The sequence below is a fragment of the Musca domestica genome, unplaced genomic scaffold, assembly GCF_030504385.1.
Source record: "Musca domestica strain aabys unplaced genomic scaffold, Musca_domestica.polishedcontigs.V.1.1 1, whole genome shotgun sequence".
Classification (NCBI taxonomy): domain Eukaryota; kingdom Metazoa; phylum Arthropoda; class Insecta; order Diptera; family Muscidae; genus Musca; species Musca domestica.
In genome coordinates this window covers 10,059,387-10,636,102 of record NW_026712114.1, presented here as the reverse complement: position 1 = coordinate 10,636,102, position 576,716 = coordinate 10,059,387, and the positions used below count along the sequence as shown (strand labels likewise).

The 576,716-nt window shown below is 35.0% G+C and overlaps 10 protein-coding genes, 1 long non-coding RNA gene and 1 other non-coding gene across 24 annotated transcripts in view; 6 read left to right on the top strand and 6 right to left on the bottom strand.

Moving 5' to 3' along the window:
• LOC131800892 (aminopeptidase N-like) overlaps window positions 1-130,162 on the bottom strand; it is a 280,466-nt gene extending 150,304 nt beyond the window's left edge. The window contains exons 1-3 of one of the 3 annotated variants that reach the window (XM_059118760.1): window positions 129,846-130,158; window positions 27,264-27,502; window positions 19,213-19,248 (exon numbers count right to left, since the gene is read on the bottom strand). In XM_059118760.1, coding sequence (XP_058974743.1) covers window positions 19,213-19,248; window positions 27,264-27,288 — 61 coding nt within the window. In that variant the 5' untranslated portion in view covers window positions 27,289-27,502; window positions 129,846-130,158. Of the gene's footprint in view, window positions 1-19,212; window positions 19,249-27,263; window positions 27,503-129,845 lie in introns of all 3 variants that reach the window. The other 2 variants (XM_059118752.1, XM_059118764.1) reach the window with 2 other exon arrangements.
• LOC131800932 (uncharacterized) lies at window positions 47,215-48,126 on the top strand. Its single transcript, XM_059118803.1, has 3 exons — window positions 47,215-47,475; window positions 47,517-47,678; window positions 47,742-48,126. The coding sequence occupies exons 1-3, from the start codon at window positions 47,404-47,406 to the stop codon at window positions 48,072-48,074; spliced, it is 567 nt and encodes a 188-aa protein (XP_058974786.1). The 5' UTR covers window positions 47,215-47,403; the 3' UTR covers window positions 48,075-48,126.
• LOC101897439 (uncharacterized) lies at window positions 51,946-52,702 on the bottom strand. Its single transcript, XM_011297912.2, has 3 exons — window positions 52,641-52,702; window positions 52,415-52,576; window positions 51,946-52,280 (listed from the first exon to the last, which is right to left on the bottom strand). The coding sequence occupies exons 2-3, from the start codon at window positions 52,511-52,513 to the stop codon at window positions 51,948-51,950; spliced, it is 432 nt and encodes a 143-aa protein (XP_011296214.2). The 5' UTR covers window positions 52,514-52,576; window positions 52,641-52,702; the 3' UTR covers window positions 51,946-51,947.
• LOC131800909 (E3 SUMO-protein ligase ZBED1-like) lies at window positions 55,647-57,060 on the top strand. Its single transcript, XM_059118777.1, has 2 exons — window positions 55,647-56,639; window positions 56,702-57,060. Exons 1-2 carry the CDS (start codon window positions 55,674-55,676, stop codon window positions 56,897-56,899), a joined length of 1,164 nt encoding a protein of 387 aa, XP_058974760.1. The 5' UTR covers window positions 55,647-55,673; the 3' UTR covers window positions 56,900-57,060.
• A 26,961-nt stretch (window positions 130,163-157,123) lies between the features above and the next one.
• On the top strand, window positions 157,124-158,736 carry LOC131800886 (uncharacterized). The gene is made up of 2 exons (XM_059118744.1): window positions 157,124-157,572; window positions 157,642-158,736. Coding segments are annotated over exons 1-2 (1,062 nt in total). The 5' UTR covers window positions 157,124-157,570; the 3' UTR covers window positions 158,702-158,736.
• Window positions 158,737-161,586: 2,850 nt separating this feature from the next.
• LOC101895940 (DNA-binding protein Ets97D) lies at window positions 161,587-166,645 on the top strand. Of its 2 annotated transcripts, none has more exons than XM_005176611.4 (7): window positions 161,587-161,728; window positions 161,844-161,979; window positions 162,038-162,107; window positions 162,822-162,954; window positions 163,016-163,320; window positions 165,358-165,637; window positions 165,704-166,645. In XM_005176611.4, the coding sequence occupies exons 1-7, from the start codon at window positions 161,659-161,661 to the stop codon at window positions 166,162-166,164; spliced, it is 1,455 nt and encodes a 484-aa protein (XP_005176668.1). In that variant the 5' UTR covers window positions 161,587-161,658; the 3' UTR covers window positions 166,165-166,645. The 2 variants fall into 2 exon arrangements, with proteins under 2 accessions (XP_005176668.1, XP_005176667.1); XM_005176610.4 differs by having other exon boundaries at window positions 161,588-161,728; window positions 165,701-166,645.
• A 4,566-nt stretch (window positions 166,646-171,211) lies between these two features.
• On the bottom strand, window positions 171,212-402,987 carry LOC105261998 (uncharacterized). The gene is made up of 3 exons (XM_059118726.1): window positions 402,393-402,987; window positions 386,328-387,649; window positions 171,212-172,561 (listed from the first exon to the last, which is right to left on the bottom strand). The coding sequence occupies exons 2-3, from the start codon at window positions 386,833-386,835 to the stop codon at window positions 171,591-171,593; spliced, it is 1,479 nt and encodes a 492-aa protein (XP_058974709.1). The 5' UTR covers window positions 386,836-387,649; window positions 402,393-402,987; the 3' UTR covers window positions 171,212-171,590.
• A 3,466-nt stretch (window positions 402,988-406,453) lies between these two features.
• On the bottom strand, window positions 406,454-410,281 carry LOC101895492 (CDP-diacylglycerol--glycerol-3-phosphate 3-phosphatidyltransferase, mitochondrial). The gene is made up of 2 exons (XM_005186096.4): window positions 408,727-410,281; window positions 406,454-407,464 (listed from the first exon to the last, which is right to left on the bottom strand). Exons 1-2 carry the CDS (start codon window positions 409,801-409,803, stop codon window positions 407,045-407,047), a joined length of 1,497 nt encoding a protein of 498 aa, XP_005186153.1. The 5' UTR covers window positions 409,804-410,281; the 3' UTR covers window positions 406,454-407,044.
• A 1,561-nt stretch (window positions 410,282-411,842) lies between these two features.
• LOC101895672 (uncharacterized protein DDB_G0287625) lies at window positions 411,843-415,803 on the top strand. The gene is made up of 3 exons (XM_005186097.4): window positions 411,843-412,059; window positions 412,119-413,425; window positions 413,481-415,803. The coding sequence occupies exons 1-3, from the start codon at window positions 411,961-411,963 to the stop codon at window positions 415,702-415,704; spliced, it is 3,630 nt and encodes a 1,209-aa protein (XP_005186154.2). The 5' UTR covers window positions 411,843-411,960; the 3' UTR covers window positions 415,705-415,803.
• A 4,441-nt stretch (window positions 415,804-420,244) lies between these two features.
• LOC101894339 (filamin-A) lies at window positions 420,245-572,477 on the bottom strand. 10 transcript variants are annotated; one of them, XM_059118696.1, is made up of 20 exons: window positions 572,333-572,477; window positions 524,150-524,462; window positions 484,725-484,869; window positions 482,208-482,543; window positions 481,511-481,525; window positions 474,249-474,340; window positions 472,887-474,179; window positions 472,441-472,827; window positions 471,674-472,240; window positions 469,953-470,757; window positions 466,655-467,107; window positions 466,328-466,463; window positions 451,826-451,900; window positions 448,863-448,892; window positions 448,595-448,697; window positions 425,905-426,045; window positions 424,130-424,299; window positions 421,413-423,237; window positions 421,145-421,351; window positions 420,245-421,079 (listed from the first exon to the last, which is right to left on the bottom strand). In XM_059118696.1, the coding sequence occupies exons 1-20, from the start codon at window positions 572,345-572,347 to the stop codon at window positions 420,895-420,897; spliced, it is 7,293 nt and encodes a 2,430-aa protein (XP_058974679.1). In that variant the 5' UTR covers window positions 572,348-572,477; the 3' UTR covers window positions 420,245-420,894. The 10 variants fall into 10 exon arrangements, with proteins under 10 accessions (XP_058974679.1, XP_058974657.1, XP_058974664.1 ...); XM_059118674.1 differs by lacking the exon at window positions 572,333-572,477 and adding an exon at window positions 538,786-539,468; XM_059118681.1 differs by lacking the exons at window positions 448,863-448,892; window positions 572,333-572,477 and adding an exon at window positions 538,786-539,467.
• On the top strand, window positions 470,654-471,922 carry LOC131800876 (uncharacterized). The gene is made up of 3 exons (XR_009341617.1): window positions 470,654-470,781; window positions 471,579-471,739; window positions 471,791-471,922. It is a non-coding gene; the product is annotated as an uncharacterized LOC131800876 (long non-coding RNA).
• Window positions 475,032-475,104, bottom strand: TRNAK-CUU (transfer RNA lysine (anticodon CUU)). The gene has a single exon. It is a non-coding gene; the product is annotated as a tRNA-Lys (tRNA).
• Window positions 572,478-576,716: the final 4,239 nt, after the last annotated feature.

Here is a 576,716-nt window from a genome sequence, read left to right as displayed (position 1 = left end):
CAAACAAAATGATCGTGTTTTCTTGCCAAAAAAGGTCAGCTGAAAATGTGCACCTTCGGTTGGCCACCAGAACTCAAGCGCCGGCCATGGTGATGGTGTGGGCCGCCATGACAACCGATGGTCGCTCTCCACTAGTATAAATTGACCGTGGCATCAGAATAAATGCCGAATATTATTGCGAAAATATTCTGGAGGGTGTATTAAAGCCTTGGGCCCGCAAACATTTTGACCACAGACCTTAAACATTCCAACAGGGCACTCAACACGTGCGACCCAAGAATGGTTACAAAATGAGGTTCCTCGCTTTATTTCCAGGGCACAATGGCCACGAAAATCTCCGGATATCAATCCGTTGGACTTTTGTGTCTGGAGTATTTTGGAAAACAAGGTTGGCCCTAAAAATACCAAAGTGTCGATCACCTCAAGCAAGCGCTACGCCGGAAAATACCACAGTGCAACATCCGGGCGGTTTGAAGGCCGTAATTCGTAGCAAAGGTAACCAATTCGAACAAATCTAGACTCATTCTAAAATTTGATGCTATTTCCGACATTTTTTGCTTTCATTCAATAAAATTTAAAAAAAATGTAAAAATTATGGCGTTTGATTTTGTTGCAGTTTTTTTATCTCACCCTGTATATTTAGTTATATTTCAATAATCTACTGAGGTTTCCCCGTAAGTTTCAAAGTTCTGTTCTGTTTCAATGTTCTGTGGCATAGAGTAGAATTTTCTAACAAATGATGTTGAAGAATATTTTGATCGTTTAAAGGAATTTTTAAAGAATTTGGAAAGAGGTACTCAGGATACCACTTTGGAGACTCGCATGTGATCTTGAACGTTCATCGAACATAACCCTCGTATTGTTATCAGCAATATTGCTGAATACCATATTGAAAATTTCAAAAAGTGTGGAAAAGGATAGAACTTGTCCCCTCTATGTGGGTTTTTTACGATGATTACTTTCAAAACGCCAACACATATGTCTCCTGTGTTTAGTTTTTTTTTTTTTTTTGTCTTTCGAACCCCCAACTCTTTTGAACTTCACTGTATTCACTCAAATGCCTTTCGCCTTACATGGAACGTTTCATCGCTAATAAAGCTTCTCATTTTTATTTCGCGCCATTTATAATTTGATTCCCACCTAAGAAACACATTCGCATTTTCTATAATTGCTGTTGAGATGAAGAATAGCATCTGGTTTGCAGATGTCATCCAAGTGGTGTCGCTGCGAATAATATTTCTTAATTTAAATTTGTTTCTGGCATTCCTTCGATGTCGTAAATCAATGTTCCTCTTTCCATTCGAACAGACAATTATTTTTATTTATGAAGCCAGTATATTTTTGTTTTCCTGCAAATCTGCAAATCATTATAGATTTATGTTTCCTTCAATAGGAATGGCATTCATTAAGCCAGCCGCGTTACACCAAGAAGCTGTGGCCTCTTTCTGTTGCAGCTACTTAAAGTTATCTTCCAAACACACACACACACACACACTATGAAGTAGAAGCAGTAGAAACCCGTCATAAATATTTATCTTACTCTCCGTTTCACTTGAATGCCATGAAGAAAAAGTAAAAAAAAAAAAAAAAACATTTCTAGGGTGTTGATCACTAATGGTTTACCTGATTCAGTGTGACATCTTTGGATAATAGCCAGCAGAGAGAATCGTAACTTACCAGCCAAACATGCCACAGAAATTATCAGTAGAAATTAACAAAAAAAAAAAAAGTAAAAAGCTGTCAAAGCGGCCAGGCCGAATTTTGAATACCCTCCACCATTTGGAACGAATTTCGCAATTTTCAAAAAAAAAAAAAAAAATCCGTTAGAAATTCTGTTAAAATCTTGAAAATACCGAATGTAACCGTTATATTAGCGTCTATACGACGTCGTGGACCTGCATAGGCAACTTTTGTCATAACCCATTACAATAGTCAAATGCGAAACTTAAAAAACAATCGGTGAATAATGTAGCTTAAATCATAAAAACCCCGAGTATACAGAGGTACTATTATATGAGGAATATACCAAAACGAGGACCTGCACAGACAATTTTCAGTCATAGGCTGCAGTATCCATTATGAACTTCAAATACCAAAATTTGAAAACTTTTCGGTGAATAATGTCGCTTAAGTCACCGAAACTAGGGAGATACCATTATTTTGGGGATAGAGGAAGACGTGACCTGCACTGACAAATTTCTGCTTAGGCTGTGGTATCCATTACGAACTTTAAATACCAAATTTAAAAAAAATTCCGGTGAATAATGTCATTTAAATTCTGACTATCGGAAGGTAACGTTATATGGGGACCATACGAAAACGTGGACCTGCAGAGACAATTGTCTGTCATAGCCTGTAATATCCATTGCGAACTTCAAATACGAAATTTGAAACAATTCCAATGAATAATGTCACTAAAATCATCAAAATACGGAATATCGGGAGGTGCCGTTATATGCCTTCGAGTAGCAGGCGTGAACCTGAGCACACAATTTTCTGTCATAGGCTGTAGTATCCATTACGAACTTCAAATACCAAATTTGAAACAATTCCGGTAAATAACCTCGCTAAAATCATCAAAATACCGAATATCGGGAGAACCGTTATATGGGGGTTATACGAAGACGTGGAGCTGCACAGACAATTTTTGTCATAAGCTGTAGTATCCAAATTCGACTATCAAATTTGAAACAATTCCGGTGAATAATGTCGCTAAAATAATCAAAATACCGAATATCGGGAGGTACCGTTATATGGGGGCTGTACGAAGACGTGGACCTGCACATACAATTTTCTGTCTAAGAATGTAGTATCCATTACGAACTTCAAATCTGAAACAATTCCGGTGAATGGTGTAGCTAAAATCATCAAAATACCGAATATCAGGGGGTACCGTTATATGGAGGCTATACGAAAACGTGGATCTGCACAGACAGTCTTCTGTCACAGACTGTAGTATCAATTACGAACTTCAAATGCCAAATTTGAAACAATTCCGGTGAATAATGTAGCTAAAATCATCAAAATACCAAATATCGGGGGGAAGCGTTATATGAGGGCTATACGAAGACGTATTATCTATTGCGAACTTCAAATACCAAATTTGATACAATTCCGGTGAATAATGCCACTAAAATCATCAAAATACGGAATATCGGGAGGTGCCGTTATATGGGACCTATACGAAGACGTGAACCTCCAAAGACAATTTTCTGTCTTAGGCTGTAGTACGCATTACGAACTTCAAATACCAAATTTGAGACAATTCCGGTGAATAATGTCGATAAAATCATCAAAATACGGAATATCGGGAGGTGCCGTTATATGGGGGCTATATCAAAACGTGGACCTACATCGCCTATTTTCAATACCAAAAGTCCTGCAGACATAACATACATTTGAGTAAAATTCTATCAACCTACTTCATTTTGTTCGGAAGCTAGAGTGATTTCCACAGACGGACGGACATCGCTAAGTCGACATAGAATTTTATGCTGATCAACGATATATTTCGAGGTGTTACAAACGGAATGACATACATAATATACCTCTATACTATGGTGGAGGGTATAAAAAAAAAACAATTTCGAATCGAAACATTCTTCGACCATTTCACATTGGAAATCAATGACAAACCATTTTACCTGCGTCTTCCAACCTTCCAGTGCCTCCAAGAACTTTAAGTATGTTTGTGGTACAATTGTGAATTTGGATGACGTATGTGTTCGATGTGTCGTTGCCATGTTTAAATGCCTCAAGTTAAACTTGAGCCATTCAGACAACGCTCTCTCGGAACATGGACGTGATTGGCGCCAAGGCGCTTAGTTCGCAAACAACCAACCTCCACATTGGCAAGGTATGTTATGAGCAGTTTTTTTTTATTTGAAGGGAACCTAAGGTATGCTCCAATGTTCCACATCAGCAGCAGCAGCAGCACAACCACCACAAACTATTGACACTTCAACATGCTACAAATGTCAATATCATGTGTCAATGTGACACTTAAGTAGTTGTGGCTCATAAACGCAACAACGAGTCCGGCTGACATTTGACTTAATTTTTGTTTTCAGTAATTTAAATTCAAATGAGGTTTCTTGCCTACTTCAAACACGCTTGGCTGTGTTACAATTTCCATGATCGCCAATGTGACTGGTTGGCTGACTGGCAGGCTGGCAGGCAGGTTGGTTGGTTACTTGTCGACAATTAAGAGGTGATTGTTGTGAAAATTAAACTGACTCATTTATTGAGATATTTGCATTTTTAACCAAGTATTTTCAGGCAGGCCACCGTTGGTCTGTCAAACCATTTGGATGTTGCAATCAAGTTGTACCACACCATTCCGAATATCAGGCGCAATTTGTAATTTGTACTGCGACAAATTGGAATATATTTGGGTATACATGAAAATAATTAGATTTTATTGATTTCGAATATACAGTTACAGGACCTGTGTTGTAATCTTCGAGAAAATGTAAACCTTTGTAAGGGAAGAGATTTTTAAAAGATTTTCTGTAAGTAAAAAATGCACAAAGTACAGGGTGAAATGCAAAAACTGCAACCAACTTCAGACTACTGTCATTTCTAAGCCACTCATCCGACAGCTGTTAAAATTATTCCACTGATAGCTCATTATATTGTTTACATGCGTACAAAATCATTTTGGTGAGAATTTTCCAGAAAAAAAGTTATTCGTGATGAAATTCAGACGTGGCAGGGTGATTTCTTTATGTTTGGCTTGAAAACCACAAGTGGCTACCGTTAGAGCACTCCAGCATTTAAATGTGAATAAATCTTTTGTGTCTCGTACTATCATTCGTTGCCGTGATACTGGTAGCGTAGCCGTAGACGTGGGTCAAGGAAGTGAACGGAAGAAAACAGCAACGTCAGCAGAAATGGTTCGAAAAGTAAAGGAGCGACTTGATCGAAACCCGCGTCGCAGTGACCGAAAAATGGCTCGTGAGTTGAACATACGCAATATTCCATTCGGCAAATATTGAAAAATGAGCTTGGGGTAAAGCCATTGAAATTCCAAAAAGTGCAAGAACTTACACCGCAACAGAAAGAAAATAAACTCAAAGCAGCTAAAGAGTTGCTTCGCTTGGCCGAAAGTGGTGAACTACCGAATTTGGTTTTTTCAGATGAGAAAATATTCGTTCTCCAGCAGTTTGTAAACAAACAAAATGATCGTGTTTATTTGCTAAAGAGGTCAGCGGAAAATGTGCACCTTCGGGTGGCCACCAGAACTCAAGCGCCGGCCATGGTGATGGTGTGGGCCGCCATAACAACCGATGGTCGCTTTTCGCTCGTATTAATCGGCATCAGAATAAATGCCGAATATTATCACGAAAATATTCTGGAGGATGTATTGAAGCTTTGGCCACGCAATCATTTTGGCAGCAGACTTTGGACATTCGCCATCGCGCACGCGCCACCCAAGAATGGTAACAAACATTTCCAGTGCACAATGGTCACCAAAATCTCCGGATACCAATCCGTTGGACTATTGTGTCTGGAGCATTTTAGAAAGCAAGGTTGGCACTAAAAAATACTAAAGTGTCGATCACCTCAAGCAAACACTTCGCCAGGAATGGAGCAACATTTGATGCTATTTCCGAATTTTTTTCCTTTTTTCAATGAAATTAAAAAAATGTAAAAATTATTGTTTTTGACTTTGTTGCAGTTTTTTTTATCTACCCTGTAGCCCCCACATATAAAGGTACCTTCGGTATTTTGATGATTTTAGCGACATTATTCATCGGAATTGTTTCAAAATTGGTATTTGAAGTTCGTAATGGATACTACAGTCTATGACAGAAAATTGTCTGTGCAGGTCTACGCCTTTGTTTAGCCCCCCATATAGGTACCTTCCGATTTCCCGCATTTTGTTGATTTTAGCGACATTACTCACCGGAATTTTTTCATATACTGTATTTGAAGTTCGTAATGGATACTACATCCTAAGACCGAAAATTGTCTCTGCAGGTCTATGCCTTCGAATAGCCCCCATATAACGGTCCCTCCCGATATTCGGCATTATAATGATTTTTGCGACATTATTTACCGAAATTGTTTCAAATTTGGTATTTGAAGTTCGTATTGGAGACAACAGCCTATGACAGAAAATTGTCTGTGCAGGTCCACGCCTTCTTATAGCCCTCATATAACGGTACCTCCCTACCCTATATTTGGTATTTTGATGATTTTAGCGACATTATTCATCGGAATTGTTTTAAATTTGGTATTTGAAGTTCAAAATGGATTCTGCAGCCTTAGGCAGAAAATTACCTGTCCAGGTCCATGTTTTAGTATAGTCCCCATATAAAAGTACCTCCCGATATGCGGTATTTTGTTGGTTTTAGCGAAATTATTCACCGGAATTGTTTCAACTTTCGTAATGGATACTTCAGCCTAAGGCATAAAATTGTCTATGAAAATTGCCAAATTTCCAAAATATTTAGAATATAGTTTTGAAATTTGGCAGGGATCTATGAATAACATCCATTTGGAAAGCACCTCCATCTAAATATCAAATTTCAGAATTGTATTCTCATCTCTCACCCAACACCAAATATAGTACCCATGAACGACAACCCAAATATCAAAATGTAGTTTTCAAGCACTATCTTTTCACTCAATACAAAATCCATATTGTACCAAATTTAGTACAATTATGTATTACAACCTTTTGTACATCTATCGTGCACTTTATCACAGACCCTCATGCTAAATTTCAGAATCCAAGTGCCATTCCGAATTCTAGTAACCTCTGATGTTACGAAGTGAATGAGAATTATATGTTGTGTGGTTAGCGTTAATAGTGTTTGGAACGTGTGCACAATTGCACAAAAAATGCATTGCCGTTTTGGTTCATAAGAGGGCCGTAGCTATCGGGCAGGGATGCAATTGGTGTTTTTATATGTACGTGACATTTACCATGACCAAAGGCCACGAGGAATCCAAATTCGTTTAGAAAATGAAAACTGATGCATTCTCTTTATTTGTGGGTCATTTGACATCATTTTTCTAAGAAATAAATTTTTTGAAACTCAAGGAATGGCACACTTTATGATCCGCCAATTGTTATTTTCATATGGCAGAATTCTTGGAAATTTTCAAAAAGAAAAAAGAAATTATTGCAATGATCTCAGTTTCTTTGAAAAAAATATCATTTAAATATTTTCCATTGCATATTTTTTTTTTCTAAATTAAAAAAAAACTATAAATTTCCATCAGTTCAAGGCAGTTATTGTTTTAAGTTTGTTGTTCTTTTTTTTTTTGCAATTATTTCTCATGCATCCATATGTGGGATTTATATTCATCGGTGTAGTATAATAACTTTCATCAAGCTGTCAAAAATAATCAATAATTCAAAATCCGTTCAACAACATATGATTGCAGTTGGCATGTCGATGATGATGACGATGAATAATGCATGGAATAGCCCACATTAAAAATTTTGCCCAAACACTCCCATATTCGGTGAGTAATGAAAGGCAAAAAAAGGCCTTGCAGATAATATTAGAATTCATGTGGATCATTAGTGACAATAAATCATAACAATATCAGCAGCGGTTACTGTTTTAACTAGCTTCGGTGGGGATGTATTTTAGACGATAGCTACCTGAAAACAAAAATTACAAATTTACGTATTGACAGCTTACGTTTTGTTTTCCGATTGATATGCAATTAGCGAATGAGATTTGGAGAGAGGTAAAATATTTAAATTTTTGAAAATGGTCCCCAAAACGAAATATGCAATACATTAGTAAAACCACATAGTTCAGGGAGGTCTAAATAGTATTTCAAATGAATGGAGAATTTAACATGATGGGATTTTTGCATTTTAAGAACTCAATTCATAATACCTAAAACCCCAGTTCATAAGCGAAAGAGAGGGAGAGAGAGGGAGAACTGAAATAACCTGAAGAGCTCGATTACACTGTGCAATGCAAACAAAATAAGTACAGGAGTTTTTGAATTTCGGAACTCAGTTCAGAAAGTACGAAAAGTACGAAAAGGTATTAAATTTCGTATTTGAAAACGGATAAAGGTAAAACCTTGAAATTTGTGATGAGAATTAAGTTCAGGAAGAAGAGTCTAAGAACTGTACTAATTGGTACTTAATTTGGTACAATTTGATTTCCAATGAACGGATAGAGCCGATCGTTTGGCCACCAGATACAGCAAAGTGTAAATAATCGCTGACTTGTTTCGCAAGTTATAACAGATAAAATTATTGAAAATTGTAACCTCTTTGTGGGTGAGATATCAGAAGGGGTTCGCAGATATATACATATCATCTTAATAACAGATCTCGTGTTAGCAAAAATATTTGTATGTGTGGAATATGAAGGGAGTTGGATGCTTATTTCGCTTTCGTTTTTTCAAAATTTTAAACCTCATGTGGGGCAGGTTTCAGAAGAAATGATCCGATCTCTACCATTCTTATAACAGATCTTGTGTTGATGGAAATACTGAGATGTGCCAAGTCCAAATTGAATCGGAATCGCGTTTCATGAGCTTCATGGATATTCAAAATGTTGACCCTTTGTGGGGAAGGTACGAGGAGGAGTGGACCGATATATGCAGATGTTGTGTTAGTGGAAAAAAATGGAATGAGTGAAAAATGAAAAGAAGCGGATAATATTGAGATGTGCCAAGTCGAAAAGAATCGGATGTTAATTTTGCTTTTTATGAGCTTCATGGACATTGAAAATTTTGACCCCTTGTGGGGAAGGTACCAGAAGTAGTAGACCGAAAATATTGTGATCATAGTTTAAAAGAGTTATAATTATTCAAAATGTTGACCGTTTGTAGGGGAGGTACACCCCCTGACCTAGCACTGCCGCAAACATTAGGAATTGAAAAGTTGGAGCAAAATCGGAATAACTTTTCTCCATCTGTGCAGTTATTTTTGGTCGTTTTGGCCGCATCAATACCCTCTCCCTATCATACCTTCTCTACTTATACATGAGATGAAAAAACTGTAAACGACTTTAGACTGCTGTCATTTCTCAGCCACTCGTCCGACAGCGGTTCAAATTATTCCAGTGACAGCTCATTATATTGTTTACAAGCGTACAAAAGCATTTTGGTGAGAATTTTCCAGAAAAAAGTTATTCGTAATGGAACTCAAGCGTGATATTGGGATTTCATTATATTTGGCTGGAAAACCACAAGTGGTTATGGCTAGAGCACTCCAGCATTTAAATGTGAATAAATCTTATGTGTCTCCTTCCATCGCTCTTTACCGTGATACTGGTAGTGTAGCCCGACGCCAAGGAAGTGGACGGAAGAAAACAGCAACATCAACAGAAATGGTTCGAAATATAAAGAAGCGACTTGATCGAAACCCGCGTCGCAGTGGCCGAAAATGGCTCGTGAGGTGAAAATACCGCAATATTCCATTCCGCAAATATTGAAAAATGAGCTCGGGGTAAAGCCATTGAAATTCCAAAAAGTGCAAGAACTTACACCGCAACAGAAAGAAAATAGACTCAAAAGAGCTAAAGAGTTGCTTCGCTTGGCCGAAAGTGATGAACTGCCGAATTTGGTTTTCTCCGATGAGAAAATATTCGTTGTCCAGCAGTTTGTAAACAAACAAAATGATAGTGTGATCGGCGCTTGTCAAAGAGGTCAGCTGAAAATGTGCACCTTCAGTTGGCCACCAAAAATCAAGCGCCTGCCATGGTGATGGTGTGGGCCGCCATAACAGCCGATGGTCGCTCTCCGCTCGACCGCGGCATCAGAATAAATGCCAAATATTATCGCGAACATATTCTGAAGGGTGTATTAAAGCCTTGGGCACGCAAACATTTTGGCCGCAGATCTTGGACATTCCAACAGGACTCAGCACCATCGGACTCAGCACGCGCCACCAAAGAATGGTTACAAAATGAGGTTCCTCGCTTCATTTCCAGCGCACAATGGTCACCAAAATCTCCGGATACTAATCCGTTGGACTATTGTGTCTAGCATATTTTGGAAAGCAAGGTTGACACTAAAAAATACCAAAGTGTCGATCACCTGAAGCAAGCGCTTCGCCGGGAATGGGCCAAAATACCGCAGAGCAACATTCGGGCAGCGTGTGACGGTTTCATTGGCAGTTTGAAGGCCATAATTCGTGTCAAAGATGACCAATTCGAACAAATCTAAAATTATTCTAAAATTTGATGCTATTTTCTAAATTTTTTGCTTTGCTTTTCGGTTGGGGGTATTAGCAATGAAGCAAATATTAGAATTTTTAAAGTTGGAGCAAAATCGGCTTATCCTTTCTCTTTCTGTGCAGAAAAATATTCTTTAGTGTGGTAGGTACCAGAAGGATTGGACCGATATTGCCCATCTCCGAACTCGATTTAAGTTTAGTAATTATATTACGATGCACCAAGTTTGGACCACAGCGGGTACTCCCTTCGAGAGTTATCGTGCGCACCAGCCAGAAGACTGATAGATGGACAGACATCGACTCCAAATATCCTGAAACGGATTTTGTCCAAAGATACGTAGGGTCTAAAAAAAGTTATTTCGATGAAGACCGTTTTGGCCGTATCAAAAGACAAACACCCTCTCTACTTATAGGACTAAGGCTGTAAAAAATGTGTTATAAGTGTCAATTTTTCTGGGGTATGGTTGCAATATGAATGTGGCTTTTGAAGTATGTACCAAAAAGTACGATAAGTGCCAATTTATATTTAATTTGGTATTTGGGGAATAGACCTAAAATTCTGAAATTTGGAATGAAACTCATTGATGTTGTGTAGAATAGATGGACCAAATTTACTAACAATACGTATACTTAAATGCGCAAAATTTCGTACCATTTGAAAAAAACAAAACGTCAAATCTAACACTTTTTGTAGATTACATTTTGTTTTATATTCCCCGTACTAAAATTAAATGTTTCATCCACCAAAAAAGCGCTTAATTATAGACAACATTAGAGAAGTTAAACAGCTATTATATTCACTATTTTATGACAAACCATTAATTAACCAATTAAAGAAATGCCATAAAAAAGAGCTGCTGGCGTCTGCCACACCAAAAATAAATAAAAAATAAAAAACGAAAATTGTTTTAAAATACACGATCACTATCTGGGTTTACACCCAAACACAAAATGTAATCCAAAACGATCACGTGTTGAAAGGCCATATTAAATTTGAGAAACTACAACGACGACAACAATGAAATTGACACTGCAACAACAACAGCGACACCGACAATGGAGTGTCATTTTTTGAGCAACAATAAATGTCTTTAATGTTGTCAAGCGGCGATGTTCCATTAAGAAAAGTTGTCAAATTTTTATGTCTTTTCAATAGCCGCATTTTGGGTGATGTGCGTGAAGAAGAGATCACCGCTGCGGTCAATTTTTATTACAGCCAATAAAATCGAGGTAAATGATGATGGCTTTTTCGAAATAAGTTTTGCTGGAAAGCAAGAGAAGAGGTCTAAGGTGAGACTGAGTACACAAACTGTTGCTGCCTCAAAGGCTTCAGAATGAAAGCAAGTGAGAGAATGGAAAACTGTTATTATTTCTAAGGAATTGTTGGAAAAGTTGAGAAAATGGATAAACTCTCTCACATTGGTTTTGTCTAATTTTTCTTTCGACTTAATTTAGTCCTGCGCCAAAAGAGATAATGATTTCCAAAAAAAAAAAAGATTTACACCCCACGTTGGGTGCCAAATCTAAATATTTTTTGTTATTCAAAGATTCGTTGCCAATCGCTTGTAATAATATTTTAAACATTTTTATAAATGCTCATTTCTTTATGAAAACCATTTCCAGCTGTAATTTAATCGTGCCACACGTTGGGCGCCAAAAATGAATATTTTGTATATTATACCTATAATTTTGAATTTTTTGAGTGAGACTCAATCTTGGGCGGGACAAGCCTGGTTTTTCTTTTCGAAATACGTCCCATACGGGTACGAAAAGTACTAAAAGGTACTAATTATTGTACCGATCCTATTGAACAATTGCGACATACTAGAGCTCTGATATTTTGTAAATAGATTTGTCAAATTAGTAGTATAGTCATATAAAACGCCAAATCCAAATGATTTTATAATTTAATGATTTGTTGCCAATCGCCCGTAATAATATTTGGAACATCTTTACAGAAACTCATTTCTTTATGATAACGATTTCCATCACTAATTTTTTATACCAGACGTTGGGCGCTAAAAATGAATATTTTGTATAATATAGCTAGAATCCTAAAATTTATACTAAGACTCAATCCTGGGGCGTAAGTTCGAGATAAGGGTGAGTTTTTTTTTCGAAATAATTCCTATAAGGATTGAAAAATGCTAGAGCTCAGATATGTTGTAGATAGGTTTATCAAATTCGTAATATATTCATATACAACCTTTGCACCGTTTCATTTACATCCCATTTTCGCCAAACGCCAAATTTGTTAAAAATTTGTTGCCAATCGCCCCTAATAATTTTTTAAACATCTTTATAGATACTCATTTCTTTATGCTAATCATTTTCAGCAGTAATTTTATTTATGCCACACGTTGGGCGCCAAAAATTAATTCAAGGGAATTTAAGGGTGAGATGAAAAAACTGCAACCAATTTCAAACTGGTGTCATTACTAAGCCACTCGTCCGACAGCTGTTCAAATTATTCAACTGACAGCTCATTATATTCTTTACAAGCGTATTTTGGCGCATTTTCGTGAGAATTTTCCAGAAAAAAAGTTATTCGTGATGGAATTCAAGTGTGATAGTGTGATTTCTTTATATTTGGCGGGAAAACGACAAGTTGCTATCGTTAGAACACTCCAGCATTTAAATGTGAATAAATCTTATCATCGTTCGTTACCGTGATACTGGTAGCGTAGCCCGACGTCAAGGAAGTGGACGGAAGAAAACAACAACATCAGCAGAAATGGTTCGAAAAGTAAAGAAGCGACTTGATCGAAACTAGCATCGCAGTAGCCGAAAAATGGCTCGTGAGCTGAACATATCCCAATATTCCATTCGGCAAATATTGAAAAATGAGCTCAGGGTAAAGCTATTGAAATTCCAAAAAGCGCAAGAACTTACACTGAAACAAAAAGAAAGTAGACTCTAAGGAGCTAAAGAGTTGCTTCGCTTGGCTGAAAGTGGTGAACTGCTGAATTTGGTTTTCTCCGATGAGAAAACATTCGTTGTCCAGCAGTTTGTAAACGAACAAAATGATGGTGTTCACTTGCCAAAAAGGTGCACCTTCGTTCGCGCTCCGCTCGTATTTATCGACCGTGGCATCAGAATAAATGACGAATATTATCGCTAAAATATTCTGGAGGGTGTATTAAAGCCTTGGGCACGCAAACATTTTGGCCGCAGAACTTGGACATTCCAACAGGACTCAGCACCATTGCTGAGTGCGCGCCTCTCAAGAGTGTTTAAAAAATGAGGTTTCAGCGCACAATGGCCACCAAAATCTCCGGATACCAATCCGTTGAACTATTGTATCTGGAATATTTTGGAAAGCAAGGTTGGCACTGAAAAATACGAAAGTGTCGATCACCTCAAGCAAGCGCTTCGCCGGGAAAGGGCCAAAATACCGCAGAGCAACATTTCGGCAGCGTGTGACGGTTTCATTGGCCGTTTGAAGGCCATAATTCGTACCAAAGGTGACAATTTCGAACAAATCTAAACTTATTCTAAAATTTGATGCTATTTCCGACATTTTTTGCTTTCATTCAATAAAATTTGAAAAAAAAAATGTAAAAATTATGACGCTTGACTTTGTTGCAGATTTTTTATCTGACCCTGTATAAGTGAAAATTAATTCTAGGTTTCAACAAAATTCTCCCAGAAAACATCAAAAAATATATATTTTTTCTTGTTTTTTTTTTCATGAACTTTACCTTGTCTTTTTTCGAATTGAGGCAGGAAAGTAACATAAAATTACAATTAAGAAAGAAAGTGTCAGAAGAAGAAATGTTCTATACAATATTTCACTATTAATCTTGAAATAAACCATATACCTAGGTTTAATAGTTTTTAAGAAAATTGCATTCGAAATTTAAAAAAATATAATTGAAAACAAAGAAAAGCCTATTTCCATTTGATATCATAAAAATATTTGCAAAAAAAGCAGACATCGTTCCTTTTTCCATTTGAGGCATGAAAGTAACACAAAATTACAATTTAGGCAGAAAGTGTCAAGGGAAGATATATTCTATTTAAGATTTCACTATTAATCGCAGAATAAATCATATATCTAAGTGGAATAGTTTTTAAGAATATTGCATTCGAAATTTACAAATAGTAAGAGATAATTATACGCTTACTTTTTTTTCCTGCTAATTTTAGACATTTCGAACCTAAGTCAAAATCTCCCTAATTCTTCATTTCTTGGGGAGAGTGTCAAATGAAGAAATATTCTAGATCCAATTTCATTGTGAGTCTCTGAACAGAAGAAATTCGTATTTAAAATGTAACACGAAAAAAACATCATAAATTTCACCAAAACCTTAAACCCTACACTTAATATTATTTTACGCGCATACGGGCTTTCAGGAATACATTAATAACCATTAGGAAGTCATTTAGGTTTCTGAAGGCTTCCATTAAAAGTAAAAAAAAATCGGTTTTTTATTTATTTCCAATACAAATGTGTGCGGTCTACCTAAATCTCACCCAAAAAATATTCCAATAAAAATCGAAAATCATCCATACCAAATGTACCTAAAAATGTTTGTATGTTTTATTAGCTTTTTTTCGGTTTGTTTATTTTGGTTTTTCTTCTCTATAAAGCTAAACATGTCTACCCGTTCCCTAAAAAATTGAAAAAAAAAATTAATATGGCGACCTCTAAACACCGTTTATTTATTGACATCGAAACATATTTGTTTATTTTTCATTTCTCCCTTTTCATTTTCATGCAGCTGACGATGGCTCAGTATTTCTTAGAAATTTCGATTTTTTCATAACCAAACCGCGCACATCCACGATGGTAGGTCCTTCAAAAGCAAAAAATGCCATTAATTTGTTTGTGAAGTTATTTATTGGGATTTTTTGTAGGTTTGCTTTTTGCTGCAACTTCAAGGTTAAACGCAAACTTTTAACTGAAAACGAAATGATATCATCATCATCGAGCAGTGCATGGCGGAAAAGGCGGTTTTATTTTTGAAGAAGAAGAAAATTTGTTAAGGCATACATATGTATATGTATATGCACATGACAATATGTATGTCTGTACGTTATCTGGCGGTATATTTTATGCACATGCCAATTCTTTGTATCAACAAACCCAATATACGGTGGTAAGTGCAAACATTTGTTGTATAAATAAATGGAATATATATCACACGTGATAGCACTGAGCTGCAAAAATGGAGTGTTGACATATGAATGTTTTTTAGTTCCTCGAATTTGTTTAACAGATTTTTAATTTAATTCTCAGATATATTGTGATTTCAGAAGACAGCAGCTGCAGAAAATCAGTCACGAAATTCAGTTTGTTTGAGGTAGATTTTTTTCTTTGAGTTTTTTATTTTAATAGGCAGAGTATACTATAAAATTGATATGTTAAGAATATTTTGGGTCGTTTTTTGTTGCATCCCACGTTGGGCGCCGACATTGAAAACTTTTATAAAATGTCAGAGAATTGTGCACAACTTCAGATATATATTATTTAAGACATCTATCTGGATAATTATGCCCATCCACAACCATTTCCCACTGATATTTTATATGCATGCCACATTGGGCGCCATATTTAAACCGTTTATTAATCAAATGTTTTTTTCGATTATTTGAAAAAAATACGTAATTTGCTAATACAAATTCCTCTTGAGTCACATCTACCGTCTCCTATTTCTAACTACAATGTGAAATGTTGCCCCCATATTGGGCGCCAATCTTCAAACCTCAAGTTTTGGTCATTATACTGTTGTTTGCGCACCTAAACAAGTATGTTTCAGAAAATTTACAAATATAAAAATGTCATACCCTTTTCGAGCAACTCCCCACTTAAGGCGCCACGCCTGAGTCTTTTATGATTAGTTTAAACAAAAATTAAAAGCTGTATAAGCCGAATAAGGCATTAAAAGGTAATGTAAACACTCTACGAACTGTATTATTAGTAGGTGGAAAAAAGTGGGATTTTCTTAAAAAATAAAAAAAAAGAAACTGACTTACTTTTCTCATTACCAAATAATGAGTAACTGATATTAATTATTTACTTGATTTTTTTTTTTCAAAAAAAAAAAATCCTCAAACGAAAATGGTGGTTTTTAATTATGATTAACGTGGACTTTTTAATTATATTTCTTCAAAGGACTATCTGGAACCTTTTCAAAGGACATTCATGAACTTTAATATTTCTTAAAGGAATGGTTCTTCGACTTTTCCAAAGACAGTTTTTGAAAGGAAAATCGAGATTTTTTAAATGATAATTTTTCGAAGGACTAACGCGGATTATTTAAACATATTAAAAAAACAAGTAAAAAAGCTGTAAGTTCGGCCCGGCCGAACTTTGAATACCCTCCACCATTTGCAACGAATTTGGCAAGGGTCAATACGACGAAGTGGACCTGCATAGCCAACTTTTGTCATAAGCCATTACAATATTCAAATGCGAAACATGAAAAAACCCTTTATATGGAGACTATACCAAAACGTGGAACTGCATACAGGGCTATACGAAGACGTGGACCTGAACAGACATTTTTCTGCCTTAGGCTGTAGTATCGATTATGAACTTCAAATGCCAAATTTGAAACAATTCCGAAGAATAATGTCCTTAAAATCATCAAAATACCGAATATCGGGAGGAACCGTTATATGGGGGCCATATGAAGACGTGGAGCTACACGTAAAATTTTCTGCCATAGGCTGTAGTATCCATCACGAACTTCAAATGCCAAATTTGAAACAATTAATCATCAAAGTACCGAATATCGGGAGGTACCATTATATGGGGCTAAACCAAAACGTGGACCTACATGGCCCATTTTCAATACCAAAAGTCCTGCAGACATAATATACATTTGAGTAAAATTTTATCAATCTACTTCATTTTGTTCGGAAGGTAGAGTGATTTCAGTCGTATAGAATAGCATTCTGCTATTCTATACGAATAGCATATTCTGCTATTCTATACGAATAGCATATTCTGCTATTCTATACGAATAGCATATTCTGCTATTCTATACGAATAGCATATTTTGCTATTCTCTACGAATAGCATGTTATTCTGCTATTCTATACGAATAGCATGCTATTCTGCTATTCTATACGAATAGCATGCTATTCTGCTATTCTATACGAATAGCATGCTATTCTGCTATTCTATACGGATAGCATATTCTGCTATTCTATACGGATAGCATATTCTGCTATTCTATACGAATAGCATATTCTGCTATTCTACACGAATAGCATATTCTGCTATTCTATACGAATAGCATATTCTGCTATTTTATACGAATAGCATATTCTGCTATTCTATACGAATAGCATGCTATTCTGCTATTCTATACGAATAGCATATTCTGCTATTCTATACGAATAGCATATTCTGCTATTCTATACGAATAGCATATTCTGCTATTCTATACGAATAGCATATTCTGCTATTCTATACGATTAACATATTCTGCTATTCTATACGAATAGCATATTCTGCTATTCTATACGAGAATAGCATATTCTGCTATTCTATACGAATAGCATATTCTGCTATTCTATACGAGAATAGCATATTCTGCTATTCTATACGAGAATAGCATATTCTGCTATTCTATACGAGAATAGCATATTCTGCTATTCTATACGAATAGCATATTCTGCTATTCTATACGAATAGCATGCTTTTCTGCTATTCTATACGAATAGCATATTCTGCTATTCTATACGAATAGCATATTCTGCTGCTATTATATACGAATAGCATATTCTGCTGCTATTCTATACGAATAGCATATTCTGCTGCTATTCTATACGAATAGCATATTCTGCTGCTATTCTATACGAATAGCATATTCTGCTGCTATTCTATACGAATAGCATATTCTGCTATTCTATACGAATAGCATATTCTGCTATTCTACAAGAATGGCATACTGCTATGGTATGAGAATAGGATTCAGCTAATTTAGGAGAATAGGGTTTTGCTATTCCATGAGAATAACATTCGTCCCTCACATGCGTAATATGCACTCCCCAACAACGATATTTGATAAAGGGCATCAGATAATGCTCAAAAATACCTCTGCCAAATTTTATTGAGATCGGATCAAATTTTTATATAGCTTCAATATTCATCTTCATCCGATTTCGCTGTTATCGTTTACCATTTATGTAGTATAGCCCAAATTGAATAGATTTGGTACTAGAGTTACAAAAGCCTCCTTCAAATTTTTTAAAAATCGATTCAGAGTTGGATATATGTAGTTTCCAATTTGTGACTACTCTGAAGCCATGATACGCATTCAAATAATGTTCATAGTTGGTATGATCTACAGGGTTGCCCATATTCGACGGACCCATCTGGCAACGCCATAACTATTGACAGAGATGTCACATCGCTTAATGACATACCGCGTTTGAAGCGTCAGTTCAAGCAGATTTTTACCATGAACCAATACACGCCACGCGAGCGCTCTGAAATATTTGAAATTTACAAGAAGTCAACTGTGAAAACTCAATGTGCTTTTAAAAGATTAAAAAATGTGAGAAGTGCGCCTTCTAAGAACACCATTAAGCGTTTATACGAAACATTTTCGACCGGTAAGGCTCATTCTAATCCGAAGAGGCCATATAAAAGTCGACCAAGGCGATCGGCAGAGAATATCGCTGCCGTACGAGCCAGTGTTGAGAGGTCCCCAAGAACATCCCAACAACGCCGTTCTCAGCAGTTGGGCATGGCTCGGTCCACTTTACAACGGATTATTCGCATTGATTTGCATTTGTTCCCGTACAAAATTCAATTGACGCAAAGAATGTTGCCTGCGTACAAGCCTCGTCGATTGGAATGGGACAAAAGGGCCCAAAGGTCCGTCGAATATGGGGAACCCTGTACCTCACATAAATTCCCAATATAAACGTTTTTGTAACGGGAGCTCTACTAAACACACATAGTGGTGTAGGGTATCATATGGTAAGCCCCGTCCGACTTTTGACCATTCCTTAATGGTTAAGAATATTTTTATAATTTTATAATTATGTGATATAATAACACAAAAGTGAATAGTTGCATTAATTACCTGGACTTTCCACACCTATAATGGCATCCGAATCCTCTATAAAATTGCAGCAATTTGAAGGGAATATTAAAAAACATTTAAATTCTTTTATTAATATTTCAAATAAAAGGCATTGCATTTACAAAAAAAATGTGCCAAGTGAAAATGTTACCCAAAAGAAATGTAAAACAAAAAAAATATTGAAAACAGCAAAGAATTTGTAATTGAAAGCAGAGAAAACAACTCATTTTCAAGTGTGACTAACTAATAACGAATGGCTGTCTGTCCGACTGACTAATCAAGAAATACTAATTTGTCTATGACAAATTAAAAAAACAAAGAGAAAAAAATGAAAATTAACGATGTATAGCAGCAATTGTTATTAATATTTATTACGAAATTCACTATTTATATCATTGAACTAATGTAATAAATGACTGACTAAATGAATGAGCGAATAGGTGGATGTACGGCACGGTTAAAAAGATAGACGTTTGGACGTTTCTGAGTATCTGTGTTTTGAGAAAATGAAAAAAAAAAAACTATTCAAATATTTCAAGTAAAATCAAAAGTGTGTTGTTTTGCTTTGTTTTTTTTTTTTTTTTTTCAAAATATGCACAAATTGCATTTCTGTTTCTTATGTCAGTGGAATAAGAACACATTTTTGAATATCAAAAAAATATTTCAAAAATTCTTTGAAAATCTACACAGCGCCGCCAAATTTCAAAGTCAATGTATTTTTGGGGCAAGAAACAGTTGTGGTGGAGTAATGTAGCAGATAAATGTTATAAACGAAATAGTTTTCGTGCGGAAGACAAGAAGGTCTTCTTATTACAGACCAAATAATCTGAGAAGATCAGAAAGTTTCTTTTTCATTGAAGATGAGATCCTTTAATAGATGAGTGGGAGGGGTTCTCATGGAATCCTAGAAGGTCTTCCCTTAGTAGAGAGGAAAGTCTTCTAATAAAAAAACAAAGAGTATTTTCTTTGAAGTTCAGAGTATCATGAAAACCATGATGACTTTTCTTTAGAAAGAAAGAAAGTCTTCCCTTAGAATACCAAAAGGCCTAGCCTTTAAATACCAACATGTTCTCTTTTTCAACATTTTTAATTCGTCCTAGAAATGTCTTCTCCCACAATAATTTTTATACCTTCAACCAAATGGCTATGGAGGGTATATATCATTTGATAGGCCCAAAACGAGTCTCATCGAAAGAACGGTTACAGGCCTTAGGTCTCTTTGAACCAAATCCGTTTGGAGTCGATTTGGCCCAAAATTGGTACATCGTAATATTATTATCAAACTTAGATCGTGTTTGGAGATGGGAAAAACCGATCCACTCCTTCTTGTACCTCCCACAAATAAGGTCGAAATTTTCAAAAAAAAAAAAATACTGCACAGTCTTTGGTGCAGTCCATCATGTACCTCCCCCATAAAGGGTAATAATAATTACAGCTCTTATTAAATGTGAAATAAAAAATAAAAACAAGTAAAAAACAGCTAAGTTCGGCCGGGCCGAAATTTTAATACCCACCACCATTCGAAAGGAACTTGAAAAATTCAAAAAAAAAAAAAAAAAAATAATAATAATAATTCCGATAAATAAAGTGGCTAAAATCAAGAAAATACCGAATATCGGGAGATTCCGTTGTTTGGGGGCTATACGACGACCTGGATCTGCACATGAACTTTTTTGCCATAGGTTGTAGCACCTATTAAGATTTTCCAATACGACATTTGAAACGATTCTGGTCAATAATGTTGCCGAAATCCTCAAAATACCTAATATCAGGCTATATGAATACGATGACCTGCATACAAAAAAGTTTGTCATAGACTGTAGTACCCATTACGAACTTCAAATGCGAAATTTGGAATAGTTCCGATAAATAATGTCGCTAAAATCATAAATGTAACGAATAACGGGAGGTACGTTGCAGGGAAGCTATACGAAGACCTGGACTTGCATACGAATTTTTTTGCCTTAGGTTGTAGCACCTATTAAGATTTTCCAATCCTCAAAATACCAAAATACCTAATATCCTCAAAATACCTAATATCAGGAGGTACCGTTATATAGGGACTTCACGAAGACGTGGACCTGCTTACGAAATTGTTTTGTCATAGGCTGTAGTACCCTTTACGAACTTCAAATGCTAAATTTTAAATAGTTCCGATAAATAATTTCGCTAAAATCATCAAAATACAGAATATCGGGAGGTACCGTTATATGGGGGCTAAACGAAGACCTGAACCTGCACACGAAATTTTTTTCCATAGGTTGTAGGACTTATTAAGGTCTTCTAATACGGCATTTGACACGATTCTGGTAAATAATGTTGCTGAAATCATCAAAATACCGACTATCGGGAGGTACCATTATACGGGGGCTTCACGAAGACGTGCACCGGTTTACGACATTTTTTGTCATAGGCTTTAGTACCCATTAAGAGCTTCAAATACGAAATTTGAAATAGTTCCGATAAATAATGTCGCTAAAATCATAAATGTAACGAATAATGGGAGGTACGTTATAGGGAAGCTATACGAAGACCTGGACCTGCACACGAAATTTTTTGCCCTAGGTTGTAGCACCTATTAAGATCTTCCAATATGGCATTTGACACGATTCTGGTAAATAATGTTGCTAAAATCATAAAAGTAACGAATATCGGGAGGTACCATTATACGGAGGCTTCACGAAGACGTGGACCTGAAATTTTTTGTCATAGGCTGTAGTACCCATTACGAACTTTAAATACGAAATTTGAAATAATTTCGATAAATAAAGACGCTAAAATCATGAAAATACCGAATATCGGGAGATACCGTTGTTTGGGGGGCTATACGAAGACCTGGACATGCACACAAAATTTTTTGCTATAGGTTGTAGCACCTATTAATATCTTCCAATACGAAATTTGAAACGATTCTGGTGAATAATGATGCAGAATTCAAATGCAAATCAATGCGAATAATTCGTTGTAAAGTGGATCGAGCCATGCCCAACTACTGAGAACGGCGTTTTTGGGATGTTCTTAGGGACCTCTCAACGCTGGCTCGTACGGCAGCGATATTCTCGGCCGATCGCCTTGGTCGACTTTTATATGGCCTCTTCGGATTAGAAAGAACCTTACCAGTCGAAAATTTTTCGTATAAACGCTTAATGGTGTTCTTAGAAGGTGCACTTCTCACATTTTTTTTTTTTTTCACAATTGACTTCTTCTGTTAAATGTAAATTTCAACTATTTCAGAGCGCTCGCGTGGCGTGTATTGGTTCATGGTAAAAATCTGCTTGGACTGACGCTTCAAACGCGGTATGTCATTAAGCGATGTGACATCTCTGTTAAAAGTTATGGCATTGCCAGATGGGTCCGTCGAATATGAGCAACCCTGTATATATACTTTGTAGAGTCTATTATGAATATTTCGTATCACCATATTCTGATTAACCCACAGTCTGGTGTGAAGATGAAATATATATATGTCCACTCCTTCTGTTATCTCCCCCACAAAGGGTCACAATTTTGAATATTCATGAAGCTCATAAAACGCAAAATTAACACCCGATTCCATTCAGACTTGACACATCTCAATATTTCTATCAAAACAATATCTCTTACAAAGGTTGTAGAGTTAGGACCATTTCTTCCGGTACCTCTCCCACATAGGGTTCAAGATTTTGAAAAATAAAACGATCAAAGAAATAAACATCCAAATCTAAAATTTTAAACACACAACAATTTTTGCTAACACAAGATCGGTTGAGAAGATAATATCTATCTGCGAACCTCTTCCGATACCTCACCCACAAAAGCAGACAATTTTCAAAACTTTGATCTGTCATAACTTGCCAAACAAGTCAGCTATTATTTACAACTTGCTATATCCTGGGATGAATACAAAATTTATGACTGCGCATAAAATTGGATACAAATGTTCGATTTTCTTGTAAATTTGCCCATAACAATAGTTTTATCTGTATTAGATAGAGTATGAAAATGGACTACTTCGGTCGACTATATCTGGAACCTCACGCACATTTTAACATTTACCAGAAATTATCACATATTTCATATGAAGTGAAGGAAGTAGTCGATATACTCCAAACCTGGCACGTCGCCATATTTATTTCATATTTATTTAGGTCCAATACGAAATGGACAATATTGACCCATTCCTTCGGAACCTACTCCATAGAGGGTCAACAGTTTGAATAATCATAACAGAAGTCAAATATATATTTAAGTAATCGAACATTGGCTGAGGGTACACATCTGTCGCCAAACCGACTGATAATTTTTTAAACTGGTTTAGAACACAAGGAAGTCTTTCCTTAGGATACCAATATGTCTAGCCTTAGTAGACCAACATTTTATCTTTCCACCCTTCCTAATGACACCAAGAAATGTATTCTCGAAGAATCTTGTTTCATTCTCCTAAAATCATTTTAAATATGTTCCCCTGATGAAATTCGCTGCATTGCTCCAACCCAGATGCATATTTGTTTTCGCTGCCACTGCATTACATTCTTGTGTCTCATTCACTTTTCGAAAAAAAAGTGGGTGGGTGTTTCGGAGCAGGTTCATTTGATTTCAAAATATGTGTGTAGTTGTTTTTTCTATTTTTTTTTTTATTTTTCATGAAAACAATTTTTGGTGTCTGGTTTGTTTAACATTTGCTCTGATGGCAAATGACGTTGAATAGCATTCAAAGAAGAAAAAACAACAAACTACAATAAAGAAAAATAGTGCAACACATTTTGACTTTGAAATAATTTTCAAATACATTTCCCTCCCCCCTTTCCCTGTTTGCCACCTATTCGAAAAATTAGGCCGAATTGTGGAAAGATGAATGGATAATCTTTGAAATAAGCCTATTTGAATTGGCCGATGAGATTGACATCTGTTTTATATGATGGGTGGGTGGGCAATGACGTAGAAAAGCTGCATTCCCAAATGATAACAACAACAATAATGAAAAATTCAAAAAATATAAAAAAGAATATTATTTGGTATGAAAAGAAGTGAAGAAATTTGAAATAAAGCTGCAATGAATGCAATTCGAAGCAAACATGTTTGGAAGGCGGCAAAACAAAATAATGGAATATTGGCCCAGGCAGGAAGGTGGCAGCCAACCGCAGCAGTGGTGGCGGTGTTGGTGTCAGGGTATTTTTTTATTTTTTTTTTTTTTGTTTATTGGCTGCCACCTCAATGGCCGGAAAAATGTGGGCAGGTAAGACACACAATGTGCGCACATTTATTAAAATTTTTATGCGTTTGTTTTTTTTTAATTTTAGGTGCAACTAAAACATTTCGTAAAAAAACAATTGTTCGTTGCTTGAAAAAAAAATAATTAAAGAAAATATTCATCAACAAACCCCCAGACCACTTTGAGAACAAAATTTGTTTATTTTTTTAAGCAAATATTTTCTAAATAATTTCTCGTAAATTTTCCATAGGTAAAAAAATTGACCGCTACTACACATTTAATTCGAATTAATATTCGATACTTTTAAATTAAAATACCACAATTCCATATGTATTTCGAGGAGTATATATGTAATTCATAACATTTCAATTGTGCCATTTTATATGTATTGTGCATCAAATGCGTAATATCTGTCCAAATCAGATAAATTTTAGCACACACAACCAACTTTAGTCCAGAAGTATACCAAGTTCAGTCCAGGAGTATATCTGGCAATTTTACTGAATATTGGTTCAGATTTAGATATAGTTTCCAAATATGGGTTTATGCATTAAATGCTTAATATCAATCCGAATCGGATGGAATACAGGACCATGCTAAGCTGAAACATGTGTGCCAATTGTGGTGAATATCGGTTAATAAATATAGCTCCAATACATATCTTTATCTAACGTCAACTTTATTTTGCACCAAATACGAAAATACAAGCCCAAATTGAATGGATTTTGACACATACGACTGAATTCAGCCTAGAAAAATATGGGGTAAAATTTAATGAAAATCGGTTCAGCTATATACATATTTCACTCAATTTTGGATTTAAGTCCCTCACATCCGTAAAGAACTATATTTGATGTCGGCATTCAGATACAGCATAGAAATACCTCTGCTAAATTCTATAGGGATCGATTCAGATTTGGATATAGCTTCCATAAATATGTGCATCCGATTTAATATGATGGATTTTGGTGAAAATTGGTTCAGATGCAAATGCTATTTATGCTAAATATTTATATTAACAATTTTGAGGGGTACCAGAAGGTGGGAGAAAGATGTTTGTCATTTCCACACCTGATGTTGTGTTGGAAGATACGTTGCAATATGTATAATTTACAGGGAATCGGATACTTACTTCGAATTAAATGAGCGCTTCGTTATTTGAAAGGAACCAGATGCTTTTTTATACCCTCCACAATAGTAGGAAGGGTCTGTGCATCTGTGGAAATCACTCCGAACGGGACGAAGTAGATTGATAAAATTTTACTCAAATGAATACTATGTCTGTAGGTCTATTGTTATTGAAAATGGGCCATGTAGGTCCACGTTTTGGTACCTCCTCCCCCATATAATGGCACCTCCTTATTTTTGGTTATTTAAGCGGCATTATTCGCCGGAAATGTTTAAAATTTGGTATTTCAAATTCAAAATGGATGCTACAGTCTATGACGGAAAATTGTCCGTGCAGGTCCACGCCTTCGTATAGCCTCCATCTTATGGCAACTCCCCATTTTCGGTATTTCGGTGATTTAAGCGGCATTATTCACAGGAAATGTTTCAAATTTAATATTTGAAGTTCCTACTGGGTACTACAGCCTATGGCAGAAAATTGTCTGTGCAGGTCCACGTCTTCGTATAGCCCCCATATAATGGTACCTGGCATTTTCATTATTTTAGCGACATTATTCATCGGAATTATTTCAAATTTGGTATTTGAAGTTCGTAATAGATAACACAGCCTAAGACAGAAAATTGTCTGTGCAGGTCCACGTCTTCGTATAGCCCCCACTAACGGAAATATTATGATTAGCAATGTTTGATGATCCTTTCGTCTTTTATACGGTAAATTATTTTTCTCAGAAAAGGTACAAGAACAAGTAGACCTATATAGCAAACCTCAGAACTCGATCTAAGTTTGATAATAAAATTATATTTTACCAAGTTTGAACCAAATAGGACACTCGCTTCGAGAGTTGTAGTGCTCAGTGGCCAGGGAGGTAGACAACCCTACGTCCTAAAACGAATTTGGTCCAAAGAGTTCTAGGGTCTAAACCGTTATTTTAATGAGACACGCAACATAGCTGAAGGCGTAATAATTTTTAGAGACACAAACTAGAGAATATCGGTCGGTTTTGTCGACAGAAATAAATTTTGACTTGCGTTATGATTATTTAAATGATCAACGGAAGGTGCCGAAGGCATAGGTCAATATTTGACTATACGACTCTTCCTTCAGTCTATATGAGATAAGTGATATTTTTTGGAAAATGTTAAAATGTGTGTGAAATTCCAGATATTGTGGACCGATGTCTTCCACTATACGAATAAAAATAATTTCAATTTTATGCGAATAGGTGCTAATCAAAATTTTAACCTGTTATGAATAAGGAACCAGAAGGAGTTAACATCAGATCTCTGGTTGAGATAAATATTTTTATTTCTGAAAATTGTGACCCTTTGTGGGGAGGCACCAGAATGAGTGGACCACACCAGACCTTGGTTTAATAAAAATATAATGATGTTTGTAACTTGAAGACAATCGGATTCTTACATCACATTTTATAAGATTCCACATTTTGACCCTTTGCGTGGGAGGTACTTCATGGAGTGGACCGATGTTATCCATTCCCGCCCGACATAGCACTGATGCAATTATTAGGATTTTGGTGCAAAATTTCTGTGCAGTAGCATATTTGTTTGTAAATTTCGACCTTTTGTGGGGGAGGTACCAGAAGGAGTGGTTTGTTAATAATGTCATTTATTTTAAATTGTCCTAAAACTTCCCAAAAGTGGTCTAGAGTATTAAAAAAATTAAAAATTTTAAAAATTATAAAAATTGTAAATATTTTGATTGAAATCTTACCTTCATTCACATAACCTCCCTCCATGGTGCCAAACGTGTACAACTTGCTGCTTTTAGTATTTAACTCGAGCGAAGAACCGACGAATTTCCTTTGGTGAAATTCGGAAAATTTCTAATTTCTTTGTATGATTTTTTTTGATTGCTTTTTTACCAATTTATAATACTTTTTTTAAATATTGACAAAAAATAGATATTGATTTTAAATTCACTTTAAAATTTACATTTGTCTTCTAAGCACTCTGTAAAATAGGAAAATAACACCATTGAAAATAAAATTAAAAGAACAAAATATAAAAACAAATAATTAACAATAAATTGCACTATATTTTTAAAATATAACACTTGAAACTGGGCTCTCTTATTTTTGCTTTCAAAATTATAGCAACTTTAAGATTTCCCAATACGATTTTTTTTTAACGTTACTCCATATGGGCACAAACACACACGATTTCGAGCACTTCAAATTGAAATATATTCTGGGATTTAATTTCTCTCTTTGTTTTCAATCCTTAAACGATTCAACTTCGACAGATTTATATTTTCACTTGTATTTTATGTGTTGAAATTGCATAGTTTTGATATTTTTTTTTCTAGAGATTAAATTGGATTTCATTGGCGGATATTCAATGAAAGAAAAATCTTTGCCTTGTTGGGTTCAATTTGATTATATTTTTATGAGCCGTTATTGCCGTCATTTGCACTATTCTATACTTGCGGACAATTTCACAAAGTCAATATCATCCATTTTAATTCTCAAGGAGCTTTTCCTGTTCTCGTTTGGGTTTTTGTTTTTTTTTTTTTTTTTATTTAATTTGAAGTTATGAACCGTCGATTAAATTCTCAGCATTTATACCATTTACACTGTGGGCGCGAGAACTAATGGAGAAATCTGCAATGAGTCAAAAGAAAAGAAAATATATTTAGATAATATTCTTAAATTTTCTATAAAAAATAAAAAAGTAGAAAATAATTAATGTAAAAATATGTCTGTTAATACTGAATTTCCAGTATTCGGGGGCTAATTCTGTCATTAAGACCATATGGCTAAAATCGTCAAAATACCGAATCTGTTGAGGTACAATTATATGGGGGCTATACAAAAACGATGACCGATATAGTTCATCTTCAAATTTGTCCTGCCTGCAGACAAAAGACAACTTTGTGCCTCTTGCGTGAATACAACAGATGAATGGGTAACTCGACTTAGCATTTTTCGCTGATCACGAATATATAAACTTCGAGGGATCTAAAATTTCGATGAGTTACAAACGGAATCACAAACTTAATATGCTACAGGGTTGCCCATATTCGACGGACCTTTGGGCCCTTTGGGCCCATTCCAATCGACGAGGCTTGTCCGCAGGCAACATTCAAATGCAAATCAATGCGAATAATCCGTTGTAAAGTGGACCGAGCCAGTGGACATCTCTGTCAAAAGTTATGGCGTTGCCAGATGGCTCCGTCGAATATGGGCAACTCCGTATTACTATGTATGTTGGAGGGTGTAAAAAGGTTGAAAGTACCAGTGAGTTTGCCGATTATTTGCAAAGAAATTCTTGAAGAAGAATAAATAAAAAAATCTCTATTTCTCACCAAGAAATTTAATCAATGACATCATTTTTCTTCAGAAATCTCTTACAATATTCAGCAAGTGCTTGAAATATACTTTAAGAAATCGAAGATTGTCAAAATATAAGATTTTCGAATGAAAGGCAACACCAAGATCCTCAAACAAAAAGAAAAGTTAACAAGTAAAAGTCGGTTTGGCGATGTGCCAGGTTTGGATTATATTCGTAACTTCCTTCACTTTCACTTGGCATATATGATAATTTTTAGAAAATGCTAACATGTGCGTTAAGTACCAGATATAGTGGACCGAAGTTTTCCAATTTTATACTTCATCTAATACAGATAAAAATATTGGTATGGCCAAAATTGCAAGAAAATCGAACAGTTATATCCAATTTTATGCGAAATCATGAATTCCGAAAAATGCCATTTTAATCTACGATTTCTAGTTGAGAGAAATATTTAAATACAGCAATTTATAAAGAATCATTTGGCAAGTCATGACAGATTAAGCTATTGAAGATTGTGATCCTTTGTGGGTGAAGTACCAGAAGGGGCTAAAAATATATATCAACTTCACAACAGATCTTGAGTTAGCCCAAAAATTTATGTGTGTGAAATTTGAAGAGAGTTGGATGCTTATTTTGATTTTTTTGAGCGAAATCGGGAGCCCTATATGGTGGAGGTACCAAAAGAAATAGTCCGATCTCAACCATCTTCATATCTTGTGTTTACGAAAATATTGAAATGTGCCAAGTCTGAATGGAATCGGATGTTAATTTCACATTTTATGAGCTTCATGAACATTCAAAATTATTACCCTTTGTGAGAGCGGTACCATAAGGAGTATACCGATATGTCCCAGCTTCACAGCAGATCTTTTGTAGGTAAAAATAATGTGATGTGTGAAATATGAAGAGAACCGGATGCTTATTTCCGATTTTATGATCGTTTCGGTTATTTGAAATTTTGACCCAAAAGGAATATTTCGATCTCCACCATCTATACATCAGATCTTGTGTTGATTGAAATATTGAGATGTACCAAGTCTGAATGGAATCGGATGTTAATTTCGCGTTTTACGAACTTCATGGATATTAAAAATTTTGACCCTTTGTGGTGGAGGATGCAGATGGAGTGGACCGATATATTCCATCTTCAGGGGAGATCTTGTACTAGTAGAAATAATAGGTTGTGTGAAATATGAATAGAACCGGACGCTTATTTCGGATTTTATAATAGTTTTGGTTTTTCAAAACGTTGGCCTCTTATGGGGGAGGTAACATAAGAAATGGTCCGAGCTCTACCATCTTCATAACATATCTTGTGTTTATGGAAATATCGAAATATGCCAAGTCTGAATGTAAGCGGATGTTAATTCCGTGTTTTATGAGCTTCATGGATATTCAAAATTTTGACCCTTTGTGGGGGAGGTACCAGAAGGAATTGACCCATGTAGGGAAGATCTTTTTTTTAATTAAAAAAATGGGATGTGTGAAATATGAATAGAACCGGACGCTTATTTCGGATTTTATAATCGTTTTGGTTTTTCAAAACTTTGACCTTTTATGGGGGAGGTATCAGATGAAATGGACCGATCTCTACTATCTTTATAACAGATCTTGTGTTTATGGTAGTATTGAAATGTTCTAAGTCTGAATGGAACCGAATGTTAATTTCGCGTGTTATGAGCTTCATGAAAATTCAAAATTTCGACTTTTTGTGCCGGAGGTACTTGATGAAGTGGGCCGATATATTCCATCTTCACATCTGAGCTTGGGCTAATAAATATACTGTGATATGTGTAATATTAAGACAATCGGACTCTTACATCGCAATTTATAATAGTTATAATTATTAAAATTTTTGACCCTTTGTGGGGGAGGTAACAGAAGGAGTGGAGCGATATTATCCATTTTCGCCCCTATTATTACTGATGCGAATATAAAGATTTGCAAATTTGTAGCAAAATCACAATATCGTTTCTCTTTCTGTGCAGTAAAATATTTTCTTAAAAAATTTCGACCTTTTTTGGAGGATGTACCAGAAGGAGTGGACCGATATTGCCCATCTCCGAACTTTGATAATAATATTACGATGTACCAAGTTTGGATCAAATCGAATACTCACTTCGAGAGTAATCGTGCGCACCAGCCACACAGATAGACAGACGGAGGGACGGACATCGCTAGATCTACTCCAAAGTCCTGAAACGGATTTGATTCAAAGAGACCGAGGGTCTAAACCCGTTATTCCGATTAGGCACGTTTTATATATACCCTCTCTAGCCATATGGCTGAGGTTGCTGTAAGATTTCGACATTTGGGGACTTCTGGAAACTATATTAGAATTTAATGACAAATAAATTTGTGAGATATTTTGACTTTATCCGATCCCGTTTAAAGGAACTTTTTGATCATTCTATGAAAGAAACAAAAAAAACCCCTTTGATGACCCCAAAATTATTGAGGTCCTTGTATATCTAAAATTAAAGGATTCCAAGACATCTTAATCCGAAAATAAAAATGATGAAGAGATAGGAAAAAATCCTCGGTTACTTTGCCGAAAATGCCGATACTCGTGTCTTCTCGTATTAGCTTAGCATAACATACTGTCGTTTTCATTTTATTATGAAAAAATTTAATTTTGTCTTACATTTTATTATGCATTTCCAGATCCTAGTTTTTATTCATCCCTTGATATCGACATAACATAGTTTTTAAGTTGCATCACCTAATACCAAAAATTCCAATGGAAGTCCATGGAAATTACCAATGATACAATATTCAATTCTCATTTAAAACTGAGTGTGGTTTGTGTCATTACTACCACTTCCTACCAGTTCCTCATCTTGAACACATCTACATAGGAAATAAAAATTTCCATTCTAATACCTTCTGAATATACCTACTGATATTTTTTATAATTATTAATAAAGATATGCCTACATTTAAAAGAGATTACAATTTAACACCTAACTTTGTCGAGTACCACAGGCTGGAAAACATCCAACACGCATTGCTCACACACACACATACATACAAACCAACAATTTTGCGTAAATATTTAACTTTTAATTACCAAGAATTTACGTGTCGTCTAAACAAATGCGAATACTTAACGTTCACGTAGCTAAAAAAAAAACAAACTCAGGTCTATTTACCGAAAAGTGACTCAAAACAAGATAATTATGGGCCAGAGTTATGCGTGGAGCGGAACTGCTGCTGCTGACTATTTGTTAGTGTGTGCGTGTTAAACAGTTACACGGTAGGTATGTGACATTGCATAATAAATTTGCCATATTTGTCTTGGCAATTTCCGCGAAGAAGAATGGAAAGTACCCGGAGGCAACAATAATAAGTACATCTGCCTAGATGACACACATTGGGGAGATAATTGTGAGTCAGCATTGCGGTAAAATATGGGATTACAATTGTTTTTTATCAAATGTTGTGTTACGCTTTTTAGAAAATTGTTCTGAACAACAAAAGGAGTTTTGTTCTTTTCTCCACTATACATTCTATTTAAGATGGGTTTACAGATTTACTTATAGAAGACCTATGGATCTTGGTAAAGGAGATATGTAGATCTTCCCATATAGGGCCTGCAGATCTTCTCATAGAAGATCTGTAGATCTTTTCATCGAAGATCTGTAGACCTTTTCATCGAAGATCTGCAGATCTTCTCAAAGAAGATCAGTAGATCTTCTCATAGAAGATCTAATTATCCTCTTATAGAAGATAAGTTGATCTCCTTATAGAAGATCTGCATATCTGTAGATCTTCTCATTGAAGATCTGCAGATCTTCTCACAGAAGAACTGTAGATCTTCTCATAGAAGATCTGTCGATCTTCTCATAGAAGATCTGTAGATCTTCTCACAGAAGATCTGTAGATCTTCTCATAGAAGATCTGTAGATCTTCTCATAGAAGATCAGTAGATCTTCTCATAGAAGATCTGATTATCCTCTTATAGAAGATAAGTTGATCTCCTTATAGAAGATCTGCATATCTGTAGATCTTCTCATTGAAGATCTGCAGATCTTCTCACAGAAGAACTGTAGATCTTCTCATAGAAGATCTGTCGATCTTCTCATAGAAGATCTTCTCACAGAAGATCTGTAGATCTTCTCATAGAAGATCTGTAGGTCTTCTTATAGAAGATCTGTAGATCTTCTCATAGAAGATCTGTAGATCTTCGGATAGAAGACATGTAGATTTTCCCATGGAAGATCTGTAGATCTTCTCTTTGAAGATCTGAAGATCTTCTCAAAGAAGAACTGTAGATCTTCTCATAGAAGATCTGTAGATCTTCTCATAGAGGATCTGTAGATCTTCTCATAGAAGATCTGTAGATCTCATAGAAGATCTGTAGATCTTCTCATAGAAGATCTTCTCACAGAAGATCTGTAGATCTTCTCATAGAAGATCTGTAGATCTTTTCATAGAAGATCTGTAGATCTTCTCATAGAAGATCTGTAGATCTTCTCATAGAAGATCTGTAGATCTTCTCATAGGAGATCTGTAGATCTTCTCATAGAAGATCTGTAGATCTCCTCATAGAAGATCTGTAGATCTTCTCATAAAAGATCTATAGACCTTCTCATAGAAGATCTGTAGATCTTCTCATAGAGGATCTGTAGATCTTCTCATAGAAGATCTGTAGATCTTCTCATAGAAAATCTGTAGATCTTCTCATAGAAGATCTGTAGATCTTCTCATAGAAGATCTGTAGATCTTCTCATAGAGGATCTGTAGATCTTCTCATAGAAGATCTGTAGATCTTCTCATAGAAGATCTGTAGATCTTCTCATAGAAGATCTGTAGATCTTCTCATAGAAGATCTGTAGATCTTCTCATAGAAGATCTGTAGATCTTCTCATAGGAGATCTGTAGATCTTCTCATAGGAGATTTGTAGATCTTCTCATAGAAGATCTGTAGATTTTCGCATAGAAGACATGTAGATTTTCCCATGGAAGATCTGTAGATCTTCTCATAGGAGATCTGTAGATCTTCTCATAGAAGATCTGCAGATATTCTCATAGAAGATCTATAGAACTTCTCATAGAAGATCTATAGAACTTCTCATACAAGGTCTTCTAATAGAAGATCTGTAGATATTCTCATAGAAGATCTGTTGATTGTCCATTTCGTATCGGAAATAAATGAAGAATAAATGGACCGATCTCTAATATCTTTATAAAAGATCTTGTATTGATGAATATAGAGATGTACCAAATCTGAATGGAATCGGATGTTAATTTCGCGTCTTATGAGCTTCATGGATTATCAAAATTTTGACCCTTTGTGGGGGAGGTACCAGAAGGAGTGGACCATTATATCCCATCTTCACAGCAGATCTTGTGTTAATAGAAGTAATGGGATATGTGAAAGGACAACCGAATACTTATTTCGGATTTTATATTCGTTTTGGTTATTCAAAACTTTGACCGTTTGTAGGGGAGGTACCAGAAGGACTGAACAGATATATTCCATCTTCGCACCAGACCTTGGGTTAATAAAAATATGGTGATGTGTGTAACTTGAAAGCAATCAGACACTTACATCCCATTTTGTAAAAGTTATAATTGTACAAAAGGTTGACCCCTTGTTGCGGAGATACTTGATGGAGTGGACCGATATTGTCCTTTTTCGCAGATGACCTAGCAAATGTTCATTTTTTAATACATACCGAACTTTAATTCAAAATTTAGAATTTTCAAAAAAAAAATCTTTAGTTTTTTTTACAATTTTTATATTTTGGCACATTTAGATGATTCGATATGCAGATATGGAAATTTATTTCACATTTATTTTCATTAAGAATTATTTTCACAATATCACCATTTGGCTAAAAAAGAAACACATAAAACATATCTATTATTTAGATATTATTTACGAGCTTTTAATTTGTTGCTAAAGATCTGCCAGATATGAGCACAGATCAACACCCTGCGTCACTATCACAATTTTGAAAACATAAATTTTATTTATTTTTTTATTTCATTTATTTTTTTTTTTTTGGATCCCATTTTTTGGAAACAAACGAAGGACACCACAAAAAAAAAAAAACATTTTTTATTTCAATGTTAAAAAATAGGAAAACAGATTTAAATATCATAAACAAATCTCAGAATAAACAACAAAGAAAAAGTTTATTACCCCACAATCAAAAAAAATTATCCACACGAATAGAACTGCCCTTATTTACGCCTTCACCACGACAGCATGGTGTGAAACAAACGAAGCGCAACGAACGAGCAAACGATCAGAACAACAACTGGAACACCGTTACAAACCGAACCGTACCCGTCGCTATCTAATGCCCGATTAAAATGTTGCTACGGAATTTTGTGCCGGCTTTGTTGGCTGTCGGCCACCATGAGCAGAGCGATGAACAGCAACGCAGAAGAAGCTCTTCCGCATCTGTCAACCCTTTTTTCTTGGTTCTAGTCCAAGCGGAGAATTTGGCTGGTCTCATCACTCACTCTCGCTGGCATTAATTGCCGCTAATGTGAGCACTCTCACTCGTGACATATGCTAACAGTTTGTTCCGTTCATACTTCGTGTGTTCGTTTGTTCTTTCGTTCGCATGGATTCGGCAGTGTAATTAAATGTAAAAAGACAAAAAGTAATTGAAAACCTGTGGTGGGTTACAATGGCAAATAAAAATACGCTGCTCCAGCTGGGGATCCCAATCAGAAGCACTCGACTCTCCCAGCAGTGTGAATTTTAATGATCATTAAAGGGAGAATGAATCAATGAAAAAATAACCCAGCAAACAAAAAAGGAAGTAGTTAGGGGAACAATCAGAAGGGAAGAAGTCGGATAACTATCGGGATTTGTATCGAGAAATACATGAAATTATAGCTACCTGTGTTCCTTGTTCGATCATCTGATGCTACAACAGATATTTCGTATTGATTTCTGATGGAAACTTAATCCAACTGAAAGGAGTTCCGATACAGAATATCGGTGTATTGAAAGAGGGCGGGCAAGTTCGGCCCATTCCATTTAAAGTTCAAAGGACTAAATATGCCGAAGCATTTGTATCGGACTAATATTGCCCATTTGGTGCACAATTAATTTGAAATCGGATAAAGATATATATAGGAGCTTTATCCAAATCTGAAACGAGCTCGATAAAATTTGGCAAAGATATTTCTGAGCTGTATTTGATATATTTTCCTGAATATAGTTGTTACGGAGTGCATATTACGGTTGTGGGTAACAAATATAAAAAATCGGATGAACAATATATATGGGAGCTATAGCTATATCTGATCCGATCTTCACCAAATTTGACATACTAGCTTCTAGACTCAATTCGGTCGTAAGTGCCAAATTCCATCCCATTTGGACAAATATTAGACGTTTGGTGCACAATTAAAAGTAAATCGGACGAAGTTATATATGGGAGCTATATCCAAATCTGAACCGATCTCGATAAAATTTAGCAAATGTGTTTCTTAGCTATATTTGATATATTTCCCCAAATATTGTTGTTACAGAGTACATATTACGGCTGCGGAGGACAAAAATAACAAATCGGATGAACAATATATATGGGAGCTATAGCTATATCTGAACCGATTTGGCGTACTTATTTTCGGGTCCAATCTGATCGTACGTGCAAAATTCCATACTATTCGGACCAAGATTACACGTTTGGTGCACAATAAAAGGCAAATCGGACGAAGATATATACGGGAACTATATCTAAATTTTTACCGATTATCTCCAATTTCAATAGGGTTCGTCCTTGGGCCAAACAAATGATTTGTACAAAATTTCATCTGAATAGGAAAGACGGACGGACGGACATGCATAAATCGACTCAGAATGTGATTCTATGCAGATCATCAAAAGGAACTATGGGTCTATCTCGTTTGCTTTTGCCTGTTACAAACAAATTTCTATCAACAGGAGATCTCTTATGAAGATGGTAGAGATTGGTCTATTCATTCTGGTACCTCACCCACAAAGGGTTAAAGTTTAACCAAACCAATTATAAAATCCGAAATAAACATCCGCTTCTCGTCATATAGCACACATTTCATTATGTTCACCTGCTGTAAAGATGGGATATATCGATCCACTCCTTCTGGTACCTCCCCCTCAAAGGGTAAAAATGTTGAATATCCATGGGGCTCATAAAACACGAAATTAACATCCGATTCCATTCAGACTTGGTACATCACATTATTTTAACCAACACAACATCTGTTACAAATATAGCAGAGATCGGCCATTTCTTTTGATACCTCTCCCTCAAAAGCTTCAAGATTTTGAAAAACAAAACGCCCAAGGAAAGCGAAATATGCAGCCAACTCTCTTCACATTTCTCACATACAAACATTTTTATTAATACAAGATCTGTTGTGAAGATGATATCTATCTGAGAACCCCTTGTGGTACCTCACCCACAAAGGGTCACAATATTCAATACTTTTATCTGTCATAACTTGCGAAACAAGTCGGCGAAGCCTTACAACTTGCTATATCTAAATATTTCTCTCAACCAGAAACCTGGTATAAATATGGAATTTCTAATTTCGCATAAAATTGGATAAAAATGTTCGATGTTCTTGTAATTTTGCCCATACCAATACTTTTATCTGTATTAGATGAAGTATGAAAATGGACTACTTCAGTCGACTATATCTGGTACATCAGGAATATTTTATAATTTTCTAAAATTATCACATTGCTCATATAAAGTGAAGGAAGTTACCAATGTAGTACAAACCTGACACATAGCAATATTTAAATCATATTTATTTAGATCCGATACTAAAAGGAAAATATTGGCCCATTCCTTCAGAGCCTACTCCACAGAGGGTCAACAATTTGAATAATCATAACAGAAGTCAAAATATTTTTAAATAGTCGAACATTGGCTGAGGGTATATATCTATCGGCTAAGCCGAATGATACTTCTTAACTTGTTTTTAAATCAGTCAAGACATTTAAAGTATCAAACTTTCTTTCCGCCCATTTTTAAATTTTTATTAAAATTCAAGCTAAGATTACTTCGATTTCATACATTTTAGGAATATAATGTCTTCAGCAATGTTACTGCCAAAGGTCCTGTGAATATTTTTTGTTATAAATCAAAAGGGGATTTTGGGTCCGTTTCAAATCGTTCAAAAACTCCATTAAGATATGATGGTATCCGATCAAAATATTCCACAAAATTATTCGTCATAAAATTTTACTACAGTTTCCCGAATATGCCAAAACTCCAAAAATCGAAATAGTGTTACAAAATATCATTTTAGGGGGATGATGCAAAGACAAAAAATCGAAAAAAGACGATAAAAAATTATCCTGCAATTATTAATTATTTTCGCATTGTATTAGCCATATAGTTTCAAATATTTTCTCGATATATACAGAGAAAAGAGATTTCTTTTCTTTGGTGACTTATAATGAAATTTGATGCTAAATATTTTTGTATTCATCATCATCCTTCTAAAATGATGTTTTGTAGGAAAATTTTACATAAAATCACATAATATGTGGACTTGAAAAAAATGTTTTCTTTATATTTACGAATTTTTGGCGACTTCGACTTTCGACTGGGACAAATAATTTTTTAGAATATTATGACCTGCTATGATCCCATTTAAAGGGCGTTTTAATTATATTTTGAAAAAGAGACAAAAAGGCCCATCCAAAATCCATCGTTTTTATGATAGCAGAAAAATTGACAAACCAAAAAGTTGACATTTTGTTGAAGGCAAACATTTAGCCACCCGTCCTTTGCTTTCGACTACATTTCCCTACACCAGTGAAGTTACAAAAATTCCACACAATGTTTGTTGGGTAACATACACCCAAACATATGTGTACGTTTCGCCAAAGGAAGTGGGTGATTGCTAGCGAATGACAATTGTTTGTTTGTCTAAATTGATTCCGACATCGAAATTCATCAATGAATGAATGAATTTATTCTTGAATTGCCATTAATGTTACCCGCTAAAGCAGAAGTGTGCGACAATTTTCAAATCGATGGTAAATTTATTTTGGCTCTATGTATAAGAGAGGCTCTATAAGAGGGAGGGTAAGAACGGGTGTGTGTGTTTGCGGATGTTTGAGACAAAGTCATAAATAAAATCGGCAAATTTGAAATACAGAAAGCCCTTCCAAATATGGAATTAGAGTCGCTAGACTTTGAACTCTTTGGAAATTAAAAATTATTATTATTATTATTTTTTTTTTTTTTTGGAATAATGTGCCTTAGTCATATCCTTTGTTATGATGGAAATCAGCTCAGTTCCGATTAAGGCACTTATAAAATATAAATATCTATAAGTGCCATTAATTGTAAATATCCTACATAAATATCCAATAAAAAAATAATCCGATATAAATATAAAAAACAAGTTGAAAAGAATCAGTCGCTTTTGCCGACAGATGTATACCATCAGCCAATGTTAGATTATTTAAATATATTTTGACTTCTATTATGATAATTCAAATTTCTGATCCTCGAAGGAATGGGCCAATATTGTCCATTTTGTATAGGACTTAAATAAAAATGACAAAAATATTGCGATGTGCCAGGTTTGGACTATATCGACTATACCTTATATGAGATATATGATAATTTTTAGAAAATATTAAAATGTGCGTGACGTGTGGAACGAAGTATTTCATATTCATACTTCATCTAACACAGATAAAAATATTGGTATTGGCAAATTAACAGGAAAATCGAACACTTTTATCCAATTTTATGCGAAATAATATTTCCGATAAAATTCCTTATTCATTTCAGGTTTCCCGTTGAGAGAAACATTTAGTCGATAGATATTGTCCATCTCCGAACTCGATCTAAGTTTGATAATAATATTACGATACACCAAGTTTGGACCAAAGTCTCCCTCTGAGAGTTATCGTGCACACCTGCCAGACAGACGGACGGACGGACATAGCTAGATCGCCTCCAAATGTCCTGAAACGGATTTGGTCCAAAGAGTCCTATGGTGTAAAGCCGTTATTTCTATGAGGCACGTTTTGGCCGTATCAAATTAGATATGCCCTCTCTAGCCGTATAAAAAAATAACCCAAATAACGAAACTTCAAAACGCCGAAAATCGGGAGAACCCGCTATATGGGGTCTATATCAACTAGTTGACATGTAGCTAACCTACCGAGAATTCCAATTTTCAAGTTTTATCTAATTTGCTTAGAAATTGTTGCAGAAACCTTCAAAGGAGGTACCGTCATATGGGGGGCTATACCTAAACGTGGCCCAATATATAGACAATTTTCAATAGCAATCAGCCTGCATATAATATTGGCCTTACTGCCAAATTTCAAAGCTCTAAATTAAATAATATGAACTCTCGTAATTTCAACAGACAGAAGGACAAGACTAAATCGACTTAAAATTTTACGCCGATCAGGAATATGTCCGTCCGATTTCCGTCCGTCTGTGGAAATCACTCTAGCTTCCATGTTTAGGTGTAGCTTCCATATAACTGTACCTCCCAATTTTTTTTTTTTTTTTTTGATGATTTCAGCGACGTTATTCACCAAAATTGTTTCAAATTTCGTTTCGTAAGTTCGTAATGAATACTACAGCATGTGACAGAAAATTGGCTATACATGTCCACGTCCTCGTATAGTCCCTATGAAACCGTATCTCCCGATATTTGGTATTTTGATGATTTTAGCTACATTATTCGCCGGAATTGTTAAAATTTAGTATTTACTCTTCTAATAATGACTACTACAGCATGTGACAGAAAATAGCAGCGAAATTATTCTCCGGAATTGTTTCAAATTTCGTATTTGCAGTTCGTAATGGGCTATGACGGAAAATTGTATATACAGGTCCAGGCCTTGGTATAGCCCCAATATAACGGTAGCACCCAATATTCGGTATTTTTGTGATTTTAACAAAAATTTTAAGGGACTTTTTTTCTTGAAAATTTCCAAATTTGTCCCAAAATTCGGCCCGACCGAATTTATAGCCTTTATCCTTTTTCACATCTTAACATGATTTTCTAACATTGACCAAGCGGTTAGGTTCGATGATAGCCCATACGAAGAGAGAAGAGAGAGAGCCCATTTTAAGGGGAGAGAAAGAGAGTTCGGAGAGGGGAGGGAGAGAGAGTTTTGAGGAAAGAAGTAAGTGATTTCTCTGCAAGAGATATCTAGCTTCGATTGAGTTTAACCTAACGATTAATTTCCTCTCCTTTACATGCTGTATGACCACGGCCATGACTTGGGAGTTTTTATCATACTTCTTTGCTTCTTCATCATAAAGGCAATAGGTCAATGGGTCATTCGATTAAGTCGAAATAGAATTTCAAAATTATACTTCGCAATTTTTATGACAAAATTTCAAAACATTTAATTTTTCTTTTCAAAAAAAAGTGACAATAATTGATGTCCCAACTCTGACAATTTGACTGACTGATCGACTTCCACACAGCAAATGAAACGGAGGCAGACAGCGGAACTAATATTAATTGAAATAACAAATGATTGCAATGACAAAAACATATAAAGCTGTCTGGATTTGATCATCAATTTTGATGAGAACAACAATAATGATGATGATGATCATCATCACCGTCATTGGCATCGACATCATCATGATCATGATCATCACAGCCATCATTCGGAAGAATATTGCTCTTAGGTACACATATATCCAAAATGGTGTTGAAAGATGTCCCCATGAGTTTGTTTTTTGGTGGGTTCATAGAATCATGGCTAATGTTGAAGAGAGGAGGGGAGGGAGGGGAAAGAGGTCTGTCTACAATTGTTCTAAATTCGGCAATAAAAATAAATAATAGAGTAATTAAAAGAGTTGGGGACCAGTGGTAGCCGAAACATAGAGGGAGGTGGAAGGGGTAAATGCAAACAAATTCAATACGTCCATCCATCAATGTTCTTGTGAAAGAGTGTTCTATTGATTTGGCTTTGAACTTTTTTCTGTTGTTGGTGGACTCTACCCCCTCCTCTCCTGCTGAGCAGTGGTGAATGCATTTATTTCACAAAGAAAGGGAGGAAGGGTAATTTGTGATCACCCGTAATAAAGAAAGTGCGCGTGTGTGTGTCTGGGTGTTTATCAATAACCTTGGAAATTTATTAGGGGAAATTGTCTCTCCCTCTACAAACACTGCTGTGAACCGGGGTGGGGGGAGATGTTACAAGAAGTGAATCAAAGTAAATAAAAGGGTTCATTGTCATTCCCATTCAAAGGTCACAGCCGAAATAATGACAACGATGGAGGCAACTCCAATGATGATGATGATGGTAGTGATTATTCTGATCAAAAATAAAATCTGTTTTGTTCAGACCTTGAAATCAGTTTGCTACGATTTCGTATAGCTAAATAAAATTATTACCATTTCAATGCAATCAAATAACCATCATTATCAATTATTTAATAGTTATTTCAAATGAAAACAACAATTATATTCCAAGGGCCGACCATTGTTATGTAATTTATTATTTTTTATATTTTTTTCTTTCGCTGTTGTTGGTTAATATTTTGGGTAATAAAATATAACTAATTGTAAATTTTCATGTACTTTGATATCAAACCACAATACAATTGTGTTTTAATGGGAAATGTGATCTTCAATTGGACCACGCCATCACCGCCAACCACCATCATCATTGGCGTCCTCATCAATCATGGGATGGTTAATATTTGATGTAAAAGGCATGGGGGCTGTAGCATTGTTCTCAAACACCATCAAAAAATACTTTCCCTTTTTTCATATTTTATTATTATTATTTTTATTTCATAACTTGATCATATGATAAAGAAAAATGGATAATATTTATAGGGAGAAAAAAAATCTCAATTTTTTGGGTCAAAATAATGTCAGTTTTAATGGTTGTTCGATAATGGCTGGCGGCATGTGATGTCTTATTTGAAGCCACATGAAATTAATAACAAGCAACAAAGAACGATGCAATGGAAGGATATAAGGGAAACGTATTTGAGCAATTTTTTCTGAAACTTGGAAACTACCGATATTAATAACAACGTGCGGCACCGTTCAATTTTTATACCCTACAACACATAGGGGTAAGGATAATATGTCTTTATTTTGTAACACGGAGAAGGAAGCGAGATATATCCACTTTCTGAGTCGATTTATGCATGTCAACAAAATGCATATTGAGATAAAAATAGCCAAACAATACTTGTTTGGCCCAAGGAAGAACCCTATTGAAATTGGTGAGAATCGGTTCAAATTCAGATATAGCTCCCATTTAGTATATCTTCAAACGATTTCGGGTTATTTGTGCACCAAATTGCCAATATCAGTCCAAATGATCTGAATTTCGGCACATCCGACCGAATTCAGTCTAGAAACAAGTAAAAAATCTGTAAGTTCGGCCGGATCGAACTTTTAATACCCTCCACCATTTGGTACAAATTAGGCAATTTTCAAAAAAAAAAAATAAATAAATAAAATCCGTTTAAAATTCTGTTAAAATCTTACAAATACCGAATGCCTATACGACGACGTAGACCTGCATAGGCAACTCTTGTCATAAGTTATTACAGTATTTAAATGCGAATCTTGAAGAAAAATCTGTTTATAATGCAGCTAAAATCATCAAAATACCGTATATAGGGGGTACCGTTATATGGGGGCTATACGAAGGCGTGGACCTGCACAGACAATTTTCTGGCATGGGCTCAGGTATCCATTACGAACTTCACATGCGAAATTTGAAACAATCCCGGTAAATAATGTCGCCAAAATCATCAAAATACGGAATATCGGGGGGCACGGTATATGGGGGCCATACGAAGACGTGGACCTACATGGCCCATTTTCTGCTTTTTGCTGTAGTATCTATTACGAACTTCAAATACCAAATTTGAAACGATTCATGCAAATAATGTCGTTAAAATCATCAAAATACCGAATATCGGGGTGTACCGTTATATGGGGGCTATACGAAGACGTGGACCTGTACAGATAATTTTCTGTCTTAGGTTGTAGTATCCATTACGAACTTCAAATGCCAAATTGGAAACAATTCCGGTGAATTATGTCGCTATAATCATCAAAATACCGAATATCGGGAGGTACCGTTATGTGGGGGCTATATGACAACTTGGACCTACATGACCCATTTACGAACTTAACCTGCATACTGGCAAAATATACATGCGTGCAAAATTTTAGCCTTCTATCTCAATTTGTTCGAAAGATAGCGTGATTACAACAGACAGACAGATATGGCTTAATCGTCTTAGAATTTTATGCTGATCAAGAATATATATACTTTGTGGGGTCTTAAATGTGTATTTCGAGGAGTTACAAACGGAATGACAAACTTAATATACCCTCCATACTATGGTGGAGGATATAAAAAGGAAAGGAGTATCGACAGATTTATACCCTTAGCCTATGTTTAATTATAAGACTGATATATCGACGTGCCAGATTTGGACTACATAGACTACATGATATATGTGATAATTTTAGGAAAACAGTTGAAATCCGCGTAAGGTACCTGTATATGGCAGACCGAAGTAGTCCACTTCATCTAAAACTGATAAAAATATTGGGTTGGGCAAAATTGAAAGAGAATCTAACATGTATTTCCAATTTTACGGTTGATTACAATTTTAACTTTTTGTGGGGGAGATACAATAACAAGCTCACCGATATATTCCAGATCTTCGGATGAGAGAAATACTTAGATATATCAAGATTGAAAAGAATTACTGACTTCTTACGCCAGTTATGAGGGATATAATTTTTGAAAATTTTGCTCCGTTGTGGGGTAGGTGCCAGAAGCAGTGGTCTTATATATCCCTTATTTATACCAGATCTTGTGTTAATAAAAATATTGGGAATTATGAAATTTTAAGAGAATCAGTTGCTTTTTCCGCTTTTTATGAGATATATAATTAAAAAATTTTGAAAGGTACCAGAGGGAGTGGGCTGATATATCCCATCTACACACCAGATCTTGTGTTCATAGAAATAATTGGATGTGCCTAGTTTGAAAACAGTCAGATGCTCAGTTCGAATTTAATGATCGTAATGGGTTTTCAACATTTTGAACCTTTGTTGAGTAGGCATCAGGAGGCGTGGCCAATTCTATTCAATCTTCATACCAAATTTAGAGTTGGCAGAAATAATGGGCTATGCTAAATTTGAAGACAATGGGACTCTTATTTAACATTTCATAAGAGTTATTATTATTCCAAATTCCGACCCTTCCTAGCACTCATACATTTTTTGGGAAAGAGACCTGAAAAATTGGACTGATTTTGCCCATCTCCGACTTCGATCTAATTTTGGCAATAATATTTGAACCAAATCGAACACTCCATTCGAGAGTTATGGCGCGCACCAACCCGCCAAATAGACAGACGGAAATTGGAAATTTGGTCCAAAAAGGACCTATGGTCTAAATCCGCTATACAGGATGACATGAAAAAAACTGCAACCAACTTCAGACTCCTGTCATTTCTAAGCCACTCGTCCAATAGCTGTAGATATTATTTCAGTGACAGCTCATTATATTGTTGACAAGTGTACAAAAGCATTTTGATGAGAATTATTCGTGATGGAATTCAAGCGTGATAGTGTGATTTCTTTATATTTGGCTGAAAAACGACAAGTCGCTATCGTTAGAGCACCCCGGCATTTAAATGTGAATAAATCCTTTATGTCTCGTACCATCGCTCGTTACCGTGATTCTGATAGCGTAGCCCGACGTCAAGGAAGTGGACGAAAGAAAACAGCAATATCAGCAGATATGCTTCGAAAAGTAAAGAAGCGACTTGATCGAAATCCGCGTCGCAGTGGCCGAAAAATGGCTGAAATGGGCTGAACATATCGCAATACTCCATTCGGCATATATTGAAAAATGAGTTCAGGGTAAAGCCATTGAAATTCAAAAAAGAGCAAGAACTTACACCGCAACACAAAGAAAGTAGACTCAAAAGAGCTAAAGAGTTGGTTCGCTTGGCCGAATGTGGTGAACTGACGAATTTGGTCCTCTCCAATGAGAAAACATTCGTTGTCCAGCAGCTTGTAAACAAACTTGCCAAAGAGGTCAGCTGAAAATGTGCACCTTCGGTTAGCCACTAAAGCTCAATTTACTATTACTATTCGATGCAAACTTTCAAAGTGCCGATACATGTGTCATCTTTTTTTATACCCTCCACCATTCTATGGACCGTATATTAACTTTGTCATTCCGTTTGTAACACCTCGAAATATACATTATAGACCCCACAAAGTATATATATTCTGGATCAGCGTAAAATTCTAAGACGATCTAGCGATTTCCCTCTGTCTGTCTATCTGTGGAAATCACTCGAGCTTCCGAACGAAATGAAGTAGGTTGATAAAATTTAACTCAAATGTATATTATGTCTGCAGGACTTTTGGTATTGAAAATGGGTGATGTAGGTCCACGTATTGGTATAGCCCCCATATAATGGTACCGCCCTTTTTCGGCATTTTGGTGATTTAAGCGACATTATTCACCGGAAATTTTTGAAATTTGGTATTTAAAGTTCGTAGTAAATACTACAGCCGAAGACAGAAAATAGGCCATGTAAGCCCACATCTCCGTATAGACACCATATAACGGTACCTCCATATTTTCGGTATTTGGATGATTTTAGTGACATTATTTACCGGAATTTTTCTAATTTTGGTATTTGAAGTCCTTAACGGATGCTACAGCCAGCCAGATAGAAAATTGTCTGTGCAGGTCCACGTCTTCGTATAGCCCCCGTATAATGGTACCTCCCGATATTCGGTACTTTGATGATTTTAGCGACATTATTCACCGGAATTGTTTTAAATTTGGTATTTAAAATTCGTAAGGGATGCTAGAGCCTATGACAGAAAATTGTCTGTGCAAGTCCACGACTTCATATAGCCCCTATATATTGGTACCGCCCTATTTTCGGTATTTTGGTGATTTATGCGAAATTATTCACCAGAAATGTTTCAAGTTTGGTATTTAAAGTTCGTTCTAGATATTTCAGCCTTTGGCAGAAAATTGTTTGTGCAGGTCCACGTCTTCGTATAGCCCCCATATACCTCCAATATTCGGTATTTTAATGATTATAGCAACATTATTCATCGATTTTTTTAAGTTTCGCATTTGAATTTTCAACGGATTTTATTTTTTTGAAAAGTGAAAAATTCTGTCCAAATGGTAGAGGGTATTAAAAGTTCGACCCGGTCGAACTTACAACTTTTTTACTTGGTATCTCTACCTTCATAATCTGCTGGATTTTCCCCATAATTATTAAAAAATTGAATTTTGTTGCACAGTGTTATTATTAAGGTCATAGCTATTTTTTTTATGATCGAGAGAAATAGAATTTATATAATTCCAAATTAAACCTCAATAGTTGTGACATTCCAAAAAATAATCTTGTTCATCAAAACATTTGCCATATAAATATTTAATTATTTGATTGACTCGAATCATGCCATGCTAATTAGAAGAAATAATTTATAAATATTATGGATGCTTGTTAACGAGACATTAAACGTAATTGGATAATAAAACAAACTACAACAATAGCGGGGAAAATATGAGAATAATTAATATTCCGATTTTATTTATACTCTATGCCATAGGCCATGGCGAGGCTTTCAGTAATCAGGTAAACATTTTTGAAAATTTCCTGTTAAATTATCCTTCCAGAAAACCTGGTCCATTGAAATGAAATCGGTGGAGGTAACAACTTCCAATCCGGATCTAATGGATTTCAACGGTTTCAAAGTGAGTCGGGTGTCGCGTGGCCTCTATGCCCTGTCAGGAAACATTGTTTTGAATTTTGAAATCATTGAAGGAGATGCCAATGAGGTGGGGTTGTCTCTCGATTTATTTTTTTTTTTTTTTTAATAATTTCAATTTTGTATTTTTCAGATGGAAATAAACATGTATTACAGTTCCACTGGCAAGAACGACTATCGTGCTCTACCCTTTCGCATATATCGCCAACATGTCATTGATATTTTGAATTCGGTCTACAAAGAGGGTGCCATGGAGAATTTCGCCTCCTGTTCAAATCTACCACAATTCGAGGATAAATTTGAACCACCCCTCGTAAAGGATACCTATTACATGGACAAGTGTCAATTTGATGAATCCGGCTTTCCAAATCATGCCCAGGAGGGTTTCTATAAAATTGAGGTAATCGGTTATGGGGAAGTTGATTGGACAATGATACTGGTCTTTAAATTGGACGCTGATGTGTGAAATTGTGAAAAAAAGTAATACAATATATGAGAAATAATATCGAATATATATGTAAGGGTTTGAAAATCACCATATAAAGGATTTTTTGGCCCCGAACCCATTAGAAAGAATTATTTTTTAGCTGGGTCCAACATAACTGTTTACCGGATATGATTTTAGAATTTGTCATAAACTGTTTTTTTTTTTTTTTTTTTTTGGAGAATCAAAAGCCTTTGCCGGAATCCATGACCATTTTTTTCTGTTTTAAGAAATTTTATAAAGGTTTCCCTACTTGGTACTAATATTTTGGTTATAGGACATGCAAAGATGCCAAAAGTATTGGCTACATACTTGGTTGCCCCAAAACTGTTCGCTGGGTAGCTAAAGGTCTCAACATGTCTTACAATGTAATAACCACCCTTGATTCTCCTACTCCATTTGTAAGCTGCAAATGTTGATGTCACCACACAAAAAATTCGTCATAGGTCAGGTCGTCATTAGTAAACCTCATAAATTTTATGGCACCCTACATATTGTATATGCGATTGTGTGTGTAGGTATGTGTGTGTCATAGAAACATAAACTGAACTTGCTTTTTTTATCTGCACTTTGCAATCACCAACTTTTAACTGACCTGACCTTAAACTTTAATGCGATTGAACTTTGACATGCAGAGCACATAAAAAACGCAAACACACATTCATACAAAGAGAAATTTCTAGCTAATGGAGAATTTGTAAACTTACAAGCCAGTCATTGTTGTAAGCTCATTTGAGGTGGAGAAATTTTTACAAAACAAGTAAAAAAGCTGTAAGTTCGGCCGGATCGATCTTTGAATACCCTCCACCATTTGAAACGATTTTGGCAACTTCAAAAAAATAAAATCCGTTAAAATTCTGTTCAAATCTTATGAATACCGAATTTAGACGTTGTATTAGGGTCTATACGACGAACAGCCGATGGTCGCTCTCTGCTCGTATTAATCGACCGTTTGTTTGAAGGCCATAATTCGTGCTAAAGGTGACCAATTCGGACAAATCTAAAAATTTGATGCTATTTCCAAAATTTTCATTCAATAAAATTTAAAAAAAAAAAATAGAAATTATGACGATGGATTTTGTTACAGTTTTTTTATATATGATGTTTAGATGGCGCAACTGTCCAACTTTTGATATATGGTTTATTTGGAGATTTATAGTGAAAATTTTTGTAGAATAATTCTTCTTTTGACACATTCTGTCTAAAATGAATTTTTTTGTTATGTTTATGTTGTTCGACTCGAAAAGGGAGAAGCAAAAATTTATCAAAAAAAAAAAAAAAATGGAATTATTTTTTAGTTCGAAACGTTTTTGCGAAAGGAGGAAGTTAGGAATATATCTGGGAATAACTTCAAATATGACAGAGATTTGTAGACCTCAAAAATGGGTCTCTATGTGAAAGAAGCTGAAAAGTTTTCAAGACGAGAGGGGTGATTTTATTTTAACATTTAATAAACTGCGAAGTTTCTTCTTGGAAATTAAGGTATTTGAAATTTTTAATTAAAAGTTTAATATCTTCCAGAATTATATTTTGCTTGCATGAATTTTGCGTAACTGAAATAATTGCCCGCCATCTATATGTTAGTACAACATAATTTTAATGCCATCTAGATATTATATTTGTTCTGAATATTTAAGAAGATAAATGTATGGATAACATGTTAAAAAAATAATGTTATTCTTAATATATCAACTTAATGTGAGATTTGAGAATACATTGTATTATTTGATGTGTAGATGGCGTCAGATTAAGACTTTTTTCCAGAGATAAGAGAGGGTATGGGTATGATAAAATGCGTAAGTTGATTAAATCCGCCCACATATATTTTCAAGTATTCAAAAAGTTGAAAATTCCCACTTAATGAGAAACATAAGAATAAATTGAAATATGTGACGTATAGATGGCGTAACATATCGACAGTGTCCCAATAGTGTATAAACAGTGTACCTAGTAAATATCAGAGAACTTTTTACAATAAAATCGAATAATGTTAGATAGGAATTTATTTAATAGTAAACTTCAATCGTTAAATTTATGGACAGAATTGTAGACCAAAATAACGGATATTATATGAAACATATTGAAATTGAGCGATACAAGATATATTTTGAAGACCTCTCTAGTTGTTTTTTTTGAAATTCTGCTTGGGAAATTAGACGAGAGAGAAGTCTTTTCAGTCTGGCCACCAATAAGTTGCGATGATTTTCTTCTAAAAAAATTACGGTATTTTAAGGAAATCTTTCAAAACTTGTAGGCCCTGCCATCTACATATTACTATAACATAATTGTTAATACTATATTATGAAAATACATGGTTATAAATGACATATAGATGGCGCAACATTGAAAACATGTCCCAGTTTTTTTTTTAATTATATAACTAATAAATACTATAATAACGTTACTATAACATATATATTTATGTTATCCACGGGAACGATAAAACGTGTAATAAGATTTAATCCGCTTGCATTGTGTTTATGAAAACTAAAACTCTATTCAAAATATCGACTTACTGAGAAATATGAGAATACATTGTTATGTGTAGCGTGTAGATGGTGCTTTGTCATATTCCGAGCCCTTCAAACAATACGATTTAATCCAAGATGTTGCATTTTATTAACATCGTGTTCATATACCATCGTGTTGTATATAATTAAAAAAATCAAAAACTCAGAGTTTCTTTTGAGACAATTCTCAGATCACCAATATCGGACAAATTATTAAAAAGTGACTTTTAGATGGCGCATTAAACAGCGAGATTTTTAACTTTTTACTGTGCGTCTAAGTGTCATTCGTCTGCTTATTTTCTGTAATAAATTATGCCAACTAAGCTAATTGTTTTTCTGGATGTAAATTGAAGCATAAATCCACCTTGTTCCATTTACAATTTTAAAACATAGATTGCGTTCTTTGCTTTTCGGAAAAAATACAAGTTAGGGTAATAAGCTCCCATGTTCAACTTGCAATTTAAAAACAGAAGTATAGATGACATTTATAGTCCTGTAAGGAAGAGTTCCTTCCGGTCGCGCGGGATTAAGTTTGTCGAAGAACATTCATACTGAAGTGGCTAAGAGTGAAACAATTTTTTTACTCTTTCGTTAATTCCACCGAGTACAAATTAAAGTACTATACTTATATGAATTGCGACTGTAGCCGGGTACGACTTGATGCTCCGGTGGCTTACCGCTTGACTAATGGGTTTTGTCGTACGCGGTGTGATGGATGAGCTCGTTCGGAGAAATATTTCGATGGTACCTTGGTAAGGAAGAGTGTAAACCATCTTAAGGCCCAAAACGTATCTTAAATTCGTATGGTTTCTACGGTATAAATTTAAGATCCTTGAAGCCCCACGAAGGATTATCAAGCAAGTCGTAGAATTGCGTTCAATCACTCTTTCTATAAAAGACCCACGACGTCACTTTCGCTATTGAGATCACATTTTGGTTTGGCTTGAATTACAATAGTCTTTTTGCTGTTAATATCGAAGGCCCACAAAGGCACTTTGATTCGCTTTGAATCCAAAAACTTTTAAACTTTCAATATCAAAGGCACACAGTAAAAAGTTCAGCCACCTTCAATTTATATTTTTCTTTTCTTATGCTTACTAAAGCTTTGTTTGAAGAGGTATACAACGAGCTATACACTGGATTCCATGGCACCTAACAAGTCTAACTAACAAGCTGTCACTGATTTTGTCCTAATTTAACTCCTTTAGAGGATAAAAATACCTGTTTCAACCTGGAAATATAGACACATTTTTTATAACAAACCTAGTTTAAAAATAACCTCCAGGGACATTCTTTTCATAAATTTCATCGTTATTATCCAAAGAGGTATCAACTAACAATTTATTTAAAAAATCGTTTCTATTTGACTAATCAACACCATTGTCCATTCGGCTGGACCATAGCCACGCACCATAACTTTATAGAATCCCTCGACGACATAATTCGGAAATCCCGACTCATCAAACAGACATCTGTCCATGTAATAGGTATCCGATTTCAGTGGTGGTTCAAAGAACTTTTTGAATTGTGGAAGATTTGAACAATTTTTGAAATTTGCCATTGCAGCATCCTTGTAGAAGGTATTCAATATATTGAACAAATGGGTACGATAAATTTTCAATGGCAGAATTCGAAAATCGTTCATATTCTTGGCACTTCGGAAAAGTTGAACCTCGAGCTGGAGATGTGAAAAGAAGATTTCAAAAAGAAAGTAAATGAAGAAAAAATTATGAAAAATTAAACAAAATAAAGAAATCTTCTCTAAAGGGTCTTAATTTTAATTTTTTGGGCTTCTGCTGCCATAAACCATACCTCATTCGAATCGCCTTCGTTGATGTCGAAATTTAAAACAATTTTCCCAGACAAGGCATGCAGACCACGGCCCACACGTTCCGCCTTAAAGTCCATCATGTTCAATAACTCCGGATGCGAAGAATTCACCTCGACCTTTTTCAATTCAAAGGTCCAGTTTTTCTAAAGAATGTATAGGAATTGTGTTTTTAACTATAGGATTTCTGCAATTTTAAGTTGATTTTACCTCAAATATAGCTAATGCCGTTATCCCCACTAAGAAGGGCGAAAAATGCAATAATATTCTTGTAAATGCTATGAACTTCATTTTGAATAGTTGAAGGTTTCAATATTCATTCTCCACGAGTCGGTCATATTTATATTCTGTTAACTTGTGTTTTGCTATGACATGATGTAGTTTAACTAAACTATTTGAACAAATATTTTTTAATTGGTGGGGGATTTTAAATAATTATCCGATAATGTGACAACCCGACGATTTCAATTAAGATTGATATGAAAACATGCGAATTTGAGTTACATATATTACTACCTCTCATGAAATGCTTTCTACTAAAGCTAGTGGAAAGCAAAGTTCTCACTAATTAGGAAACACGTTTTCCTTATACAAGATTTATGATTGATTACAAATCTTGGGCCTCTGTGGAAGAAGAGTATATATAGGGTGAGTTGAAAAACTGCAACGAACTTCAGACTGCTGTCATTTCTAAGCCACTCGTCCGACAGCTGTTAAATTTATCCCAGTGATAGCTTATTATATTGTTTACAAGCGTACAAAAGCATTTTGGTGAGAATTTTCCTGAAAAAAGGCTATTCGTGATGGAATTCAAGCGTGATACTGTGATTTCTTTATATTTGTTTGAAAACCACAAGTGGCTATCGTTAGAACACTCCAGCATTTAAATGTGAATAAAACTTTTGTGTCTCGCACCATCGCTCGTTACCTTAACATCAGCAGAAATGGTTCGAAAAGTAAAGAAGCGACTTGATAGAAACTCAGCTTGTGAGCTGAACATATCGTAATATTCCATTCGGCAAATATTGAAACATGAGCTCGGTGTAAAGACATTGAAGTTCCAAAAAGTGCATGAACTTACACCGCAACAGAAAGAAAATAGACTCAAAAGAGCAGAATCGTTGCTTTGCTTGGCCGAAAGTGATGAACTACCGAATTTGGTTTTCTCCGATGAGAAAATATTCGTTGTCCAGCAGTTTGTAAACAGGCAAAATAATCCTGTTTACTTGCCAAAGAGGTCAGTCGAAAATGTGCACCTTCGGTTGGCCACCAGAACTCAAGCGCCGATCATGATGATGGTGTGGGCCGCCATAACAGCCGATGGTCGCTCTCCGCTCGTATAAATCGATCGTGGCATTAGAATAAATGCCAAATATTCTCGCGAAAATATTCTGGAGGGTGTACTAAATCCTTGGGCACGCAAACATTTGGCCGCAGACCTTAAACATTCCAACAGGACTCAACACCATCGCACTCAGCACGCTCCACCCAAGAATTATTACAAAATGAGGTTCCTCGTTTCATTTCCAGCGCAAAATGGCCATTAAAATCTCCGGATGCCAATCCGTTGGACTATTGTGTCTGGAGTATTTTGGAAAGCAGGGTTGGCCCTAAAAAAATACCAAAGTGTCGATTACCTCAAGCAAGCGCTTCGCCGGGAATATGCCAAAATACCGCAGAACAATATTCGGGCAGCGTGTGACGGTTTCATTGGTCGTTTGAAGGCCATAATTCGTGTCAAAGGTGAACGATTCGAACAAATCTAAATCTATTCCATTTGATGCTATTTCCGGCATTTGTTGTATATGGCGTTTGACTTTGTTGCAGTTTTTTCATCTTACCCTGTATGTTTCTGGTCAGCGTAAAATTCTAAGTCGATGTAGCAATGTCGAAAAAATTGAGATAGAAGGCTACAATTTTGCACACATGTGTATTTTGTCAGTAGGCTGGTTAAGGTCGAAAATGGGTCATGTCTGTCCACGTTTTAGTATAGCCCCCATATAATGGTATTTTTATAAACCAGAATTTTTTCAAATTTCGTATTTGAAGATGTTAATGGGGTACTAAAAGGTCCACATCTCGAATAGCCCCTATTAACGGTACCACCCAATATGTGGTATTTTTATGGCATTATAGATCGGAATTGTTTCAAGCTTTGTAATGTGCAGTACAACCAATGACAAAAATTTGCGTATGCAGGTCCATGCCTTCGTATAACCATATACCGATACTAGAGGTGGCAAACTATCGATAGTAATATCGATAGTATCGATGGTTTGGTTTTCACTAGACTATCGATGGTTTGTTTTCGATAGCGATACTATCGTTGAAAAAACGGATTCCGGCATTTATTCAGTTAGAGGCGCAACTTTGTTAATTAAACGACTTAGATATCTTCTATATAAACGGCGTTGTTAATTTATCAACTTTGATTTGTCATAAATATATGTAAAAAACAGAACACTGTTTAAAATTAACAGATATTTGAAAAGACCAAACGGTAAGTAAAATGTGTTTATTTATATTTTGTTCAATTGTTGATTAAAAATGTTTACAGATATTTCTACCTCCATTTCCATAGAAGAAACTGGTAATGAAAATGAAGAAGAACGCGAAAATAGCACGATTGGTGGGGAAACTAATAAGTCAAAAAGAGCACGCCACGGTTTCTCAGAAGTATGGAACTATTTTCAAAAAACAACAGATAAAAGAAATGCTAAGTGTCAGCTGTGTGGGAAAATATACAAAACTAGCGGTAACACGTCAAATCTGTTGGATCATTTAAATCCTTCTTATAATCAGCTTCCGAAACCAACGAAAACAATTGATAATTTTTTCAACAATTCAGTCACCTACAATACTGAATCGGCACGTAAAAAGAACTTGATAAGGCTTTAATGAGTTTGATCGCCACTGATGTACAGCCATTCAGTGTAGTAGAGGATACAGGATTCCGTGATTTTGTCCGATGCTTAGATCCGCGCTACGTTTTGCCTTCAAGAAACACCCTAAAAAACGTTCTGATGGTAAATATGTACAACGAAACAAAGAGTAAGTTGCAAACTATTCTTAAAGGGTTACAACACTGCGCTATTACAACAGACCTATGGACATCGCGCGCAAATGAGAGCTACCTCACCGTAACGTGCCACTTTGTTACAAAAGATTTTGTTCTCCGTACAGCTGTTTTGTCTACAAAAAAAACTGTTATGTTCCACTAATCACAACGCAGAAAATATATCAATGTCTATGCGCGCCGTGTTAGAAGAGTGGAGTCTAATGGAGAAAGTGGTGGCAGTTGTCAGCGATAATGCTAGCAGTATGTTGAAAGCGTGCGAATTGCTTCAAAAACGAAATCTGCCATGCTTTGCACACACTATTAACTTTGTGGTGCAAGATTGTTTAGCGCAAGATTATGTTAAAACTACTTTAGGGAAATGTAAGAAAATTGTGAGCTATTTTAAGAGCAGCACAATTTCCTACGAAAAGTTTAAAGCGGACCAAGGAAGAGATATGCCCCACAGCCTAAAACAGGAGGTACCGACCCGCTGGAACAGTGCTCTCAGAATGGTGGAGAGCATTCTCTTAACAAATAATTCTATTTCAAATGTACTGCTAATGACACCAAAGGCACCGCTACCTTTAACGGCAGACGATATAGAATTTTTGCAGGACCTTAAACAATTGCTTATACCATTTGATGCCGCTACAGTCCAAACATCGTCAAGTGCAGCTGTTACTATTTCCCTAGTAGTTCCTCTAACATGTGGTCTTTTTAAATCTCTTGATGAGTTAAAAAGTACTATGAAGACTTCAGAAGGCCATCAAGCTTGTATATTTCTGCTTGAAAGAATAAAGAAAAGACTATTTCCTTACGAGGAGCGTACAGTTACAAGACTCGGAACATTATTAGACCCTCGGTTCAAGAAGGAAGGTTTTCTTTTCCCAAGCAATGCAGATGGAGGAACACAATTTTTACAAAACGAGTTGAGTGGTATGAACAAAAACAACACCATGGAACAAGATAATTTAGAACCATCATGTTCTAAAAATATTCATCAAAGTTCGCAGCCACCGCTTTTAAAATTCGTAGGAAATAAAATTGCCTCTAAAGTAAGATCACATCAAGTAAACGCCATCATTTCTCTTAGGCAATATTTTGAAAATGAAAATGCAGCATTAGAAATAGATCCATTACAATACTGGAAGGTAAATAATATAATACAAAACTATTTATTAACAAATTTACGTAGTGTTATGTTTATTTTCAGAATTGTTCTGGCCAAATGTCACTCACAAAGTCATGTGCCTTACGCTATTTATGCGTACCAGCAACTTCGACAGAGGCTGAGCGAATGTTTAGCAAAACCGGAGCCATAATTTCGGAAAGAAGATCGAGCTTAAAGCCAAAAAATGTTGATATGCTGCTCTTTGTTAACAAAAATTGTTGGGTCAGTAAAGAATTATAAGAAGTAAGGTTTTTAAACAAATAATACCTTTTTCAAGGTAATTTTCATAATAATTTTAAATTTAAATTAATTTGATTAAATATTTTTATAAAATAAGATCTGAATGTATCTGTAATAATGAATTTCAAATATTTTTTGTTTTTATGTTTAGTTGTTTTATTGAAGCGTTATTATGTGTTTTTTTTTTTAATTTTTAATATAAATGTAATTTTTAATTAATTTTTACTACATGCAAATACATTTTTTTGTAAAAGTTGATCTCAAAGTGCCTTATAAAAATGAATTCCAAATATTTTTGTTTTTATGTTGTTGTTTTGTTTAAGCGTTATTGTCTGCTATTTTTTACTATAAATATAGTTTATAATTAATATTTACTTTATGTACATATTTTAATAAAATATAATAACTGTAATAATGAATTCCAAATATTTTTTGTTTTTATGTCAATTTGTTTTGTTCAAGCGTTTCTTAATAAAAAAATATTAATCATTAGATCATTTAATATAATTGAGTCCGTTATTAAAAATACATGTAAGTACATATCGGTGTTGTTTATTGATATTGACTTGAATGGTTATTACATTTGTGATGAGTTTTGTTAGTAGTTATTTTTATTTTTGATAAAAATCGCAAAAGTTTAACAAAAACCATAATACAAAAATAATTATAACACACAAATTAATAACATAGAACAATGAAAAAAAGTTGCGCGCATTGTTGAAAAATTAATATTGGCATTCCCACATTATTTGATACTATCGATAGTTTTCCAACAAACTATCGAAAATATCGAATGGTGCGACTATCGATAGTTTGCCAGCTCTAACCGATACATGCCAATATTCGGCATTTTTATGATTTTAGAGACATTATTCACCGGAATTGTTTCCAATTTGGTATTTGAAGTTCTTAATGGATACTATAACATATGACAAAAAATTGTCTAATGCAGCCCCATGACTTCGTATACCACACATATAACGGTACCTCCATTTTATACCCTCCACCAAAGTATGAAGGTTAGTTGTGGATTTTTGTAGTTATGGAGGTTTATCATTCCGTTTATAACACCTCGAAATATACATTTTAGACCCCACAAGGTATATATATATTCTGAATCAGGATAAAATTCTATGTCGATTTAGCGAACGAAATAACGTAGGTTGATAAAATTTGACTCAAATGGATATTATGTCTGCAGAACTTTCGATATTGAAAATGGGCCATGTAGGTCCCCGTTTTCGTATAGCCCCCATAAAACGGTACCTCCCAATTTTTGGTATTTTGATGATATTAGCGACATTATTTACCGTAATTGTTTCAAATTTGGTATTTAAAGTTCGTAATTGATGATACAGCCTGTGACAGAAAATTGTCTGTGCAGGTCCACGTCTTCGTATAGGCCCCATATAACGGTACCTCCCGATATTCAGTATTTTGAAGATTTTAGCGACATTATTCACCGGAGTTGTTTTAAATTTGGTATTTGAAGTTCGTAATGGATTCTACAGTCTATGACAGAATATTGTCTGTGCAGATTCACGTCTTCATATAGCCCCCATATAATGGTAGCCTCCGATATTCTGTATTTTCATGATTTTAGCGACATTATTTACAGGAGTTGTTGTAGATTTGGTATTTGAAGTTCGTAATGGATGCTACAGCCTATGACAGAATATTGTCTGTGCAGGTCCTCCCTATATTCGGTATTTTGATGATTTTAGCTACATTATTTACGGGTTTTTTTTAAAAATTTCGCATTTAGATATTGTAATGGCTTATGATAAAAATTGCCTATGCAGGTCCTAGTCGTCGTATAGACCCTAATATAACGACTACATTCGGTATTTTTAAGATTTTAGCAGAAGTTTTAAGGATTTTATTTTTTTGAAAATTGGCAAAATTCGTTGCAAATAGTGGAGGGTATTCAAAATTCGGCCGACCGAACTTACAGCTTTTTATACCCTACACCAGAAAGTGGTCAGGGTATTATGTCTTTGTACATTTGTTTATAACAGACAAAAGGAAACGAGATAGACCCATAGTTGCTTTTGATGATCTGCATAGAATCACATTCTGAGTCGATTTATGCATGTCCGTCCGTCCGTTTGTCCATGTATTTTTGTAAACAAAGTACAGTTCGCATTTATTGCCCTATCCAGTTGATGATGATGATTGAGTCTAGAAGCTAGTATGTCAAATTTGGTGAATATCGGTTCAGATATAGCTATAGCTCTCATATATTCTGTTCATCCGATTTGTTATATTTGTTACCCACAGCCGTAATATGCATACAGCTCTGAAATATCTTTGCCAAATTTTATCCAGATTGGTTCCGATTTGGGTATAGCTCCCATATATATCTTTATCCGATTTCAAATTAATTGTGTACCAAATGGGCAATACAAGTCCGAATTTAAAAGAACTTTGAACTTTAAATTATAATTATAATCATAGCGTGATTTCAAAAATGCAACCGTTGTAAAATACCATAACTGTATTGGTGTAGGTTACACATCCTAGACAAGCCCTTTATGACCTGTTTGCGTGCTTAGGATTCGAAAATATTTTCTGTTTTCTAGACAACTATTTGTTCTAATAAACAAATACATAACAAAGACGAGACAGATAATTGCTGCGAATTATGTTGCAATATATCAATAATTTGATTGTTAATCTCAATCAGACATACATGTCATAATTACCTTTTTGAAAAAGTGTTAAGTATTTACAACCAGTGAAGTGGCATGCAAAATTGTTCGTCCCAACTTAGTGTAAGGAAATCTGAAATATATGTAAATAATTAGAAAAATTAGAATATAGGTTTTTTTAATATATACATGAAGATAATTCGAAAAATATTACAATTATTTACTGGGGGAATAAAAAACAACACGGATATAAAATGAAAAAAAATATCATTATATGAAGTTATTGACGTACGTCTGAACGTATTTTCCATCCCCATATATGTCAACATATTTCATTAATTCAATTAAATTGTTTAACGACTTCTGGCAAAAATTAAAAATTCCATGATATCACCTCAAATTCGAGCATTACCTTAATCCCAACAATACAATTTCTCCCATTTCTTTCTTTGTTACAATTGAAAATTGACACAAATTTAATGACAGCGCGATAACAGTATGTCGCCGACCACTCACACACACACACACACCAGCACAAAAATTGGGAATTTAGGTCAAAAAATTGTAATACAGCAATGAAATTAATCAGCACTGGCTAGGTAGGTAGGTGTCAATGAAATCATAAAAAACAAGACGAAAATAACAAAATGAAAACAACAGTAGCAGAAACAAATAATTGGGGAATAATTGATGTTAAGTAAAAAAATAACAAAAAAAGCATTGTTCTCCAACACCATCAGGAATATTTAATTTTTATTGGGGCGATAAAAAAAAATACAAGGGAAGAATTATTAAATAAGGTGGCCTAGATGTGTTCCACAGCTGTATTTTAAAGTGGAAAAGAAGGAGAGTTGAAAGTACTCCCCAGCTCAAGTTTGGTAACCACATGTGTCACTTTTAGCTCTACTGGTAAGGACAATTATATAAATTTTAAGTTTTGTTAGGTTATGTGGCGAAAAATCGCCACATATCTGGTTGACATAGGCTTAGACCAGTATAGGTCTGTTGTGAGCTCTAGATAAAAGTTACTGAATGAAGACGGCTTGTTTGCAGTTTATTATATCAGGAATTCAGTTGCCTTAACAAAATTCCTTTATTTCATTTTCCATAATCTGATTAAGGTCTGCTAGGGAGTCGTTCCCTCTGAAAAAGGTTACGGTATAAAGTTCTGCAACAAAAAATCCAGTCCCACGCCTACAATACAAAAAAGGGAATTGGGATACAAATTTGGAAAAATTATAAATAGACCATGAACAACTGAAAATTGAATTTATAAAAAATTTCGTTGAAAAGGTGACAAGGCAAGAACTGGTAGAATAAGCATTCCAATGCTTTTGTAATGTTTAGGAGAGTTCTTAATTATTGTCTTTATACCCTACACCACAAGGTTTTCAGGGTATTATGTATTTGTGCATTTGTTTGTAACAGGCAAAAGGAAACGAGATAGACCCAAAGTTCCTTTTGATGATCTGCATAGAATCACATTCTGAGTCGATTTATGCATGTCCGTCCGTCCGTCTGTCCATGTATTTTTTTTTAAAGTACAGTTCGCATTTATTGCCCTATCCAGTAAGTATGCCAACTTTCATCGAAATCGGTTCAGATATAGCTATAGCTCCCATATATATTGTTCATCCAATTTGTTATTTTTGTCCTCCGCAGCCGTAATATGCATTCTGTAACAACAATATTTGGGGAAATATATCAAATACAGCCCAGAAACATATTTGCTAAATTTTATCGAGATCGGTTCAGATTTGGATATAGCTCCCATATATAAGTTCGTCCGATATACCTTTGATTGTGCACCAAACGTCTAATATTTGCCCAAATTGGATGAAATTAGGAATTTACGACCGAATTTAGTCTAAAAGCTAGTATGTCAAATTTGGTGAAGATCGGTTAAGGTATAGATATACCTCCCATATACACTGTTCATCCGATTTGTTATATTTGTTACCTACAGCCGTAATATGCACTCCGTAACAACGATATTTAGGGAAATACATCAAATACAGCTCAGAAATATCTTTGCCAAATTTTATCGAGATCGGCTCAGATTTGATCATAGCTCCCATATACACAGGGTGAGATAAAAAACTGAAACAAATTCAAACGCCGTCATTTTTAAATTTTATAGAATAAAAGCAAAAAATCGCGGAAAAAGCATCACATTTTATAATAAGTTTAGATTTGTTCAAATTGGTCACCTTTGGCACGAATTATGGCCTTCAAACAGTCAATGAAACCGTCACAAGCTGCTCGAATTTTGCTCTGCCGTATTTAGGCCCATTCCCGGCGAAGCGCTTGCTTGAGGGGATCAACACTTTGGTATTTTTTAGTGCCAACCTTGCTTTCCAAAATACTCCAGACGCAATAGTCCCATGGATTGGTATCCGGAGATTTTTGTGGCCATTGTGCGCTGGAAATGAAGCGAGGAATCTCATTTTTTAACTTGGATGCCGCGTGGTGAGTGCGATGATGCTGCCTCTTTGGCAAGCGCCGATCACACGATCATTTGGTTTGTTTACAAACTGTTGGACAACGAATGTTTGCTCATCGGAAAAACAAAATTCGGCAGTTCACCACTTTCGGCCAAGCGAAGCAACTCTTTAGCTCTTTTGAGTCTAATTTCTTGCTGTTGCGGTGTAAGTTCTTGCACTTTTTGGTACCTTGCGATATTCGTTATTATTTTAAATTTCGTATTTAAAGCATGAAGTCCATAATGAGTACTACACCCTTGACGAAAAATTGCCTATGCAGGACCACGTCTTCGTATAGCCCACATATGACGGTACTTTTTATACCCTACACCACATGGTGGTCAGGGTATTATGTCTTTGTGCATTTGTTTGTAACAGGCAAAAGGAAACGAGATACACCCATTGTTCCTTTTGATGATCTGCATAGAATCACATTCTGAGTCGATTTATGCATGTCCGTCCGTCCGTCCGTCTGTCCATGTTTTTTTGTAAACAAAGTACAGTTCGCATTTATTGTCCTATCCAGATAAAATTTTGCACAAATCATTTGTTTGACCCAAGGACGAACCCAATTGAAATTGGAGATAATCGGTCAAAATTTAGATATAGCTCCCATATATATCTTCGTCCGATTTGCCTTTTCTTGTGCACCAAACGTCTAATATCAGGCGGAATATTATGGAATTTCGCACATACAATCAAATTAGTATGCCAAATTTGATCGAAATCGGTTCAGATATAGCTATAGCTCCCATATATATTGTTCATCCGATTTGTTATTTTTATCCTCCGCAGTCTGTAACAACAATATTTGGGGAAATATATCGAATGCAGCTCAGAAATACCTTTGCTAAATTTTATCGAGATCGGTTCAGATTTGGATATAGCTCCCATATATAACTTCGTCCGATTTAAATTTTATTGTGCCCAAATGTCTAATATTTGCCCAAATGGAGTAGAATTTGGCTCATACGACCGAATTGAGACTAGAAGGTAGTATGCAAAATTTGGTGAAGATCGGTTCAGATATAGCTATAGCTCCAATATATATTGTTCATCCGATTTGTTGTATTTGTTACCCACAGCCGTAATATGCACTCCGTAACAACGATATTCAGGGAAATATATCAAATACAGCTCAGAAAAACCTTTGCTAAATTTTATAGAGATCGTTTCAGATTTGGATATACCTCTCATAAATATCTTTATCTGATTTCAAATTAATTTTGCACCAAATGGGCAATACAAGTCCGAATTCAAAAGATACAAATGCTTCGGCATATTTAGTCCTTTGAATTTTAAATTATAATTATAATCATAGGGTGTATGATTGAATTCTCCCATAAAATCTTTTAATTGTTATGTGGAGCTCAACTAAATTAGCAAAGTGGTGTAGGGTATCATAAAATCGGCCCCGCCCGACTTTAGGCCTTTCTTTACTGTTCTTTTTTTTTTTGAAAATTTTCAAGATCAGTCAAATAAGTGGATGTTCATCCCGGCCGAACTTAGCTTTTTTACTTGTTTATTATTTGGTCCTGTGGAAAGTCTTCCATGAATAGAAAATGAGTGGAGAATTTTCTATACCGTAATCATTAAAAAAACTTCGACGGATAGAAGACCTGATTTCGATGTTCTACCAATAGAAGAGTACTATATATCTATGAAAGACCTAAGAAAGGTCTTCATTATAAATTTAAATCATGAACATGTAGCACTTGCGGCGACTTTTAGTTGCCCTCCCAGCCATAAAAGACCACACTTCATATTTAATTACATAATACCAAAAACAGAAAACTTGTTGCCTGATTTTTTCTCTTCTTCTTTTTTACAAAGAACCCACAAAATTACACATTTACATTTGTACTAAAACACACCTTGCAAATTAACCACATACACTTTTGATTGTCATTTCTTTTTGTTGAGGAAAAAAATCTCTGCTTTTTTCCCTCACCTTCCCCTTTAGAAAGAAAAGAAGGAGAAGACGAGAACGCAAATTCTGGTCACGTTCGTTTAATGTGTTTTGTTTCTCTAGTTATGGGCGAGTTGAGTCCCAAAGTCGTTGCTGACAGTTTGGCTGAAATGACTAACTGACTTGGCTGACTGTTGTTCGACATCAAGCATAAGACCAAAAAACGCAAGTTATCTTCATTGTCATCACAGTTGTCGCCGGCTTGTTGTTCTGTTCCCTGTTTGGGTGCATAGGCAAATCTATTTTGGGCTTTGGTTTTATTTCAAACTTGAAATGTGGGTACGTGCCTATTTGCCCCGCTTGCCATATTTGTTTGGTGAATTAGAATGCGAATAGTGGAACTCCCTCTTTCTTTTTTGCTCCCTGCCTTGGCTTTATAATTGTTCGTCCCCCCAGGGAAGACATTATTTTGTGACAGGGAGACAGTGATGAATGTTTTTCATCAACAAAAACCATAATTTGACTTTGATTTTCCTCAAGAAAAGTGTTCTTGGAAGAAAATATAAAATCTGATTAAAATGGAGGAAATGTTATTATTTAATACCTAAATGTACAAAAGGTACCAAAATATACGAAAAATTCTACCACTTGAATTTAGTGATCCGATGGGGCTCCAGTGATTTTGTATTTAAAATCGCTGGGGATTTTTAAGCTAAATATTACGAGAAATTCAAAAAAGTATTGAATGAATCAACGCCTGGACGAAACGGAGCTAGAATCTTGAAAATTTGCACAAGGGTCAGTCTTGATCAGCCTCTTTGTACTTGGGTCAGTTTGAAGCTAGAATCATGTGATAAGGCTGGGCTTTTGGCATTCCGTACTAAAAGTGTACGAAAATTACTAAAATGTACTAAAAATTTATTACTTTGCATATTACAAACGGAATGAACTAAAACTTTGAAATTTTAAATGACAGTCCTGATGGAGGGCAGAATGGCTGTACCAAACGGTATTTGGAAATTCGAACTTTGAGGTTACGAAAAGTTCTGAAATGGTACTAAACTTCTAATATGGCGCCATTTGGTATTATGTGAACGGATAGAGCTTTAAACTTAACAAGTTAAAAAGCAGCAAGTTCGGCCTGGCCGAACTTTGAATACCCTCCACCATTTGGAACGAATTTGGAAATTATCAAAAAATAAAATTCGTTAAAAATTCTGTCAAAAGCTTAAAAATTCACAACATAGCCGTTATATAGGTGTCTGTACGACGTGGCCCTACATAAGCATTGTTTGTTATAAGCCACTACCATATTATAAACGGGTATAATGTAGCATTATCAAAATACCGTATATAGGGAGGTACCGTCATATCGGAGTTATACGAAGTTCTGGAGCTGCATAGACAATTTTCAATTTTCACAGGCTGTAGCATCCATTACGAACTTCAAATACGACATCTCAAACAATTTCGGTGAGTATTCCACCCAAAATCATGAAAATACCGAATATAGAGAGGTACTGATATATGAGGCCTATACGAAGACCTGGACGTGCATAAAAAATTTTGTGTCACAGACTGTAGTTCCCATTGCGAACTCTAAATACGTACTTTTAAAATAATCCGGTGAATAATGACGCTAAAATTATCAAAATACCGAATATTGGGAGGTACCGTTATATGGGGGCTATAAGAAGACGTGTACGTACACAGATAACTTTCTGTCCCAGGCTGTAGTATCCATAACGAACTTCAAATACCAAATTTTAAACAATTCCAGTGAATAATGACGCTAAAATCATCAAAATACCGAATATTGGGAGGTACCGCCATAGGGGGGCTATGCGAAGACGTGGACCTACACAGACAATTTTCTGTCCTAGGCTGTAGTATCCATTTCGAACTTAAAATATTAAATCTGAAACAATTCCGGTGAATAATGTCGCTAAAACCATCAAAATACCGAATATCGGTAGGTACCGTTATATGGGGGCTATATGAAAAAGTAGACCTACATGACCCATTTAAGAACTTAACCTGCCTACTGGCAAAATAAACATGTGTGCAAAATTTTAGCCTACTATCTCAATTCGTTTGAAAGATAGCGTGATTACAACAGACAGACGGATAGACCGACAGACGGACATCACTAAATCGACTTAGAATTTTACGCTGATCAAAAATATATATACTTTGTTGGGTCTAACATGAGTATTTCGAGGAGTTACAAACGAAATGACAAAGTTAATATACCCTCCATAGAATAGTGGAGGGTATAAAAATTGGTATGGGATTCATGGTTTCAAAGTAAATGGTACTTAATTGGGAACAGTTTGGTTTTGGGTGAACGGATAAAGATCGAATTTTGAAAATTTGTAATGGACTTTTTGTTGGTGGTAGGATTGTGATAAAGAAGAGGTGTTGGAAATGTGTTCTAACTTTGAGTACTGTACTAAATGGTATTAAATTTGGAACAATTTGATTATGGGTGAAAGAATGAAGCAGAAAATGTTTTGGGTCCATGTTGGTGGTATGATTGTGATAGGAGGTGGTTTTCAAAATGCAAACTACAAGTGCACAAAAAGTACCAAAAATAGTTATAATTGTACAAAAAGTACGAAACTATAATAAATTTGGTATTGGGTGAAGGAATAAGGTTAGAATCCTCAAACTTTATGTTGATATTTATGTTGGTATCTGGAATTGAGCTACGTAGGTGGTTTTGGAAATATTTACTATAATTGTACGAAAAGTACTAAATAGTACTATATTTGGTACAAATTGGTATTAGGTGACCGGATAGTGCTTGAAGTTTCAAATTTGGTATTAGGATGGCTGATAATATGGAGGTGGATTGTAGACTGGACATATGGAGGTTTTTTTTCGGAAATACGTACTACAATTGCACGAAAAATACTGAAGGGGACTATTTTTGGAATTATGTACTACAAAAGTCCGAAAAGTACTCAATGGTACTATTTGGTATTGGGTGAAGGGATAGAGCCAAAATCCTCAAATTTGAAATTTAGATTGATCTTGACATCTGAGTTTGAGATTTGGCGGTGTTTAGGTAATGAGTCCTATTTTCTACAAAAAAAAAATACTAAATGGTACTAAATTTGGTATTGGATAAGGGATATTCCTGAAACCCTAAAATTTGATATAGATATCACAGTTGGTGCTTGTTGTTGAGAAAAGGAGATGGTTTTGGATATGCCCTCTGTAATTGTACTAAATGGTACTAAATTTGGTAATGGGGAAGAGCAGAGCGGAAATCCTCAAATTTTATATTGAGATGACTGTTGGTATCTGAGGTTGAGATATGAAGGTAGTTTTGAAAATGCCAACATTAACTGTACGAAAAGAACTAAATGTTACTAAATTTGGTATTGGGTGTAGGGATATGGTTAGAATCCTCTAACTTGATATTAAGATATTTTTTGGTATCTGGAATTGGGATACGTAGATGGTTTTGAGAAATATGTGATATAATTGTACGAAAATTACGAAATAGTACAATATTTGGTACAATTTGGTAATGGCTAGTGCTTGAAATCTGAAATTTGGTAAATTTGACAGTTCATGTGTAGCCTGGACACATGAAGGTGGTTTCGGAAATGTGTACAATAATTGTTCGAAAAGTACTATCTTGTACTTAATGAAGGGATATAGCTAAAGTCCTAAAATTTGAAGTTTAGATTACTCTTGACATCTGTGTTTGAGATTTGGCGGTGGTTGGTAATGCGTCCTATATTTGAACGAAAAAGTACAAAATGTACACTGTTGGTTTCTGCTGTTAAGATCTGGGGGTGGTTTTGGAAATATGTACTATAATTATACGAGAAGTACTAAATAGTACAATATTTGGTACAATTTGATAATGGGTGAATCACTTGAAATCTGAAATTTGGCATTTGAGTCGCTGTTCATGTGTAGCCTAGACATATGGAGGTGGTTTCGAAAATGTGTACTATAATTGTTCGAAAAGTACTGAATGGTACTATATTTGGTATTGGGTAAAGGTATAGCGCTAAAATCCTGAAATATGATTTAGATTACTGTTGACATTTGTGTTTGAGATTTGGCGGTTGTTTTCGAAATGCGTCCCATATTTGCACGAAAAATACTAAATGGTACTTAATTTGGTATTGGGTGAAGGGATAAGGCTAGAATCCTCAATTAGATATAAATGTCAATGTTGGTCTCTCCGATTAAAATCTGGAGGTGCTTTTAGAAATGTGAAATATAATTGTACGAAAAGTACTAAAGGGTACTATATTTAATATTAAGTGAAGGGATAGAGATAAAATTCTGAAATTCGATATTTAGATTACTGGGGGTATCTATGTTGGAGATTTGGCGGTAATTTGGTTCTTTTGAAATAAAATGTTGACGAACTGAAAAATCGTACATTGTGGCCATAAGGCCTAACATAGACTGTTGGAACAAATCGACCCATATTCGACGGACCCATCTGGCAACGCCATAACTTTTGACAGAGATGTCACATCGCTTAATGACAAACCACGCCACGCGAGCGCTCTGAAATAGTTGAAATTTACAAGAAGTCAATTGTGAAAACTCAACGTGTTTTTAAAACATTAAAAAATGTGAGAAGTGCGCCTTCTAAGAACACCATTAAGCGTTTATACGAAAAATTTTCGACTGGTAAGGCTCTTTCTAATCCGACGAGGCCATATAAAAGTCGACCAAGGCGATCGGCCGAGAATATTGCTGCCGTACGAGCCAGTGTTGAGAGGTCCCAAGAACATCCCAAAAGCGCCGTTCGCAGCAGTTGGGCATGGCTCGGTCCACTTTACAACGGATTATTCGCATTGATTTGCATTTGTTCCCGTACAAAATTCAATAGACGCAAAGAATGTTGCCTGCGGACAAGCCTCGTTGATTGGAATAGGCCCAAAGGTCCGTCGAATATGGGCAACCCTGTAGATATTTGATATAGAGGTAGCTAATGAGGCAGAACATGTATATATACTGGTAGGTGTTTGGAGTATCGAACTAAAATTGAATGAAAAGTACCAGAATGTACTACATATTGTACCACTGGCAGTGGGTTAGTTTTGCATCAACTCAATTGGAAAGTATGGCAAAACCTCTCGCAATAGTTAAAGGGTAATTTTTTTAAGAGTTATTGAAAGTTTTCCGACAAATTCAGAAAAATTCATAAAATCTTTATTTGAATTGACGGTCCTTACAATATCGGTGCGGCCGAACTTTGCTGTTTCTATTACTTGTTTATATTTATTAATTCCCAACGTTCAGGTAAGATTTAGAGTCTTAGAGTACTCTAGGATCTATGATAGAAAAGTATAGTATTGTAGAATATTTCGACATTCTACCACTGATTTAAAGGGAGTTTTTAAGAATATTTTGAAAACAGGACCAAAAATGCCCCTTTGGTGACTCAATTGAGAATTGGTTTGTTTTACAAAAATATTCACCAGAATTTTTCAGTAATAGCTATATACTTAAAAAGCACGACTTCCAAATAATCTTAACTGAAGTATATTGAAAATTGTGAAAAATTAACCGACCTTCACCGCCCATATTGGCGATTTAACTTTCAAAAAACCGATACACATGTTCCATTCTCGATATCGACAGTTATTTGTCTCTTTTCGTATATTAAGTCGTCTTTTCACTTTTCCCTTAGTTTAGATTTGTTTTGCTGCAATTATAATTGTCAGCTATGGCCATTGATTAATTGGCGCTAATAAGAGACGCAATAGCAAAATTTTGCATCTGCAGATGTTTGGTTTCAATTTGTTCAATTCTTTGTGGTTCTTCAATTACTGCCCTAGTTGCAATGTGTCATGTCTTTGGTGTTTGCAGATATTTTGAATGACAGTTTTAGATTGTAGATTGCAAATCATAGATGAGTACAGTTCAAGTGAATATGGCATGTGGTACTTCTTTATCAAAAAGTACGAGAAGTACTGAAATGTACTGAATGTTGTACTGTAGAACGGGTTTAGCTAGAATTCTGGAATTTATATCAAGGTCGGTGTACAGGGTGAGATGAAAAAACTGCAACCAACATCAGACTTCTGTCATTTCTAAGCCACTCGTCCGACAGCTGTTAAATTTATCCCAGTGACAGCTCATTATATTTTTTACAAGCGTACAAAAGCATTTTGGTGAGAATTTTCCAGAAAAAAAGTAATTCTTGAGGGAATTCAAGCGTGATAGTACGATTTCTTTATATTTGGCTGGAAATCCACAAGTGCCTATCGTTAGATCACTCCAGCATTTAAATGTGAATAAATCTTTTGTGTATCGTACTATCGCTCGTTACCGTGATACTGGTAGCGTAGCCCGACGTCAAGGAATTGAGCGAAAGAAATCAGCAACATCAGGAGAAATGGTTCGAAAAGTAAAGAAGCGACTTGATCGAAATCCGCGTCGCAGTGGCCGAAAAATGGCTCGTGAGCTGAACATATCCCAATATTCCATTCGGCAAATATTGAAAAATGAGCTCGCGGTAAAGCAATTGAAATTCCAAAAAGTGCAAGAACTTACACAGCAACAGAAAGAAAATAGACTCAAACGAGCTAAAGAGTTGCTTCGCTTGGCCGGAAGTGGTGAACTGCCGAATTTGAAAGAAATCAGCAACATCAGGAGAAATGGTTCGAAAAGTAAAGAAGCGACTTGATCGAAATCCGCGTCGCAGTGGCCGAAAAATGGCTCGTGAGCTGAACATATCCCAATATTCCATTCGGCAAATATTGAAAAATGAGCTCGCGGTAAAGCAATTGAAATTCCAAAAAGTGCAAGAACTTACACAGCAACAGAAAGAAAATAGACTCAAACGAGCTAAAGAGTTGCTTCGCTTGGCCGGAAGTGGTGAACTGCCGAATTTGGTTTTCTACGATGAGAAAATATTCGTTGTCTAGCAGTTTGTAAACAAACAAAATGATCGTGCTACTTGCTAAAGTGGTCAGCTGAAAATGTGCACCTTCGGTTAGTCACCAGGACTCAAGCGCCAGCCATGGTGATGGTGTGGGCCGACATAATAGCCGATGGTCGCTCTCCGCTCGTATTATTGCCGAATATTATTGCGAAAATATTCTGGAGGGTATATTAAAGCCTTGGGCACGCAAACATTTTGGCCGCAGACCTTGGACATTCCAACAGGACTCAGCACCATCGCACTCATCACGGGCCACCCAAGCAAGGTTGCCACTAAAAATACCAAAGTGTCAACCACCTCAAGCAAGCGCTTCGCCGGGAATGGGCCAAAATACCGCAGAGCAAAATTCGGGCAGCATGTGACGGTTTCATTGGCCGTTTGAAGGCCATAATTCGTGTCAAAGTTGACCGATTCGAACAAATCTAAACTTAGTCTAAAATTTGATGCTATTTCTGACATTTTTTGTTTGCATACAATAAAATAAAACAAGTAAAAAAAACATTAAGTTCGGCCGGGCCAAACTTTAATACCCTCCACCTTAGGGTAAAGGAAACATTAGAAGAAATGTGGTAAAAACCATAAAAATACCGAATATCGGGAGGTGCCGTTTTATGGGGGCTATACCAAAACGTGGACCTATAAATACAATGATTCGCCACACGAACTGGGACCCATTATGGTCTACAATTACCAATTTTCAGAGTAATTCTTGAAAAAATGTGTCAAAAATCAACAAAATACCGAATATTCGGAGGTACCGTTATATGGGGACTATATCAAAACGTGAACCTATACATACAATGTTCCGCCACACGAACTAGAGCCCATTATGACCCACAAATACCAATTTTTAGACAAATCCGTGAAAAATGTGGCAAAAAAATAAAATACCGAATATAGGGAGGTACCTTTATATGGGGCTATACCAAAACGTGGACCCAGATATGCGACGGACAGACAGACAGACGGACATCGTTAAATCGACTTAGAATTTTATGCTGGTTATGAATATATATACTTTATGGGGTCTACAAATAATATTTAAGCATGTTACAAACGGAAGTACAAAGTTAATATACCCTCCTTTCCAAGGTGGAGGGTATAAAAAAAAATTAAAAATCATGGCGTTTGGTTTTGTTGCAGTTTTTTTAACTCACCCTGTATTCTTGATCAGCATAAAATTCTATGTCGATTTAGCGATGTTCGTCTGTCTATACGTCTGTGGAAATCACTATAGCTTCCGAATAAAATGAAGTAGGTTGATAAAATTTTACTCAAATGTATATTATGTCTGCAGGACTTCTGGTATTGAAAATGGTACATGGCTACATGGTAGGTCCATGTTATGGTGTAGCCCCCATACAATGGTACCTCCCTATTTTCGAATTTGTTTTAAATTTGGTATTTGAAGTTCGTAATGGATACTGCAGCTTAAGGCAAAAAATTTCGTATGCAGGTCCACGTCTTCGTATATCCCCCATATAACGGTACCTCCAAATATTCGGTATTTTCATGATTTTTGCGACAATATTCACCGAAATTGTTACAAGTTACATGTTTAAAGGTCGTAACGGGTACTACAGCCTATGACAAAAAATTTCTTATGCAGGTCTACGTTTTGGTATATCCTCCATATAATGGTTCCTCCCTATATTCGGTATTTTTATGATTTTAGCTACAATATTCACCGATTTTTTTCAAGTTTGGCATTCGAATATTATAATGGCTTATAACTAAAGTTGCCTATGCAGGACCACGTCGTCGTATAGGCCCTAATATAACGACTAATTTCGGTACTTTTAAGATTTTAACAGAATTTTATCTTTTTGAAAATTGCGAAATTCGTTCCAAATGGTGAAGGGAATACAAAGTTCGGCCCGCCCGAACTTAAAGCTTTTATATACCCTCCACCATACTATGAAAGGTATTTTAATTTTGTCATTCCGTTTGTAACTCCTCGAAATACTCATGTCAGACCCAACAAAGTATATATATTCTTGATCAGCGTAAAATTCTAAGACGATTTAGCTATGTCCGTCTGTCTGTTGTAATCACGCTATCTTTCGAACAAATTGAGATAGAAGGCTAAGATTTTGCACACATGTATATTTTGCCAGTATGCAGGTTAAGTTAATGGGCCATGTAGGTCCAAGTTATCATATAGGCCCCATATAACGATACCTCCCGATATTCGGTATTTTGATGATTTTAGCGACATTATTTGAAGTTCGTAATAGATACTGCAGCAGCATTTAAATATTGTAATAACTTATCACAAAAGTTGCCTATGCATTTCGGTATTTTTAAGATTTTAACAGAATTTTTAACGGATTTTATTATTTTTTTTTTGAAATTGCAAAATTTGTACCAAATGGTGGAGAGTATTCAAAGTTCGGCCCAGCCCAGAACTTACAGCTTTTTTACTTGTTATCTCTACTTTTATAATCTACTGGTTATTTTTCTGTAATTATTAAAACTATCGTAAGACCCCAAATCAATAATTCTTGATCCAGGGTTTCTGAATTGATTTTGTAGCATCTACAGCTTTTTACACCGTGTTTACTACTGCATTGAGCGAAATCAATATTTTAAACTTGAACTTATTCCAATAATCAATCAATAATGCCATATCAATGTACTTCATTTTTAATGTATTAGTGCCGTGATTTATTTATTTATTACTCTTTGGAATCTCTGTAAATACTTCTATCTATTTATTTTCGCACTTCTCAAGTTAAGCGTAAGCGTTATATGCAAATGACTGTTTACATGCGAAACCAGAAAAAAAAATAGAAAAAACAAATCGAAAGTTGTTAACCGCCACTGTCATTCACTATTTGTTTCGTTTGCTTCTTGAAAAAAAAATAAAAAAAATACTATATTCTAGTATTTGTAATTAATTAATGTCATATACGTGTGTGTGTACATGTGTAGTCACTGGATAGTTTTTTTTTTAGTATTTTGTTGCCATTATTGCTGCGGTTGTTGTTGTTTTTGTTATTTTTTCTTCTGTCTTTTGTCGTCTTCGATTCGTTTGAGTCCGATTTGCTTTTTATTGTGCACCAAACGTGTAATATCAGCCCGAATAGTATGGAATTTTGCATATACAACCAAATTAGGCCTGAAAATAAGTATGCCAAATTTGATCGAAATCGGTTCAGGCATAGCTATAGCTCCCATATATATTGTTCATCCGATTTGTTATTTTTGTCCTCCGCAGCCGTAATATGCACTCTGTAACAACATTATTTGGGGGAATTTATCGAATACAACTCGGAAATACATTTGCTAAATTTTATCGAGATCGGTTCAGATTTGGATATAGCTCCCATATATAAGTTCGTCCGATTTACCTTTCATTGTGCACCAAACGTCAAATATTTGTCCAAATTGGATGGAATTTGGCACTTTCTACCGAATTGGGTCTAGAAGCTAGTATGTCAAATTTGGTGAAGATCGGTTCAGATATAGCTATAGCTCCCATATATATTGTTCATCCGATTTGTTATATTTGTTACCCACAGCCGTAATATGCACTCCGTAACAATGATATTCAGGGAAATAAGCCAAATACAGCTCAGAAATATATTTGCCAAATTTTATCGAGATCGGTTCCGATTTGGATAAAGCTCCTATATATATCTTTATCCGATTTCAAATTAATTGTGCACCAAATGGGCAATATTAGTCCGATACAAATGCTTCGGCGTATTTAGTCCTTTGAACTTTAAATTATAATCATAGGGGGCATAATAGAATTCTCCCATAAAAATGTTTACTTTTTAAGCGGAGCTCTACTAAATTAGCAAAGTGGTGTAGGGTATCATAAAGTCGGACCGCCCGACTTTAAGACTTTCTTTACTGGTTTAAAATAAAGAAATTTTCAATAGTTCTTAGACTACATTTTCACTTAGATTTGTAAAATACTAAATTATTAAAATTCAGATTAAAAAAAATACTCCCATAAAATTTTCCGATGATTTATGGCATTTGAAGAGTATTTATGGTGTCATCAGATAATATCTTATTACAAAAATAATAAATAACAAGCAACACCATTAAATATCATCTCCACAACTACTGTATTCCTTTGGTAACTCATACATCTGTCGGCTTGAAGCCAACTGACCCGCTGACTGAGCAAAAGTAGAGAATAAAAATTTTGTTTTTTTGCCATTTAATTGGTGCCGGCACATTTAACGTTTCTAATTAAAAAGTCAATACAGACCAAACCGAGTGCATGTTGCAATTAAAAGGCGCTTAGAATGTGTTAAAAATAAAATGCTGTCGATAGAACGGTTATTCGCGCTTTACGGATGAATTTAAATTAATTGACACCCGTTTATACATGCTCAATTTTTTATGAAGTAATTTTTGCAATCAATTTATGATATGCAGCGGAACATGGATAAAAAACACATATCGGTAGTAAGAAATTGGTTAGATTAAAGGTGACTTTCTAGCTACTATACTTTTAGCAACACGGCAGGTTTTGTGCTTTGTTTCACTGTAAATGTTGTCAGTTTGGTCTATAACTAAGCCACGAAGCGTCTTAGCATCTTACAAACGAATAACGTTCATTTTTGACTCGATGGGTGCGTAGTAAACCAGAGAAAAATAAAAGATTGTGCGATAATTTTTCAGAAAATTTAAAAACATCCTATATCTAACATCTTTTTGCCTATAAGGTCTATATATTCGGAAACTATCCCTCGAGACCTTTCATTTGGTCCAAGCCTTAACACCTTTTCATTTTTAAATCTTTTAATTTTTCTCTGGTTTGCTACCTCGCTCTTTCTCTTTTCTCTCCCTCTCTGTATTAACCCTTTCTGAACCGGGAAAAAATCGCTTCGTTTGCGTCTTGGCTAATCAAATTCAAACTTTAACTTAACCTCTACGCACAAAATTGTTTTGCCCAAAATGCAAGAGCTTGACGTCCATGACATGCCTTTCCAGCAAGACGATACCACATAAGAGATTAGATAAAATTATACACTTTTGTAAAAAAAAAAAAAAAAACAAGAAAAATAATATCAGTCGGTTTAGCCGAGAGATGTATACCCTCAGCCTTGAGTCATGATAATTCAAAGTGTTAACCCTTTTTGGGGGAGGTTCCGAAGCAGTTGGCCAGTATTGACAAATTAGTATCTGACCTTAGACTGATATAAATATTTCCTCGTGCCAGATTTGGACTATATCCACTACTTCCTATAATTTATATGAGATATGTGCAAATTTTTGAAAAATGTGGGAAAATGCTTGGGGTAACAGATATAGCGGATCGAAGTGTTCTATTCCCCTTTTTCTTCTAGTACAGATAAAAATATTGGTATGAATAAAATTTCAAAGAAAGAAACAATTTTATGCGGAATCATAAATTTGGATAAATTCCACATTCCTATCAGATTTCTGGTTAGGAGAAATATTTAGGTATAGCAAGTCGTAAAGAATCGCTGACTTGTGTAACAAGTTATGACAGTTATTAGCATTGGAAATTGCGATCCTTTATAGGTGAGGTGCCAGTAGGGGTTGGCAGATATATATCATCCTCACAACAGATCTTGCGTTAACTAAAATATAAAAAAATGAAAGAAAGTTTGAGCGTTTTGTTTTTCAAAATCTTGAACCATATGTGGGGGAAGTACCAAAAGAAATGGTGTGATCTGTACCATCTTTATAACAGATCTTACGTTGATTGAAATATTGAGATGTACAAATTCTGTACGAAATGTTACTTTCGCGTTTTATGAGCTTTATGGATGTTCAAAATGTTGACCCTTTGTGGGGAAGGTACCCGAAGGAGGGGACCGATACATCTCTTTTTCACGACAGACCTTGGGTTAATAAAAATATTGTGATGTCTGTAATTTGAAAAGAACCGGATGCTTATTTCGGATTTTATGTTATTCAAAACTTTGACCATTTGTGGGGAAGGTACCAGAAGATCTGGACCTCTACCATCTTTATAACAGATCTTATGTTTATGGAAATATTGATATTGGTCTGAACGGAACCGGATGTTGATTTTGCGTTTTATGAGCTTCATGGATATTCAAAATTTTGACCCTTTGTGGGGGAGTTACCAGAAGGAATGGACCGATATATTCCATCTTAACACCAGACATTGGGTTGATAAAAATATTGTGATGTGCGAAATTTCCCGACAATCGGACTATTACACATTTTATAACAGTTGTAATTATTCAAAGTTTTGAAACTTTGGGGGGAGGTACTTCATGGAGTGGACCGACATTGTCCATTTTAGAAACCTGACATAGCACTGATGAAAACATTAGGATTTGCAAAGTTGGAGCAAAATCGGATTATTTTTTGTCTTTCTGTATAGAAAATATATTTTTTAAAATTTCGACATCTTGTGTGGGAGGTACCAGAGGGAGTGAACCGATAAATTTTATTTTCACACCAGACCTTGTGTTAATAAATTGATTGAGATTTTCGCACCTGACGTAGCACTGACGAAAATATTAGGATTCGCAAAGTTGGAGCAAAATCGGATTATCCTTTCTCTTTCTGTGCAATACATTATTTTCTTTGAAAATTTTGACATTTTATGTGGGAGGTACCAGAAGGAGTGGACCGATATTGTCCATCTCCGAACTCGATCTAAGATTGACAATAATATTACGATGTACTACCTTTGGATCAAATCGGATACTCCCTTCAAGAGTTATCGTGCGCACCAGCCAGACAGACGGACGGACGGACATCGCTAGATCGACTCCAAATGTCCTGAAACGGATTTGGTCCAACGAGGGTCTATAACCGTTATTTCGATGAGGCACGTTTTGGCCTTATCAAATGATATATACCCTCTGTAGCCATGTGGATGAGGGTATAAAAAGACACGTGTCTATTGTTTTGAAAGTTGCAGGACAAAATAATCGGTTAGCCCTGTTTCAATAACTTACTTCTATGTGCAACATATGCAATTGTGTATTTAAAAATATTACCTGAAAATAGAAAGAAGACATACATAGTCAAATTAGTATTTGAAGTAAATTGAAGCTCTTTTTTTATATAAACCGAATTTTTTTAAAGAAATCTTTAAAATTATCATAAGGGGTATTTTCAAGGAATCTTCGTATATAATCTAATTTTAATCAATAAGTTTTAATTTTATATATTGTGATATTTTTTCATGGGACACGAATATCCCATGTAAAGTCCCCACGCATGCCACACCGCTGTTGGTTGTTGGGTGGGGGATTCCCCCCCCCCCCCCCCCCTCCTCATTAACAAAATAGTCCAAGCAAAACAGAAAAACAAATCCCACGTTCTTTTACACAATTCTCTGTCAGCAATGACAATCAAGGTGAAAAATGTTAAAAACAACAACTAAACTACATGTGTTTTCCCATTATGTTGTTGTTGGCAAAGAAGAAAAACTAACAGTGAAATAGATTTTTTCTGTTTGTTGTTGGATTTTTACGAAATGCAAATAAACAACATTAAGAACAACAAAAAAAAACCGACCGACCGCTTATTATAAAAAGAAACATTTTTGGGGGTATCACACGGCTTCTAGCCAACACCTCTGTCCGCCCGTTTCTCGGACTATTAATAAATGTGATGTGATGATGATGATGATAAGAAGATGATGATTCGTTCCAATGGTAAGGTGCTACTGCAGAATATTTCATCCTCTTTCAATTTTTTTGTTTTCTTAAAGAGACAATGAAATATTGAAACGTTTTTCCAACAAAATTTATGGTTATCATTATCATTTCATCGAAGCCAAAGAAAACAAAACTTTTCACAGATTTTTCCTTATGGAAGCATTTATATGCCGAACAGAGGGTGGGAGGGGTTTACGAATTGGTTATTTCATTTTGTCTATATATATTTGCCTGATATCTCCGAATAAATCCACACATTTATATATTTGTTTTAAATTTTTTGACAATTTACGCTGCTCCTGAGTATTGTGTTTTTTTTTTTTAATTTTGCTTTTGTCTTTTTGTGATTATCTCTTGTGATTTGTGAAGTGGCCATCACGGCGTGTGTGTGTGTTTATTAAGTTTTACACCACATCTAATGTCTTATTTCGTGCCTCCGTGAGTGACTCATATAACTAAGAGACTAAGAGTGACGTACGTCATCCGAAAAAAACAACAACAAAACCCATTTAATTCAGTTTCTTATCATTTCAAGGTGAATTTCTTTAGCGTGTATACAGAGCTTTGAGAGAAAACAAAAAGTCTTCTCGCTAATCTCTGGGAGCCCACATTACATATGTACATAGCCACATCTGTATATACCTAAAAAGTATATATGTATATAGCCCACACATGCCATGCGTGCATTAACAACATTTCTATACAACAACGAAACAAGTTCAGGCGAACTTAGAACAAATTAAAATGGGTTAATGTCATAGTTGAAGCAGGCAAGGACTCTATTGAAGCCAGAGGCGTTTTCTTAAGGATATTTTTTTTCAACAACAATGAAATGGAAATTTCTTAGAGATATTTATTCATAGGCCACAAATGTGGATTTTACCCGGAACTTTTTATCAAATACCCCAAAATCGGGGATTTAAAGACGCAAATAATCCTGAATATTTCAAAGAAGATTTTGTTAGACTATTTTTATACCGTATACCACATAGTGGAAAGGGTATTATGTCTTTCTACATTTGTTTGTAACATGGAGAAGGAAGCGAGATAGACCGATAGTTACTTTTTAGGATTAGGATATAGAATCACTTTATGAGTCCATTTATGCATGTCAGTCCACCCGCTTGTCCTTGTATTTTTGTGAAAAACTGCAGGTCACATTAATTATCCAATTGAGATAAAATTTTTCAAACAATATTTGATTGGTCCAATAGGGTTGGTCCTATTGAAATTGGTGAGAATCGGTTCAGATTAAGATATAGCTCCTATGTATATTTTCACCGATTTCGGGTTAATTGTGCACAAAATGGCTAATATCATTCCAAATTACCTGAATTTTGGCACATCCGACCGAATTCAGTCTAGATGCAAGTACATCGAATTTGGTGAAAATCGATTCAAATAGCTTCCACACGTATGTTTCATATGATTTGGGGTTTTAGGTCCCTCACATGCGTAATATGCTCGATACAGCTCAAAAATACCTCTGCCAAAATTAACAAGTTAAAAAGCAGTAAGTTCGGCCGGGCCGAACTTTGAATACCCTCCACCATTTGGAACGAATTTGGAAATTTTCAAAAAATAAAATTCTTAAAAAATTCTTTTAAAATTTTAAAAATACCAAAATGTGTGTCATAAGCCTTTACAATATTCAAATTCGAAACTTGAAATAAACTGTGAATAATGTAGCTAAAATCGTCAAAATATCGTATATAGGGAGGTACCGTTATATCGGAGCTGTGCGAAGACCTGCACCTTCATAGACAATTATCTGTCACAGGCTGTAGCATCCATTACGAACTTCAAATACCACATCTCAAACAATTTCGATTGGTATTATACCTAAAATCGTCAAAATACCGAATATAGGGAGGTACTGATATATGGGGCCTAAACGAAGACCTGGACCTGCATAGACAATTTTCTGTCACAGATTGTAGTTCTCATAACGAACTCCAAATACGTAATTTGAAACAACTCTAGTGAATAATGTCGCTAAAATCATAAAAATACCGAATATAGGGAGGTACCGTTATATGGGGGCTATACGAAGACGTGGACCAGCACAGATAATTTTCTGTCTTAGGCTGTAGTATCCATTACGAACTTTAAATACCAAATTTGAAATAATTCCGGTGAATAATGTCGCTAAAATCATCAAAATACGGAATATCGGGAGGTACCGTTATATGGGGGCTTGGACCTACATGGTCCATTTACGAACTTAACCTGCCTACAGGCAAAATATACACGTCTTTAAAAATTTAGCCTTCTATCTCAATTTGTTCGAAAGATAGCGTGATTACAACAGACAGACAGACAGACAGACAGGCGGCAGACAGACGGACATGGCTAAATCGTCTTAGAATTTTACGCTGATCAAGAATATATATACTTTGTTGGGTCTGACATGAGTATTTCGAGGAGTTACAAACGGAATGACAAAATTAATATACCCTCCATAGTATGGTGGAGGTATAAAAATAATTGTAACAAGTAAAAAAGCAGCTTAGTTCGGCCGGGCCGAATTTTTAATAACCTCCACCATTTTCAAAAAAAAAAAAAAATCCGAAAACTACCACTAATTGAAAACCGTTATATGGGGACTATAAGAAGACGTGGACCTGCTTACGAAATTGTTTTTCAAATGCTGTAGTACCCATTACGAACTTTAAATACGAAATTTGTTACAATTCCGGTAATTAATGTCGCGAAAATCATGAAAATACGGAGTATCCGGAGGTACCGTCATATGGGGGGACCTGCATACGAAAATTTTTGCCATAGGTTGTAGTACCCATTAGGATCTTTCAATACGAAATTTGTTACAATTCCGGTGAATAATATCTCTAAAATCATCAGAATACCGAATATCGTGAGGTACCGTTATAAGGGGGCTATACGAAGAAGTGGACCTGCCTTTGTCTACTTTGTCATAGTCTGTAGTTCCCATTTCGAACTTCAAATACGAAATTTTAAACGATTCCGGTGAATAATGTCGCCAAAATCATGAAAATACCGAATATCAGGAGGTACCGTTATATGGGGGACTATACGAAAACGTGGACCGACATAGCCCATTTACGAACTTAAACTGCCTACTGGTAATCTAAGCATGTATGCAAAATGTTAGCCTTCTATCTCAATTCGTTCGAAAGATAGCGAGATTACAACAGACAGACGGACAGACATCGCTAGATCGTCTTCAGAATTTTACGCCCATAAAAAATATATATACTTTGTAGGGGCTATTATGTATATTTCGAGGAGTTACAAATGGAATGAAAAATCTAATATACCCTCCATAGAATGGTGGATGGTATAAAATAGGGGCCCCTTTTTATACCCTCAGCTACATGGCTAGAGAGGGTATATATTATTTGACACGGCTAAAATGTGCCTCATCGACATAACGGTTTCAGACCCTTGGTCTCTTTGGGACAAATCCGTTTCAGGACTGTTTATCTGGCTGGTGCGCACGGTAATTCTCGAACGTAATATCCGATTTGGTCCAAACTTGGTACATTGTAATATTATCAAACATAGATCGAGTTCAGAGATGGGCAATATCGATCCACTTCTTCTGGAACCTCCACCACAAAAGTTCAAAGTTTTCAAAAAAATATATTACTGTACAAAATGAGAAAGGATGATCAGATTTTGTTCCAACTTTGCAAATCCTAATATTTACATCAGTGCTAGGTCAGATGTGAAAATGGGTCCACTCCATCAACTACCTCCCACACAAAGGGTGAACATTTTGAATAATTATAACTCTTATAAAATGTGATGTAAAAGTCCGATTGTCTTCAAATGTTACACATCACAGTAATTTTATTAAGCCAAGGTGTGGTGTTAAGAGGAAATATATCGGACAACTCCTTCTGGTACCTACCCCACAAAAGATCGAAATTTTCAAATATATATATTTTCTGCCCAGAAAGAGAAACGATAATCCGATTCTGCTCCAACTTTGAAAATCCAAATATTTGTGTCAGTGCTAGGTCAGATGCTGAAATGGACAATATCAGCCCACTCTAGCAAGTACCTACCTCACAAACGGTAAAAATTTTAAATAATTATAACTCTTATAAAATGTGATGAAAAAGTCCGATTGTCTTCAAATTTCACACATCGCAATATTTTTATTAACCCAAGGTCTGGGGTTAAGATGGGATATATCGGCCTACTCCTTTTTGGTACCTCCCCCACAAAAAGTCAAAATTTTGAATATGTGAATATATTCACATCTAGACACATCTCAATATTTCTATCAACACAAGACCTGTTATAAAGATGGTAGAGATCGGACCATTTCTTCAGGTACACTTTCCACAAAGTGTCAAAGTTTTGAATAACCAAAACGTTTATAAAATCTGAAATAAGCATGAGGATCTCTTTATATTTCACACATCCCATTATTTCCACTAACAAAAGGTATGTTATGAAGATGGGATATAGCGGTTCAATCCTTCTGGTACCTCCCCAACAAAGAGTGAAAATTTTTAATACCCATGAAGCTCATAAAACTCGTAATTAACCCGATTCCATTCTGACTTTGTACATATCAAGGTTTCCACCGTAATAATCCTTCTGGTACCTCCTCACAAAGGCTCAAAATTATCCATGAAGCTCATAAAACACGAAATTAATATGCGATTCCATTCAGACTTGGTGCATCTCAATATTTCCATCAAAACATAATCCGGCCTACTGATGGAATATATCTGACCGCTCCTTTCCTCAACTTTCCCCACAACCCGTCAGTTTGAATAAAACAACTCATATCTTGTTACACAAGATCAGGTGTAAAGACAGGATAAATAGGACCACTACTTCTAGTACCTCCACATCAAAGGGTCATACTTTTCAATACATACACAGGGTGAGATAAAAAAAACTGCAACAAAGTCAAACGCCATAACTTTTACATTTCTTTAAAATTTTATTGAGTGAAAGCAAAAAAATTTCGGAAATAGCATAGATTTCCTCGAATTGGTCACCTTTGGCATGAATTATGGCCTTCAAACGGCCAATGAAACCGTCATACGCTGCCCGAATGTTGCTCTGCGGTATTTTAGTCCATTCCCGGCGAAGCGCTTCCTTGAGGTGATCTAAACTTTGATATTTTTTAGTGCCAACCTTGCTTTCCAAAATACTCCAGGCACAATAGTCCAACGGACTGGTATCCGGAGATTTTGGTGGCCATTGTGCGCTGGGAATGAAGCGAGGAACCTCATTTTATAACCATTCTTGGGTGTGCTGAGTGCAATGGTACTGAGTCCTGTTGAAATATCCAAGGCCTGCGGCCAAAATGTTTGCGTCCCCAAGGCTTTAACACACCCTCGAGAATATTTTCGCGATAATATCTGACATTTATTCTGATGCCACGGTCGACTAATACAAGCGGAGAGCGACTATCGCCTGTTATGGCGGAACACACCATCACCAAGGCCGCCACTTGAGTTCTGGTGGCTAAGCGAAGTTCCACATTTTCAGCTGACCTCTTTGGAAAGTAAACACGATAATTTTGTTTATTTAGAAACTGCTGGACAACGAATGTTTTCTCATCGGAGAAAAGCAAATTCGGCAGTTCACCACGTTCGGCCAAGCGAAGCAAATCTTTAGAGTCTATTTTTCAATATTTGCCAAATGGAATATTGCGATATGTTCGGCTCACGACCCATTTTCTTAAACCAAGTTGATTTTTATACCCTACACCATAAGGTGGTCAGGGTATTATGTCTTTGTGCATTTGTTTGTCACAGGCAAAAGGAAACGAGATAGACCCATAATTCCTTTCGATGATCTGCATGGAATCACATTCTGAGTCGATTTATGGATGTCCGTCCGTCTGTCCATGTATTTTTGTAAACAAAGTACAGTTCGCATTTATTGCCCTATCCAGATGAACTCTTGCACAAATCATTTGTTTGGCCAAAGGACGAACCCTATTGAAATTGGAGATAATCGGTCAAAATTTGGATATAGCTCCCATATATATCTTCGTCCGATTTGCCTTTTATTGCACACCAAACGTGTAATATCAGTCCGAATAGTATGGAATTTTACACGTACGATCAGATTGAACCTGAAAATAAGTATGCCAAATTTGATCGAAATCGGTTCAGATATAGCTTTAGCTCCCATATATATTGTTCATCCGATTTGTTAGTTTTGTCCTCCGCAGCCGTAATATGCACTCTGTAACAACGATATTCGGGGAAATATATCAAATACAACTCAGAAATTCATTTCCCAAATTTTATCGATATCGGTTCATATTTGGATATAGCTCCATATATATTTTTATCCGATTTAAAATTAATTGTGCACCAAATGGGCAATACTAGTCCGAATTTAAAAGATACAAATGCTTCGGCATATTTAGTCCTTTCAACTTTAAATTATAATTATAATCATAGCGTGATGATTGAATTCTCCCATAAAAACTTTTAATTGTTATGCGGAGCTCTACTAAATTAGCAAAGTGGTGTAGGGTATCATAAAGTCGGCCCCGCCCGACTTTAAGACTTTCTTTACTGGTTTTATTGTGTGTTATTTCCCAACCCATAGTGCAACCTTATCTAAAGGTTTCAAACCAAAGAGGTGGAGCCCGACACTTCTTTCTCCCCTGTCAATTAATAGTTCAGTTACATGCCAGTATCTATAAATCTATCTTCGTTACAACTCCCCAAAAATTATGATTTATTTGTTGAAAACAGTTGTACGATAGTTTTCCGATAATTTACACTCATACTAGACCATAACGACGGGTCTCTATGGAAAATTATAGTGATTTTCATTGTGGGTTCAAAAAATAAATAAAATTAGAACAACCAACAACAAAAAGAAATAACAAAAGAACAGACTGGCGGACTGACGGGCTGACTGACAAATAATAATTGACCCACATTTGGTGTAATGGTCATGTTCCCTATCCGAACGCAATGAATTTGATATAGACCGCAATGGCATTGGTGGCATTTTTCAACAATGTCGCGTGTTTAATCTCCCCACTCCTTCTCCTCTTCCACGGCTGTGGGAAGAAAAGAACTCGAATAAAAATAATTCCCATTATTCCCTGAAATAAATGTCAAACATTTTTACACTGAGGCGTCAACAAAAATTATGGCAAGTGTTGGGCTTCGGTAGCCGGGGGCACGGCACGCAGCGACACATCTGCTGATGTGAAGGGTATGACAGTCTGACTGCACCCCTCCAATTTGAATAACATCACAACATTATACATAATTATTATTATGTATGAGCTTCTGTCTGTCTGTCTGCCTGTCTCTCTTTTTGTCCATGGTATGTCTGTCAGTCAGTCAAAAAAAAACAACAACTTTTATTATGACATTGTTTCTAGGGGGGGAATAGACCTGTTTCTCTGACATAGCCTGGCAAATGACCTAGAGCGTTTATTGTATGAATATGTAAACGCATTTGTAAAACTATCCTCATCCAAACGGAACTCTCCCTTTTTTCCATTCATGGTGAGTAAATGACAATTTCAACTGTCACTTTTGTGACAGTTTGTCAAACGAACATAACTTGACGCATGCGTGTCGTATGCTACTGTGAGAGCAATTAAAATTAAATTATTTAAAATATACTAATTGTTATCCTTTGTTCGAACTATGTATCGAATTAAAACATAATTATAATTACCTTCAAGAAGGATCTTTAAAATTAATATTGATAACACTGTGCAACACAAAAAATATGTACAGAGGAAATCCAGCACATTATGAATGTAGAGCTAAAAATAGAAGATACGTGTATCGGCATTTTGAAAGTTTACGTGACAAAGTGGCCTAAGTGTAGGGGCAAGTTCCACCCACCCACTAAATTTGTTGAAATTTTCGGGGTAAGATTTCTTGAAGTCCGTTTATTTAGGGTATATGGTGTTCTGGGCAACATTGCATGCGGGTGAGATAAAAAAAACTGCATCAAACGCCATAATTATACCCTCACCCATATGGCTACAGGATATATATATCATTTGATACGGTCAAAACGTGCCTAGTCGAAATAACGGTTTTAGACCCTAGGTCTCTTTGGACCAAATCCGTTTCGGAACATTTGTAGTCAATCTAGCGATGTCCATCCGTCCGTCTGTCTGTCTGTCTGGCTGGCTGGTGGGCACGATAACTCTCTCTATACTCTATCAGATTTGGTCCAAACTTGGTACATCGTAATATTTTTGTCAAACTTAGATCGAGTTGGAGATGAGCAATATCGGTCCACTCCTTCTGGTACCTCACCCACAAAAGAGGGACTCAGAAAGAGAAACGAAAATCCGATTTTGCACCAACTTTGCAAATCCTAATAGTTGCGTCAGTGCTAGGTCAGGTGTGAAAATAGACAATATCGGTCCACTCCATCAAGTACCTCCCCTACAAATGGTCAAATTTTTGAATAATTACTACTCTCATAAAATGTGATATAAGAGTCCGATTGTCTTCAAATTTCACACATCCCAATATTTATGTTATTAAATCAAGGTCTGGTGTTAAGATCGAATATATCGGTCCACTTCTTCTGGTACTTCCCCCACAAATGGTCGAAATTTTCCAAAACAAAAAAAATCTGCACAGAAAGATAATCGATAATCCGATTTTGTTCTAACTTTGCAAATCCTAATATTTACATCAGTTCTAGGTCAGGTGCAAAAATGGATAATATCGGTCCACTCCATCAATTACCTCCCCCACAAAAGCTCGAAGTTTTGAATATCCATTAAGCTCTAATAAAATTAACATCCGATTCCATTCAGACTTGGCATATCAATATTTTTATAAGCACAAGATCTTTTATAAAGAAAGAGTAGAGGTCGGACCATTCGTTCTAGTACCTCCTGGTCTAACTTTGGAATAACCAAAACCAGCAAAGAATACGAAATAAACATTGGTTCTCTTCATATTACACACGTCCCATTATTTCTACTAACTCAAAATCAGGTGAGAAGATGAATATATCGGTGCACTCCTTCTGGTACCTCTCCCACAAAGTGTCAAAATTCTGAATATCCATGAAGCCCATAAACGCGAAATTAACATCCGACTCCGTTCATGCTTGGCACTTCTCAATACTTCTATCAACACCAGATCTGTTATAAAGATGGTAGAGATCGGACCATTTCTTCCGGTACCTCCCCACATAGGGTTCAGGATTTAAAAAAAAAAAACAAAACGCTCAAGGAATTCGCAAGAAGAATCCCAATGCATCCATCCATATCCTCAAATTTTCCACATACAAACATTATTGCTAACGCATGATCAGTTGTGAAGATGATGTACATCAGCCAACCCCTTCTGGTACCTCACCCACAAAGGGGCACAATTTCCAATACTTATATCTGTATACAACTTGCTATATCTAAATTTTTCTCTTAACCAGTATTCTGATATGAATAAGTCATTTGTCGAAATTTATGATTTCGCATAAAATTGGATACGAATGTTCGATTTTCTTCAAATTTGGGCATACCAATATCTTTTATCTGTATTAGATGAAGTATGAAAATACCTGAGGCATATTTCTATTTTCCGAAAATTTGCACATATCTCATATATAGTACAAGAAGTAGTCGATATAGTTCAAATCTGTGCCGTTAATAACTCAAGGCTGGGGTATACATCTGTCGGCAAAACCGACTGATACTATTTTACTTCTTTTTACATTTTTTTTTAAATCTTATTGAATGAAAGCAAAAAAATATCGGAAATAGCATCAAATTTTAGAATTCCTCGAATTGGTCACCTTTGGCACAAATTATGGCCTTCTAACGGCCAATGAAACCGTCACACGCTGCCCAAATGTTGTTCTGCGGTATTTTGGCCCATTCCCGGCGAAGCGCTTGGTAGAGGGTATCGACACTTTGGTATTTTCTAGTGCCAACCTTGCTTTCCAAAATACTCCAGACACAATAGTCCAACGGATTGGTATCCGGAGGTTTTTGTGGCCATTGTGCGCTGGAAATGAAGCGAGGGACCTCATTTTGTAACCATTCTTTGGTGACGCGTGCTGAGTGCGATGCTGCTGAGTCCTGTTGGAATGTCTAAGGTCTGCGGCCAAAATGTTTGCGTGCCCAAGGCTTAAATACACCCTCCAGAATATTTTCGCGATAATATTCGGCATTTATTCTGATGCCACGGACGATTATTACGAGAGTTACCATCGGCTGTTATGACGGCCCACACAATCACCTTGTCCGGCGCTTGAGTTCTGGTGGCTAACCGAAGGTGCACATTTTCAGTTGACCTCTTTGGCAAGTAAACACGATCATTTTCTTTGTTTACAAACTGCTGGACAATGAATGTCTTCTCATCGGAGAATACCAAAACCAAATTCGGCAGTTCACCACTTTCGGCCAGGCGAAGCAACTCCTTAGCTCTTTTGAGTCTATTTTCTTTCTGTTGCGGTGTAAGTTCTTGCACTTTTTGGAATTTCAATGGCTTTACCCCGATCTCATTTTTCAATATTTGCCGAATGGAATATTGCGATATGTTCAGCTCACGAGCCATTTTTCGGCCACTGCGACGCGGGTTTCGATCAAGTCGCTTTTTTTTTTTTTGAACCATTATGGCTGATGTTGCTGTTTTCTTCCGTCCACTTCCTTGACGAGCGATGATATTTGATTTATTCACATTTGAGCGCTGGACTGCTCTAACGATAGCCACTTGTGGTTTTCCAGCCAAATATAAAGAAATAACACTATCACGCTTGAATTCCATCACGAATAACTTTTTTGTGGAAAATTCTCATCAAAATGCTTTTGTACGCTTGTAAACAATATAATGAGCTGTCACTGGAATAATTTTAACAGCTGTCGGACTAGTGGCTTAGAAATGACAGCAGTCTGAAGTTGGTTGCAGTTTTTTTCATTTCACCCTATATATCGTTTTTATTTAGGTCCAATATTAGCTGAGGGTATAGATCTGTCGTTAAAATCGACTGATTCTTTTTAACTTATTTTTTTCGATCTTGTGTGGGGGAGATACCAGAAGCAGTGGACGATATTGCCCATCTCCGAAGACGATTTAAATTAAACAATAATATCATGAAGCACCAAGTCGAGAGTTTTCTGCGCACCAGCCAACTGACGGACGGAAATCGCTAGATCGACTGCAAATGTCCTAAAATGGATTTGCTCCAAAGAAAACTAGGGTCTAAGACCATTATTTAGATGAGGCACATATGGCTTAGGGTATAATAAACGATGAGTAAAGATGTTAAAGAGTTACAGACTAGAGCTCCTCAATCTGATAGGGTAAAACGAAAAATCTGCTTTGTGGAAAAAAACCTCTAAAGTCGACTCTTCTTTCAAATCTAATAGCTCAAAGCCCTTTTTTATGAAAACACCCATGCAAATTATTTCATCGTTCTGTTCATTGCTTTTTTAATCATTTCACTTGAATGCCGAATGCAGAAGACTAGAGGTCATTTGGGAAAGAAATTCATCATTCCGCCGTGACCACCGCCACCAATAAATTGCATAACTTGATCACTGACAACAAAACACATAGAGAAACAAGCCTTACAATGTTTTCTACTATGTAAATGACAGGCTATATTAATTATAGAAAACATTTCTTTCCGTATTCCCATTTCAAAGTTTTGAAAAATCATCATCCACATCTACAAGATAAGAGATACAAGATACAAACAAACCAACAAAACATCGTGGCTGGCGCATTGTAATCAGCCATGTACGCAGACTATGGACATTTATGACAAATGATATGCAATGGCTACGAGGTACCCGCTCCTGAAGTGAGGGGAGGGAGAGATGAAGGAGTGATACTAAATTTGCAATTCTCACAGTGTTCGGCGTTGTTGCCTCTGCCTCTGTCAATGATACCCACTGTGAAAATTGAGACGACTATGGCAATGATAATGGCTGGCGTTGGTGTGCCAACTAAAGACGCAAACCAATTTAAAATATGACAAATGATCTTTGCCACAATTGTAGTAAGGTTGGAGGAAAGGAAGGAGGAAGGGAGCGGGTAGCAGACACTACCGTATATGGCCTGTCTACAGCTGAGCCCGTTTCAAAAAGATCTTCATTCAATCCCTAACTTATTCTGTCACTCATGATCTCCATTCATCAGTTATTTTTTTTTTTTTTTCTTCACATAATTTATGATGAAGTGTTTCTGTCCGTCTGGCATTGTTGAGTCTGAAGAATGAGTTGTATTCCCAATGTGGGTTTATTAGCAACTGTCAGGGCCATCAAGTGTGGGTTCTTCTTTTTGTTTGACATGTCGGGGTACGTTTTGCAGTTGATATGTAAGACAATGTTTTTTTGACAGTTTCAATGGGTTTCTTTAACAATTCGGAAATTATGTCAAGTTGGCAACTTTGTTATAACTCAATTGATTATTAGGGTAAATTAATATGGGGAGATGGAATGTCAAGACACTAATAATTGATAATTTGTAGAATAGCATTTGTGTTCCCAAACGAAAAACCTTGTCAAACTCTTTTAAATGTTTTTTAGTTTAGGTGTCCTGCCTTTTAATAATGCTGAAAAACGATATTCCTCGCATACTTATGCTTTATAAAATCATAAATAGATACCGAATTTAATTAATTGGAAAATATCAGGGGGTATTTATAAACAGGGTCTGTACCAAAACGTGGACCAAATTGATAATTTTTAGCTAGTAGCATTCCGAACTAACAATCCCAGAAACCAAATTTTGGGTAAATAAAATGGAGAATAAGACTAAAAACTAGTTTTTTGAAGAAAATAGGAAAGTAAAAGAAAAAAATATGCATACATTACTAAATAAAACCATCAAAATACTGAATACTATGGTGGCTATACGAAGGCGTGGACCCGCACAGAGAGAATTTTCTGTCATAGGCTGTAAGTATCCATTGCTTACTTCAAATACCAAATTTGAAACATTTCCGTTAAATAATGTCGCTTAAATCACTAAATTACCAAGAATAGTGAGGTAGCGTTATATGGGGCTATACCAAGACGTGGATCTACATGGCCCATTTTCAATACCAAAAGTCCTGCAGATATAATATTTGAGTAAAATGTTATCAACCTACTTCATTTTATTCGGAAGCTAGAGTGATTTCCACAGACGGACGGACATCGCTAACTCGACATAGAATTTTACGCTGATCAAGAATAAATACAGGGTGAGGTAAAAAAATAATAAAACGCTATAATTTCTACATTTCTTTTTTTAATTTTATTGAATGAAAGCAAAAAATTTTCGGAAATAGCATCAAATTTTAGAATAACTTTAGATTTGTTCGAATTGGTCACCTTTGGCACGAATTATGGCCTTCAAACGGCCAATGAAACCGTCACACGCTGCCCGAATGTTGCTCTATGGTATTTTGGCCCATTCCGGGCGAAGCGCTTGCTTGAGGTGATCAACACTTTGGTATTTTTTAGTGCCAATCTTGCTTTCCAAAATACTCCAGACACAAATATCCAACGGATTGGTATCTGGCGTATTTGTTGGCCATTGTGCGCTGGAAATGAAGCGAGACACCTCATTTTGCAACTATTCTTGGGTGGCGCGTGCTGAGTGCGATGGTGCTGAGTCCTGTTGGAATGTCTAAGGTATGCAGCCAAAATGTTTGCGTGCCCAAGGCTTTAATAAATCCTCCAGAATATTTTCGCGATAATATTTGGTTTTTATTCTGATGCCACGGTCAATTAATACAAGCGGAGAGCGACCATCGGCTGTTATGGAAGCCCACACCATCACCATGCACTTGAGTTTTTGTGGCCAACTTGAGTTCTTGTGGCCAACCGAAGGTGCACATTTCCATCTGACCTCTTTGGCAAACGCCTATCACACGATCACTTTGATTGTTTATAAACTGCTGGACAACGAAGGTTTTCTTATCGGAAATAATCAAATTCGTTCAGTTCACCACTTTCGGCCAAGCGAAGCAACTGTTTAGCTCTTTTGAGTCTATTTTCTTTCTGCTGCGGTGTAAGTTCTTCAGTTTTTTGGAATTTCAATGGCTTTAAGCCGAGCTCATATTTCAATATTTGCCGAATGGAGTATTTTGCGATATGTTCAGCCCACGAGCCGTTTTTCGGCCACTGCGACGCGGGTTTTGATGAAGTCGCTTCTTTACTTTTTGAACCATGTCTGCTGATGTCGATGTTTTCTTCTACCGCTACCAGTTGAGATAAAAGGCTAAAATTTTGCACACATGCATATTTTGCCAGTAGGCAGGTTAAGTTCGTTAATGGGCCATGTAGGTCCACGTTATCATATAGCCTCCATATAAAGGTACCTCCCGATATTCGGTATTTTGCTGATTTTAGCGACATTATTCACCGGGATTGTTTTAAATTTGGTATTTGAAGTTCGTAATGGATACTACATCCTAAGTACATCCTAAAATGAGCCATGTAGGGTCACGTCTTCATATAGCGCCTATATATGATTGTAGCGACATTATTTAACGGAATCGTTTCAAATTTGGTATTTAAAGTTCCTAATAGATACTGCACCATAAAACAGATAATGGGCCATGTAGGTCCTCGTCTTCGTATAGCCCCCATATACCGTACCCCCCGATATTCGGTATTTTGATGATTTTAGCGACATTATTTACCAGAATTGTTGCAAATTTCACACGTGAAGTTCTTAATGGATACTTCAGCCCATGCCAGAAAATTGTCTGTGCAGGTCCACGTCTTCGTAAGGCCCCCATATAACGGTACCCCCTATATTCGTTATTTTGATGATTTTAGCTACATTATAAACAGATTTTTCTTCAAGTTTCGCGTTTAAATATTGTAATAACTTATGGCAAAAATTTGCTTATACAGGTCCACGTCGTCGTATAGGCATTTATTTTATTTTTTTGAAAATTGCCAAATTTGTACCAAATGGTGGAGGGCATTAAAAATTCGGCCCGACCGAACTTACAGCTTTTTTAAATGTTTTTTTTTTTTCTTGGTTTAAATAAATTTCCAGTTACAAGCTCATCAATTGCCCCAGACAATGGGGATTTGTTTATCTCTCTCCCATTCGTCTATGAAAAATTGCATTGGCTTCTGGTCATAAATTAAAAAAAAAACACAGGGTGAAAAGTCAAAACAAATGTGTAAAATATGATATGCCAACAACATTGTTTAACACATCCTTTTCTACAAAAAGAAAACAAATTATAAATTTTAATTTTGTGGCCACTGACAAATCTACAAAAAAAAGGAAACCACAAAAATTCACCGGCAATGTTTTGTGGCATTTTGTAATTTACAAAACCACCAACCTTTAAGGGTTAGTTATTGGTATTTCTGTTCCAGCTTTCTTTGTCTAATAAATACCTTACAAGTAAGTATTATATTTCTCCATACCACGGGTCAAAATGAATGAATGGGCAGTGGCGCCCAACCAACCCTACCCTACCATACCCCCATCTACGGCCATTAGTATTGACAATTTGTCAACAGAGAAAAACAACACATACAACAAATAAATTAAATGCATTGTTGTTGCTATGGCCATTATGACCACTGTCAGTCTGTCTGTCCCACGTGTAATTTGTTAAAGGTGCGTTTAGTCCTTTGTCGAGGCATAAACGCTAAAAATAACAGAACTGCGTTGTGGGTGGTAAATGAAGGGACGTTAACTTTTTTTCATTATTTGTTTTAAGGGTTGCTTATAATTGATAGAAATCGATATGAATAAAATAGTTCTGTTGCCGCTGTTGTTGTAATTTATTGTGAACACAAAAGCAATAAAAACAGACAACATACCTAGGATTCCTTGATGTCAGGGTAGAATAATGGAAAATATCTATTTGAAAGTAGGGGTTATGGAGCGCTTGACCTAAGGAAATTAAGAAAAATGATATCATCGTGAAATTGAAATACTAAAATAAAAGAAGATTTTGTACGGAATCTTTTTTCAAGGAACAAAATTAATACAGAGCCACACAAAAAATAATTACGGGTAAAATCCAGCAGCGAGTCAAAAAAAATGTTCTTAAAAATTATAATGCAAATGTATCTGGATTCAAATATGTTCCACTTTAAACTACAAACTCCAGTAAGATCGGAAAGAGAATGATTGGACCCGTTGTATGGGGCCATACTAAAACGGAAGCCTATGTAGACAACGATTCTAATCTATTGCGAGTCTTAATTACCAAATTTTTCACAACCAATATGAACAATGTTTTGACGCCGGTTATAGAACCCATTATGAAGTACCATTAACAAATTTCATACGAATATATTAGAAAATTTAGCATAAATCGAAGAAAAATGTGGATAAAATCATAAAAATACCGAATACCGAGAGGTACCGTTATACGGGGGCTATACGAAAATGTGCCCCTGTATGTCAAAATGTTATTCCATCGGAGCTACAACCCATTACGAACTACAAATACCTTTTTTTGACAATCCCTTGAAAAATGTGGCAAAAGTCATAAAAAATACCGAATATCGGGAGGTACCCTTACATGGGGGCTATACAAAAATGTTGACCTATACAGGGTTGCCCATATTCGACGGACCCATCTGGCAACGCCATAACTTTTGACAGAGATGTCACATCGCTTAATGACATACCGCGTTTGAAGCGCAGGTCCAAACAGATTTTTACCATGAACCAATACACGCCACGCGAGCGCTCTGAAATAGTTGAAATTTACATTCAACAGAAGAAGTCAATTGTGAAAACTCAACGTGCTTTTAAAACATTAAAAAATGTGAGAAGTGCCCCTTCTAAGAACACCATTTTCGACTGGTAAGGCTCTTTCTAATCCGAAGAGGCCACATAAAAGTCGACCAAGGCGATCGGCCGAGAATATCGCTGCCGTACGAGCCAGTGTTGAGAGGTCCCCAATAACATCCCAAAAACGCCGTTCTCAGCAGTTGGGCATGGCTCGGTCCACTTTACAACGGATTATTCGCATTGATTTGCATTTGTTCCCGTACAAAATTCATTTGACGCAAAGAATGTTGCCTGCGGACAAGCCTCGTCGATTGGAATGGGCCAAAGAGTCATCGAAATGACCGAAGATGACGAGCAATTTTGGAACAAAATTATCATATCCGGTGAAGCCCATTTCACATTGAATGGGACCGTAAATAAGCAAAATTTCCGTTTTTACGTCACTGAAAATCCTCAGGAGATTCAAGAAGTGCCTCTTCATGACGAAAAAGTCACAGTTTGGTGCGGCGTTAGTACGAAAACGGTCATTGGGCCGTTTTTCTTCCAAAATGAAAATGGCCATGCTTTTACCATCAATCAGGAGCGTTATCGCGACATGATGACCAATTTTGTGATGCCAATTATTCGTCGAAAGCGTATGAGGCAGTTCTGGTTTCAACAAGACGGCGCTCCACCGCACACAAGTCGCATAACAATTGATTTTCTGGAGAATTTGTTTCCGGGCCGTTTGATGTCGAAAAGTGGTGATTTGGACTGGCCAACGCGTTCGCCCGATTTGACGCCGCCTGACTTCTTCTTGTGGGGATATTCGAAGTCAAAGGTTTACGTTAACAAGCCAAGGACCGTAGAAGAGCTCAAGGACAACATTCGTGAAGAAATAGCCGCTATTCCGGCCGAAATGTTGGCAAAAACGATGGAAAATGCAGCAAAAAGGGCACAATATGTCATCAACGCCAGAGGGGGCCATTTGAGAGATATCATATTCAAAAATTGATGTAAACAAATCTACTTGGAACAAATTAAATGATTAACATTGCCAACCGCCAAATTTTTATTTTTTTCTTCGATTTAAAAAAAAACATGGTCCGTCGAATATGGGCAACCCTTCCCCGACCGGAGCTAGAACATACAAATACTATTTTTTAGACAAAACCGTGGAAAAATATGGCAAAATCATCAAAATACCAAATATCAGGAGGTACCGTCATACGGGGACTATACGGAAACCTGGACCTATATGTACAGTGTTCCGCCATATAATGTACAATGTGAATCAGGATTGAAAAGTAAGTTTTATATATGAAGGTGTTTTTGGAAATGTGCACTAAGTGTGCGAACTGTATTAAATGGTACTAAATTTTAAACAGTTTGGATTAGAGTAAACGGATGAAGCTGGAATTGAAATAAAATGTTGTATTGGGATCCCTGTGAGTGGTAGCTTTGTGATAAAGATATGTTCTTGGATATGTGCATTAGGCTCGCTGTTCATGTGCACCCTGGACATATGAAGGTGGTTTGAGAAATGTGTACGATAGTTGTACGAAAAGTACTAAATAGTATTTGATAATGGAGGAATGGGGCTGGAATCCCGAAATTTGATATTGAGGTCTCAGTTGAAGCTGTAATTGAGATATGGAGGTAGTTTTGGAAATGTGTACTGTAATTTTACGAAGAGTACTAAATAGTACTTAATTTGGTATTTGGTGAAGGAATAGAGCTGGAATCCCGAAATTTGATATTGAGGTTTCTGTTGGTATCTGGATTTGAGAATTGGCAGACGGTACTCAATTTGTTATAAAGTGAAGAATTAGGGCTGGAGTCCCCAAATGTTTTACTGAGGTCCCTGTTGATATTTGGAATTAAGGTAAGGAGTTGGTTTTGGAAATGTGTACAAAATTGTACGAAAAGTACTAAAAAGTTCTATATTTGGTATTGAGTGAAGGGATAGGGCTATTGCTAATAATGAGATCTCTGTTGGTGTCTAGAATTTAGAAATGGAGGTGGTCTTGCAAACGTGTACTATAATTGTTTTAAAAGTACCAAGTGGTACTAAATTTAGTATTGAGGAAGGAAATACAGCTGGAATCCCGAAACTTGATATAGATATCACTGTTGGTATCTGGAATTGAGATATGGAGGTAGTTTTGGAAATATGTACTATAATTGTTTCGAAAGTGCTAAGTGGAACTAAATTTGGTATTGACTGAAGAAATGGAGCTGGAATCCTGTAATTTGATAGCGAAGTCCCTGTTAATATAGGTGATTGAAATATGGAGGATGTTTTGAAAATGTGTGCTATAAATATTCGAAAAGCACTAAATCGTAGTAAATTTGGTATTGGATGAAGGAATAGAGCTGAGATCAGAAAAAAACTATACTAAGATCTGCATTGGCATCTGGAATTGATAAACGGATGTTGTTTTGAAAATGTGTACTATTATTGTGGGAAAATAACGAAATGGTACTAAATTTGGTATTGGGTGAAGGAATGGGGCTGCAATCCTCAAATGTTATATCAAGATCTCTCTTTGTATCTGAAATCGAGTTATGAAGGTGGTCTTGGAAATATGTACTATAATTGCTTGAAAAGTAGTAAATGGTACTAAATTTGGTATTGGGTGAAGGAATAGGGGTAGGATTCAGAAATTTTATATTGAGCTATCTGTTAGTATCTGAGATTCTCAACTATAGTTGTTCTAAATTCGGTATTGGGTGAAGGAATAGATCTGAAACCGAGAAATTTTACATTTTAAATGGTTTTGCAAAATCGTACTAAAATTATACGAAAATACCAAATGTTACTAAATTTGGTATTGCATGAAGGGATAGAGATAACATTCTCAAAATTTGATATTTGAGGTCATTGTCGGTTTCTAGGCTTTACATATCGAGATGTTGACATAGTTTTGGCCAGAAAAAATGAATATTGGTCCATTGTACAATGATTTTACTAATATCCTGCTTGGTAGACTTCAAAATTAAAGATCTGGAAGTCCTTTTATGCAAAAAAATCAAAAGCCATAATTTTTATATATTTTTTTAAAATTTTGTTGAATGAAAGCAAAAAATGTCGGTAATAGCATAAAATTTTAAAATAAGTTTAGATTTGTGCGAATTGGTCACCTTTGGCACGAATTATGGCCTTCAAACGGCCAATGAAACCGTCACACGCTGCCCGAATGTTGCTCTGCGGTATTTGGCCCATTCCCTGCGAAGTACTTGCTTGAGGTGGCAGACACTTTGGTATTTTTTAGTGCCAACCTTGCTTTCCAAAATACTCCAGACACAATAGTCCAACGGATTGGTATCCGGATATTTTGGTGACCATTGAAATGAAGCGAGAAACTTTATTTTGTAACCATTCTTGTGTGGCGCGTGCTGAGTGCGTTGGTGCTGAGTCCTGTTGGAATGTCCAAGGTCTGGGGCCAAAATGTTTGCGTGCTTTAATACACCCTCCAGAATATTTTCGCGATAATATTCGGCATTTATTCTAATGCCACGGTCGATTAATACGAGCGGAGAGCGACAATCCGCTGTTATGGTGGCCCACACCATCACCATGGCCGGCGCTTGAGTTCTGGTGGCCAACCGAATGTGCACATTTTCAGCTGACACGATAATTTTGTTTGTTTACAAACTGCTGGACAACGAATGTTTTCTCATCGGAGAAATCCAAATTCGGCAATTCACAACTTTCAGCCAATCAAAACAACTCTTTAGCTCTTTTGAGTCTATTTTCTTTCTGTTGCGGTGTAGGTTCTTCCACTTTTTGGAATTTCAATGGCTTTACCCCGAACTATTTGCCGAATGGAATATTGCGATATGTTCAGCTCATGAGCCATTTTTCGGCCACCGCGACGCGGGTTTCGGTCAAGTCGCTTCTTCACTTTTTGAACCATTTATGCTGATGTTGCTGTTTCTTTCCGTCCACTTCTTTGACGTCGGGCTACGCTACCAGAATCACGGTGACGAGTGATGGTATGGGACACAAAAGATTTATTCACATTTAAATGCTGGATTGCTCTAACCATAGCCACTTGTGGTTTTCCAGCCAAATATAAAGAAATCACACTATCACGCTTGAGTTCCATCACGAATAACTTTTTCTCTGGAAAATTCTCACCAAAATGCTTTTGTACGCTTGTAAACAATATAATGAGCTTTCACTGGAATAATTTTAAAAGCTGTCGGACGAGTGGCTTAGAAATGACAGCAGTCTGAAGTTGGTTGCAGTTTTTTCATCCCACCCTGTATTTTCCTATTATCTTTTTCCAAAAAAGGAAAAATTTTAATAATATTTAAAACCTTGAAAGTCTGTAAATTTCGTACCTTGTATGGAGTTTTGATTGAAAATTTGTTTAAAAAATGTGTACTAATAAGTCCGGGCACTTGCTTTGTATATTTGTATTTTTATATTTTTCCAAAAACGGTAGATTATTTAACATTATTTTGTGACGACTAGAACAATAGTCGGATTCTTTTAAGGAATATTTTTTCCCTGTTATTCTTTACCAGCTTTCCTATTCCATTTCCCCTACAGGCTCTATATTTAGATTTTATCTTGGTCTGGAAACTATGGAAAAATAAACTAGGTTCTGTTATTTATTATTAAATGTTTGTTTTTGGCATTATCACAATGTGCGGAAGGGGGAGTAAGGAAGTAGGGTGAGTTGTTAGTTTATTAGTTGCCTTATCGTTGTAATTTTATCTAAATGCTGGAAAAGCTTATTTTTGCAAAAATGGGTGAGAGATAAAATCAGAAAAACAAAAAACAAATATGAATGAACAGCACAATAACGCATCTCAGGAAAAAATACGGGGCAAAATCATTAGAGTGTTAAATTAACTGGTTCGCAATTTGGTGGATTGAATGTAGGAAAGTTCAAAATGAATTTTAATTTTGTGAAATGTGATGGGAAGGGAAGGGGAAAGGGTTTGGTCGATTATGCAACTATTTTTGGAGAGTCATATTAAATTTCTTTGATTGGAAAAAGGAGGTGTAAGTGACAAGGGTAAGGTTAGATTGCTGAGTGGGTGTCTAGGTACCAAGTTTTGCCCACAGAAACCATATGTTTTTCCTCCAAAAATTTACATAAATGCGAAAACCTCAAGACAACAACTACAGCTATTAAAATATAAAGGCACTATTACGTATGACACACACAACATGTCTTCACAACAAAGGTTCAATAACCGATCGATCATTGTTCAAGTTGGAGTCTCTGTTGGGCATAAACTATGACGATGGAGGTGGGTACCTGGTTTATCAGTTCTCAACGGTAATCTAACCCAGCAGTCCATCAGCTATGTAGGTTGGCTATCGGCACACATCATATTTTGTGACGTATTTTACAATAAGTTAGATACAGATGGTGGTTCTCTCCACCAAACACAAAATAGGTGACAAAAATTACCCTCAACGAATTTTCGATTAATTTCTTCGGCAATTTTATTTGTCTAATAAACCATTAAATTGTGGTTGCGATCATCAAAGAGACAATAATTCGTAATTCTAATTGAAGACAAAAAAAAATCTGTTCGACACGTGTTGTGAATATTTGAAAATTTATTTTAAAATGGGAATCCCTAACATAGAAATCGCCACCGTCCCATGCTCTTTGAGGGGACGGACAATAAAATCCATAAAACAACAATTTTACGAATTTAAAGCCATTAAATTGACAAAATTAAAAACCACTTTTATTGGTGAAAATCTGCGGGTGGTTGTTTGCCGCCGATTCGAAAATTAAACGGTCCATTTAGCCATGTGTAAATTGTGTTTGTTAACTTTTAAAAACTACCGCCATTAGGAGGGGTAAAACCATCCCCAGCCCAGACAGCAACCTTCCAACATTCCCACAACTTATGGCCAGACCTATGAAAATAGAAAGACGGTAGGTAGACGCCAGGGGATCTATGAACATAGAAAGGTTGTCGACCGACGCCAGAGGAAGTGTGTGTTGCCTTGATTAAATAGTGGAGAACGGAGAGGGGTGTAACTCCAATAATACTCTCTCCCTCTGCTTTTTTCCCTGTTTAAATAACAGCTGAAATCCTTGCAAATCCATTAAAAGGATAAATAGATTTAAGTCAACGAATGTTAAGCATCGTTTGCGGAGTGTGTGGTAGTATGTGTGTGTATGTGAGGTTTCATTGTTCATTATCCGGATATCCTGTTAAACGCCAAATATTAGCGGTGTTTTGTTTCAAATATTTTGGATATCACTATTTGAATAAACAAACAGCAACATCCTAGAACAAGAGAAATAGATTATTGACATGAAAAATGGGTTTTTGGGAATTTTTCCCCTGAAATCGAGAATTTGTGGGCAAATACCGAATTAAAATGTGAAAACGTCTCTTATGGCATTCTCTTATAAACTACCTACCGATAAATAGGAATCGTAGAGGTGTTTGTTTGGGAACGCCATAATATTTACTTTTTTTTATTTTATTAAATGAAAGCAAAAAATTTCGTAAATTGCACTAAATTTTCGATTAAGTTGAGATTTGTCCGAATTGGCACGAATTATGGCCTTCAAACGACCAATGAAACTGTCACACGTAGCCCGAATGTTACTCTGCGGTATTTTGGCCCATTCCCGGCGAAGCGCTTGCTTGAGGTGATCGACACTTTGGTATTTTTAGTGCCAACCTTGATTTTGCAAATACTCCAACGGATTGGTATCGGGAGATTTTGGTGGCCATTGTGCGCTGGGAATTAAGCAAGGAACCTCATTTTGTAACCATTCTTGGGTGACGGGTGCTGAGTGCGATAGTGCTGTTTGTTTGTCATTCCGTTTGTAACACCTCGAAAATTGTTTCAAATTTGGTATTTGAAGTTCGTAATGGATCTACAACCTACGACAGAAAATTCTCTGTGCAGTTCCATGTTTTGGTATAGCCCCCCATATAACGGTACCTCCCGATATTCGGTATTTTGATGATTTTAGCGACATTATTCACCGGAATTGTTTCAAATTTTATATATGAAGTTGGTAATGGATACTACAGCCTATGACAGAAAAGTGTATGTGCAGGTCCACATCTTTGTATAGCCCCCATATAACGGTATTTTAACAATTTTAGCTACATTATGCACCGAATTTTTTTTTCAGATTTCGCATTTGAATATTGTAATGGCTTATGATAAAAGTAGCCTATGCAGGTTCACGTCGTCATTTAGACCCTAATATAACGGCTACATTCGGTATTTTTAAGATCTTAACAAAATTTTCAACGGATTTTTTTTTTTTGTGAAAATTGCCAAATTCGTTTCAAATTATGAGGGGTATTCAAAGCTCGGGCCTTATTTTATTTATTTATTTATTTATTTATTTTTTTTTTTTTTTTGGAAAATATGACAATTTTGTTAGGCTCATGTCTCGTATACTATCTGAAACTTTGATTCATGGTCTTGGTCAAAACGTCAAAAATATAGAAAATGAAAATTTCAATTATTTCAATATTTATCCCTCAGCCATATGGCTATAGAGGGGATATATGTAATTTATACGGCCAAAAAATGACTCATCGAAATAACGGTTTTACATCCTACATCTCTTTGGACCAAATCCCTTTCAGAACATTTGAAGTCAACAACACGAAGTCCGTTCTCTGTCTGCTGTCTGGTACGCAAGATAAGTCTCGAAGGGAATATCAGATCTGGTCCAAACATCGTAATATAATTATTAAACTAGAATCGAACTAGGAGATGGGCAATATCGGTCCACTCCTTCTGGTAACACACCCACAAAAGATCGAAATTTTCAAAAAAATATATATTATACTGCACAGGAAGAGAAAGGATAATCCAATTGTGCTCCAACTTTGCAAATCCTAATATTTGAATCAGTGCTAAGTCGGGTACGAAAATGGACAATATCGGTCCAATCCATCAAGTACCTCCCCCACAAAGGGTCAAAATTTTGATTACTTATAACTCTTATAAAATGTAATGTCCGATTGTCCTCAAATTACAGAAATCACAATATTTTTTAAACCCAAGGTCTGGTGTGAAGATAGAATATTTCGGCCAACTCCTTTTGGTACCCTCACAAAGGTTCAAAATTTTGAATATCTATGGAGCTCATAAAACCCGAAATTAACATCCATAAACAGAAGATCTGTCATAAAGGTGGTAGAGATTGGACCATTTCTTCTGGTAGCTCCTCCACATAGGGTTCGAGATGTTGAAAAACAAAACTCTCAAATATACGCTCACACATACAAACATTTTTGCACACACAAGATCTGTTGTGATGATAATATAGATCTGCGAACACCTTCTGGTACCTAACCCACAAAGGGTCACAATTATCAATAATTTCATATGTCATAACTTACGAAACAAGTCAGCGGTTCTTTACAACTTGCTGTATCTAAAAATTTCTCTCAACCAGAAGCCTGAAATGAATATAGGATTCATGATTTTCTCCTATTAAAAATCAAATTAATTCTCAATCAAATTTCAATTTTTGCCAAAAATACCAGAAATTATTTCCTATTTATACCCCACACCACAAGGTGGTCAGGGTATTATGTCTTTGTGCATTTGTTTGTAACAGGCAAAAGGAAACGAGATAGACCCATAGTTCCTTTTGTTGATCTGCATAGAATCATATTCTGAGTCGATTTATGCATGTCCGTCCGTCTGTCCATGTATTTTTGTAAACAAAGTACAGTTCGCATTTATTGCCCTATTCAGATGAAATTTTGCACAAATCATTAGTTTGGCCCAAGGACAAACCCTATTGAAATTAGAGATAATCGGTCAAAATTTAGATATAGCTCCCATATATATCTTCGTCCGATTTGCCTTTTACTGTGCACCAAACGTCTAATATCAGTCCGCATAGTATGGAATTTTGCACGTACGATCAGATTGGACCTGAAAATAAGTATGCCAAATTTGATCGAAATCGGTTCAGATATACCAATAGCTCCCATATATATTGTTCATCCGATTTATTATTTTTGTCCTCCACAGCCGTAATATGCACTCTGTAACAACAATATTTGGGGAAATATATCAAATGCAGCTCAGAAATTCATTTGCTAAATTTTATCGAGATCGGTTCAGATTTGGATATAGCTCACATATATAACTTCGTCCGATTTACCTTTTATTGTGCACCAAACATCTAATATTTGCCCAAATGAGATGGAATTTGGCACTTAGGACCGAATTTAGTCTAGAAGGTAGTATGCCAAATTTTATCGAAATCGGTTCGGATTTGGATATAGCTCCCACATATATTTTTATCCGATATCAAATTAATTGTGCACCAAATGAGTAATACAAGTCCGAATTTAAAAATACAAATGCTTCGGCATATTTAGTCCTTTGAAATTTAAATTATAATTATATTCATAGGGTGTATGATTGAATTCTCCCATAAAAAACTTTTAATTGTTGTGTGGAGCTCAACTAAATTAGCAAAGTGGTGTAGGGTATCATAAAATCGGCCCCGCCCGACTTTAGGACTTTCTTTACTGATTTTTTAGATACATTTTTCCTATTTTCGAGTCGATGCATGAAAGAAAAATAAAGCTTCATTTTAGCCAAAAATTGCCAAAAGAGGAAATATTCTACACCAAATTTCAGTATAAGTCTCTGAATGAATCATATATCAAGGTATTGTAAGGTTTGTAATAAAATTACATTCGAATTTATATATTATATTTATTATTTATATATTATATGTTTAAATTTTATAACTCTTAATTTAATATATTTCAGTTGCCACCTGACACTTTTTAATACCCAACTGAGATCTTCTAAGCTCTGATTTTATTAACCTCAATACTATGTCAATAAAACACAACCAATGTTTCAGAGTTCACTTCATTTCGAATTTAATGCTGTACAACATAACCAGGACACACAATTCCAGACAAATGTTTTGTGGTGGAGTTTGCAAAGAGCAAACAGCCAACCAACAGAAAAATCGACCGACGAACTAACCGACCGACCCACCAACCGACCGACAAAGTTGAAATGTTTATTGATTTACGAATACAATTGAAGCCATTGTGGAGCCATGAAAATGATGCCAGTCGAGATCAAGCTACCGTAACGTTTTTTTCAAATGCAGTGGAGTGGATTAAGAGAGAGAGAGGGAATTTCCCCTCTCTCGAATACGAAACATTGTAAACAATGTTTTGTAATTGAATATTAAATTTTTTTTTGGAATATTTAAATTAAATCCCATTTTGGTGCGCCTCTGAAAGTTCACTGTAAAGCAGGTCGTCCAACTCTCAGGACACTCGCGTTGCACAGAGCAGACTTTTAGGCACTGAAGCGTGCCAGAATTTCGCTCAGTTCTTTATTTTTATAGCCACTTGGGAACATTTGTAACTGTATGGAGAAAAAAAATGATGTGTTTTTTTTATGGGATTTCCTCCTGTCATGTTTGAATATTTCTGGGGTGGTGGTGTAATGATTGTTGCTCTGATGTTGCAGAATGTGTTTTTTTTTTTTGTTTTTCTTCTTTTTTTGGCAAATTGAAAGTTCGTTGCATTACCTTGACTTGACTGCAGCAGAGAATGAATGCATTGACTTTAGTTTTTTTGTTTGTTTTTCCTCTTTGTCATTTCCTTTTTTATGAGAACTAATAAAAGTTTAAGGGTCTCTTAGCTTTTTTGTGATTGAAAAAAAAAAAAAACAAAACATAACAACGGAAGTGAAATTGAGTGATGGGGGATGGGGTCTATTTTTGCAAAAAATAGAATTTTCAACTAAAAGTTGAAAATTAAAAAATTAAAGAAAATAAAGTTCGTTACCATTAGCGGCATATATTAGTTAGATCCATACCTGTAAATGAAAACAGAAAGATATATTAAAAAAATTTTTATTTAAATATAAATTGATACAAAAATTAAAAAAAAAACTTAGAACAAAAAAACTACGTAAATTTTTTTAATAAAATTTTATACCCTACACCACATAGTGGTAAGGATATTATGTCTTTGTGCATCGAGAAGGAAGCGGGATAGACCCATAGCTACTTTTGGGGATCTTCATAGAATCACTTTCCGAGTTGATTTATGCATGTCAACTCGTCTGTCCGTCTGTCCATGTATTTTTGTGAACAAAATGCAGGTCGCATTTATTATCCGATTGAAATGAAATTTTCTAAACAGTATTTGGACAAACCCTAATGTAATTGGTGAGAATCGGTTCAAATTTAAATAGAGCCGCCAACCGATTTCGGCTTAATTGTGCACCAAATGGCCAATATCAGTCCAAATGACCTGAATTTTGGCACATCCGACCGAATTCAGCCTAAAAGCAATACATCAAATTTGGTGAAAATCAGGTCAAATATAGCAATAACTCCCATATATATGTTTTATCCGATTTGGGATTTTAATACACTCACATGCGTAATATGCACTCCACAACAATGACCATTGGTACCAGATATAAGATACAGCTCAGAAATATGTGCCTAAAATTTTGTCACGATCGCTTCGAATTTGGATATAGCTCCCATATATATCATTATTCGATTTGAGGTTTTTTGTGCACCAAATGACTAATATCAACTCGAATAAACTGAAATTTAGCAATTCCGACAGAATTCGTCTTAGAAACAAAATTTTTGAAAATCGGTTCAGATATAGCTCCCATATATATTGTGCATTGTGCACCAAATGGCTAATATCAGTACTGAATTTTGGCACCTCCGACTGAATTCAGCACAGAAGCAGGTACTTCATTTTTGTTGAAAAACGGTTTAGATATAGCTATAGCTTCCATATACAGGGTGAGATAAAAAAACTGCAAAAAAGTCAAACGCCATAATTTTTACATTTCTTTTATTTATTTATTTTATTTTATTTTTATTTTATTTTTTTTTTTTTTGAATGGAAGCAAAAAAAATGTCGGAAATAGCATTAAATTTTATAATAATTTTAGATTTGTTCGAATTGGTCACCTTTGGCACGAATTATGGCCTTTAAACGACCAATGAAAATGTCACACGCTGCCCGAATGTTGCTCAGCACTATTTTGGCCCCTTCCCGGCGAAGCGCTTACTTGAGGTGATCAACACTTTGGTATTTTTTAATGCCAACCTTGCTTTCCAAACTACTCCAAACACAATAGTCCAACAGAATGGTATCCGGAGATTTTGGTGGTCATTGTGCGCTGGAAATGAAGCGAGGAACTACATTTTGTAACCATTCTTGGGCGTGCTGAGTCCTGTTGGAATGTCCAAGGTCTGCGACCAAAATGTTTGCATGTGCAAGGCTTTAATCCAACCTCCAGAATAGTTTCGCGATAATATTGAGCATTTATTCTGATGCCACGGTCGATTAATACGAGCGGAGAGCAACCATCGGCTGTTATGGCGACAGACACCATCACCATGGCCGGCGCTTGAGTTGTGGTGGCCAGCCGTGACCTCTTTGGCAAGTAAACACGATCACTTTGTTTGTTTATAAACTGCTGGACAACGAATATCTTCTCATCGGAGACGGAGAAAACCAAATTCGGCAGTTCACCACTTTCGGCCAGGCGAGCCAACTCTTTACCTCTTTTGAGTCAATTTTCTCTCTCTTGCTGTGTAAGTTCTTGCACTTTTTGGAATTTCAATGGCTTTACCCCGAGCTCATTTTTCAATATTTCCGGAATGGGATATTGCGATATGTTCAGCTCACGAGCCATTTTTCGGCAATGGGACGCGGGTTTGGATTAAGTTGCTTCTTTACTATCGAATCATTTCTGCTGATGTTGCTGTTTTCTCCCATCCACTTCCTTGACGTCGGGCTAAGCTACTAGTATATCGAGCGATGGTACAGGACACAAAGGATTTATTCACATTTAAAAGCTGGAGTGCTCAAACGACAGCCACTTGTGGTTTGCCCAGCCAAATATAAAGAAATCACACTATCACGCTTGAATTCCATCACGAATAACTTTTTTCTGGAAAATTCTCACCAAAATGCTTTTGGACGGTTGTAAACAGTATAATGAGCTGTCACTGGAATAATTTTAATAGCTGTCGGACGAGTGGCTTCGAAATGACAGCAGTCACCCCGTATTTTTAAAAATTTAGATTTTAGATTTACTTTCAAAGTTCTTTCTAAGCACTTTACCCCCTGGAATACAACCACGATATCGCATAGCCCCCACATAACGACACCCCCCCCCCAATATTCGGTATGTTAATGCTTCTAGGGAACTTATTCACCGGAATTGTTTCAAATGTCTTATTTAAAGTTCGTAATGGGAACTACAGTCTATGACAGAAATTTATCTGTTCAGGTCCAGGTCTTGGTATAGGTCCCATATATCGATACCTCCCTAAATTCGGTATTATGAAGAATTTAGGTTAAATCTTCACCGAAATTGTTTGAAATTTCGTATTTGAAGTTCCTAATAGGTACTAGAGCCTATAAAAGAAAATTGTCTATGCAGGTCCAGGTCTTCGAATAGGTCCCATATATCGGTACCTCCCTCTATTTGATATTCTGTTAATTTTAGCGACATTATTCACCGAAATAGTTTCATATTTCGTATTTGAAGTTCCTAATGTGTACTACAGCCTGTAACAGAAAATAGTCAATGTAGGTTAGGGTCTTCGTATATCGGTACCTCACTATATTCGGCATTTTGATGATTATAGCTACATTATTTACCGGGTTTTTTTTTCAAGTTTCGTATTAGAATATTGTTATGGCCTATGGAAAAAATTTGGCTATGCAGGTCCACGTATAGAAAAAATTAGTCGGTGATTTTGTAAAATTCTGAAATTAAAAGAAATAAAATGTGAGAATGGAATAGGCTGAGATTCTACACAGCTGTCGGCAAACCCAATTAATACTATCTAACCTACATATTTTTTTTTTAATTTCCTATAAAAGATAAAATCGAAACAGTAAGTACTTCCGTATTTTTATTTCCATTGCACTTTGAAAAATCAATTGGCTGGGTACTTGAACTTATGGCGTCACTGATAACAGGATACTTGGTTTTATGTACACACTTGCATTATAAAAATAACATAGAATGAAGTGTCTAAAAGATAATATTGCCATCGGCAAGAAAGTAACTAAGAAAATACACATTTATAGAGACTAAAATCCATTAACATTTATTTTCATTTCAAAACAAAATCTTAACTCAATTTTCCTTTTTTGGCAAATTATTGGTCTACAAGTGTTTTTGTGGTTCAGATACTCACTTATTTTAATCTAAACAACAGCTGGAGTAGCAGAATTCAAGAGAAAGAGAGAGTGAAAACTACACCAGAAATGAAAATCATTTGGAAAACCCGGCAGCCAGTCAGCCAGCCAACCATTCGACCAGCCATAATGTCTAGAAATTTAGGTTAAACAATAAATTAAGAAGTTATCAGCTCGTTGGTGTGTTCGTTCAGCAGTTGTACTACTGGCACTCATTGGATTATTTATTACAAATTAGCCCCGAAATAAATGCAAATACAAATTCCGCTACGACTCATCCTCAAAACACTAGCATGCTAAAGAAAAAAAAAACTATAAAAACACCAAAAACTAAAAAAACGCTCCTTCCTGAGGCGTTAGACAACAATGTTCGTTCGATGTACTGCTCTTGGAATGCATTTTTAGAAATGAAAACAAACAAATAAACTGCAACAACAACTACCTATCGCAATGACTTAGTCACTCTCACAGCTCACAGGGTTCATTGTAAATGTAACACTTAAGTGGCCAATAACAAGTGCTACACAAAATGCCATCAGGCGGAGGGTGGGGAGGGGAGGAGGGATGAAGGAAATGTGGAGAATAGTTTGGGTGCTGCTCATTTTTGGTATTCACCTGAGTATTTTACACTCTCGACAACGAACGACCGGTAAAATATGCAACCAACACTTGAATGGATACAACTGACACTTCCAAAGTGCCCGAGGCAATGTTCGATACACAGCTTTGTAGGCAAAACAGCAGGAGTTCAGTACTGAACTGAATATCAGGCATAGATGAATGTTTTCGAATGTTTACAGTTTTACTTGAGTGTGTGTGTTTTTTAATGTTAATGTTTTTAATGAATTTTTGGAAAAGATTTATAATTTACAAAAAAATCAGAAAAATATATTTTTTTATAGTAAAATAATGACACTTTGAGACAAAATTAAATTTTTGCAATAATTACGGGGAAAATGCAGAAGATTATTAAAGTAGAGCTTACAGGTAATAAAGCTGTAAGTTCGGCCGGCCCGAACGTTGTATACCCTCCACCATTTGGTACAAATTTGGAAATTTTCAAAAAAATAAAATCCGTTAAAAATCCTGTTAATATCTTAAAAATACCGAATGTAGCCGTATATTAGAGTCTATACGACGACGTGGACCTGTATAGGCAACTTTTGTCATAAGCTATTACAATATTCAAATGAAAAACTTGAAAAAAAAAAATTTTGTTTATAATGTACCTAAAATCAACGAAATACCGAATATAGGGAGGTACCATGGGGGTTATAAAACGTGGACCTGCACAGATATTTTTGTGGCATAGGTAGTAGTATCCATTACGAACTTCAAATACAACATTTGAAATAATTCCGTAGTATTCATTACGAACTTCAAGTACGAAATTTGAAATAGTTCCGGTAAATAATGTCGCTAACATAAAATACCGAAAATCGGGGGTACCGTTATATAGGGTCTATAGGAAGACGTGGCCCTACGTAGCCCATTTTCAATACCAAAAGTCCTGCAGACATAATACACATTTGAGCAAATTTTTATCATTTTACTTCATTTCGTTCGGAAGCTAGAGTGATTTCCACAGACAGATAGACGGACTATCATTGCTAAATCGACATCGAATTTTATGCTGGTCAAGAATATATATACTTTGTGGGGTCTAAAATGTATATTTCGAGGTGTTACAAACGGAATGACAAACTTAATATACCCTCCATACTATGGTGGAGGGTATAATAAAAGACTCGTATGTTTTGCAAGTTTACTTTGATAAGTAACCAAATTAGAGTAGGGAACTCCCCCACCCCAACCCCTCTTCAACACTTTTGGAAATTTTCGGATTAACATTCCTCGTGTCAAAGTAAGAACAGACATTTGAGTACTTACTTAGGGACCTTAAAAAAATCGAATGAATTTATAAACAATTTAGCATTGAAATTCCAAAAAGTGCAAGAACTTACACCGCAGCAGAAAGAAAATAGTCTCATAAGAGCTAAAGAGTTGCTTCGCTTGGCCGAATTTGTTTTTTCCGTTCTCCGATGAGAAAACTTTCTTTATCCAGCAGTTTGTAAACAAACAAAATGATCGTGTTTAATTGCCAAAGAGGTCAGCTGAAAATGTGCACCTTCGGTTGGCCACCAGAACTCTAGTGCCGGCCATGGTGATGGTGTGGGCCGCCATAACAGCCGATGGTAGCTCTCCGCTCGTATTTATCGACCGTGGCATCAGAATAAATTCCAAATATTATCGCGAAAATATTCTGGAGGGTGTATTAAAGCCTTGGGAACGCAAACATTTTGGCCGCAGTCTTTGAACATTCCAACATGAGGTTTCTCGCTTCATTTCCAGCGCACAATGGCCACCAAAATCTCCGGATACCAATCCACTCAAAATTGTGTCGGGAGTATTTTGGAAAACAAGGTTGGCACTAAAAAATACCAGAGTTTCGATCACCTCAAGCAAGCGCTTCATCGACATTCGGGCAGCGTGTTACAGTTTTACTGGCCGTTTGAAGGCCATAATTCGTGCCAAAAGTGACCAATTCGAAGAAAACTAAACTTATTCTAAAATATGATGCAATTTCCGACAATTTTTGTTTTCATTCTAAATAATTTAAAAAAAAAAGTTTAAAAAGTATGGCGTTTGACTTTGTTGCAGTTTTTTATCTCACCATGTATATCGGTAAACACCTTCTGGTATCTCCCCCACAAAGGGTCAACATTTTGAATACCCATGAAGCTCATAAAACGCGAAATTAAAATTTGATTCCATTCAGATTTGGTACATCTCAATATTTCCATAAACACTAGATCTGTTATAAATATGGCAGAGATCGGACCATTTCTTCTGGAACTTCCCCAACATTGGTTTCAAGATTTTGAAAAACAAAACGCTCAAAGAAAGCGAAATAAGCACCCAACTCTCTTCAAATTTCACGCACTCACAAACATTTTTCCTAACACAAGATCTGCTGTGAAGATGATATATATGTTCGAACCCCTTCTGCTACCTCATCCACAAAGGGTCTCAATTTTCAATATTTTTATTTGTCATAACGTGCGAAAAATGTCAGCAATTTCTTACAACTTGCTATATCTGAATATTTCTCTCAACCAGAAACCTGAAATTAATATTGAATTTACCATTTTACATTAAATTGAGTTTCGATTCGTAATTCTTGTAATTTTGCCAATACCAATATTTTTATCTGTATTGGATGAAGTATGAACATTGAACACTTCGGTCGACTATACCTGTACGGACATTTTCACATTTTCTAAAAATTATCACCTATCTCATATCAAGTGAAGGAAGTAACCAATATAGTCCAAATCTGGTACGATTCGAAATGGACAATATTGGGTTATTCCTTCGGAACCTACTCACTAGAGGGTGAACATTTTGAATAATTATAACAAAAGTCAAAATATATTTAAAAAATCGATCTGATCTGTTGGCAAAATCGACTGATACTTTTTAACTTGTTAAGAACCCTCTTAATAATCTCAATAACCTCTAGAAAGTCTCTCTACAAATTGCGCTAATAGATCATCTGTCTTCTCCTCAAAAAAAAAAAAAACGCCCTTCTGAAATAACCTTCTTTATGTGTTCTCAAAATTTTGGCAATTATTATTTATGCACAGCACTGTGCCCAAAATTATTTTTGCTATTATTGTTGTGGCTTTGGCCTTTGTATTTTATTCATTTGCTGATAATATTTATTCGGAACCACATAATAATAGCAAGCAACAGCGGAGGAGAAACAACAACAGCAGATTCCCCCAAATGAATGGTTTACGCATTGCGGCAGTTGTCGAACCAAATGCAATTGGTTGCAGTTGGTAGAAGGGCAGGGCAAACAAGTTGCATGGCCTGCGAAGTGAACAGCGAACATGTTGGTGCATCAAATATTGAAAATGAAAATTTAATACCGGCAGCCAACATGTTGGATGCAGCCAAGTTGGGTATGATATAATATACCGGTTTATAGCAATAAATTGGAATACCAATTGGAATGAGGGGTATGGGTGTGATGGCATATGGTGTAGCACACACACACAACTAACATCACATCGTCCGTCATCCTTGCAATCATCTGTTTTTCGTCGTCCTTTGTCCTTGTAAATTGTTTGTGTTCTATGCACTTGTTTGCTTGTCTCTTGGCTGTGCATGTCCTTTAGAGCAGAGATTGCATTCTTGTTGCTGCTACAGCTGCAACTGTAACTCTGTTTTTTGGGGTGTTGGTTTAACATCATACCCCCGTACTAGAAGAATGGATGAATGGGCTCAAAGCAAAGGATGGCTGGCTGGCTGCTTGGTTACTACCATGGATTAGTGTATGAAAAAAAAAACGACAAACAGAAAAGCAACCAGCTGACTCTTTGAAGGCCATTCGGGGGCATACCTTACTCTAACGAAAATCAATAGTTGCTTGAGTTTTGTTGTACTTGAGCTTTATTATTTTAAAGATAGAGGAGCAGCAGTAGTTTTGGTTTAATAAAAATTTAAATTGAAATGTAGCAACATCATCAATGAAACCAATATTGCGGAATTGTTATTGTTCAATTACCATCAGTTTGTAATGAATGGGACAAGGTAACCTAAAATTGCCGAGTGCTCTTAATTTGGTTGTTACGTTGACAATATGCAACAGAGCGCCCGAGGAAAGTTGAAGGACACTTGAATCGTCAATAGGATAATCCAGCTGGGGAACAACAAATGGTGTCGAGGTCAATTTATATTATGAGGAACATGTAGGAACTTTCATTATCTGAGTAAGGAAATAAATGCTATGGGTAGGGTCTTTAAATATTTGGCGAAAATATTTAGAAATGAGTTTGTGTTTAAAGATCGAATAAAAAAAAAACATACAAACATACCGGGAAATTATCACCGGGTATTTCAAGGCACAACATTTTGATTAAATTATCGGGAAGAGCTAGATCTTAAAAAGAAATAATCAAGGACTTTTGGAATTTTGTTCGTTGATAGTATTAAAAGTACTATAAACACTACAACAATATTATTATTCGACTGGAAACGGAATATTTTAAATGAAAGTATGCGCCTGGATCACTCTCCTAAAATAAGGCGGCATTTTTGGACATTCGTAGTAGAAAAAGTACTGAAATATACAAAATGGTACTACATTGTTAACAACAAACTTTTGGGCTATCTGTACGGCACATTACAGTTTTAATATCTTGAAATAAGGCGAAATTTTTGGACATTCGCAAAAGTACTAAAAAGTACGAAATGACACAAAATTGATATTGAGCTATAATCGAGATCGAGAACAATTTAAATTTTAAATTCGGATCACTTTTGTTGCGAAATACGTGTTTGAAACGCTTTGGACATTCGTACTTTGGCATAAAAAACTAAGTACTAAGAGATACAAAATGGTACTAAATTGTTGTTGGACTATAATCGAGGAAAATTTCGCAATTGGGTCTAGGAATTTTCGCAATTGGGTCTCCATTAATGCAAGAATATGAAAGAAAAATTGGTGCATTGGGGAAAGAAACCCCGAACGCATTCATTTCATAGCCGATGCAACCAAAACGAGTGACTATTTGATGAGAGTTTCAGTCCAAAGGCAGCCCAAATGAAGTGGCCGTTCCATCAAGTCTTTACTTTTCGAACCATTTCTGCTGATGTTGCTGTTTTCTTCCGCCCAGTTCCTTGACGTCGGGCTACGCTACTAGTATCACGGCAAAAAGAGCGATGCTACGAGACACAAAAGATTTATTCACATTTAAATGCTGGAGTGCTCTAGCCAAATATTTGTGGTTTTCCAGCCAAATATAAAGAAATCACACTATCACGCTTGAATTCCATCACGAATAACTTTTTTTCTGGAAAATTCTCACCAAAATGCTTTTGTACGCTTGTAAACAATATAATGAGCTGTCACTAGAATAATTTTAACAGCGGTCGGATGAGTGGCTTAGAAATGACAGCAGTTTTTTCACCTCACCCTGTATACACTCCACAACAATGATCTTTGGTATCAGATATCAGATACTGCTCAGAAATATTGGGGCCACTATGGATATTTTTCGGACCCATTATATCTGAATACTGCACACATTTATACACACATACATGTAAAACAAATCCATTCAATACTTTCCCCTCCCCAGTCCCCATGAGAATGCATAATTTCATTTCCCACTTCACAATGCCTAAATTTAGATTTGCACTTGTACAATATTTTCATTTTGATGCTTTGCTTTTTTTTCTGAAACATTCTTTAGAGGAATTTCCTAATCATCATTCTTCGTCTTCAAACACACATTCATCCGGAAGAATAGGAAAAAACACCAGACATGCTAAAGCAGACAGCTAGCAAGCTATAGTACACGCACATTTGTTTCTAAACGTTTTGGGGTTTGTCATGCGGAAATTCATGTTGTTCTTGTTGTTGTTGTATTTTTGGTGTATTATCTTGTAGATGACGGAATGGATGGCTGACTGACTGACTGACGGACTACTGCCTCACTGCCAATGGTTTCAAATGTCGACATTCGAGTGAGTTTGTCTATTCCGCATACAGCAGCAAAAAAAGATGCCAAGTTTAAAATTTCATTGTCAGTTAAAGACAGAATAGGAACATTTCACAATTATGTCAAACAGATATCACATTGTCGTCGGCAGGGGGGGGGGGGCAGGGCTAATATGGTTTGGGGTGGGTAATCTCTATGGAAATTGAGAGAATTAAAGTTAAAAAATATACTAAAATACTATACTTTTTGTTATGTAGGTCATTTACTGAGGATTTATTGTCGAATTGAAAAAAATGCAAAAATTTTCATAATTTTCAAATATCAATGCAAGTTGATGTCTTTATATTTTCAGAAATAAACATAAATCGTTAATCGCTCTATTAGCTCCAACCTGTTTTGCTATCTATGCCAAATCTGAAATTGTTGTGAAATTTAATATTATAATATATGAATTCTATAAAATTTGCACAAAAAGCGGGTTATGCTAACATTAGGGTGGGACAAAATAATAAAAAAAAAGCTAAGCAAATAAAATGTTTTAAAGCAGTTATCAAGTAATAGTCGGTTTTGCCTACAGATGTATACCTCCAGAAAATGTCCGTTTATCATCTATATATACAGGGTGAGATGAAAAAACTGCAACCAACTTCAGACGGCCTCTCGTCCGAAAGCTGTTAAAATTATTCCAGTGACAGCTCATTATAATATTAACAAGCGTTCAAAAGCATTTTGGTGAGAGTTTTCCAGAAAAATGTTATTCAAATGTGATATTGTGATTTATTTATTTTTGGCTGGAAAACCAAAAGTGGCTATCGTGAGAGCACTCCAGCATTTAAATGTGAATAAATCTTTTGCGTCTCGTACCATCGCTCGTTACCGTGATACTGGTAGCGTAGCCCGAAGTCAGGAAAGTGGACGGTAGAAAACAGCAACATAACCAGAAATGGTTCGAAAAGTAGAGAAGCGACTTGGTCGAAACCCGCGTCGCAATGGCCGAAAAATGGCTCGTGAGCGGAACATATCGCAATATTCCATTCGGCAAATATTGAAAAATGAGCTCGGGGTAAAGCATTGAAATTTCAAAAAGTGCTAGAACTTACACCGCAATAGAAAGAAAATAGACTCAAAAGAGGTAAAGAGTTGCTTCGCTTGGCCGAAAGTGGTGAACTGCCGAATTTGGTTTTCTCCGATGGGAAAACATTTTTTGTTCAGCAGTTTATCTTTACTTGCCAAATATGTCAGATGAAAATGTGCACCTTCGGTTGACCACCAGAACTCAAGCGCTGGCCATGGTGATTGTGTGGCCCGCCATAACAGACGATGGTCGCTCTCCACTCATATTAATCGACCGTGGCATCAGAATAAATGTCGAATACTATCGTGAAAATATTCTGGAGGGTGTATTAAAGCCTTGGGCACGCAAATATTTTGGCCGCAGACCTTGGACATTCCAACAGGACTTAGTACCATCGCACTCAGCGCCACCCAAGAATGGTTACAAAATGAGGTTCCTCGCTTCATTTCTAGCGCACAATGGCCACCAAAATCTTCGGAACCAATCCCGTGGATTATTGTGTCTGGAGTATTTTGGAATGTAATGTTGGCACTAAAAAGTAATAAAGTGTCGATCACCTCAAGCAAGCGATTCGCCGGGAATGGGCCAAAATACCGCATAGCAACATTCGGGCAGCGTGCGACGGTTTTATTGGCCGTTTGAAGGCCATAATTCGTGCCAAAGGTGACCAATTAGAGCATATCTAAATTATTCTAAAATTTGATGCTATTTCCGAAATTTTTTACTTTGTTTGTGACTTTGTTGCAGTTGTTTATCTCACCCTGTATATAAGAGTAGCGTGACACGAGTAAACGACTGACCTAGAATCAACGCCGAGACGAAACAGCAAAAGCTAGACTGTTGGATCTTGTGTAGGCGTTTGATAAGGCTGGGTGTTTGGAAATTCGTTCTAAAAGGGTACGAGAAGTACTAAAATGTACTAATAATTGAATACTTTGTATTGGAAAAACGCAATGAGCTAGAATCCGAAATGAGAGAATCTGATGGGGTGCAGAAAATTTGTACTAAAGGCTTTTCAAAAATTCGAAGTTTTAGGTTGCAAAAAGTTCTGAAATGGTACTTCTAAAGCGGTAACATTTCCTATTATGTAGGATAGAGCTAAAAACATTAAGTTTGGTTCGAGAATCAAGATTGAAAAGTGAGTTTGATATATGAAGGTGTTTTGGTATTGAGGTCTCTGTTGGTATTTGATATTGAGATATGGAGGTGGTTTAGGAAATGTGTACAATGATTGTACAAAAAATATCAAAAAGTACTAAAGTTGGTATTGGGGGAAGGGATAGAAGTAGAATCCCGAAATACTCTCATTGCTATCTGAAATTTAAATATGTACATGGTTTTGGAACGAAAAATACTGAATGGTACTACATTTGATATTGGATGTCACTGTTGGTGTCTGTGGTTAAGACAATGAGCTGGTTTTGCATATGCGTACAATAATTGTTCTAAATGGTGCTTAAGTTGGTAATGGGGGGAATTACAGGGCTAGAATCCTCAAATTTAATATTAAGGACTATTTGTTTCTAAGGCTGATTTATGGATATGGTTTCGGAAATGTGTACTATAATGTACGAAAAGTATTAAATAGTACAATATTTGGTATTGCTTAAAGGTATAGAGATAAAATTCTGAAATTTTATATTGATGTAACTGTTGGTGTCTGTGGTTGAGAGAAGGAGCTGGTTTTGGATATGCGTGCTATTATTGTACTAAGTGGTACTGAAGTTGGCATTCGGCTGAAATCCTGAAATTTAAATGTATGTTACTTTTATTGTCTGTGGTTAAGATATGGGGGTGGTTTTGGAAATGTGTACTATAATTGTTAAAAAAGTACTAAATTGGGTATAGGGTGAAGGGATGTTGCTGGAATCCCGAAACTTTTGGTGTTTTGGTGTATGTGAACTATATTTGTACTAAAGTAGATAAAGGGGAAAATTACAAGGCTGAAATCCTGAAATTTGGTACTCAAGTCACTGTTAGCGTATGTGGTTTAGATAATTAGATGGTTTTGGAATTGCGTCCTACATTTGTACCAAAAGTACTAAGTGGTATCGAATTGGGTATAGGGTGAAGGGATAGCTCTGTAATCCCGAAATTTGGTATTAAGGTTGAGGTTTGGAAATGTATTTTACATTTGTACGAATAGTACTAAATTTGTTATTGGCTGAAGCGATAGAGCCGGAATCCTTAAATTTGATATTAAGGTCTCTGTTGGTGCCTGAGATTGAGATTTGGCGGATATTAAAGATTTTGAAGTCTTTTTGGTGTAAAAGGTTCTATTATTATTTCCGAAAAAAAAAACAACTTGAATAAAATAAAAACCTTAAAAGTCTGAAAATCTGGTACGATGTATGAAGTTTTGATTAAAAATTTTTGTCAAACTATACAAATTGTGCACTTTGAGTTCCAAGAAGGCCTAACACAAACTATTGGAACAAATCTAAAATTATAATTTGGACATTTCGCTGACGACGTAGCAGCACTTACTAGTTCAAATATATTTTATTTTTAAACTGTTGACCCACTATAGGAGACTCCGAAGAAGTGGGCCAATATTGTCCATTTGGCATCTGACCTAGGCTTAATTTAAAGAAAAAAAAATATTGTGATGTGCAAATTTTGAACAAAATCGAACGTTTATTTCCAATTTTATGCAAATGTTAACCTTTTGTGGGGAATGTACCAGAAGGGGTACACTAATATTTCCCATCTCCGAGCTCGATATAAGTTTAACAATAGTATAACGGTGTACCAAGTTTGGATCAAATCAAATACTCGCTTCGAGAGTTATTGTCCGCAAGACCCAGCCAGACAGAAAGACGGACGGACAAACCTAGATCGACTCCAAACGTCCTGAAACGTATTTGGCCCAAAGAGGCCTAGGATCTAAAACCGTAATTTCGATGAGGTACGTATTGGCCTTATGAAATTATAAAAGCATCAAATCAAATGGCTGAGGGCATAAAAATAGTACAAAATTCACATCTGTTATTTTTGTAAAAAGATATCAGACAATAAGGTATCGTACATAAAAAGTAATCCTTAAGGAAATTTAACATTTTATGGGGGAAACATACTTTTTCCTTGAGACTGATATAGAATTTCACAAAAAAAATTAAATTGCCAAAAAAGATAACTCGTCTATAGAAGATTCGTTCCCCATACCTTCTATAGCCATAAGGCTAAGGGTATCAAAATCACCGAAACGCTAAAAATGCAAATTGGTTAAAGTTCAAGTTTTTTTTATCAATATTCCGATAAAAAAGAACTTTATTGATAAACCAAAAAAAAAAACATTCCAACATTGGAGTCCAATTGTCTAAAGCGTTTTTCCCCTCATGCAAATTAGCTGGTGGTTTGGTAAATGAGTCAGCAAAGCGTTTAGCTAATCCGAAGTATTTTGCCAAATTTATGCACATAACAATAGACAGTCATAAAAATACGTATACACAAACATATATGTGTGTATATAAACATGTATGTTTCTAAAAATATATATTTTTTGTTGCTCCCAAGAATAACAACAAACCGCAACGAAGACAAGTTTCAAACAATTTTTGTTTTATCAATTTGTAAATTTTTATTGCCACTCGAATCGTTTTCATTGATAACTTTAACTAGCAGCATTTCTGGGTCAAATATTAAAATAACAAAAACAACAAGAAAACAAAATCAATACGAAAATGGGCAGAAAAAACACAACAAACAAATGAATATACATACATATATAAACAAATAAAGAAAACAACTTCATTGATGATTGAAAAATGAATAAAAAAGGGGTGGATATTTTTTTAATCTTCTTGAAAAAAATACGGGGTTCCACAATGAATATTTTCAAATTGCAAACCGATTTATTTTTATAACACTGATAAAAAGGCTAAAATTGTGATTTTTTTATAAAAAAAATTTTAAAAAATCGTGTCCAAGTTTTGATAAATTTTAAATTTTTTAATGGACATTCTTAAAAATAATTTGTCAACGACTTCCAGCTATACGTCGTAGATACTTCTTGCATTTTTTTTTTTTAATTTTATTTCAAAGGATTCTCATTTTGACAAATATTTTCAAAAAAAAAAACATACATAATCGTAGACTTGTGGAAACTCAAAAATTATTTTCATGCCCTTAGTCATATGGCTACAGAGGCCGAACCGTGCTCAGGACGTTTGGAGCCGATCTAGCGATGTCCGCCAGTTTCTCTGGCTGGTGCGCACGATAACCCTCGAAGGAAGTATCCGATTTGGTCCAAACTTGGTACATCGTAATATTATTATGAAACTTAGATCGAGTTCGGAGATGGGCAATATCGGTCCACTCCTTCTGGTACCTCCCACACAAAAAGACGAATAACAACATATAAAAATAAATATTTTACTGCACACAATGAAAAAGGATAATCCGATTTTGCTCCAACTTTGTTAATCCTAATATTTTCATCAGCGCTAGGTCAAGGGGAGTACCCCTCCCACAAAGGGTCAAAATTTTGAATAATTATAACTCTTATAAAATGTGATGTAAGAGTCCGATTGTCTTCAAATTACACACATCCCAATATTTTTATAAGCTCAAGATCTGGTGTTATAATCGGTCCACTAATTGTGGTCTGCAAAGGGTCAAAATTTTGAATATCCATAAAGCTCATAAAAGCGAGAAATTAACGTCCGACTCCATTCAGACTTGGCACATCTAAATATTTCTATCAATACAAGATCTGTTATAAAGATGGTAGAGATCGGACCATTCCTTCTGGTACCAATTCCACAAAGGGTCAAAGCTTTAAATAACCAAAACGATTAAAATATCCGAAATAAGAATCCGGTTCTCTTTATATTTCACACATCCGCTTATTTCTACATAAACACGATCTTCTGTTAATATGGGATATATCTGTTTATTGCTTCTGGTACCTGCCCCACAAAGGGTCAAAATTTTCATAAAAAATTAACATCCGATTCCATTCATACTTGGTACATTTAAATATTTCTATCAACACAAGATCTGTTATAAAGATGGTAGAGATCGGACCATTTTTTCTGGTACTTGTACAGCAAGTAAAAAAGCTGTAAGTTCGGCCGGGCCGAACTTTGAATACCCTCCACCATCTGGAACGAAAAAACTAAAAACCGTTAAAAATTCTGTTCAAATCTAAAAAATACCGAATGTAGCCGTTATATTAGGGTCTATACGACAACGTGGACCTGCATAAGCATATTTTGCCATAAGCCATTACAATATTCAAATGCGAAACTTAAAAAAGGTAAATAATGTAGCTAAAATCATCAAAATACGGAATATAGGTAGGTACCAATATATGGGGGCTATACCAAAACGTGGACCTGCACAGACAATTTTCTGTCATAGGCTGTAGTATCCATTACGAACTTCAAATTCCAAAGTTGAGACAATTCCGGCGAATAATGTCGGTAAGATCATCAAAATACGGGAGGTGCCGTAATATGGGGGCTATACGAAGGCGTGGACTTACACAGACAATTTTCTGTCAAAGGCTGTAGTTTCCATTACGAACTTCAAATACCAAATTTGGAACATTTCCGGTTAATAATGTCGCTTAAATCATGAAAATACAGAAAATAGGGAGGGACGTTCTTGTAAAAATTAATGGGATTTTATTATTATTATTATTATTAATATTATTATTATTATTATATTATTATTATTATTATTATTATTATTATTATTATTAGTATTATTATTATTATTATTATTATTATTATTATTATTATTATTATTATTATTATTATTATTATTATTATTATTATTATTATTATTATTATTATTATTATTATTATTATTATTATTATTATTATTATTATATTATTATTATTATTATTAATATTATTATTATTATTATTATTATTATTATTATTATTATTATTAATATTATTATTATTATTATTATTATATTATTATTAATATTATTATTATTATTATTATTATTATTATTATTATTATTATTATTATTATTATTATTATTATTATTATATTATTATTATTATTATTATTATTATTATTATTATTATTATTATTATTATTATTATTATTATTATTATTATATTATTATTATTATTATTATTATTATTATTATTATTATTATTATTATTATTATTATTATTATTATTATTATTATATTATTATTATTATTATTATATTATTATATTATTATTATTAGTTATTATTATTATTATTATTATTATTATTATTATTATATTATTATTATTATTATTATTATTATTATATTATATTATTATTATTATTATTATATATTATTATTATTAATATTATTATTATTATTATTATTATTATTATTAGTATTTATTATTATTATTATTATATACTTATATTATTATTATTATTATTATTATTAAATATATTATTAATATTATATATTATTATTATTATATTATTATTATTATTATTATTATTATTATTATTATATTGTTATTATTATTATTATTATTATTATTATTATTATATTATTATTATTATTATTATTATTATTATTATTATATTATTATTATTATTATATTATTATTAATATTATTATTATTATTATATATTATTATTATTATTATATTATTATTATTATTATTATTATTATTATTATTATATATTATATTATTATTATTATTATTATTATTATTATTATTATTATTATTATTATTATTATTATTATTATTATTATTATTATTATTATTATTATTATTATTATTATTATTATTATTATTATTATTATTATTATTATTATTATTATTTTTTTTTTTTTTTCAAGAAATTTCTGTCAAAATACATACATTTCTCAAAATTATTTCCGCACTGAAAAAAAATTGTTTTTCGGTAAAATCAATGTTTTTAGGAATATGCACTGAGATATTCCCTATAAATCGTTGTAAGTTACGAGAATAAATGTTCCTACGAACCGAATTATGGAACAAATCAATTTTCTAATACGGCATTTTTTATATTTTTGTGTATTATTTTTTTTTTTTTTTTGTATTTGTATTATCTATTAGGATTATTATTCAAAATTCTAGCATATTTCTTTGACACTTTACCCTATTCAAAATTAAATCTAACGAATTCTCCCTAGTGTCCAATGTAATCATTTTCTTTATGGAGTGTCCCATACACTCAAATTTGCTTTCAAAATTTCTAAAGGTTTTATCTCAAATTAACAAACCCGAAAAAAAATGGTCATAACAAAAAACAAAAATTGGTTAAACTCGAGATCTTTATTAACGTCATATCGCATGCTAGTGTGAGTGGGTCTATCTCAGCTCTCTCTACTCTCAGCTACAATGTAATCACCTCTTTTTTTTCATTATTTGGTACAAGTACACAAAATGAAGTACCAACCGAGCCGGTGAGAGTGAGTAAGAGTGCGTATGTCAAGCTTTTACCTCCCTAAATGCCAGCTTATCTATGCTAATGTATTGGCTCATGAGAAGAAACCAAAAAAAAAACCAAAACAAAAACAAATACCCACTGGCAACCTGATTATCTGATATGGAGGGCAGACAGGTGGCAGCGGTAATTGGGGGGAATTATGACAACTATTACACACTGGAGACAACAAAAATCAAACCCATGAGAGTATATTTGGGAACAACAGCAACAACAGCAATCATAATAACATTTTCATGTTGTCAACTTACCTTTTGATGTAAATTTGATTTGTTTGCTTGTTCGTTCGTTGTTGCTTTTGTTAGAGCCCCACCTCCCCATCTATGAGCACCAGATGAATGTTCAAAGGGCCAAATGTTGTATTTCTGGACACTTAACGAGTTTTTCTAGCAAAGATTTTTCAAATGGCATGCAGAGATTTTTTGTTTTTTCGGGCGTTTTGTATTCCCTGTTAACAACCGGTAAATTAACGCAAATGTTTGTCGAAAAGCCAATGAGAGTAGCTGATATTGAGGCAGAGTGGTTTATCTCACACAAAACCACATTTAATGTGCCTTTTATTTCTTTTATTTGTTTATTTATGTTAATTAATGACAACATATTTTTTGTTCGACTGATTTATTTTTTTTAATAAATACCGCATACAAAAATATTCAAAAACTGAATACTCCAAGGTAACTTAGTTTGAAAAAAAAAAAATAATTTGAAAAGAAAAGCTCTTCAAATTAATTCAAAAAAGGTGACTAATTAAGATATTTAGTGTCCATATCGAGCATCTCCAAATATGTATGTCTGCATAAAAGAGTTGGGTGACCAATTTTTGACTGATCATCAACGCTGATATGAAGTGGCTTGACATTTTACTAAAGGAAGAATATTATTTGTCCTTAAATAGCTACACAAAAATCTTAGAAAATAATGCTTATCCAGAATAACTAATCATAAACCTAAGGTGAAATTAAAGCGATGATCTTCAAATTATCGAGCGCCATCTTCATACTATCTTTTAGCGATAATTTTACACTATATGGGGTGATAATAAGGGTCGTTTCAAAAATTAAAAGTCGGAATGAAATTGGATGGTAATTTCGCGTTTTATGAGCTTCATGCATATTGAAAATGTTGACCCTTTTGCGGTGGAGGTGCCAGAAAGACTGGACACATATATCCCATCTTCACACCAGATCTTGTATTGGTAAAAATATTGAGATGCGAGGAACTCGAAGACAATTGAATCGTTATTTCACATTTAATAATTATATAAAATTTTGACCCTTTGTGGGGGAGGTATTTGATTGAGTTTGTAGATATGGTCCATTTTCGCACCTGACCTAGCACAGATAACAATATAAAGATTTGCAAAAATTTAACAAAATCGGATCATCCTTTCTCTTTCGATGAAGTTAAATGTTTTCTTAGAAAATATTGTCCTTTTGTATGGGAAGTGCCAGAAGAGATGGAGCGAAACTATCAATTTCCAACCTCAATCTAAGTTTGACAATAATATTGCGTTTGATAATAATAATAAGTTTGATAAAAAATATTATCAAACCCGGATACTACCGTCGAGAGTTATCGTGTCCACCAGCCAGACAGGCGGACGAACATCTCTAGATCGACTCCAAATGTTCTGAAACGGATTTGTGTCTAAAACTGATATTTCGTCCACTTTATGTATAGCCGCATATAATGTTACCGAACCGAGAGAAATTTAGAACTTAATGTCGATTGTTTTAAATTTTTTAAATCTTTTTGTCCGTCTGTGAAACTCACTATAGCTTTCAAACGGAATAGGCAAGTGGAAATAATTTTACTTAAATGTATTTTGGTCCATCGATCCAGGTCTACGTTTTCATGTAACCCCTTAGAACAGAACATCTGGAAACTCAATATTTTGACCATTTTAGCCACATTTTCGAAATGTCTGAAGTGTGGTGTTTGAAGTTCGTAGGAAGCATGGAAGTTCGAAGATTCGTACAAACTTATCGATATTGGCACGATTTCTACATAATCCTCATGTGATGGTACATGTCGATATTTGATATTTTAATGATTTTAAACACAAGTTCCATATAACAGTGATAACATACACCGCTCAAATAATAGGCTCCGGCACTCTTTGATATATTTAACCAGTAAGGAATGATCAAATCTCGGGCGGGCCGACTATACAAATATAGTAGAGCTCCCAAAAAATTCGGTTGAATATGAAAAATCTATCCAATTTGGGCTGGTATTACATATCTGGTGGACAATAACCTAAAATCGGATGATAATGTTTATCGAAGATATATAAAAATATAAACCGATCCCGATAAAATTTGGCAGAGGCATTTTCGAACTGTATATGATGCCCGATATCAAATATCACTGTTGTGGAGTGCATATTACACATGTAAGGGACTTTAATACCAAATCGGATGAAACATATATATGGGAGCTATACATATATCTACACCGATTTTCACCAGATTTTAAGTACTTGTTTCTAGAATGAATTCAGTCGGAAGTTCCAAATTTAGTTCATTTGGAGTACAATAAATCTGATTTCGGATAAAGATATATATGGGAGCTATATCCAAATCTGAACCGATCTCGATAAAATTTGACAGAGGTATTTCTGGGCTATATTTGGCATCTGCTACCATGTATCATTCTTGTGGAGTGCATATTACGACTGCGAGGTACTTAAAACCCCAAATCAGATGAAACATATACATATATGGGAGCTATAGCTATATCTGAACCGATTTTCACCAAATTTGATGTACTTGCTGAATTCGGTCGGATATGCCAAAATGTAGGCTATTTGGACTGATATTGGCCATTTGGTGCACAATTAACCCTAACTCGGTTGAAGAGCTATAAGGGAGCTGTACCTAAATTTCAACCGATTCCCACCAATTCCAATAGGGTTCGTCCTTGTTTGGAAAATGTCATCTCAATCGAAAAATAAATACGACCTACATTTTGTACACAAAAATACTTGGAGAGATGGACTGGCGGATGAACTGACATGCATAAATCGACTCAGAAAGTGATTCTATGAAGACTCTCAAAAGTGACTATGGGTCTATATCACGTTCTTCTCCAAGTTACAAACAAATACACAAAGACATAAAGTAAAACCAGTAAAGAAAGTCTAAATGTCGGGCGGGCCAACTTTATGACACCCTATACCCCTTTCAAATTTAGTAGAGCTGCATATAACAAATAAAAATATAACAAATCGAATAAATTATATATGGGAGCTATAGCTATATCTGAACCAATTTTCACCAAATTTGGTCCTTAGTGCCGAATTCCAAATCCAATATTGCACGTTTGGTGCATAATAAAAAGCAAATCGAACGAAGATAACAGGGTGAAACAAAAAAAACCGCAACCAACTTCAGACAGCTGTCATTTCTAAGCCACTCGTCCGACAGCTGTTAAAATTATTACAGTGACAGCTCATTATATTTTTTCAAAGCGTAAAAAATCATTTTGGTTAGAATTTTCCAGAAAAAAAGTTATTCGTGATGGAGTTCAAGCGTGATTTCTATATATTTGGCTGGAAAATCACAAGTGGCTCTAAAGATAGCCACTTGTGATTTTCCAGCACTCCAGCATCTAAATGTGAATAAATCTTCTGTGTCTCGTATCATCGCTCGCTACCGTGATACTGGTAGCGTAGCCCGACATCAAGGAAGTGGACGGAAGAAAACAGCAACATCCGCAAAAATGGTTCGAAAAGTAAAGAAGCGACTTGATCGAAACCCGCGTCGCAATGGCCGAAAAATGGCTTGTGAGCTGAACATATCGCAATTTTCCATTCAGCAAATATCGGTGTAAAGTCATTAAAATCCCAAAAAGTGGAAGAACTTACACTGCAACAGAAAGAAATCAGACTCAAAAGAGCTGAAGAGTTGCTTCGCTTGGCCGAAAGTGGTGAACTGCCGAAAATTATCGTGTTTACTTGCCAAAGAGGTCAGCTGAAAATGTACACCTTCGGTTGGCCACCAGAACTCAAGCGGCGGTCATGGTAATGGTGTGGGCCGGCATAACAGCCGATGGTCGCTCTCCGCTTGTATTAATCGACCGTGGCATCAAAATAAATGTTGCAGTTTTTTTTCTCTCTCTAACCCTGTACAGGGTTGCCCATATTCGACGGACCCATCTGGCAACGCCATAACTTTTGACAGAGATGTCACATCGCTTAATGACATACCGCGTTTGAAGCGTCAGTCCAAGCAGATTTTTACCATGAACCAATACACGCCACGCGAGCCTTCTGAATTAGTTGAAATTTACATTCAACAGAAGAAGTCAATTGTGAAAACTCAACGTGCTTTTAAAACATTAAAAAATGTGAGAATTGCGCCTTCTAAGAACACCATTAAGCGTTTATACGAAAAATTTTCGACTGGTAAGGCTCTTTCTAATCCGAAGAGGCCATATAAAAGTCGACCAAGGCGATCGGCCGAGAATATCGCTGCCGTACGAGCCAGTGTTGAGAGGTCCCCAAGAACATCCCAAAAACGCCGTTCTCAGCAGTTGGGCATGGCTCGGTCCACTTTACAACGGATTATTCGCATTGATTTGCATTTGTTCCCGTACAAAATTCAATTGACGCAAATAATGTTGCTGCGGACAAGCCTCGTCGACTGGAATGGGCCCAAAGGTCCGTCGAATATGGGCAACCCTGTATCTAGCAATTAGCAAAAACCCTAATTTTTAGGAATTTTGAAGACAAAAGCATTAACTCCAATTTAGATTTTCGTTTTGCAAAATTATAAAACTATCAAATTCCTGCATTTCTTGGAGCAGAACATGTGTCCTTTTATTTTGTTAATTTATTTTTAATTTTTCAAAAATTCTCTACTTCACAAAAAAATTCGTAGCGTTATTTGTTCTATATTTTTGAGCCAATCGATAAGCCTTTAACGTCACTAATTCAACTTTTTTCCGTTTTGCTCACTACTAACAGCTTTTTGTTATTGTTATTTAATTAAACAAAACAAACACAGTGACAACAACAATGAAATACTACAAAAAGTAAAAAAATAATTTAACCAAATACACGTTCGACACACTACACAACGCACACTTTTGTTTACTATCTGCATTTTTTATGTTTATGTTATTTGTTGTTGTTGCTTTAGACGCTTTTTTTTTGTTTTTGCCCTACTCACGTTTGTTACGAATTTCAATTTCATTACCTTACGTGGTGAGTCGCCCACACTGCTATTTGACGACAAAATATAGACGGCAAATATAAATTACAAAAACAGCAAAAAAAATATTTAGTATCCCATAGATACTTTAGTTGTTCTATTTCACCAAAATGAAAAAAGAATTACTCTCCAACACAATGCACTCAACAGCAATAACAATAAATAACAAATTTTTTTGGTCACATAAATGAGAATTTTTTTTCTAGAATTTTTAACAAATTATATATACCTTTATATGTATTTTTTTATTTGTAAAATATATTTTAGATTTTTTAATTTTTGGTTTTGTATATTTATTTTTTTTATATGATATAGATATTCACATGTATGTAGTATTAATTTCGGCCGAAGAATATTTGCATAATTCCATTTAAAATTCGTTTAGTATGGCATTTTATTTTTTTTATAGCAAATCGCACGCAGTATATTTTTGTTTCTTTTTTGGTTAGCAGACGCGTTACCGTACCAACGAATTCATCAAACCGTCGCCGTAACGATAAATTTGCAGACTGAAGGAAAATATGGCCAAGCACACAGCAGCAGCAAACGAGCTAACAGCCAACCGTCAAGCCATGGGGTTGGAAGCAAACAAAATAATAATTAGGTTTGAGTTGGCAGTTGGCTCGACATGCAACATACAGGAAAAACAGCTGATCAAAAACAAAACAATAAGAAACACACGCACGCACACATACGGTTAGCATTCCCCAAATAGCAATGCAGCAATAACAGTAAATATTACTCTACTAACATAGCATTAACAGAATATTGCTTACAGAGAGAAATACAATCGTATGCTATGTTTACATTACATTTCGTTATTAACATAAACAAATGTAAATTAACATTACCTCAACATGGCCATAACATTCAACATATCCACTTCCCTTTTGTTTTACATTCGCGACACAGTTCTTTTGAAAATCCCCAAAATGTTAAAACAATTCGAAAATGAAAAACTACTGTTAACAGCATTTTAATGACATCATCTCAGCCCATAGTGGCATTACGTCAAATCTTGTATGCAAATCCATTTGGAATAACACAACAACAAAATAAGAACAAATTTGAATTTGCTGGCATGTTGGGTCAAACATTGTAGCCAGTTTCGGTGTTTTATTTTTCTGTTCGGATATACATTATTTTTGTACATGTCAAATATTTACATTTATTTATGGTGCAAAAACGTATTTAGTAAAGTAATGCTAATTTATTATACGTAAATTGCATATGCAAAATGTATTGGGGTGGGTCGCAGCGGAATCATGAAATTAGATATGTATATTATTATATATATTATTATTATATTATTTATGTGGCACATAGGTTCTGGTTCTCGAACCTTTACACTAAAAGGTATTAAATATTGAAAATACAAAATCTAAAAATATTCTAAAAACAGTAAAAATAGTCTTAAAGTCGGCGGGCCGACTTTATGATACCCTACACCACTTTGCATATTTAGTAGAGCTTCACATAACCAAAACGATTGTAAAATCCGAAAAAAAACATCATACATCCCATTATTTCTACAAACACAAGCTCTGCTGCGAAGATGGTATATGTCGGTCCACTTCTTCTGGTACCTCCCTCACAAAGGGTTAAAATTTTGAGCATCCATGAAGCTCCTAAAACGTGAAATTAACATTCGATGCAATTCAGACTTGGTACAACTAATTATTTTCGCCAAAACAAGATTTCTAATAACCAAAACAACTATAAAGTCCGAAATAAGCATCCCGTTACTTTCAAAATTCACATATCCTATTACATCTACAAGACGCAAGAACATCTGTGAAGATGGGATATATCGGCGCACTTCTTCTGATGGCTCCCAACAAAGAGTTCAAAATTAAAAAACAAGTATAACAAGTAAGCAAAGGTTATAGTCGTGCGGGGCCCACCATGTGATACCCTACAACACTACAATATGTTAGAAGCCCCCTTATATTCACATCGATTTTGGAAGATTTCTCTTTTGAAATTATGTCACGGAGCACTGACTTGACCAGGGACATTTGCCCAATATTTAAGCACTCCATCATGCTGTTAGTTGTTGTGGCCCATTTTCCATCAAAAACGCTCGAACCCTTCCCTGTCCTTAACTCTCTTCTCAGGCGTGTCGATTGGCTTCAATTGTGTGGTCAGGAACTTTTTTTTCTGTTTTTGGTTCATTTGAACCCCTAAATATTTTGCGATCATCTCCAAAAGCAAGAGGCCCCTCTGTATTTCCAAATTTAGTTTCATCTATATAATTTGCTTGCCTAAAATATTTGAATATATTCGTCAACGAAATCAGCAAAAAAAAAACAGAAGTTCGCCTTTTGTGTATTTCGGATATCGCCTGTAAGTAATGTTGGTAACTTTCCACACAAAAGTAGTGGTCCATTCTACTCGCTGTCCTATTCTCGAACCTCATGGTAGATGTCGTGTCTTTTGGTTTCTATTTGTGACCTTTATAACGGCTGCAAATCAGGAACATTTTTAGTTGTTGGTCCATTTCAACCCCCAAATATATTGCGGACATCTTTAAAACCAATAGGCCTAGCCCTTCTGACCCTAACCCTACCCTTATGAAAATTTTCGTGAGGATCGGACGATAATTGCAATCTGTATATAATAGCCCCAACCTGTGTTGTAAGGTGAAAAAAATATTACAAAATATACACTTCAATATTATAAGTCAAATTGAAAAAATCGCATGCGATAAAATATATGAAAATATAAAAAAATGTCACAAAATACTACAAAATCTAAATTAACATCATTATTGGCATATTTTTCTCTATTTTTTTTTTTTAGATTTTATACTTTTATGTCAAGAGGGCATTCTGTATTGACAAAATTTGTCAAAATCGGTTCAGCCATTCTTCAGATATAAGCATTCTAGCTAACATCCCCTTCCTTGGTCATATTTCGCTATATATCCGATATATTTACTATCGGCATCTACGTAACGGTCAGAATTGACCTGTTCGTCTATTTGTGATTTCGCCGGGATTAAAAATATTCGCGGTTTAATGGAAAGTTTGACTTTTATTTAACACAAATGTTGTGGTCTATTTCACCCACTAAATATTACCCGATGACCACAAAATTGGAAGACTTCTGCCCAGCCCTAAGCTCTAGCCCCATGCTAACTTCCGCGTCGATTGGTCAATAATTGCGACCTGTAGAGCAACTGCAAAATCCGAATTTTTTTCAGTATTTGGTCCATTTCAACCCCTAAATATAATGCGATCATCTCCAAAAGAAATAGAGTTCTATTCTGACCTTAACCCCACCTCCATTTTCAATTTCGTGAGGATCGGGCCATAATTGCGACTTGTAGCGTGATTACAAATTAACATGGAGAGACGGACAGACGAACAGACGGACGGATGGACATACATAGCTAGATCGACTCAGCTCGGCGAGCTAGGAAGATCCATATATACTTTCCTATATGGGAAACCAATATTTCGAGGTGTTACATAAATTCTGGCCCAATCAAACTTATAATACCCCCAACACATAGTGTTGTAGGGTATAACTGGCCCAATCAAACTTATAATACCCCCAACACATAGTGTTGTAGGGTATAAACATATGTACACAAATACTCCAAAGAAAAATAATAACCAACAATGTATTCATGACCGATCCATTCATTGCATAAATTCGACATTGTTCCGAATAATAATAATACCATGGACCCTTTAAATCTATTCACAGGAACAACACTCATTACAACAACGAAGAAACTATAAAAAATAACAACAACGATAACAAAAACACAATGAATGACGATGCCTAACTGGAAGAGTGGCTCCATGACATGTATCCCAAAAAATAAACCCAAAAACAAGGAAAAAAGCAACGTCTACAAAAATCCCCAAAATAGGAAGACATTCTGCTCCTTGGAAAATAAACCAATGACACGAGGTGTGTGTGTGTGTGTGTCCGTGTCTATCGTTCTGTCTGCCCGTGTGCTTGCTGTCATCGACGACAAAGACAAACAAATATTTGAGCTGACACAAAAAGGAGAAAATAAGTATTTACGTGCGTTTGTTATGTAAAGTCGTGTTGGCGCCAAATGCTAACATACTCCATAGCCCAGTGCTCCTTTATACACACGTACAGTGCTACTTATGTACATATGCATAAAGAAGTGCTCTCAGACAAAGTACTTAAGTTAAGCCGTTCTCTCTTTATTGCTCTACAGTTTGTCAAGAGTGGGACAATGTTAAGAAGGATATTTATTGTATCAATGATGGAACATGTTGTGGGAATATAGCTGTCTCAACGCAGTAATCGCGATTGGCGAAATTCCTTCTTGGATAGGGAGAAGGGCTATCCTACATGTGTTTCACAGAGAGACTTACAAGTGGCCACAACTACCTTTGGGTTCCTAACCCCTCTATCTTTATGACATATAGGATGTCAGCATGCCGAATTTCGATAAATCAAGAGCTGATTAATGTGCCGCGATTACCGTGTTTTTATACACTCCACCTTGGAAAGGAGAATATATTAACTTTGTCATTCCGTAAATATTCGTCGTAGACCCCATAAAGTATATATGTATATTCATAATCAGCATAAAATTCTAAGTCGATTTAACGATGTCCGTTTGTCTGTCTGTATTGACGTAGAGCGCCAAAATTTAGCAGAGCAATTTGTATTGTGTCTAGGATGGTTGGTATTGAAAATGAGATATATCGGGCCACGTTCTGGTATAGTCCCTATATAATGGTACCTCCCGATATTCGGTATTTTGATTATTTTTGCCACATTTTTTCACTGATTTGTCTAAAATTCGGTATTTGTTGGTCATAATGGGTTCCAGCTCCGGTAGCGAAACATTGCATGTATGGGTCCACGATTTGGTATAGCCCCCATATAACGGTACCTTCCGATATTCGGTATTTTGTGGTTTTTGCCACATTCTTTCACTGATTTGTCTAAAAATTTGTATTTGTGGGTCATAATGGGTCCTAGTTCAAGTGGCGAAACATTGTATGTATAGGTCCACGTTTTGGTATAGTCCCCATATTCGGAATTGTCATGATTTTTGGCACATTTTTTCATGAATTTCTCTGAAAATTGGTAGTTGTAGATAATAATGGGTCTCAGTTCGTGTGGCGAGCCATTGTAATTATAGGTCCACGATTTGGTATAGCCCCCATATAACGATACCTCCCGATATTCGGCATTTTAATGGTTTTTGCCACGTTTCTTCTAATGTTTCCTTTACCCTAAGGTGGAGGGTATTAAAAGTTTGGCCCGGCCGAACTTAATGTTTTTTTTTTTTTTACTTGTTAGTATTCATGTTTATTCCTTTAATCTTGTCATCGATTGGCGAAACTCCAAAATCGAAAAGCGGTTTTTGACTGAGTGACAAAACCGGATTACGTAAACTTAGATCTTAATTTAAAATTTATTAAACTTGAAAGTAAAGTCTTAAAAATTCTATACATGCCAACTATTTCAGCTACGATCTCCAAACACAACCAACAATAATTGTTATTTCTGATTCTCACGAAATGGGTGAAGAAAGCGAGATAGACCCATAGTTACTTTTAAGGATCATCATGGAATCACTTCCTGAGTCGATTTATGCATGTCAGTCCGTCAGTATTTTTGTGAACAAAATGTAGGTCGCATTTATTATCCGTTTGCAAAGAAATTTTCAAAACAATTTTTTTTTTTTGGCCCAAGGACGAAACCTATTAAAATTGTTGAAAATCGGTTTAAATTTATATATAGCTCTCACATATCTCTTCAACCGATTTCGGCCAATATCAGTTTAAATGACCTGAATTTGAAAATCGGTTAAGATATAGCTATAGCTCACATATACAAGGTGAAATGAAAAAAACTGCATCCAACTTCAGACTGCTGTCATTTCTAAGCCACTCGCCCTACAGCTGTTAAAATTATTCCAGTGACATTTTGGTGAGAATTTTCCAGCAAAATAGTTATTCGTGATGGAATTCAGGCGTGATAGTGTGATTTCTTTATATTTGGCTGGAAAATCACAAGTGGCTATGGTTTGTGTCTTGTACCATCGCTCGTTACGGTGATGACCCTTTGGACATTCTGCGTTCTAAGGCGTATAAGGAATGTGGGAGAGATAGCCTATGCAAGTGACTATATTTCACCACGATTAAGCTTCTACCCACCTGACACACACATACCTGACAGAGACGCCTGGGCCCATAACAACCCACCTTTCCGCGGCATAGCTGTTTATACCGACGGTTCAAAGATGGAGTGTGGTACGGGAGCTGGTGTCTTCTGTGATACCCTTAATGTTCGTGAATCATACAAGCTGTGAAACAACTGTAGCGTATTTCAGGCGGAAATCTTTGCGGTCAAAAAGGCCACAGACCTGCTGGTCATGAGGAGCACTGAGGTCAGCGGTCCGGTGACTATATATGTCGATAGTCAAGCGGCACTGAAGGCCTTAACTTCCTTTACTATCAAGTCTAGGGCTGTTTTGAACTACAGGGAAGCCTTGAAAAACACTGGGTTGTCCAACAAGCTCTGTTGGGTTCCTGGCCATAACAACATCCCAGGTAACGTGACTGTAGAAGAATTGGTCAGGCTACAATCCAATTGAAGTAGACAACTCGGTTAAACCACCACTGTGCCATTTCCTACAGGGCATTCACAGACATTACTCTGAGAGAATCCAACTAAAATAGCTGGACGAAATGGGATGCACCATCTCCAAAAGAATCTAGCCCACACTCTCCGAGAAGAGAAAAAGGTCGCTGATGTCATTGTCAAAACCTGATTAAAAACTTGTGGTGGGTATCATCACAGGTCATAGTAAGGTGAGGGCTATGACCTCGAAATGGGACAGCGACGACATTGACTACTGTAGGATCTGTCAAGATGAAGAAAAAATCGAGACAGTCGAACACTTGCTCTGTCACTGCCCAGCACTCATTAATGTGAGACATAGGCTTTTTCTTTTTCTAACACTGACCCTATAGTAACCCTTCAATTAGCCAGAAGATTCAAGTGGCTAAAGACGACACGGCAAACTCCTTAGCCGTAGATCACACTCTACAACTCTATCTCTTATCTTCACCTCTTCTACCAACCACTTGGTCCTCTTTTCATAACATTCTTCTAGGATGAACACAATGGACCTATAGGTCTCCGAGTGGAGCGGTTGCCATATGGTAACCGCGCGTCCTTTAACCTAACCTAACCTACGGTGATACTGGTAGCGGTGCCCGACGTCAAGGATGAGGCCGGAAGAAAACAGCAACATCGGCAGAAATCGTTCGAAAAGTTAAGAAGCGACTTGATCGAAACTGGCCGAAAAATGGCTCGTGAGCTGAACATATCGCAATATTCCATTCGGCGTATATTGAAAAATGAGCTCGGGGTAACGCCATTGAAATTCCAAAAAGTGCAAGAACTTACACCGCAACAGAAAGAAAATAGATTCAAAAGAGCTAAAGAGTTCATTCGCTTGGCTGAAAGTGGTGAACTGCCGAATTTGGTTTTCTCCGATGAGAAAACATTCGTTGTCCAGCAGTTTGTGAACAAACAAAATTATCGTGCTTACTTGCCAAAGTGGTCAGCTGAAAATGTGCACCTTCGGTTGGTCATTAGAACTCAAGCGCCAGCCATGGTGATGGTGTGGGCTGCCATAACCGCCGATGGTCGCTCTCCGCTCGTATTATTGCCGAATATTATTGCGAAAATATTCTGGAGGGTGTATTAAAGCCTTGGGCACCCACGTTTTTAAGTCCCTCACATGCGTAATATGCACTCCACAACAAGGATATTTTATACCGGACATCAGATACAACTCGAAAACACCTCTGCTAAATTTTATCGAGATCGGATCAGACTTTTATTTACCTTCGAAAAAGATGTATTCATCCGATTTTACGGTTATTTTCCACCATATATGTAATATCAGCCCAAATCGGATAGATTTTTTTAATATTCAACCGAATTTTCCATTTTCTATTGCTACAACAAATATTTTTTATACCCTCCACCAAACATACTATGGAGGGTATATTAAGTTCGCCAATCCGTTTGTAACTCATCGAAATTATAAATTTAGACGTAAACAAGTATATGTATAAAAAATTCTGAGACGATTTAGCCCTGTCTGTCTGTCGTAATCAAGCTAGAATTAAAACGAAAAAAGATAGGGAGCTAAAATTTTACACAGATCCGTATTTTGTCTGCAGGCAGGTCAAGTATAGCCCCCATATAACGGTACCCCTGATATTCGGTATTTTGATGAATGTAGCCAAATTTTTCAATAAGATAGTCTGAAAATGCACAAAAGGAGTTCCTTCTGAGTATTTTTCCCACTGAAGAGTATAGGTCCACCGGAGTTGTTTCAATTTTCGCATTTAGAATTCGTAATTCAAAAAAAAAAAAAAAAATTATGTATGCAGGTCGACATCTTCGTATAGCCTCCACATAACAGTGCCTCCCAATATTCGGTGTTTTGATGATTTTAGGTATAGTATTCACTGAAATTGTTCCAAATTTCGCATTTGAAGTTCCTAATCGGTACTACAGCCTGCGACAGAAGATTGTCTATGCAGGTCCAGGTCTTCGTATAACGGTACCTCCCTATATTCGATTTTTTGATGATTTTAGCTACATCACCGGATTCCTTTTTCAAGTTTCGTTTCCAGGTCCATAAATTCCCAATAGAAGTTTTTTCTAACGGGCGCTCTACTAAATACGCAGAGTGGTGTAGAGTATCATATATTCGGCTCGGCCCGACTTTTGACCTTTCTTTACTGGTTTAAAGTTTTCTTTACCTCATGGTGGCTGGTATTGAATGGTCGGTCCGGCCGAACTTTAAACCTTTGTACTTGTTTAACTTATTGGTAGCCCAGAGAGGATGTAAGGGTAGTAATGCTGAAAGTGGCACGACTGCCTATCAGGACCTACTGCTTGTAACGTCTTTCTGTATGTAATCAACACGTCTCTCTTTTATTGACCCCTTTGGTCAATAGATTTTCGATGTGGTACTTTTCTTGAAATTTTTGTCCCATCCCTGTCACAAATGTTAATAGACAACATAAAATAAATATTGAGAACCCAAAGAGCTTCGACAAACTCAAAATTCAAACGAAAATCGTCTCATGTTAAATTTGTAAGGATTATGATATACGTGCCACCCCTACCCAATCTACCCACTCGCCGCCTATTTTAAATATATAAACAGAAGTATGTAACAATGTTATAATGGATTGTATATATTTTTTTCTGTCTGGATGACAAATGTTTAGTTATGCTGGTCTATGTAGAAAATAACCAAAAAAAAAAACAACAATTCTCTATGCTGCTCTTCGTTGTAGCGGGTGCAGACACAAATCCATTTATAATATTCTTTTCGAGAATTTCATTTTTTTTTTTTTTTGTCCTACAACAAAGTAAAAAGAACTAGGACAGGATAACAGTTATTACGTCATTGCCAAATAAACAGTGAGTGGGTGGAAATACTCCGGCTAAAGTATTTGTGTGTGCGTGGTTTTACGTGTGTGTGTGGTTGTAGCAGAACGTAATGGAATCCTTGTGCATAGAAATGGAATGTTAAGGAACTTTCACTTTTATTTATGCAAGAGATATTTCAATTTTATGCAGTAATGAAAGTAAATGAATAAAATGATGACGAAAGATGACTGCTTGATTTTGAAAAAATAAGGAAACGATAAAAATAGTCTGATCAATTTACATTTTTCATAGGAAAACTGATAGGGAGTTTCATAGGAAATCTTTTATTCAAGGGTATTCTAAATAGCATTTTATATAGCAAAACTTCTATTAAGGGGTTTCCATAAATAAGGATTAAGAATTGTAGTCCGATTAAAACGTGAGTATGTCATTGGTCGATAAAAAAAACTTTTCTTTGTTTCTCCTACCTCCATATTAAATTTATTTTTTCACATTGAACAACTTATTCGCCGAAAAATATATCACCAGTTGTTGCCCTTGTTCTTGAACTTTGAAATGAAATGTTAATTAAAATTTCTATGAATAAATTAAAAATTGTCAGATGACGAGACTGCTACATGAAGTTCGTCACCAATTTGTTGATGGAAAATAAACAAAACAATTCGTTAAGAAAAAAATGACGTTAGGAAATTGTCATGTCTTTGCTCATCTGTCTATGACAATTGTGGTAACCAATTCCGGGAACAATAAATATGAAACTCGAAATCTTCATTATTAATTGAAATCCCCAAAATATTCAAATGATATCCCATTCCGCAGCCATTGTTAATCTATAAATCATTTAAAGAAAATAGTTTAATTCAACCACACGTAGCAAGTAGCAGAACTGGGAAGCGCAATAAATGATGTCAACCCGCTGTGAGTGAGCGATTTATGAAGTCAAGCCAATATTTGCCAATTGAGTCATCAGAATTCGTCACAGTGGCAAAATGGATGACAGGGGTCGTCATAGTGTTACTAATTCATGTAGTACGATTAACACTTAGTACCCCCGACCTATGTAAACAATGAGGTAATTTCTTAAAAGAGAGAAAAACAAACAGCTCGAAGGAGGCAAGTGAAATGTCTTTACAAGTTGGTAGATGGTGTCATCATAAATGCTAAATGTGGTTTACAGATGACGCAGAAAGGGGATGTAACAATTGAGGGGAATGAACCTCAAATAAGGAGAGAATCAATTGGAATATTGTCAACAAGTTCAAGTGGAATTGTTTTCAGAAAAAGAAACAACAAAACTAATAAATAAATAATATAGTGCATGGATTGAAACAGTGTTTTTGGCTGTTTTTACAAGTCTTACATAATAATGCATATTAATAATCAAAGTCCCCGAAAAAATTTATATATTTCTTAAATAAAGAAATCCTAATCCTAAAAAATCTTAAAAACATCAAAATTTTCTGCCTGGAGGTCCTTGATTTTTTTTTTTTTTTGTTTTTTTAAGTCCACGTTTTTTGGCAGTCTATAATAATATTTTCTTAAAAAGTAACGATTTTTGATGAGAAGGCCTTGAAATGTTTTTCATTAAGAAATACAGGATTTTCGTACTGGATGAGGCTGTACAAAATATTACCGAATTCCACGACTAAGTAAGGAAGGAAAACCATTAAAAATTTTTTGAAAATCCACTACTAAAAATGCAATAATCTTTCCAAAGAATTTCTTGAAATATCCATGATTTTTTTCAGGAAGTCAGATAGCTCAAATTATTATTGGACAAACTGATATATATTAGTCAGTTCGCTGACGGATCATACGTGACAAAAAAATATTATTTTTACTTTTTTACAAAATACATTAAATCTTCTTGAAAATACACATGTTTGCAGGAAATCCTTCGAAAAATCAAATATAAAGCTCATTTTTTGTCAAATCCACGCAATTTTCTTGAATAATAAACGATTTTTGAAAATAAATCCTTAACAAATATTTAACAAAAAACCATACCTGGAAGAAAACCTAATTCAATCAAAAATATACAAAAGAAGAATCCTTGAATCTCAAAAATAATTTTTTTTTTTGGTCATAAAAAATTTTTAGAAATACACGATTTTAATTAAAGAAGCGATTTTCAAGCAGGATTTCCTCGGAAATATATATTACAATATTGATTACTTTTTTGTTCTTACAAGGTCTACGACTTTCGGGTCGAAAATATCTTTAAAAAATCAACGAGTAGTAAATCTTTGATTTTTATAAGTCCATGATAATTGGGGATAAAATCCAGGAAGCTGTTGAGAATATTGCAAATGACGGCAAATTTGTTCCTAAAAAGTTTCCGAATTCTCAGTCAAAAGGTCCTTGAAAAGTTCTCCTTAAAAAAATCACAATTTTTGGGCAGAAATCCTTAAAAAATCCCCTTAACAAGTCCATGATTTCTATACAGAAGATAGGTCCTTGAAAACATTAAAAAATCTAAGGAATCTCTGAAAGACTTTTTCTGTAAAAATCCTTGAAACAATTAAAAAATCGAGATTTCTGGACAGGGTCATACTTTAATCTACGATTTATGGTTCCTCGAAAGGTCTTTCAAAAGGTTTTGGGAAAAATAACGCGATTTTCGTCTTTGAGAATGTTTTTCTAAAAAATCTACAATTTTCGATTAGGTAATCATTTAAAAAATTTGGTTAAAAACTACGACTTTCGGAAAGTCATTATAGATTTGTCTAAAATATCCACGATTTTAGGAAAAGATGTTCTTAAAAAGCTTTCCTTAAAAAATAGCTATTTTCGACGAAAAAGGTCATGAAAAAAATTGTTTAAACAATCCGAGATTTTTGTAAGACAATATTTTTAAGAAAATTCTCAAAATATCCTGGACAGAAAGTTCTTGGAAATATTTTTTAAAAAAACATGATTTTCGGTATGTCCTCGAAAAATAACCACGAATTCCTTTTCATACATTTTCAGTCAGAGGGTCTTTGTTACCGATTCTCAATAAATCAAAAATTTTGATAAGTCCTTAAAAATGTACTTTTTTTTCTGGTAGACATTGTTAAAAATTCACTATCCTCGGTCAGAAGGTCCTTAAAAAGGTGTTTTAAAATATAAAAGTGCGGGAACGATTTTGTTAAAAAACAGCAATTAGAATTTTTTTTTTTAAAAAATTACAGAATATCCGTAATATTTTTCCCTACAAATACAAGATTCTCAAAAAAGCCATGTTTTTCCAGAGACATTAAAATATTTTTTTACGAATAAAAAGATTTTTGTTATGAAGTCCTTGAACAAATTCACGTTTTTCAGTTAGAGGTCATTGAAAAACTTTTTTCACAAATTTCGGTCAGCCCTTGGGAAAGTTTTCGGCAGGAAGTCTTTGAAAATATTCTTAAGAAAATTCTAAAAATATTCTTAAGAAAATTCTAAAAATATTCTGGACAGAAAGTCCTTAAAAATTTTCAGCGGGAAGTCTTTGAAAATATTCTTAATAAAATTTTGAAAAAATATATTTTTTTTTTAATTCAGGATTTTTGGGCAGTAAGTCCTTCAATAAAAGTTTTTAAAATAATCACGAATTTTTTTTCTTAAAAAATTCACGATTTTCGGTCAGAGGGTCCTTGTAACCGATTTTTAAAAATTGAAGACTTTTTACAGGAAGTCCTTAAAAAACATTTAAAATACCACGATTTTTTTGTCTGGTTGTCCTTGTTAAAATGAAGGTCCTTAAAAATATAATAATAATAAAATAAAAGCACGAGAAAGATTTTCTTGAAAACAAAGTCCTTAGAAAATTTTTCATTAAAAAAAAATTCTTGGCAGGATGTGTGTAATATTTTTCCTACAAATATACGATACTCAAAAAAGCCTTGTTTTTGATGATGTTGTTTCGATTGATGATGTTTCGGTCAAGAGGATTTTGAAAAAATGTCTTATAAAGTTTTAAGATTTTGCTGCCAAAACTATAATTTCTTAGGAATGAAAATTGTCGGTCAACAGATTCTTAAAAAAAACTGAAAGTTCTTGAATATTTTATTTTAAATGTACGCTTCTTAGCCATTTGCGTTCAAAACGACCTTTAAATAATCCTTAAAATCCAAATACCAATTTCAGGCAGTCTTTGTGTTTATGAATTTTATACTTCAATCAGGAGGCCTCAAAAGATTTTTAAACAAAAAATACGATTTTTTTCAATAACAAACTACGTAAAAACACGACAACAACAACAAAAAAAATCTTAAAATTTGTTCTAAAAAACAAATCTTTGATGATGGAGAATGTACGAAAAGAAGTGTCCATTTTTCACCTGGCTTAGGTCTGATAAAATATTAAAATTTTCCTATTTTTGACTGCATCGATTGCACCCTCACATTCTATATTATAACTTTCAACTACTGCATGTTTCTATATGCACCGATATTTCAATGAGACACTTTAATGCTGGGGGTATGACAAAATTAATTAAATAAAATTTCCTTGTTCGCATAGTTTTATTTGTTTGACTCTCAACGAAAAAATTTAATTGATTTTTGTTTATATGCTTCTACTATAGGGTTCTTCAAAAAATAACAACAACAAAAGCAGTAGTTTTTTATGATCTCATTTTGCCCTGAATCTTGTCTCTGATGTTTTATAATGACCAGGAAGGAGAGTCATCTTTAAAAAAAAACAACAGCAACAACATTGTCTTTTGAAGAGGGTGCTCAATATTTATTAATGACTGTTTACACCACACACACAAAACTGACAGACAAACAAACATGCATGAATGAAAGAATGCATGCGTGTGTGCTAACTGGTGGCAACATTCGAGTGCATGTCAGTAAGTGTGAGTACATGTCAAGTGCATCCATTCATCTAACCAACCGATATTATTCCCATCGAACACCAACCATGCATCAGTCCATTCATTTCGTCCGGACATCCATCAACAAGAAAAGATACTTTCTTTTAAAGAAAGATGGCACAGTGGGAGATTTACTAAAATTACTAGTAGATCATGGAATATTATGCACTCTCTATAGCTGATCTGAATGAGGTAATATTTTTGATGGGCTATTTATTAAGTAAAAATATATTGAACTTGCAAATTTAATATGCAATACTTCATATTCAAATGCAATTATTTTGCACATGCTAATTTCCTGATTTTATTATATCGAATTACTACGGCGATTTTTTTCACCCTACATTATCAGGAATATTTTTATACCCTCAGACATATAGCTAAATAGGGTATATATCATTTGCTACGGCCAAAAGGTGCCTTATCGAAATAACGGTTTTAGACCCTAGGTCTCTTTGGACCAAATCCGTTTCAGGACATTTGGAGTCTAGCTATGTCCGTCCGCCCGTCTGTAAGTCTGGCTGGTGCGCACGATAACTCTCAACGGGAGGAATCCGATTTGGTTCAAAATTGGTACATCAGAATATTATTATCAAACTTAGATCGAGTTCGGATATGAGTATTATAGTTCCACTCCTTCCTCCCACAAAAGGTAGAAATTTTCAAAAAAAAATATTTTATTGCATGCATGCAAAGATGGAGAAAGGATTTTCCGATTTTGCTACAACTTTGCAATTCTTTACATTTGCATCAGTACTAGGTCAAGTGTGAATATGGACCATTCGGTACACTCCATCAAGTACCTCCCCCACAAAGTGTAAAAATTTTGAACAATTACAATTCTTATAAAATACGAAATAAGAATCCGATTCATACACATCGCTATGTTTTTTTTCAAGCACAAGATCTGCTGTGAAGATGGGATATATCGATCCACTTCTACTGGTACCTTTCCCACAAAGGGTCAACATTGTGAATATCCCTGAAACTCATTAAATGCGAAATGAAAATCCGATTCCATCCAGACTTGGTACATAGCAATATTTTCATCAACACAAGTTCTGTTATAAAGATGGTAGAGATCGGACCATTCTTTTTGGTACCTCCCCCACAAAGGATCAAAGTTTTTAATAACAAAAAAAAAAAAAAAAAAACAATTTAAATCCGGTTCTCTTCATAGGTACACGACCCATTATTTCTATTAACACAAGACCTGAAGATGGAATATATCGGTCCACTTCTTCTTCTGGTACTGGTCAAAATTTTGAATATCAATGAATAAATTAACATCCGATTCATTACGACTTAATACATCTCAATATTTCCATCAACACAAGATCTGATATAAAGACGATAGAGATAGGATAATTTCTTCTGGTACCTCCCCCACAAAGAGTCATAGTTTGAATAACCAAAACGATCATAAAATCCGAAATAAGCATCCGTTTCTCTCCAAATTTCACACATCGCATTCTTTCTACTAACACAAGATCTGATGGAATGTATCGGCCCACTCCTTCTGGTACGTACCCCAAAAAAGGTAAACATTTTGAATATCAACGAATCTCATAAAATCCGATTCCATTCAGACTTGATACATCTCAATATTTCCATAAAAACAAAATCTGTTATAAAGATGGTAGAGATCGGACAATTTCTTCTGGTACCTCCCCCACATAGGGTTCACGATTTTGAAAAACAAAATGCTTAAAGAGAGCGATAAAAAGCATCCAACTATCTTAAAATTTCACACATAACAATATTTTGGCTAACACAAGATCTGTTGTAAAGATGATCTGGTACCTTACCCACAAAGGGTCAAAGTTTTGAATAACCAAAACAATTTAAAATCCGAAACAAGCATCCGGTTCTTTTCAAACATGTCATTATTTTTACTAACACAAGATCTTCTGTAAAAATGAGATATATCGGCGCACTCCTTCTGGTACTTCCCCCACAAAGGGTTCAACATTTTGAACTCTCTTCGAATTTCACACATCCAAACATTTTTGCTAACGCAAAATATGTTTTGAAGATGATACATGTATATCTGCCAAGGGATTGGCACCCACAAAGGGCCATAATTTCCAATACTTATACCTGTCATAACTTGCGAAACAAGTCGGCGGTTCTATACAACTTTCTATACCTAAATATTTCCCTTAACCAGAAATCTGATATAAATATGAAATTTATCAGAATTAATGATGTCGTCAAAAATTGAATATAAATGTTCGATTTCCTACAAGTATTGCACCTACCAACAAAGAATGACTCGATCCGCTATATCTTGTACCTCAGGCATATTTCCACATTTGCCAAAAATTTGCGCATATCTCATATAAAGTATAGGAAGTAGACTATACAGTCCAAATATTGCTCGCTGTAATATTTTATCAGACTTAGGACAGATATGAATTGGAGAATATTGCCCAAATGCTTTAGAACCACTCTCATAGAGGGTCAACAGTTAGAATAGTCATAACTCAAGGCTGGGGTATACATCTGTCGACAAAGCCGACTGATACTATTCAACTTATTTAAATATTAATTGAGGCTGAGTACATATTTAGGGCCAATCGGACAATCTTTTTTATTCAAATACCCCTTTTAATTATTTTCTGGCCCCGTTCACAAAATGTAAATAGTTTTCCCTTAATTCATCATAAATGTCAAAATCTTTCATTGTCGTTCATTATTATTACACATTATGATGGTTCAAAATAACTTTTTTTTGAGAAAATCAACCGTTGAAAGCATTTCTTCTTCGCTGGTATGAACGAACGTCAAACAATGAGACCAACAAGGAATCATCATTAACACTGCTGACATACTGACGAGCACACACATCCATATTTGTGTGTTGGGAGTTATAGTTGTTGTGTAGCCATTGTTCCCCCACATTAAGCGAGTGGAAGGGTCACACATCAAACGTATTGGTGACAAGGGAACACCACAGTTTACGATGATAACCAACTGATCATCTGATTAATGCTGTCTTCGTGAGAGTTTAAAAGAAAGAAAGAGTGATGGAGTGGTGTTTTTGTCGTTGTACTTGAAAAAAAATTGTGCGGGACAATATGTGTTTGTTGTTGTTCTTCGATTTTGGGAGGGTCAACTACTTGTGTTGGAGATGGGAAAAATATTTAATTATAAATTTTAATACGGTCGTTTTTAATTCGATTGAATCTAATTAAACATTAAAAATTTTTGAAAAAAGACATTTAATATACACATGTATGAATTTAGAGGACTTTTTGGAAGTTCAATTAACCCGAGAACTTAAGCGAAGTCAAGTAAAACTAAGTTAAGAAGGACTTAGCCGAACTTTTCATTCACTCCACTTGAACACTGGCCAAATCGGCTTTCATCTAAATCCCCAAATATTTAGAAGTTCCCTTATTAATTTACACACAAAGGACCCGAAATATCAAATTACAACAGATTTGGTTGAAAGTTGGGGCGGAAAACTTCAAAGTTCCAAAAATCAGCAGATACCACTACAGGGTGAGATAAAAGACTAAAACAAAGACAAACGTCACAAGTTGTAATTTTTATACCCTACACCACAAGGTGGTCAGGGTATTATGTCTTTGTGCTCTTGTTTGTAACAGGTAAAAGGAAACGAGATAGACCCATAGTTTCTTTTTATGATCTGGATAGGATCAGATTCTGAGTCGATTTATGTATGTCCGTCCGTCTGTCCATGTATTTCTGTAAACAAAGTACAGTTCACATTTATTGCCCTATCCAGATGAAATTTTGCACAAATCATTTGTTTGGCCCAAGGACGAACCCTATTGAAATTGGCGATAGTCGGTAAAAAATGAGATATAGCTCCCATATATATCTTCGTCCGATTTGCCTTTTATTGTGCACCAAACGTCTAATATCAGCCCGAATTGTTTAGAATTTTGCAAATACAACCAAATTAGGCCTGAAAATAAGTATGCCATACTTGATCGAAATCGGTTCAGAATAGCTATAGCACCCATATATATTGTTCATCTGATTTGTTATTTCTGTCCTCCGCAGCCGTAATATGCACGCTGTAACAACAATATTTGGGGAAATATATCAAATACAGCTCAGAAATACATTTACTAAATTTTATCGAGATCGGTTCAGATTTGGATATAGCTCCCATATATAACTTTGTCCGATTTACCTTTTTTGTGCACCAAACGTCTTATATTTGTCCAAATTGGATGGAATTTGGCACTTACGACGGAATTGAGTCTAGAAGCTAGTATGTCAAATTTGGTGAAGATCGGTTCAGATATAGCTATAGCCTCCATATATATTGTTCATCCGGTTTGTTATATTTGTTACCCACAACCGTAATATGCACTCCGTAACAACGATATTCAGGGAAATATATCAAATACAGCTCAGAAATATCTTTGCCAATTTTTATCGAGATCGGTTCCGATTTGGATATAGCTCCCATATATATTTTTATCCGATTTTAAATTATTTGTGCACCAAATGGGCAACACAAGTCCGAATTTAAAAGATACAAATTCTTCGGCATATTTAGACTTTTGAACTTTAAATTAAAATTATAATCATAGCTTGTATGATTGAATTCTCCCATAAGAACTTTTAATTGTTATGTGGAGCTCTACTAAATTAGCAAAGTGGTGTAGTGTATCATAAAGTCGGCCCCGCCCTACTTTAACTTTCTTTACTGGTTTTTTTAAATTTTATTGACTAACAGCAAAAAATGTCGTAATTAGCATCAACTTTTAGAATAAGTTTAGATTTAGAATTAATGTTGCTCAGCGGAATTTTGGCCCATTCTCGGCGAAGCCCTTGTTTGAGGGTATCGACACTTTGGCATTTTTTTAGTGCCAACCTTGCTTTCCAAAATACTCCAGACACAATAGTCCAACGGATTGGTATCCTGAGATTTTGGTGGCCATTGTGCGCTGTGAATGAAGCGAGGAACCTCATTTTGTAACCTTCGTGAGGAGTATCTTGTTTTTTGTTACGATTTTGTCTCTAATTGTGAAGGAAATGGCCATGAATTTGGTCCCAAGTCACCCGTGGGGGAGACTGAGTCGTTGTCTGTTTGTCCCCTGTTGATGTACGTTGTTGATACATTGCTTATTGTGATGGCGTTGGTCACCAGTCCAGGACTGTTTGGAGTCCAACTGGTAGTAACTTCGGTTACGGCAGTTGGTGTTGGCCCCCTAGTGGGAGCATCGCGGTGTCTGTGGTTTAAACCCAAATCGCGGGGAGAGTGTGTTGCTCGAATGTGGAGTTGCATTATCAACCGGGAGCCTGACCCATAGAAAGGCAGGAGTTTAGATAGGCTCCGTTCTTAACCAAGGGTGTGACCGCGTCCAAATACGTGGAAGCGAATTGGTACTCACTTTTGTAGGGCTTTGGTAGACGCATTGTATTCACCCGGTGTTTGGAGCACCGTGGCGTTAACACATAGCGCCAAGTACCCACGTACTCAAAAACACGAAACTCTCCAGAATATTTTCGCGATAACATTCGGCATTTATTCTGATGTCACGGTCGATTAATACAAGCGGAGAGCGACCATCGGCTGTTAAGGCGGCCCGAACCATCACCATGGTCGCTTATGGCGCTTGAGTTCTGGTGGCCAACCGAAGGTGCACATTTTCAGCTGAGCTCTTTGGCAAGTAAACACGATCATTTTCTTTGTTTGTAAACTGCTGGACAACGAATGTTTTCTCATCGGAGAAAACCAAGTTCGGCAGTTCGCCGCTCTCGGCCAAGCGAATCCACTCTTTACCTCTTTTGAGTCTATTTTAGGCAAACGATTTCACATTAATTAAAGATTTTACATGGTAGACTAGGTTTGGCCGTACTTAATGTCGTGTTCGCATTTGTCTTTTCAGTTGAGTACAACTCAATATTTCGTTCTTTGCACTTGTTTCATTTTTCTGAAAAAAAGTAATAAATGGAATCTCTTACCAAAGATAATTGAATCTTTTTTTTATTATCAAAATTTCGGTTATTAAATTAAAGTGTATCATATCTTCACTAAACTGCTACAATATATTTTTAGCACTTAAAAAATATTTTTTGAACTAAACTACTACATTTTCATAATTCCCATAATTCCCACCAATAACAAAAAATTACTAATTTTATTACAAAAATTTCACTTTCATTTCCTTAACCCACCATACACAGCTTTGCGGTAATTTGGCCAAATGTATTTCTGCTCATCGCCCTCTAGACGCCACGCTAAGCCACAATTGAATTACTCCACAACAGGCAACAGGATAATTGTTTGAGGGTGGGCAGTTTCTTTTAAGAAGTTTCGCAAACAAGGCAACCAAACCATAATAGCCACATGACGACAAGTGTCATAAAAGAGGCCAATAATTCCCAGTGAAGTAGGTCACCGACCGAAATAGTTTTAGTTTAATTTCCTAAAGTGTGAAAAAAGCGGAGTGTATAACTTCAATTCATTTTCCAAAGAACTCCACCAAAATGTGGAATTCTATTTGGTTTTGGGTGCGGGTGGCGTGTAACCTACATAAATGGAATGAAATATTGCGGTGCGGTGGCTATGTTGAAGGATATATGTTTGAATTTGCGGAGTTGGCTTTCATTAAATGAGAAATATTGACTTCCTACTTTTTTTGGGGTGGTGGGCTTTAGACATAATTTGTGCTAATTAGATGGGATTTTGTATATTAATTAAATAATATCTTTAAGTGGTATTGAATTTTGGAGAAGGGTAGCAATAATTTGAAATAATTTGTTTGGCAAAAGAAGCATATTAAGTGCATTAAAGTAAGCCAAATATGACATAAAGGCACAACTACTATTTCTATCCATTATAAATATAATTGTATTATTAATATTAAATAATAGTAATAATTATCAGAAAATTATTTTATTATTATTAAAATGATAACAATTATAAATATATAAATAGTTAAAATTATTATTGTAATAGAAATAGTATTTTTTGCGGTTAGGGATGGGAACATGCTTTACGCATCTGACAATGTCGTCACATTCGTCGTATGCCGGGCTCGGGTCTATACCGGCTAAAAACCCATCTCCTTTCGCCCCGGAGGTTATGCCCCACCTCGGAACTACTTTCGTATTACTTCGAGGTGGACCCCCATTGTGGTGTGTTTGACCAATTTCTCTATTTTTTAACCTGCTTCCACGCACCGCTCCGGGCTCGGGTCTATACCGGCTAAAAACCCACCTCCCTTTACCCTGGAGGCTATGTCCCACCTCGGAACTACTTTCACATTACTTCGAGGTGGACCCCCATTGTGGTGTGTTTGACCAATGTCTCTATTTTTGAGCCTGCATCCAGGCACTGCTTGTTATAAATTTCATTTTTAGGGGAAAGTATGTAGGTCTGCCTTCTTCTTACGGAGAAGGCGTTCCACGAACTTTGCTGTTGCATCCCAAGCTCTTTCAATTTGCAGCGTTTTTCTTCTTATGTTTCTCATTGAATCCTGGCCTATCTCCGATTCAAGGCTGTTACGTAATTCCGACCAGCGGTTAAACTCATTTGCTTGCAGACTGAATGAGATATACTGATGATCGCTGCCAGTGAAAGTTTCCATAACTTTCCAATCTTCTATTTTGTTGAGTAGCCCCTCAGAGAAAAGTCACATCTAGGATCCGCTTTCCTCTAGGATTTGTTGTTTGCATCCCCCATTCTACCGCCTGGGAGTTGAAGCCCCCTGCGATGATGATGATGTCCCCATCTACATACCTTGCGAAGTCTTCAATATCGTCTAATTTTTGTTAATAGGAATCTATATGATCACTAGGGGTAAGATAGCAGCTGACGATAGTCAGATTATCAAGTGCTATCCATGAAAACCCATTTCCGTATCCGCTCTGGTTAATGCCTTGTTTACTGCTCGGAAGCCATATAAATGCCGTATAGGTATAATAATAGTAACAGTAATAATAATAGTAATGGTAATAGTGATAGTAATAGTCCCTCACCTGCGTAATGTGCACTCCACACCAATGATGTTAAATACAACTCAGAAATAAGTGCCTAAAATTTTGTCGAGGTCGGTTAAGATTTGGATATAGCGCACATATATATCTTTATCAGAGTTCAAGTTTATTAAATTAGGGGTCCCTCACACGCGAAGCGTGCTCTCCACAAGAATAATATTTGGTATCAGATACATTCCAACAATAAATCTGTTAAATTTTATCGAAATCGGAACAGATTTGCATATAGCTCCCACATATATCTTCAACCGATTTCGGGTTCATTGTGCACCAAATAGGTAATATCAGCCCAAGTGGACTGAAAATTGCCACTTCCGGCGAAATTTATCCCAGAAGGAAAAACAAATATTGGTGAAAATGGGTTCGGATATAGCTATAGCTCCCATATATGTATTCATCTTCATTCTATTTTAAGGTTATTGTCCACCATATAAGTAATATCGGCCACAATTGGATAGATTTTTTCATATTCAACCAAATTTTTCCATTTGGTGAAACTCGGACCGGTATGTCTATTGTTCCAATAAAATTTTTTTAAAAGAATTCTTATCGAAGTCATATCATGCACTATACAACAATGTCATGTAGTACTAGAGGTACAAAAACCTCGGTCAAATTTGTTGTAATTCCTAAATTGTGACTACCCTAAAGTCAAGATACACATTCAAATAAGGTTCATAGTTAGTATGATCTACTGCAAATAAATTCCCAATATAAAAGTTTTTTTTTTTTTTTTTTTAACTGCTACATACGCATAATGGTATAGTCATAGTCGGCTCCGCCCCACTTTTGACATTTCCTCTCCGGTTATCAATGGCAAATTTCCAACAGTTCTTCCAATGGGACCAATTTTCATTTACAATCTTTACCATTGATTCAATTTCAATATCTCAATTTCATTTCTAATAAATTTTATTACTTTGTTTATTAATAAAACCAAAAGAAATCATTTAATTTCAAATTTCACCAGAATAACGCCCCACAATGAATCATTTTTAAGGGGAACTAACCAAATTTCTAACAATTGTTGCGCTCTGTCATCAACACTTGGCTGCCAGTGATGTCATGAATTAATGATAAAAATTTCTGCAAGCTGTGAATACAAATCAAGAGAACGGAGATTTAAAAATAATTTTGTGAAATTTATGAATGAATTAAAAATGAATAGCTGTGCGTCTGACAAGCTTACCAAATTTGGATGTGTCGGCCAACAATGTAGACATCTGTTTGCTGGCTCCTTAATATGCATCTATTTATGGCTATACAAATGCCAAATTATTGCAACGGGAAGTTGATTAAATTTATTTCAATATTTTATTCTTAAATGGAATTTATGTTTATAGAATAACACTTGAATTTATGGCAAATGCATATATGCCCCCTTGTACGATAGTCTAGGGATACAAGTCAATACATAACTAGACAAAGGCAATTCTTCATGTCTAAGTTTCGAAAATTCGCTATAGAATTTATATGAAGTTTAAAATGTATTAAAAACATATACTGTCCATAAATCTTTTACAGAAAAAGTTTAAAAAATCCCTCTACTGATCAAAACTTTATAAAAAAGAAAAGGTCTCCGACACTATGTTTACCAATGAAAAAATGAAAAGACTACAACATATTAACTTAGAATATCAATTCGTTTTAATTAAAATAAAAAAATATCCCAAATAGCGAAACTCATATTTTTTCTAATATGGTTGGAAATTTTGGCAGAACATTCAAAATATCGAAAATTGTGAAGTACTGTTACATGGGAGCTATATCAATTAGTGAATCTTATTTGAAATTTTTTCGCAAGGAGAGAACAGTACTACCGAGAACCCTAATTGTCAATGTTTAGCTAATTTGGTTGAAACCGTGGAAAAAACTTCAAAATACCCAAAATCAAGAGGTACCTTTATATGGGGGCTATAGCAATTAGTAGTCCTGAATCGATTTTTTATTTCAAAGAGAGAACGGAACGAGAACCCTAATTGTGAAGTTTCAGCTAACTTGGTTGGAAATTGTGGCAGAAACTTTTAAATACAGAAAATCGGGAGGTACCGTTACATAAGGGACCAATATAAGTGGGTCAATATAACCCAATTCCTACACCAATTAGCCTGAATTTAACACTAACCTTTGTGCCAAGTTTCAAAGCTCTAGATTAATAGTATGGACTCTATCGTCATTTCAACAGAAAGAAAGGATGATGAGGGATACACACTTGGACAAATTTTTCGGCATTGTATGGCGAAGAAGTTTTTCAGTGAAATAGCAGAAAAAATGGTAATAAATTTTTCAAAATTTTAACCGTTTATGAAATATGAACTGGATGGAGATATCCCTCATTATCAAGCTTCATCTAGTAGAAATATATTTTAAATTGGAGAAAATCCCTGGATTTTGTGGGGATCAATAAGGACTGATAATATATTACTACGTGCAAAGTGGGAACTAGGTCGTGGGCTTCGTAGTTTAAAGCATATCCGGATCTATGTTCATATTTTATGGGATTAATTATTATTCAAAATTGCTCAAAAAATTACTCTGTCCAAAGATTAATTTTGAAGTGGTCTACGTAGAGTATACTTTCAGTGTTCTACTCTTACCATTTTATAACAACGCCACCTGGTAACGACTAGTTGTACAGTTATCTAAGTATTCGATTTCCTCACACTCTCTAGAAACTGATAACCAATGCCAAAGCTCAATGCTGTGAATTTATATTTACGAAAAGAATATTTTTATATCCTCCACCATAGTATGGAGGTTATATTATTTCGTTTGAAACACCTCAAAATATACATTTTAGACTCCACAAAGTATATATATTCTTGATCAGCATTAAGTTCTATGTCGATTTAGCGATGTCCGTCCGTCTGTGAAAATCACTCTAGCTTCCGAACGAAATGAAGTAGATTAATAAAATTTTACAGAAATGCAATTATGTCTGCAGGACTTTTGGTATTAAAATTTGTTTGTGCAGTTCCACGTCTTCGTATAGCCACCACCATATAACGGTACCTCCCGATAGTCGCAATTTTTGTGATTACAGCAACATTATTCACCGGAATCGTTTCAAATTTCGTATTGGATGAACTTAAAGGGTTCTTCAACCTGTGACAAAAATATCGTATGCAGGTCAACGTCTTCGTGTAGCCCCCATCTGACGGTACCTCCCGATATTCGATATTTTAATAATTTTAGCGACATTATTCGACAATTTTCGTATCTAAAGTTCGTAATGGATCAGTCGGTTGTGCCTACAGATGTATACTATCAGCCAATGTTCGATTATTTAAGTATATTTTGACTTCTGTTATGATTATTCAAATATTTGACCCTCTATGGAGTATGTTCCGAAGGAATGGGCCAATATTGTCCATTTCGTATTGGACCTAGATAGATATGATATAAATACTGCAAATACTGGTTTGGACTGTATTGGTTAGTTCCTTGACTTTATTTAAGAGACATGTGCTAATTTTTAGAAAATATTAAAATGCGCGTGAAGTACCAGACATAGTCGACCGAAGTATCGAATTTTCATACTCCTATTAATACAGATAAACATATTTGTATGTATAAGAAAAACGAACATTTATATCCAATTTTATGCGAAATCACAAATTCCATATTCATTTAAGGTTTCAGGTTGAATGAAATATTTAGATGTAAAGAATCACTAACTTGTTTCAGAAGTTATGACTAATAAAAGTATTGAAAATTGTGATCCTGCCTGGATATTTTTGTCAGATATTTTCCATCTTCACAGCAGATCGTGTGTTATGAAAAATGTTTCTGTGTGTGAAATTTGAAGAGAAGAGGCTTGGTACATCTCAACATTTGAAGAGACTTGGCGCATCTCAATATTTCCATCAACACAGGATCTGTTATAACGATTGTAGAAATCGGACTTTTTCTTCCACATAGGGTTCAAGGTTTTGAAAAACAAAACGCTCAAGAAAGCGAAATAAGCATCCAACTCTCTTAAAATTTCACACACACACACACACAAATGTTTTTGCTAACATAAGATCAGTTGTGAAGATGATATATATCTGCGATGTCTTTCTGGTACATCATCCACAAAGTGCCACAATTTTCAATACATTCATCTGTCCTAACTATAGGGTATACATTGGTCTTTGGCTGAGGGTAGCCAACAGTCGGCAATACCGACTTATACCTTTTAACTTGTTTAAAAGTGTGTTTGGCAGGAAGCGGACATAGTCATAGTGGTTTTACGGTGGTACCTACTAATTTTGATCGGTTAAAAAAGTGACATTTGTATTGTTATTGGGATATAATGTTAAGGATGGTTTCTTTTTTTAAGAACCATTCCTAGAAAGATCAAATATTACAGAGAGTTCTTTAATGAGCATATGTATATCTGAATGAATTGAACATGTTCAATAGTTTCACATCTATAGATCATACCCCGAGAAATATCGAGTACTCCAATCGCTCTGTATAAAATTTGCATTTTTCGCAAAATTTTGATTTTTATTTTTTTTTTTTTTTCGACATATAAAACTATATATATCCTCTCAGTAATTTGTCTAAAGATATGAAGCTATTTCCTCATGCCTTAATCAATTTGTGTTTTTGAAGCACTCCAAAATGAAACACTTCAGTCAAAAATATGTCCCCAATTATCTTCTTGCAGAGTGTAGTTAAACATCTAAATCGGTTTCAAAGCTGAATGCAATATTTAATAATAATAAACCTTACCCTGTTCCATTATGCAAAAATAGCGTAGAAATTTTGTTATACATTTTTATAAAGGCATCTTAACATTATATAAACACGCACACTTTCACAACATCGACTTTTTACAAAAGAACCGGACACGAAAGATTTGTGGTATCAACGAAAAAGCTTTTAAAAAATACAATACAAAAGCTATTCAATGGAAGCGGATATTAATATTTTCTTCATTTTTGTAGCAAGCTCTTTTATACTTTTCACAAACACATTTGTTGATTTTAACATGATTGCAACCGAACGCGACCGCACACCGAAAACAAAACGAACACACATACACGAAAGCACAGGCATTGCCATTTTAGATTGCGCCTTTTTTCTTAGAGAGCTTGCAAAACCACTAAACGGACACACTTGATTTGCTATGAGCACACACACACACACATCTCTACAAGAGCACGCTTCATTTTAGAAACGTTGATAATTCGTTGCAATTTCAACTATTTTCCGAACAAATTATATGAAATTAACTAAAATATGTACAGGCATGTCACAGAATGTAAAATCGTTCAAGAGTGAAAACGAAAACGGTTTTAGCTTCTCTAAAAAACGGAAAACGCAAAAATTTTGCGTTTTGATATCACTTTCAAAAAGCAGGGTGAAATTGAAATGTTTAGTGATTTTAACGTAAAAAATAAACAGAAGACACATACATTTAACAGAAAATATTGTATTAACCAAATTCTCTTAGAATGAACATGTTTTTGGAATTTATTTTACAAAAAATCTATTATTTTTCTAATCCATGATGAAAACGCAAAAAAATATGCAGAAATGAACGGCAGACTTGTATTGTTGAATTATTGCCATATGTGTTGAAGAAGAAGGTGTAGAAATGTACAACTGACAGACCAAAAAGCAAGAAAGGGGAAAAACAAAAAAACAATTAATTGTTTGGTTTGAGACAGAGCGCTTCAGTCAATCGGGCAAAAATGTAAGTATTTACATACATATTTCTAAATTTTCGTCAAAAACTGTTTATTTAATTTATTTTATACTTTAGGGGCAAACACCGAAACGTTAAACAGGACAAAATTTTTATCAATTTTATGGATAAACATCACGATATTGCCAGGGGCTATGTAAAAGGTGATAAGGTTGTTGTTGATTCCCTATGGACAGAATTGACAGCTTTGCTGAATAGTTCAGGTCCACCAAGTAAAACCTGTAAAGAATGGAAGAAAGTTTGGTCAGATTGGAAAGGAAATGTTAAGGCGAAGATGTGCCATAATAAAAAGGACTTGCGAGGAACTGGTGGTGGTGATATCAATCAATATGTTTTCAATGAACACGAGAACAGTTTAATCAGAATTTGCGGATTGTATAAAAGTGTCGATGGAGTTGGTGGTGCAGTAAGCTTTGCGGATTTTGTAAGTGAATTAGACCTCAGTTGTTCTGAAAAAGAAAACTTTGATTCGTCATCATCTACACATATTCCAAGAACTCGAAAATCAAGTCAATTAGTTTTAAGTGAATCTGAAAACGAAGAGCTTAATTTTTCACCCTCAACTTCAAAACAGACCACTTCGATTTTAAATAAAAAAGATAGACCAAGATCATGCATTCCAGCTGCTTTTAAAAATGTTTCTACATTGGCAATTGATCCAAGAACACCAACATTGGAAGAAAACCGTTCGCGAACACCTATTCAAAAACGACTTAGAAATAAAAGCTTATCGTGTTCTCCGCCATCTACACCAATAAGACAAGTGTCGGGCAGCCTAACAAAAGCAAAACCCACGCCTGCAGTAAAAAGACCCCGGGCAAGAACTCCCTCAAAGCAAGATCTAAATGCGCTTTTAGTTGAGGAAAATTCTCATTTACAAAACTTGGAAAAAATTTGTAAAATTCTAGAAGATAACAGTAAGGAAATGAAAAAACAAACTGAAAAGTTGGACAGACTTTGTAACATCCTGGAAAAAAAGTATGTGGAAGAGCAGTTACATAATATTGAAATGCAAAAGAGAATGCGTGAACGGAACGAAATGAAACTCAAAATAGTTGAACTTGAAACTCTTAAATATGCTATAGAACAGGAAAAAGCAAATACGACTCGTTCTTAACTTTACATTATTTTACACAATGGACTAAAAACAATCTGTTTTTTGTTTTATAAAATGTTTTTTTTTATTATTTAAATGAATTGAAATAAAAAATGCAATAGTTCATTTGACTAGCAATATTATTTCTAATACGTTTGGCTACGTTGTACATATTTATTTCAGGGTAGATGTCCACAATATTTTGGTCGTTTTCAGAATTTTCCTCATTTGTAACAGGTATCTCGTCTTCTCGCAAGCATTGAAGCCCCTGGCATTTTTACTTTTGGTGTTTATATTATAAAAAAACAATTTAAACTCCTTTTTTAATTGTCAATAATTTGTTTACGACTTTTTTTTTCATGGAGTTACCATATTTTTATTTCAAAAATGTGAAATGATTTTTTTTCCGGATTAGTCAAATCGTACGAGTGCTGAAGAAGCAAAAGCAAATCGTAACGATTTGGAAAAGGTGAAATAAATCGATTTCGTAAAACTTCTGTGACATGCCTGGTAATATTATTTAACATTTTAACACTTTTCCGAATATTTTCTATGTTTTTCTTCGTTTTATTTGCGAATTTTGTGGAGCGCACCACACAACACGGCCGAAATGATTGAACTCAACGAGAGAACTAAACGGAGTGACGCAAATTTTCTGAGCCATTGACAGTGGGGAGTGATCGAGAGAAGAGTTGTTATTTTTGACTTTAACATTGACATTGAGTATTTGCAGGTGTATTGTTTGTTTTAAAGGATGCTAAAGTGAATGAAAGGTAAAAAAGGTAAACATCAGTTTAAAGGGAGAATATTTAGTTAGAAATGTAATATTGGGGAAATAAATTATGGATATGAAATTAAAAAAGTTAAAAATCTTCTAGGAAGATTTTTATCTTTGCAATTTCAAATAAAGTCGTTATATTCTAAATAAATTTTATTTTTTAGTTTTGAGTTGAAATGGTTTTCATGTATTAATTGAAATACATTGATACTTCGATGATAGTATAAGAAAGATGTCATCATGTAAAATATCAGGATTGAATAACTGTTTTTTAAGTTACCTGCAAAAATCGGTAAAATTATAATGCTTATAATTTCAGTAATTAACGATTTTTTCCGGCGAGTTAAGGTTCTGTTAGACGAAATACACTACACAGTGGTAGTATGTCTTTGTGCATTTGTTTGTAACATGGAAAAGGAAGCGAGATAGACCCATAGTTACTTTTGAGGATCTTCAAAGAATAACAAACAGTTCGTCTGTCCATCTATTTTTGTGGACGAAATGCAGGGCACATTTGTAATCCGATTGAGATTAAGTTTTCCAAACAATATTTGTTTGGCCCAAGGACGAACCATATTGAAATTGGTGAGAATCGGTTTAAATTTAGATATAGTTCCCTTAACCAGTTTCATGTTAATGCGCACCAAATGGCTAGTATAAGTCCAATTTAGTCTAGAAGCAATTGCATACAATTTTGATAAAATCGGTACAGGTATAGCTATAACTACTATACATACGTTTCATTCGATTTTGTGTTTGAATTCCCTCACATGTGTAATATGCACTCCACAACAATAATCTTTGGTACCACATATCATATAAAGCTTAATAATAAGTGTTTAAAATATTGTCAAGGTCGGTTCAGATTTGGATAGAGCTCCCATATATATTTTTATACGATTTCATGATTTTTGTGCACCAAAATTTTTGGCACTTCCGACCGAATTCAACCTAATAGCAAGTACATCAAATTTATATAGTTATAGCTCCCATATATAACTTTCATCCGATTTTATAGCTCCGATAGTTATAGCTCCCATGTATAAGTTTTATCCGATTCGAATTCAACCTAATAGCAAGTACATCAAATTTATATAGTTATAGCTCCCATATATAACTTTCATCCGATTTTATAGCTCCGATAGTTATAGCTCCCATGTATAAGTTTCATCCGATTTGATATTAAAGTCCCTTTCATTCGCAATATGCACACCACAACAATGATATTTGGTACCAGATATCAGAAGGAATGGCTATTACCATGGTAAAAGAATACAGTAGTCACATCGACACAAATGCTGGGGCAATGAACTGTCAAACCAATTTTGGAATTGAAATTTTTGAATGAAAAATTATTCAAATTTGTAAAAATTTTTAAAAATGCATATCATAACAACCTCCGATTGGCATCGTATAAGAAAACATATACAAATCTACTTATTTTGAAAGAAACATTAATATCTTTTTGACATATCAATGCTTCTAAGCTTTGAACAATTGAGATGCCACATTGGCATTCATGTTGAATGGCGTATGTGCATTCAAACTAAGGTAAATTTTGCTTCTTCTCTCATCCGAGGTACCCTTTTTGTCCACGAGTTGGAATTTCGACAGAAAACTGGCAAGAAAAAAGGCAATATTTTCAAAAATTTTGTATCGATTTTTTTTTTTTTGACAAGTGACTCTCCGACCGTTTTCAAAAACATAAAAATTATGAAAAATGTCAACATTTATACAAAAAGTTTAAAACATGAATGACCTAAAAGCCCAATAAGACAAAGTCTTAAATCGTTCATGAATAAAAATTGTTAAATGAAAAATAAAATAAGTCTTTAAAGAAAAAAAAATAATAATTTCTCCTATTATTATTAATGCTAATTTCATGTACTTTTTTACAAATTCCTATAAAATTCAACAAACCAAAAAATTCATAAAAGGAATTATGATGTTGCTATGAATTACGAATTGTGCCGTATGAACGGGCACTGAGAACATAGCATAAGTTGAACAATCGACTATGAATTGTCGGGTACTCGGTTTTCACCCAAGTCCATAGTCAAGTTTCAGCACTTTGAGTACTCAAAGTCGATTAATCGGAAGTCGACCTACATATCCCTATCATATTCGAGGAAACAAAACATTTTTAATAAATAATATAATATTATTGTTTTAATAAACAATTATCAGTACAAAACCGAAAATGGAAACAAACGATTTATCACAACTCTCAGAGGAATTAATACAGCGATTGGGAAGTGGTGGTGATTTAGGTGGGTATTCTTGTCAGATCTTGTGGCGGATATGCCATGATCGTCAATCAAATTTGGTGGAAATCTAAACAGGAAGTGTATTTCTAAATTTAAATATATGAATTTTCTTTTCCAGAGGGGATGATGGCCAATGAGCTGTTTCAGCAAAGCGATTTGTATATGTCCCATCAGGATGATAGCAATTCCAATGCGGGTTCAGACAATGAGATTATCATGCATATGGATATCAGGGAGCCACTGAGAACGCTACAGTAAGTGGAAGTGTAAAGGAATTTACTTTTTTATTTAATGATTTTTGTTTCCTTTCAGAAAACTGCTGGAAAAGAAAGTTGGCCTTAGCCTGCAAGGCTATGAATTTTGGCTACAAGATGCCCAAGAGGTAAGGGAATTTAATGACGTTCATATCAAAGAAGCACTTTTCGTCCATGGTGCAGATTTCTTAAAAGAGCATAGACTGTGGGCCACCTATTGATTAACTAGCATTTAACCATAGGCAGTTCATGTTATGGCGATAACAATTATGCTTTACTTGCAATATACATACATTTGTAAAGGTGACATTGAGAGCATTCCAATTAAAGGAGTCCATAAAAGAATGTTTCAACAAATAAACCAGATTATTTCAAAATATCAAGAAAAGGAAAATTTGTTTCCCGGAACACCTGTGATTGTGATCAGCATAACAAGGACTATCTATGGTTTTGCGTTTGGATCCTAGAGATGCCACTGGAAAAAAACTAACCTCTTGAGTTACATTGAAGACTCTTAGTATAGGCGGAAAGTACATATTAAAAATATTTTAATTTACAGTAGAAATTTACGTATATTCTAATTTACCTTAGAGATGTATAAATTAGTTTGAGTAAGGCCCTTAAAGTTTTCCAATAAGATTAAATACCAACATGTTAAAGGTCTTAAGGCGGAGACATTTTATTGTAATTGATTGACCTTAAAATGTACAAGGCTGCTCTTAAATCCTTTACATAACACGTTTAGAACTTGGAGCCTTTCCCTGCTCAATATCTCCTCTTTTAGTACTTCTTTAATGACAAACAACTTTTGTTCATATTCCTAATAACTGTTTTCTTTCCAGTTGGAACCCCACAAAAACCTTGTCGATCAATGTGTCAAAGGAGAAGGTTTGGTACAGATTAATGTTGAAATCAAATACATTGTTAAACGCATCAACATATTGGATGTTTTAAAACCCACCGAGGATGCATTAGGTATGTAATACTGAATATTATTTTACATTTAAAAATTCTAAAGAAAATATTTTCCCCTCAGCTGCCCTTGCCGCTGAGGAAGCATTTAAAAGTGACGTCTCCACCGATGATGAAGCACCCTTGCGCACCAGTGAATCCCATGACGACACTGAGGAGGAAACAAAGCCGAAGAAAATTAAACGTGAACTTACAGAGCTAAATGAGTCGGCAGTATCGAAATTGAAGGATAAACCGTGTCTTAACTGGGTGTTAGATAGCAAATTTCGCCGTGAACAGACGCGACTTAAAATACCAGATGATCCGAATGAATGGACAGTGCCTCAAGTGAAATACTGGTTCCAATGGGCAATGCGAGAATTTCAATTGGTGAGTAACATACTGGCCTTCTGGGAAGAACAATCTTCCACAAATGTTTCGCGAATGGTAGATTTTGAACAAGCCTAGAACCTCTACAGATAGGACATCTATTGCGGTTCTAGTGTATAGTACAACCCAATTATGATATTTATAGATGGATAGAATATCCAAATGTTACAGACGTCGTTCTGGTCGAAATTATTGTGTAGATATTTTTTGATTCAGATTTTATGTATCAGAAATACCTTTTACATGTTCTCCTCAGACATAAGGCCATCTACATGTATTTTATAAATAGAAGACATTTAACTGGTAACATACGTAAATGGAAAAAAGAAAAAGACATTTGTATAAAGACATATATAAAAGAAAAAGACATTTTGTAATGTAACAAAGAAAATGTTCTAACGACGTTCTATTAATAATTCTGTATTTAATAATTTATACAATCAGAAGATATTGTGGAGTGCTTCCTTAGACTGTAGACCTTTAGTAAGATGGTCTTTTTCCTAAATTATAAATACTTTTCAAGTTTTTGCTAAATACACGACAATTGAGAGATTCTTTTTTACCTCTTTTGAAGCCTTTTTAAGGTGAAGAGGATTCTGAAGGTGTCCAATTGCTAAAAGACCTTTTACAGGTCCTCTACACAAACAATCGAATTATGTATCCTTCGTTAAAAATGAGATAAATTATTCTTATATCCAAAGATGACCCTATACTTTGAGATGGCAGGAGATCGCTATAATAAAATCGTTATCAGCCCCCAAAGGTTTATAGGGTGAGATAAAAGAAACTGCAACAAAGTCAATCGCCATAATTTTTACATTTTTTAAAATTTTATTGAATGAAATCAAAAAAATTAGGAAATAGTATCAAAATTTAGAATAAGTTTAGATTTGTTTGAATTGGTCAACTTTGGCACGAATTATGGCCTTCAAACGGCCAATGAAACCGTCACACACTGTCCGATTATTGGTCTGCGGTATTTTGGCCCATTCCCGGGAAGCGCTTGCTTGAGGTGATCGACACTTTGGTATTTTTTAGTGCCAACCAGGCTTTCCAAAATACTCCATACAGGATTGGTATCCGCACATTTTGATGGCCATTGTTCGCTGGAAATAAAGCGAGGAACCTCATTTTGTAACCATTCTTGGGTGGCGCGTGCTGAGTGCGATGGTGCACCTTCAGAATATTTTCGCGGTAATATTCGGAGAGCGACCATCGGCTGTTATGGCGGCCCACACCATCAGCGCTTGAGTTCTGGTGGCCAACCGAAAGTGCACATTTTCAGCTGACCTCTTTGGCAAGTAAACACGATAAATTTGTTTGTTTACAAACTGCTGGACAACGAATGTTTTCTCATCGGAGAAAACCAAATTTGGCAGTTCACCACTTTCGGCCAAGCGAAGCAACTCTTTAACTCAATTGAGTCTATTTTCTATCTGTTGCGGTGTAAGTTCTTGCACTTTTTGGAATTTCAATGGCTTTACCTAATGGAATATTGCACTATGTTCAGCTCACTAGCCATTTTTCGGCCACTGCGACACGGGTCTCGATCAAGTCGCTTCTTTACTTTTCGAAACATTTCTATTGATGTTGCTGTTTTCTTCCGTCCTCTTCCTTGATGTCGGGCTACGCTGCCAGTATCACGGTAACGAGCGTTGGTACGAGACATAAAAGATTTATTCACATTTAAATGCTGGAGTAGCTTGTAAACAATGTTATGACCTGCCAATGGAATAAATTTAACAGCTGGCTTAGAAACGACAACAGTCTGAAGTTGGATGCAGTTTTTTCATATCTAGTATTGGACGAGTTTATGTATGAAGTTCAAACTAATAGCTTACATCTCAAACACCTGAGTTGTGTAGTTTTTTTATGCATCCGACTTAGTCTCTTTGTCATATTTTCCTTGATGGTTTCTTAGTCTATCTTATTAAAAGCCATTTGGCATAATTTTTTATACATTACCAAATTAGCTACTAAAATCCCTATGAGTCTCAATTATTACTTCATATTTCCTTTTTTCCTTACATATTTCAGGCCGATGCCCATATCAGCGATTGGTCAATTTCTGGTCGACAATTGTGTTCACTGTCACATGAAGAATTTCGCAAGAAGATACCCACAGATCCGGGCAATGTCTTTTGGACACATATACAATTGCTCAAGGAATGTAAATTTGTATCCGTGGTACATAAGGCAGCTGAGACAGCACTGGCTGCACCTGAACCCCGGCAGTCCAACAGTGCCGTCTTGCCAACAACACTAACCAGGGAGCCGAAAATTATGCGCAAAACATTCCATACTTTGAAAAAGGAAAGTAAGTATTGATCCCTACTCTTTCGTCTGAATATAATTAATGGGTTTTATTCTGATTCCCCAGCAGCTGCTTTGAGCGAACTAAATATTGCCCCCAATAGTCTGGTAGCTACTGGCCTCGTTCACACTTCATATGGCGTAGGAACGGGCAATAATGGCCAAGTACAATTATGGCAGTTCCTTTTAGAAATACTAACCGATCGTGAACATGTCGATATCATTCAATGGGTTGGCAATGATGGTGAATTTAAACTAACCGATCCCGAAAAAGTTGCCCGTCTGTGGGGCGAAAAGAAAAACAAACCAGCAATGAATTATGAAAAACTGTCACGAGCCTTACGTTATTACTATGATGGAGATATGATATCCAAGGTGTCGGGTAAACGTTTTGCCTATAAATTCGACTGTGACCTGAAGCTACTTATTGGCTATTCAGCGGCAGAGTTATCGGCATTGGTCAATGAAAAGTCGTTTGTGGATGAATCTGTTTATCTGGAGAAAATGGACACAAAAACCGACGAAGAATGACCATGGGTCAAGGTGAAAGAAGAACCATTGTTCACGCTGCTGGAGGAGCACATTATTGAGGATTGTCCGGATATACAATCCGATTAACATTTATTTTTCTTTTGTCTACATTAATTCTAATTGTGTTTAATTAAAAAAATAATCATTGAGTATATATTTTTATTTCATTTTGTCATTTTGAAACATTTTGTTAATTACTTACACCACATACTATTGTTTAACTCTTTATTTTTTCTTAAGTTTAGTTTTAAGTTCTTTTTTCATTATTAATTCATTGAAATTGTGCAACCATTTTGTTATATCGCTTTTAGTTTCACATACAAACAAACTATGTGTATACAAACAAATTGAAGGAAACAAAAAAAAAAGAAAGCTAACTAATATTGTTAAGAATTGAATATTGTTGTAACAACAAATGCGATTTGTTATTAAATCGAAAGGTTTTTTAAGGAATAAATATTTTTCTATATAAAAAAGTAAATGTTGAATGGAAACCTAAGCGATGCCGTATTTAAAATCGGCCCTTTGGGTAGTACAGGAATGTATGTAAATATAAAAGAAAACAAAACCTAATAATTAATACTTCATAAAATACTCAATATTCAAGTGAAATGCTTCAAACTCAATGGTATTTAAATTTTAACTATTTTCTTTAAATACTACATTTGGAATCGATTTGATTTTCATCACAATACTGTGTATTTTTTTTTTTGAACTTAAATCATTCGTTTATATTTGTTCGTAAAATAGTGTAAAGAATTTAAATGTAAATCAGCAAAAAGTAAAGCATATTTCCAGGCGACTGTGCAACGACATGTGCAAAAGAGCTTCGTTTTACAACACTGGCTAAACATTGATTATAGAGCCATCTATTGTCGCACATGATTCGTGGGGGCCAATATTTTTTATTATGTTCATTTTTTAGGGTTTTTTCGACAGGCCTTTTGAAATAATTCTGATTTCATATAAAATATGCAATATTTTTGCCTATAAATTCTAATAATTAGAATAGAAACGTTCTAAATTAACAGTAAAAACAACTAAACACCATTTGTTTTACTGGAAATGCATAAATTATATTATTTTCTTAAAAGCCATTGTGCCTGGATATAGGGTTTATTCTGAAATTGTTTGTGAAATTTTGTGCAGAATAAATCGTCTTCTGACAGTTTCAGCCTAAATCGAAATTTCATGTTATTTCCATGCATAAATTAGAAAAAACGAACGAGGCAAAAATTAATCAAAAATTAAGAAAAATTTTCGCGTTTTTTTTGCCAAAATTGATGAAGATATTTTTTGATATATAATGAAAAACAGAGGTCTGTTTTCTTTGGTGACTTATAGCGAATTTTATAAATAATATTTCTGTCTTTAACGTCATCCCCCTTAAAAACGATACCTTGTTGGAGCATTTTACAAAATCTCAAATAAAGTACGACTCTAACCCCAAAAAGGTGTTTTCTGGGTTTAAGGCAAAATTTAGAATTTTTGCGTCTTCTTGAAACTACTGTGGAATTTTATGACAAATAAATTTTGTAGAATATATTTACCTGCTACGACGCCATTTAAAGGCGGTTTTTAAACATATAGGGTAGGATGAAAAAACTGGAATCAAATTCAGACTGCAGTCATTTCTAGCCACTCGTCCGAAAGTTTTTAAAATCTTTCCACTGACAGCTCACTATATTGTTTACAAAAGTACAAAAGCATTTTGGTGAGAATGTTCCAGAAAAAAAGTTATTCGTGATGGAATTCAAGCGTGATAGTGTGATTTCTTTATATTTGGCAGGAAAACCACAAGTGGCTATCGTTAGAGCACTCCCGCATTTAAATGTGAATAAATCGTTTGTGTCTCGTGCCATCGCTCGTGATACTGGTAGCGTAGCTCGACGTCAAGGAAATGGACGGAAGAAAACAGCAACATCAGCAGAAATATTTTGTCTGGAGTATTTTGGAAAGCAAAGCTGGTGTCGATCACCTCAATCAAGTGCTTCGCCGGGAATGCGTCCAATACCGCAGAGCAACATTCGGACAGCATGTGAAGGTTTCATGGGCCGTTTAAAGGCCATAATTCGTGCCAAATGTGACCAATTCGAACAAATCTAAAATTATTTTAAAATTTGATGCTATTTCAGACATTTTTTGCTTTCATTCGATAAAATTAAAAAAAAATAAAAATTATGGCGTTTGACTTTGTTGCAGTTTTTTTTTATCTCATCCTGTCTTTTGAAAAAAAACAACCCTTTGGAGACTCAATTGCGGAGACGCTATATCCCTAAAATGGAATTACTACAAGGAATCTTAATCCGAAAATTTCAAAAGAAAAGGTGGAACTTGCCGACTACGATTTGGGTTATATGGACCATATCATCAGATCAAATAACGATGTTAATTTTCCTATATAAAATATTTAAATTTCCTTGGTATTCAAAAATTCCACTGATTTGGCCTCAGGAAAAAAGCAAAATGCTAGGGTGTGAAAAAATATTTGCTCAAAATGAATCATGTGTGTCAAGAGATGGCGCTGAAATGATACCACTACCAGTGTTGTAAATTGGTGTCATTTAACACATTTCTATGTGGTGCCTGAAAGTATGCTTTGGATTTTGTATGGCAAAAAGATGATTACCTCCTAATGGAGAGACAAGGTAATACATGGTTTTTGAGCTGTTGGAATTAGAAAAATATTTTAGAACCCTATGATTATAACTCTGCAGGTCATTGGAAAAAATTTCTTTTCTAAGGAATCGAAAATTGTAGGCATAATGTGTTTGAAAAATACAAAGAAAAGCGATTTTAGTTCCACCAAAATATCTTTATCCCCCAACACTTAAAATCGTGCTTGCAGCTTTTGAAAAGAACATTCTTCAAAATAAAGTAATCATAGACTATCCAAGAAGATAGATCTGATGCAGCTTGACCCCAAAATTCCACAATTATTAAACTGTAATTTCCTTTAAACACATTCTTAAAATATATCCTCCCAATACTTACCCTTAACATCCTTGAAAAATAAAAACAAAAAATAAAGGTGTACATTTTTCGGATTTTTAATTTAATTTTATTTAAATTTTATTTGTTGTTGTTTTATTATATACTATATTGCTAAACTAAATATCGACAAAATCGCACTTATTTTTCTATAAGTTTAAAAAATATACAAGAGGAGAAGATATACAGAAATGTATGATTTTTTCTTCAATAATTCTATACACAAAATATATATGGGTATTTAACTTAAAATTGTAATTTTGATTATTTTTTGCAACGCGTTTTTGTGTTTGTGTTCAATATTCTTTGTGACTAGTTTAACAAAATTAAAAAACAAAAAATTAACGAAAGACAGAAAAAGACGCTTTAACAATATATATTCGAAATGGAAACATAAACACAGTTTTTTTTAATCCAAATGGAATGTTTTTTTTGTTAAAAATTAAAAATCAAAGGGGTGGAAGACAATAACTTAAATAAATATATGCTTTAGTGTTTTCAGGAAGACCTTAAAGAAAAAACTCAAGATTGGGAAGGGTACATTTAACTGAAAATAATACGCATGATTTCCATGGCGTAGTGGAGATTAACACTTTTTTGTTTTGAGAAAATACGGCGTCATAGGTTAGGTTGTAGGTGTGGAAGGCACTTTATTTACTGGACATTGCATGGAGTTAAACATTCATATAAAGAGAATGGTAAATAGTGGTTATAGATTTTTATATTACAAAGTAGTTTTCGTTTTTGCTTAGAGAAGAATTATGAAATAAAAATACGCATTTTTGGCTAAAAACACTTTTTTCCAATAAAAAAAAAAACATAGAAAAAACTCAACCCAGAAGCTGAGGAGAATTTTTCCTCATTTTTTCCTTTTTTCTATAGAAAAAAATATCCTCATTTACTGCGGATAATTTTTTATACTGAGGTAATTTTTTTTCTATAGAAAAAAATTACCTCAGTAGAAAAAAATTAATCTCAGAAGCTGAGGGGAAGTTTTTTTATAGAAAAAATTCACCTTAGTAGTTGGGGAAGTTTTTCTATAAAAAAAACTCGCCTCAGTAGCTGTGGGGAAGTTTTTTATAGAAAAAAAAACTCACCTCAGTAGCTGAGGGGAAGTTTTTCTAGCGGAAGGATTTTTTTCTATACTGAGGTGAATTTTTTTCTTTTGAAAAACTTCTCCTCACCTTCTGAGGATGGGTTTTTTTCTATAGAAAAAATTCTCCTCGGATGCTGAGGATGGTTTTTTCTATAGAAAAAATTCTCCTCAGATGCCGAGGATGGTTTTTTTCTATAGAAAAAATTCTCCTCAGATGCCGAGGATGGTTTTTTTCTATAGAAAAAATTCTCCTCAACCACTGAGGATGGGTTTTTTCTATAGAAAAAATTCTCCTCAGCCACTGAGGATGGGTTTTTTCTATAGAAAAAATTCTGCTCAGCTACTGAGGATGGGTTTTTTCTATAGAAAAAATTCTCCTCAGCTACTGAGGATGGGTTTTTTCTATAGAAAAAATTCTCCTCAGCTACTGAGGATGGGATTTTTCTATAAAAAAAATTCTCCGCAGCCACTGAGGATGGGATTTTTCTATAAAAAAAATTCTCCGCAGCCACTGAGAATGGATTTTTGAGGTTGGGCTACTGAGGTTGGGTTTTTTCTATAGAAAAAATTCTCCTCAGCTACTGAGGTTGGGTTTTTTCTATAGAAAAAATTCTCCTCATCCACTGAGAATGGGTTTTTTTCTATGGAAAAAATTATGCTCATCCACTAAGGATGGGTTTTTTCTGTAGAAAAAAAGAGGATGTGTTTTTGCTATAGAAAAAATTCTCCTCAGCTACTGAGGATGGGTTTTTCTGAGCTGAGGTGAATTTTTTTCTATTATCTTCAGCAACTGAGGAGAGTTTTTTCCACAGAAAAACTTCTCTTCAGCTACTGAGGATAAATTTAATCTATTGACAAAAAAATGTTGGGAGATTTATTTTTTTTTGGAGAAAATGTTTTTTTTCAGAACTCTCCAATTTTAATTCATTATTTAGTTGCTTAAAAAATAATTAAACATAATTTCTTGTTTTATTTACATTTTTATTCGTTTTGTTTTCTTGTTCTTTGTTTTATTCATTTGAGCACTTTTTTGTTTGTGTGTGTGTATTCATTTTGAGTTTGGACATTATTTTGGACCGACTTGATTAACAATAATACTTCCAGATTTACATATAAATTAAGATCAAATACAAGTACAAAAAAATGTAATAATAATAATAATTAAACTAAAAAACATATTCACAGTTTACAACGAAAACTTATTTTTTTTTTAAAAAAGAGAAAAATAAAGTTTTGAATTTTATTTTTGATTTAACAAAAAAAAAAAAAAAATGATAACAAAAAATACACTTTAAAAATACCTTCGCAAAGATGCTGGTGCTAATGAGTTGCTGCTACTCTAAAGTTCAGTCGTTATTTCATCTTGCGGTCGAAAGCCTAATTTATAGAACTCATCCTCCAGCCACAATGAACTAGCATTGAGATCGGATATGAGATTACCACTTTTGAGGGTATTAAAGCTACTGCCAAAGGGATCGGAGGGGCGGGGCTCCTCAAACTCGTGCAGGCTAATGAGGGAGCCGAATAAATGCATTTTTTGCGTTTTGCTGCCATTTCCTCCCCCCTTGCCGGCTGTTAAATTTGACGAAGATTGCAGGGTGGCACTTTGTTTATAGAACCCTCCACCACCCACTTTTTGCCTATACACCGAGGTGGCATCAAACTCATCCACATCCACGCCATTCGAATTTTGAAAGAAATCAATCAACTGTCCTACCTGAGGCCTATACCGCTCGAGCACCTGCTCAGACCATGTATACAAACGATTCCAGTCATGCGGCGCAGCTGGTATCAATTCTATTGGTCGATTAAGTAAAATCAAAATTCGAGCCAAATCTCGCACAATCGGTCTGTACGAATTGGCTGCCGCCACATCTCCCGCCAAATAGAGCTTACGTATCTGACGCCTTGTATCATTCAACATGGCCAAGAAATACTCGGCATTGGGGCGCATATCATTCAATTGACGCAAAAAATCCGAACGATCCATGGTATTTTCATTTATCAATTTCTGTTTGATGGCCTTGCGGCGACGACGACGTTTCACCAGCATCACAGCCACAGCGAGGATGGAGAGACAGACTAGGAAACCGCCAAACATACCGGCCAATGCAGCCATCAGTGCACCGGAATAGCCAATGGGTACACACACCCGACCCATGAACTCTGTGTGCGCCGACCATTGATCAACATAGCCAGATGGACAACGCTCCACACATTGGCGCGTATCGGTGACCAGGTAAAAGGTGCACTTGATGCAACCCTCGCGATTGCATTTCAAGCAGTGTGAACTTGTCGTGAGTGGACAACCTGGAAAGAAAATGGGAAAACATGGTAAAGGAGGAATTAGTTTCACGAAATGTTGGCAGAAAAATGAAAATAAAAGAATTAAAAAGGAAAAGATATTTTAGAGACAAGTTTTTTTTAATACAACAGTATAGAGTCATGGGAATATCTATAGGGATGATTTCGAAACATTTTTTTTAAATATATTTCAGAATAAAATTACTAATTCATATTTTTTGTTAAAAAAACATACATATAACGCAGTAAAAAGACTGATTTACAAATTATCTCCTAAAACTTCTGTGATATCTTTAAAAAAATTTAAAAAAATATATATAATAATTTTTTGGAAAATTTCTTTATTTTTATAAAAATTGTTTAATTGGTGCAACTCTAGTTTAGTAAAAACTCTCATTTTTTTAGAATAAAAATAAAATTTTTTCCAGCGTTAGATATTTGCACCCTCATTCCGGGATAGTATTTTTTCTTGGAGGACGGACAAGTGTACCCGGATATTTGATCCGAAAGTCCGGTTAAAAGCCCGGGTTAGATCTGAATCTACAAAACCGATGTGGATTTTGAATTGAAGGCTAATGAAAATATCTATCCAACAAGAGGTCACATGATTGTATTTAGATAAATCTTGGTTCGATGTACCTCTGTACCTAGGAGAGGTAATAACACATATTGTAGCATTTTGGAAAGATAATAGTATTAACTAAAAGTTGTCTTATATTTCGTGAAAATATGGTGACTCTTCCGACTTTTGATCCGGGTCCAAAAAATCTTTATTTTTCATATATCTCCCGTACCGTTTCAAATAACACCATCATATGCCCACTTGTTGGATAGGTATTTTCATAAGTTTTGATAAATATACAGGGTGAGATGAAAAAACTGCAACCAACTTCAGACTGCTGCCATTTCTAAGCCACTCGTCCGACAGCTGTTAAAATTTTTTCAGTGGCATAATATTGTTCATTAACGTACAAAAGCATCTTGGTGAGAATTTTCCAGAAAAAAAGTTATTCGTGATGAAATTCAAGCGTGATAGTGATTTCTTTATATTTGGCTGGAAAACCACAAGTGGCTATCGTTAGAGCACTCCAGCATTTAAATGTGAATAAATTTTTAGCGTAGCCCGACGTCAAGGAAGTGGACGGAAAGAAAACAGCAACATCAGCAAAAATGGTTCGAAAAGTAAAGAAGCAACTTGATCGAAACCCGCGACGCAGTTGTCGAAAAATGGCTCATGAGCTGAACATATCGCAATATCCCATTCGGCAAATAAAATGAGCTCGGGGTAAAGCCATTGAAATTCAAAAAGTGCAAGAATTTACACCGCAACAGAAAGAAAATAGACTCAAAAGAGCTAAAGAGTTGCTTAGCTTGGCCGAAAGTGGTGGAACTGCCTAATTTGGTTTTCTCCGATGAGAAAACATTCGTTGACCAGCAATTTGTAAACAGACAAAGTAATCGTGTTTACTTGCCAAAGAAAATATTCTGGAGGGTGTATTAAAGCCTTGGGCACGCAAATATTTTGGCTGCAGACCTTGGACATTCCAACAGGACTCAGCACCATCGCACTCAGCACGCGCCAGACAAGAATGGTTACAAAATGAGGTTCCTCGCATCATTTCCAGCGCACAATGGCCACTAAAATCCCGGATACCAATCCGTGTGATTATTGTGTCTAGAGTATTTTGGAAACCAAGGTTGGCAGTAAAAAATACCAAAGCAAGCGGTTATAAAAATCACTATAAACAATTCCCAAAAATTCTAAAATACAAGTGTTTAATATACCACCAGAAAAAAAAAAACAATAAAATCTTTAAATATCCAGGATAAAATATTCCCAAAAAAATCTTTTATAAAAGTGAACTATGAAAATTAGCCAACATGCTTAAAAATATATAAGTTCGCAATAAATTTATTTCCAACATTATTTAAAAATATAAAAAAAATCTCCGATCCTTGTCAATATATTTTTATTAAATTCCTCATAATAAATTCCTAAAAATACTTTGTTTATAAATCCGAAAAATGATTCCAAAAAACTAAAATAAAATGTTCAAAAATTCTTTAAAAAATAAAAATGCAAATAATTTTTTAAAATTAAAAAAAAAATGTTGCAATAAAACTATAAAAATATGTATTACAAAGTTAACGTTAAAAATCTAGCGAACATTTTTAAAAAATATTTCTAAAAGGTCCACGATAAAAAAAATTCACGATCATAGTTTTGAGAGTTATTGAAAAGTATTTTTTAAAATATTACCATAATAAATTCAAAAAAATAGGTGATTATAACTTTTTGAGGTTCTTAAAAATTATTAAAAGAAATTATTAGAACAGTGTTGGCTTGTTTGTTCGGGATACCGTAGTATTTTGTTGTTGCAAAAATGGTCAGGCTTTATCCCCTTTTTTTGTCGTTTTTATAAAAACAACGTTTGTTTATTAGTGGAGAACGATGGTAATGTTTACCAGGGGGTAAACCTAGGTTTCGGAAAGAGCCACCAATCCTCATCAGTTCCCTCGTTTTTTGTGTGGGATATTCTCCCCAGAAGTTATTTTAAAAATAACTTCTATGACAAAAAACATTTTTCACCCAATTGACGAGGTCGTAAGCTAAATAGAAGAGGAACCAAAGAATTAAATAAAACTAAAATTCTTTTAGAAAGTCTTCTAAATCTTACAACCGCACTTATAAACATTTACATCTTTCTCCACTTGAAAACTCCAAAAAATTATTTAAAAAAAAAAAATAAAGATTGCTTTTTTGAGAGTCTACAATTATAGCTACTAAAATATTTAAAAGATTACCTAAAAGATATTTTGAAAACAAGTAAAAACCATGGTAGGTTAGCCCGGACTAAACTTTTAACACCCTCACCATGTGCAAACTTGACTTAGGGCCAGACCACCGAAAATCTTCTTAAATTTGTACAAGGAGTGAAAGTCACTCAAATTCGAGTAGGAGCGCTCCTGGAAGCAGACTAATAATCGAGCAAACTAAATTTTTCGGTGTCGCTCGAATGGGATTGAGCCTATTTCTCTCATTTTTGAGTGGGAGCAAAGTTCTATTCTTGCCGAGTACCCTTTTAGTTTTTGTCACACCGTCATTGTATTTCAATGTATGTGTATTTTTTTCTCTAGGCGATCACACCATCTTCTTTCGAACTAAAATCAAGAGGTACCATTATACGGAGGCTATCATTATATGGAGGCTAAAGTGAACCTACATTGAATATTTTTTGCGAGTAAAAAATCAAGCCAAAAAGAATCCAAAATGTTGGAAATTGATAAAAAAAACTACATCATACCGAAAGCTGGATGTTGCCGTTACATGGGAAAGGTCATGTCCAAATTGTATAGAATTTTAACTGGTCACGAATGTATATTTTTAAGTCTCAAATGACATTATACACTTAATTTTTGGTGGATGTTATAAAAATCCGCTAAGATAACTAACATATTTAAAACGTTAAAATTGCCACAATTATTGATCTGAATTTCTGTAAAAAATATGTTTGAAAATCATGATTATTTTTAGTTGTTTTTTTTTCTTAATTCTTAAACATCAACGATTATTCTTTTGATAACCTTTCAAAATGTTGTTGCAATGATTTTGTATGGGTTGTACTTACACATATTTCTTTCAGTCATATTTTCATAAAATTTTAACCCCTCATATCTCCATTAAAATTGTGGGTTTTTGGTGTATTTCAACTATCTCACACAGCAAAAGTAAATAAACCCAAACATAGTTGACATGTAACGATAATTGGTTCAAGATATCAGCTGGCCCAGGCAATAAACCAAACACTCCAACGGCGTTGACGTTGCCACAATGTAAACTGTTTACACAAATCTCCTAATGTACATTTGATGTTTTCCTTCCAAAGTAACTAAAGTAAACTCTTTTTGATGTGAGTTTTGAACAATTGTCGTTATGGTTATAATTGGCTTAAATGCAAATGATCTGCCTGCCAACTTCTCTTGGATGTGTATGACTTCATTTAAGGAATACTCTACAGGGAGGTTAGGCATTTAACAGGGTCCCGAGAATTCCAGGAAAATTTATCAGAACAGTGTTACTTCTACATTTTTTCTGGAATAAATTAAATTGAAATATGAGTACAGCTCAATTTTAAGTTCTAATTTCCGATTCGATGTCAGAAGTATTGGATTTGTTTACCATTTGATTAAGTTGTCCATTCGGAAGTCATTGAAAATTTAATTTATTCAGAATCATGTTTTGAAAATTATACCCATTTAAAAATTACACGGAGTAGAACTTCCTAATTGAAATTTGAATGATAACGGACGTCTAATAGATTTGTTGTGGGAAATAACATAATTTTCGAGAACTATAGGAGAATATTTATTCATGTCTTAATTATGGAAATTTTAAGAATAATTGTCAAGTTGTAAGCGGGGTTTTAAAGAATATTTTTCAGGCTTTAGTTGTGGATTTTTAGCAATATCATCTCAAGCTGTAATCGATCAGCATTTTTTCAAGCCTTAATTTAAGCGGTTTTTTTATAATATCTTTTAGGCTTTATTTGTGAACTATTAGGAATATTATGTGAAGCTATAATCGATCAGCCATGCAATAGTCGTGGAATTTCTTTAAGAGCCACCTAAGCTCAAATCCATGACTTTTAAAGAATATACAGGGTGAGATGAGAAAACTGCAACCAACTTCAGACTGCTGTAATTTCTAAGCCACTCGTCCGACAGCTGTTAAAATCATTCCAGTGACAGCTCATTATATTGTTTACAAGCGTACAAAAGCATTTTGGTGAGAATTTTCCAGAAACAAAGTTATATGTGATGGAATTCAAGCGTGATAGTGTGATTTCGTTATATTTGGCTGCAAAACCACAAGTGGCTATCCTTAGAGCACGCCGGCATTTAAATGTAAATAATTCTTTTGTGTCTCGTACCATCGCTCGTTACCGTGATATTGGTAGCGTAGCCCGACGTCAAGGAAGAGGACGAAAGAAAACAGCAACATCAACAGAAATGGTTCGAAAAGTAAAGAAGCGACTTGATCGAAATCCGCATCGCAGTGGCCGAAAAATGGCTTGTAAACTGAACATATCGCAATATTCCATTCGGCAAATATTGAAAAATGTGCTCGGGGTAAAGCCATTGAAATTCCAAAAAGTGCAAGAATTTACACCGCAACAGAAAGAAAATAGACTCAAAAGAGCTAAAGAGTAGCTTGGCCGAATGTGGCGAACTGTCGTATTTGGTTTTCTCCGATGAGAAAACATTCGTTGTTCAGCAGTTTGTAAACAAACAAATTGATAGTGTGATCGGCGCTTGCCAAAGAGGTAAGCTGAACATGTCACATTCGGTTGGCCACCAGAGCTCAAGCGCCGGCCATGATGATGGTGTGGGCCGCCATAAAAGCCGATGGTCTCCTCTACGCTCGTATTAATCGACCGTGGCATCAGAATAAATGCCGAATATTATAGAGAAAATATTCTGGAGCCTGTATTAAAGCCTTGAGCACGCAAACATTTTGGCCGCAAGACCTTGGATATTCCAAGAGGACTCAGCATCGACCGTGGCATCAGAATAAATGCCGAATATTATAGAGAAAATATTCTGGAGCCTGTATTAAAGCCTTGAGCACGCAAACATTTTGGCCGCAGACCTTGGACATTCCAACAGGACTCAGCACCATCGCACTCAGCATGCGCCACCCAAAAATGGTTACAAAATGATGTACTCGCTTCATTTCCTGCGCACAATGGCCACAAAAATCTCCGGATACCAATCCGTTTGACTATTGGTCTGGAGAATTTTGGGAAGTAAGGTTGGCACTAAAAAATACCAAAGTGTCGATCACCTCAAGCATGCGCTTCGCCGGGAATGGGCCAAAATACCGCAGAGCAACATTCGGGCAGCGTGTGAAGGTTTTACTGGCCGTTTGAAGGTCATAATTCGTGCCAAAGGTGACTAATTCGAACAAATCTAAACTTATTCTAAAATTTGATGATATTTCCGACATTTTCTGCTTTCAAAACTTCATTGCTTCGGAACCTACTCCATAGAGTGTCAACAATTTTGAATAATCGTAACAGAAGTCAAAATATATTTTTAACTCGTCCATATAAAATTTTTAATTTAATATTACCTATTTTATTTTTACATCTTAGCCTCACTTCAGCTAACCCTCCTTAACTCTAAATATGACTCGATCTTCTCTACGATACATAAAAAATGTTCCATTTAAATGTTTTTCTCTCAAAAGGTCTATACGACTCTACTTGGCTTTATGTAGCGCAAAGTTGGTAGTTAACCTCCCCATTTTTTCCATTGGTGCTAGACGTCGATTTGAAAAAGTGTTGTAAAAAAAAATAAAAAATAAAATTCCAACACGTCTCATTGTGGTACGTTTGTATGACGACTTGTTGTTGTCATAGTTGTTGTTTTTTGGAAGATTTGTCTGCAGTCATTTAAGCGTGTAGCCCGTCGTCTACTGCTGCCATTTGGAGCCACACTTAGTTGAGAGAAAAAAACAATCCAATTCATTCCATGGATAAGATAGACCAAGCAGACAATTGCTACATCGTCTTCGTCTTAAATCAGGCAAAAGATTTGGTTTTTTTTGTTTTACTTCAGCATTTAATATCTCAGCAGAGTCTACCTGTTATCTCTCCCCGTCTAGTGGAGATTCTTCTTCAGTTTCTTGGTAATTTGTTGCGTCTGTCCCAAGGCGGTAAAGAAGAAGCTCTTAAAAGGGATTTATTTGCTAGTTAATCATTAACCATCCATTATTAACTTGTTTATTTGTTAATAAGCCGCAAAATTACATCCTTGCAGCAAAATAGCCATGGTGTGCACGCATACTCTTTGGTCTTGGAAAGGAGAAGACTCCCAGTGTCTGCAACGATATTGATATTACCAATATCTCACTCATGTGTAACCATTCATCCACACTAGAGACTCTAGCCGGCTAGCCGGTGTTATTTGTCTGTCTGGTGTTGGCAAATAATCCCAATAACATCCAATACCATTTATGTTCAGCCGGCTAGTGTGTGTCCACAAGTATTGGCCCCTTTGGGCAAAAATTGCGCATAAAACGTTGCAGAAAGAAACAAAAAATAATCCGTAAAAGTCTTTGGTCTTCACAACAAAATGCAAAATCTGTTGGCTAAATGGTCAGAAATCCCATAGAACTAACTGGATGTAAATGATAGTCATAGCTGGTGGTGGGTATTGCTAGGCGGTTCGTAAGTTAGAATGGACTAAATGTAAAAAATAATTTTTTTTTAAATAACTAGAAATAACTTTTGTCTTAATATTTGAATTGTAATGGACGCCACCTATATTTAAGTTTTATAGTAGCACGATAAGACGTCATTTTTGGAACTAAAGCATTGCCAAACTTTAAATATAGATGGCGTCCGTTACAAAATTAAAAATTTGTACATGTTAAATTCGTTCAACAGAAAAGTGAGTTGTTGTGAGAGATGGTCGAAGGAAAAGTAAAATTTACTTCATTCAACACCTTCCTTTCCCATAAAATTCACATTTCTTTTTCCTTAAACTTTCCCGATCTGTTTACGCACCATGTTCTATGCAAAGTAGTAGAATGAAGAATTTAATTTCAAATACAGTTTTCAAATATCATTTTATCCAAAGCGTTACTAAATTTATAAAAGTTAGAAAAGATTATTTTTTTTAATTTTCAATCTTTTTGGCATTTTCGGAACTAAAATAATATTAGCATTTAAATATAGATGGCGTATGTACACATAATCACTAGTTTGTCGGAAACATAACTGTGCTGGGATATATTTATTTTGAATATCGTTGGTAGTTCGTTCACCCAAAAAGTATTTTCCGAATCCCAATTCACACGCGTAAAGTTTGCTCAAAGAAAAAGTCCGTTTTTAGGAGAGAAAGAAAGAATGCCAGTCAAAACGTGAAATTTACGTCATTTAACACTCTACTTTCTCATAAAGCTTTCTTTCGATCCATAAACGTTTCCCTTCTGTCTTCGAACTAAGTTTGATGGTCTTCTTGGGATGTCTCAATATTTGAATTACCGTCTTTTTGTCATTTTCTTAAATAAAGCGATATTAAAATTGAAATATAGATGGCGTCCTTTACACATAATCAAGACGGTAGTTCACTCATAGAGTATCAGTTAGTTCCCAATTGACATGTGTCAAGTTTGCCCAGAAGAAAATGAATTCTTGGGATGTCTGTCATATTTTCCTTTCGGGATTAAATCAATACTAAAGTTGAAATAAAGGTGGCGTACGTTACACTGTTAGTTTGTAGGAAGAAGGGATATTGCGCCACCTAAGTGTGAAAGATTTTGAATTTAATTTGAAATACGGGTGCATTTTTGGTACCAACATTAATCATTTCGAGCTTCATTTTAAAATATCAAAAGTTGGAGGATAAATAAAAATCTTTCCATAAGATATTTATTTCTAATATTGTTGGTATTTAAGTCGAATTCACAGTTAAAATATTACAACCTATGTCTGAATTATTTGAAATACAGGTGAATTATAGCGAATAAATATATTTTGATAAGATTCTGGCATATACTATATAGGCAAGGGAAAGTAATCTTTTTATGATTCCTGCAGATGTCTTCAAACAAGATTTGGCTAATTTGATTTTTAGAATGACAGCGTTTTATTCAAATAGTTAAATTTTGTCCCAAGACGCTTTCAAACAACAATATTCACGTTGAAATATAGGTGTCGCTCGTAGTAATAAATGCAGCGGATTCGACTTAGCTATCATAAAATGATTTGAATACCTTATTTAATGTTAAATATTGTCTTATAAAAGAAAATAATCCAAATCAATGCAACGTTATTTATGTAACAAGTAAAAAAGTAGATAAGTTCGGGCGTCACGTACTTTTAATACCCTCCACCATTTTGAAGAAATTTGAAAAATGTAAAAAAATCAGTTGAAAAATTACGCTTAAAAGGAAACCGTTATATTGGGACTATACAAAGACGTGGTCCCATTACCCATTACGAACTTTAAATACGAAATTTCAAACAATTCCGGTAAAAAATGTCTAAAATATCATCAAACTGAAAACAATTCCGCTGATTAATGCCGCTAATATAATCAAAATACCAAATAAAGGGAGGTGCCGCTAGATGAAGAAGTGGTCCTACATAGACAATTTTCCGTCGACAACTTCCCTTACGAGCTTCAAATATGAAATTTGAAACAATTCCGGTAGAAGTGTCGCTAAAATTATCAAAATAGCGAATATCGGAGGGTACGGTTATATGGGGGCTATTCGATATTATGGACCTATATAGACAATTCTCTTCCAGGAGATAAAGTACTGCGAAGGAAATCCTTGTGTATAATTTCAAACACTTTCATTGAAAAATTTAGCTAAAATCGTCAAAATACCAAATATCGGGATGTATCGTTATATGGGGGCTATACGAAGACGTGAACCTGCATACACAATTATTTGTCAGGCTGTACTACCCACTACGAACTTTAAATACGAAATTGAAAACAATTCCAGTAAAAAGATGGCTACAATCATCAAAATACAGTACCGTTATAAGGGGGATATACGACATCGTGGACCTATATAGACAATTCTCTTCCAAGGGTAAAGTATTAAGAAGGAGGATTTTGAGACAATTTAATTGAAAATTTTGGCCACAATCATAAAAATATCGAATATCGGAAGGTACCGTTATATGGGGGATATACGATATTGTGAACATATATAGAAATTCTCAAGGGGTGAAGATGCTTACAAAGAACTCCTTGTTTAGAATTTCAGACAATTCCATTGAAAAATATTGTTAAAATCATCAAAATACCGATAATCGGAAGGTAGCGTTATATGGGGGATATACGACATTGTGGTCTTATATAGAAATTCTCAGGGGTTAAAAGGCACACAAAGAACTCCTTGTTTAGGATTTCAGACAATTCCATTTAAAAATATTGCTAAAATCATCAAAATACCGAAAATCGGAGGGTACCGTTATATGGGGGCTATAGAATATCGAGTACCGATATAGCCCATCTTTGAACTTGACCTGCCTGCCTGCAACTTGATAAAAAGACTGGTCTGTGCAAAATTGTAGTTTCCTATCTTAATTTGATTTGACTCCAGCGTGATTACAACAGCCGGACAAATGGACGGAAGGACATACTTAAAGGGTCTTAAAATTTTACGCTGATCAAGAATATACTTTGTTAGGTCTAAAATCATTATTTCGATGAGTTACAAACGGAATGACGAACTTAATATACCCTCCATACTATGTATAGTGGAGGATATAAAAAAGCGGCTTGCAGTAAATGCAAATAAGCACATAAGGTACAAATTACAGAAATATAAAACTTGCGGGACAATTGAAATGTAGATGTCTCTGTACAAAAATAAAATAAATTTGTTGGCGATATGAAGATCATTTTTTGCGATCCGCAACATTTTAGCTTCACCGGTTTCAACAAGATTTTGAATATAAATCTGTCGCTCATAATCGTTATGTTTTAATAATTTTCGGTTTATCTGCATTAGGTAAAGGTGCATATACCTTTTATTTAATAAATGGTATTTTAGGACAAATTAATTTAGAATTTGAGAACCAATTTTTTAGGTTTGTTTTTTTTTTTATTTTGTGTGTTTTTTAGTTTTGTGGCAGATAGGTGAACGGTATTTTGTTATGATTTTAACAAAATTATTGAGATGAAGTGCAATTTATGGCTTCTTCTTTTTCTTCTGTTCGTTATTCTATAACAAAAGTATCGCCTAAACATTAAAATAGATTTAATCACTTTTACCCCCACTAACGGCTAGGTGTTGAATGAAGTCCAATACGCACCAAACCACACTACACACACACACACACGATACAATACGACGTTAAGCCTCTGGAGCAGGGATTATTGTAATTGAAAACTTGTTGTAAAGACACAAGTATAGCTTGTAATTACTGACATTACAAGGTGGGACGTGCGTTGTGTAAATAATAATTGAATTACTAAGCAATACAACAACACGTGTGCAACATTACACATTGTTGTAGGTAGATGAGAAGAGCCATTGACTCATACTCTGGGTGCTTAAAACAAATATGCAATTGGGAAGGCTTTCAAATGCAGACAAACAGGCGGAGTATTTAGTATCGAAGCAATTGGGGTGGAAATTGAGTTATTGAATGGGTCTCAAGAAAGAATTAAAAAACAATGTATTCTAATATTGGACAATTTTCTTCGTTTTATTGTAAAAATCTGTCATAATGCAAGTAGGCCCCCTATAGAGGTTGAGATGAAAAAACTGCAACCAATTTCAGACTGCTATCATTTCTAAGCCACTCGTCCGACAGCTGTTAAAATTATTCCAGTGTCAGCTCATTATATTGTTTATAAGCGTACAAAAGCATTTTGATGAGAACTTTCCAGAAAAATCGTTATTCAAGCGAAATCGGAAGTCAAGCGTGATAGTGTGATTTCTTTATATTTGGCTGGAAAACCACAAGTGGCTATCGTTAGAGATCTCCAGCATTTAAATGTGAATAAATCTTTTGTGTCTCGTACCATCGCTTGTTACCGTGATACTGGTAGCGTAGTCCAACGTCAAAGAAGTGAACGGAAGAAAACAGCAACATCAGCGGATATGATTCGAAAAGTAAAAAAGCGACTTGATCGAAACCCGCGTTCCAATGGCCGAAAATGGCTCGTGAGCTGAATATATATCGCAATATTCCATTCGGCAAATATTGAAAAATAAGCTCGGGTAAAGCCTTTGAAATTGCAAAAAGTGCAAGAAATTACACCGTAACGGAAAGAAAATGGACTCAAAAGAGCTAAAGAGTTGCTTCGCTTGGCCGAAAGTGGTAAACTGCCGAATTTGGTTTTCTCCGATGAGAAAGCATTCGTTGTCCAACAGTTTGTAAACAAACAAAATGAACGTGTGATCGGCGCTTGCCAAAGAAGTCAGTTGAAAACGTGCACCTTCGGTTGGCCACCAGAACTCAAGCGCCGGCCATGGTGATGGTGTGGGCCGCCATGACAGGCGATGGTCGCTCTCCGCTTGTATTAATCGACCGTGGCATCAGAATAAATGCCGAATATTATCGCGAAAATATTCTGAAGGGTGTATCAAATCCTAGGGCACGCAAACATTTTGGCCGCAGACCTTGGACATTCCAACAGGACTCAGCACCATCGCACTCAGCATGCGCAACCCAATAATGGTTACAAAATGAGGTTCTTCGCTTCATTTTTAGCGCACAATGGCCACCAAAATCTCCAGATGCCAATCCGTTGGACTATTGTGTCTGGAGTATTTTGGGAAGCATGGTTGGCACTAAAAAATACCAAAGTGTCGATCACCTCAAGCATGCCCTTCGCCGGGAATGGGCCAAAATACCACAGAGCAACATTCGGGCAGCGTGTGAAGGTTTTACTGGCCGTTTGAAGGTCATAATTGGTGCCAAAGGTGACTAATTCGAACAAATCTAAACTTATTCTAAAATTTGATGCTATTTCCGACATTTTCTGCTTTCATTCAATAAAATTAAAAAAAAAATTTAAAAATTATGTCATTTGACTTTGCTGCAGTTTTTTTATATCATCCTGTACAGGGTGGCCCATATTCGACGAACCTTTGGGCCCATTCCAATCGACGAGGCATGTCCGCAGGCAACATTCTTTGCGTCAATTGAATTTTGTACAGGAACAAATGCAAATCAATGCGAATAATCCGTTGTAAAGTGGACCGAGTCATGTCCAACTGCTGAGAACGGCGTTTTTGGGATGTTCTTGGGGACCTCTCAACACTGACTCGTACGGCAGTGATATTCTCGGCCAATCGCCTTGGTCGACTTTTATATGGCCTCTTCGGATTAGAAAGAGCCTTACCAGTCGAACATTTTTCGTAAAAACGCTTAATGGTGTTCTTAAAAGGCGTACTTCTCACATTTTTTGTTGTTTTAAAAGCAAGTTGAGTTTTCACAATTGACTTCTTCTGTTGAATGTAAATTTCAACTATTTCAGTGCGCTCGCGTGGCGTGTATTGGTTCATGGTAAAAATCTGCTTGGACTGATGCTTCAAACGCGGTATGTCATTAAGCGATATGACATCTCTGTCAAAAGTTATGGCGTTGCCAGATGGGTCCGTCGAATATGGGCAACCCTGTATATATAAATAAATGACAAAGCTAATATACCCTCTATAGAATGGTGGAGGGTATAAAAACGATTTTTATAAAAAATGTATGTATTTGTAGTATCATCATTATGCTAACCTTTTTGCTAAGGTTAATAAAATACTAACATGTCCTAAGAGTACCATTACTAAAATAGCAATAGTGGACCCCCCTATACTTGTGGTATGACATTTGTAGGGCATTAGAATGAGTGGAATGATATATTTCCTCTTTGAATTTCTTACAAATTTTCGAGTTTAATGGAAAAAGAACCCAGAGGTATACAAGGACCTTCCTTTTTTAATATGAAATGTATATTTTTGTTTTTTTCAAATTTTGTGAAAAATTGTCCTCTACATTTTTTGTTAGACATTTGTTTGTGAGATCAAAACGAAGAAACCCACAATTCCCAAATGGAAACCACCTAATTGACATTTATGCAGCACATTATATAACGATTAGTTTATGATTTATGATGATAAAATCTAAAAAAAATTAATCAAAAATATGGAAACCCAAAAAAAAAAGATCAAAGAGAAAAAATTAAAAAATGAAAGATTGGAAAAAAAAAACAATAAATCTCTTCAAAATTGTGTGTCAATGATCTTTAATGAAATGTTTTGAATGGCATATTGGCAGCAAGCCCTTCCAATATGCCAACAACGAAATGAATGGAAACTCTAAGGGAACTATCAAAGAAAAACGAGTGAACGAACGAAAACTAAACATCCGCTTTAGTTTATGATAAAAAGTCACGACAGCACGCCGGCTGCCAGTTGACTATAGCCCAGAGATGCAGTTTTTCTTAATAATTTGTTTTTAATAGTAACTGTTGTAAAACAAAAAGACACCGCCGCCGTTGTTGTTTCTTCATTTGCCCTTGAATTTACAGTTAATGTATCTAGTTACTCAATGAGTTACAAATTACAAAGAAATTTATTGTTTAGTAACCTCACTTAGAGTTGGGCTAACTTACAATGTTAATTGGCCAACAAATAGTTTCGGCGAACTGCAAAGTTAGCCACACAAAATAAACACTTTAAGGGCATACATAAGAAACTAGTAAAATAGTTGGTTTTACTCGCAGATACATGTCATCTACCTACAAAAATTAGTGTTAAAAATTATCTGTTTTGGTAAAATTTGCGCTTTTATAAGGAGATTCCTCTCTATGGGGGCTATATAAAATTAATGGTTTATATCCTTATATATATAATCATAACCTACAACAACTACTTTCATTGAAAAACGATTTTTAAAAATGTAAAAATTTTCAAAATGTTTTAAATTCGTGTATTGAACTTTTTGGATATCAAAAGATTTTTTATACTCAGAATGCTTCATTTTGCATTACAGCTCCTAGGGTTGGAACCTTAGGCTGAAACATAGGCTGTTGATTTTCAGACATATACCGAATACCGAATAATGGGATTTGCCTTTATATGCGGGCTATAAGACATAAGCCTGCATGAGCAATTTTCAGTCGTAGAAGGTAGTACCTATTAGGAACTTCATATACGAAATTTGAAACAATTCCTATTAAAAATGTCGCTAATATCATCAAATTGCCGAAAATCGGGTGGGATTGTTATTGCATAGACAATTTTCTGTCATAGGATAAAGTATCCATTGCAAATTTCAAATAATAAATTTGAAGTGAATACTCCGGTGAATGCTGTCGCTAAACCGTTGTATGGGGTATGCGATATCGTGGACCTATGAACTGAAAAAACTGCAACCAACTTCAGACTGCTGTCATTTCTAATAAGCCACTTGTCCGACAGCTGTTAAAATTATTCCACTGACAGCTCATTATATTGTTTACAAGCGTACAAAGACATCTTGGTGAGAATTTTGGCAAAAAAAAAAATATTCGTGATGGAATTCAATCGTGATAGTGTGATTTCTTTATATTTGACTGGAAAACCACAAGTGGCTATCATTAGACCACCCCAGTATTTAAATGTGAATAAATCTTTTGTGTCTCGTACCATCGCTCGTTACCGTGATACTGGTAGCGTAGCCCGACGTTAAAGAAGTGGACGGAAGAAAACAGCAACATCGGCAGAAATGGTTCGAAAAGAAAAGATACGACTTGATCGCAACCCGCCTCCCAATAGCCGAAAAATGGCTCGTGAGGTGAACATATCACAATATTCCATTCGGTAAAGATTGAAAAATGAGCTCGAGGTAAATTCCAATAAGTGAAAGAACTTACACCTCAACAGAAAGAAAATAGACTCAAAAGAACTAAAGAGTAGCTTTGCTTGGACGAAAGTGTTGAATTGCGGAATTTGGTTTTCTCCGATGAGAAAACATTCGTTGTTCAGCAGTTTGCAAACGAACAAAATGATCGTGTTTACTGCCAAAGAGGTCAGCTGAAAATGTGCACCTTCTGTTGGCCACCAGAACTCAAGCGCCGGCCATGATGATGGTTTGGGCCGCTCTCCGCTCGTATTAATCAATCGTGGCATCAGAATAAATGCCAAATATTATCGCGAAAAAAATCTGGAGGGTGTATTAAAGCCTTGAGACCTTGGACATTCCAACAGGACTCAGCACCATCGCTCTCAGCACGCGCCACCCAAGAATGGGCGAGGTTCCTCGTGGATGAGGTTCCTCGCTTCATTTCCAGCGCACAATTGCCACCAAATCTCCGGATACCAACGGATTAGAAAACTGTGTCTGGAGTATTTTGGAAAAAAAGTGTCAATTATAATTATTCAAAATGTTGACCCTTTTTGGGGGAGGTACTTGATAGAGTGTACAGATATTGTCCATCCATTTTCGCACATGATCTAGCACGGATACAAATATTTGGATTTGCAAAGCTGGGACAAAATTAAATGATCCTTTCTCTTTTTGTGCATTCAAATATTTTTTTTTTTTTTTGAAAATTTCGACCTTTGTCGGTTGATATCCCATCTCCGAACTCGATGTAAGTTTGTTAATAATATTACGATGTACCAAGTTTGGACTAAATCGGATACTCCCTTCGAGTACGAAGTTTGAAACTATTCGGTTGAATTATGTCGCTAAAACCATCAAAATACCGAATATCAGAAGTTATCGTTATATGAGGGCTATACGAAAATATGGACTGACATGGCCCATATACGAACTTAAGCCGCCTAATGGCAAAATGCACATGTGTGCAAGATTTTAGCCTTCTATCTCAAATCGTTGAAAGATAGAGCGATTACCAAATACAGACGGACATCGTTAAATTGTCTTAGAATTTTAAGCTGATCCAGAGTTTAAAACGGAATGACAAAGCTAATGTAACCGCCATAGAATGCTGAAGGGTATTAAAATCACTAATTTAGGCAAAAAAGTGAGATTTTTATAAAAAATATTTATATATGCATTTGTAGTCTCAAAATTATGTTAACATGAAGCCAGATTAAATACTAACATGTCCTAAGAGTACCATTACTAAAATAGTAATGATTTTATTAATAATTAAAAAAGTCAATTAAAAAATAATTGCTTTAATAAAAAATTGATTTTATTCATATTTTAAAAGTATTTTTTTTCCTTTAAAATATTTTTTAACGAAAAGGTATCATTTTTATTAAAATTTATTTTCACTCCCAAAAGTTGACTTGACTTGTTGACTTTTTATTTATGTCAGATTAAATCCCAAAAATTCCCTAAACTCCCCAATTTCCTAATCACTCCATTAGCTCAACGAATTACTAAAAATCAAACCTTTTTTTGTGATTCCTATCATTATTTTTTTTTGTCCATCAGAGTTCAATTTCATATCATTTATCACATTTATTTCATAATTTTTCATTTAAACCTTAACTGACATTTTGACAGAATTTCGTTAGCAAAAGGAATTACAATAAAAAAAAATTGTGCAAAGAAGAAAAATAGAAACTAATTTTTCCTGTTTTGTGATTTACCGGCTGATTCGACTAGGCTGCTGCATCGTTAGCTGGATATTGATCAAATATTTGAACAATCATCAGATCACACAAAAACATGAAAAATGCATTTCAAATTGACTTTTGTGCAACCGCGCAATGTGCCTCTCCTGCTTTTTCATTAGCTGGCTGGGAAAGAGTGAATGTGGGGAAAAAGTTAGTTAAACCAACTTGGGAGATATATGGGATAATCCCGGTACGTATATATCGAAGTTATGATTTTATCAACATCGGTAGCTTTAAGAAGTATAAAGGGGTAATAGGCTTTTTAAATATTTTGCCAGCGATTTTAAATTCATAATATTTACAAATTTGTAAATAACTTTTTTTACAAGACATGATCTCAATCTTAGATCTGTGAAAAATTTATATAATATAAAAAAAAAAATAAAGGATAAAAGTCGAAGAAAAGATATAAGGAAAATATTTCTAAAAGATATAATGAAATGTTTATAGAACAGGAATTCACGCCTGTGATTGTATATTTAAAAATAAAGAACGTAATTTTTTGACGAAAACTTCGCACCTTCCTTGAATGCCTCATACACAAATTTCCATTACAAGAAAAAAACTAGTAGCATGTGTTTACCTACATTTCCACTTCTAACAGCCGCATGTAAATATGTAATTTATTAAATCTTTCTTCAATAAATTACCAATGCAATTTGTTAGCACACGATTTTGGGCATGATTTTGAGTGTGGAAATGTGAAAATATCCAATGGTTGTATGGATGTGTTTACAAATCGTTAGTGATTTCTAGGTAGGCATATGTGATTATTTAAAAGATCATTTGATTCGGTTGTGCCAAAGGGGCGGGGGGATTTTCTATTCATTGAATTGGAAAGGAAATGTGGTTGAGATTGGATTTAAAAAAATAAGTGAATAGCGAAATTTGGGGCAAGATAGTAATTTGTAGTTTAGTGAGTCTGGAAATGTTTTGAGTGCATATGGCGATAGTATTGATTGGCTCTGAGGTTAAAGGTAGAGGTTAGAGGTCATCTACTGTAGATGAGCTCTGAGTTCATCTACTGTAGAGTAGATGAGCTCGGAGGTGATCTACTGTAGAATAGATGAGCTCAGAGGCCATCTATTCTAGAGTAGATGAGCTCAGAGGTCATCTACTGTAGAGTAGATGAGCTCAGAGGCCATCTACTGTAGAGTAGATGAGCTCAGAGGCCATCTACTGTAGAGTAGATGAGCTCAGAGGCCATCTACTGTAGAGTAGATGAGCTCAGATGCCATCTACTGTAGAGTAGATGAGCTCAGAGGCCATATATCGTAGAGTAGATGAGCTCAGAGGCCATCTACTGTAGAGTAGATGAGCTCAGAGGCCATCTATCGTAGAGTAGATGAGCTCAGAGGCCATCTATCGTACAGTAGATGAGCTCAGAGGCCATCTATCGTAGAGTAGATGAGCTCAGAGGCCCTCTACTGTAGAGTAGATGAGCTCAGAGGTTATCTAATATAGTTTAGATGAGCTGAGAGATCATTTGCTGAGTGCGATGGTGCTGAGTCCTGTTGGAATCCAAGGTTTGCGGCCAAAATGTTTGTGTGCCCAAGGCTTTAATACACCCTCCAGAATATTTTCGCGATAATATTCGGCATTTGTCGATTAATACGAGCGGAGAACGAACAACGGCTGTTATGGCGGCCCACACCATCACCATGGCCGACGCTTGAGTTCTGGTGGCCAACCGAAGGTGCACATTTCCAGCTGAACTCTTTGGCAAGTAAATACGATCATATTGTTTGTTTTCAAACTACTGGACTGCTCGGAAGTTCACCACTTTCGGCCAAGCGAAGCAACTCTTTATCTCTTTTAAGTCTATTTTCTTTCTGTTGCCCTGTAAGTTCATGCACTTTTTGGAATTTCAATAGCTTTACACCGAACTAATTTCTCAATATTTGCCGAATGGAATCTTGCCATATGTTCAGCTCACGAGCCATTTTTCGGCCACTGCGACGCGGGTTTTGATCAAATCGCTTTTCGAACCATTTCTGCTGAAGTTGCTGTTTGCTTCCGTCCACTTCCTTAACGTCGGGCTACGCTACCAGTATCACGGTAACGAGCGACGGTACGAGACACAAAAGATTTATTCACATTTAAATGCTGGAGTGCTCTAACGATGGCCATTTGTGGTTTTCCAGCCAAATATAAAGAGATCACATTATCACGCTAGAATTCCATCACGAATAACTTTTTTTCCGTAAAATTCTTATCAAAACGCTTTTGTACGCTTGTAAACAATATAATGAGCTGTCACAGGAATAATTTTTAAAGCTGTCGGACGAGTGGCTTAGAAATGACAGCAGCCTGAAGTTGGTTGCAGTTTTTTCATCACACCCTTCATAAGCTATAATAGAGTATTTTTAGGAATATTCTTAAACTAACTATCAGAACTGATATCGCTGATTACAAAAAGTTCTTAAAAATACACAAAAAATGGATTTCGATAATTATCCGACCAAAAAAAATTGAAATTTCATAAATTCAACTGTTGATTTTTTTTAATATTTTAGCTCTGCTGTTGCTCCAAAATTTTTTCAAATAAATTTTTTATATTTCTCACGTCTCAATATAATTCATATCTGGTATCTAATTTCCCAATAAAATATCTGATAAATTTAATATTTTTATTGCTTCCGATCAAATGTCGTTATAGCTACATTTATTGCAAAAATGCGTGCGTGGTCTTCCACTAACAATACCGACAAAAAATCCCATAGTAGAAAATTGTGTAACCCGGAATCGCTAAGTAATCATAACACAAATTTATTAACATCTGTTAAATATAGTAAAAAAGCAAGCAATTATCATCGACAATGTAATAAATCCAGTTGAAGCAGCAGCAAAAAAAACTCAATTCAACCATTCGCCAATTCAATGGAATAATAGCTGAGCGAGCGTTCATATATCTTCTATCTGGGTGATAGGCACGCATATTGCATTTGTGTCTGTCCGACGTGCCGGATTGTCCATCCATTTACAGTTGCTTGCCGGTACTGCCTATTTTGCACACACATACATATGAACAAAAAAAAAACTGCTAAATTCATTCATTCATCAAAACCACTTTTTTGCCTGGTTGTTGTACGACGAGTACGTATGTTTGGGGCATTGTAGTTTTTCTTTCATTCATTAATAATCCGATAAATGTGGCTTTTATGCGAACAAAACACGCGGCCGCCTTAAATGCCACCAATAACAACAACGGCACACGCAAAAACACACACACAGACGCCTTTTCATAAAATGTGCACAGATTGCACTAAACGTGCCGTGTATGTTTGTTTGTAAGTAGTTGTTATTCGGTGGTTGGTTGTCAGTTGGCCTGCAAATGGGACATTTACAAAATATGGTCCAAAAATTCATCTGGCGCACAACTTATGTCTGCTGAGCCCACAAATATTCCCATTAGGAATTGCGTTGACAAAATTCCGTTCGTTAATTTAAATGTGCAATTAGTTTTAGTCACGAATTTGCTATAAATTGACATTAAACTGTCCATTTAGATAGAATATTCGGTATTTTGATGAATTCCTCAAAACTTTCATCTTAACTGTTTCAGGTTTGGTACATGATGGGTGTTCCTTTCTATGACAAAGAATTGCCTATACAGGCCTACGTCTTCATATAGCCCATGGTTCTCATTGTCTCATTGTCAAAATGTATATTTTAAAATCCATTGTGTATACACAATTCAGAGATGGAAACCTTTTTTATTCAGTAAAATTTGACAAGGTAAATTACAGAAAATTGAGAGATGGAAATGAATTTACCTTCTTAATTTTGCCATGGTATAGCCATATAACTGTACCTCCCGATATTCGTTATATTCACGAATTCACATTTTTTCCGGAATTATTTAAAATTCAGAATTTGAGGTACGCAATATGACAGAATAGCCTCGATATAATTGTACCTTCTTATAGGATGAGATGAAGAAACTGCAACCAACTGCAGACGGCTGTTATTTCTAAGCCACTCGTCCGACAGCTGTTAAAATTATACCAGTGACAGCTCATTATATAGTTTACAAGTTTACAAAAGCATTTTGGTGAGAATTTTCCAGAAAAAAAGTTTTTCGTAATGGAATTCTAGCGTGATAGTGTGGTTTCTTTATATTTGGCTGGAAGACCACAAGTGACCATCGTTAGAGCAATCCAGAGTTTAAATGTGAAAAAAAGCCCGACTTCAAGGAAGTGGAGGGAAGAATACAGCAACATCAGGAGAAATGGTTCGAAAAGTAAGCTGAACATATCGCAATATTCCATTCGGAAAATATTGAAAAATGAGCTCGGGGTAAAGCCATTGAAATTCCAAAAAGTGCAAGAACTTACACCGCAACAAAAAAGGAAATAGACTCAAAAGAGCTAAGGAGTTGCTTCGTTTGGACGAAAGTGGTGAACTGCCAAATTTGGTTTTCTCCGATGAGAAAACATTCGTTGTCCAGCAGTTTGTAAACGAAAAAAAAAAATTGTGTTTACTTCCCAAAAAGGTTAGCTGAAAGTGTACACCTTCGGTTGGCCACCAGAACTCAAGCGCCGGCTATTGTGATGGTGTGAACCGCCATAACAGCCGATGGACATTCCAACAGGACTCAGCACCATCGCACTTAGCAGGCGCCACCCAAGAATGGTTATAAAACGAGGTTCCTCGCCTCATTTCCAGCGCACAATGGAAACCAAAATCTCAGGATACCAATCCGTTGGACAATTGTGTCTGGAGTATTTTGGAAAGGAAGGTTGGCTCTAAAAAATACCAAAGTGTCTATAAATTCAGGCAAGTGCTTCGCCGGGAATGGGCCAAAATACCGCAGAGCAACATTCGAGCAGCGTTTTTAAATTATTCTCTTGAGGATGATCGAGGATATAATCGTACATTTTATAAAAGTACTTTCTGAAGGGTGGCCGAGGATATAAATCTCATGTGTTTTAAATATTTTTAATTTTTTAGCAAGATGAACAAGGATATAATCTTGGAGTTTTTTTTTAATATTTTAGGCAGGTTCATCGAGGATATAATCGTTATTTTTTATTATTTCTTTATTATTTCTTTCTTTTTAAATGTCACCGAGGATATAATCTCAATTTTTTTTGAATATCACCGAGGATATTTTTTTTAAATATCACCGAGGATATAATCTCAATTTGTTTTAAATATCACCGAGGGTATAATCTTGGATTTTTTTAATATCATAGTTAATAATTTTGGTTTATTTTTTATATTTTGTGACGAGGTATATAAACTATAATCCCGAATCTTCAAAATTGAAATTAGGGAGTTTTTTAACATTTATATATTTCAACTTTGTAAATATTTTTTAACCTTTTATAATTGGAGAAGTTTTAGGATTTTTTTCTAAAGGACGTTCAAACTTGTAATGGTAGATTTTAAATCGATTTATTTAAAACTAGTATTTAATCAGAGCATTTAACATTAAAAAATCAGCAAAACATCTAATTCTCAAAATAAAATCAATAGCAAACCTGTATCTTATGAACGTTGACGTATTTTTAAGATTATTTTCTGAAGAGTTATCGAATCCATAATTGTGGAAATTGTTTTAATAATTTTATTCACAAAGACCTTGGAAATGATGGTTGTGAATATTTTGTAATGTTTGCTTTTTAAAAACTTAATGAGATATATTAATAATTTTGGGGAATTCCTCAACGTTTCTTAACGTTTTTATAATTAACAATTTTGAAGTATTCGTGGACTTTAAAGCTTACTTTTTAGGGACTAAAAGTGCTGTAATACTGGATTTCGTGGTAATATATTGTCAACGTTGACCTGATTTTTAATAACATTTCCTGAGATCCCTAAAGCCTTAATTATGGATTTTTACGGAATCATTACAGGACCTTATGACATATAATTAAATTCATCAAAAATTTGCGTTATGTTTAAGAGTATTTAATCATGGATATTTTTCCCGGACCTGATGAGCTATTAAGATACATTTTCTAAGAATATTTTTTATCATATTGGTTTTAAAGAATATTTTTATGTAGAAACATCGGAGCCCTCCTCGTAATTTTTTGCAAATAATTTTTTGGATCCTTGGATCTATCAATGTGGATTTTTAAGAATATTGTTTCTACGATCCTCAGAGCATTCCACGCTGAGTTTTTCAGTTCATGGGGAGTTTTGAACATGGATTTTGAAAAATATTTTATGAGAATTTTCGGAGCTATTATCGTGGATTTTTGAGGAAAATTCGACGTAATGAGAAATAAAATTCAAGCCCAGTATGGTATCCTTTTGTGAGAATATTCATTCAAGTTTCGAGAGAGTTAAAATCGCGACTTTTTTAAGAATATTTTCTGAGGATCACCAATAAAGCTTAAAAAGTATTATTTTTTTTTAAATATTTATGTCGATTTTTTAAGGATATTTTTCAGGCAACCTCTCGACTGCATTTTTGGATTTTAAAGAATTTTCCTTTAGAGACCAAATAGTAAATTAAATAAATATTTACGATTTTTTCCAATATTTTCGGACTTGCCCCTCAATTCAATTGAATTTTCCAAAACAAACAAAAAAAAAAAAAATGTCAAACAAAACTAATTGCATAAATATCTCACAAATTATCACAAAATGATTGACATATATGTTTGGCTCTGGCACAAATTACACATTTCATTCAAACCCATGCAGTTTTCGCAATATCTTTGTTAACCTTGATTTCTTGCATCGCACACTATGCCTATTGCACACGGCACATGTGGCTGGCTGCATGCATTCAAGGTCTTTCGTCTTGACGACAAGTATCAAGTCCGTTGTTTGATCAAACAACTTCAAATGGCAAGCCAGAACAAATGTAAAAAGAAATATAATTTTAATAATTATAATGATTTTTTCATTGCTAATGAAAGACTGATTCGAATAATGGATAGTTTCATGGATGGATAGGCTGTTCTGTCCTCTATGGACTAACGGACTTTGTGGGCTAACAACTCACGCCATCCACACAGCCAGTCGTCATCAGCTGTTCTACGTGTACATGCGAACGGACGGACGGGCAGCATGGCGAGGCAAATTCATATTCATAATTTTCCATGTAATAATCAGTAGCCAGGCTGTTAGTCTGTTATACATGCTGCTGAGAGGCGGCTGGCTAGTTCTGAATGGTGATTTGAATGAAAACTCAATTAGAATAACCACCACACAGAATACAGAGTAGTGTAGCGGTGCATGTAGTGTAGTCGTCGTCTATTAGATTAGAATAAAAAATAGAAAAACACTCAAATTTAAATTTGAATTGCTGAAAAATGCAATTGAATTAAGAGGAGAATAAATTTATGTAAATTTAATAAAAATTATTGTAAATAAGATGGAATTTTATCAGTAGGGGAGAATTAATTGTTATTTCAGCGTAGTAGGTGGTAATTACATGAAAATTGTGAAGAAAGTAATAATTTATTTAATAATACAGAAAGTAGAAATGTTGGACATAAACAAATTATTCTGCTAAATTTTGACGCTCTACGTCAAATAATGTGGTCTGTATCGTGATTTCAATAGACAGACAGACGGACATCGTTAAATCGACTTAGAATTTTGTGCTGATTATGAATTTATATACATTATGGGGTCTACGACAGATATTTTTAAGGATGTTACAAACGGAATGACAAAGTTAATATACCCGCCTTTCCAAGGTATAAGGTATACAATTCTTCTTGTGTCACTTTAGTTATAATCTTGAAAGAAATAAATCTTCAAAGGTCTGCCAGAGCTTTTCTAAGAAGATTTTTCAAGGAGGATTTCTATATATACTTCTTCTATAACCAGATCACCATATGCTATAAAATATTGGAATATTTTATGAAAAACTACAAGGATCACCTAAGCTATAATCATGAATTTTTATACCCTCAGCCATATGGCTAGAGAGGGTATATATCCTTTGATGCGGTCAAAACGTGCATAGTCGAAATAACGGTTTTAGACCCTAGGTCACTTTGGACCAAATCCGTTTCAGGACATTTGGAATCGATCTAGCGATGTCCGTCCGTCCCTCTGTGTGGCTGACTGGTGCGCACGATAACTCTCGAAGGTAGTATCCGATTTGGTTCGAATTTGCGAATTTGCTATAAATTGACATTAAACTGTCCATTTAGATAGAATATTCGGTATTTTGATGAATTCCTCAAAACTTTCATCTTAACTGTTTCAGGTTTGGTACATGATGGGTGTTCCTTTCTATGACAAAGAATTGCCTATACAGGCCTACGTCTTCATATAGCCCATGGTTCTCATTGTCTCATTGTCAAAATGTATATTTTAAAATCCATTGTGTATACACAATTCAGAGATGGAAACCTTTTTTATTCAGTAAAATTTGACAAGGTAAATTACAGAAAATTGAGAGATGGAAATGAATTTACCTTCTTAATTTTGCCATGGTATAGCCATATAACTGTACCTCCCGATATTCGTTATATTCACGAATTCACATTTTTTCCGGAATTATTTAAAATTCAGAATTTGAGGTACGCAATATGACAGAATAGCCTCGATATAATTGTACCTTCTTATAGGATGAGATGAAGAAACTGCAACCAACTGCAGACGGCTGTTATTTCTAAGCCACTCGTCCGACAGCTGTTAAAATTATACCAGTGACAGCTCATTATATAGTTTACAAGTTTACAAAAGCATTTTGGTGAGAATTTTCCAGAAAAAAAGTTTTTCGTAATGGAATTCTAGCGTGATAGTGTGGTTTCTTTATATTTGGCTGGAAGACCACAAGTGACCATCGTTAGAGCAATCCAGAGTTTAAATGTGAAAAAAAGCCCGACTTCAAGGAAGTGGAGGGAAGAATACAGCAACATCAGGAGAAATGGTTCGAAAAGTAAGCTGAACATATCGCAATATTCCATTCGGAAAATATTGAAAAATGAGCTCGGGGTAAAGCCATTGAAATTCCAAAAAGTGCAAGAACTTACACCGCAACAAAAAAGGAAATAGACTCAAAAGAGCTAAGGAGTTGCTTCGTTTGGACGAAAGTGGTGAACTGCCAAATTTGGTTTTCTCCGATGAGAAAACATTCGTTGTCCAGCAGTTTGTAAACGAAAAAAAAAAATTGTGTTTACTTCCCAAAAAGGTTAGCTGAAAGTGTACACCTTCGGTTGGCCACCAGAACTCAAGCGCCGGCTATTGTGATGGTGTGAACCGCCATAACAGCCGATGGACATTCCAACAGGACTCAGCACCATCGCACTTAGCAGGCGCCACCCAAGAATGGTTATAAAACGAGGTTCCTCGCCTCATTTCCAGCGCACAATGGAAACCAAAATCTCAGGATACCAATCCGTTGGACAATTGTGTCTGGAGTATTTTGGAAAGGAAGGTTGGCTCTAAAAAATACCAAAGTGTCTATAAATTCAGGCAAGTGCTTCGCCGGGAATGGGCCAAAATACCGCAGAGCAACATTCGAGCAGCGTTTTTAAATTATTCTCTTGAGGATGATCGAGGATATAATCGTACATTTTATAAAAGTACTTTCTGAAGGGTGGCCGAGGATATAAATCTCATGTGTTTTAAATATTTTTAATTTTTTAGCAAGATGAACAAGGATATAATCTTGGAGTTTTTTTTTAATATTTTAGGCAGGTTCATCGAGGATATAATCGTTATTTTTTATTATTTCTTTATTATTTCTTTCTTTTTAAATGTCACCGAGGATATAATCTCAATTTTTTTTGAATATCACCGAGGATATTTTTTTTAAATATCACCGAGGATATAATCTCAATTTGTTTTAAATATCACCGAGGGTATAATCTTGGATTTTTTTAATATCATAGTTAATAATTTTGGTTTATTTTTTATATTTTGTGACGAGGTATATAAACTATAATCCCGAATCTTCAAAATTGAAATTAGGGAGTTTTTTAACATTTATATATTTCAACTTTGTAAATATTTTTTAACCTTTTATAATTGGAGAAGTTTTAGGATTTTTTTCTAAAGGACGTTCAAACTTGTAATGGTAGATTTTAAATCGATTTATTTAAAACTAGTATTTAATCAGAGCATTTAACATTAAAAAATCAGCAAAACATCTAATTCTCAAAATAAAATCAATAGCAAACCTGTATCTTATGAACGTTGACGTATTTTTAAGATTATTTTCTGAAGAGTTATCGAATCCATAATTGTGGAAATTGTTTTAATAATTTTATTCACAAAGACCTTGGAAATGATGGTTGTGAATATTTTGTAATGTTTGCTTTTTAAAAACTTAATGAGATATATTAATAATTTTGGGGAATTCCTCAACGTTTCTTAACGTTTTTATAATTAACAATTTTGAAGTATTCGTGGACTTTAAAGCTTACTTTTTAGGGACTAAAAGTGCTGTAATACTGGATTTCGTGGTAATATATTGTCAACGTTGACCTGATTTTTAATAACATTTCCTGAGATCCCTAAAGCCTTAATTATGGATTTTTACGGAATCATTACAGGACCTTATGACATATAATTAAATTCATCAAAAATTTGCGTTATGTTTAAGAGTATTTAATCATGGATATTTTTCCCGGACCTGATGAGCTATTAAGATACATTTTCTAAGAATATTTTTTATCATATTGGTTTTAAAGAATATTTTTATGTAGAAACATCGGAGCCCTCCTCGTAATTTTTTGCAAATAATTTTTTGGATCCTTGGATCTATCAATGTGGATTTTTAAGAATATTGTTTCTACGATCCTCAGAGCATTCCACGCTGAGTTTTTCAGTTCATGGGGAGTTTTGAACATGGATTTTGAAAAATATTTTATGAGAATTTTCGGAGCTATTATCGTGGATTTTTGAGGAAAATTCGACGTAATGAGAAATAAAATTCAAGCCCAGTATGGTATCCTTTTGTGAGAATATTCATTCAAGTTTCGAGAGAGTTAAAATCGCGACTTTTTTAAGAATATTTTCTGAGGATCACCAATAAAGCTTAAAAAGTATTATTTTTTTTTAAATATTTATGTCGATTTTTTAAGGATATTTTTCAGGCAACCTCTCGACTGCATTTTTGGATTTTAAAGAATTTTCCTTTAGAGACCAAATAGTAAATTAAATAAATATTTACGATTTTTTCCAATATTTTCGGACTTGCCCCTCAATTCAATTGAATTTTCCAAAACAAACAAAAAAAAAAAAAATGTCAAACAAAACTAATTGCATAAATATCTCACAAATTATCACAAAATGATTGACATATATGTTTGGCTCTGGCACAAATTACACATTTCATTCAAACCCATGCAGTTTTCGCAATATCTTTGTTAACCTTGATTTCTTGCATCGCACACTATGCCTATTGCACACGGCACATGTGGCTGGCTGCATGCATTCAAGGTCTTTCGTCTTGACGACAAGTATCAAGTCCGTTGTTTGATCAAACAACTTCAAATGGCAAGCCAGAACAAATGTAAAAAGAAATATAATTTTAATAATTATAATGATTTTTTCATTGCTAATGAAAGACTGATTCGAATAATGGATAGTTTCATGGATGGATAGGCTGTTCTGTCCTCTATGGACTAACGGACTTTGTGGGCTAACAACTCACGCCATCCACACAGCCAGTCGTCATCAGCTGTTCTACGTGTACATGCGAACGGACGGACGGGCAGCATGGCGAGGCAAATTCATATTCATAATTTTCCATGTAATAATCAGTAGCCAGGCTGTTAGTCTGTTATACATGCTGCTGAGAGGCGGCTGGCTAGTTCTGAATGGTGATTTGAATGAAAACTCAATTAGAATAACCACCACACAGAATACAGAGTAGTGTAGCGGTGCATGTAGTGTAGTCGTCGTCTATTAGATTAGAATAAAAAATAGAAAAACACTCAAATTTAAATTTGAATTGCTGAAAAATGCAATTGAATTAAGAGGAGAATAAATTTATGTAAATTTAATAAAAATTATTGTAAATAAGATGGAATTTTATCAGTAGGGGAGAATTAATTGTTATTTCAGCGTAGTAGGTGGTAATTACATGAAAATTGTGAAGAAAGTAATAATTTATTTAATAATACAGAAAGTAGAAATGTTGGACATAAACAAATTATTCTGCTAAATTTTGACGCTCTACGTCAAATAATGTGGTCTGTATCGTGATTTCAATAGACAGACAGACGGACATCGTTAAATCGACTTAGAATTTTGTGCTGATTATGAATTTATATACATTATGGGGTCTACGACAGATATTTTTAAGGATGTTACAAACGGAATGACAAAGTTAATATACCCGCCTTTCCAAGGTATAAGGTATACAATTCTTCTTGTGTCACTTTAGTTATAATCTTGAAAGAAATAAATCTTCAAAGGTCTGCCAGAGCTTTTCTAAGAAGATTTTTCAAGGAGGATTTCTATATATACTTCTTCTATAACCAGATCACCATATGCTATAAAATATTGGAATATTTTATGAAAAACTACAAGGATCACCTAAGCTATAATCATGAATTTTTATACCCTCAGCCATATGGCTAGAGAGGGTATATATCCTTTGATGCGGTCAAAACGTGCATAGTCGAAATAACGGTTTTAGACCCTAGGTCACTTTGGACCAAATCCGTTTCAGGACATTTGGAATCGATCTAGCGATGTCCGTCCGTCCCTCTGTGTGGCTGACTGGTGCGCACGATAACTCTCGAAGGTAGTATCCGATTTGGTTCAAACTTGGTACATTGGTATATTTTTGTTAAACTTAGATCGAGTTCGGAGATGGGCAATATCGGTCCACTACTTCTGGTACCTCCCCCACAAAATGTTGAAATGATCAAAAAATATATTTTCTATACAGAAAGAGAGAAGATAATCCGATTTTTCTACAACTTTGCAAATATAAATATATGCTTTAGTGCTAGGTCAGGTGCGAAAATGGACAATATCGTTCCACTCCCCCACAAATGTACAAAATTTTAAATAATTACAACTCTTATAGAATGTGGTGTAAGAGTCCGATTGTCTTCAAATTTCACACATACCAATAATTTTAATAATATCCATTAAGCTCATAAAACGCTAAATATACATCCGATTCCATTTAGATTTGGCATATCTGAATATTTCTATCAACATAGTATCTGTTATAAATGCGGAAGAGATCGGACCATTCCTTCTGGTACCTCTCCCACAAAGGATTAAAGTTTTGTATAACCAAAATGTTTTTAAAATCCGAATAATCATAACAGAAGTCAAAAAATATTTAAATAACCGACTGATACTTTTTAATTTGTTAAAGACTATTTCCTGAGGTACCACCTAGGTTATAGTAATGGATTTTTAAGAATATTTTTCAGGAACCAGCATCAATTTAATCAAGGATATTTTTAGAATATTATTTAAAAGGTCACTTAATAATAATAATTGTGGATGTTTGAAGAAAATTGTCTGAAGAACTACCAAAACTATAATCCTATCTTTTTATTTGCCTTAAAAGCTAAATCGCCATTTTCTTTTACAAATATTTTCTGAACGACCTTCAAATCTAACCTAACATATACAAATATTTTTTTCACAATTTTGTCTAAAGAACCACCTTCTGGGCTATAATCGATGGGTGTTCAAGAATATTTTCAGAAGGACCAACTGTGCCATTGCCATAGATCTTAAAAGAATATTCTCTTATAAACCATCAGAGATCTAATCTTACTTTTGAGTATATTTTTTCAAGCATCTATAAATGTATAATTATGGCATTTTTTAGGCTATATTTTCAAAAACTTCCTTGTCTATAATGGTGTTTTAGTTTTTTTCTAAAGGACTACTGGACTATAACAGCGATTTTTTGTATTGGCTTTCCTAAGTTCTGCAGAGCCATCAATATGAATTTAAAAGGTTTTTTTTTTCAAAAACAAAATCATCAACTTGAATTTATAGCTTTTAGTTTATATTATCTAGGTCCTTAGAATCCATTAAGTTGACTTTTTAAGAATATTATTTCAAAAAGCTATATTTCAGAGAATTAAAATTTAATAATTTTAAACAAATATTTTTGGAACGTTCGGAGCTTTCAACGTAGATTTTTTAAGAATATTTTTTGTGGATCTATGGAACCATCAATGCAATTTTTTTAATATTTTTTTTCTGGGACTTGCAAAGCATGGCTACAAATAGTTGATTTTTGCCAAAGATCAACTCAGTTACAATTACGGATTTTTTGAGAAGACTTCTTCAAGAATCTCCTAGGCAAAATCGTGAATTTCTATCTATAATAGTGATTGTTTTGGAGTATCATTATGGTACGATATAAGCTTTATTTTAGGACTTTTAGACGAATCAACGCGGATGTATAAAGATATTTTTGGGACCTAAGGGTCACCATATTCAATTTTTGTAAGAAAATATATTCTAGGTACTAATGGTCCATCATGTTGAGTTTTTAATAATATTTTAAAGGATCTTTAGAGATATAAAAATAGTATTCCACAAGGAGTTTATGGAATATTTAGGATCTTTAAACGTGATTTTTTAAGATTATTATTCAGGATCTTTGGATCCACCTGTTGGATTTTTTATAATTTCTTTCTGAGATCTCCGAGCATTCAAGTTCATTTTGAATATTGATTGATTTCAGTATATTTTTTTGCTTTAAGAGCATTGTGAATCATTTCAAATATTTTTGAGCTACTTTCGGAGTGGCCTTTTAATTTTTTTTATTTTTTAATTTTCCTAAGGATTATTTAAATTTCCTAAGGATTATCAATTTTTTTAGAATCACCAAATCTACGAACATGGTTGGAATCTAAAATTATTCTAAAATTTGATGCTATTTCCGACATTTTTTATCTTTCCTTCAATAAAATAAAAAAAAGTAAAACAGCTGTAATTTCGGCCGGTTCGAACTTTGAATACCCTCTACCATTTGTAACGAACTTGGCAATTTTCAAAAAAAAAAAAAAAATAAATAAATAAATAAATAAAATTTGTTAAAAATTCTGTAAAAATCTAACAAATACCGTCACATACATAGGCAATTACGTAACCTATTACAATACTGAAAAGCGAAACTTGAAAAAAATCGGCGAAAAATGTAACTCAAATCATCAAAATACTGAATATAGGGAGGTACCATATTATGGGGCATAAACCAAAACGTGGACCTGCGCAGACAATTTTCTGTCATAGGCTTTAGTATCCATTACGAACTTCAAATAACAAATTTGAAACAATTCCGGTGAATAATGCCGTGAATATCGGTAGGTACCGTTATATGGGGGCTATACGAAGACGTGGACCTGCACAGACAATTTTCTGTCATAGGCTGTAGTATCCATTACCAACATCAAATAACAAATTTGAAACAATTCCAGTGAATAATGTTGCTTTAATCACCAGAATACCGAAAGTAGGGAGGTACCATATATGGGACCTACACCAAAACGTGGACTTACATGATCCATTTTAATACCAAAAGTCCTGCAGACATAATATACATTTAAGTAAAATTTTATCAACCTACTTCTTTTCGTTCGGAAGCTAAAGTGATTTATACAGACAGACGGATAGACGTACAGACGGACGGGTATCTCTTAATCGACATACAATTTTATGCTGATCAAGAATATATACATTTTGTGGGGTCTAAAATGTATATTTCGATGTGTTAGAGGATAAACTTAATATGCCTTCCATAGTATGGTGGAGGTTATAAAAAATACGCCATTTTCGACTCGCTGTAGGGGTAAGATTCATGATGTTCGTATTGTAATCAGTAATATTGTCGAAGATATCATATATCTCAAATTAATGGATTTCAAGGAATCTTTATCCGAACATTTCCAAAAGTGTGGAAGAGAGGGGAACTTGCTACCTCTATTTAGGTTACTTTGCATTGTAAACTTTCAAAACACATTTCACGTGTCTTCTATTTTTCACTCTACTTTCATAATCTGCCAGATTTTCTTTGTAATTATTGAAAAAATGGATTTTGTCGCACAGTGTTACTTGAGTTCGAAAATAAGAAAGTTCTCACACACATCATACAAAAAAGTCGAACATTTTTCTTAAATGGACAAATATGGGGAAATTGAGTATATTAAATTATTTCCAGCTGCTTCGATACTATTTTTTTTTCTAATTGCCTAATTCATTGCCTAAGATAGACTCATTCGTATTTATGCAGTCAGAAACCTGTCATTATTTACTCACTTGCATTTCAACTCACAAATTTTCTCGAGTGTACACTCGTCATTTGCCATTGTTTAAATGTAAAATTGTATAATGTAATTATGAATTTCCATATAAACGTACAGAGATAAATAATCTAATTTGCATACATTAAAATGACATTCAAGTTGGCATAAGAGAAAAAAAATTAGTAACTGTAAATACAAAAAAATCAACAACAACACTACAATGACATGTGTTCATTAAATGAAAGTAGGCAGACATGAATTAAAATTACTGTGAGAACATGATTTCAAAAAATCATCCAAATCATAAACATCATTTTTAAATGCGAATCATCAAAACAGTTCCAACTAAGCATCCACACTTTAACTTCCTGATGCAGTTTCGACCTCTCTTGTTTTGGTCAAAATAATAAAAAAAAATGAACCGTTGTATCTCAAACTCGCTTATAACATATAATTTCGTTGATAGCTGTCAGAGAGAGAGAGAGAAGGTTTGAAATTCAACGATCAAATGATATGTTAATGTTATGCATCAACTTTGTGTCGGCTAAACGAATATCAACACCATTTTCGGTTGATGCAATATCGAAATTGCAACAGCATTTGGGGGTATAAACTGAAGTTTTTGTTGTTTTGATTTTCTTGTAAGGTCACTTCCCTGTTTTCCAAATGAAAAGAAAACAACAAAAAAATATAATATTAACATAATTTTCAAATTATGCCAAAAATCTTCCCAAAAAAAAAAAAAAACCGAAAACAAAACAAATCGTGTTTACCTTACGGCCTAACTAATGATCAGTTGTTAACTGTGTTTGATGTCTACAAAAGCAACAACACCAACACCAACTTTGGGATATTTTCCCCCAGTTATGTTTCAGTTTTGTGGTATGTTGTCAGGGCAACACCTCTTTTAACACAGAATATTTTGTATGAACAAATTTGTAATGTTGCCAAACACAAATATATTTGGAGGCCAATAAATAGGAGGATTTTTAAGAATAACGGATTTTTAAGAAAAAATTGAGAATCATTTGATCTTTAATAGTGGACAGTTAAAAAAATATTTCCCAAGCATCATCCGAGTTTTTATCGTGGATTTTTAAGACATTTTTTCAGCTCAAATAGCGAATTTAAAGTACCCTCTGAATATTCGAGACAGGACCATGTACCATTAGAGCGGATTTTCTAAGGGAATATTTTTCAAGGATCATATTAGCTTTAATTTTTGAGATAATATTTTTCAATGACCAAAGAAACCCTTTCAACCTTTTTTACCTTTTGTGAGGGAGGTACGAGAAGTAGTGAGACAATATACCAAGTTTGAAAATAGCCGCCGACTTGTTTCGCAACTTGAGATGAGAGATATAAGCGTGGGACATTCTGAACCTTTGTGGGAGAGGTACCAGAAGGGTAGACCAATATTTATAATTCTCACACCGGAACTTGCGCTGGAAAGAATTTTGAGTTATGTAACATTTAAAGAGAATCCGATGCTCATTTCCGATTCTAAGAGATATATAATTATCCAGACATTTGACTCGTTGTGGGGTAGGTACCAGAGGTGTGGTCCCACACATTCTATCTTCATACAAGGCTTTGTGTTGATATAAATATTGAAATGTGCCGATTTTAAAAGGAATCGGACGCTTATTTCGCATTTTATGATCTTCATGGTCATTCGAAATGTTGGCCTGTTATGGGGGATGTACCAGAAGGGATGGCCCAAGATATTATATCTTCACACCAGATCTTGTGATAGTAAAAATATTATTAAATTCGAAGAGAATCGGATGTTTACTTCGCACTTTATGAAAAATACAGGGTAAGATAAAAAAACAAAAAAGTAAAACGCCATAATTTTTAATTTTTCTTTTAATTTTTTTGAATGAAAGCAAAAAATTTCGGAAATAGCGTCGAATTTTGGAATAAGTTTAAATTTGTTCGAATTGGTCCCCTTTGGCACGAATTATGGCCTTCAAACGGCCAATGAAACCGTAACACGCTGCCCGAATGTTGCTCTGCGATATTTTGGTCCATTCCCGGCGAAGCGCTTGCTTGAGGTAATCGACACTTTGGTATTAAGTGCCAACCTTGCTTTCTAAAATACTCCAGACACAATAGTCCAACGGATTGGTATTCAGAGATTTTGGTGGCCATTGTGCTCTGAAAATGAAGCGAGGAAACTCATTTTGTAACCAGTTCTGAAAAAAAATGTAAAAATTATGGCGTTTGACTTTGTTGCATTTTTTTTGTCTCACCCTGTACTAGGTTTGATCGATTTGATATTAGATACTCCCTGCGAAAGTTATTGGGGGCGCATCAACTAGATCGACACGAATATATACCTCTGTAGCCATATGGCTATGGGTATAAAAAAATTGTCAGCCAGCAACATTTTTTACAAATTCCAGTTTATGGCTCTGAATGTCCAATGGAAAATATTAAAAAAACACGTCTACGATTTCGATATTTCTATGAAAAATATTTATTAAAAATCTTGGAAAAAGTATTAGTTATAAATCTGAAAGCACTGTGAAAATATGAAATCCAGTCCTGTGGAAATAATTTTGAAATACTGTGAAAATATTTATTTTAAATACTCCGTAGGCCTGGGATAATAATAATAAATAAAATTTTTATAAATCCTGTAAAAAATATTTCTTTAATTATTTATTAAAAATCCACGTTGATGGCTCTGATAGTTAAATCGCATTTAATTCTCTGGCAATCCGATGGGAAATATTTTTAACAAATCCTTAACAACTTTTTTTTTTAATTCTTATTTATCATTTTCTGTTGAAAAATTAAAAAAATATCCTGTGAAGAATAATTTTAAAAAATACATGTAAAAATACTTGATTTGAAAATACTATGAAAAATATTTTTAAAAAATATGTGAACATTTTTTGTAAGATCCGTGTTTATTACTCTAATAGTCCTGAGGAAAATAATGAATAATTCCGCATAACATTTTTGAAAAATATGATTGTTCTGTGGGAAATATTTGTTAAAAAATCTGGTAAAACTATTCCTAAAAATCTTTGTTTTTGGCCATAACAGTCCTGTGGAAAATAAAAAAACTCCAGAGAAAAATTTTTTAAACTACGTCTACGGCTCTAAAAGTCCTGTAGAAATAAGTCTTAAAATCTCGTAATATTTTTCTTTAATTACCCATGTATGACTCTTAGTTTCTTGAGAAAAAATATCTTCGGTATTCAAAAATTGGCTTTGATGATTTTGAAAGTCTTTAGAAAAGAATTGTTAATGATAACTCCATTATCTTTAATTCTAAAAAATCAACTTCAAATGGATGGCTTCGATATTCCTGAAGTATTGATTTCTATTACATCTACCAAATTAATTTTTTGACCAACCCTCCTCATTTTTATGACTAAATTATAGACCATTCGCAGCTATTGTTTTGGCTGTTTAAAATAATAAGGAAAAGAATTAATCGCTTAAAAGCTACACAATCGGCCATTTCAGTTAGAGCAGAGCATGTCCGGGGAAAATGTGGAATAGAAATCGGTGTTCATGTTGTTGCATTTTCCCTATTATCATAACGGTTGTGGTGTTTTAGCAATTCCAAACGATTCATGTTAAAAGACTAACGTGTCTTTTTGATGTTCATGGACGACGTCGGAGCCTACGGCAATCAGCAACATTTTATACGTTTGAGACTCCTTCAAGCACAAGTTTCGTTAGAAGGCATTAAATGAACGAATCAACGTTTTTTTTTTAGATTTAAAATGAAGTTTACATTTCAAAATAGCATTTGGGGTCCAGCTCTGAAAACGTTTTGGGTGTAACAACAATATCACTCCATTTCATTTGCCAGGTTGGTGATAGCCAATTGAGGCAGATAAAAAAATACAGTTTTGTTTCGCTTGAGTTTCAACAGCTTTTGAGTTGTTTGATCTTTAAATGGTTCACCAATGGTTTTTGCATTGCAATTTGTCTTTTTTTCTTTCTTCCCTCCCCCTGTTATTTTGCCAATCATTAAAATGAACACATTATAATTTCAATTGCAATTGCTGCCGCCAACGCTGCTGCTGCCATGGCTTGTATTTCAACTGGCCACTTGGCAGCACAGCGCAGCAAGCCAAAACCCCATAAAGTGAAATAAAAAAACGTAATTTTTCCATAAAATTTGTAATTTTATGTTTGATTTTGGTTTGCTGCTGGACTTCTCTGGCATAAAATGCCTTTATTTGCATATAAATTTGTTTAAATATTGTAATTTATTTGATTGCATTTAATTGGAATAAAATATATAAAGACAGTGAGGAGAGATTTGTTAGGTGGTGCTTGTAGTTGATTGGCTGGTCACAATCAGTCTGTAAAAAACTAAATGTCTATATTTGCAAGGAAAATGCTATTGTACAATGAAAAAAAAATTATATTTTACAGGAAACTCAAGATTATGGTTCTATGGGGGATTGTAAAATACTCAGAAAAATGTTTTTAACAATTATACGGCCATAGCTCTACTCAACTAAATTTAACCTTTAATAAATATCAAAAAATCGACGGTAATATATAGGATAAGTCTTCAAATTAATTCTTACGAATTCCAAGATTATACAGGGTGAGCTAAAAAACTGTAGCAAAGTCAAACTCCAAACTATTTAATTTTATTAATTTTATTGAATGATACCAAAAAAATGTCGGAAATAGCATCAAATTTTAGAATAAGTTTAAATTTGTTCGAATTGTCACCTTTGGCACGAATTATGGCCTTCAAACGGCCAATGAAACCGTCACACGTTGTCCGAATGTTGCTCTGCGGCTGAGTCCTGTTGAAATGTCCAAATGTCTGCGGCCAATCATTTTGGCCGTGCCCAAGGCTTTTTTCGCGATAATATTCGGCATTTATTCTGATGCCACGGTCGACCATCTGCCGTTATGGCGGCCCACACCATCATCATGGCCGGCGCTTGAGTTCTGGTGGCCAACCGAAGGTGCACATTTTCAGCTGACCTCTTTGGCTAGTAAATACGATCATTTTGTTTGTTTACAAACTGCTGGACAATGAATGTTTTCTCATCGGAGAATGAATATATCCACAATTATAGCTCAACTCACGTGCGTGGGTTACTTTGTTAGTCCTTGAAACAATATTTCTAAAAACTCTTTCAAAAGTCGTGCAAAGAACATTCTTCAAAACTCCATGCTATGTAGGTCTTTGACAATATTTCTCAATGAACAGCCAAGGTTGTGTCCAACAAAATGTTCTAAAAAATTCACGATTTTAGTCCTGGAAGAATATGAAAAAATATTCTAAACAGAAATCACGATTAAAGCCATTCTGTCTCTGTTTGGTCCTTCAAAAAATTAAAAAAGAACCCTGTTCACTTAGATGTTTCTTGAAAAAAAGTACTGCTTTAAAAGAATTCTTAAAAATCCAAATTAAAAACTGTTGGTCCTGGAAAATATTTTTTTAAAAAGTCCACGCGGATAACTCTGTTGATTCTTGAAAAAAAATGTCATCAAAAATAAAAATTAAAACCAGTTTCTTCCAGAAGAATGTCTTTTTAAAAAGTCCTTGTTGACAGGACTTCTCAAAAAATTTAAGTTTATAGTTTCTCTGGTCCTTTAAATAGTATTCTTGGAAATCCACACCAATAGCTCTGTTGCAAACTATTTTCTAAAAAGTCCTCGTTGATAGCACTGTAGGCCCTTAACAAATATTTGTAAAAAAAAGATTTCGACGGTTTTGTGGGGCCTTGAAGAATATTTCAATGAATCCACAAATGAAGACGTGTTGATCCATGAAAAAACTTCCAAAAGCATTTAAAAAAACTGTTAGCATTTAAAAAAAATCTTAAGATGTCAAATTAAAAATTTTGATTGTCCTGGAGAGAATATTTAAAAAATTTAAAGTTGGCTGCTCCTTTGGTTTCCGAAAATATATTCTCACAAAAATAATTTGGACAGCTCTGGGGCCCCTTGAACAATACTCTTAAAAACGTGGCAACTTCGGTGTTCTTTAAAAAAATATTCCTAAAACATAAGTTGAAACCCCTTTATGGTCCTTTAAAAATATTCTCTGAAACCAAAATTAAAAGTTCCAGAAAATTTTTTTTTAAAAAGTCCTCCGTGATAGATCTCTGAATCCTTGAAAAAAAAAAAACATTTCTAAAAAGCTCATTACGGGCCCTTAAAGAATCTTCCCAAAACCAACAGTGTAGCTTTGTTGGCAATCGAAAAAATATCCTTGAAAACTTGTTTGAAATTTTTACTGGTCCTTAAAAAATATTTCTTAGAAATCTGGATTAAAAGCATTGTAGGTTCTGGAAACTACTTTCTTAAAAAAACCTTTTTTTATAGCTCCGGGCTTAACAAAAAAATATGTCCTCAAAAATGTATTCTTAAAAAAAGCCATTTCGTCAACATCCTTGAAGAATGTTTCTAAAAATGTTAGTAGTCCTTTAAAAAATATTCCAGAAAACTAAAGTTGATAGCTCTTTTGGTCCTTTGGGAAATTCCAAAAAATCAAAATTAAAGGCTTTGTTAGTTCTGGAAAATATATTCTTAAAAATTCCTAGGTGACTGCTCTGTGGTTTCTTTAAAAATATTTCCACAAAATCGGAGTAGAATGAACATTCCTAAAAGTTATTTTATTATAATTTTTAAAATCCAAATAAACAGCGCAGTGGGTTCGGGAAAATTTTTCAAAAGAGTCTCTAAGGTCGTCTTTAGAACTTAAAAAAACAAATCCTATAAATCATTTTGGGCTTTGAATCGATCGCTTTCATTTCAGTTGGTCCTTTATTTTTTTTCTGTTTGTATTTAAAAAAAAGTATTGTTGAACACCAAGATAAGAGGCCATATTCAAATTCCACTGAATATTAATGTGGGCCCGGAAAAAAATCCCTGTCGTAGGTCTTGGCAAAATGTTCGTTATTCTTAAAAATGTCCTAAGAATTCGCCTTCAAATCTGATAGGTCTTGAAAAATATCCTTTTTTAAATATTAGTTAACATATCTGAAATTATGTTCTGAAAAAATAAAAGTAGTTAGCTTCATAAAAAATGTCCTTAAAAAATCATGCTGATATCTCTGTTGTGCCATAAATGCAAATTCTTTAAAGTCCACATTCATAGCTTTGTTGGTCTAGGCAAAAATTTCTTTTAAAGCTACTGTTATAGCTGTCCCGCTGTGCTTTAAAAAAATCAAAAAGGAATTTGTTCTCACCCTCCAACAACGCACAGCTCCCAATAAACGTCAGAATTTCCTTCAGAAGAGATCTATCTGAGTTCTCTGTCAGTCACAATTCTTTCAGCCACTTTGACACTTTGTGTCGCAACTAATCAAAACTAATGCAAAGAGCATTTGCAAGACACCACCATCCAGTCAGCTAGCCCGGCCGACAGCCATCCTGCCAACACATCGGACCATAAAATCTAAAAACAAACTATTACGCGCAGCTATTCTATGCGGCTATGAGCATGGACAAGCTGGAAATGTGGCTTCGTTGTCGCTTAGCAATAAATATCATGTCTTTAGCCCACACACAATGTGCGATTAATGCAATAAAACGTCAACAACTGTATTGAGAATGGTTTGAAATCCCAAAAGACATTTGGAAAAAAGAACTCACATCATGGTTGTACGACTTTTTTGACATAAGAGCTCCCCTTCGCTCAACAGATAGATACAACCAATAAAAAAGCAATTTCTATAACACATTTTTGCTTTAAAAAATAAATAAATAAAAAAATTTCAAAAAATTGTTCAGCTGATATGTAAATTAAATTTACATACTCGTCGTCGTATCTTAAAAACTAACAAAATGATCGTTGTTGTTGTAGTTGCTATTTTTATTATTGTTATTGCTGTTATTTATAAGATGTGGAAATATGAATTGTGATTGTCTTAAATGGCAGAGTTTAGACAAGGCGGCTTTTGTACTTAGCCTGGTCGGTGATAGGATTTAAATGTTGTGGTTGTTTGTGTTGTTGTTGCGAAATGCTAATCCTCTCATTGTGCCACCTGGTGAGCCATGTCTTGCCGGTTTTTGGGAGATTTTGAAACAGTAGCGTGTGAATATGTTTTTTGGGTGACTGTGGCAAGATTGTGTGGAAAAGAAGTAAAGTTGTTTGCGATTATCAATATTGTTGAAAAAAATTGAAAACAATCACAAATAGTAAAGTATTTAAATTTTATTTGTACATTCTATAACGATTTCTTGAGAATAAATGGTGGACCTTACAAGGAAAAAATTAAAGAGCTATTAAAGAATATCTTTATATATATATTTCAAGAATATTTGTCCATGCAATATCAGAATCTCACACATGGACTTTAAATGTTTCTTTTGAAGGACATACTGCCAGATTTGTAGAGATTTTTAGTGATTTTTTTCATGGGACATCAACACGGATGCTTGAAGAATATTTTCCAACGCATTGCTGGCCCCATGCGATTCTTTAAAGAAAATGTCTCAAGGTTTATTCAATTTAATTTTTAAGCACTTTTTCCATGACCACCACCATGCTGAATTTAAAAAATCATGTATTGAGAGAGGTTTTAATGTGGAATTTTTCAAAATATTTTTCAAAGCCCAACAGGGCTATCAATATGGACTTATTAAGAATAGTTTTCAGGGACCCACAGAATTTGCCGTTTATTTTTAAGAATAGTTTCTAAATGCCAAAATTTTTATTAACGTAAGTTCCTAAAAAAAATATTTTCAATAACAAACAGGACTATTAACATGATTTTTATACCCTCAGCCATATGGCGAGAGAGTATATATATCATTTGATACGACCAAAACGTGTCTCATCGAAAAAATGGTTTTAGACCACTTGTTTCAGGACATTTGGAGTCGATCAAGCGATGTCCATCCGTCTGTCTGACTGGTGCGCACGATAATTTCCGAAGGGAGTATGCGATTTGGTCCAAACTTGGTACATCGTAATATTATTATGAAACTTAAAGTCCGGAGAACGGCAATAATGGTGCACTCCTGGTACCTCCGACACAAAATGTCGAAATTAAAATAAAAATTACTGCACAGGAAGAGAAAGGATAATCTGATTTTACTCCAACTTTGCGAATCAAAATATTTTCATCAGTGCTACGTCAGGTGCGAAAATGGACAATATCGGTCCAATCTATCAAGGACTTCCCCCAAAAGGGGTCAAAATTGTGAAAAATTACAACTTTTATAAAATGTGATGTAAGAGTCCGATTGTCTTCACATTGCACACATCTCAATAATTTTACTAGTCCAAGCTCTCGCGTTAAGATGTAGTACATAGGTCCAAACCTACTGACAACTCCCCCCAAAAAGGCAAACATTTTCAAAAAAAAAAAATCTGCACAGAAGGGGAAGCAATAATCTAATTTTGTTCTAACTGTGCAAATCCTAATATTTGCGTCAGTTCTAGGTCAGGTTAAAAAATGGATAATATCGGTCCACTCAATCAAGTACCTCCCCTACAAAGGGTCGACATTTTGAATAATTACAACTCTTATAAAATATTATGTAAGTATCCGATTGTCTTCAAATTTCGCACATCCCAATAATTTTATTAACACAAGGTCTGGTTTTAAGATGGGCAATATCGATCCGCTTCTTCTGGTACCTCACCCACAAAAGGTCGAAAATTTGAATATTGTTAAAACGAGAAATAAACATCCGATTCCATTTAGACCTTTCACATCTGTATTTTTCTATCAACACAGGATCTGTTATAAAAGCGGTAGAGATCGGACCATTCCTTCTGGTACCTCCCACAAAGGGCCAAAGTTATGAATAACCAAAACGTTTATAAAATTCGAAATAAGCATCAGGTTCTCTTTATATTTCACACAATCCATTATTTCTACTAACACAAAATCTGGTGTGATCCGGTACCTCCCCCAAAAAGGGTCAACTTTTTGAATATCCATTAAGCTCATAAAACGCAAAATTAACATCCGATTCCATTCAGACTTGGCACATCTCTATATTTCCATTAATACCAGCTCAGTGATAAAAATGTAAGAGATCGGACCATTCCTTGCGGAAACTATCATAAGATCCGAAATAAGCATGCGGTTCTCTTCATACTTCACACATTCCATTATTCCTACTAAAACCAGATCTGCTGTGAAGATGGAATATATCGGTCCACTCCTTCTGGTATCTCCCCCACAAAAGGTCAACATTTTGAATATAGTATTTTGAATTAACATTCCTTCAGACATGGTACATCTCAATACTTCAATAAACAAAAAGATGTTGTGATGATGGTAGAGACCGGACCCCCACATAGGGTTAAACATTTTTAAAAAGCAAAACGCTCATAGAAAGCGAAATTTCACAAACACAAACATATTTGCTAACACAAGATCTGTTGTGAAGATGATATATATCTGCGAACGCCTTCCATTGCCTCATCCATACAGGGCCATAATTTTTTAAACTCTTATCTGTCATAACTTGCGAATCTCGTCAGCGATTCTTTACAACTTGCATTATCCAAATATTTCTCTCAACCAGAAACCTGAGATGAATATGGAATTTATGATTTGGATAAAAATGTTTGATTTTCTTAAAATTCTTCCCATGCCAACATTTTAATCTGTATGAGATGAAGTATGAAAATGGAAGACTTCGGTCCACTAGATCTAGTATCTGATGCATTATTCCACGTTTTCAAAAAAATTGCACATATCTCATATAAAGTATAGGAGGTAGTCGATATAGTCCAAATTTGGCACGCTGTAATATTTATATCAGACTTAGGTCACAAACGAAATATTGGAACTTTCGGAACTTCCCCATAAAAGGTTAAAAAATTTATTAACCATAACCCAAGTCAATATATAGATAAACATACAGACATTGGCTGAGGGTATACATCTGCTTTTTAATATTTTGAAGATCATAGATTTATTTCTAATAATTTTTCGAGAGTTGTTTGTGAATATTTTAAGTATTGAAGCTTATTTGAAGGTCTTGAAATTATTTCACAATTTTCCGGAGAACTGTGAACTGTTTTGAGATTCGAGGATTTTTTATGAATATTTAGGGGATATTTGGTTGTCATTGAAAATATTTTTGAAGAATCAAAAGTGCCATGGAAGGGTCTTCTTTTGAATGCTGTTTCAATACCAAAATCGTAGATATCTGCGAATGAATGCTTTAGAAAGTCTTCAAGATGAGATTATAAAGATATATAGAAGACTTTCAAAAGTTTTTTTTATATATAGAATACTACCAAAATATCTCTCAACCATAATATACCTCCGAATACTTATTTTTTTGGAAGTCTTCTAAAAGTTTTTCATCGAATAGAAAACGTTACAATTTTCACCTCTTTAAAGAAGAATGAGTAGAAGGGTATACTGTAAATAGCTGGGTTTCAGAAGGTTTTCTGTCTGTAGAAGTCCTTCAAAGGTCATCTGTCGATGAAAGACATTTTAAGATTGTTTTATCTATGTATGACCTTCAATAGAAATTGGAAGACTTTTTGAACGCTCTGTTTAGAAGACATTTGTAAACAGTTGTATCAAAGGAGGACTTTTAAGTAGTATTCAATATGTAGAAAGTCTTCAAAAAATTCGACTATTCATAATTGGGTTTTTGCCCATAGAACCACATCAAAAAGTTGTTTACCTAAAGACCCTTCAAAATATATGTGGTCGTAAAATACATTTAAAATATCCTTTTTCAAAAATTGTTGGTCTTTAAGAGCTATTGAAAAAAGTTTCTACCCGTATAAGATAGAATCCCTATAGAAATTGTCTTCCTATTTGGCATTTGAAATGCTAAGCGCACTCAATTACGGATTAACATATCGAAAGTAAGTCACAAAATAGCATACGAATACTGATTCAAAATGGCCAATCTATGCGTGTATGTCATAATAATTTTTAAATAAAAATTCACATTGTCGCAGAAAGCAAACGGTATTTCACTGACAACAAAAAATTAGTAACTAGACATAGAACAGCCAACTGATTCCAGCTAGAGACCCAACCATCATCGGAGTGGGCCAGACCATGCCAGACCTACTGACTAACTTTCGAGCACAAGCCATCGATCAAAACCCAACTACTCAGCCAGCCAACCAACCAACCAACCAATCAGCCAAAATATTTATGCGATGTTTGTTGTTGTTGGAGTAAGAGACACACTCCTCAATGTTTTTGTTGTTGGACCATGTTTGCAACGTGCCAAGCTTGCGCAATGTCCTCGCGCATTGAATGGATGAATGAATGTACTGTGAATGCGTTATTGGAATTGGGGATTGATACTAATGATGATGGCAATGATGACGACGATGGCGAGTGACTACATATGACAACATTTTGCGAATGGTTATGATGACTTCTCTTTTCAAAAAAAAAAAAAAATGAAAAGAGGAATAAAAACGCCACAACAGCAGCATGCAACACAATTTACGAACGCTTCAAAACTGCACAATTACTTTGTGCCGAACAACAATGAACTGCCTTCTTTCCGATCATCATCATTATGCAGCACATGTTGCATGTGTTGCGTGTATTGGTATGAGTTGCGTTTTGAGATTTCAGATTCATTTTTTTTCTCGTTTTTTTTTTTCATCATTCGTCGTCACATTTTGTTGAGCCAAAGATACGAATGATTGTTATAGAAAATGTTGTTGTACAACATTTTTATTACTTTTAACTGGATGGATATGCAATTGAGAGCTACTTACATCAAACGCAAAAAGATTATGCACGTGACAATGTTTGGATGTATGTGTCCGTGTGTAATAATTTTGTATGGGAATCGTTTGCAACAATACAGGTGAGAGGAAAATTATATATATATATATATATATATATATATATATATATATATATATATATATATATTTTTTTTTTTTTTTTTTTTTTTTTTCATAAATTATTGTACGTATTCAACAATAATTATACTTCCCCACTGTCCTTCTTGAACCTGATCCAATTTTTAACTGACCTGTAAGAAGAAAGGAAAAACATTTGATTAGAATCTAAAGAAAAAATAATAAAAATATATATTAAAAAAGTAAAATATAAAATTATTCCCAAAAGGACAAGCTGAATATTTTATTTTATTTAGCCGAAAGTTCGCTTTTTTTAATTTTTACTACTTTTTCTTAAATATATATTTTTAAAAAGTTCTTAAAAAATCCATTTTTTTATTTTGTATTATATTTGTTGAAACACTAGCAGATGTCGTGGATTTTTAAATATATTCCTGAAAAATTACTACACATCGTATCTTCATAAAAAAAATATTTTTTAAGTTATCCTGGATTTAAGCATTTTTTATGTGACATTATAGATTTTGAAAATATTTTCCGCGGAATTTTCAGATATGGTGGATTTGTAGACATATTTTTGAAGCACTATCGGACGTTGTGAATTTTCGGAAATAGTACATAATATTTTGCTTTTTACAAGATTTTTTCTGAATAAATAAATAACAGATATTGTGGATTCAAAGTAAGCGAAAATTATCGCCTGATATTATGTATTTTTTTTAAATACTCTTAGGAAAGGCTATCAGAGATCCTAGAGTTTTAAAACATCTCCCATATTTGGTATTAATAATTAAAAATTTAATATTTTCAAAAGAGCTCTCAGTTATGGCGGAAATATATTTCTAGTAGGACTACAAGACATTTTATATTTTTGAAAGACTATTATAGTTTTTAAGATATTTTTAAGAGTCCAGTTAATATTCTTGAAAATATTTTTGAGGACCCATTTCTCAGATATATTTGACTTGATTTTTAAGAAAATTTTGAATTTATATTTTTAGAAAACAATTTTGAAGAAACAGTAAAAAAATTACATAAAATTTTATTCCTAAAAAAGGACTATTCCTAAAAAAAGGACTATTGAGGAGTTTGTAAATTTTTAAATAAATTTTTGGAAGAGGAATTACAAAAAAATGTACACATTTTTTATAGATTGTAATTGCTTTTATATTTCTTGAAAAAATAATTGTATAAAACTCTGAGAGTCCTTCCAAAATATTAAAAAAAAAAAATCATTTGGTTTTTATCTTGGATTTTTAGAAATAATTTTCCAGGACCTAGAAAAATATTCTTAAAAATCTACAATTAATGTCATGATATTCCATAAAAGTCATACAAAAATATTTTTTAAAAATCCACTTTTGTAGCAAATGCACGGTAAAAACTTGTTTATAAAAAATGCCGATATTTCATAAAAAAATTACGATAAATTGCCTTAATTGTTTTTGAAACGTTGATAGCTTATGTCCTTGCAATGATTTCTCTTTTAAATTCATGTAAAAAAAAAAATAAAATAAAAAAAAAACAGGCAGAAAACATTGAGAGTCCTTGAATAAATGTTTTTCAAATATGCCGGAGTCTTTGAAAAAAATCTTGTTAGAAGCTCAAGATTTTCTAAAAAAATCCAAGCTAACTAAACTCGGCGAACCTTTGCAATAAATATACTTAATAGTCCTTTTTGATGACTCAGCTTGTCCTTCAAACAAAGTAATAAAGTCCCACAAAATTATCTTAAAACTTCAAGTCATTCAATCTAAAAATAAACTCTTAGATATTTTACGATATTGATTAAAATCCAAGACGAAATTGTCCTTGAAACAAAATTACGTTAATAGCTAAGTTAATCCTTGCAATGAAATTTTATAGGGTGATATAAAAAAATGCAACAAAGTCAAATGCCATAATTTTTACATTTTTCTTAAATTTCACTGAATTAGCAAAAAATGTTGGAAACAGCATCAAATTTTAGAATAAGTTTAGATTTGTTCGAATTGGTCACCTTTGGCACGAATTATGGCCTTCAAACGGCCAATAAAATCGTCACATGCTATCCGAATGTTGCTCTGCGGTATTTTGGTCTATTTCCGACGAAGCGCTTGCTTGAGGTGATCGACACTTTGGAATTTTAGTGCAAAATGCTCCAGACACAATAGTCCAACGGATTGGTATCCGGAGATTTTGGTGGCCATTGTGTGCTGGAAATGAAGCGAGCAACCTCATTTTGTAATCACTCTTGTGTGGGGCGTGCTGAGAACGATGGTGCTGAGTCCTGATGGAATGTTCAAGGTCTGCGGCCAAAATGTTTGCGTGCCCAAGACTTTAATACACCCTCGAGAATATTTTCGCAATAATATTCGGCATTTATTCTGTTGCCACCACGGTCGATTAATACGAGCGACCATCGGCTGTCATGGCGGCCCACACCATCACTATGGCCGGCGCGTGATTTTTGGTCACCCACCGAAGGTGAACATTTTGTGTTTTCTCATCGGAGAAAACCAAATTCGGCAGTTTACCACTTTCGGTCAAGCGAAGCAACTCTTTAGCTCTTTTAGGTCTATTTTCTTTCTGTTGCGATGTAATACTTGCACTTTTTGGAATGTCAATGGCTTTACCCCGAGCTCATTTTTAAATATTTGTCGAATGAGATATTGCGACATGTTCAGCTCACGAGCCATTTTTCGGCCACTGCGACCAAGACGCTTTTTACTTTTCAAGCCATTTCTGCTGATGTTGCTGTTTTCTTCCGTCCACTTCCTTGACGTCGGGCTACGCTACCAGTATCACGGTAATGAGCGATGGTACGAGACACAAAATATTTATTTACATTTTATTGCCGGAGTGCTCTAACGATAGCCACTTGTGATTCTCTATCCAAATATAAAGAAATCACACTATCACGCTTGAATTCCATGACGAATAACTTTTTTTCTGGAAAATTCTCATCAAAATTCTTTTGTACGCTTCTCAACAATATAATGAGCTGTCACTGGAATAATTTTAATAGCTGTTGGGCGAGTGGCTTAGAAATGACAACAGTCTGAAGTTGGTTGCTGTTTCTTCATCTCAACCTGTATTTTAAAATTTTATGTAAAATAGCTCTAAAAAATCCTGACAGATAACCTTGAGAGTCCTTGAAAAAAATATTCATAAAAAATGCCGATAATTCTGTTTCCTTAAAAAAAAAAAATTCCGGTGCTGGTTGGTGACTTTAGTTGTCCCTCAAAAAATATTAATAAAATTCCCTCAAAAATGATCTTAAAAATTAACGATAATAATTTTATCAATTCTTGGAAAAAATTTCGGTTTCGGAAAGAGCAACCTATCCTCATCAGATCCCTTGTTTTTTTGTCTGAGGTATTCTGCCCAGAAGTTATTTTTAAAATAACTTCTATGACAGAAAACATTTCTATCCAAGCGACAAGATCGCTCAATAGAAGAGGAACCACAGAATTAAATAAAACTAAAATTCTTTTGGAAAATACTCTAAATCTTACAACCACACTAATAAACATTTACATCTTTCTCCACTTGTTATGCTTTCGGTCTACCTGAACGAAGTAGCATAACCATGTAAGTTGGTTTTGTCTGTTACAACAAAAATCCCTTCGTCGACCTGCCTTGTCTTATTTTTAAAAATCCACGTTCTAATTCAGTTGATCCAAAAGAAAATATTCTTTAAAAAATTGACGTTGGTAGCTCTTAAGCTCCTTGAAAAATATTATAAAAAATTGCACTTTGACAACACAGCTATTTATAAAAAAAATATTCTTAAAATCTATTTTGTTATCTCAGTTCGTTTTTGGAAATTCCTAATTTAAAAATGTGCATTGGTCCTTAAAAAATTATTTTTTAAAAATACACATTGATAGCGAAGTTATCCCCTGAAATATTCTGAAAAAGGTTAGTTTGATAATTCAGTTCGTCAGTAGAAAAAAAAAATAAATAATTAAAATAAGTCTATTGCTTTCTTGATCTTAAAAAATTTGCAATGGTCTTCGAAAAATATTCCAAATAAATCTATGTTTGTCCTGAAAAAAGTTCGGGCCCTCGAGTGTCCACTAATATCCTTTGTTGATCCTTCAAAATAACTTTTCTAAATAATCAAGGAAAAATATCCCGCTAATCGATCTGATAGCCAGAAGGTATACTTTCTAGGTGTGCTATATTTTTAATCATGAGTGTGTGACCACCACACAAATAAGGACCTGGTTTACCTATTGTATGACTGCGAATTGTATTGAAAGTTGTTGTTACTGTTGTTGTTGCTCTTGTTGTTGCAATAGTTGTTAGTAAACAAATAGTTGGCACAAACATTTTGTTCGTAGAGAGCATGGAGGTATGTATGTTGGCTGCAGTTTGACCAATCTTTTTTACAAGAAAAGAAAAACGTCCAAACCAAACGAATCTGGTTCGTAATGAATTACTAACGAACAAACGAATCGGCGAGTGGCTGTTAACTTCTTCTCAGGCTTCAGCATCCATAAATTGGTGTTGATAATTTCTTTGCAAGATTTTATTACGTTAAGGCATTCGACTTTGCTTTGGTTTTTATTTTTTTCGCTCTACGCAAAAAATGGAGGCCTTTTTGAAGTTTGGCGGAATTGTTGACTGTTTGTCGGTTGTTATCAATTAATTTGAATTTATTTTATAGTCACAGCTGCTGAATTAACCACGCACAGAGATGGAGTGGAGCGGAGCGACAGACGGATGGACGGACAAACCGATAAAAGGAGGAAAGACAACCAAGCAGAGGAAGGCAGACAGTTTTCTGTAGTTGTTTTTTGTTTTTGGATTGGTTTGCCTACAAGCCGCCAACCAGATAAAGGCAATTTGAAAAATTTGCCGATGTTTTGTTTTGTGGATAATTTATTTAATTTTGTTGCACTCGGTGACCGACTAACTCAGTGACTGAATAACTGACTGACTGGCTGGCAAAGTGAACGACTGTGATCATGTTGTGTGTTTTCATTTAGAAATTAAATTTAATGATCTAACGCTACTATAAATTATAGGAAATTTTAACATAATTGCCATTAGATCAATCCGGCCAGGTTGGGTCGCCCAGAGGCCCCACCAGGTAGCCAGAAAGACATGTTGCCAATACAAAATCGAAAATAATAATGTTTACATTAGTTACGCTTTTGCTTTTTTTTGGTGGCGATTACAGGCCGATCGATAAGTTGGATGTCTGAAACCATCGAGTGATCGACTGGCTGCTGCTGTTGGTTGGTTGGTTGGCCGAGTATCTGTTAATGATCGATCGTTTAGACAGTTTTAAAGTGTTTTAGTAGTAGTTTTGGAATTTCTTATTTTTTTTTTTTTTTTTGAATTTTTTTTCAATTTGTTCATTAATTTTTGTTTTTGGAAAACCAAAAACCCAATACATGGATTAAAACTCAATATTGCTTGGGTTTTTGGTTAGTTGCTTGGCCGTGTTTATCTGGACTTATCTGACAAATTAGTGTTAATAGCTTATCACAGAAAGAGTTGATTTGTAAATGTCTCTCAGCAGTGTTGGTTTGGGTTTTTGAAACTTAAACTTGTTTTGGCATTTTTTGTTTTATTTAAAGACAAAAAACATGTTTTAATTAAACCAAAATTTTTGACAACAAAAACAAAAATCTTGTTTTTTTTTCTGTGCTCAAATCATTAAGCCTTTATGTTTCGTTGTGTAAAATGCCAAAAACCAGCGAAACTCCAACTACGATTTTTTCCAGTAGTTATCGTTTTATAGCTGCTTATGGTCACACCCCCTTTTAATTTGAAAATTTACCAAAAGAAGTAAATGCCAACACATTGATTAAGATTTGAAAATTAAGATTAAAACAATGCCGCCACCGCCAGCCAGCCAGCCATCCATCCGCAACAGGTTCTCATGTCTTGATGACAATATAACAGGTTTAATTAGGTTTTCATATGGGTTGTTGTGGGTTATTTAGTAGTCGAAGTAAGTAATTTGGTTTAAAATAAAATTTTAAAATATTTCCAAAAAAGCTGTGAAATTCAAAGATAAGTGACGTTTAACATTGGGCAAGGCAAAAGGGGAGATACGATATTCCAGGTCATATCAAAGGTTTTAAATGGTTGGTGAAAACTCCCAGGACTTCTATAAAGATAAATAGATTCCAAAAAGAAAAACTACGGATTTTAAACTAAAATAAAAAATATTTAAATAAGTTCTATAAAAATGTCATTGATAACAATTGATAAAATTGAAAATAAAAAAAATTGGAAAATATTGCCAAAAAAAGATCCTTACAGTAAAAGTTTGCGACAAAATTAAATTTATTGAATAATTACGGGAATACTTAAACAGATTATGAAAGTAACCTAAGCAGGCAACCAAAGGGGCTTTTGGTGCGTTCCTAGCAAGGATCGTAGCAAGTCAAAATATACTACAAAATTATATTTGTCATAAAATTGTATTATAGGTCCTACAAGTCGTCAAGAGCCTAAATATTACAAAACGCCAGGAACATATAAATATTTAAAACACCTCTTAGGGTTAAAGCCATACTTTATGTGAGTTTGGAATCTCTAATAAAGCATAATTTTAGAAGAATGATGTGAAATACTATAAGACACCACAGAACACAAATTTATATTCTCTATCAAAAAAATATTTCCATCAATGCTCCAAAAAAAAAAAAAAAGTATTCTCTAATTATAACCTCATCCATATGGCTAGAGAGGGAATACAGGGTGAGATAAAAAAACTGCAACAAAGTCAAACGAGACAATTTTTAATTTTTTTTTTAAATTTTATCGAATGAAAGCAAAAAATGTCGGAAATAGCATCAAATATTAGTATAAGTTAAGATTTGTTCGAATTAGTCACCTTTGGCACGACGGTCAATGAAACCGTCACACGTTGCCCGAATATTGCTCAGCGATATTTTGGCCTATTCCCGTCGGGAGGTGAGCGATACTTTGATATTTTTTAGTGCCAACCTCGCTTTCCAAAATATTCCAGACACAATAGTCCATCGGATTGGTATCCGGAGATTTTGATGGCCATTGTGCGCTGGAAATAAGGCGAGGAACCTCATTTTGTAACCATTCTGGGGTGGCGCGTGCTGAGTGCGATGGTGCTGAGTCCTGTTGGAATGTCCAAGGTCTGCGCCAATAATTAATAATTAATTAAATTAATTAATACACCCTCCAGAATATTTTCGCGATAATATTCGCCATTTGTTCTGATGCCACGATCGATTAATACGAGCGGAGAGCGGCCATCGGCTGTTATGGCGGCCCACACCATTACCATGGCCGGCGCTTGAGTTCTGGTGGCCAACCGAAGCTGCACATTTTCAGCTGACCTCTTTGGCAAGTAAAAACTATCATTTTGTTTGTTTACAAACTGCTAGACAAACTGCTGTTGCTGTTTTCTCATCGGAGAAAACCAAATTCGGCAGTACACCACTTTCGACCAAGCGAAGCAACTCTTTAGCTCTTTTGAGTCTTTTTTCTTTCAGTTACACTGTAAGTTCTTGCACGTTTTGGAATTTCAATGGCGTTACCCCAAGCTCATTTTTCAATATTTGCCGAATGGAATATTGCGATATGTTCAGCTCACGAGCCATTTCTCCGACACTGCGACTCGGGTTTCGATCAAGTCGCTTCTTTTCTTTTCGAACCATTTCTGCTGATGTTGCTGTTTTCTTCCGTCCACTTTATTGACGACTGGGCTACGTTACCAGTATCACGGTAACGATCGATGGTACGAGACACAAAAGACTTATTCACATTTAAATGCTGGAGTGCTCTAACGATAGCCACTTGTGGTTTTCCAGCCAAATATAAAGAAATCACACTATTACGCTTGAATTCCATCACGAATAACTTTTTTCTGGAAAATTCTCACCAAAATGCTTCTGTACGCTTATAAACAACATAGTGAGCTGTCACTGGAATAATTTTACCAGATGTTGGACGAGTGGCTTAGAAATGACAGCAGTCTGAAGTAGGTTGCAGTTTTTTATCTCACCCTGTATTTAAGTCTTATACTCCAAAATGATATAATTTACTACTAGTAATCAAGTATTCCTTCAAATAGGATGTTTTTTCACATTTTATTTTTTTCAAAGGAATTTTATACTAAACACCATTTTTTTTAAATTGTAAATGTTGGATAAAGGATTTCCTTTTTTGAAAAAGCTTACCTTTTATAAAAGGCTTTTTTTTGGAAATTGGCACATCCGAAACGAAAAATTTGGTCATAATTTAATGTTTTTTTTTTTTGTATCCTGAATTTACATTTACGCGAAACGTTTTGTGGGATATTCTGGGAGTTAATTCCATAGAATACTTTTTTGACATCTCCTCTCCAAAAATAAGATGGATCACTGCATTACAATTTCTGGCCTATTGTTGACAACACACAAAGGTCCATATCTGTTATTGTTGTGACTATCTGTTTACATCTTCATGACATATCTCCCAAAAAATACTGTTGGCTGAACAACAAATGTCACTATCGTTTACATCTTCAAAACTCTTTTTCTTTGTTGCATTCTTTTCAAGACTTCATTACAATTTTTCTGAATATGAACGATCGTTGATGATCCATTGGTGACGATGACAATACCTGTTTGCATTTAACAAAAAACCCAAGAAAATACCCAAAATGATTGACATTTACGGAAGCCTATTTAAAAATATTCACATTTTTCTTTCAAGCGAATATCTTTTGTTATTATTATTACATTTTTTTGTTTTGAAAAAATATACAGGTTTTTTATTTTAAATCGAAAACATAGACAGAAGAAACATTAAATATGTTAGCCGTATGAATATATATTGGAGTTTTTCGAAATCATTTAAATTTTCTAGTAATTAATTTAATTGCCTTCCAATTAGTAATACAATATTAAGAACCGTTTAGTTATCATTGTAATCCGAACAAAATTGTGTTATGGCCCGGCTTATCTGACCAGTTTAATCCATATTAGCTTACTTCGATATAATCCACAGAAACTACACACTTTTTCGTTTATTCATTTGTATTTGAATGTGATCGGCCACACCTAAACTTTTTGGAAAACACTTGAAATGTTTGACTCACACTTTTCACAATGAAAATGGAAATTCAATATTTTTCGTTTATTCGTTTTGAAAAGCTTTATCATTTGTACCATCTAAATTACCTGTTTTCTCCCCTTTTTGAGTTAGTAATTGAGATTATTATCTGAAAACTAGAAAATCTCTGAAAACTGAAAGTAAAATTTAATTGCTTAGCAATGTTCTATTCAAAGTTTCACTTTTTATTTTCTTTAACCGGTTTTGAAAAATAGTTTTAAAACACTTTTTATTTAACATTACAGTGTTAAACGAAGTTTTCCTCTTTTACAGCTACAAAAAGTTGGGAGACATAAGCGTTAATTTTTGTAATTTTTTTGAAGTATAATTTCAAGATTTTTTAAGGACTAATTTTTTTTTTGAAGTATAATTTCAAGATTTTTTAACGACTATTAGAGCCATAAAATTGGATTTTTTAAGTATTTTTTACTAGGACATTGGTTGGGATTTTTAAACGATATATTTTTCTAATACAGTTTGTTATTATTATTATTTTTTTATATTTTTTCTACGACCCACAGGGTTATAATATTGGGAGACATTCGGGGCCATCAACGTGAGTTATTAAAAATATTTTTAGATATCTTCATGAAGTACTTTTTATTAGATCACATAGTATTTTTAAAATATAATTTCCAAGGCTCAACAGTGGATTTTTTAAAGAATAATTTTCCAAGGACTTATGAATCAACGTTTACTTCGCAATTTTTTAATGACCAACAGAAACAGATTTCGATTATTAAAAAAATATATACTCTACTACTTCGCCAGTAACGTGGAATTTTTAAAAATATTTTTTTTCAAGGATCAACAAAAGTATCAATATAATTTTTTTACCAAATTCTTCAAAAATGTCTACAATGTATTTTATCAGGTGTTACAAACGGATTAAAAATCTTTATATACCCTATAGTGGTATAAAAATATTTCCAAGGACTATCAGACCATCATAGATTTTTTTAATAATATTTCTTAACGTGGATTTTTGAAAATTTTCTTCAAATGGGATCAACATGGATTTTTTAAATATTTTTCCCAAATACAGACCAATAAGGATTTCTTTAAATATATTTTTCAGGGACCATAAGAGCCTCAAGAATTTTAAAGTGCATTATTTTTAGAACTATTAACGAGGACACATATATTCCGAAGACCTTTAATGTCATCAATTTTTTAAACTTCTTAGTATCAGTCGGTTTTGCCAACAGATGTATATACAGGGTGAAATAAAAACTGCAACCTATTTCAGACTGCTGTCATTTCTAAGCCACTCTTTCGACAGCTGTTAAAGTTATTCCAGTGACAACTAATTATATTGTTTACAAGCGTACAAAAGCATTTTGGTGAGAATTTTCCAGAAAAAAAAGTTATTCGTGAAGGAATTAAAGCGTGATAGTGTAATTTCTTTATATTTGGCTGGAAAAAGCACAAGTGGCTATCGTTAGAGCACTCCAGCATTTAAATAAGAATAAATCTTTTGTGTCTCGTACCATCGCTCGTTACCATGATACTGGTAGCGTACCCCAACGTCAAGGAAGTGGACGGAAGAAAACAGCAAAATCAGCAGAAAAGGTTCGAAAAGTAAAGAAGCGAATTGATCGAAACCCGCGTCGCAGTAGCCGAAAAATGGATCGTGAGTTGAAGATATCGCAACATTCCATTCGCAAATATTGAAAAATGAGCTCAAGATAAGGCCATTTAAATTCCAAAAAGCGCAAAAACTTACACCACAACAGAAAGAAAATAGACTCAAAAGAGCTAAGGAGTTGCTTCGCTTGGCCGAAAGTGGTGAACTTCTGAATTTGGTTTTCTCCGATGGGAAAACATTCGTTGCCCAGCAGTTTGTAAACAAACAAAATGATCGTGTTTACTTGTCAAAGAGGTCAGCTGAAAATGTGCACCTTCGGGTGGCCACCAGAACTCGAGCGCCGGCCATGGTGATGGAGTGGGCCGCCATAACAGCCGATGGTCGCTCTCCGCTCGTATTAATCGACCGTGGTGGCATCAGAATAATTGCCGAATATTATCGCGAAAATATTCTGGAGTGTTTTTAAAGCCTTGGGCACGCAAACACTTTGGCCGCAGACCTTGGACATTCCACTCAGCACCATCGCCACCCAAGAACGGTTACAATATGAGGTTCCTCGCTTCATTTTCAGAACACAATGGCCACCAAAATCTCCGGATACCAATCCGTTGGACTATTGTGTCTGGAGTATTTTGGAAAGCAAGGTTGGCACTAAAAAATACCAAAGTGTCGATCACCTCAAGCAAGCGCTTCGCCGGGGATGGGCCAAAATACCGCAGAACAACATTCGGGCATCGAGTGATGGTTTCATTGGCCGTTTGAAGCCCATAATTCGTGCCAAAGGTGACCAATTAGAGTAAATCTAAACTTATTTTAAAATTTGATGCTGTTTCCGACATTTTTAGCTTTCATTCAATAAAATTAAAAAAAAGAATGTAAAAATTATGGCGTTTCACTTTGTTGCAGTTTTTTCTCTTACCCTGTATGCTTAATGTAACAGATATAGCGGACTGAAACATTCCATTTTCATACTTCATCTAATACAGGTAAAAATATTTGTATGGGAAAAAAAGGCAATCAAACATTTACATCCAATTTTATGCGAAATTATAAATTAGATATTCATATCAGATTTCTGATTAAGAAAAATATTTAGATATATCAAGTTGTAAAGAATCGCCGACTTGTTTCGCAAGTTATGACAGATAAAAATATTGAAAATTGTGACTCTTTATTGGTTAGGTACCAGAAGAGGTTCCCAGATACATATCATGTGTAGGAAAAATGTTGTGCGTTCTTTGAGCGTTTTGTTTTTCAAAATCTTGAACCCTATATGGGGGAGGTACCAGAAGAAATGGTCCAATATGTCACATCTTTATAACAGATCTTGTGTTGATAAAAATATTGAGATGTGCCTAGTCTGAATGGAATCGGATGTTAATTTTAGTTAGTTTTATGAGCTTCATGGATATGCAAAATTTTGACTCTTTGTGGGTAGGTACCAGAAGGAGTGGGCCGATACATTCCATCTTCACACAAGACATTGGGTTAGTAAAAATATTGTGATGTGTGTAATTTGAAGAGATTTTATGATCGTTTTTGTTATTCAAAATGTTGACCCTTTGTGGGGGAGGTACCAGAATGAATGGTTCGATCTATACCATCTTTATAACAGACATTGTATTGGTAGAAATATTGAGATGTGGGAAGATTGAATGGAATCGGATGTTAATTTCACGTTATATAAGCTTCGTGAATATTAAACATTTCGGACTCTTGTGAGAGATATACCACAAGGAGTGGGCCGATATATTCCATCTTCACAGAAGATCTTATGTTAGTTGAAATAATGGGATGTGTGAAACATGAAGAGAATTGGATGCTTATTTCGGATTTTATAATCGATTTGGCTATTCAAAACTTTGACCATTAGTGGGGGAGGTACCAGAAGCAGTGGACCGATATAATCCATCTTAACCAGACCTTGGCTTAATGAAAACATTGTGAGGTGTGTAATTAGAAGATAATTGTACTCTTACATCACATTTTTGACCCTTTGTAGGGTAGGTACTTAATAGTGGACCAATACTGTCCAATTCCACACCTAACCTAGAACTGATGCAAATATTAGGAAAATTTGAAACAGAATCGGATTACGACGTACCAAGTTTGGACCAAATCGGATACTCCATTCGAGAGTTGTCGTGCTTACTAGCCAGACAGAAAGACGGATGGACGGACATCGCTATATCGACTCCAAATATCCTGAAACGGATTTTGTCCAAAAGAGACCTAGGATCTAAAATCGTTATTTCGATGGGGCACGTTTTGACCGATCATATGATATATCCCCTCTGCAGCCTGTAGGGCTGAGGGTATAAAAATTCACATTAAATGTATCTCAAAATTCATTCAATATCGATTCCAGTGAAAAACTCTATATAACCCAATTATCCATCAAATTGGTATCCATAAACGACTTGCAATCCAATCAAAATATTGATAGTACCTCGAGAAGTTGGAACACACATACACGTTTCAATATGAATATATGATCTCATGTTGTCGTTTGCTATTGTTGTTTTAATAGCAAACAACAACAACAATACTACAGAAGTGACAAAACTAGTGAAAAAGTCAAAACTTTCATTAGTTGTCAAACAAAATGCAAGACAAAAGTCATTGTATTTTTCGGGATGATTGTCTAGCTGTCTGACTTTCTGTCCGTCCGTCCGTCCGCATGGAACTGTTGTCTGTCTACTTGTCAATGCGTTGAGTGATCATCAAAATAGTTATTCCCAAAAGACGGCAGACAAGGAAAGGCAAAAGTCAAAGCATGACTTTTGAAAACAGACTACAACAAAAGAAGGTTGGAAAACAAAAGAAAAACACAACATTTTGACAATCTTCGCCAGTCTCAAGTTAGTAGCAATCTTTTGAGAGAAGAGATTTCAAAGAAAATCTTTAGTAAAAATAATTAATTTCCCATTTTCAGCCGATAGGTGAAAATTTGAAAAGTGAAATTTTAAGTTTGATGTAACTAGCCATTGAGGAAAAAAAAATCAAAATTCGAAAATAATTCATTAATTATTAAATACTTGTTAAATGATTGATTATTTAGAGATGTGAAAAAATAAAATGACAAAACTACACCATTGAAATAAGTAATAGAATATTGAAAATAAATAGAAAGTTACAACATAGCTGATGTTTTGATACTTTCGTTTTTTGCGCTTTATTGGCTGAATTTCAATTCAAAATGGACAGCCATTCAAAGAAATACCAAAATATGTTTTTCTCTTAACAATTGTATAACATTTGCAAATGTCCAACTGCCAGTTAGGCCATTTGAAAACGGTATTGAAAAGCAATACCTTTGAAATTCATTATGAAAATATTTTATCTAAAAATTCCGTAAGAAAGCAAAAAACCTGTTGAGAATTAATGATGTTTGCCCACAAAAAAAGGTAAACGGAATCAATGGTGACAGGCGGGTTGCCAGCCAGGCAAATAACAAAGAGCAATTGCCACCAACACCACCTACCAACCAATCCACAACAAGGCATGTAAAAGGGGGACAATACATAAGGGGCCTTTCGGTAAATACAACAGATTAAAGACAGGGTTTTTGGAATGAATCAAAAATCCCACCGTATGACCCACTAAAATGTCGACATATGCCCGGTCTTAAATTAATTGATCTAAAATATTTGAAGGCCCCTTTAAATCCCTTCTACCAAATCCCAATCGCACTCCGCATAACTTCTTAACACCAACACAGCATAACGAGCTGTAATTCCATTAATACTGATCTCCCGCCAACCAGTTGACTAGTCGGCTGGCAGCTTTTTTTTTCTTGGTTTATGCACTTTTGACAGCTATGACAAAGTGTCAATATTAGCCATGGTGACAGCCATCATATGTTATATTGGCCAGAAAAAGAAGTCATAAACAAACAAACCTAAATCAACAAGACTTTGGGGTTTCGTTTTTGTTTTGTGGGTTTCTTAAATCAACCGCAAAATTGTACAACGGTAAATGCCGGGAAAAATGCCAGCAAGTACTTGACCGAATTCTTAAAAAAAAAAATCAAAATAAAATGATATGTATTTGGGTTGTATGTTTTGGGTTAAGATTTCAATTCATTAACAGCCCATATATATTTAAAAGCAAATAAATATGGTTTATGACCAGCAGAATGATAAAAATCAAAAAATGAAAAAGAAGGGAACACAAGGATGATGGGAAGGAGATGGAATTGGTAATTTAAAATTGGTTTTATAAACCGTAACACATTTACAGCTTTAACGCAGTGGTCCAAATTTTTTTATTGGCAATAAATTTTGATATTCTGTCAAAATTTCGGTCAAAATATTTAAATCAAAATCTCAGAATGTAGTTAAAAACCATATCAGTAGTACGTCGCCATCTTTCGAAGGCCGGAAACATCTTATTCACCTTTGTTGTGGTAAGGATATTTGTTAAATAGAAGTTGACCAATAGATGTCGTGATTTTCACATTTATCCGTTTTGGATACGTAAATCGAATTTTTATTTACCAACCATTATTGGTTAAAGATATTTAAAACTAAATCTACTTTTGCTTGTGGTTTTGTAATCCTTTTCAATGTTTAATGGTATCTAGCACTAGGGCGCCATCTCCCAGCGAAGTGTTTAGAATACTTGCTGAATAAACGTTGGACAGTAGATGGTGATTGAGTTTCAGGACCTGCAATATGATACTATTGTTATTTAAAAATTTGTAACTTGAATACCGAAAAACTATAAAAAGGAAAAATGGAGTTTTCTGTTGCCAGTTTTTGGTGTCATAAAGGATGAAGGTGTCATAAACCCTTATACATATACTGCCATAATGCAGTGGGTCAAAAAAGGTCCAAGTTTATTTTATTGCCAAAAAAGTAGATATTTTTTGAAATGATGGTAAACATATTCAAATAAAATCACTTTATTTATTTAAAAATCATAATAGTAGGCCATCTACCTGCAGCTTTCTATGTGATGTGATGTGGTTAGGATCTAAGCATGTGATGTGGTTAGGATCTTTGCTGCATAAGAGTTGATCAGAGATGGCGCATAGCACCATACATTTTGTAATTCAATGACTTGCCATCTTTATCCGCAAACTGATTTTTCATTATGCATTTTCTTTACGTTTTTATGTCTTTAGATACCTCTCTGATAAGGATACCTAGATTGACTAAAAATCAAAGTTGACTTTTGCTTGTGGCAGTATGTGAAAAATGATCCAAAAATACCATTTTTTCGGTGTCAATTAATTGTTTGCATTATATTAAAAAATTTTTCAAAATATTTAAGTCAAATTCCTATAACATTATTAAGAATTATCTTAGATAGTTGGGTGCCATCTAACAACGGACGGAACTATCTCATGCATGTTTGCTGTGGCTAGAATATTTTCTAAGTATGAGTTGTAGATGGCGTTTTGTTTTTGATATTTCATTTATATGGATAAAGAAATCAGCTTAAAAAATAAATCGACTATTTGTTGGAAAAACCTAAGTATCAAAGTCAACTTTTGTTCAGGGTTTTGCTAACGATTTTTAATATTTGTTCGTCTTTAGAATATTGTCCAAAACAATAGGGGGCCATCTTCCGGCGAGTGGGAAAATGCGGGCTGAAACCCCTAATTTTGTTTGCTTTGGCTTGAATCTATGCTAAATAGGCGTTGCACAGTAAATGGCAGTTGTCCTCCAGAACCTCTCCAGAACACCGTTTTCTAAAAATAAATATTACGAATCTTCTTAAAACTCAAAATGTAGGACTCTTAACTCAGTTGCCGAATAAAAATTAGGATTGTGCCTAATTTAAATAGCAAACACGATACAGATAACTATCGTTTTTTCGATAACTATATCTCATGATATACAGCGCCATCTAGATGTTACAAAAAAATGATGTTTTTCAACGCTAAAAGCTTTTGTTTTAAATTTCGTATTCCAATGCTATGTGGTATTTATGAATAAAACATAGAATTGTGCACAATAGGATTGATAAAAAGGACTCACATTTTTGAGTGGTTAAAACATGTGGTACAGCACCATCTAGGTTTCAAATAACTACATATTCCTATGTTTTGTGATATTTGTATTACCTCTGAATAAAACATAGAATTGTGCATCAATATTATGATAAAACGATACACCTTTTTTTGATGTTATCGCACGGGGTTCTATCACATAAAGTTCCACATAGATGTCATGTAATGTAGAGAGAAGAAAAAGACCGCTTTGGGCGCTAAGAATTTTGCTTTCAAATACTCGTTTTAATGTTCTAAAGTTTGGTACTTCCATTGAAAAAATAGTAAGAATGTGCCTGTTTCGAGGGGGAAAACAATTGATATTCTACAGAGGTCATCATGTTATGAACAATGACATACAGGGCCATCTAGATTTCATATAATATTAAGACGACTAGATCTCGTAAACACGCATATTTTTAAGTAAACAAAAACCATGAAGGGGATGACAGCAAGCATAAGCACCAAACTCCGATATAATTTGTTGAAAAAGATTGGCGGCAATGTTCTTCGATATTTTTGCTTTTGTTTCGTTTTCAGCTGTGAATTGATAAGATACCAATACTCGGAGATAAAAACCGAGAATGGTAAAAACTAAAATAGTACCTTGCAAGAGTAGAATCTGCTCAATTTCGAACGTATTTTACTCGAACTAGAAAATGAGCCCCTATTCGAGTGGCATAAAGAAATGAAGTACATTCTACTCGCAGGAGTACTCATGTGAGTTTTCGAGAAAATTTCACTCTCTTCTCGAATTTTAGTGAACTTTTCAGGGCCATTAACACAGGATATAACTTATCATGTAACACCGCTTGACATTCCATGAGCAGTCGAATTAAGCGATATTACATTGCATGTCTTCAAACCAAATGTTCGATGCCTTGCCTTCTTGTTTCGACTCAAAAACAAATGCAGATAAGTGATATAGAATGATCAATCATTCTTGCCTTTTATGAGAACAGTATGCAAATGTTTGATGAAGTGTTCGAGCAAGTGACATGACATACTCTTGATAAAAAAGTTATGTCAAAAAGTTGGCGACGATGTCATGCCAATCAGCTGCCGAAAATTACATGACTGTAAATCGTTGAAATATTAAAATGATAAGGTTGATCCTTTGCGTTGTACTACTATTAAAATGATCAACGGTCGTCGGATATAATTATCTCACTACAAAACTCTCAGAGATCGATGGAATATGTTTAATTGAATTTTTTTAACCATCAAATTCTGTTCCTTGTAAAATTCCCCATTCCTCTTAAATCTCTGACAAGTTCAGTACCCTCTTTATTGCCACAAATATCCAATACTTTTTTATAGAAGTTTTCTTTTTAAAACCACAAAAGGTAAGTCTTTAAATACCGTTATATTATCCTTGGGGTCATTATACCTCACCTAGCCTTAATGGGTTTCCATGATCATTCCATGATGATGATGATCATCACCAGTGTTGATGTGGCTCTGTTTGTTCGTAGAACCAGGAAATGTTTCCTTGGCATGGCAAAGCAATAACCAGAAAGACAACAAACTCTAGAATTGGTAATGTTATAAATATTACCACTTCGTCTTCAGCTGTTGCTGATGCTGTGGCTTGGAAGAGCTAAAAAAGTAAGGATTTCCTTATTAGCCAAGGTAAGCTGCAACAAAAGTAATAGACAATTGCCTCTTTTTAAAGAACAACAAATTTTTTGTGTTTCGTTTTCCAGGGAAAAGAAGAAAACATTGCCATTTAAAGTCATAAAAGCTTACACATTTCTAGCAGCTGCTGCGGCTTAATCTGAGAGGAAGGTGAGGAGAGAAATGAAAAAGGAAGGTGAAGGAAAAAAAAAACAAACAAACAAATGTGTTATAGCCAATTTTGGTTTTAGCCAAGTTGCTGAAAAAGAAACAAGAATCTGGGGAAAAGGCTAGCTCAAGGAAAAGTAAGTAAGTATATGCATTTGTTTTTTAAAGATTTTAGATACCCTATACGGATATAGAAAGGTACTGTATCAAAATAGGTAGAAAACATGTTAAAAAGTATCAGTCGGTTTAGCAGACCCTCAGAAAATTATTGATTTTTTAAATATATTTTGACTTCTGTTACGATTTTTCAAAATTTTGACCCTCTTTGAAGTAAGTTTCAAAGGAATGGGCCAATATTGCGACGTGCCAGATTTGGACTATACAAGGTGAGATAAAAAAACTGCAACAAAGTCAAACTCCATAACTTTTACATTTTTTTAAATTTATTGAATCGAAGCAAAAATGTCGGAAATAGCATTAAATTTTTAAATAATTTCAGATTTGTTTGTTATTATGGCCTCAAAACGGTCAATGAAACAATTTTGCTTTGCAATATTTTGGCCCATTCCCGGCGAAGCGCTTGCTTGAGGTGATCGACACTTTGGTATTTTTTAGTGCCATCCTTGCTTTCCAAAATACTCCAGACACAATAGTCCAACGGATTGGTATCCGAAGATTTTGGTGGTCATTGTGCGCTGGAAATGAAGCGAGGAACCTAATTTTGTAACCATTCGTGGGTGGCGCGTGCTGAGTGCCATGGTGCTGAGTCCTGTTCGAGTGTCAAAGGTCTGCGGCCAAAATGTTTGCATGCCCAAGGCTTTAATACACCCTCCAGAATATTTTCGCAATTATATATGGCATTTATTCCGATGCCACGGTCGATTAATACGAGCGGAGAGCGACCATCGGCTGTTATGGCGGCCCACACCATCACCATGGCCGGCGCTTGAGTTCTGGTGACCAACAGAAGGTGCACATTTTCAGCTGATCTCTTTGGCAAGTAAACACGATCGATTTGTTTGTTTACAAACCGCTGGACAACGAATTTTTTCTCATCGGAGAAAACCAAATTCGGCAGTTCACCACTTTTGGCCAAGCGAAGCAACTCTTTAGCTCTTTTGAGTCTATTTTCTATCTGTTGCGGTGTAAGTTCTTGCAGTTTTTGGAATTTTAATGGCTTCATCCCGAGCTCATTTTTCAATATTTGCCGAATGGAATATTGCGATATGTTCAGCTCACGATCGATTTTTCGGCCACTTCGACGCGGGTTTCGATCAAGTAGCTTCTTTACATTTCAAACCATTTCTGCTGATGTTGCTGTTTTCTTCCGTCCACTTCCTTGACGTTGGGGTACGCTACCAGTATCACGGTAACGAGCGATGGTACGAGACACAAAAGATTTATTCACATTTAAATGCTGGAGTGCTCTAACGATTGCCACTTGCGGTTTTCCAGCCAAATATAAAGAAATCACACGCTTGAATTTCATCACGAATAACTTATGTTCTGGAAAATTCTCACCAAAATACTGTTGTACGCTGGTAAACAATATAATGAGCTGTCACTGGAATAATTTTAACAGCTGTCGGACGAGGGGCTTAGAAATGACAGCAGTCTAAAGTTGGTTGAAGTTTTTTCATCTCACCCTGTATATACGTGCATAAATGGACTAAGATTGAGGGTATGTATCTGTCGTCAAATAGACGGCCGATTACTTTCTTTCCTTCTTCCTTTGGTTCACCCTCCATTGATTTTATTTTCAATTAATTGCAAAAAAATACACCCTAAGACACGTTGACTTGCCATGATTTAGGGAGTACCTATTTGCTGTCTTGCATCTTTTGTTTTCATTCTTTTCATAGCGTTCAGCAATAAAAAATCGTGCCTGCCACTCCAGTTTTACATGGAATAAATTTCACAATAGAAGTTGTTTGAGTAGAAGAAAAATAAAACCCAAAGCATTTCAAACCATAAACGTTTTGACTTCCTTGAAATGGGCTAATAGAAATAGAAATTAATTCAATTTCAGGCCGTTTAAATGACAATCGGGTATTAGAAAGCAAGTCAACCAACTGGCAGGCTGGCATGACAATCGCTCTATTTATAGCAAAAATAGTTGCAATTTTTAATCGAAGACAATTTTCTAATTGTTAGACAAATGAACGGCTGGTTTTCCCGAGAAACACGACATTATGGTGTTGTTGCTGTCATTGATCTGTGTGTTGAAGTGAACGTGAGCATTTAAATAGATTTTTCTCACCTCATTATGCCGGACCAGTATTGCCAATATTTGTTGGAATCACACAGTCAAACATCGATACATAGAACTAGGTTTTGTTTTTTATATCGACAAGGGTTTTTGAAAATACCTCAAAAAATTAGTTTTTTTTTACCCTCCAATATGAAGTGGAGGGCATATAAAGAAATTAACTCTAAGATCTTACTTTTTACGTAATATAAAATTTTAATTGTCCTATATCACCATAAATAGAATACGAAAATAATAAAATTTGTTCTTATTTGGCGTGTAGATCACGGATAAATTCTAGACCCTAAAACCAGTTGAGCGCACAAAGAGTAGTAGCTTTACACGAATTTTACTTTTCATGTTTTTGTTTTGTAGGAGTGCTGGCGAGTTACTCCTGATTGAAGAAATTATAGTTAAGAGGGCCTGTGATTTGTATACCTTCCACCTTGAAAAGGAAGGTATATTAATTTCGTTATTCCGTTTGTAACATCCCTAACTATTTGTCCTAATTCGATCTAGTGACGTCCGTCTGTCAGTCCATATGTCTGTCTGTATTCATTTTTTCAATGATTTCTCTAAAAATTGGTGTTTGTAGGTCATAATGGGTTTTAGCTTCGGTGGCGAAACATTGTATGTATAGGTCCATATAACGGATCCTCCCGATATTCGGTTTTTTGATGATTTTCGACACATTTTTTACAGATTTTTCTTAAAATTTATATATTTACGTCATAATGGGTCCTGGCTCCGGTGGCGGAATACTGAACATTAAGGACCAGGTTTTCCTATAGGGCACTTATAACACCTCTCGAAATTCGGCACTTTCACTTTTTTAACTTTTACGATTTTAACCACATTTTTAACAGAATTATCTCAAAATTGGTATTTGGAGTTCGCCTTCTATCGCTAGATATGATAATTGGCCTACACACAACGGTTTATATGGCGTCCACACAACAGTATTCGGTATTTTGAAGAATTATTTCAAATTCGGAATTTGGAGTTCGCGATGGGTACTACTTCTTATAACGGACATTTCCCATACAGATCAACCACTTCGTATAGCCCCCACATAATGATAACTCCGAATACTCGTTATTTCATTGATAAATATACCTAAATATTTTCAACAGAATTATTTCAAACTTCTGTGTTTGGAGTTCGTAGGCCCTACATGACGGAAACACCTGGTATTCGGAATTTTTAAAATTATAGAGGCAATATTCAAAGGAATTTATTTACACTTTGCAAGTTCCTTCTAAATGATGAATGATATTAATAGTTCGTCCCGACTGAAGTAAGCTCCTTTTTAATTTTTTTCTTAAATATCAATGATTTTGGGAGGTCCTTGAATTTTATTTTTTTAATTTTTTGTAAAAAAAATGATTTTGATTTTGGGTCAGGAATACCAGACTAAATACTTAAAAATAAATACTATTAAATAAAATATCCCGATTTATTTTCTTGAACATATTCAACTTTTGGATGGAGGTCCTTCCAAATAATATTTTTGAAGAATTTTATTTTTTCAAAAAATTATGATTTTTGATCAGAAATACCTTGAAAAAAAACTTTTGGCTAGAAGGTCCTTTAGGAGTTTTTCTTGGAAATATCCAAAATTTTTGGGCAGGAAGACATTGTAGAACATTTTTTATTTTGCCCAGGAATTTCGGTCAGTAAATATTGACATTTTTATAGTCTAGAAGTCTTTGATTTTTTTCGAAATCCTTGTATATTTTTGATATATATTTTAGCAACAAATTGGCCAGAAAAATCTCAAAAGAATAATCAAAATCGTGGTTCTTGTCACAAAATATATTTTAAAATATGTTTTTTTAGTTGCAGAAGATATCTTGAAATATATATTTGAAAATCCACTTTTTAGTGGAGGGAAGGCCTTAAAAAATATATTTTAAAAATCCCATCATGACAACGGGTCACACATGAAAAAAAATTGTAGAAACATGTATTATTGTCAGTCATTGGAATTCAAGCGTGATAGTGTGATTTCTTTATATTTGGCTGGAAAACCACAAGTGGCTATCGTTAGAGCACTCGTCAAGGAAGTGGACGGAAGAAAACGGTAACATTAGCAGAAATGGTTCGAAGAATAAAGAAGCGACTTGATCGAAACCCGCGTTGCAGTGGCCGAAAAATGGCTCGTGAGCTGAACATATCGCAATATTCCATTCGGCAAATATTGAAAAATGAGATCGGCGTAAAGCCATTGAAATTCCAAAAAGTGCAAGAACTTGCAACGCAACAGAAAGAAAATAGACTCAAAAGAGCTAATGAGTTGCTTCGCTTGGTCGATAGTGGTGAACTGCCGAATTTGGTTTTTTCCGATGACAAAACATTCCTTGTCCTGCAGTTTGTAAACAAACAAAATGATTGTGCTTACTCCCCAGGAGGTCAGCTGAATATGTGCACCTTCGGTTGCCCACCAGAACTCAAGCGCCGGCCATGGTGATGGTGTGGGTCGCTCTCCGCTAGTATTTGTCGACCGTGGTATCAGAATAAATGCCGAATATAATTGCGAAAATATTCTGGAGGGTGTATTAAAGCCTTGGTCGCAGACCTTGGACATTCCAACAGGACTCAGCACGTGTCACTCAAAATAGTTGCAAAATGATGTTCCTCACTTCATTTCCAGCGCACAATGACCACCAATCCGTTGAACTAGTGTGCCTGGAGTATGTTGGAAAGCAAGGTTGTATCGGAGCTATATGAAGACCTGGACCTGCATAGACAATTTTCTGCCACAGGCTGTAGCATCCATTACGAACTTTAAATACGACATCTCGAACAATTTCGGTGAGTATTGTACCTTAAATCGTCAAAATACCGAATATAGGGAGGTACTGATATATGGGGCCTATACGAAGACCTTGACCGGCGTAGAGTATTTCAAGGAATTACAAACGGAATGATAAATTTAATATATCCTCCACAGTATGGTGAAGGGTATAAAAATGTAAAAATTATGGCGTTTAACTTTGTTGCAGTTTTTTTTATCTCACCCTGTATATTGGGTGTAAATGACACAAAACATGGTTCAACTAAATGAAAGGAATCTACCAATAACATTACCCAAGAACTTCCGGTATAAAGGAGGTGGTTTAGACACCTACCTAATTAAAAGGAAATTTTCTTCTTATTCAAAGAAAATCCTAATCCCTGCTAATTAACATTGCAAATTTTGGTTAAGACGAAAAACAGATATTTCCGATCTATCCCAACCAGGGTTCATTGTGCGATCCCATTTTCTATCTTTTTTCTCCCATTTGTTTTGACATCGGAACCATTGCAAACCTTTTTATATGTCCTCATCTAATTTTCAAATACAACAATGGAAAAACGTGATTTTAAGAAAAAAAATCGCAACGTCCTTTGTCTCCCTTTTTCCAATGGCTGCTCTGCTCTGCCGTTTGTTTCCTTTTTTCCTGTGCCATTATAAATGACGACAGTTTGTGGCTTCTAAACACATTTAATCTGTTGTGGTATCTATGTGGCAACTTGGCTGTGAGTCGGATGATGATATTTATCAATATAATCCGGGTTAACGAATAAAGCCAAAACAGAAAGACAAGAAACAACAACAGAAAACCGGCAGGCACAAGGCAAGCCAAATAGCCAGTCTGTCTTGCAATTTTGTTCGGAAAGGAATAGAATAAACGGACAGACGAGCAAGGAAACACATATGGCTGGATGTGCAGACAGCCAAGAAACACCTATGGAGACGGAGAAGACAATATGTGCCATACATAGGAATACAAGACTTTTGAGATGCATCCACCGGGCTATTTCATGCAGATACTGATCTTAGCTAGACGGCAAAGCAGCAGCCAGGCACACAAAGCCACATGAAATAATAAGCATTGAAATCATGCCAACACCATGGCCTCATATAATAACTCGCCATATGATGGATGAATGGATGGATGGTGTAACCCAACCATCCACAACAGAAAATCATAGATTTATTAATAATGAGGTATGATGGAAGTAGAAGAATTACTGTTGTTGTTTTTGTGTTGAGTTGCTTAATAATTTGCCATAACATTATTTGACAAATTTTTTTTCTTGAGTTGGAAGGAAACTGAAATTAGGCAATTGCTTAGTGGCGCCACAAAGCCAAAGTGTAATGGTACCTATTTAATGGATGATGTTTAGAGTCTTTGGGAAAGGTTTTGAGTGCCCTGATTTTGTTTGTAATTCGTTGAAATTTGTTGCTTAAAAAAGTTTTGCTAAGTTTTGAAACCTTTTTTGAGTGGGATTTAAAATTTAGCAATAAATGGAACGCTTGAACCACTTGTATCCTCAAGATGTCTCACCTTGAAATTATATCTCATGTATTTGTTTACCAACGAAGAGAGTGTGTGCGTGTGTAAGTTACGAGGTTGGTGGGTACATGCTTGGCACAAGGATTGATTTTTCAGAAAGTATATCGACAACATAATCCAATATTCAATCAAGAACGTTTGGGTTCGAACTTGTGCTCTTCTCTCACAAAGACAAGATATCAATCGGTTTTGCCGAGAGATCTATACCCTCAGCCAATGAAAATATAGCTTGGCTTCTGTTATGATTATTCAAATTGTTGACCCCCTATTGAGTATGTTCCGCAGGAATGGGCCAATATTGTCCTTTTCGTATCGGACCTAACTCCTTCACTTTATATGAGATATGTGATCTTTTTTTGAAAATGTTAAATTCGTAATTCAAGAGAAATACAGGGTGAGATGAAAAACCTGCAACCAACTTCAGACTGCTGTCATTTCTAAGCCACTCGTCCGACAGTTGTTAAAATTATTTCAGTGACAGCTCATTATATTGTTTACAAGCGTACAAAAGAACTTTGCTCAGAATTTTCCAGAAAAAAAGTTATTCGTAATGGAATTCAAGCGTGATAGTGTGATTTCTTTACAATTGGCTGGAAAACCACAAGTGGCTATCGTTAGAGCACCCCAGCATTTAATGTGAATAAATCTGTTTTGTGTCTCGTACCATCGCTCGTTACCGTGATACTGGTAGCGTAGCCCGACGTCAAGGAAGTGGACGGAAGAAAACAGCAACATTAGCAGAAATGGTTCGAAAAGTAAAGAAGCGACTTGATCAAGGCCCGCATTGCAGTGGCCGAAAAATGGCTCGTGCGCTGAACATATCGCAATATTCCATTTGGCAAATATTGAAAAATGAGCTCGGGGTAAAGCCTTTGAAATTCCAAAAAGTGCAAGAACTTATACAGCCGATTGTCGCACGCCGCTCGTATAAATCAACCGTGGCATCAGAATAAATGCCGAATAGTATCGCGAAAATATTCTGGAGGGTGTATTAAAGTCTTGGGTACGCAAACATTTTGGCCGCAGACCTAGGACATTCAAACAGGACTCAGCACCATCGCATTCAGCACGCGCCATCCAAGAATGGTTACAAAATGACCACCAAAATCTCCGGATACCAATCCGTTGGACTATTGTCTCTGAAGTATTTTGGAAAGCAAGTTTGGCACTAAAAAATACCAAAGTGTCGATAACATCAAGCAAGCACTTTGCTGGGAATGGGCCAAAATACCGCAGAGTAACATTCGGGCAGCGTGTGACGGTTTCATTCGCCGATTGAAGGCAAAATTCGTGCCAAAGGTGACCAATTCGAACAAATCTAAACTTATTCTAAAATTTGATGCTCTTTCCCACATTTTTTGCTTTTATTCAATAAAATTTAAGTTTTTTTTTATCTTACCCTGTACAAACTACCGGCCCCTTACTTCTACTGTTTTTCTCTTCCTTGATTTGGTACAGGATTATCACCCTCGTACAATTCATAGAAACATCAATGCCGCTATACACAAAACTACACACAAATCCACGCGATTTCACTCTTTGAGAAAAATATGACACTCTTTTGAGGGATTCGGCTTCCATACTACTCTTTGAAACAGGACTCGGGGGCTCTGCCACGCAAAACAAAAAAGTTAAGAGCTAACTCCATATAAAACTCCCACTCTTCAAGAATCCCACTCGCGAGCAAGTTTGACTCCCGAGTGAACGAGTAAAACTATCCTCTGATTTATACATAACAAGTAAGAAAGCTGTAAGCTCGGCCGGGACGAACATGTAATACCCTTCACCATTTGAAACGAATTTGGCACATTTTCAAAAAAATAAAATCCGTTAAAAAATTTTGCTGAAATCTTAAAAATACCGAATGTGTCCAATTTATTGGGAACCATATGACGACGTGAACCTGCATAGGCAACTTTTGTCATAAGCCATTACAATATTCAAATGCAAAACTTGAAGCAAATCGGTGAATAATGTAGCTAAAATCATCAGATTTTTAACGGATATGGGGGCTACACCAAAACGTGGACCTGCACAGACAATTTTCTGTCATAGGCTGAAGTATCCATTTCGAACTTCAAATGCCATATTTGAAACAATTCCGGTAAATAATGTCGCCGAAATCATCAAAATACCGAATATCAGGAGGTACCGTTATATGGGGGCTATACGAAGACGTGGACCTGCACAGACTGTTTTCTGTCTTAGGCTGAAGTATCCATTACGAACTTCAAATACCAAATTTGAAACAATTCCGGTGAATAATGTCGCTAAAATCATAATAATATCGAATATCGGGAGTCACCGTTATATGAGGGCTATACGGAGACGTGGACCAGCTCAGACAATTTTCTGTCATAGACTGTAGCATCCTTTACGAACTTCAAATGCCAAATTTGAAACATTTTCGGTGAATAATATACCGAAAATAGGGAGGTACTATTATATGGCGGCTGTACCGAAACGTGGACCTACATGGCCCAATTTCAATACCAAGAGTCTTGCAGCCATAATGTACATATACTTCAAATTCTCAAAAACCTAGACTTATTTCCCCTTGTAGTAACTTTGAATGTAATTTCCCTTAATTATAATACCACTCCACTTATTGCTTACTTCGTAACTTCTTCTGAAAAAAAGCCCTTTAATGTGTAGGGCACACAAAATTAAGCATCATTGACGTTTATGGATCACGGTGGCCCTCCAACAGATCACTTAAAAAAAAGAAAACACATCATTTTTGGAAAAAAAAGCCCCCCACCCGAAGAAAAGAAAACGACAGCGACAACAACAAAATAGTGAAACATCTGCTGCTCTTGAAAATGAGGTCTACCACGAAATTCATCAGTGTTTTTTTTCTGCTGTAATTACAACGAATATTTGTAACTTACACTTGGAACTGAAAATGAACAGTTAAGACAAAAAAAAATGATGATACAAAACCCAAAAAGAAAAAAGCCCATTAAACCCCATGCGAACCATCATGCATGTATGAAGGTATAAGACAACCATGTAATTGTTGTTTATGGCTTAAATAAAATATTAAACTTCTTTAAGCGAAGTGAAAAAAAAAAAAACAGTTTCTAAAGGTGTAGCGAGCGTAGAAACAAAACCTGCTGAAAAAATTATGTGTAACAACTCACAATGGCCGGCAGACAACTTTCACTTGTTGTTTTTTTTATAGCTCAGAATTTAGATGCAAGTAAAAGTAAGAAATGAAAAAAGTACACAATTATGAAACCAAAACGGGAGTAGTTTATAAAGCATTTAATACGATTTATAACACCTCACATTTTTTTTGTATTTTAGAATTTTGATAGGAAATTCTTATCTTCACCCTTTCTTTTTCTCTTTTTATGATCCCCCCAGAAAAAAACTGACCCAATTCTGTGACACTAAGCCGTAAATATCAATTCAGTGATCTGATTTTTTTTTTTGGTATTTTTTCTTTCATGAAACTGCAAAATATTGTTATGGTTTGAATTCCAATCCAATGTTCTTTTGGATACGATCAATGTTTGCTATCAATGCGTTAAGAATTCTATCACAAATTTTATTTCCCATTACTTTCTTTTGGAGACGTGACTGTCATGCTAATGATAAAATATGGTTTTTGGTGTATCAAATCGTCGATGATGATGGTGATATCAGAATCTTTATAAATGATTCTGATGTTGGCGGATGAAATTCTGTCACCCTAATTGAAATCAGGTCAAAATGTGGCAAGCAAAAATTGGAATTGGCATTAATTGAATTTTAAATAAAAAATTAAAAAATAAAACCAGTAAAGAAAGTCTTAAACTCGGGCGGGGTCGACTTTATGATACCCTATACCACTCTGCTAATTTAGTAGAGCTCCACATAACAATTAAAGGTTTTTGTGGGAGAATTCAATCATGCACGCTATGATTATAATTATAATTTAAAGTTCAAAGGACTAAATATGCCGAAGCATTTGTATCTTTTATATTCTGAATTGTATTGCCCATTTGGAGCACAATTCATTTGAAATCGGATAAAGATATATATATGGGAGCTATATCCAAATCTGAACCGATCTCGATAAAATTTGGCAAAGATATTTCTGAGCTGTATTTGATATATTTCCTTGAATATTACCCACAGCCCTAATGAGTAACAAATATAACAAATCGGATGAATAATATATATGGAAGATATTGCTATATCTGATCCGATCTTCACCAAATTTAACATACTAGCTTCTAGACTCAATTCGGGCGTATGTGCCAAATTCCATCCCATTTGGACAAATATTAGACGTTTGGTACACAATAAAAGGCAAATCGGACTAAGTTATATATGGGAGCTATATCCAAATCTGAACCGATGTCGATAAAATTTAGCAAATGTATTTCTGAGCTGTATTTAATATATTTCCCCAAATATTGTTGTTACAGAGTGCATATTACGGCTGCGGAGGACAAAAACAACAAATCGGATGAACAATATATATGGGAGCTATAGCTATATCTGAACCGATTTCGATCAAATTTGGCATACATATTTTCAGGCCTAATTTGGGTGTATATGCAAAATTCCATAAAATTCGGGCTAATATTACACGTTTGGTGCACAATAAAAGGCAAATCGGACGAAGATATATATGGGAGCTATATCTAAATTTTGACCGATTATCTCCAATTTCAATAGGGTTCGTCCTTGAGCCAAACTAATGATCTGTGCAAAATTTCATCTGGATCGGGCAATAAATGCGACCTGTACTTTGTTTACAAAAATACATGGACAGACGGACGGACGGACATGCATAAATAGGGTATAAAAACGTCCAACTCAATCACAAGGAAATATTGAAAATTTCCAAACATTATAAATGTTATACAAGGTAAAAATACAATTTTCATCTATTTTCAGCTACTCGAATTACAAATATATCCAACCAAAGCTTGGAGGCATGCGTGAGTCACAAAGCATTTTCTGCATAACCAGCAGGTTACTAGTAATGGATAACTTACTTTTATAATTACCTAGTAATAATTAACGCCGGTACAGAGAATGCTCGTCCCATTACAAAACCGAAAGTTGTGAGTTCGGGACTTGACGTCGGCAAACGTAGAAAACCCAAATAAACTATGATGACTTATTAATGTAGAGGTAAGGACAGTGGGGCAATGTGTAGTATATTTAACTCCATATAGGAATATTGCGAGTTCAATACTAGCAGAGCACAAAATAAAAAAGAGGATTGTGGAGAATGGAAGATAGGGGTTATTCCAGAAATAAAAAAATGGTGCGACTTTCAAAAGAATAACCACTTATTTAAATCAAAAAAAAAAAAAAAAAAAAATGTGGCATTGTGTTAGTAATTGATGTTCTCTGGAATGCGTCATCAGATTTCTTTTTGCAAACTTCATATAAAAGGTTAAAGGTCAATAGGAAGGTTTTTACATATAAACGGTCTTTGTATCTGTATTGGTTTATGAGTTACAGCTATTTTAGTGAACACTGCATTCATTTCGAAACATGTACCAAATATGGAGATGGATTTTGAAATACATACTAAAAAATTACGAAAATCAATTTATGGTAATTACTCGATTATTTAGGTAAAGGATAATGCTAAAATTTGGAATAAGGATCGCTGATGGGGTGTAGGATAGATGTACAGAAACTCGAACTATAAATGTACCAAAAACACTACTTTTAGTAACATTTGTTATTACTTCAAGGCTTTAGCTCTTGATATTTGTTATAAGGATTCATTTTGGGAAATAGGGTTGTTATAAGGAGGTGATTTCGGAAATATACACCAGGTATAAGAACTGCACTAAATGGTACTAAATCTGGTACAATTTGGTTTTGATTTGATATTTAGTGAAGGGATAGTGCTGAAAATCTGAAATTTTGAATTAGGGTCAGTGTTAGTATGAGTTATGGAGCTGCCTTTAGATATACGAACTAAAAAAGTACGTAGACTACTAAGTGATACAAAATTTGGTATTTGGGGAAGGATTATAGCTTGAATTCAGATTTTTTTGTGAATACTAAACCACGAAAAGTAATAAATCGTATCAATATTAATGTGTTGGGGGCATGCATTTGATATCGTACTGAAAATCTAAAAGCCTATCCAGCCGTGTCCGTCCGTCTGTCTCCCCCACAAAAGGTCGACATTTTCAAAGAAAATATTTTACTGCACAGAAAGAGAAAGGATCGTCTTGTTTTGCTCCAACTTTGCAAATCTCAATATTTGTAGTAAGGCTAGGTAATATGAGAAAATGGATAATATCGGTTCACTCCATCAAGAATCTCTCCCACAAAGGGTCAAATATTAAATTATTACAACTCTTATAAAATGTGATTTAGGAGCCTGATTATCTTCAAATTGCACACATCACAATATTTTATTAATCCAAGGTATAGTGTGAAGATGGAATATATTAACCCACTCCTTTTGTTAAAGGGTCAAAATTGTGAATATCCATGAAACTCATAAAAAGCCAAATTAGTATCTGATTTCATTCAGACTTGGCACATCTCAATATTTCTATGAACACAATATCGTTCATAAAGATGGTAGAGATCGAAACATTCCTTCTGGTCCTCCCCCACAAATGGTCAAAGTTTTGATTAATCAAATCGATTTTAAAATCCGAAAAAGCATCCGGATTTCTTCATGTTTCACACATCCCATTATTTTTACTAACACAAGATCTGCTGTGAAGATGGAATATATCGGTCCACTCCTTTTGGAACCTCCCCCACAAAGTTTCAATATTTTGAATATTCATAAAGCTCATACAATGAGAAATTAACATCCGATTCCACTCAGACTTGGTACATCTCAAAATTTGTGTCAACATAAGATCTGTTATAAATATGGTAGAGATCGGACCTTTTCTTCTGGTAATTCCCCCACATAGAGTTTAAGATATGAAAAACAAAACGCTCAAAGAAAGCGAAATAAGCATCCAACTCTCTTCAAATTTCACACATTCAAACATTTGTAAAGACGATATATATCTGCGAACCACTTCTGCTACCTAACCCACAAAGGGTTACAATTTTTTATTCATTTATCTGTCATAACTTTCCAAAAACAAGTCAGCGATTTTTTTACAACTTGCTATATCGAAATATTTCTCTCAACCAGAAACCTGGGATGAATATGGAATTTATGGTTTCGCATAAAGTTGAATATAAATGTTTAATTTTCTTGTAATTTTGTCCATACCAATATTTTTTACCTGTATTAGATGAAGTACTAAAATGGAATACTTCAGTCGACTTCATGTGGTACCTCACACAAATTTCAAAATTTTTCTAAAAATTATCACATATTTCACATACAGTTAAGGAAGAAGTCGATATAGTCCAAACCTGGCAAGTCGTGGTATTCATATCATATTTAGTTATGTCCCATACCAAATGTTAAATATTGGTCCATTCCTTCGGAACATACACCATAAAAGGTCAACAATTTGAATAATCATAACAGAAGTCAAAATATATTTTAATCATAGAACATTGGCATCTGTCGAAAAAAACCGACTGATACTTTTTAACTGTGATTTTGATTCTGTGATTTTACAAAAGTCGAGCAATAAATTTCGCGAAAATTTGAAAAAAAAAAACAATGTTAAACTTTGACTATTTAATAAAAAGAGCGAATGAGAGAAAGAGAGAGAGAGAGTAAGTGGGAGGAAAATTTAACACAAAATTAAAGCTTAAAGTTAAGCATATTTTTCTGAGAGGAATTTTCAGCAATTAACATTTCAGAATGCTTCCATAGTTCAAAATGCTATTCTACTGATACTTTCGAACTTATCCGTTACCAAATTCAACCGAGTTTTTAAAAAACGATATGTCAATACTGTGAAAACTCAGTTGTTTAACTGATGTTGTCTCTAACTTTCATCTTAGCCTTTGTCTTAGTTATAATCGACAATCTTCAAAATTAACAATTTCCATATCTTAGCTCAATTTGTCAATCATAATTTGAAGCGACGTCGAGAGAGAACCGCTCCCTCGCTAATAATTCTTCCAAATTTAACGGATTGTGTAATTTACGCTGTCAAAACATAAATTAAGAATATTATTGTGATGGCATTTTCCCCACCTTCCTCTCATATGCAACAAAAACATATGACAATAAATTACAGAAAAAAAAGAAGAAAAAAAAAAACAACAACAACAACTAGAAAATTATTTTAGAGAAGTGTGTCCGAACATTAATGTCAAATTTAGACTCAAACACGAATATGAAATGTTAACACCGTTGTAGTTGTCACTCGGGCAAGATAGACGCACTGATGGATGGATGAACACACGGCCAGATAGACAGACAGTCAGTCCACATAGTTGTTGTTGGATGGGCACAGGAAATACGTTATGCACATTAAATGACAACATTGTTGACACTACATAAAAATGTAGATTTTATGGTTGGCTGGTGTCGTCTCTTCACTTTTTTCGCTTTGTTTCAAAGAATAACAAAATTAGAAACTTTTTTCGGGGGATGGGGATTTTTATTACCTTCCGTTTATTGATAAAAAAAAACAAAGCTATCATATTTACTAAATAATCATTGCATTTTGATTTTAAATGTGTCGTTTTTTTATATAAATGGGGAACATTTTGAAATAATTAAACATAATTTAATTACAAATTACTTTATGGCCGATTGCTAAATAGTTTTTGTTGTGTGTAAACAAAAGGGCACAATTTATTAATAATTATTCAGTATTTAAAATCACAAATGACGTTAATGGCCGTCATTTCAAGTAAGAAGGGCTTTAAGTTCCGAGTTGAAATTTTTATTCCCTCTACCACTATGTTTATCAAAGTAAACTGAAATAATGAAGAGAGTAGAATGTGTTTACTTAGAATATCAATTGGTTTAATTAAAATAAGAAATAACCCAAATAGCGAAACCCATATTTTATTTATTGTGGCAGAAACCTCAAAAAATACCGAAAATTGGAGGATACCGCCGTTTTATGGGTGCTATATCAATTAGTGGACCTTTATCGAACAAGGAGAGAAGAGATGTACCGAAACTCCCAATTTTCAAGTTCTATCTAATTTGGCAAATACCTTCAAAATGCTGAAAATCGGGAGGTTCCGTTATATGGGCGCTATACCAATTAGGGATGGATGGAACGGACTAACCAAGAACGCCAAATGTCAAGTGTCAGCTGATAAGGTTAGACATTATGGCAAAAACCTTCAAAATATCGAAAATCGGTACCATTATATGGGGGATATACAATAAGTGGATCTGAATCGAACATTTCTCACAGGAAAAGAACAGACCTACCAATAACCCCAATTGTCAAGTTTCATCTAATTTGGTCATCCGACGCTCTTAAAATTATTCCAGTGACAGCTTCTTATATTGCTTAGAAGCATACAAAAGCATTTTGGTGAGAATTTTCCAGAAAAAAAAGTTATTCGTGATGGAATTCAAGCGTGTTAGTGTGATTTCTTTACATTTGGCTGGAAAACCAAAAGTGGCTATCGTTAGAGCACTCCAGCATTTAAATGAGAATAAATGTTTTGTGTCTCGTTCCATCGCTCGTTAGCGTGATACTGGTAGAGTAGCCCGACGTCAAGGGAGTGGACGGAAGAAAACAGCAACATCAGCAGAAATGGTTCGAAAAGTAAAGAAGCGACTTGATCGAAACCCGCGTCGCAGTGGCCGAAAAATGGACCGTGAGCTGAACATATCGCAATATACCATTCGGCAAATATTGAAAAATGAGCTCGGGGTACAGCCATTGAAACTCCAAAAAGTGTAAGAACTTACACCACAATAGAAAGAAAATAGACTCAAAAGAGCTAGAGTTGTTTTGCTTAGCCGTAAGTGGTAAACTGCCGAATTTGGTTTTCTCCGATGAAAAAATATTCTTTGTCCAGCAGTTTGTAAACAAACAAAATGATTGTGTTTACGTGCGAAAGAGGTCAGCTGAAAATGTGCACCTTCGGTTGGGCACCAGAACTCAAGCGCCGACAATGGTGATGGTGTGAGCCGCCATAACAGCCGCTAGTCGCTCTCCGCTCTTATTAATCGACCGTGGCATCAGAATAAATGCGGAATATTATTGCGAAAATATTCTGAAGGGTGCATCAAAGCCTTGGACACGCAAACATTTTGGCCGCAGACCTTGGACATTCCAATAGGGCTAGGCACCATCGCCCTCGCACGCGCTACCCAAGAATGGTTACAAAATGAGGTTCTTCGCTTCATTTCCAGCGCACAATGGCCACCAAAATTTGGCCAACTGCAACTTTGTTGCAGTTTTTTTATCTCGCCCTGTAGAGTTATTCAAAATTTGGATTCTTTGTGGGGGAGATATTTGATGAAATGGGTTGTCATATCCCATCTTCATACCAGATCTCAGGATGATAGAAATATTGGTATATACGTAATTTGAAGAAAATCGGACTCATATGTCTCATTTTATTAGAGTTATAATTATTCAAAATTTTAGTCTTTTGTGGGGGAGGTACTAGATCGAGTGGAACGATTGTCCATTTTCGCACCTGACCTAGCATTGATACAAATATTAGGATTTGCAAAGTGGGAGCAAAATTGGATGATCCTTCCTCGTTATGTGCAGTCAAATATTTTCTTTGAATATTTGGAACTTTTGTGAGGGGGTACCAGAAGGAGTGGACCGACATTGCTCATCTGCGAACTCGATCTAAGTTTGACAATAACATTACGATGTACCAAGTTTGGATCGGATACCCCCTTCGGAAGTTAACGTGCGCACCAGCCAGACAGACGGACGGAGGGACATCGCGAGATCCACTCCAAATGTCCTGAAAGGGATTTGGTCCAAAGAGACCTAAGGTCAAAAACCGTTATTTCGATATGGCACGTTTTGGCTGCATCAAATGATATATATCCTCTGTAGCCATACGACTGAGGATATAAAACACAATTTTGTATTAATTTGCCGAAGGTCCTTCTACCGAAACATGGATGGTTTCGAGGAAAATCCATTGGTGATTCATTAGAAGATCGACTATGTAGATGTTAAAGAGCGGAAAATCTCTTTACCAAATTATGGGTTTATTACGTATATTTTAGCAACAGTAACTACTTTCCAAACAGCTTACTAAGTCTTATTGCACCCTCCGTCATATGGCTACAGAGGGTATATATCATTTGATGCGTCCAAAACATGCCTCGTCGAAATAATGGTTCAGACCCTAGGTCGCTTTTGACCAAATTCGTTTCAGGATATTTGGATTTGATCTAGGGGTGTTCGTCCGTCCGCCTATCTGGCTGACTGGTACGCACTACAGGGTTGCCCATATTCGACGGACCCATCTGGCAACGCCATAACTTTTGACAGAGATGTCTCATCGCTTAATGACATACCGTGTTTGAAGCGTTAGTCCAAGCAGATTTTTACCATGAACCAATACACGCCACGCGAGCGCTCTGAAATAGTTGAAATTTACATTCAACAGAAGAAGTCAATTGTGAAAACTCAACTCAAATTAAAAAATGTGAGAAGTGCGCCTTCTAAGAACACCATTAAGCGTTTATACAAAAAAATTTCGACTGGTAAGGCTCTTTCTAATCCGAAGAGGCCATATAAAAGTCGACCAAGGCGATCGGCCGAGAATATCGCTGCCGTACGAGCCAGTGTTGATAGGTCCCCAAGAACATCTCAAAAACGCCGTTCTCAGCAGTTGGGCTTGGCTCGGTCCACTTTACAACGGATTTTTCGCATTGATTTGCATTTGTTCCTGTACAAAATTCAATTGACGCAATAGTCATCGAAATGTCCCATGAAGCCCATTTCACATTGAATGGGACCGTAAATAAGCAAAATGGCCATTTTTACGCCACTGAAAATCCTCAGGAGATTCAAGAAATGCCTCTTCATGACGAAAAAGTCACAGTTTGGTGCGGCGTTAGTGCGAAAACGGTCATTGGGCCGTTTTTCTTCCAAAATGAAAATGGCCACGCTGTTACCATCAATCAGGAGCGTTATCGCGACATGATGACCAATTTTGTGATGCCAATTATTCGTCGAAAGCGATTTTCTGAAGAATTTGTTTCCGGGCCGTTTGATGTCAAAAAGTGGTGATTTGGACTGGCCATCGCGTTCGCCCGATTTGACGCCGCCTGACTTCTTCTTGTGGGGATATTTGAAGTCAAAGGTTTACGTTAACAAGCCAAGGACCGTAGAACAGCTCAAGGACAACATTCGTAAAGAAATAGCCGCTATTCCGGCCGAAATGTTGGCAAAAACGATGGAAAATGCAGCAAAAAGGGCACAATACGTCATCAACGCCTGAGGCGGCCATTTAAGAGATATCATATTCAAAAATTGATGTAAACAAATCTACTTGGAACAAATTAAATGATTAACATTGCCAACCGCCAAATTTTTTGATTTTTTTTTTTTAAAACATGGGTCCGTCGAATGTGGGCAACCCTGTATAACTCTTGAAGCATCTGGCTTGGTCCAAACTTGGTTTATCGTAAGATTATTATCAAACTTAGATCGAGTTCGGAGATGGTCCATATTGGTCCACTGCTTCTGGTACATCCCCCACCAAAGGTTAACATTTGACCCATAGAACAAGAAAGGATTATCCACCTTATCCATGTTGAACCTTTTTAAATGCTAATAATTGTACTCGTGCTAGGACAGGTGTGAAAATGGACAATATTGGCACATTCCATCAAGTACCTCCTTTTTTAATAGAAAGAGGTCGTTTGATTTTTTGCAAACACCTGGACTACCTGGCTGACTTTCTCTTGGAAATTGGGCGGATATCCTTTGAGATTCATTTTTTTTGTACAAGAGAAAGACTGCTACTCTATTAAAATATTGCTGATTTTTTGGGGTTTAAAATCTCGTAATCTTGAACAGCGTCAAATTTTCCTCCAAATTTATGTCTTAAAATTTCAAACTTCAAAATATTTTGAACATTACTAATACTCCATTTCCAATCCCCAAAGTTCCTGTCCCTCCATACCTTTCCACAAAGGTTTGACCCTACATCCACCACTTGTCCCGACCATAAGGCCACAACAAATGAACAGAAAAGCCACTTCAGCTGACGTTATATAATAAAGAAAAACAAAATCGATGTTGTTTTTGCTGCTGCTGTTTTTTTTTTTTTTTTTTGCTTTTGGTTGGCGTTAAGACAATAAACCAAACTGAATGATTTAAATGGGTTAAATTACACACCCATTATTTGTGGTTACTGCTGTCATTTTTGTTTTTAAATGACACTTCATACGCCGACTGGCTGGCTGCCCCAAGAAGAAAACTGGGGGAAATAAAACAACAACATCGACAACAATCAAATTGATTATTTGTCCGAACAAGCTGAAATTTGAGCAAAACATGAAACAGTTGCTCCATTTTGTTTCCTTCATAAATTGTTAAAGTTTCAATTAAAAGCAAAACAAACAACAACAAGCTAGGCTCCAATGTTGCTGTTGTTGTTGTGAAAAAAAAAAAAAAAAACAACAAAATAAAGGTGTTTAAACTTTAACAACTTACTGCCGGGTGGTGGAGCCTGGCGATCATCGTCGTCATTATCGTGTGGAGCATTGAAATCGTAGTGGTGGAGCTATGCCAAAGCTCCCCCCTCAACTTTGCAACGAGAAGTTGTTTGTTGTAGCAATTGTGTCATGTCACAAATCACACACATGTTGAACATGCTGCAGCCAGCACCAAAAAACATGCCAGCCAGTCAAACAGTCATTCATTCACTCACTCGTTCCCAGTGAACTAGTCGATGAAATCTCATTGAAGCCAACACCTACGCTTTGAGGAAAAATAAATATTGAATATTTTCAGTTTTTGCTTTAGGAACGTTTTTTTTTTAACGAATAACAACAAAACCAAGGTATGCCGTTACAATTTTTTGGAAGGGGAAACAAAAATTCGAACAATCCGTTAAACAACAATCGAAAAAAATTTAACCTAGGGTACTTGAATCTCAGAATGTTGGCCCGGATCACAAAAAGTGAATGGCAGTGCCAAGTCAAATCACTTGAGAGGAGGGCTAACAGTTGTGAGGAAGTAAATAGCAATTTCATCACATTTCTATGAGAAGATCACCTGGATCTTCTACGAGAAGATCTCCTCATCTTCGATGTGAAGATTACCTGATCGTTTATGAGAAAATCACTTGGATCTTCTATGAAAAGATTTCCTGATCTTCTATGAGAAGATCTCCTGATCTTCTTTGAGAAGATCTCCTGATCTTTTTTGAGAAGATCACCTAGACCTTCTTTGAGAAGATCACCTAGATCTTCTTTGAGAAGATCACCTAGACCTTCTATGAGAAGATCACCTGGATCTTCTATGAGAAGATCACCTGGATCTTCTATGAGAAGATCACCTGGATCTTCTATGAGAAGATCACCTGGATCTTCTATGAGAAGATCAACTGGATCTCCTACGAGAAGATCACCTGGATCTTCTATGAGAAGATCACCTGGATCTTCTATGAGAAGATCACCTGATATTCTATGACAAGATCACCTGCTCTTCTATGAGAAGATCACCTGGATCTTCTATGAGAAGATCACCTGGATCTTCTATGAGAAGAACACCTGGATCTTCTATGAGAAGAACACCTGGATCTTCTATGAGAAGAACACCTGGATCTTCTATGAGAAGATCACCTGCTCTTCTATGAAAAGATCACCTGGATCATCTATTAGAAGATCACCTGGATCTTATATTAGAAGATCACCTGCACTTCTATGAGAGGATCACCTGGATCTTCTATGATAAAATCACCTGGATCTTCTATGAGAGGATCACCTAGACCTTCTATGAAAATATGACCTGGATCTTCTATGAGAAGATCACCTGATCTTCTATGAGAAGATCACCTGATCTTCTATGAGAAGATCACCTGATCTTCTATGAGAAGATCACCTGATCTTCTATGAGAAGATCACCGGCTCTTCTATGAGAAGATCACCTGCTCTTCTATGAGAATATCACCTGGATCTTCTATGACAAGATCACCTGGATCTGCAATGAGAAGTCCACCTGGATCTTCTATGAAAAGATCACCTGGATTTTCTATGAGAGGATCACCTGGATCTTCTATGAGAAGATCACCTGGATCTTCTATGAGAGGATCACCTAGACCTTCTATGAAAAGATGACCTGGAACTTCTATGAGAAGATTACCTGATCTTCTATAAGAAGACCACCTGATCTTCTATGAGAGGACCACCTGATCTTCTATGAAAAGACCACCTGATCTTCTATGAGATCACCTGATCTTCTATGAGAAGATCACCAGATCTTCTATGAGAAGATCACCTTATCTTCTTTGCGAAGATCACTTGATCGTCAGTGAAAAAATCACCTGATCTTCGACGAGAAGATCACTTGATCTTCAGTTAAAAAATCACCTGATCTTCGACGAGAAGACCACCTGATCTTCAATGAGAAGACCACCTGATCTTCAATGAGAAGACCACCTGATCTTCTATGAGAAGATCACCTGGATCTTCTATGAGAAGATCAACTGATCTTCTGTGAGAAGATCAACTTATCTTCTGTAAGAAGATCAACTGATCTTCTATGGGAAGATCACCTGATCTTCTATGAGAAGATCACCTGATCTTCTATGAGAAGATTACTTGTTCTTCCATGAGGAGATCACCTAATCTTCTATGAGAAGGTCACCTGATCTTCTTACTAGAAGGTTAGATGATCTTCTCATAGAAGAGCAGGTGATCTTCACATATTCTTCTCATCACCCGATATTCTAGTAGAATATCACTTGGTCTTTTAATAGGAAGATCAACTGCTCTTTCAGTAGAAATCTACTTATATTCTGATTGAAGATTATCTCATATTAAGGAGTTATCAAGTTAATATAAGCTCAACTTCGAAAATCTATTTCCTTCATGTATTTTTTTTCTAAAAAAATGATGCTATTCCTTCGTGCACAACTGTTACATTGCACCCAACAAAAAACCCCCAAATGCACTTAATTTAAACCTCCATCCATTATTAAATCAATGTTACGACCCAACAAACGTCAGTAGGCAAATCAAGTCGACAAAACGGAAATTGCTACCAGAATGCCGAGACGCTTGCAACGGGAATTGACATTTTACAAATGATTTCGAATTCGATTGTAATCGCGATGGAAAAGATCTAAAACCCTAAATAAATTACCATTAGATTTGAGATTTAAAATCCTCCTCAGCCAGAAAAAAGTGGGTTAACAAACTGTCATATTAACCCACATTTTCCCAGCCGCTGCGATTACAAAATTTGAATATGAGATCACGCAGACAATATAAATTCCAACAACAAAAAGAAAACTAGACACTTTTCCACAGAAATCGAAAAAAACTCAAGAGGAAGGATTTAATTTCATTTATCATAACTCCCCGAAGGCAAATGCAGACGTAATCTAAGTCAGATTTAAGCCAGAGCCAAAGTGGTGGAAAGAAATAAAATGCGTTGGCAGCAATTGACATTCAAGCCTCTGAGCGAGGCGAGGAGGGGAAGCTCTGAGAGGCTGCCGTAAGAAAAATTTGTTGGTAATGTGACACTTGTCTGTAAAGTTGTTCGAGCAGTAGTTGCAAAGAATATTTGTTAACAGCGATAAAGTATTTTTTGTTCGTCCGTCCAATGTTGTTGGCAACTTGGCAACAACATGTATGCATCGCGTTGTTGTTGTTGTGGTATTACATTCATGCAATAATAACAGCAACAACAACAATAATAGTAATCATTGTCCCCGTAAAATAACAACAACGACAACATTGTTGGACGTTGATGGACATAGAGAGTGTTGTTGCAGCAGCAGCAGCGACAGCACCCAACCAAAATACATGCCGCAATGCACGGTTTGGCGTTCGAATAGTTGTTTGGTGCCAACTTGCCTGCATTGCATTCGAATGACATTTCAATTATTGTTGCTGCTGTTGTTTTTTTCTTCATAAAATTCACTCTCTGCTCACACTTCATTTTTCAGATTCAGTTTCATTGTTAGTACGGGGGTGATCAGTGCCAGCATTCCAATAATCTGTCTGTCCGTTTGTCCGTCAAATGACCAACTGGCCTGTTGACAAACTAACTGACTTATTTTGTGGCATGACTGCAATATTAAGATGACGTAATGAACAGTGGGAGGGAGGAAGGTGTGCCGATCTTCCAAAGAAACAAATGCAATATTATGAGCGATTTATTGGCATTCTAAAGCAAGGTAATGCAGATCCATTGGTTTTTTCCTACGAAAATTTACAGACCTTTCCTAGAAAGATCTTCTATTCCATGAAAAGCTTCTATGAGTAGATCACCTGATCTTCTACGAAAAAAATCCCTGATCTTCTACGAAAAGATTCCTGATCTTCTACGAGAAGATCTCCTCATCTACGAGAAGATCATCAGACTTTCTATGAGAAGATCACCTGGATCTTCTATTAGAAGATCACATGTATCTTCTATGAGAAGATCACCTGTATTTTCTATGAGAGATCACCTTGATCTTCCATGAGAAGATCACCTGGATCTTTTGTGAAAAAATCGCCCGATCTTCTCTGAAAAGATTAGCTGATCTTCTGTGAAAATATCACCTGATCTTCTGTGAAAATATCACCTGATCTTCTATGAGATCACCTGGATCTTCTATAAGAAAATCACTTAATCTTCAATGCGATCTTCCATGAGTCGATCATTTGATCTTAATTTTATAATCTTATCTTAATTTTATATGAAAAGATTACCAGATCTTCTACGAGAAGATCGCCTTATCCTTCTATTAGAAGATCACCTGATCTTCTATGAGAAGACCACATGATCTTCTATGAGAAAATCAATCAATTTTCTATGGGAAGATCATCCGATCTTCTATGAGAATATCACCTGATCTTCTGTGAGAAGATCACCTAATCTTCTATGAGAATATCACCTGGATCTTCTATGAGAAGATCACTCGATATTCTTTGAGAAAATCACTCGATCTTCTATGAGAGGATCACTCGATCTTCTATGAGAGGATTACTCGATCTTCTATGAAAAGATCACGTGGATCTTCTATGAGAAGATCACCTGATCTTCTATGAGCAGATAACCTGATTTTCTATGAGAAGATCACCTCCTTTAGGATATCACCTGGTTCTCCTTTAGGAGATCAGGTGATCTTCTATGAGAAGATTACATGATCTTCTTTTTAAAGATCATCTGACTTCAACGAGAAGATCACCTGATTTTCTATGAGAAGCTGATATATTCTCCTCTCTCTCTCTCTTTCACTCTCTCTCTCACTCGAGACCAATTTCTCTCTCACATTCTTTCGAGATGGATTTCTTTAAAATTCAATGCCACATATTTTTTTTTTTCGCTCATCCATATTAGCTTTAACCATAATTGATCTTCTGACCACCTGGTCAGGGATTGACCACTGTGCATCTGCAATTTGCAACAACTGCGATGATTGAGCATTATTAGCTATGCTTGTCAATTTTTCTTCAAATTTTTTTTTTTTTTTTTTTTTTTGTTATGTTATTAGATCCACATTTTTGTTTTTATTTTTTTACGATTACCTTGTCTCTATTTGGCGCATTTGATTTTTTGTTGGCCCGCTCGCATAGCACAACCATCAAGCGGCGATGAACATCACGTCTAGCCGCAACAAACTGAGGAGGATTAGCACAAGCAGCAACAAACGCTACTAATAGGTGTGGTAATACCAACAGTTTAGTGAACGTCATGCATTTTTGTGGTGGTTAGTTCCATGGCATACCGACGCTAACTAATATCGAATAACATATTTTAATTGTTTTTGTTGTTGCTGCCGTTGGGTGTTATGTTAGATGGTAATTCCAAAACAAAGTAGTAACAAAAAATATTAAATAATTATATATTGCGAAGAGTTATGGATAAGGAATAATTAAAACATTTTTGTTGGGGATTAACAACGTGTAATTTTTGAGTTTAAAGACTTGAGTTTACAACAGTTTAAGTGATGGGAATGTTTATGTTTAAATGTTTATTGGTAATATGGAATTTGTTATAAAATTGCAGTTTTCTTTTGAAAATCGCGATTTTTGATGAGTATAACAGTTTTTAAAAGTGTTATACTAAGGGATTTTGTGCCGAAATTTGATTCACATTAATTGGGGAACCATTTTGATTAAAATGAGTGGGAGTATAACAGCTTTATAACTGTTATACAACTGTTATATTCAGGAAAAGTTATGAAAATAAAAAATGATTGATTAAAACATGACCAGAAAATAATCTTTTTTTTAACAAATATTAAAAAACCTTTTTTGATATAAAAAGTGTTATTTTTTGTATAATGTGTGAGATTATAACAGTTTCGAAACTGTTATAAAACTGTTATACTTCAGAAAATTGAAAAAATGAGTAAATGTATAGCAAAAAATATGTAATCAAGCAATTGTTTCCACAATAATCATTTTTCGGAATATAATTTGTCAGTTTCATAGCTACAACAATTATTTGCAAATGCTTGCTTGTATAACAGTATTTAAAGTAGAATATTTAAAGTGATTTGAACTAAAATTAAATCTACATCGATAAGATGACTATTTTTGGTAAATTCTCCGGGAGTATAACAGCTTCGAAACTGTTATAAAACTGTTATAATACAGAAAATTTATAAAAAGGTTACATTTATAAAATAACATAACAAATAAATTATGTTTTCGAACAATTGTTCCCACAATGATCATTTTTGAAGCTACAAATGATCATTTTTGAGGCTAAAAATGAACATTTCCATAGCAGGAATACAAAGAAGCATAAATTGCGAATGAATGGTTATATAACAGTTCTTAAAACTTTATATGATATATATTTTCACCGAAATAAGAACTACTCTAAGTAGAAAACATTTTTAGTGAAATGTTTAAGAGTATAACAGTTTCAAAACTGTTATAAAACCGTTATACTCAAGAAAATTTATAAAAAGAGTAACTCTGTAAAATAACTTAACAAAAAAATATGTTTCCAAACAAATTTTCCAACAATAATCATTTTTGGGCTAAAAATGATCATTTCCATAGCTGGAACACAAAGCAACCATAAATTTCGAATGATTGTTTGTATAACAGCATTAAAGGCGTTATATTAACATAATTTTTGCACAAAAATAAAATTAAACTAATTAGAAAATATTTTTAGTGAAATATTTGAGAGTATAACAGTTTCGAAACTATTATAAAACTGTTATACTCAAGAAAATTTATAGAAATTAGTAAATTTACTAATAAACATAACCAACAATATATGTTTTCAAAAATATTCCCACAATAATCACATTTTTCGCAATTAAAATGGTCGTTTACAAAGCTGGAATTCAAAGCCACCATGATGTTTGTATAACATTATTTAAAGTGTCATACCAAAATGATTTTTCACCGAAATTACATCTACACAAATTAGAGTATAGTATAAATTAGAGTATAATAGAATTTTTGAGAGTATAACAGTTCTGTAACTGTTATAAAACTGTTATACTCAAGAAAATTTATAAAAATTGTAAAATTTATCAATTAAGCCAACAAACAAAATACGTTTTCAAACAAATATTCCCACAATAATCACTTTTTTCGCAATAAACATAGTCATTTCCATAGCTGTAATAAAAAGAAAACCTGATGTTTGTATAACACCTTTTAAAGTGTCATACTAAAATGATTTTTCACGGAAATTATATGTATACTAATTAGAAAATAGTTGTTTTTAAAATTTTGTGAGAGTATAACAGTTTTGTAACTGTTATACTCAAGAAAATTTATAAAAATTGGTAAATTTAACAAAATATGTTTTCAAACAAATATTCCCACAAAAATCAGTTTTTTTCTTCATAAAAATGGTCATTTCCATAGCTGGAATACAAAGCAACCATAAATTACTCACATTCTTGAATAATAACAAATAAAAAAAATAATCACCATAAAAATTTTAATTAAACAAAACAAAAAAATACAATACAATAAGTACCTGATACAGCGCAAAATAAACAGTAATCTTGCAAAAATACAAACAATACCCAGATGATTCACAGCACTTTTGTTTCGTTTCATCTCTCTTGTAATACTGACCTGGAAAGAAATGAAAATAACAATTAAGTTTTTTTTCTCGCTAAATTAAATATACAAATCAGCACAATACACGTACATATCTACAAAAAAAAACTGTGTCCAGAAAAGGTTCTTGTCACACTGGCCACTGGGAACAAAAACAGCAACGAAAAAAGTGATGTAATCAAAACATAATGACTTAATAATTGAAAACAAAGTTTAACAACAAAAAACACTGGAGTTGGAAGATAATACAACCATAAGTTCGAAACAAGTCTGACAAACATAACATCATTAAACATTTGTTTTAAGTATTGTTGCTGTTGTTGTCATTGTTGCTGGCGCTTGTGAAACCGAAAGTTAAAGAGCTCCATTCAACTTAATCAACAACTCTGTGCTATTTCTCGTTTTTCGTCGCTTAGGTTGTGTACATTTTGTCTGCCAAATACGGAAATACGCATGTCGTGACATATGCGGACATTAACAAAAACAAAATAAATACAAATGGACGACAAGCGACTGACAGCAGCTAGGCAATGAATGACTCAAAACTGAATGCTCAACATTCAGGCTGGAGAAGACGCACGACCACAGCAATAACTCAGATGCCATAGCTGGCCAGGTCTGTCAAAAGTTACAAACAATGTAACAGCTGATGACATGGTCATGATAAAAGAGTCGCCGATCATTTGTAATGGCGATGATGATGATGGCAAAGATTTTTTGACTACATTATTATTTAAGTGTAAATACTTCAAAATATTGCAAAATATTAACAATAGAAAATTACAAAGAGTTTTACAAAATATTTTTAGACAAAGATGTTAGCTTAATTTGAGATTTCTTAGGGAAAAAATAATTTTTAAATAACTTTAAGCGAGTATAACAATCTCAAAACTTCAAAATATTAACAATAGAAAATACAAAGGGGTTTCCAAAAGATGCTTAAACATAAATGTTAGGTCCATTTGGATTTTTATAATGAAAAAGTGATTTTCTAAATTATTGTAAGCCAGTATAACAGTTTGAAAACTGGTATACTGCACAAATAATCCATTGATATAGGCTTAGATTGCGAAAATGCCTAGATATTTTTAGTATTATACGATTTTTGTTATCAGTATAACAGTTTCTAAATTCATAAAAATCTATTATATAAATGTTAGGTCCATTTCGATTTTTTATAATGAAAAAAGTTTTTAAATAAAAAATTTTTTTTTTTTTAAATAATTGTGAGCCGGTATAACAGTCTGAAAACTGGTATACTGCACAAATAACCCATTGATATAGATTTAGACTGCGAAAATGCCTAGGTTTTTGTTAGTATAATACGATTTTTGTTATCAGTATAACAGTTTCTAAATTAATTAAAATCTATTATACCATACAAAAACTTAATTAATTTTTCTTCCCTGGGTGTCAAACCAGGTGAACTACTTAAAATTGCCAAATACAAAAAAGTTTACAAAAGATTTGTAGGCAAAGTTTTTAAGACCAGTAGTGTTGTTATAAAAATTACTTTTAATTGCCATAAACAATAAATTTATTTTAGTATGACAGTTTTTTATTTTTTTGTTGTTTTTTTTTTCTGTTATATGGTAGGATAAAGCCCATTTATTAAACACAGAATATAAAAACGCTCGTTTTTAGCGATTTATAACTGTTTTGTAACTGTTATATAACTGTTATATAACTGTTATACTGAAGACAAATTATCGAAACGTATCTTCATAATGGTAATACATTTTAGTACACATATACAGAACGTAAATTACCGCAAATTCTACAGTGTATAACAGTTTTTATAACTAGTGTAATCCAAAAAAAAGGAGTTTCAAGCTATTGAAAGCTTAAGAAGTTCTTTAAAACATAACGAAGCTTACGTAGACTTTGTAGCTTTTAGGAGATAAAGGAGGAAGCTATAGTAGATCTTTAGAAGGTCTAATAGCTATAGAAGAGCCTTAAAAGGTATATTAGATATGGAAAAGCTTCATAACACCCTCACGACATAGGAAAGCTTAATAAGGTCTTAGATCTATTAGAAAAGTCTTGAGGATTCTAGCATTACAAGTGCTTCATAAAGAAGAAGCATTAAAAGCCTTACAAGATATGGAGGAGCTTTAGAAGCTCCGCCAGATATAGAAAAGATTTTGAAGGTCTTCATGCAATGGAAACATTAGAAGGCCTCCTTTGGTACGAATTATGGCCTTCAAACGGCCAATGGAACCGTAACACGCTGACCCAATGTTGCTCTGTGGTATTTTGGTCCATTCCTGGCGAAGCGCTTGCTTGAAGTGATCGAGCCTTTGGTATTTTTTAGTGCCAACCTTACCTTCCAAATTACTCGAGACACAATAGTCCAACGGATTGGCATCCGGAGATTTTGGTGGCCATTGTGCACTGAAAATGAAGCGAAGAAACTCATTTTGTAACCATTATTGGGTGGCGCGAGTGCGATGGTGCTGAGTCCTCTTGGAATGTCCAAGGTCTGCGGCCAAAATGTTTGCTTGCCCAAGGCTTTAGTACACCCTCCAGAATATTTTCGCGATAATATTCGGCATTAATTCTGATGCCACGGTCGATTAATATGAGCGGAGAGCGACCATTGGCTGTTATGACGGCCCACACCATCACCATGGCCGGCGCTTGAGTTCTGGTGGCCAATCGAAGGTGCACATTTTCAGCTGACGTGTTTGGCAAGTAAACACGATCGTTTGTTTGATTACAAACTGCTGGACAACGAAGGTTTTCTCACCGGAGAAATCAAATTCGGCAGTTCACCACTTTCGGCCAAGCGAAGCAACTCTTTAGCTCTTTTGAGTCTATTTTCTTTCTGTTGCGGTGTAAGTTCTTGCACTTTTTGGAATTTCAATGGTTTTACCTCGAGCTCATTTTTCAATATTTTCCGAATGGAATATTGCGATATGTTCAGCTTACGAGCCAATTTTCGGCCACTGCGACGGGGGTTTTGATCAAGTCGCTTCTTTACTTTTCGAACCATTTCTGCTGATGTTGATGTTTTCCGTCCACTTCCTTGAATTCGGGCTATGTTACCAGTATCACGGAAACGAGCGATGGTACGAAACACAAAAGATTTATTCACATTTTATTGCTGGAGTGCTCTAACGATAGCCATTTGTCGTTCTCCAGCCGAATATAAAGAAATCACGCTATCATGCTTGAATTCCATCACTAATAACTTTTTTTCTGGAAAATTTTCCGCAAAATGCTTTTGTACGCTTGGTAACAATATCATGAGCTGTCACTGGAATAATTTTAACAGCTGTCGAACGAGTGGCTTAGCAATGACAGCAGTCTGAAGTTGGTTGCAGTTTTTTCATCTCATCCTGTATTTTTAGCACGGTTTATTTAAAATTCAATGCATTTACAAATATTGCTTAAAAATGGAAATCATATCATAATTTCAATATATCTATTTAAAATTAATTTACAAGATTATAACAGTTTTGAAAGTGTTATAAAGCTGTTATACTTCTGAAGAATTAAAAAAAAATCTTTTATAATGATATTCTTTAGGGGCCAACAAAAATAAACCCCGCCCTTTACACGATTGCAACACACCGAGCAAATTTTATTAAACCCTTTAGCTGTTGATTGTCTTGAATTTATTGATATTTAATTTTCACTTTGAAATTAATTAATTTTATTTGTAACACCAACAAGTTGCGTTTCTTTTGAGGGCTTTCAAATGAATACTACCAACCAGGCATTTTATTTCGTTCATTTCAATTAAGGTAATTACCACTTCATTTCAAATGGATTGCGTTGAAAGACCTTGGGCCTGTGCCACACTCAAACAAAAAGAACCCAAAAAAATTTAAAAAATACTTCACAGTTTACAATTTTCAACTTGCTGCTGTTACAATAAATTCTATGCGAACAATGTCTGCCACATACTAACAAACGTATGTATATTTGCCAGTATTTGTTGGCCATGCAGTTACTCTTGCATTGCCGGGTGTTACACTTATGAAATTAATTGAATTCAGCTGGCGATTGAAGCGTTAACAGAGAAAAATACATCGAAATGGTTATTAAATTACTTGCCTGCCTCACACTTCCTTCCCTTCCCTTTGTGATTCGTCAGTGGGTTTTTTTTTGATTTTTTCTGTTTTGATTGCAAATCAATAATTAGATATTGAAATTTGAAAACAAATTAACCCAAATTTTGCATTGGATTGGGAGGGGGGGTGGTGATAAAGAAATTAACACCACAATTGTAGCACCCTGTGCATCTCTGTGCTTTTGCGGTATCGATTACGAAACAATGATTTAATATCTTGTGAATTAAGCAAAATAATTATTTTTGTATCCGCCAGACTGTTCCAGCTCAGGTGTAGACAATGAATGTGTTTAGTTGCTAATTTGTAATTAAATGTTTTCGCTTAAGAGATTTTAGTGAATTTTGATGTCGCCCTGTTCATGAAAACAAAAGAATTTTTAATTGACACCTTTGGTAGAACATTTTATGGAAGCTGGATAATAATAAATAATTATTCCATATAAATAAATTCGGGCCAAACCAATTGAAATGGTTTTCCATACATAGAACTAGACTATTGAAGTGTCATCTGGCTACAAAAAAGTTGCACTCGATAAAGAGAAATTCTAGATACAGAAAAGGTTCCGACTGCAGAGGAGCTTTGAAAAGTGGTCGTTGAAAAGCTTAAGGGCTTCCATCCACGGAGAAGCTATAGAAATCCTCCTAGCTGCAAAAGACTCTTAGAACATCTTCTAATTATAGAAGAGTTTCAGAATATCTCCTAGCTATGGAAGAGCTTCAGAAGGTCTTCTAGCTATGGAAGAGCTTCAGAAGGTCTTCTAGCTATGGAAGAGCTTCAGAAGGTCTTCTAGCTACGGAAAGCCTTAGAAGGTCTTCTAGCTATAGTAGAGTTTCAGAAGGTCTTCTAGCTATGAAAGGGCTTCAGAAGGTCTTCTAGCCATAGAAGAGCTCCAGAAGGTCTTCTAGCTATAGCAGAAGGTCTTCCAACCTTCAGAAGGTCTTCTAGCTTTGGAAGAGCTCTAGAAGGTCTTCTATGCATAAAAGAGCTGCGGAGGGTCTTCTAAACATAGAAAAGCTGCAAAGGGTCTTCTATACATGGAAGAGCTTTAGAAGGCCTTCTATCTTCTAAACATAGAAAACCTGCAGAAAGTCTTCTATACATGGAAGAGCTTTAGAAGGTCTCTATCCATAAAAGAGCTTCAGAAGGCCTTATATCCATAGAAGAGCTTGCGAAGGTCTTCTATCTATAGAAGAGTTTCCGAAGGTCTTCTATCTATAGAAGAGTTTCCGAAGGTCTTCTATCTATAGAAGAGCTTCCCAAGCTCTTCTATCTATAGAAAAGCTTCCGAAGGTCTTCTATCTATAGAAAAGCTTCCGAAGGTATTCTATCTTTCAAAGAGCTTCCGAAGGTCTTCTATCTATAGAAGAGCTTCCGAGCTTCAACATATAGGAGAGCTTCAGAGCTTCAGCATATAGGAGAGCTTCACAGGGTCTTTTAGATATAGAAGACCTTCAGAAGGTCTTCTAGCTTTGGAAGATCTATAGAAGGTCTTCTAGCTTTGAAAGAGCTGTAGAAGGTCTTCTATCCATAGCAGAGCTGCAAAAGGTCTTCTAAACATAGAAAACCTGCAGAAGGTCTTCTATACATGAAATAGCTTTAGAAGGGCTTCTATCCATAGAAGAGCTTCAGAAGGCCTTCTATCTATAGAAAAGCTTCCGAAGGTCTTCTATCTATAGAAAAGCTTCCGAAGGTCTTCTATCTATAGAAAAGCTTCCGAAGGTCTTCTATCCATAGAAGAGCTTCCGAAAGTCTTCTATCTATAGAAGAGCTTGCGAAGGTCTTCTATCTATAGAAGAGCTTGCGAAGGTCTTCTATCTATAGAAGAGCTTCCGAAGGTCTTCTAGCTATAAAAATTTTCAGAAGGTCTTCCAGCTATAGAATAGCATGAAAGCAAGCAACAGAATGTATCCTTGCAACTGAAGAGCTTTAAGCGGTATTCTAGCTAGAGAAGTGGTTCATAGATTTTTAAAAGCTCTAATTCTTCCCATAGAAAATATTTTGAATTTCAGTAGCCCTTTGGAATCCTCTCTATATCTAAAACACCTGTAGCAGATATTCTTTTTTAGATACATCTAAAAAAGATATATTAGTCTGTCTTTATAAAAAATTCTCTTCTATTTTTAATAGGTCTCCAGATTCTGTAGAAGCTTTCCTATTAATAGAGGAGCTCTAGAAATCATTTCATTTAAAAAAATATGCCGGAAAGTGTTCTTTCCGATACAGACCTTTTAAAGGTATTCTATTCATAAAATACCTCCAAAACTCTGTCGTTTATGGAAAAATTGATCCTCTGTATTTTGAAGCCTCTGGAAGATATTCTATAGTCAACAGAATATCTTCAACGTCTTCCATGAACGGAAGACTTTCAAGAAGTCTTTATACATATAGAAATCAGAAATTATATCTAAAATATTTTCCACCTGTAAAAGTCATCTAGAAAATCTCCTGTCTATTGAAGAAAATAAAATTCCTTCTTTTTAAATGAAAAATGTTGTCACATATTTCCCCCTTTGAATTTCACAAAAGAGCACACATGCATTGAATCGCATCCAACTATTTCTAATCCCCCATTCGAAATGATCTTTGACCAATGTTCCACTTTAATTGCCAGACGTTTACATTAGTTTATGTTACATTTACAACATATTTATGTCAGTTCTATTTAGAAACTCATCGTTCTTATCGCTCTTTTGGGGTTTTCAATGCCAAACACGCAGAGGGTGAAACGAAAAATTTCATCATTTGTATTTTCTACTTCTTTGTTCTCCTCTGTTTTACTTTTGTATATTTACAACAAGTCATATATATATTTCCATCACCTTCATGTCTAATAATTTGACCAATAACCCCTCCGAGTGAAATCATTTAAAAGTGAGCACACATCATCGCAGCGCCACGCCACGCCAGTCATCAATGAATTTTTGTGGTCATCTTCGAGGAGAGAAACTTAAATGAATTTTACAATTATTTCAGTTCAATAAAACAACAATAAAATAGCCACCCACTCAATCCGTATGACAGGCGGACAGCTGGCCAATATAACTTGATAGTCTTGGTATGTCCGTAACTTTTTAAGGTGGCATTTCAGTTCATATAATGTGCAATGCTTCGCTCATCATCATCTCAGTGTGTTGTTTTGTCATTGCTGTTGTTTTTTGTTTTTAATTAATTGAGTTCAACAAGTTCAAAATATTATTAAATTAAAAATCAATTCGAGGTTTAGGTCATCGTTTCAATTTACGGAACACCTTTGAAAAAAAAATGGGAAAATAATTTCACAACAAGAAGACATCTAAATTGAATACAAGATCTATTATTCCAAAGGTAATGAATAGAAAAAAATTTTTGCGCAATCAAACGTCTAATTATTACCGATTTGATTGATAAGTGACACTAAACCCCTCAAAAACTCAAATCTGGGAGTGCTCATCTAAAAAAAATGAATATTAAGGGGGATATTTTTATAAAAACAGACCTCTTTGTATGATAGGTTTTTTTATGAAATCGTTGATATCGATTAATGCGAACTGTGTCTTCGATTTGGTCCAATTATTGCACAAACTGAAAGCAGGTTTTTTTAAGATTTTTTTAAAAAGTTTCTGACCAAAATTAGTGGCTTCAGTAGAATTTACGTAAGTGTTTAAAATTTACGTAAATGTTGAAAAGTGATTTTTTATTTCATTAAAAATATGTTGTAAGAACCTCCGGCCTTATTAAGATTTTGTAAAGAATATTCTGATTAATATTCGTGGTTTACTGATAATATTTTGAAGGACTTTCTGACAAAGTATAGTGGTTTTATTAAAAATGAGTGAGATGAAACTGCATTTTTAAGCCACTCGTCCGACAGCTGCTAAAATTATTCCAGTGACAGCTCATAGTATTGTTTACAAGCGTACAAAAGCATTTAGGTGAGAATTTTCCATAACAAAAGTTATTCGTGATGGAATTCAAGCGTGATTTCTTTATATTTGGCTGGAAAACCACAAGTAACTATCGTTAGAGCACTCCAGCATTTAAATGTGAATAAATCTTTTGTGACTCGGACCATCGCTCGTTACCGTGATATCCCGACATAGATAGGTAGCGAAGCGCGACGTCAAGGAAGTGGACGGAAGAAAACATCAACATCAGCAGAAATGGTTTGAAAAGTAAAGAAGCGACACGATCGAAACCCGCGTGGCAGTGGCCGAAAAAATGGCTCGTGAGCTGAACATATTGCAATATTCCATTCGGCAAATATTGAAAAATGATCTCGGGGTAAAGCCATTGAAATCCCAAAAAGTGCAGGAAGTTACACCGCAACAGAAAGAAAATAGACTCAAAAGAGCTAAAGAGTTGCTTCGCTTGGCCGAAAGTGGTGAACTGCCGAATTTGGTTTTCTCCGATGAGAAAACATTCGTTGTTCAGCGGTTTGTAAACAAACAAAATGATCGTGTTTACTTGCCAAAGAGGTCAGCTGAAATTGTTCACCTTTGCTTGGCCACCAGAGCTCAAGCGCCGGCAATGGTGATGGTGTGGGCCGCCATAACAGCCGATGGTCGCTCTCCGTTCGTATTAATCGACCGTGTTAATGGATCAGAATAAATGCCGAATATTATCGCGAAAATATTCTGGAGGGTGTATTAAAGCCTTGGGCACGCAAACATTTTGGCCACAGACCTTGGACATTCCAACAGGGCTCAGCACCATCGCACTGGTTATAAAATGAGCTTCCTCGCTTCATTTTCAGCGCAAAATGACCACCAAAATATCGGGATACCAATCCGTTGGTCTATTGTGTCTGGACTACTTTTGAAAGCAAGGTTGGCACTAAAAAATACCAAAGTGTCGATAAACTCAAGCAAGCACTTCGCCGGGAATGGGCCAAAATACCGCAGAGCAACATTCGGGCAACGTGTGACGATTTCATTGGCCGTAATGCGTGTCAAAGGTGGCCAATTCGAACAAATTTAAACTTATTCTAAAAATTGATGCTATTTCAGACACCTTTTGCTTTTATTCAATAAAATTAAAAAAAATGTAAAAATTTTGGCATATAATCATGGTTTAAAAATATGTTTTCAAATATTTTGCAGATGGTCGCCTTTGTCAAAAATCGAAATCTAATTTCTAGAATTTTTTAAAGCGCCTCTGATTACAAATCTAGTTTTTTTGAAGAAAAGTCTGAAATTGTGTTTTCAAAGAGGTTATTATGACCAAAACTAGTGGATGATTTAAAGGACATAGTGGCCGAAAATCCGGCCGGATGTGTTTCAAGGATTTCAAGAAGGACCAAAGTCAGAAATTTTTTTCAAAAGTTCTTTCTGACCAAAAATCTTCAGACTTTTTAAAGAAAAATTTTAACAACAATTTGTTGGACCTGCGAACCGAAAATCGTAAAACTTTGAAACCTTCTGACGAAAATTCCTGGATTTTTTTCGAAGCTTTTAAGGAACTTCTTACCAAAAATCTTGATAATTCCAAAGACAATTTTTGAAGGACTGACGGACAAAAAATCTTATTTCCATGGAGATTTTTAGAAGCTTTTAGACGAAAATCTTAATTTTAGACGAAAATCTTAATTTTTTAAAGCACCGCCGGACCAAAAATGTATTAGAAAATTTACCAATGATCGGGAAGAATTTCCTGGTGGGGCATCCTAGCTAAAAATCCTGGATATTTCAAAGTAAAAACTTATAGATATTTTATAATAATTTGAAGGATATCCTGACAAATCTAGAATTTTTAAAGTTAAATCCTGAAATAATCGAGATTTTTTAAGGACCTCCCTACATAAGGTCGTTGATTTGTTTTAAATACTTCGTTTTCCTAGGGGTTTAGGACATTCGGACTTAATAATGCATTTTTTTGATATTTGGCATGTGATAGATCACAAATCGTTATTTAGTTTGAAACGCTTCGGAATGAAATCCTAAGAACACTGAAAAATATTTTTTCTGATTTTTTCAAAATTTTCTAACATAACTTGATGGCAAAAATCATTGATTGTAGATTTTTCTAAATTTTGAAAAAATCTAAAAATTATGAAAGTTTCGAGAAAAAAATTTTGATGACCTCCAGACCTAAAATATTGCATTTCTTGAGAAACCTTGACCGAAAGGAACTCCTGAATAAAGAGCATCGTTTTTTTCCATGCTTCCTGCTAAAAATTATAGATTTAAAGAAGAAATTTAAAGTACATCCTAAATAAAATCGAAGATTGTTTTAAGATAGCAATTTGGTGAAATATTATGATTTTTTTTAACATGATTTAATGTTTTAAGATTTAAAGGATCTTTTGATTAAACATTCTTTCAGAGCTCTTCCGTGTGAAAAGCTATGGATCTTTTCCAAAGAATTTAAGGCAATAGTGGATTTTTCATAATTTTGTCCAATGTCTTCATGGCTAAAATAAGGGATTTTGTAAAAAAATACTTTGGACTTCCTCTCCAGAGAATATCAAATTTGGTGTTATTTAAGAACTATGAGATTTTTTTAAAAACGTTAAGGAAATTCCTTAGAGAGAATTTATCTTTTGGCCAAACGACGTAGCAATTGGTGTAACGGTACCCTCCGATATTCGGTATTTTCGACTAAAACCAAATTTCCTATTGAAATTAATTAAAATTTGGTACTATGTTTTTCTATGACCCCTATGAAATGGCGTTTGGCGATTCTAACAAAATTTTTCAACGAAATTGTTTGAAATTCGGTATTAGAAACTAGGTCCAGCTAAAAATCTCATTACCAAATAGAGGGATTATTAAGTGCATTTTGAAACCAGTAACTACTTACAGAACAGCATAGGAGGTAAGTACTTACCATACTGCCACCAAGAGTTAAGAAAAATAAGTATGCAAAAGTAGTCGTTCTATTTTTGAAATTCCTGAGTTCAATTTCACCACGTCATTGTTTATTTTATCATATTCTTTTCCCGGTGGAGGGGTAGAATTGCTAATCTGGTTGGTAGACGGACACACCATGGTATTTTAAAGATTTTAAATTTATTCTCCGACAGATTTCCTTGTAGAGTAAAAACGAAATCGTTCGAATGTTGAATCCCAAAATCCTATTTAAAAGCTGTCTTCAACTCATGTTGAAGGGTATAAAAATTTTGCCCTGCCGAACCAAACGCTTTAAATAAATTATTATTATTTTTTTCTCTTTTTTGGTTGGGCAATAAACATATGTTACCAACATTGTTGTAAATTACTCGTGTAAAATTACAAAATTTCAAAAAAAAACCTAACAAATAAATTTCCGCCTATGAGCACCACAACAAGAATTTCCAATGTCATTTTGGGTGGGGACAAGACAAGAATTTGTCAAAAAATAAGCTGTTGTTTTTTTGGTCACAGCAGCAACAACAACAACACCAAAATCAATCAAAATGGAATTGGTGCGTATGTCAAATTAACCATCGTTCAAGTGTAAAGAATGGCATGAAATTGTTTGACATTAAAGAGTATTGACAAACAAAAAGACAACGAAAAAAACAAATGTTGGTCTAAGGTGGGGTTTTCAAAAACCTGGCACTCGAAGCTTCACATGGTTACGCACCCAGATTGGTGAGTGAGTTTTATTTTGGCGATTGATTTTTTGTGTTGTTTTTGTAGCAATTTTTTATATTTATTGTTATTGTTTATATTGAATTTGATATTTAAATTTTTTTCTGCTCAGTTCAAGTTCAATTACACACACTTGTGCATAAATTTATGGATTTTTTTGTTTTCTTTTTATTTTTTATTTGTTCTTCATTTTTTATTTGTTCTTCATATCTTTACAATCATTGAAATAATAAACTGTAGATTGATTCATTATCTTGCCTTTGTGATTCTTTCTTTCACTCCTCGCCCTCCCCCTCCATCTCTCTGGGGGTATTTATTTAATAATTTCAAATGCAATAGGCGTTGAGAATCAAACATTTTGAATTCTAATTGATTAAGTTTTGTAAATCTATTCCACTACTGGGTGTGAATGCTGATGGCGGCATTGTTTTGAGAGGAATTTTTTTTTTCTCTCATAAAAATTCCTGGTATTTTGAAGTGCTTATGTGTGATTTCAAAAATCTTAATTCATTTCAATTGTGTTGTTGTCGAGAAGGTGGGAGATTTAAAGAAATAGAAAAATATTTCCATTTTAATTGCTTCATAAATAAATTCTAATAAATTAATTGCTTTAATGTGTTTTAAATCAGTTTTGTCACGCTTTAGCTTTGATCACAACGACGAGATATGAACGTGTGGCAGTGAGAACGAGCACAGACGTTGAAATACAAATTTGAAATATGAGAAACAGAACAAAGCAAGCGAGAACGGTGTTAATTATATTTGGCCGAGCCAAGCCTTAATTTCCTTCGATGATTTGCAATTAACATTCATGCAAGGTAGTAGGGTAAGGGGGGCAGCAATATTAGAATGGTACTGGAGATTAGACTTAAAACTTCATGTAAGAAAAAGTCGTATCCTCTTAGAGCCTAAAACGTTAAAAATTACATATATAGGAAGATTAGTTCGGTCGTGGTGAACTTTTTTGTTTTCCAACAAGTGGTAAATTAAATAATGGCCAAATAGGCTCTTCTCCAAATTCCCAAAATTTGGATATTTTATACTTTTGCCACATATTTTTTTACGAATCTAATATCCTTAATTGTAAATCTAATATACATATTCGATTGCCATCCGAAATACATTCATATATAAGAGCTATATCAAATCATGAATCAATTTTTGGCAGAAATCGAATCAATATATCCTGAAAACCCAAAATATCAATTTACAGCTTATTCGGTTGGAAATTATGGATAAAGCATTCAAAATAACGAAAAGATTGCCAATTATTGCCAATTGGCAATAAAACAGACATATATACATACAAACATCCGAACACAGCTTAATTGACTTATAGTTTTATTATGATAAAGAATATTTATTTTATGAGGTCTCAGACATGTATTATGATGTGTTATTTTTCTCATTATATCCTCAGCCTTATAGCTGTAGCTTGATCTGACAAAAATATGCCTCATTGAAATTATGGTTTCAAACCCTAGAATTTTTCGATCGAGGATTTCCTGACCAAAATCGTGATTTGGTCATAATCTTCAAGAATTTCGACTAATCCAATAATGCTGGTTTTATGAAAAATATTTTTAAGGACTTCCAGGCCTAGAATCCTGGACTTTCTTGAGTTTATTTTTGAAGGACTATGCGTCGGAAAATCGTGGTAGTTTTAAGCATATATTTCAAGTAACTATAAACAATTTTTCAATGACTTCCGATTCTAAAATCATGGATTTAAAATATATTTTCAATGGCCAGGTGGTGAATTTTTAATAAACATATTTATTGACGATTTCCCAGCTACATGTGGATTTCATTACAAGTCCTTCCTGAAACAAATTTACTTTTGTGTGGATATTTCGTCCAGTGTCTCCTTTGACAATTTTTTTAACGTCCTTTATAAATTTTGAATACTTTAAATACCTTTTTTATGAAAAAAAAATAATTTTGATGATTTGAAGGACATACTAACTGAAAAACTTCATCACTAGTACAGATTGTGATATTTTTACGATAATTTTTATGTACAATTTCCTGGACAACATCATAGAATTTTCCAAGGCCTCCTGGTGAAAGTTATCGATTAAAAAAATGAAGAAGGACTTACTGACCGGTTACTTACATGTGTTTCAACGACTGTCTAGTGAAAAGTTTCGGATTTTTGGGGACAACCAAAATCTTTGCTAACAAAAATTTTGAGTTTTTTAAGAACAAATTTTGAAGAACTGTCCCAAAACTATTTTTTCTTAGGAAAATTTTTTGAAAATAGTGGAATTTTTACAAGCCTCCAAAAATGTTTTTTTTTTTTTTGATTTATTATAAAATGTTCAAAAATTTTAAATTTGCTTCGAGGACATCTAGCGAAAATTTATGGGTTTTTTTAATGTTTTTCAAAAACTTCCCAGCACAAAATCGTTCTTTTTTTAAGATTTTGAACAATAATTTAATGACACAAATCTCGGATATCTATCGGCTACTTCCTTTACTTTTTTTGAGATATGTGATAATTTTTGGAAAATGTTGAAATGTGCGTCTGATACAGATAATAATATTGGGATGTGAAGAATTTAAAGAAAATTGAACGTTAAAGCAAAAATTTAACCTTTTGTGGAGGAGATTCGAAAAAGAATGGATCGACGAATTCCATATTCAGATCAGATCTCTGGTTGAAAGAAATTTTTAAATATACCCATTTTGAAAATGATGGTTATTCAAAAATTTGGCCCATTGTGAGGGAAGAACCAGAAGGAGTGGACCGATATATCCCATCTAGATCTTGTGTTATGAAAAATATTAGGATGTGTGAAATTGGAAGATAATCTATATTATCCTTTTCGAATCCGACATTGGATAAATCTTTCTATAACGCCAAATATTTTTTTTTGGCAACTTTGTACTTTTGTGGGGTAGCTATCAGAAGGAGTGGACCGATATTACCCATCTCCGAACACTGTTTAAATTTGATAATAATATTACGTTGTATAAAGTTTGGTTCAAATCGGATACTCCCTTCAAGAGTTATCGTGCATATGAGCAAGACAGACAGGCGGACGGACGGAGGGACATTGCTACACCGCCTCCAAATGTCCTGAAACGGATTTTGTCCAAAGGGACAAAAATTCGAGACCTAAAATTTTGATTACGCACTTTTGGGCCGTATCAAATGATAAATGCCCTAGACTTCATATTACCGTACCACCTGATATCCGGTATTTTCAAGATTTCAGAAAAAAAATTCAAAATAAATCGATCGTAATTTGTCATTTCGGGTTCTCAATGAATATAAACTCTCCGTATACAAGTATATCTATTCCGAAAATTCTCAACTGAATTGACTGTAATTTGGCATTTTTACTTCCCAGATGATGGCATTTTTCTCTACCTAAAATATTAGATGTAGGTCAAGTGTTTAACATAAGCCCTGAACAGTTGTACTGGTCGAAAACCCTGTAACTGAAATTTTCGCTCTGAATATTTTGTAATTCACATGGCATGACGAATACAAACCTATCCGAACGTACCGACGGATTTAGGATATTTTGGAACCTTTGCCAAAATTGTATGTCAGTTTGCCTACAATGTAAGTTTCCCTATTTCCCAGCCAAACTGGCTGCAATTTGATTTTTTGCGCGCATTTCCCTAAGAAATGTTCAATAGAGCTTCAAGTTTTACAATAGGTTCCATATAATGACAGTTTTTTAGTATTGGCATTTTGAAAACTCTAGTCCTAGGGATTAAGTTTGGTAGTGTGGGTCCGTAACGTTTGTGTAGCGGCAACCCTGAAATTGTAGTAATTAATGGTTTCAAAATTACCACAATTTACGGGTTGCCGCTACACAAACGTTATAGACTGACACAACTAAATTGAATCTCCAAGATTGAAACTTCAAAAACTGGGCCATAAATTAAGTTACCCGCTCGGTCAATTTGTCTAAAATGTAATATTTCTTTTTTTCCAGCGGAACTGGTTGTAATTAAATTTTTGAAACACATTTTCGCAACAAATATTCAAAACAGTTCCAAATTTTACAATACCCCCAAATAATGACAGTTTTTTGTATTATTGGAATTTTCTGGTACTAGGGATTCAATTTGGTAGTGTGAATCGGTAGTGTGTCATATGGTAGTAAAATTGTGGCGATTTTGATACCAGCCAACGCGACTATTATTTATGTTACCCGATTGGTGAAGACCACATAAAACGCCGTGCATTTTTCTATTGAAATTTTGTTCTCCATTCAACATTTGCACCATACATTGTTGCACTGTTATTGTTCCACAAGAAAATTCCAAAAAATACAAATTAAAAAAAATATTCGAATTGGTAGCCAGGGCCAGGTTTACACAATGCAAATAGAAAAAAAACTAAGAAAACAAAACTATGCAATTAGCACAGATTTCATATGAAATCACATAGAAATTACACATCAATTTGAGGCTAATAATTGTGGTCTAGTAGTGGTGGTGCACTGCTGCTGTTGGTGGTGGTGCTGGTGGCGGCGCTGGTGTTTTCATGGCCTAACCCATGTTCTTTTTTTTCTTTCCTTAGGAGTTTGACTACATTTTGTTTGCCCCGTTTGGAATTGGCTGTTTGTTTAGCTTTATGGCGTTTTTTTCTCGACTTAAATAAACATTCATAGAACACAATTGTTGAAATTATCTATGAATATGCAGTAGTGCAAGGTGTAAATTAAAACAAAAAACTAGTTTGGTTTGTATTTTTTTCTGAATTTACTTGGCACACAAATCAAAACAAATTCATTCCGATATTGGAAAAAAGAAAAAACATTGCCAAGGTGGGGAGAAAAAATGATACAATTTTACAAATTGAAAATTCATTATTGACTACTATTTGCTTTGTTTCCGAACCTGTAAAAATCTGCTAGTTTTGTAGTTTTAACAATTTTTTGCTTTATAAATTTGAAAAGTTTTGAAATTGTTTTCGAACGGGAACACATACAGGGTGAGATGAAAAAAACTGCAACAAACTTCAGACTGCTGTCATTTCTAAGCCACTCGTCCGATAGCTGTTAAAATTATTCCAGTGACAGCTCATTATAATATTTACAAGCATACAAAAGCATTTTGGTGAGAATTTTCCAGAAAAAAAGTTATTCGTGATGGAATTCAAGCGTGATAGTGTGATTTCTTTATATTTGGCAGGAAAACCACAAGTGGCTATCGTTAAAGCACTCCAGCGTTTAAATGTGAATAAATCTTTTGTGTCTCGTACCATCGCTCCTTACCGTGATACTGATAGCATAGCCCGACATTAAGGAAGTGGACGGAAGAAAACATCAACATCAGCAGAAATGGTTCGAAAAGTAAAGAAGCGACTTGATCGAAACTCGCGTTGCAGTGGCGGAAAAATGACTCGTGAGCTGAACATATCGCAATATTCCATTCGGCAAATATTAAAAAATTAGCTCGGGGTAAAGCCATTGAAATTACAAAAAGTGCAAGAACTTACACCGCAACAGAAAGAAAATAGACTCAAAAGAGCTAAAGAGTTCCTTCGCTCGGCCGAATCTGGTGAACTGCCGAATTTGGTTTTCTCCGATGACAAAACATTCGTTGTTCAGCGGTTTGTAAACACGCAGAATGATCGTGGCAAGTAAACCAAAGAGGTCAGTTGAAAATGTGCACCTTCGGTTGGCCACCAGAACTCAAGCGCCAGCCATGGTGATGGTGTGGGCCGCCATAACAGCCGATGGTCGCTCTCCGCTCGTATTAATCGCACGTGGCATCAGAATAAATGCTGAATATTATCTCGAAATTATTCTGGGGGTGTATTAAAGCCTTGGGCACGCAAACATTTTGGCCGCAGACCTTGGACGTTCCAACAGTACTCAGCACCATCACATTCAGCGCGCCACCCAAGAATGCTTACAAAATGAGGTTCCTCGTTTCATTTCGAGCGCACAACGTCCACCAAAATCTCCGGATACCAATCCGTTGGACTATTGTGTCTGGAGTATTTTGGAAAGCAAGGTTGGCACTTAAAAATACCTAAGTGTCGATCACTTCAAGCAAGCGCTTCGCCGAAAATGGGCCAAAATACCGCAGAGCAACATTCGGGCAGCGTGTGACGGTTTCATTGGCCGTTTGAAGGCCATAATTCATGACAAAGGTGACCAATATGAACAAATCTAAACTTATTCTAAAATGTTATGCTATTTCCGACATTTTTTGCTTTCATTTAATGGAAATTAAAAAAAAATGTACAAATTATGGTTTTGTCCTCCACCTTGGAAAGGAGGTTATATTAACTTTGTCATTCCGTTTGTAACATCCTTAAATATTCGTCGTAGACCCCATAAAGTATATATATTCATAATCAGCATACAATTCTATGTCAATTTAACGATGTCCGTCTGTCTGTCTGTTGAAATCACGATACAGCCCACATTATTTGACGTAGAGCTCCAAAATTTAGCAGAGCAATTTGTATTGTGTCTAGGATGGTTGGTATTGAAAATGAGATATATCGGTCCACGTTCTGGTATAGTCTCCATATAACGGTACTTCCCTATATTCGGTAATTTGATGATTTTTGCCACATTTTTTCACGGATTTGTCTGAAAATTGGTATTTGTAGGTCATAACGGGGCCCTGTACGTGTGGCAAAACATGTCATGTATAGGTCCACGTTTTGGTATAGCCTCCATATAATTTGATGATTTTTGCCACATTTTTTCACGGATTTGTCTAAAAATTGGTATTTGTTGGTCATAATGGGTTCCAGCTCCGGTGGCGAAACATTGCATGTATGGGTCCACGATTTGGTATAGCCCCCATATAATCATACCTCCCGATATTCGGTAATTTGATGATTTTTGCCACATTTTTTTCACGGATTTGTCTGAAAATTGGTATTTTTAGATCATAATGGGTTTTAGCTCCTTCGGCGAAACATTGCATGTGTAGGTCCACGATTTGGTATAGCCCCTATATAACGGCACCTCCCGATATTCGGCATTTTAATGGTTTTTGCCACATTTCTTCTAATGTTTCCTTTACCCTAAGGTGGAGGGTATTAAAAGTTTGGTCCGACCGAACTTAATGTTTTTTTACTTGTTTTTGTGTATGAAGTACAGTTTCAAATTTCATTCAATTTTTTCATTGTTTGCGATTTTTTATTTTATTTATTTTTATATTTATTTAATGGTTCAATATTCCACATTTTTTTTTAATTTCCATTACAGTTACATTATTTTCTTTCAAAACAAAATACCCTGCTCTAAATACCTCAGCATATATTGGTTTCTGTTGCATGCAAAAGAGTCTCGCTAAACCCTTTCTTGAAAACAAAGCAAAAAACTCAAAAACAGAACTTGATTTATTATTGGCCAACATGAACACTTTACCTAGATTTTATCTTGGTGGCATTGACCACCACCACCACCACCAAGACCAAGACTCCAACGCTCCATTCTTAAAAACGCAATGCAACGCCAAACTGAAGCAAAGAACGAAAAACAAAGATAATGAAATGAATTGTTGTTGCTGTTTTTGCTGTTCTTGGCCGCTGTTCAATAAATTCAGTTCGAAATGTAACAAATTTCAAAAAGTACGAAACATAAATTCTGTTGCGGGGCTTTTTAATTAGTTAAGTGTAAATGACGTTGAATTGCTTTATTCAAGACTCGTTGCTTGGCTCGCTCTGATTCTTGTAGAGAATTTCAATGTAGTTTTCAAGTGATACAATATTTTTGAAAGCAATTTTGCAATAGCTGCACGATTTCATAATGGAATTTGGATTGGATTTGAAGCGTTAAAATGTTCTAAGTTTTAGAACCAACCGAAATCTCAAAACGTTAAAACGCAGCTAAGTTTGACCAGGCCGAACTTTTTATACCCTCCACCATTTTGAAGGAAATTTAAGAAATTCAAAAAAAAGTCCCTAGAAAAATACATGCCCGTGAAGATAAATTTTAAAATATAAATGCAAAGACACAAGTCACTTGTATTTTGTGTTGGTGCGCAAGGAGTTAATTGACAAATGTTTTTTTTAATATTAATGATTTTTACCATTTTTTTTGGATAAATCAACGTATTTTTAAAAAGTATTAAGATAATAACAATTCTTCTAAATTAATTTAACAGGAAAATGACACAATTTCCCGACAAGGACGAATAACCAGAGTGGTGTTGGCGGTAGGGAAACTGCCTTATGCTTTATATTCCCAACTGATTTCAGATAATCGAATTTTTCCGATTTTCTAACCAAATAATACCCATTTCATGGAAGCTATATAAAGTCATATAAAGCCATTACGAGCTTCCAATACGAATTTTGAGACAATATAATATAATAATGAATAATGTACCTAAAATCAGCAAAATACTGAATATAGGAGATATCGTTATATGGAAGACGAGGACCTGCATACGCGATTTTTGTTATAGGTTAGAGTAGCCCTTTACGAACATTAAATACGAAATTTTGAACATATTGCTAAAATCATCAAAATACCGAATGTTAATAATGTTGCGTGGACCTGCAAACGCGATTTTTTTTATAGGTTGTAGTACCCATTACGAACATAATATACAAAATTTAGAACAATCCCGGTAAAAACTTCCCGGCGACAAATTTTTAGTTTTTCAAGAACTTGTGGATCAAAAAAAACTTTCACTTCAATAAAAACCTTTTGAAGGACCTCTTATTTTCTGGAAATTAAAAGACACTTTTTTTGGGCCTTCCTGGAGCAAAATCGTGGGTTGTTTAAGAATATTTTTATGACTTCCTAGACATAAAATCTTTTTAAGGTTCTCTTAAACGGAAATCTTTTTTCTTTGAAGTTTTCTAGAACAAAATCTAGAAATTAAAAAAAAATATTTTTACGGGCCAAAATCGTGGGTTGCTTAAAAACGTTTTTTATGACTTCCTAAACCTAAAATCCTGGTCTTTATGAAAAAAAAAAAAAAACTTGTGGCCCTTAAAATGGTTCATTTTTTAAGCATTTTTTTTATTTAATTCCTGAAAAAAGAAAATTTTAGGGCCTCATTGGCCAAAATCGTGTATTGTGAAAGCAAAATTTTTCATGACCTCTTGAATAAAAAAAAAAAATCAATAACAAAAGCAAAAAAAAAATAAATAAAACTGAAAAATAAAAAAAAAAAAACTTCTAATAACTTCAAGGACCTCATTGATAAATATTTTCAAACATTTCCTGGTGGTAAATTTAGGTTTTTAGGAACTGAAAATAGATTCTAAAGATGAAATAGATTCTAGATTCTAAAATAATTATTTTCAAGGACTACCGAAAATCTTAAAATTTTAAGAAAGGATATATTTTCTAGGTCCTCATGAACCAAAAATAATTATTTTATTTATTCATTTTTTTTTTTAATTTTGTAAATTGTGTTGCCAGGTGCTAAGATGCTAAGATATAAAAAAATGAAAGAAATTCCTGCTAAAAAATTAAATTTCTGTTTTAAGGCTGTTTTCTTTAAGAGATTCCTAGCCAAGATTCCTTTATATATTTTTGAGCAATTAACATGCACTATATACGTTTTTTATTTTCAGAATTTTTGGGTCAAGTATCATCTAGATCTTCTGATCGTGGTTTAATTTCAGGGAACTGTATTTTCTTAGGACATCTTTGCAGAACTTCTGAATTCAGACTTTTTCAAAGGTCCACATCCTGAAACAAAAAATTCTATATTTAAAAAACAAAACTTAAAGGCCCATCCTGGACTAAAATAGGGGAATGTAAAATAAAATTTTTCCAGAAATCTTAGATCTTTTAAAAAGGACCTCATAAAGCGAAAATCTTAGTTATTTAAGTTTTATTTGCAGGACCTCTTTAATAAAACTTTGCGCGTTTTAATATTTTTTATATGTTAAACTTAAACCAGGTTCAAACCAAAACTCGTGGATTGGTCTTCGGAAAAAATTTTTCAAAAACCTCCTCAAACCAAAATCGTGGGTTTTTAGGATTTTTCAAGAACCTACCGAACCGAACATTTATGGATTTTTATGAACATTTTACCGTTCTCCTGAACTGAAAATCCATATATTTAAGAAAAAAAATGTAAAGACTTCCTTAAAAAAATTAAAGAAAAAACCAAATCAATTTAATTTTTCAAGACAGTTTTTTTTCCCGGAAAATGGTGTTTTTGCCAAAAATTTGAATCTCTCTGAATCAAGAATTGATTAAAACAATAATTTTCAATCTGAAAATCGATTGTTTAAGATTTTCTGTTCATGGATAGAGTTTTCTTTTATAAATAATGGGCTCCTGGCAAAAAATGTGAACTTTTTCAAGAACTTTGTGACGAGGAATCAAGGATTTTTGAAGACTTTTTTCTAGGACTTCATTTTTTAAGATTATTTTTCAAGAAAATTTATTTTTCAGGAAAAGGTTTTCAAGGACTTCAAGCCAATATATAGTAACAGCGAATTTTTTAAAAATATTTTGTAAAGTCTCTTTGGAAAGTAATCGTGTTGTTTTAATAATTCTTTCCAGGACTTCATACCTAGAAATCGTTGATTTTCAAGGGCTTCATGGCGAAAAATCGTGTAGTTTTAAGAATTTCTCAAGTTTTTGTTCAAGACGTCTTGCCATTTTCATTTTTTTAATATCTTCATTTTTTAGAAAAATCTTGTGGATTCTTTAAGAATATTGGTTGCCAATAGAAAAACTGAAAATATTTTATTCAACAAAAAATTTTAGAGGATTTTCTCTTTATAGAAAACCATTGTTGGAATAAAAGATCACATTTTTAAAGCCTTCATAATCCCGTTAGCATATGTTACCCATATATCCTACATTACCTTATGGAACATAAACCTCAAAAACCAACTAAAATCATCATCCTAACGGTCAAGTTCATTTACCTCTAAGAAAAAATCCATTCGAACAACATTTCTCCTCTCGTTTCCTTCACCAAAAATTTACGTTTCCAAGGAAAATTTCCATTCATCTATCCAACAACACCACCGTCATCTCCACCACAACGCCTGCCAACCTCAAACACATGTTGTCAACATAAATTCATTTTTCCATTTATATTTCAATGGACTTTTGCGTTTTTATCAATTTGTTACCATCTTTAAACACCATTTCCAAAGTTTTCCTTCACCTCTTGCTTTTCCTTTCCCCAAAACCAAAGTTGTTACCTCTCTAACGAGAGAATGGCTTTTGCCATGGTTCAGTGTTTGCATTAGACCAAAAAAAAGAAAAACCTCTAACATGATCTGGAAGAAAAGCCAAACTAATGATCTTTCAGAAAAGAAAGAAAACAAAACTTCAAAGCAAAAGGAAAAAACATGCAAACAACAACAGACTACGAAAACTAGAAGCATAACAAACATTTCAAATGAAATGGTAAATGTTTTTCCACCGCTGTGGGAAGAGTACAAAAAAATGAGGGAGAAAAAGGTAGACCGCTAAAAGTCAGACTGCGTAAAGTTAAGTACAAACATGGATTGCTTGTTTTTGTTTGAAGCACAGACTCCTCTAGCCAGTTGGTTAATAGCCTTTTTGTTTGGGCTATGTTAAGTGAATAGTAAAAGGCAATGAAAACCCTATATTAAGTCTGTTATAGATATAGAAAGCCTTCAGTTATTAAAAAGATCTTCTATCCTTACACCATCTCCACGGCCAAAAGAACTCTAAAAGAAGAAGGAAGAGATCTTCTACGAGAAAATCAGTTGATCGCCCGGGAGCATATCAAGTGATCTTCCGGGAGAAAATTAGTTGAGCTTCTGAGAGGATCAGTTGATTTCCTGGGAGAAGATCAGTTGGTCTTCTGTGAGAATATCAGTTGATCTTCCGAGAGAAGAGTAATTGATTTTCCGGGAGAAGCTTAGTTGGTCTCCTGAGATAATATCAGTTGAGCTTCTGGGAGAAAATAATTTGATTTCCTGGTAGAAGATCATTTGATCTTCAAGGAGATCAGTTCATCTTCTAGGAGAAGCTATGTTGATATTCAAGGAGAAAATCTGTTGAAGACCTTTTGGGAGAAGATCAGTTGATCTTCTAGAAATATATATGTTGATCCTCTGGGTGAAGATCTGATCTTCTGGCTAAAGATCTTCTAGGGAAAAATCTGTTTTCTGGGAGAAGTTCAGTTGATCTTCTGGGAGGAGATAGATTGATCTTCCGGCTTAGCTCCTGGCAGATGATCAGTTGAGCTTCTGAGAGAATATCAGATGAGCTTCTGAGAGTATTTCAGATGATTTTCTAGAAGATCTTCTGGGTGAAGATTTCTTCTGGGAGGAGATGCGTTGATCTTCTAGAAGAATATATGAGTGAAGATCAGTTGATCTTTTGGGAGAAGATCGATTGATCTTTCGGGACAAGCTTAGCTCCTGGCAGACGATCAGTTGAGCTTCTGAGAGAATATTAGATGAGATTCTGAGAGTAGATCAGTTGATCTTCTGTTAGAAGATCAGTTGATCAGTTCTTTCTGTCTAGGAGAAGTTCAACTGATCTTCTGGGAGAAGAAAAGTTGATTTTCTGGGAGAAGATCGAATGATCTTTCGAGATAAGCTTAGTTGGTCTCCTGGCAGACGATCAGTTGAGCTTCTAAGAGTAGATAAGTTAATCTTCTGTGAGAAGAAAAAAATTTGGTTTGATCTTCTGTGGATCTTGGGTAGAAAATCAGTCCACATTGTCTATAAGAAATAGGTTTAACTGCGGGTGGTCTTGCAGTATCCAGCTTATCCAGAATATAATAAAACCCATCTTCTTTCTACAAATGAAATTAAATATAGCAAGTATGACATTTCCAAAAAAAAATCAAAAACATTTCATTCAGATGAATCACAAAGTAATTTGCCTCTAAAATACCCTAAATCACGCTCCAACCTACATTTTATGACACCTTTTCCCAAAGATGACCATTACCCGCCAACAGAAAGAACACTAACTTCGTTTACTTCTTGGAAATCACTGCGACGACAAAGTGTTAGATATGAATTCCTATGAATTTTTACAAGATTGAGTTTTTTGTGGCAACCACAACAACAACATTGTCACTCTATGTTGCATATACTTCCTTTCGAGAATTAAGCAAGACAAAAAAAAACAATTTCAACATAAAATCTCAAAACCACACAAAAAAAACGATGCCCCAACTGTGGCTGGCTGTGGAAATTTTCAAAGAACCGTGGCCAGAGTGTTAAGACCAGATTATCGCAACATTAGACGTTGTATTCATATTGCAGCTGAAACCTGAGGATAAGTTAAAGCTTTGGACAACTTAAAGCGCGGCAAATGTGCAACATAAAGTCAAATATTGTTAGAGAAGCCATCTTGAAGTGGAAGAGATGGTGACCAGACGCCAATGCTGAAGCTGAGAACATAATGGACAGCATGTAACATAAACAAAATTTAAGAAAGAGGAGAAGGAAGGAGAGCGGGGAGATCTTAGAAAAGCCGCAACAAGTCCATTATAAAGAAGTTGATTTTTAAAAGAAATGTGACTGTAAGAAATTGCTAAGATGGCTTTTGAGAAAATCTCCAGCTCATGGATAATGCCGGTAAGGCAATAAAGAAAAAATGGCCATTGAGAATCGTGCGGCAATACTGAAGGTAAAGATCTCTGCGTTCAAAAGTAAATATCTGTTGATGGCCAAACAGACAAAGTCCCAAGACAAACAGACAAATATTAAATGGATATTGTGAATGGATAAATACACATTTTGTGTAATGCAATTACAGAGATCACTTTAGGGGGAGAAAATGTCAAAGAAAGAAGTTCTGGGTTAACCAAAGAAGAAGAGAAGGGTATCAAGAACCGTGATTCACAAAAACTGACTTAAATGGCACTTCGGTTCTTTGACAAATTTTTTTTAATATAGTATTTCGGTTTTTTCATTTTTGGTCCTTAAAGTTTTTTGTTTTGGGGTGCATATTAAACATTAAAAAAAGTCTTGTATTGTTGTTAGTAAAAGTTAAACTTAACTTTTACCAGCATTTTTTGTTTGCTACCACACCAACGACAAAAAACTAGAAGAGAGTGGAGAATGCATTTTAAGCCTTTAAGTTAAAGTCATTGATCTTTGCACGGCGGCATAAATATGTTAAGAGATCCTAAAAAGAATGAAACACAACATTTCAGTGGGATTGCACAGTGGTCCAAAAGATATGTTCGATAATTGACGAGATTGATGATAAAGAGGAAAGGAAACCCCACTGAAGAAACCGACCCATATTTTTTATAAAAAAATATAAAGTTTTTGAATTTTATAGACAGTAACTTGAATATAGCTGCCACTCGTTTAAGGGCAAATTTAGTATTATTTTTTCCGATTTTTCAGAAAAATTACTTGAACGGCAACGGTGGTACAGAACAAAAAAATAAAAAAAAAAAAACTGTAAAGTAATTTGGAATGAATAAGTAATACAACATTAAATTCGGTCGGACCCAACTCTTAATACCCAACTTTTAATTGGGTAAGGAAAACATATTTATATAAAAGTATCTGAATTGAAACGTGGTCCACTTATACAAGACCGTTTGGATAATGCTGTTAAACTTTTCGAAAAATACCGAATATGAGTGGGTATCGTTATGTGCACGCTATAAGAAAACGTGGACCTAAATATTCAAAGTTCTGACGCAGGAGCTACAACCCATTATGAACTAAAAATAAGAATTTTAGACAAATCCCTGGGAAAATATCCAGCGGTACTATTATATGGGGGCTATACAAAATCGTGGACCTATATATACTGTGTTCGGCCACGGAAGATAGAACCCATTATGACCTACAAATGCCAACATTTAGATAAATCCGTGATAAAATATGTGGCCAAATTCATCATAATAGCGAATATCGGGAGGTAATTTTATATGGGGGCTACAAAAATCGAATACCTATCCATACAATGTTTCGCCACCGGTTCTAAAACCCATTACGAACTACAGATACAGATTTTTAGACAAATCCGTGAAACAATGTGGTGAAAATCATCAAAATACCAAATATCGGGACGTACCTTTATAGGGGGCTATAAAAAGTCGAGGACCTATTCATACAATATTTTGCCAATGGAGCTAGAACCTATTATTAGCAACAAATTCCAATTTTTAGACAAATCCGTGAAAAAAAATATTTGGCGAAAATCATCAAAATACCGAATATCAGGAGGTGGCGTTATATGGCGGCTATACCATAACATGGACCAATATATCTCATTTTCGATACCAATCATCGATACCAATCACCCTAGGACCAATATATCTCATTTTCGATACCAATCATCCTAGGCACAATACAAATTGTTCTGTTAGATTTTGAAGCTCTACGTCAAATATTGTGGGTTGTATCTTGAATTCAAAAGACAGATATAGGTTAACCGACGTAGAATTTTATACTGATCACGAATATACAGGGTGAGATGAAAAAACTTAAACCAACTTTAGATTGCTGTCATTTCCAAGACACTCGTTCGACAGCTGTTAATATTATTCCAGCGACATTGTTTACAAGCGTACAAAAGCATTTTGGTGAGAATTTTCCAGAAAAGTAGTTATTCGTGATGGAATTCAAGCGTGATAGTGTGATTTCTTTATATTTGGCTGGAAAACCACAAGTGGCTATCGTTAGAGCACTCCAGCATTTAAATGTGAATAAATCTTTTATGTTCCATCGCTCGTTACCGTGATTCTGGTAGCGTAGCCCGACGGCAAGGAAGTGGACGGAAGAAAACAGCAACATCAGCAGAAATGGATCGAAAAGTAAACAAGCGTCTTGATCGAAACTAGCGTCGCACTGGAAGAAAAATGGCTCAACATAGCTGAACATATCGCAATATTCCCTTCGGAAAATATTGAAAAATGAGCTCGGGGTAAAGCCATTGCAATTCCAAAAAGTGCAAGAACTCACACCGCAACAGAAATAAAATAGAATCAAAAGAGCTAAAGAGTTGCTTGTCTTGGTCAAAAGTGGTGAACTGCAGAATTTAGTTTTCTCCGATGAGAAAACATTCGTTGTCCAGAAGTTTTCAAACAAACAAAATGACCTCTTTGGCAAGTAAACACGATCACCTTCGGTTGGCCAACAGAACTCAAGGGCCGCCATGGCCGGTGGTCGCTCTCCTTTCGTATTAATCGACCGTGGCATTAGAATAAATGCCGAATATCATCGCGAAAATATTCTGGATGATGTATTAAAGCCTTTGGCACGCAAACATTTTGGTCGCAGACCTTGTACATTCCAACAGGACTCAGCACGCGCTACCCAAGAATGGTTACAATATGAGGTTCCTCGCTTCATTTCCAGCGCACAATCTCCGGATACCAATCCGTTGGACTATTGTGTCTGGAGTATTTTGGAAAGCAAGGTTGGCACCAAAAATACCAAAGTATCGATCAGCTCAAGCAAGAGCTCCGCCGGGAATGGACCAAAATACTGCTGAGCAACATTCGGGCAGTGTGTGACGGTTTCATTGGCCGTTTGAGGACCACAATTCGACCCAAAGGTGACCAATTCGAACAAATCGAAACTTATTCTAAAATTTGATGCTATTTCCGAAATTTTTTGCTTTAATTCAATAAAATTTAAGGAAAAAATTTTAAAAATTATGGCGTTTGACTTTGTTGCAGGTTTTTATCTCACCCTGTAGTGATCTTTCACAAATTTGCTACTTCCCACAGACCCTCCGTGATTAGTAGAATTTTTAGCTTTCTAAGACCTCTTTTTAAAGAGAAGATTTAAAAGCAAAGATATTAAAAAAGTTTTCTCAACAGGGAAATCAATTAAAAGAATTTTAATTACAAGTTAAGAATCTGTCATATGGCTACAGAGGATATCATTTGGAACGAACAAAAGTGTTTCATCGAAATAACGATTTTAGACCCCAGGTCCCTTTGGACGAAATCCAGAGAAAATAGCTTAAATTGTGATTTGTAGGGATTTTCCCTCTTTTCACAGAACACCTACTATAGATATTGGAAGGTCCTTAAATTGTAGGAGGACTCGTATTCCAGAGATCTCCTATCGAGAAAGGAACTTTAGAAGGTCTCAGTATGACTAATATCGATACGTAGGGTCTTCAAATTTTATTAGAGCACCACGTGGTTTAAAGCCTCATAGAAGAGCTTCAGAAGGTATTCTAGACATAGAAGAACTTCAGAAGGTCTTCTAGCCAAAAAAGAACTTCAGAAGGTGGTTTAAAGCCTCATAGAAGAGCTTCAGAAGGTCTTCTAGCCAAAAAGAACTTCAGAAGGTCTTCTAGCCATAGAAGAACTTCAGACGGTCTTCTAGCCATAGAAGAATCTCGTGTTCCTGAGATCTCCTATCGAAAAAGGAGCTTCAGAAGGTCTCTGAATGACTAATATCGATACGTAGGGTCTTTAAATTATATCAAAGCACCAGCGGGTTTAAACCCTTGGAGGCGAAGACAGACGGTCTACTATACAATACCTTCAGATAGAACTTTCATGAAAAGGCCTCTGTATACGGGGTGTATGGACGATTTATAATAGAGTCATTGTATAGAATAACTTTTATAGGTCTCTATTGGACATATGCATATTTTACATACAGCCGACATTTAAAAGGTCCTTGAACAATTCTGAAAGTCCCTTAGAATAAGTTTAATCATCATATTCAAGGGGTATTTTTAAATCTGGGATTTGAAAAATCTTTTGGAAAGTTCATGAACCAATGTAGTCCCATTGTGGACCTTCCAAATCACTGTCCTTTGTGGGTTTCCTCCAACTCTTTCTTTTTCTCCTTCTCTTTTTTTTTGGTTTTTGTTGTGCTTTCTTAAAACATTTAAAGATACCACAACAACATTACTGCAGCATTCTGCAGTGAATGTTGAAATTGTGGTTGTTGTCGTTGGTTTTTTATTTTTTTTTTTTTTTTTGGTTGGTTGGTTGTTGTACGTCCACCGAAAGATGCTTGTTTGTGGTATCTTTGGTTGGCAATCATCATCAACAACAAAACAAATGCAACATGGAACCAACTAAGCGACCAGCAGTCAGCAGCCCAGCAATCGCCAACACCAGCCACCATCACCACCACAATAACATCAACAACAACGACCACAATAAACAAAAGATCCGACCAGGCCAGGCCAGAAGACCATAACCTTTGAAGAAAAGGCCAAGAGAGCAAAAAATATAAAAAATAAAGTAACAACAACTCCAACAAAATGGAGAAAAGAAAATGGGTTTCATTTGATTAAAGAAAAGACAAAAGCAGCTGCTTTTTGCTTCGTCTCTTTTTCTGCAAGTCTTTGGCTGCTGATGTTCTGGAGGTTTTTGTGGTATAGATTAGTGGCATGGATTTGTGTTTGGCTGAAAAGGTACAGCAGTGCAGCAAATACAACATTTGAAACTGATTTTATTTCAAAAACTCAACTTTTTAAAGTCATTCACAACAAAACATAAAAACCCTATACTTTTTGAAACTTTTAGCAGAACCATAAATTTTGTCATTGATCAATTCCTTATTCTCTCTTTTTTCCGTATTTTATTCTTTTATGTGGGCAGCCGGAACTTGTCAATAAAAATCGAAAAACTGCCAGATTTAAATCATATGATCCCCCAACCGCCAAACTGAGCACACAAGTTTTGTATTCAAACTTCCTCAAAACGCCATGAACTTGCAACTTATAATGCCACCTACTCACAAATTGTTTGTATTGTTGTTGTTGCTATACAAAACTGCCAACAACAATAATAATAATAAAAACAACAACAACAGGCAAACGTTTATACAAAACTACCATTTCCCACAAACAAAAAACAACAACAACAACTGAGCAGCATTCTTAATTAAATAGAAGATCTTATCAACGCCAAGATCACCCAAAGAGATGTGGCTTTGTTTGTCAGGCATTCATGCATGCATGATGCACATACATTTGAGGCAGTACCAGGGATGGGAAAATGAAATTTAATCAAACAAAAAGTTTCCAAGATGGTATTTTCGGTCTTCTATCATAGAAGAGCTTCAGAAAGTCTTCTATCCATAGAAGAGCTTCAGAAGGTCTTCTATCCATAGAAAAGCATCAGAACGTCTTCTATCCATAGAAGAACTTCGGAAGGTCTTCTTGCTATAGAAGAGTTTCAGAACGTCTTCTATCCATAGAAGAACTTCGGAAGGTCTTCTTGCTATAGAAGAGCTTCAAAAGGTCTTCTATCCATAGAAGAGCTTCAGAAGTTCTTTTATCCATAGAAGAGCTTCAGAAGATCTTCTAGTCATAGAAGAGCTTCAGAAGGTCTTCTAGGTATAGGAGAGCTTCAGAAGGTCTTCTAGGTATAGGAGAGCTCAGAAGGTCTTCTATCCATAGAAGTGCTTCAGAAGGTGTTCTATCCATAGAAGAGCTTCAGAAGGTGTTCTATCCATAGAAGAGCTTCAGAAGGTCTTCTAGCTATAGAAGAGCTTCAGAAGGTCTTCTTGCCATAGAAGAGCTTCAGGAGGTCTTCTGGTCATAGAAGAGCTTCAGAAGGTCTTCTGGTCATAGAAGAGCTTCAGAAGGTCTTCTATCTATAGAAGAGCTTCAGAAGGTCTTCTAGGTATAGAAGAGCTTCAGAAGGTCTTCTAGGTATAGAAGAGCTTAAGAAGGTATATTGCCTATAGAAGAGCTTAAGAAGGTCTTTTGGCTATAGAAGAGCTTTAGAAGGTCTTCTGGTCATAGAAGAGCTTCAGAAGATCTTCTGGTCATAGAAGAGCTTCAGAAGGTCTTCTGGTCATAGAAGAGCTTCAGAAGATCTTCTGGTTATAGAAAAGCTTCAGAAGGTCTTCTGGTCATAGAAGAGCTTCAGGTCTTCTGGTCATAGAAGAGCTTCAGGTCTTCTGGTCATAGAAGAGCTTCAGAAGGTCTTCTAGCCATAGAAGAACTTCAGAAGGTCTTCTAGCCATAGAAGAACTTCAGAAGGTCTTCTAGCCATAGAAGAGCTCCAGAAGGTCTTCTATCCATAGAAGAGCTTCAGAAGGTCTTATATCCATAGAAGAGCTTCAGAAGGTCTTCTTTACCTAGAAGAGCTTTAGAAGGTCTTCTATTCATAGAAGAGCTTCAGAAGTTCTTCTATCTATAGAAGAGCTTCAGAAGTTCTTCTATCTATAGAAGAGCTTCGGAAGAGCTTCAAAAGGTCTTTTGGCTATAGAAGAGCTTCAGAAGGTCTTCTGGCTATAGAAGAACTTCAGTAGGTCTTTTGGCCATAGAAAGGCTTCAGTAGGTCTTTTGGCCACAGAAGGGCTTCAGAAGGTCTTCTGGCTATAGAAGAGCTTCAGAAGGTCTTCTGGCTATAGAAGAGCTTCAGAAGGTCTTCTGGCTATAGAAGAGCTTCAGAAGGTCTTCTGGCTATAGAAGAGCTTCAGAAGGTCTTCTGGCTATAGAAGAGCTTCAGAAGGTCTTCTGGCTATAGAAGAGCTTCAGAAGGTCTTCTGGCTATAGAAGAGCTTCAGTAGGTCTTTTGGCTATAGAAGAGCTTCAGTAGGTCTTTTTGCTATAGAAGGGCTTCTGAAGGTCTTCTGGCTATGGAAGAGCTTCTGAAGGTCTTCTAGCAATAGAAGAGATTTAGAAGGTCTTCTGGCCATAGAAGGGTTTCAGAAGGTCTTCTGGCCACAGAAGAGCTTCAGAGGGTCTTCTGGCCACAGAAGAACTTCAGAGGGTCTTCTGGCCACAGAAGAACTTCAGAAGGACTTCTTTCCATAGAACATCGGAAGGTCTTCCTGCCATAGAAGAGCTGCAGAAGGTCTTCTCGCCATAGGTGAGCTACAGAAGGTTTTGTGACCATAGAATAACTTCAGAAGGTCTTCTGGCCATTTAATAACTTCAGAAGGTCTTCCGGCAATAGTAGGCCTTCAGAAGGTCTTTTAGCCATAGAAAAGCTTCTGAAGGGTTTTGAAAGTCTTCTGATGATAGGAAAGGATTCAGTATCTAAAAGAGAGCTTTAAATGGTAATTTATCTATGGGAAAGCTTTAAAGAATGCACGACCTAAAGAATATCCTTGTTACATTTCGAGTTTATAGGGATTTCCACATGGGACTTTCCTATAAAAAAAAGTTCTTCAAAATGTACTTTAGTACTGCTTTTTCCCATCACTGATACTACACATATGTGGTTGTATTTGTATCTTTGAAGAAGTGCATCTCAAAACATTTGCCGTTATGAATAAAACATATTTATCAAAAAAAAGTCAAACGTCCCTTCGCCTTCCCAACCCTCTCTTTCACCCACCGAGAAAATTACATTGAAGCCCACTATTAAAATGAGAATGCTGATGATGCTGTATTTGTTGGCCGTACTGATCTTCATCAAATTCAAATAAAATGCCGCCCTCCCCAACAAACAACAAAATGAGAAAACATGCAATTTTTGATCTTTACGATCCGATCCATTGCTGTTTTTGGGGGCATCACAACACTCGATGTTGTTGTTGCTGTTGTTCAACTTGACATTTGACTTGAATGCCGGCAAAATGTGACTGTGTACCGAGGGGGGATGGATATCCACACTGGCGAGGCAATGTTTTTTAGTTACAGTTGATGAAAACTCTGCTACGCCATGGTGAATGACAACAATACACATGTATTGTAATTGCAACAAAACGTTGCAACTGCACACACACACGCTCGCGCAGGAGGAAATCGTGCAGCAAAATGCTAAAATATTTTCAGGCATTGAAAAAAGAAAAAATCAAAACGAGCATTTGCAAAAGCGTGGAGAATAGGAGTTGTTTGAGTGTGTGAGTGCAGAGGAAATTAATTTGTTTGCACTTGAAGAAGTTGGCTGATAACCCCGCAAAGGCATTGACGAGAAGAGAGATAGAGGTGTGTTCAATCAAAATAAACTGAGTGATAAAATGAGCAGGGGATGGTCATCTTGATTTTATAGGCGAATCCTAAAAATTTGTTACTGTATTTTGGAACTAGCGGTACAAACGCAAGGTTTCCATAAGAGGGAATTAGAAAACCTCTTTTGATTAGGAGGAGGAAATATATTACTCACTAGGAATGTAAAAGCCAAGCTAGTTTCGAGAATTTGGAAAAGATAAGCCTCAGCTAGCAAGCCCTTCCCTTGACTTTCTATTTTGAACTTAATTTAAATCTATTCTAAACATTAAATTTCCAAAAAAAATCGGAATTCCATTTCAACACGTGCCCATTTGGGCTTGCAAGCTGGGAAAGGAAAAAAACCTGTCCTGCACAAAGCCCTACAATAATTCCCCTTTTATTAAGCGTTAAATTGAAATCACCAGCCTCTATCGAATCGAATCGAACCAACCAACCACCAATCACGAGCTTATTGTAATTTGCAGGTGTTGTAAGCAAATTACAGTCCCGACACCTATTCAACAAATGGCCCGCACAGATGAAGCCATAATTCTATCTAAAACGCTCTGTAATTAAGAAATAAGAAATGGTGCTGAGTCACTTTTCGACGTTAATCTCCGCTAAAGCTGGATTCAAAACAAGAAAAGGCGTTTAATTAAACCGTTGGAGATTAAACCGGAGCGGGTAATGAATTACTGACAGACTAGCAAATGCTAAACGACTAGTCGCAGACTTAGGTATGTGTGATGATATGGGAAGAGTTCCAACCTCACAGAGGTGTTGGTAAATAGTGGCCATGGCAAAAATATGAGTAGTTCGACTTTAACTTGGCTATTTATTATGGCTTAGATGTAAATTTACAACAAAGTAAGGAAGCGCACAGTGTTTAAAAATGAGAAAACTTTTTGCAAGTATTTTAAGTAAATTAAAAAAATACCTGTGGAGGATCCTATATTTGAAGAAGACAAAATACTCTTCCTTGTATTCCTGTATTCAGAAGAAGACCTAAAGGAGGTCTTGCATACAATTTATCTGTAGGAGGCCTGCGGATGGTATTTTAAAACCCGACAACTTTTCGATTGTCTTCTATGTACAATATACCTTCTAAGGTATTTCTATCCATATAATTACTTTAGGAGGTTTTTTATAATCAGTTCTTTGGATCTATAAGGTCTTCATGAGCTCTTCTGAAAAGAAAATACATATAGATGACTTTTACCCATAAGAGACTTTCAGTAAGTCTTCCTTACCTAAATTTCTACCTGACTTTCTACAGGCTGATATACATGAAGGCTATTAAGAGACTGTTTTTGATTTAGAGGACTTTTAAGAAGCCATTTTTCATAGAAAATTTTTGGGAGGTTTTTAGGAGGTCTTCTTGTCGTGGAATTTTTTTAAGAGGCAGTAAATTTATTAAATGCCTTCTCTTCACAGGTGATCTGTAAGATGTATTTTTCCTATAAGAGGTTTTCTGGAAAGTTTTTTATTATAGAGAATATTCCAAAGTCTCTCTAACTACAAAAGGGCATCCTAAGATCTTAAATGAATAACAGAACTATAAAAGGCCTTACCTCCATGGAAAAGCTTAAGAATTACTTCAATCCATAAAAAAATATGGTGAGGCCCTCTATTCATTTTCGAAGGCATTAATATAGAAGCTTTCGAAGATCTTATATCTATAAAAGAACTTTAGGATGTTCCTAAAAGTAATCTGTCCATAGAAATGCTTCAAGAGTTCTTATCTCCATAGAATTGCCTCAAAAATCCTTCTATCTGTAGAAGAGCTTTCAAAGGCCTTCTATGAGTACTGAAAGGAATTGATTTTATTAATAACAAACAAGGTTCCTTTTTCTCTGAATGAGCTTTCAAATATCTATTGATAAAAGAGGTTTAGAAGGTCTTCATTGGAGGGCTTCAGAAGGTCTTATAGAACAGTTTCGATGGGTTTGCTAGTTATAATAAAGCTACAAATTGTAACCTATACATAGGAGCCCTCTATATACAGACGGGCTTGGAAAGGCTCCTTCATCCGTATGATGGTTTCTCTATCCTAAAAGAGCTTCAGTAGGTCTCTATTCATAGAAAAATGTCAGGAGTTCTCCTATCCACAGAAGAGCTTCAATAGGTTTTACATCCAGTTTTGGGGTTCAGATGGCCTCCTATCCACAGAAGAGCTTCGAGAAGTTTTCAGAAGTACTTATCTCCATAGAAACGCTTCCGAATGTACTCTGTCTGTCTGGAAAAGGCTTTCTATCCTTATAAGACCTTTTATCCATAAAAGATCCTTAGAAGATCGAATTTTCACGATGGTTCGTTTTTCAATAAAAGAACTTCAGAATATCTTTTACGGTGACTTATCTCCATAGAAACGCTTCCGAATGTACTCTGTCTGTCTGGAAAAGGCTTTCTATCCTTATAAGACCTTTTATCCATAAAAGATCCTTAGAAGATCGAATTTTCACGATGGTTCGTTTTTCAATAAAAGAACTTCAGAATATCTTTTACGGTGACTTTCGAACTTCTTCGATACATATAACATCTTGGAAATATCTATATTTTATGGAGACCTTCGAACTTCTTCGATACATCCGAACTTTCTATTAGGTATTGTAGACCTTGAAAACAATAGATTTAGCTAAAGATCCTTCTAAAGCTCTTCCATAGTAAGAGGACTTTCCGATGATAGTCTAAAACTAGAAGAACTTTTAGATTCCTCCTGAGAAATTTCTTCTTCTTTAAAACCCACAAAAGTCCTTTCATAAATTTGAAATCTCTACTCTAGGTATAAGACCTTGTTAACTTATCTATAGAAAAATTTTCAAATGCACTTCGGAAAAAGGAAGACTCCGTAAAAAGGAAACTTTCGAACCTCTTGAATTCGGAAACTATTCTACAGCATGAGAAACGTCGGACGCCCTTCTCAACATGGAAAACTTTTCGATTCTTTTCCATAGATAAAAGCAGCACTAGAGCCTTTTTCGTTGGAAAACCTTCGAAATTTTGGAAAAGTTTAGTTTTTGTCAAAAATATGCCGGTAAATCTTCCGAATATAACAGACGTAATGAAGCTATAAATCCAAATAAGTAGAAGACCTTCGTAAACTCAATATATAGAAGACCCTGCAGGTATGAGAACCATAAAAGTTTTAATATATCCAGACTTCCTTCTGAGTATTCGTATGCATGAGAAGGCTCATTAAGCTTATCTAAGCCTAAAAGAGGTTTAGAAGTTCCTATGGTTGAAAAAATCTCTTCAACTTCTCGATTACTTTCGGAAGCTCTTTTATAGATTTAAGATATTTTAAATGTCTTTTTTAGCTAGGTAGACTAACTAGAAGACCGTCTGCAACTTTTCTTCAGCAAGAGATATTTCTGAAGTTCTTTTTTGCCTAGGAGACATATTGAAGTTTTTTTTTTAAATAAAATACCTTGATATTTGTATATATAGAAGAAATTCTGAAGCTCTTTAATACGTATGAACGCTAGTGAGGCTTTTTTATGGAATCTTTTCATGGTTGACAGATTTCTAAAACTTTTCTATAGGTATTCTTTTCTGTAGGAGAAGAAGCTTTAGGAAGCTTTTTTATATTATAAAGTTATTGTATATGTATGAGTCATATTAAGCTTTTCGTTGGTATCCTTTCTTGGTTGACAACCTTCTGAAGCTTTTCTATAGCTATGAAGCCTTCTTCTATAAGACCTATTGCATAAAAGACCATCAGAAGCTTTTTCCATATAGAAGAAATTGGGAAGCTCTTTGTTCTCTTCTTTAGACATTATCTCTATTTAAAAGACCACGAAAGATCTCCTCTACAACTAGAAGATAATTTAAAACTTTTTATAGACAATAGAGCTTTTGAAGACCTTCTATAGCTGGGAGACTTTCTAAAGTTCTTCAACGTTTTCTTGGGATGCCAAAGTTGCTGAAACAGTAGAACAATTGAAGATTTTCTATCCTTACCTGACCACAGTGCTTCTCTTTAAATTCGGATGTAAAAGGTGATATATATTATCAAAAAGATTACAAACAAAAAACATTCTGTATTTCTCTTTCTGTTGTTGCGTTTGAGGCCTAAGGTTGTCTGGCAAATGCAAAATACCCTCTGTGTCGAAAAGAAAGGTGATGGATGGATGGATGGATGAACTGCCGCGATATCTAGAGAGTGTGTGGTGGCTGCGATGCTAATGATGATTATTATCATTTGAATAATAACAGTAATGATAGAACATTTAATCATGTTCACGGCACAGCATCCCGCCAGGCAGGGCCAACCTGTGGTGGTAGGCCGGTGGTTGAAGCCATAGTTCATGGCAAAAACAAAAAAGAAAAGACAAACAAGATGATAATGTTGCTGGTGATGTTGGAGCCTGCTGGAAGCAACCGGCCAAAGATAAAAGGTGCTAAATGAGAGTTTATTATTAACTCCTCGCTTGGCAGCGGGATGACTGCTGAATGTGGCTGCCTGGTCTATGTGCATACTTCGGCTGTGGTTGATTAACCACCACTCCAATGTTCAGATCAATAACTTTTCTAGTTTTTTTTTTTTTCCTGTATTTGTATTTACTCCTGGTTCTATTGACTTAGACACGACACTGATCTGAAGCTGTGGCGTGATCTTTCTGCACCGCATCATCATTATTTTAAGGCAAACATTGTTGGCCGACCCACCATCATCATCAACCTGGGTGTAGACGACAGTAGTTGGATTTCCATTATTCTAGCCACACTTGGCTGGCTGACTATTTTTTTGTTGTAGTTGTTTGTTTGTTTATTTATTTTTGTAATCATGACTTTGTAGAAAGAATCCCATCAGGGAGACAACAGACTAACAGAAGTAAATGTCTTCTCGTGTAATGGCATTGACCTTTACTTTATGTGACACTGTAATGGATTATGGATTTTTTTTACACGAGCAGCACAAAAGAGCATTACAGGGGGAGAGTAGTTGAAAATGCTAGGGAGAGGAGGAAAAATTACAATTGGAGAGGAGGAAAAATACACAATGATATGTTCTAATTTCGAGCCTGTAAGCCAACTTTCAAAAGGGTTACTGAAGACCATTCGATATAGGAGAGGATTCCAAAATAAACATTCGAGCTTGATTTAATCGAAAATTTTGTTAAAAACGACTAAATATCGAACGTTTAATAAATCTCTAGTAGTTACACAAAAATTAATTTCGATCCAAATTTGTTCAATATCAAATGGGAGAATTTAGCCCCAGGTCTTCCATAGTCAGAGGGTCTGGCAAAGGATCCTTTAGGCAGACAACCTGATACAAGATTTTTCCAGATAGAAGACTTTCTTTTGAACTTCGATAAATAGAAGATCTCTAACATATGAGTAGAATTGAAAACACTTTTAAAGGGGTCTTATTAAGACCTGCCAGACAATGCAGACCCTTCACATTTTTTTTATACCCGTAGCCGTATGGCTAGGAGGGTATAAAACGTACCTCATCAAAACAACGGTTTTAGACCCCAGGTCTCTTTTGACCAAATCCATTTCAGGACATTTGGAATCGATCTTTCGATGTCCGTCCAGCCGTCTGTTTGTCTGGCTGGCTGGTGCGCACAATAACTCTCGAAGGGAGTATCCAATTTTGTCCAAACTTGGTACATCGTAATATTTTTGTCACACTTAGATCGAATTCGGAGATGGGCAATATCAGTCAACTCTGGTACCTTCCCACAAAAGATGGAAATTATCAAAAAATAATTTACCGCACAGAAAGAAAAAAGATAATCCAGTATTGCTATCGATCCACTCCATCAAGTACCTGCCCCACAAATGGTAAAAATTTTGAATAATTATAACTCTTATAAAATGTGATGTAAGAGTCCGATTGTCTTCAAATTACACCAAGGTCTGGTGTGAAGATACAAAGGGTCAACATTTTGAATACCTATGAAGTTTATAAAGAACATTTCCGTCAACATATGATGTGCTATAAAGTGGTAGAGATCGGACAATTTCTTCTGGTACCTTAGAGGAACAAAACGCTCAAAGAAAGCGAAATAAGCACACAACTCTCTTCAAATTTCACACATACAAACACAAGATCTATTGTGACGATTATACAGGGTGAGATGATAAACTGCAATCAATTTCAGACTCCTGTCATTTCTAAGCCACTCGTCCGACAGCTATTAAAATTATTCCAGTGACAGGTTATTATATTGTTTACAACCGTACAAAATCATTTTGGTGAAAATTTTCCAGAAAAAAAGTTATTCGTGATGGAATTCAAGCGTGATAGTATGATTTCTTTATATTTGGCTGGAAAATCACAAGTGGCTATCGTTAGAGCACTCCGGCATTTAAATGTGAATAAATCTTTTGTTACCTTGTTACCGTGATACTTCAAGCGTAGCCCAACGTCAAGGAAGTGGACGGAAGAAAACAGTAACATCAGCAGAAATGGTTCGAAAAGTAAAGAAGCGACTTGATCGAAACCCGCGTCGCAGTGGCCGAAAAATGGCTCGTGAGCTAAACATATCGCAATATTCCATTCGGCAAATATTGAAAAATGAGCTCGAGGTAAAGCCATTGAAATTCCAAAAAGTGCAAGAACTTACACCGCAACAGAAAGAAAATAAACTCAAAAGAGCTAAAGAGTCGCTTCGCTTGGCCGAAAGTGGTGAGCTGCCGAATTTGGTTTTCTCCGATGAGAAAACATTTGTTGTCCAGCAGTTTGCAAACAAACAAAATGATCGTGATTACTTGCCAAAGAGGTCAGCTGCATGTGTGCACCTTCGGTTGGCCATCAGAACTCAAGCGTCGGCCATGGTGATGGTGTGGGCCGCCATAACAGCTGATGGTCGCTCTCCGCTCGTAATAATAAAAATAAATGCCGAATATTATAACGAAAATATTCTGGAGGGTGTATTAAAGCCTTGGGCACGTAAACATTTTGGCCACAGACCTTGGACATTCCAACAGGACTCCGCACAATCGCACTCAGCACGCGTCACCCAAGAATGGTTACAAAATGAGGTTCCTCGCTTTATTTCCAGCGCTCAATGGTCACCAAAATCTCCGGATACAAATCCGTTGGACTATTGTGTCTGGAGTATTATGGAAAACAAGGTTGGCACTAAGAAATACCAAAGTGTCGTTTGAAGGCCATAATTCGTGCCAAAGGTGAACAATTCGAACAAATCTAAACAGATTCTAAAATTTGATGCTATTTCAGATATTTTTTGCTTCCGTTTAATAAAATGTAAAAAAATTAAAAATAATGGCGTTTGACTTCGTTGCAGTTTATCTCACCCTGTTTTATTGTTAAACTTAAATCGAGTTCGGAAAAGGACAATATCTGGCTACTCCTTCTAGTGCAACCTTCAGAAAAGGTCGAAGGTTTCAAAAAAAAAAAAAATATTTCCCTGTACAGAAAGAGAAAGGATAATCCGATTTTTCTCCAACTTTGCAAATCCGAATATTTCCATTAGTGCTACGTAACCTGCGAATATGGACAATATCGGTCTACTCCATCAAATACCTCCCACACGAAGGGTCTAAAATTTTGAATAATTATATAACTCTTACAAAATTTGATGTAAGAATACAATTGCCTGCAAATTACACACATAACAATGTTTTTATTAACCCAAGGTCTGGTGTGAAGATGGAATATATCGGTGCATTCCTTCTGGTATCTCGCTCACAAAGGGTCGAAATTTTAAATATCCGTGAAACTCATAAAGCGCGAGATTAATATCCGATTCAATTCAGACTTGGTACATCCCAATATTTCCATCAACAAGAGATCTGTTGTAAAGATGATAATGATTGGATCATTTTTGCTAACACTAGATCTGTTGTGAAGATGATATGTATCCTCGAACCCCTTCTGGTACCTCACCCACAAAGGGTCACAATTTTCACAACCAACCTTCAATCTAGAAGATGGAAGTATGGATGAAGTATGGAAAAATTATCACATATATCATTTAAAGTGAAGGAAGTAACCGGTATGGTCCAATCCTGGCACGCCGCAATATTTATATAACATTTATTTAGGTCCGATACGAAATGGACAATATTGGCTCATTCCTTCGGAACCTACTCCATAGAGGGTCAACAATTTGAATAATTATAACAGAAGTCAAAATATATTTAGATAATCGAACATTGGCTTAGCGCATACATCTCTCGGCAAAACCGACTGATACTTTTCAACTTGTTTTTTATGAAGAAAAGACATTCTACAGTTTTCGTACGAGTACCAAAAATATGCTAACTACCTTTTACTCAGAATGGGTTTCATAAGCTCCCCTTTTTACGCCCTTCCCCACAGCACAGTGTGTCTCGTTGTGCCATAAAAAATAATCCAAAAAACACCAACAATGACAAACTGGTATTAGGATAAACCTTAACCAAAGTGTGACTTCCCAAAAAAAAATGATGTGATAAACGTTGATAGAGGCCAATTAAAGGGAAGAGAAAACACACAATAAGCCATAAAAATATTTCTATGGCTACTGGTTTTTTTTTCCTCGATCGCCTTCAATCTCAACCCAGCAAGAATTCGAAAGATACAATCTCTTCTGTCCTCTTAGTTTTTTTTTGGTTTGTTTGTATGTGACACAGCACGAAAATAATTAAGGGGATTCAAATGCAACATGTTTCTTAAGAAGCCAAAGCCTTGGCGCATTAGTCTGGTTATCTTGGCGTTGAATCTCAGGCGACAATTTTGGAATGATAAATTCAGAGAATTTGCCTTTTTCTGGTCTTTTGGTTTAATTTTTTTTTTTTTTTTTTTTTGGTTTAATCTTTGAATGATATTTCAATTAAGGTTTCTAAATTGTTTTTAAAAATGTATTTTTACTTTATATTAATTTTACTCACGTTGCTTCGGCGAATGTTTTGATACATGTAATAAAAAATGTTTTGTAGTTTACCTGGAAATAGAAAAATTAAAAAATTATATAATAAATTGTAAAGATAAAGTAAGGGGCGATAATTACATAATTAGAGGGACCTAATGAACATAAGTTTACAATGAAAATAACTCATTACAAAATGCGAGGTGAACTGTTTGCAGTAGTTTTAACTTACAAATCGAACCCCGCAAACATTTCGAATTTGGTATTTTTTAGTGCCAACCTTACGTTCCAAAGTACTCCAGACCAAATAGACCAACGGATTGGTATCTGGAGATTTTGGTGGCCATTGTGCGCTGGAAATGAAGCGAGGAACCTCATTTTGTAACCATTATTGGGCGCGTGCTGAGTGCGATGGTACCAAGTCCTGTTGGAATGTCCAAGGTCTGCGGCCAAAATGTTTGCGTGTCCAAGGCTTTAATACACTCTCCAGAATATTTTCGCGATAATATTCGGCAATTATTCTGATGCCACGGTGAGCGGAGAGCGACCATCGGCTGTTATGGCGGCCACTCCACCCCATGGCCGGCGCTTGAGTCCTGGTGACCAACCGAAGGTGCACATTTCCAGCTGACCGATGAGAAAACCAAATTTGGTAGTTCACCACTTTCGGCCAAGCGAAGCAACTCTTTAGCTCTTTCGAGTCTATTTTATTTCAGTTACGGTGTAAGTTCTTGCACTTTTTGGAATTTCAATGGCTTTACCCCGAGCTCCTTTTTTAATATTTGCCGAATTTTCGATATTTGATATGCTCAGCTCACGAGCCATTTTTCGGTTACTGCGACGCCGGTTTTGATCAAGTCGCTTCTTTACTTTTCGAACCATTTCTGCTGATGTTGGTTCTTTCCACTTTCTTGACGTCGGAATACGCTACCAGTTTCAAGGTAAATTCTGGCATACTCTTTCCATAACTTCGGTGCTTTCCAATGCGGGCCCGTCTGTATAGTCATGAGATTTAGCATAGCCCCACAAAAAAGTCTAAATACGTTAAATAGCATGAGTTAGACGATCAATTCCGAACGTGAAATAAAATGACCAACAAACTCGCCCATTGCTCAAACAAGTCCATTGGATGTTGAAACCACATGTCATGCATTTGATATCATCTCACTGCAGCGCTCAACATTCAAAGTTACGTTACGATTTGCAGCATCATTAGAAAAAGTACAGTCCAGTGATGCAACCAGCCCATAAACTAGCAAGTGCAAGTTTTTTCTAAATGAATTGATGGCTGTTTGCAATTCTTTTGGCTGATCTTCAATCCAAATATCGAAAACTCTGCTTATGTAGGTACCTATTTAGCCAAAAATGAGCTTCGTCGTTGAAAACAATTTTTGATAAAAACGATTAAAAAGCGGCTAAGCGGTCCGAACTTTTAATACCCTTCTCAATTTGGAAAGAACTTGAACATTTTCAAAAAATTCCGAAAAATCCCTTTTAAGTGATGACCTTTATATGGAGACTACACGAAGAGGTGGACCTGCATAAGTAATTTTTATTTGTAGAATAATGTGGGAGAATAATGTCGCTAAAATCATCAAAATATAAATATCCGGAGGTACCGTTATATGGGGCTATACGTAAACGTTGACCGACATGACCCATTTGCGAACATAACCTGCCTAAATGTAAAATTTTAGCCTAGCAGACAGACATCGTTAAATTGTCATAGAATTTTACGCTGATCCATAATATATATACTTTGAATATTTCGAGGAGTTACAAACGAAATGATAAAGCTAATATACCCTCCACAGAATGATGGAGGGTATAAAAATAAGAAAAGTGGATCTTCGGCCGACTTTCCAAGAGCACATTCAACAAAAATTCTGCGCTGCGATAGGTCGATTAGCTTCATTTCTTGCACCAGATATATTTTGAAAAGTTTTACACCTAAATCGTTCTCAGAATTTTCTACGTTGTTGAGTAACAGAGGTTCAATTGCTGTGAACGGCCATAAATCGGTAATTGATGGTCATCATTAACACTGTTCTTTAGTTCGCGCTCTATGTAAGCGTGTTGGTAGTTTTGTGTACAACAATGTAAATTCGATGCGAAATTTTGCACAATAGCCCATAGATGGAGTAAACTGACCATAAAATGAAAGAAGCGCGTGACGATCGTTCGTAACATTTTAATTATAAAAATGCATTTTTATAATAAAAATTCAATGATCTGCAAGCGTTCTTAGTTTGTTAGGAGATTAATGGTTATATTATAGACCGAACTGGAGATTTTTGACTGTTGGTTTATTATTATGGTAAACTGAATTGTAATGAAGTTCTCGCTGGGAAGTAATGACAACAATATATTTTCTACATTACCGAGAAGATAAGAGATAATGCCACAAAAATTGTTTTGCATCACCAGAATGCCAAAAAATATGACTTATACCCACTAAGCTTACATTGCAAACCAATTTTTCTTTCATCATCAAACTGTATGTTTTGAATCCAAAATCTCATTACCAAATAACTGGTTCACAGAGTACATCTTGCCAACAGTCACTACTTACAAAACTGCATAGTAATTTCAATGAAGTAAGTACTCTCTATACTGCCACCCTGAATTAATAAGTAAAGGTGGGAATACATAAAGCGCTTTTTGGGCTGGCTTTAGTAATCGGCTGGCTTCTTCGGAAATGAACAAAGAAACCTAGAGCTAAATTGAACTAAGTCAACCTAAAACTCCTTTCTTCCTCTACCAAGAAGCAAGCCAAATAAGCGCTTTATGTATTCCCACCTTAAGTTCGAAAAATATTAATTCCAATCCAATTCATTCATAACAAATTTTTTCGACAATCGTAACTACTTGCAACTCAACCCATTATTTGTACGAGGACTGTATGACCTGAAATTATTAGTTATCAATTGGCCAATACAAGTCAACAAATAAGAAGAAAGGAAGCATTTTATCACAAGACTAGTTTTTTTACTCCACTTTTTGATGGAGTATTGGATTATACAGCTTGATTCCCAGTCAAAATGTGCATTACAAATCGGGTTACGATCCTCTTCCTTTTACAAGGACATGCCGTACGAAATATGTAGTTTTTTATACCTTCCACCATACTATGGAGGGTATATTAACTTTGTCATTCCCTTTATAACTCCTCGAAATACTCGTGTCAGACCCTACAAAGTATATATATTCTTGATCAGCGTAAAATTCTAAGTCGATTTAGGGATGTCCGTCTGTCCGTCTTTCAGTCTCTCTGTTGTAATCTTTCGAACGAATTAAGAATAAACACATGCTTATTTTGCCAGTAGGCAGGTTGAGTTCGTAAATGGGCCATGTAGGTGCACGTTTTCATATAGTATTTTGATGTTTTTAGCGACATTATTCGCCGGAATCGTTTTAAATTTGGTATTTGAAGTTTGAGATGAATACTACAGCCTAAGACAAAAAACTGTCTGAGCAGCTCTACGTCTTCGTATAGCCACCATATAACGGTAACTCCCTATATTCGGTATTTCGATGATTTTGGCGACAGTATTCACCCGAGAATTTTCAAAATACGTATTTAGAGTTCGTAATGGGAACTACAGTATATGACAGAAATTTGTCTATGCAGGTACAGGTCTTCTTATAGGCCCCATATTCAGTACCTCCCCATATTCTGAATTTTGATGATTTTAGGTACAATACTCATCGAAATTGTTTGAGATGTCGTATTTGAAGTTGGATGGATGTTACAGCCTGTGACAGAGAATAGTCTATGCAGGTAAAATTCTTCGTATAGCTCCGATATAACAGTACCTCCCTATATGCGGTATTTTGATGTTTTTAGCTACATTATTCACAATTTATTTCACGTTTCGAATTTGAATATGGTAATGGCTTATGACAATCAATGCATATGTAGGTCCACGTCTTCTTATAGACTCCAATATAACGGCTTTATTCGGTATTTTTAAGATTTTAACAGAATTTTTAACGATTTTTATTTTTTGAAAATTTCCAAATTCGATCCAAATGGTGGAGGGTATTCAAAGTTCGGCCCGGCCGAACTTACTGCTTTTTAACTTGTTTGCTCTGTAAAAGTCAATTAAATGAGTGGTAATTATTTATCGAATCTAAGTTATTACAATCAAGAGCCGATTTGCAATAGGATTTTTTGCTGAATTCTAGTTGTACTAAATTTTTGAAGGGCTGTGCCCCGATTACTGTTTAGGATAACCTATTATTTTTTTTTTTTTAAATACTGGAAAAAATTTTAAAATTCATTCACCTTTAATCATTGATTTCACACTTACGAATAATGTTCGAATATGGGTCATTAACGTTCCCATCATTATTGAATGGAGTAAATTAATTGATTTCTTACAGAGACACACAGGTTCCAGATGAAGATTTTTCGACATACTGACACAACGTAACACCAACATCATAATTTCCAAATTAAAAACCTTTTTAAGACATAAGGGAGTCGAAGAAGTAGAAAAAAAGACCAAAACAAAGAATCATTGAAGATGAATTAATGAATTCTTAATGATCTCCTGGGAAGTGGGCAGGAGAGCAAGAGGGCATATGACGACATTAAAAAATGGGGAAAATACTTTATTAAAAAATAAAAAAAATAACATTGTGTTACATAACAATGTGTAACTGTCAAAAGCACTTCAGGCAGGTCAAAGAGTTACAAGAAATTATTATTCATTAGTGTAATTCACAACCAAAGGCAAGGGGGAGGGGATATGTTTTTGTTAAACAACAATTTCATATTTCTTCCGATATTTAGGGTAAGAGATGAATTTCTTTCATTCGTAAGTTCAAAAGCCTTTTGCCAAGATGTGAACCTGTATTTTTAAACTATATTTAATAGATACCCTTGAGCTTTAGCAAAAATTTATTTTTTTAAACAAAATCTCTTAATTAATGGTTTGCCAAAAAATGTATTAATTTTTAAATACGAGACGCTGGAATAACTGTTAAAGTTCATGCTAATTATAGTTAAAATCTTGAGTGTTTTAAGGCTGAACCATCTTCCAATGATTTGAAAACACGTAAAAAACATTAAGTTAGGCCGGGCCGAACTTTTTTAAGGCTGAACCATCTTCCAATGATTTGAAAACACGTAAAAAACATTAAGTTAGGCCGGGCCGAACTTTTAATACCCTCCACCTTAGGGTAATGGAAACTTTAGAACCAATTCTGACCCACTAATACCAAATTTTAGACATATTCGTGGGGAAATGTGGCAAACATCATCAAAATACCGAATATCGGGAGGTACCGGTATATAGGGCTATACAAAAACGAGGACCTATACATACAATGTTTTGCCACCGGCGCTAGAACCTATTATGACCAACAAATACCAATTTTTAAACAAATCCATGAAAATATGTTGCAAAAATCATCAAAATACCGAATATCGGGAGGTACCGTTATATGGGGGCTATACCAAAGCGTGGACCTATACATACTATGTTTCGTCACACGAACTAGGACCCATTATGACCTACAAATACCAATTTTCAGACAAATCCGTGATAAAATGTGTCAAAAATCATCAAAATACCAAAAATTGGGAGCTACCGTTATATGGGGATTATACCAAAACGTGGACCGATATATCTCATTTTCAATACCAACCGTCCTAGACACAATACAAATTATTCTGCTAAATTTTGAAGCTCTACATCAAATAATGTGGCTTGTATCGTGATTTCAACAGACAGACAGACGGACATCGTTAAATCGACTTGGAATTTTATGCGGATTATGAATATATATACATTAAGGGGATGTTACAAATGGAATGACAAAGTTAATATACCCTCCTTTCCAAGGTGGAGGGTATAAAAATGAAACATAAATATATTAGAATATATGCCTATTTTCATATCCTCAGCTATAACGGACTTAGACTATATGTCTGCGTGCATGTCGGCTGCACGATGTCGATAACTCTCGAAGGGTGTAAACTTCGTACATTTTAATATTCCTATATATAGCACAAATTCGATCGTTTTAACTCGGGAGAGAAATTGTTTTGCAAACAGTAGCGCTCGGAATCTGGAAGTTTTACATGAAGTTTACTGAATATTCTTTTGTTTTATTGGTAAACTCTCGTGAGTTACTCCTATGTGAAAGATAAGACCCAGCGGATTATTTTGCACATACATCTTCCAACTGAGACCACTGACAATGTAGGTGCGACTCATCCAAAGCCTGTATACAATTTCTACTTACATTTACACAGCGATGGCCTAGGCCATCAGTAGAGTCCGAAATCTACCGACAATGTAAGCGAATGTTGGATGGGTCCGAAATCTATCGACAGTGGATGGGGGTCGAAATGATAGAAATAGAGTAAAAGTCTAACCGCCAGAGTAAAATCGAGTGCGTTTTTTTTTTTCTTTGATTCGTGTGCTTTTTAGCGTGTTTAGTAGCAATCTGGTTTTAACGTTGCTGAGGGCTGGGGGATGGAGTACAAAATTTAAGCAGAGAGACAGATGAAGCACGGACTAGTGAATTTTGCCCACAAAAACAATAAAATCATTGGCAACGAATCTCTTATGTGTTCAGTTTTCTTTGTATGGCTTGCACCATACCATATTTTGCAATTTCATTGAATGAAAGCAAAAAAATGTCGGAAATAGACTCAAATTTTAGAATATGTTTAGATTTCTTCGAACTGGCACGAATTATGGTCTTTAAACGGCCAATTAAACCGTCACACGCTGCCCAAATGTTGCTCTATCTGTGATCGATACTTTGGTATTTTTTTAGTGCCAACCTTGCTCCAGACACAATAGTCCAGACACAATACTCCAACGGATTGATATCCGGAGATTTTGGTGGCCCTTGTGTGGTGGAAATGAAGCGAGGAAACTCATTTTGTAACCATTCTTGGGTGGCGCATGCTGAGTGCGATGGTGCTGAGTCCTGTTGGAATGTCCAAGGTCTGCGGCCCAAAATTTTTGCGTGCCCAGGGCTTTAATACCCTCTCCGGAATATTTTCGCGATAATATTCGGCAGTGATTCTGATGTCACGGACGATTAATACGAACGGAGAGCGACCATCGGCTGTTATGGCGGCCCACACCATCACCATGGTCGGCGCTTGAGTTCTGGTGGCCAACCAAAGATGCACATTTTCAGCTGACCTCTTTGGCAAGCGCCGTTCACACGATCATTTTGTTTGTTGACAAACTGCTGGACAACGAATGTTTACTCATCGGAGAAAACCAAATTCGGCAGTGCACCACTTTCGGCCAAGCGAAGCAACTTTTTAGCTCTTTTGAGTCTATTTTCTTCCTGTTGCGGTGTAAGTTCTTGCACTTTTTGGAATTTCAATGGCTTTACCCCGAACTAATTTTTTCAGTATTTACCGAATGGAATATTGCGATATGTTCAGCTGACGAGCCATTTTTCGGCCACTGCGACGTGGGTTTCGATCAAGTCGCTTCTTTACTTTTCGAACCATTTTTGCTGATGTTGATGTTCACTCCATTCGTCCACTTTCTTGACGTCGGGCTACGCTACCAGTATCACGGTAACGATCGATGGTACGAGACACAAAGGATTTATTCACTTTTAAATGCTGGAGTGCTCTAACGATAACCACTCTTGGATTTCCAGCAAAATATAAAGAAATCACACTATCACGCTTGAATTCCATCACGAATAACATTTTTTTTCTGGAAAATTCTAAACAAAATGCTTTTGTACGCTGGTAAACAATATAATAAGCTGTCACTGGAATAATTTTAACAACTGTCGGACGAGTGGCTTAGAAATGTCAGCAATGTGAAGTTGGTTGCAGCCTTTTCATTTCACCCTGTATTTTTAAAATATTAAATGTAAACAATTAAAAAAGCTGTAAGTTCAGCCGGACCGAACTTTAAATACCCTCCACCATTTAGAACGAATTTGGCAATTCTCAAAAACAATAAAATCCGTTAAAATCTTAGAAATACCGAATGTAGCCGTTATATTAGAGTCGATACGACGACATGGACCTGCATAGGTAATTGTTGTCATAAGCCATTACAATATTCATGCGAATGTGAAACTTAGAAAAAATCGGTGAATAATGTAGCTACAGTCATCAAAAAAACCGATTATCGGAGGTGCCGTTGTATGGGGGCTATACGAAGACGTGGACCTGCACAGACAATTTTCTGTCTTAGGCTGTAGTATCCGTTTTGAACTTCAAATGCCAAATTTTAAACAATTCCGGTGAATAATGTCCCTAAAATCATCAAAATACCGAATATCGGGAGGTACCGTTATATCGGAGCTACACGAAGACCTGGACCTGCATAGACAATTTTCTGTCACAGGTTGTAGCATCGATTGCGAACTTCAAATACGACTTCTCAAATAATGTCGGTGGGTATTGTACCTAAAATCATCAAAACACCGAATATCGGGAGGTAATGATATATGAGGCCTATACGAAGACTTGGATACGAAGGCATACACAATTTTCTGTCACAGACTGTAGTTTCCATTACGAATTCTAAATACGTAATTTGAAACAATTCCGGTGAATAATGACGCTAAAATCCTCAAAATACCGAATATTGAGGGGTACCGTTATATGGGGGCTATATGAAGACGTGGACCTACATGGCTCATTTTTTGACTTATTATGTAGTATCCATTACGAACTTCAAATAGCAAATTCGAAACAATTCCGGTGCATAATGTCGCTAAAATCATTAAAATACCGAATTTTGGGAGGTACCGTTATATGGGGGCTATATGATAATGTGGACCTACATGGCCCATTTAGGAACTTAACCTGCCTACTGGCAAAATTTTAGCCTTCTATCTTAATTCGTTCGAAAGATAGCGTGATTACAACAGACAGACAGACGGACAGACACACAGACGGATATGGCTAAATCGTCTTAGAATTTTACGCTGATCAAGAATATATATACTTTGTAGGGTCTGACATGAGTATTTCGAGGAGTTACAAACGGAATGACAAAATTAATAAACCCTCCATAGTATGGTGGAGGGTATAAAAAAATGTATTTTGCCGTTTCCAGTACACCTAAGATAATGAAAATTCTCTTTATTTTCCTTACTGGGAATAGTGTGAAAATAGTAATTTTCAAATGCATTTTACGATCCGCATTTGCATAAAAAACCAAATTTGTTTTGGTTTTAGTTTTTCCCCCGTTTTAAAGAGGTCATCTACACCTGAGGCAACGAGCCGCATACATTACACGAAGTCAAAAAACACCTCTATTTTCTATTTAAATTTTCCCCCTTTTGGTTTTTCTTTAACCGCAAAAAAGTCATAAAACTTTTACAACCAAGAAAAAAACATGGTGATGGAAAAAATGACATTTCAAATCGTAACCAAAACAAAAAAACAACCTGGAAAAATGGTGTCTAGGAAAAGTCATAAAACCAATGAACTAAAGAAGAGAGAACAGTAAAGGGAAAGGGGGGCAAATACATCACCCCAATGTAATTGCAGGGAGTTGCAGCAGCATAAAACACCATCCATCAGCTAGCTAAGGTCTGATAGGTGAGCGTTTCCACACAACATCACTCTGGCGGTGTGATGCGTTCGTTCTTTTTCACACAAAACTATGACAATTCATGGCCTTAACATTAAAATCTAATTGAGTCATTGTATGTGAGGTTCCCCCTCCTTTGTTTCTCCCCCTCCTCCCTCTCTCTCGTTTCCCTTTTCCCAGTTAAATACTCAAAGTTCAACTACCCCGATATTACAACACACGCATCTAATGGCTTCAATGTTGTTGTGTTTTCAATTCTAACTCGTCTAACATAAAATGTAATTACAATGTTGTCGTTGTTGTTGTCCTTTCATAGACCAGCAGCAGCAACAACAACAACAGTAACACCAATCTAATGTAAACAGAAACGCTCATAAAAATCACAATTTGAAATTCATGTTTCATTACCGCCAAAATTGACAGTCATTAAATCGAGTACCTTTAGTGTGTGAGAGGAAGTGTAGCAGAGAAGAGGTAGGTTCTGAGACGGGGACATTGGTGGGGGTCCCACGCGAACACACACGATGAACCACCTGTGGCACTGCGTGAGAATGTCGTTACAATTACAATTTTATTGCTATCGGCAATTGTGCGTGTAGTTAATTTCAGGTGAGGGGGTTGTAAGCAACCAAAATCCCATCGTTTTACTGAGTTATACTCGCGGAGCCTAGAATCTGCCACGGAAATTTATAAAGTGACCGAGAGAGTAAAAAACCCAAGTCTTTTGTCGATTTTAAGCAAATAATTGTAGTTTACTTTTATAACCTACACCATACTATGGAGGGATGGATGCCATTCCGTTTGTAACTCCTCGAAATACTCATGTCAGACCTAAGAAAGTATATATAATCTTGATCAGCATAAAATTAGAGGTCGATTTATAAATTATTAGAAGTCGATTTATAAATATAAGTCGATTTTAGCGATGTCCGTCTGTGTGTCTGTCTGTCCCTCTGTCTGTTGTAATCACGCTATACAGGGTTGTCCATATTCGACGGACCCATCTGGCAACGCCATAACTTTTGACAGAGAAGTCACATCGCTTAATGACAAACCGCGTTTGAAGCGTCAGTCCAAGCAGATTTTTACCATGAACCAATACACGCCGCGCGAGCGCTCTGAAATAGTTGAAATTTACATTCAACAGAAGAAGTCAATTGTGAAAACTCAACGTGGTTTTAAAACATTAACAAATGTGAGAAGTGCGCCTTCTAAGAACACCATTAAGCGTTTATACGAAAAATTGTCGACTGGTAAGGCTCTTTCTAATCCGAAGAGGCCATATAATATCGCTGCCGTACGAGCCAGTGTTGAGAGGTCCCCAAGAACATCCCAAAAATGCCGTTCACAGCAGTTGGGCATGGCCCGGTCCTTTACAACGGATTATTCGCATTGATTTGTATTTGTTCCTGTACAAAATTCAATTGACGCAAAGAATGTTGCCTGCGGACAAGCCTCGTCGATTGGAATGGGCCCAAAGAGTCATGGGTCCGTCGAATATGGGCAACCCTGTATTTCGAACGAAATGAGATAGCGTCATTATTCACCGGAATAGTTTCAAATTTCGTATTTGAAGTTCGTAATGGATACTACAGTCTGTGACAGAAAATTGTCTATGCAGGTCCAGGTCTTCGTATGGGCCCCATATATCAGTACATCCCTATATTCGGTATTTTGACGATTTTAGGTACAATACTCACCGAAATGTCGTATTTAGAGTTCGTAATGGATGCTGCAGCCTGTGACAGGTCTTCGTATAGCTCCGATATAACGGTACCTCCGAATATACGGTATTTTGATAATTTTAGCTACATTATGCATCGTTTATTTCAAGTTTCGAATTTGAATATAGGAATGGCTTATGACAAACAATGCCTATGTAGATCCACGTCGTATATATAACGGCTATATTCGGTATTTTTATAATTTTATAAGAATTTTGCAACGGATTTTATTTTTTGAAAATTTCCAAATTCGTTCCAAATGGTGGAGGGTATTCAAAGTTCGACTCGACCAAATTTACTGCTTTTTAACTTGTTTTTTATTGATTGTTGTTGCCTTAGATGAGTATTTTGTGAATAGGTATATTGTGAAGTTCCTCTATTTCAATGGTGACACCGGACGTCCTTGGTCTTCTAGAATTTTAGTTAGTTTTTCATACGGAAGGATTAGTGCTCATGACAGACCAAGGGAAGTCAGAGGGCTTGATCAATTCAATGGGTTAAATTCCGAAAATTCCAAGGGCTTTAAACACCTCAAGGGGTTGAATAAGCGAGTACCCAGCGCTTATAAACCTCAAGGGGTAATTACGAAGAACCCAAGGGCTTAACAACTTAAGGATATAATAGCAGGGAAAACAAGAGCATAGACACCTCAAAGGGTTAATAACGGTATTTTTACCCCAAAAACAGAATTAAGTTGAAGTGATTCTTTGTGAAGTAATGACTTCACTGGCTCTTTGCTTGTGTTTAAACGAAGTAATGAGAGATTCGATATATCTCTGAGCTTCTTACATGCCAAAGTCCTCTAAGGAGTGTACACTCAATAGGTCTTCCATGGAAGTGAACTTCAAAAGCTATGCCTCGTAAAGTTCTTCAAAAGGTCGTCCTTGAATAAGGCCTTTTAAAAAACCTTCCATGGAGAAAACTTTTCAAACGGACTACCATATAGATGACCTTGGAAAGGTTATTAGCGGATAAGAATTTTTCCATTAGTATTCCCAAAGGATAACTTTGTGTAGATTAAAGACTGTAAGCATTCTGTAGAAGAAGACTCCAGAGAGATTTATATATTTTTGTTATATGTTTAAATATTGTTCCTGATCATGTTTTCCGTCGGAGGACGAAATATCGAAAATAATAAATAAATATTAAAAAAAAAAAAAAAAAAAAAAAAAAAAAAAAAAAAAACAAAGACCTTGAGCTTAGTTTTAGTAAACTTACAGTTGAAATAATTTAAAATAAAGTTCGAAAAAATAATTAAATATCAAAAAAAAAAAGACTAAAAAATTAATTTCCTTCAAGAGGCCTACTGAGGGGAGAACCCTACAAAATATCTTGTTAAAAGGTCTTTTATGAAGAGAAGATCCCACAAGGTTTCCTTTAAAATGCTTTGCCCGGAAATGACCTTCAAAACGGTGTTTCATGGAGACAGCCTTTAAAAAATATACCATGGAAAAACCTCTGAAAAAACATCCAAGAGAAGACCTATCAAAATACAAAAATCACTTCTATGGATAGAAGTCTAGAAAACGGAAGGCTTCTACAGCCTTCCGGAGGCTTCTACAAATCGAATATCCGATAATACGCTTGTATGGAGAAGAGGTTCTCTATGGAGGAGACAAACACAAAACCCCTTCTTTGTCGGAACTTTTTTCCGACGCTAAGAATCGAACTCAAAACCCCTTGCCTGGATATGTACACTCTGTGCTACGGTTAGGCATTGCTTAGTATTGAGGAAAGTAAAAGAGTTTGATGTGATTCTATAATGGTGCTTTTTCTTGCGTTCGGTTGATATCAAACTTCATTGGCCTGGTATCAAACTACATAGGCTTGGTATTGAACCTCTTTTCAAAGTATCAAAAGACATTATTTTCATATCAAACAACTTTGGTTTGGTTTGGTATCAAACCACTTTATTTTGGGATCAAACCATTATCTTTTGGTATCAAACCATTATCTTTTCGCATCAAACCAACTTTGTTTGGTATCAATCTACTATGGTTTGGCATTAACCCGTTTCTATTGCTATCAAACCATCTTGTTTTGATATCAAACCACTTTGGTCTGATATCAAACTACATTAGATCGATATCAAACTGCTTCATTTGGCTATTAACCAAATTCTTGGATTTTATTAAATTACAATGTGCCATATTATTATTATCATTAACTCAAAAGATAGTGACTTCAAACCAGCAGAGTTTGGGGAAACTTAAACTCAGTGTAAAAAAGCTGCAAAGGTTGATTGCCTCATCTTGAAGCCGAACCAAATGGAAGCCAATTGACCTATTATTTAACGAATCTGAAAACTAAAACAGATTTTACTCTTTCTAAAATGTCTTCAAGTACAAAGGCTTTATAGAATTATGTCATTCTTTTTCATTCGCAGAAATGTGAATATCTGGTAAATTCAACTCTCCAAGTTTACATATATATGACTAATAATTATTAATAATCAACTGCAAAAAATATGTATAAAAATTGTTTCTTCGAAATTTTTCGTTTGGCGTCATGAATTTACATACTCCACAATTAAATAAAAATTGCATATTTCGTTGTAAATTAATGTAATAATAATGAAACAAATTAGCAATGGATAGAAGTTAAATTACATGTCGGTACATACGTTTTGGATCCCACACACATACACACACACACCCACAACTGAGATACAAGGCATATGTGAATAAAACTGTTGCATTTTGTAATGCTTAAGTAAAGTTTAATGTTGTCGGTTGTTAAATGCTTTTTGGTATTAAGGCGACTGGAGTCTGGTGCTACAGACCCGGGGGTACATGTAAACAGCAACTGCAGCGACTGGATAATTAAATAAAAAATGTCAGTCAGTTCGCAACGTAAAACACACAGACAGACAGACAGGCTCGAAATGACAGATGTAGGAATTAACTAGGCAAGTGTTTATTAACTGGAATATTAAGTGTTTCTTTTTGTAAGAAAGCTTTATAATGTCGAATCATTGTTCGGAGGTAGGTTAGGTAGGTAGTAAAGCATTCGTTTGTATTTTATGCATATGCAAATAATTTCGTTTGTAATTGTGTACACACATTTTCAACAGACATGTAATCTGAATAAACAAAATCTACATTGTTTATTTTAAAGTTGTCGCTGAGAAGAAAAAAAAAACTAATGATACGAAGTGAGGGAAGTTGAAAGCAAAAAAAAAATCTCTGAAAGGGATTTGCCGCTTGCAAGTAGATAGTTTTTTTGCACTGTAGATAGTTGTAGCAATATTGATAAATGGCATGATGTATGAGCGGGACATGTGTTGACTACAGTGGTCAGATAAAGAATAAATGTAAAATTATATAAAATGAGCTTTAATATTTTATATTAAAGCACTTATTGTATTGGTGAACTTGGTTGCATTGGCATAGAATTGCAATAGATAGACGAGGTTGATATCAAACTACTTTGGTTTGACATCAGACCGCATTAGTTTGATGTCAAACTACTTTGGCTAGGTACCCAACTCATTATATTGATATCGAACTACGTGGGTGTAATCAGACTGCATAAGTTCGGTATCAAACTACTTTGATTTGACTTCAAACTGGGTTAATTTGATATCAGGCTACTTTGTTGTGAACTCAGAGTGTATCACTTTGACATCAAACACATAAGTTTGATGTCAAGTTGCTTTGATTTGGTATGAAACCGCATTAGTGTTACATCCAACTACTTTGGCTAGGTCAGATAAAGAATAAATGAAAAATTATATTAAATGAGCTTCAACATGTTACATTGAAGCACTTGATGTATTGTTGGACTTGGTTGTATTGGCAAAGAATTGCAATAGATAGATGAGGTTGACATCAAGCTACTTTGGCTAGGTACCAAACTCCTTATATTGATATCTAACTACGTGGGTGTGATATCAGACTACATCAGTTCGGTCAGTTTGATTTGACTTCAAACCAGGTTAGTTTGATATCAGGCTACTTTGTTGTGAACTCAGAGTTCATCACTTTGGCATGAAACACATTAATTTGATGTCAAGCTGCATTGATTTGGCATGACACCTACTTCAGTTTGGTATCAAATTGCTTTAGATTGATTGGTTTGGTAGCAGACTGCTTTGACTTGACATCATACCGTAATTTTTTTAATGTCAAACTACTTTGCTTTGGTATCAAACTACTTCAGTTCGGTATCAAACCTCACAAGTTTGATATGAAACTACTTTAACTTGGTAGCAGACTGCTTTGATTTGACATCATACCGCATTATTTTGATGTCAAACTATTTTGATTTGGTATTAGACCGCCGAAGTTTGGTGTCAAACTACTTCAGTTTGGCATCAAACTGCATTAGATTGATATCAAAGTACTTTGATTTGATAGCAGACTGCTTTGATTTGACATCATACCGCATTATTTTGATATCAAACAATTTTGCTTTTGTATCAAACCGCACAAGTTTGACTTCAAACTACTTCAGTTTGGTATCAAACTGCTTTAGATTGGTATCAAACTACTTTGGCTTGGTAGCAAACTGCTTTGATTTGACATCGCACCGCATTATTTTGATGTCACTTTGATTTTTTATCAAACCGCCCAAGTTTGATATCAAACTACTTCAGTTTGGTATCAAACTGCATTAGATTGATATCAGTCTGCATTAGTTTGAAAGCATACTGCATCAGTTTGGTATCACACAATTTTGGTGTGATATCGAACCGCACTAGTTTGAGGTCAAACTCATTTGGTGTGCTGTTACAACAGTTTGGTATCAAACCAGATTAACTTCTTTAATTTCGTATAAAATTGAATAGGTATGACATCAAACTGCAATGGTAGGATATCAAACTGAAATGGTAGGATAACAAACTCCACTAGTTGGATATCAAACTGCAAGAATATTGCATCAAACTTTTTAAGTTAGCAAAGTTAATTAAGAAAACAACTTGAATTAAAAAAAAAAAAAACAGAACTGAATTGGTTTGACAGCAATGGCATGCCATCAGACTGAACTAGTATTTCAGTGAAATACACCGCAACCACACAAATTGTATCGGTGCGACATTAAACTGATTTGGTAAGCCATTAAACAGCAATGGTATGGCAAAAAAACTGCACTGGTATTGTATCAAATTGAATTAGTATGACATAAAACTGCAGCGGTAGGATCCACAATAATATTGCATTAAACGATAATGGCAAGACAGTTGATGTTTCAAATTGAGTTAAGGTAGCAACCTGAGGTTTCAAACTGAAATGTTTAGGTGTCAAACTGACTTAGTATGACACTGAACAGAAATTGTATGATATCAAACTAAATTAATATGACACTAGATAGCATTGGATAGCAACAAACTGAATTGGTATGCCATCATACTTCAACTACAAAAGTATTGCGTCAAACTACAAAGTCAACACTGCTGAGGTAGCAACATGAGTTTAGATACCAATCTGAGGTATAAAACCGAAATTCTTAGGTTTCAAACCGTCTTAGTACGCAATGGACAGCAAGGGAATGACATCAAACTGAATTAGTATGACACTAAAGAGCAGAAGTTAGAGTCAAACTGCACCGGAATGGTATCAAACTGAATTGATAAGACATCAAACTGAATTGGTATGACATCATACTTCAGTGATAGGATATCAAACTACAAAAGTATTGCGTCAAACTACAATGTCAACACTGCTGAGGTAGCAAAATGAGTCTAGGTAACAATCTGAGGTATAAAACTGAAATTCTTTGGTTTCAAACCGACTTAGTATAACATTGAACAGCAATAGTATGACGTCAAACTGCACCGGAATGGTATCAAACTGAATTGGTATGAGATCAAACTCTATTAGTAGGCTATCAAACTACAAAATTATTATGTCAAACTACAATGTCAACACTGTTGAGGTACCAAAATGAGTTGGGTAGCAACCTGAGGTATAAAACTGACATTTTTAGGTATCAAACAGACAGCAATGGTATGACATCAAACTGAATTAATATGACAGTAAACAGCAATGGTTAGTATCAAACTACAACGGAGAAAAATTCTTATAAATAAATTTACAATCTATTACTTCATCCATTTAATCGCAACAATGGTTATTCTCTACTAATCATAAAGATATTGGTACTTTATATTTTATCTTCGGAGCATGATCTGGTATAGTAGGAACATGATTAAGAATTTTGATTCAGTATCAAACCGAATAGGTATGACATCAAACTCCAGTGGAAGGATATCAAACTACAATTTTAAAACTCCTGAGGTAGGAAAATGGGCAATCGGAGGTGTAAAACTAACATTTTTAGATATCAAACCGACTTAGTTTAGCATTGAACAGCAATGGTATGACATCAAACTGCATTAATATGACAGTAAACAGCAATGGTTAGCATCAAACTAGAACGGAAATGTATCAAACAGAATTGGTATTAATATATCAAACTTCAAGAGTATTGAACAAAACCACATGACTAGACGTTTGAGATAGCAATCTGAATTTAAATTTCAAAATGAAATGTCAGGTCATCAGACCGGATTGGTATGACATTAACCTGCAATGGTATGACATCAAAATACCCAGACATGGCAACAGCTTGAATCGGTGTGACAATTAATAGCCACGACATGGCAGTGGTGTTGATCTGAATTGGTTTGACATCCAACGTCATGGTATGATGTCACACTAATTTAAGAACTTTCAAACATATTCTCATAGACAGGTTTTTTAACGTTTACACAGTCATAAGGGACCTCTATACTTAATGTCTATTCTTTCACTTTTTTCTCCAACTCTCGAAAAGTTTTCGATCCGGAATATTACCAACACATAGTGATTTTTTGAAACTTTAAATTGATTGCATTTTAATTTTGCTTTTGTATAAATTATAAAATCTTTCTCCAAAACCACTGTACTTCATTAGAAGCAGCAAGTGATTGTGGGTGTTCCATAATTACTGGTTTAGTTATCATACTGACTGGATGGCTGGTTGGCTCGATGGCTTATTTGCTGTGGCTGTGATGTGTCTGGATGCCAGTTACTTCATTCAGGTTTATGGGTTTAACAATTTAAATTAATTACTTTCCCCTCCCACCCAGAGATTGTCATCATCAACCATCACATTGTCGAACGTGATGACAGAAAACATCGCAAAGAGATTATTGTTTAGATTTCAATATGTTAAGTGTGTGTAGAAGCCCTCCCTCACTCCTCCTCCTCCTCCTCATTGGTGGGATGTTAACATTCTAAACACTTCTTTGTGAGTTGTAAAAAAATCGTCATAAAATTACTGCTACTGTCGCTGTTGGCATTACTGTCTAGCTCCCTGGTTACAAGTGGCGGTTTAATTGTGGGCGCTGTGTGGTAAAAGTGTTAAGTTTTTAATATCAAATGTGATTTAAATAAAAACATCAACTTCAAAACACCGCCATCAAAAACAGACAGGCGTCTTTTGAACGTGAGCTTAACCCAAAGACATTTTCACAAATTACCTGTTAAGCGGCGACGTCGGCGGTGACGCACATCAGAATGTCTTACAAAATGCTGACACAAAACTGTCAATTATTGCAAACGAGGGAAGGGGCTTTGGAGGTATTGCATATTGTTATTAAATCCGCCGGGCAATTAGCTGTGCTTTGTGCAATTTTCAGATTTGATTTCATCATTCAAAACCCGGGCTGGGTTTCAACAAACTATTGCAATTTTTGTGGAAAGAAAATATCCCGTTTGAAATGAAATTATCTTAACTTTGAGATTAAAATGTAAAAATTATGACTTTTTTCTTCAGCATTTTTTTCAGTTATCTTAATTCATTGCCTATTAGTCATTGCTGTTCCATTATCTACCATAATGTGTGTGCCTGTGCATTTTGAGTTGTTGCATGTTTTTGCTTCAATATCAGCCAGCCAGCCTGCCTGCCTGGTGAGTTGCTGCTGCCGCTGCTGATACCACTGCCAGAGGCAATCAATTTTCATTATTCACAGCATCAACAAGTGCAACGTAAATAAGCCTGCAAGTCAGCAGCATGTTAGCAATCCAAGCAGGAGCTTGCCAGCAACCACCACAATTAGTGTTGTGAAAAAGTCAGCTTCTCGATGCGGAATCTATGATCCAAGCATGCAGTTGTAACACTTAGTGATTTCAAAAGAAGCCAACAAAACTGCGACATTAATTCTCTGGTTGCAGACAGTGGTTGAGGACAAAAAAGGGTGAATAGAAAAAAGATATTCAAAATTAAAAAAAATTATATGATTTCAAACTTCATCAGTATGACATCAAACTGACATGGTTTGATATCATACTCCATTGGTTATTGCACAGCTGAACTTTAAAATACTTTAATCTGGTGTCAAACTGCATTGGTATGAAAAAAAAAATTGTTGGTATGACATCAAACAGCAATGGTATGACATCAAACAGCAATGGTATGACATCAAACAGCAATAGTATGACATCAAACAGTGATAGTATGACATCAAACAATGATAGTATGACATCAAAAAGCACTGGTGTGATATCAAACAGTTGCATAGTGTCCAACCACATTGGCAACACATCAAACTGAACTAAAATGGTTTCAAGCCAGAATCTGTTGGCTATCGCCCACCTGAATTAGTTCAACATCAAGCTGCATTAATGTGACCTATAAAATACTTTAATTTGGTGTCAAAATACATTGGTATGAAAAAGTGTGTTGGTAAGACATCAAACAACGATGGTAGGACATCAAACAACACTGGTATGACATCAAACAACAATGGTATGACATCAAAGTGCAATATTATGATATCAAACTGAAATGGTTTGACAACAAACTTCATTGGTTATGGCTCAGCTGAATATGTATGACATCGAACTCCATTGATGTGACCTTTAAAATACTTTAATTTGGTGTCAAATTTGACATCAAACAACGATGGTAGTACAACAAACTGCAATGATATGGCATCAAACTACAATGGTACGAGACCAAACTTCAATGGTATGACATGAAACAGATATGGTATGATATCAAACTGAAATGGTTTGACATCAAACTCCATTGTTAATCGCACAGCTGAATTAGTATAACATCAAGTTGCATTGATGTGACCTTTAAAATACATTAATCTAGTGTCAAACTGCATTGGTATGAAAAAATTTTTTTGGTTTGACATCAAACAGCAGTTGTATGATATCAAACTGCAGTGGTATGGTATAAAACTGCAATGTTATGACATCAAACTGCATGTTATGACATCAAACTGAAATGGTTTGATACCAAACTTCATTGGTTATCGCACAGCTGAATTTGTATGACATCAAACTGCAATGATGTGGCCTTTAAAATTCTTTAATTTGGTGTCAAACTGCCTTGGCATGAAAAAATGTGCTGGTATGACATCAAACAACGATGGTAGGACATCAGACAGCAATGGTATGACTACTTATGTTTTATATTATACCAATTCAAGTTTGATATCAAACAACCTTGGTATGACATCAAATTCTATTGGTTATCGCACAGCTGAATTAGTATGACGTCAAGCTGCATTGAAGTGATTTTTAAAATACTTTAATTTGGTGTCAAACTGCCTTGGCACGAAAAAAATGTGTTGGTATGACATCAAACTGCAATGGTATGACATCAAACTGCAATGGTATGACATCAAACAGCAATGGTATGGGATCAAACAGCAAGGGTATGGCAACACGTGACATTCTACTTGCAGCAACATCAAACCCCGGTAGTTTGATAACAAACCTTCTAATATTGAAACTTCTATTGCACAACTCTCTTTTGACCTATACTAGTTATGTTTGATGTTATATCAAATCACCTCCGACATCAAACCTCTTTGATTGGCATCTAACTATAATATCAAACATACTTAGTTTGATACCAAAATTCTTGTTCAAACTCCATTTTTTTATTTAACATTTATTTAAATTTTTTCTAGTCTCTCTCTTTTTGACCACTCCACTGTCTCGCCATTGCCAATCGTTCGAGTTAATTTAGAAAAAAAAAACAAATACAATAAATAAACGCAAGTAGAAACTTGTTCATTTAACTAATACATTTTAACACCGTCAAATGAAATGAATGATGTATTTATTTATTTAATGGACAAACACAGAAAGGCAAATAATTGAAAATCGTAGATTGTATTGTATTGTTATTTCATGCTAAACACTTTTCTGTTTGCATAACTTAGAATAATGACAGCACAAATAGTAGTGGAAGTAGTAATAATAAAAACCTTCTAAAGACAAATAATAACAATTTCGAAAAAGATACCATAAATAATCAAATCAGAACCAGTTTTTTAAATAAATAGTGATCTGAATAATTGTTTGCTCAACGTAGACAATATCGAAAGTGGAATTAAAACAGGTGTGTGTATGTGGGTGAGGTGGTCAAAAGCACAGTAAGCTATAAAAATCTAAATCTATAGACTCCTGGACCAACCGAAGAGCCATCTCGTCGATGTAACGACTTTCTGGTCAACCGAAGTGGTAAAATATCAAACTGCAGTAGTAGAATGCCAGACGGTAAAAGCATACCATCAAAATGCATTTGTGTTGTGTCACACCACTTTGGAAGCACAAACGCTGCAAATTCAGGGTATCAAATTTAACTACTTGGACACTTGACAGCAATGGTATGGCATCCAACTAAATTAGTATGACATCAAACATCAGTAGTAGGATATCAAACTACAAGAATATAGCATCAAAATACAATGTCTGGGCAAACTAAATTAAGGCAACAACCTGAAAGAAGGAACGAAACTGAATTGGTAGGACGTTAGAGATCAATCACAAGATTTCAAACTTATCTGGTATCTGAATACTCTCTACTAGTACCACATGAAACTGCATTGGTATGACATTAAACAGCAATGGTGTGTCATAAAACTGGTAACAACCTAAACTAAGGAATCAAACCGAAATGGTATGACATCAACCGTACTAGTACGACATCAAACTACATTGGAATGAGATTTGATATCCCATTAGACTGCAATTGTATGACATAAAATTGTTCTTGTATGGTATCAAACTGAATTGGTGCTTACTTCCCTTCCACTTCATTTTGCATCACACTCAAGTGATTATTGGTGACCGAAAACCCCATCGTCCATGTAGCAACTCCCTAGCCAGCCGGAGATGAACCTCGACGATATTGAGACTTCGAGGGTAGTCAGCTAGCTCGCCTCACGTTATGACACCATGCAGCTGAAATTTTCATGCAATACCCATTCAGTTCTCTATCTTAACAATGGGATTTGATGTCAAACCAATGCAGTTTGATATCATACTAATGTTTGATCTCAAACTTATGATGATTTGATATCATACGAACGTAGTTTGATGTAGTACGGGTGAAGTTTGATGAAACAGGAAACTCCAGTATAGTTTGATATCATACCAGTGCAGTTTGGTATCATACCAAACTATTATCCAACTGATGATGTCTTACTGATATTGTTTGATATACCAGTTCAGTTCGATGTCATACCAACGAAGTTTGATGTCATACCCAACTTGTTTAATATCACACCAGCCTTAAATTTTTATATTTTAATTACTTTCACTCTTTTCTACCCTCACAATGATAGACCCATGTAGTTAATATAACACCAGTTCGTTTTGACGAAATTAGATGACAAGATGAAAATACAACAACAATGGAGTTTGATGTCAGCTCATTTATGAAAAATCACCTGGCATTTCATCTCGTCTGAAAATATTTCCTGGTCATCAAGTTCGTTTAGCGGGATGATTGTGTAATGTAAGTATTTCGCATTTTAGGTTGACTGAAAATATGTCATGGCCTTTTTGAAACATTAAAGGATAGTCCCTCCCTGATCCATTATTAGACAGTCAGATCGCTTACGCAGATTTTTTATTCAAGCAGCTAGATCGTCTAATCTGAGACTCACTGGCCACAGAGTTCACTGGCCAGCCAAAGAGCTCGACTTTTCATGTTAATATTCTCTGCAGAGCTGCTAGTTCCATGGACCAGCTGGCTGCTAGGTACATGAAAAGACTGACATAGAGAAAGAGAAACTACCTTACCAGCCAGAAGGCTAGTCTGTGCAGAGAGACTCCCTGACCAGCCGAAGATAGCTTCTACGATAGGGAAGGCTCACTGGTTTACTAGAGAGCTCGTCTATGAAAAGAGTAACCCCTTTGGCTCATCATTCGGCTCATGTGTTGACAAAATCAATGTTTATGAAAATTCAAAGGCTCCCTAGTTCGTCCCGGGAATCACTAGCACTCCCACTCGGAGATTCACTGGTATTCGTATTGTTTGAGGATGTTATTTTGGCATTCAGATTGTCTGAGGATCAGAGTGGGTTCGTCTAAGAATATTTTTTGAGCCTTCAGATTATCAGAGGAGATTCCTAGGCTATTCAAGAATACACCCTGTCCATCAAACTTGCCTAAAGAAACATCCTGACTTCAGCTTATATAAGGATAATCTATGATCCTTCTGCAACTATCAGGGGCTCTCTGGCGAAATAGCTTGTCCGAGAAAATGACTTGGATATTCAGCTCGCTTAAGCTCCTGGAACCTCGTCTGTGGAAATACTATGACCCTTTATCTGACGTGTGGAAAAAGCCTGGGCATTCAGCCTGTCTGAGGAACAACCCTTATCCCATAGGTCATGTGAAGCTTCATCTGGCCTGAAGTTCTTCTGAGGAGGTTCCATGACTCTTCAGCTCGTCTGAGGATATTCTCTGACTCTTCAGCTTGTCTGCTAAGGTTCACTGGCACTTCAGCTCATCTGTGGAGATTCTAGGACGCACAACTCATTTGAGGACATTCCCTGGTCATTAGGCTCATCTGGGGATATTCTCTGGCTCTTTAGATAGTCTGAAGAAATACCCTAACCCTTCAGCTGATGTACGAAAATTCCCCAGCCTTTTTGCTTCTCTGCAAGAAGTTTTTTTGGCTTTCTTTAGATTGTCTGAGGAGATATTCGGTCCTTCAACCCATTTAACGATACTCCTTGATGATCACCGAAGAAGACTTTCTGACCCTTAATTTTGCCTGAGAATATTCTTCAATTCGGCCTAGGAGATTCTTTGATTATAAAACTCCTCCGAGGAGATTACTTTGCCCCACAGATTGACTGAGGAAATACCCAATCCCTTCAGCTGATCATAGAATGTTACCTTCACCTCGCCTGAGAAAATTCCCTTGCCCTTCAGTTTGTTTGAGAAGATCTATTGTCCCTTCAATTGCTCTGAGGAAACATAGAGCTCCTTTAACTCCTTTGAGGAGTTCCCCTGACTCTTCAAGTCTTCCATCTCGCCCAAAGAGAATCCCACGTCTATAGAAAAACTTTGACTTCTCAGCTCTTCAAGACTTCGAGACTCACTGATTCTCGGCTATATAGACCCTAGCGTTTAGCTTACCATATATTTCACCTTAATTTTTAGAAGTGCTGCGCGAAAGATCTTTGTGAACATTTGTAATTAAAATTGCTGACAAACCTGCAAAAAAAAGAAAATGTGAAGAACAAATTAGAGAGGCGTTTTAGACATCTATGTTCGGCATGCCCATAGCATACATTTTAAAATTATAGAGCGTAAAATGTAAAATAAAAATCTGATTGATTAGCATCCAACAACTTAATTAAAAAAGACCCACATGATTCAAATTATGATATTCTTCTTAACCTATTTTGCTGGCAAAAAAACAACAGCAGATACTACCTGCTGATTTAGTGGTTCTTCCCACCAGAAAAAAGCATATCATCTCTATGACAAGAGAACCACCACCTCCTGCCATTGGCATATTACCCCACATGTTGTTTAGTCTGTTATCCATCCAATTCAATCTCTCTTTTTGATAAAAATCTCAAAAACTAAAGAAACATCGAAAATGGAAATCAATCCACCGAAACTTGAACCTGACATGAGCGAGAACATAGAAAGCGTTTAAATTTACATGTTAACGCAACGTTTGTGTTTCTTTTTGACATGTTTCTTCCATGGAGTGATTTTGTCAAATTAGCTAGTTTTTTTGGGTTGAAAACGAAGGTGGGCGTATAGAATATCATTTGGATTTTAAATTTATTGGGTAGTTTATGTTATTTTTTGTTTACAAAAATGGAACTTGTTCTTTTAGAGGGGACAGGCTATTATAGTCACGGTTTTAGTTGTGTTGTTGGGGGGAGGTAATGGGGAAATACAGTTTGAAATCAGATAAGAATGACAAATATTTTTTTTTTCTGTATAGATGGAATAGATAATGGTCATGGTTCGCTTTTTGAAGAAGATGTCGAAAAAAGTTGTTTTTATTCTAAAATGCGGGTATGTTTTTTCGAACTTTTTTGTGAAAGTAGCAGCAGGAGTTCTTGTCATGCTACGCCCATGTTATGTTTTTTAATGGAGTTGTTCATTCATTTAACAGCTTTATTTGGAACAAAACAAAATCGTGCTACAGTAGAGTAATGTGGCAATACCAAGGGCAGAATGTTTTGATATATCCCATTAATTCCGTAGCTTATGTTGTTTCTTACTCCTGATCTAAGTTGAGACATTTTGGGAAATTTTATGAGAAATACAAGTTTCGAATTACATACATAAATAAAATAATATCTTCAGGCAAAAGAAAATCCCTAAACTTAAAGTGCAAAAATCAATGAAAATCGAATTCACAATTAAAATCTGAATTGCTGTGAATTCAGCTTGCCCAAATTGAACTCGACGGTTTTATCAAAAACGAACTAAAGACGTCGTATAAGGATCTGAACCAAGTTCATGGGAAAGCTTAAAGGGAGAGACCCATCTTTGCTTCTCTATAGAGAGAGAGACTGGCTTCCGTTCATCTATAAAAAGGGGATAATCGCCTTTATTTCAGTCTTATACACGAGCATCCAATGGTGTCGCTGTCCAAAAAGGGGTCATTTAAGAGAAAAGAGTAATTAAAAATTATATATTTTTGAAATATTTAATGTTTCTTAAGATTATTTATAAATCGTATTGAAACAAAAAAATTAAGAAGTGTTTTATCATTTATTTGTTGATGATTTAAAATTACTGAGAGAAATTAGAGTGGGGAGAGAGCTCTTGTTCTAAACAGCCTTGCTTTAGATCATCTGTAAAGAGGGAGAGAGTCTCTTCAAGTCGTCTATACAGAGAAAGATGCTCCTTAAGCCCGAAAATAAAAAATTACTCCATTTAGCTCGTTGATATGCGCTTCGGTTCGTCAATAGACAGACTTCTTTCTATAGAGAGACTCCATTCAGCTCGTTCGTAGGAGAAGGCTGTAGATAGAGACTACCTACAGCATGTCTAAACAACTCCCTTCAGTTCAAATTTAAGGAAAGAGGAACTCTCTTCGGCTCTTCTGTAGAGAGAAAGATTCGTCCTTCGATTCGTCCATAAATATAGAAAGACTTCTTCGCACTTGTCTATAAAGAAAAAAACTACCAAAAAACGTTGCTGTGAAAAAGATCTGCCAATAGAACTTGAGTCGAACCTGGAGAGTTTCTAGTGTATAATTCGCATATGCTAATTTGCAATAAGTTCGAAATATATACTACTTCCCACAGAACGGCCCTTGTAAGCCATCATCCACATCAAATATGCCTGATGAGCCGCTTAACCAACGGCGAAACGCGTCGCATAGTGGTGAGTGTGTGATAGTGTCTATCTGGCTTTCCTTTTCACTGCAAATTTCAGATCATTAAGCTCGTCTCGAAAGAGAAAACAAACACTTAAAAAAAACTACCTTCAGCTCGCCCATAAACAGGGAGAAAAAACACCCTTTCATTAATCTATAGAGATAGAGAGACTCCTATCAGCTCTTCCCAGGAAAGAGAATCTGCATTCTCGAAAGAGAGACTGCTTTTAACTTATCGAGATAGGGAGAGAACAGAATTATTTTCAGCTCGATTAAGAACTCCCTTCAGCTCGCCTATAAACAGAGAGAAACAAACACCCTTTCATTCATCTATAGAGTAGAGAGAGAGCAAAAAGAATCTGCCTTCTTTCAACTCATCGAGATAGGGTGAGAGTGGAACTCTTTTCAGCTCGTTTAAGAACTCTCTTCAACTCGTCCATAGATAGAGAGAGACTCCCTTCAACTCTCCTCTATATAGAGAGAGATTCCATTGAACTATTCTATAAAAAAATTAGAGATCTTTTTTACACTCACCTTTATGTAAGAGAGAGAGAGACCCCCCTAAGCTAGTCTATAGGAAAAGATAATTCCTTCAGATCACTTATAGATAAAGACAAATTCCGTTCAGCTCGTGTATAGGGAGAAACTACCTTCAATTCCTCTCAAAAGGGAAATATTCCCTTCATCTCGTGTAAAGAAAGAGAGAGAGACTCCCTTCAATACATCAACAGAGGAAGAAAGATTGCCTCCAGAGAGGGGTTTCCTTCGGCTCATCTTTCGAGAGATTCCTTTCGGCTCGCTTAGAAAGATAGTCCCTTTGACTTGTCAGCAGAGCAGTGCTTCTCAAAACCGCAAAAGTATGTAATTCCGTTCAGATTTTGTATAGCGAGAGACTCCCTTCCAAAGGGAAAGAGACTCCCTTCTCTAGACCTATAGCGAAAGAAAGATTACCTCCAGAGAGAGGTTTCCTTCGGCTCATCTATAGAAAGAGATAATTGGTGCAGCCCTGCAGCAGAATTGGAGATGAAAAAACTGCAATCAAATTCAGACTGCTGTAATTTCTAAGCCACTCGTCCGACAGCTGTTCAAATTATTCTAGTGATAGGTCATCACATTGGAAAACACAAGTGGCTATCGTTAGAGCACTCCAGCATTTAAATGTGAATAAATATTTTGTGTATCGCACCATTGCTCATTACCGTGGCGAAGCCCGACGTCAAGGAAGTGGACGGAAGCAACATCCGCAGAAATGGTTCGAAAAGTAAAGGAGCGACTTAATCGAAACCCGCATTGCGGTGGCCAAAAAATGGCTCGTGAGCTGAACATATCACAATATTCCATTCGGCAAATATTGAAAAATGAGCTCAGGGTAAAGCCATTGAAATTCAAAAAGGTGCAAGAACTCACACCGCAACAGAAAGAAAATAGACTCAAAAGAGCTAAAGAGTTGCTTCGCTTGGCCGAAAGTGGTGAACTGCCGTATTTGGAATTTGGTTTTCTCCGATGAGAAAACACACGTTGTCCATCAAAATGATCGTGTGATCGGCGTTTGCCAAAGAGGTCAGCTGGAAATGTGCACCTTCGGTTGGTCACAAGAACTCAAGCGCCAGCCATGGTGATGAAGTGGGCCACCATAACAGCCGATGGTCGCTCTCCGCTCGAACTAATCGATCATGGCATCAGAATAAATGTCGAATATTACCGCGAAAATATTCTGGAGGGTGAATTAAAGCCTTGGGCACACAGACTGTTTCATTGGCCGTTTGAAGGCCATAATTCGTGCCAAAGATGACCAATTTGAACAAATCTAAACTTAGAGGTCTCAGCATCATCAGCACTAAGCACACGCCACCCAAGAATGGTTACAAAATGAGGTTGGCACTTAAAAATACCCGAGTGCCGATCATCTCAAGCAAGCGCTCTGCCGGAAATGGGCCAAAATACCGCAGAGTAACATTCGGGCAGAGTGTGACGGTTTCATTGGCCGTTTGAAGGCCATAATTTGTGCCAAAGGTGACCAATTCGAACAAATCTAAACTTATTTTAAAATTTGATGCTATCTCCGACATTTTTTGCTTTTTAAATTTAAAAAAAATTAAAAATCACGGCGTTTGACTTAGTTGCAGTTTTTTTTTATCTCACCCTGTATGTATAATATGTATATATGTTTTGAAGAGTCTCTTCAGGTCGTCTATAGAGAGAAAGATGTCGAAAATAGAAACATTGGATGGTCAATATACTGAGAAAGGATCGCTTCGGTTCATCAATAGACAGACTTCTTTCTATGGAGAGATTCCCTTCGATTCCTCTCCAAAGAGAAAAACATGTATATATGTTTTGAAGAGTCTCTTCAGGTCGTCTATAGAGAGAAAGATGTCGAAAATAGAAACATTGGATGGTCAATATACTGAGAAAGGATCGCTTCGGTTCATCAATAGACAGACTTCTTTCTATGGAGAGATTCCCTTCGATTCCTCTCCAAAGAGAAAAACACGTATCAAGATAAAGATAGGGAGAGACCCGCTTCTCTACATCTATAGAGAAAGAAAGATTGCCTTCAAAGATATATATGTTTCGGCTCATTTATAGAAAGAGAGAGATAATCCCTTCAGCGTGTGTTTATCGAAAGGCTCACTTCGACTCAGGTATACAGAGAGGGAGATACCTTTCGGCTAGCTTAGAAAGATAGTCCCTTCAACTTGTCAGCAAAGCACTCCCGCTCAAAGCCGTGCGCTACCTCAGCAGTTCGCTAAAGTATGATACTAGATAAATTGGACTGGTTATCTCTTGTTCTTGTGCAGCCGAGCTTTGTTAGACAACCTGAAAGAAAATTTTAGAATGACGCCGACCCGGCCTTCTTCCTATAGAAGGATTGAAAAAATTGTTTAAATAACGATCTAAAGAAAATATTCTATCTTCAGATGACTTAAAAAAGAAAACACGAAGAAAATTCGACGGAATACATTTTTATTCATCTTTCTTGCCTGTACGTAGGCCATCTTCTCTGGGTCTTTTATGCAAAGACGGACTTTTTTTGGCCTTTTCTTAAATTCCTAACATAGAAATTTATTTTAAACTACTCAATGAACTTATCTATGACATCATGCCAAGAACATCAGACCAGCTAAAAATCAATTTAAATTATTCCCACCTTAGTTCAGATTAAAAAAAAAAACTACACCAATAAAATTTAGGTCAAATGCCATTATCGTTATAAAATCATGTATTTTTTTTCTAAGCTGCTCTCCAAAGAGCTTAAAGGTCATAAATAATTTTGACTCACTCTCTTAGTATATGTGGTTCTCAACACACAAAAAAACAAAACTTCTAGCACATCCCGAAAAATCCATAAATTATTAACACATTAACATGAAAATTGAACTCCAAAAAATGTCGATAACTACTACAACCATGTTTAACGTAAGAGCACCATAACAAAACCTGAACGAACTTCAAATATTCTAATTTATGATTCACAATTGTTCGAAATACAAATCCGAGGCAAACACTTGAAATGTAAACGAAAGACAATATGAATAAAACAGCCTACTATCATTATGGTGGTATGGGTAAAGGGAGTATAAGAGAGAGAGTGAGAGAGAGAGAGGGGGGGGGGGGGAGTTATACATCTACTTGAGAATTGAAAACCTGTATTTCGATGATTCTTTTTTTCGAAACATTTAGCAAATTTATGCGGGCTTTACAATGACCTATAATCAAAAATCTGATCATCATGATCATCAACATCATAATGGAGATCATGATGATAATTATGGTGATTTCCATTATTTTCGGGGGGAAATTCTATAGCTTTAGGCCGGCACAAACAATGGACCCTTGAAAAACTCCACTTACAGCGGCTGACAAAACTACTCAATAAACACCAACAAAAAAAAAACGAAGAAGAATACCAATTCGAAATAGGCAGAGTCATGAATCACTAATCATCGTGAAATATAAATAAGAGTATCATCTACAACAATGATATTCAAATGAAGAGCTCGCTTGAGACTTGATGATTTTGAGAACAAAAAACATGGAAGCTTTGAAGTATTGATTTCAAATGACCCCATTTCAAAATGATCTAATTCTCAATTCTTCACTCCTCTGACCAATGGTCATTCAGTGTAGAACAACAGCAACAAAAACAACAATAATCATCATTTCAAATCAATCGATACCACACCACTTGAATTTCATCTATCCATCCATCCCATTCCATTACATTCATCAAACATGAGCATAATCATCGTCTATGCCTATGTCCGCAAGTCCAAAAATGGACACGAGTCAAACTTTCACACAGCAAAGCAAAGCAATTTGAAGCGAATTCGATTTCATTCAAGTCGAACATATTCCACACCGTTACTTCTTTCTTTACCACTAAATGGCCTATTATTGTTATGCTGGTTGTGGACCACAATGGGCTGGTCTCTTGCAATAAATTCCTTTGATCCAACAACAGTCTTGAAGTGGGTGGCTATCTAGACTCTTGTTTTCGTATTTGGTTTTTGTTATTATTCCACCAACATTCAATACACGGCTGGACAAGCGAATAACAATGCATTGAACAAGATTTTAAACTCAGACTCCCAAAGGTTGCCAGATGAACTCCCAAACTGGAAATAAGACCTTCCAAAAGGACTTCCATGTACAAAAAAGATGGATTTTCTGTGTAGAACGCCAGGGGAAATTCTTTTTTCAAAAAAAAAAAAAAAAAAAAAAAAAAAACTTGGACATGGATTAGTGTAAGACCGGAAAGGTCTTTTTTAATATAAGAAGCTTTCTCTTCATAGGAGACATTTTGAAGACTTTTTTTATAGGAGACTAATCAAAATGTCCGCCAAGATAAATTTTAATTGAATTAGCAAAGACACAAATCAAGGTGATTTTTTCTCCGGTTCACTAAGGGCTAATAAAAAGCGAGAGAGAGAGAGAGAGAGAGAGAGTTTTATAAGTTGTGATCAAATTTCAAAATTTTCCGTACAAATTTCAAATTTACAATTAAATCGCTAAACCCAGAATAAAATATTTAAAAATGAAGCGGGTTTAAGGCTGTGCACAAATGAAAGTACTGAAATTCTTTTTGACTATAAGGTCCATATATTCGGAAAATACTCCTCGAGACCTTTCATTTGCGCCTAGCCTCGACACCGCTTCATTCTTAGTTTCTGTTCTGTTTACACTTTTAACTGCAATTTCCCTAAAATTGAGCGATAATTCCTCAGAAAATTCAAAAATTCCTTTTTTTTCGCCTATAATGCCCATATATTCGAAAAATACTCCTCATTTGTGCATGGACTTAACCCCGCTTTATTTTTAAAAATTTTATTCTGGGTTTAAATGTAGAGTAAAAGGTACCTTTAATTTTTCTCTGGTTTACTACTCCCTCTCTCCTTCTCTCTCTCTATCTTCCTCTCTCTCTCTCTCTTTTTATTAACCCTTTGTGAACCGCAGAAAAAATCACCTTAGTTTGTGTCTTTCCTAATTTAATTTAAATTTATCTTGACGCACATCTCATCAAAGACCGTCTTCCCAAAGAAATCGTACCTAAGGTCCACAGAAGAACATCTTCTCTTCACAGAAATCTGATGAAGATCGTATCTGAATAGAATACATATTAAAAGCTTTCTCCCATTAGGTGACTGTCGAAGATTTGCCGCTTACAGATCTTCTTAGAATACCTTTCGAAGTTGTTTTTTCCACATAAGATCTTCTTTATTACGAAGACTTGCAAAGGTAGGACCTATTGAAGGCCTCGTGTTAACAGAAAATTGATTAAAGATATTTTCACCACAGGAGACTTATTGAATTTCGTATCTTCACAGAAAACCTATTGAAGCTGCTCTCTCTAAGAAGATCTATTGAAGATCTTCTGTCCAAGGAAAAACTAGAGAGGGTATTTTCTCCGTAGAAGACTTATTGAAAAACTCCTGTATGCTCTGGTCTTTCCTTTCTCCATAGCAGATCGCTTGATGATCTTCTCTCTAAAAAGACCAATAAAAGATCCCATTGAAGATCGCATCTCAACAGAAAACTTATTGATGTTATTCTCTTTGCAGAAGACGCATTGAAGATTTTCTCCTTAAAAAAGCCCTCCACAGGGGACCTATTGACGGTATCGTCTTAATATAAAACTTGTTGAAAATCTTCTCTCCACAACAGATTTACAAAAAAATCTTCTTCCTAAAGATGACCTAATGACGGATTCCCCTTCACAAGAGACAAGAAAACCTTATCTCCACATAAAACGCATTGACGATCTAATTTCCGCAGAAGATCAAAAAAGATATACAGAAGGTATTTTCTCCACAGAGGACCTATTGAAGCTTATCACTACAGAGACTCATTAAAAATCTTTTTGACTGCCTCCTCTCCACAGAATATTTATTTAAAAGCCTTCTCCACAGAGGATCCTTGAATATATTCTTTTCAAGGAAGACCTATTTTCTGTACAGAGGACCTATTGGAGATCTCTTATCCACAAAAGATCTATGTAAAGTGTTTTTTTTTTTTTTTTTTTCACAGAAGACTTGTTAAATATCTTTTCTCATTGAAATATCTGATTAATGGTTTCTCTTCGTAGAAGACCTCTTAAATATCTTCTTAATACTAAAGATCTAGTGAAGCCCTTGTCCCCAAGGAAGACCTGTTGGCGGGCTTCTTTCCAAACGAGATCTTTTGAAAATTTGCTCTTAACAAGAGATCTGATGAAGGTCTTCTCCGCCAAGAAGGTCATCATTTCAGAAAGCATATTGGCGGCCTTAGCTTCCAAGAAGACCCCTTGAAGGTTTTCACTCATAAGAAGACCTTTTGAAGGTCCACTCTTATAGGAAGACATCTTGAAAGTATTCTGTCTTCATGACACTTCTTGAAGGACTTCTCCCCAGAAGCAATCTATGCATAGAAGATCAAGAATACCTATTGAAGTCTTACTAAGTCTAAAATACTTTCTGCAGTTCTTCTCTCAAGATCAGTTGAGAAACTACTCTCAGAAGAAGGTAATTTAAAGTTTTTTTTTTCCAAAAGAGATTGCTTTAGGATTTCCTGCCAAAGAGAAGCCTTTTGAATCACCTTGCACCATTAGGTTTGTTGAAAGATAGACCTCTAGGTAGGCACTTTGAAGGTTTTATCTTCTACGAAGACCTAGAGCTTCCCTCTCCTAAGAGGACTTCTGTTCCTTCAGGAAGACCTCAACACAAAAGACGTCTGAAAGGTCTTGTCCCTTAGACGTCATATCTCCATCGAAATGTTCTTTAAGACATTTTGACAAATGTATTCTCTGCATTTAAGGTCTTGTTTAATAGTAGTCCTGTTAGAAGGCTTCTCCCTATAGAGGACCTGTTAAATTCAACTTCCCATAGAAGACTTGCTAAATATCCGTGAATATTCCCTTCTTTGAAAACCAGTAGAAAGTTAACGGAATTCACTTCATATAGGTCCTGTTAAAGGTCTTATGTTTACAGAAGACGTGCTATAGGTTTCTCAGAAAATCTGTTAAAAGTCTCCTCGTCATAGGAGATCTTTAACAAGTCCTTTATACTACGCCTTTAGAAAGCAGTTCCTCTATAGAAGACCTTAAATCCCGCCCTTTACATAAGGTTCAAGTTTCCACGTTAGATGATCTTCAATAAGTTTTTCAGCAGGTGTTTTATAGAAAATATTAAAAAGGTGCTCTATAGAAATCCTTTCTCCTGCATTTTTCCAATATAAGGATGCCTACAGGGTTTTCAGCAAGAAGTTATTCTCTTTTTCAGGTCTTATATAGAAGACTTCAGAAAGGTCTAGAAATCATTCAATCTTTTTTCTGGTAATAAAACACCTACTGAAATAAGTCAATATGAGTCAATATCAAATTAAGATAATAGCTGTTGCAGACTTAGACTCTATCTAAGACGCATCTTTATTTGACCAGTTGAGGATCATCTATTTTGTATAGGTATTTTATAGAGAAGGAAGATGTACTACCTAGTAGAGTCCTATTTTAGTCATTTTTTGTACAGTACACACTTAGCAGATCTTCTATGCCTAGAATATTTTCTGGTGACTTGTTTCCTAGATCTGGCAACAAATGCAAAGGGTTTTTGGCTAAAAAAAATTCCTCCATTGTTTTGTTGTGGAAAAGAGCTAGAAAAGTGAAAAATGAAATTTATAGTTTACTGGGTCACTTCATGGTGTTCTACTTCATGGCCTCTCCTCTGTCTTCATCGTCTTTGGCGGCTGCGGCATCAGACTTGGTATTTATCTACTCCATTCATAGAGTTGCTCTATTGTTTAGTTTACAAGCGATATTTTTTATTTATGGTTCGATGCCGGCTGTATAGTGGCTTTTGCCGTTGGGGGTATGACGGCCTAAGACGCTTCATGTCACATATGAATGTTTGTACGAATGTATGGGTGGTATCAGTTTCATGTTTTGGTGGACCCCCTCCCTCTTCTCTTCAAAAGTTACATACTCCAGCTAGAAAACATAAATAAAATACAGGGTTTTAAAGCAACCCACTTATTGTTGTTGTTGTTTTTATTTTGTTGCTGGCATAGATTACAACGACAACAATGTCAAACAAAAAAAAATACAAAATATCCAAGACATGCATTATTATGTCGTTTTCTTGAAATAAAATAATAAATAAATAATTTGAAGTCTTGGAGGTTCTGCTAATATGAGTTGCAGATTTTGTTTTTGTCTTCCATTGAATCTACGTACCGGTAGGATACCATTGATTTTTGGTTACTTCTCTTGAAGTTGTTTCAAAGATTTGTTTTGCTGTCTTGTTTGCCGAATTTCCAACAAAAAAAAAATATGTCGGCAAATTTCCTAACAAATCCTCCTTGTCATAGGCTGGTTTGGCCTTTCGTTTGCGTTTGCCGAAAAAAACTAACAGAATTTATGGCTTTTCGATTGTGAAAACCTATAAGGATTTCCAAATAAATCTTTGTTATGTCTGTTGGCGAATTAATTTTAATGAGTGGGATTTATTGGCAGAGATTAGCATGGTGACATGATCAGTTGCGGTGGAAACTGAAGGCAAAGAGTTCTTCGACTTGGATCTGAAAGATGAGACTACCTAAAAAATATTATTTAAAGAATTTCAATAATAATCTTTACAGATGAGTTCAAGGTAAACATTTGTAGTTACATATCGCACTTTTCGTAAGGTAATGGCACCAGCATATCATACGCATTACCAGTATGACAATAAATAATGAGTTATTCCTCTAAAAAGTATAACATATTTCAGTAAACTAAATAAAGATTTACAAAACACCTCAAGCTGAAAAAAATTAACTAGAAAAAAAAAACCTTGAATGAAGACCGAATAAAACAATAAATTAAAACAAGTAAAAAAGCTGTAAATTCGGCCGAACCGTACTTTAAATACCCTCAACCATTTGGAATGAATTTGGCAATTTTCAAAAAAATAAAATCCGTTTTGTTGAAATATTAAAAATACCGAATGTAGCCGTCATATTAGGTTATATACGACGACGTGGACCGGCATCATCAAAATCATCAAAATACCTCATATGGGGAGGTACTATTATATGGGGGCTATACCAAAACGTGGACCTGTACAGACAATTTTCTGTCATTGGGCGTAGTATCCATTACGAACTTCAAATACCAAATTTGAAACAATCCCGGTGAATAATGTCGAATAACTGGATTGACTTCGAGTAAATCGTGAAATTCGCTCGAAGTCGAGCGGGAGCACTCCAGGGAGTAGGAAACAAAGCTCTAGTTTTCGGTTTTGCACGAATAAGGGCTAGCATGATTTGCTCGTTCTCGAAAGAATTTTACTCCCTCTCTCAAAAAAATACAGCAAAAACGAAACAAAACCAAACATATTGTCGCTAATTTGTACCCCTTGCTTCTAGCTGTTACCCAGGAAACAATCTCTTCAAAAAATTGGACCAATTTTCTTAACGTTTCTCTAAGAATCTCTGCATATTTTCCCATAGACCAAACGGAGATTCTCTTCAAACTTACATACCAAACGGAAATTCTCTTCGTATTTTCAAGGAATTTTATTTCGAGTTTGGAGCAAGTTCGTCTGGAAACACTAATGTGTTTTTAGAAGCTTCTTAGAATAATTGGTTACACACGCACTCATAAATCAGCAAACAAAGTATTTTGTTTTCCACTCGATTTCACTCTTAGAGCATTCTCCTGCTCTATTTCGAGCGATTCTGCTCTCACTCTATTATTTAAAAACAGGAACGACTCGGGAGCTCTACCACACAAGCCAAAAGATTGAAGAGTAAACTCTGTATTAAACTCCCACTATTCGATCAATTCTTCGCGAGTGGAAACGAGCAAATCTGTGCTCCGATTCAAACGCCTTCCTTCGACAATCAATTTTCTATGTATATGTATGCAACCGAGCTCGGTTTCCTGTTTGTACCTTGCTATACTTATATTTACCTCTGATTTTCAAAATGTTAAACAAATAAGTCTCAGCTGAAATCAGTCTACAATTAGAGCATCTAAAATTTGATCTAAATCGGTTCCGTCACCTATCACCAAAGGTACAATAGTTTCCCGACTTCTATAACATTTTCGGTAGAACTTTTTAATATCCTGCAGTAGCTCTGTCAAATTTTTGGCCGGTTAATTAAGGAAAAGAAATGACCCAATATTCATGCAATTTTTTTCAAGCCTCTCTCAAATAATGCTGCAAGCTGCTACATAATCTGGCCCACCTCTGAGACTTTGAATTTATATTCCACCTTGGAAAGGAGGGTATATTAAGTTTGTCATTCCATTTGTAGCATTCCTAATATTCGTCGTAGACCCCATAAGGTATATATATATTCAAAATGAACATAAAATTCTAAGTCGATTTAACGATGTCTGTCTGTCTGTCTGCCCGCCTGTCTGGTGAAATTACGATACAGCCCGCATTATTTGACGTAGAGCGTCAAAATTTAGCTGAACAATTTGTATTGTGTATAGGATGGTTGGTATTGAAAATGAGATAGATCGGTTTTGGTATAGCCTCTGTATAACGGTACCTACCGATATTCGGTATTTTGATAATTTTTGCCACATTTTTTTCACTGATTTGTCTAAAATGTATTTGTAGGTCAAAATGGCTTCTAGCTCCAGTGACGGAACATTGTGTGTATAGGTCCACGTTTCCGTATAGCCTCTTATATAACGGTACTTCCCCATATTCGGTATCTTGATGATTTTTGCCACATTTTTTCAGGGATTTGTCTAAAAATTGGTATTTGTTGGCCATAATGGGCTCTAGCTTCGGTAGCGAAATATTGTATGTATAGGTCCACGTTTTCGCATAGCCCCCATATATCGGTACCTCCCGGTACCGTTTCGGTATTTTGATGATTTTTGGCACATTCTCCCACGAATTTGTCTAAAAATTGGTATTTACCCTAAGGTGGAGCACTCGGCCGAACTTAATGTTTTTTTTTTACTTTTTTATCATACCCTAAAACACTATGTTTTGGGGGTATTATAAGTTTGATTGGGTCAAAAATTATGTAACACCTCGAAATATTGGTTTCCCACATAGGAAAGTAGATATGAATCTTCCTATCTCGCCGAGCTGAGACGATCTAGCTATGTTAGTCCGTCCGTCTATCCTTCTGTCCATGTTAATTTGTAATCACTCTACGGGTCGCAATTATGGTCCGAACTTCACGACATTTAGAATGGAGGTGGGGCTAGGGCTAGAATAGAACGCTATTGTTTTTGGAGAAGATCGCATAATATTTAGGGGTTGAAATGGACCAAAAATTTTCCTGATTTTGCAGTTCCTCTACAGGTCACAATTATGGACCAATCGAAACGGAAGTTAGCATGGGGCTAGAGCTTAGGGTTGGGCAGAAGCCTTCCAATTTTGATGGTCATCGGGTAATATTTAATGGGTGAAATAGACCATAACATTTGTGTTAAATAAAAGTAAAATTTTCGATTAAACCGCGAATATTTTTAATCCCGGTGAAATCACAAATAGACGAAAAGGACAATTTTGACCGTTACGTAGATGCCGATAGTAAATATGTCGGATGTATATAGCGAAATATGTACAATGTGTATATACAAAGGAAGGGGATGTTAGTAAGAATGCTTATATCTCAAGAATGGCTGGACTGATTTTCACAATTTTTTTCCAATTCAAAATGCCTTCTTGGCATAAAATAATAAAATCTGAAAAATCGCATAAAAAGATGCCAACTATGGTGTTAATAAAGATTTTGTAGTATTTTGTGGCACATTTTTATATTTTCATATTTTTTTTGCATGCGATTTTTTCAATTTGACTTAAAATATTTTGTAATATTTTTTCATCTTACAACACAGGTTGGGGATATTATATAACTATTGCAAATATCGTCCGATTCTCACGAAAATTTTCTCAAGGGTAGGGTTGGGCTCAGAAGGGCTAGGTCTATTGTTTTCAAGGATGTCTGCAATATATTAGGGGTTGAAATGGACCAACAACTAAAAATTTTCCTGATTTTGCAGCCGTTATAAAGATCGCAAATAGAAACCAAAGGACACGAAATCTAGCATAAAGTTAGAGTTTAGGACAGCGGGTACAATGGACCACTAATTTTGTGTGAAAAAATACCAGTATTACTTACAGGCGATATCCGAAATACACAAAAGGCGAACTTCTGACTTTTTTGTGTCGATTTCGTTGACGAATATCGCCCAATATCGCAGACAAGAAAATCATATAGATGAGTCTAAATCTGGAGATAAAGAGGGGCCTCTTGCTTTTGGAGATGATAGCAAAATATTTGGGGGTTCAAATTAACGAAAAACAGAAATGTTTTACCGATCACACAATTGAAGCCAATCGACATGCCTGTGAAGAGAATTAAGGACAGTGAGGAATTCTAGCATTTTGGATGACCATTGGATTATATTTAACGGTAAAATGGACTACAACAACTAACAGCCCGATGGAGTGCGGAAATATTGGGCAAATGTCCCTAGTCAAAATCCTAATTTCAAAAGCGAAATCTTCCAATATGGATTTGGACATAAGGGGGCCTCTAACATATTGTAGTGTTGTAGGGTATAACATAGTCGGCCCCGCACGACTATAGCCTTTACTTACTTGTTTTTTACTTATTTAGCTTGCAATTAAAGCATCTAGAGTATGATTCAAATTCATTTTTCCTCCTATCATCGAAAAATTGACTCGACTTGTATATCATTTTCTGTTCCTATGACCTGCAGTAGCTCAAATTTTGGGAGAAAAAGCAGTGAAATAAAATTCAATTAAATCCTCTTTCAAATAATAGAGCAAGGAGTTACATAATCTGCCCCGCCTCTGAGAATTTGAGTTTTCAACTTTTTTATTTTTATGAGAAAGTTCCCCCACTTTTACTCACATTAAGTCAATCAAAAGCTTCTCAAAAAATCATGCAAATGTGCATCAATAACAATTAGTCTACAAAAAAATCAAAACAAATCTCCAAGACAATGTAAATATTATTTTATGATTCAAATGACTATTGAGTTGGTGCGTGAATTAGGCAATAGGTATTGTCAAAATTCATTTGAGTTCCAAATCGATTTGTTTTCAAACAAAGAAACAAATTAATTTTGTTGTTCAGCGAGAAAAAAGTGCCAAAACAAAACAACTCTCTCAAAAAAAAAAAAATTAAAAATATCTTTTGTTTAGATTTTTATTTTCCTGTCAAACTGGAAGACAGACAGAGAGACAAACAGACACCTGTAACAAATAAAAAAAACCGCATTAAAGAGCCACAAATTTGAATTTGTTAATGAAAGAAAAAAAACACTTTTTGTTTTAGACTTGCGTTTGGCCAGAGAAAAAAAATATGTGCGTTTGTGTGTGTGAGTTTTCATTTTTTTTTTAAAACTTCCCAAATTAGGGGTTCCTTGTTTTACCTATTTCTAATCTCCCAAGATCTAACGATTGTCTTGATTTTTGTGGTTTTTTTGCTCACATATAAGTGGGTGGGAATTTCGTATGTCCGTCTGTCTGACTGGCTCTCAGTCAAATGGTTTTTATGCTGCTTTGATTTTTTCTGTTTCCATTTTTTTTCTTTTTTTAATTTGAATTATGGTTCATTATTTTAACGGTGTTCAGTTTGCCGGTTGGCTGGTTTGTTGGTTCATTGGTTGGCTGGTTGCATTCAAACATTCCTCATGCTTGGCATTGTTTTACGTTGTTTTCTTTCATTCGTCGTATTGCTTGTTTGGGGGATTTGTACATAAAAATTTGTTGTCGATTTTATTTCACTTCAATGTTCCTCCGCTGCAGAGATAAGATTTATCTTTTGAATGTGATTTTCATTTTTGCAAAGAGATTTGTGGTTGGAACGTTCAAAGCCACAATTCCTCTTTTTCTCTGCCCCGCTCACATGGCAAATTTTTTCAGAGTAAAAGTAACATTTTTAATGTAACGTTTTTGTTTAATTGTTACAAGCTAAATTGGCTGGCAGTTTCTATTTTTTCGTAGCATTTCTTTGGCTGATTTTATTTTATTGTTCATTGTTAGAGTTTTTTTATGGTGCAGTTTTGGAAAGTACTTTATTTAATGAATTATTGTAAATAATTTAATATCAGGAGTTGTAAAGCGATTTGTATACATTTATGACGTAACAAGTAATCAAAAGATACTCCCCTAGAAGATCGGTTGATCTTTCCATAGAAGAGAAGGTCAGTCGATCTTCTATGAGAAAATCAACCGATCTTCTGTGGGAAGATAAATTCCATAGAAGATCAGTTGATTTTCTTATAGAAGGCCTGATAATCAGTTGATCTTCTCATAGAAGATCAGTGGATCTTCTCAGCTAATCTCGGCTTATCTTCTCATAGTATATCGGCTAAGCTTCTCATAGAAGATCGGTTGATCTTCTCATAGAAGATCGGTTGATCTTCTCGAAGAAGATCGGTTGATCTTCTCGAAGAAAATCGGTTGATCTTCTCGAAGAAGATCAGTTGATCTTCTCTAAGAAGATCGGTTGATCTTCTCAAAGAAGATCGGTTGATCTTCTTAAGGAAGATCGGTTGATCTTCTTAAAGAAAATCGGTTGATCTTCTAAATAAAAATCAGTTGATCATTTCAAAAAAGACCTTCTAAATAAGAGTTTATAGTCTCTTCAAGGACGAACTTCTGAACCAAGAAGACCTTATAGTCTTACCAAAGAAGACCTCATGGTCTTCTCAAAGAAGGCCTTCTGGAATTTTCTTGCATTCTCAATGAAGACCTTCCGGTATTCTCAATGAAGACCTTCTTGTCTTCTTAAAGAAGACTCTTCTTAAAAAAGAAGACTTTTCGATCCTTCTCAAAAATAACTTCTGGTTTTCTAAAAGAAAAATTCCTGGTCGTTTTAAAAAGACCTTCCGTTATACTCAAAGAAGACCCTTTGATCTTTTCGGAAAAAAAAAATCTGGTCTTCTCAAAGAAGACCTTCTCTCTTAAAAGACCGATCTTCTCTTAGATAAGACCGGCAGGTTTTCTCTAATAATAACTTCTGGTCTTCTCTCAAAGCAAAGTTCCCGGACCTTCTGGTCTTCTCAAGGAAGACCGCCAAGACCACACAAAGACTTTCTGGTCTTCTCAAAGAATATGACCTTCTGACTCAGGTCGTCTCAAAGTAGACTGTTTAGTCATCTAAAGAAAGGTGTATTAATACAGCGTTGTCTATATTCGACGGACCCATCTGGCAACGCCATAACTTTTGACAGAGATGTCACATCGCTTAATGACATACCGCGTTTGAAGCGTCAGTCCAAGCAGATTTTTACCATGAACCAATACACGCCACGCGAGCGCTCTGAAATAGTTGAAATTTACATTCAACAGAAGAAGCCAATTGTGAAAACTCAACGTGCTTTTAAAACATTAAAAAATGTGAGAAGTGCGTCTTCTAAGAACACCATTAAGCGTTTATACGAAAAATTTTCGACTGGTAAGGCTCTTTCTAATCCGAAGAGGCCATATAAAAGTCGACCAAGGCGATCGGCCGAGAATATCGCCGCCGTACGAGCCAGTGTTGAGAGGTCCCCAAGAACATCCCAAAAACGCCGTTCTCAGCAGTTGGGTATGGCTCGGTCCACTTTAAAACGGATTATTCGCATAGATTTGCATTTGTTCCCGTACAAAATTCAATTGACGCAAATACAGTTGCCTGCGGATAAGCCTCGTCGATTGGAATGGGACCAAAGAGTCATCGGGTCCGTCGAATATGGGCAACCCGTATAGGCCTAATCTAATGATTCTTTCCCCTTTTGAAGTGTCTTCTAGGTTTCAGATATATTTTTAAATTTGTCGCAGTTTTATTTTTGAAGTTCTCACCAAGCATATATATCTGAACATTTTTATTATAGGTCTACAATTCGGAATAGTTCATATTGCGTCACCTCCTAAGCTAAAATGTTCTTGGACGTAAGCTTCATATATGGGCTCTGGACAATTTTAATTGGTTTTGAGGTCCTCATCTCATTTTCCAGTCGAAGTGACTATAATTCAATCCTAGCAAAAATTGTTCGTGTCAGGTCGATATTTCGGAAAAGTACACTTTGCACGGCAGTCCTTGGTGATTTATTATTGACCACAAGCCAATAAAAATTTAATTTTATATTTGTTTATTTAATATATTTTATTTATTTTCCAAAAAATCAAATAATCTTTAAAAAAAAATTAAAAAAACGACTATTCAACTATAATGCCGCCACCTATTGACTTATCTAGTCCTTAATGTCTAAAATATATATTTTCTAGACGCCATGTCATGGTACCCCCTCCGATTTTTGGTACTCAATAACATAAACATTTTCTCGCATAATATAAACACCCTTCAAAACTAAAATTATTGTTCTCTCTCTCTCTTTGGAAATCAGCAATAAAAATTTCTCTCAACACCTGCCGGACAATAACAGCGACGGCAACAATTGCAAAACATCCACCACAAATAACGCCCGGCAGGAAAATTTATGAAAGTCGATTTCAAAATCTCCACTCATAACTTTTAAGAACGTCAAAACAAACGGAAACCAAAAAAAGAACTTCGCAATACTTTTGTAATATTTTAGTCAAGAACCAATTTTTTTTGGGAAAAACTGAATATTTTTCCAAAAAAAAATAAACAAAAAAGTGTTCCCATAGAAAGTGTTCATAGAATAGCAACAAAAGTACAAAGCAAAAAAACTGAAGTTGTAAACAAATAGGAAAATATTTATTTACATTAATATTTCCAACAGAGCTCCAGTGGTACCGAATAAAGAGACTGAAAATCGAATTGAAATTTGAATAGCTCCCCAAAGCCCCGCAATAAAATCATCAAGCCTCAAAGAAAAAGGAAAAATAATCATAAAATCGTAACAAAGAAAAACAAAATCATAAAAAAACCTAAACATTCCAAATTTAATTGGGCAAGGGCCAGTGCAGTGTCTGTTTTGGCTGTTAAGATAAATATAATTGGGGAAAAAGTGCTAACAAAACTACCTGTTGTCCGCTCCACACGTTGGCATACCCACATGGATGGCGTTTGTTTACCTTTGGTCCATAGAAGGAGAAACCACGACCCACACTCTGTAATTTTGTCTTGGCCAAAAAAAAAATGAAATTACCTTAGGAGGAGGTGGATGGGTGTCGATCAGAGATTTTTATGAGCCACAAGTCAAAGAAAATAAAAACAACAACAGAACACAAGCTACAACATTACACCAAAAAACAACAAAAACACCAGAAAAAGAAAATAGACAACATTTGTTTAACACTTCCGTGGATTTATTTATTAACAAAGAAAAAGCGAAAATTGGAAAATAATTAAACGAGGGTGGTATAGAAAGGTCAAGATATCTCGTATAGAAGGAGACACTCTGGTATTTTATGGGAAGACACTCTGGTCTTCTATGGTGAAGACCTTGTGGTCTTCTATGGAGAAGACCTTCTGGTCTTCTTCTATGGAGAAGACCTTCTGGTCTTCTTCTATGGAGAAGACCTTCTGGTCTTCTTCTATGGAGAAGACCTTCTGGTCTTCTTCTATGGAGAAGACCTTCTGGTCTTTTTCTATGGAGAAGACCTTCTGGTCTTCTACTATGGAGAAGACTTTGTGGTCTTTTATGAGGAGACCTCCAGCTCTTCTATGATAAGACCTCCAGCTCTTCTATGAGAAGACCTCCAGCTCTTCTATGAGAAGACCTCCAGCTCTTCTATGAGAAGACTTCCAGGTCTTCTATGAGAAGACCTCCAGCTCTTCTATGAGAAGATCTCCAGGTCTTCTATGAGAAGACCTCCAGGCCTTCTTTGAGTAGATTCTGTGGTCCTCTATGAGAAGACCCTGAGGTCTTCTATGAGAAGACCTCGAGCTATTCTATGAGAAGACCTCGAGCTATTCTATGAGAAGACCTCGAGCTATTCTATGAGAAGACCTCTAGCTCTTCTTTGAAAAGACCTCCAGCTCTTCTGTGAGAACTTCTCTTCTTGAAGAATATTCTCTCCTCATCTTGAAGAACACCCTTTCTTCTTTTTTAAGAATACCCCTTTTTCATATTCACCTACCCATACTTCCCTCACTCCCCCACCTTACACCCACCGATATTTGATTACAACCCACAACAACAAATACCAATTAAACTTCTAACTTTAACAACTACGCCACAACCTGCAGCAACCGATAAACCAACAGCCCATTAAAGTCAACAACAAAAACAAGAAGAAATTTATTGATTTTTCTTCGTTACAAGAAAATTTCGAAAAACCATCAAAACTTTGTAGACTTTCATCAAATTAGCACTTAAATGTTAACAACAACACTCTCGCCCAAAGAAAGCAAACATTCACAGCCCACATAGAGGCAAAACAACAACAACTTGGACATAGAACAACATCGTGATTCTTTGCTTCGGCATGTTTTCTCTTCAACACTCTTCAATTTTTGAAGTGTTAACACAAAAATCATTTTTGAGGAGTTTAGGTTCAGTCGATGGGCTGCAGTGCGGTTCAAGATGCTGCGTCATGTCAAAAAAAGAAAAAAAAATAAAGAAATCGACGAAAAAATCTAGTGGGGGTAGAATGGAAAATTAGGAGAAGTCATAAACCGCAACGTCCAACAGGGCCATGAGAAGGCGTTGGTGAACAGTAGCAGTGCAATGCATTGTGGAACAAGAAGCTAGTGTTACAAACAAAAAAAATACACACGTAAATCTACCACATTTTCACTAGTACATCATAGGGTAAAATTGCAAGGCGTTGAATGACGTGCCTCTAAAATTCTACAATTTTTAATTCTAAAAATCTTCTTTAGAAAAAAAACCTTCTTTAAAAACTGAATCAGTGGCAGAAATTCTAATCCTAGAGCCATCCTCATCCTCCCTATATATCATAGAAAATATAATAATAAGCATAATACCGGCCAAGTACCTAATCTCACAGTGGGGGTTGGTAACTCTTTTATAGAGGAACGGAACACGTATACAAAATGGAGCCCTAAAAGGCAAAGATAAGAGGTCTTGTCGATTGAAGACACGAAGGTCTTCTCTTTAGAAGACCAAGAGGTCTTCTATTTGAAGAGCAGAAGAGAACCTTCTTCTCCATGGAAGACCAGAAGGACTTCTAAGAGGAGACGTTAGGGTATTTTCATAGAAGATGTTAAGGTATTCTCGATTGTAGACCAGACTAAGGTCTTCTCGATAGAAGACTAAAATAAAGTCTTCTTGATGGGTGACCAGAAGTTCTTCCCACAGAAGACGCTAAGTCTTCTCCATAGAAGGACACAAGGTCTTCTTCATAGAAAACCAGAAGGACGTCTCCATAGAAGAACAGAAGCTCGTCTCATAGAAGTGCAGAAGGTCGTCTCATACAAGACCAGAAGGTCGTCCCATAGAAGACCAGAAGGTCGTCTCATAGAAGACCAGAAGGTAGTCTCATAGAAGACCAGAAAATCGCCTCATAGAAGACCAGAAGTTCATCTCATAGAAGACCAGAAGGTTGTCTCATAGAACACCAGAAGGTCGTCTCATAGAAGACCAGAAGGTCGTCTCATAGAAGACCAGAAAATCGTCTCATAAAAGACCAAAAGGTTGTCTCATAAAGGACCAGAAGGTCGTCTCATAGAAGACCAGAAGTTAGAAGACCAAAAGGTCGTCTCATAGAAGACCAGAAGGTCGTCTCATAGAAGACCAGAAGGTCGTCTCATAGAAGACCAGAAGGTCGTCTCATAGAAGACCAGAAGATCGTCTCATAGAAGACCAGAAGGTCGTCTCATAGAAGACCAGAAGGTTGTCTCATAGAAGACCAGAAGGTCGTCTCATAGAAGACCAGAAGGTCGTCTCATAGAAGACCAGAGGGTCGTATCATAGAAGACCAGGAAGTCGTCTCATAGAAGACAAGGAAGACTTCTCATAGAAGACCAGAGGGTCGTCTCATAAAAGATCAGAAGGTCGTCTCATGGAAGACCAGATGATCTCTGACAGAAGACAAGAAGGTCGTCTCATAGAAGACCAGAAGGTCGTCTCATAGAAAACCAGAAGGTCGTCTCATAGAAAACCAGAAGGTCGTCTCATAGAAGACCAGAAGTTTGTCGTCTCATAGAAAAACCGGAAGGTCGTATCATAGAAGACCAGAAGGTCGTGTCATATAAGACCAGAAGGTCTTCCCATAGAAGGCCAGAAGGTTGTCTCATAGAAGACCAGAAGGTCTTCCCATAGAAGACCAGAAGGTCTTCCCATCGAAGAAGTTATGGTCTTCGCATCGAAGAAGACGTTTAGGTCTTCCCATCGAAGAATACGTTAAGGTCTTCGCATCGAAGAAGGCGTTCAGGTCTTCTCATAGGATTCCACAAGGTCTTCTTCATTTTTCTCAGTGTACCGCGTTCTCTCTCTCCCCAAATAATTGACCACACAATTGAGATTGATATCTCAACTTCAAGTGTCTCAAATATATAGTCTCGCCGGTTAAAGATTACAATTCATTCTCCAGACAGTCACTAAAATAACCCTTCATTAATTTCATGTTTTTCTTTTGTTACTCTCTTTCGTGTACCCTTCTCTCAAGTCACAAACAATCGTTGTGGGGCAGTAAAAGGTCGTACTAAAACAAGAGATAAGTTGGTGAAAGAGGAAACAAGAGCTCCTTTCAAGTGGTTGTTTTACAAAGCGTATCCAATTTGAATGTTATTTTCGGAGTTGGGACAGACAGGAATCTCCCTTCCTTTGCGCATGCGCACAAAACATACGATGATCTACAACAACAGGTATAAGTCTGGCTACTTTCTACCTGCTGCTCTGGAGGCACACAGAATTGATAAAAAAACATGTTTCGGCATTTTGCCTTTCTTTCTTTTCAACTTCTCAAAAGGATCGTAACATTTGAGGGTTGCAACATGCGTTAAGCAGATTTTGTTAATTTCGAAACTCTTGCAAAGGAGGTATTTATTTTTAGGATTTAGGTCACTTGTGTGGATAGTGAGTGACCAAGTAGTGGTAGGGCGTGTGTGGAACTGACACGTTCTTGCCGCTTGTTTCTCTCTTTTCTCGGTACATGTTTTGTCAAGTAATCATTTAGCTGGTAATTTCCATCCAGGAATGAAATAAAGCAATTGCCGGTAGGCGTAACAAATTTAAGTGTAATTTTGGGCAAGATGCTAACATGGGTTTATCACATTTACGAAAATTGGTTGGTAAGTTATTGGATTTTAAAGGAATTTTTGAATATTTTCGATTCTTTTCGTTTTGTGAATAAGGTTTAGAAAAATGCATGAAAAAAAATGCATGTAGAGGTACCATTTTTAAAAGGTATCAGTCCACTATAATCCTGTTTTAAATTTTATACAATTTTTTGTGGAAATTTTAAGCATACAAGGCTATTTGTATATATATATTGTATATTTTGTTGTTGCAAAATGGTCAGGCTTATCCCTTTTTTGTTGTTTTTATAAAAACAACGTTTGTTTATTAGTGGAGAACGATGGTAATGTTTACCAGGGGGTAAGGACTTTTGTTTTACCGTTTTCTTTATTTTAAAAAAACACGGTTTTAAGTTTTGAGCGATGTTAATTTATTTTCAAAATTGAACACTAACTGATATTTTACAATTTTTATTGATGCTTTTATATGATTTTTAAATGAGAATAATGCTTATCTTAATTTTAATAATTCCGAAGAACTGTTACTATTGTGACCCAGTTCTTTGGAATTGATGATTTTGAATTTTAATTTTACAAAGTGATTGAACTTATAATAAATGCTTACTTGTCAATATGAATATTACTTAGCTTTTGTAAGTTGTATTTTGTAAATTGACCTAATTATTTGGAGTTAATGATGATTAATAGTTAAATAGTACGGAAGTTAAATTTGGTTTGTTTACGAATGGGTGAAAAGAAAGATTGACAATTAAATAGTAAGGTGGTTCGTTATAATTTATAGAAAAGAAAGATATTAAGGTGGTTCGTTATAGATTATATTATAAACATTGGTGTGGCTATAACACCCCCACCGTTAGATTGAGGCTCCGACGAAATTACAAATTTTTGTTTGGGTTTTATTACAAACAAAATACATATTACTGTTACGGAAATTATAATTATTACATCAATACTAAAACTTATTAATATAGTTTTTTTATTTTCATACATTATTTCATTAATATTATTTTCATATTTTTCTTGTTTTGTTGATAGATATTCTAATTCTAAAGGGTTAATTGTTATGTTTTTCAATTCTTTAATTTTAGTTGCAATGTTAGGTAGGATAATTTTATCATATATCTTTATGTGTATATTCGTGTAAGTTTCATTAAAAATTTCAATTTGGCAGTTTTCAAACTTAATTACAAAGTTTCCTTTTTGTTTTACTTTCATTTGATTACAATTATGATTTATATTAGCATAAAAATTCTTAAATACTAAGACACCAGGAATTATTTCCTTTACAATTGTGTCATTTAGAAATTTCATGGGGCATTTAGCCTCTTTAAACATTAAAATATCTATTAAACACTTATTGTTAATTTTTATCATATTTTTAAATAATTTGTTTTCAACACTTGTTTCGTAAATATTATTATTGGAATCAACTAGAACTTCTTTTAAGCTGAGATCTATAGATTTGTTAAAAGTATTGGGAATGGGTTCAAAGTGGATTTTAGAGAAGTATTCATTGGATAAAGTAGGTATTTGTAAAATGATTATAAGGTTTTCACTGTGAAAAGCGACTGAAACTTTAATATCTTTATAACAGTCAAAGTCGTTTATAAGATCTAGTTCGGTCTTGGTTAAGATGTTTGTTGGAATTATTCCTAGTTTACTTGAAAATATTATTTGTCCTATGTCATCTATATGGTCTTTAAATAGCATAATGTCATTATTTATTTGATAAATTTGTGTCATATAAGTGAATTCGTCTTCTAATGTATTTATTTTATTTTGTATTGTTCTCCTGAAATTATTTAAGTATCTTTCTATTTTGTATTGTTGTGTGTTTATATGAGTAGTTATGTTTTGTATCTGGGAAGCTATAGCATTATTGAATTGTATCAGTTTGTCCATTTTGTTATTTAAGTTTGAATGTCCAGAAAAAAGATATTTAAGTTTGTTCTCAATTTCTTTTTCCTCATCACTGTCCATTGTTCCTGCTACTATTTTTAATCCTTTTCCTAATATATTAACTAATCCACGTTTTGATTTAAAATGAGGATATAGACTATTTATCTTAGCTTGAAGTAGGTCGAAATTTGTATCTATAGTGTTTATTAGTGGTTTATTATCCAGTGTAGTTGTTTTGATAGTGTTGATGTTTTCCATTATAGTGTTTAATGTGTATTGGTATGTTGTTAGGTTCACGATGTGTAAGACTGTGTTGTAGTGTGAAATTGGTTTGAATTCTCCAACTTTTATTGGAATGTAACCATTATTATTAGTCAAGTCCTGTATATCTATATTTTGTGCCGTTGTAATCGTAATCAATGTCAGTAGTAGAAGCCGGTCCATTGTCTAGAAAAGATAAAAGTTTAAGTTTCAATAATTGGATTATCTCTGTCTTGGTATCGTTTCTTCGGTTTGACGTGCGTTTTATAGTATTTTAGTTTGGTAGTAGAATGTTCAATGTGATTGTCATCTATTTTTGAACTGTCTATTTTTCTGTATTTCCTATGATTTTTTCCTCCTCGTATTTCTTTTATGAAATTTGTTCCGTCTTCTAATGTCACGTCTTTTCTGTCTCTATTCAATTTGTTTATATACTTTTCTTTTTTTGAAATTATTTTGTCATATATATCTTTGTAGGAGTCTTCATGGATTTTTCCATTAATAAAGTCAATGGGTTTATGTCCAGTAGTAGAGTGGATTGTATTGTTGTAGAATCCGATGATTCTGATCATTTTCTCTTCAATTGTATCATTACTGGTTCGATCGTCGTGTCTTAAAAGTCTTAGATGTTCGTTAATGGTGTTATGTAGTCGTTCAATGTCTGCGTTCGAGGTGTGGTTACTGTTGGATGTATAATGTATGTCAATTTTTTCGTCTTTTAGAAATTGTTGCATTGGTATTGCTTTAAATCCTAGTTCATTGTCAACAACTATTTTATCCATTTTTCCTATTGTATTAATTATTTGTAGTAGTTTTGATTTAAATTCCGTCCAAGTTCTACCTGTAATTTGGTAAGCCATTGCGAATTTAGAGAATTTATCTATAGCTGTCATAAAAAGGCTTTTATTCAAGGAGTAGAAGACATCTATATGCACGATTTCTCGAGGTCTTGTTGGTGTTTCAGTTATTTGGAAGGGTATTTTGGGTGGATTTCGGTCATATTTTTCTATATTACAGATTTCACAATTGTTAATAAATTGTGTTATCCTTAATTTTAGCTTTGGATTGTAAATTTTTAGTTTTAATTCTTCGAATACGGCGTTAATGCCTCTATGATTTTTGTCTAAATGTTCATTTTTTATGATTTCGGTAAGTTGTATTTCGTCTTCAACATCTTCTAGTATCGTTGTACATTTTACTATTTTTAAATTAGTCCTGAAAACTTCGTTGTACGTTGTTATGAATATATTAAAGAGAGAGTCGTCAATTATAATTGCGTTAATTTGTGTAGGGTGGAAATGGTTTTTAAATAATGTTATAGTGGAAGATCTGTCTAAGTCTTTAAAATGGAATATTTTTCTTGTTCTTTCAAATATTTTAAGTGTTTTAATTTTGACTGAACCTGATGTAATTTTCTTTATTACGATTTGATTTTTATAGAAATTAATGGGACATGTGGTTTCAGAGAACATGCTTCCTTCGATTGTATTAATTTCTTTAATTTCGGGAATTATTCTAGATAATGCATCTGCATTTCCATTTTTAGTTCCTTTTTTATATTTGATTTCATAATCGAATTCGGATAGTTTTAGTCTCCAACGTATAAGTTTAGAGTTGGGTTCTTTTATGGAAAATAGCCATGTTAAAGGTTTATGATCTGTTTCGATAATAAATTTTCTTCCAAAAAGATAAGGTCGAAAATATTTTGTTGCCCAGACTATAGCTAGTAATTCTTTTTCTATTGTACTATAATTTATTTCATGTTCATTTAAAGTGCGACTTGCATAGCATACTGGTCGATCATTTTGTGAAAGAACTGCCCCTAGTGCATAATTGCTGGCATCTGTTGTCAAGGTAAATATTTTATTAAAGTCAGGATAGGCTAATATAGGATCATTAGTAAGAAGTTTTTTAAATGTTTGAAAGCTATGTTGGTATCCAGTGTCAGAAATATTTATTTGTGCATTCTTTTTTAAGAAGGTAGTAATTGGTTTGGCTATTAATGAGTAATCTTTTATAAATTTCCTATAATATCCTGTTATTCCTAAAAATTGTTTAATTTGCTTTGTAGTTTTAGGTATTGGGAAATTTACGACACATTCGATCTTCTTTGGATTGGGCTTAATGCCATTTTGAGTAATAACGTGTCCTAAAAATTCGGTTTCCCTTTTAAAGAATTCTGATTTGTCTAGTTGTACTTTCAAATTAGCTTCTTCTAGGCGCTTAAAGATAAGTCTTATTGAATCTGCATGTTCCTGAAAGGATGTCGAGAAGATTATTATGTCATCTAGGTAAACTAGACATATTTTATTTATATAGTCTTTTAGGATGGTATTCATTAATCTTTGAAATGTCGCGGGTGCTGTTTTTAAACCAAATGGCATTCTTAAAAATTCATAATGTCCACCTTCGACTGTAAAAGCTGTCTTATGTACGTCTGCTTCATCGACTTGAATTTGATAGAAACCTTTTGCTAAATCTAAGGTTGTAAAATACATGCATATTCCTAATTTATCAAGTATGTCGTCGATGTTCGGAATAGGATAACGGTCGTCAATAGTCACTTCGTTTAATTTTCTATAGTCAACTACCAATCTCCATTTCTTTTTACCACTTGCATCTTCTTTTTTGGATACGATCCAAATAGGTGCAGAGTAGGGAGAAGAACTATGGCGTATGATACCATTGTCGAGCATTTCTTGTATTTGGTTCTGAACTTCTTCCTTATGAATATATGGGTAACGATAAGATTTTGAATGTATTGGAATATCTGTCGTGGTATTTATTTTATGTTTTATTGCGTTAGTAAATGTCAAGTTAGATTCTGGGTTGTAAAAAACATTAGTGAATCGTTTTATTATTTTTAATGTGGATGATTTTTCTTCGCTATTCATATGAGACATGCGGATTTGTTTTAGTACGGGTTCCGTTTGTTGGAACTCTTCATCCACAATACAGAAGTTTTTAGCATTTACTGTAGTCATAACGTCTTTGTTGATATAGATTTCATTTAAGCTGTCAAAAGGCGTTTGTATTTCTAATTTATAATTCTGTACGTTATAAATTCCTTCTTTTAAAATTGTTTGTCCAGAATGATTTCGTTGTTCTGGAAAGTGAAAGAGTCCAAATTTCTCTGGAATTATAAAGTTTACTGTACGAGTCCCTTCATATAGTAATGGTATTTCTTTATCGTTTATCATTAATTTGTCATTTGTATAGTCGATTACTGCTCCGAATCGTTTTAATACATCATTACCAATTATTCCATCATAATAATCATGAAATTTGCATTCAATCAATTGCATTTTTTCGTTTTCATTTCCTAATTCGGTAAATAAAGGAACACTATATATTGTTGTTGTTTTGACTTGATTTTGAAGAGTTTTTAGTATTAAAGATCCAGATTCAATTTTCCATTTTGGATTACATAGACCGGGATTTACTATCGAATGAGTAGCTCCGGTATCTATAATAAATTTAAGATAGTCTTTTACTATTATATGAGTTAATTGGCCCCGGAGACTAGTGTAAGAAAATTTTGAGGAATATCGTATTTATTTTGATCTTGATGTTCCGATATTTCTTGATTGTTAGGATGTATTTGGTAATTTGGATATTCTTGTTCTGTATTTGAATATGCTTGGTTATTTTTACCGAAGTATTGTTCGTTATTATAAGTTTGTGCCTGATTTTGAACCATATTTATGTCCATTGGTTCTGGGGCAGGTTGTCTATTTCCATGATTGAAATTGGGTTTCCAATTATTTTGAAAATTTGGTTGGGTTGGATTATTGCTTACATATCTATTTTGTTGAAAATAATTGTCCCTTGGTTGATAATTATTACTATTGAAGTTCCTATTGATTTGATTATTGTTCTTATATCCTTGATTTGGTCTTGGTCGGTAATTTTTGTTCCCTTGGAAATTATTGTGGTTATTTGGATTGTTTTGTTGTGGTCTGTCAGTGTTTTGTGGTGTTTGTGTTTGGTTTCTATATTCTTGTTTGTGTTTATTATTGTCGTGTTTATTAAATTGTTTTGTAGTAGTATTAAACACTCCGTTTGATGTAGTGTAATATGCATAACCTGATTGAAATAATATATCCATTGCAATTTCTAATGTATCTGGGTTCCTGCATGTAATTATAGTTTTCATAGGTTCAGGTAATTTTTCTCTGAATATGTTTAGAGCTGTCTTCATGTTATTTTTGGCACATTCATTAGTTCCTGGTCCTGTTCCTAATGTTATAATTGTTTTGTTATTGAGACTTCTTAGATGGGTTTTAATGTCATTATAAAAATCAACGCTGTTCGTTTTAAATGTAACACTTTTTAATTTGTCAAATAATTCTTCTAAACTTTGTCTTTCACCAAAGTTATTCATAAGTACCGTTTTTATCTCATTCCAAGATTGTGCTTGGCAATTTATTTCAATTATTTCCCTAGCTTTTCCTTTTAATTTGCTTTTTATTATGTCAGAAAATAAATATTGAGATGGTGCATCGTATCTTTGGAGAAGAGGATGAACTCTCTCTATTAGGTTAATGAAAGTTTGAAGATCTCGATAGTCTCCGGTAAATTCGGGAAGTGTACCTAAATATTTAAGGGGATCGATAGTGATCGATAAGGGAGTTGAATTGTCGTTAGGCATTTTGCTTTTATAAATTTCTTCTCTGAAGTCTACGTTTTCTATTAATTATCCTGTTTCTAGAACGGTTTCTTGTTTGATTATTGACTTCTAGTCTGATATTATCGTTAATGTCAGTTAAATAACCGTCCGTTGATTCAAATCCTGAATCGAGAGTTTGTTCTATGTAGTCGATAAATTCTGGTTCTATTTCGTAATCTAAGTCTGAAGGGTAGTCCGGAATTTCAGAGTCGCTCATAGATTTTTGTTTTTAAATAATTCAAGGTGAAAACAAATTAAAAAAGGTAAATAGGATGTGCCGTAGTTTCTTATTATATAGTTATGTTAATTATATTAATAAAAATATATCATATTTTAATCTTACAATGTTTATGGGAATTCAACCAGACTCGTCCTTTTCGTGTACTGCCTCTCTACTTATTGAAATCTGCTTCTTTGGAACCTTTTTTTTTTTAATAGTGAAGGATCTGTTTTTTAGGTCCTTACAGTTCTTGATTCCACGTATAATTTATTAATTCGCGGAAGGATTAAGGATATTATTTTTTAATAATCTTTTTTTTTTAAATAGTGAAGGATCTGTTTTTTAGGTCCTTACTGTTCTTGATTCCACTTAAAACCGTAAATACATACACTTTTGTTATGTATTTCGCGGATACTTTTTTTTTATACGACAGGGAATATTATCGATTAATATTCTTCCTTAGTTCGTCACTAATAAGGATATTATTTTCTAATATCCTTTTTTTAAAAAAACTCCAGAGGATCTATTTTTATAGATCCTTTTTATTCCGCGATAAAACGTTGAAACGTAAATACATATCTTTCGTAATGTACTTCGCGGATCCTACCGACTGCGCCACTTTTGTTTTACCGTTTTCTTTATTTTAAAAAAACACGGTTTTAAGTTTTGAGCGATGTTAATTTATTTTCAAAATTGAACACTAACTGATATTTTACAATTTTTATTGATGCTTTTATATGATTTTTAAATGAGAATAATGCTTATCTTAATTTTAATAATTCCGAAGAACTGTTACTATTGTGACCCAGTTCTTTGGAATTGATGATTTTGAATTTTAATTTTACAAAGTGATTGAACTTATAATAAATGCTTACTTGTCAATATGAATATTACTTAGCTTTTGTAAGTTGTATTTTGTAAATTGACCTAATTATTTGGAGTTAATGATGATTAATAGTTAAATAGTACGGAAGTTAAATTTGGTTTGTTTACGAATGGGTGAAAAGAAAGATTGACAATTAAATAGTAAGGTGGTTCGTTATAATTTATAGAAAAGAAAGATATTAAGGTGGTTCGTTATAGATTATATTATAAACATTGGTGTGGCTATAACAGTAAGGCAGGGAATACCTAGGTTTCGGAAAGAGCCACCAATCCTCATCAGTTCCCTTGTTTTTGTCTGGGATATTCTCCCCAGAAGTTATTTTAAAAATAACTTCTATGACAAAAACTCAATAGAAGAGGATCCAAAGAATTATATAAAACTAAAATTCTTTTGGAAAGTCTTCTAAATCTTACAACCGCACTTATAAACATTTTCATCTTTCTCCACTTGTTATGCTTTCGTTCAACCTGAACGAAGTGGCATAACCATGTAAGTTGGTTTTGTCTGTTACAACAAAAACCCCTTCGTCGACCGTGCCTTGTCTATAAATAGAACAGTGTGGCTTGTTTGTTCGGGATACCGTAGTATTTTGTTGTTGCAAAATGGTCAGGCTTATCCCTTTATTGTTGTTTTTATAAAAACAACGTTTGTTTATTAGTGGAGAACGATGGTAATGTTTACCAGGGGTAAGGCAGGGAATACCTAGGTTTCGGAAAGAGCCACCAATCCCAGACAAAAACAAGGGAACTGATGAGGATTGGTGGCTCTTTCCGAAACCTAGGTATTCCCTGCCTTACCCCCTGGTAAACATTACCACCGTTCTCCACTAATAAACAAACGTTGTTTTTATAAAAACAACAATAAAGAGATAAGCCTGACCATTTTGCAACAACAAAATACTACGGTATCCCGAACAAACAAGCCACACTGTTCTGTATATTGTATAGCTAGGTAGGGCTTATCAATGAGAGTATAAAATTTCTTTTAAACCCAGTCGAAGTTTGATATAAAAACAACACGATTTCTAAATAATTTTTAATTATTCTTTCCGAGTTCAGAAAGCGGCGGTTATAAGTAACAGATAGAGAGTTTTAGAGATTAAAGGGTGAGATAAAAAACTGCAACCAACTTCAGACAGCTGCCATTAAAATTATTCCAGTAATAGCTCATTATATTGCTTACAAGCGTACAAAAGGATTTTGGTGAGAATTTTTCAGAATTTTCCAGAAAAAGGTATTCGTGATGGAATTTAAGCGTGATAGTGTTTATATTTGACCGGAAAACTCCAAGTGGCTATCGTTAGAGCACTCCAGCATTTAAATGTGAATAAATCTTTTGTATCTCGTACCATCGCTCGTTACCATGATACTGGTAGCGTCAGAGAAGTGGACGAAAGAAAACAGCTACATCAGCAGAAATGGTTCGAAAAGTAAAGAAGCGACTTGATCGAAACTTGCGTCGCAGTGGCCGAACAATGGTTCGTGAGCTGAACATGTCGCAATATTCCATTTGGAAAATATTGAAAAATGAGCTCGGTGTATTAAAACTCCGAAAAGTGCAAGAACTTACACCGCAACAGAAAGAAAATAGACTCAAACTGCCGAATTTGGTTTTCTCCGATGAGAAAAAATTCGTTGTCCAGCAGTTTATAAACAAACAAAGTGATCGAATTTACTTGCCAAAAAGGTCAGCTGAAAATGTGCACCTTCGGTTGGCCACCAGAACTCAAGCACCGGCCATGGTGATGGTGTGGGCTGCCATAACAGCCGATGGTCGCTCTCCGCTAGTGGCATCAGAAGAAATGCCGAATATTATCGCCAAAATATTCTGGAGGGTGTATTCTGGGCACGCAAACATTTTGTATCTGGAGTATTTTGGAAAGCAAGGTTGGCACTAAAAAATACCAAAGTGTCGATCACCTTAAGCAAGCGCTTCACTCACCCATAGCTTTTATTTGCTTCGACATTATCAAAATTGCTTAATGGTTTGCCCCCTATAAATTATTTTTTGGTATTTTTGTAATGGAGAAGGTATGTGGCTATCATTGGTAGAAGTTCGAAAAGTGGTTTCTCTATCTATTTTCTGGGATAATCCACCTGCAACATGGTAAAGTGTCATTATATCCTACATCACATAGTGGTAAAGGTATTATGTCTTTGTGCATTTGTTTGTAACAGTGAAAAGGAAGCATGATAGACCCATAGTTACCTTCATAGAGTCACTTTCTGAGCCGATTTATGCATGTCAGTCTGTCCGTCCGTCCGTCCATGTATTTTTGTGAACAAAATGCAGGTCGCATTATTATTGAAATTGGTGATAATCGGATCAGGTTTATATCATCTCATATTTATCTTTAACCGATTTCGGGTTAATTGTGCACCAAATGGCCAATATAAGTCCAAATGACATGAATTTTGGCACATCCAACCGAATTCAGTCTAGAAGCAAGTATATCGAATACGGAGAAAAACGGTTCAGATATAGCTATAGATCCCATCCGATATGGTGTTTAAGTTTCTCAAATCAGTAATATCCATTCGACAACAATGATATTTGGTACCAGATATATTTTAGAGCTCGGAAATACCTATGTCAAATTTTGTCAAGATCGGTTCTGGTTTGGATATTAATTGTGCACCATATAGGCAATATCTGCCCAAAAGTCTTGGATTTTGTTACATCCGACCGAATTTAGTCGAGAAATAGCTACTTAAAATTTGGGGTAAATTGGTTCAGATATAGCTATAGCTCCCATACATATGTTTCGTACGATTTGGGGTTTTAAATCCCTCAAATTCGTAATATCCATTCGACAACAATGGTATTTGGTACGTGATATCTTATAGAGCTCGGAAATACCTTTGTCAAATTTTATAGAAATCGGGTAAGATTTAGATATAGCTCCTAAATATCCTTAATCCTTAATTTTCAGCCCAAATGGAGTGAATTTCGGGACGTACGTTTAAATTTTTAATATAATCCTTCCCATGCACTCTATAGCAATGTTATTTAGTATAAAAGATTAAAATGTCTCCGTCAAATTTTGGTGAAAATCGATTCATCATTGGATATGCCTCCCATATATTAGTTTCCTCTGACACCAAACTATAATTGCTCTAATGACAAATGTTCATAGGTGGTATGATCTACTTGAAAAAAATACTTTTGTTACGGGAGCTCTACTAAATATACATATTTATTATAGATAGCCCACATATATATGTTTATTTTTATTTTATTTGAAAACATAACATATACTCAAAAAATTTCAATTCCCATTCCTAAAATTTGGAGGGACTTTTCATACTTTTCTTTACATACATTCACATGACGAAATTAAATAAAAATACTTACAAAAGAAAATTTTATTTCTCTAGATGTTTAAAATAATTACCTGAAATTAAAAGAAGATAAAAAATTTAAAATAAAAAATATTCAAATTTTGGTAAAAGATGTGAAAAGATTTTTAAAGGTAAAACAATTTGTAACTCTTTTGGTGAAAAGGTTAAAGGGTAAAACTATTTGTAACTCTTTTCTTATGCTTGACATGAACAGAGTTTTTCTCTCTCTGCACGAAAATCAGTCAATTCAAAATATATCTCTCCCCATTTCTCTCAGTACATACAAAAAATAATAATTATTGATTATGAAATATTAATTTTCCATCACGGAAATTATTACCTGTCTCACAGTGGAAAAAAGAAAACCTCCCATACAAAATCAAAATCGAAAATTTCGTTGTTCTCACATCATTTTCCCATTTCAATAAGAAATATTACCGCTACAATGAACCATAACAATTTTCGTTGTAGGGGGGGATCGTTGTTTCGATTCAACATTTGAGAATGAAAGATGAACTGAATTTTATAAATAAAGTGGCCCAACAAGGAGACAGTAATCGAATGCATTTTTATCTTCAGAATAACCCCGAGAAAACAAAATAACCACACGACGACAACAACGAATCAATGACTTGTTTCTCAATTTGTTGTTATCTCTCAAGTAGTTTACAACTCTCTTCGTTCTTCGTTCCTTAGACCGTCTGCTGTGGCGACGGAGGCCTGTAATTTGAAGTCATAAATGTTGTATAACAACAAACAGAAAATTTATGAGTTTTCCCATTTTTTCGAAATGTCAGTTCTCAATCCTTGGCATCTTCTTTGCAAGGGTTTTATTGGACAGCAGCAGCAGCAGCGGCAGTTGTGGCATGTTCCTTTTACTTTAACGTCATCTTATTAGTGTGTCTCTCGGCTTGTTTTCTGTTTAGACTTTGCCTCTCGGTTTATGGTTTTATTTTATTCCCAGAGTTGTTGTTGTGCTTCCTTTCTCTTGTTCTTCTTCTGCTTCGAAGAAAAATAACACCAATTTATCTCCCAAAGAGTTCAAGTCAAAGTTCTTCTTCTTCTTTTAATGGCAATGGTGGCAAATTCTTGCAATTGTGTTATAATTTTCACTTGAATGTAAAAATTTACAAGTTTACGAGTTGTATGAGGAGTATTTTTTTTCTGTGGTGGAATGAGGTCGCAATGCAATATTGAAATATGTTCATGATGATGTTTATACCCACTAATGCAGATAATATCATGATGATGTTGCAGATATAAACATTTTGAAAATTTACATTCGAAACTTACATACAATGTGTCGTAATAATTAACATAAGTTCAACATATTGTATAAAAAAATTAATTGCAAAATTTGAGGAAAATATTGATGGACTGATTTTTTTCCTTTGCATTGACGAACTCAGAAATGTATTTCGAAGGCTTTACAGGGAATGAAGAAGCCAAATATTAAAATGTTATAATAAATTGTCAATTAAAATAGAACTATAAAAATTAAAACTTTGAGCAACAAGCCTAAGAAATATTTATTATATATAATTTTGGCTCGAAATTTCGCGTGTGACTTTCGGAAAAGTTTCGAAATCAATACGTCTGGAGAAGCATCAAGTTTCTGGGCAATTCGATTTAAAAATCGTCAATTTTTCGATACCAAAATATAAATAACAAGTGGACCGATATTGCCCAGCTCCGAACTCGATCTAAGTTTGACATTAATATTGCGATGTACCAAGTTTGGATCAAATCGGATACTCCCTTCGAGAGTTATCGTGCGCACAAGCCGGACATCGACTCCAAATATCCTAAAACAGATGAGATACGTTTTGGCCGTAACAAATTATATTTACCCTCTTTAGCCATATGGCTGAGGTTATAGAAACATATCTATCAAGTGGCCACGGTTCGGGAGTTAAATCAAATTATCAATTTTTTGAAACCGGATTTTTAACAAATCCGAAAAGTCGAAAAAGACACAACATGGGAGTCCTATAATGTATACCAAATTATAGTAGACTGGTTTCGTGTTAATACCTTGGTTTGCGTAGCCGGCGTTAAACATGCCTAAAGGAGAAAATCTCAAGGACCGGCCGAACACTGTCTACATAAAAAATATCAAATTTAGGAAACATTTGAGAAGAGCTTAATGATCTGCAATTTGCAGTGAAAAGGTAAGCCAAATAGACACTATCACACACTCACGACTATGCGACGCGTTTCGCCGTTGGTTAAGCGGTTCATCGGGCATATTTGGTGTGAATGACGGCTGGTCACCTTTGGCACGAATTATGGCCTTCAAACGGCAATTGAAACCGTCACACGCTGCCCGAATGTTGCTCAGCGGCCCATTCCCGGCGAAGCGCTTGCTTGAGTTGATCGACACCTTGGTATTTTTTAGTTCCAACCTTGTTCTCCGGAGATTTTGGTGGCCATTGTGCGCTGGAAATGAAGCGAGGAACCTCATTTTGTAACCATTCTTCGGTGGCGCGTGCTGAGTGCGATGGTGCTGAGTCCTGTTGGAATGTCCAAGGTCTGCGGCCAAAATGTCTGCGTGGCCAAGACTTTAATACACCCTCCAAAATATTTTGGCGATAATATTCGGCATTTATTCTGATGCCACGGATGATTAATACGAGCGGAGAGCGACCATCGGCTGTTATAACGGCCCACACCATCACTATTGCCGCGCTTGAGTTCTGGTGGCCAACCGAAGGTGTATATTTTGCTTTTTTTACAAACTGCTGGACAACGAATGTTTACTCATCGGAGGAAACCAAATTCGGAAGTTCACCACTTTCGGCCAAGCGAAGCAACATTTTTCGGCCACTGCGACGCGGGTTTCGATCAAGTCGCTTCTTTACTTTTCGAATAATTTCTGCTGATTTTACTGTTTTCTTCCGTCCACTTTCTTGACGTCAGGCTACGCTAAAAATTTATTCACATTTAAATGCTGGAGTGCTCCAACCAAAGCTACTTGTGGTTTTCTAGCCAAGAAATAACTATCACGCTTGAACTCCATCACGAATAACTTTTTTCTTGAAAATTCTCACGAAAATGCTTTTGTACGCTTGTATACCATATAATGAGTGGCTTAGAAATAACAGCAGTCTGAAGTCGGTTGTAGTTTTTTCATTTCACCCTGTATAGGTCCACGTTTTGGTATGACCGCCATATAACGGTACCTCCCGATATTCGGTATTTTGACGATTTTCGCCACACTTTTCCACGGATTTGTCTAAAAATTGGTATTTGTAGGTCAAATTGGGTTCTAGCTCCGGTGGCGGAATGCAGTCGATCTATGCGTCCACGTTTTCGGTTATAAAGATACCACCTTATATTCGGAATTTTGATGGTTTTACCCGTGGCTAAAATTGTGGCATAACATAGCACGCATAAATCCACGTTTCCGTATAGCTCCCATTTAACGATACTTCCTGATATTCGGTATTTTGCCACGTTTTTCCACGGATTTGTCTAAAAATTGGTATATGTAAGTCAAATTGGGTTCTAGCTCCGGTGGTGGAACGTAGTGGATCTATGTGTCCACGTTTTCGTATAGCCCCCATATAAAGACACCTCCTTATATTCGGAATTTTGATGTTTTTACCCGTGGCTAAAAACTGTGGCGTAACATAGCACGCATAGATCCACGTTTCCGTATTGCTCCCATATAACGATACCTCCTGATATTCGGTATTTTGATCATTTTTGCCACGTTTTCCACGGATTTGTCTAAAAATTAGTATATGTAGGTCAAATTGGGTTCTCGGGCTCAGGTGGCGGAACATTTAATATATGTGGGACCAAGATTTCCTATAACGGTACCTACCGCAATTCGGTATTTACCCATGAAATTGTTTGAAATTTGGTTTTTACGATAATCCTTGTAGCATAATGTTCGGTATATAGGTTCCCGCTTTGGTATGGGCCGCATATAACGGCTTCACCCACTTTATGGTTTTTTTGAAAAGTTTAACTTTAATATCCACACGGTCTTACAGGTATTTGTAGTTTAAAGTGGAACACGCTTAATTCAGATACTTTTATATAAAAATGTTTTCTTTATCCAATGGTGGAGGGTATCAAAAATTCGGCCCGACCGTACTTAATGTTTTCTTTTTACTTTACATAATCTACACGGCTTGTCCTCTAATTTTTGAAAAAAAAAATTAAATTTTATCGCACTGTGTAATCAAATCAAAGGACAGTGAACTTTGCCTAGTTTATCGCTTGACCCTCCCTACATTCCTGTTGCTATCGAAAATATGTTGTGTAATCACTTCTAATAATCCTAAATTTCCAAGAATTATATTTCAAATTTTTAAAGAACGGATTAAAAAGATTATATAGAACGACCCGCGAGCATTGCACTTGACTGTAAAAATGTGTCATTTAATTTTGGGCCAAATGTCAATCATATCACTCCAGGGAAAAAAATGGCAAATATTTACACAACGGCTTAACACATTTTCTATTTAATCGATGATAAAAACAAAAAAATTCCGACCAATAAATTGAAGGCACAACAAAAGCAAGACAAATATTGGCAGCCAGCCAACGGACAAAACAATCACTGAACATTGAAGGAAATTATCACTTATTGAACAAATAAAGATTGAGAGAAAGAAAGAGCGAATGTCAAGATTTTCAAAATCCATTGAAGAAATGCAGGCAAACACTTGTACAATAAAGGAGAAAAAAAAAAGTAAAAATTAAATAAAAATCATATAAAAACCTAAAATGAACAACAAAAAGGCGGTTACGATGCGACGGCGTCAGTTATATATGATTGTGGATAAATATTGGAAAAAGCGGGGTAAAAAAAGTGAATTGCCGTAATAACACAACACCAACACCAGAAGCGAAGAATGTGTATTCGAATAAGGCAAATCAAAATCGACATTGAATTTGATATCAACTCCAGCAACAGCAACAACAACAACAACAACAATGTACATGATCATCATAATAATATTATTGACCCTGAACTTGTCGAAATGCCGCCATCGCCACCATCAACTCAACTTGTCAAGCCGCCACATTGGCCCAGTGCCAGGCAGGCAGTCGGCCAAAGCAAAGACAAGGCGCGTCTTAATCGATTCAATACAGAAAAGTTGTTTCTTCCTTTTGAAGAAAGTTGAACTGCCGTCAATAGTTTTTTTTTTCTTTCGGATTTTTTTCCATTTCGTTTTCCAAAGAAATGATAGCCATACAAATTAATTTCAATTTTCTGATTGAATTTTTATTGCCGCCGGATTGCGAAGCGAAGATTTCAATACTGATTTGATTTCTCTTTACGAGATTTGTTTTTTTTTCGGATGAGTATTTTTTATGGATTTTAAATTTGAATTTGAAGGACACACGAATTGAGATAATTTTATGGGTTATCAAAGCGAGAGGCTTAGCTGAGCGTAGGAATGTGCCCAACAAGTGATGATTTCATTGGTTCTTGCAGGGGTTCAAAGGAAGTCATGAAAGCTCACATAATTATGCCCTCAGCCATATGGCTAGAGGGGGTATATGTCATTTGTTACAGCCAAAACGTGCCTAATCGAAATAACGGGTTCAGACCCTAGGACCAAATCCGTTTCAGGACATTTGGAGTCGATCTAGTGATATCCGTCCGTCTGTCTGGCTGGTTGGTGCGCACGATAACTCTCAAAAGGAGTATCCAAATTGATCCAAACTTGGTACATCGTAATATAATAATCAAACTTAGATCGAGTTGGGAAATGGGCAATATCGGTCCACTCCTTCTGGTACTACCACCACAAAAGGTCGAAATTTTCAAAAAAAAAAAAAAAAATAGCGGAACAGAAAGAGAAAAGATAATCCGAATTTGCTCCAACTTTGAAAATTCTTAAATTTGCATCAGTGCTAGATAAGATGCGAAAATGGGCAATATCGGTCTAATACATCAAGTACCTCCCCCCAAAAGTGTAAAAATTTCGAATAAATATGACTCTTATAAAATGTGATGTAAGGATTCGATTACCTTCAAATTACACAGAACACAATATTTTTATTAAACCATAAGCTGGTGTTAAGATGGAATATATCGGTCCACACCTTCTGCTACCACCGCCACAAAAGGTCGAATTTAAAAAAAAAAATTTTTGCACAGAAAGAGAAACGATAATACGATTGCAAATCCTAATATTTACATCACTGCTATGTCAGGGGCGAAAATGGACAATATCGGCCCATTCCATCAAGTATCTCCCCCCAAAAGTTCAAATTTCGAATGATTATAACTCTTACAAAATGTGATGTAAGAGTCCATTCTATCAAGTACCTACCCCACAAAGGCTCAACTTTTTGAATCATTATAACTCTTATAAAATGTGATGTAAGAGTCCGATTGTCTTCAAATTACACAGACCACAATATTTTTATTAACCCAAGGTCTCATGTGAAGATGGAATATATAGGTCTACTCCTTCTAGCACCTCCCCACAAAGGAGTACAATTTTTGAATATCCATGAAACTCATAAAACGCGAAATTAACATTCGATTTCATTCAGACTTGGTACGTCTCAATATTTCCATCAACACCACATCTGTTATAAAGTTGGTAGAGATCGGACCATTTCTTCTGGTACCTACCCCACAAAGGGTCAAAGTATTGAATAACCATATCGATTATAAAATCCGAAACAAGCATCCAGATCTTTTTATATTTCCCACATCCCACTATTTCTTCTAAAATAAAGATCTGCTGTGAAGATCGGTACCTATCTGGTACCTCCCCCACAAAGGATCAAAATGTTAAATATCATTGAAGCTCATAAAACTCGAAATTAATATATGACTCTATTGAGACTTAGTACATCTCAATATTTCCATCAACACAAGATCTGTTAGAAAGATGATAGAGATCGGACCATTTCGGACCCACTATTTCTACTAACACAGGATCTGCTATTATAATGGGATATATCGGTCCACTCCTTCTGTTGCCTCCTCCACAAAGGGTCAACATTTTGAATAATCTTGAAGCTCAAAAAACGCGAAATTAACATTCATTTCCATTATTTTCATCAAAACAAGATCTGTTATAAAAATGGTAGAGGCCGGACCATTTCTTCTGGTACCTTCCCCACATCGCTCAAAAAAGCAAAATAAGGATACAACTCGCTTCAAATTTCACACATATAAAAATGTTTGCTAACACAAGATCTCTTGTGAAGATGATATATATCGGCGAACCCCTTCTGGTACCTCACACACAAAGGGTCACAATTTTCAATACTTTTATCTGTCATAACTTGCGAAACAGGTCAGCGATTCCTCACAACTTCCTAATGTCTAAATATTTCTCTCAACCAGAAACCTGAGATGAATATGGAATTTATAATTTCGCAAACAATTTGATATAAATGTTCGATTTTCTTGCAATTTTGCCCATACCAATATCCGTATTAGATGAAATATGAAAGCAATCAATATTGTCCAAACCTGGCACGTCGCAATATTTATATCATACTTGTTTAGGTCCGATACGAATTCGACAATATTAGCCCATTCCTTTGAAATTTACTCCATAGAGGGTCAATAATTTGAATAATCATAACAGAAGCCAACATATATTTAAATAATGGAGCATTGGCAGAGGATATAGATCTGACTGATATATTTTAACACGTTTTCAGCACATTTTGAAAGAATTCAATTATTGCTGATATTAAACCAAAAAAAAAAAACGTACAAAGATACACAAACAGATGTTGCGTTTCATGAATATGAAAGCGACAAGTGAGTATTTCATTTACTTTTTTTGAAGGGTTTCAAAGGAAATCTTCAAAACTTCTATCTTTTTCAGGACATGTGCAATGAATCCTATTGACACTATTAATATTTTAAGTTACCCAAAAATCATACTTTTTTTGGGAGAAAAATGTTTAACAGGAAGTTTTGCCCAGAAGTCATGACATCATCAATTCAAAATCTTCTTAAAATTGCAATCCTTAAAAAAATCGTTTCATGTTGCCAGGCATTGAATAAAATTTGCGCAGGCATCACATTTCGTTGTTATACAATTCTAATTTTCTTCTTGAGGTCCAAAAATGTGAGACCAGCCTTCGAAGAGGATCAAAAAATAAGAGTTGATTGTGTCTCTCTCACGCAACAAATGCCTGGCAAACTGCTCGTCAGCAAAAACACTTGTCTCAGCCATTGTGAAATTCAAGTCGGGATAACGACAAAAAAGGTATCTTTTCATTTGATAGTGGTACAGTGATCACATACGAAATATTTTGGAATCATAATTCTCTCCTATTGCAAAATTTGAACAGAACAGAAGTTTGAGTAAAATTCGACAGAGGTTCGATAACGTTTAGCCATGTACATCGATCGACACAGTTAGTTACATCAACGTCGAGAAAAAGTAAACAATTTACAACAAGTAAATAAAAAGCAGTAAGTTCAGCCTGGCCGATATATGAATACCCTCCACCATTTGGAATGAATTTGGACATTTTCTAAGAAAAAAATCTTTAAAAATTCGCCGTTATATTGGGGTCTATGCGAAGACGTGGACTATCAAAGGCAAGTCTTGTCATAGGCCTTTACAATATTCTAATATGAAACATAAAACACCGGTGAATAATGTAGCTAAAATCATCAAAATATCAAATAGAGGGAGATACCGATGTAGGGGGAAAGGGTGTGCTAGGTATATGCAAACCTGGACCTGCGTAGACAATTTTCCGTCACAGGCTGTAGTACCCCTTAGAAACTTCATATACCAAATTTGAAACAATTTCGGTGAATATTGTACCTAGGGGAGGGGGGAAGGGAGATCCCGATATAGGGGGGCTATACGAAGACCTGGACCTGCATATACAAGACAAAACTAATAATTATGTAACCTGACATAAAAGGAAATGTGGAGTGTGAAATTGAAAAAATACGAACGAATTAGTTAATTTCGAATACATATTTTTACTTCAGCTCTTTTTAAAAAAATGTCGGGCTGAATATTTTTTACCCAACTCTGTAATATCCTGTCTCCTTTTTAGGACCTACATTCGAAAAACGGGCCTCAAGGTCCGAGATTTGCTTCCAATTATCGCAAATGGTAGTCGCACTCGTTTTTGAAACACAAACACCACGTTGGGCGCCACTGAAATTATTTAAGCCCTCTTCGTAGAAAATTATTTTCAAGTTATTTTAAATTTTCATGGACTGTTTTGCACTTTCCATTTAAACTTGTTAAACTTGTTTTCAGCATCCCCATGTTGGGCGCCATTTCGATTTTTGTTGTAGTCCTACCGATATGTTTTCACAATAACGAATTTTTAAAGAATTTTCCTTCTTCTCTGTTAAGTTATAATATGTAGTTTCAGGTTGCCCTAACTACTCAATGAAGTTGCTCCACTTTGGGCTCCAAACGGGACTTTTGTCTTAAATATGCAATTGCATTATCAACCGTGTGTCTGTCCCATGAAAAGGCAGGTGATCCGTGACAAACGAGAATTTGGACCAGTTTTAAAATCATCTCTGAAAAATGTATATCTCCTACTCCGAGCGGCATGAGAACCTTCTTTGAATCTTCTTCTTCGTTTTCAGCAATTACCCCTTATTGGGCGCCACTTAATGTATTTACACGAGCGCTGACAAAGCTTCAAAATAAAAGTTTTCTCGCTATTTTAAAGTTTCACAATCTAAGAAGATAGACCACGTTGGGCGCCACGTAATTTGAAATCAAAATATAGAGTTTGTGACAACATCTTTCTTCATACACTAATTAAAAAAACAGTCCACGTTCGGCGCCACTTAGTTTGAGAAATTTTAGCAACGGTTTAATGCTCAGGCGAAATTTGGGTCAGAACATTGGTCCGTTCATTTGGGTTCATTTTGGTCTTGGAATGTGTCGGTTAATTTGAAATGACGTTATCTATGTATGTCAGTCTGTTTATCATTTGATTGTTTTGTATCCACAATTCGAGGTGGTTGTAGGTTGTACTCACGTTTTCAGCAGTTACCCCACATTGGGCGCCACTTAATTTGTTTACACGAGCGTTGACAAAGCTTCAAAATAACAGATATTGTTATGTTTCACAGGCAGTTTTCAATTGCACTTTATATTTAAGTAGTCAGACCACGTTGGGCACCACTTAAATAAGTTATAGCCTAGCCCATTTGAAATCAAAATATACAGTTGGTAGACAACCTCTTTTTTACACACTAATAAAAAAAACACTCCACGTTGGGCGCCACTTAGTTTGAGAAATTTTAGTAATGGTTGAATGCTTAGACGAAATTTGGGTAAGACGAAATTTGGTCCGTTCATCTATTTATCGGCTGTTATGGCGGCCCACACCATCACCATGGTCGGCGCCTGAGTTTTGGTGGCCAACCAAAGGTGCACATTTTCAGCTGACCTCTTTGGCAAGTAAACACGATCATGTTGTTTGTTTACAAACTGCTGGACAACGAATGTTTTCTCGTCGGAGAAAACCAAATTCGCCAGTTCACCACTTTCGACCAAGCGAAGCAACTCTTTAGCTCTTTTGAGTCTATTTTCTTTCTGTTGCGGTGTAAGTTCTTGCACTTTTTGGAATTTCAATGGCTTTACCTCGAGCCCATTTTTCAATATTTGCTGAATGGAATATTGTGATATGTTCAGCTCACAAGCCATTTTTCGGCCACTGCGACTTTCGATCAAGTAGCTACTTTACTTTTCGAACCATTTCTGCTGATGTTGATGTTTTCTTTCTTCCACTTGCTTGACGTTGGGCTACTAGTCTCACGATAACGAGCGATGGTACGAGACACAAAAGATTTATTCACATTTAAATGCTGGAGTGCTCAAACGATAGCCACTTGCCAGTTAGAATGAAATCACACTATCTCGCTTGAATTCCATCAGAAATAACTTTTTTCTGGAAAATTCTCACCAAAATGCATTTGTGTGCTTGTAAAAAATATAAAGAGCTGTCACTGGAATAATTTTAACAGCTGTCGGACGAGTGGCTAAGAAATGACAGCAGTCTGAAGTTGGTTGCAGTTTTTTCATCTCACCTTTTATATGCATAATAGTCATGTTACTACTATGGCGCCATGTTAGGCGCCACTTAATAAAATAATGAGGTGATCTAGGCGTTTTCTATTATTTTTATTGTAGATAGATTTTAGTATCTCCAACCCTATTGTAATTATATATTGAACCCTTTTCACATCTTTTTAATTCTCCTTGTTCTTTTTTTTTCTCTTTCGGTCTCCATCTCCACAAAAATCCCACTGTAACTACAAAACTCTCCCATATGAGTTTCCTTTTTTGTAGGTAATTTAAAACCAGCTACCTGCCAAAGAACTCAATAGACTACTTGAGTTTTTGTTTTCTTAAAGAATCTTTAGAGCAATTTGGGCTAACATGCAAAGGTGGATTCAATCAGAGAAAGATTTTTGGCTTGGCTCCATCAAGTTCCCTTTCTCGCTGCATTCATTTAATGATCCTCATTATATCTTTTTTGCTGAGGACATATCAATTTTCTAAAGAGTTTCACAACTTTTGATATTCCTTTTGGTGTATTTTGTTTTATCAGGTTTGTTCTTGAAAATTTCCTAAATTATAAAAACAATACTGAATGCAGGTCTTTCGTCTCACGCAAACAACATCCGCCGTTTGCAGCCTAATGTTCGAATTACACTTTTTAACACATGATTCGTCGTTTGGCTCTTTTGTTGAGATTGTGTTTTGTTTTCATTCTTCTCTTTTTGGAGGGGGTTTCTTCCAGCGGGTGTGTTGTGATGCGATCAATAAGCGACAAAATCAAAGTACAAACTTCCTTCCTGTCCTCAGAAAAAAAAATGGGGAAGATATGTGATCTTCTTTTGTTGTGCACTTGGAGTGAGTGTTGATCATTTGGTTTTTTTTTTTCGTTTTTGATAAACCCAGCTCCCCCTTTTTTAATTATTTCGAGAAATTTGTCGGGTTACTTAAATGACCTATGTGATTTGCTGTACCCCTCCACAACACTTTCCGTTTATCTTAAACAATTTCAACTTCTTCTATGAATGATATTTTCCCACATTTAATCACTTTACCCCCCTCTCGATTTTAAAATGGAGCCATAGTATTCTGTGGTCCATTTTCAAGATGATGCTGTAAATGGTGTTCATAGAGTTGCTGGAGATGAACCTAGACATTTTCCTTTCGAATACATACTTCATTGTTAACTTCAAGACTTCATCGTTATCATCATTTGCCAGCGTGAATGACAGCATAAAGTGATATAAATTGCAGTCTAAATGAAAATGTTACCCTGCAAGGCACTTAAAATGATGATGTCGATAGCTGGAATCTCTCCAGTTCTCTCTTGACGTAGTTACAGATAAATGGTTTACAGTTACTCAAAAGTCGGAGGGAAGATGTAAAAAGATACAATGTAGTTACAATGGACAGTGGAATGGAACCTATCTAAGGGTCTACTTTTAAGAGAGCTACAAATAGAATTCGATAAAACAAAATCTAAGAGGTGGTGGTGGGAAAATAAAATTTGGTCGCTGGATTCGATATGTCCGGCATGTTATTCGGCTAGTTATTAAAATTGTTCTAAAAAACCGAAAAATCCAAAAAAAATCGTTAAAAGTGGAGAAATTCTAGGCTTTGGACTGGCAACAAAATTCGATAATCGACTTTCAAACGATTGAACAAAATTGAAAAGTAGAAAGTGAAATCTTTTTTTTTTTAAATGCCATATAGTAAAGACCTTAAACCACATTTGCTTTCGACTAGCTAGACATTGACTGACTTATTTTTCTAATAAAAAAAATTAAATTCTAAGTCAATCGATTTTCGATTTTTTATTGCATTTTTTTTTTTTAATTTTCGAACGTGTCAAAGGTTCTTAATGATCGACGTGTGTCAAATCTGGATTTCTAAACTATTTATATCGAATGTCAAAATTGAATTGAAATCGACTTTTCGTTAAACAGTAAAAATCGAAAATCGACTTTTTGTTGATTGTTGAAGCCAAATGAGACGTAAAATAAACGACTTTGAGTTTGACGATTGGCGTGTGCCAAATTTCGATTTCCAAACTATTTATATGATATGTCAAAAACTATAGCCTTTTAATTCAGAATTGAAATCGACTTTTCGTTAACAAGTATAACCTTAAAATCGACTTTTTGTTGATAATAAAATATTCCCAAAATCAATAGCTTTCAGTTCGAAGTTATTCAACGATTGACGTGTGTGAAATTTGGATTTCCAAACTATTAACGTCAAGTGTCAAAAACTCTATTCTTTCATCAAAAACTTCAGAATAGAAATCGAATTTTCGTTAACAATTTAAAAATCGAAAATCGACTTTCCTAAAATCAACGATTTTCAGTTTTATGAAGTACAAGGTGGCGCAAAATAAATCCTCTTATCAGAAAATGCCATAAATTTGACGATTGGCCTCTAATATCAGTTCTGTTTTGACATTTTTGTAGTAAACACAAGCGAAATACACGTTAATAAACAATGTTACGCTACACTGCTCCAGAACGCGGAATATTGGTGAATATTTGATAAATAATCGGTCGGTGAATTTGGCACAATGTGAATTTCGTCGCGGATTTCCTGGCCGTCCAACGCCTACTGGTAAAATGCTGCGACTGTTTAGCCGCTCGATTCGAAGGGGATGGCACAACAACAACAGACATGGCAGACCCCGGAGTATCTGTTCTGTAGAGAATATTGTATGCTAGAAGACATGGCAGACCCCGGAGTATCTGTTCTACAGAGAATATTGCTGCTGTAGCCGAGGATGTCATGAGATCGGGATAAAGCCATTGATATTCCAAAAAGTGCAAGAACTTACACCGTAACATAAGGAAAATAAACTCAAATGAGCTAAAGAGTTGCTTCGCTTGGCCGAAAGTGGTAAACTGCCGAATTTGGTTTTCTCCGAAGGGAAAACATTCGTTGTCTAGCAGTTTGTAAACAAACAAACAAAATGATCGTGTTTACTTGTCAAAGAGGTCAACTGAAAATGTTAATCTTCGGTTGGCCACCAGAATTCAAGCGCCGGCCATGGTGATGGTGTGGGCCGCCATAACAGTCGATGGTCGCTCTCCGTTCGTGTTAATCGACCGTGTTAATGGATCAGAATAAATGCCGAATATCATCGCGAAAATATCCTGGAGGGTGTATTAAAGCCTTGGGCATGCAAACATTTTGGTCGCATACCTTGGATATTCCAACAGGACTCAGCACACGCCACCCTAGAATGGTTACAAAATAGGCTTCTCGCTTCATTTCCAGCGCACAATGGCCACCAAAATCTCCGGATACCAATCCGTTGGACTATTGTGTCTGGAGTATTTTGGAAAGCAAGGTTGGCACTAAAAAGTACCAAAGTGCCGATCACCTCAATCAAGCGCTTCGCCGGGAATGGGCCCAAATATCGCAGAGCAACATTCAGGCAGCGTGTGACGTTTCATTGGTCGGTTGAAGGCCATAACTCGTGCCAAAGGTGACCAATTCGAACAAATCTAAACTTATTCTAAAATGTGATGCTGGGTCCGACATTGTTTGCTTTCATTCCAATAAAATTAAAAAAAATTGTAAAAATTATGCCGTTTGACTTGTTGCAGTTTTTTTATCTCACCCTGTAAGGGGTAAGGATGATGCATTGTAAATAATTACTAGTGGCAGAATGTACCTAATAAACCTGTTATTTGGAATGCGCTTCTACAAAAATATATGTTCGTAACAGTGACTGACTGAAAGGCGTTTAAAACTATTAATCAGAAGGTCGCATATTCAACCCCTGCATAGGCGATGCAGGTTGCAATGCATCAAAAACTCAATTCGAGCTTGATGTAGGACATGTACATGTTCAAGTAATGGGTTGGTAGACAGTTATGTTAGAATTTTTAACTAATTATACCAAAATGTACTGATACAACCCATTATTTGGTAATCCGATTGTGTGCTGGACAGAAGACATTGAAATATGCTTCATATATGGATGTATGGCGTTCCTACAGATCTTTTGTGAAAATATGACCTCTCGAGAAAAAGTCTATAGAGAGAATACCTCTTAAGATGTCTTTTATTGATAGGTCTGCCACGAATAGAAGACCTTTATAAAGAAGTAGATAAAAAGGTAAGAAGTCTTCTATAGCTTGACGATTTTCCTTTTATGGATAGAAGACCTTGGAACAAGTCTAAATAATTCACAATTTTATAAGGAGCCACTGTACCCCAAATAGAGTCATATATTTAATTTCTATCTCCTCCTTCCCTTACTTCCCTTCCCAACTCCAAAAAAAAAAAACATTTCAAACAAGACAAATAGTTTGGGTCACAGGGGAGACACTACTTAAAAAACAAAAACGCGCGCTCGCACTCACTCCACAAACCTGACAATAATTTCTATGTAAATCGATTGTGAATGAGTTCATAATCGGTTTATTGCCTCCCCCTCCACTGGAGATCTTCTTAATTTTGTATACTGCAACAAGATGGCCATTAAGAAAAAAAGCGGGAGATACATGAAATTTAAACTGAAATGTTTCGAAATCGAAAGTCTTAAGGTGATTGTAGAGAGGGGATTACAATGTCAATATTGATAGCTGCCTCTGATGCCGTTGATGCTACGTCTCGCTAACGAAGGAAAGGATTAGAAATGTAAGCTTGCCAAGAATTAGTTCCACTTTTGATTTCATTCAACGATAAAAAATAACGACAACACCGGCCCATAATCATGTTACATGGCCACTTTCATATCAATTGAATGGCTGTGTTAAAGATTGTTCAAATAAATATTCAAAATAGAAAATAGAAAAAAAAAAATTTCTACATTTCTATTTAATTACCTATGGAGAAGAAACCCACGCATGGCATGGCAAGAAGAAATGTGTCGTAAAGGTTGTCCCGCCATAAGTATGTGTGTGGGGTAAGCTAGACGAGTGAGTACATCTTCTGAAAGTTAAACTTTCTAGTATTCTTTATACCCTACAACACTATGTGTTGGGGGTATTATAAGTTTGATTGGGCCAAAAATTATGTAACACCACGAAATATTGATTTCCCACATAGGAAAGTATATATGGATCTTCCTAGCTCGCCGAGCTGAGTCGATCTAGCTATGTATGTCCGTCCGTCCGTCTGTCCGTCTGTCCATGTTAATTTGTAATCACTCTACAGGTCGCAATTATGGCCCGATTTTCACGAAATTTAGAATGGAGGTGGGGCTAGGGTCAGAATAGAACCCTATTTCTTGTGGAGATGATCGCCAAATGTTTAGGGGTTGAAATGGACCAAATACTGAAAAAATGTCGGATTTTGCAGTAGCTATACAGGTCGCAATTATAGACCAATCGACGCGAAATTTCGCATGTAGCTAGAGTTTAGGGCGGGGAAGAAGCCTACCGAATTGGGTGGTCATCGGATAATAATTAGCGGGTAAAATAGGCCATATCTTTTTTGTTGAAAAAATTCAAAATTTTTCATAAAACCGCGAATATTTTAAATCCCGGCGAAATCACAAAGCCATGACAAGGTTACTTCTGATCTTTACATTGATGTTAAGATCCAAAAAATCGAATATATAGCAAATATATGCGATATATATGTCTATCAAAGAAGATATGCTTGAAAGATCTCATATATGTCGAGAACGGCTGAACTGATTTCGACAGTTCTCATTAATTCAGAATGGCCTCTTGGCAGGAAAGGAAAAACGTCTAAAAAACACATACAAATATCTCTCTAAAGATGAAAATAATGGTTTTGTAATATTTTCTCATATTTTTTCAATTTTGTCATATTTTTGGCATATTTTCATTTTGAATTAAACATTTGGTAATATTTCTACAGCTAACAAAACTAAGTAGTTAGGATATCAGGATATCATATACAGATCGTAATTATGGCCCGATCCTTACGAAATTTTGCATGGGGATAAGATGAGGGGCAGAATAGAAGCCTACTCTTTTTGGAGATGATCGTCATATATTTAAGGGTTGAAATGGACCAAAAAAGTGCAAAATTGTCAGCAGGTCGTAATTATCGCCCGATCTTCACGTACATTTGAATGGGGGTTACCGGACATTGCAAAAGCCAAGCAGTTTTGGATGGCCATCCAAAAATATTAAATGTGTAAAGGAGTTTGCCAACTTTTGTAGACAAAATACGAAAATGTCCATTCCAGTGACTTTTTGGAGAATTCACAAATACAGGAAAGACGCACTTCTGACTATTTCGTTAACGCTGATTTCGTTGAAGAATGTAGTCAAATGTCTGTATCTCATATAAACGCGTTTCAGTCAAAAACCAATAATAAATGTTAATCTTTTGCCACTTCTGAGAGATTATAGGTCTTTGGGAAATATTGGTTCCAGATCTAGGAAGACCATTTACGTGCAACTACCATGCAACTACCAATAAATTGGAAATGAGCAAATTAGTTTGAGTTGCTATTATTCGAAAATTAGAGAACGAAACCTGATGGTTTTCTTTTATTATTTGTCACAATATCTTGTGGAATTCATTCGAGTGTCTCGCCTACATAAACTGTGTCGTTTATTATAGTGTTGTAGGGTATTCAACGGTCGGCCCCGCTCGACTGTAGCCTTTGCTTACTTGTTTTTATATATTTTATTGTATAAAATCTTCGTACATACTTAGACGATTTTTTATGAAGTGGCTTTCTAAGGAAAAACAAGCTTTTTAAGAATTTTTATATATGTTTTTATATAAAAACACAATTAACGAGAATTTTAAAAAATTGTTTTTTGTTACCGGAAATTTTTTAAGAATATTTTCCTAGATTCCTGCCAATATTTTTTTTAAAGAACATTTCACCTAAAGTTTTTAAGTATATTATTCTTAAAAGGGAAGAAAAGTGGTACTTTTTTTTGAAAATATCTAGTAAAGTCCCAGCAAGACGGAGTTTTTTTAAAGATCCAGTAGCGCTGAATTAATTTTTTTTCGTAGTGTCCAACAACGTGCTCAACATTTTGCCAAAAGTCCTAGCTACGATGATTTTTTAAAAACATTATTTCTAAAGTTTTAGAAAAGTAGTTTTTTAAAGAACATTTCTTCTAATTCCCGAGCACCGATGGCTTTTTAAAGAACATTGTTCCTAATGTTACAACAGTTTTCCTAAAATTAATGAAACGTGCATTTTTTAGGAACAGTTTTCCTAAAATTAATAAAACTTGCATTTTTTTAGGAACAGTTTTCATAAAATTAATGAAACGTGCACATTTTAAAGAACAGTTTTCGTAAAATTAATGAAATGTGGATTTTTTAAAGAACAATTTTCCTAAAATTAATGAAACGTGGACGTTTTAAGAACAGTTTTCCTAAAATTAATGAAACGTGGATATTTTAAAGAACAGTTCTCCTAAAATTAATGAAAGGTGGATATTTTAAAGAACAGTTTTCGTAAAATTAATGAAATATGGATTTTTTTAAAGAAGAATTTTCCTAAAATTAATGAAACGTGGATATTTAAAAGAACAGTTTTCCTAAAATTAATGACACGTGGCTTTTGTAAAGAACACTTTTCCTAAAATTAATGAAACGTGGATATTTTAAAGAACACTTTTCCTAAAATTAATGAACAGATTTCCTAAATGTAATGAAACTTGGATTTTTTAAAGAACAATTTTTCTAAAATTAGTGAAACGTGGATTTTTTTAAACAACAGTTTTCCTGTAAATAATGAAATGTGGATTTTTAAAAGAACAGTTTTCCTAAAATTAGTGAAACGTGGATTTTTTTAAAGAACAGTTTTCCTGTAAATAATGAAATGTGGATTTTTAAAAGAACAGTTTTCCTAAAATTAGTGAAACGTGGATTTTTTTAAAGAACAGTTTTCCTAAAATTAGTGAAACATGAACTTTTTAAAGAACATTTTTTCTACGGCTTATGAAACCCGGACTTTTTAAAGAACATTTTTCCTACAATTAATGAAACCTGGACTTTTTAAAGAACATTTTTTCTACAATTAATGAAATATGGACTTTTTAAATAACATTTTTCTCACGGCTTATGAAACCTGGACTTTTTAAAGAACATTTTTCGTATCGTTTATGTAACGTGTATTTTTTACGGAACATTTCTCCTAGAACATTTTCCCAAAGTTGATGAAACCTGGATTTTTTAAAGTACATTATTCCTACGGTTTATGGAATGGGATTTTTTTAAAGAACATTTTCCTTCGTTTTATGAAACGTGGATTTTTTAAAGAACATTTTTCCTTCGTTTTATGAAACGTGGATTTTTTTAAAAACCATTTTTCCTTCGTTTTATGGAACGTGGATGTTTTTAAATAATATTCTTCCTCCGTTCTATGAAACCTGGACTTTTTAAGGAACATTTTTCCTACGGTTTATGAAATCTGGAATCTTTGAAATCTTTTTTGAAGAATATTTTTCCTAAAATGTATGAAATTTGTATTTTTCAAAAAACATTTTTCGTACGATTTATGAAACGTGGATTTTTTGAATAATAATAATACGGAACACTTTTCTTAAGGTTTATGAAACGTACATTTTTAAGAACATTTTTCCTCAGTTTTATGGTATCTGTTCCTTTTTAAGAACATTTTTTCTACGTTTTATGAAACGTGGATATTTTTTAAGAACATTTTTCGTAAGGTTTATGTATCGCAGATTATTTAAAGAACATTTTTCTCAATTCGTGTTTGAACTTACCTGTATTTTGTTTTGTATCCAATTGCAAGTTTCTGGTTGCTGTATGTGATGGTGATGGTGGTGCATCGTAATCCGGCACATTAACATCGTTCTGCTCGACACTCGTTAAATCCATGGTTTTAATCGAAGATGACACTGATGTTGATGATGCCGCTGAATCATATAAATCCGTAAAATTATTCAAGGCAAACAAACCCGCACTGCGGTATTCTTTGTGATGTAATGAAGCACCGTTGCTTAATTTTAAACACGTCGAAGAAAGTATCAATAAAAATGCCAATTTCCAAGGAAAGCCACAAATAAATATTCGGCCAATTTTCAGCAACAACAAGCCATCTTGATCCAATAATACATTGGAATCTCGACAATTTTGTGAGTGGTAATGATGGCATTGTGGACCATGATGATGAAGACGATGATGGCACGAATGGCTATGGAGGTCGCCTTTGGTAATTGGCTCTGTAGGTTGATTATAATTAGTTATTTTAAAGGTATTTAGCGTTGCCATATTTATGGTGTGATGAAAAATTTTTGATTTCGTAGATATTTTTTTTTAATTAATTGAATTTTTCTTATAAAACTAATTTTTGTGACTTCATTTATAGAAATTTTTTCCAATATTTGTTTTTTTATTTAATTTCACTTTCTGGTATTTTTTTCTTTTATTTCTTCTGTCATTCTTTTAATATTTGTTTTGAATTGCTTTTATTTTTCTTTGCATCGACAATCAACATTATTTGGACTTTGCCATAGCCAGTTAAATGATGATGATGTTGGAAAAACGAAAAATCATTTAATTAAATTTCACGATGTTGACAAATTATGCCAACAATTAAAGATAATTGAGGCTAACTAAACACAAACGTTTTATTTATAACTCGATCGTTGTGGGTTTTTGCAGTCCATCGTTTGTTTCAATCATTGGCTGGATGAATGAATGAATGAAAGAGTGATGATGATTCGAGCAAAAATCCGTGAGACGCGGAGAGTTACCGACTGTTTTTGGCGCTTTGCTCTTTTGTGTATTTTAGCAAACAAGACTTAGACAATTATTCAATAATCAACAATTTGACAGTGACGTTTTCGGCTCTTCTCCCTTGTTTTTTTTTTTTTTTTTTTTTTGCTGTCACGTTAATTGATCATCTCCGAATTGGATGTGATCTTTTAATGATTCTATCATTTATTTTGTGTCAAATTTAAAATTGACACATGAAATTTTTTTGCCAAAATGAACATCAATTTCGCTTCCAAAACAAACAAAGACGACGCCAAGATGACACAAGGGCAAAATTTCTGGAAGATGGATGATTTTTGTCGAAGATCTGCAAATAAAGAAGTGATACAAAAGGTCTTTATTAAAAATAATATTTTAAAAATTTTTAAAGCAAGTTTTAAATAATTTTGAGAAGTTTAAGAACGTGGATTTGTTGAGAATATTTTGGAAGGACCATAAATAATATAACCTGGGTTATAAGAATATTTCGGGAACAACAGAACCAAAATAGCTATAGGAGTGGGTTTTGAAGAATTTTTTAAGGGAGGACCAAAAATATGATAAAGGTGGATTTTTTTAAAATTAAAAAAATATTTCGAAAAGGACTAACAAGGCAATGCGATTTTTAAGAATATTTTAAAAAGACCTTCAGGTATTTTAAAGTATACTTTTGAAGAATATTTTAGAAAGGATCCTCTGGAATTTAACGTGGATTTTTAAGAACAATTTGAAAATTAGCATCAGGAATATAAATGTGAAATTCCTAAGAATATTTTGAGAAGACCTCTGGTCTATTAACGTGAAGTTTTGAATATTATGAGAAGACCTCCAGGAAATTTTAACTGGATTTGACAAGCCCTTTACATGATGAGATAAAGAAATTGCAACAAAGTTAAACGCCATAATTTTTATTTTTTTTTTTTTTAATTTTATTGAATGAAAGCAAAAAATGTCGGAAATAGCATCAAATTTTAGAATAAGTCTAGATTTGTTCGAATTGGTCACCTTTGGCACGAGGTCATATGCCTTCAAACGGACAATGAAACCTTTACACGCTGCCCGAATGTTGCTCTGCGGTTTTTTGGCCCATTCCCGGCGAAGGGATTGAGGTGATCGACACTTTGGTATTTTTTAGTGCCAACCTTGCTTCCCAAAATACTCCAGACACAATAGTCCAACGGATTTGTATCCTGAGATTTTGGTAGCCATTGTGTGCTGGAAATGAAGCGTGGAACCTAATTTTGTAACCATTCTTGGGTGGCGCGTGCTGAGTGCGATGGTGCTGAGGCCTGTTGGAATGTCCAATGTCAGCGGCCAAAATGTTTGCGTGCCCAAGGCTTTAATACATCCTCCAGAATATTTTCGCGATAATATTCGGCATTTATTCTGATGTCACGGCCGATTAATACGAGCGGAGAGCGAACATGGCAGCCCGCACCGTCACCATGGCCGACGCTTGAGTTCTGGTGGCCAACCGAAGGTGCACATTTTCGGCTGACCTCCTTGGCAAGTAAACGCGATAATTTTGTTTGTTTAAAAAATGCTGGACAACGAATGTTTTCTCGGAAAACACTAAATTCGGCAGCTCACCACTCTCGGCAAACGAAGCAACTTCTTAGCTCTTTTGAATCTATTTTCTTTCTGTTGCGATGTAAGCTCTTCCACTTTTTGAAATTTCAATGGCTTTGCGCCGAGCTCACTTTTCTATATTTGCCGAATGGAATATTGCGATATGTACAGCTCACAAGCCATTTTTCAATCACTGCGACCCGCGTTTCGATCAAGTAGCTTCTTTACTCTTCGAAACATGTCTGCTGATGTTGCTGTTTTCTTCCGTCCACTTCCTTGACGTCGGGCTACGCTACCAGTATCACGGTAACGAGCGATGGTAGGAGACACAAAAGATTAATTCACATTTAAATCCTAGAATGCTCTAACCATAGCCACTTGTGGTTTTTCAGCCACATATAAAGAAATTACACTGTCACGCTTGAATTCCATCACTAATAACTTTTTTTCTGAAAAATTCTCACCAAAATGCTTTTGTACGCTTGTAAACAATATAATGAGCTGTCACCGGAATAATTTTAACAGCTGTCGAACGAATGGCTTGGAAATGACAGCCGTCTGAAGTTGGTTGCAGTTTTTTCATCTCACCCTGTATTCACCGGAATTGTTTCAAATTTGGTATTTGAAGTTCGTAATGGACAGAAAAGTTCAAGTCCACATTGTTTCAAATTTGGTATTCGAAGTTCGTAATGGACAGAAAAGTTCAGGTCCACATTTTGGTATAGCCACATGGTACCTCTCTATATTCGGTATTTTGATGATTATAGCTACCATTATTCACCGATTTTTTTTTTCAAGTTTCACATTTGAATATTGTAATGGCTTATGACAAAAGTTGCCTATGCAGATCCACATCGTTGTAAAGAACCTAAAAAAGTTGCTACTTTCGGTATTTTTTAGATTTTAACAGAATTTTTAACGGATTTTATTTATTTCTTTCCTTTTCTTTTTTTTTTTTTGAAAATTGCCAAATTTCGTTCCAAATGGTGGAGGGTACTCAAATTACGGCCCGGACGAACTTACAGCTTTTTTATTTGATTTTTAATTTTTTTGGGAAATATTAAAATATGTTCTCCGTTGACATGGATTTTTTATTTTTTTTTTCTTGGATTTTACAAAATTATTCTTTTATGTCTTTCGACATTTTTAAATAAATGTTTTAGTGCTGTCGCCGTAATTTAGTTTTAAATAAGACATTTAGAGGTGCTTTAAACATAGATAGTTTTAAGATATTTCTCTTTATTTAATTATTTCATAACCATTTATTGATTACAGCAATGGTGTCATACAACACATCCTACTCATTGTAAAACCGACAGAAGAAAAAAATATAAATATTAAAAAAGTATTAATCCCATTTAATTATGCTTTTCTCACAAGAATAAAACTTGACTATAAAATTAGCCAGATGTCTGGCTGGCCAATAAACTGGAAAGAATTATTCATAATTTATGACATGGTCATAAAGTTATGTCTTATTGATAATCTTCCACAAACACAAAAAAACTACAACGGGCAAAAGTATCTTCTTATTCTTCAAACGTAAAGAGCGAGGGAAAGAGAGAGAGAACGAGGCATACAGAAAGTGAAGACTTCCCACAAAAAAGTAGCACTCATCCGATCTTAAGCCCATTTGTTTGGAGATAAAATGGTAAATATAATTTTTATGGCCCACCATTGTCATAATTATTAAGCCTCCGGATCTCTTTCTATCTTCTGTGTAATGAAAGCTTAAACAATTAAAAATTATGCTGCTTTTGTGTGTTTTGTATTATCTATGCTTATGTTTTTTATTGTTGATATAAGTTTAAACAAAAGACACCATGTGTAGAGTTACAAAACCGTTGGAAGCTGGCAAATGTTACTACTACTGTTTTGAAAGTAAATGAATGGATTTCAATAAAATGCTAGATTTTATAAACATTTGTTTATGTTTTATGTCGAGTGTTCATTTTTGTGAAGTTACAAAGTTTGTTCTCTCTCTGAAAGTGAGTAAGAGGATGTATTTACACCCAGGAAAAACAACTTCTGCATTCCAAGCAACTTTTTGAAATTGCATTTTTCCATCCCTGACCCAAAATTACAAAAGTGTTACTTTTATGGTATTTTAACAAAGTGTACAATTTATTGTTTTTAATATTTTCATTTTTCTTTTTATTCCTCACTGACCATTTACCACCTTCCCCAGAAAAAAAAAACGAAACAAACCACTAAAAGAGAAGGTAATAATTTTGTTTTGATGTCGTCGTAAATAAATGGATTTTCACTTTCATTAAAAACTCAACAGAGAAATTTGCAATAATTTGCCAAAAGTAGGTGTTTTAAAATAAATGGGCTTATTTAAAATAAAAAAAAAAACAGCAACAAAGTTAGTAAGTCAGATGTAAGGAGCCTTTAGCTAATTAACATTAAATATTGTTTTTATTTTTTGTTTTTATTTCTACACTCTTTTACAATAGCTAATTATTATACCCTCCACCATAGTATGTAGGGTATATTAAGTTGGTGATTTAAGCGACATTATTCACCGGAATTGTTTCAAATTTGGTATTTAATGTTCGTAATGGATACTACAGCCTATGACAGAAAATTGTCTATGCAGGTTCACGTCTTCGTATAGCCTCCATATAACAGTAACTCCCGATATTCGGTACTTTGATGATTTTAGCTATATTATTCATCGATTTTTTTTCAAGTTTCGCAGGTCCACGTCGTCGTATAGATACTAATATAACGGCTACATTCGGTATTATTAAGATTTTAACAGAATTTTTGCGGATTTTATTTTTTGAAAATTGATAAATTCGTTCCAAATGGTGGAGGGTGTTCAAAGTTCGGACCGGGCGAACTTACAGCTCTTTTACTTGTTATAAACATTTTATTCAGTTTTTCGAAATGTTCACATTTAAATCTTACAACAGAATGTGTTGGGGGTATTATAAGTTTGACTGGACAAAAAAGTTTCTAACATATCGAAATCTTGGTTTTAGATCCTTGATGTTATATATCGATCGAAATCCTTATTCCAATCTCGCCGAGCTGAGTCGATCCAGCGATGTGTGTCCATCCGTCTGTCAGTCCATGTTAATTTAACGTTAACGTTACTGGTCGTAATTATGGTCCGATTCACACGAAATTTCATGGAGTTTCGGTCAGAATAGAAGCCTATTTTTGGGTAGATGATCGCAAAATATTTAAGGATTGAAATGGACTAACAGCGGGAAAATCTCTTCATATCACAATTGCACACCGATCGACGTGGAATTTTGCACGGGTTAAGAGTATCTTTACATAATGTTTAGAAGGTAAAATGGACCAAAAACCAGTTAGTTTCTACACATGTAACTCAATAACGGCTGAATTGATTTTGACAATTCTCCCCAATTCGAAATGGCCTCTTGGCTAATAAGCGCAAAGTTTAAAAAAATCGCGTAAATATTTGCTATTGTAAGTATCTTTTTATTTGTTGTCATATTTTTTAAACCCTCCACATAGTATGGATGGTATATTAAGTTCGTCATTCCGTTTGCAACTCATCGAAATAATTTTAGACCCAACAAAGTATATATATATATATATTCTTGATCAGTGTAAAGTTCTAAAACGATTTAGCCCTGTCCGTCCGTCCGCCTGTTGTAATTTCGCTAGAGTCAAAGGAATAAATATAGAAAGCTAAATTTGCACCGATCTGTCTTTGGTTTGCAGGCAGGTCAAGTTCGAAGATGGGCTATATCGATCCAAGATATATAGCGTATAGCCCCTATATAATTTGATAATTTTAGCCACATTTTCCAACCTACAGGGTGAGATGAATAACCTACAGGGTGAGATGAATAAACTGCAACCAACTTCAGACTGCTGTCATTGCTAAGCCACTCGTTCGACAGCTTTTAAAATTATTTCAGTGACAGCTTATTATATTTTTTATAAGCGTACAAAAGCATTTTGGTGTGAATTTTTCAGAAAAAAGTTATTCGTGATGGAATTCAAGCGTGATAGTGTGATTTCTTTATATTTGGATGGAAAACCACAAGTGGCTATCGTTAGAGCACTCCAGCATTAAAATGTTGTGGCCGAAAAATGGCTCGTGAGCTAAAGAGTTGCTTCACTCGGCCGAAAGTGGTGAACTGCCGAGCTGAAAATGTGCACCTTCGGTTGGCTACCAGAACTCAAGCACCGGCCATGGTGCTGGTGTGGGTCGCCATAACACACCGATGGTCGCTCTCCCCTCGTATTAATCGACCGCGGCATCAGAATAAATGCTCGCAAACATATTGGCCGCAGGCCATGGACATTCCAACAGGACTCAGCACCATGGCACACAGAACGCGCCATCCAAGAAATGTTACAAAATGAGGTTTCTCGCTTTATTTCTAGAGCACAATGGCCACCAAAATCTGCGGATACCAATCCGTTTGACTATTGTGTCCAGAGTATTTTGGCACTAAAAAAATAAAAAAACTGTCCATCACCTCAAGCAAGAGCTTCGCCGGGAATGGACCAAAATAGCAACATTCGGGCAGCCTGTGACGGTTTCATTGGCCGTTTGAAGGCCATAATTCGTGCCAAAGGTAATCACTTCGAACAAATCTAAAGTTATTCTTAAATTTGATCCTATTTCCTACATTTCAATAAATTAAAAAAAAAAAAAGTATATAAAATATGGCGTTTGACTTTGTTACAGTTTTTTATCTCACCCTGTAGAGCATGAATTTTTAATATAAATTAAACATGTAGTTAAATACATAATTTCATACAATAATTTATTCTTCTCGAAAAAAAAATTTTAAAAACAATTTCCTTGGATTTTTTTGTTTTTTTTTTTTAAGAAAATTATTTAAAAAAATGTTTATATTATATTTAAATTTGTTTTAAATCTTTTTATAAAAAACGGGTCATATATTCAAATAATTTTTATTTCCCCTTAAATTTGAACGTAACTTCAAATTTCACAATAAAGAATATTCTGCAGATCCTCCTGCTATAAATTCAATAATTTATAAATCCCGGCACGTTATTTGGTAAACAAATATCCAATACCTAAATGAAATTAATTTAAATCAGCAATATGTAGCCATAAGGCTGACTGGACAGACAGACAGCCCAACAAGTGTATTTATGTCCGCATATATCAATGCAAATGACCAGAAATATAAATAGACATCGATCATATTGTAAATTCATCATTTGTCTTTTTATGGTAGCCGGAGTTGTTACAATGCCCTCCCCCCCCCTTAAAAAATACATAACTTAACAACAACCTCAACAATTAATAATAAGGCGGACAACAGCCACAAAAAATGCCTCTGACGATTACGAAAATAATTCGGTAATAAATTAAATATGCACAGAAAAAACTGGTAACAAGCTTAATTTCATTTAAAATACAATTTTGTTGTGTGAATATTTTTGGGGATATTTTTAATGCGTATTTAAAATAGAAATAATGGTTGGGAAACTTGGAGTCGCAAAGACTTTGTTTAGAGGTAAAACTTCACAGATGACTATGGGAAAAATAGGTACAATTTGTATGTAAAACAGCAATAATAAATAAATTCGGTGGGAAGAGTATACTAATTAGACCTCTGAAAAGCTTGCTCAAATTCGAGTAGAGAGCCCCGAGGAAGCCTCGGATGCCCTACTGACAAAAAAGATATCATCAAGCCAAATGCTCTAAAATTATTTTTATTTAAAAAACACCCTCTACTTTGACTAGGTCGGTGGTAGAGAGTGAAACTCGCTCGAATTTGAGTAAAACAGCAATAATAAATAAATTCGGTGGGAAGAGTATACTAATTAGACCTCTGAAAAGCTTGCTCAAATTCGAGTAGAGAGCCCCGAGGAAGCCTCGGATGCCCTACTGACAAAAAAGATATCATCAAGCCAAATGCTCTAAAATTATTTTTATTTAAAAAACACCCTCTACTTTGACTAGGTCGGTGGTAGAGAGTGAAACTCGCTCGAATTTGAGCGGAAGTAATAATGCGTGTAAAATAATGATATCGAGAATACGAATATGGATAATACTTTATTTTTTCCATCCCACTCGGATAAGAACGAGTATGCATTGCTTGTTTTCGAGTGGGAATAAAAGTTTCTAGAGAGATTCTACTCTGTCGAGTACTCTTTTAGTTTTTTTTTATCATATTGCTGTTTCATTTGTAAGTACCTATGTGAATTTTTCAACAAACATTCGCAACTGACACAAAAGCAAATGTCATTATCGCCCTATTATGTCCAGTTTCTCAAAGGCGTTCGACAATGAAAACGAAATGAGGGCAGTCACTTGAAATCGAGTTTAGTTGTGTTTCTCCCTCATAGCTTTCTTTCGAATGGCTGTAATACAGATGTATGTCTACGTAAAAATACACCTTCATTTTAATAGGAAGGTGTATTTTATTACTTATAAAAACTGAGAATTAAATGCCAAAATAAACCAAAACATTTCTTAGAAAATAAATACAGTCCAAACTGGATTTCATTGGAATAAAATGGAACGAAGCCCTTCGATTGCCTTAGAGAAATAGACAATTAGAGTAAACTCTTATTCCAATTCGAGCATTTGGACTCGCACTCTTATTCAATCAAGAGTAACTATCGAGCGCTTCCATGAAAAAACAGATGATCGGAATGGAGAGCTCTCCCGCTCATGAGTATTTTTCACCCGCGAGTAAATTGAGCAAATTTGAGTTCTGTTATTAACAATATTCGATTATTTAAATACATTTTGACTTCTGTTATGATTTTTCAAACTGTTGCTCCTCTATGGAGTAGGTGCCGAAGGAATGGACCAATATTTTCCATTTCGTATTGGACCTAAATAAATATAATATAAATATTGCAAAGCGCCAGGTTCGGATTATATCGCCTGTTTCCTTCACTTTATATGAGATATGTAATAATTTTGAGAAAATGTTCACATGTGGGTGAGTTACTAGATATAGTCGACTGAAGCCCTCCCTTTTCACACTTTATATATAACCTCGAACCCATGTGGGATTCTTGATGCTCGTTTTATGAGTTTCGTGTATATTCAAATTGTTTAACCTTTGTGGGGGAGGTAACAGAAGGAGTGCTCCGATCTCTACTGAGATGTACCAAGTCTGAATGGAATCGGATGTTAATTTCGCGTTTTATAAGCTTCATTTATATTCAAAATTTTGACCCTTTGTGGGGGAGGTACCCGAAGGAGTTGACCGCTATATCTCATATTCGTAGCAGATCTCGATTAAGTAGATATAATGGGATGTGTGAAATTTGAAGAGAAAAGGATGCTTATTTCGATTTTTATGATCCTTTTGCTTATTCAAAACTTTGACCCTTTGTGGGGGTGGTACCAGAAAAAAGGTCTGATATCTACCATTTTCATAACAGATCTTGAGTTTATTAAAATATTGAGATGTTACAAGTCTGAATGGAATCGGATATTATTTCGGCGATTTATAAGCTTCATGGATATTTAAAATTTTGACCCTTTGTGGGGGAGGTACCAGAAAGAGTGGACCGATATATTCCATCTTCACACCAGACCTTGGGTTAATAAAAATATTGTGATGTATGTAATTTGAAAACAATCGGACTCTTACATCACATTTTGTAAGAGTTATAATTAATCAAAATGTTGACCCTTTGTGGGGGATGTACTAGTTGGAGTGGGCTGATATTGTCCATTTTCGCACCTGAGCTAGCACTGATGCAATTATTAGGATATGCAAAGGTCGGATTATCCTTTCTCTTTTTGTACAGTAAAATATATATTTTTGAAAATTTCAATCTTTTTTGGTGTAGGTACCAGAAAGAGTGGACCGATATTGCCCATTCCCGAACTCGATCTAACTTTAATAATTATATTACGATGTACCAAGTTTGGATCAAATCGGATACTCCCTTCGAGAGTTATCGTGTGCACCAGCCAGACAGACAGACGAACGGACATCGCTGGGTTGATTCCAAATGTCCGGAAATGGATTTGGTCCAAAGAGACATAAGGTCTAAGCCCATTATTTTAATGAGGCACGTTTTGGCTGAATCAAATAATATGCTCCCTAGCCATATGGCTGAGGGTGTAAAAAAACCCTCATATAATTCGAAATAAGCATCTGACTTTTTCCATATTTCGCTCATTCCAATATTTATACTAATAAAAGATCTGGTGTGAAGATGGGATATATCGGTATACCCCTTCTGGTAACTCCCCCACAAAGCGTCACAACTTTCAGTATTTATATCTCTCTTAACACGCAAAACCTATTAGTGATGGTTTTCAAATTTGGTATATCTAAATATTTCTCTCAATCAGAGATCTGATGTGAATATAGAATATATTGGTCAACCTTCATTTGATACTCCGCCAAAGAAGTTCAATATTTTTCTTTAAAAAAACATACAAATATTTTTGTGTCAGTATTAGATGAAGAGGAATATTTCGGTGGACCTCATTCATATTTCATCATTTTACAAAATAATCACGTTTCTCATAAAATGTAAAGGAAGTAGTCGGTATAGTCCAAATCTGGCACTTTGTAATATGTATGTCAGACTTAGGTCAAATACTAAGCTGACGGACAATGCTGGAACCTCTCCCATAAAGAGTCAACAGTTGGAATAATCATAACGCAAGGCTGATACTTATAACCGAGTGATACTTTTTAACTTCTTGAAATCATTTTTTATTTGCCATTACCTTAAAGAAGAATTTTTACATTATGTCGAATAAACTTCCGTTTTGCTCTTCTTAGCTCTTACACACTTACGTTTAAAAGAACCTATCTCGCTTGTATAAACAATTGTAAATTTAATTAAGTTCCAAATACCATAAATCCGTAAATAAATATTTATGCGAAATTTATTTTTTAAAAAATACTATCGATTTTTGTTTACAAACAATGGCCGGAAAAAGTTAGTAGACAAAAAAACTGGACAACAACAAAATTGTTTATTATCTTGGTCAGCTAATTAAAAGTCAATGAGCTAAGGAAAAAACAAAAACGTTTTATCGAACAAATATTGATTACATTTTGGCGATGAATGGATAACTGTTGATCGAAATGTTTTCTTAATGGAGGCAAATATGACGCTGAGGAGGAGATGCGAAAATATTAATAACTAAACATTTTTGGCCCATCAAATTGTAGTTCGCAATATGATAATTTGGCTCATAAAATGGCAATAAAAACAAATAAAAAATATAAACACATTTTTTTGTGAATGAACATAATGGTCAGCTGATTGAGTGACAGAGAGAGAGAGGGATGTATGGAGAAAGTAAAACAAATAAATTGGAAATAGTGATCAAATCTTTTATTTTTGTAGATTTAAGTGGGAGGAGTGGTTTTATTTTGTGAAAGACCTGCAAATAATGAGTCACGATTTGAACGGATAAGGTATTTCAGGCCATAAAATAATGTAGAGAAAAAAAAACAATTTTTAAAAACGTGTTCCTAATTTTATGGACAATTTTCTAGGCCATTGAGAATTAAACTTTACGGAATATACCTAAAATAATTGAAATAAATAAATTTAAATTCCACAGAACTATAAATCTTATTTGGAAAATGTAACAGAACTCGCGGCTGTACAATACTGGAACAAACATAGGTTAAAAACAAGGTATTTTTTGGAACAACATTAGTTTAGAAAAAATTCTCAAGTCTTCTTTACAAATTTTTTCCAGAATCCTGATTCTGGGAAAGTATTTGTTTCTTGGGAGACCGACCCGGATCCCCCAAACAAGTTAGACCCCAACCAATTAAACTTATACGGACCATATAGGAAATACCTATCCAACAAGTGATCAAATGGTCAGAACATAATCGAATCGTCCGGGCTCTAAGATCCATATCTCTGGATTCAAAAAAGATAATAATATTGTAGCAGTTTGGAAAAGGTTATAGTGTCAGCTTTTATTTGGCAAACATTTTACCCAACCAAAATGGGGTCTTCCTCGCCTTCTAAAAATTGTGACCACTTGTTTGGCAGGCATTATTATTAGCTTTCAAATTATACATATATTGTCCATATCGGTCTTAGTAGGTTCGGGTTTAACCCAGGTCTTGGACCCATACTTTTGGAACAAAAATTCGGGCATCCGGGTCTTCCTCCCAATTAAAAATAACTTTCCCGGAATCAGGGTACAGATACCTACTCTGGAATAATTTTCAAAAAATCTGAGATTTTTTTACTAAACTAGAGAGTCTAACTGAAATATAGACAACTTGTTCAAGATATGGGTCGTAGATTTATCTACGCAGTAGAATATATGGACCGGCTGCCGGAAAATGTCTCATCCATTCTTTGTCCTCCACTGTTTTCAAATATTGCTTATGGACAATAGGTTATTCACAAAACCCCTAAAATTTGAAAGATCAACGTTCGTTAAATATATTTTGTTATAATCAAAGCCATATGGTATATCTGTATTAAAAAAATTCTGACTAATTCTATAACATGATTTTCATGTCTCTATTATACCCTCAACCTTATGACTATGACCGTGCCTCAATGAAATAACGATTTTCGACCCTAGGTCTTTTTGGACCAAATCCGTTTTAGGACATTTGGAGTCGATCTAGCTATGTCTGTCTGTCTGGCTGGCTGGTGCGTAGGTTACCTCTCGAAGGAAGTGCCCAATTTGATCCAAATTTGGTACATCGGAATATTTTTACCAAACTTAGATCGAGTTCGGAGATGGGCAATATTTGTTCACTTCTTCTGGTACCACGCCCACAAAAGGTCGAAATTTTCAAAAAAAATATTTTACTGCACAAAAAGAGAAAGGATGATCCGAATTCTAATATTTACATGAGTACTAGATAAGGTGCCAAAATGGACAATATCGGTCCAATCCATCAAGTACCTCCCCCAAACAAAAGGGTCAAAATTTTGAATAATTAACTGTAATAAAATGTGATGACCAATCCACCTTCAAATTAAAAACATCACAATATTTTTATTAAACCAAGGTCTGCTGTGAAGATGGAATTAAAAACATCACAATATTTTTATTAAACCAAGGTCTGCTGTGAAGATGGAATATATCGGTCCACTGCTTCTGGCACCTCCTCACAAAAGGGTCAACATTTTCAATATCCATGAAATTCATAAAACGCGAAATTAACATCGGATTCCATTCAGACTTGGTACATCTCAATATTTCTATCAACATAAGATCTGTTATAAATATGGTAGAGATGGAACCATTCCTTCTGGTACCTCCCCCTAAAAGGTTAAAGTTTTGAAAAATAAAAACGATTATAAAATTCGAAATAAGCATGCAGTTCTCTTCATATTTCACACATCCCATTATTTCTACCAACACAAAATCTTCTGTAAAGATGGGATATATTGGTCTACACCTTCTGGTACCATCCCCACAATGGCCAAAATGTTGAATATCCATGAAGTTCATAAAACGCGAAATTAACATCCGATTCCACTCAAACTTGCACATCTCAATATATCCATCAACATAAAATCTGTTATAAATTTGGTAGAGATCGGACAATTTCTCCTGATACCTCCTCCAAATAGGGTTTAAGATTTTGAAAAACAAAACGTTCATAAAACGCGAAATAAGCATTCAACGTTCACCAAATTTCACACATCCCAATATTTCTATTAACACAAGATCTGATGTGAAGATGGGATATATCGGTACACTCCTTCTGGTACCACCCCCACAAGAGGTCAAAATTTTGAATTTCCATGAAGGTCTTAAAACGCGAAATTAACATCTGAATCCTTTCAAAATTGGCAGATCTCGATATTTCTATCAACACAAGATAAATAGTGGAGATCGGACCATTCCTTCTGGTACCTCTCCAGCAATGGGTCAACGTTTTGAATAATCAAAACGATTATAAAATCCGAAATAATCATGCGGTTCTCTTCATATTTCACACATCCCATTATTTCTACTAACACAAGATCTGCTGTGAAGGTGGGATATATCGATCCATTTCTTATAGTACCTCCCCCACAAAGTGCTAAAAATTTTGAAAAACGCGATATAAGCCTCAAACTCTCTTCAAATTTCACACATCCAAACATTTTTGCAAGATCTGTTGTGAATCTGCTAACACCTTCTGGTAATTATATGTCATAACTTCAAATTATATGTCTCTTCAAATTTCACACATCCAAACATTTTTGCAAGATCTGTTGTGAATCTGCTAACACCTTCTGGTAATTATATGTCATAACTTGTGAAAAAGTCAGCGATTCCTTACAAGTTGCTATTTCTTAATTTCGCATAAAATTAAATATAAATGTCCCTTTTTCTTGTAATTTTGGCCATACCAATATTTTCATCTGTATTTGATGAAGCACGAAAATGGAATACATTCGACTATATCTGTTTACTCCCGCACATTTTAACATTTCCTAAAAATTATCACATATCTCATATAAAGTGTCGATATAGTCCAGTCGATATTGTCCAAACCTGGAACATCGCAATATTTATATCATATTTATTTAGGTCCGATACGAAATTGTCAATATTGTTCCATTCCTTCGTAACTTTCGCCATGGAGGGTCAACAATTTGAATAATCATAACACAGGTCACAATATATATTTAAAAAATCGAACATTGGCTGAGGGTATACATCTGTGAGCAAAACCGGCTGATACCATTTAACTTGTTTAAATAGGGTAAGTGTACCAGTAGTCGGCACTTTTATGATTTTCGCGTTTTTAATCGCTCACCATTCTGAGTGGAACTTTTCAATTATTACAAATTTAATTTATTCAGATTCGAAATTTTGTATAGTTTTTGCAATAATAAATAAAGTTTTAATAACTTTTTATTAAATTTTATAAATTTGTAGTTTTATTAAAACATTGCTTTTTTGCCAGTAGTCGGCACCTCTTGCTAATTGTCGGTATGGTATGTTCCAACAGTCGGCATACCAATTTTTTTTGTAAGAATAATTAAAAATAATAATAAATTAATTCATTAAAATATAATATTTTTGTTTAGTTAAACTGATTCGACGTCTTTATTGTACTTTTCTTAAGAATATGGATTGTTGAGGACCTTCACAGACAAAAATTTAAATTTTATTAAAATAAATCATCTTTTCTTAGCGAAATTGTACACAAAGATAGCTGACAATATATTTGAAGTAAACAAAATACATTTAGTTATAAAACTTTCATTTATTTGGGCTTAAAAATAAAAACTGCCGACTACTGGGACATGCCGAACTTAGGCACACTTACCCTATTACATTTTAATTCACATTTTTTGAAAATATCCCTTTCCGAAAAAAATCCACTCGCATCCCCAGTCCCTAAACCAGAACACATTTCAAAGTATAAAACCGTAGCAAACATCCATACTTTAATTAATTATTACATGACTTCCACTTAATGAACATCCTAGGAGCATCTGCTGGCTGGAAAAGTGTTAAGTCGCCACTAGCAATGCACTCACTACAGCCAACTATGAACCTGCTTCCACCACAAATATAAATGTCATGTCATTTCCTTTTTCTATACCTTTTGTTCACTCTATCTCTTCTTCCCCGTTCTTCGTGCAAACAATAATATCCAGCTGCGATGATAATCCTTGGGTTATTCTTTTCGTTTTTGAGGGTATCCAATATCCACTAAAAATTGATTTATTATTGAAACTTTACTTTTAAAACTTGCAATCCACCTTTTTCGATTTTCAACGGATGAAGCAAAACACTTTGAGTAGCCACTTCTTGAGATTTACTCTCTATAAAAGAATTTCTTTCAATCAATTAAAATGATTTGTTGTTTTATTTGTATTTCTTGCTATTATTCTCTTTTATAATTCACTTGTTTTCTTTTATTAATCAGGAAGATTTAATTTTCTAAAATAATTTCTTTTGTTTATTTATTCTATTTTTTCCCGAAAATTTTCGTAAACAAAACAAATGTAATTTGCAAATTTAACAGTTACGATTTGTAAGAGCAACAAGTACAACAACGAACGATCGCGTTTCGCACACATACACGAACTCGTATTGTTGATTTCTACGACCGACCGACCGAACGAACGTAAACAAACTCTCCGCTCGCACAAACCAACTTCTTCGAATGTGTTTTCACAACTGACACTTCGAAGAAAATGAAGTTGGCTGTTACACGTTGACGGCGTTAACAGCAACGGCGGCCGACAACTACTTGCTACACTTGTTATGATCGTGAAATTTTGTTAAGGAAACAATATTTTTACTACATATAATGAAAAATGTTGTATAAAATAATCTTTTTTTATATAAAATATAAATAGGAAATTAATATTTTGTTAATTTTGTTGAAGTTTTAATTAGGGAGAGTTTTTTTTATTGGAGAGAAGAATTGCACACATGCAAGAGAGTTGTTGTTTACGAATGGAAGAAGAAACAAAGAAGGCAAAAATAATATCGATTTGTTTGCTGTGCAATAGGGAGGTTCACATTGTGAGGCTTTTTTAAAACGAATTATTTAAATATAAAACTGGTAATGGTAATAATAATAACTTAATAACAACAATAAAAATAAAGTCAAATAATGAACATCCCATGCATGGATAACATGATATAGGGAAACGATGAATGTTTTGTGTATCGTCCCATGAAAAGTATTTTACTGCTACCATTTTGGAAACAAGACAACCCTAAAATATAGATGGCGTTCGCAAAACCTACAATTGCATTGAATGGTAACTTCAATAGATGTCTCTTACAAACAATATATGAAGCATTTAAATTATATATCAAATAAAAAAAATGTCGAAAACCTTATAAAGAATAAATATTTGTGAATAGCTCAAAACTTTAGGTCAAATAAAGATTTCGGTCTGTCAAGATGCAGCCTACATTTTTTTGTGTAAAACTTTGAAAAAAGTTAGCATTGTTTCATGGATGGTTTTTGCGTGGTACCAGTACAAAGGCATGGCAAGTAGTAGTTGATTACAACTACTGCCAATTTTGGCTCACAATATCCACATATCGAGGGTTTCTAGCATAGTACAATAAGGAGGTAGAACAGCTTCGTAAAAGTACAGAAATACACCCCTGAGGCTATGCCCGCTTTCTGTCAGAATTATTCAGAAGTAGATGCAACAAAGCAATATTGTTTAAAAGGCGCGATGAATGATGAATGAAATGCCTGGATTTTCTTTAAAAAATATGATCTATGCCCGTTTTTATGTTGGAAGATTGATCAATCTTCCAACATAAAAACGGGTGAATACGTTGGATGGTCCTTCAGGGACTGAACACACTAACCAACACTTAATATTTTTTTAAAATCGTTAAGATATTTAAAAGATGTGGATATGCCAAATTATAGAACAATTTTGAAAAACTTTTTGCAGGATTACAATTTAAGAATCCAAAATGAACAAGAAAAAGGAGCTGAGTTCGGCCCAGTCTAACTTTTAATAATCTTTACTATTTGGAAGGACCTTGAAAAATTTCAAAGAAAGCATAAAGAAGTAAACAACAAGTCCACCATTTGGAACGAATTTAATAATTCTCAAAAACAATAAAATCCGTTAAAAATTCTGTTAAAATCTTAAAACTGCCGAAAGTAGCTGTTATATTAGGGACTATTCGACGACATGGACCACCGTAGGTATCTTTTGTAATAAGCCATCACAATATTCAAATGCGAAACTTAAAAAAATAATGTAGCTAAAATCTTCAAAATACCGAATATCGGGAGGTACCGTTATTATACGCTCCACACTATGGTGGAGGGTATAAAAGATATGCTTTGTCAAACTCATAAATTATAATGGGACATTTTAGAGTTTCTATTTCGCACACCAAATATCCTCTGTCTATGGTTGTTGTTGTTCTGGTAACAGCCACACATGAATGATTTGATTTCTGCAAATCCAGTTCTAACTCCATGGTTAAGAATTCGGCTACCTTCGCGAATCGGGTAGTTCCGCTACTAAATTCTGAATTTGTCACCAGCAGCAAAAACTCGTGGAGCTTTACTTCTCTCCAGCATCGTCGAATACCTGCCTACTTACTGAGAGACGGAAGAGATTGCGAGATAATCTTTGATTGCATGCATCAGGGCATGAAAACTTATCGGTTGATTAACATTTTCATAATTCCAGAGAAGGTTCTCCACCAGTCCATGCATATCTATATTTTGTCCATCATTTCTATTTTTTTTGTTTGTTTCAAAATTCGTATCCTTTTTAAGGGAGATGCCAGAGTAATTGTACCGGAATTTTTCTTTAAAACAACACTCTATACAGTGTGAGATAAAATAATTGCAATAAAGTCAAATGCCATATTTTTTAATTTTTTTTTAATTTTATTGAATTGTTTAGAATAAGTTTAGATTTGTTCGAACTGGTCACCTTTGGCACGAATTATGGCCTTCAAACGGCCAATGAAATTGTCACACCCTGTCCGAATGTTGCTCTGCGGTATTTTGGCCCATTCCCGGATAAGCGCTTGCTTGAGGTGATCGACACTTTGGTATTTTTTAGTGCCAACCTGGCTTTCCAAAATACTCCAGACACAATAGTCCAACGGATTGGTATCTGGAGGTTTTTGGTGGCCATTGTGCGCTGTAAATGAAGCCAGGAACCGCATTTTGTAACCATTTTTGGGTAGCGCGTGCTGAGTGCGAAGGTGCTATGTCCCGTTGGAATGTCCAAGGTCTGCGGCCAAAATGTTTGTGTGCCCAAGGCTTTAATATACCCTCCGTAATATTTTCGCGATAATATTCGGCATTTATTCTGATGCCACGGTCGATTAATACGAGCGGCTGTTATGGCGCCCCACACCATCACCATGGCCGGCGCTTGAGTTCTGGTGGCCAACCGAAGGTGCACATTTTCAGCTGACCTCTTTGGCAAGTAAACACGATCATTTTGTTTGTTTACAAACTGCTGGACAACGAATGTTTTCTCATCGGAGAAGACCAAATTCGGCAGTTCACCGCATTCGGCCAAGCGAAGCAACTCTTAGCTCTTTTGAGTCTATTTTCTTTATGTTGCGGTATAAATTCTTGTACTTTTTGGAATTTCAATGGCTTTACCCCGAGCTCATTTGTCTATCGTTGCCGAATGGCCACATTTCGGCCACTGCGATGCGGGTTTTGATCAAGTCGCTTCTTTACTTTTCGAACCATTTCTGCTGATGTTGCTGTTTTCTTCCGTCCACTTCCTTGACGTCGGGCTACGCTACCAGTATCACGGTAACGAGTAATGGTACGAGACACAAAAGATTTATTCACATTTAAATGCTGGAGTGCTCTAACGATAGCCACTTGTGGTTTTCCAGCCAAATATAAAGAAATAACACTATCACGCTTGAATTCCATCACGAATAAATTTTTTTCTGGAAAATTCTCACCAAAATGCTTTTGTACGCTTGTAAACAATGAAATGAACAGTCACTGGAATAATTTTAACAGCTGTCGGACGAGTGGCTTAGAAATGACAGCAGTCTGAAGTTGGTTGCAGTTTTTTCACCTCACCCTGTATGCCAATAAAACCTACTAATTATTCAATGTTTGTTATAATCTCTTTAACATCAAACTAACCCACAATGAAAAAAAATAAAATAACGCAACAATTTGTTTTCTTCTTGACCAAATGTAAATATATATCTTTTAATTTTCAATTAAACATAAACATACCCAAAATGTATATTTCATACACAAACACATCCATACATTTCTAAACAAAATTAAGTTATCATTTTAGCATAACTATATAAGAACACAGAAGAACATATTTTTGGCATTAATATTTTGTTTTAAAGTAAATGGGGAAAAACACAAAAGTTTGGGAATATTTCGTCTTGACAAATATGGCCTTTGAGCTGCAGTCAATTAATGTTTTATGGGTGTGTGTGAAACATGACACGAATATAGGCACATGAATTAATAAACATTTTACAAATAACTGATACACATGATACATTTCTTTAAAAATAAAATTCATAATATTCTGCCATGTTTTCGAACGTTTGATTGTATCAATAACTCAATATGGGTTAATTCGAATTTGTTTTTACTTTTCTTTTTTTTTCGGTATAATTCTAACTATGTTTACAAAAACAACATTAGGATTTGAAAGAATTAACTAACTTAACAATTAACCAGTTTTGTTTTGTTTTTTCTGTTATGCGTCTAGAATTAGTTTATAGTTTTTTTTGTTTGTTCTAGAAAAATGTTCTAAATAATCCAACCACAGCCTGTACCCATCGAGGTACAGGTCTTGTAGTTATTTGGTTCTCAGCGGTGGTGGATTGATTGAAGAGACGTTCGTTTTCGTGTTGTAGACTCTGACTCAGGCCCTCATTGGCGGTAACCAAACAGACTTGTGTTTCCAAATCCCGATTAACAGAGCGTTCACCAAAGTTTGACGAACCAATAAGTGTAAGATTTGGCAATTTCGATTGAGGTAGATAATACCAAAGACCTTTGGCATGATAGGTCCAGCCTTGTTTTTCATATTCGAAAAAGTTTACGCGGTGGTTTTGTTTGCGCCGCACTAAACTTTCGTAGAAGCTCTTAGCTATGAGTGTGTAAGCAGCCGGTATTCCGCCGGCAGGTCCTTTTGCGCCCTGGAAGCCATTAGCCTGTGAAAGGAGGAATGGAATATCATTAACATTTCTTCAAAATTATTAAAATATTGCAATATACAAAAAATAATACAGATTAAAATCAGGATCAAAATGAAATGTGAAATTTTATCCAAAACTGCGAAAAAAAAAGCAAGTCTGTATGCAACTTTTTAACCCCCTGAGATCTCTAGATTCTAAAATGCGAAGTCACCTAAATCTAAAAATAGGAGGGTACTGGTATTAAAAAGGCAAAAATTAAAAATTCAGTTTAGCATAAAGCCAAATTCTGTCATCGTAGTAAACAAATAATTACATTCTTGTAGTTCTGGAATAAAAAATATAAAATCAGTAATCTGTTCCAGTACCTGCAGGAATGTACTAGATTTTTTATTTGATACCATAAAGGGAAAATCCAAAAGAGATAGATAGCAGAAAAAGGGTCTCCTTCTGATTCGACAATTCTGGACATGTCATTACTTTTTTAAAATACGTGAAGCAAGGAACCAAGCTCAGAATGATGGGCAAAGCGTACTAAGGGACAAAAACTAAGGAAACACTTCCTGCTACAAACACAAATATGTCTCTCCTAACTCGAAGGCCATCTGCCTGAAGTTCTCATTCTCAGCACGCGTCACCCAAGAATGATTACAAATGAGGTTTTTCGCTTCATTTCCAGCGCACAATGGCCACCAAAATCTCCGGATACCAATCCGTTGGACTATTGTGTTTGGAGTATTTTGGAAAGCAAGGTTGGCACTAAAAAATACTAAAGTGTCGATCACCTCAAGCAAGCGCTTCGCCTTGAATGGGCCAAAATACCGTAGAGCAACATTCGGGCAGCGTGTGACGGTCTCATTGGCCGTTTGAAAGCCACAATTCAGGCCAAAGGTGAAAAATTCGAACAAATCTAAACTTATTCTAAAATTTGATGCTTTTTCCGACATTTTTTGCTTTCATTCAATAAAATTAAAAAAAAATTAAAATTATGTCGTTTGACATTGTTGCAGCTTTTTATCTCACCCTGCAAAGCAGAAGGTTTTTTTTCCCAATCCAAAGTTCATCGTAAATACAACTAGATAAAGGGATTACAAATTTTCAAAACAAAACATTTCTGTAAAGGTAACTTAGTTTCAGCTGATCCTTTAACTTAGTTATTCCTAAGTTCTTCACAAAACACACACTTTCATTCTGCTTTCCCTCAATCTAATCCAAGTTCGGATATAAATTAATTCCAAAATTTAATAAACATTCATAACAAATTTCGATTTCCTACTCACATTAGGATGTGCCATCAGAATGCTACATTGTGCCAAACATTTGTGCGTCAACGTATCCATATATTCCTGTGTTAGATTAAAATACCCGGTGGCCAATTTCAAACGAGAATTTTCTATGCAATTCGACAGCAAACGCTTTGTGACAACACTATCATGATGAATGCCAATTTGTCCCATCTCGACCAAGGGGAATATCCACGAATCAGCATCCTTCGATTCATTGCACACCCTTTGTTGTTCCTTATAGACATCTTGCATAAAATCGGTTATACTTTTCTTGGCGGTATTTATGAAATCTTCTTTGGTTCCCTCATATGGTAAATATTGCCAATTACGATGGAGACCAACTTCGGCATCTTTTTGTACCGTCAAACTGAACTCCTGAACACGTGATATAAAACCGGCATAGAAATCAGCTAAGGGTTTATCTTCAATAAGAATATAACGATCTTGGCGATTCGTGAAATAGTCATTCGAGAGATTTGCGCCGGATATCAGGACAGCATCATCGAACAAATACACCTTCATGTGTTGCAAACCCAACAGTTCATTCCAACGTGCCGGCACCAGACGTTTTGTTAGGCCTCTCAGATTCGGTGTATGATACAGACTCAACTGGAATTGTTCACTAAAATCTTGTATGAGGGGTAACAACATTGTTTTTGAATTCATTTCACCCCTTGTGCCGCGAGTAAAATCCAGCAGAACATTAACTCTCAGCGATGATTGTTGTTGTAACGTCTTTCTCAGAGTCTGTACGAAATTTGTTTCCAACTGGCCAGTGCCCAAATATAAGCTAGCCAAGACAATTCTTTCACGAGCACTGGCACTTCGCTGCAACAACGTTTCGTAGAAATGTTTTGGTTCATTTATCACTTGAATTTGTTCGCCCCTTAGGGGAAAACAGGGAGCCACATTGTGTAACCACGACAAACTTTCCAAACCTGTGGCTGCTGCAACACCACCTCCAGCTGCACTAAGAATTTGTGGGGTTTGTTGTTGGAAATATCCAATTAAGTCGGTGGGCTGATTAAGTGGTTCCGCAGCCATTGAGAAAAGACGCCTTAAAAACAGCATGTTTGTGCTATCTGTAGTTTGCCGATTGTCTGATAAGCCTCTGTCTGTTAGTTTCTAATAGCCCACTGACCTTTCACACACAGAAGTCGACAACAATTTCGGACAATTTCTTTAACAAATACTTTCACTTTTCCGTGTTTGTTGTCACTTCAATTGCTTTGCATAAATTAGCTATTTTTAGCGTTATGCTTTCGTTTTCTTCTTCGTCTCTTTTATGCTTCTGTTGAGGTATATATTTTCTATGTTTTTATTTACAAAAATCGGAATTTTCTTTCAGATTTTCGCAATGGAAAATTCACGCGCTTCAAACTACTCCACTTCTTAAATATGAGATGACACAACACAAAACGACAAATAAAAGACTGTGCACACACGAAATGAATGAGAAAACGTCCGTTTCTGTTGCTTCTCTTTCAAGGAATTCATATGGCGATATGGCATCACATTTCAAAATGAATGGAAAGGTATAAAATGTACAACCGATAAAGACAGGGAATCAAAACAAAAACCCTGTTGGCAGAGCTCTAAAGATCGAAAATAACCAATTACAGTAAGGGACGTGTGAATCGTTATTCGCCTTGAAATATCTGTTAGCCAGTATTTAACTGGCGTTTACATAAGACAGTTTGTGTTGCATCAGAGTTGCATTTTACTACAAAATACACACACAGGTTCGATTATTTTGATCACTGTCAATCTTTTTTAATAAACAATTAATGCAAACAATTTTTACAAATGAAAAATAATAAATAAGAGTAAAGTAAATAAAAGTAAAAACTTTTTACAGAAAATAATAAATTATATCTGTGTGATGTAGACTGTAAAATCTATATATTATACCTGTGTCACTCCGTCCGTTTGATTGTCTGGGTTGTGCGCACAATAACTCCTGAAGGAAGTATCCGATTTAGTCGATCGAAATAATAGTATCAAAATTATGATATGCGTACAAAAGCAGCTTCGCATAATGGCTAAGTGTATTAATGTCAAATTATAAAGAAAATCAACCGCAGGATACGAGAGTGGCTCTCTCAAACTTTATGATATATCACAAAATATGCAATGCAAAGACTTCAAGCTGTTGATGGTACAATAAAAATGTGGGGTATAGCTATCAGCTGATTACAATTTCTTTCAAAATCTGACCGACTTCTGTCAATTTTGTATATGTATTTATTGTTTGGAATAATAAAAATAAAATAAATATTTTCAAAATCAATGATTGGAAGAAACGTGTACCGGCGGCACATATTAAAGAGATTAATCAGTTTTGTCATGTAATTGAAAGATTGAAAGATTGGATCATATTTTTGAAAACAAATCCATCCAATTCATTAATTTTTCCCGTATTTTTTTTATTTTTCCTCATTTTAAAATGAGTTACATAGCGTGAAAAAATGATGCATTGCCTGATTTTCGCTGAAAAATATGATCCAAACTGTTCAAATTCATGGCTAAACTCATGGTGCAATAAGGACGTAGAACAGCTTTGTAAAACTACAGAAATACAGCCCCGTGGCAAGGGGTAATCTTCAATAGCATAAATGCGCTATAAACGTACTACAAATGGCTTAACCCATTTGCGAAGTTTCGTCATGACGACTAATCAAAGGAATTGACAATTTGAACAACTCGTTTTACGAAAACATGCTTAGTAGCAGCCTTAAGCCTTCGTATGACATATTTTGCGACATATCATAAAGGTATGCCAAAGCAGCATTCGAATCTTGCCGTCGGTTTTTTTTTTCTTATAATATGAATTTTATTTCAATTTAAATCCGTAATTACCAAGGCAATTTTTTTTTTAGTTTGGGAAAGATTAAATATTCAAATAAATCGAATTAGGAGATTCCGATTTTTGTTTGTGTAACAAATAATAATATAATTAATAATACACTTAGTTATGAATTTCTCCTAAAAGAAAATAATAACATTTTCTATCTATTTGACGTTCCCATTGTGCTTCATTAATGTGCCCGCACTAATTGTATTTGACGGCACAAAATGCAACCCTGCACTGATCTCCAATAGTAATATGTAGAAACAACACTGCAATGACGCCATTAAGATAAAGTTTTTGTTTGTAATTTATTTTATTTGAATTGAATTTTTAATAATTGTTAACGATATGAAATTGTAAAAATATAATCATCAAATATGAATACATCAGCAGCAGAGAATACAAAGGTTATTGACTTGGAACATTTACAGCAATTGAGTTATGAACGTTCAAAATTGTGGGCCACTTTTCTGGATGTAAGTACTGGTTGTTGGGCTATGATGGGAAATAAATTAATTCAACATTTTCATTGCAGAACATACAAGAATCGGAAAATCAATGTGAAATTCCATTGGATCATATGGAAGATTATGTGGGCGATATTCCCGAAGAAGAGGATGAAGATGCATTAGCTTCTATGGAGGATGAAAACTACGACGACAACGTAGATCCAGAAGCTTTAAGGGACATTACCAATTCAACGCGTCTGTCGTTAATGGTGGGCGGTACTAACAAATCAACTTTATTGCCAGATTCTACGTGCAATGGAGTGAATAATGATTTGATTGGAATGCTCAATGAAACGTTGCCAGTTATAAATGAACACAATCGTCAACTGAGGGAATCAGGATTCGATCGTATTTTGAACACATTTGATGCCAAGAAAATCGAAGAAAAAGTTGGCGGATGGCTTAGAAGACATAATTCCTTGTGTGGTGGCAATGGTGGAGATTTCTCGATGACTACCAGCAGTGAGAGGAGAGCAGAAGTCCACGGCAGTGTTAAGAATAAAAGGGGAATAGAAAAACAACATCATCTACCAGTTCCTTGTATTCCATTCAATACGTACCAACAAGAAGATGAAAGTGATTCGGATGCTTCCTTTAATTCTGGTGAAACTGCCCGTTACATAAAATCCAGCAGAAGTGGTAATATAAGAAACTCTGCCTCCACCACCATGATGATAAAAACATATAGAATGGTGAAGAGTACTCGTCAGGCATTAAGGGATAAGTATGGTTATGATCCAAATGATCTCGTAGATTCACATCTAAATGAACTAAAGCTGCGTCGTAGATTGGCAAAGAAGACAGCTTCACATCATCATTATAATGATGTACATCATTCGGCAAGGTCACACAAAATGCCAATGTATCATCAATATATGACACCGACAACGCATATTACCCAATCAAGGCGTAAAGTGTTAAGAAAACGCACGACAAGTAATAGCTTTAGCACGATGGACGAATCATCTTCAGACTCGGATAGTTGCTATGACAATGGAGGTAGAAACTATCATCGAAAATACAAAATGTGTTGTACCGAACGTTATTGTTCACGATATATACCGGGACATTTATTGATGCCTAATCCAACCCCTGTAACGGCCACAGTAAAACGATCGCAGTACCGTAGCCATAGGACACCAATTTGTGCACGAAATGATCAAATGCTTTACTATTATCAATCACATTCACATTCCATGCAATCTCCACCATCCCCCCATGAGTTCCGGAAACCTGTTGCGAAAAAGTCGTTAAAACGTTTAGACAATCGTCCATGTAGAAAGGAATCAGAATGTCGCTGCTGTGGTCAGAAAAGACTGTGCAAGGAATATAAGTAAGTAAATAATAAAAAAAAGTTTTAACTAAATTTTTAAACATTTTTTTAACAGGCATTTAGCAGACACGTCTACCGAAGAATGGATAGTTGAAAACAGTTTTTCGCCGGAAAAAGAATCTGGTATTTTCACATCAACTCAGTTAACCACATCAGGGAAAAATTCGAAACCAATAGAAGAAAAAGGAAAGGATGACTCTTCTAATGAAGTAGACATTTCACAACAGGATTACAACCACCAAACGATTGTAGATCTAAAATCATCGAAAAAAGTTGGAGAAACACCAAAACTTGCTCCTGTGGAGGAAGAAAAGTCACACAGTAGGGAAATGCAGTTGCAGAAAAAAAGTGAAGGAAAATGTGTTGACAAAAATGAAGATGAAACCTCCGACTTAAAAGCTAATGAGAACAAAAGTTCAAACAAAACGGAAGATAATCCAAAACAAAAACCTAGACAAAATGTTTCCAAGAATGTTACTAAAAAGAAGACAAAGTCAAAAAAGGAATTAAATGTACCCAATGATAGCTTTCAATTGGAACTTCAAATTGCCCTCAAAGAATCCGAAGAGCTCTACAAGAAAGAACAAATGAGAAATGTTAAAGGACAACCGCAAGAAGCAAATGTAGAAATTGACCTTGACGATCCTAAAACAAATGCGGAAGAAACGTATACGGATTTCAAAGTTGTTTACAATTCAACTACAGTTGCTAAAAACAAAGCAGACGAAGCTGCTATACCCAAGGGAAGCTCAGTTAAAAAGACAAAAACTAGTAAGAAAGATCTCTCAAAGAATGGAGTTCCGGAAGCACCTCTAAAAGAGATGGATATGGAAAAATGTGATAGCATTTCTAAATCAAATGCAAATATATCCAAAGCTAAGGAAAGAAAAACTAAAATGAATAACAATAAAAAGGACAAGGCATCGGAAGGAAATGATAAGGAGAAGAACTCTAATGTCATAGAAATAGCGAACAGTCATAAAATACCGAAGTCATCCGAAGGAACAGAACAGCTGCAGGAAAATTCTATGAGAGATCAGACAGCAACAAAGGTCCACATCTCAATTACTGTGGAGGAAAAAGAAGCAGTGGACCAGGAATGTGATGAAGATAAGAAAACATCAATTTCAAGTTTTCAAAATCATCAAATTAATGATTTCAAAGTGGTTGAAAACAGTAAATTCCATAGTACAGAAGGAAAAGGTGAAAACAATAGGAAAAGAACTAAAAACTTGTCTTTGAGTAAACCTAAATCTAAATGCAAAGCTGCGCATTTGAATGAGGTCATTTCCGAAAATAAAGAATCTCAACGAGGGAGGGATATTGAAACTAACAACGATACAAACATTTCTAGGTTGGTTGAGACCAGACATCAGCTGGAGAATAACACTTCTAATGAGATACCTTTAAAGAAACCCGATTCGAAAACGAAAGTAAAGGAAAAAACTAATAAAAATAATGTTGATCCATCTGTTGCAAAAAAGAGACAAAAAAGGAAAAAGGAAAATTCCAAATCGGTGAAATCCTCCCACAAGTCAAGTCCCACACAGAGTCCGAACACTTCTGATGATGAAATTCCTGCCAAGTTGAAACAAAATGATGAAACAATAACTCACAACAAAAAGAAGGATAATTCATCGAACAACAATAGTAGTAGCAACAATGCGAACGTTACATCGACAACCATGCAACACTCTCCATACCCGGAAATAGAATATAAATCGCGTTACAGACGTAAAGCACTAAAAGATTCCAACAGTGATAAAAATGACGATATCGATTGCACTGTAGTATCATCTACAACCGCGAATTTAGAGCCTCCCGCACACGAGGAAATAACAAATGAACAAAGCCAACGTGGCGAATCAAACTCTTCCTCAAATGCCACTATTAAGGAACTGAACATTCCCACAAACTACTACACGCCCAACAAAGGCATACTCATCTATGCTCCACACAAATCGTCATTGGCTCCACCACAAAGCTTTAGCCAAGACGGCGCTTCTTTCATTATAACCCATGAACATTTAAGTCGTGTCATTGGACATAAAGCTGCCACAAAATTTCTCAAATATTACATAGGTCGCCGACGTTTCAATAGCAAATCGACAATTTATTTTAAACCACCCTCAAATGGAATAGTGCCGGACACTAGTGAGGATTCATCTAGCGACGATGATGATTTGGAATACATTGGCCAATATGGTGATCTATATGAGTCATTTGGCGGTGGTGGCGCTGGTTCAAATCATGATAGTGGAGCACATAAGCAGTCTTAGGTAATAAGTGTATGTGTGGCTTTTATCGTTAAGTTTTAATTTTAATAAACGTTTTTTTTATATTTTATATGAAATAAATGTTTTTTTTATACATTTTTAAGAATTTATCTTTTTTATTTGCCTCAAAGTATCCTTAAACATGAAAAATTATAAATATTCCACTGCAAGTTAAAAAGTATCAGTCGGTTTTGCCGACAGATGTATACCCTCAATATTCGATTATTTAAATATATTTTGACTTCTGTTATGATTATTCAAATTGTTGAAACTCTATGGCGTAGGTTCCGAAGGGAAGGAATGGTTCAATATTTTAAATTTCGTGTTGGACCTTAATAAATATGATATAAATATTGCGACATATCAAGACCATATCAACTACTTCGTTCACTTTATATGAGATATGTTTTATTTTTTATTTTTATTTATTTTCAATTAGTACAGAAACCTAGCCAACAGGGCCATGGACGGTTCAAAAAACTTCTATACATGACTACTCTAAATTAATTATAATATCCTTAATCCTAAAAGAATTACTTAAAATTAAACACTAAAACAAATTAACAAAAAATGAATAAAATTAACAATTGATTGATGGTTCCAAGAACTCCTATACATGACTACTCAAAACTATTCATAACATCCTTAATCTTAAAAATAACATTAAAAAAATAACAAAAAAAAAAAGATTAGCAAAAATCACAATTCATTGAAGATTTAGATAAATCAACTATGCAAGGAAAAAAACAAATTAACACAATATAATTTACGCCTATAACATTTTAGGGAAGAATTGAATGTCTTAAGATTAGGTGGCAGATTGTTGAAAATGCGAGCAATTCTTACATAGAAGGATTTTTCCAACAGAGGAGTCAAGCGTGGTATAACAATTTGCAGGTTCCTTACAGATCTCGAAAACTTAAAAAGGTCCAAAAGAGTAGAAGATGTCCTCAATTTAAAATGTTTGTAGAACAACAACATTGACCTTAAATTCACAAAACACTCAAACGAACAACCAAGAAACTCTTTCACAGAAGGAGATATATGATCACGACGTTTGACACAAAAAACATATCGCATTACCCTATGAAACAATAGTTTTAACTTACGAAAAACAAAACCGTAGCTACCCCCAAAAATCTCAATACAATATAAAAAGTGAGGCATTATTAATGCATGTACCAACTGAATTCTAATCTTCTTAGGCAAAACTATGTCCAAGCAGTACAACTTCTTTAAAATAAAGTTAACTTTGGACACTAAAGAATTCACATGCACATCAAACACCAAACCAGAATCAAGAAACAAACCAAGACATTTCATCGAGCTTACAACATTTATAGGCGTCCTATAAATGGAAACTCTAATTGAATCCTCTTGCAAGTTCCCAAAAAACATAACTTTAGATTTTTGAGTATTTATTGAGAGACCGTTACAGGACAACCAAGTTACCAACATATTAATATTAAAATCAATTGACGACTGCAACACATCCATAAACACATATTCTCCTTTAAACAAAATTTGAATGTCATCAGCAAATGCAAACGACATACAATTCCTACCATTAATACAACTCAGCAAATCATTAACATACATAACGAACAATAGAGGGCCAAGAACAGATCCCTGTGGCACACCACTACTCACTGGAAGAAGATTGGAAACAACATTTTTACCAGAGACATACTGTTTTCTCCCGAACAAGTAAGAAAACATTAACTTACAGGCCGAGAACGAAAAATTGAAGAGACGATGTAACTTACTAATTAAATTGGCAGGATTAATCCTGTCAAATGCCTTCTCCAAATCAAGTGATAATAAAACACAGCAATCACCAGCACTGACAGAATTTCTTATATTGTCAGTCAATCAAACCAGAAGAGATGTTGTGCTACGATTACTTCTAAATCCATATTGACTCTGGTGTAATAGTGAATGTTCATTTATATATTCTAACATTTGATCTTTCAATACATATTCAACCATTTTAGAAAGAATTGGCATTATTGATATGGGTCTGTACTCATCAGAATCACCACTTTTATGAATAGGCACTATTTTAGCAATTTTCCAGAGCTCAGGAAACACAGACACTGTCAAAATCGTATTCACAACATGAAGCACAAAAGGACCAACAAAGGGAAAAACAAGTTTAAGAAATTTAAGTTTAAAGCCATCGTAACCTACTGCTTTTGACTTAATTTTATTAAAGGCACTAATAACTTCATCATAACTAATGGCACGAAACGAAAAACCATCATAAGCACCTACAGGAACACAAGAAATATCACAGACATCCATAGATTGATTGGAGACAAAACAAGAATTCAACATCTCAACATCCACATTTTCAACTTCGCATTCCTCATCACTCAAACCATTGTTATTTAATATCGACCACACTTCCTTTGTGGTTTTATTCATAAACAATTCCTTGTGAGCAATATACTTCAACCTCCTTATGACTTTCTTAGCACGGTTCCGACAACGACAAAAATTCCTCCAATTATCTAAAGTCCTATTTTGAAGATACGCCTTATATGCAGAATCCCTAAGGGAAACATGATAACGGATGTCAGAAGATTTAAACCAATCACTATAATTATTCTTATAAAATCTTCTTCTTATCGGAACAACTGTATGCAAACATTGAAGACCACAATTTAGTATATTTACCTGTGATTCAACATCTGTCACTGTAAACACTTCTTCAAAGTTGCATAAATCCAAAGCATCCGAAATCGCTACTGGGTCAACAGAACTGTAGTCCGCATATTCATAAAACAGACGACTACGACAATTAGGAACATATGTGATAATTTCTAGAAAATGTGAATGAAGTATTTCATTTTTATGCTTCAACTAATACTAATAAAAATTTGGAATGGGCAAAATTACAAGAAAATCGAACATTTATATTAAATTTTATGCGACATCATAAATTTCATATTTTTCTCAGGTTTCTGGTTAAGAGTAATATTTAGCTATAGCAAGTTGTAAATAATCGCTGATTTGATCCACAAGTTATAACAGATAAAAGTATTGTAAATTGTGACTCTTTGTGGGTGAGGTACGAGAAGGAGTTCGTAGATATATATCATCATCACAACAGATCTTGTGTTAGCAAAAATGTTTGTATGTGTGAGCGTTTTGTTTTTCAAAAATTTGAACCCCATGTCAGGGAGGTACCGGAAGAAAGAAATGGTCCGATATCTGCAATCTTTATTACAGATCTTGTCTTGAAGGAAATATTGAGATGTACCACATCTGTGGGGAAGGTGCCAGAAGGAGTTGACCGATTCACAGCAGATCTTGTGTTAGTAGAAATAATGGAATGTGTAAAATATGAAGAGAACCGAAATCTTATTTCGGATTTTATAATAGTTTTGGTTATTCGAAATTTTGACCCTTTGTGGATGAAGTACCAGAAGGAGTGGATTGATATATTCCATCATCACACCAGAAAGGTACGAGTTTAGAATATAATGTGGTATATAGATGTTATTACCCCATAATGGGACCATTTTCTAGGGGTTTTTCAAAAAAAGTTCAGGTGCAAAAATACCAATTCTCTTGTATTACTCCGGAAACACTTCATGGGTTGGTATTCCCATAAACTTTCAAATGATTCCCATATTCTATATGTATATCGACTCAGTTGAACCGGATTTTATATCCAAAATTTCGGATCCAATAACAGGGTAACCGGGTATTTCACCACGAAAAAAATACTTGGCTGTGATCAGGGTAAAAATACTTACCTGTGATAAAGATTTTAAAATGATCTGGACATAGCCCCTGAACTCAACGGAGTCAAAGTATATACACCTCTTGCTACCAAAAAGAGGAGGCAATATATAAGCCTTCCAATTTTATTGTTTTGTTTTTTTTAACTGGAAATGTTCTAAAAATTTGAATTTTTTACTAGAGGAGTAAAATTTGCACTACACCAAACAGTGATTTTTAACACATTTTTAATTAATTATTAACGGAGATTTTTTTATTTCAACAATTGAATTTTTGTCCGTTCGAGGTCGTATTTTCAAACTTTTATCTTGCTCCACAAACTTGTCAACATCCAACACATATATTCGAATTCTAATTCTGTAATTTAGTTTAATTAAGTTATTTAATTTCTATATGAAACCAACGCACTTTAAATTTGCACAAAAGGGTCCACAAGGTACGAAAAATACTCATTTATGTTGCCATATTCGCAAATTATTTCTTCTAATTATTCATGATGATAACAATGAACCCCCGAGAAAAAACTTTCGTGGGAATACAATTTAGCGCTGATAATTATGATTGAGCGATGTTGACCCATTAAAAAGGTCTACAGCCTTTTTTAATAAAAATCTGTCCGAGAGCCGAGATTTTGTTCTATGAAATTTTGAAATGAAAAACATTTAAAAGGATGGGAAAATCAATTAAATTTTCTTATAAAAAATGTTTAATTGCTTATGCAGCCCCTGATCAATTTACTTTAATATGCGGAATCACAGATAATCCAAATTAATAAAAATAACAAATTGATAAATAATTTTTTAATTGTTTATTTTTTTATTTATAAATAATTATTTTATATGTATGTTTGAAAAAAATATCATTAAAAAACATAAAAAAAACATAATGTATAATATGGATAACAGAAATACACTTTTTACTTTAAATTATATAATTGATGTAGCGATTTTTTCGCTTGCAATAAAAAAGAGAATTAAATATCATTTTTTTAAATTATATTGCTTTTCAATGGACTTCAATTAATAAAAACAAATAAAAATATATATGAACGTTATATATGAAAAAATAATAAAGAACATTAACTTTTAAAAAATGAAAATATAATTTAAAATCTAAATTAAAAAAACGACAGTTACATTCAGTTTTAACTAACAAGACAAGGATGTTTTTTTAATTTAATTTTCGAGCATATGAAAGAATTAAGCAACAAATCTTTCATATTAATTTACAAAACAAAAGAGAAAAAACATGGATACATTTTTTAAAGAAACTTTTGGTTTAAAGCAAACTTATATTTATATAAAACAGGGCAATTGGAAGTGTGGAACTTTGTTTGCTTTAAGGATTTTGTTTTTCAATAGAAAAATACAGGACCATCTTGGTCTGGTTTATATGTATGTACGTGTATAGGTAGTGGTTGAGAGTAGGTGGTAATAACACGACTTAGACATCAATTTGGAAAGGTGAGCCGGGAATATGTTCATCACCCCATTTGACTATTAAAATATATTGGCCACGATCGCGTACCATGTAGCTGACATTGTAGTTGTTGCGTCCGGTGTGTTTAATGCTGAATTCTTCGCAGGGTCCTTTGGGTCCGTACATGCCGACATAGAGGATGTTGTTGCCTGAAAATAAAGAGGACATTTTTAAATATACAAATTGCCTTCAATGCCTATTTTCGTTTACTTACCAGCTTCAGTGGCACTAATGGTGAAGGTATTGGTTTTACCCATGAAGGCCTTCTTAAGACCCATACCCTTGGATGTTACCAGAGAAGCATCTGATTTGAAGGCAGGCATGACAACACCGGTATTCTTGCCACCCTTGGCAACCTTTTGCACGGTCTCCACAACGACGGTAGAGGTTTCTTGGGCACCTTCATCTACCATCTTGTCACCTGAAAAATAACAACATAAAATTAGCATCTTCCTAAGGTTAGTATCACCACCACAACTTACCTTCACAGCTAACTCTGAATGGTGAGCCAATAATGTGAATATTGTTGTATTTAACAGAAATGAAATGATCGCCGGGCAACAATGGAGTATAGCGTACCTTATAGCCCTCCTCAACTTCAGTACAATCCATGGCCACCTTTGAGGGACCATCAATGGCCACCGACAATGTACCAACGCCAGCATTGCAGGTATTAATAATGAAATCAGCCTTGTGACCTGTCTTTACACATTCCAAACCCGAGCCGCTGGCATGGACAGCAGCAGGATCGGCCACATCCTTACCGACCTTGATGCGGAAAGGCGATCCAGGAATATGAACACCATTGAATTTGACATGGATGGCATGAATACCGTTTTCACGTGGATAGAAACGCACCGATGTCATATCGCTATCGATGGTTTGGATGAAGCAATCATCATCGGTGCCGGAGGGAGCAACAATCTTGGCATCCAATTCACCCTTGGCTCCGTTCTTGCGTACCATGAATTGATAAGGAGCATCAGCTTGAATGCTTCCTTCAGGGAATTGCTGGACTTCCAGTTTGTGGGCATCACCGGCATCGGGAGAAATGTAAACCTTGAAGGGTGAGTCGGGAATATGACGATCGTTGAATTTCAAACCAACACGATACTCTCCAGGTTCAGTAACTTTGTAGGCAACATCGCAGGAACCATCCTTGCGGTCCTTGAACTCAATTTCAGCCTTGCTTGGGCCTTCAACGGAGATGGCCAAGGAGCCACCGCCGGCTTCACGAGTCCAGACATTGAACTCGTTGGCCACACCAACAAGACCGCGCTCCAAACCAGAACCACCAGCCTTAACCAAATGGCTACCAAAGTCATGCAAAGGACCAACGGTGAATTGGAAGGGAGAGCCGGGGATGTGCATGTCCTTGTAGCGTACAGATACAGTGTGGACACCCAATTCCTTGGGGATAAAGTGCACGGAGTAGAGACCATCTTCAACTTCCTGGATCTCAGCATCTTCGGTCACGTTGCTGGGCGATGTAACACGAGCAGCCAAATCGAAGGAGGTAATGCCGGGCATTTTGAAGGTCAATTTACATTTGCTGCCAATTTCAGTGACGGGAACAGCATCGCGTTCACGTTGGATCTTTTCACGTTTACGGTTGCTGCCCTCACCGGTAACCTTAACAGTGAAGGGGGAGCCTTCAACATGGTGATCGGCGAATTTCAAGTTTACAATATAATAACCAGGTTCAGTGGGTTTGTAGGAGATGTTCAAGGTGCCATCATCCTTATCGGTGCATTGAATTTCAGCCTTGCTGGGACCCTCAATGGAGACGGACAAACCACCGTAACCAGCATTGCGGGTATCCACGGAGAACACATTCTCAGTGTGAGTTTTGCCCTCCTTCAAACCGGCTCCAGAAACCTTAACTTTCTTGGCATCACCCACTTCACGTTCCATAACGGTCACCTTGAATGGTGAATTGGGAATATGTTTGCCCATACGTTTCACAGAAACCATATGTTCACCAGTTTCACGGGGTGTAAAGGAAATACCAATATTACCGGTTGGCATGCGTTTCAAGAAGCAAGGTTCCTCCAGACCGCTGGGAGCCTGAATGGAAGCGTTCAAGGCACGCAAATCATCATCGGTAATTTCACCAGGCATGGTCACCTCCGAACAGGAACCTACAGAAATTTGATTACGTTTACGGCCTTCGCCTGTAACCTTGGCCACATAGGGGGAGCCGTTAATGTGTTTATCGCCAAAGCGTACCGAAACATGATATTCGCCAGGAGCAGTGGGTAGATATTGCACCGACACAGTACCATCTTTGTTGTCGTGATAGTTAATCTGTAAATATAGGTTTTGTTTTCGGCGAAGAAAAGAAAGAAAAGCCATTGGATTTAAAGCTGCGGGAAATGTTAAGGTACAACTACTTTACGTACTACACTATTTACTATTGGCAAGGCAAATTACCACACAACGCCTGAAAGTATGCTTTGTAATTTGTACTGTTATTTGATGGGAAGGTGAAAAAATGGGAAGAGTTTTTTGTTTTAAAGAAATAGAGGTGTAGAAATGGGATATAGTCGGACAATACAGTACCATATAATTCAAATTTTAGTTTATATTTACTATATTTTGTTAATCTCTAATATATTAAATACATTTGTTACGGGGAATTTATTTTTTAACGCAACTAAAGGCTGTATTCTTGTTCTATGAAAATGTGAAATGAAAAATATATTCTTAATAAAATCTTTTATTCGATTTTTTTCTTTATAAAAGTTTCATTCCACATTTTACTAGACCAAGCATTGAGGCACAGGACCTGGCATAGGACAGGACCTCCTTTTCTAGTTTTGTTATTCAATTAAGTTTATCAAAGACGTTATGTGGCATTTGTAATTAATTAGTTATATATATGACATTACTTTCTGTTATAGCCAATAATTTGCAGATGTTATAGCATTTTGCAAATATATTTTAAAATAAAGGAAATGAATTAATGAAGTGTTTTACAATTGAGTAATGTAAATATATTCTTATATGTATAAAATGAGATATCATATATGAAGATCCTATATCCCACCCGTATTGATTGCTATTTTTTAATCAAACAATGAAATGCTTTATATATCCAGAAAAGAAGGAAAATATTATCTTTTGAAATTGAATCTTCTTTCAACTATTTGCACATAGATTAATCTCCTTGTCCCTTCATGTTTTGTAATTTACTTACATCAACTTTGCTGGGGCCTTCAACAGCCATGGTTAATCCAGCAGCACTGGCACCTTTAGTTGAGATGGTGAAGTTGCATGGCTCACCAGTAACACCATGAGTCAAACCGGGACCATAGGCTGTAACATAACCAGAGGTAATTGAATCCACATGGAATTTGAAGGGAGATCCTGCAAAAAAAGAAAAAAAAGTTATTAATTAAATAAGGAATGTTCACAAGAGTTACAGTGGAGACCGAATTGAATAGGGAACAACCTTATTGGTTGGTATTGCAGAAAAAAATACCAGGAATATTTTGATCAAAAGTTTTAACCCTCCCATCATAACCCGAAAGGAATTCCTGGTTTCTTGATCAAACGAAGTTAAGGCCTGCATATTGTTTGTTTTTAAGATAAAGCTTTAAAATTTTTAAAATTAAATTTGGGTTATATATAGAATCAATGGTACAGAAAATGGGACATATCTGTTCACTTTTTTAAAACAAAATGGGACATATCTGTTCACTTTAATACTAATTGCGATTTCAAGTATTCCTTTAATTATATGGTGTACTAAAATACAACTCTGATTGAAGACAACTCGTCATCTGATACCTTTTCGGCAGAGAGAATTTGGATTCAGATTTAGTTCAACTAGATTTACCATACAAAAGTAGATCCTTTAATGACCGGATTTTTTAAAATCTGGTGTGAAATCTACATACCAACCATACAAAAATCATACAGGTAGTCGCATCGACACAGCGGCTGGTACAATGCAATGTCAAACCAATTATGGAATTAAATTTTTTCAATGAAAAACTGTTGAAATTTGTTAAAATGATTGGTACATATCATAACTATTTTCGAAAGGCATCGTAAAAATCAATATATTTTTGAGTAAAACTTTAAAAAACGTCGTATAAAAAACATATACAAATTTACTTATATTTGAAAGAACTTTTAAAATGTTTTGACATATCAATGTTCCCAACCGTTGATGCATCTACCTGAATTCTTCTACCATAATACTAACGGAATGAATCAAACAGCAAAAGTCAGCTTAGCGGCATTTATATCCATCTAAGGGTGCATTAAAATATGCAAGGTTAATTCAACAGATTTATTAATCCCAAAAATTGGACTTTAGAAATGGGTCAAATCGTATGCCTGCGTCTTGAATTTAGATGTAACAATTGTCATAAGAAAGCGTTGCATTTATTGAAGCTACCGAAATAAATAACGTTCCTGGTTTCTTCATGAACCATAAATACTACGCAGGCTTGAGTCCTTTTTATACTGAACTTGTTTTAATAGAACGCCTTATTTAAATTGCCAATTCCATTAATTTTACGTCAAAAAATGACGTATCTTGTCGAAATTTCTTTATCTAAATGCTCGAAAATTCTCTCGACTTTTTTTTATTTAGTAATCTACTATGTATATAAACCAGAGATGGAATTTTGCTTTCTATGCAGTGAAATTTACCATGGTAAATTATAGAAAATTCAGAGATTCAACAAAAATACTTATTTAATTCTACCATAGTCCAGAGTTTAAATTATAAAATATGATAACACAGTTTGTTTTTCCATTTGTTGTTAAGAATAAAACTAATTTTGGATTTGAATTTGTGGATTGGCCTCATGTTTTGTGATTTCCCAATATAAAAATTTGGTGAGAAAACCTGTTAAATAAACTAAAGCCTAGTTTCCTTGAAGTTAAACTATTTTTCTAGCGGTGCCATGGTTTTAAAGCTGTTTCGGAACCCTAAGTCTAACTAAATCCATTACTTACCCTGAACAGGTTCACCATTGTATTTGACAATCAATTCGTGGGAGCCCTCTTCTTTGGGATCGTATTTAACCGAAACGGTACCATCACGATTGTCTTGAATAATGGGCTTGTCAATTTTTCCGCTGGGCATTTTGACTTCAGCTAAAATGAAAACAAAAACGTAAACAAAATTAATTCTCTGCATATAAATAATAATAAAACGAAATATGAAAACAATAATTTATTATTAAGAATATACTAGAATGTGGGATTATTTTTCACATTTAATAGGAAAAAGAGAATTCTTCAATGCTAATTCTAATGAGGGGGATGGACGTCGGAGAAATTTAAATGAATGGCACAATGGAAAATAGCGAACAAACAAAGGAGGAACACTAGCCAATCTTCCATCTATAGATTTATAATGAGATTGTGTCCAAATCTTTTAATGATTCACTTGTTGATTGGTGATGCAATGTTGTTGTTTTTCTTTTTTTTGCCATAGATTCATTTCAAATGCTGCGCTATTTTGAAAATATTTTTATAAATATTGTTTTCATATTATTTATTTTTGTTTTGCTATAAAAATAGCAAATATTTGCATATATATTTAAATATTTTCATTTTTATTTTAAAATCAAAATAGAAACAGCAGCAAAAAGTCATAAAAAACATATTTTAGCATATGGCAAGCTCAAAAAGTTTTTAGATATATATGGTAGACTATAAATTTGGAATTAAAATCGAAGGATCAACAATTTTTACCGAGAGAACATAAATAATTCTAGAAGCTTGTCAAATTATGACGTAAATGAAATGTGATATATATTTTCATGACTCGATTTTAAACTAACTTTTTGAAAATAAAAGATTTAGAAAATCTCAAAAAATGTTGGTTGAATTAGTTTTTATAAAAATAACATCAAAAGATTTTTCCATTACCCGACATTATTTTTCATAAAAGCCGCTTCTCAAATAAACCATTTCCCATTATGAGCCATTAAAACAGATTAATGTAAACATTGAAGAGAGCCATTAATTAAAAAGCCTTTAATGAAATTACCAAGGAGATACCCCAACAAAAATACTAAAAAGCCACAATAAAAAGACAAGTGATAAACAAGCGAAAAATCCGTATTATCTTATAAATCACTGACGCGTGCCAACTGTTTAAGAATCTCGGAAAATAAACAAATATTTGCAAAATAGTATATACAGACATTGTCATAAATATACAAACATTGTTGGTATTAAAAGCATCAATGGTTGCGGCAAAACTAATAAACAAACAACTATTCGTATACACGAAAAATTGCCCATATGGGTCACTAGCGCCAGCGGCGGCCATATGGATTATGCTGATCTTTTTTTTTTTTGTTATAATGATAATCATGTCGGCGTTAAGATCGATGGTGTGAAATAAATTGAAAGGCGAGCGCTGAAATATTTAGATGAAGGAAGGAGACTACATATTACCCTACAAAAGATGTTATAACAAAATGTAAATAAAGTGTGTAAACGGAGACTAGGTATACAATAAGGAATAATAATAAATTGATACAGATTCTATACAATTTTGAAATTTGGCTAATAAAATCGGCGCTAGAAGTGTGTGATCGCTAACCTAAGATGGTTAGTATTACTGCTTTAAACAAAAATGACATCTGTCCTATACAATACGTGCCAACTGAAGTTGGAATGTTGGTCATGTAAGGTCATGGTAAATGACATTTACATACAAATGTTTATGCTTGTTAACCCCGAATGGTTCACAAATGATTAATTCGGGGAAATTTCTTAAAAATGCCATCCAACAAAATAGCTACTTTAGAAATAACGGAACGAATTCAAGACAAAATTGCAAATTTAAACTCTAGCAATAAAATGTCACATGTCTGCGTCTTAAATTAAGATGCAACATTAGTCATGACACGTAGTTTTGTTTTTTGAAACTACCGAAATAAAAAACGTTCCTGGTGTGTTGCCTTAATAGTACGTTTACATATAAATAGGTTAACCCACTGGATTTTGATTAAAATTGTCATATCCACTACTTATACTTCAAACAAATCCTCTTGAAGTAGGTTAACCCTGAAAAAAGTTCTAACATAAACATAGCATTAGATAAACAATTTTATATGGATTGATCACATTGTCAGGAAGGAATTTGATCCAGTGCGAAATCTAGATCACTGGGTTTTTACATTATATACACTCCATAGTTATATACACTCCACAGTCATATGTTTGCAATCCGAAAAAATAACAAAACAGATTGTGCCAAAAATTTCACCTTTATATTGAAAAGCATTGAAACAAAATTTTTTAACCGGCCACACCTCAATTTTTCAATTGAGCTTACATAAATTTAAGATCACTTGTGATTTTCGAAAAGCAGAATTGATAAATGTTTAAACGTAATTGAAGTCATTAATACAAATTCAATGCAAACGAACACTTTGAAATTAATTGAAATCAATTAGCGAAATCTTCTAACAAATTCAAAAATAATTATGGCGCCAGTGAAATATGTTGGGAAAAAGTCTTCAATAAAAAAATGCAAAGATAACACATTGGCCAAGTTTTTTAATGTATTTTTATAAAAAAATCTATGATGTCGGTGTTATTTTGAAATCAAAAGAAACATTTTCTATTGCATCAAAGAACTAATTTTGCATATACTTTTTAATTAATGCTCTTGTTAGATTGAGTTTAGATGAAACATGTTAATAAATTATGCTGTGTCAACAATAAACCCCGCATGGACATGCAAAACGAAAATATGCACTCATGTCCATTTGAATGGCCTGTCATGTGGCGTGTCAGACCATTGTCGCTAAAGTGTCATGATTTGTTGTTAAAATGTCATTTCCATGTTGTTGATGATGATTTCTTATGTTGTTTTCATTTTGTTTGTTGTTTTCGGTTTTGTTTGGTGTGCCAATAGTGTTTTACTTTTGTTTGTTTTTTTTTTGCGTAAATAACAGCAACAACAAACTTTGCCGAAAATTTATGATACTTTGGCAAAATTTCAAAATATGCACGCATCCCATAGCAAATTCAATTTTATGGCATAATGCGGAATCTGTTCATTTTTCTTCCCTCGATGTGCGTTCAAGTAGGGAGAGAGCGAGAGCAGATTTATAGATTAAAATGCAATTCCTTTTCCCTTTACCCAAAAACGACTTCATCATTGTAATGAAATTTAATTTCATTTTCGTTGCGGAAATTTTATTGTGCTTCGTCTGTATCGGCGGCGCATACATAATGTTCATGGTCCACAAATTGCCCATTTAATGTATTCTGACACTTGTTTACATTTGTTTTTAATTGTAGATTATGCATTTTGTTGTGGGGAACAAAAAACCGCATACAATGTTGATTCGGATGGATGGGCATAATGAAATTTTAAATTGCACATAGAATTTGTAACATTTATTTTAGCCAATAAAAATGAATGGGTGGGTGGGTGGGTGGGAGTTCTAATTTGGGGTAACAAATGGGCAAACAAATATTTGAAAAGGGATATATATTTTTGAAAATCTTAATTTTGTTTTGGGTTTTACTTAAAAGTGTGTCTACATAATTGAAGTAAGGGATTTACTTTTTAAACCTAATTCATAAAAAGTGTGGCAAAGATAGTCAAATTCATTGATTATGCATCAAATTAATGTCATATCCTTGTAAATCGCTATTTTAAATTAGCCTTTCGTGTGTCTTTGAGATCACATAATAATACCTAACATTAGTATTCAAAAGGACAAATATGAATGTTTTTTGTGCCACGCGTTGATCAAAAACAACAACAGCAAAAGTATGTAACAATGGCCCAAATATTAATTTTGTTTTAGGCCTCAGATGAAAGTGTACCTCCATCATTGTAGTAAGGGATTTATAGATCAATTTTTTCTTTTTTAAGCCCTATAAAGGACTTAAAAAGTCGCATGTCTGCGTTTTAATTTAAGGTGCAACATTTTATTAATGTCAGTGAAATCAAAAACGTTCCTGCAAATTGTAAGGCCATTGTGTAGGGTTCTATAGAGACATTTTTAGCATTTTCTAGGAATATTATGATATAACATTTATAATGACATATAGCTGAATTTGTCGATGCTACTGAAATCAAATTGTGGCAATAATTGGCAAATTGTGGGAGTATTTGTAGGGTTCTCTAGAGACATTTGTATCAGGTTCTAGAACTATGGAAGTTCTTACAAAGAATTATAATTTGACTCCATTCATAATCGACATGGGTTTATTGTTGTGGTGACTTAAGTGAGATCCGTAACCACTTGTCATTGTTACACTCCATGTAATTGTATTGTGATACTTTCTGCTCGTGACGATGTGGCAACATATGGCACTTGTCACTACAGCATCTTTGTTTTGGATTCATTCGTACATTTCAATCAAAGCAACCGGTCACCATTTTCAATTCGATCCTTTTTGCATTATCGTAGATTAAGTTATTTATAATAAAGTATCATTATCATTATAACGTAAAGATCGTGCATTATTTATTCATCAGTCTCAACAAGACACAACAGTTTGGCGACGAGCGTAAAAAGTGGAATATTATTTTGGAAAACTAATATTCTGCATATTTTTTTTTCTATTAAAGCAAGTGCAAGCTTTTAACAACAACACAAATATAACAAAATGGATGCATCTCAATTTGCCGCGTTTATGGATATGCAAAAGGCGTTGTTTAGCCAAATATAGAAGATGACTGTGGGTGCTCCTACTTCAAGTGCAGCGCAAGGCAGCAGCAACACCAGCATCAACACGACATTGGTACCAAACTTCGATCATTTTGATCCGGCAAAGGAAATGTATACCAATTATATAGAGAGGTTTAACAACTACATTGCAATGAAGGGCGTCAGTGCTAATAAGGAGTACTGTACAAAGTTGCTTCTTAACTCTATTGGTGCGAAGTACTTTAACATGGTGACGGCGTTGGCAGCGCCCAGAGCAGCGGCAGATCTGCAATACGATGAATTGCTAACCATTTTGCAAAATCATTTAGCACCGAAAAAGAATGTGTTGGTGGCACAACACAAATTTTTATCAAAATATCAGATGCAAGGGCAATCAGTGGCAGATTTTGTGGCTGCACTCCGTACTGATATTAATTCGTGCGAATTTGTTTCACCGTGCAAATGTGGAGCGTCCATAGCCGATGTGTTTTTGAGGGCACAATTTATTCGAGGCCTTTGTGACAATACTGTACGCGAACAACTTCTTCAATCCAGTACGGCGAAAATTGATGAAATTGTTGGGAAGGCATTGGCTCTAGAGGCTGCGAAGATGGACGCCAGAGAATTGTCCCAAGCAACGGCAAATTCTTCAAATTCGACGGATATAAATAAAATTTTTAATAAAAGCCCATCGAAAAATTTCAAATCTCGTCAGGGGCAACAGAAGCGTAAAGTCAATTACGAGCAATTAGGTATTGCCGGTCTATGTTTACGCTGCGGCAAAAACAATCATTTTGCGAAGGAGTGTCGCTCTAACAAAAATCTTAAATGTAACTTGTGTGCCAAGCAAGGGCATGTAGCAAAAGTCTGCATTGCTTCACTTTTGGCGGATGGTCCTAATGCCGGACGACGGGGTAAACCCAGTACGAGGGAGGCGTCCACGAATCAAGTACGTGATGATTCGTACGGTATTTATAAAATCGTGGATGTGTACCGTAACGATTACGCAAATGCCAATGCTGAGCGTTACTATGCGAATATCTTCATAGAAGGTAGAGTGGTATCTTTTGAAGTAGATTCTGGCTCTGGATACTCATTTTTGCCTAGGAGTGAATTTGGGAAATTAAAATTGTCTAACCAATTAACCGCCACAAACATCGTTTTCCGATCATACACCCAAGATAAATTCGTACCAGATGGGAAAGTCCGAGTAAATATAAAATACAAAAACGTTTCATTCATCGATGATCTCTACGTTGTCCCAGACGGGTGTTCGGCGTTAATTGGTCGTACATGGATACGTCGTCTAGGAATTAATCTAAACGAGCTAGACGAACATAAGTCGAACAACATGGTTACCAATTCTATCGGTGAGTCGAGCGACATTCAAGAATACATTTCCGAATTTTCAGCTGTATTTCAACAAAAGATTGGCTGCATCCCTAGCCATAAAGTTTCACTTCAATTGCGTGAAGATGCCACACCAACCTATACAAAAGAGCGTCAAATTCCATACGCCTTAACCGAGCGTGTTAACAAGGAGCTGGAAGAGTTGGAGAAGGCTGGCATAATCACCAAGGTTGCCAATAGTGACTGGGGGTCACCACTGGTGGTCATCCCTAAAGCTGACGGTGGAGTGCGCCTTTGCGTTGACTACAAGGTGGGAGTCAACCAGCGACTTGTGAATGCTCATTACCCCATTCGGAAAATAGATGCAATTTTCAATAGTCTCAGGGACTCTAAACATTTTTGTCGGCTTGATTTATACAAAGCCTATTTACATGTGCAAGTGGACCAAAAGTCAAGCGAAATTCAAACCATTTCGACCCACAAAGGGACTTTTCGAATGAATCGTCTGTCCTTCGGCATTAAAACTGCCCCGGCGGAATTTAATAGGATTATAGATCAAATTTTACGGGAAGTGCCCAAAACAGAATCCTATTTTGACGACATCGTGGTACATGGCGAGACTTTGAGTGAGTGCAAAGCAAACTTAAAATTATGTTTAGCCCAGTTGCAGAAGTACGATCTGCACCTTAATATGGCAAAATGCAAATTTTTTGACAATCAAATGGAGTTTTTGGGTCACGTAATACGGCACAACAAGGTCCAAAAGTCACCTTCGAAAGTACAAGCCATATTACAAATGCCCCAACCAGAAAGTGTAGAAGATGTTCGCCGTTTTTTGGGTATGGTAACATATTACGCAAGATTCATACCGAATTCGTCTACAATTACCACCCCGTTGCGCAATTTACTGCTCAAAAACGCTATTTTTAAATGGACATCGGAATGCCAAAAGTCTTTCGATGCTTTGAAAAGAGAAATTTCCAGCGATCGCGTATTGATGCCGTATAATCCCGATTTGCCGGTACAGCTTGCGTGCGACGCTAGTCCCACCGGGATAGCTGGTGTTTTGTCGCACATTATTGACGGCCAAGAAAGACCGATAGCGTTTGCCTCAAGGTCTCTTACTCCAGCAGAGCAAAATTATTCGCAATTAGATAGGGAAGCCCTAGCAATTGTGTATGCGGTTCAACATTTTCACGAGTACATATTTGGCCGAATTTTTAAGCTTATAACGGATAATAAGCCGTTATCAAGAATTTTTCACCAAAATTCGAAATTGCCCCTAATGACGTCATCTCGACTTCAACGATACGCCGCTTTCCTCACTGGATATAATTACGAAGTCAGTACGAAAAAGGGCGAGGAAAATGTCAATGCCGATTGTCTCTCCAGGGCCCCAATTAAATCAGGGATTGGCACTACAAATTTAATTGATCAAGAAGTACATTCAATTTGCGGGTCAACAATACATCAAATTACTTCAATAAAATTAAATTTCAAATCACTTCGAGACGCAACAAAGAATGACGCAATGCTTTCCAAAATTTTGTTCGATTTACGTAACTCAAATGTGGTCGATTCGGAGTACACCATCGATGCCGGCATATTGTTCAAAGGGAAAAGGGTCATTGTACCAACTTCACTTCAAGAGGCAGTCTTAGAAGAGTTACACTATACTCATATAGGTATAACCAAGATGAAGCAATTGGCGAGACGTCATGTGTTTTGGTCATCAATTGATAAAGATATTGAACAATTTGTACGTTCCTGTTCTGCGTGTGCCTTGGTAAAGAAAAATCCTCCGAAAGCAGTTCTCCATCCTTGGGAGGAGCCGGATGGAAATTGGCAACGTATTCATATTGATTACGCGGGGCCATATCAGGGATATCAATTTCTTGTTGTCGTCGACGCAAAATCAAAGTGGGCAGAAGTGGGGGTGTGCTCCTCTGCGCCAACATCAACGTCAACAATCGAAATGTTAAACAACATTTTTGCACGCAATGGATACCCTGATGTTCTTGTCTCTGACAATGCAACGATTTTTAAAAGTGAAGAGTTTCAAAATTTCTGCACTAATTCCGGTATCTTCCAGAAATACATTGCACCTGGCCACCCTGCCACAAATGGTCTAGCTGAACGAAATGTTCAAACACTCAAGCAGCGTCTAGCAGCCATGGCAGAGGATCCGTCTCCGATATCTAAAAAAGTAAGAGAAATTTTATTTAAATATCGAGCTACACCTCTTCGAAATGGTAAATCCCCATCAGAAATGTACCTGGGTAGACAAATCCGAATCCGATTGGATGCCTTGAAGCCATCAAAATTAACTCAGTCATCTACGCCACAATGTCCAGTTAGGAAACTGAGTGAGGGAGACCGAGTTCAAGTCCGATACTATACGCCAAACAAACCTGTATGGAAATTCGGAATTATTTCTAAAAAGCTTGGTAACCTTCATTATCTGGTAAAACTCGACAGTGGTTATGTCTTCAAGCGCCACATAGACCAACTCCGTTTCACAAATGTAAAACTGCCTTATTCTCCAGATACTGAGCAGACTGAGTCGGTCCCAGATTTTAGTTCAGGGAATGGCGAACAGTCTCATCAGCCTCTAATTATGGCACCCTACATTCCACTGAGTACACATGCTAATGATCCAGAAGTTCCCGGTACTTCCACAACACCAACTGCAGCCGGAACCGAAGCACCAGTTGGAACGCCATCAGCCTCTACCCAAAACGCTGATGCTGAGTCCACACCAAGTCGTCGTACCTCTGCAAGGCAACGGAGACAACCCCAGTATTTAAGCGATTATGTTCGCCATTAGCATTAATCGTAGTAATCATATATGTCCTTGTTTTAGTGGGGGAGAATTGTGGTGACTTAAGTGAGATCCGTAACCACTTGTCATTGTTACACTCCATGTAATTGTATTGTGATACTTTCTGCTCGTGACGATGTGGCAACATATGGCACTTGTCACTACAGCATCTTTGTTTTGGATTCATTCGTACATTTCAATCAAAGCAACCGGTCACCATTTTCAATTCGATCCTTTTTGCATTATCGTAGATTAAGTTATTTATAATAAAGTATCATTATCATTATAACGTAAAGATCGTGCATTATTTATTCATCAGTCTCAACAAGACACAACAATTGTCAAGACTGTTTTATTCTTCTATTTTTGGTTTGTGAATATTTGATGCAATTAAGCACTTTTATTGAAAATACTTTTTGTATTTTTTGTTCCAGAACTGCAATAATGTAAAACTTCTTGTTACGATAACCGCTTTTTTCTATATTATTTCGAAAAAATGCCAAAGTTGTAGATTCTCGCAGGTTCTAAACATAGCATTAAATATTATTTAATATTTATTACCAGAAATATACAATAAAAAATAAAACAAGAATGCTTTACCACCACTTTTCCCCACTTTTAGTCCTACCTATAAATATTGGATCAGTTCAAAAATTTCCCTTAAATCTCCTTCCAAATCATTTGTCTTCAAGTTGTCAAACATAAAAACCCCCTTCGCAAAACTGACTATGTTGACTGTGACAAAGACAAAATGCATTTAGTGTAACTAATTACATTCTCTGCACATTTTTAGTTTTACATACGAGGAAAAAAAAATATTCGCTGTGTTTCACTTGATTTACATTGTGATGTGACAGACCAACTGTTACAAACGGATTTCTCGCAATGCTTTCATGTCTATTGGTGATGTTTATCAGCTGCCATCAACGTTAAAACGTTCACACTGTCAACACAACAAAAAATCGAAAATTTCTTCTTTCGTTTTGCCGAATTTTCAAAGAGTTATATAGAGATGGTCGGTTGACGTCAAGCGAAGACGAAGAAGATGTGATATGCATACATAGATAGATAGCATGCAATGTCAACAAATTTGGACATTTATTGATCGTTATTTTTGAAAAATACCAATTGCAAATATCATAAAGTATGGAGACTAATTGAGGCTGTTGTGTGACTGTGACTACTACACGAACACAGTGTCAAATATGTTTTAAAATGTTTGGGCAGAGATTTTGTATATTTTCGGTTTTTTGTTTGAAAAATTGATTTCTAATGGAAACATTTGTCTTTATTTTTAAAAATACATTTTTTTATTTTTAAAAATGCTTTTTATGTGCCAAAGAAATATGTATGTCACTGTATTTGGCCTTAAAAATAAACATTTGTCGCCTTGAATTGTAAGAAAGACAAGGAATTCAAAAAATTGACCTGTGGCCAGGTACCTTCACAAATAAATACAGTTGCAGCTTTCTTTGTGGCCGTATGACATCAGCAATTAAAATGAGTTACTTTTAAGAGGGAGACCTTTTAAAACGGCGTGCTTGCTTACATTTCGAAGAAGCAAGTATTTCTTAGTTAGTGTTAAAGGATCTTATAAAAACGCATATCTACTGAAAAATAGTTGCAAATTTGTTTGTTTTTGATTTAAATGGTAAATATTGGCTGGGATTTTTTTTACGAAATATGACGGTGTGTTTTATATTGGTTGGGAGTTTTAGTTTACTAAATAGGTGGGATTGAATTTGTAGTAATAATCGTGCCAGGTAAAGCAAGTTGTTGACATTTAAACTCAAGTTTAACATTTCATATGACATTTTAAGACAAAAGCATAGTATCTGTTGAAAAAAACATTTACCTTGATGTGTTATAATATAAAATGATGATTTAAAATTTAATGGTAAAAAATCGCAATTAAACAATCCTTCATTCTCTGGTATTATCGTTTCGTTATAATAGACCTGGGTCTTTTCAATGTGATCGCGTTCCGATACCGTTACTTTATAATACTTCGGATGATAAAAATAGCTGAAATCTTCCCAAGTAGCTTCGGGAGCTTCAGGTTTTTCAGTTAACCAACCGAAATTCATGATGACGATTTATAGATTTTTATTGTATTTAAATCAATACGATATTTATATTGTTATAGTTTGTTAATTTTTCAATGCACAAGACACACACACACAGTTTATGGTAAAATTTGAAATAGAGACACTTAAAATTTAGATTAAAATTATTTTTTGTAAACAAAATGCAAAATAACATTTTTTTTAAAGAGGGAAAGAATACAAATATTTGATGGAGAAAAAAATACAAATATAAAAATTAAATGAGAGTGGTTATTATTTTTTTTTTAATTTCCGTTTGCTAGTTTTATGTTTTTAAATATTTCTTCTTATTTTTTTGATGAATTCAAGCATGATAATGTCATTTCTTTACATTGGGCTGGAAAACCACAAGTGGCAGCACTCCAGCTGAGCTGAACATATCGCAATATTCCATTCGGCAAATATTGAAAAATGAGCTCGGTTTAAAGCCATTGAATTCCAAAAAGTGCAGGATCTTACACCGCATCAGAGAGAAAATAGACACAAAAAAGCTAAAGAATTGGTTCGCTTGACCGAAAGGGCCAAGTTGCCAAAGAGGCAGCAGACCTTGGATATTCCAACAGGACTCAGCACGCGCCATCAAAGAATGGTTGCAAAATGAGGTTCCAAGCTTCATTTCCAGCGCTCAATGGCCACCAAAATCTCCGGATACCAATCCGTTGGACTATTGTCTCTGGCGAATTTTTGAAAGGAAGGTTGACAATAAAAATACCAAAGTGTCGATCACCTCAGCGCTTCACCGGAAATGGTCCAAAATACCACAGAGCAACATTCGGGTTTCATTGGCCGTTTGATAGCAATAATTCGTGCCAAAGGTGACCAATTCGAACAAATCTAGACTCATTCTAAAATTTCATGCTATTTCGACATTTTTTGCTTTCATTTAAAAAAATTAAAAACAAAATGTAAAAATTATGGCGTTTGATTTTGTTGAATTTTTTTTATCTCACCCTGTAAATGTAGACTTTGAATTAATTGAAAATAATTTGGAAATTAGATAAAAGTGCGCCTACATCATTGGAGTAAGGGATTTATAGATCGATTTTTGTTTCTTTTTTAAGCTCTATTTATACCGAACACGGCTTTCACAAAACGTCAAATTTACTGATTATACGCCAAATAAATCTTTGTAAAATACGCAGTACCAATGTAAAATCCCAGTAATATTTGGATACCGGATTTTGAATAAATGAGGTCGTGAGAAATCCTGTAAATGTAGGCTTTGAAAATAATTTGGAAATTAGCAATCTACAAAATGTCCTTCTTAAGTTGCATTTTTTCTATATTTTAATGAAAAAGTATAATGAATTTCCTTTGGGCCAAACTTTATGCAAAAACAAGGCCAAATTGAAAGGTAATAAAGATAAAAGGTGGAGACAATTTTTTAATTAAAACACATTAAAGGACATAGGACACAAAATCAAAAAATATGTTATTTCTTTAATATAATATTGATTTTTATACAAATATTTTTTTATTTTAATTTCAAATCTTTTTAACAGGACTTCATATGCACACTTTTCTTAATTCTTAAAGAGATTAATTTTTCTTGAAAATCCACTCTCTTTGTTCTTATATTTGTATTATTTTCCTCGGGCCACCCTAGTAAAGTATGGCCCTTTCATGTTGCATATCCTTTTGAAGAAAAACTCACACTTTTCGAATTTATGAAATTTCAATAAAACTTTTTATTAAAAGGGATCGATTTTTTACGTAATAGGTTTTTTTGTTTGATATTTGTCTTAAAAATTTGTTGTCTTTTTTTTTCAAATATTCAAAAAAAAATTGTCTTCGACACTTGTATTTCGCTTGTAACGATCCTTGTAATTATCCTTTAGTTATTACAAAATTTATGATTTTTGCTAATTAAATTTTAATGGATGTCCGCCACTACTACCGTGTCACACTACCGCAATTAAGATTCCGTAATTGTGTCTATGCGTTTTCACGTCCCGTTTTCAATTGAGTTTTCGTAATTCCAAATTGAATTAAAGGTCTGTCTATCCGCATCGATTTGATCGATATACCAGCAAAAGAGTTGTTTTTTTGGTGCTGGTGCTTGAAGACGGCAGCGGCGGTGGCGGCCACGGCAGCAGCACCAATAAGGCCTGACGACAATAAAGGAGCAAACGTCAGTAAGCCGTAGCAATATGTTGGCCAATGGATTTACGCAGCAGCTGGTGCTGCCGGCGCCGCCGACAATGATGCTACCGAGTTGTTAATGATCATGATAATGATGCTGCAGTCCGTCGCTGCCTTAGACTGTCTTTTCACCTATACCAATAAAGCATATGCCAATTGATCGACTACCATTCGACACACAAACATCTACATTGTTGTCATGGTAGTTGTGGTAAAAATGGCCCCTTCATTTTGATATTGGTACATACATATATCTTTATAGGTATTAAGCTTATCAGAAAAAAAAACGTCGAAAAAATTGTCTCTGCTTTTGCCTTTGAATTCCGAAAGCTTTCAAATTGGAAACATATTTTATTTATTCTTCTTCTTCTTTGCGATTTTTTGCATTCCCTCATTTTCCAACAAAAACAAATAAAATATTTCGTTGTTTGCAAAATTCTCAACATAAAGCCAGAGACCTCAGAAATATTTTTGACTCGGTCATCATCATGATCATCATCATGACAATAAATTTGATTATTTATTGATTTTCTTCCTCTTCTTCTTCTTGATTTTCATATTTTTCGGAGTCCATATAAATCTCTTGAGTCATCATCCATCCTATGATGCAGTACCATCCCTCTCAAATAATTTTCGAAGCGTAACGAAACAATATATATGCTTTTGAGCAATTTGTTGTTGCCAGCGCAAAAAAATATGGGTGGACAATAAGTATTTGATCAAATAAATTATTGATTTAAATTTGTCTGAGGAGGGGAAAAAATTTCTTAAAAGAATTTGTTTTTCGGTCTATATTTTTAGAAGAAAGCAAGTGTCTCTTTTGTTAGAAAAAATTCTACAAGTAAAATATTTTAGCACCATTCGGCGTATAATTAATAATATAGTTTATACGCCTAAGGGGTCACAAACAGAACATTTCCAAACCCAGAGGGGCATTTACATATCTCTGGGTTTTCAGACATATTAATCTTCCTAAAGTTTACATGTCCTAGCCATTAACAAAAAAAAAAAAAAAAAAAAAAAAAAAAAAAAAATAACTTCACCTTAAGGGAATGACGAAATAATAGATACACTTCAAATTAAGGTCTTTTTTTAATAGAGAAAAGGAAAATATTGTATTTATTTTAAAATTAAAAAAAAAAAAAAAAACAAGTAAAATAGTATTATTGAGTTATGATTATTCAAACTGTTGACCATTTATGGGGGAGGTTCCGAAGCAGTTGGCCAATATTGACCAATTCGTAAGACAGATAAAAAATATTATAACGTGCCAGATTTGGACTATATCGACTACTTCCTATGAGATATGTGCAAATGTTTGGAAAATATGGAAATATGCGTGAGGTAACAGATATAGCGGGCCGAAGTATACCATTTTCATACTCCATCTAATACTATGAAAAACTTAACGAAATTGGAACATTTGTTTCCAATGTTTTCGGGAGTGGGCCGATTCCATATTCACATCAGATCTCTGATTGAGTGAAATATTAAAATAAATCAAGTTTGAAAGAAATCGCTGAAAATTGTGACGTTTTGTGAGAGAGGTACCAGAAGGGGTGGGCCGATATCTATCATCTTTACACCAGATTTTGTGATGGAAGAAATAGTGGAATATTCGAAGTTTAAAAAGTATCAGATACTTATTTCGCCACTTAAGAGAATTTTGGTTGTTCAACATTTTGATATTAATAGGAACACTACACTACGATCATGTTAGAAAGTGGTCGGATGGTTATTTAAGTTTTTATGAGCTTCGTGGTTTTTCAAAATTGGGGGAGGTACAACAAGAAGTTGGCCGATATCTACCATCTTTAGAACAGGTCTTGTGTAAGTAGAAATATTGGAATGTGTAATGTTTGAAAATAATCGAATGCTTAGTTCGTGCTTTATGAGCGTGTTGATTATTCTAAGTGTAGACCTTTTGTGGGGGAGGTACCAGAAGGAGTGGTCCAATACACTTCATCTCCACACCTGATAGAAATACTAGGATGTGCCAAGTTTAAAAGCGATCGGATGCTTATTTTACATTTTATGAGAGTTACAATTATTCAAAATTGTGTCCCCTGTGTGGGGCAGGTACCAAAAGTAGGGGCCCGACACCTTCCATCTTCACACTGGATCTTGTGTTGATAGAAATACTGGAATCTCCAATGTTTGAAAGTGGTCGGATGGTTATTTCAAGTTTTTTGAGCTTCGTGTTTTTTTTTAATTTTTACCCCTTTGTGTGGGAGGTACCAGAAGGAGTGTCCGATCATGTGTTGTTAGAAATATTGGAATGTGTAAAGTTTGAAAGGAATCGGATGCTTAGATCGTGTTTTATTAGGGAGTTGATTACTCTAAATGTTGACCTCTGTGTGGCCTCCCCACAGAAGTAGGGAGAAGGGAGAAGGAGTACTCCATTCTATCAATTCTTCATACCAGATCTTGTGTTCATAGAAATACTGGGATGTGCCAAGTTTGAGTAGTCGGATGCTTATTTCATATTTTATGAGAGTTATTCAACATTTTGACCCCTTTGAGGGGAGGTACCAGAAGGAGCGGTTCGACACCTTCCATCTTCACACTGGATCTTGTGTTGATAGAGATACTGGGATTTGGGAAATTTGAAGACAATCGAACCCTTTTTACACATTTGATAAGAGTTATAATTATTCAAAATTTTGACCCTTTATGAGGGAAGTACCAGAAGTGGTCCGATACCTTCCATCTTTACACAAGATCTTGCGTTGATAGAAATACTGGGATTTGGGAAATTTAGAGATAATCGAACCGTTATTTCACATTTGATAAGAGTTATAATTATTCAAAATTATGACCCTTTGAGGGAGAGGTACCAGGAGGACTGGTCCGATGCTTTCCATCTTCACACCGTATCTTGTGTTGTTAGAAATACTGGGATGTGCCAAGTTTGAAGGTAATCGGATGTTTATTTCACATTAGATAAGAGTTATACGTAATTATTCAAAATGTTTACCCTTTGAGGAGGAGGTGCCCGAAGGAGTGGTCCGATACATTCTGTCTCCACACCTGATCTTTTTGGTGATATAAATACTGGGATATGGCAAGTTTGAAAGTTTTCGTCATATTTTACAACAGTTATAATTATTCAAAATTTTGACCGTTTAAGGGTAGTGAGTAGTACCGACGACCAATAAAAATATTAGGATTTGCAAACTTTGCCCAAAATCGGGTGATTCTTTCCTGTTCTATGAGGAAAAATTATTTTCTAGAAAATGTTGACCTGTTGTGGGGGAGGTTCCCGAAAGAGTGGATTGATATTGTCCATCTCTGACCTCGACCAATGTTTGTTAATATTAGATATAACAAATAATAGATAATAATAGATCGACTTCAAAAGTCCTGAAACTGATTTGGTCCAAAGAGATCCAGGTTAAAAAACCGTTATTTCGATGAGTCACGTTATGGGTGTATCAAATTATATATAACCTGCGTAGCCACATGCCTAAGGGTATACACATAGATTTGGTAAAAGTTACCTTTTGAGCTCTTCAGGTTTTCGCAGAATCCTCTAAATAATATCTTTATCGTCCATTCAGACGACAAAAAAAAAAAAAAAATAAGTACCCCACACACATACATTCACATACCCATTCCGATTTCAATTTTAGCCAATTCACAACTGCCTACATGTCAATAATGAATGGCCCATTCTGTTTATCCATAAATTTTCAATAAATCTACGAAATTATGCGAGCAGTTTGCCTTTAATACTATGTATTCGAAAGCCTATTTGTCATTATTATTGTTATTATTGTTGTTTGCCAAAATAATAATAATAAGAACAAGAACAGGCAAACAAACACATCGAACAAAAAAAAGAAAAATGGACAACTTAATTAAATTTATGATTTATGGGAATTTTTTGTCACAGCAGCCTGTTGCAATTCCATTCGTCTGACTTCCTTCCATATCCCCAATAAATTAGCCATTCATTCGTTATGTATTTTGTATAATTGAGAAAAATCATGTAGCTGCTGGTCGTTCGTTGTTTGATGGATAAAACACATGCGTTACATGCCAGAAAAAACTATTAACATAGTTGAAATCGAAAGAAAAAATTGGCAACTGCAGGGGAAAAAAGTGATCCATTGACAACAAGTCTAAAATCACACCAGCGAAACGGCCAGGCGACCATCACCACAAACGAATTCCAAACAGAAAATGATTTCTAATAAAAATAATCTGTATGAGGTTCTGCAAACACATACATACATATGCATGTTCGTGCATGCAATAGTGATTTTTTCTTTTAAAGCGCCCAATTTCTTTTGATGATGGTTTACTTTAAATGATGTGCCGTTCCTAAATGGCTTTTTTCGCCAAAAAAAAACGAAACATTTGTTGCATTGATTTTTCATTTGTGATCTCGGCAACACAGTACAATGGCTGCGTAGGCAGCAGCAGCCGCCAGCATGGCATGTCACAGTTTTGCTAACGAGGGTCAATATTATGGTGTGGTCTTGTTGTGTTTTTTTTTTCATGCAATAACTATTTAAAGGAGATAGGTGGCGTATGAGTAACATATATTGTATGGTAACAGTAATACGCCACCCAGTACACAACTAACTTGGGGCATTTTAATGAATTTAAGAAATACTGGTATTTATTGGAAATTAAATTATTTATAAGTAATTTTGTGATCTTTATGTTCACCTTTAAAATCCCATTTTTCCTAATACTTATTTCTTTCCTTTGTGATCTAAATTTAATGAAGCATTTCATTCATATCTCTCGTTTGTGTGACTAGTCTCACCCATACAATAGCAAATGCTTTTCGACAGAATAAGTAGTAGCTTGCAGTAGCTAAATAAATATTCACAACATTTCACATTTCATGATTTACAAAGGGGTGCTCTTTTACACGTTAATCAACATCTTCCTACCTCCGGGCAAAGAAATTTCCTTGCTTTTTCTTCATTTTTCGATTTTCATAATGATCTGTTCAGCACCAGTTTATTATAGATTTTCAATTGATGGCAGAAAACAAAAAAAAAAAAAAAAAAATGTTCATGTGTTTACAAAAATATTCAAATCAAAATTTTGTTCGCATTCAGCACGAAAAGCAACCTGGGATGAGAAAAAAATACATTTTGATTGATTTGCGCCAATTGCATGTTGATCACACACAAATACCAATAAATTTTCCGATTCAATCTAAAATTATAACCACAAACTAGGTGTGTATGAATGTGTTGTTTTATTTGTAATTTTTTTCGTTTTAAATATTTTTTTTCTGGTGATAAGTGGAGCAAATTGTGAAATGTTACTTTATTTGGGGCAAGTGGACGTATGAGCAACAATCTAAGGAAAACATCGGTGAAGTATGCGCCAGGAACAAATATGAATTATGATTTCTGAGGGAGGAAGGAGGAACGACTCATAAAATTAGTTTCCATATTGAACTTATTAGTAATTTCAGATAATTCCGGGTTTCCAAATTGTTTAAAAATAGATATCGTACATTTCTTGACCATTGAAGTTCCAAACCATTGTAGTTCAGCTCTCTGGGCGAGTTTGTGTAGTAAAGGTCGAAGAAAACTCTTTAAGTCTATATCGCAAAGTTGTTTCGACTCGTTTTTTTTTCTTCTAAATATTCCGAAACTTATAATCGAATAAGACTTTTTCCTTTTCCTTATTTAACAGGAGACATCTAAGGCTTTCCTACAATTTAAAAATATATTTTTCGAAATCTGTCCTGTGAGAGTTGAAGAAAATTCCAACTTTTAATATTTCTTTCAATTCATGCGATTTAATCATGTTTTCCGATTATTAATATTTTAATTTTTTATTTAAAAAAAAAAAAAAAACATAAAACGTTGAAAGAGAACTTTTGTTCAAATTTTGCAAATCCTTATATTTCCGACCAGCTCTGAAAATGGACCATATCGACTCACTCCTTCTAGTACCTCCCCAACAAAATCTTGAATAATCATATCTCTTACAAAATTTGAAAGAAGAGTCATATTGTCCTCAAATTTCGCACATCCCAGTATTTCTACCAACACAAGATCTAGCATGAAGGACGTATAGAACGGTCCACTTCTTCTGATACCTCTCTTACAAGGGGTCAAAATGTTGAATAACGATGACGCTCATAAAACGCAAAATGAGCAACATATCACATGTCAAAATATATTGTAATACACGGACATAGGCTGAGGGTATAAATCTGTGGGCAAAACCGACTGTTACTTTTTAGCTAGTTTTTTTTTTAAAGTAGTCAAAAACTTGTATATAAAAATATTATATAAAAATATTAGCGTATAAAATAGTATTTTAACAACGAAAAACTATTTTGAACCACTTTACGCCATCATAAGTCTAAATCCCTGCGATACGAAGAAATATTTGTTTGGAAAGAAAAATAACTTTACTTAATTCAAAACCAGACAAAAATTGAAAAAAAAGCTTATTGGGCCTTTTTGTCATAAAATTACTCAAAAGCAAGATTAACCATTATTATTACCTAAATAAACAAACGACAAACATGTTTCATTCAACCGCAATGCATTGACCCCATTAGCATGCGCGTGCATACAAACAACTATAGCATACTTCAGGGGGTTTGGGGTGATTTAGCACAGTGTTTGACATTTTAATAAGTTATTCATTTTAAAATGTTTTCTACATATATTAAATGCGAAACAAATGACATGTGTAAATCTGCAGATGATATATTCCGAGAGCTAATTGAAGATGCTAAATATACAAATGTCAACAAAACACAATGAACCGTAGACAAATGAGTGACTACATGAATGTGACATTTCATTTAATTTTTTGTGATTGCAATTTTAACACAATTTCCAAAACAATCGCCTATACGAATTTTCAAAAACATACATATTTTATAATATATAAGAAAATTATATGTGTGTTATTTTTGGATCGTAAAATTTGTAAACAAATAAAATCTTTTTAAGGTTGTTAACTTAAAACATGGCAAATTTAAGGGAAGGTATTATTATTATATATTATTATTATTAATATTATTATTATTATTATTATTAATATTATTATTATTATTATTATTATTATTATTATTATTATTATTATTATTATTATTATTATTATTATTATTATTATTATTATTATTATTATTATTATTATTATTATTATTATTGTTAGACTTGTTTCAAGTTGAATGCACAAACATTTAAATCAGAGATTCAACCTGTTTTAAATTTGACAAGGTAAATAACGCAAATCCAGAGCTGGATATGCTCATTTGGAATGAGGTTTCTTGAGGCAACAAATCATATTTTGAAGTTAGTCGTTTGAATAAAAAATTAAAGAAATTATGTTTATAACAATTTCAAAAACCTCGAAAACAAAAAATTACAATGTGGCAACAACTCACGGCCTTATGCTGAGTTGTTAAAGATGCCATATTTTCTCTTCGCCATTTTAGGCTTAAAGTTCTAAAAGCCATATATTTTTTATTAATAATTTTCTAGAAAATCAGCGTTAACCCACAAATGTAATAAACTAGATTTATGTGATATGTGAATTAAATATTATCCATAAATATTTTACGACTATGAGAAAGCTTACTAATAACATTTATGCACACACCAACTTAAAATGGCTAAGAAACAAAGGACTATTTTTTAAAAGATAAAAAATCATTGTTAGCTCAAGACAGAGTCATCAAGATAGTAGATTCATCTGATCCCTTGATATCCCCTACATATTTTATTGAGTATGGAAAAGACAAAAGTCATGCTGGGCCGACAATATGATACAGTGGTTTCTATTTACCTGCATCAACATTAGCTGCGCATTGGCCTTTGCAGACCAAAAAACTTTTTTTATGCCATTTTTTTCTGAATCCCTTTATTTGAATTGTATTTAAGTGCCCAATCGATAGCTGCACATTGGACATTCCTGCCTCGAAAATTTGGTATTTTTTTTTTTTAATTTGGTTACAAAAGTTGTATTTATCTGCACAAGAAAATTTTTTGCAAACTCAAAAAGGACACTAAAAAATACCACTTCGTTTTTGTTTTTGTATTCGCAAAAACAATAACAACACAAGAAAAGAGCATGCATTAAAAACATATTCTCGCTTCCTCTCCCACACTAAAAGATGGTTATGCTGCTGCTGCTTTGTTGTGCACGAATAGAAAATTAAAGATAACTGCACTTTTTGTGCACGGAAGTAAAATTAAAGATACCTGCTTCATTGTGCAGATAAATGCAATGAAGCTACCTGCATTTTGGGCATTGCTGCACAAGATGTCGTGCAATTTTTGATTGTCCAGGTAAGCAAAAAATACTGTACCCTACATCACTATGTTTGAGGTAAACAATGTCGACAATGATATTTATTGAATGATCAATATGGCTTGAAATCGGGTGAATTTAAAGGAGATATGTTTATGCTGTAGTGACCTCTCGTACCAAATGTCATTGCTTTAGATGGTATATAATGATGTGAGAAGGCTTAGATATAAAATCGAGAGCTATAGCTATAAAGGAATTGATTTGGCCCAACTATGACAGCCTTTAATCTTGACAGAATTGTATCGTATGATCCAAGACTCATCCTGATTAGACAAAAAGTGCATGGTTGGTGTAACATTTACAAAAATTTGGAGGAATATATATGGGAGCTATGTAAATCTGAACTGATTTCCACCAAATTTGACAAAAGTATTTCTAAACTGTATCTGACACCACGTATCGAATATCATTGTTATAGAGTTTATATTACGACTCTAAGGGGGCTAAATCTCAAATCTGATGAAAGCTATATGTGGGAACTATATCTATATTTTTTCTGATTCAAAAAATTTGGCAGATGTTCTCATCATAACCAGCAACTAAAAACGAACTTTGAAAGTTCTACCTCGTCCCTGTGAGTTTTTGCCTCAAAAAAATGCCATTCGTCCCATAGTGCATGGGTATAGACACCCATTCCAAGCGGTGGAGACTAAAATTTCGAGGCTATTCCCTAAGATCGTTTTTAACGACATTTTTATATATTTTAATTTAGTACTAATAAAATAAAATTCTTATTTTTTGTGACTTCATTGGGTTGTCACAGCCTAAGCAGGGCTATTTCATTTAAATACTTTGATAAGTTGATTTATATAAGAAGGTCTTTAATATTTTTTTTTTAATTTAATGGCAACATCAGGCCAATGGGTATTAATCAACTATCCAATCACAAATCAATATGTTTCTTCTCGAATCTAATAATGTGGCAACGCTAAGGGACCTTTTTCGTACCTTGTGTGTCCTATTTATTGCGTACATTTGAATTGTGTTCGTTTTTTAATAATAATTAAAAATCTTATATAAATAAATGTACAGTATTGGGTTTCGAATATATGTTGACTGTTGTTAAATCTTAGAAGTAACCTAGAAGTTTGAATATCCGGTCCTTAATGGCCAATTTTACCAATTTATCTTGGTAAGTGTTTTAAATTACGTATTGGAATAAAGTGAAAATATTTTCCATATTTTTAATCTTTTTTTTGCCAGATGACAACACTCAATCGCCAGGGTGATCAATCGTCTTATAACTAAATAGCGATAACTTTGTAAAATCCATCTTTACTTACCAACAACGATTCCACCGGTAGTTGGTACTGGGAACTTCTCAAATGCGACGGGTCTAAAGTTACTTTCGCTTTTACCGTTCAGCAGCTGTTGTTGTTGGGTAGTCTGTAATATTTTCATTTGCAAAAAATAGGCAAAGAAAAAAGAAATTTATTAGCATGATGATGATAAAATGTATACATTTATGTAATTTGCAAAACAACACATTTCTATAGAACAACACAAAACAATAGGATAATACGACAGATTCAAGGGGTATTGGCCGCTAACCTTAATAAACCCTTGAAACTGAAATTTATTCTATAGAAAAAAAAAAAGAATACAATACAAAAAATAAAAGACATAATTAGTTGCTGTATTCCATTGCCACTGTGAGCACACATTTATGTAAAAATATTTATTTACTTTTGGTAAATAAGATATTAATACAAATATGAGTGTGTTTTGGTTATTTTATTAAGATTTTTTTTTTAAAGAAAATAATATCTCAGTATATAGAAAATGATTTAGGACAAAAACAACGCTGATGTGAAAATATGTTTTTTTTTAACAATACCAAAATATCCTTGATGATAATAATTAAATGAAAAATATTAGAGCATATTAAAAAGCATCTGCATAAACCTGCAGGACTATTTTTATTATATCAGTATGAAAAGAAGAACTTTTGAGTGAACTATTTAAAACCAAAACCTTTAGTAGGAAGGTCAATGACAAAATTATGAAACAAATTTAAAAAAAAATAGAAAAAAATGGCATAAGTTTACACGAGTAAGGGGTTTAATTCATTGATTCCAAGTAGAAAATAAATTTGAATGTAATTTAGAGACCCAAATTTCCGCTATGGCTATGACAATGTTAGAAAATGATTTTGCCGTTTATATTCTAAAATTTTCGTATAATTCTAACGATGACATTTAAAAATGAACCAATGATAATTTGCTCTAGCCATGAATTTTTGAATATGTTCAGAAATCGTCGATGCCACATGAAAAATGGTAAAACAGGGGCACGAGGTTAAGGTATGCCTAGAAAATTACGAGGGAGCTTTCATTCTAGCATTGATCAAATCCTTAGGTGCCGTATAAATGTAGAACTACATTGGCTACAAACTTGAAGTATCTCGAAAAGACACAAATCTCCACAATTTTTTTAAGAACAATGTTCTTCTGACATTTTTCTATGGATCTGAGTCACCAATTTATCATAAAATTCAATTTAATTTCTAAATTTATTCCAGATTGTGAAACGTCTTTTGGGAACTCCTTTGGTTTTAAAAATTATTTTTTGTAAAAAATTGCGGAGACAAATTGAGAACTTTTTATGCCTCCAAATTAATGTGAGGTAATTACCAAAAATAGTGCATCAGAAGACCGAACGGTGAATACTATAAAGATCAGAAGGTCTCCTCGTGGAATCCTAACGAAAAAAATTGTTTTTCTTTTAGGGAATATATAGAATGAAACCAAGCGTCTACCCCTTCTCATAGAAGGCAAAAAGAAGAGCAGACAATTTACTCAAAGGAGACCTGAAAAGCTCTACTTATAGAAGACAAAAATAGGTCTTCTCATAGAAGAGCAGAAAAGACCAAAAGACCAAAAATGACCTTCTCATAGAAGATCAAAAGGTCGCCTCATAGAAGACCACAAGGTCTCCTCAAAAGAAGACCACAAGGTATTTTCATAGAAGATCATAAAAATCTTCTCATAGAAGACCAAAAGGTCTCCTCATAGAAGACCCACAGGTCTCCTCATAGAAGACCAAAAGATCTTCCCATAGGAGACCAAATGGTCTTCTCATAGGAGACCAAAAGATCTTCTCTCTTCTCAGGGAGGAAGGAAAAATGATTCTCATAGACCAAACGCTTTTTACAGAAGACCAAACGGTCTCCTCAAAGAAAAACCAAAAGGTTTTTTCATAGAAGACCAAAAATTCTTCTCATAGAAGACCATAATATATTCTCTTAGAAGACCAAAAGATCTTCTCATAGGAGACCAAATGGTCTTCTCATAGGAGACCAAAAAAACTTTATTTTTATAAAAGACCAGATAGGTCTTTTCATAGAAGACCAAAATGTCCCATCATAAAATACCAAAATGTCTCCTCAAAAGAAAACCAAAAGCTATTCTCATAGAAGACCAACAGCTATTCCTTGCGAAGAACATAAAGGAAGACCAAAAGCGATTCTCAAAAAAAGACTAAAAAGTGTTTCTCATAGAAGACAGAAAAGATTAAACGGTCTCCTTATAGAAGACTAAAGGTCTTCTAATTGAAGACCAGAAAGGTCTTCTCATAGAAGATCAAAAGGTCTCCTCTTAGAAGACCAAAAGGTCTCCCCAAAATCAAACAGGGGGTTCTCATAGAAGAAAAAAATGTTTCTCCATAGAAGACCAAAAAGGTATGTTCTTAAAAATCAAAAGTTCTTCATAAGGCTTGTTTATATGTGAAAGAAGTCTGCTTATGTAGAAAACCATAAGGAATTTTTGGTAGAAGACGAAAAGATCATTTCACAGAAGACCAAAAGATTTTCTCTCGTAAAAAAAAAAACAAATGGTCTTCTCATAGAAGACCTACAAATTTTTGTCCGATGGATGGTACCAATAAATTCCTAATTTTCAATCGGTATCTGTCCTCTGCTGTACGGCAATCCTTACCCATAATCTAAGTCTTTGAAACATTTTAAATATACTGAGATATTTTGTTGAAATAAACAATTTAAGGACTTGTGAAAGTCCTCCGATTGCTCAAGGATTTGAGATTATGAGTTTTGTTTTGCATGTGACTTATGAAAGCTGTTAATTTTTAATTAAAACAACCAATAAAAGCTTGGCGAAAAGCTTTGTTAGAAAACGAAACAGAAAAGTTTCCGGAGATGAATTTCTTTAACCAAATTTAAAATTTTTAATTTTTCTTAAAAAAAGGTTTCGTTTCGTTTTTCAACTTTTCTATTTGTTTTGTTGTTGCTGTTGTTATTTGGAAGAGGCTTCCAAGAGAAAACATTTGCTTAGCCAGCAAATATTTTCTCTTGGTTTTTTTCTTTCAATTTGATTTTTATTTTTCGGTTATATGTTCCAGTCAATGAAAAAAATATTCAATGAAACATATCGCTCAACACCTGTAAATATGCGCTCATGTTTAATGTGTGATAAAAAAAAGAAAAAGAAAGCAGAAACACCACCAGTTAGTAAAAAGATCTTGTAAATTTCATATATACTTAAGCATGGAAACTCTACCTGTCGCCTTACCTGCGTTGTGGTCTTAATAACCTGTGTATGTTCTTCAATGTATTCACTGTATTGTTCGACAGCCTGTTAAAGAAATGTTTAAAGAAGAAATAAATACCAAATAAATATAATTTGTTAAAAACAACATAAGTTAATAGAAAAATTATACTCTCCACTGTAGACTAATTTTTTTGGAAACGAAAGTCAAGTTCTTTCTTTGCACTGCTGCTGACCACAACCACCATTCGATTTGAAGTAGAATTCGTTTCGTCGATTTCTATGACCTCTGGGCGGAATCTGTTTTTTATTCAATTTCAGCGTTGATTGAGGCATTTTTTCATTCAATTATTTTCGACGTAATCTCAAAAACTACCACTTGGCAAGAAATAATTCACACATTCCACCAAATAATTTCAAAATATTCTACGCAGACATATTTTTGATTTTATTTGTTATTATTTCGTGTGTTATATTTTCACAATTAAAATTTATTAATGATTGATGTAAACTAATATATACATTCATACATATATGTATATTAGATTTCTTCTTTACATCGATTGATTTCAAAATAAAAAGATTCAATTGATTTCTTAAGAATTTAATTTTGATACTTCAAGAATACTTTTCAAATGGATTAACCAAATTTTATTTGTACAGGGTGAAATGAAAAAACTACAACCAATTTCAGACTGCTGTCATTTCTAAGCTAACCGACCGGCAGCTGTAAAATTTTCTTCCAGTGACAGCTCATTATATTGTTTACAACGCTACAAAAGCATTTTGGTGGGAATTTTCCAGAAAAAAATTATTCGTGATAAAATTCAAGCGAGATAGTGTGATTTCTTTATATTTGGCTGGAAAACTACAAGTGGCTATACCAGGGGCATTATCGTGTTTTGTTTAAGAATTTTAATGAAGGATTATCAGAGCCATAGTAGTAGATTTTTTAAGGAATTTTTATGAAGAACTATCAGACCTATAATAGTGTTTTTTTAAGAATTGGTTGAAAGCAACAACAATTTTAATAAAGGACTATCAAAGACATAATTGTGGATTTTTTAAAGAATTTTTATGAAGGACTACAAACAACATAATCGTGGATTATTTTTTAAAGAACTTTTTTGAAAGGACTTTCAAAGACATATTCGTGTATTTTTTAAAGAATTTTTTTAAAGGACTATCCAAGACATAATCTTGGATTTTTTAAAGAATTTTTTTGAAAGCACTTTCAAAGACATATTCGTGGAGTTTTTAAAGAATTTTTTTAAAAGTCTATCACAGAATTTATTTTGTGTTTTTTAAAGAATTTTTATGAAGGACTACAAACAACATAATCGTGAATTATTTTTTAAAGAATTTTTTTTTGAAAGGACTTTCAAAGACATAATCGTCGATTTTTTAAAGAATTTTTATAAAGGACTTTCAAAGACATAATCGTCGATTTTTTAAAGAATTTTTATAAAGGACTATCAAAGACATAATCGTGGATTTTTTAAAGAATTTTTATAAAGGACCATCAAAGACATAATCGTCGATTTTTTAAAGAATTTTTATAAAGGACTATCAAAGACATAATCATCGATTTTTTAAAGAATTTTTATAAAGGACTTCAGGGCCATAAATGTTGATTTTCAAAAAAAAAAAAAATTAAAAAGGACTATCAGGGCCATAATCGTGGATTTTTTAAAGAATTTTCATGAAGGACTACCAAACCCAGAATCGTGGATTTTTTAAAGAATTTTCATGAAGGACTACCAAACCCAGAATCGTGGATTTTTTAAAGAATTTTCATGAAGGACTACCAAACCCAGAATCGTGGATTTTTTAAAGAATTTTCATGAAGGACTACCAAACCCAGAATCGTGGATTTTTTAAAGAATTTTCATGAAGGACTACCAAACCCAGAATCGTGGATTTTTTAAAGAATTTTCATGAAGGACTACCAAACCCAGAATCGTGGATTTTTTAAAGAATTTTCATGAAGGACTACCAAACCCAGAATCGTGGATTTTTTAAAGAATTTTCATGAAGGACTACCAAACCCAGAATCGTGGATTTTTTAAAGAATTTTCATGAAGGACTACCAAACCCATAATCGTGGATTTTTTAAAGAATTTTCATGAAGGACTACCAAACCCATAATCGTGGATTTTTTAAAGAATTTTATAAAGGACTATCAAAGACATAATGGTGGATTTTTTAAAGAATTTTTATAAAGGACTATCAAGGACATAATTGTGGATTTTTTAAAGAATTTTATAAAGGACTATCAAAGACATAATGGTGGATTTTTTAAAGAATTTTTATAAAGGACTATCAAGGACATAATTGTGGATTTTTTAAAGAATTTTTATAAAGGACTTCAGGTCCATAAATGTTGATTTTCAAAAAAAAAAAAAAAAAAAATTAAAAAGGACTATCAGGGCCATAATCGTGGATTTTTTAAAGAATTTTCATGAAGGACTACCAAACCTATAATCGTGGAATTTTTAAAGAATTTTCATGAAGGACTACCAAACCAATAATCGTGGATTTTTTAAAGAATTTTTATGAAATTTTGTGTTTTTTTAAAGAATTTTTATAAAGGACTAACAACACAATTATCGTAAATTTATTAAAATAAATTCATTCAAGGACTTCATGGCCATAATTGTGGATTTTCAAAAGAATTTCTTTGAATTTTAGGACCATAATTGTTGGTTTTTTTATTTTTTTAGAGGACTCCATAATATCTATGTTTTTAAAGGACTCTTCTTGACTATCTTTTCAAATTCAAATATCCTTCTTTTCAATTTCAAATTTCCCAAGAACAACCACTTTCTAATATTTTTATATATTTTTTTTCAATTTCCTGTTCGATGAAATGTGAAAAATTCCAATGTAAATGTCTCTTTTCAGCTCAATTCTGACAGTTGTGTTATTACATAATAATTTCACAAAATATGTATATATTTATTTATTTATTCGCTTCTAACAGTTTTCGAATATTCAATTTGAATTTTATCAACAGATCAATTTGGAGAACAATATTTTTGTCAAACAAAATTAGAAACGAAATGGCTGAGGAACAACTGCAGGCAGATCATAAATTAGCAACAAATTTTCGAGAAGAAAATTGTTGCGGGGCTATTTATAAAAGCAAAAAAAAAAAAAAATGTTGAAAAATCAAACACTGTATGGAAAGATCATCGATTACTATGCTCAAGCAACAAGGAGGAGAATGGTGGTGGGGTTAAGAAGATAGGCATGTAAAAGAAATGTTAATTTCGTTTTTACAAAAATACATTTGTTTTTTTTTCCTTAATTTTGTCACACTCACACCAAGAAAGTTCCGTTTGTTTTTTCTTCTTTCGATTTTCAATTCTTTTTTTTTTTTCACAAAAAAATCGAGGATTTTCTTTTCATCGATTTCTTAGCAACGCACCTTTTCTTGTTATTTGCACAGCAATTTCAGTTCCAGTTCCGTTTTTACAGTACAACGAGCTACACAGCTTGTAAGGCACTAGTTTTAGACGAATTATTTCAATTTTCTTGGGTATTTCGGATTCTTGCCCCTGATTTTTTGACGACAAGTCTCACAACAGGACAACTTTTGACTGAATGTCGACCAAAATGACTTGAGTTTTGAGTGGCCAATAATGAATGGATGGTTGGTGGTATCAACGAAGAACAAGAAAATATAAATAAAAGACCGGAAAAGCATAAACACAAGCCCACACATATACACATGCAAAGGCAACAATACAAATTTTGAGTGGCCAAACACGTACGCACTCACTCACATACATAGATATACACACGCTTAAGTGACCATCTAATAAGAGGCACTGCGAAAACAAATCATAAAAAAATGTCTTTCTAATGCCCTCTTGGGCGTTACTCTTTGTCCCCAACCGGGAATGGGCTGAGGAGACTGGCGGGAAATCAGTGGCGCATGTGTGTAGGTGTATGGCAAATAAACAACAAAACATCGCACAAAAAAATGCAAATTCACAACTTGTCGTTTTCAAAAAAAAATTATTTTCAAATTTAATGGTATTAGTGGTTGCTGCTGATTTCAGTCATTTTTAATTCGGAGAAAATGTTTTTCAGTTTTGGTTGTTCTTGTTGTCGAAACTGAAAAATGCAATGGCATTTGAATGCAGAGAACAAGAAAAATTGAGTCAAATTATAACTATAACTGAAAAAAATCTCAACATCTATTGCAAATTTTTATTACTTTTGAGCTAATTTGAACTGCTCGTTTTTGTTGTTGCAATTTTCTTGAGAAAAGAAGAAACAACAATAACAAGCAATAATTGTGAAATGAAACAGACATTGCAACGGAACAACTTAATCATATGATAAACACCCACCACCACCATCATCGACACCACGAGATTTTGCATTTAGAATGTCGATCGATTGTAAAATTTCAGTTTTATGTGTTTTGACTTGTTTACACATTAATTGGATCAAAAAAAAAAAAAAATGCAAACGTTTTCATTCACATCGATCTACTTAAACGTAATCAGGTTAGAGGATGAAATACTATTTTTTCGAATATCGGAAAATAATGGAAAGTGTTTTCCAAATAGAGTAAAAAATAATAAAAAATAAACAAGTGAGATTAATAAACTAAATTTAACAAAGGTGAAGTAAAAAGAGCTCAGAGACCAAAGGGAGAAGTCCAAAGATATCTGTGGAAGTTATCAGCGTCTAAGAGTTGAAGAGACATGTTAATCAATCGAGATGTTTAATTTATTCGATTTTTTCTATAATAAAACAAATAAATATTTTTAACGACATTCGGCTTCGATCTTGAATATCTTGTTTATTCTCAAGGCATGATGAGCTCATGATATTTTGATGTGAAAATTCAAAAATATCCCAAAAAGCATAAAACTTGCAAAAACTTGCTAATAATTCAAGAGACTGTCAGAAGACCGGGGTAGTATTTTTACCTAAGGCCAGCTTCGCAAGACTGAAATTTGTGGTCGATACAAAATGTTAAAATAGTTTATATTCTGTTATCGTGGTAGAAAAAAAATTTAGAAAGGGTAAAAAAGGGTCATAATCTTGGATTTTTAAAGAATTTATATAAAGCAATATCAGATCCAAATTCGAGGATTTTTAAAGAATTTTTCGCAATGACTTACAGGACCAAATTCGTGGATTTATTTTAAGAATTTTTAAAAGGGACTATCAGGGGGCATAGTTTTGGATTTTTTAAAGAATTTTTACAGGACCAAATTCGTGGGGTTTTCAAATAATTTTTATAAGAGCCTATAAGAGCCATAATCATTGATTATTTAAATAATTTTTCTAAAGGATTAATATGGCTAAAATGGCGAAGTTTTTAAAGATTTTTTCTAAAGGATCAGATCAAAATTCATGGATTTTTAAAAGAATTCTTATAAAGGAGAAATTTTATAAAGGACTATCAGGGCTATAATCGTGGATTTTTTTTAAGAATTTATATAAAGCACTATCAGGCCAAAATTCAAGGATTTTTATATAAAGCACTATCAGAGTCATAATAGTGGATTTTTTAAAGAGTTTTTCTTAATGACTAACAGGACGAAATTCGTGGATTTTTTAAAGAATTTTTAAAAGGAACTATCAAGGGCATAACATTGGATTTTTTAAAGAATTTTTATAAAGGACTAACAAGACCAAATTCGTGGATTTTTTAAAGAATTTTTATAGGGGACTATGAGAGCCATAATCACCGATTATTTAAATAATTTTTCTAAAGGACTTATGGCTAAAATCGCGAAGTTTTTAAGGAGTTTTTCTAAAAGACTATCAGGATCAAATTCGTGGATTTTAAAGAATTTTTATGAAGGAGAAAATTTTGTAGAGGACTATTAGTGTTATAATCTTGGATTTTTTTTAAAGAACTATCAAGACCATAATCGTGGATTTTTTAAAGAATTTTTATAAAGGACTAACAGGACGAAAATCGTGGATTTTTTAAGAAATTTTTATAAAGGACTAACAGGACGAGAATCGTGGATTTTTTAAAGAATTTTTATAAAGGACTAACAGGACGAAAATCGTGGATTTTTAAAGGATTTTTATAAAGGACTAACAGGACGAGAATCGTGGATTTTTTAAAGAATTTTTATAAAGGACTAACAGGACGAAAATCGTGGATTTTTAAAGGATTTTTATAAAGGACTAACAGGACGAGAGTCGTGGATTTTTTAAAGAATTTTTATAAAGGACTAACAGGACGAAAATCGTGGATTTTTAAAGAATTTTTATAAAGGACTAACAGGACGAGAATCGTGGATTTTTTAAAGAATTTTTATAAAGGACTAACAGGACGAGAAACGTGGATTTTTTAAAGAATTTTTATAAAGGACTAACAGGACGAGAATCGTGGATTTTTTAAAGAATTTTTATAAAGGACTAACAGGACGAGAATCGTGGATTTTTTAAAGGATTTTTTATAAAGGACTAACAGAACGAGAATCGTAGATTTTCAAAGAATTTTCATAAAGGATTATCAGGGCTATAATCGTGGATTTTTAAAGAATTTTCATAAAGGATTTTTAAAAACGATTATCAGGGTGATAATTGTAGATCTTCAAAGAATTTTTATAAAGGATTACCAGGAGATAAAGAATTTTTATAAAGGATTACTATGGGTTTTTTAAAGTATCTTTTATAGAACCTCTTAAAATTTCAAGAGTTCGGGGAGCAAGGATCAAAAGGTTTCTAAGAATCCTTATGACCATAGATTTAGAGAACATTTTAAGAGTGAAAATAATTCAAATTTATGGTGTAATCTTATCATCCAAGGAAACAAATATTACTCTAAATCAAAATCCTGGAATGTCCAGTAAATATAATTTGGAAATGCAGTGATCAGAGCGAAATTCAGGATAACAAATGCGTCTTTGGTAAACCGATATAGTTTACATATCTTCGAATTATTTTATTCAGATTTTTGTGAAAATGGATTTTTTATAAATATACACATCTTCTCCAGAAAAAACTGGACCTCTAGAAAACAAAAAGAGGAACTTGGGGATAATTTTTAGAATGTAACTCATTTTTAGAATTTTTAGGGTACTGAGGGCAAAAATCGTGATTTTTTTTAGAACTTTAAAGGATACTCAGAGTCATAATCTTGTTTTTTGAAGAATTTTTAAGGATCCACATGGCAATAATCGTGGATTTTAAAAAGAATGATTTTTTAGAATTTTTAAATCATAGTTTTTTTTTGAAGTATTTTTGGAGAATACTCATAACGGCCACAATTGTTAATTTTGCAAAATAACTTTTAGCAATATTTAGGACCATATTTTAAAGATTTTTTTAGGATACTCAGAGCCGTTTAATTGATAAATATTTTTTTAGAATATACTCAGAACCCTCAGAGTATTTTAAGGTATTTTCAGGGCAATAGTCCTATGTTTTTAAATATATTTATGGATACCCAAGGTTCGTAGATTTTTGATAAGAATTTTAAGGATCACCAGAGCCATTAGAATTGTTTAAAGAATAGTCAGGACAATAGTCATGTATTTTTAAATATCTTTCAAGAATTTCTAAAGGATTATCTCAAGGCCTTTATTGCGGACTCTTTAAAGTTTTTTCAAAGGATGTTAAGGTCATATATGTTGCCAGAATATACTCATGGAAATTATCGTGGATTTTTCAAGTTTTTTTTTAAGGATACTAAGGATTCTCGAGACTCTAATTGGAGATATTTTGAAGGTTTTCAAGGAATATCAGAACATAATCGATTATTTTTTAAAATTGCTTCTATATTTCAGAGTCATCTGGATTTGAAAATAATATCAGTATTATTTCATAAACTTGTTTATATGTTTTCACAATTTTAAAATTATTTTCAGAGAAATATAATATTTATATTTATTTTTTCTCCTCAATGTCACTGCACACCAAGATCAAGGTCATTCATGCAAATATATGTAGGTGTCTAATCGTGTTAAAAAACATAATTCACAAAAATAGTGTGTTAATTAATAATAAAATATATACAAACACATATATGCTGCCTCCCTATTTTTTTTTAAATTATTGTTGTCCCACAAATATTGTTTAATAGACTTTTCTTGTCTGCTTTCAAATGTTTGTTTTTTTTTCCGGAAAAATCATATCATAAGTGGGTGTGGGTTTTAATTTAATTGTTTAATGGACGGGTGGGATACAACATAAATATATATAATTCAGCAAAGATAAACAAACAAACATACAATAACATATCTCAACAGATGTTTCATTTGACCGAATTCTTTTGATCCAGAAAATTTGACTGGATGAAGTGTGTTGTGTTTTTTGTCTATGGAAAGTCATTGTCTTGGTATTTAGAACAATTTGAGAAAATAATAATATTGACATTATGGGAAAAATATTAATTGCTCAAAAAAAAACGAACAAGAAAAAATTGATTTGTTTTCTACAAGAACTTTAGAGATGGGGTGTTTCTTAATAGATTTTTTTTTTCAAAGTTTTTTAATGTTCTTCGCAAATTTTCACCAATTTTGAAAAAATCAATTTTGGATTTTTTAAATTTGCATAAGGAATTATTTTTATAAATAATTTATTATTATTTTTTATAAATATTTTTTTTAGAATAGTCAGGTCCAAAATCGTAGATTGTTTTGTTCATTTATTACAAGAACTCAAAATCGGGAATTAAAAAAAATATTTTTTTAAGTTGATCAGGGCCATAATCGTGTATTTTTATAGGATTTTTAAGGATAATAAAGACCATGGAACTGTGCCTCTGTTACGATATATAGGTTCATCTTCCCACTATCTTCTCTTCGGTAGACACAAAATATCCTGTAGCTTAGTGTCCATTTGGCAAAAACCACAACGAGATCCATCATCGCCAAAGTTTTAATTGCATTTATTTTTATTATAATTGTTTGTGATTGGAAACATGCGACGACAGATGACAACGCGAAGTAATGCGTGAGGCGTCCATTCGATGTACCCACAAGTCATTAAAGTTTTTGAAAACAAGAACAACAACCACAACCTAAATGAAGATGTTTATTGTTTTGGTGGCAAATATATTCTTCTACACATCCATTACTGTAAAGAATGTCATGGTCTGTGATTTTGAATAAAAGAATAAAAAATGAGCAAAGTTGTTGACACTTGAAAAAAATCGGTGAATAATGTAATTAAAATCATAAAAAACCCGAATAAAGATAGGTACCGTTATATCGGGGCTATACGGGGACCTGGACCTGCATAGACAATTCTCTGGCACAGGATGTAGTGCCTATTAGGAACCTCAAATATGAATTTTCAAACAATCAATATAGGGAGGAACTGATATATGGGGCCTACACGATCTGGATCTGGACATGCATAAACAATTTTCTGGCATAGACCGTAATTCTCATTATGAACTCTAAATGCGAAATTAGAAACAACTCCGGTTATTAATGACGCAAATGGAGGCTATACGAACACGTGGTCATGAATACGCAATTGTTTGTCATAGGCTGTAGTACTCATTACGAGTTCTAAATACGAAATCTGAAACAACTTCGGTGAATATTTTACCTAAAATCATCAAAATACCGAATATAAGGAGGTACTGATATATGGAGGCTAAGCGAAGTCGTGGGCCTGCATACGCATTTTTTTGTCATAGGCTGTAGTACCCATTACGAATTCTAAATACTAAATTTGAAACAATTCCGGTCAATAATGTCGCAAAAATCATAAAAATACCAAATATTGGGAGGTACCGTTATATGGAGGCTATACGATGACGTGAGCCTGCATACGCAATTTTTTGTCACAGGCTGTAGTACCCATTACGAACTTTAAATACGAAATTTGTTACAATTCCGGTGAATAATGTCGCAAAAAATCATCAAAATATCGAGTATCGGGAGGTACCGTCATATGGGGGCTATACGAAGACGTGGGCCTGTATACGAAATTTTTTGTCATAGGCTGTAGTACCCAATACGAATTCTAAATACGAAATTTGAAACAACTCTGGTGGATATCTTACCTAAAATCGTCAAAATACCGAATACAAGGAGGTACTGATATATGGAGGCTATGCGAAGACGTGGGCTTGCATACGCAATTTTTTGTCATATGCTGTAGTACCCATTACGAATACTAAATTCGAAATTTGAAACAACTCCGGCGAATAATGTCCTAAAATCGTCAAAAACCAAAATGGGGGGGGGGTAACCTTATATGGGGGATATACGATATCGTGGACCTATATAGACAATACTCTTACAGGTAGTACAGTATTCAGAAGAAACTCCTTTTCCGGAATTTCAGACAATTTCATTGAAAATTTTGGCTACAATTATCAAAATACCGAATATCGGGGTGCCGTTATATAGGGGCAATAAGATATCGTGAACCGATATAGTCCATCTTCGAACTGGATCTGCATGCAGACAACAGACCAATCTGTGCAAAATTTTAGCTTCCTATGTTTATTCGTTTTGCGTTATTACAATAGGCGAACGGACGGACAGGGCTAAATCGTCTTAGAATTTTACGCTGATCAAGAATATATACTTTGTCTGAAAGTCTTCAAGTATTTTTTCGATGAGTTACAAACGGAATGACGAACTTAATACACTCTCCATATTATGTATGGTGTAGGGTATACAAATTCATGGAAACTATAATAGGCTTGGTTCTATACCTCAATTGATTTTTGGCTACTCTCAATGAGTTACGCCTAAGATTCTCAATTTTCTCTAATGATAAACTGGACAATGCTAAATCTTTATAGCATATGTTTAAGTATTTTCTGACCAACATTCTACTCTCCAGCATCTCTATATTTTCCCACAAATCATTGCATTTATAATTGTTCCCAATAAAGAATAAAATAAATAAATTTTACCACTTTCAATGTCAACATTGGTGACAACGGATTTACGACTGTCACTCAGCAAGTGAGTTATTCAAATTTAAAATATTTCAAATTTCACAGCCGACACGAGTAATTTGCATTTGCATTATTGTTTTTGTTATCCCCTAGACACTGTCACCAAAATATAATCTACATTTGTAGGAAATGTATAATAAATTTACCTACATACATACATAAATACATACCATCATACAAACTTGTCGAAAGAGATTGTGGAAATTTCTTTCATCTCATTCTATGCTAAAAACAAAACAATATCGAGATGGGGTTTGTTGGCCTTTGGCCAATTTATGAAATTAATATCGTATTATATCTAGAATTACTATAGAATAGATCGCGATCATATCTAGTATAAAGATCATAATGTGTCTGCTGGCATGCAAACAATGCATACACATCAAAATTGTTACATTTGCCACGATGTTGTTGACATATTTGTAAGGCTAGTGCATATGTGTGTGTAAATGTAGCTATAATGGCTCACGTAGGTGTGTCCAACAATAGATATACTTAAATAAATATCAAATAATTATATTGTTTTTGCGACAACTAAATGTCATATTGAAAATTTGCAGTTGGTAAGAGACAGTGGTTTCAGACGGAATTAAAATTTAACCACAAATTGGTTTAAAAACGGACATCAAATTGAAAATCATTGCATTTTATTATAAAAATAGATTTAAAGATTTAAACCCTTTCGACTATTTATTGTGGGGCTATGTTAAAGCTCAAAATGTTTAGCCGTGGCGGGGGATGTGCCAGTAGAAGTGGTTCGATATATTCCATCTTTATACGAGATCTTGTGTTAAGAAAAATATTGAGATGTGTGAAATTTTAAGATATTTGGAAGATTAATTCATATTTTATAATTGTTTTGGTTTTTCAAAATTTTGACCCTTAACCGAAATGTACCTGAGGTAGTGGTCCGTCCTATATTGTATATACAGGGTGAGATAAAAAACTGCAACCAACTTCAGACTGCTGTCATTTCTAAGCCACTCGCTCGACAGCTGTTAAAATTATTCCAGTGACAGCACATTATATTGTCTACAAGTGTACAAAATCATTTCGGTGAGAATTTTCCAGAAAAAAAGTTATTCGTGATGTAATTCAAGCGTGATAGTGTGATTTCTTTATATTTGGCTGGAAAACCACAAGTGGCTATCGTTAGAGCACAACATCACTTAAATGTGAATATTTTTTTTTTTTTTTTGTCAAAGAAGTGACCGGAAGAAAACAGCAACATCAGCAGAAATAGTTCGAAGAGTAAAGAAGCCACTTGATTGAAACCCGCGTCGCAGTGGCCGAAAAATGGCTCGTGAGCTGAACATATCGCAATATTCCATTCGGCAAATATTGAAAAATGAGCTCGGGATAAAGCCATTGAAATTCCAAAAAGTCTACACCGCAACTGAAAGGAAATAGACTCAAAAGAGCTAAAGAGTTGCTTCGCTTGGCCGAAAGTGGTGAACTGTCGAATTTCGTTTTCTCCGATGAGAAAACATTCGTTGTCCAGCAGTTTGTAAACAAACTTAATGATGCCAAAGAGGTCAGCTGAAAATGTGCACCTTCGGTTGGCCACCAGAACTCAAGCGCCGGCCATGGTGATGGTGTGGGCCGCCATAACAGCCGATGGTCGCTCTCCGCTCGTATTAATCGACCGTGGCATTAGAATAAATGCCGAGTATTATCGCGAAAATATTCTGGAAAAAAGCCTTGGGCATGTTAACATTTTGGCTACAGACCTTGGACATTCCAACAGGACTCAGCACCATCGCACTCAGCACGCGCCACCCAAGAATGGTTACAAAATGAGGTTCCTCGCTTCGTTTCCAGCACACAAAGGCCACCAAAATCTCCGGATACCAATCCGTTGGACTATTGTGTCTGGAGTATTTTGTAAAGCAAGGTTGACACTAAAAAATACCAATGTGTCGATCACGCTACGCCGGGAATGGACCAAAATACCGCAGAGCAATTTTCGGGCAGCGTATGACGGTTTCATTGGCCGTCTGAAGGCCCTAATATACGACTGTGCAGTTATATTGGGTCTATACGGTATCGTGGACCTCGAGTTTGACCTGCCTGCTGACAAAATACAGATCTGTGCAAAATTGTAACTTCCCATCTTTATTTGTTTTGACTCTCATTACAACAGATGGACAGGGCTAAATCGCCTTAGAATTTTACGCTGATCAAGAATATATATACTTTGTTGGGTCTAAAATTATTATTTCGATTAGTTACAAACGGAATGACGAATTTAATATACCCTCCATACTATGTGTGGTGGAGGGTATAAAAATTAAATTTTTTATTGAAAAATTCTCAGATATTTACTTGAATTTTCTCCTACATAATAAAATCCTATACCACTGAATTCAAAAATCCTTTAAATCTAAGGACGATTTTTTATGTATATAGAAAAATATTCCCAGTCGTGTAGTCATGAAATTTTATATTCACCAATTCCTTCAACTAATTCTAAAAGAATCCACTCGAAATATTTTGTCCCTATTTTTAACACATGAAACATATCATTAAAGTAGATTTGAAAAAGTTTCGCACTTACCTGATATCCAGTTACGACCTAAAATGGTTATTAACTTGATGTAGAAAAAAATAACATATTAGGGCGAGGCGTTTAAAAATTAATATTGCTGCTGTTACTGCTGTCGCTGCATTGCATTTGCGTTGTGGTGGTATTTCAAACAAACATTTTAAGCGCAGAGTGCAAAATAAGAACGTACTTTTGTTTCATTATTTTGCCAAAGCTTTCTACTTTTTCTAAGAAGGTTATATAAAAAAACTAAATTAGCAATTATTGATTAGGCATTGTGTGTAAAAAAACCAATTGGATTGGATAAATAACAAAAATTGTAAAAAAGAAATATGTTAAAAACACAAAAATAAACACAAACAGCTTAAAATTAAAATTAAGTTTCTTATGAAATATTTTTTTCTGTAAAAAAGGAAAAAATATAAATTATATTTTTTATATATATAAAAAATAAGCATTAATTTCAAAAAGGGCGAACAAAATTAAGCAATTGTGATATTTTGTGTTTGTGTAAAAAATATAGTAGGGCATGCATATTGAAAAAAGAATCTTACTGGAATCTTGTTTGGTTTGGTTTTACAATATTGTTTTGTAAAAAGTTTCGTTTGTCTCACATTGTTTTTGGGGGGAAAGTAACTTGTTTTTATTGTTTACTAATGTCATACAATTGTGGTAAATGTATTGTTTTCTTTTTGTTGCTTTATTTTATTTCAAAACAAAATTTGTTGAAAACGTATGTATGTAAAAGAATAACTTGAGGCTAAAACTAATTTTAAAAAATTAAATTCAAAATTTTAAATTTAAACTGTTTGTGAAATTGTGTTTGATATTGACATTTGTTTTCATTGTTGGTATTTAATAATAAAATAGCTTAATATTTGTTCAATAATTGCTAATTTAATTGTTTTTTTTTTTTTTCTTGTTACTAAAGGACCTTCTATATTCACTAGGCATAGACTAGATAATAGATATGTAGCTTCAACTTTGGCATGGCTTAAAAATGTGGAGATAAAATATTCTTAAATAATTTAAATGGCTTTCATAATCAAACTACCTTAATGGAGAAGCTACCATTTGGTATGTCTTTACCACCAAATTTCACATTAATATCATAATCTCCGGGATCATTCAAGGCATAGAAGATATCAAAGAAGCCATCCTTTTCAATAACATCAATGTCCACAATTTCCCTAAAAATTAAATGCACAAACACAAGAAAATAAATTAATAAAGAAATACCACATACAATTGATCTGTTTCAGAATCTGCAAGAATCTATTTGTTTTGCAATTTTTTCCACATCATAAAGTAAAAATCGTGGTAACATTTTTAAATTCTTTCAGATTCTGGATTGGAGCAATTTATAAAAATGTCAACTTACTTTCCTGTTTTAGAGGCAATCTTACAGGTCACAGCACCATCGCCAGCCTCACGGGCATCCACAGTTAAATGACTCTTACTGCCAGAGGGTTGAATTTTGGGTGCCTCTTCGACAAGTTTACACTTTTTGGCTTCACCCGTTTGGAAGGCTTCCAATTTGAAGGGTGATCCCTCAATCTCTTGACCACCATATTTAATGCTAACCATATAGGTGCCACATTCATCGGGTACAAAGGACACAACATAGGTACCTTCATTGATTTCTTGCAGACGAGGCTTGACAGCCTTACCCTTGGGATTTTTAATGTCAACATCAATGTCGGCTTGTCCAGCCTTTTTCGTATCAACTTCAAATTCAGCTGGACGGGAGGCAGGTGTTTTCTTCTTGTCATTGACGCCCTTGATTTTGACCTTGTGGGGTTCGGACTTGGGGAATACGGTCATAACGAAGGGACTGCAAAATATTAAAAGAGAAATTAAAATAAATACGAATAATAAAAATATATAAATTTTAAAATAACTTCACGTTGTTTCCTCTTCAAATTTTGGGTCTTAGCAATTTATTATTATCTTTCCTTTTCAAGATGAACCCCATTAAATTAGTTTTATTCGGATTTATCCGTGACCCCGTCCTTATGAACACAACAAACCTATATATGTGAGATACACCACAACTATACTCCACCCTCACATCGGTTGGCAGCTGCATCTTTTCGGCAGCGCTATGGTGATAACGTCCATTACTAAGGGTGCCTGACGACAAGTTTGAGTTTTCCAAATATTGAAAACATTTGTTCCTATTCTAGATATTATCCAAACAACATAAAGCTCCATTAAATTTGTCCAACTTATTCCACTCAAATAGATGCGCATTTTGCCTGCCCTTAGAAACAAAGAACATTATAAATCTTAGCTGCTCCTCAATTCTATTCCACCCTCATCTTTGCTGGCGGCTGCATCTATATTCGGCAGAGGCTCCCTCAAAAATAGGTATGATGCTATTTTTGAGGGAGCCTATCGACAAACTCGAGTTTTTAGTCGGCAGCAGTGATGTGTTAGAGATTAATTGGGATGTTCCGTGAAATTCTTTCAAATGTGGGTCTTCTATCCTACTTTCTTAAGAATGTCTATGACCATCGGCAGCTAATGTTGCGGAAATGTTTATCCATCATTTTGATGCTATGAAATCGAATGGTTGGTTTATTATACCAATCCTGGTGAGGAGTTCCAAATTGTATGAACCAAAGTAAGAACGCACTTACAGGTTGTAGCCTGGTGACACGTTCTCAATAGGCATAAATGGGCCACTAGAAGTAAGTTGTGGAGACGTAGACTTGTGCATAACAGACTGCTGCAATTTGAATACAAATCCTTCATCTTCGAACATATCTTTTGCAATTCATTGTATTGATTACAACTTGAGGCGCTGCAGGCTCTGTTTTACATCGATTCCTATATCGACGGTGCCTTTTTAACTCCATTATCTCCAATGTTATAGCATGTTTCCATTGGAAACCGAACAACGTTGTTCGCTCTCAGAATTAAGTACACGAATTAACCCGTTCATACGGCACGATTCGTAATTCATAGTAAAATAATTCCTTTTTTCAAAAATTTTGTTTGTTGATTTTAATGGGAATTTATTTCGAAAATACATGAAATTCTCACTAATATGAATAAAAGAAATTATTGTTTTCCTCCCAAAGATTTATTATATCATTAATTTTACAATTTTCATTCACGATTTCAACTTTTTGTGTAAATGTTGACATTTTGAACACATTTTTGTGTTTTTCCATTTTTAATTTCTGCTGGAGAGACACTTGTCAAACATTTTTTCTGCCGATAGAAACATTTTGAAAATGTTGCCTCTTTTGTTTGCGTTTTCTGTTGAAATTTTAACTCGTGTACAAAATGCGTACCTCGAATGAGAGAGAAAACAAAATTTACTTTCGTTTGAATGTACATACGCCATTCAACATTGTAGTTTTCATTCATAATTTTCAGTCTTCCCAAAAATTTTTAAAATTTCATCAAATTTTTCTATTTTTAATTTTTAAATGTCATAATTTATTTTTTCGATAAATGCTCTCATTTGTTAGGGATGGGACATATTTTTTCGTTGTTCTGAGAGTGATTTGATTTGAACAACGTACAAATATGAGTGTTCGCTCAGTAAATTTTGTGTGAAGAATTAGGTAGTTTTTTCATAGTTAAGGGTCAAACAACGAATAGAGAGCGAATCAAGTGCAGTGGAAACGCCACATTACATACTAATCAAATGCCCTTGGCGGGACTGAATTTCTTTCGAGTAAATCCAATAAATGAAACTGAACGCTGTGTTATTGAACTAGTTCTGTGGTTCTCTTCAGTGAACACAATTTCAAAAAGCTTAGCTTATTTTGAAATTTAGGGCTATTCTCGGATTGCCTTGACATTTTTATCACATGTAGGTATTTTTAACCTGTTTACGCCAAAGTATTTTTTTTTTTTTTTGATGGAAAACATTTTTCGGCGCAAAAGTTCGGATACAAAATCTGGTTCTACCCACCCTAAAATACAATATGCGTATCATTTGAAAGCTTATTAAAAAAAACCAACAAGAGAAAATACGAAGGCCGGTTCGGGAGTAAAAAAAAAATAAGTTGGGTGTCTCATGAATAATATAAAATATCGAAAGGGAAGCCGTTTTAATATTGTGTACATGCACGCGTTACAATAGACTTATTGAGAGGCGAGGAAAGAGTATAGTTGTGGTCAACATTTGCATGAAATAAACTTTAAGAAATAAATAATGTGGGTCCTACAATGAATTCAAATAAAGATTTTATCATTTTTTTTTTTTAATTTTTTGTATAATCTTATACCCTCTATCTTGAAAAACTAATATTTGTGGGTCATATTTTGATGATTTTTGACACATTTTTTCTCGAATTTGTCTAGAAATTGGTATTTGTGGGTCATAATGGGTTTTAGCTCCGTTGGCCAAACATTGTATGTATAGGTCCACGTTTTTGTTGTTTTTTTACTTGCTTTAACTTTCATATAGCCTTAAAAAATCACTCTGGATAGTCAACGGTCGGAATGATGTTCTTTCAACTCTTCATTTATTGATGAAACTCTTCCCACGGTTCTTTGCAGTGAATAGATTTTAAAAAGTCCAAACAAAATAAACTGAACAAAGCTATTCACGATCAACGTTATTGAACAACTCAACAACAGACTAACTCGACACACATTTGGGACTCAAAACAGAGCAAAGAAAACGTTAAATGTTCCAATTTGAATTCTCCACTTACCTGCATGGCACTTCAGTATCGGCAAATGTAATGGTACATGTCAAAACGGAACCCTCCTTGGGTGGAGAATAATGGACGCAATAGATACCATCACCCTTCTCTTCTACGCGCAAATCTTCAATGGGTTTGCCTTCGGAATTCTGGATTTTCACAGCAATGCGACCGGGACCGGCATCTTGTACATCAATAAAGAAGTGGGTGGGTACACCCTCACGTACTTCGCCATGTTCAATGCCAGGGCCGTATACCTTAACTTTCGAGGGATCCGAACGTTCTTCCACATAGACAGTGAATGGGGAGCCGGGTATGTGCTTATCGGCAAAACGTATTGAAATATCATATTCACCCACTTCGGTGGCCAAGTAGTCCACATCACAGCTACCATCACGATTATCGATGCATGTCAATTTAGCCTCAGAGGGTCCTTCAATGGCCAGCGAAAGACCACCCTTGCCGGCACCTTTTGTTTCGATGACAAATTTGTTCTTTTCATTTACGAAACCTCTCTTCAAACCTGGGCCATAGGCCTTGCAACGGCTTGGATCACAACCGCTCTTGACATTCACCACAAATGGTGAACCTGGCACGGGAATGTTATCGTATAACAGCTCAATGGTATGACGGCCAGCTTCGAAGGGTGTGTACATGATGCGGAAGACATCATTTGTTGGTCCAGGCAATATTTCACTGGGCAACATTTGGCCCTTGGGATCGAAGACAGAGCATGAGAGCTTCTTGGAATCAATGTTGGCACCCACCTTACTCATATCCACCATAAAATCGGTTTTTTCATTCATGATGACACCTAGTGGGGAGAGGGAGAGGGAAGGTGAGAATTTTTATTAGAAATATTTTAAATAAATTGAAAAACAACAAAGGTATAAATGGGTTAAAAAGTTGGATGTAAAAAACAGTAAACGGTTACAACATTTACTTTGTGAAAGGACAACAACAAAAATAAGGAAATCCGAAGACGTCTGAATATGGGGAGCTTTTTAACAATAAGAGTCTGGTTCAGATTCTGTTTCATTTTAGTTTCAGATGTTAATCGAGAAACCCATTTGTAATTCGTAAAATTTCAATTGTATTTCGAGAATTTTATTTTTGTTAAAAAATAAATTTTGTAAATCCATTTAAAATTCGTATTAGTTAATTTGTTGTCAAAATTTTCAATTTTTAATTAAAAGTTCTATGTTTTAAAGCGAAAAGTTTCGAATTACAACCGATATGCTTCGAAGAACACCTGAGAAAGGTGAAAAGTTCTTAAATTATTTGAAATTAATTTTGAAAATAAGGAAGATCTTTGTGGAAAATTTCGGTTTAAAAACTTTTTAAAACAAAATCAGTATCAAGAAATAGTCTATAAAATATATTATATATAATTAAACAATTAAAATAGGGCATGCATTAATGTTGTTTTGGGATGTTTTTAAAAAAACAAAAAAAAGCGTTGGCTGGGTAATTAGCTAGCTAGCTGGTTGGCTGAGCGCTTTGGCTTTGGTTACATGCTTTGGCTTAATTGGAGTTAATCATGTTTGTACTGGCTTTGCTTGCTTTCTTTTCTTCTTTTTATTTCTTTCTCCTTTAAAGCATTTTACTTTTCTTTTTTACTCTGTTTCATTTTAGGTTTTCGATAATGGAATCGGCTTGCAGCATCACAGCAACAGCGCAAAACGGAACAAAACAATTAACAACGAATTTGGGTTGCCATTATAGCCTACCATGTGGCTGTATGCCGATACCACTAACACGTGTATTGCTGAGATTCGGCAAGGGAAATATAATCGGTTGGAATGGTGATCCATTTATGTGACGTTCATTAAATGTTATATTTACAGTATAGTCTCCGGCTTCGGTGGGCAAATAGGCCACATTGCATGTGCCATCTCCGTTGTCGCGGCAGTTAATGGCTGCTTCACAGGGCCCCTCTACGGTGACACCCAGCCCACCTTGGCCCGCTCCACGTGTGTCGATCATAAACTCAGCTGGTTGTCCCACCAAACCTTTCTCCAGTCCCGGACCAAAGGCTCGCACCTTATTCGAATCACTGCCACTCAGACATTGCAAACGGAATGGTCTTGGCGTAATGGGTGTGCCGCCAAAGCATATACTCAACAAATATTCACCCAGTTGGGTGGGCGTGAAGTTCACAAGGAAACCCTCTGCTGTGGGTATGACATGGGCCTTAACCCGGCTGCCAGAGGGACTGGTTATGGTTACCGCCAAATCGGCCTTCGGCAGGCCATGGGTAATAATGCGAAACTGCTGGAGACTATTTAATGGTGCAGCTTGTTGGTAAATGAGTTTGTAACGAAAGTTTTTGGTCTTAGATGATGAACATTTCTTTTTGTTTGTAGTTTGTTATAGGGTTTCTAAGAGTTCTTAGAACCTCCACGGAAAGGAAGTTCCAATTGGATTTTTACATGTATATATGTGATGAATGGTATTTTGTGGATGTGTGTATGAATGGGTCTCTTAAAATACTTACTTGGTTCTAAGCCATCAACTTTGATCTTGGACACATCGATTTGTTGTTCAACCATTACTTTCTGGCCCAATGGCACAGGTTGACCGCCGTATGTCATGGTTGTGGTATAGGCACCCTTGGTGGGGGGTATAACTTCAACGGAATAGGTTTGATCTTCATTGTCGATAATGCGGCAGGGGATTTCCACTTTGGTTTCTTCATGGACAATTTTCACCTTCAATTCAGCCTCACCAGCATCACGGCAATCAACATTGAAATGGGTGGGGGAATTGGGATGGACACCGGGTTGGAACCAGGGGCCAAAGGCCTGGACCTTGTTGGCATCAACAGGCAAGCCAACATAGACGCGGTGGGGAGAATTGGCTGAAGCTACACCACCAAAGTTAACTGAAAACAAAACACACATGAGTTAAGGAATTGAAAATTAGACTTCTTCTTTTTCTTACCCTCCACGGTATGTGGTGTTCCCGACACTGGTGTGTATGTACACAATTTAGTACCATCTGGTTGATTTTTAACATCCACCGGCAATCTCTTGCCATAGATATCTTCAACAATAACATCCAAGGGTGCTGGACCACCCTGGGTGGCATCAACAGTAAAACTTGTGGGTTCGTTTATCGAAACACCATTCTTTTCCAAACCAGGACCCCAGGCCTTTACCTTTTCCGGATGGTAATCGGTTTTGGGTAGGATTTGTGTAATATATGGCGATTTGGGTATATCTTCATTGTCGCACAAAATATGCACAGCATATTCACCGGGAGCCGTTGGATGATATTTGACCAAAGCGGAACCATCACCATTATCGTGACATTCTATCTCAGCCTGAGAAGGACCAGCTACTGTAAATCCTAAAGCACCAGTTTCACCATTGGTTTCAACCACAAAGGCAGCCGGATAGCCAACAACACCGCCCACCAAACCAGGGCCAAAGGCTACAATATTGGACTCCTTCTTGGGGCCGACCTTAACCTCAAACGGTGACTTATTGATCTCTTGGCCGGCAAATGTAACGACAGCAACATATCTACCCTCTTTGTTGGGGTAATAATGGCACTCATAGGTGTGGGCATCCAATTTGGTCATGGCCACATTTTCATTCATACCACCGGGGCCGACAATTCTAACCTCGGGCAAACCTTCACCAGCACCTTCAGTGTAGATTTTGAAATCAGCATCATCGCCTACACGTACACCATTCGGTTGTAGACCTCTGCCGGAGGCTCTAACACGTTTGGCATCCGACAGTGGGGCAATTTTCACTGGGAACGGACTGTTGGGTATGGGTGTACCGGCATAGAAAACATTGACCGAATGTAAACCTTGCAAGGCCGAAACATATTCACAGCGCCAGACATCATTTTCCAATTGTCTAACCTTGGCGGCCACAGAGGTTTTGTGATTGGCTGGATCAATGATAATGACCTCAGGGACACCACGACCAGCATCGTGGGTAAGGATGTCAAAGAAGGTGGGTTTGCTAATCACCACACCACTGGGTTGGATACCGGGTCCAGTGACCTTAACCTTAGAGGCATCACCGGCATGACCCTCAACCTTAACGGGGAAGGGACTCTTGGGTATGTCACGTCCAGAGAATTTTACAATCACCTTGTGTTCACCTTCCATTTTGGGTACATACGAAATGGAATAGGTGAGGTTTTTGTCATTGTTGAAACGGACATCGGCTTTTTCCACCAAACCATCGGGGGAGATGACCTCAACATCGACTTGGCCTAGGCAAGGGGGGAAGCAAAGAAAAATTAATTTAAGCACATTTTAATTTTCATAAATGACAAACTTACCTTTGCCTGCTGAGAAAGTTTCCACAGTGAAATTGGCTGGAGCTCCCACAACTGGACCAATGGGTTCAATACCTGGACCATAAGCACGTACTCTACGATAATAAAATAAATTTGAATTAATATATTTTTAATGAAAACTATTTTTTGGGTTTTTTATAATAAACCATAGAAGCTTTCTACAGGGTTATATTGTGCCAGGAATAAAGAAGTTTTAGCTAGACAAAACAATTAACAAAGCTGCGGCGGAACTTTGGGCAAATATTGTATTGGCATTGTAAATTTGTTGAATTTTTTAATTTGGTTTAGTTTTAGCTCAAAGGGTAGTGTTGATGGCTAATTTTTAGCCGTAAGTTATGCAACAAGATACAACAACAAAAACATAAGGACCTGGGAGTTGGAAAATTTTTACCACAGTCTAAAACGAGATTTTTTGGAGTTCTGTGGGTAAGTAAACAACAGGACTGGAGACAATTCTGAGGTCAAAATGTGGTCGGTGGAGTACAATTCTAATGAATTCATTCCTGGGGCTTTATTTAATTGTCGTGGCCTTTCATATGCCTTATTTTTCTGTCAATAAATCCAAATTACATTGATTGTGTTCAAGAATCTGCAAATTAGTATTAAACTAAATGTTACAAATTCTTCCGATATCACAAAGGGAAGATCAGTTATTGTAGTAATCTTTTTATATCAAGCAGGTTCTGCGAGATTAAATTTTTTAAATGTATAAGAATATTTTTAATCAAATTAAAAAAATAAATGAATAATTAAAAAAGTTACTTGCGCCCAACGTGGGGCTCGAACCCACGACCCTGAGATTAAGAGTCTCATGCTCTACCGACTGAGCTAGCCGGGCAGTTGTTGCCACTTCGACTAAGTGTACATACAAGTTCATCGGAAACATAAAACATCCACTAACAGCAATGACAAATTAAATTCTAATGCCACATTGTTTTATACAACAAGGCAACAACAACAATTTAGGTATTTTTAACATTTTTTGAATATAATGTGAAGCCACATTATTTTTGGTTATTAACAAAAATTATTTTCGAAATACCCGTTTTTGCGATTCAAACAAATTCCATGTTCTATTAATAAAACGCTTTTCTGTTAACAAAAAGCTTTAAGCTTTCAAACAGCATATTCAGAATATTATTTCAACGAAGGAAATTGAAAATGGCAACATTTAACAGAAAACGTCTGCAGCAGCAGAGCTTTTTAGAACTCAAAGAATAACGCTGGAATATGGAACGGATATGAAGAATCATTTATGTTTTATAACGATTTCAAATGTGTTGTAGTTTGTTAGAATCAAATGCACACGATTTTAAGGCTGATTGCGCCTTTTTCCTATTTTTTCCCTTTTCTTTCGTTTAAATGTTGAAATTTCTCCTCTCCCATTTTGTTTTTTCATAAAACTTTTTTTTGCGACACATCAATAGACACATAATCGAATGCACTTGATTTCATATGCATATTGAACAACTTTTGCACTAAATATCTAATTCTTTTCTTTTTTATTTGCAAAACTTTATACGAATTCCACAATACACAACCGATCAAAATAAAGTTAAATAACAAACTCCGTTGAGTGTCGCAAAATTTGATGAGAAATGAGAGACACTTCAATTGTCACATATACGGTGCACCTTTACCTTTAACGGACGTTAACATGTAAGTGAAATTAAGGAATAGTAGAATAGGAATAAATAAATGAACGAACAATTAAATTGAAAAATGGATAAATAAAGACTTAATTAAATAATAATAAAAATAAAAAGTAATAAAATAATATGTAAGGAGGTAATTAAGTAATAAATAATAAAAAAAATAATGTACGTAAATAATATAGAAATATTAACTTTGTTTCTTTGCCTGCAAGATTTTACAACTTTTACTATTTGTGAAAAGATTTTACTCGTAAATTGTTACCTACCCGAAAATTAAGTTACCTAAAATTTGACGTTTTTCATCACACAAGTAAAACACATGTATTAATATGAATGTTAACTAAATACGCACCGTAGAATTAAGAAGGTAAAGTCATCAAATTTGACAATATCTCATTGTCCATTGTATCATTTAAATCCATTGTATTTTCATAAATCATGAATTACAGAGATGGGAATGCTTTTTTGAAATGACTTTACCTTTATTATTTTACCATTTAAATACGTCGAGCGTACAAAATTTCAAAGTTACAAGGTTATTTGGTTGGTAGGCTTTAAAATATGGGAATTTTTATCATGACGGGAAGATTGAATATTTGGGTACGCTACGTCGACTTTTAGGTGACGCTTTAAAACTGACGTTATTTTTTGTTAGACAGTAACTGCAAAATTATAGCAGTTCGATTTACCACTTCCGATAGGCTCATATGTGAGTTTTAAAGGGTTGTCATTTATTTCTATTATTTTTACTAGTTTTCTACAAAAGTTTTTACATTTATCTTCATAAGAAGTCTTACAATTAAAAAGGAAGGAACGACTTTATTATCGACCCACATTTAATGTTGTCCTTTATTTGAATTATTTGGAAGAATGTTTTTGAAAGAACAATATCTTATACCACTACTTATGTCGGACGTATTTTTATAACTGTTACCGAAATGCGTCGGGCATGTAAATGTTCAAACAATTTTAATTTTAACATTGCCTGAACTTATTCTTATTTTGCTGCACTTTGAAACTAAAAAATGAATAATAGAATAAAATATGAATGTGGCAATCGGAAAAAGCTAAATTAGGACAATTTTTTTAATTTCTACATTTTGCTTCTCTGCTTTCAAAATCCGCAGTACACAGCCATGATTTTCAAAGAAATATCGTAATATTTCCCAGCGTTATTCAAGCCTATGCACAACAGAAGTCGTTCAGCGAAAGGATAAAACTTATTATCTTTCAAATCAGACATGAGCTGTGTATTACTATTCACGAACTCTTTGAGAAAAACGAGCCCTCTAAAACTAAACAAAATTTCAATTCTGAAAATCCATTCAGAATGGTACGAAAATCCTAAAAATCATGGTACACTTACCCTATATGATCTATTATTTACCCAATTATTTAGATAAAATAGGAATAAGAAAGTTTAAAAGATATTTTACCAAGATATTATTCTAAACATATTTTGTAGATAAAGGCCTCTTGATCATTTGCGATGCTACCCTATATGATCTCTTATTTACCCAATTATTTAGATAAAATAAGAATAAGAAAGTTAAAAAGATTTTTTACCAAGATATTACTCCAAACATATTTTGTAGATAAATACCTACAATAATAAAGTCATGAATAAAATGTCATGTTCCTAAAATTACCTATTTAATATTATATTAAAAAACATCCCATTAAATGAATGCGCATAGATTACCCAAACATGCGTTTAAAACTAAGATGCACCTGCAAACGACCAATGTCAATGCAAAAATCAAATTAAACAACTCTTCTCTCTCATAACTGTCATCGACTTAAGAAATTTGCGCCCATTTCATTTAGTTCTCGCGTCGGTTTCATTTGGTTCGGTTGTGTTGCATAGTGTTCTCGTAAAATGTGGTAAATTAATAAGGAAAATATAAAAAAATTGCTGAAAATGAGTTAAATGTCAAATTAAAATAATACATTTTCTATTTATTTCCAAAAATTCGTGTGGCAAAATGGTTAAAAAAGCAATTAAATATCAATAGTTCTCCGCGAATGAATGAGTGCGCGAGTGTGTATGTGCAACAAATCAAGTGAGTTTGTTTGCCGTTTGCAAACTCTCTCAAGAAGAAGTTGCAATCAGAAAATATCAATGTATATGTTTCGTGTGTGTGTGAAGTTCGTTTTGTTTATGTCGGATGGCCATTCGGTTTAAGAGTGTTAGAGAGGAAAGGTGATGGACCCACAAAAAATGTAGTTGGCAACATATGTGGAAAAAAATCTTTATATCCGTTCTCAATGCATAATTTGTTGTTGTATTATCAAAAGCTCTCTGTAGAAAAGTTCTCTGTTAACATATTCATGTTTTCTTTATTGCCTTCGTTAAAAAGCTATCTGTTAATATCAAAAGTCCTAATTTCCTTCCGTCGTGTTGGTGTGTTTATAAAATATTTAAAAGCGTTTTTAAGTGTTTGTACCTGTGGTCAAGAGGGAAAAATATAAAAATAATGCAATTCGCGAATTTATGAGTGTGTTTACTACAATAATCAAAGTCATATGTTTTTGTAATAATGCCTCCGGTACAATATGGTAAGTAGGAATCATATAATTTGTATTGAAGTTAATTATTTAGGGATTTTTCTAGCTATTTAATTTTAAACAATATTAATTCTATTTGTTTATTTATACTTAATTGATCTTCTATATATATTTTCTGTATACGAAATAAATTAGATTTATGCCTTACACTGGTAGAATAATTTCTGGAGGTGCTTCTTAATGTAGACCTTTATAAATATGAGGTTTTCTACATTTGTTCAATAGATCTTCGTAACATTTTGGTTGTGTTTCGAGAATTGAATTTTGAATTCGAGACATTTTGAATGTAAAGTTTTTTTTTATTTTTACTTCGAATTGTTCCATTTGAAGAGCATTGTAGCATTTATTCGTGAGATACCGGCCGGAAGTGAACTGAGCGGATGTATTATTTGAGGCCTAGTCGTGGTCAAAATTTGCATGAAATGAAATTTTCAAATATTAAATTGAAATAAAAATTTCATATTTTTTTAATTTAAAATGTATTCCTATAGCTCTTTAAAAAAACCTTTAGAACACCCACAAGTGGATGTCAATAGATGTAGGACCGTTTAAAGGTCTTCTGCAATAGAACTCTAGATATTTTCTATGTATAGAACACCATCTAGGAGCCTTCTAAGGTTTTCTCTGTATAGAAGAGCATTATTTTCTATAGATATATATCTTTTTTTGAGGACTTCTAGTTCACTTTCCACAAAAATAATACTTTTGAATTCTTTCATTGATAAATAATTTTCGTACATCCTCATTATATAGACGACGAGTCGTTGATAAATGTTCTTCCAGAGGATAGAGAAAATTCAGAGATATTATGGAATGATGGAATAGCTCTCAAAGACCTTCTTTCGAGACGTCTACCCGAGATTGAAGACCTTTTAGCATTTTTCTGTGGATGAAAGTTCTTAACCCACTTTCAGGGGTATACTACAGACTTTTTAGTTAGGCGATCCTCTAAAAAATAGAAGACTATTTCGATGTTTTCTATCGGCAATTTTCCACAGTTCTTCTTTAGATAAACGATTTCTCAGAAATATTCTGTAGGTAATACACTTCTAGAGGTCTTCTACAAAAATAATGATTTTAAGTCACTTCTATAATTAAAAACTTATTTCAGAGGAGAAAGATCATTCAGATAGGTTCTATACATGGAAGAGGATTCTAGGGATAGACGGACTTTCGGGCATATGGAAATTCCAACGGACTTATATATTGGAGAGCACATCTTCTTCACGTCTTCTTATTCTTTATAAAGTCCTGAACACCTAGGTCTAGATTCATAAGACCTTTTGTATTTTCTATAAGTCTTATAGACAGATTAAAGAACTATTAGACTTTCTAAAGCTCTTCCAGATCTTTAAAAGTCTTTCCGGTCATTCTAAATATATTCTAGACATTCTAAATGTCTTATAGACCTTCAGTAGAGAGTTTGACTACCCTCCACCATGGAACAAATTTAGAAATGTTAAAAAAAATATGTTTACAATTCTGTTAAAATCTTAAAAATACGGAATCTAGCCTTTATATTAGGGTCTCTGCGAAGACGTGGAACTGCATAGGCATCTTTTCAAAAGGCATTACAATATTGAAATCCAAAACTTGAATAATGTAGCTATAATCATCAAAATACTGAATATAGGGAGGTACCTTTATATCGAAGACCTGGATCTGCATTGACAATTTTCTGCCACAGGCTGTAGTACTCACTATGAACTTAAAATACGATATTTCAAACAATTTCGGTGAATATTGTACCTATATTCGGCAAATTGCCGAATGTTAACATGAACTGATATATGGGGCTTATATGAAGTCCTGGACCTGTATAGAGAATTTTCTGCGATAGACTGAGTTTTGCATTACGAACTCTAAATACAAAATTTGAAACAACTACGGTGAATAATGTCGCTAAAATCATCCAAATATTGAATATCGGGGGCGCCGTTATATGGACCTATATAGAATTTTCTGCTGATCAAGAATATATATACATTGTTCGATGAGTTAAAAAACGGAATGACGAACTTAATATTCCCTCCATACTATATATGGTGGAGGGTATAACAATTTAATAAGTTTGAGAATTATTAGAAGGAGAGGACGGGTGCAGTCCAAATTCGAAACATATCTAATTTTGGTAGAATCAGACTGATAGACGGATGGACCGACATATCTAAATCTATCCCAAATGTTCTGCAACGGTCTAAAATCATTATTTTTACTTGGCACATGTTTAAACATCGTATGTGACTTTAGTTAAAAAATAAAAGTTTTGCCTAAAAGTATGCTCTAGAAAAGCATGCAGCAATTACTTATTCTAAATGACAATTCACAATAGCTGTAATGATCATTAATGTGATTTTATGGTGTAGAATGTATTTTATTTAATTTTCTAATATTTTTTTTCCAAGAATCCAGATTATATTGACATGATCTACTTTACAAATGATATGCAGCAGCTCTATAGCGGCTCGGGGGGCGTTTAAATATTGTTATAAAAATTAGCATTAGTTTTGGCTGGTAGAGACGGCATTAAAATTCTCCGCTGTTACTGTCTACACGTCGAAATGCGGTTTGCCATTCACAAATAGCCGGCATTAAAATTCAGGCAAACGCTTTGGATGATAATTTAGAGCAGCATTTGAGCTTTGCGCGTTTTTGTCGGTTTATAAATAATAGCAACAAAGCACAATATAGGAATAAATATTTGCGTGAACAAAAAGACGTTTGAACTGAATTCCCATTAAGGGAGAGGAAGGGAAGAAACAGCGAATAGAGCGAGCATTGGGCTTGGAAGAAATCCAGCTAAAAAAAAGCTATTTACACAGTTGAGAGCGAAAAACTTTGTATGTATGGTTTTTTGTATTTTGGCACAGGTAAAAAAGCGTTAACAAATTCCAATTCATTGGTGAGACAAAATAGAAAGAACAAGGCGCATACGTTTAGCCAAAAAATCGTAAAAAAAACAAACAAAACAACTGGACAACAGCTAAAATCCAACAAAATTCAAAGCATTCCCAGACTTACCGCGGTGGAGGAATGCTGAGTTGGGGTTTTAATGATTTTCGGAGGGTGGGGGAAGTCCAGGGTTTTGATTTTTTTCGTTGGAGATTTTTTTCAGAACAACAACAGAGATTTGTTTTGGGTACAGATTTTTGGTTGGATATTTTTGTATTTTGATTGGCATTATAGGAAGAAATTCAGTTGGTGGTATGCATATATCCAATATTGTTGTTGTTGTTATTTAAAAAAAAATAATTTTAGGAACAAGCAGCAGCAGCGCAAAAAATGTATTTTCAGGAGGAATTTCAAATCAGATTTGGATACATACAAACGGAATAGTAGTAGTTGGTTGGTTGGTGGGTATTTTTTTTTTTTTTGGTTTTGTTTTTCACAAAGGTGAGAGAAATAATACACAAGAAACAAAAACAAATTGCGTTTGTTGGTTGAATTTGTATATAAAGAAGAAAATAGTACAGAAAGAGAGAAAGAAAGAATTAAAACATAAAAAATTAGAAATCCATTTTGAAATTACACAAAAAAAAAATGGAAGGAATGAAGTAAACGAAACTGAACACTTAAAAAAAAATGGAACGAAAGAAAAATAAAAATAGATAATCTTAAATGGTGAACACAAGGAATGGGTTTTTTTTCGAACAAAAAGTCATCATTATATCTACACTGTGATCTTCGTGGAATGTTTGTCAGTTTGATGGTAACTTACCTATTTGGATTAGTTTTGGGCCTCAATGGAGCTCCTTGCTTCAACTTGGCATTGGGATATTGTGACAAATATGTCATCATGGATTGTTCATCAACATTGGGATTGACCAATTCTTCGGGTTTGATCAGTTGGCGCACATTCAACCAATCATCAGCCAAACCCATGGCTTCGGAAGCGTTTTGTACAGCATCCTTGGGATCCCACATTTCCCAGTCGGGACACAGACCTGGAGCACAGGCATCAACCAAGGCACCAACAGCCTTACCGCTGGTCCAATCATTTGTGAAGTTCTTGATGGGTAAATCGGGTATTTTACCATGTATCCAATTGAGCAGTCTAGAAAAGGAAAGGGGAAAATTAAAAATATATCAAAATGTTGAATTTTTACTGAAAATGAAAAAAAAATTGTATAAGCTTAGGTCCGGACGTAGCGCCGACGTAACCGTAATTTATGTAAAAAATTCTACTTTAATGACTTTTGAAATTAGGGTGAGATGAAGAAACTGCAACCAATTTCAGACTGCTGCCATTTCTAAGCCACTCGTCCAACAGCTGTTAAAATTCTTTCACAGACAGCTCATTATATTGTTTACAAGCGTGCAAAAGCAGAGAATTTTCCAGAAAAAAAAAAGTTTTTCGCGATGGAGTTCAAGCGTGATTGTGTGACTTCTTTATATTTGGCTGGAAAACCACAAGTGGCTATCGTTAGAGCACTCCAGCATTTAAATGTGAATAAATATTTTGTGTCTCGTACCATCGCTCGTTAGCGTAGCCCGACGCCAAAGATGAAGAAGACTTAAGAAAAAAAAAAAAAAAAACAGAAATGTTTCGAAAAGTTAAGAAGCGACTTGATCGAAACTCGCGTCGCATAGGCCGAAAAATGGCTCGTCAGCTGAATATATCACACTCTTCCATTCGGCAAATATTGAAAAATAAGCTCGGGGTAAATCCATTTAAATTTCAAAAAATGCAAGAAATTATACCGCAACGTAAAGAAAATAGACTCAAAAGAGCTAAAGAGTTGCTTCGCATGGCCGAAAGTGGTGAACTGCCGAATTTGGTTTTCTCCGATGAGAAAACATTCGTTGTCCAGCAGAAAAACTTTTGTTGTCCAAAGAGGTCAGCTGAAAACGTGCACCTTCGTTTGGTCACCAGAACTCAAGCGCCGGCCATGGTGATGGTGTGGCCCGCCATAACAGCCAATGGTCGCTCTGCGCTCGTATTAATTGACCGTGGCATCAGAATAAAAACCGAATATTATCGCGAAAATATACTGAAAGGTGTATTAAAGCCTTGGGCACGCAAACATTTTGGCCGCAGACCTTGGACATTCCAATAGGACTCAGCACGCGCCACACAAGAATGGTTACAAAAAGAGGTCCCTCGCTTTATTTCCAGCGCACAATGGCCTCCAAAATCTCCGGATACCAATCCGTTGGACTATTGCGTCTGGAGTATTTTGGAAAAAATACCAAAGTGTCGATCACCTCAAGCAAGCGCTTCGCCGGGAATGGGCCAAAATACCGCAGAACAACATTCGGGGAGCGTGTGAAGGTCATAATTCGTGCCAAAGGTGACCAATTCGAACAAATCTAAACATATTCTAAAATTTGATGCTATTTCCGACATTTTATACCCTTCACCATACTTTTTAATTAATAATTTTTAATATAGCCTCAATATATTAATTCTGTCATTCCGATTGTAACTCCTGGAAACCTAACAAAGTATATATATTCTTGATCAGCGTAAAATTCTAAGACGATTTAGCCATGTCCGTCTGTCTGTCTGTTGTAATCGCGCTATCTTTCGAAGGAATTGAGATAGAATGCTAAAATTTTGCACACATGTATATTTTGCCAGTAGACAGGTTAAGTTCGACATGTAGACCCACGTTATCATATAGCCCCCATATAACGGTACCTCCCGATATTCGGTATTTTGATGATTTTAGCGACATTATTCACCGGAATTGTTTCAAATTTGGCATTTGAAGTTCGAAATGGATACTACAGCCTAAGACAGAAAATTGTAAGTGCAGGTCAACGTCTTCGTATAGCCCCCATATAACGGTACCTCCCGATAATCGGTATTTTGATGACTGTAGCTACATTATTCACCGATTTTTTTCTAAGTTTCGCATTTGAATATTGTAATGGCTTATGAAAAAATACCTATGCAGGTCCATGTCGTCGTATTGACCCTAATATAATGGCTACATTCGGTATTTGTAAGATTTTAACGGATTTTATTGTTTTTGAGAATTGCCAAATTCGTTCCAAATGGTGGAGGGTATTTAAAGTTCGGTCCGGCCGAACTTATAGCTTTTTTTACTTGTTTTGCTTTCATTCAATAAATTTAAAAAAAATGTAAAAATTATGGCGTTTAACTTTGTTGTAGTTTTTTTATCTCACCCTGTACCTCTACCGAAATGCATAGATACATTTTACCCCCAAGCAACGAACTCCATGATCAGTTTAAATATCACTCTATTTTTTGGAAACCAAAATTACATACCTCTGTTTCGGTGTTGGTCCCGAACCATTCAATTGTTGATCATCTTCACCCTCCCAGGCTGGCATAGAAATGGAATAGTGCAAAATCAAAGTCCATATCAGGCCCAAGATCAATTTCAATTTGCAATCAACAATATCCGAAGAATCTGCAAAGATACAAAAACATAAACAATAATTAGTAACCGTTTTTTTGGTGATAAAAAGTTTATGTTATTTAACATGTTTAAAAAATGTACATAACAGAAAATACCCGTTAAATAATTAACATAATTTTTATTTATTTTTAAGAAGCTAATGCTAATTTTAATGATTATAACCAAATAGAGAAAGAAAATAATTTATGGACTGCCATAAAACAAAGAGTGGGAAAGAGACAAGTCGTTCTAGGAAACTGAAGAAGTTGTTGGAAAAAAACCCCGAGTGAATCAAAAAGAGGTTTTGAAATAGTAGAAAGTGTTGGATTTTGAAGATATATTTTAATATGAGACAGTTTTGCAATTTAGTTCAAATGTTGCAATAATGTTATGGCATTTTTTAAAAGCTTATCATAAAGAAGAGTGGGTAAAGAAAAAACACATTCCATGAGAAAAATATCTATAAAAAGGAAATCTTGAAGAAAAAAATCTACTTCAGCAGTACGTGAAGAATGTTGTTTTTTTTTTTTTTTTTTGGTAGTCATCAAAAAATGTGTTTTTATTTTCAGACAGGTAAACACAATTAACAAAATAAAAACTGGTTTTCTTTTGTCGATTCGGCAAAGAAGCCGGCTAATAATAATTACGACGGTCTAGTAAAACAAAAAACAACAATCAACAATACATTAAAAATTGTTGAAAAATGTGGTTGAGAAAAAAAAACAGCAAATTGTTTTATTTTCAGACATAGCCCAGCCGGTTTTTGTTTCTTTGCCTCGCGCACAAGCGGTTTGGTCAAGTTCAGGGTTAAAATGCGTAGCTTTCATGTTTCATATTTTGTCTGACACGAAAAAATCGTCTTTGACGATTTAGATTCTGATTTATGTCTCAAAAACTTGATATCATTTTAATTAAATGCATCAACCCATTGACTGACTGACTGCTGTCTGTCAAATATAATGGAATTAATTTAGATTTGAATTTATTGACTAGTTTATACGTTATTTGAATTATTATTCAGATTTGCTATTTTATTAAGCGAGTTATAAGTTGCTGATCTACTGTCTTCCTTTGTTTCCGAAAGAAATTATAATAATTTTGACAAAGGGTTAAATGAAGTATCTATTCATTTGGAGTTTAATGAACTTCTTGTGCAGATAGAAAAGGTTGAGATTTAAGATTAGGAAATTTAGACAAAGAAACATTGCCGGTCGAGTTTCCAGTTGTTGAATAGATTGAAGAGGCGTGGTTGTACTGCTAAAATTTTGATCTCCGGAGAAGAAGAGTTTCTCGTGTTCTAATACTTGGAATAAAACTTAAGGAAAATAAAAAAAAAAAATTAAAAATTAATGCCGAATATCCGACATTTCTGCAAAAAGTCTATAGTATTTAGGAGGCATTTATTAGACATCTGTTTTTCTTATTTTTTTCTTTTGGGTTTTGTTTTCTTTCCTTGAATAAAATTAGTCTTGGTTTCAAATGTGAAGACTCTTTGAGAGATTTCGAACAAAATAACACTGACTTCAGAGGGCGAGATATAAAACATGGTGAGGAAGAAGTGGTTAAAGAGACGACTCACGTAAATAAAGTTGAGCTATAGATGGCGTTCGTTTTGAGATATAAAATAACTTCAAGAACTTTTTGACAAGTTCATATTATTTAAGAATAAATTTTCCAAAACTCAGCAAAGATTGCAAATCATAGCCCCCTCTTCGGGGCGTTGATTTGAATTAATTTTTTCGCTTGTTTTCTGGCTCCATTTCTAATTAGTTTCAATGATTGCAGCTAGAGGGCGCCATTTTGACTTAAGAGGCCGAAGATGTGAATAGAGAGATGACGCATTTCAAGTAAAGTAGAGTTGAGCTATAGATGGCGTTCGTTTTGAGATATATTATAACTTCAAAAACTTTTTGACAAATTCGTATTATTTACGAATGCATTTTTCAAAACTCAGCTCAGATTTTAAATCATATTGAATATCCCAGCTTCATCCCCCTATTCTATCTCAATTTCCAGTTAGTATCAATGATTCCAGCTAGAGGGCTTCATTTTCCATTTTATTTTTTGATCTTTGGAATTTTTGAATACAGCTTTCGATCCTGTATTATACGATTTTCCCTTTTTGAGATTAAACTGTATTCATATTTTGGTTACTGAATCGATTCCTTTTTTTGGAAAAGGAACACTTCAATGAAATTGGACTATAAATGACGTTCCTTATTACCGTCCCTGCACTCGAAAAAAAAACTAATGAAAACTTGTAGCCTATTTTTGAGAAAGCAACTAAAAAATGGCTACAAAAGATGCTTTCTTCGAATTTTTAATAGATAAATTTGATTGAGTAAATTGCTGCTGATTGCATTTGAGATTTATATCAATTTTAAGGAGGAATTTTGCCAAAACAAAGTTTATATTTCAAAGTGCATTGAAAATCCAACTTGTGGCCTTTATTCTGTGCGTTGTACATTAGTACTTTTTTTAAGAAAACTTGTGTAAAATTGGACTATAGATGGCATTCCATATGACCAAACACACAGTTTTAAGAAAAACCAGCAAATGGCGCATACTTCAAAAACTTTTTATTGGAGAATTTTATTGTCAAAATAACTGAACAATAGATGGCATTCGTTTTAGGATTTAAATCAATATTAGGGAGGACTGTCCTAAGCCATAGTCAATACTACAAAGCATAATTAATATTTATCTTAGGCCCTTTATTCTGAGCGAATGAATTATCATTTTTTCACAAATGCAGCCAGTGAGCTTCTGAGCTGATATCAACAATTTATTTTATTTTTTTATTTTTGGAATATTCGATCTCCACCATCTGGTTTTCACTTCCTGCTCCTGTGCCTAAAAAAATAATAAAACTCATTGCTCTGTTTAAGTATTAATGACTTCGTTCTCAATATAATTAAACCATATGAATATAGCATTCTTTATGCTATATAATTCAAAATCAAAAATAATTGTAGAATTTCATTTTCCTTCAAGAATATATTTCTCATATAAATGGCATTTGCTATGCGATATAATTCAATATCAAGAACTTTTTTTGAACAAGCTCGTATCATACAAGGATGAATTTTCCAAAGCTGCTTCTTCTAGTCATACTAATCAATTGGTTATTAACCACTCATTTTTTTCTGGCTCCGCCTACCAAAATGAAAAAAAATCTAAAACACGATTAAAAATGCTGTAAGTTCTGTCAGGCCGAACTTTTTATACCCTCCATCATTTGGAAAGAACATGTCAATTAAAAAAAAAATCCGTTAAAAATTCTATTAAAATCTTAAAAATGCCGAATATAGCCATTATATTATGATGTATACGACGACGTGAACCTGCATAGGCAACCATTACAATATTCAAATGCGAAACATGAAAAAATTCCGGTGAATAATGTCGCTAAAATCATCAAATGTACCGGGGGCTATACGAAGACGTGGATCTGCACAGACAATTTTCTGTAGCATCCATTACGAACTTCAAATACCAAATTTGAATCGATTCCGGTAAATAAGTATCGTTATGTGGTGGCTATACGAGGAGGTGGACTTGCACAGACAATTTTCTGTCTTAGGCTGTAGCATCTATTACGAACTTCAAATACAAAATTTGAAACAATTCAGGTGAATAATGTCGCTTAAATCATCAAAAAATCGAATATCGGGAGGTACCGCTATATGAGGGCTATACGAAGATGTGGGCCTGCACAGACAATTTTCTGTCATAGGCTGTAGTATCCATTACGAACTTCAAATACCAAATTTGAAACATTTCTGGTGAATAATGTCGCCTAAATCACCAAAATACCGAAAATAGGAAGGTACCGTTATATGGGCGCAATACCAAAACGTGGACTTACATGGCCCATTTTTAATACCAAAAGTCCTGCAGACATAATATATATTCAAGTAAAATTTTATCAACCTACTTTATTTCGTTCGGAAGCTATAGTGTAGACGGACGGCTAAATCGACATAGAATTTTATGCTGATCAAGAATATATAACTTTGTGGGGTCTAAAATGTTTATTTCGAGGTGTTAGAAACGGAATGACAAACTTAATATATCCTTCATACTATGATGGAGGGTATAAAAAATAATTCAATCCCCTTTTTTCTCAAGTAAATCATGTGGAGCGCAAAATGTATTAAAGTCACATCACACTTCTTAGAAAAGCTTAGGATAGATAAAAATAATTTCCCATTAAAATGTTTGTTGTTGCCAGTAGAGATTATGTTGAGCTCTTAAAATAATCTACACCCAAAGGTAGCGATAATGAAAGTTATTTTTGTGCCTGAAATGCAATGAAATTGAAATGGAAACAAAAAACCATAATTCCCACAAAATTAAAAGCAAAAAACTTTGCCCTATCACGGTTAAAGAACTCGCCACTGGATGACTGTTCAGTTCATGCAATTCTGCTGATTTATACCTGGACTATGGCAAGCGACCAACGACTGACTGATGATGACCACAGCTCTGTACACGACCACTGCTTCTTCACGCTCCAAATGTATTTCATGTTTGTTTTTTTTTTAATAAATTCAAACTTTGCTACTTAATTGGCCGTCTCGTCATGCAGTGTTTTTTTTTTGTCTTTTGGTAACAAATAACCCTAATCATATCCTACCACATATATTTACATAATCTATTTAGTTAACAACGAAAAATAATAGCATAAAAACAATAATGAGTAATTAACAAGTTGTAGTACTGGGGATGAGAGAGAGAGGAGGGGACATTGTTGGTTCCGGTGTATGGCAAAATAATTCCAATTGAAAGTAAGCGTTAAAGTGTTAAATGAAAAAATAATAATTATCAGCAAATTTTTCCATATGCATTTGAGGTCGTTTTTGTTGTTGTTGTGTATTTTCTTTACAAAGAACTGATGTCAGCTCTTTACGAAGAATGTAAACATTTTCTTTATTATAGTTATTAATCAAATGCTGTTGATAATTTAATAGAATTATGTGCTCATGTAATTGACCTAGCGCCACCAACAATGAGATCAGCAATGGAGATGGGGGAGCGAGAATTACGCGATTGGCAACAAGTTGTGGGCTGTATGTGGTGGGCAGAAGTCAACAATTTTTTAAACGATTGAATTAAATCCGAATCTTGGAATGGATTTGAAAATTTGACCAGACCGAATGTTGTGGATAACAATGTTTTCTATAGAGAACACGGTATTCCGAATGTTGTGGATAACAATATTTTCAATGGAAAATGTTGTGAATAGCGATGTTATATAGAAAAAGTTGTGAATAACAAGGTTTGCTCTATAGAAAATGTTGTGGGTAACAATGTTTTTTCTATAGAAAATCTTGTGGGTAACAATGTTTTCTCTATTGAAAATCTTGTGAATAACAAGGTTTTCTCTATAGAAAATCTTGTGAATAACAAGGTTTTCTCTATAGAAAATCTTGTGAATAACAAGGTTTTCTCTATAGAAAATCTTGTGAATAACAAGGTTTTCTCTATAGAAAATCTTGTGAATAACAAGGTTTTCTCTATAGAAAATCTTGTGAATAACAAGGTTTTCTCTATAGAAAATCTTGTGAATAACAAGGTTTTCTCTATAGAAAATCTTGTGAATAACAAGGTTTTCTCTATAGAAAATCTTGTGAATAACAATGTTTTCTCTATAGAAAATAATGTGGATAACAAGGTTTTCTCCATAGAAAATGTTGTGGGTAACAAGGTTTTCTCCATAGAAAATCTTGTGGATAACAATGTTGTCTATACAGGATGAGATAAAAAAATTGCAACAAAGTCAAACGCCATAATTTTTACAATATTTTTTGATTTTATTGAATGAAGGCAAAAAATTCAGGAATTGCATCAAATTTTAGAATAAGTTTAGATTTGTTCGAATTGGTCACCTTTGGCACGAATTATGGCCTTCAAACGGCCAATGAAACCGTCACACGCTGCCCGAATGTTGTTCTGCGGTATTTTGGCCTGTTTCCGGTGAAGCGTTTGCTTGAGGTGATCGACACTTTGGTAACAAATGTTTGGACAACAAATGTTTTCTTATCGGAGAAAACCAAATTCGGCAGTTCACCCCTTTCGGTCAAGCGGAAGTTGCGGTGTAAGTTCTTGCACTTTTTGGAATTTCAATGGCTTTAACCCGAGCTCATTTTTCAATATTTGCCGAATGGAATATTCCGATATATTCAGCCCACGAGCCATTTTTCGGCCATTGCGACGCGGGTTTCGATCAAGTCGCTTCTTTACTTTTCGAACAATTTCTGCTGATAGTGCTGTTTTCTTTCGTCCACTACCATGACGTCGGGCTACGCTGCCAGTATCACGGTAACGAGCTGTGGTACGAGACACAAAAGACTTATTCGCATTTAAATGCTGGAGTGTTCTAACGATAGCCACTTGTGGTTTTCCAGCCAAATATAAAGAAAGCACACTATCACGCTTGAATTCCATCACGAATAACTTTTTTTCCAGAAAATTCTCACCAAAATGCTTTTGTACGCTTGTAAACAATATAACGAGCTGGAATAATTTTAACAGCTGTTGGACGAGTGGTTTAGAAATGACAGCAGTCTAAAGTTGGTTGCAGTTTTTTCATCTCACCCTGTAAATCAAATTGGTCTTTAAAAAAATTTAAAAAAAAACTCGTTCGGGCTTTGAAAAAAATTAAAAAAATACCTTGCTCTGACCCTTGTAAAGATATTCTTAGAATACGACTATGCTGTGATCCCTGAAAAAATATTTTTCCGGTCTTTTTCTTTAGACCTTGAAAAGATATTCGTAAACACCCTCTGCTCCTTGTCATAATATTCTTGGGAGAACTATGTTATCGGTAGAATAACAGTATTTTTTAGAAAAATTCGAGTAAAAGTATGTATTCTGCATCGAAAAAATTTTTTCTGTTACTTTTTTTTATTTTGTTAACTCTTTTGAAAAATCCACCAAAAAATTTGTCATGCTTTTTTATTGTTGTTAAACATGCGACAGAAAAAGTATAAAAAATATGGAAACTTGCATTTTATTTTCGTCGTCGGAGTAATTGTTGTTTTTTTATAAACAAATATTATTCTCGAGACTTGTACAAATAACCCCTTAAAATTTGTTGAGAAAGAGAAAACAAACAATTAATTCAACATTTGTTATCGCGGTTTCCTCGCTTTTTTGCTTTGTTTTTTTTGCACCTAATAATGATGTCACTTGGAGGAATTTTATTTTTATATTTTTTCTTATTTATTACTGGATTTTGTGGCTAAACGACATTTAAAACTTTAATATAAAAAAAAAATATTGAAAATATAATTTCAAACACAAATTAGCAAAATTTAAACTTCTCCTCCCCCCGTCTAGCTATTTAAGACCTTTAAATAAAATAGTAATGCAAACCTATTGTGTTCGGGTTAATGGTAAATAAATCATAGCTTCTCCATTACATCCAAACGGACAGACAGACAGACAGACAGGCATACAGACAGATGTACTTAAATGGAATCCATGTAAACAACATTCATTAACATTTGTACGTTTCACGACGCGATACGAATGGCAGATACCAAAGCCAATATTGAAAACAAAACGTGCGTTAAGTTCGGTTTCAAATTTCTTGTGACAATTGTTTTGGACATTGAGGGGGGTTGTGAATATATGCTCTCGTATATGGATAAGGCCAATGCGGGGCGACTACCCAACACTCAGTGGATGATTGGATTAGAAAAAATCAAGTTTTTTTTTTGAAAAAAAAAAAAAAAAAAAAACTCATGCTTCGGCCAGTCAACCAAATCACATGAAACCATATTCAATGCCATTTCTTTTCTATGGGATTTATTAAAATGTTTTGTTTATTTACGGATGATACCGATTCCCATAATTTTTAGTTACACTGATGTTTAATTAACAAATTACCACAATCGACAACAATTATGGTTGACAAACTATGATCGATTGGGTGGCTATGGCCAGTTAAAAGACATGTCAAATATTTGCGACTCGGGTTTTAATGAGCTTTTCACAAAAATGCCAATTGTTGCTATTTAATTTAATTAACTTGTTTGATTTATTTTTAACTATATTTAACACGTTCACATTTATGTTTTCTCCTGGGAATATTTGTAAACGAATTCACTTGATTAATTAAAAAAAAAACATGTGTAGATTACGAAAATAATAGTGGATAATTTTAGATGAGAAGTTCGTTCACTTTCCACAGAAAAACTTGTGGAAAACCTAGTTGCTCACAAGACTTTCTATGGAAAACCATGTTATACGCAAGATTTTCTATCGCAAACCTTGTTCTCCACAACATTTTCTATATAGCAAATAATGTTGTGCACAACATTTTCTGTATAGAAAACCTTGTTCTCCACAATACAGGGTAAGATGAAAAAACTGCAACCAACTTCAGACTGCTGTCGTTTCTAAGCCACCCGTCCGACAGCTGTTGAAATTATTTCAGAGACAGATCATTATATTGTTTACAAGCGTACAAAAGCATTTTGGTGAGAATTTTCCAGAAAAAAAGTTATTCGTAATGGAATTTAAGCGTGATAGTGTGACTTCTTTATATTTGGCTGGATAACCACAAGTGACTGTCTTTAGAGCACTCCAGTATTTAAATGTGAATAAATTAATTGTGTCTCGTACCATCGCTTATTACCGTTGTTACGCTACCAGTAACGTAGGCCGACATCAAGGAAGTGGACGGAAAAAAACAGAAACATCAGCAGAAATGGTTCGAAAAGTAAAGAAACGACTTGATCGAAACCCGCGTCGCAGTGGCTGAAAAATAGCTCGTGAGCTGAACATGAAAAATGAGCTCGGTGTAAAGCCATTGAAATTCCAAAAAGTGCAAGAACTTATACCGCAACCTAAAGAAAATAGACTCAAAAGAGCTAAAGAGTTGCTTCGCTAGGCCGAAAGTGGTGAACTGCCGAATTTGGTTTTCTCCGTCTCCGATGAGAAAACATTCGTTGTCCAGCTGTTTGTAAACAAACAAAATGATCGTGTTTACTTGCCAAAGAGGTCAGCTGAAAATGTGCACCTTCAGGTGGCCACCAGTACTCAAGCGCCGGCTATGGTAATGATAATCGACCGTGGCATCAGAATAAATGTCGAATATTATCACGAAAATATTCTGGAGGGTATTAAATCCTTGGGCACGAAAACATTATTGCCGCAGATCTTGGACATTCCAACAGGACCATCGCAATCAGCACGCGCCACCCAAGAATGGGTTGATGGTATTTCCGAAATTTTTTGCTTTCATTCAATAAAATTAAAAAAAACCAGTAAAGAAAGTCTTAAAGTCGGGCGGGGCCGACTTTATGATACCCTACACCACTTTGCTAATTTAGTAGAGCTCCACATAACAGAATTCAATCATACACGCTATGATTATAATTATAACTTAAAGTTCAAAGGACTAAATATGCCGAAGCATTTGTATCTTTTAAATTCGGAATTGTATTGCCCATTTGGTGCACAATTAATTTGAAATCGGATAAAAATATATATGGGAGTTATATCCAAATCGGTACCGATCTCGATAAGATTTGGCAAAGATATTTCTCAGCTGTATTTGATATATTTCCCTGAATATCGTTGTTACGGAGTGCATATTACGGTTGTGGGTAACAAATATAACAAATCGGATGAATACTATATATGGAAGCTATAGCTATATCTGAACCGATCTTCACCAAATTTGACATACTACCTTCTAGACTCAATTCGGTCGTAAGTGCCAAATTCCATCCCATTTGGATAAATATTAGACGTTTGGTGCACAATAAAAGGTAAATCGGACGAATTTATATATGGGAGCTATATCCAAATCTGAACCGATCTCGATAAAATTTAGCAAATGTATTTCTGAGCTGCATTTGATATATTTTCGGAAATATTGTTGTTCCAGAATGCATATTACGGCGGCGTTGGACAAAAATAACAAATCGGATGAACAATATATATGGGAGCTGTAGCTATATCTGAACCGATTTCGATCAAATTTGGCATACATATTTTCAGGCCTAATTTGGGTGTATATGCAAAATTCCATACAATTCGGGCTGATATTACACGTTTGGTGCACAATAAAAAGCAAATCGGACGAAGATATATATGGGAGCTATATCTAAATTTTGAGCGATTATTTCCAATTTCAATAGGGTTCATCCTTGGGCCAAACAAATGATCTGTGCAATCTCGTTTCCTTCTGCCTGTTACAAACAAATGCACAAAGACATAATACCCTGACCACTTTGTGGTGTAGGGTATAAAAAGTAAAAATTATGACGTTTGACTTTGTTGCAGTTTTTTCAACTCACCCTGTATACTATTTTTCTATAGAAAATATTTCAACATTCATTATTTTTAATATGTTTTTCACCTTATTCCTTCTACTTCTACTTCTACTCGCTCATTCTTCTCTTCTCAATGAAATTTATATTTCCTTTTATGCCAATTTTCGCTCTACTCCCTCTCCTCCCCTTTGATTCTCCCTCCTTTAATTGAGGCAACCAACTTTATGGCAACCTAATGGAGATTCTGTTTTCTAACGCTTCAACAGCAAATGAATAAAACACAAAAAAACCAACAACAAACAACCGTTCTGTATGTCTAGAGAAGCCGGTTTTCAATGTCACTGGAATCCAGCCTCAAATCTCGAATCTCACGAAATTACCTCGACTTTGGGGGGCAGCTACAAAACACAATACTCAAGTCGGTCGGTCTCCACCATTGCCAAAGGCAAGTCATCTAATATTTGAAACGAAAAACAAAAACGTTACGTTTCATCTTGGCTGCCAGAGGAAGTTTGCCGCGTGTGTTGAAACTTGTTGTTGTTGTTGGGATTTTGCTACTTGTGGTATGCGGTGGCTGGCTGACTGGTGATACGATAAATTTCCAAGTTTCTGTGGAGTCTTCCAATCGGGGCTTTTGTGGTGATTGGGGGAGCAAGTCATGCTTTTGGTTCGAATTTGTTTCGTTTGGAATTTAGTTTAGAAGTTTTGAAAAATGTTATTTTGTAATTGTTGCCGTTGTTGTTGTTTGGAAACAATTATGTAGTTCTTATTTTTCTTGTGGTGTGGAAGGTTATTAAGAAATTACCGCACACAAGGTCATTGATAACATTAAAAATGCCAAAAATTAGTTGTTGAAGACTTTTTTTTGAGAATTTTGAGGATCCAAATTTAAAGCTCAGTGGGTACTTTAGAAAATATTCTAAAATTAACTTTTGAATCCGAAATATTCTTAAAAACCCATGCATGAGAACAACAAAAATATTAACTCATGCTTTGCATTTTCAAAAAAGGTCATAAAAACCCATGGTTGGGGGGGTCTTAAAAATATTTTTAAAAAGCCATGGTTGGGTTTCCTAAAATGCCAGACTTGGGAGCTACAAAAAATAAGCTTTATAATCAACATTTGTGCCCTCAAAAATGTTATTGAAATCTTCACTAAAGCGGTAAGGAAAGGTCAAACGTCGGGCGGGACGACTATATGATACCCTACACCACTATGCGTATTTAGTAGATCCTTCGTAACAAAAAACTTTATATTGGGTAGTTATGTGAAGTAGATCCAACTATGAACCAAATAACATTGCTGTATAGTGCATGACATGACTTCGATAAGGATTATATCAACAAATATTTATGGGAGCATAAATATATCGGACCGAGTTTCACCAAATGGAAAAAATCGGATAAATATGAAAAAATCAATGCAATTTGGGCTGATATTACATATATCGTGAGCAATAATCGTATCGTAAAATCGGATGAAAATGTATATTGAAGCTACATAAAAATCTGAACCGATCTCGATAAAATTTGGCAGATATATTTTCGAGCAGTATCTCCATTATTGTGGAGTCCATATTACGCATGTGGCGGACTTTAACACCAAATCGGATGAAACATATATATGGGAGCTAAAGCAATATTTTAACCGATTTTCACCAAAATTTGAAGCACTTGCTTTTAAGCCTAATTCCATCGGAAGTGCTAAAATTCAGTTCATTTGGGCTGATATTAGCCATTTGATACACAAAAAACCTGAAATCTGAAGTGATCTTGAAAAAATTGTAATCACTCATTTCTGAGCTATATCTGATACCAAAGATCATTGCTGTGGAGTGCATATAGCGCATGTGAGGGACTTAAAACCCCAAATCGGATAAAATATAAATATGGGAGTTATATCTATATCTGAACCGATTTTCATAAATTTAAAGTACTTATTTCTAGGATGAATTCAGTCGGAATTGCAAAGAGTTAGTTCATTTGTGCTGGTATTAACCATTTGGTGCACAATAAACCTGAAATCGGATAAAGGTATATATGGGAGCTATATCCAAATCTGAACAAATCTTGACACAATTTTAGGCACTTATTGCTGAGTCGTATCTCATATTCTGTACCAATGGTCATTGTTTTTGGTTGCGTATTACGCTGTGGGGGGGACTTAAAATCCCAAATCGGATGAAACATATGTATGGGAGATATAGCTATATCTGAACCGATTTTCCCCAAATTTGAAGTACTTATTTCTAGGTTGAATTTTGTCAGAATTGCCAATAGTCAGTTATTAGCCATTTGGTGCACAATAAACCTGAAATCGGATAAAGATATATATAGGAGCTATATCCAAATCTGAACCTATCTTGACACAATTTTAGGAACTTATTTCTGAGCTGTATCGGATATCTCGTACCAAAAATCATTGTTGTGGAGTGCAGATTACGAATGTGAGGGACTTAAAACCCCAAATCGGATAAAACATATATATGGGAGCTATAGCTATATCTGAACCGATTTCACCAAATTTGATGTACTCGCTTCTAGACTGAATTCGGTCGGATGTGCTTAAATTCAGGTAAATTGTACTGATATTGGCCATAGTCTGCCATAGTCAAAAATAGTCTGAAAGGTCGAATGTTCGGTTGGGTTCGGGCCTGCAACATTTCATTGGATTCTCTGCTTGGAAGGCTTCAAAAAATGTTCCTAACAATCTATTCCTTAATGCCTCAAAAAAATATTCTTAAAATCCACTCTTGAGAGTTTCAAAAATCTCCTTAAAATAGCAAGCTTGAAACTTCCAGAAAATATTCCTTACTCCTAAAAATCCATGAAAAATATAGACTTTAAAATTCTTAACCTGTTGGTTCTTCAAACGAAATTTTATAAAAATTCACCACCTGTGGGTTCTTCAAAAAATATATATTTTTTTTAATATATTCTTCCAGAGTCCTTCGAAAAAAATGTCTTTCAAACAAACGATTTTTTGGCCATTAAAAATCTTTTAAAATTTTTTGACCTCTTCATAGAAGTTATTTTTAAAATAACTTCTGGGAAGAATATCCCAGACAAAAAACAAGGGAACTGATGAGGATTGGTGGCTTTTTCCGAAACCTAGGTATTCCATGCCTTAACCCTTGTTAACAATACTATCGTTCTCCACTAATAAACAAACGTTGTTTTTATAAAAACAACAAAATAAAATATTCTTTCAAAATCAACTTTTTTTTGGGCCTAACAAAAAAAAAAAAAAAAAAAAAAAAAAAAAAAAGCAACAACAAAATAAAATATTCTTTCAAAATCAACTTTTTTTTGGGCCTAACAAAAATCTCCCTAAAAATTATTTTCGTTGCAGAACTTTCACCCAACTTCCTTTTGATAAGTCCCTTTTTTGCCCAAACAATTCTGGCTCTGGTTATTCATTTGTCGTTAATTCTCCAAATTTCCTCTGAGTAATAACTGAGGTATTTGACCTATCCCCTATCAAATCCAAACTTATCTTTGTATCATGTTTCCATTTTTTTTAGAAAGATAAAGACCAATTCCATTTAAAATCAATGAATAAAATAAATATTTACACAATTAATAAATAAATAAAAACGACGGAGACAACAAAATGTTAACAATATCATTTTACAACTCTCAAGAATTCGTTTTTTTTTTTAATGGGAACTGAAAAGCATATGTGATGGCGTGTAATCTCTTGAAATAAAAAAAAGGCACACACAAATGAAATATATATAAAACTTTTATTTTCGATATCATTATCTCATTGCTGATAAGAGTTACCAACCAACCAAGCGAAAGAAAAAAAATAATTGACGAACGCTTATAATTTTTTTCGTTGAGTGATGGGCATAACCTGGATAGATATGGATTAATTGCTGACTGTTGAGTCTCAATATTATTTATAGAAATGAAGTGAAGTGAATGCAGCAGAGGGTTTCGGGTATTTTTTTATTTCTTTCTTTCTCAGGACGGACGTTCTCAAGGCTCATTCAGAGAAATTTGGTTTTGGACTAATTTTTCAAGGAAAAAATGTAAAACCTGTAGCCATATGGCTGAGGGTATAAAAATGGAATACAAAATATGGAAAATGTTCATTTTGAGGGGTACAAAGAGTTTTCTTCTCCCTTTTGCGTACTTCCAAGCCCATAATGATTCAGAATTTAATAGTTCGTTAGGTTAATTTTGGCATGTTAAAAAAAACAACATTCTTAAAAATTCACGCTTGGGGGGCCCGAAAAAAAGTTTTTAAAAATACTCGCTTGGGGACGTCAAAAATATTCTGAAAATCAATGTTTGGAAACCTCAAAAACTTTTCTTTTCTTGAGGGTGATTGAAAAATCCCCGTTGAGGCTTCAAAAACATTCTTAAAAACCAACGCTTTTTAAAACATCCACGCTTGGAGGCTTCAAAGTAATTTAAAAAAACTGTTTTAGGGGCTTAAAATATATTTTTAAGAATCCTTGCTTGGGGCCAAACAAAATATTTGGGAACCTCAAAATTTTTTCTTTAAATTCCACTGTTGGGGACCTCAAAAACATTTTATATACAGACTTTGGCGTCACAAAAAATGCATAAAACCCCCCCTTTTTGAATCTTAAAAATATGTCTAAGAATCCACACGGTCCACGGGGGACCTTTAACATATTCTGAAAAATCCACGCTTAAAGAACCTAAAAAATATTGGCCCTTGGGGGACAAAAACAATATTCACATTTGGGGCCTTACAAATATTTAAAAAATCCAAGCTTGGGAGCCTCTTAAATATCCTTAAAAATCCAGGCTTGGAGGCTTTAAATTTGTTCTTAAAAAGCATTAAAAGTATTCTGATATGGGACTTAAAAATCATCTCTGAAGGCTTCAAATTTATTTTTTAAAAGTTTAGGAAGTAGTTCTTAAAACTCTTCCTGAAGGCCCCTTCACAAATATTACCTAAAACGACGTTTACATTTTTCAAAAATATTTTTCAAAATCCATGCTTTAGGGCTTACAAATATTATTACAAATCCACGTTTGGGAGCCAGAATTTTTTTCTTGAAGATGCTCACTTGTGGTCCTCAATCAGATTATATTTTTAAAATTCGCACTTTAGGATATCAAAAAATATTTTTAAAAATCCACGCTTGGGAGATTTGGAGCTTTGGAGATTCAAATGATTTTTTTTTATCCACGCTTGGAAGCCTGCAAATATACACTTTGGAGATTCAACAATGTTTCCTAAAAATCCACGCTTGGGAGACTGCAAATACAGGCTTCTGAGATTAAACAATGTTTTCTAAAAATCCACGCTTGGGGGGCAAATACACGCTTCGGAAAATCATTAAAATCCACGCATGGGGTCTAAAAAATATCCTTAAAATCCACGCTTGGGTTCTAAGAAATGTCCTTAAAATCGAGGCATGGGATCAAAAAATATCCTTAAAATCCAGGCATGGGGTCCAAAAATATCCTTGAAATCGAGGCACGGGGTCGAAAAAATATCCTTAAAAACAAGGCATGGGGTCTAAAAAATATCCTTAAAGACCACGCGTATCTAAAATATCCATAAAATCCACGCATGAGGTCTAAAAAATATCCCTAAAATCCACGGGTATCTAAAATATCCATAAAATCTACTCATGAGGTCTAAAAAATATCCCTAAAATCCAAATTATCCTTAAGATCCACGCAAAATATCCTAAAAATCTACGATTGTAGGCCTTAAAAATACTCAAAAAAAAAAAAATCCATGCTTTGGGGCTCCTGAAATTATTCTAAAAAATCCAAGCAGGGGGTCGCAAAAATATCCTTAAAATTTCTCTCTTGGACTTTTAATAAATACTCTTAAAATCCATGCTGGGAGTTCTCAAAAAATGCCCGTTAGAAGTCCTCAAACATGTGGCTTAAAAATATTCTCAAAAATCGACTTTCTAGGAAAACATTTATTTGAAAAATCAAAAAAGTGTCTTAAAATGCAAAGCTGTTCAATTTTATTTTTTCAAAAATAAAAACTTTGTAAAAATAACTACAAGTGAAATTAAAATTCCGAAAATAAACATCACCCACAATAAATTGTATATATGTAAGTAAAATATAGAGGCATTCAAAATGCTGATGATTTTGCCATTGAATTTGTTGTTTAACCGACAATTTATTTAAATTCCAAATGAATCACTCCCAAACACTTGAATAGAAACTCTCACTCTTTGATTTAAGCAAAAATGCCAATACCTCCTCCTTCTCCTCGTCCAAAAAACATCTGTAAAACAGACACCACATATTCACTCACTGACACCATTCATTGCCTATCACGCGCATACCCCGTCATTGTTCGAATTTTAAAGCTCAGTTTAAGCTATTCTCGGTTGTGTGTTTTTTTGCTGTTTGTTAAATTTATTTAAACACAATTCCACGAATTGTATCTGCATTTCACATTAACTACCGATGAATAATCGAAATAAGCAGTCATATTCTGTCGTTTTAAATCCATGACGCCATCGTCATTGGCGACTATGTCATGGTGTCGCTGGTGATGATGATGACTGGCTGGCCCTCCCAGCTTAGACCCTCATCATCATCTGTGCCGCTTAAACTGCACACCACACAGATATTACGTCATTATTAATTATTAATAAAACAATTTGAGTAACGTTTGAATTTTGAATAAACCGGCAATTCTATTCAAATGTTGTTAGTGTGAATGCAATCAGGGTTATTTGTTGTTGCTGTTGTGTGTGTGCAAAAATATTATAAAAAAAAACAAATATTTTGCTAGCTTGTTAAATATGCCGGGCATGGAATCAACTGGAAGACCGGTAAACACCGGTAGATAAGATTAGAAATATGGCTAATAGCTGTACAAGGCCATATCTCACAGTGAGTTTGCTGGACGACAGACAGGGTTTGTAGATACAAGGGTTGCAGTGACGTGGATTGCTTTTTTTGAAGATATTCTTTAACAAAATAAAATAATTTTTCGAAAACATTTTGGTATTTTCTTGAAATACCTAAAATTACTAAGAATTATTTAAGGAACAATTTTTTTTCAAGCGAACACAGATTTTTCAAATAATATTTCTGAAGCACCAACAGTGCTGTAAGCGAGGTTATTCAAATACTTTCTTGAAGCTTCCAAAAATCCAACCTTGGGACCTTTTATAAAAATCTTAGTCCAAATATTTTTTCAAGTCACAAAAAATATTCCTAGATATCCAATAAAACTCTCTGGTTTTAAAAAAAATATTTTTGAAATTCAACCTTGGGCCCTGAAAATGATTCTTAAAATCCCCGCTTGTGGGTCTCAAGTTTAATTTTAAAATTCCCGGATGGGGAGCCATAAATTTATTCTTAAAATCCAAAATATTCTTCAAAATAAAAAAAAAACTTTAACTCCACGCTGGGGGCCTACGGAAAACATTAAGCTTGGAGACTTCAAAAAATATTCCCAAAAATCTACGCTTATGAAACATAAACAATATTCTCAAAACTTACGCTTGTGAGCCTTAAAAAATATTCTTAATATCTACGCCTTGCGTTCTAAAAAATATTCCTGAAAACCAACGTATGGGGGCGTTTTAAAAATCCATCGGTGGGGGGCTCAAAGGATTTTCTTAAAATTAACCCTTTGGGCCGCATAGATATTCTACAGGGTGAGATAAAAAAAACTGTAACAAAGTCAAACGCCATCATTTTTACATATTTTTTTAAATTTTATTGAATGAAAGCAAAAAATGTCGGAAATAACATCAACTTTTAGAATAAGTTTAGATTTGTTCGAATTGGTCACCTTTGGCACGAATTATGACCTTCAAACGGCTAATAAAGCCGTCACACACTGACCGAAAGTTGCTCTGCGGTATTTTGGCCCATTCCCGGCGAAGCGCTTGCTTGAGGTGATTGACACTTTGGTATTTTTTAGTGACAACCTTGCTTTCCAAAATACTCCAGACACAATAGTTTTGGTATCCGGAGATTTTGGTGGCCATTGTGCGCTGGAAATGACGAGGAACCTCATTTTGTAACCATTCTTGGGTGACCCGTGCTGAGTCCTGTTTGAATGTCCAAGGTCTGCGGACAAAATGTTTGCGTGCCCAAGGCACGCACCCTCGATTAATACGAGCGGAGAGCGGCCATCGGCTGTTATGGCGGCCCACACCATCACCATGGCAGGCGCTTGAGTTCTGGTGGCCAACCGAAGGTGCAGATTTGCAGCAGTAAACACGATCATTTTTTTTTGTTTTCAAACTGCTGAACAACGAAAATAACAACAATGAGAAAACACATCGGAGAAAACCAAATTCGGCAGTTCACCACTTTCGGCCAAGCGAAGGAACTCTATTTTCATTCTGTTGCGGTGTAAGTTCTTGCACTTTTTGGAATTTCAATGGCTTTACCCCGAGCTCATTTTTCAATATTTGCCGAATGGAATATTGCATTATGTTGAGCTCACGAGCCATTTTTTGGTTACTGCGACGTGGGTTTCGATCAAGTCGCTTCTTTACTTTTTGAACCATTTCCGCTGATGTTGCTGTTTTCTTCCGTCCACTTCCTTGACGTCGGGCTACGCTAACCGGTATCACGGTAACAAGCGATGGTTTGAGACACAAAAGATTTATTCACATTTAAATGCTGGAGTACTCTAACAATAGCCACTTGTTGTTTTCCAGCCAAATATAAAAAAATCACATTATCCCGCTTGAACTGTATCACGAATAACTTTTTTTCTGGTAAATTCTCACCAAAACACCTTTGTACGCTTGTAAACAATATAATGAGCTGTCACTCGAATAACTTTACAGCTGTCGGACGAAGAAATGACAGCAGTCTGAAGTTGCAGTTTTTTTTATCTCATCCTGTATAGAGCCGGATGTCAACGGAACCAGGCCAACGAGAATAGTATAGCTTTTATGACGATCAAGAGAGCAAGATGGATTTTTGACAATTTTTTCTAGGATCTACGAAGCAAGGAGGTTTTTTGTAACATTTTTTCAAAGATCTATTAAGCAAGGTGGACTTGATGATCACTATTTCGATTTTATTAACATTCTGGAGCCGCGAAGGTTTTGTGAAAAAATTGTTTCTAAAGAGCCAGCAATATTTGTTAAAATACCAGAACAAAGTGGATTTTCTGAAGGATATTTTTTCAAGGATAACAGAGGAAAATTAATTTTCTGGACATGTTTTTTTATGATCTACCGAGCAAAGAGGATTTTTTTAACATTTATTAATTTCTGAAGCAGATCAATATGAATAATATTTTTTCAAGGATCAGAGCAATATGGATTTTTCGTACAACATTTTTGAAGGAACAAAACGACGTGGAATTTCTGACGGATTTTAAATTAGCAACAGAGCCTAAATGATTCTCCGAAGAAATATACTGACCCACAGAGCAACTAGGAGTTTCTAAATATATTTCTTAAGAATCGACAGAATGAATTTTTTGAAATTTTGTTATTAAAAAATAAAAAAAAAAACAAGGAAAAACAATGAAAATAGAATTTCCTCAAGAATATTTTTTGAAGATCTTTTAGCTTCAGCCAGGTTGGTATATGAAGATTTTTAATACTAGATTTTCTGCTGAATATTTTTCCACTACCAAATATTTATATTCTGCCATACTTTCTTATTGTATTATTTTAAGCATTTCTACAAAAAAAAATCTTTAAAATTTCTCACTTTGTGTTTGATAGTGATTGACAATAGTCATATAAATGATTTCTGATTCATGTTTTGGGTAGAGATGTTATCATAAAACCGCATTAAATATTATCTATAATTTCAAAGAATAGATATATTAAGAACACTTATGAATTATCTTTATTCTTAAACCACTTGGAGCATCGGAAGATGCGATATTTTAATAATAAAAAAGGGTGTGATCTGAGTTATGAAAATTTGAAAATACCTAAATGAAATGCATCCGAATCACTCGAAAGTTTAAAAACTCCAATTTCATTTTTCCAAAATAAAATAAAACATTTGTAACTCAGGCGCAAATTACATAAACGTGAAATGAAAAATAATTTCTTCACATTTTTTTATTTGACATTTCTCTAATTTATAAATATTTTTATCCCACATTTTCATAGACGGATAATTGAGGCCCAGGGGGTGGATTTTTGTTCTGTAAAAACACGAAATTAAAATGATTTTCTTCATAATTAATTTTTTTAAATGATTTTTTTTATAATTTTTTATAAAAGTGCTCATTTCACTTTTTCATAGAACAAAAATCGAGCCTCAGGTGTGAATTTATGTTTCTAACTATTTGTGTTTTTTTTTTAATAAAAATATTTTATTCGTGATGACTCATTTTATTTCAAAGAACAATACAACAGCACCACAAAAACTTGTTATTGAATTTAAATAGAAATAAAAAGTCTATATCATCCACACTCATTCATTCATTTCTTATTGTGCGGGGGGAATTTTCTATTTAATTGACATTGACACGTATTCGTTTCAATTCCAACAAAGATTGAACGTGAAAAGCTGCATTTTGATAACAACAAAATATTGCAACAATATAATATCATAAATTTTATTATACATTTCATTGTATAAATGAAAGAAAAAAATGCCACACATGTAGAAGCAATTTAGGTGAAGGATTTAATTAATAAAGCCCCACAAAAATGGGAATGTCAATCAAGCTTTTTTAAGGAATCTAAGTTTTTTCCTGAAAATATACAATAAATCTGTTCCAGAACGGCAAAAATATAAAATTTTTTTATTTCGATAACAGATTTTCTCTCTATGATATCCTTTTATGTTGCAAAACCAGTAGAATATTGCAGGTTCTGAACCGGAGCAAAATATTATGCGAAATAGTAGAATTTTATAATACTCTGAGCCATATGCATACTAAGGGTATATATCATTTGATACGGACAAAACGTGCCTCATCGAAATCAGGGTTTTTGACCTAGGTCTCTTTGGAGCAAATCCAATTCAGGACATTTGGAGTGGATCTAGGTGTGTTCGTTTTCCCGTCTGTCTGTTCGGTTGTGCGCACAATAACTCTCAAAGGGAGTATCCTATTTGGTCCTAACTTGGTAAATAAACAATATCGAGTCACTCCTTAAAATTATCACAGAACATCATTTATCTTGTAGAACAAGAAAATATCATTCAATTTTGTTAAAATATTTATATCACTCCTGGGTAAGGTAAATGAACAATTTTGGCACACCCTATCAAGTCTCTCCCCCACAAAAGGTCGAAATTTTCAGAGAAAATAATTTAACCTCAAAGAAGGAGAAAGGATCATTCGATTTTGTGCAAACTTTGCAAATCCCAAGTTTTTGTCAGTGTTAGACCAGGTGCGAAATTGGAAATATTGGTTCACTGGATCAAGTACCTCCCCCACAGAATGTTGAATAATCATAACCCCTATAAAATGTGAAATGAGAGCCCAATAGTATTCAAATTTCACTGCGTTGGTACCTCCCTTTCAACTGATAAAAAATTTGAATAATTATATCTCACATAAAATGTGAAATAAGCACCAGATTCTTTTCAAAAAGCATACATCCCAATATTTTAATCAACACAAGATCAGGATCAAGTCACTCCTTTTGGTACCTCCCCCACAAAGGGGTAAAAATTTGGAATAAACAAAATTCTCATAAAGAGCGAAATAACATCCGATTCTTTCGAAACTTCACACATTGCTATATTTCTATCCAATCTGACGATCTGGATCAAGGAATGGATATAACGGACCACTCCACACACATAACCATGTATCTAATAAAACGCGAAAAGAGTATCCGATTACTTCCACACTTGGCACACCACAATATTTCAACACAAGATCTGAACAGTATCGGCCACCTTTGTCAAGTACCTTCCCCAAAACGAGTCAAAATTTAAAATAATTATAACCCTTAAAAGATGTGAGCCCAGAAGTCCAGTTATCCCCAAATCTCGAACATCTTAATATCTCTACTACAGGATAAAGTGTTAATATGGTAGATATCGACCCACTCCTTCTGATACCTCCCCTACGAAGGGATCAAATTTTTGAATAACCAAATAAACTCATAAAAACGAAATAAGTATCTGATTCTTTCGAAACTTCACACATTGCAATATTTTTGATTGTACAAGATCTGGTGTGAAGGTGATATACATATGTCGACCAACCCCTTCTGGTACCTTCCCCACAACGGGTCAAAGCTATTGAATAATTATAACTTTCATAACATGCGAAACAACCTAACGAATTTTCAAACTTGGTATAAATAAATATTTCAGAGAACTGATGTGAATATGAAATTGATCGGACCACTTAGTTTGGTACCTCCCCCACCCCACCCCCAAGGGGTTCAACATTTTGGATTATTATAAGCCTTTAAACACCCAAAACCAGTCAGCGATTTCCTTCAAAATTCGTATCGATATTTCTATCAAACATAGATCTAATGCTGATATGGAGGGTGTGTCGGTTCACTGGTCTTGTACTTCCCCCACAAAGGATTTAAATGTTTATTTGCAATAATTTCCAGAACTGCAAGAATGTAAAATAAATTGCTACGATAACAGATTTTCCTTATACGGTATCGAAAAAAATTGCAAAAGTTAGCAGATTCTTGCTGGATTTGGAAAAGATAAACGAATATTGGCTGAGGTTATACATCTGTTGGCAGAAATTTAAAATTGTTTTTTAAAAATTTGGAACTTCAGCCTCGGTCGTAAATTACCTCTACAAATTCCGAACCCATCTCAAAATTTGAGCATCTGATAAAACAGAATTTGTCACGGCTCTTTATTTTGTTGCTTTCTGTCACCGCCATTTACTTGGATGGCACCAAATCTTTCTTTCTCTCTTGCCATGATCATTAATTTGTAAACCACAAAAATATGGCAGTCCATTTTTTTGTTGGTTTCTATTGTCTGACCCTCGTCCCCATGCTCCTCAGCTATTAGGCCTGTTTATTATGAAGTGGAATAATTGAAAGCATTTTTTCTATTTTTCACTGGAGTTATGTCGACATTTTTCCACTTCCATGCCATTTATAAGTGGGGCTTGGAAAAAAAACCAACCACAACAGAAGGCTGGCACTTAGTTTCTAGGGGGGATGGATTGATGCTGTTTTTTATGTTTGAGCGTGGGCTGGTTTTAAGTTTTTGTTTGTCAAGAAGAAACTATTTATTGTGAATGGTTAATAACAGAAAGTATTGTGTGTGTCTAAAACCACCATAAATGAAATGGTAAAGAATATTGGGTGATTTGTTCGCTTTTTTTTGGTGAAGAGTCTCATAAAGTTATTTATGTGCGTTTTGTGAAAATCCCCAGAGAGGGAGGGCAAGAGGGAGGGAAAAGAAATTGTTGTTTGTGAAAATGTGCCAAAAGACTAAACGCTAAACTTGTCAATGGACGACCATTAATTGTAATGGTCTCACCACGACAATTTCTCAATAGAATTCCATTCCCGCAAATGGACAAAAAGTGGAGCTGGTTTCTTTCTTTCCATGAAAATTGTCACATGGTCGGGATAGAGAGAGAAAATGATAAATGAGCCTTGTCAGCTTTATGAACAGTTGTAAAAATTTAAGTTTGGCTTTCAAAGCCTGCATTTTATTTGGAAGGCAAATTGGGGTTAATCTTACTCCCACATTATTGTGGGTTTTCAAACTCCATAACATTGAAGAAGACACATTAAATATCCTCGTATTTCTGGGAGATAATTTCTTTGGCTTTCTCTAAGAGAAGATTAAAAGATTTTCTTATCGGCAAAAAGTGACAATAAAAAATATATTGTATCTAAATTTTTAACACTTCTTAAACGAAAATAACCCGGACTATCACATTTTTTTTTTGTTCAACAAATGACAAATTGTTTTCGGTAGCAACAATTTCGACATTGCAAAACATGAAATTCAACATGTTTCGCTGAACACAAAGAGCGAGTTGATTTATATTTTTTGTCGGTGTTCCATTAAAGATAACAGTTCTCAAAAAAACATATTCACCACGTGATGATGATGACAGATAGTAAATGAGCGTCATCGTTCAATTAGAAATAGAACAGGTCTATCTTCTTTTCAACCTCCAACACAAATGCTTAATTAGCCACATAGAAATAAAAAAAACAATTTATTTGCCAAATTGTTATTGTATTCGAGTGCATAAAACAGTGCAAGAAGCGATAAAAAATTTTGGGGGGTATGAAGCAATTTGCAAAAGATAAATGCTAATCAATCTCTATCGAATATAAATGATTTTTGCAAAGTTTGTTTGGAAATTATATACAGGGTGAGATGAAAAAACTGCAACCAACTTAAGATATAATTTCTAAGCCACTCGTCCGACAGCTGTAAAAATGATTCCAGTGGCAGCTAATTATATTATTTACAAGCGTAGAATAGCATTTTGGTGAGAATTTTCCAGAAAAAAAGTAATTCGTGATGGAATTTAAGCGTGATAGAGTGATTTCTTTATATTTGGCTGGAAAACCACAAGTGGCTGTCGTTAGAGCACTCCAGCATTTAAATGTGAATAAATCTTTTGTGTCTCGTACCATCGCTCGTTACCGTGATATTGGTAGAGTAGGCCGACACCAAGGACGGAAGAAAACAGCAACATCAACAGAAATGCTTCGAAAAGTAAAGAAACGACTTGATCGAAACCTGCGTCGCAGTGGCCGAAAAATGGCTCGTGGGCTGAACATATCTTATATATTCCATTCGGCAAATATTGAAAAATGAGCTCGGGTTAAAGCCATTGAAATTTCAAAAAGTGCAAGGATTTACATCGCAACCAACAGAAAATAGACTCAAAAGAGCTAAAGAGTTGCTTCGCTTGGTCGAAAGTGGTGAACTGCCGAATTTGTTTTCCTCTGATGAGAAAACAAAATGATCGTGTTTACTTGCCAAAGAGGTCAGCTGAAAATGTGCGCCTTCGGTTGGGCACCAGAACTCAAGAGCCGGCCATGGTGATGGTGTGGGCCACTATAACAGCCGATGGTCGCCCTCCACTCGTATTAATCGACCGTGGCATCAGAATAAATGCCAAATATTATCACGAAAATATTCTGGAGGGTGTTTATAAATCTTGGACACGCAAACATTTTGGCCGCAGACCTTGGACATTTAAACAGGACTCAGCACACGCCAGTCAAGAATGGTTGCAAAATGAGGTTCCTCGCTTCATTTCCAGCGCACAATGGCCACCAAAATCTCCGGATACCAATCCGTTGGACTATTGTGTCTGGAGTATTTTTTGAAAGCAAGGTTGGCACTAAAAAATACCAAAGTGTCGATCACCTCGAGCAAGCGCTTCGCCGGGAATGGGCCAAAATACCACAGAGCAACATTCGGGCAGCGTGTGACGGTGCCAAAGGTGACCAATTCGAACAAATCTAAACTTATTCTAAAATTTTATGCTATTTCCGACATTTTTTGCTTTTATTGAATAAAATTAAAAAAAAAAAAAATTAAAAATTATGACGTTTGACTTTGTTGCAGTTGTTTTATCTCACCCTGTAATATATTTTAAATCGTTTTTTGGGAGATAAAATAATAAATAGGGTTGTGGAGGTTTTAGGTATCCTTATATACATTTTTGAAGGACTATTAGATTACCTAGGACATAGGATTTTTAAATAAATGCCTTAAAGGAAGCTTAGATCGCAGATCTTTTAAATAATCTTTGATAGACTAAATTAGTGGACATTTTTTAAACTCTTTAGTGAGACTATTTGAATTTTTTCTTGTGGACGACTTAACGATTTTTGAAAGAACAAACGAAGCTCAAATCCAGGACCATTTTAATATATAATTTGAAAATTAATCAAAACTATGATCGTGAACAACCTGAAAATATACTCTAAGTGCTACAAAACTGATTTTGTAAAGCCTTTCTAAAACAGATAACACCGTAATCTTTTAAGGCAATTCAGATCTAAAATTGTGTACTTTTTAAAGACTTTTTCGATGTGAATTTAAATCCAAGGTCATGAGCCTTTCGGAATGTTTAAACGCTAAGATTTTGGAAATTTGAAAACTGATGAAAGAGGAAAGATAGATTTTAGGGAATATAATACTTTGGACTTTATAAGAGTCTTTTCCACTAGGAGAAACTTCGACTTTTTAGATGTACTTTGGACTTTTTTTGGCTTTGGAATTTTTAAAAGCTTTTTCATGTGGGAAAGAGCGGGAACTTTTTAAAGGAATACCCGAGCCAAGATTTTTGAACTTTTAAAGCTTTTTTCGCCATAGAAGAGCTCTAGGTCTTCTATCCATAGAAGAGCTCTAGGTCTTCTATCCATAGAAGAGCTCTAGGTCTTCTATCCATAGAAGAGCTCTAGGTCTTCTATCCATAGAAGAGCTCTAGGTCTTCTATCCATAGAAGAGCTCTAGGTCTTCTATCCATAGAAGAGCTTTAGGTCTTCTATCCATAGAAGAGCTCTAGGTCTTCTATCCACAGAAGAGCTCTAGGTCTTCTATCCACAGAAGAGCTCTAGGTCTTATATCCATAGTAGAGCTGTAGGTCTTATATCCATAGAAAAGCTCTAGGTCTTCCATCCATAGAAGAGCTCTAGGTTTTCTATCCATAGAAGAGCTCTAGATCTCTGTTTTTTTTTTTTTTTTTTTTTTTTTTTTTTTTTGAGAAAGATCATTTACGATTGTGAATATACTCTTAAAAAACTCTTTTGAAAGTAGGAAGATCGTAAAATTTTTAAATAATTTTTTACGACAATTAAAGCTCTTCTATAGCCTTATAAAAATTCCATTACAATCTTTTCTTTCTCCCTCTTCTTATTGCCAAAATAAAAAGTAATAATCAACAACAAACAAATGTAAAATGCCATGCAATTTGACTTAAATCATTTGTTTAAATAATGAAGAAGCGTAATGAAGACAATTGTCAATTGGGAAAATAAAAGAAAAACACACACACAAACAAAGTAAATCATTGCAGCTGATGCTTCAACTTCAGTGGCGAAGTGAGTGGTGCTTGGACTGGCTCCTCTAATGGGGTTCATTGTGGTTATGAAAATTAATTGTCGATCAACAAGCCAAGAGGGGGAGCAGGCTTCAAAAGTCGTAATGCGAGCGAGTCAGAGCAATCAAACAACAATCATTATAAATTAAATTAATGTACAAAGTGGCAAATAAACTGTAAATGGTTAAATGGGTTAGAGTGTGACACTCGTTATACGGAGCGAAGATGATGATGGCGAGATGAGAAGAAGACTCAAGAAATGAAGAAAAACTGGCAAAGTGAAATTATGCGCAATGTGATGAAGAAGTAGAAAAACCAGACATTGTTATGCGCATAATTGTTTTTTTTTTTTCTTCTTTTTTTCCAAAGAAATCAAGCTTAACTAAAGCTCATGGAAAAGGCCAAGCTATTCTCTCCAAGAACAGAAAGAATCAATCAAATTTAAGCCAGCCAATTGAGTTGAGGTGGAAAAACAACGGCGCAAATTTATGACCAAGAATGGAATGGATCTTCTCATTTCATGCCATGCCAGCCATGAAAGTTGAAAAACTTGGCCATCTTAGTCGGAAGAAAAAAGTGTAAAAATAGCTTTCCAAGTTAAGCCCAAGGCAGTAAACATTAATAGGTAATATTTTATGTCATTGTTCTCGGTTCGAGTTGTTGTAGTTGTGGTACCGATTTCAGGTAATCTGAACCTTGGTTTTATAGTTTTTCTTTCTATTTCAAAAGATGAACTCCATCTAAGATTGGTCCTGCCGCTGTCTAGTCGATTATTGTGTTCTTTGCGGTTATGGTTGGTCGTAAAAATGTTGTTTCTCAAACAATTTTGTTGCTTTTGTGTCATCTACAGTTTTGAAATGTCTTAAGTTCGTCATCATAATGACAGTGTTGCTATTAGATGCCCAGAAAAGCTGAAAGGTCTGAAAGATCTCCTCCATAAAATAGGTGAAAGATCTTCTCCATAGAAGAGCTGAAAGGTCTTCTCCATAGAAGAGCTCTAGATCTTCCTATAGAAGAGCTGAAAGGTCTTCACCATAGAAAACCTCTAGGTTTTCTCCATAGAAGAGCTGAAAGGTCTTCTATCAATAGAAGAGCTCTAGGTCTTCTGCCATAGAAGAGCTCTAGGTCTTCTGCCATAGAAGAGCTCTAGGTCTTCTATCCATAGAATAGCTCTAGGTCTTCTATCCATAGAATAGCTCTAGGTCTTCTATCCATAGAATAGCTCTAGGTCTTCTATCCATAGAAGAGCTCTAGGTCTGCTATCCATAGAAGAGCTTTAGGTCTTCTATCCATAGAAGAGCTGAAAGGTCTTCTATCCATAGAAGAGCTGAAAGGTCTTCTATCCATAGAAGAGCTGAAAGGTCTTCTATCCATAGAAGATCTGAAAGGTCTTCTATCCATAGAAGAGCTGAAAGGTCTTCTATCCATAGAAGAGCTCTAGGTCTTCTATCCAGAGAAGAGCTCTAGGTCTTTTATCCAGAGAAGAGCTCTAGGTCTTCTATCCATAGAAGAGCTCTAGGTCTTCTATCCATAGAAGAGCTCTAGGTCTTCTATCCATAGAAGAGCTCTAGGTCTTCTATCCATAGAAGAGCTCTAGGTCTTCTATCAATAGAAGAGCTCTAGGTCTTCTGCCATAGAAGAGCTCTAGGTCTTCTGCCATAGAAGAGCTCTAGGTCTTCTATCCATAGAATAGCTCTAGGTCTTCTATCCATAGAAGAGCTCTAGGTCTGCTATCCATAGAAGAGCTTTAGGTCTTCTATCCATAGAAGAGCTCTAGGTCTTCTATCCATAGAAGAGCTCTAGGTCTTCTATCCATAGAAGAGCTGAAAGGTCTTCTATCCATAGAAGAGCTGAAAGGTCTTCTATCCATAGAAGAGCTGAAAGGTCTTCTATCCATAGAAGAGCTGAAAGGTCTTCTATCCATAGAAGAGCTCTGGGTCTTCTATCCATTGAAGAGCTCAGGGTCTTCTATCCATAGAAGAGCTCTAGGGGTTCTATCCATAGAAGAGCTCTAGGTCTTCTATCCATAGAAGAGCTCTAGGTCTTCTATCCATAGAAGAGCTCTAGGTCTTCTATCCATAGAAGAGCTCTAGGTCTTCTATCCATAGAAGAGCTCTAGGTCTTCTATCCATAGAAGAGCTCCAGGTCTTCTATTCATAGGAGAGCTCCAGGTCTTCTATCCATAGAAGAGCTCCAGGTCTTCTATCCATAGAAGAGCTCCAGGTCTTCTATCCATAGAAGAGCTCTGGGTCTTCTATCCATAGAAGAGCTCTAGGTCTTCTCCGAGGAAGAGCTTCAAGTCTTCTCATAGAAGATCTATGTTATCTTTGAAGCTTAGGAACTTCTCAACTTATTCTGTTCCAAAACACTGTGTGTTTCTTGCAAATTTTCAAGAACACACACACACTCACTCACACACAATGTGTCAACATGATTGTTTTTGTTTTTTTGTTTGCCATGTCGTGAAATAGAATCTTCATGTTGTTCTTCAAGTTTTGATTTGTACCTACACAACACTTCTTTGGCATTATGGCTTGTTCTGGGCCTATGGGAAACTTCCTTCTTCAACTCATTTTTTTGCGGGACTGCATTCAAAACATGTTACATTTTACAGTTTTATGATGTTAACCAACAAGTTGTAGGTGTTGTTTTTGTTGTTGCTGGTCTTCTTCTAGACTTGTTTAGCAAAAAACACAAAAAAAAGAAAAACTAAAATCAGTAACCAGATTCTCTTGAAGAGTCACTCAGCCATCCAACCAACCAGTCTCCATCTAAATATTCCAGATATTTGAAATGTTTGAATGACGCATATGTGCCACAAGTAAGTTGCTCTTAAACTTGATTTCTTTTAGCGTTATCTTGTGGCCGTTTAAGCCTCCAAGATCATCGTCGTCTTCATTGTCGTCTCCATCGGTGTTGAATGTCAGTTAGTGACAGGCCACCGTTCTTCCTTCGAAGAATCGACTGTTAGCTCTGCGTATGTGTGTTGGAGATGTCTGCTTTGGCGTGTTTGCTGATGACGATCAAACGAACATCAATTTGAGTTCCTAGCTTTTGTTTTGTTGTTGCTGTGGTTGTTTAGTTTAGAAGACTCAAAATCGCTTAATGCTAAATACAGGTTTTTTTTTCGTATTTTTAATTTATTCCAGGGAGTAACTGTCAGTCATGTTGGCTTTAAATGTTTAAGAATTTCTTGTGTCTTGTTTGGTTTTAGAAAGAAAGAAATTTGCTTGATTATGATCAGACATTGGCATTTAAATGAACATATGACGCTATTTACAAATTGATGGCAAATATATGTATATGCCAAAAATATCATGTGATTATCATGTTGACGATAAAGAGTTAATTGCAGAACACATATCACATTTGGTGGGGGGGGGTCTACAACTTATCCTCAATACTTTGGGCCATATCAATATTTTATCACAGAGAGATCTTTGGCCAATATTTAAAATTCATAAACAGAAATCGTTGTGTGAAGAGAACGGAGTTCCTACATCAATTTGCAGAGAATGACGAAAGATATTTAAAGTTGGTATATTTCCCTATAGAATGTGCTGCAGACTATTTGTCATCTAATCCATCAAGGACGCCATCTATATTTCAAACTGTGTTGTTATGAAATTATTGGATTATAAACCTAGTTAGTATTTGGGAATGAAAGTGATGACACTATAAGATTTGTATCTGGTTATGGCATATTATTCTTGTAAACATGCTACAGCAAATTTGTCATCGCACAACCACCCTCTACATCAAATCATATAATTAGGAAATGTTTTGGTCATAATCACGAATAACCAATCGGTCATAATCACGAATAACCTAGTTCATACATGAGAATAAAAGTGTCTATAAATTCTACTATTTTTTCTCGATTATCGCATATGATCCTCGAAAGTATGCTACAACAAATGTAATAGCAAAAAACCCAATTAAATCAAGGACACCCTCTACATTTGATATTATGCAGTTGCCATCGCTTATTTTGCCATGTGCACCTCAAATAAAATTAGTTCAAACCATAGCCACGAAGTTATTGCAGTCTTAGTTAAATCGATACATTTAAATTCCCTTTAGATCATTTTTGTGGTATTACCTTTCCAATGAAAATAATATCTTAACGCCATCTGTCTGTGATGTGAGGTTAAATTTAAACAGATAGACTCTTATCAACTTAGTAATAAACCTTTTACTAAAAAACAGTTCTAGTGTGGAGCAATCCTACGAATTGCCGACAATGAAATAAAGACTTATATATAATTCCCTCATATATTTTAATAATATAAAAAACTAATGACTGCGCCACCAACATCTAAGATACGCCATCTATATGTCACATAGAATTAGTATAAACTATAGTTATTGAATTAAAATCGTTGTATTTTTTAAGTATCAACAATCAATACAATCCAAATGAACTCCAAGTCTGTTATATCTGTTACGATAATGTGAAATGTTGTGGGCTTATTTTCTAATACAAATTAATGTCTTAGCGCCGCCTGTTTGTGAAATTGAATACAGTGTTATTGGGCCAATTTGCATATAATCACCATGAGAAAAAATAAGTCCGACCGATATTTACTTTAAATGCTTCAATAATATTGAATAGAGCACCTGCACCACTAACTTCATAGGCATGCCATCTACACGACATATTAAATAAGAGGAACCTATTTCCATTGAATTAAAATCGCTTCCCCAATAAGCAAATAAAACCTTAGGGCCATCTGTTTGTGATACAGGTTTAACTAAAACAAGGTAAGAATACTTTAATCCGCTGACTAACAAACCTTTTACTAATAACTGTTATGGCACCTGAAAAAGTAGTACAAATTGCAAGCAAAGTTTTGAAAAATACTAAGAAATATTTTCACTAAATTTTTTTTAAAGGATTTGCCGATACCTTGATTTTTAAAGAGTTCTATCTAAATTTGGCATTTGTGGCAAATTAGTCCTCTTAGAAAAAAATCGCAATTCATTCTTTTACTAGTTCTACCATGAAACGATGAAGTAACAATCCCAATAATAAATGCACCATCAACTTTTTAGATGCGACATCTACATGTCAACTAAAATTGGAGTGGAGCTCATCCAATGATTATAATCTACATATTTTTCGTGACGTGAAGATCTTTTTCTTATCAAATTTTGCATTATTTGTAACATAAGATGGACTAATGTGTTTGTTCTGATAAATTGCCATCTATGTTTGACATTGAGACTAATCTTTCGTTCCCGTACTTTCCGGCCAAACTATTTACCTTGAAGTGAGTTTTAAATGGTAATGGTACAATTAAAAAAATGAAGGAATACATTCGTTAAGTGAAACATAGGCTTCCAGAATTAATTTTGAAATAAATGGAGTTGAAATTGAAGAGTAGATGTCGTTTTCTGCAATAAAATACAAAAGCGTTTTATTGCTTCTATCATTTTTGCCACCTTTAAATAGAAGCCACGACAAATAGTAGAAAATCTTTATCAAATTGAAAAAATACAGACAAAAAATTTTTATTCGGCATATTTTCGTGCGAGAAAACAAATAGTTGTACAATGATTTGTAGTACTGCCATCTATTTTTTATTTTTAAGCAATGTTGCGATCCAAGACTTTCTATACTCGGAGAGAGTTTTCAATTTGACGTTTATACAGTAACATTTAAAGGGAATAAAGGCTCAAAATTTTAGTGTATAAATAAGTCGTAAAATTCAACACATAGTGTTAAAACTGAAGTATAGATGGCATTTTCTGAATTGCAATACCATAGATACCAACTTTTTACTAAAACAAACCTGTACCCGAAAGTAAGTAAAATGTTAGGTATGTAAGAGAATGTTAAAAATATGTTGTTATATTTGTTTTTTATTATTAATTAACAATCGTTGTCGGGGCATGTGTGAATTTTGAGGAACTGACACCTAGTTTCGACATTTTTACAACTTTCTGGGCAAATTAGTAATTTTCTCATTTCGCATGTATAAATTCTTTGATTTCATGTAAAGAAACTAAGCTAATTTGACTGGAAAAGGCATCATATGGAATATAGATTCCAAGAATTGTGTGATTGACATTGCACGAAAAAAACAACTGAAATGTAGATGGCCTTTGTGACAATGTAATACGTCATGAAATAATGCAACACATTATCTTCATGTGTATTGTATACGCCTCTATGCTTCCCACATAGAGGCGTATACAATTGTAATATAGGTGGCGCATGCTGCAAAATAATACACCATCAAACATCGTATGCTGCTTTCAGGGCAAAGTAGGTGCAAATCTTACATTTTATTATTTCTCTCACAATGTAAAGGAACTATGTTAATTTGCATAAAAATTAATATTAAAAAATATGGGTTCCCAGAATTTATGATGCATGTGAGCCAACATGCAGCGTATAAACCTTAAAATGTAGATGGCGTTTGGGGCTTTATAAGACAACAGGAGTGCGTTATCCTAAAAGGTTTTACAAAATTAACACAGCTGATCTGCATAAACAATTCATGATGTGGAATATGGGCTCTTTGAATTAATTTTGTTCGGGAACACAATTTCGATGGATGAATTTGATATATAGATGGCGTTATTTTTTGGCAATATAACATTTTTTATACCCTACACCACATAGTGGAGAGGGTATTATGTCTTTGTGCATTTGTTTGTAACATGGAGAAGGAAGCTAGATAGACCCATAGTTACTTTTGAGGATCTACATAGAATCACTTTCTGAGTTGATTTATGCATGTCAGTCCGTCTGATAATGTATTTTTGTGAACAAAATGCAGGTCGCATTTATTATCCGATTGAGATGAAATTTTCCAAACAACATTTGTTTGGTCCAAGGACGAACCCTATTGAAATTGGAGATAATCGGTAAAAATTTAGATATAGCTCCCATATATATCTTCGTCCGATTTGCCTTTTATTGTGCACCAAACTTGTAATATCAACCCGAATAGTATGGAATTTTGCACATACAACCAAATTAGGCCTGAAAATAAGCATGCCAAATTTGATCGAAATCGGTTCAGATATAGCTATAACTCCCATATATATTGTTCATCCGATTTGTTATATTTGTTACCCACAGCCGTAATATGCACTCTGTAACAACATTATTTGGGGAAATATATCAAATGCAGCTCAGAAATATCTTTGCAAATTTTATCGTGATCGGTTCAGATTTGGATGTAACTCCTATATATTACTTCGTCCGATTTACCTTTTATTGTACACCAAACGTCTAATATTTGCCCAAATGGGATGGAATTTGGCACATGCGACCGAATTGGGTCTAGAAGCTAGTATGCCAAATTTGGTGAAGATCGGTTTAGATATAGCTATAGCTCTCATATATATTGTTCATCCGATTTGTTATATTTGTTACCCACAGCCATAATATGCACTCCGTAACAACGAGATTCAGGGAAATATATGAAATACAGCTCAGAAATATCTTTGCTAAATTTTATCGAGATCGGTTCAGATTTGGATAAAGCTCCCATATATATCTTTATCCGATTTCAAATTAATTGTGCACCAAATCTTTTATCAATTTTGAATTTTAGTTCAGTAGACAAAAAATATGCCAAATTAATTAAATCCAATATTTTTATTTTGCTTCCATCAAAATTCTAAGCAATTCAATTCCTATGATACTTAAATTTAACCAAATTTAGAGAATTAGAGACAAACTTAATTTGCCTTCTACGAAAAGTTGTAGTTCCTAAACTCAATTAAATAAAAAAACACTTGTTTATCACTTGCATTGCCAAAATGAAAATCGATACTTAAACAGATACATTTTTTGCTCAATTACTTTTTATAGAAAAAAAAACAACAACAAAAATGTTTTTGTCATATTCAAGTTAAAAACTTGGAACTGCATTCAAAGTCATCAACACCCCTGAATGGGAGAGAATGAGTAACGTTTTTTTTGGTTTTAATTTTTTTTTTGCATTTGAACATTACAATAAAACGTGCTCAAAAAGCTTTAAACAAAAAACCAAAACATCAACAAATATTGAACACAAAACAAATTGGCAAAAATAGGTATTACAAATAAAAATAAAAAACAGTAACTGAATAACAACAATTTTTTTCGACATTCATTAGACTGTAGATAGACACAAAATCGAGAGACAGACGGATGTAAATGTCTAGATACGGTCGTTGAAATACATATTCACATGGCTGGTTGGCCAAATGAGCAGTGCAGCACTGAATGCATTTCAGGTAAAATATACGAAAAATAAAAATAAATAAATAAAAAATGAAAATAAAAAAATTAACAAAACTCACAAAATGGGCAGACAAACTCAACAAAAACACCAACCAACATTCCAATGAAAGTAAAAACTTGAAAAAATAAAACGGCAAAATATTGGCATATGATGTCATCTTTTTTGAGGGGGCTCCAAAGTGGATTCAGGCTTTAAAAACAAAGCTCAACAATATTTAACATTTATTTTGGCACACAACGTATGCCGCCGCCACAAAGGCAGGCAAAAATTGTTGTTTTTTTTCATCAGACGTGTGTGTTCCATTGATTTGGATATTCCGCCGGTTTTTTTTTTTGTTTCATTACTCCACAGCTTAGCCTTGAATTTCGTCACACAAATTCGTCTTAAATCCACTGACCGTCCTCCTAACACCAAGAATTAAAATGTATTTTTGGGTGGAGTAAAAACAAATATTTACAGTTCAGAGGAAGTACTTAGCAGGGATGGAAATAAGAAGAAGAGAAAAACTCAAAATGGGCAGAATATCATTTCATGGAAGAGATAAAGCTCTTTCCATAGAAGAAGCTTTGTCATAGAAGAGCCAGGAGGTGTTCTCATAAAATAACTTAAAAAATCCTCCTTAAGAAGTATTTAAAGGTCTTCTCTCAGAAGAGCTTACAGGTCTTTACTAAGAAGAGTTTAAAGGTCTAAAAAGAGTTTTAAGATCTCCAAGAAGAGCTTAAAAGTCTTCTCTAAGAAAAGCTTTAAGGTATTCTCCAAGAATAGCTTGAGGCCTTTTATAAGAAGAGCTGGAGGTCTTCTAAGAGAAGCGCTGAAGGTTCTCTCCGAGAAGAGATTGAAGGTCTTCTCATAAAAGAGCTTGAAGGTCTTCTCATAGAAGAGCTTGAAGGTCTTCTCATAGAAGAGCTTGAAGGTATTCTCATAGAAGAGCTTGAAGGTCTCCTCTAAGAAGAGCTTGAAAGTATTCTCGGAGGTCTTTTCATATAAGACCATAGGGTATACTCAAAAAAGGTCAAATGGTCTTCTCATAGAAGACCAAAGGCCTTCTCAAAAAGATCAAAGGGTGTGCTTATAGCAGATCAAAGGGTCTGTCCATAGAAGACTCCTAGAAGATCAAAGGCCAAAGGGTCATAGAAGACCAAAGGGTCTTCAAAAGCTCTTTTTAAGGAAGAGATGAAGGTTTTTTCCACAGAAGAGCTGAAAGGTCTTCTCCATAGAATAGCTGAAAGGTTTTCTCCATAGAAGAGCTGAAAGGTCTTCTCCACAGAAGAGCTGAAAGGTCTTCTCCACAGAAGAGCTGAAAGGTCTTCTCCACAGAAGAGCTGAAAAGTCTTCTCCACAGAAGAGCTGAAAGGTCTTCTCCACAGAAGAGCTGAAAGGTCTTCTCCATAGAAGATCTGACAGGTCTTCTCCATAGAAGAGCTGAAAGGTCTTCTCATCATAGAAGAGCTGAAAGGTCTTCTCCACAGAAGAAGAGCTGAAAGGTCTTCTCCATAGAAGAAGAGCTGAAAGGTCTTCTCCACAGAAGAGCTGAAAGGTATTGTCCATAGAATAGCTGACGGTCTTCTCCATAGAAGAGCTGAAAGGTCTTCTCCATAGAAGAGCTGAAAGGTCTTCTCCATAGAAGAGCTGAAAGGTCTTCTCCATAGAAGAGCTGAAAGGTCTTCTCCATAGAAGAGCTGAAAGGTCTTCTCCATAGAAGAGCTGAAAGGTCTTCTCCATAGAAGAGCTGAAAGGTCTTCTATCCATAGAAGAGCTGAAAGGTCTTCTATCCATAGAAGAGCTGAAAGGTCTTCTATCCATAGAAGAGCTGAAAGGTCTTCTATCCATAGAAGAGCTGAAAGGTCTTTATAGAAGAGCTGTTGGTCTTCTCCACAGAAGAGCTGAAAGATCTTCTCCACAGAAGAAGAGCTGAAAGGTCTTCTCCATAGAAGAAGAGCTGAAAGGTCTTCTCCACAGAAGAGCTGAAAGGTATTGTCCATAGAATAGCTGACGGTCTTCTCCATAGAAGAGCTGAAAGGTCTTCTCCATAGAAGAGATGAAAGGTCTTCTATCCATAGAAGAGCTGAAAGGTCTTCTATCCATAGAAGAGCTGAAAGGTCTTCTATCCATAGAAGAGCTGAAAGGTCTTCTATCCATAGAAGAGCTGAAAGGTCTTCTATCCATAGAAGAGCTGAAAGGTCATCTATCCATAGAAGAGCTGAAAGGTCTTCTATCCATAGAAGAGCTGAAAGGTCTTCTTTATAGAAGAGCTGTTGGTCTTCTCCACAGAAGAGCTGAAAGGTCTTCTATCCATAGAAGAGCTGAAAGGTCTTCTATCCATAGAAGAGCTGAAAGGTCTTCTATCCATAGAAGAGCTGAAAGGTCTTCTCCATAGAGAGCTGAAGATCTTCTCATAGAAGAGCTTAAGGGACTTTTCATAGAAAAGACCAGAAGGTCTTCTCATAGAAGACCAGAAGGTCTTCTCATAGAAGACCAGAAGGTCTTCTCATAGAAGACCAGAAGGTCTTCTCATAGAAGACCAGAAGGTCTTCTCATAGAAGACCAGAAGGTCTTCTCATAGAAGACAAAAGGATCTTCTCATAGAAGACCAAAGGGACGGCTCATAGAAGACCCAAGGGTTTTTTTCATAGAATACCAAAGAGCCTCTTTGTGGAGGACCAGAGGGTCTTCTCGTAGAAAACCAGAGACCAGAAGACCAAAGGGTCTGTTCATGAAAGACTAAGGGTCTGTTCATAAATGACCAAGGGGTGTTCTCAATGAAGACCAAGAGATGTTCTCACATAAAATTAAAGAGTTTTCTCAAAGAAATCCCTAGGTTCTTCTCATGGAAGACCAAAGGCTTTGTCAATGAAGACCAAAGGGCCTCTCATAGAAGAGTCTGCAGAGGAGCCTGACAGTCTTATCTTTGAGGAGCTGAACATCTTCTTCTTAGGAGCTGAAGATCTTCATAGAAGAGTCTTCTCTTAGGAGATATGAGAAGGTCTTCCCATAGAAGAGCTGAGAAGAGAAAGTCTTCTCATAGGGGATCTCCCATGAATAATAGACTCCCATAAATGAAACACCTCTAGGCGTTTATTCGTATTTTATTGCTCTTTTATTGCCCACAACTGTTAATGCTGTTAAACAGTTTCAAAGATAAGAAGCGGAGAACTTTACCCGCAAAACCAAAATTAACATTTCGCAAGAACTGTTGAAAATACGCAAGTTGAGGCATTTGGAGTGACATTATGCAATACCCTAAAGCAGGCACACACATACCCAAACCCCTTGGGAAATGGTATTTATCAAAAGAATTCGGTTATTTAATTGGAGTCCATGAGAAACACCCAAAACATAAAAAAATATGGAACAGTAAATTTTTTGTTGTTGATATTCAAATTCTCGTTAAGAAAAAAATAAATCATGAAAAAAAATGAAACTCAGCTCTGGGCCACATGGCTCTGATATTTTTTTGTTGTATGAATGTGTGTGTGCACATATAATTATCAAATGACACAGTCAGTCTCAATACCAGACCAGAGCGATTACAACAAAGGGGATGGGATGGGTGCAATGACAATGAATGTAACCCAGTCACTAGAGCCAATGTGGTTGTGGCTTGGGGGTTGGGGAGGCTATGAAATCATCTGTAAACGATGATGATAACGATGAAATCATTACAACAATTTGTCTAACAATTTGTGTTGTTACACTTGCTTTCTGCTTAATTATTAACACTTTCAATTATAGTTTCGAAAGTTGAAATTATTTTTTTCAAATCTTTTTAAATTGAAAATTAAAAAAAAAACTGAAATATGAACGTGAGAACAACTTACCAATATTAACAATTTTGATACCCTCATCTTCGAGGAATTTCAATGCCACCGAGACATTTTCCAATTTTTGTGAACGGAATGTTGGCCTTTTATTGTATTTGGGCATGCGTTTTTGTGACAGCACTTCGATGAGGGCAATCAGTCGCAGACCATCGGAGAGATCGCTTTCCAGATTGCTAATGCTGCGATCGATGGTCTTCAGATGTTCGTTGGCCCAGCGGGTAAAGGTGTTCTGTTGGATCTTCTTCCATTGGGCATCTTCGGCCAAATCACGTTCAGCTTCCATGTCTTCGTCGAAGTTTTCGTCGTAGTCCTAGGAAATTGGGAAAGGAAAAGAAGAGAATTATCAAACAGTTGTAAAATTGGCAGGATTAAAACTAAATAATATTGAAGGCTTCTTATAGAAGACCACCAAGTTCTCTCAAAGAAAAACAGAAAGACTTTTTAAAGAGAAGTAGAAGGTCTTCTTACAAAAGAGAAAAAGAAAGAAGAAAAAGGTCCACCTTGAGAAGAGTTAGATAACTTTCTTCAGAAGAGCTGAAAGGTCTTCCATCAGAAGAACAGAAAGGTCTTGTCATAGAAGAGCTCAAAGGTCCTTTCATAGCAGAGCTCAAAAGTTCCTCTCATAGAAGAGCTGAAAGATTTTCTAATCGAAGAGCTGAAAGATCTTCTCATATCAGAACTGAAGGATCTTCTCATAGAAGTGCTGAGATCTACTCGTAGAAGAGCTGAAAGATCTTCTCGTAGAAGAGCTCAAGATCTTCCCATAGAAGAGCTTAAGATCTTCTCCTAGAAGAGCCGCGAAGAACCTGAAAGACCTTTTCATAGAAAAGCTGACAACCTTTTCATAGAAGAGCTGAAAGATCTTCTCATAGAAGAGCTTAAGATCTTCTCATTGAAGAGCTGAAAGATCTACTCATAGAAGAGCTGAAAAATCTTCTCATAGAAGATCTGTAAGATCTTCTCATAGAGGAGCTGAAAGATCTTTTCATAGAGGAGCTGAAAGATCTTCCCTTCTTCTACGAGAAGACCTCCGAGATCTTCTCATAGAAGAGCTGAAAGATCTTCTCATAGAAGAGCTGAAAGATCTTCTCATAGAAGAGCTGAAAGATCTTCTCATAGAAGAGCTGAAAGATCTTCTCATAGAAGAGCTGAAAGATCTTCTCATAGAAGAGCTGAAAGATCTTCTCATAGAAGAGCTGAAAGATCTTCTCATAGAAGAGCTGAAAGATCTTCTCATAGAAGAGCTGAAAGATCTTCTCATAGAAGAGCTGAAAGATCTTTTCATAGAGGAGCTGAAAGACCTTCTCATAGAAGATCTGAAAGATCTTTTCATAGAGGAGCTGAAAGATCTTTTCATAGAGGAGCTGAAAGATCTTCCCTTCTTCTACGAGAAGACCTCCGAGTCTTCTATAAGAAGACCTCCGAGTCTTCTATAAGAAGACCTCCGAGTCTTCTATGAGAAGACCTTCGAGTCTTCTATGAGAAGACCTTCGAGTCTTCTATGAGAAGACATCCGAGTCTTCTATGAGAAGACCTCCAAGTCTTCTATGAGAAGACCTCCAAGTCTTCTATGAGAAGACCTCCGAGTCTTCTATGAGAAGACCTCCGAGTCTTCTATGAGAAGACCTCCGAGTCTTCTATGAGAAGACCTCCGAGTCTTCTATGAGAAGACCTTCGAGTCTTCTATGAGAAGACCTCCAAGTCTTCTATGAGAAGACCTACGAATCCTTTACGAGAGTACCTCCGAGTCTTCTATGAGAAGACCTCCGAGTCTTCTATGGGAAGACCTTCGAGTCTTCTATGAGAAGACCATCGAGTCTTCTATGAGAAGACCTTTGAGTCTTCTATGAGAGGACCTACGAGTCTTCTATGAGAAGACCTCCGGGTCTTCTATGAGAAGACCTTCGAGTCTTCTATGAGAAGACGTCGGAGTCTTCTATGAGAAGACCTTCTAATCTTCTATGAGAAACCATTCGAGTCTTCTATGAGTAGACCTTCGAATCTTCTATGAGAAGACCTTCGAGTAATCTATGAGAAGACCTCCGAGTCTTCTATGAGAAGACCTCCGAGTCTTCTATGAGAAGACCTCCGAGTCTTCTATGAGAAGACCTCCGAGTCTTCTATGAGAAGACCTCCGAGTCTTCTATGAGAAGACCTCCGAGTCTTCTATGAGAAGACCTCCAAGTCTTCTATGAGAAGTCCTCCGGGTCTTCCATGAGAATACCTTCCTAGTCTTCAGTGAGGAGACCTCCGAGTCTTCTATGAGAAGACGTCTGAGTCTTCTATGAGAAGCCATTCGAGTCTTCCATGAGAAGACCTCAGAGTCTTCTATGAGAAGACCTCCGAGTCTTCTATGAGAAGACCTCCGAGTCTTCTATGAGAAGACCTCCGGTTCTTCCATGAGGAGACCTCCGGTTCTTGTATGAGAAGACCTCCGGTTCTTCTATGAGAAGACCTCCTGGTCTGCTATGAAAAGACCTTCAAGTCTTCTATGAAAAGACATATGAGGTTTATTTTTAATTCAATTTTTTCATTAGCTTCTAAAATAGATTTAACCAGAATCTATTGTCATGACGCCGTTGTTGTTGTTGTTGTTTTTATTTCTTGTTTTTAAATCTCTCCTTCGTAACCTCAATTTAACTGGAATTAATTTCAATTGATTAATATTAAATAAGAAGACATTGCTCAAAGAATGGTTCAAGTGTCTGGCTGACTGAGCAGTCAGCCCAAACCCAGACAAATCCAGCAACCAGACTTAATATTTTTTCCATCCATTTCAACGCAGATCAACGATGACGTTATGTGGACCCCCTCCCTGTGACCCCCACCCGAATCCCAAACCTAAATCCCAAACTCAAGTCAAAGGCGTTTAGGAATCTCGCACTTGGATCATATGAAACGCCCTTTTTTATCTTGTCGCCGTGGTCGTGTAGACGTCCGACAATGGCGATGCCGATGGCGATGATGATGATAAGACCTGGCAAATGTGGAAACAAACAGCGAAAAGAAATGCGAAACGAACAAATAATAAAATAATAAAATTAACAATTAACATGACTGACAAACAAACTGGAGGCTAAGTGAAGTCAATGTGCGGACAGACCCACATACAAAGTTTCTACAAAGAGAAATCACACACACACGCACACACGAAAACCAGAGATCAGACAGACAACGACAGCAATCAACTTGTTGTGCCTCCAATTCACCAGAAAGTGATTTCAATTTAAATCCAGCTGGTCGGTCGATTGGTTAGCTGGCTGACTGGCCAAAGCAGAACAGTGCCATTGGAGGCATTGCTTTTTTGGGTGACAAAATTGTATTAAAACCAGTTACACGGATCAAAGATGTTTATCGGGCACCCAAACACAGATGCACACTCACACACACGCACACTCACATCTGGAAGTCATTCATTCAATACTTAATGCGAATTGAGGATGATGAGCTTGGAATGTGTGTGCTTCATCGTATCCATGCCACTATCTAATTGCTGATGCAGCAGCAAATTCATGCTCATGATTTGGAAGCTTAGTTGCAGATTCAAATATTCTTTTATTTTTTTGGTGTCGTGTGGTATGATGATGCGGCTGGGGCGCTAACAGTTCTTTATCTCCATTCCTTTTTTTCCTCAGCTGCACTGACATTGCAATGCTTCCAGCCGGGACAGAGACATTAACAAGTCAATGAAAAGAATGAACGGTTCTTATATTTAAAAAACAGCTGGCAGCATATTGGCTGTTTAGTTCCGCCGTATGGCAAGAAGGGTTTATCGGCTGCAAAGGGAAAGCTATTTACCGCTGTGTAAGCATTTGAGATACTGTTGTGATTCCAATCAATTTGCACCCGATGGGAGCTCACCATTGCAACGGTCCCGTATTTAATTTGGCAACAAATTAGCAATTTAAATGTGATGAGGGGAAGGTAAGCCAAGAGGCAATAATAGATTTGCAACAAAAAAAATGAAACATACGAAGTATGGAAGAGCAGAAAGACTTCGCATAGGAGAGCAGAAGGCCTTTTCGCAGGAGAGCGAAGATCTTCTCCATAGAAGAGTTTGAAGGTCTTCTCCATAGAAGAGCTTGAAGGTCTTCTCCCAGAAGAGCTTGAAGGTATTTTCCATTGAAGAGCTGAAGGTCTTCTCCCAGAAGAGCTGATAGGTCTTCTCCTAAAAGTGGTGATATGTCTTCTCCTAGAAGAGCTGATAGGTCTTCTCCTAGAAGTGGTGATAGGTTTCTCCTAGAAGTGGTGATAGGTCTTCTCCTAGAAGTGGTGATAGGTCTTCTCTTAGAAGAGTTTGAAGGTCTTCTCCATAGAAGAGCTTGAAGGTCTTCTCCCAGAAGAGCTTGAAGGTATTTTCCATTGAAGAGCTGAAGGTCTTCTCCCAGAAGAGCTGATAGGTCTTCTCCTAAAAGTGGTGATATGTCTTCTCCTAGAAGAGCTGATAGGTCTTCTCCTAGAAGTGGTGATAGGTTTCTCCTAGAAGTGGTGATAGGTCTTCTCCTAGAAGTGGTGATAGGTCTTCTCATAGAAGAGCTGAAGGTCTTCTACTCACAGAAGAGCTGAAGGTCTTCTACTCACAGAAGAGCTGAAGGTCTTCTACTCACAGAAGAGCTGAAGGTCTTCTACTCACAGAAGAGCTGAAGATCTTCTCCTCACAGAAGAGCTGATAGATCATCTCATAGAAGAGGTGGAATGTCTTCTCCATAGCAGAGCTGATAGGTCTTCGCCATAGAAGAGCTGAAGGTCTTCTCCTAGAAGTGCTCATAGGTCTTCGCTATAGAAGAGCTGATAGGTCTTCGCTATAGAAGAGCTGATAGGTCTTCGCTATAGAAGAGCTGATAGGTCTTCTACATAGAAGAGCTGATAGGTCTTCGCCATAGAAGAGCTGATAGGTCTTCGCCATAGAAGAGCTGATAGGTTTTCGCCATAGAAGAGCTGATAGGTCTTCGCCATAGAGGAGCTGATAGGTTTCGCCATAGAAGAGCTGATAGGTCTTCGCCATAGAAGAGCTGATAGGTCTTCGCCATAGAAGAGCTGATAGGTCTTCGCCATAGAATAGCAGTTGGTCTCCTCATACACAAGTCACCAATTGCGAACCGCAGAAGAAGCGCATTCTTTTCTATAGAAGTCTTTTCAAATGTCTTCCGACAAGACAAGAGTTGTCAAAGGTCTTATATTTATGGAAGACCTGTCAGATACCTTGTTTTTGTGTTCAGAATTTTAAATGATTTATTATTAATAAAACTTGCATAATGCAAAATTCGTTTAGAGGAAATGGTATAACCAATCAAATGTTTTAGTTTTTTTTTTGCCAGCGGTCACGTTCATACCAGTTTTGGATGACAAACACAGACACAATTCGATTAGACCAAATATTTTTGGAATTTCAGTTTTATGGATTTAGTTTATTTTTGGATAAATTTCCTTATTAAGAAATTTACAACCAATGAGACGTGTCATGTAAAATAAGTTGCCATAGGTTAGGCATCAATATGACAAAAATTAATAAAATAATGTTGTAGTAGTAATTTAATTTAATTTAAGTAATTTGTAAAAAAAAACTCAATTTTTTTTAATTTCTTTCACCCTGATTTTAGGAAATTATTTTTTTTCTTGAGACGGACCCCAGATTTTTGAGCCGAAAGTCCGGTTTCAAGAAATTTATGAAAATACCTATTTAACAAGTGTCCACATGATGGCGTTATTCAAAGCGGTTCGGAAGTTATAGTCAAATTAACGACTTTTATACCCTGATTTTACCTTTTCTGGATCCTTCCACCCACATAACCCGATTATAACCAGTTCATTAAAACTATATTTTGAATCAAAAAAATTTTTTTCGCGTAGCCGATGTGAGGAGAAAATCTCAAGGAAAATCTCAAGCTCTGGCCGAAGGTTAGATACATGCAAAAGGTATCAAATTTTGAAAACTTTGGTCCGGGTTAGCAGGTGTGGGGTATGCGCGGCCGAAGGCCGTCTACTTACAAAAAGTATCAAATTTAGAAAAAATTTAGTTCGCGTAGCCGGTGTGGGACATACGCAGAGGAGAAAACCTCAAGCCCTCAAAGTATCAAATTAAAAAAAAAGTTTAGTTCAGAAGAGAATATAGGCTGAGATGGGAAAACTGCAACCAACTTCAGACTGCTGTAATTTTTAAGCCACTCTTCCGACAGCTGTTAAAATTATTTCAGTGTCAGCTCATTATATTGTTTACAAGCGTACAAAAGCATTTTGGTGAGAATTTTCCAGAAAAAAAGTTATTCGTGATGGAATTCAAGCAGGATAGTGTGATTTCTTTACATTTGGTTGGAAAACCACAAGTGGCTATCGTTCGAGCACTCCAGCATTTAAATGTGAATAAATATTTTGTATCTCGTACCATCCATCGTTACCGTGATACTAGTAGCGTAGTCCGACGTTAAGGAAGTGGACGGAAGAAAACAGCAACATCAGCAGAAATGGTTAGAAAAATTAAATAGCGACTTGATCGAAACTCGCGTCGCAGTGTTCGAAAAATTGCTAATGATCTGAACATATCGCAATATTCCATTCGGCAAATGTTGAAAAATGAGTTCGGGGTAAATCCATTGAAATTTAAAAAAATGTAGGAACTTACACCGCGTTAGAAAAAAAATAGACTCCTCAAAAGAGCTAAAGAGTTGGCCGAAAGTGGTGAACTGCCGAATTTGGTTTTCTCCGATGCGAAAACTTTCGTTGTCCAGCAGATTCTAAACAAACAAAAGGTCAGCTGAAAATAGTTACCTTCGGTTGGCTACCAGAACTCATGTGCCGGCCATGGTGATGGTGTAGGCCCCCATTACAGCCGATGTTCGCTCTCCCCTTGCATTAATCGACCTTGGCATCAGAATAAATGCCGAATATTATCGCGAAAATATTCTGGAGGGTGTATTAAAGATTTGGGCACGCAAACATTTTGGCCGCAGACCTTGGACATTCCAACAGGACTCAGCACTATCGCACTCAGCACGTGCCACTCAAGAATGGTTACAAAATGAGGTTCCTCGCTTCATTTCCAGCGCACAATGGCCACCATCTCGGGATACCAATCCTTTGGACTATTGTGTCTGGAGTATTTTGGGAAGCAAGGTTGGCACCAAAGTGTCGATCACCTCAAGCAAGCGCTTCGCCGGGAATAGGCCAAAATACCGTAGAGCAACATTCGGGCAGCGTAAGACGGTTTTATTGGCCGTTTAAAGGCCATAACTCGTGCCAAAGGTGACCAATTCGAACAAGTCTAAACTTATTCTAAAATTTGATGATATTTCCGACATTTTTTGCTTTCATTCAATAAAATTTGAAAAAAAAAAAATGTAAAAATTATGACATTTGACTTTGTTGCAGTTTTTTTATCTCTTACTTCATTGGGATTATTACCCCCATAACATGTTGCTTTTCTTCTAATCTCGCAGGCTCGAAAGAGCAATTAGGAGAGCGAATCAAATTTGGCACACTAATGCTAAATAAAAATATGAAAAAAAAAGACCGGCAACTTCATGCTTCCGAAATTGAATCGAGGCAGAGGAGAGCACAAAAAAAGAAAATAGAACTTGAACTCTGGCAGTTAGTTGTTGTTTATTGTCTGGCGGTCGAGCGAACAGACAGACAAACATTCAGACACTCTCTAACCAAATATGTATGTATGTATGTATGTAATGTGCGTGAATTGACTGTTCTTCATTCACTTAATTCATTTCACACACTCAAGAAAGCTTGCAGCAGAGATCGTCGCATTGACTGACGACGACGTCGTCAGCAGCAGCAGCAGCAGCATAGAAAGAAAGTCACAAGACAGGCAGGCCAGGCAAACAAGAAATGAAAACAAGCCACAAGAAAAACAGGGAAATACACAAATTTAGACGCACACCTAACAACAAACACAACGAAAAGGGGAATGATAAAGAAGAAAATTAAAATAAACCTAAACGAAATTAGAAAATGAAACACCAACAACTATTGGGGCAACACAGAGACAGGCAAAGTGACAACAATAAAAACAATGAGGAGAAGAAGAAGGCCAACAGCAACAACAAACCACTAGAGGCGACCGGTAATGTAGTCTATCCAACAAACATCAAACGGTAGGAAGGTAGATAGTTGGGTAGATTGTTTTCAACACTTAAATTTGAAGTTGTGCAAAGAGAGAGAGAGATAGAGAGTGGAGAGAATAGTGTGCTCTTCATATATCTTCTAAGCAATATTTGTTGTTGCCGACAATATTGTATGAAATTTCGGACAGTTGTTGCTGCTATTAGTTCTTCATTTCATTATAATTTCGACATGTGCGAATATTTTTTTTTTGCACTAGGGGAGAGGAGGGATTTATGTACATGCATACATACATCCGAACATGTAGATAAAACATAAATGTTTTTAGAAAACACATTTAAAGTTCATTAACATATTATGTCGTGGCGGCGCAAAAAATTTGAAAGTATGAAGATGGCAATTTAGTTTTAGAAGCACTAATGAAATTTTAAGTGAGTAGTTAGTTATCTGACAATGAAAGCAATTAGAACCGGACTTGAGTCCGTTCCTACAGTTGATTTAAAAGGGTATTAAACCATTTTCAGGTGCAATTCGAAACAATTGGAATTCCAGATAGCGATAGCTAGTCATGAACAAAAGTCGACTTCTCGATTATCTTCTAGGGGAGGATGGTGCCATTTACGTACTCCAAAAATCAAGCCTAAGATAATTCTGATGAAAAACGATGCTGAAATCATCAAAGTACAGAATATTGGGAGGTACGGTTGTATGGACGCTACATGAAGACGTGAGTTTGTATGGGCAATTTTCTGTCATAGGAAGCTTTACTCACTGCGAACTCCAAATTTGAAGAAATTCTGGTGAAAAGTGCTGCTAAAATCGTCAAAATAACGAATATAGTGAGGGAGCTCTGAAAAGATGTGGATCTGTGTAGGCAATTTTCTGTCATAGGCGGTAGTACCCCAAAACTTCAAATACAACATTTGAAAACATTTCGGAGAAAAGTTTGACACAAAAATGTATAGAATATCTTTAGGTACAGTTATATGGGTCATATATGAAAACAGCCGATTATCTGCCGGAGAAGGTGGTGTTTCCTACGAACACCAAATACCAAGTTTGAGATAATTCAGTTAAAAAATATATCTAAAATTATCAAAATGCCGAATTTTGGGAGGTATCGTTATGTGTGGCCTAAACGAATCTGTACAGGACATTTCTGCCATATGAGGTGGTAAACATTGCGAACTCCAAATTCAAAATTTGAAACAATTCGGTTAAAAAGTTGATACAAATTATCAAAATACCAAATATCTGGAGGTACAGGGTTGCCCATATTCGACGGACCCATAACTCTTTGAGCCCATTTCAATCGACGAGGCTTGTCGGCAGGCAACATTCTTTGCGTCAATTGAATTTTGTACGGGAACAAATGCAAATCAATGCGAATAATCCGTTGTAAAGTGGACCGAGCCATGCCCAACTGCTGAGAACGGTGTTTTTGGGATGTTCTTGGGGACCTCTCAACACTGGCTCGTACGGCAGCGATATTCTCGGCCGATCGCCTTGGTCGACTTTTATATGGCCTATTCGGATTAGAAAGATATTTAAACGTATAAACGCTTAATAGTGTTCTTAGAAGGCGCACTTCTCACATTTTTTAATGTTTTAAAAGCACGTTGACTTTTCACAATTGACTTCTTCTGTTGAATGTAAATTTCAACTATTTCAGAGCGCTCGCGTGGCGTGTATTGTTTCATGGTCTGACGCTTCAAACGCGGTATGTCATTAAGCGATGTGACATCTCTGTCAAAAGTTATGGCGTTGCCAGATGGGTCCGTCAAATATGGACAACCCTGTACAGTTACATGGGGTCTATAAAATTTGGGCATATGTACAGTTCCCTGCAAGGATGTTGCCTACATACTGGGAACACATATTCCAAATTTATAGTAAATTTGATTTGAAATAATGACTAAAACATTCAAAATACCTTAAATCATACCAAAACCCGAAGGACCCGGACCCTCAGATTTTTACCCGATTTTAGACAAAGTCGCAAAAAATCCAAAAAAGTCGCAAAAGAGCCCATAATAGGGGGTCAACAAAATGGATGCCAAATTGAAGCTGACACTCTTACCTTTCCAAAATGCTAGATAGATATGGTTCTTTCCAGCCGCATAACCCGATTCTAACCAGCTCATTAAAATTATGTTTTCAATAAAAAAAACTTTATTTCGCGTAGGGTAAGTGGATACGGGTCTTGAAATCGGACTTTCCAGTCAAAGCTCTAGGGTCCGGATTCAGGTCCGTCCCCCAAGAAAAAATAGTTTCCCGGAATCAGTGTAAAAGTACCATTCGGCAAATATTAAAAATGAGCTCGGGGTAAAGCCATTGAAATTCCAAAAAGTGCAAGAACTTACACCGCAATGAAAAGAAAATAGACTCGAAAGGGCTGAAGAGTTGCTTGGCTTGGCCGTGGTGAACTGCCGAATTTGGTTTTCTCTGATGAGAAAACATTCGTTGTCCGGCAGTTTGCAAAGAAACAAAATTATCGTGTTTACTTGCCAAAGAGCTGAAAATGTTCACCTAGGTTGGCCACCAGAAATCAAGCGCCGGCCATGGTGATGGGCCGCCATAACAGCCGATAGTCGCTCTCCGCTCGTATTAATCGACCGTGGCATCAGAATAAGTGCCAAATATTATCACAAAAATATTCTGGAGGGTTTATTAAAGCCTTGGGCACGCAAACATTTTGGCCACAGACTTTGGACATTCCAACAGGACTCAAGCACCATCGCACTTAGCACGTTCTACCCAAGAATGGTTACAAAATGTGGTTCCTCGCTTCATTTCCAGCGCACAATGGCCACCAATATCTCCGGATACCAATCCGTTCGACTATTGTATCTGGAGTATTTTGGAAAGCAAGGTTGGCACTAAAAATTACCAAAGTGTCGATCACCTCAAGCAAGCTCTTCGCCGGGAATAGACCAAAATACCGCAGAGAAACATTAGGGCAGCGAGTGACGGTTTTTATTGGCCGTTTGAAGACCATAATTCGTGCCAAAGGTGACCAATTCGAACAAATATAAACTTATTCTAAAATTTGATGCTATTTACGACAGTTTTTGCTTTAATTCAATGAAATTTTAAAAAAAATGTAAAAATTATGGCGTTTGACTTTGTTGCAGTTTTTTTTATCTCACCCTGTAGATGATAGAAAATCTTTCCGAGATATTGGGAAAATTGTTGGAAGTAAACATTGTAAAAATTAATAATTATTAAAAATAATTCCTGTGGGGATTTCGCCTGTGAAATGGCGTCAAAAGCGACTCTCAGTGAAAATCAGCAAGTAAATGAGTAAGTAAGTAAATGATTTACATGGGTAAGTACCGCAAAAGAAACCTTATATATCTAACACTAACCAGAGCAAGAGCATGGAATTTGCCAAAGTAAATCCATTAATAACAAGTAACAAAACAAATAAGCTCGGCCGGGGCGAACTTTTAATACCCTCCACCATTTGGAAGAAACTTGAAAATTTTAAAAAAATACTGAACTTTATTCGGAGGCCATACAAAGACGTGGACCTGCATAAGTATTTTTTTAGTTTTAAGGCTGTAGTACCCATTAAGATCCCAAATATGGAATTTGAAACAATTCCGACGAATAATGTCGCTAAAATCATCAAAATATCGAATAAAGGGAGATACCGTTATATTGCGGCTATGCGAAGACCTGGACCTGCATACTAAATTCTTAGGCATATGTTGTAGTACCCATTACAAACTTCGAATACGAAATTTGAAACAATTCGGGTGAATAATGTAGCTAAAATCATCAAAAGACCGAATATCGGATGGTACAGTTATATGGGAGCTATATGAAAACATGGACCTGCCTACTGGGAAAATACACAGTTGTGCAAAATTTTAGCCTTTGTGTCATGAATATTCCGATGAGTTACAAACGGAATGACAAAGCTAATATACCCCCCCTAGAATGGTGGAGGGTATACAAATGGGTGTAGTAATTGACTGACTGACTTTACGTTTCATCAAGGACTAGACGAAATGGCTGAAGCTAGATTCTTGAAATTTTGGATGAGGATCACTCTTGGTCCGAAGTTTTCAGAAAATTCGCACTAGAACGTCACGAAAAGTACTAGAAGCTACTAAATATAGCACCCTTTGTATTTGACGAACCAGTAGAGCTAGAACTTAAAATTGGAAAGAGGGTCACTTATGGAGGGTGTGATGAATGTATCAATGTACTTTTGGTAATTCGCACCGTAAGTGTACGAAAAGTACTAAAATGTACTATATTTGGTACCACATCATATGATGTGAATGGTTAGACACACAATTCGATTATAACTTGCTGTTTTTACCCATTTCAATATTTTTATCTGTGTTAGATAAAGCATTACAATGGAATACTTCGGTCTACTATATCTGGCACCTCACGAGCAGCTTAACATTTGCCTAAAAATTATCACATATCTCGGGCACGTCGCAATATTTACATCATATTTATTTAAGTCCGATACGAAATGGACAATATTGGTCCATTCCTTTGAAACCTACTCCATAGAGGGTCAAGAATTAGACCGATACTGACTAATGCCTTTTAACTGTCTTTCTACTATACCTAGATACATGAATTTGTGAAGAATATTTCTTTTTTTGACACCTTCTGTCTAAAACGAAAGGTTATGTTATGCATCAACTCTAACAAAGACCGCGAAAAAAGTGATCAGAAATCCTTGGGATAGATCTTATGACAAATCATTCTGTAGAATATTTTGACCAGCTACGATCCCGTTTAAAGGGAGTTTTGAACTATATTTTGAAAAAAGAGGGTTAAAATTTTCGACCAAAATATTTCTCGTATTTTTATACCCTCCACCATACTATGGAGGGTATATTAATTTTGTCATTCCGTTTGTAACTCCTCGAAATAGTCATGTCAGACCCAACAAACTATATATATTTTTGATCAGCGTAAAATTCTAAGATGATTTAGTCATGTCCGTCTGTCTGTCTGTCTGTTGTAATCACGCTATCTTTTGAACAAATTGAGATAGAAGGCTAAAATTTTGCACACATGTATATTTTGCCAGTAGGCAGGTTAAGTTCGTAAATGGGCCATGTATGTCCAAGTTATTATATAGCCCCCATATGATGGTACCTCCCGATATTCGGCATTATTCACCGGAATTGTTTCGAATTTGGTATTTGAAGTTCGTAATGGATACTACAGCCTAAGACAGAAAATTATCTGTGCAGGTTCACGTCTTCATAAAGCCCCCACATAACGGTACTCCCCCGATATTCGGTATTTTGATGATTTTAGCTACATTATTTAACGAAATCGTTTCAAATTTGGCATTTGCAGTTCGTAATGGATACTACATCTTAAGTCAAAAAATTAACCATGTAGGTCCACGTCTTCCTATAGCCCCCATATAACGGTACCCCCCGATATTCGGTATTTGGATGATTTTAGCGACATTATTTAACGGAATCGTTCCAAATTTGGTATTTGAAGTTCGTAATAGATAGTGCAGCATAAAACAGAAAATGAGCCATGTAGGTCCACGTCTTCGTATAGCCCCCATATACCGTACCCCCCGATATTCGGTATTTTGATGATTTTAGCGACATTATTTACCGGAATTGTTTCAAACTTCGCATGTGAAGTTCGTAATAGATACTTCATCCCATGCCAGAAAATTGTCTGTGCAGGTCCACGTCTTCGTATAGCCCCCCAAATAATAGTACCCCCTATATTCGGTATTTTGATGATTTTAGCAACATTATAAACAGATTTTTCTTCAAGTTTCGCATATGACAAAAGTTGCCTATGCAGGTCCACGACGTCGTATAGGCATTCGGTATTTTTAAAATTTTAACAGAATTTTTAACGGATTTTATTTTTTTGGAAATTGCTAAATTTGTACCAAATAGTGGAGGGTATTAAAAGGTCGGCCCGGCCGAACTTACAGCTTTTTTACTTGTTATCTACAATATTGCCGAAGACACTACATACCTAAAACGCAAAGATTCCTTGGAAGCTTAATTTGAAAATTTCCAAAAAAAAATTGTGTCAAAGAAGGGATCGTGTCCCTTTATTTAGGTCACTTTGCGATTAGCTTCTACTTTAAGTTCAACTCTCAAATGTACTGGTTTTTTCCTGTAAATATTGAAAAATTTGATTTGGGGTCGAAGGGTATTTTGGTTCAATTTTAAAGCCATTTGCATAGCCATTAAATGCCTGCTTCTCGGTGACGATACGAAAGTGGATTCGTAGGAAAAATAGAATTCCAAACGAATTTTTCATATTTTTGATTTGTTTCAATTCATTTCAAAATTTGAAAACCCCATTTCAAAGTTTTAATCAAACACTCCAAAATATCATTCTCAGCATTTGACCCACCCTATCCTACCCATAAACATTGAATTGAAATGTAAACAAAATTGAAAATTCCAAGAGAAATGTCAACACCGCTGGAATGTTATTCTGGCGTTTCTTGCAGCACTTCACGCGGCTGTCAAATGCAATGCGAAGCCAAAAGAACAAAAAGCAAACAAAAAAGCGAAACGAAAAAGAACACCCACCTGTGGATTATATGTGTATGTGTAGGTATCAGTGTTGTCACTGGTGTTGTTGTTGTTGGTGTAATAAATTTGTTCAACAGGATACTCTTGTGGATGGAGTTGCTGTTGTTGTTGTGTGGCAGCGTATGATGTCACGGGCAAATTCAAAGTTGTTGTTTTCACTACACCACTACTATTCGTATTATTTTTGTTGTGACAATTTGTTGGTTGTTGTTGCTGCTGTTGTTGTACAGATTTCAATTCACTATTTGTTGTTGGAAAATCACTTTTCGTAAAATTCGTTTGAGGCAAATTATTGTAAAAATTTCGTTGTTCTTGTTGTAGTTGTTGTTGTTGACCAGCAACAATTGCCGAATTTGTTGTTACGGGGTTCGAAGTTGCAGCACAATTATTATGCAAAAGATTCGTGTGATGACTATTTGTTGGCGCGACGTACGACAACGGAGCGGCGGAGGAGACGACACCGTTCGTTTGCGGCGTTTGCTTTAAATTTATTTGGCAAAATTGCTCTTTCAATTGATTGATTGCCGTTGCAAATTCGGGTGACGTTTGCTGTTGTTGCTGGTGTTTATTTTTCTGACTTCTTTGTATCGGACTATTAATATCAACCGTCTGCGCACGCGATCCACCTTCAACTGAATGCGTTTGTCCAACAAACGGAGAATTTACTGGCTTTGCTGATGTCGCCGCTGCCGTTGTAGCTGCTGCTGCTATTGGTGTGGACGTCGTGGTTATAGCTCCACCACTACTACCACAGTTGCGATTAATGTTGGTACGTTGTGACGGCGTTAGCTTTTGTTGTTGTTGCTGCTGCCCTGCTGCTGCTCCCATAAAAGCAAAACCACCACCGCCGCCACCAGTAAAAGGCTGTGTTGTATTTGCATTGGGCAAATGAATTCCACCACTGTTATTCATTGTTGTTAGAGCCGTTGTCATTACAGTGTTGTTGTTATTGTTATTGCTATTGTCACCACCAATACCATAACGACCGGCTTTGTTGTCATTGTTGTTGTGGGGACTTTGATTAACGCTGCCACTATTGGGGCCACTCTGCAGAGAGCCATTGTTGCGTAAATTACGTGAACCATACATTATGGCTCTTTAATGTGGTACTCTCGCTCTCTGCCTCTCTTAAATAAAATACAATGATCGCACACTCTCAAACAAACAGGTATGGTGTTTTGGTGCTCTGCCACAAATGAATGTTGATAAGGGCTCCCCTTTATTTGACGCTCTTTCGTTTGTGTTGTTTACTCTTGTTCTCTGCAATGTCGATGGGGTTCTCTGCTTCTCTTAATGCCGTTGGATTTCACTCTCCCCCTCACTGCAGTGTATTGTCTTTGTTTGTGGGGTTTATTCTTTGAAAATAAATGAAATGATTTGTTCTTGCGGTTACCTCTCTGTTTACTTTGTGAGGTACTCTTAACTTCTTAATTAAAATTTCAAATAAAATGTTTTTCTCCCTGATTTCAATTCTCTTAATAACTATTTCACACTGCAAAGTAAATATTTTATTATAAATGACAATTTCTTTTTGTTTTCTTTTTTCTTCGTGGAATTTGCTTTCGTTTTATGGTGTTTCTTTTTTTTAATGAATGATTTAATTTTTTGATAAGAATTTAGATTGCGTGTTTTTTGGTTTTTTGATTGTGTTGACTACATGTTCGTACAAATATTTGCATTGATTCATCATCGTCTTCAGCGCCGCGTATGAGTGCTAATGTGTTGGTATTAGGCGAAAATACCTTGAAATCCATTCTATGATGTCAGGAGGACATGATGGTGTCAAGTTGTCTAGTGACCGCTCGAACCAAAAAGTTATTTTGAAAAATAATTGTTAGGAGGATATATTTTGTTGGGTTGGCCTTTAGCAGCGGTGCTCAAGAAGAAATATATCTTTTTAGTCAAATTTCTCTTTGCTTATTTAAATCAAGAACAAAGCAGTGTTAAGTTATTATTTATACAAATATTTTTTATCCATTCGCTTTATAAATTATTTTGGCAAACATTCGTGTTTAAAAACAATTAAATAGAACCGTAAAATATAAAGAAAAACAAAATTTTAATTTTCTCTTAAATTATCTCTTTTTTCTCTTCATGTTCTAGAACACGGTTTTGAGCACCGCTGCCTTTAGATAAGATATAAGTTGTCGGTGAAGATAAATGTAAATTTATCTAGCAAAACCAAGCGAAATTTACTCAAGCTCAACAAAGGTAAACAACGGGAGAGTGAGTAGACTTGAAGGCAATTTTAGGCAATAAATTCAGAACAAAAATTATGAATAAAGACATAATAAAAAATTATAACAACCACAATAAAGTTTCAACCCCTTAACCAATTCTCATGTAAGGTTTCGGCGTAAATGAAAGCCCCGCTTCGACCCTGCGCCATTTTTATACCCTCCACCATTCTATTGAGGGTATATTAGCTTTGTCATTCTGTTTGTAACTCCTCAAAAATTCATGATAGACCCTCCAAATATATATCCATTGTCAGTAGGAAGGTTAAGTTCGTAAATGGGCTATGTCGGTTCACGTTTTCGTATAGCCCCCCATATAACGGTACCTCCATTCATTAGGTATTTTGATGATTTTAGCGACATTATCCGCCGGAATTGTTTCAAACTTCGTATTTGTCCGTTCCACGTCGCATACGCCCCCATATAACCGTACCTCCCTTCATTCGATATTTTGATGATTTTAGCAACATTATTCGCCATAATTGTTCCAAACTTCGTATTTGAAGATCTGAATGGGTACTACAGCCTATGACAACAAATAATTTATGCAGGCCTACGACTTCGGTCATCATTTAATGATAGTTTTCGTAATTTGTTGAATTTTTTCAAGTTTCTTCCAAATGGTGGAGGGTCTTGAAAGTCCGGCCGAACTTAGCTTCTTCTTCACTTATTATTTCTTATACCCTGGCCTTTTAAATAGGTCTTCGAGAAACTCGCTCGAATTCCAGTAAACGATGAAACTAGCTGGATGTTGGTCAAATTCGAGTAAAGAGTGAAATTTACTCGAAGTCGAGCGGGAACTCTCCTGGCGTGTAGAAAGAACAAAACAGGAGAAAAATTTTTCCGATTTCGCTTGAATAACGGCGAGCTGGCCTGGCTCGTTATTGAGTGGAAGCAAAATTCAAGCAATCCCTCTCGCGAGCATATTTCACTCCCAAGACGAGCAAATCTACTCCTAAAACGAGCAAATCTATGTTCTGGTTTATATGAGCAGTTAACCCTTTAGGTTATTCTATGCCATATGGCAAAACATTTTCTGTTACAGGCTGTAGTATCCACAGGCACTTCAAATACGAAATTAGAAACAATTCTGGTTGATAATGTCACTAAAATCATCAATATACGGAATATACAGGGTAAGATAAAAAAAACTGGAACAAAGTCAAAAGCCATAATTTTTATTTTTTTTTTTAATTTTATTGAATGAAAGCAAAAATGTCGGAATTAGCATCAAATTTTAGAAAAAGTTTAGATTTGTTCGAATTGGTCATCTTTGGCACGAATTATGGCCTTTAAAAGGCCAATGAAACCGTCGCACGCTGCCTGAATGTTACTCTGCCGTATTTTGGCCCATTCCCGGAGAAGCGCTTGCTTGAGGTTATCGACACTTTGGCATTTTTTAGTGCTAACCTTGCTTTTCAAAAAACTCCAGACACAATAGTCCAACGGATTGGTATCCGGAGATTTTGGTGGCCATTGTGCGCTAGAAATATAGCGAGAAACCTCATTTTGTAACCATTCTTGGGTGGCGCGTGCTGAGTGCGATGGTGGTGAGTCCTGTTGGAATCTCCAAGGTCTGCGTCCAAAATGTTTGCGTGAGGAAGGCTTTAATACACCCTCCATAATATTTTCGCGTTAATATTCAGCATTTATTCTGATGCCACAGTCGATTAATACGAGCGGAAAGCGACCATCGGCTGTTATGGCGGCCCATTCCATCACCATGGCCGGCGCTTGAGTTCTGGTGGCCAACCGAGAGTGCACATTTTCATCTGACCTCTTTGGCAAGTTAACACGATCATTTTGTTTGTTTAGTTTACAAATTGCTGGACAACGAATGTTTTCTCCTCGTAGAAACCCAAATTCGGCAGTTCACCACTTTTGGCCAAGCGAAGCAACTCTTTAGCTCTTTTTTCTTCTGTTGCGGTGTAAGTTCTTACACTTTTTGGAATTTCAATGGTTTTTCCCCGAGCTCATTTTTCAATATTTGCCGAATGGAATATTGCGATATGTTCAGCTCAAGAGCCATTTTTCGGCCACTGCGACGCGGGTTTCGTCTTGGTTTTCGAACCATTTTTGCTGATGTTACTGTTTTCTCCCGTCCACTTCCTTGACATCGGGCTACGCTACCAGTATCACGGCAACGAGCGATGGTACGAAAGATTTATTCACATTTAAATTCTGGAGTACTCTGATGATAGCCACTTGTGGTTTTCCAGCCAAATATAAAGAAATCACACTTGAATTCCATCACGAATAACTTTTTTCTGGAAAATTCTCACCAAAATGCTTTTGTACTCTTGTAAACAATATAATGAGCTATCACTGGAATAATTTTAACAGCTGTCGGGTGAGTGACAGTTTTTTCACCTCAACCAGTAAAGGTTTAGGACCTTTGGCGTTTTGGACCCAATTTTTTTGGGGCTTTTAATCTACAACCGTTTCGATTTGGTCCAAACTTGGTACATCGTAATATTATTATCAAAATTAGATCGAGTTCGGAGAAGGGCAACATCGGTCCACTCCATCAAGTAACTCCCTCACAAAGGGTCAAAATTTTAAATAATTATAACTCTTATAAAAAACGCAATATTTTTATTAACCCAAGGTCTGGTGTGATATATCGGTCCACTCTTTCTGGTACCTCCCAGGATTCATAACAAAGATGGTAGAAATCGGACCATTTCTCCTGGCACCTCCCCCACATAAGGTTCAAGATTTTGAAAAACAAAACCCTCAAGTATAGGAAGAAGTCTGTATAGTCCAAATCTGGCACGTTGTAATATTTATATCAGTCTTAGGTCAGATACGAATTTTTCAATATTGGCTAACTGCTTCGGAACCTCCCTCATAAAAGGCTGGGGGTATACATCTGTTGGAAAAACCGACTGATACTATAGGACCCTGGAAGAATCCTTGAAAAAATATTTTTTACGGGTTTTTTGTTGGCAAATTGAAAGGCATTTTTTCTGGACATACAATTGGAAATAGCTTTTTCTTTTCTTTGGTGACTTTGTAGCGAAATTTTATGGAAAATATTTTTTTTCTAAATTAAGTGGAGTTTTAGACATTTTTTCCGAGAATACGGCACTTTCATGATTTAACACGAAAACAGATCGAAGAAAAATCGATAAAAAATTCAGTTTTCTTGGGAAATGCATTTCCGACAACAGGCTTTGAATTGCTTCAATATGGTGCATTTATGCAGCTTTTAGCAAATTATAAGATATTTACATTCAAGTTTTACACATACAAAAAACACAATATCCCAACCTTCTATGATTTTGATTGCTTATCATTTCTTGCTCGATAGCTAGTGATCAATAGTATTTTTCAAGAATTTCGATGACGAAAAATACTATTATCGAAAATTTGCACTTCAGTGTTAGCTTATCTATCAAAAGGAAATGCAATGACTCACACTTCTCTTAAAAAAATATTTAAGAGAAATATTTTACGTTATTTACTACTATTTTATTGAGTAAATTATGGGAGTAAATTTCCGTCTCTCAACCATCAACAACAACTGATTTTGTTGACCAAATCTCTCGACGGCCAACAACATTTATTGCAGAGAGTTTATCGTTTTCTTTTTTCTTTCACACATGACATTCTTTTGTAACAAAATAATTAGCATTCTTTTTGTGCATTTTTGTTGTTGTTGTAGCCAAAAAATAATACATACAAATAATATTCTTTGTATAAATAGTGTGTGTGTGTGGTGAAAGAGATGCAGCAACAATGTTATGGTTAAATTGGGAGAGAGACTGGGTAGTGGTAACAGGTTTTCATCGGCCTTTCCCCACAAATTGATGGGTTTTTCAATTTGGAAAACACCCAAAATTATTAAAAGTAATTTTTATTAGCCATAAGAATTAGGCGTTTATTGAGTATGGAGGTGGTAACGATTTATCTTGTCAGCAAGTTAAGGGGGAGAAAATTAGTGAGTAAATAAATGAAACAGATATTTCTAGCGTACGACGATATTCGAACAATTTCGAATAGAAATTCAAATGAAAGAAGAGCTTGCCCGAAACCTTCAAAATAACTTCTATAGTATTAACCTTTAACTTCTGAGGTGGTGGTAAAATTTACCCTCCCTTCACATTTTCTTGAAATTCTCTATTCTATTACAATGAATAAAAATTTTGTTTACATAAAAAAAATGTTTTTTTACTTATTGTAATTTAAAATATACATGCTTACTTTTAAAAAACAAATTATTAGCAAATAAAATTTTTAACAAAGTTTTTTTCTGTAAGATTTAGAGGGGTAAAATTTAACACCACGTTATAAAATATGTCACCTCAGAAGTTAAAGGTTAAGATGTTATATGCCATCTACATGTATCTATACAAAACAAAAGGTTTATTCTCAGGACTTGCATAGACGAAAGACGTCTGGTATGGACAGAACACCCTATATAAATGTTTTTTGTAGACAGAAAAGAACTTTCATATTTTTCTGGAAACAATAAACCTTTTACCTCCAAAATACGAGCCTCCTGAGAATAGTAACAATGAGTATGACTCTGCTCTGCTCTTTTTCGACTTGAAGTAAAATTAGCTCGAAATCGAGCAGATTCTACTCTTGTGTAGTACTCTTTAGCTTTCGGCATACTGTTGTTAGTTTTGCACGTATGTGTATTTCTAGGATGTACGCTGGTCCCACGAACACACAAATCACCAAACAGAAACATTTGTATACCCTCCGCCATACATGGTATGGAGGGTCTATTAAGTTTGTCATTCCGTTTGTAACTCATTGAAATAATAACTTTAGACTCAACAAAGTTTATATATTCTTAATCAGCGAAAAATTCTAAGACGACTTAACCCCGTCCGTCCTTCTGTCCCTCTGTTGTAATCACGCTAGAGTCAAAACGAATAAAGATAGGAAGCTAAAATTTTACACAGATCAGTCTTTTGCCTGCAGGCAGGTTAAGTACGAAGGTGGGCTATATCGGTCCACGATGTGGTATAGCCCCCATATAACGGTCTCCCCAATATTCGATATTTTGATGTTTGTAGCCAAAATTTTCAATTATATTGTCTGAAAATCCACAAAACGGTTCCTTCTGAGTACTTTACTCCTTGGAAGAGTATTGTCTACATAGGTACACGATATCGTATAGCCCCCATATAACGGTACCGCCCGATATTCGGTATTTTCATGTTTTCAGCTACATTTTTGAATGGAATTGCCTAAAAATCCAAACTAGAAGTTCTTTCTAAGCACTTAACCCCTGGAAGAGTATTTCCCCTATATAACGGTACCTCCAGATATTCGGTATTTTGATAATTTTAGTGACATTATTCACCGGAGTTGTATCAAATTTCGTATTTAGAGCTCGTAATGGGAACTACTACAGACCTCATATATCAGTACCTCCCTATATTCCGTATTTTGATGATTTTAGCAACATTGTTCTCCTGAATTGTTTCAAATTTGGTATTTGAAATTCGTAATGGATACTATAGCCTAAGACAAAAAGTTACGTATGCAGGTCCATGTCATCATACAGCCCCCATATATCGGTACCTTCCGATATTCGGTATTTTGATGATTTTAGCGACATTATTCACCGGAGTTGTTTCAAATTTCGTATTTGGAGTTCGTAATGGGAAATACAGTCTATGAAAGAAAATTGTCTACGCTCCCAATATTCAGTATTTTAACGATTTTAGGTACAATATTTACTGAAATTGTTTAAATTTCCTAATAGGTACTACAGACTGTGACTGAAAATTGTCTATGCAGGTCCATAGGTCTTCGTATAGGCCCAATATAACGGTAACTCCTTATATGCGATATTTTGATGATTTAAGCTACATTATTCACCGATTTTTTTTTTCAAGTTTCGTGTTTGAATATTTTAATGGCTTATGACAAACGTTGCCCATGCAGGTCCGCATCTTTCTGTAGACCCCAATATAACGTTTATGTTCGTCATTTTTAAGATTCTAACAGAATTTTTAACGGATTTTATCTTTATTTCATTGAATTTATTGAAATTTTCCAAATTCGTTCCGAATGGTAGATGGTTTTCAATGTTCGGTCCGGCCGAAATTACTGATTTTTTACTTGTTTCAACTCGCTCTGTTAGAGTAAACTTATACCCTATTTAGAGACATTTTAAACGGGTGTAATTCCCGTGTGCTCCCACGCAAAACAAAGAGTGGAGAGTAAACTTTGTGCTACACTCCTACTATTCGGTCATTCGCGCTCGCCACTAAGTTTTACTCGTGAGTAAAACAGAGCAAATTTGGCCTCAGGATAAAATACTATTTTGAAGTCTCCTTTGGATACATGTATATATTGGATATATGACCTTCGGCAGGACTTTTAAGAAAGAATCCCTCTACAGATCTGCCAAGAATCGAATAGTAGTTCATGAAGACTTTGAAGGTATTGAGGACTTTTAACGGATCGTATACAGACCTTTTCACGGGCTTTTATGGACAGAATGCGGAAATCCGTTTTAGGAGATTGATCTAGCGATGATCGTCCTCCTGGCGCACTATAACTCATAAATTGCAATATTTTAATCAAACTTATATCGAGTCGGATGGTAGTCAACGTTTGTCATTCCTTCTCGTACATCTCCTTTAAATGGTCAATTTTTTTTTTTTTTTTAAGTGTTGAATGAATTGAAGAAGCAGCTATCTTTGCCAGGCGATTTTTTATTACCCTCCTCCATTTAGTAGTAACTAGCAAAATTTAAAAAAATGCAATTGAAAAATTATTTCAATAGCAGATGCCATTAGGTACAGTTATACGAGGCCTATGCGAAAATAAGGATCTGTATAAGCAATTTGTCTGTCAGAGAAGGCAGTGTCATTTGAAGACTCTAAATACCACTTTAGAGATAATTCTGTTCAAAAATCTGTCTAAAATCATCTAAATACCAAATATCGGAAGGTACCGTTGTGTGGGTACTACATCATAACTTGTATTTATACTTTACAAGGTACTGTTAACACAAATAGCCAATTTACAGAAAAATCGATGAAAATTATGACTAAAATACCCAATCCATTTAAATTTGGAGGTACCATTATATAAGGGGGCTATGCCAAAACGTTGACCTATATGATCCATTTTCAATACCAAAAAATTGTACGGACCCAAAATACACCTGGAGAAAATTTATCAACTTACTTCACTTCGTTTGGAGGCCAGAGTGAATTCAACAGACGGACAGACAGAGATGGCTAGATCGACGTAGAATTTTTGGTTGGACAAGAATACAAACGGCATGACAAACCAAATATAGCCCCCATACTATGGTGGAAGGTATAAAAATTGAAATTATGAATGCCGTAATATATTTTTTAACTTTCACTTTTTGGATAAATCTTCTCGGCCCTAGATCCGCATTAGCAGTATCTAAACATTACATTACATATGGGGTCAACATTTTTTTCTGTTATTCCAGACTAAGGAAAATTTTGAATATAAATTTTATCGAGCAACTATCTTACATTAATCTCATTAAATTTTTAATTGAATAATAATTAATTTTCATTTTTTTACTAATTTAAAAACAGCTTCAGACTGTGTTGGAATATGTTGTGATAGGCCAACATGTCCATACAAAACAAAACGTCAACAACTTCCCTCGCTGATCACTTCATAAGAGTCCATTGGTAGTGAATCATTGTTTTTTTTATATCTCAGCCTAAACATAGGCTTTGAATTTTGTCGCGTTTTAACAATTCAAACTTAAAGTTAGTCATACGTTCCAGTGTGTGTCATGTGCATTCTATGAGTGTGTGGATCATAATAAATTCGATGAAAAAAATAGAAACCACAATTTATAAATAATAAAATTGCTAATTAATATTCTTGGCACAAATCATTTGACACAAATAGTTATCAATTCTAGATAATGGACGGAAATGCGGTAGTTAACAGATGAAAAGGAAGTATTATAGTTAACAGATGAAAAGGAAGTATTTGATTAGCGATTTAATCAGATAAGTTTATAATTTGGACGTTATTGTAAAATTTGAGTTTAAATAATCTACAGCTTTTATTGCCACTCGGCAATGACGTGCTGACATGGAACCATCTGAGTGGGAAAATTGTAAGTTCTTCCGGGCTGAACTTTGAATACACTCCACCATTTGGAAGGAATTTGCAAAATTTTAAAAGAAGAAAAAAATCGTTGAAAAATACTGCTAAAAACACAAATATAGAAAATATAAGGATTTACCGTTATATCCGATGCCATACTAAGACATGGACCGTATATGCAATTTTTGTCATAGGCCATTACGATATTAAAATACGAAACTCGAACCATTTTCGGTGAATAATATCGCAAAAATCATCAAAATAACGAATATTGAGAGAAAGCGTTAAATGAGGACTATACGTATACCTTGACTTCCAGAGATTATTTTCTGTCACAGGCGGTAGTACCTGGATAGGTAATTTTCTATCATAGGATTTAGCACCTATTCCGAACATACAATAAAAAAAAAAACAATTCCGATAGATAATGTAGCTAAAACCATGAAAATATCGAATATTGGGAGGTACCATTATATGGGGGCTATACGAAGACGTGGACCCGTCTCAAAAAATTTCTGTAATTAGATGTAGTACCCATAAGGAACTTCACTTCCAAACTTCCAAATCTGAAACATTTCTGGTGAAGAGTGTGACACAAATGATCGAAATACCGAATGTCTGGAGGTACAGTTATATGGGGACTCTACCAAAACATAGTTTGAAAATAATGTTACGATGTACCAAACTTGGCGCAAATCGAATTCTGCCTTCAAGGGTTATCGACTTCAAATGTCCTAAAACGGATTTGGGCTATTGGGACCTAGGGTCTAAAACCGTTATTCCAATGATGCACGTCTTTGTCACATGTATATATGCCTTCGGGAGCCATATGGCTGAGGTTCAGCATTGAAAAAATTAAAAAAAAATATTCTTTAAAAATAGGGAGTGTCTCTCCGCCCGTCCGTCCGTTCATGTTTGTAAACAAAATGCAGGTCACATCTATTATCCGATTGAGATGAAATTTTCCAAACATTATTTGTTTGTTCCAAAGACGAATCCTATTGGAAATGCTGAGAATAGCTTCAAATTTTGATATAGCTCCCATATATATATATATTTTCAACCGATTTCGGTCAATATCACCAAATGGCCCATATCAGTCCAACCTGAATTTTGGCACATCCGACCGAATTCAGTCCAGAAGCAAGCACATCAAATTTGGTGATAATCGGTTCAGCTATATAGCTATATATGATATATAGATGTTTTATCCGATTTGGGGTTTTATGTCCCTCGCATGCGTAATATTTAGCTCCCATATATATCTTTATACAATATCAGGTTTATTGTGCACCAAATGACTACTATCTGCCCAAATGAACTGAATCATTGAAATTCCGACCGAATTCATCCTAGAAGCAAGTACTTCGAATTTGTTCAGATATAGCTATAGCTCACATACATATACTTCATCCGACTTCGGGTTTTAAGTCCTCGCATGCGCAATATGCTTTCTACAACAATGATCTTTGGCACCAGATATCAAATACAGCTCAGAAATAAGTGCCTAAAATTTCAGATTTGACCATGTATATCTTTATCAAATTTCAGGGTTTTAGTGCACCAAATGGCTAATATCAGCCCAAACGGAGTGAATTGTGGCACATCCGACCAAATTCAGTGTAGAAGTAAGTACATCAAAATCGGTTCAAATATAGCTATATATATGTTTCATCCTATTTGCGGGTTTAAGTCGCTCATATGAATATGAACTTCACAACAATGAAATTTGATACCGGATATCAGATGCAGCTCGAAAATAGCTTTGCCAAATTTTATCGGTTCAGATTTTTATGTAGCTTCGATTTCGTTTGTAACTCCTCGAAATACTCATATCAGACCCAACAAAGTATATATATTCTTGATCAGCGTAAAATTTTATGACGATTTAGCCATGTCCGTCTGTCTGTTGTAATCACTCTATCTTTCGAACGAATTGAGATAGAATACTAAAATTTTGCACACTTGTTTATTTTTCCAGTAGCCAGGTTAAGTTCGTAAATCGGCCATGTAGGTCCACGTCTTCGCATAGCCCCCATATAACGGTACCTCCCGATGTTCGGTATACGAGTTTAAGTACAATGCTCACCGAAATTGTTTGAGATGTCGTATTTGACGTTTATAATGGATGCTATAGCCTGTGACAAAATTGTCTATGTGGTCCAGGTCTTCGCACAGCTCCGTTATAACGGTACCTCCCTTTATACGATACTTTGATGATTTTGGCTACATTATTCACCGTTTATTTCAAGTTTCGAATTTGAATATGGTAATGGCTTATGACAAACAATGCCTATGTAGGTCCACGTCGTATAGACCCCAATAAAACGGCTATATTCGGTATTTATACCCTACACCACAAGGTGGTCAGGGTATTATGTCTTTGTGCATTTGTTTGTAACAGGCCAAAGGTAACAAGATAGGCCCATAGTTCCTCTTGATGATCTGCATAGAATCACATTCTGAGTCGATTTATGCATGTCCGTCCGTCCGTCCGTCTGTCCATGTATTTTTGTAAACAAAGTATAGGTCGCATTTATTGCCCGAAATTTTGCAAAGATCTTTTGTTTGACCCAAGGACGAACCCTATTGAAATTGGAGATAATCGGTCAAAATTTAGATATGGCTCCCATATATATCTTCGTCCGATTTTCTTTTATTGTGCACCAAACGTGTAATATCAGCCCGAATTGTATGGCATTTTGCATATACACCCAAATTAGGCCTGAAAATATGTATGCCAAATTTGATCGAAATCGGTTCAGATATACCTATAGCTCCCATATATATTGTTCATCCGATTTGTTATTTTTGTCCACCGCCGCCGTAATATGCACTCTGTAACAACAATTTTTGGGGAAATATATCAAATACAGCTCAGAAATACATTTGCTAAATTTTATCGAGATCGGTTCAGATTTGGATATAGCTCCCATATATAACTTCGTCCGATTTACCTTTTATTGTGCACCAAACGTCTAATATTTGTCCAAATGGGATGGAATTTGGCACTTACGACCGAATTGTGTCTAGAAGCTATAGCTCCCATATATACTGTTCATTCGATTTGTCATATTTGTTATCCACAGCCGTAATATACACTCCGTAACAACGATATTCAGGGAAATATATCAAATACAGTTCAGAAATATCTTTGCCACATTTTATCGAGATCGGTTCCGATTTGGATATAGCTCCCAAATATATATTTTTATCCGATTTCAAATTAATTGTGCACCAAATGGGCAATACAAGTCCGAATTTAAAAGATACAAATGCTTCGGCATATTTAGTTCTTTGAACTTTAAATTATAATTGTAATCATGGCGTGTATGATTGAATTCTCCCATAAAAATTTTTAATTGTTATGTGGAGCTCTACTTAATTAGCAAAGTGGTGTAGGGTATCATAAAGTCGGCCCGCCCGACTTTAAGACTTTCTTTACTGGTTTTAAAATTTTAACGGAATTTTTTAAGGATTTTATTTTTTGAAAATTTCCAAATTCGTTCCAAACGGTGGAGGGCATTCAAAGTTCAGCCCAGCCAAACTTACTGCTTTTTAACTTGTTTAATATAATCCTTGTCGAAGTCATATCATGATCTATACAACAATGTTATTTGGTTTATAGGTATTATGTTCTACTTCATATCAATTCCCAATATACTCTGAAAAAATAGCCATAGCGGGGTAGGGTATCATATAGTCGGGCCCGCCCGACTTTTGACCTTTCCTTACTGGTTTAGTATGATGCCCGTGAAGATAAATTTTAAAATATAAATGCAATGTGTTGGTGCGCAAGGGGTTAATTGAAAAATAGTTTTTTTAATATTAATGATTTTTACCATTTTTTTTGGATAAATCAACGTATTTTTAAATTAATTTAAATTAAATTAATTAATTAAATTAATTTAACAGGAAAATGACACAATTTCTCGACGAGGACGAATAACCAGAGTGGTGTTGGCGGTAGGGAAACTGCATGGAAAATGCTGAATTGCACAAAAACTATGCTAGCTGCGTCATTGAGGCGGGTCTTAAATGAAAGGTCTCGAGGAGTACTTTCTGGCTATATATGCCCTATATTCCCAACTGATTTCAGATAATCGAATTTTTTCGATTTTCTAACCAAAGTGGCGGTTTCGGTAGGGAAACTGCATGGAAAATGCTGAATTGCACAAAAACTATGTTAGCTGCGTCAGTTGGGAATATAAGGCATATATAGCCAGAAAGTACTCCTCGAGACCTTTAATTGAAGAGCCGCCTCAATGACGCAGCTAGCATAGTTTTTGTGCAATTCAGCATTTTCCATGCAGTTTCCCTACCGAAACCGCCACTTTGGTTAAAAAATCGAAAAAATTCGATTATCTGAAATCAGTTGGTAATAAAAGGCATATAAAGCCAGAAAGTACTCCTCGAGACCTTTAATTGAAGACCCGCCTCAATGACGCAGCTAGCATAGTTTTTGTGCAATTCAGCATTTTCCATGCAGTTTCCCTACCGCCAACACCACTCTGGTTATTCGTCCTCGTCGAGAAATTGTGTCATTTTCCTGTTAAATTAATTTAATTAATTAATTTAATTTAAATTAATTTAAAAATACGTTGATTTATCCAAAAAAATGGTAAAAATCATTAATATTAAAAAAAAAACTATTTTTCAATTAACCCCTTGCGCAGCAACACATTGCATTTATATTTTAAAATTTATCTTCACGGGCATTTTAGTATGCATATGTGAATTCATAGAATTAACATATTTCTAATAGTGCCACATATTTATATTGCATTTTTTTTAAAAATATTGATCGGATTCAAAATTGAATGTCAATAGGATGAAGTAGATTACATGAATATATTTCGATTAAATGAAAATTCGCTAACGCAAAATTTTACTAATTATATGCATTAATGCCTCTTGTAGGGCAAATCATGTTGGAATCCAAACGACCTTGAAATTCCATTTAAAGAAGTTCATTCAATTTCCAATTATAAGCATTTGTAAGCAATTTCCCCGTTATAAGTTTTGTCCAAAGGCAGTAATAAGCTAGCAACCCCTGGTACACAACATAAACCTACACCCTTTATTAAAATTATGCATGGCTATCAGCAATTGAAACCGTTAATAAATCAGATAAGAAACAACCCACAAATAAAAAAAAATAAGAAACATTAATAATCAATTAAGTTAAATCGTGAAAAGTAATGACAGTTAAATTCAAGAAAAAAATCAGACAATAAATAAATAAATGAAAAGCAAATCTTGAATTGTTTCCACATATGCAACCAGACAACTAGATGTTATTCCATATTTCAATCTTGACCATATTTGGTTAAAAAGAATTACATTGTGAAGAACAAGCAGTGAACATGCATATGAAAATAAAAAAAAACACATCACCAGAAATGGCTGACATTTTTGAGGTCAACTAGTTTCAGCACCACCAATGGAGTTGAATGAATCGCAAGTTCTACTTGTCTGGGCCAAAAAAACAAAAATGTTCACTTATGGGTGTAACGATTAAATGGGGAGGGAGAGAGAGAGAGAGAGAGAGAGATGGGAAATGGAATTACCTAATATTCCAGTTGATGAATGAAAACTGTTTCTAGGCACGATTTTTTGGAAAACTAAACAACTTCATCAATGAAATTATTCCATAAATGTATTGGGATCGATAGGCTACTGTTTTAAAATTGTTGAAATTCCATAAATGATTGGTTTTTAGGGGGCATCGCAATTGAGCTAAATATTGTTGCAAACAAGACTTTTGGGGAAAGTTTATTTATGGCTACGAAGGCGGTATATCGCTTCATAGGTTCATGAATGTTCGTAATCCAATTTAAGAATTCCGGATCCCACTCTTGAGAATTCCGTTGCAAGACATTTGAAGTCGCTAATATTTAAATGGAGGTTTTGATTTGTTCTAAATATTGGAATTAATAAAATCTTTAAAAAGTTTGACATTTGGAGTCGATCTAGGTGTCTCCGTCCGTCTGTCTGGCTGGTGCGCATGATAAGTCTCGAAGGGAATATCCGATTTGGTCCAGACTTGGTACATCGTAATAATATTGTCACACTTCGAACGAGTTCGGAGTTGGGCACCATCGGTCCACTTCTTCTGTTACCTCCCCCATGAAGGTGAAAATATTCAAGGAAAATAATTTACTTCAGAGAAAGGATCATTCGATTTTGTGCAAACTTTGCAAACACAATTTTTTCCGAGATAGGTCAGTTGCAAAAATGGACAGTATAAGTCCACAATCCCACAAAGGGTCAAAATTTGGAATAATTATAACTTTTATAAAATGTAAAATAAAATTTCGATTGTCTTCGAATCTCATACAGTTTAATATTTTAATTAATACTAGTAAAAAAGCTGTAAGTGCGGTCTTGCCCTCCACCATTAGAAACTAATTTGGCAATTCTCAAAAACAATAAAATCCGTTAAAAATTCTGTTTAAATTTTAAAAATACCGAATATAGCTATTATATTAGGGTATAAACGATGACATGGACCTACATATGTTACTTTTGTCATGAGCCATTACAATATTCAAATGCGAAACTTAAAAAAATCGGTGAATAAAATAGTTAAAATCATCAAAATACCACATGCCGGAAGGTACCGTTATATGGGGGCTATACGAAGACGTGGACCTGCACAGACAATTATCTATCTTAGGCTGTAGTATCCTTTTCGAACTTCAAATACCAAATTTGAAACAATTCCAATGAACTATGTCGCTAAAATCATCAAAATACCGAATATCGGGAGGTACTGTTATATGAGGGCTATACCAATACGTGGACCTACTTGGCCCATTTTCAATACCAAAAGTCCTGCAGACATTATATACATTTGAGTAAAATTGTATCAATCTACTTCAATTCGTTCGGAAGCAAGAGTGATTTTCACAGACGGACGGACATCGCTAAATCGACATAAATTGTATGCTGATCAAGAATATATGTACTTTGTGGGTTCTAAAATGTATATTTCGAGGTGTTACAAACGGAATGACAAACTTAATATACCCTCCATACTATGGTGGAGGGTATAACACACAAAACACTTCAAAACTCAGCACATCTCAATATTTCTATCAAAACAAAATCAGGTGTGAATATGATAGATATCGGGCCAATACTTCTGGCACCTCCGCCCACAAAGAATCACAATTTTGATTCTCTTAAAATTTCTCACATCCCTTAAATAAAAACTTAAAAATATTGTGGTGTGAAGAAGCAATACATCGGTTCACTCCTTCTGGTACCTCTCCCACAACGGGTCAACATTTGAAATAACCCAACTGTCATAAAATGTGAAATACGTATCCGATTCATTGTAAGCTTCATACATTCCAATATTTCCACTAACACACGATCTGGTCCAAACCATGTGGTACCTTTCCCAGAAATGGTAACAATTTCCAAATTTATAACTCTCATAATCTGCGAAAAAAAGTCAGCGATTTTGATTTTTTGTAAATGTTTCTCTCAACCATAGATCTGAGATGAATATGGAATTTATTGGTCCACTCCTTCTCGCACCTCTCGCACACAAGGTTAAATCTTTGGGTAATTATTCGCATATAAATTGTAATAATTTTTTCTTTAAGTTTGCACTTCTCGCACATTTCAACATTTTTTTAAAAAAAATATCACTAAAGTGAAGGAAGTCGTCGATATAGTCCAAATTTAGCACGTTTAGCTCAGACTTAGGTCAGGTACGAAATTGAGAATACTGGTCCAATCCTTCTAAGTCTCTACCATAAAGGATCAACAGCCAACTTCAGACTGCATTAATTTCCAAGCCAGTCGTCCGACAGGTTTAGTGACACCTCATTATATTGTTTACAAACGTACAAAAGCATTTTGGTAAGAATTTTCCAGAAAAAAAGTTAATCGTGATGGAATTCCAGCGTGATAGTGTGATTTCTTTATATTTGGCTGGAAAACCACAAATGACTGTCGTTAGAGCACTCCAGCATTTAAATGTGAATAAATCTGTCGAATTTGGTTTTCGCCGATGAGAAAATATTCGTTGTCCAGCAGTTTGTAAACAAACAAAATTATCGTGTTTATATGTCAGCTGAAAATGCGCACATTCGGTTGGGCACCAGAACTCAAGCGCCGGCCATGGTGATGGTGTGGGCCGCCATAACAGCCGATGGTCGCTCTCCGCACGTATTAATCGACCATGGCATCAGAATAAAAATTCTGAATATTATCGCGAAAATATTCTGGAGGGTGTATTAAAGCCTTGGACACGCTGACCTTGGAAATTTCAACAGGACTCATCACCATCGCACTCAGCACTCGCCACCCAAGAATGGTTACAAAATAAGGTTCCTCGCTTCATTTCCAGCGCATAATGGCCACCAAAATCTCGGGATACCAATCCGTTGAACTACTGTGTCTGGAGTATTTTGGAAAACAAGGTTGGCACTAAAAAATACCAAAGTGTCGATCAACTCAAGCAAGCGCTTCGTCGGGAACTGGCCAAAATACCGCAGGGCAACATTCGGGCAGCATGTGACGTTTTCATTGGCCGTTTGAAGGCCATAATTCGTGCCAAAGGTGACCAATTCGAAGGAATCTAAACTTATTCTAAAATTTAATGCTATTTCCGACATTTTTTTGCTTTCTAACGCCTAAAAATTATGGCGTTTGACTTTGTTGCAGTTTTTTTACGAATTTCGAAATCTGTTAAAAATTTTGGTAAAATCTTAAAAATATCAAATATAGGAAGTCACCGTCATATTGGGGTCTATAAGAAGACAAGGGCAAATTTTCTCATAGGCCAATACAATATTCAAAAACACAATTAAAAAAATACCGGTGAATAATGTGGCTAAAACCATTAAAATATGGAATATATGGAGGTACCGTTATATGGGGGCCATCCGAAGACCTGCATAGACAATATTATTTTCTGTCGCAGGCTGTAGTACTAGTAGGAACTTCAAATACGAAATATGAAACAATTCCGGCGAATAATGTCGCTAAAATCATTTAAAAATAGAATATAGGGAGGTACCGATGTATGGGGGTTATACGAAGACCTGGAAATGTTCTGTCATGTACCCATTAAGAACATCAAATATGAAATTTGAAACAATTCTGGTGAATAATGTCCCTTTATCAAAAATTATGAAAATACCAAATATCGGGGGTACTGTTGTATGGGGGCTATACGATATTGTTTACCTATATAGAAATTTCTCTTCCAGGGGGTAAAGTACTTAGAAAGAACTTCTTTTGCCGATTTTCAGACAGTTCCATTGAAAATTTTGTCTACAATCATCAAAATACCGAATATCGGAGGTGCCGTTATATAATATAGCCCATCTTCGAAGTTGACCTACCTGCAGAACAAAGACTGATCTGTGGAACATTTTAGCTTTCTATCTTTATTCGTTTTGACTCTAGCTTGATTACAACAGACGGACAGGCGGACTGGGACTTAAAGAAAACATCCTCTTTTTTATACCCTCCACCATACTATGGAGGGTATATTAACTTTGTCATTCCGTTTGTAACTCCTCGAAATACTCATGTCAGACCCAACAAAGTATATATATTCTTGATCAGCGTAAAATTCTAAGTCGATTTAGCCATGTCCGTCTGTCTGTCTGTTGTAATCACGCTATCTTTCGAACGAATTGAGATAGAAGGCTAAAATTTTGTACACGTGTTTATTTTTCCAGTAGGCAGGTTAAGTTCGTAAATGGGCCATGTAGGTCCACGTTTTCATATAGCCCCTATATAACGGTACCTCCCGATATTCGGTATTTTGATGATTTTAGCGACATTATTCACCGGAATTGTTTCAACTTTGGTATTTGAAGTTCGAAATGGATACTACACCCTATGACAGAAAATTATCTGGACAGGTCCACGTCTTCGTATTGTCGGTGCATGTCAACGTCTTCATATAGCCCCCATATATCGGTACCTCCCTATATTCGGTATTTTGATAATTTTAGCGGCGTTATTTAACCGGAATTGTTTCAAATTTGGTATTTGAGATTCGTAGTGGATACTACAGCCTATGACAGAAAATTGTCTGTGCAGGTCCACGTTTTCGTATAGCCCCCATATAACGGTACCTCCCAAAATTCGGTATTTTGATGATTTTAGCGTCATTATTCACCGGAATTGTTCAATTTACGTATTAAGAGTTCGTAATGGGAACTACAGTCTGTGACAGAAATTTGCCTATGCAGGTCCAGGTGTTCGTAAAGGCCCCATATATCAGTACCTCCCTAAATTCGGTATTTTGACGAGTTTAGGTACAATACCCACCGAAATTGTTTAAGATATCGTATTAGACGTTAGTAATGGATGCTATAGCCTGCGACAGAAAATTGTCTATGCTTGGCCAGGTCTTCGCACAGCTCCGATAAAACGGTACCTTCTTATATACGATATTTTGATGATTTTAGCTACATTATTCGCCGTTTATTTCAAGTTTAGAATTTGAATATGGTAATGGCTAATGGCAAACAATGCCTATGTAGGTCCACGTCGTATAGACCCCAATATATTCGGCTATATTTGGTATTTTTAAAATTTTAACAGAATGTTTTAAGGATTTTATTTTTTGAAAATTTCCAAATACGTTCCAAATGGTGGAGGGTATTCAAAGTTCGGCCCGGCCGAACTTACTGCTTTTTAACTTGTTAAAATATAGGTCTCAATGTGTGTTGCCAGTTACCAAAAAAATATTGCACTTTTTGTAACCTCCTGAAACTAAGTATAACATTTTGAAAACAATCTTAAAAAGCCATTACTCATATCCTCTAGTTCTGGCACAATTTTGTGTTTTAACTTCCAAGAAATATCGCTCAGTTTCCTGTTTTTTATCTCAACATATGATTTGCCAAACAATTCTGTCAACAATGCTGATGACCCCGAGTGATCCTAGGTTGACATGGGAAATGGGAATGCAGCAGCAGTCGTTCACCAAATGTTGAATTCAATTTGCCAAGAAAAATGAAATCATTTGTTGGCTGTCGTTTTTTTTAGTTGATAAACAAAAATGTTTAAATAAAAAAAAACACAAGCTTTTGTTGCCATTGCTGTTGTATTTCTAAATTCAATTAATACCATATTTGATGACCGTAACAACAGTGATCGTCATGTTGGTAAAACGATAATGATGACTGAATGAATATTCGAAAATAAATTGAGAACCCAAAAAAAAAATCTAAAAACCCATTTCTTAAAACGACGGCAATGATGGTGGTGGAGGTGAGTCACCGACGGGCGAAAATAAAACACAAAAAGGTTGAAGAATTTGTTTGGCTTGATAAAAGATTTATTTAAAAAATAAAGAGCAAAACAAGAATCATAACATTGTGATAAGAAGGCAAACAAATTGTTTTTTTCGATTGCATTGGAATTTCAAAATATTTATGGCATTAACTATTAACATTGACATGGAGTGAAAAATAATATGTTAAAAATGTATCTCCTCTTTCTTAAGTTATGGGGTTTAAGAGCTATTTTTTATACCCTCCACCCCACCATACATAGTAACATAGTAATAATTTAAGACATAGCAAAGTATGTCCATATAACGGTACCTCTCTATATTTTTCAAAAGAATTGTCTAAAAATCCATACTAGAAGTTCTACGATATCGTATAGCCCACTTACAACTGTTTTTGTTTTAAGATTTTGAAGGTTTGGTACCTTAACCTCTGCCTATTGAGAATTTTTATACCCTACACCACAAGGTGGTCAGGGTATTATGTCTTTGTGCATTTGTTTGTAACAGGCAAAAGGAAACGAGATAGACACATAGTTCCATTTGATGATCTACATAGAATCACTTTCTGAGTTGATTTAAGCATGTCAGTCCGTCCGTCCGTCTGTCCATGTATTCTTGTGAACAAAATGCAGGTCGCATTTAATATCCGATTGAGATGAAACTTTCCAAACAACATTTGTTTGGCCCAAGGACGAACCCTATTGGAGTTGGAATTGGAGATAATCGCTAAAAAAATTAGATATAGCTCCCATATATATCTTCGTCCGATTTGCCTTTTATTGTGCACCAAACGTGTAATATCAGCCCGAATAGTATGGAATTCTGCACATACAACCAAATTAGGCCTGAAAATAAGTATGCCAAATTTGATCGAAATTGGTTCAGATATAGCCATAGCTCCCATATATATTTTTCATCCGATTTGTTATTTTTGTTCTCCGCAGCCGTAATATGCACTCTGTAACAATACTGTTTTGGGGAAATATATCAAATGCAGCTCAGAAATACCTTTGCTAAATTTTATCGAGATCGGTTCATATATAACTTCGTCCGATTTACCTTTTATTGTACACCAAACGTCTAATATTTGCCCAAATGGGATGGAATTTGGCACATGCGACCGAATTGGGTCTAGAAGCTAGTATGCTAAATTTGGTGAAGATCGGTTCAGATATAGCTATAGCTCCCATATATATTGTTCATCCGATTTGTTGTATTTGTTACCCACAGCCCTAATATGCACTCCGTAACAACGATATTCAGAGAAATATATCAAATGCAGCTCAGAAATATATTTGCCAAATTTTATCGAGATCGGTTCAGATTTGGATATAGCTCCCATACATATTTTTATCTGATTTCAAATTAATTTTGCACCAAAGGGAGTCCGAATTTAAAAGATACACATGCTTCGGCATATTTAATCCTTTGAACTTTAAATTATAATTATAATCATAGCGTATATGATTCAATTCTCCCATAAAAAATTTTATTTGTTATTTGGAGCTCTACAAAATAAGCAAAGTGGTGTAGGGTATCATAAAGTCGGCCCCGCCCGACTTTAGGACTTTCTTTACTGGTTAATATATATATTTATATTTATTTGGAATGTTTACCATTGTGGTACCAAAAATGCCCTGACAAAATGGTTGAAGCTAGAATTGAAAATTTTCATCATGGTCAGTCCTGGTGCGTAGGCGTGTGATAAGACTGCGTTTTTAGAAATTCGTTCTAAAATGGTATGAAAAAGTACCAAAATGTGCCAAACTCTGAATACTTTGTATTGGATAAAGAGATTTCTGAAATTTGGAATGAGAATCAGTGATGGAGTGCAGGATAGATTTATCAAAGGGTTTTAGCAAATTCGAACGAAAGGATAAAATGGCATCATTATGTGAAGGAATAGAGCCAAACACTTGAAATTTGGTATGAGAAATAGGGTTGAAAAAGTAAGTTTTGGAAATGTGTACTAATTGTGAGAACTGTGCCAAATGGTACTAAATATGGAACAGTTTGGTTTAGGGCGAACGGATGAAGCTGGAATTTTGAAATTTTGTATTATTTTGTGGGTAGGTTTGTGATAGGGTGGTGGTTTTGGAAATGTGTACTACAAGTGCGCGAAAAGCACTAAATAAGACTACATTGGTATAATTTGGTGTTGGTTGAACAGATAGTGCTTGAAATGTGTTGCCTGAACATATGGAGGTGGTTCCGGAAATGTGTACTATAATTGTACGAAAAGTACAGAATGGTACTATATTTGGTATTGCGTGAAGAGGTAGACACAAAATTCTTAAATTTGATAATTAGATTACCATTTGACGGTGATTTGGAAATGCGTCCTATGTTTGTAGGAAAAGTATTAAACGGTACGTGATTTGGTATTTGGTTGAAGGAGAGGGCTGTAATCCTCAAATTTGATATTAAGGTCTCTGGATTGAGATATGGAGGTGGTTTGGGGATTTGGAACTTACATCTGGTGGTGTTCAATTTTTGTTATAAAAAGCGTGGCTCTTTGTGGGTGAGGTACCAGAAGGGGTTCGCAGATATGTATATCATCTTCACAACAGATCTTGTGTTAGCAAAACTTGGAGAAAAGTAGAGAGTTGAATGCTTATTTCGTCTTCTATGAGCGTTTTGTTTTTCAAAATCTTGAATCCTATGTGAGGGAGGTATCAGTAGAAATTGTCCGATCTCTACCATATTTATAACAGATCTTGTGTTGATGGAAACATTTCGATGTACCCAATCTCAATGGAAAATCGGATGTTAATTTCGAGCTTTCGGTTGGAATGGGCCCAAAGGTCCGTCGAATATGGCCAACCCTGTACTTTCTCTTTCTGTGCAGTAAAATATTGTTTTTTTTTTTTTTTTTTTGAAAATTTCGACCTTTTGTGAGGGAGGAACTAGAAAGTGTGGACCAATATTGCCCATCTCCGAGCTCGACAATAATATTACGATTACTTTAACAATAATATTTGAATCGAATGGAATACTCCCTTCGAAAGTTATCGTGCGCACCAGCAAGCCAGACATATATATTCTTTAACGTTTCGTTTGCAACTGTAAGTCGAGAAAATTCACATATAAACAACTACAACAACAGTACGACAAAAATTAACCACAAAACTACCATTCTAAAATGTGAAAAACATGCTCGCTCTTATTTCAGCGAAACTGAAAAGTAGAGATTTCTACTCCATGTAGTGCTCCCACTCGAGTGGGAGGTAGTTTCACCCTCTATTTGAGTATTTCCCCCTAGAGTAAACCATTTTCGCACTCTCTCTCTCCGGTTCTCCTTCTCTCTGGCTCTCATAAAAACGGTGTTTTAATTTTATGAACTAAGTTCATAAAATCATCCATTAATCATCCGATTAATAAAAATGTTCCTTTCTTGGACTTAGGCTATAGATTTTGCTTCACTTTGGCAGTTAGATGTGATTTTTTTTGGGTAAAAATTAAGAAATCTCAATTGAACTAAATTCCTAATATTATCTTACCACCAGATTGATTTTAATTTCATCCTAGAAATTATTATTAAGAGCTTTACTATTTGAAATATTATTTTCTGAAATGTGATTGTTTTCAAATTCTTTTTATTTCGTTAATTTTTTAAATTTCTTTGCAATATTACTCATACCCTTTGTAAATAAAATTTAAAAAATTGCATTTGTTTACAGGTTTCAATTTTTTTTTTGTCAACAGAAAAATATGACATTATCGGAAATTATTCACATTTATGTTCATAGTTGAACATTTGGTGGGGCATTGAATTTCTAAAACAAAACGTTACAATTTGTTCAGATTCAATCAAATTTGTCTGACCGCAGTCGAGCATTGCCAACATGGGATCAAAAATATCAAATTCATGAACAACATTGAGCGGCATGTTCTTATTAATATATTTTTTGATTTCTTTTAAACAATAATGATATTTTTGCAACTTAACCCCCAACCACAACTGACAATTACAACGAAAAATGAAAAATTAAGTCATCAAATGGAGGAGAAAAAGAAAATATTAAAAATATGACAATCAAGACAGTTATAATTTTGTGGTGGATATTTTTATACCCTCCACCATACATAGTATGGAGGATATATAAAGTTCGACATTGCGTTTGTAAGTCATCGAAATAAGAATTTTAGACTCAACAAGGTATATACGCTACAGTCAGAACGAATTAAGATAGGAAGCTAAAATTTTGCACAGATCTGTCTTTTGTCCGCAGGCAGGTCAAGTTCGAAGATGGGCTATCTCGATATTCGGTATTTTGATGATTTTAGCCACATTTTTCAATGGAATTGTCTGAAATTCTACTCGTGGAGTTCTTAGTGAGTAATTTATACCCTGCAAGAGAATTGTTTATACGATATCGTGTAGCCCCCATATAACGGTACGCCCCGATATTCGGTATTTTGACGATTATAGCCACATTTTTCAATGGAATTGTCTAAAAATCCACACAAGGTGTTCCTTTTGAGTACTTTGCCCTCTGGAGGAGAATCGTTTATATAGATCCACGATATTGTATATCCCCCATACAACGGTACCCCCCAATATTCGGTATTTTGATGATTTTAACGACATTATTCACAGGAGTTGTTTTAAATTTCGTATTTAGAGCTCGTAATGGGAACTACAGTCAATGACAAAAAACTGATTATGCAGGCCCACGTTTTCGTTTAGCCTCCATATTATAGTACATCCCAATATTCGGTATTTGATGATTTTAACGAGATTATTCGCCGGAGTTGTTTCAAATTTTGTATTTAGAGTTCGTAATGGGAACTACAATGTATGACAGAAAATTGTTTATGCAGGTCCAGGCCTTCGTACAAGTCCCATATTTCAGTAACGCCCTATATTCAGCATTTTGAGGATTTTAGTCACATTATTCACCGGATTTTTTTCACGTTTCGTATTTGAATATTGTAATAACAAAAGTTGCCTATGCAGGTCCACGTCTTCGTATAGACCCCAATATAACGGCTATATTCGGTATTTTTAAGATTGTAACCAAATTTTTGGCGAAAGTAAGTTTTTTTTTTGAAAATTTCCAAATTTTAAAATCAGATAAAAATATATATGGGAGCTATATCCAAATCTGAACCGATCTCGATAAAATTTAGCAAAGGTATTTCTGAGCTGTATGTGATATATTTCCCTGAATATCGTTGTTACGGAGTGCATATTACGGCTGTGGGTAACAAATACAACAAATCGGATGAACAATATATATGGGAGCTATAGCCATATCTGAACCGATTTTCACCAAATTTGGCATACTACCTTCTAGACTCAATTCGGTCGTATGAGCCAAATTCCATCCCATTTGGACAAATATTAGACGTTTGGTGCACAATAAAATATAAATCGGACGAAGTTATATGTGGGAGTTATATCAAAATCTGAACCGATCTCGATAAAATTCAGCAAATGTATTTCTAAGCTGTATTTGAAATATTTCCCCAAATATTGTTGTTACAGAGTGCATATTACGGCTGCGGAGGACAAAAATAACAAATCGGATGAACAATATATATAGGAGCTATAGCTTTATCAGAACCGATTTCGATAAAATTTGGCATACTTATATTCAGGCCTAATTTGGGTGTATATGCAAAATTCCATACAATATTACACGTTTGGTGCACAATAAAAGGCAAATCGGACGAAGATATGTATGGGAGCTATATCTAAATTTGGACCGATTATCTCCAATTTCAATAGGGTTCGTTCTTGGGCCAAACAAATGATTTGTGCAAATTTCATCTGAATAGGACAATAAATGCGAACTGTACTTTGTTTACAAAAATACATGGACAGACGGACGGACGGACGAACATGCGTAAATCGACTCAGAATGTGATTTTATGCAGATCATCAAAAGGAACTATGGGTCTATCTCGTTTCCTTTTGCCTGTTACAAACAAATGCACAAAGACATAATACCCTGACCAACTTGTGGTGTAGGGTATAAAAAATAAAAATATGACGTTTGACTTCGTTGCAGATTTTTTATCCCACCCTGTATATTTCTTTTAGTATTAATATATTACAAATTCAATTTAATTAAATATATATATATATATATATATATATATATATATATATATATATATATATATATATATATATATATATATATATATATATATATATATATTTCTAGAATATTTTTTTTTTAAATTGTTTTTATCTAAAATTTATTTATTTATTTTTATTTTACAATACCTTAATTTGTCTCAATTAATTACAATGAAAATATTTAACCACAAAACCATTCGAAACGTTTTATATTGCAGATATGCATCTTTGCATGGTTGGTGGGTTGACGGCTTGATGTGGCTAACGGTGGCCACACAAAAATATATGAACAAATTAAAAACAGATGGTCTTAACATTGGCCAAAATTGTATCAAAATCAAAATATTTACGAAAAAAAAAAAATGATGCCGCAAAGAGGAGCATGAGTAACGCAGAACGTGTGACAAAGAATGTGAGTATCATCATGAAAATATATACCATAAACATTGAATTCTATTTTTTTATTTACAAAATACAAATCAACGCCCCAAAACTAGCTCTCATTCTCATTTTCTCTGATATTTACAATTAGGAAGCTTCTAGTGAGAGCTCTTCTTTTTTCGGTTTGTTTTGTTTTTCTTTAGAGGTAACATATCAACAACAATTATTGCAAATGCCGAAAATTATTCGTCACTATAGTTTTTGCGTTTTTTTTTTGCAATGGTAGTGTGTATATTTTTAAAATAAAAATAAATTACCCGAAAACAATAAAATCTACGAAATATTGGAGAGATGATGTATTCGTAGATAGGCAAAAACATTCACACAGAAAATATTTCGTTTTCTTCTCTTGGCGCGCACATTTTCTGCAAAATTTACAAAAATTTATAAAGCTTACATGCTCATAAATATTTTGCCTTAACAATTGACAGGAGATTACACGGAAGGAAATTTTATTTCAACAGAAGATTGAAAAAATTTAAAAACACTATATCGACCATGTGGCGCCCAACATTGGGAAAATATGTTTGGTGTTGAAAATGGGTTATATTGGTCCAAGTTTATGTATATTTTGAAGGTTCTCGCCATATTAATGATCTATTTTTGTATCCTCCGCGAAAACATGGGTAAAATACCATTGTCATTCCGTTTACAACGCCTGGAAATATTCTTGTGGGTCCTCAAAAAAAATATGTATGTATATATCATTGTCACCATGCCATTTTTACTCGATTTGAGATACCCGTCCGTCTGTTAAAACCTAAATAGAGATTCCAAAATATTTATAAAAATGAATGAAATAAGGCGTAGATAATTATAAAAAAATCTAAGATGTGTGGTAATTTGGGCTATTTTCAAGTTAATTTTCACGGATCAGTCCTAAGTATAGCTCCCCACAACCGTATCTCCTGATTTGTTTAACTAAATCAAATGTAATTTTGCATTTAGGACATGTTTATAAATGTCGAAAGAACATTTTCAAATATAAACAAGTTAAAAAACAGTAAGTTCGGCCGGGTCGAACTTTTAATACCCTCCACCATTTGCAGCGAATTTGGAAATTTTCAAAAAATAAAATCCTTCAAAAATTCTGTTAAATTTTTAAAAATACCGAATATAGCCGTTATTTTGGGGTCTATACGATGTGGACATACATAGGCATTGTTTGTCATAAGCCATTACCACATTCAAATTCGAAACTTGAAATAAACGGTGAATAATGTAGCTAAAATCATCAAAATATCGTATATAAGGAGGTGCCGTTATATTGGAGCTATGCGAAGACCTGAACCAACATAGACAATTTTCTGTCACAGGCTGTAGCATCCATTACGAACTTCAAATACGACATCTCAAACAATTTCGGTGAGTATTGTACCTAAAATCGTCAAAATACCGAATATAGGGAGGTACTGGTATATGGGGCCAATACGAAGACCTGGACCCGCACAGACAATTTTCTGTCACAGACTGTAGTTCCCATAACGAACTTCAAATATCAATTTTGAAACAATTCCGGTGAATAATGTCGCTAAAATCATCAAAATACCGAATCTAGGGAGGTACCGTTATATGGGGGCTATACGAAGACGTCGACCTGCACAGACAATTTTCTATCTTAGGGTGTAGTATCCATTTTGAACTTCAAATACCAAATTTGAAACAATTCCGGTGAATAATGTCGCTAAAATCATCAAAATACCGAATATCGGGAGGTACCGTTATATGGGGGCTATATGAAAACGTGGACCTACATGGCCCATTTACGGACTTAGCCTGCCTACTGGAAAAATAAACATGTGTGCAAAATTTTAGCCATCTATCTTAATTCATTCGAAAGATGATTACAACAGACAGACGGACAGACAGACAGTTTAAGATATTCAGTTGGAACCACAGTTTCAAATCGAATTGCATGCACTCTTGGTAATTATTGGATAAAAATTCAAAGTGTCTTTTTTTTGGTTGGACACAATGTTCTGTAGTCTGGGTCGAAAATCCTGTTGGAGTCGAAGCCTGATTCAAATTCGCCATTTATTTGTTTTTATTTTTTTGTGATTTAACCTTTTTTTAGAGATAAAGAAAGAGTAGAAACTATTGGCAAATTAATTTCCTAATGAACCCATTAAGATAACCAGGTGTTAATTTTCAAAAATACCAATTCTCACAATTTTTTGATTACATTATTTTTAACTCGTTATGAAGAAATCAGTTGTATTGACCACTGTGCAACGAGTGTCCCCCACAACGGGTCAAAATTTTGAATAATTATAACCCGTATAAAATGCAAAATTTTATACACCCTTATACCCACTTCTTCTGATATGATCCCTCCTCCACAAAGGGTCCAATTTCTCATAATTTGCACAGCAAGTAGCAATAATTTTTAAACCCATAGCCATATGGATAGATAGATAATATATCATTTGATGCGAGTAAAACATGCCTAGCTCTCTTTGGACCAAATCCGTTTCAGGACGCTTGGAGGCTGGCTGGAGTGCACGATTTGGTCCAAACTTGGAATAATAGTATTATCAAAGTTAGATCGAGTTCGAAGGTGGGCAAAATCGGTTTACTCCTTCTGGCACCTTCCCACAAAAGGTCGAAATTCCCAAAAAAAAAAAAAAAAATCCTGCACAGAAAAAGAAAGAATAATCCTATTTTGTTCCAAATTTGTATATCCTAATATTTACATCAGTTCTAGGTTAGGTGCGAAAATGAACAATATCGGTCCACTTCATCAAGCTCCTCCTCCACAGAGGGTCAACATTTTGAATAATTATAACTCTTGTAGAATGTGGTGTAAGAGTCCGATTGTCTTTAAATTACACACATCACAATATATTTATTAACACAAGGCCTGGCGTAAAGATGGAATATATCGGTGCACTCCTTCTAGTCCCTCCCTCACTAAAGGGTCAAAATTTCCAATATCCATGAAGCTTATAAAACTCTAAATTAGCATACAATTCCATTCAGACTTGGCACATCTCAATATCTCTATCAGCACAAGATCTGTTAAAAAGATGGCAGAGATCGAACCTTTCCTTTTGGTACCTCCCTCACAAAGGGTCAACGTTTCGAATAACCAAAACGATCATAAAATCCGAAATAAGCCTCCTGTTCTCTTCAAATTTCACACATCCCATTATTTCTGCTAAGACAATATTTACTGTAAAGATGAGATATATCGGTCTACTCCTTCTGGTACCTCTCCCACATAGAGCTAACATTTTGAATATCAATGAAGCTCATAAAACGCGAAATTAACATCTGATTCCATTCAGACTTGGTACATCCCAATATTTCCATTAATTAAAGATTTGTTATAAGGAGTTCAAAATTCACATAGGGTTCAAAATTAAAAAAAAAACGGATCGCTCAAAGAAATTTGAAATACGCATCCAATTCTCCTCAATTTCCACACATAACACAAGATTTGTTGTGAAGATGATATATATCTCTGAGAACCCCATCGGGTACCTCACCCACAAAGGGTCATAATTTTCAATACTTTCATCTGTCATAACTTGCGAAACAAGTCGGTGATTCTTTACAAGTTGCTATATCTAAATATTCTTCTCAGCCGGAAACCTGAGATGAATATGGAATTTATGATTTTTCGATTTTCTTGTTATTTTTCCCATACCAATATTTTTATCTATATTAGATGTAGTATGAAAATGGAATATTTCGGTCGACTACATCTACCTCATGTATATTTTAACATTTTCTAAAAATTATCACATATCTATCACATATAGTCCAAACCTGGTACGTCACAATATTTATATCATATTTGTTCAGGTCCGACGCAAAATTGACAATATTGGCCCATTCCTTCGGAATCCATTCCATAGAGGATTTACAATTTGAATAATCACTACAGAAGTCAAACTATATTTAAATAAGCGAACATTGGCTGAGGTTATACATCTATCGGCAAAAGCGAGTGGTACTTTTTATACACTCCACCATACTATGGAGGGTATATTAACTTTGTCTTTCCGTTTGTAACTCCTCGAAATACTCATGTCAGACCCAACAAAGTATATATATTCTTGATCAGCGTAAAATTCTAGCGATGTCCGTCTGTCTGTCTGTTGTAATCACGCTATCTTTCGAACGAATAGAGATAGAAGGCTAAAATTTTGCATACATGTTTATTTTTCCAGTAGGCAGGTTAAATTCGTAAATGGGCCATGTAGGTCCACGTCTTCATATAGCCCCCATATAACGGTACCTCCCGATATTCGGTATTTTGATGATTTTAGCGACATTATTCACCGGAATTGTTTCAAATTTGGCATTTGAAGTTCGTGATTTATACTACAGCCTATGACAGAAAATTGTCTATGCAGGTCCACGTCTTCGTAAAGCCCCCATATAACGGTACCTCCCAATATTCGGTATTTTGATGATTTTAGCGACATTATTCACCGGAATTGTTTCGAATTACGTATTTAGAATTCGTAATGGGATCTACAGTCTCTGACAGAAAATTTTCTATGCAGGTCCAGGTCTTCGTTTAGCCTCCCTATATTCGGTATTTTGATGATTTTAGCGACATTATTCACCAGAATCGTTTCAAATTTGGTATTTGAAGTTCGAAAGGGATACTACAGCCTAAGACAGAAAATTGTCTGTGCAGGTCCACGTTTTCATATAGCCCCCATGTATCAGTACCTCCCTAAATTCGGTATTTTGACGTGTTTTGGTACAATACCCACCGAAATTGTTTGAGATGTCGTATTTGAACTTCGTAATGAATGCTACAGCCTATGACAGAAAATTGTCTTTGCTGCGCCTGGTCTTCGCACAGCTCCGATATAACGTTAACTCCCTATATACGATATTTTGATGATTTTAGCTACATTAATCACCGTTTATTTCAAGTTTTCGAATTTGAATATGGTAATGGCTTATGACAAACAATGCCTATGTACATAGGTCCACGTCGTATAGACCCCAACAAAACGACAATATTCGGTATTTTTAAAATGTAAGCAGAATTTTTAAGGGATTTTATTTTTTGAAAATGTCCAAATTCGTTCCAAATGGTGGAGGGTATTCAAAGTTCGGCCCGGCCGAACTTACTGCTTTTTAACTTGTTAACAATTTTTCTGTAAAACAACAGAGGACTTTGCTTAAAATTATGAGCCGAAAGCTAGTCGTTGACTTGTTTCAGAAAAATTAACCTCTTATGTATTCTCATCCCACCAAAAATATTTTTCAATGAAACACATGAATCATATTTTTTTTCCAAAAAACTGAATGAATTTTTCTTCCAGTGTACAAGTTTTGTACATTTAATATTGACAACAACGAAAACAATCGAATTGAATAACACAAAAAAAAATATTGTTTCTTTTTTCATTCAAATTAAGCGCTGAAAAAATATTGAAAAAAAAAAAAACTCACATTTCTTGAAGCCATGTTTGCGGGATTTGCGATTGATTCTTCTTCTTTCACTTGTTTTCAAAAATTAATGATAAATTATTAAAGGTTTGTTTCTTAAATCACTCAACTGATTTGCTTTCTTAAACAAAAATTTGAATTTTGTTTCAAATAATTTTTTTTCTAATTAATTTTTATAATTTTCTAATTAATTTTTTTTTTAAATAATTTCAAAATATATCTTTCAAATAAATGTTGTTTTCCAATCTTTCTTTTGTTATTATTTCAATTTTTTTCTTTAAAAAAATCTGATTTTTTTCTTTTCTTAAAAATATTACTCGCGTCGAACACTTGTGTATTGAACTTAACGGTTTGAATGAAATTTTAAAACTGAAAAGTTTTTATGCGAAAATTATTGTATCTATAGAGAGAATGTTTCGTTTAATGTTGTCACAAAAGTTGTTGTCGTCGTCGTCGTCACCTTCGTTGCCGTTTGTGGATTTCGGCTTGTTATTCGTGTTTTTGTGTTTTATTTCGTTTTTGTTAAGGTTGTCAATATTGCTGCAATGTTGTTGTTGTTGTCGTTGTGCCTTTGCACCATTGCACACAACAAACAATGCCCAAGAGAAGAAGAAGCAGCCGCAGCACCCAGTACTGCTCTGCTTGCAAGGAAGCAATACAAACAAGCATGCCTCAAAAAACGCTTATGATGATGATGATCGTCAGGCAGCACATCGTGTCCGTTCGTTTCGATCGTTGCTTCAGAGTCACATAAGTCATGCACCCATCTGTGCTTTTTCTGTTCGATTTTCGTGTTATCTGTTTGGGGAGGTGGAATGGGGGTCAGGGGGACGACATTGACTGATGGCATGACACGGCCCCCTCCTCACAATGGTACAATATTTACCTTTTTTGTTTGACAATCGTATAGCTTTCGGCTGGCATCGAAACGAGATGACGCCACTCTCGACACAACGATGTTGGTCAATCAGCTGATCGGAATTGGTGGTGGCGACACCAGTGCTGCCTTCCCGATAGATGAAGAAAATTCTACTTTGGATACTATATTTCTATGTATGTAGAATTGTGTTTATTGTTTGTTGTTATTCGTCATCGACAACAACAACACTAAGATTTTGTTAATGATCATTAAATGTTTTTGTAAAAAAATCGAATGCAGCATTCATCGACGTATACGCCAGCATCACCATTGTTTGATCATCATGTCGTGAGAGAGCGAAAGAGAGAACGTGAGAGAAAGATGAGTTTGTTTTATAGTAGAAAAAATGTTTGCTGATCTTTAAAGCTTTTTTTGATCAAACATTTACGAGGGAAGGTCAAATTGTTGCCACTTGAAAAAGGGGGATATTGTAAAAAAAACCAGATAATTAATCTTAAATAATAATCTCTAAATTCGCATGTTTTACCATTTTCAGAGATTATTGCTTGGCAATATATTAGCAAATATTAATTTTTTATACCCCCCACCATACAGAGTATGGAGGGTATATTAAGTTCGTCATGTCGTTTATAACTCATCGAAATAAAAAGTTTTTTTTTAGAAATAATAAAGTGTATATATTTTTGATCAGCGTAAAATTCTAAGACGATTTAACCCTGTCCGTCTGTCCTTCTGTCGTAATCACGCTAGAGTCAAAACCTATAAAGATAAGAAGCTAAAATTTTGCACAGATCAGTCTTTTGACTGCAGGTCAATTTCGAATATGGGCTATAATGGTGGGCGAGAAATGCCATTATAGACCCACGTCTTCGTATACCCTCCATATAACGGTACCACCCAATATTGGATATTTTGACAATTTTAGGGATAATTTTATGACAAAAACCAGTAAAGAAAGTCTTAAAGTCGGGCGGGGCCGACTTTATGATACCCTACACCACTTTGCTAATTTAGAAGAGCTCCGCATATATACTAAAAGTTTTTATGGGAGAATTCAATCATGCACCCTATGATTATTATTATAATTTAAAGTTCAAAGGACTAAATATGCCGAAGCATTTGTATCTTTTAAATTCGGACTTGTACTGCCCATTTGGTGCTCAATTAATTTGAAATCGGATAAAAATATATATGGGAACTATATCCAAATCGGAACTGATCTCGATAAAATTTGGCAAAGATATTTCTGAGCTGTATTTCTTATATTTCCCTGAATTTCGTTGTTACGGAGTGTATATTACGGCAGTGGGTAACAAATATATCAAATCTAATGAACAGTATATATGGGAGCTATAGCTTTATCTGAACCGATCTTCACCAAATTTGACATACTCGCTTCTAGACTCAATTAGGTCGTAAGTGCCAAATTTCATCCGATTTGGGCAAATATTAGACGTTTGGTGCACAATAAAAGGTAAATCGGACGAAGTTATATATGGGAGCTATATCAAAATCTGAATCGATCTCGATAAAATTCAGCAAATGTATTTCTAAGCTGTATTTGATATATTTCCCCAAATATTGTTGTTACAGAGTGCATATTACGGTTGCGGAGGACAAAAATAACAAATCGGATGAACAATATATATGGGAGCTATAGCTATATCTGAACCGATTTCTTTCAAATTTGGCATACTTATTTTCAGGTCCAATCTAATCGTATGTGCAAAATTCCATATTATTCGGACTGATATTACACGTTTGGTGCACAATAAAAGGCAAATCGGACGAAGATATATATGGGAGCTATATCTAAATGTTGACCGATTATCTCCAATTTCAATTTCATCTGGATAGGGCAATAAGTGCGAACTGTACTTTGTGTACAAAAATACATGGACAGACGGACGGACGGACATGCATAAATCGGCTCAGAATGTGATTCAATGCAGATCATCAAAAGGTACTATGGGTCTATCTCGTTTCCTTTTGCCTGTTACAAACAAATGCACAAAGACATAATACCCTGATTATCTTGTGGTGTAGGGTATAAATAGCGGCACCTCCCTTATTCGGTATTTTTATGATTTTAGGTTCACTATGCACCGCAATTGTTTTAAATTTCGTATTTAGAGTTCGTAATGGGAACTAAAACTCTATGACAGAAATTTGTCTATGAAGATCCATGGATAGGCCAGTACGTTCCTATATTCGTATACAGGGTGAGATGAAAAAACTACAATCAACTTCAGACTGCTGTCATTTCTAAGCCACTCGTCCGACAGCTGTTATAATTATTCCAGTGATAGCTCATTATATTGTTTACAAGCGTACAGAAGCATTTTGGTGAGAATTTTCCAGAAAAAAAGTTATTCGTGACGGAATTCAAGCGTGATAGTGTAATTTCTTTGTATTAGGCTGGAAAACCACAAGTGGCTATCGTTTCAGCATACCAGCATTTAAATGCGAATAAACCTTTTGTGTCTCGTACCATCGGCCGTGATACTGGTGGCGTAGCTCGGCGTCAAGGAAGTGGACGGAATAAAACAGCAACATCAGCAGAAATGATTCGAAAAGTAAAAAAGCGACTTGATCAAACCGCGCGTCGCAGTGGCCGAGAAATGGCTCGTGAGCTGAACATATCGCAATATTCCATTCGGCAAATATTGAAAAATGAGCTCGGGGTAAAGCCATTGAAATTCCAGGAAGTGCAAGAACTTACACCGCAACAGAAAGAAAATAGACTCAAAAGAGCTAAAGAGTTGCTTCGTTTGGCCGAAAGTGGTGAATTGCCGAATTTGGTTTTCTCAGATGATGATGATGAAATGATCGTGTTTACTTGCCAAAGAGGTCAGCTGAAAATGTGCACCTTCGGTTGGCCACAAGAAATCAAGCGCCGGCCATGGTGATGGCGTGGTCCGCCATAACAGCCGATGGTCGCTCTCCGCTCGTATTAATCGACCGTGGCATCAGAATAAATGCCGAATATTATCGCGAAAATATACAGGAGGGTGTATTAAAACCTTGGGTACGCAAACATTTTGGCCGCAGACCTTGGACATTCCAACAGGACTCAGCACGCGCCTCACAAGAATGGTTACAAAATGAGGTTCCTCGCTTCATTTCCAGCGCACAATGGTCATCAAAATATCCGGATACCAATCTGTTGGACTATTGTGTCTGGAGTATTTTGTAAAGAAAGGTTGGCACTATCATTTGATGCGGCCAAGACGTGCCTCATCGAAATAACGATTTAAAAACCTAGGCCTCTTTGGAGCAAATCTCTTTCAGGACATTTGGAGTCGAACCAGCGATGTGCGTCTGTCAGCTGGCGATAACTCTGGTAGGGAGTATCCGATTTGTTCCAAACTTGGTACATGGTAATATTATTGTCTAATTAAATAGAGTTCGGAGATGGGCAATATCGGTTCACTCCTTCTGGCACCTCCCACACAAAATGTTCACATTTTCAAAGAAAATAATTTACTGCACAAAAGAGAAGCAATA

What these genes read in the sequence shown, in the direction of transcription:
- LOC131800932 (XM_059118803.1), top strand. Translation starts at nt 47,404, where the DNA reads ATGAGAATAATTAATATTCCGATTTTATTTATACTCTATGCCATAGGC. An exon ending in GCGAGGCTTTCAGTAATCAG is followed by an intron (nt 47,476 to 47,516) that starts GTAAACATTTTT and finishes TTATCCTTCCAG; the next exon opens with AAAACCTGGTCCATTGAAAT. An exon ending in TTGAAGGAGATGCCAATGAG is followed by an intron (nt 47,679 to 47,741) that starts GTGGGGTTGTCT and finishes TGTATTTTTCAG; the next exon opens with ATGGAAATAAACATGTATTA.
- LOC101897439 (XM_011297912.2), bottom strand. Translation starts at nt 52,513, where the DNA reads ATGATGGACTTTAAGGCGGAACGTGTGGGCCGTGGTCTGCATGCCTTG. An exon ending in ACGAAGGCGATTCGAATGAG is followed by an intron (nt 52,281 to 52,414) that starts GTATGGTTTATG and finishes TCACATCTCCAG; the next exon opens with CTCGAGGTTCAACTTTTCCG.
- LOC131800909 (XM_059118777.1), top strand. Translation starts at nt 55,674, where the DNA reads ATGTCTATGCGCGCCGTGTTAGAAGAGTGGAGTCTAATGGAGAAAGTG. An exon ending in ATCCATTACAATACTGGAAG is followed by an intron (nt 56,640 to 56,701) that starts GTAAATAATATA and finishes GTTTATTTTCAG; the next exon opens with AATTGTTCTGGCCAAATGTC.
- LOC101895940 (XM_005176610.4), top strand. Translation starts at nt 161,659, where the DNA reads ATGGAAACAAACGATTTATCACAACTCTCAGAGGAATTAATACAGCGA. An exon ending in ACCCACCGAGGATGCATTAG is followed by an intron (nt 162,955 to 163,015) that starts GTATGTAATACT and finishes TTTTCCCCTCAG; the next exon opens with CTGCCCTTGCCGCTGAGGAA. An exon ending in CCATACTTTGAAAAAGGAAA is followed by an intron (nt 165,638 to 165,700) that starts GTAAGTATTGAT and finishes CTGATTCCCCAG; the next exon opens with CAGCTGCTTTGAGCGAACTA.
- LOC105261998 (XM_059118726.1), bottom strand. Translation starts at nt 386,835, where the DNA reads ATGGCAACGCTAAATACCTTTAAAATAACTAATTATAATCAACCTACA. An exon ending in GGATACAAAACAAAATACAG is followed by an intron (nt 172,562 to 386,327) that starts GTAAGTTCAAAC and finishes TTTTCTTTCCAG; the next exon opens with GTTGTCCACTCACGACAAGT.
- LOC101895492 (XM_005186096.4), bottom strand. Translation starts at nt 409,803, where the DNA reads ATGCTGTTTTTAAGGCGTCTTTTCTCAATGGCTGCGGAACCACTTAAT. An exon ending in TTCTGATGGCACATCCTAAT is followed by an intron (nt 407,465 to 408,726) that starts GTGAGTAGGAAA and finishes CTCCTTTCACAG; the next exon opens with GCTAATGGCTTCCAGGGCGC.
- LOC101895672 (XM_005186097.4), top strand. Translation starts at nt 411,961, where the DNA reads ATGAATACATCAGCAGCAGAGAATACAAAGGTTATTGACTTGGAACAT. An exon ending in TGTGGGCCACTTTTCTGGAT is followed by an intron (nt 412,060 to 412,118) that starts GTAAGTACTGGT and finishes TTTTCATTGCAG; the next exon opens with AACATACAAGAATCGGAAAA. An exon ending in AGACTGTGCAAGGAATATAA is followed by an intron (nt 413,426 to 413,480) that starts GTAAGTAAATAA and finishes TTTTTTTAACAG; the next exon opens with GCATTTAGCAGACACGTCTA.
- LOC101894339 (XM_059118696.1), bottom strand. An exon ending in GGACCAACACCGAAACAGAG is followed by an intron (nt 482,544 to 484,724) that starts GTATGTAATTTT and finishes TTCCTTTTCTAG; the next exon opens with ACTGCTCAATTGGATACATG. An exon ending in AAGGCCCCAGCAAAGTTGAT is followed by an intron (nt 423,238 to 424,129) that starts GTAAGTAAATTA and finishes CTATATTTACAG; the next exon opens with ATTAACTATCACGACAACAA.